This window comes from Eulemur rufifrons, chromosome 25, assembly GCF_041146395.1.
Source record: "Eulemur rufifrons isolate Redbay chromosome 25, OSU_ERuf_1, whole genome shotgun sequence".
Lineage (NCBI taxonomy): Eukaryota > Metazoa > Chordata > Mammalia > Primates > Lemuridae > Eulemur > Eulemur rufifrons.
In genome coordinates, this window is record NC_091007.1 from 8,191,647 (window position 1) to 8,763,455 (window position 571,809).

General features: G+C 44.6%; 5 protein-coding genes and 2 non-coding genes across 11 annotated transcripts; 5 read left to right on the plus strand and 2 right to left on the minus strand.

Annotated features, from left to right (window-relative positions):
• The first annotated feature begins 294 nt into the window (after positions 1 to 294).
• Positions 295 to 30,536, plus strand: SEC61A2 (SEC61 translocon subunit alpha 2). 3 transcript variants are annotated; one of them, XM_069458907.1, is made up of 12 exons: positions 309 to 425; positions 2,516 to 2,583; positions 3,685 to 3,750; positions 9,906 to 9,984; positions 14,097 to 14,228; positions 14,355 to 14,464; positions 19,533 to 19,686; positions 20,667 to 20,827; positions 21,121 to 21,318; positions 23,232 to 23,423; positions 24,172 to 24,248; positions 30,477 to 30,536. In XM_069458907.1, the coding sequence occupies exons 1-12, from the start codon at positions 419 to 421 to the stop codon at positions 30,487 to 30,489; spliced, it is 1,257 nt and encodes a 418-aa protein (XP_069315008.1). In that variant the 5' UTR covers positions 309 to 418; the 3' UTR covers positions 30,490 to 30,536. The 3 variants fall into 3 exon arrangements, with proteins under 3 accessions (XP_069315007.1, XP_069315008.1, XP_069315006.1); XM_069458905.1 differs by lacking the exon at positions 30,477 to 30,536 and adding an exon at positions 26,585 to 27,708; XM_069458906.1 differs by lacking the exons at positions 3,685 to 3,750; positions 30,477 to 30,536 and adding an exon at positions 26,585 to 27,708 and having other exon boundaries at positions 295 to 425.
• On the minus strand, positions 27,711 to 51,666 carry NUDT5 (nudix hydrolase 5). Its single transcript, XM_069458909.1, has 10 exons — positions 51,494 to 51,666; positions 44,123 to 44,230; positions 42,831 to 42,898; positions 38,078 to 38,127; positions 36,685 to 36,792; positions 35,301 to 35,396; positions 34,565 to 34,666; positions 32,855 to 32,863; positions 32,670 to 32,723; positions 27,711 to 30,535 (listed from the first exon to the last, which is right to left on the minus strand). Exons 2-10 carry the CDS (start codon positions 44,183 to 44,185, stop codon positions 30,426 to 30,428), a joined length of 660 nt encoding a protein of 219 aa, XP_069315010.1. The 5' UTR covers positions 44,186 to 44,230; positions 51,494 to 51,666; the 3' UTR covers positions 27,711 to 30,425.
• A 127-nt stretch (positions 51,667 to 51,793) lies between these two features.
• CDC123 (cell division cycle 123) lies at positions 51,794 to 93,799 on the plus strand. Its single transcript, XM_069458908.1, has 13 exons — positions 51,794 to 51,899; positions 54,298 to 54,369; positions 57,668 to 57,725; positions 57,999 to 58,031; positions 63,549 to 63,644; positions 65,710 to 65,816; positions 77,495 to 77,543; positions 81,107 to 81,182; positions 82,603 to 82,725; positions 83,598 to 83,626; positions 89,001 to 89,129; positions 92,431 to 92,568; positions 93,531 to 93,799. Exons 1-13 carry the CDS (start codon positions 51,826 to 51,828, stop codon positions 93,555 to 93,557), a joined length of 1,011 nt encoding a protein of 336 aa, XP_069315009.1. The 5' UTR covers positions 51,794 to 51,825; the 3' UTR covers positions 93,558 to 93,799.
• Positions 93,800 to 143,034: 49,235 nt separating this feature from the next.
• On the plus strand, positions 143,035 to 438,021 carry CAMK1D (calcium/calmodulin dependent protein kinase ID). 3 transcript variants are annotated; one of them, XM_069458691.1, is made up of 12 exons: positions 143,035 to 143,312; positions 266,185 to 266,316; positions 335,779 to 335,853; positions 395,528 to 395,666; positions 400,718 to 400,844; positions 410,285 to 410,360; positions 427,807 to 427,919; positions 429,084 to 429,162; positions 435,011 to 435,098; positions 436,064 to 436,181; positions 437,519 to 437,649; positions 437,755 to 437,778. In XM_069458691.1, the coding sequence occupies exons 1-11, from the start codon at positions 143,221 to 143,223 to the stop codon at positions 437,635 to 437,637; spliced, it is 1,158 nt and encodes a 385-aa protein (XP_069314792.1). In that variant the 5' UTR covers positions 143,035 to 143,220; the 3' UTR covers positions 437,638 to 437,649; positions 437,755 to 437,778. The 3 variants fall into 3 exon arrangements, with proteins under 3 accessions (XP_069314792.1, XP_069314790.1, XP_069314793.1); XM_069458689.1 differs by having other exon boundaries at positions 437,519 to 438,021; XM_069458692.1 differs by lacking the exon at positions 437,755 to 437,778 and having other exon boundaries at positions 436,064 to 436,185; positions 437,519 to 437,612.
• LOC138375444 (small nucleolar RNA SNORD45) lies at positions 189,249 to 189,331 on the plus strand. Its single transcript, XR_011231514.1, has one exon. It is a non-coding gene; the product is annotated as a small nucleolar RNA SNORD45 (small nucleolar RNA).
• Positions 205,217 to 205,340, plus strand: LOC138375447 (U6atac minor spliceosomal RNA). The gene has a single exon (XR_011231516.1). It is a non-coding gene; the product is annotated as a U6atac minor spliceosomal RNA (small nuclear RNA).
• Positions 438,022 to 462,757: 24,736 nt separating the features above from the next.
• Positions 462,758 to 529,287, minus strand: CCDC3 (coiled-coil domain containing 3). The gene is made up of 3 exons (XM_069458859.1): positions 528,926 to 529,287; positions 526,019 to 526,193; positions 462,758 to 463,138 (listed from the first exon to the last, which is right to left on the minus strand). The coding sequence occupies exons 1-3, from the start codon at positions 529,282 to 529,284 to the stop codon at positions 462,869 to 462,871; spliced, it is 804 nt and encodes a 267-aa protein (XP_069314960.1). The 5' UTR covers positions 529,285 to 529,287; the 3' UTR covers positions 462,758 to 462,868.
• Between the last annotated feature and the right edge of the window lie 42,522 nt (positions 529,288 to 571,809).

Sequence of the window (571,809 nt, forward strand, 5' to 3'; positions counted from 1 at the left end):
CGGGGCGCGCAGGAGACCTGGGTCGGACGCAGCGGGATAGGAAACGGCAGCTTCCCGACCCCAGGCTGCGACAACAGCTTCGAAGGCAAAGCCCGGGCCGCCGCGCCGGCGTCCAGACTCCCCGGCTAGCCGCCCGACCGCGACGCGCCGGCACGCGCGGGTCAGCCCCGCCTCCCGGCCCGCCGCAACGCAGCGCCGGCGGTGACCATGGCAACGCGGCGGCCGTCGGCCAACGGCTGGGGCCGGCTTCGGGGGCGGGGCGGGGCCGGGCGGGCGCGCGGGTCACGTGGCGCGGGGCGGAGCCTGCACGAGGCCGGCCGGAGCGTGTCGGGAGCCGGCGCCGAGGCCAGAGCAGCGGGAGCAGAGCGAAGGCAGCGCCGAGGCCGCCGCGCCCCGCCGGGCCTCCCCAGCCGCCGCCATGGGCAGTGAGTAGCGGCGGCTGGAGCAGGGCTCTGGCCGGGGGCGCGGGCCCCTCCTGGGCTGCGGGCGGTGGGGCCGGCACCCGCTCGGGGTCGCCCAGCCCGTGGGCCAGGGATGCGGGGGCCGCGCCGGGCCGCTATGGAGGGCGCGGGCCGGGGGGCCTCCGCCGAGGCCCCTGCTGGCGTGCGCGGCCTTGCCGGGGCGGCCGCGGCGACCCGGACCCAGAGGCCCGGGATTTGCTCTCGAGAGGTGGCGAGGGGCGAGGATGGCGCGGGGAGGACGCTGGTTTGGGGGGCGGGGAGTTACAGCACCGGGCTGAACCTGGACGACTTTTAATTTCTCAGGAGCTTGAATCTCATTTTTATTCCCCACTCACCCTTCTTTGGCCTGTTGCGTTGAATAAAGCTCCCTAACTCGTTTAATTAAAAAGAAGGAAAGATATGCGTTGCATGTGGTTTAGGGGAGGAAAGGAGTGCAGTTGGTAGCACACCATTTTCCTTAAAATGTTTATTCCGGTCATTCTGTAGCGTTTACTGAAAACTGTAAGGTTGTGTGAGCCTCAGAGACAAGGCCTTGCGTTAATAGGATCCTTTGAGGGCCCTCCCCCAGACACTCAACCCCGCATCATACATTCGCGTGGATACTTACATAGCCTTTCAGATGTTTGTTCGATGAATGGATAACTGCATACCCAAGCAGTGCACCTATTGGCCAACTAGTGGACATTTTGGGGAAATTAGGAAGTAGAAGAGACCCCAGGCCTAGAATTTACAGTATGATGGGTAAAATTCTGTAACGCGAGGATAGACAAATGGCAGACAAAATCATTGCTTGAACATGAATATCCCAATACAGGTGATCATAAAATGCCAAGAAATCTGAAAGAGTTCCTTGGATTGAGGTGGGAAGGAAAAGAGATAAAGAGGTTCTAGGAAGTTTCCCGATGTGATTGATACTTGTTTTGCATTAGAGAGAAATGCTTTGGTAATTCAGATTTACTTTTCAAGTAATCGAAAATGGTACTTGGGTAACAAACATTGGCCCATCACAGTTACTGAATTCTGTCAAACATCATTGACTGCCACCGTTTTGAGAGGCTTTAAAAAAAAGATAGTATAGTCAACTTGTGGCTAACTATGGAAATGTAATTACTCATGTCAACTTTTAAACAATTTCAGGTTGTTAGTGTACAGAATCCAGTGTCTGTAGGGGAAGAAGATCCTAACTAATAGCTAAATTTTAGCTTGTTGTGATCTGCACATTATAGACTCAGAAAGGACAGAAGCTTGAGGGATTGTCATCTCTACCCTCCAGTTCTTTGGCAGGACTTGACTTAAGCCATGCCAGAAGACAGTGTCTATCCTTAAAGAATCTTGGTTTATCTTACTTTTGCATACTCTAAGAGTAGTCTGGGAAAACAGTACTCATGAAATGTAATTCTCTGGGCTGATTATTGCACATAAGCAAGTATTTTGATAACTATGTGGGAAAGCAACCGAGCAATGCGATGTGGCCTAATGAAGTAGAGATTGTGTACTTTAAAAAGTTAACTACAGGAGGTGATTCTATGATCTTTCTCATGTACGGATTTTGGCACCTTTCAGTTTTTTAAGTCAGTTTCACAGGTTAAGCCCATTTCCTATTGTAATTTCCTTAATGGAGAAGGCATCGTCCTTTATTCCTCTCTGATATGTCTATTTTCTATAGTGCGTTGTCTTATGGGTACCATAGTAGATTGCATTTGCGCTTTTTTTTTTTTTTACATAATGATGCTCTTTGAATAATTCCTTTTCTGTGTGTATAAAATGATTGGATACAGGTGTGAGGAAGGACAGTCATGGTAAAAGGATACTTGGATTACTTTGCTTCTGCTGACTTACCCTCAAAGTGTTTGGATTCTTTGTCCCATGAATTCTATCTCTTACCTTACATATATATCATGTGAAATTGAGAGCATTCTGATTACTTAATTTGGGGGTATGGGACTGGGGTGAATTGCTGTTAAGAGTTAGAGAACATTTGTATTTGATTCTATAAAAAGATACTTCTTTTTTAACTTTATAATAGGGACATTTATTCTTTTTTTTTTTTACAGTCAAATTTTTAGAAGTTATCAAACCTTTTTGTGCAGTTCTACCAGAAATTCAGAAACCTGAAAGGAAAGTAAGTATAATATTTTAGTAATACAGAAAGTACTTTAATGACTTATCCTGTTAAACCAGCAAGATTGATTTACTTTCCCCAGCCCTTTTCTGATTGTAATTGGGAAAATATTACCTGCTAATCCTTGCAGGAGGCACAAAGTGAATAAAATTAGTATAGACCTGTTTAAGTCCAGACAGATTATGTCATGCTTTCAAAAATGACTGTTCTTTAAGTTGTAACGTTTCCAAACCAAGTGTTTCTTTGGCTTGTGTGTTAGTTAAGATATAGTATTCTCCTGTCTATAGTGATCTTTTATAATTTTTGTAGTATAGGGTTTGTATTGCACTTGCTAATGATGTGATCTGATAGACTGAATGATCCAGTGTGTTAGGTAGGTTTTGATGAGTTCTGCTATTTTATGTAAATGAATTGCAATTGTCTGAATATGTATCTCCCATTTTTTGATTCATTCATTGGGGGGAGAAATGACAGAAATGCATTCAGGAGATACTATAACTGTATCACATTATTCTTCCATCATTGTGCAGTTTTGGAGTTAAGGTACTTAAATTCCAGAAATACTGTTAATCCCAAACTGGCCAATTCCCAGGCATTCTTCTTTTGTACTTTGAGTTTCTCATGAAACTAAGAGGAATAGGGACATAGGAAGAGATAGGTTACGTTTAAAATTTTACTATTTCATTTAGAAGTGTATTTTTTATTGCTTTGAGATTGTAAAAATAGTTATTCCAGTTACATTTTAGGCATCCCAAGAAACTCTAGCTTTTCATAGTCTATAAAATATTCATGTAACACTATTACAGGCAGTCCTAGCCTTGCACAGTAAAATGTTAATTGCTTTGTCTCCGTTTTAGTTTCTTTTAACTTGGTACAATGCAGATTTAAATTACCTTTTTAATCAGCAGTAAAGAAACTCATGTTCCACAAGTTCAGCTGTTTGCTTTAGCCGCTACTAACTAGGGTAAAAAGGATATTTTAGGAGTAAATAATAGGAGCATGTCATGATGGGGAATGTCACTTACGCTTTCATGTGGATTTGTGCTTTAAGTTTGCTATTTCTTGGTTTTGATTGATCATTCCTTATGTTTTGTTGTACAGATCCAGTTTAGAGAGAAGGTATTATGGACTGCTATAACTCTCTTCATTTTCTTAGTGTGTTGTCAGGTATGTAACCATAATATTAAATAAATGTTTGTACTATTCTAAGGTCTTGATTGGTTAGATTTTGAGAAACTTATTTTAGTGAAAATAATACATATACTGAAAGATGGTGAGCATTGTTATCCTTTTTAATCTCAGTTAGTTTGATAGTGAAAATAGTTACCTTGTTCTGTTTCTTTCTTTTGGTTCTTTAGTGGCTTTGAACATGTTTTTTTTTTTTTTCCTGTTTTCAGTTAATGGTCTTTACCCATTTTTTTCTTGAGATATTATTTTTTTCTTATTTAGGACAGCTTTTTATATATAAAAGTAACTTTGACATATATATTGCAGACATTTTTACAGTTTTCTTTTTATCATGTTATTAGTAGCATGTATTAATTTAAATATCCCCAAAACACAAATTTTTAGAATCTTAGGGACTTAATATGTTTAAAAATTAGTAAAATTCAATGAAACTTTGAAATAAAATTTTGCATTTCACCAAGAGATGATATTAAAAAAATTGGCAGACATATTAAGTTCATAAAGTGAGAAGAAAATGTATCTGTGTCTCAGGGTTGTTGTAAGGATTAAGTAAGATAATTTAGGGAAGGTTTATTTTGAGGATTTTGAAAAGCTGTTGAAATATATGTAAGGAACTTTCAAAAAATTGTATTAGGAAGTAGTAGAACAGTTTAGGTCCATAATCTGGAGAAAAGCTAAGTAATTTTTGAAGAGTGAAATGATCAGATCATTAAAGTACTTTTACTACTGTGCTTAGTTCAAATTTGTTTTAGATGGTCACGGGGAGAGAAGTTTTAAAAATAGAGAAAAGTACAAAGAAAAAAGAATAATCATCTATATTTGTGCCATCTACTTGTGGCATCTTGGAAATTGCCCCCTAAGAAAAAATCAATTTTAGAGCGATATAATATATATACAGTAAGGTACATCTATTTTTAAGCATACATTTTGAAGAGTTTTGACAATTGTGTATACCTAAGTAACGACTACTTGAGTGGATGGATATAGCACCTTTCTGTCATGACCCCAAAGTTCCCTGTAACCTTTCTCAGTCAATCCCCACTTAACCCTCAATGCCAGGCAACTACTGATCTGCATTCTGTTACTATAATTTGATTTGTCTTTTCTAGAATTTCATATAAATAGAATCATACAGTATTATTTTTTAGTGTCTAACTTCATCATCTTTTTGAGATTTAGCCATATTGTTGGTATATCAGTAATTCATTCCTTTTTATTACTGAATAGTACTCTGCTGTGTAACTTCATCACAGTTTATTCATCCATTCACTTGTTGGACATTTGGGTTATTTACATATCTTGGTTATAACAGAGTTGCTATGTACACATGTGTATAGGTCTTTCTATAGACATTTGTTTTTGTTTCTCTTGGGGGAATACCTGGCAGTAGAATTGTTAGGTTGTATAGTAAATATATGTTTAACTTTATAAGAAATTGTCAGCTCTTTTCCAAGTGGTTGCCCCATTTTATATTACCACAAGCCATGTATTGGAGTTCCAGTTGTTTAGCATCCTTGTCTGCTTTTGGTATTGTTGATCATTTTAATAATAGCCATTCTAATGGGTGTGCTTTTAATTTTCATTTCCCTGATAAATGATATTGAGCAAATTTTTCATGTGTTTATTGGGTATTTGTTTATCTTTCGTAAAGTGTTTTTTCAAATCTTTGCCTATTTAAAAAAATTGATCATTGTCTCATTATTGAATTATGAGCATTTAAAAATATTTTCTGGATAAAAGTCCTTGTCAGATATACGTATTGTCAATAAGTTCTCCCACTCTGTGGCTTGCCTTTCCATCTTCTTAATGTATTTCAAAGGACAGAAGTTAAAATTTTTTTCCTTTTCTTTGTTTCTTTTTTTAAAAAATGAGATCTTGCTCTTTTGTCTGGGCTGGCCTCGCAATCCTGGGCTCAAGTGATCTTCCTATCTCAGCCTCCCAAGTAGCTGGACTACAGGCATGTGCCATTGTACCTAGCAGAAGTTTTAAATTTTAATGAAGTGCGTTTTTTCTTTTTTTCCTACAGTAGCCCATGGTTTTTGTTTCCTAAGAAATTTTTGCATGTTCTAAGGGCATGAAGATTTTCTCTTGTGTTCTTTCAAACATTTTATAACTTTAGCTTGTCTGTTTTGCTCTATGATCTAATCCAAGTTAATTTTTGTGTATGGCATGAGGTAAGGTTTGAGGTTCATTTCTTTCTGTATGGGTATCCAGTTATTCCGGCACCATTTGTTGAAAAAAATTCCCCGTTGAATTACCTTGGCATCTTTGTTGAAAATCAGTTAGCCATATAAGCATGGGTCTGTTCTCTCTTCTGTGCCATAGATTTATGTATGTGTCCATCATTAGGGTAAACCACTTCCTAGTAAGTCCTGTAGTCAGATTGTAAAAGTCCTTCCGACTTTGTTCTTTTTCAAAATTGTTTTGGCTGTTACAGGTTCTTCATATTTCCATATGCATTTTAAATTCAGTATGTCAAACGTGTCTACAAGAAAGCCTGCTGCGGTTATTATTTGTATTGCTATGAATTTATAGGTCAATGTAAGAGAATTACCATCTGACAATACTGAATCTTCTAATCCAGGAGTCATTGAATTTTTTCTGTAATTCTCTATATAGTAAATGTTTTAGGCTTTGCAGGTATAATCCCAGAACCCAAGAAGAAGAAAACAAAGAATGACATTTCTAACTAGAAAAGAATGACATTTTTCTTGTGACTTGTTTCATGTAATAAATTAATTTATGCATTTTAGGTTACTTTATTCTTTCTCCATAATGTGTTTATATACTTGCCAAACTGTTTCCTTTTGTCTTTCTCATGCTTAGGCAACTCAGCCCAGTGTGGGTGATTTTTTGATTCTCTTCCCACTGAATCTCAAGCAGGTTCCAGCCAGTTTTCTGTAGGAAGTGGTGGGAGGTGAGATACACTGAGATAAGTGCTGGGCATGCTGCCTGGCTCAGCTCTTTCTCTCTCCTTAGATTTTTGTGAACTGTCTTCAGATGGTTCTCACCGCCTGACTGAGGAGGGCTGTCTTCTGTTCCAGGCTCCAGATTGTTTCCCAGTTGCCAGTTCAATGTGGCCCGTTACACTTCACTTCCGTCTGGGAGGGTCAGCCCCGCTGCTCACTTCTCTTTCATCCATTTCTTCCTAGCTGCTGTTTCTACTCCCTCTTAACCAGAGGAGGGAGAAAGATAAGGCTACCTGTACAGTTCACTTTTCTCCAGATTTCGAATGTGGTGGGCGTTCTAAGGATCGACTGCCCATCGTGGTGGTCAGGAGCAGTTTTGTGCTGGTCTTTTTTCTCCTGGGTGGTTTAGTGTTTTCACCCATGACCACCAGGGCTTCAAATTTACAACCCTTTTCTTGTTTGGCTGCTTTAGAGATTTTTTTATTCTTTTCCCATAGCTTTTTTTGATTCTTATTAGTTTTTACTATTTTACATGTTTGTAAAGATGTTTTTATTATATGTCAGAGGAGGCGAATTCTGAAATGTAATTGCAACTTGCCATCTTAATCCAGAAATATCTTCTTTGGTTTTCAATTCCCACTGCCTTTGGAAATCCCTAGTGCTAATTTTCTATTTCTCTGATCCGTTCAGGTTTCCATTAGAGTATGGGTTGCTTTATACTGTATTTTGTCAAATTTATGAAAAGAAAAACTTTAGACAAAATAAACTTAACAGAGTTTATTTGAACTTTAAAGGATTCATGAATCTGATAGCACTCAATACCAGAAGAGGTTCAAAGAGCTCCAGGGGAGAGGGCAGCAAGCTTTTATAGGCTGAATGTGCAAGTAACGAAATTCCTTGGTTGGCTACACTAGATATCTTATTTGGGGAGGTCTCTGTATAACCAGTTGGCTGATTGGCGACCTGTGATTGGCTGAAGCTTGATTCAGAATTAATCAGGCACAAGGAACACCTATAAGTTCAGTGTGGGTTTGCTTTCATTTGAGGTATAGAAATTTCTTTTTGTTTGTTTGTTTGTTTCAATGACTGTAGATATAATGGCTGGAAATGCTTATATTTCTTTAACAAGTTTAAACCACTTATCATATGTAATGCAAAGTTTGGAACTCTGCAACTGTGACAGATGCATAGGAAATAGCTCCTGTTGCTGCCCAACTGTTGTAAATGATCCTGTAGCTCTGGGATTTACTAAGAGAAACAAAATTAGAAATCTTTTTTTTTTTTCTTAGAGATAGGGTCTCTCTGTGTTGCCCATGCTGGAGCACAGTGGCTATTGATAGGCAGGATCATAGCACACTACAGCCTTGAACTCTTGGACTCAAGTGATCCTCCTACCCAGCCTCCTAAGTAGCTGAGACTACAGGCATGCACCACTGCGCCCAGCTTTCGAAACCAATTTTAATAATCCTACTGACTACAGGGAAGAAGGGTATACCATTATTTAGGGGAGGGTGGCCAACTTATTCAGTTTGCCACAAAACAGGTAAGCATGAGGGTAATGGCTGTCTATTCAGGAGGATAGTTGGACCAATTAACCGCTTTCCCACTTAGGAAATATTTTGATGTGGACTGTCCTGTAGTGTTAATTTTTTTTTTAGACAATAAATTCCTTATTCCTCATCTCTTACCTCAACTGAAGGGTGTCTACAACTGCACGTGGACATAAAATATCCATGCTTCATGCTTCACCAGTTTCGTAAATTCAGATTTCTAAAGAGGTTTAAGTTATGAGCTGGGCATGCTTGCATGCGCCTGTAGTCCCATTTGAGCCCAGGTGTTTGAGGTTGTAGTGAGCTGTGATTGTGCCACTGCACTCCAGCCTGAGTGAGACCCCACCTCTTAAAAAAAAAAAAAAAAAAAGAAAAGAAACAAAGAGGTTTAGGTTGACCACATGAGTTAGTTAAAATTTCTGGCAATAAAACAGCAACTCAAAGTACTGTAAAAAAAAAAAAAAAAAAAAGTTGCTGGCAGCATCTTTCTTTTAGAACTTTTTAAAAAGAATCAGTTTCATGCGGAGAACATTTTTGGGAGGGTAATATATTTTTCTTTGTGTCTGATCCCCACATGGTTGATGAAGGGGTAAGACCAAGTGTTGTACCCTAAACATGGCTCATATAATGGAAAACAGTCTGAAATTAAGGTGAGTTTTTTTCCTAGCCAAAAATTAATATTTGCTCATTATAGAAAATTTGATAAATTCTGAAAAGAAGAAAAAGTCAACCATAATCTGACCACATTGGAGACAATCACTATTTAGGATTAAAAAAACTGTTTACTCACAGTTTTATTTGCTATACATATTTTTACAGTGATGAAATTTATTTATACAATTTTGTACCTGTGTTTTTATACCAGGGTTTCTCACTATTAGTGACACTATTAAATTTTAATAGTGGCACTATTAAATTTTAGGTGGGAATAATTCCTTTTCATGGGGGACTGCCAAATGTCTTTTGGGGGGCAAAATCACCCCAAGTTGAGAACCACCATTGTATATTTATAAGTACTTCCTCATATTATTATAAGTTTTATAAGCATAATTTTTAGTGGCTGTGTAATATTCCGTGTGTATATCGTATTCAGTCTTTCATCTAGCAGTGTCACCTTGGCTGTCTTTAGCACCCATAGCTTTGCAAACTTATTCAATGACTAAGTAGGTATCATCTTATAATCTACTGATGGAGTATTTTTTAAATTATGGTAAACATAAAAAATTTACCATCATAATCATTTTCAGATGTATAGTTTAGTAGTGTTAGGTGTATATTCACATTGTCGTGTAATAGCTCTCCATTCCGATAGGAGTATTTACTAGTGGAATGCATGAAGTATTGATTTCTGTTGTTTTATTTTTATTAAAGAACTTTGTCCTTAAGGTGTACTTGTTTTTGTGATAGAATATGAGAAATAATTTTTTAGAAAAGTATTAAGGTGGGTGCATGCCTGTAGTCTCAGCTACTTGGGAGATTGAGGCAAGAGGATCACTTGAGCCCAGGAATTTGAGGCTGCTGTGAACTATGATCACACCTGTGAATAGCCACTTCACTCCAGCCTGGGCAGCATAGCAAGACTCCATTTCTTAAAAAAAAGTATTGCCAATATTAAGTGAATGTCTTATACATTAAGTGCAAACTTTATATAATGTATTTTTATAAAATATTTTAGATACCACTGTTTGGAATCATGTCATCAGATTCTGCAGATCCTTTCTACTGGATGAGAGTTATTCTTGCATCCAACAGAGGTATGTACTTCTTTTCTTTTCGCTTCCATACTACTACTGACACCAAATGGATGTAAAAATGTGGATTAACAACTATTTTTCAATGTCTACAGGGAGGGGGAGGATATGAAAAAAAGGCCATTGCCTAGGAGAAGAGCCCAACATGTAAATAATGACAACACCATGTGTTTATCGTAGTAATAGACAGAGAAATCTATCCTTGGGTTCTCATAGACTAAAAGTCCCTGATCTGCAGTGTCAGAGAGGAAATTGCTCAAACAGCATTTGAATTGGAGTCCAATGTGTAGACCAGAGAGAGAGGGAAAGCCTGAGCTAAGACAGGCAGTATAAGGAGCTTAACAGGTGTGGTCTGAGAAATTATGGGCAGGGGATGCTGGTCAGTGAGGCTGAAGTAGGTGGGGGCTGGATCATGAGGTTTCTCACATTTAAGAAATAATGCTTGAGGCAGGCATGGTGGCACACGCCTGTAGTCCCAGCTACTCAGGAAGCTGAGGCAGGAGAATTGTGGGCCAGGAGTCTGAGACCAGCCTGGGCAACATAGTGACACCCTGTCTCAAAAAAAATAAAAAAGAGAAAGGGAATAGTGCTTGCCTATTTTTTAGAAACACTTTAAATAGCTGGCAGATACTTTTTGTAATTTTTTTAGATGATAAAAGAGACTGTAGAAGAAGTGTATTTTAGGCATGATAGGAAACTTCTGTAGGCCATTACGGACCTCTGGTCTTACATTTAGTTTTCTCCAATTTTATATCATTACAAACAATGCTACAGTGGAGGCTATCACATGCTTCTGTAATTTTTTAAAAGAATGAATTCCCAGAAGTTGACTGTGGTCACAAGGTATGTACACATAGATTTTTTTTATTTTTTTTAATTTACAACAGTTAAAAAATTTTTTTTCTGCCCCATATGATCTGGTGTGCAAGAATACACTTAAAGTTTTGATAAAGCTAAATTATCTTCCAAAAGAGTTGTGTTATTTCACACTTTCATTAGCAATATATGAGAATGACCGTTTCTCTTCTAACAGTGGATATTGTTAGTGTTTTAGTCTTTGTCAATCAGGTGAAAATTGATATCTTTTATTTAATTCATATTTCTTTATATATGGGTGAGTTTGAACATTTTTTTATATATGTAATATATATATTTTTCTATTTCTGCTCTGAAAACATACATATACATTTTATTTCAATAGATTTAGGGGGTACATGTTGAATCTTGTTACATGTATATATTGTATACATGTGGTGAGGTCTGGGCTTTTAGTGTAGCCATCAGCCAAATAGAGTACATTGTACCTTATCAGTAATTTTTCTCCCTCACCCCCTCACACCCTCTCCTTGTGAGTCTCCATTGTCCATTATAGCAGCGGTCCCCAACCTTTTTGAGACCAGGGACCATTTTCATGGAATACAGTTTTTCCACAGACCAAGGAAGAGGGGCATGGCTTCAGGATTTTTCAAGCACATTACACTTACTGTGCACTTTATTTTTATTATTATTACATAGTAATATATAATGAAATAATTATGCAGCTCACCATTGGTCGGGGACCCCTGCATTATAGCACCTTATGTGCCCTTGTATAGCCATAGTTTAGCTCCCACTTATAAGTGACAACATGTGGCCTTTATTTTTCTGTGCCTGAGTTTTTTCACTTAGGATAATGGCTTCCTGTTATCCAAGTTGCTGCAAAAGATATTATTTCTTATTGCTGGGTAGTACTCCATGGTGTGTGTGTGTATATATACACACCACATTTTCTTTATCCACACATCAGATGGGCACTTAGGTTGATTCCATATCGTTGTGATTGTGAATTGTGCTCTGATAAACATGAGAGCATCATTTTACGTTTTTATTGAATATTTGTATTTCTTCTATGACTGGACTTTTTGTTAGTGTGTTAAAATTTTTTTGTTAGAAATAATAGAAAATTACTGACTAATTTAAACACAAAAATGACATTTATTGGGAGGATGTGGGTTATTTTTTAAAATCCAAGGAGGAGCTAGGCTTCAGGCAGAGGGAGGACCAGGGTAGCTCTCAGGCCTCAGCAGCAGGGTTTTCTGAGCTTCATCTTTGTGATTCAGCCCCAACAACTACCATATTCTTTATTCTCAGTTTAAAATTCCAAATTACCAGGATTTACACCAGGCTTGATCAGCTTTGGTTAGAGTTCCAGGGTTACACAGTACAGATTTTGGTGCTGGGGATCTGCTCCTGTATTGTTGGCGTTTTCCGGAGAAAGCATCCTTGGGAACAGACACACCTCACATCTGCTATTCCTTTTTAAAATTGGTTTGTTCACTTTTTAATTGTGTTTTTTTTTTTTTTTTTTTTTTTGAGACAGAGTCTCACTCTGTTGCCCAGGCTAGAGTGAGTGCCGTGGCGTCAGCCTAGCTCACAGCAACCTCAAACTCCTGGGCTTAAGCGATCCTACTGCCTCAGCCTCCCGAGTAGCTGGGACTACAGGCATGCACCACCATGCCCGGCTAATTTTTTCTATATATATTTTTAGCTGTCCATATAATTCTTTCTATTTTTAGTAGAGATGGGGTCTCGCTCTTGCTCAGGCTGGTCTCGAACTCCTGAGCTCCAACGATCCGCCCACCTCGGCCTCCCAGAGAGCTAGGATTACAGGCGTGAGCCACCGCGCCCGGCCTCACTTTTTAATTGATTTGTAAGAGCTCTTTGCATATTAGAGGTATGAACTCTTGGACATTTGTGATTGAATATTTTTCTTTTACCTGTTATGCTGTCTTTTGCCACATGGAAGTTTCATAGTCCCAAGTAATCATATCTCCCAACCTTTTCTGCTTTTCTTTGTGGCTTCTAGGTTTTTTGTTCTGCTTAGGACATGTCTCTTTTTTCCTAATAGGCTACTCACCCATATTTTCTTCTAGTGCTGTTGTTGTTTACCCTTTGTGTCTAAATTTCCTATAAATTCAGCATTTATTTTGATATAATTTGTGAGGTAAGGAATCTAGGTTTAATTTTCTAAAGTTGGCCAACTGTTTGCCAAGGCCCATGTATTCTTTTTGCTATTGACTTGAAGTGCCATATTTATCATAGTTTCATTGAAGCATGATTGGATCTATTTCTGAACTAGATCTATTTGGCAGGAATAAATTTTGGTGATTTGACTTAAGGAAAAAAACTACCTATATAAGGACTTCCTTTAACAATAAAAAATAGTTTTATCTTTCACTATTGAAAAACTGTATGAGAAGATGTCCAGAATCCCCTAAGGTGGAATATTGTCTCCTGTTAAGGGAACCTTTTCAGCATTTATAAAAACCAGGCTTCATGGGAGTGATATGGCAGTGACCCATGAAGGTGTCATCTTGACCATGGGAGTCAGCTGGTTCTACATCTTCTCTTATGCAATTGATGTACTTGGTTTTCTTATTTCTCACTATAAATACAATACGTGTTTTCTGTAATGAAAACTAAAAAGTAGAGGGAAAAATCATCCATAATCCCACTGGGTAAAAAAATAAAAATAAACATCTTGACCACCTGACTAAAATAACAGGAAGCTCTTTTTTCCACTTAAATAGTAAATGAAATCAAACTGTACATACCATTTTTGAATTTGTTTTTTGTAACTTACTATGTCATGAATATTTTTTATGTCACTCAACATTCTACAACATGGTTTTAAGGTGTCCTTCTGTGTAATTTTAAATTTTGCATTAGAAGTTACAAAATATTCTTCAATACCACTTTTTATTAACTTGGTACATAATTTTTTGGCTTGTTTTGTAGGTTTTTATTTTGCAATACAAATAAAATGTTTAGTGTAAGTGTTTAAAATAATGATTTGGACAGAAAGCTTGTTTTAAAAAGGATTTCTTTTGCATTTTAAGTTTAGGATTTGGGGGGAAATGTACATTTTTGTAGTACTTACAGTACTTTTTAATTCAATGCATTCTTGCAGGATTGTGCTAATAAATGAGAACTTTTTTAGCAATTAAAGGAATGAAAATTTGTTTGTAAACAGTTAAGCATGTGTTTCAATAGAGGTAATTTGGGACTGGGATGCTTCTAAATTAATCCATATTGTGTACGGTAAAAACATTTACTTCTTTTCCCTTCCTTTATAGGAACTTTAATGGAATTGGGTATCTCCCCAATTGTCACATCGGGTTTGATTATGCAGTTGTTAGCTGGAGCCAAAATCATTGAAGTTGGAGATACACCCAAAGATAGAGCTTTATTCAATGGAGCCCAGAAACGTGAGCATTAATACAATTAAAGAGCTTTTTCCAAATTTGAGAATGTTGTGGTAAAGATGTTTTCTATGGTCTTTTTTTTGTCTTTGGTTGTAAGCATGTACTCCTCTTCCCCCCAATTTTTGTCAGTATTTGGTATGATCATTACCATTGGGCAAGCCATTGTGTATGTCATGACGGGGATGTACGGGGACCCTGCGGAAATGGGTGCTGGGATCTGTCTCCTTATCATTATTCAGGTAAGAAATCCTATATTTTCTTTCCTTTTTTTATTTTTAGGGTAATTTATTAGATGCCTTTCATTTCTCTGTTTCTAACCCATAATTTCCTTTAGAGCAATGGTTTCAAAAGCAACAACAAATTAAAACCAAACAAAATTCTCCAAACCATGCATCAGCCACCCAACAAAACAACCAAACTCAGCCTCCATAAAAGAACTCCAACAAGCTTCGTCAAATCCAATATTACCCTTTGATTTAAATCAGGAGCTATTAACAGGAGTAATTAAAATTTCTTGCACAACTGCCACTGCTTGCTCCTACTTCAGTGTCTTATCTTTTGCCAGATCAGAAATATCTGAACTAAAGAGGAAAAATGTGGTACAGAAGGAAATTAGACGGTTCACGGTTTGGCCACTTATTAAGCATACAGTAATGCTTGGATGTCATCTGGGGCTCAACGTAGTATACAGTTGTCAAGGGGCTGTGATGAGAGTTTTGCGTCACCGGCAGTGAATAATGCTTGATTGAGGGTGGCGGTGGTTGTAGAAATCCCGTGAAAGCACTTGGGCTTCATGGAGTTTCTTTCCATCCTGCAGCTGAGAGGCCCGTGGTATGGAGTGTCTTGCCTCTGGCTCCTGAAATCCTGTTTTCATATGCCGATAACAAAACAGTCTGATCCTTGTTTTCTCTTCCAGCAATTCTTTAGGTGCTTGATACATTCGTTTTCTTACTTTTGAATTATTTTATTTGATTACTGCAGCTTGATTACTGAAGTGATATGTATAAATTGTGTTGATGTAAAAAATTTAAATTTATGAATAGCCTCATAGCTACACAATATAAAGAATTACAGATCAACTGTATTTCATTAGTTCTAAATGCACACATTTTTCACAGTTTGATGTCTCTGGTATCAGGAGGTTTTCTTTCAGTTAATAGTCCCTTGCACTTGATGTCAGCTAGGTGGCAGTCATGGCAGCTGTCGTTGCCTGTGTGTCAGCTTGGTTGTGGCTGTTCATGTCACCATTACATCAGTCGGTTATATGCATTGTTGAAATAACAGGTGTTGGAGTTTAGCTGTTCTCTAAAATGTCTTTAAAAAAGTGTTTTGATTTGTTATTGAAATGAAGGTCATTGTATATACAGATATGCACAGAAACAGCAAGCTAGATGATAAATATCTTTAAGTTAAAATACCTTTTGTTATAAGTAAAATTAAAAGTCTTTTTTATAAGATATTGTGTTATAGGTTTATTGGTAGTGTTCTTTTCTTTCTTAGTGGTACATAAAATAATGGTGTTTTAATAGTAATATCTTAGAGTAAGTGAAATACTATATATGCACACATAAATATGTTCCATGGATTTTTTAAATGAATGCTTTGGAATGGAATTTTTAAAGGTCGACATAATTATATTAAGTATCTTAAAGCATGCAAAGTTTAAAAGATATTTCTCTATTGTACAGTCCTTAAAAATCATTTAGACAAATTATGTAAGAATAGATTGTGCTTAAGTGGTATAATATTTATTGTGTTTTGAAAAGAAGTTTGCTTAAGTTAATAAACAGTGAATATCTGGAGTCCTGGTTATCTTGGAAATGCTTCTTCTTGTCTTCTCTGTGAAATTAGAATTAGTTTAGGGATTTTTTTTCTAATGGTTCAAAAGATCAAGCTCAGAAAAATATTTTTAAATAACCCCAAATACTTGTTTATTAGTATATGTATTGAGAAATATGACTATCTCAGGCAGACATAGTTGACCATTCTTTTTTTCCTATAAGAAACCTTACATAGGAAGCAAATTATAGGGTTGTTTAATGAGCATCATTCATAACAAGGATAGATTGTTCGAGCAAAATTTCTCATCATCATTAACAATAGGGATGGTTTTTCTAATGAGATGGAACTACTTTTAACCAGAGCAGGAATTTTTAATGGAGTGTCAGGGTCTTTGGTAGCTTTCTGAGCCCCCTGTGTTCCTATTTGGTATAAGATACATTTCCTTAAAGAATAATGTTGTCTTTATTTCTTCATTTACAAATCACTTGACTGGCAAATTTATAGCACTTGGGATTTACAGGAAGAAGACGAACAGTGCACGGATGGGGAGAGAAATTCCTCTGGAGACTGACTTTAGTATGTTTCATTACCTAGGATCTTTTCATACACTTTTGGGATTGTTGAGGATACTAATAGGACAATTGTTGCCTTATGTTTTGTTTCTTTATAGTATTTCCTTTATGTAACCCATAGTTTAGAATGACCCTGACTTATTTTATTATTTTATTTTGTTTTATTTATTTTTTGAGACAGGGTCTTGTTCTGTTGCCTGGGCTAAAACGCAGTGGCATCATCATAGCTCACTGCAACCTCAAACTCCTGGGCTCAGGTGATCCTCCTCCCTCAGCCTCCCGAGTAGCTGGGACTACAGGCGCTTGCCACAATGTCCAGCTAATTTTTTCATTCTTTGTAGAGATGGAGTCTTGCTGTGTTACCCAGGCTGGTCTTGAACTCCTGGCCTCAAGCCAACCTCTGGCCTTGGCTTTCCAGAGTGCTGGGATTTTACCATACCCAGCCTACCCCAATTTTTAAAAGATTCTCGGAACTGGCTTTTTAGCACTTAGAACATTATATATTAGTAAAATTTCTCTAGTATCTTAGTAAGGATATAGTTAGGCACCTAAGAAACCTCAGCTGAGTAATTCTTGGTTAGTTACATAAAAGATTGACTTCTTACAGAGTCAGTTATGGATTTAAATTGATATAAAATAGAGGTAAGCTATTTTGATGTTTATTTTCAGTATTCAGAGATCCAGGAATAATTATACTCTAAGAATGGAACAAGTAAAGTGGATATGTTTACATAAATTCTCGTATACAAATATTTGTGTTGTGGTTAATTCTTCTAGTGTTAATGTATAAAGAAATGTGTCATGTTTAATCATAGGTGGTTAGTGACCCATTTGTGTCTTTTCAAGATATGGCTAACATTGAAAATATGTGGATACACTGAAGAGCTATGATTGGATCAGTGTGTTTTCACCCAGAAACATAGGTTTTGAAAACTGTTTGCATGCAGTTATGTAAGGTATTTCTCACCTTATTTGTTCTTGTTTCAACTAGTGAGTTTTGAAATCTAAATAGCAAGTCTTGATTAAAATTTTAAAAAACTAATAGAAAATATCATTGTGCATGGCATATAATAAAGGTAAGTCTGTTTTGTCAAACTAAGTTGTGTATATGTGCGTGTCCAGGGTTGAAATGTAAAGTGGTATTTTTATGCTCCTGAGATTCATATATGTCATATATGTTGTACATTCCACATGAACATGCAGTTAGTATTCTGTTCTGTCACTGTGCCAGTCACTGAGATGCTGCTGTAACTTCCTGGTTTCTCATCCCTTTTCAGGGGCATGCATGATATTTGCTGTCTGTTTTATTCCCTGAATTATATTTAATAGAAACCATTTCTCATTTCTCTTTAATCCCTTTCTTCCATTGGAAAAGCGTAAGAGTTTAATTTTCACAGAATATTCATGAGCTGTCTACGGCCACACCACCCTGACCATGCCCATTCTTGTCTGATCTTGGAAGCTAAGCAGGGTCGGGCCTGGTTAGTACTTGGATGGGAGGATATACATGAGCCACTCTGGAGTCCGAGGGACACTGTTCTGAATGGGGGTCCAGAGAATAACAGTTGTTTCAGGGTTGCTGTGTGACTTTGGATGGTCATTTATCAGAAGCCCACGATAATGCTTTTTGGTTGGTGGACATCTGTGGACAGCTATTCCCTGAGTGATCATGGGTTTCTGTATTATGACTTGGGAGTATTTATTTACTCATTACATAATTGTAGCCTCATAAAATCTAGCAGTAAGTCCTAACTTCTCTGTTATTTTGTCAAAATGTCAAACTTGGTTTTCACATAGTAAAGGATTAGCATGATCTCTCTTAGAAATTTTGAGAATTGTACACTTTTTCTAGTCTATTGAAAGTCAATCTAAAAGGCCGTAAATAGACAAGTTAGGCTGTGTACAACCTTTGAAATGGCAGTTAAGGAAAAAACAACGTTGTGTAAGGTAAGCGGGCTTAAAATGGAATCAGGCAGTCAGTTTGATTGCTCTTCCCACAGGTGGTACTGGGGGAGTAAATAAATAATGAGAGTGGGCTGCCTCACAGCTGGGAGGAATTGAAGTGACTTCCTCACTTCTGTAGGAGGGTGATTTAAAGTGGGGACATGTGTGAGTTTGGGGCATAGAAGTGTATTTTCTTCCCCTCTTAATTAGGTTATTCAAGTGCTGAGGAGGAGTCATTTGCAAGGAGGTCACTTAAAAGGCAGGGATTGTTTTTAACTGATGCATACTTCTTCCAAGAAAAAGAAAGTTAAGCATTTTCAGTATCATATAAATTAAAGTTAGTATGTTTTCATTTTTTAAAAAAATTATGAGCTTAAGAACTTGGTGAAGTCTTAACTTCAGATTTACATTGAGTCTTTGTTGCTATATGTATAAAATGTATTTTTACATTGTTATTTGTGTACATATTGTGCTTTGCTTTTGACTTACTCTATTTTATGTTATATAATACACAAAATAATATATATATAAAATGTTTTTTTAAAAGTGTCAACATAGCCCTCCAAGTTTTATCCTTTGGTGGCATTGTACAATTCCAATCTTATTATTATACCATAATTCATTTGGCCTTTTAGTCACTTGCAGGTATTTGGGATGTTTTCAGTTTCTTGCTGTCATAAATTCCATAACTGATCGTTTTTGTTTTAATGCGCTTTTCAAGTAGGCTTTATTTAAACATTATAAAGGAAACTATTCAGATGATACACATATACTTTAAAATGTCTGCTTTATAATGTAACAATCTTTCCAAGCCTGTGATTTTCTGAATTGGCTTCCGACTAAACTAAAGCAGGTCAAAAGATGCAGATAGTCATAATAGTGATATTGCAACCATTAATTAGGTCTTAATATTAAGAATGCCCATACTTTAGAAATAGCCAGTGGTGTTCATCTCCCCCTTTCTCGAGTTTGTTCTTGCTTCTGCTTACTTGCATTTCTTTCCCCACAGTTGTTTGTTGCTGGTTTGATTGTGCTGCTGTTAGATGAGCTGCTACAGAAGGGTTACGGCTTGGGGTCTGGTATTTCCCTCTTTATTGCCACCAACATCTGTGAGACCATTGTCTGGAAGGCCTTTAGTCCCACTACCATTAACACTGGCAGAGGTACATTGCACAGTGACTGCAACTGCACGAGTTTTGCTAGATGTGTGCTGAGAACAAATCCATCATGTAGCAGTACATGCCTAGAGCCACTCTGGTTTGCTCTCCTTGGGGATAACAAACGCTAATTTTTCAAAGCTTAACAAGCAGAGATGTGTGGAATATGCAATACTCCTTCAGAAAGAACAGTAGCTAAATTTTAGCCTCTGCTCATTGAAAATTTCGGTGGTTCCAAACAGATTTTGAAAATTTTGTTTGTTAACCTTGCTTAAGCCATTGCTGAAGAAGTCATTTATTTGACCGATTTCAGCATTCCTAGGGGGATAAAGGTAGTGGATTAAGATTTCTCAAATAAAAAAAAACTGTTGTTCATTGTATCTGCAGGGAACACTAATACTTCTCTTCTAATTGGCTTTGTAATAGCAGTAAAGTTTTGAAATAGTTCTTTGTCTTTCCCCTCCCCATCTCTACTACTATTAGGTGCCATGCTATTCTAAGTGGTTATTATCTAAACTCTCATCCCAGCCTCAAGAAAATAGTAATGATAGTTCATTAATGTTCTTGGAACAATAAAGTTTTAAGGCAAGCTTGATAGAGTAACATATATCTTTTGATTCTGACACCTTTATTCTGCTTTGCTGCTGCTTTTTAAATTTTCCTAAAAGTATTCTCTTCCTTTCCCTAAAGTAAAGGAGAGGCAAATCTTATGAATGACATACTTGCTTTGGTAAATTTTACTTTGTATGTTTTCATCAAGAATAGTCTCTTGAGAAAACTTTAGATTTATGCTAAAAAGAGATAGATTTGCCTCAGCCATCTAAATATTTGTAGAACCTGCTCCCATGGCTATATCATAAAGCAAACATTGTTGAATTCTTTTGACTTACATCTGCTGTATACTGGAGTTTTGAGGTTATTTGTTTTGATCTTTGGGATGACTTTGGATAATGAATCTACAGTTCATTTCTGTCTTGATTTCTCAGGTACCGAATTTGAGGGGGCAGTCATAGCTCTGTTTCATCTGTTGGCCACCAGGACAGACAAAGTCCGAGCTTTACGGGAGGCTTTTTATCGGCAGAACTTACCCAATCTCATGAACCTCATTGCTACAGTTTTTGTGTTTGCTGTTGTCATATATTTTCAGGTAAGTATCATCTTTTTGCTAAGTGAGATGTTTTTATTTTGGTCTTAAAGAGAAGAATGCCATTTGAAATGTTAGTGTCTAATAAGTTAGAGTTTTAAGATTTATTTATTTATATTTCGTTAGAATAAAATATTGGTGGTTATGAAATATAAAAGGATTTTAAAGTTTCTGTACTTTAAAAGGGACACAGCTTTCATTAGCATTGTCTTTTCATATTCCCTGCTGTGACTTGTTTTCCCCCTTTGGTCTGTATTCTTTTCTTGATGTTCCTCACTCTTAATTTTGTTTTTTAGGGATTTCGTGTTGACTTGCCCATTAAGTCGGCCCGCTATCGAGGACAGTACAGCAGCTATCCCATCAAGCTCTTCTACACCTCAAACATTCCCATTATTCTCCAGTCTGCCTTAGTTTCAAACCTGTATGTTATTTCCCAGATGCTGTCTGTTCGATTTAGTGGCAACTTTTTAGTAAATTTACTGGGACAGTGGGCTGTGAGTATTATGTTTATTTATATTTTTTAAAATTTACTATAATTTGCCTTTCATGGTTGTATTATTAACCAAATGAGACAGACATTGGAGCAGTTGCTATCTAACATTTTCAGATTCACTGATCTATAGGAAAGTTTATTATTTATCTGGAAGAACTGGTAAGTTGTATAACTAAGACTGGCCAAGTACTTTTTTATTTTACTGACTAGGAAGCATTTCCACATCTCACTTGAATGACCTTTTAGGATAAAATCACAGTTGCTTTCTTAAAAGTAATTTCCTGTATCGTAATCTTATTCTAGTATTGTCTATAATGTTTTTTTTAAATGCTATTTACTGATAATATATGGGATGCTGGAATCATCCTTTCCTTTCTCCTCCCAGCCTGCCCCCTAGTTTTTCATGGTCTGAACAGCAGTAAACTAGCTTGTAATTAACTGGGCTGGAGATAGGCATGTAGTTAACTAGAGGGAAGAGAGAGCAGTGTTGCTAGAAATAGAATCTTGTAAATTTTGACTTCCCTTTATAGATTCCCCTTTATCCTAACTTCTAAAGCAATCCAGCCATGTCGTTAGTGAAGTGTAAGTTATTATGGGATTGAATTTGGATTGGTTTAAGTTCTGTCACCTATCAAAGGGGCATTTTTCCCTCTTAAAGAATTTAAAGACTATTGTCCTTTATTCTTTGCATAGTGTGTAATTCTAGAATTCGCATTTCACCAAAGAATAGTATTTTTTTGTATGGTCATTGTTATTGAAATATGGTACTTATTTTCTCTATTTGTCTTAATTAATATGCTGTCTTTTACATTGTAAATTATAGTGACTCATATCTTTCTGCTTTTATTGAAGGTCAGTTTTTAAAAAATTTAAAGTTTAGCAAAATAAGACAGTGACTCTTGAATGTTAGTTGAAAGAAATAGGATTCCCTTTATCCATAGTACTCCTTTTCCATTCATTTAACAGAAATTGGATTAGCTATTATATCCTGGCATAACTAGGAGAGCGGGCTAAAGAGGAGAATAAGAAAGATGCTGTCCCTTCCCTCATTATCTAATAGTCCAAGAATAGTTATTACTATGATGATAATTCCATAGTAATGAATGCATTGAATAGTTGGTTCTGTACAGATTGTGCTGTGATCTTGAGTAATGTTCTTTTTAGTGAGAGAATTACTGGGAAATTGAATTTATAAATAGTGCTTTCAATCTGGAATTAGTGATTCTAGGGGCACAGTAAAGGAACTATTTGGAAATCATAAATTAAGGATCCAGATAGTTTAATCATTGCAACTAAAAAATACAGCTTTCCCATGCCCCGTACCCTAAAACTTTATTTTTAATATGAGCAAATATGTGCTGTTCCCATTGCTATTACTATAAAAATTCTTAAGTGTTTGTATGGATAAAAATCCAGTTATTATAAGTATTTATTAAAAGACTATTCCTTATAATAACTCACAAACCATATAAAGTTTAGGCAGTGAATTAAGTCTCCTGTCAGTATTTTAGTTGATTGCATTATTAATATTTTTGTATGGAAGAATCATGCATAAGGATCTTAATATGTCAGATACTCATATAGGTCAGAAAATTTCAGATTTTAAATATAATCAGATTGATTATAAGTGTAATTCATAATGCCATTAATATTTTCAGGAAGAGAGGGAAGATTTTGTAGATGTATCATAATTTTTTTCACTGTCATATTCACAATGTCTTGTACATAATAGATGCTTACTATATAATTTTGAAGAAGTGAAGGTATTAGATATAAAAGTAAATTCTTAAGTTATATAGAATCATTAGCCATAATCATTTTTACTTAAAACATTGTTATAATTTTTAAGGTTTGAAAGTCTGCTTGACCAATTAGGTTGACCATTTGTCCTTTTCACTCTTTCTTGTTCTGTAGGATGTCAGCGGGGGAGGACCTGCTCGTTCTTACCCAGTTGGAGGCCTTTGTTACTACCTTTCTCCTCCTGAGTCCATGGGTGCCATATTTGAGGATCCTGTCCATGTAGTTGTTTATATCATCTTCATGTTGGGATCATGTGCATTCTTTTCTAAGACATGGATAGAGGTGTCTGGTTCCTCAGCCAAAGATGTAAGCATTTGGTTTAGTTCAAAATAAAGGCCAGGCATGGTGGCTCCTACCTGTAATCCCAGCACTTTGGAGGCCAAGGTGGGAGGATCACTTGAGGCCAGGAGTTTAAGACCCTCCTGGCAACATAGAGACCTTGTTTCTACCAAAAAAAACAAATTAGCCGGGTGTGGTGGCACATGCCTGTAGTACCAGGTACTTGGGAGCCTGAGGCAAGAGGATCTCTAGAGCCCAGGAATTTGAGGTGACAAGTGAGCTATGATGGGGCCACTGTACTCCAGCCTAGGTGTCGGGGCTTGCGTGTCTCTAAGAAAAAATAAAAAAAATAAAAATAATTTTTTTTTAGAAAAAGATATAATTTTTAAGTGTCACAATAGTAACTGATACACTCTTACGGATTTAAACTTTCATTCATACATTCTTAATGAGACAGTGTCACCCGATGGGGCTAAAAATTGGTTCCTGGAAGGTAAAAAATCCTTAGATATTACAATGGTTTGGGACTCTCCCAAACTCAACCCTACTGAACAAAATATTATTTGTTAGTATTAAAACAAAATGTTGAGAAACATTGGTCTAATATGATTAGTATGTAGTGAAGCCTCAGGTTTAATGGGAATGATACAATGCCAACTTCAAGGTTCTCATATTTTACTTGTTAGTGTGTGGAAAGCACTTCACATAGAACTCCGCAGATAGTAAACAATGAGATGTTAGAGTTTGATATTTAAAGTTGTTTTTCTCTTGGCAGGTAGCTAAACAGCTTAAAGAACAGCAGATGGTAATGAGGGGTCACAGAGATACCTCTATGGTTCATGAGCTTAATAGGTAAGGCCATTCCATTTAGTCCTTTACAGAAGGATGTTTGTGTTTCAGTCTCCCTTTCCTTTATTGCTAAATGTTTTTATTTGCTCAAATTCATATTTAAAAGTTTTTTTCCCCACACAAAAAAACTGGAACTTAACGCAAAATTTGCTTTCTACATCAAAATTGACACCTAAATTATTTTAATTGAAATTGTGTTCCCTGCTTGCTCTTCCCAGTGTTAAAATGTTGATTAGTGGTTCTCAGTATTCACTGGCTGCACGTAAACTCACCAGGGAGTTTTTATCCCCTCCAGGAATTGTGATTTATTTGGTCTGGGGTGTGTCTGGGCATCAGGATTTTGGTTTTTGGTAACAGCTTTATTGAGATATAATTCACATACCATGTAATTCACTGACTTGAAGTGTATGGTTTTTTTGGGGGTTTTTTTGTTTGTTTTTTTCCAGTATATTCAGACTTATGCAATCATTACAACCTAATTTTAAACACATTTTTATCACACACAAAGAAACCCTGTACTCCTAGTAATCCTTGTTCTTACCCCACCCTTCCAGCCCCAGCAACCACTCTTCACTTTCTATCTCTATGGATTTGCCTATTCTGGACATTTCACATAAATGGAATCATGTGGTCTTTTGTAATGGCTCCTTTCACTTTGCATAATGTTTATAACAACCCATAATCAGGGTTATTATGGTGTGTATCAGTACTTCATTCCTTTTTATTCATGAATAATATTTGTATGGCTTGGCTGGGCACAGTGGCTCACACCTGTAATCCTAGCACTCTGGGAGGCTGAGGCAGGAGGATCAGTTGAGCTCAGGAGTTTGAGCTCTCTACCAAAATGAAAAACAATTTGTATGGCTTTAGCACATTTTTTTATCCATTCATTAGTTGATAAAATTTGTGTTGTTTCTACTTTCTGACTATTATGGATAATGCCGTTATGAACATACTTGTACAAAGTTTATGTGGATGTGTTTTCATTTCTTGAGGAGTAGAATTGTTGGTTCATATGGTAATTCTGCGCTCAACATTTTGAAGAACTGCCCAGCCATTTTCCAGAGTGGCTGTACTGTTCCACATTTGCACCAGCAACATGAGTGTTCACTTGTTGCATATCCTTGCCAGCACTAGTTCTTGCTTTTTGATTTTAGCCATCCTAGTGCATGTGAAGTAGTATTTCATTGTGGTTTTGATTTGCTTTTCTCTGATGACTAATTTGAACATCTTTTCATGTTATTATCAGCCATTTATATCTTCTTTGGAGAAATGTGGATTCAGATAATTTCCTCATTTTTAATTGGGTTATCTTTTTGTTAATGAGCCTTACGAGTTGGGTTTTTTTTCTATTGGAAATTATTTTCCCTCATCAGATAGATGATTTGCAAGTATTTTCTCCCATCCTGTAGGTTTTTTTTTTACTTTCTTGAAGGTGTCCTTTGATGCACAAGTTTTTAATTTTGATGAACTCCAATTTTATTTTTTCTTTGGTGGTTTTGTGTTGCTTTTGGTGTTGTATCTAAGAAAGCATTGCCAAACCCAAGGTCACCAAGATTTTTCTTCTTTCTCCTAGGAATTTCAGCTCTTACATTTAGGTCTGTGATCCACTTTGAGTTAATTTTTGTTTGGTGTGATAGAGGTCCAGGTTCCTTCTTCTGCATGTGGATATCCAGTTGTCCGGGCACCATTCTTTAGGGGCACTAGTATTTTTATGCAAACTTTTTCTTTGCTTAGAACACAGATTGCAGAGAGTAGTATAATGAACCTCCAGTTTCAGTTACCATTGTTCTGCCATTCTTTTTTCCTCTACCATCTCCCCTTTTTTTCTTCCTGGAGTATTTTAAATAAAATCCCATTTTTTACAGTTTTTCAGGTGATTCTAATTTATAGCCAATGTTGAATTACTGTTGAAAAGGAAAATCAAAATCTAGTCACATAAATTTCTTGGTACTTAGAAAGCATTTTGAAATTCACTTTTTATTCTATAAGAGGGAACTAAAGGTTACTTGCTCATTTAAAAATATTAAACATTTTAGTACTTAAATCTCAGTCTAGGATTCTGATCTTCTGCCCCAAGATCATGTATTGCCTTTCTTGGCCGTTTACTGGTTGCTTGAAATTAAGGCGTCACAATCATGCCTTGATTGCAGAGTTCTCATTAACGCCGTCTCTTCCGTACTGTCCATCAGTACCGCAGACTGTTCCCCCTCTGACTAGTTGTTAGATTTCTCTAGACAGAACCGTTGCTGGCAAAGCTTGGACGTATTATTGTTTCTAACTGCTGTAATTTTTCACATTTTCCTCCATGGCTTAACTAAGGGCGTTTTGTCTTCTAGGTACATCCCCACAGCAGCTGCATTTGGCGGTTTGTGCATTGGCGCCCTGTCGGTGTTGGCCGACTTCCTAGGGGCCATCGGCTCTGGCACTGGAATTCTGCTTGCAGTCACTATTATTTATCAGTATTTTGAAATATTTGTTAAGGAACAGGCTGAAGTTGGCGGGATGGGCGCTTTGTTTTTCTAAACGTTCAAATATTTCTTTTTGTGCGTGTGAAAGGGAAATACTTTGACACTTTTTTTCAAATAATGCTGGTGGTTCCCCTTTTTTCTCCCCCTCACAGTTTGTCTTCAAGTGCTGACTGTCCCACTTCTGAAATGGGCACCGAGCTAAGCCTGTGTGCAGCATCAGTACCAGCTGCCTTAAAACTAAAGTTTACATTATTCATTAAAAAATGTACATCTAGTGTTGCCTGTAATGCTGGAAACCAATGTGTCTACCTTGCTGTGTTCAATCATGACAGTGAGATGGTGACATGGGTTAGTTTTGCACACAACATTCAAAACACTTGCTATTCCCCCTACTTGTTTAAAAATAAATGTAGTTCAAATTGCCACTTTCCAGTATTTTTGAGCTTATTTAATGAGTTCTGGAACATTTATATCTAATCTATATTTTAGATAATTACTTTTTATACTTTTTTAACTCATAGTATCCCCATACCCCCTCTTTTTATTTGTCCCTTTTCAAAGCAGCCATTTAGCCCAGATGGGCAAAATCATGCATCAAGTTATTTCTGTCACTAGAAACAACTGCTTCAAATTCTTCTTCCTGTTTTTCATTCCTTTCTTCCCAGTGACAGCATAATCAGTGCTGTTGGACTGTATTGGCTATGCCTTCTAACTCCAACCAGTCACTTGAGAATACTCTTTCAAAATATTATGCCCCAATTCTTTTCTTTTCTTTCTTTTTTTTTTTTAAATCTGTAAAGCAAAGATCTAATTCTCAAGCAATGTCTGTAGTTCAGTGGGGGTGAACAATGAGTAATTCATGCTAGGAATTTGTGTATGTTGTTGTACTTACAGCAGCAACATGAGTGTAAACAGTAGACAATAAACTTTTATTTAATAAAACTGTTTCAGTTGTATTGGAAAAATAAAGAAATCTGATATTAAATGTTTTCTAAGATTATTTGTATAGCTTTAATGTATTCTTACAAGGCCCATCCTGAGATGCCTATTGGAAGAAGCTAAATGTAATTACACTTTAATCCTAAGTTATTGAGGGACACTAACCAACTTTACTCAGGCATGTGGCTAACATTTGGAAAGGAACAGGAAAACGGTGTGGTCTCAAAACAGTATCCCCATTTGAAAGAGGACAGTTCTTTGTAAGTAATTCATTTTTAAAAGTATATGCTTTATTTCTCACAAACAGATCAAACTAATTTTTAAAAAATATCCTTTTCAGAATTACGGTTTTCCATTGTTGTTTACTTTCTTACTGTGTGAAGTAAGTATGTCTTAGGATCACAAAGCCAAATAATTACAGGAGCAAGACAGATAAAGGGAAGCAGGATGGGCTGGGTGCGGTGGCTCGCGCCTGTAATCCTGGCACTCTGGTGGGAAGCCAAGGCAGGAGGAGCGCTCAAGGCCAGGAGTTCGACACCAGCCTTAGCAAGAGCAAGACCCTGTCTCTACCAAAAATCGAAAAATTAGCCAGGCATCATGGCACATGCCTGTAGACCCAGCTACTCGGGAGGCTGAGGCAGGAGGATCGCTTGAGCCCAGGAGTTTGAGGTTGCAATGAGCTATGATGACACCACTGCACTCTACCTGGAGTGACAGAATGAGACTGTCTCAAGAAATAAAAAAAAGGGAAGCAGGATGGTAGCAAGGGTCCACTGAAGAACATCTCCCAAGGGCCTCAGACCACTGTTGGAAATACAGGCCCAGTGTTACATCTTTTTCTTCAAAAGAAGGTAGAAATATGTTTAATAGGAAAGCTTCAGTTTTGAAACGGTAAGGCAAATAATTTTAAAGAGGCCCAGCCAGTGAAAACATCCAGACTGCCAGTTCTCAAACTTTGACTTAATTTCCAAAGCACAGCCTTATTATAAAAAATATAAATGGCAATGGGGATCCTTTCTAGGATTTAGCTGTCGCTTCTCTGTTGAACTCTTGGGAAGAAAGGCACGCAGAAAGGACAGGGGTTAATTTAAGAGACTTGGGCAGTGCAAAGGCAATATATGTAACCAAAGTGTTTGTACCCCCATAGTATTCATAAATGAAAAAAAAAAAAATTTAGAGCAGGTTATGCCCATGGGGAGTAGCTTGGAAGAACTGGTCTACGTGGAAAGACTGGCCCGTGGTGAGTCTGTCTGCCTTACCTCTTCTTGACTTTGAAGGAGGGGAGTGACAGAGGAGATTATAGGATATGGTCCTTTAGAACTCAGGGAAAATGATAAATATCTTTGGAGATTCATGACGCTCATGAGTAAAATCAGGATTTTTAAAAAGGGGGTTAAGGGGATATGGAAAGGCTACTATTATAGCAAGTAGTTGGATCTTAATTTTCACATTTATAGAGAGAGTAGACTTAATCTATAAAGTACTATACTTCCATAATTGTTTTTAATCCTCTTTTAAAAAAAGTCCAGTATAAAGATCTTATATTTTCACTCATAAAAATACCTCTGGCAAGACAGTGAACCTGTAAACAAATGAACTATAGCAGCATTCTGGGCATTAGTACCCTGATTGTACCTGGAGAACCACTTTAATGTGGTTCTGAGGGCCTGGCCTACCCCCTGCATCCAGGCTAGAAACATGACTTGGGGCTGGACAGGGAGAATCATCCTGACGCTTCTGAAGGGGCTAAACTGGAAAGTCCTGGAAAATCCTGGAGCTGCTAGAGGCCCTAAAAGTCAACATGAGCTAAGCTCGTTTGAGATTAAGACAATGGCCCAGTAACTCTGGTAGAGCTTTTGGATGACAGGGCCTTTAGCCACGGTTATACCATTATACAATTATACAATTCTGGCATTTTTGGTCTGAGTAGTTTGTATTCGGTTTCAAGTACTGGCTAACTTTGCTGGCTGGCTCTACTCATGGTTTAACACAAGATAATAGTGCCTCACACCAAGCACTCTTATTACTATGGATTTGTTTTTAGAAACTTCAAGTATTCTTTGAGGTAAGGACAGGGAATCAGATTCTAAAGTATATGCTTGAGGGAAGAGCCCTGAATTTCCATTAGTCTCTTGGCCTTGGTATAGTGAATGGAGTCAACCATTTTTCATTATGTAAGAGCTTGATTAGTTTCAATAAAGAGGTGAATATAAGGACATTAACTAAATATAAGTATTTGCTTATCACAAATGTTATTCTCTATTGATTTTATATCTTCTACCGAGTTGAAGTCCATATAGCAAATAATTTAATTAGAAGAGGCCAAGAAAGTCCTGTATAAGATTTTTTTTTAAGCTCTGTTTTAAACACTAATGCAGTAAATAGTTATTTGCATACCAAGTTATAGAGTTATATATTAGGGGTTAAAGGTGGGAATAGTTCTAATTTGGAACTCAGGTCTGTTTTCCTATAGAAATATCCTATCTCCTAGACTAGAAAAGTAACAGTTGAGCTTAAAAAAAAATTGGAGTAAACATATCTGCATTTATGTTCTTTTCCATTAATATGAGCTGGAGTTTAACAAATTTAAATGAAGGTTACAGCCTACCTGTAATTACAATTCCATACCACCACCACATGCATTCTGTGCTTTTATTGTATGAAAAAGCTAATTTCAAATCTACATTAAACTAAATTGAATACAAAGTCTTAGTGAAGAAGGCCTGGTGGTCTCATTTACAAAAACATATGGCCAATATTGTCTTTAACCTTAAAATTTCAGGAAGGGCACTTCAAATGGCTTCGTGTTTGCATGTTTCAGCGCGAGCGCATAGGAATAGACTCTGGCATCCACTGTAAGATGTTCTTCAGCTACCAGAGCTGCAGGAAGCAAAGAATACAACACAGGTAATGCAGTTAATGAGGGAAAATATGTCTTATCGTTCAATCAATATTTACTGAGCAACTACTATGTGCCAGTTTCTATGCCAGATGCTGCTGATACAACCTTTTTTGCTTTCAAACATCTTTAAGGGAAGAAGAAAGGCAACAAAAACAGGATTGCATTCCCAGCATGGGACAAGAACATCAGGGATAATGATTTTGTGTGTTACCACAGCAAAGCTGTAAGCTTACAGACCCAATTGTTACACTTCCTTTATAGCTCAGGGAGGGCTTTGCTACTCACTATATGGCGATTACGTAGTCTCTTATTTAGGGGCTCGTGTCTTTTCCACTGCTGGGGGACACACATTTTCCCCCTGCAAGTTAAACTGTGTGCGTGTTAGGACGAGAGGTATACTACCAAGAATGAGGTCTCAGAATCTTAATTACCACAGGTTTGTACGAGAACTTCTCTTTCACTCAGATGGGGGTTGTGGGAATTTAAGTCTGTCTCCCAGCCACTTGCTTGAGAACAAGCTCAGAGGCATTTTGGTCTTTGAAGGCAGGGATCACGTCCTGCTCATCTAGACATGGCAGGTGCTTGGTAAGTGTTGAATGCTATTCTTTGTAGCACTGTGGTCTTAAGTACCTTCCTTACAACTTCTAGAATGTTACTGGAATAAAAGGTTTACTATATTTTGATTCCATGAAAGGTAGTCAATCTGGTTCTTTTATCTCTCCCTCTTTGTACAGCTATTTCTTTCTGTCCCTTCCCCTTGCTCTATTTTTTTCTTCCTCTTCTAAGACCAGAAGGGAAGTTAGGTAGAAGGGAGAAGGAAAGCACTTTTTAGAGAGGATACTCTTCTAATAAAAAACAATGAAAAGATACAGCATATAACATTTAAACAGTCGCACGCCAAGTGCTTTGCCTACATTACCCCATTTTACACGGACCTCCTCAGAGGGAGGGGCTGTTTGAAGTGGTAACCAGTACAGGCAGCTGAGCCTCAAACCCAGCCAGGCCTGTCAGTAGTGTTGCCACGGCCTTCTCTGAATAAATGCCGATAAATTACTGCATCTCTTCAATATGATTATTTCTAACTCTGGCTTTGAGACCTTGAGGTGGTTTTTACCTTAGGTCTAGTTAATCAAAAGGTAAAGAAGAAATGGAAGCTATCTGGGCATCTGAAATCGCAGCAGCTTTGAAAAGTCCACTTAATTTTTCAAACAAATAACAGACATTTTAAAATAAAGTGCCTTGCTTATGAAGTGAAACTGTAAGACACTTGTACTCATGGAAGGACATCAGAAACTTATCAAAGCTTCAGATCAAATTTTGAAAAATTACAATACTTAAAAACAGTAGAAAATTTAAGTATCAATTACCTGAAATACAACTAACAAAATGTTCAAATTATGAGAAGTATCTTCTATTTCATAAATGACTGAATGGGATTTGCCCAGCCAGCACAGAGGAGCTCCCTGAAGGGCCCACGTCACGTCTCTGGTACAGTATCTCCCCATGCAGTTGTATCCCACGTGGACATCTCTCCACGTAACTTGACTATTTTTTACTAAATCCCTATGAGATGGGCTGGCCAAGAATCACACAATGTAACTACGTGACCAGTGATTTACTAAGGGTCACATAGCTAGTTTGGTTCTTTACGCCAGCACAGCAAGTATAGAGTAGACACCTCAAATATTTGTTGAAGGAATATTGTTAACCTCTCCTTTCAGTTACACTCTTCACAAAGGACCATCTGACACACAAGCATATTCAAGGAAAAGCTAAGAGACAGCTACTTACACCTTTGCATAGCTATAGACTGAAGATTTATAGACTGCCTTGGGCTAGTTAGCAGGACATGATGTAGGAAACCATTCTGTAGGAAAAAAAGCTTCTAAAAGCTTTCACTTGACACAGAATGTTTTGCTCATGTCTTCAAACTCTCTGCCACCCAGAATGGAAAATTAGTATTGGTCAACTCCAGTTTTACAACAGGTTCTAGGTATTTGACTTTAATGATATGTAGAGGATAAAGAAATGGGGTTATATTGAAACCCCATTTGCTGGGGATGGGCACAGGGAAAAGAGAGGGAGTTGGGTGACAATCTTGAGAATGCTTACCATCAATTCTCTTCAGCAGGTCATTCTTTGGTAAAGAAATTACTTCCATAAACTCTAAACAAACAAAGTACAAGTGAAAACAAAGCTAAAGAACAAGGGCCTACCAAAAAAACCCCAAACGTCTGTAGCCATTACCACTACACTAAGCCATACACATGGTCAGCCGCTGGAGTTGAACAACATACCTCCATCCCCTGAAAACAAACAAAAGGAGAACGTTTTAGCAAGGCCTGGAGTGGTAATACATTGGAACGCTTTTATGCAAGACACATCGCAAAAACTAAGAATTTACTAGAAACCTGGGTCTCTGCTAACTTAATTTTCATACATAGTAAAACAAATTCTAACAGTACAAAGTTATTATTGTTCTCCAAATAATGTTTAATAGCAAAATTTAAAGCATATTCTATAATATATACACATTTTTTGACATATAGATCTGTATACTGTGTAATTTATCTATATTAATACATATACAAAAATTTACCATTTTAACCATTTTTAAAGGTTCATTTCAGTGGAATTAAATAATATTCACAGTATTTATGCAATCATCACTGTCTACCTCCAGAACTTTTTCATCATCTCAAATAGAAACTCCCTATCCCTGGTAACCTCTATTCTACTTCCATCTCTAGGAATTTGTCTCTTGGGGGTACCTGCTATAAGTAGAATCATACAGTGTCTGCCCTGTGCCTGGCTTATTTTACTTAGCACAGTGTTTTCAAGGTTCATCTGTATTGTAGCATGTATCAGCATGTTTCATCCTTTTATGGCTGAATAATATTCCATTGTATGTATGTACATAAATTTTGCTTATCCATTCATCTGTTGATAGACACTTGGGCTGTTTCTACCTTTGGCTATTGGCAGTGATGCTGCTATGAACATGAGTGTACAAGTATCTGAGTCCCTGCTTTCAATTCCTTTTTTTTTTTTAAGATAGGGTCTCGCTCTGTCTCCCTGGCTAGAGTGCAGTGGCGTCATCATAGCTCACTGTAGCCTTGAACTCCTGGGCTCAAGTGATCCTCCTCTTGCCTTAGCCATCCTGAGTAGGTAGGACTATAGGTGTGTGTCACCATGCCCAGCTAATTTTTTTATTTTTTGTAGAGATGGGGTCTCACTATGTTGCCCAGGCTGGTGCTTTCAGTTCTTTTCAGTATATGCTTAGGAGTGAAATGCTGGGTCATATAATTCTATATTTAACTTTTTGAGGAACTGCCAAACTTTTCCACAGTGAATCATATGTATATCTGCAGTTTAAAAATTAAGCATTTAAAATTAGCTGCAGTGGGATACTGAAACATAGATATAAACTAAAAAGGGTGAGAATGAATCACTCATGCATGATTTACTGTAGTATATATAAATACCCCCTTTAACGGGGTGGGGAAGGACATGGAATTGACAGTGGCATTCAAGTTTTTTAATCTGAACTTGCTAAGAAATATAGTGCAAAGAATTTCCTAAGAGCTTCTCTAAATACAGAACTCAATAAGGAATCATGAATAAGCTACTGCCCATAACAATTACGCCGTTCTTACAACATACACGAGAATAAAGTAACTAGGGCAATTTTGAAGTTTCTCACAGTTTACAATTTAGGCCTCTAGCTCATATTACTAAATGGGAATAGACTTTGTACAGAAAATACATAAATATGTAATTTAACATTTTACATAAAGAAGGATAAAGATCAATGTAGTAAAAGAAAAATGCCAAAACACAAAAGATTGGGAAAACAGACAAAAGTACTGATAAAGTATGTATGAAAGACTATGTTTCTTTCAGTGAAAGACTAATATTCTTTGAACAAATTAAAAGTGAAACCAGTAGCAAGTTAAAAGATGTTTAATGCAACTCTGCAACCTCACTCACAGCCAACACACACCTACCTGGCTTTGGCTTAGGTCGTACGTTTTCCGCGTCATCGCCATTAATGGTTACTGTCACGATGTGTGTGGTACAGTTCGACAAACCTGGGTCCATACATACAGCTATGGAGAGAAGCGACAGACCATCCTAAACCAGTCACAAGCTTCAGTCCCTTTTGTCATTGTTTCACTACTTAAATATTTGTCTTAGGGAGAAGGCAGGGCCCGTGATTCATAGTTGGCACAGAACTGACGCAAGAAACTATGGTTCTCATGTTCAGTCAGCACAGGCTGCAGGACTGCAAAGCATTTATGTGCTAAGTGCTCCTATTTTTCCTAGAGTTTCTGAGTCAAGTTTGGTTACATCTGAGGGGTTAGATGGTTCTGACAAGTTATCAAATCCTTTCACCACATCAAGAAGAAAAATCATCTGGTGAGGAACACGTGGAGGAGGTGGGTAAGTGACACCACTTGGGGTGTGGGAAATTCTGAAAGGCAACTTAATAATTTCCTAACTCCCCCGACCTTCAGGTCCTTCTTGTCCCAACTTACTCTCATGGGCAGGAAAGAGTCACTCATAGATGGTAACCAACCCTAATCTAGGATTTCTCTTCAGTGAATTAGCCAAAATAAAAGCCATGTGAATTCTGACCATGAAGAACACTCAAATAATCAATCCCTTTATATCCCGAGGAGTCTATTGCTTGGTGAATTTTCAAGAGTTTGTCCTCAAGTGCACCTGGAGAGCAATACCAACCTGGAGAGCATTCGGCAACGTCACCTTTATAGCCAGTTTCTTCCTCAAGCTCCCGAAGAGCAGCTGCTTCTGGGCTTTCGTTATCATCTATGAGACCTGCAAGTGCAAATCATTTGTAAGTTGGGACAGGGAAATCCAACTTTCTTTGAACCCCTCATTCTTCTAACATAGTTGCTGCTGAGCTACATTAGAAGAATGAGAGCCCTGTGAAAATATTCTTACAGATAAAACTGACTGAGGCTTAGAACGCGTATAGAAAAAAAGGGCAAAAGAATAAAGCCCTGGGCAGGTTAAGCAGGTTCTGACAGGCATCATGTGTTCCTCTTATTTAGAGCTGGGATTTTTCGTGGCCGTCTCAACACTGCTGTGTACAGTGTAGACAGCATCTGGGAGGATAAGTGACACAGTGGTGGCTATCTGGCTTAGGTTTGGAGGTTGCTGTGTGACTACAGCACAGAAAAGCTTATCATGTTTTTGTTTCCTTATATATAAGATGGTGATAGTATTACCTATCTTGTCTTCCTCCCTCACAGAAAAATACTGAGACCATGTAGCAAAATGCTAGAAAGGAGCAACTGGAGATTGATGGATTTTGGGTGACTCCTCCCTGTGAGGAAGCAATAAAGAGAGACCAGTGTGAGGAGGTGGGCAACAACTCAGACTCTTTTTCCTGAAAGGAGTAAAAAAATGTAAAGAAAAAGTAAAAGCCTAGTTAATATTACTAATTTCTTCAGTAAAATGGTGAGTAAAGGATGCATTCTCCTAAACTCTAGGTAAAAAAAAGGAAAAAAAGAAAAAGAAATAGTAAATGAAAACCAACACCACTAATGACAAATGAGATTTAATCTCTTCAGATGGGGACAATCCAATAAAGTCCTACAATAATAGAGGGCATTAAATTCTGGACAGCTTTACTGGGCAATTGGAAAAAATATTCCTGTTCAAATTCAGATAATGTCCTCAGCCTGTTTACAAAGGGCAGATCAAGCTGTCTTTTCCATTCATGGTTAAGAGTTAAGAGTCTGGCCTACTTATTATTGTAAATTTCCTGTTGGGGCAGATCACTAGTGACAGACAATAAGCTGACAAATTGGGGAAGATAATTAGTCAAAGAGAGGCTAGAGAGAGCGTTGCCAAGAGGAGGGTGGGCCGGCACGGAAAGGTGGGCTTTGCTACTGTGCCTTACGTCACCTACATGGGTTCAGTGGATCGCTGGGGCCTGCTGGCCAGGAAAAGCCTCACTACAGAAATGGTTTTGTTTTACTAACAACCACCAGAACAAATAAAAAGGTATTAAAGACCTAAGCTTTGCAATGCTCATGCTTTGCCCTGGCTCAAGCCAACGATCCCTGAGAAGCAATGTGATGTTGTTATAGTCACTCACCTGCAGGGAACTCGAGGCAGTAGCCGCCCATCGGTGGTCGGAACTGTTTCACTAGAACAACGCACTCGTAATGAAGAGTTCTCTGCAGCACGGGGATGACGGACACACCTGGCACCAGGAAATGAAACCAAGGAAATCCCTCCTGAAAGGTCAGCAGTGCCAGCAATATGCTTAGAGCAAGCTAACTAAAACCCCAGTTTTAAGAAATTCTGCATCAAAATCTACCCTGTATTTGCCAGTAGCAATAAGAAGTTAACTTAATCTACAATATTGGCAGTTAACCCTGGAAGCTATTCTCATTGAAAAACATTAATTGAAAAAAATAATCACATTTCTATGTTGTTTGAACTTTCTTTTTTTAAATGAAAAGCTCGTTTTAGTTGTCACAGTTTCTTAAAAATAAAATGAAAGCTAAAACAAAACATTTCACACAAGGTTAAGGACATAAAGTTTCAGTCTACATTAACCTTTACATGGAACCATTTCTTACCATGCAGCAGCTAGGCTGTTGGTGAAGTTACAATGATCTATGTGGTCTTGGATTCCCTTTAAGCAGTAAATCAAATAAGTTCCACTGTAGTGTATGCTAACTAGACTGACTGACTGACTGTTTTAGGATCTCCCAAGTTACTCGACTCAATCAAAACAAAAGAAAAACAAAAAACTACTGGGTTCTGGAGAACACCAACCACCCAGGCGGAGCACTCAGCCCCTAAAAGCTTTTCCATCAGTTTTAAGAACAGCAGCTGGAGCACAGCTACTCTGTTTGCTTCCATTGAAAACAGAAACCAAAACAAAATGGAAAAATAAGAAAGACCTATTGCCCAACTTCCCCTAGACCAGAGGTGATTTTCAGGATTGTTTCTGGGCTCTTTGCAGTCAAAGCATTCATGCCTGGAAGGGAAAGTGAACTGAATGAATAGTCTTTTCCCAATTCCATTTCCTTATCAACTTACAAAGCAAGTGGCCAATAAGCATAAAGATCTACCAAATAATTTTTCCAAACTAAAGGCTCTCACCTAGATCCTTTAAACAGAATACAGAGGATTTCTAGAAGTCATAACATACCTAGACACAGTATGTGGCTTCAAAGTATATTGATTTATGTTTAGCTATAAACATTAGTACATCTTCCCCTCAAAAACACTGCTCTGATAAAAAACAAAATGAAACAATACACTGTTCTGAACTTAGATAAATTGAGCCAGAAGTTATGTATAAAGAATGCTTGCTATAGTTATATAATATTGCAAAAACTAATAGGAGACTTAAAGATAAAACATCATAATTGAAGATCATAACTCTGCTCTGAGGTCTTGGTTACATTAAAAACCTTCCTATAATCACGTGCTAACTTCCTTTACAAAGAGTTCTAACAGGTTTGCAATCATACCATCAGCAGTCTGTCCCTTCCTGGTTGTGCGTTTCACTGTTTCCCAAGTTCTGTTCAGGCAGAGAAGAAAAAAGTCATTAGTGCAAAAGAAGGGAATTTTCTTTAGGTTTTCTGAGTACAACCAGAACTGCTAAATGCATGCAATGCATGCAAATGTACTAATGATCAACAAGACTACAATAAAAATCTGCACAGAAAAAGCTACCTGTGCTCTCTTACAGCTTCTGAAAATTACCAAAGAAAACCATCACCCTAACCCTCTGGGTGCCAACTAAACAGAAGCCTGCACAACATTTGAGCTCTTCAATTTGGATCAGAAGCCTGTGGGCAAGCAGCACAGTTGGTGGTCACAGCTTATTAAGCAGGTGATGCAAATGAAGCCCATAGACTCCCAGCTCTATCTCTAAGAAGAGAAGTTACTGTACACAGTGTGAACTATTGCCATATTTATTTATATAATTTTGATTTTTTAAAATGTGTGACCTAAGGCATACGATTTAAGAAAGTAGAACATTTACATTTATTAATCAAGGCATTATTAAATTTAGGTAAGTGCTCTATTTTGCATGTGTGAGATCTTATCTAAGGGGGAAAAAAAACAGTCCCTGGAGGAAAAAGTGAGGTGAGTAACAGCAGATTCCTGCTCCCTTTTCTGGCTTTATTCCTGGTTAGCTATTTGTTTCTGACTGTTACCTAATTCAGTTTTTTGGTAACATCTGTGCTATTCTACTTCCTCTCCTAGGAATGTTGGACAGAGCTGTACGGAAAATTCAGTTACTAAAACAATTATGCAGTTTAAAGGGAAAGGGCATAAAAGGAAAATTCCCCTTTCATCCTCTTGTCTCTGCAACAGAAAAACCAGAGTGAAGAGAGGGGAGTGACGAAGCAGTTTTAGGACTGCTTCTAAAGAAAGGTAAGACATCTGGGTGACCCTGGGGATTGGGATAAAAAGGGGTCAACATCTATATCCCAACAGGAAGAGTTATAGGACCATGACTCTGAGGAATTGTCTTGCTTATTCTTTTTATCTAGCTGTCCCTAAAATTTGAACCTTGCTACATTTCTATAAAAAATTTCAGATATTTAATCTGCTTTGAAAAAAACAGAAAAAAAAAAAAAAGAACTTTCTGTAAATTGTAGATCTTTCAGCACTGTACCCAAATTTTAAAGGGCAAATATGTCCAAATGAACCTAGGAAGATCAAAGACTACTATGACAGCTCACAGCAGCCCGGCATTCCTGTTAGTAGCAAGAAGCCAACCAACAAGCAATGCTGATGACAGTACAGACTGCAAGAGACAGAACACCTTTCGTCACAGCTCCCTCTGCTCCCTCTTAAGGTTAGTCCTAAAGACTGAAGAAGAAAGAGCTGGGGAAAGCACTGAAGGTCCCATCCCAAATACGCTAGGAATAAGGGAAACAAAAAGAGTAGCATCAGTATAGTGGTTAAGGTAAAGTAACTAAGCAGTAATGAGCCATGAAATATAAATGCATTTATAAGAAATATACTAGAACAAGAATGCCCCATGAGAGCTCCAAATTCCTAAAGGGGCTCTGAGAGATGCACAACTGATTGACATTCAGAAAATCTTAGTCTCTACCAAAGTGACAACCTCCTGGAGACTGTTTTCTCCTTTGTAAAACTTGGGAATGAGTATGTTATCTCCAAACCCTCTTGTAGCCTTAGAATTCTGCTTCCATCTAAATCACCCCCTTCTTCAGTCTCCTTTGTTACAGGAAAGCCTGTTTCCCTTCTTCCTTCTAGTTCACCAACTCAAGAGGCAGGAGGGGTTAACAAAGGATGACATCAGCATTATCTTGAAAGTTAACAAAGGGACATATGCCAGCATATTTTTATGCTTCTAAAATTAATTCCATATCCTCTTCCATGAATGTGACAGTGGAACAAAGGATTCTCTAGCTGCCGTTTTATCCCCTGCACTCGGCCCTCCATACCTGTGGGTTGTGCATCTGGATTCAACCAACCATGGATCAAAAATATTTGGAAAAAAATTGTGCCTGCACTGAACATGTACAGACTTTTCTTGCCATTTTTCCCTAAACAATACAGTGTAACAACTGTTTATACAGCATTAGCCTTGTATTAAGTATTAGAAGTATCTACAGATGATTTAAAGTACATGGAAGGATGTACACAGGTTATATGCAAATATGCCATTTTTCTATCAGGGACGTTGGCATCTGTGGATTTTGGTATCTGCAAGGAGTCATGGAACCAATGCCCATGGATACCGAGGGATGAATGTACAGGTTCAGTAGTCCTTATCTGAAACGTGTGGGACCAGAAGTGTCTCAGATTTTGGACTTTTTCAGGTTAGGGAGTATTTGCATTACTCTGTATCGTGCAGGCCTTTTGACATTTTCAACTATATTTTTACACCATAGAGCAAAGGATAAGCAAAAAGACACAGTGAGTAATGCACGTAGGTCTTGGAGCAATGTGAGGCACAGTGGGAGACCCGCCTTTGGCACACCTGGCCTGCTCATGAGCCATTTTATTCCCCTGTGTGGGCACACTTGCATGGGGGAGTCTGGGCATGAGTGGAAAGGATGTATTGTAGCTGATGGGGGCTGGGAGGGTCCTTTTTCCCTTAGAGACACAGAATAATCTGTGTTGCATGCCTGTGTTTTGACTGCGACCTGTCACATGAGGTTAGGTATGGAATTTTCCACTTGTGGCATCATGTGGGTGCTCAGCAAGTTTGGGATTTTGAAGCATTTTGAATTGTGGATTTTCAGATTAGGAATGCTCAACCTGTACATACATGCTTTTCTATCAGATAATAGGTAACACATTTGATAAATTATAAAATATTAGTGCTTTACATAACACCTCTTCGAAGGCCAGGAGGAAGACGTAGGTATGGAAGGATGGAGGTGAATATGCTGTAAACAGGCTGCATAAACACGGTAGTTTGGTAGAGACTTTAGAGCCCACTCCCAAACTGCTGAAACAGCTTCTCTGGAAGTGAGACCCAGACATGAGTATTCTGGAAAAAAAACCACAAATGCTTCTGATGCACACCCCTGATTAAGAAATGCCTGAAGGGAAGACAAGTCAAGTGAAGGGATGGGCTGTGTGATTAACCAAAACATATTCTTTAGACTAATTAGAGTTAAGGGCTATATTTTGTGTTATAAACCCAATTTTATAAGAAAAAGAGACCCAAATACTATCACCATAAATTGGGTTCCAATCTCTGTATCCATTTTTACAAATATAAGTACATTTGAACATACTTTGCTCACTAAGGCTTGGGCTTTGTCACATTTCTGTATTGGGTTTGGCCTGTATCCCCTACTTATTCCATATTCAGTTCTACATATCAAACTCACTTGACACATTTTTTAAGTAAGAGTTACAGTCTTCCGCTGTGTCCTTGGATCACAGCATGCACCGCTTTTTGGTGGGTTTTATTTCTCTATCTATTTTCCGTTATGTTGGCAGGATCAACCAGGTTGGTTGGGTGTTAATTCAACAGTGCCATATACATCTTAACTTGTTTCCATAGTTCTCCAACACTGGGTTTTATTAAGGTTTTTGTTAGTTCAGTAAATATAATCAAAAGTTGTTGAGATTACTGGCAAGTCCATGTATTTTCACCTTGATGACAGATGTATTTCCTCACAAACCATGTAATCTGATCACTTAGCAAATGGAGTTTTTATATTAATGAATTTAAATCATGTAATCGAGACACAAATTTAGTTGTTTTCTTATTTTATCATTCTTTTTGTTCCCTTTTATATTTCACTAAGTAAATACTTAATATTTTTTAACACATTGCTTTTTTTTGACAGTTTATAATACTAAAATATTACTAAACAAAAAATCTGGTAAAGAAAAAAAGGTTAATGACATAGTTTCCTGTTTTTTAGCTACAATTTTCCTTCTAGCCTTTTCTTACACATTATTTTACAGCATTTAAGAAGCATATGTACAATTTTCTATGTTGTTATCAACTTTTTAACTTTTCCCATATTGCTAGCTTGTCATCATAACCTGATTTTACACTTGATCTTAGCCAAAAGGCTGAGAAGCAATCATAATCTGCTTTTTAGATGGCTGTAGAAGTTTTACCAAGTGGATATACCATTTAACAATTAGTTATATATTTTTAAGACATTTGGGTTGCTTTCAATTTTCTGTCTTTTAAATTTTTGATGAATATTATGTATACATAAATCTAACTCATAATAATTTCTTTAACAAATTCTTAGAAATGGGATTATTAGGTGTAAGGGTACAATATCTTCATGGCTATTGACACATTTGTGAAATATGCTTTACAAATTTTTTTTTTCCAATTTACGTTTCTATGAGGCAGGCATGTAAGTTTTCCCTCAAAATAAGCAATGTTTTTGTTTTCTTTTTCGTTCTTCTAATTTAGAGATTAAAAATTGGTTTTACTAGAAGAAAGCAACATGTACTATTATTCTGTCACCTTATCAGTTTAAATTAGGTCTGGCCTAACAGTTTCAGGTCTGCAGTAGTCTACCTAGGGAAAAGGGTGTTAAAATAGGTTTCTGATTAGTTATTGTAACAGATTTACAACCCAGTTTTATTCAGAGATTACAAATGATCCAAACAGTTTAATAATGGAAAAACAGCTAAATTAGATTCTGTATTTAAAATAGTTTACAAAAAAGGAAAACGTGTATGCCAAACACTCAACAGAGACCCCAAGAACCCAAATACCGAACATTTTACAAGAGAAAAAAAAAGGTTTACCTAGTTTTACCAGTGGGATCCATGTAAGTTGTTTTTTCAAGCTTGACCCATTTTCCTTCTGAAATTAACTAAAAGGATATCAGATAATAAGTTGGGAAACTTTCAAACCAAGTTGTTTTTTATCTAAAAGGTTTTTTTTCCTTTCAAATTTTCTCTATGTAGCCCTCCCAATAATCATGTTTCCCTCCCAGTAATTTGTGGGTAAGTTTTCAGTTCAGAGTAGGTACTCAAAGTTGGTTTCCTAAAGGGTAGTTCTGTTGCCTTTTGGAATTTTTGAGGTAGTACTAAAAGGTGAAAAGAATGACAGTCTAAAATCCTGGGGGGTGGGAGGGGCAGGGGTAATTGGGAGGGGGCCCCAGGGGTAAAGAGTTTTCCAGATGCTCCGGATGTGCTGTCCCTTGATCTGGGTGTGAGCCACATAGGTGTCTTTATTATATAAAAATCCATCATTGTTATTTTACTGTCAATGAGCACACATTGGAAAAGCTGACTGTGGGGAAACCGGGTCAATGACTGGATTTCCTAGCAGATATGTGGGTTTCCCACCCAATCTGAGACGGGCGTGCCAGGATCATTCTGCCTAGACATTGAGTTTCAGTTACCAGGACTAACTTACCTATGGCACTATACTGAACTGTGTACATAAAGCAGTAGCCTTTTTCTTACTATCCTATCTTTCACTTCTTGCCAGCAGCAACCTAATAATTATCAGCAGATCTGTTCACAGACAACATGGAAAGATTTTAAATCAAAAAGAATTCCAGAAAGGTGCCAAGATCAGAGTTCCAAGATGAAGGATTTAAAATTTATCCATTGCAATGGTTCCTGCAACAAGAGACTTTTAAAGCTAAATTGAGTAACACGCAAGACACACATTGGTTCTAAAACTCACTAGAATTTAGACTACAATTAACAACTTAGGTTTTTATTGTTCTTATACATGTCAAGACCATAAACAGCTAAGATGCGGTAACTAAATATGAAATATTTAAGTCCTAAAATCCACATATGATTTATTCTTTTATTCAGGGAAAAAGATTAAGAATTCTTCTGTTAGAGTCAAAATCCACTCACAGTCTCAATTTCACTAATACATATAATCAAGAGGGACATACTACTGCACCCACACAAGAGCAAAATGTACGTGGGCCTAGAAAAGGGAGTAGGAAAAAGCCCTAAAAACTGTCTTCAAGAATGAAAAACAATCATTGGAAACAACAGATAGTCTATATATTTCTTTTAAACTCAGATTTATGTGGGGAGGGGAAAGAAAAGTGCAAAGTAAGTTATACCTCCTCTGAAATAATAGACTGTTTGGTATTCTGAGAAGAATCTGTTGGTTCTTGGTTCTCCATTTTCAAACTAATTCGTTTTTACAGTCCTCAGGTGAGAAGTTCACTCTGAAAGATAATGAGATTCATTTAAGCTAAAATTATTTTTCTGAATTAAACATTTCTCTATAGGTCCCTAGTCAAAATACTTAAATGGCAAAAACAATTTTTCTTTTTAAGAGATGGAGTCTTGCTCTGTTGCCCAGGCTGGAGTGCAGTGGTGTGATCATAGCTCACTGTAGTCTCAAACTCCTGGCCGCAAGCAATCCTCCTGCCTCAGCCTCCTGAGGATCTGGGACTACAGGCCACTGGTATTAAATACATTCGCATTATTGTGTCCCATTTACTTTTAAGTTTCAACACCTATCAAAGTCATAGTTACACAGAAAGAGTTAACTAGTACTACAAGGTCTGTTATGAGAAGAGCAGGCTACTATCCCATTTGTTGTAAGCTACAAATCCTTATTTCTTGGTTTATTTCTTCATTTTTGGACTTTGTCTGAAAAATCTTTTTTTTTCTACCCTCATAGTTGATTGATAACTCTGGCTGCATACAGGATTATAGGCTGAAAACAATTTTCTATTAGAAACCCGGGGGCATTTCTTAGTCGCCTTCTTCTGATGTTGCTGCTAAGAAGTCTGAAGCTATTCTGATTCTTGAGCCTTTGTCCATGTGTCCTGTTTTCCATCTCTGGAAGCTTGTATTGATAGTTAGTCACGTCTTTGGGCTGATGTTATTGTCACTCAGCTGGGTCCTTTCAGTCTGGAAACTTCATACTTTCTTTAGAGGGAATTTTCCTCAAATTGCTTCCCTGGTAATTTCCTCCTATTTTCTCCATTCTCTCTTTTAAGGACATTATTGAGCTGTTGGACTTCCTGAATCGATCCTCTCTTATCTTTTTCACTCCTAATCTCCCTTTCCTTGTTATTGTCTACATTTCTCAATGGCTACTCTAACTCCTCACCACCCTTCTGTTCCCCAGCTCCCTGACTACCCCACCTCCTGACTCTAGCTTCAGAGAAAATACAGACCAACAAGTATCAACTAACTCTCTTACCAACCGTCTTACAGGAAAGTGTCTTTGCTCTTTGTTTCTTCTGGGACCCAAAATTATAATTATACTACCCATCAAATCTTCAATTTTGTTGAAGCAAGTTTCCCTATCCTAAAATACAATAAACAAAATAAACTATATTCATTAAATTAATTAAAACAAACTGTTTTCATCAAGTGCCTTAAAAAATCAAATACCTGACTGACTATCTCAGGGAACCTGGGTCCATGGGAATAACCTGATGGGGAAAGCGGGTCAACTAGTCTAAAAAGCTTTAAGGCACTTAAGTTATGTGCTAGGTCCCCTTATGTGTATATCTTTATAGCTCCCCTCAGATTTTCAAAAGGATTGTTGACTGCCAAAGTGAGAAAGTACTACAGGTATTCTGAAGGGTAGTTCCTCACCTTCTACTCTTCATGTGACTGAGTTCAACTCAGTTACAGAACAGTCCAAAGATCAATTCAAAGATCAACCCTTAGTCAGCACAATAAGCTTTAAAACAGGTTGTTTTAAAAATTTAAGCTAGCATGTTGGAGAAATAGGAAAAAAAGCTACATAATTTTTTTAAAAAGTGGCAGACAGGGCTGGTCCTCCCTAGGATAGGTAATTTTCTGGAAGGCAGTCAGTCCCAAAGGGAGACAGGGTTCTGCAGCAATCCACCGACAGCATAAATGACAAAAAATAAGTGATTAAGGAGTGATTTCAAAAGGATATTCTTTACTATGAGATTCCCAAAATGTTGCAGGAAGACTACAAAAGCACCTCAAAAATAGTACTGAAACAGAAAAGGAATATTATTTTTAGCACCAGTTCAAAAACAGAAGGCAAATGGTGCCATTTGGGGGCTAGTCACTACAAGAAACCTGCTGCAGGAAGGAACAGATGAGGTTTAAATTCCATGCTTCATACTGTGCTGTCTCCACCACTGTGACAGAGCCTTCCTAAAGTGACTCAACTGTTTCAAGATTTAAAAGCAAAGTTTAATTTGAATTTTATCCACTTCAATTTAAGGTCTTCTACATATTGCCAATATGTGTATGTTAAAAAATACACATGTCCATGATGTTGCATGTTCCACAGTTTCATTCACGATTGTCCACCGTCTCCAAAGTCACAAACTGTTTTAATTCACATAATCTATTTTAAACTCAGGTCAGTTTGAACTATGATGTGTCAGGTGCTTAACTTTCCAAGGTACAAAAACTCTAGGGAGGGAAAATGTGAGTCACAAGATTCTCAGAGTTCTTGCACAGTGGTGGGCAGAAGTCTTTGCTAGCTTTGTGAGCGTGGGCAATTGAAATGTCTGAGTACGTATGTACTCAGCACCAATCAACCTCTCTGTTCCTGCCCTCGAGCACCTTACAGTTTAACAAGCAAATCAGAAGGGCAAAAACCTGCCACAGAGATAACACAATATTAGGGTGTTTTAAAGGAGTGACAAATCACATCCACTTGGGAGGCAGTGAGGAAAAAGTTAAAGATTTTTAAAATGTAGTCTGATATTAAGATATGATTTAGAAACCAAGAAGACAACGAAGCATTCCAACTAGAAGGAACTACATTAAAAAGGCAGCAAAACCACCTGGGGCAAGGTTGAGAAATTTCTACAGTTTGGCAAGCTTTGTGGTTGGTAACCTTTCCCTGTACCCCCTTCTCCCATCCTCCCCTTTAAAAAAACCCACATGTAATGGATGACATTAACATTTGCAAACACATTTATTTCTAAAGGCATACACCGATTGGGCTGGATCCCTGCTGCCTTCCCCCCAAATCTGCAGGTAAACAAAGCGCACAATCCTAACTGGCATGCCACAAATTCCTGTTGCTATATAAGCTAGTTTTGGAGTTGGGCAGCAAGCACAACCCTCTATTTAAAAGGTAAGATGATAAGTGATTCATTTTTCACAAACTTAAATGTTTCAGTATTAGTAACAACAGCAGGAAAAGAGTTAACTGGAGTTAAGATTCAAGAAGTGAAACCAAAAACTCAAAAGCCAGATTGTGGAATTTGTACTCAGGCTCATTCAATTATTACCATACCTGAATCCCCTGCAATCTGTTGAGGCTGCAAAGTGAAGCAAAAATCAAAACAAAAATTGTATGTTGGCTAGTCTCTCCCTGATAAAAGCTGAGTATTGTAAACACACAGATACTCAGCCAAATAAAAGATGTAGGAGCTCAACTCATAAGCAGAGCTTCTGATGGACAAGACCGTGAGTTTCCATTAAACTTGCAACAGTTTAATAATTGAATAGAGAAATCAATAAGGCAGTTTGAAAGAAATTTAGTAGGGAGGGGATCAGTTTCTTGCAGAAATAACTTACTTCATGATTGTGTTGTTAAAGTCAAGCATCCAATTAAGCATGTCTAAGATGCTGTTCTGTATCAGAAGGAATGGCCTGGGGCCAAAACAGGCAAAAATATTTTCTGTCTCTTAAAACATCCTCTACTCTTTTGAGAAGTAAAGCCCGCATCCCTGCCTCTGGCCAGCGTTTGGAGGGGTAGGGTAAGTCTTTTCTTTATTTGTGCAACAGGAGATGGCCCACCCTGGACCTGGTATAGGGAGGTCCTAGGCGGAGGGCACAAAATTGTCTTCAGCGGCGATGGGATGATCAGAATCAACTGTAGTTGAACAGTAATTGCCTGAAGCTGAGAACCCATCATTTAAAAGCTCTGTATTTTTCAAATGTTTAGGAAATTTGGATTTTGAGAGGAGGTCTACCATTTTCCTTCTTTGCTGGCAAAGTAATAAAACTTCTCTTTCCTCCTCCCCAAACCACTTTTCCTCGTTCTTCTGATTTGGCCTTGTGGACAAGTGCCCAATTCGGTAACAATTCTATGTTCTGGCAGGCTGATTACACAGTAAAGCCACTTGATTTATAAGGAACAAAGAATCAAATAATTTGTATAGTCATCTGTAATAATTTTTGTTATAATCATAAAACTTAAAAAATTTTTTTTTTCTTTGAGACAGAGTCTCCCTCTGTCACCTGGGCTAGAGTGCCATAGCATCAGCCTAGCTCAACCTCAAACTCCTGGGCTCAAGCAATTCTCCTGCCTCAGCCTCCTGAGTAGATGGTACTACAGGTGCACGCCACCACAGCCAGCTAATTTTTTTTTAAATATTTTTAGTAGAGACGGGATCTTACTCTTGCTCAGGCTGGTCTCAAACTCCTGAGCTCAAGCAATCCTCCCACGTCGGCCTCCCAGAGTGCTAGGATTACAGGCATGAGCCACCATGCCCAGTCAAAAATTTCATTTTTAAAATATAATATTTTGATGGATCCTTCTTTTGTACCATTTATGGTAAAATTTTGGTACCCACATCAAATGGATTCACTTGCGTGATCATTTCTTTGCTGACAGTTATCCTCAGATAATGAAGACTTCCTGTATTTGATTTGGTAATGATGGAAAGCCACTGAACATTTTGTGTGGGTTTTCTTTTTTCTCTTCTGGCAGGTGTGGGGGTTGGGTGGGCTGGGAGGGCACTAACATTTACCGAGATCATGCCACTTGGTGATTTACGGTAATCATTTACCAGTTGGTTTATAATCATCACATTAAATTCGGGTTGAGCAATAGTGAACTGAGTGTAATGGCCCCTGGGAAGTTTAATTGGTTACAGCAGTATAGTAATGAGACTGGCAAAGAACTCCATGTAACAGTCCAGGCAAGAGGTAACACAGATTTGGAATAGGGTGGTAGCAGCGGCAAGTAAACATTTAATTCCTTGCAGATGAGAGTTTATTACATGTACTAAAACAGCTTCTAGGAAAGGGGTAAATCCAAGCTAATTCTAAGAAGATGGTTTTAAAGGAGATTGGGACATCAGAAGCAGAAAGGGGTGGTGCAGCGCTCAAATTTGTACACACTGAGTTTGAGATGTTGGCAAAATATCCAAGAGGAGGAAACCATTATCAGATGGTTAGAAATACTAATCTAGAAGTTATGCTATGAACTGAGAGAAGGAAATGTGTTTTTTCAGTACTTAATTTGGAATTACACAGTATCCCCCTTCCTTACAATCACTTGACTACTGACATTTTTCAGCATGCATGAGAAAAACTATTTCCACTGTTGCAAAAGTTTTATTTTAGAAACTCGATGAATATACTAGATAGCTAAGTAGAAGATAAACATGGTGGTTAAAAATTGGTGAAAGCTAATTTAGCTGTCTCCATTCACAATACTTGAGCATCTCCTGTTTGTAATGTCAAATTATATGATGCTGGATAAATGTGGAACCAGTTACTTAAAACCAACTCTAATACTAAAAAGTCACTAAACACACTTCCAAAGTAGATAGCCTGAATAAAAGCTATCTATACAAATTCCTTCCCTGTAGCGTCTATAAGTTTACAAACTTAGCTGCTTCTCTACAAATAACTGCAATTCCAATTTGCAACTGCCTCAAACTCCACACTCAAATGTTTTCTGGGCTGTTAAAGTATTGCTCCTCCCAGAAGGACTATGTTCCCAGGATCTATTTTCTCCCATACAGCTATTAATTCCTATCTTCAACAGAAAATACCTCACCCAAATGTACCCCCATCAATGCTAACATTTCCTTCAGCTGCAACTTTATTTCTACATCAAATCAAAACAAAATTGGAGTGACCTCTCATGTCCGCCACTAAGTCTGTCTTAGATCTGTAACTGGCCCCATTCTACCAGCGTATGTGGAATATTGCTGCTGCTTTCCTTCAAAACACAAAGGATTGCGTAATCCTAGATCTAGGAAGTACATACTTACAAATGAAATACTACCGTCCCTATCCCAAAACACTGCAACATTATAATCTATTTACTTCTTTGAAAATGTATCCTTTAAAACAATGCTCCCCACTAACCACTTAGCCAGTAACATTTTTTCAGAAAAACAAAAACAATGTATATTCCTGGGAGGAAGAGTTTCTAACTCCAAATAAACAGAAGATTCAGTTTATTATCCTAATGAATAGCTTTCTAAAGAGGCCTGCAGTCGGTGGAGTTCTGATCTCTAATTTAAAACTGCTTAGGTGGACCAGTAAGTATCTCCAATTTTAAGGAGAGATCTAAAATGTACGCTTTTAGACACACGTGCCTGGGACAAGCCCAAGACTTGTAGTTCTAAGAAACACAACTAGACTTTAAAGGAGTTTTCTTAGCAGCTGGTGGTTTCTTTCTTTCTTTTTTTGAGACAGAGTCTGGCTCTGTTGCCCAGGCTAGAGTGCGGTGGCATCATTGTAGCTCTCCGCAACCTCAAACTCCTGGGCTAAAGAGATCCTCCAGCCTCAGCCTCCTGAGTAGCTGGGACTACATGCTCGCACCACCACACCAGGCTAACTTTTTCTATTTTTAGTATAGACGTTCTCGCTCCTGTTCAGGCTGGTCTGGAACTCCTGACTTCAAGCGATCCTCCCGCCTCTGCCTCCCAGAGTGCTAGAACTACAGACGTGAGCCACTGCACCTTCTTTTAAAGAATCAAACAAAATTGAATTTTGTAGGGTGACAGGAAGGAATGGGAGTGGGGGAAAGAAGAATGATACTAAAAGTTCGATTAGAATTCTTCCAGTCTTATGACTCCATCACTGCAGGGATGATAAAAACCTGGCTTTATTTTTCCAGGCTGATTAACTTTTGCGGGGCCGGACTAAATGCACTCGACGCTCAAAGGAGGCAACTCTAGTTTTTCCTCTGCTCTCTCAAATTTACCTCCTCTCTTTTACCTCCGAAGTCGAACCCAGGCTCGTCCAGGCGGGATTCCTTCCGTCTGTCTCTCAAAACCCTCAACTGCAAACCGAGCATTCTTCTCTTTTGCAGGTGTCTCTACGTTACACTCAAACTAACATTTAACTATGGCGTTCCCCGCTTTCTTACTCCCAGTAGCCCAGGCTCTTACACCCCAATCCCTGGCTTTCCTCTGGCGCTTCCGCAGCGGTCGCTGCCTCCCGTGCCCAGACGGGATCCCAGCCGCACACTGGGAGACACGCGCGCAGCTGCCCGCACTGCCCGCCCCATCCAGATACGCTCCCTCTCTCCTTCTCCTTCTCCCTCTCCCTCTCCCGCCCAAAGAGACCTCGCACGGTGATTGGCTCGCGCCCAGTTACTTACTGGGGGTGAAGAAGGGCAGTGGGAGGAATGAAAAAAGGACAAATCCGAGGCAGCAGGCTCAGCAGATGCCAGTGCCACGGCTGGAAACACCGGCGCCTCTCGCGGTTCTAGGACGATGTGCGCGCGCCCTCCCCGCGGCACCCGTAGAACCTCCGCCTCTGACCTAGCTTCAGAAAATTACCTTCCGGGTCAATAGGCGTCTAGGGCGGAAAGGAGTCGTAAACTCCTTAAAATTCCTTTCTCAACACGGCCGCAGTTCCTCTTTCGAGACCAAAATTCTTTTTGTGTGCATGCCTGCCTAGAATAAGCCCCACGATTTTCGTTCTCCGCTAACTTTTCTCCTACTTCCTCCTTGCCTTATGGACCGGAAGAGTCCTTGAACCAAAATAGCTCGGCAGGCACTTCCGGGACCGGAGCCCAGGGTTCCGGGAGAGCGCTGGCAGGAAAGGGAAAGGCGGCGGCGGCGGCGGCGGCGGCGGCGGCGGCGGCGGCGGCAGCAGCAGCAGCTGGAGGATGAAGAAGGAGCATGTGCTGCACTGTCAGTTCTCCGCGTGGTACCCGCTCTTCCGAAGCCTTACCATCAAGAGGTAAGATGGGAGGGGTTAGGCCGGGCCGACTGGCGAGAGGGAACTGCGGCATTTGGGCGAATCCTATCTCAAAAGCAAAATCAGCAGGCCTTCTACCGACTGTATGGGAGCGACGGTGTCGACACGTCGACTTCCTAATAGTATTCGAGGTGGGGAGGTTAATGATGGAGGTCCGTGTTTGCCGTGCGCCCTGTTGCGAGCCAGGGAGTGTGCTGGGGAGGTGGGAGGGTAGCTGGTTGTTCAGTGGGGGTTGGAGGCGGGGTGAGTAGTGGATTAACCTAGTTTAGGCTTGGGAGTTCACCATCACTACTTTTAGAACTACAGGCGCAAGGTGATCTGGAGAACTGGGTGGTCTGGACTTTGCCACTGGCCAGCCCACCGAGTGACTTAATTGCTTTCTGCCCCCTGGGGAGCGGTGTGGGAGTTTGGGGAAATTTTGGTCAAAGGGGACAGAATTACTATTAGCTAGGAGGAATAAATGCAAAGATCTATTGTACAGCATGGTGACTGTAGTTAATGACGGTATAGGTATTGTATTCTTGAAAAAACGCAGAGGGTGCATATTAATTGTTCACACCACAAAAATAACCATATGAGGTAATGCATTGGTTAATTAGCCAGATTAGACCATTCCACAGTGTATATATACTTCAAAACATCAGGTACACGATAAATACATACAATTTTATCTGTCAATTTAAAAAATGTTTTGGATAGAAAATCTGGAGTTTGCTGTTATTGATTTTGTGCAGTGACATTTCAATAATTGATGATTCATTATATAATGTTTTCATTCAATAAAAATCGGATATATGCTTTACAAAATAAGTTGTGTAGATGGCTTCGAATTGTGGTAAGTTAAAATGCATAAAAAAAAATTTCAAGTTCTTAAATATTATTGGAATCTTTGGGAAGACCTTAGATTCACTGTACTTATACTGTCATTTGTTAGCTTTATAAGAGTTAAATATTTGGGAATGCTTATTTGTAATCAGACAATAGACATTTAAAAATAAAATTGAATACTTTTTTTATAGTTTAAATTTTTAAAAAGACTTAAATTCCAAAGCCTCACTTGAAATCGATTAAAATTTAGTTAGATTTACAAACAGAATAAGATTTTTAGTTGAACTTAAAAGCCTGAGGAAGAACTATGTTTTTGAATGTGAATTTGTAACTTTGACGAATCAAATATTAATTTCTAAAACCGAAGTGGCCCATTAATAATCTTTTCTGTGCACAAAAACCATTTGTAATGTGCAAAAAAAATTTTCCCATAAATAAATGAGACATATTATAATTTGATGATGTTTTATTGACTCTGTAAAAGCATGCTGTAATCTTTTTCACTTTTTAAAAATATACACCTCAAGATCAAAATAATAGCATTACTTTTAGATATGTGTGGCAGGAATTTTTGATGATTTATTATTACAGGGAAAAACACTAATTATCTCATAAGTTTTTAAGTGACTTTAAGTATGGCTTTGCCATTTTTAATTATGATTATCTGAAACAAATTAAGCTAAAGCATGCCCAGTTAAGCAGCTTTATATCTGGTGGTCAGCTGAATAGAATGCCACCAAAACACATCCAAACATATCATGAATTCTTAGCCTTAAGTGCTCATTGCCAACCACAGATTAGTTGCCAGATCCTGAGTCTGTTACTGCCCGCTGTCTTAGAAGATGGCCAAATGCTGTTAATCTTCTGGTTTATTTTGCTGCTTTTTCTGTGTTGCAGCAAGTATCTGCTGGTCTCTTATTTCTTAAAGACGCAGAAACATTGTGCTCAGTCTGAATTCTTTTGAGCTTGTTTCTTTCATATTGTGATATCCATCTGGTTCTTTGGATTTAGCTGTTTTTTGTTTGTTTCTTTGCCACAAAGATCTTTGTAGTAATTATGTAAACTGCAATATTTATTCATATTATTCTAATTCCTTGTCTGCTCCTACCAAATGTATGTCATTAACATTTTCCACTTCATGTTAAAATAAAAAGAACAAATAATTCAAAAATATAATCTAATGTGGCCAGAAGAGGTGGCTCATGCCTATAATCCTAGCAGTCTGAGAGGCTGAGGCAGAAGGATCATTTGAGCTTAGGAGACCGGCCTGAGCAAGAGAGAGACCCCATCTCTACTAAAAATAGAAAAATTAGCCAGGTGTCATGGCTGAGGCTGAGGCAAGAGGATTGCTTGAGCCCAGGAGTTTGAGGTTGTAGTGAGCTATGATGAGGCCACTGTACCCTACCCTGGATGACAGAGCCAGACCGTGTCTCAAAAAAAAAAAAAAAAAAAGAGAAAAGTAATCAAGTGTGGAATTTTTTCTTTCTGCTTATGGTTGTCTTTTAAAATGATGCCTCTTTTTGGTACATGTATTTTTTTTTTTCTTTTTTAGTGTCATTCTTCCACTTCCTCAGAATGTGAAGGATTATTTACTCGATGATGGAACTCTGGTGGTTTCAGGAAGGTAAAGTACATTCAAAAAAAATTCCTCAAACTTTATCATAAATGTGGCAATGATTAATCTCAACACTTACCATATAAAATGAATAGATTAGCTTAGGCACCATTCACTCCCTTTAGCTTTTTTTCTTTCCTGGCTAAAATTGTGTGCTGATCTTTCTCTCATGTTTCTTGTCAGTGCTCAGTTAATATTTTCAAAATTGAGTACTTCTCCCTCTAATAATTACTGTTGTGAAATTGAGCAGTTCCTTTCACCTCTGCCTTTAGGAAACGAAAATAACTTCTCAAGGTAGCAGGGTGGGGGGAGGGCACATTAAAACCTTTTCAGATCCTTCAGTTTTTAAGATAAAAATTCATTGTCCCTTGCAAACAGAAAGCTTTACTAGGGTTTATCATTTTAACTCCTTAACATTTTGTTCTTCACAGTTGACCTGCCATGGCCCCACCCACACCTTCTAGAAGCTGTTTAGGTAGTTCTCCTATTTGTAAAGGGAAGAAGTTACCATATTTCATTCTTTTTAGTGCAAATTGGGAAGTTTAAGAATCATAGAATTTAGTGAAGTTACAATTTTGTCATTCAAGTGTCTGCTAAGGAGTCATTTTATCTAAGTGTTTGTCCTTCACCATCCTTTCTAAAATAGGCTGTCAGTAACCCTTGCCGGTTTATCACTTTGTCCCCGACCTTCTTCTATTTTTCTGCATAGCACTTAATTCCACCTGACATAAATCTCCTGATTGTTTCATTGGAAAGCAATCTCATGAGAACAGGGCCTTGGCCAATTTTCAGCACCCCAATTCATGGAACAGTGCCTGATACATCAGAGATGCTTGGTATACGTTTGTTGGATGAATAAACCTTAAAAATGTAGAGTTGTGTGTGTTTTCAGTAACACTAAATTGACCTCATATTTTTGCCTGATGGATTTTAAGTGTAGCTTTCTGGGTTATATTTCTGTTTTTGGTATTTATAGCCCCCTAATAATCTGAGAGACATTAATATAAAGTCTTGTTAATTTGGAATAATTGGAGGATAAGGAAACAGTAGAAAAGTTAGATAAGTTTCAGCTTTGGGATATTTACAGACTTAATTTTATTATTCCCAAATATAACATATATAATAAGCTTATATAAATGAGAGTATAAATAAAATGACTCATAATATTAGCAAACACGTGGTACATTTCAGTACTGTAAACGTATTGAAGAGTTCCTATATTGATTTTCATTGGCCAGATGTTTTCACAGCCTCTGATTTAGGCAAGCACTGTAGTAAATACTGTTAATCATTGCTGTACCTGGATATTATAGCAATGAAGTAATCACGTAGGGACTCTGCCCTTTTGGAGTTGACAGTTCAGCTTCATATTTTGTGAGACTCAATATGGTGTAGTGCTGGTTCTTGAGTCAAATTGCCTAGTTTTAAATCATATCTTCGCTATATTCTAGCTTTCTGTTCTTCAGTTTCCTTGTCTATAAATGGGGCAAATGACAGTATAGCGCTTACCTTTCAGGGCTGTTGTGAGAATGGGAGACCTGCTAGTGGGTTCAACTAAAGTGGTGACAATAGAGGGGGAAAGTGAATGGATTTGAGATGATGTGGAGCTTGCACCTTCAGAACCTAATGATGGAGAGGGAAGTGTCAAGAACTCCCAGATTTCTGATTGAACAACAGATGAATGAGGATGTCATTGGCTTAGGTTGAGAAAAGCAATGTTCATTGAGATTTCAAGGGTAGTGATTTTAGATTGGGTTACTTTTATAAATAAAAACTCGAAAATTATAGGTATAATTAAAATGAGGCACACTTACAATAAAATGCATCGATCTTAAGTGTACAATTTGACAAATCTTGATAAATGTATTACATGTATTTCACGACCACTCCATTCCCCAGAAAGTTTTCACTTATCCCTTTCTTAGCCTGGTTTTGTCAGTTGTAGAATGTCATATAAATAGAATCATGTAATATGTATTCTTTTGTGTCTGTGTGAATGGAAAAAATACAAACTGCTTTTCCTCTGCTCTCACACCACAAGAATAAACACAGAAGACTTCTGTGACCAAATGTATGGGGATTTTCACCCACCAACAAGCAATCAGTCAGTTCTTTAGTGGATGCCAGGTGGATGTGCTCCAATCCAATACTCATGCCGTCTACCTGGTGATAGCACTAGGTCCCACAGGTGGAGGGCTGAGTCTCCAAGACTGCCCTCTAATTTCAATGACAGTCACAGGCCCCAGGTTGTTTTGCCTGTGTTTCTGATCAGTCAGCTATATATCAGGGCCCCATCCATCCTTGGTTTTGATGAATTTGCTAGAGCAACTCTAAGAACCCACGAAACACTTACTTAGGTTTACCAGTATATCATAAAGGGTACTATGAAAGATGCAAATGAGGAGATGCGTAGGGTGAGGTATAAGGAAGGGGTGTGGAGCTTCCATGCCCTCCCTGGGCACACCACCCTCCAGAAACCTCAGTGTGTTCAGCGGTTCCAGAAGCTCTTTGTTCTCTGTTCTCTTGGTCCTTTTATAGAGACTTCATTGGATAGGCATGATTGACAACTGTGTAGAAATGTGATTGGACAAAAACGAGTATAAGCTAATACTAACAGACCGAATGGGGAAACCCAGCAAAGCTGTCTATTCTGAGTTTTCTTGGCTTGTCTGTGTAGCATTCCTTCCTCCCAGATATGGGACAGGTCCCCTCCTGAAATGGGGGTCTTAAGACCTACCATTTGATAAGGATATATTTTTAGTTTCTGTGGCCTGCCTTGGGGAGAAAAAGCAAGTCAAAAGAGCACAGGAGAAGGTCAGAGAGAGATTCTGTTTGCCAAAGCCTGCTTCTAACACTTAAAGCACCCCAGTGTTAACAGCAAAAGACTCTATCATGGGCTGTGGGTATGAACTGTGGATGAAAAAAATACATATATATATATCTCTCTCATAATTTCACAGTCTGGCTCCTTTAACTCAGTATAATGTTTTTGAGATTCAGCTATGTTATTCCATTTTGTTGCTGAATGGTAGTTTTCAAACATGTCTTTTTAAATTCACTTTTGGGGTTTGTATACGTAGGTTTGGGTGTGTAACCATCTTAATATATTCCTTGTTATCCTAACAAGGACTTTTTTGCTTCACTGAATTTAGATGGTAAGAGTTAGTTGAGTAAGTTTGTGTATATGGTTCTCCAGTTCTAAGGCTGTCTGTTTGAGTTTTTAAAAAAATTTACTCAGTACACTTGAACTTATGACTACAGGGTACCGAAGTCTTTTTCTTGCTTAATTTTTGTTCAATTTTTTTAGGGAAGATCCACCAACATGCTCTCAGCCAAACAGTGATGATGAAGCAGAAGAAATACAGGTTGGTACAAAATGAAATAACCTGTTCTATAGACTGTTCTAATTTAAATGATCTCTGAAATGGTTCTGACATTTAGATCTTACCTTACATTTGATAAAGTGAGAAATTACTCTCACTTTGAGCAAATCTCACTTTGACATATTTTTCTATTTGCTGTATGTTTAGGAAAAGATATCTCCTGTTTATGTATCATTTTTGGTGGAGCACTGCTTTTTGGAAGCCCCGTGCAGTACTTAAGTGTAATGTTTTGTTTCTGTCCTCTTTTCCACACAGTGGTCTGATGATGAGAACACAGCCACGCTTACGGTAAGAGATTCATGCTGTCACCCTAGGGTTAGCGTCAAGGTTTAAGTGCATAACCCTTTGAAATTCCCATGTACTCACCATTTCAAGTATCTTTTTCTCTATGGGCTGTTATTTACTATTTTAACTTGAATCGTTACGTAACAGACAAATATGGTTTGTTCTTTTTTCCCTTTGATTACAAAGAAAATATTTTAAGTTTGTATTTGATGCTTTGACTTATTTCTGTTAAGCTCTGAGAGAAGGAATCAAGCCTAATGTTAAACTCTTTGGTTCCCAGATCTGTGGAACCTAAATTAAAGTGAAAATCTATATTTACTAATTCAAGTATATTTAAATGACATGAAAATTCATCTCTTTCAAGCAAGAATAGAGAAGTATGTAACTTTAACCAATGTTTTATCTAAAAATGTAGGAGTTGATCAAGCATATTATAGTCTTTCGAGATAAAACTGCTGTTGTGATATTCAACTTAAAAATTTTTTTGATAGAGATTGTAAAAGGAATAATTGAAACCAAAAAATGTACTTCTGAAAATAGATAAATGAGGCCTGGCGCGGTGGCTCATTCCTGTAATCCTAGCACTCTGGGAGGCCAATGCAGGTGGATCACTCGAGGTCAGGAGTTCTATACCAGCCTGAGCAAAAACAAGACCCCATCTCTACTAAAAATAAAAAGAAATTAGCGGACCAACTAAAAATATATAGAAAAAATTAGCCAGGCGTGGTGGTGCATGCCTATAGTCCCAGCTACTCGAGAGGCTGAGGCAGAAAGATTGCTTGAGCCCAGGAGTTTGAGGTTGCTGTGAACTAGGCTGATGCAGCGGCACTCTAGCCCGGGCAACAGAGTGAGTGAGACTCTGTCTCAAAAATAAATAAATAAATAAATAAATGAAACTCCTTATACCTTGAGTTAAAAGAGAAATGTTTTCGTAAAATTCCTTATAAGTAAATGTAAAGGCAGAAAAAAAGGAAACTAGTTTTAGGGAAGGGTATGTCCTAATACAGCTCAAAATATGAAGCTATTTCTATTTATTATAATAAAATAGATGGAATTTCCAGGGTGCAGCAAAATAAAGTGGAGATGCTCCAAACTGCCGTATTTCTTTAGGTGTAAAAAATGAAGCATGGCAACAAACACAAACGCGGAAAGTTGGCATGTTTTGTTTACTCCGGGTGCCATGCAGACCCCTCTCCTTTTATGGGAATTCCATTCAGTTCAATGTAAATGTTATTTATCTGCCATATTCAGGGCACTATACTGGGTTCTGTGAGATGAACAAAGATGAATGTGATTTGATTCCTGCCATTAGGGAGTTTGTGAACCAGTGGGGAGAGGTGCAAGGTAGGGGGTGGATGGCAGTGCTGTCAGAACAGAGAGAGCATGTAGAGCTGCAGGCACTGGAAATGCCTGAAGGGATAAGCGATATTTGACCCGGACCTTAAAAGTGGTAAGGATTATCAATGTCAACTCATGATTTTAAATATATATGGATGGACAGATATAGAAATTAATAATATAAGGATGTGTGTGTATTTACCAAACTTTCACTAAGGTTTGACGTGTGACATCATGGTAGCAGTGAGCACACCTAGTGTCCTGATCTTGGTTTCTAAGTACCACTCTCCATTAAAAGGAATCAAGTTCATAGAGACATTCAGGACTGGAGTTAGAAAATGTGTGTGTACAGGAAGGATACATCACCTGACGCAGCTGCATGGCCTGGATCTGATCACGAGGAAACATGCAACAGACTCAACATTTTGGAAATTAGGTAGAGTAGCTGCCCTGTACCCTTCAAAAATGTCAAGATCATAAATGATGAGAACAACAGAGAGAGGAACTGTTGCAGATTAAAGGAGATTAAGGGGACATGACAGCTAGATCCAGTGCATGATTCTAGACTGGATGCCTGGACAAGATAAAAAGTTTTGATTTTTCTTTTGCTGTAAAAGACATTGTTAGGACAATTCGCAAATTTTGAATAAGATCTGTAGATTAGCTAATAGGTGTGGTATCCATGTTAGTTCCCTGATTTTGATAATTTCACTGTTATGTAAGAGAATGTTAAATCAGCTTTTTAGGGGCTATACACTGAAGTATTTAGGGATATAGGGGCATGGTGATTGCAAATTACTCTCTAGGGAAAAAAAATGCACATTTTATGTATATATAAATACTCTTTTTATGTTTCTGGAATTATTTAAAAATAAAAAGTTAATAATTTCAAAAAGTGGGTTTTACTGGGTGGAACTGAATGGAGTTGGCAGGGGAACATTCATGGTAGAACAGTCTTAGAGAAGGCGAGATGTGAGCCAGGATGGGGGTAGGAAAATCCGAAGTATTGGTGAATGGAAAATCGGCCATTAATGTATGTGCAAAAGCAGTCTATTAAAAATGGGGAAAAAAAATAACTGAGATGGGTAAATTTTAAAAAAGTAAGTTGCTAAAAGTAAGCATAGTACATGACAGCATTTATGTTAAATTTTTTGAATGCCATATTTTATGCATGGGTACAGAGTATAAAATCATGAATATAAAAGAATACTCCCCAATTTTGCAACAATGGCTACCTGTGGGGAGAGAGGGAAGGGCTAGGGAGGAGGACAAGGAGAGAGGAGTCTCATTTCTACCTCATCTTTTTTTCCCTTAATAAATGTAAAAGTCTGGATCAAATATGCCAAATTGTTGACTATTTGAATCTACGAATGTAGGTACATGTTTTTTGTATATTTAAGTCATTTCATAAGTCTAAAAAAATTAAATAACAAAAAAGACACCTACCCTTTCTGGATGAGTGTGGTACAGGGTGCCATGGTAGGTGAGGTTGGAAGGATGGAGAAGTGAGAGGTGAGTCTAGATTACAGAGAGTCCATGGAAATCACATTAAAAGTGTGGATTCTCTTCCACTTACAATGGGAACTTTTCCCAGACAGCTGAGGTGTTATGCATATTTTAAATTGGCTAGTTGAGCTATGAGCTTAAAATTAAAAAGATAGTTAAATCTGTTTATAGATAATTTTCAGAAAACGGTAAAATCATGACTCCCATATAGATATAAAACTGTTTAATGCATCTTGAAGATTTATTTAACTCATGAGGGAACCAGACAGATGTTAGAACTGGTTCAAAAGAGAATCCCAAGACAAGACATAAATTTATGGATCAGGAATATTGAAATGGCTATGTAAATGAGGCAAAACTGGTTTTACCTCCCTCCTGTATGAAATGTCTCTCCAGGGCAGGAGAGAAAACAATCAAACCTCTTCAGAAAAGTTAGCATTTGGTGTCCATAGGATTAGTTCATATTGCTATCATTTACCTACAATTTGCCGAGCTATAAAATAGCCCACAGACCTAGCTAGAATCAGATAATCTGGAAAGGTGTGCTATATGTGGGCAATACATGGTCTTCCACAGAAAACTATGCATAAAACTTTTTATAATTTAAATTTGTTTCAGGATCCTTATGCCAGGATTTCCTAAATTTGAATAATTTTAAGGATTTGAGGGAACCAATATAGGCTGGGCACAAGTCAGGAGGATTGTGAGACCAGCCTGGGCAACATTATAAGACCCTGTCTCCACAAAAAAATTTTAAAAATTAACCAGGCATGATGGCACATGCCTGTGTAGTCCCAGCTACTGAGGAGGCTGAGGGGGGAGGATCGCTTGAACCCAGGCATTCGAGGTTACTGTGAGCTATGATGGTGCCACGGCACTCCAGCCTGGACAACAGAGTGAGACCCTGTCTCTGAAACAAACAAATGAACAAATGCAATACGTAAATATAAAGCAATCCTTAGATGTCAAGTTTTATGGGATAGGACAGTTAAATTGTTTTGTCTTTGAAGGTTGAATCCCTTCATGCTGTAAAATTTGTGTAACTGCCGATTGTTTACAGGAAATATTGCCAGTGCAGATCTTAGATAAGTGGTGTTTATGGGTGAGCTCTAGGGAGCCGGCTCAGCAGCTTCAGGTGATGATGAGGAAATTATTGGCTTAACATAAATTGTAATTCCCTTTGAGTGAGAGAGGTGAATGGAAAATAAAATCTCTTAATACTATTACTCATTTTGAAAGCCTCTCTAAATTACTCTAATTTCATGTATCTAAGTTGCAGAAGGAGTCTAATGGGAGGCAGATACAGTGGCAGCCTATTAGATAATTAAAAGATACTGTTGTTACCCAGTCTAGAGGTCAGACTTATCTGTGCCAGAGAGAAGAGTAGCCTAATTGGGCCTTAAGCTCTCTCTTTGTTACTCCCTAGCCTTTTGCTTTCTAGTTTGAGGGATATATTACCCTTTTTTGAAACTTATTCTTTGGTCTGTTTCCCAGACTCTTGGCAAAGTTTTTTCTCTGTCATAACTGAGGGGATCCACATAAACTGTTGATTGAATTTTGGAATGTGCAGTTTAATTAATTCTAGACCTAGTCTAACATTTTTTCCCCTATGGAAGAAATTGGTCACTGGATGTTTTCAGCACTTGCAGTTGCCCATTAGGGGGCAGCAATCCCTTTTCTAGGAGGTAATGGGAACGAATGACTGGAGAATCCGTTAGTGTTCCTGTATTTCTGTCTCTCCCGAAGACTCCATTTCCACCCCTCTTCTTTTCTCTAGCTTTTGTCCGTGAGCTCCTTTGCTAGTGACGTAAAGCTCGAGGCAGGGCATAATGGCATCAAGCTTAAGTTCCTTTTAAAAGCACTATTTCTATTTACTTCTTAGTTGATTTGAACATGTAGAGTATTTTGGTCACCTGCTTATATAAAATATGCATTTTTAAATCAATCAAGAAGGAGAGAACATTTTGATTTGACTAAGGTCCTATTTTTAAAACTTGTCTAAGCCCAGTGTGGTGTGGTGCACACCTATAGTCCCAGCTACTCAGGAGGCTGAGGCAGGATGTTCCCTTGAGCTCAGGAGTTCAAGTCCAGCCTGGACAACATAGCAAAACCCCATCTCTAAAAACAAACCAAAAACCAACAAAAAACAACTTGTCTGTAAATAGTAGTATTTAAATACAGTTTACCACATCAGTTATTTTTCATTCTCACAAAGCCTTCTGGGGATACTGCATGTCCAAGACATTTCCTGCAAATGGAAAGGCTTCTGGCCCTTTAAGTGGGGGTGTTACTTCCGAGAACTGGAGTATGTGGACAGGTGATATTTACTTGTCTCGTCTCTTTTCATTTGATAAATACTGGTTTTATGTAGATGTACAGAGCACTGTTCATTCCTTCCTCACATCTCCAGATGCCTGGTGACTTCTGTCTTTTTAGTTTTGTGGGTTTGATTGTTTTGGAAAATGCTATTTGAGCAGCTGGTTATTTTATTTTTCTTTCTGATGAATGTGCTTGATCACTGATTTTATTTAACTGGGTTCAAAAATTCTGGTAGTAATTTGTATTCTAAATTCTGTTTTTATACCCCAAGCTATAACCTTGGCATTTTGATCTTGTTTTCCATGGTTACTGTGATGATAATTGATGTGCCCAAATATTTCTTCTTTCTCTCTGTAGGCACCAGAATTTCCTGAGTTCACCACTAAAGTCCAGGAAGCTATCAATTCCCTGGGGGGCAGTGTCTTTCCTAAGCTTAACTGGAGTGCCCCAAGGGTAGGAACCCATAAGTAAACCTCTTATTGTTTGAATATTCTTTGTTTTGCTATTCATTTCATTTTCTGTCCCCACAGAACGTCTAATTATATTCCTAATCCTAGGAAAATATACTGTGGAATTTATTATTATTTTCCATCTGTTATTTTATCTTCCTGACTCTGCTATACACTTCCCTGGTCTGTGAAATACTGTATATTCTGCCAAAAGACAATTTCAACCTCTTGTGTTGCTGATGTGCTAGAATTCTGAGGAAATTTTTACTTTGCCCTTTTCAAAACTTCATCTGTTCGGTTTAACAGAAAAATTTTTCTCTGTTGAAAAATAATAAAAATGTCACAGGCTATATAAATAGAGCAGTTTGAGAAATCAACTGATATTTTCTTAAATTTTGTTTTATTAACACTGCATTGACAAGATTTTTGTAAAAGTTAAGGCCTGTGGGAAAAATTCTCTATTTTTTTTTAAATCCAATAGAAAACAATTTTATGTCAGCAAAACTCAGTTAAGGAATCAAAGACTTATTTGCATTTTCAAAAATCATCTCATGTGCCTTTCTTTTTTATTCTAAACTGAATGATAACTTGTACTTAATCTCATTTTTATTTTTCCTTTTTAAAAGTAGTTATACTTACTGTACATGTACAGAGTTTAAAATTTCAGATAGATTTGGAAGCTTGCTACAAAAATTAATTGGTCCTGACACCTGTTTTACTTCACTAATTCCTGCTCCCCAGAGGCAACCTCTGTGAAATATTTCAGTACCTTCTTTTGTTATTTACCTCTGTTTCTTTATTTTTCAGGGTAGGTATTTATTATTGCCTTCCCACTGTGAACCAGAAAGATTCAGCTCTTTTATATCCTGTCCCCTCTTCTTTCTATTACACTATCCTTATCATAGTTAGCAAATTTTGATTAGATCAGTATTTGACATTTCCACTTACTATGATTATGCAAACGCTATGTACACATCTGGATTACGTATGTTTTCTCATGTAACATTTTGTTTTCCTTGGAGTTAATAACTATCTTGTTGGTTCAGTTGCATGGTTTGCCATGCACGTGTTGTTTCAGTGGAATTAAATGTGTATGTTCAACATACTATCTTCAGAAGTTCATCATCATTTTCATTGGGAGAAATTATGAAGAAGTTATTATAAAGAAGTTACTGAGCTCATTTGTACTTCCTTACAGTCAACTTTTCATCTATATATGAGCAATATTTTTAATCATTCCATGCTACTGAACTGGGTTGAGGCTTTTCACTTAAGATGGGTAGATTATTTGTGGTTGTAAATTATTCATTTGTTCATTAATGTGTTATTTATTGACTACCTACTATGTGCCAGTATTTTGCTTCCATGTGGGCTGGATAGCTGGATAGGTTTTTGCAATCATTATTTTGCTCATATTATATTACTGCCCTGTGTCTGATCTGTCTGCAGAAGAGGTGTTTTTTAAATTACTTATTCTGTCATTTTTCGTCATGTTCCACTAAACTTTGTGCCTACCGTGCTTGCTATTCTTCCCTTTTTTGTTCATGTGTATGAGACATTCACCATTTAAAGTTGTGATGGTTCAGAATAGCTCACTTCCTTCTCGCCCAGATTTGGTAGACATGGCTTAACTGCCCCAACTGTCAAAGTGCAGGTATTTGGCTGTCACTCCCCAGGAACAGGAAGGAGGGAGGGAGGTGGTCTCTTTTTTCTTAGAGAGTAGCTGGGCAGACTGTTTCTTTACCACTGCAGTCTTTTAGCTGAAGTGTCAGTGTTTCTGATACCTTATTCCCCCTTCTTCTATCATCACTAAGAAAAGGAAGTGCTTGGGCCGGGGCTGAAACGTGAGGACCCTGGCATCTCGGTGTTCATAACTGAGTGACATGCAATAGTGATGCTCTTTGTTGTGGAGAGATGTAATTTAACATTTGACAGTACAGCTAAAATTTACCTGACTTTCTTCCTTAAGCCTTTGAAGTGATATGTGGTATTGATTTTGTTTATAGGCCTCAACATTCAGAGCAACTAACATGGAGTATATACTAAATAGCATGTGTTTTATTATTTAGGATGCATACTGGATAGCAATGAATAGTTCCCTGAAATGTAAAACCCTCAGCGACATCTTTCTACTTTTCAAGAGTTCTGATTTCATCACTCGTGACTTCACGCAGCCGTAAGTATCTCATTCTCTCATGTCAGTAGTTTCAGTACCTGCACAAATTTTTCTACATGTGAAATTCCATTAGTTTTACTACAGTTATAAACTGCAGTCCCAAATAACAAAGCTATTTCATGTTGCCAAAATGACCTATTAAATCAAAACTTTCTTTTCCTTTACAGTAAATAAGTCCCTAAATATCAAGGGTTTTCTGTATCTCTACCCGTTAAACATTTTAGTAATACATGTTTATCATAGAAAAACAAAATAAGAAACTATAACTAAGCAAAAACAGGACATATAAAAGCACCCATGATCTCAGCACAGTTGGTTCTATATATTTCTAGCATTCTGTGCAAATGTATGATAAAATATACCTGTCTCTACCTGTATACAGATTTTTTTTAATTTTTTTATTTTTATGATTCTTTTTTTTTTTTTTTTTTTTCTTTTTACCCAGGTTTTCCACATTGGTATATGCAGATTTTTTTTAAAAGGGAGATCCTATAGTTCATAATGTTTAGTCAGCAGTATATTTCATATATAGTGACATCTCTGCATGTCATTTAAATACTTAAATTCTTCGTTCTTTTTCATTACCTTAATGGCATGCCCCTGGATAGCTGTAGCATAGTTTAACCAATCCTCTTTTCTTCTATAGTCCTGCAGTCCTTGAATTAAATCTTTGTGCGCTTCCCTAACTTTTTCCTTAGGATAAATTTCTAGAAGTGGGATCGCTGTGTTTCCTTCCTTTTTCCAGTCTCTCGGTAGCTGAAGAACTGGACTGTGCTGTGTGCACTGCAGGCCGAGGGAACCCCTGCACTGCTGCGCTGTAGGGCTTCTTTTGTTCTGTCATGAGATAGCAGTTATTCTTCTTGGCTTCTCCTCTTACCTCATCTGAAACAGACCAGTTATCTTAAACTCATCTTTAGACAGGCCTTTAAAATAAAGCATATCATAAAATCTAGAAGCTAAGCAGAATGGGGTGAAGATACTGTATATGCGTGCCGTTTCCTCCCTGTCCATCCAGCTGAATCTGCCCTGCCAGTTCACCCCATTTCAGCCTCACGTCCTTTTTTGAAGTGGAGTGTGGCATGAATAAATGAGTTCACTGCATGACAGTGGTGCCTCAGCTCTGCAGTTTCTGAGCTCTGCAGCTTAGGCGTATTGTTTTTGTATTATATTAATTAAAGAAAAGGAGTTAAGTAACAATCAGTGAGTGTGATTGTATTGCATGTTTATTATAAAAGGATTTTACCTGTATTGGTGTTTCTGGTTCTAAAGAAAGAAGTATGTATTGTTTTGACATTTAGTTGTCAACCTTTGTGGTTGTGTCAGCACAGGCGTTACTGGTAGGGTAGTGGTAGCCCTCATTTCACAGTAGTAATGATGCAGTAGTATCCACGTTCTAGGAGCTACCCTCTGAGCAGAAGAAAGTCATGCCTTTTTTTTCCATTGTAAAGCTTTTTGACATCTGATGCTTTAAGAGGCCTCGAAATATATTACATTAAAAATACTCTACCTGTTAATTCATCTGACATGGATATTCATATCCCTTTAGGATTAGTTGCAGTAAGAGTGTGAGGACACCTTTGCCTTTCCAAAGCTTAACTATAAATCGCTTTTAACTCTGAGGCTGATGGTTTTTAAATCAGCTTTGCAATTTAACTATCTGCTACCTCCTCTTAGCCCACCTCTCCCTTTTTGTCTTAATTTAACTGATATTCCAGTGGATGGTAGAAATCTCACTCAGTTGTTCTGCATTTTGCACTTTGGACTTTTGCATGGAAGTTAATAAGCAAGTGAGTGTGAGGCCTTGGACTTAGAGTATTTACCCACAGAATGTCATCCTTCTCCTGGTATAAATAGTTGGATGTTGGCAGGAGCAAATCCTGAGCACTGAGCTTTCAGGCTTTTAGCTGGCACCGCCAATGTGTCACCCTTTTCTAGAAATATTTGTTGGTCGTCAGTTGCATAGCAATTAATAAGTCAGTTGCATAGCAATTAATAAGTCAGTTGCATAACAGTAAGTGTTGCCATCACATAAAAATTCTTTATTGCTGTAACTCATTAAAGATGAATGTTTGTCACAAAGGCCTTGTGAACGAGCTCTTAAAAGGATATGAGTGTAATTCATCAGATTGGACAGGATCATATCCTTCTATAAGTTAGAAAATTGAGGCCTAAATCTGTTCAGTAATTTGCTCAACGTCCCACAGTAGAACCACAACCCAAATACAATTTTAATAAAATCACTCTACAAATTCTTTGTACTTTCACTTAATAGAGTCTTTTCAAAATGTTTCCAATTAAGATAATGTATAATAGAATAAAACATCATTGAGTATCACATTAGTATGTATGTATAAATTATATAGCATAAATATGAGATTACGTTGTTTATACTATTTTTAGGCTTCACTGGACTAAAGAAACAAATATGTTATAGTCAGGATTTCAAGTTAACAGAAGTTGAGCTAAAAATAGCTTACACGCATGGGGCTTAAAAAATATATTATTTAACAGGGAGTCTGGAGATTGGGTATTTTTAGGGTAAATCCAGCAGCTCCAAGGTTGCCAGGAACCCAGGCTCTCTCATTCTTTCACATCTGCCATTCTTGCTTTATTGGCTTGGTCTTTGGGTTTATCACCTAATGGTTAAAAGATTGCTGCCACAGTTCTAAGTATCTGTCACATGAAGACATGACAATATCTGAACCAAAATAGGAGAGGTGGGTATATTTCCTCTCATTCTTTTCTGGATGTGAACGAGTAAAGCATGCCTGCCTGTAAGCCTCCCAGGAGACTTCCTGTCAGCTCTTACTGGTCACACAAACAGTTGCCCAGCCTAATCCAGCAGTTGGCAGAGTGAACAGAATTGCCATGATTGGTTTAGACCAGGGGTTCTCAACATAAGCACACATCAGGGCCATCTGGAGAGTTTGATAGAACACAGACTGCTGGGCTCCACCCCAGGGTTTCTGATTCAGTAGGCCTGGAATGGGGCCCAAGCTTGTCCTTTCTAACCTGTTCCCAGGGGATACGTTGATACTGCTGGCCAGGGCCGTGCCTTGAGTACCACTTAGATTAATCAACACACGCATCCCTGGGATTAGGGAGGGAGTCTTGGAGCACAAGTGCTTCTAGTGTCTGTGTAATCCAGGTTCTGTGAGCCACGTTGAAGGTGCCAGACGGCTGGAGGGTGGACAACCAGCAGTGTCTGCCATGGCTGTAAGTTGCTATATGATATTAAGTACTGGTTTTATTTTTCCTGTTCCTCAAATGGTTACGTAGACAAGAAGCTTTAAAAAGTGGATGTTGATGTATGACACACATAATGTCATCTGTCTACATTATATTTGCTGACTGAATTATTTGCCCAGGTATAAACATAGTATGTGATTAAACTTGCTGAGTCACAAGACCGCTTTCATTAATTATTTTATTGATGAAGTATCACTTCAGTAGGCCAAGTAGGCAAGAAAAAAAATTTGATACTCATCTGGCATTTAGAAGAAAGGGCTGTATGAGTGAATAACATTCATTGTTTCTCTGAGGGGCTCATGACTAAGGAGAAATAGATTTGACTGGAGATCAGAGAATTTCACGTCTTAGCAATTTAAACTCAGCTATGTTCAACATAAATTTTAGACATTTTTTTCTTAAGATTATTACAAAACTAGTTATTCTAAAATTCAGCAGCAAACAATTTCAAGAGTAAAATTTTGTGCATAAGTGTACCTAACAGAACCTTGTACTTTGTTTTTTAAAGCCTTTTTATTTAAATGACAATTTTTTTTGCTTTAGATTATTTTAATTTTAGATGACATATTTTATCTCATTTCGAAGAAAAATTCTATGAAAATTGTAATGAACACACCCAATCTCCCTTAATTCAGTATGATTTTACTTTTATCTTTCCTTTTCCACCACCAGTGAAAATCTAAAAAAACAGAATCTGTGTACTGAAACTCTTATTTTGCTTTCTTAGAAGCAAGAAAAGCTACAGCACCCAAACTTTGGTGCTTAATTTTTCTCTGGCTCTAAATTTCCTGTTCTTTTTCTGCCCATGATTTAAAATTTTTTCTTATAGTTAGGGTTTTGTTTTTTTTTTTTTTTTTTTTACTGTGAGGTGCAATGTTGTAATATTCCCACTTTTTTTTTTTTTTTTTTTTTTTTTAAAGATAGGGTCTTGTTCTGTCACCCAGGCTGGAGTGCAGTGGCGCAACCATAGTTCATTGTAACCTCGAATTCCTGGACTCACATGACCCTCCTGCCTTAGCCTCTTGAATAGCTAGGGCTACAGGCACACACCACCATGCTTGGCTAATTTTGTATTTAATTTTTGTAGAGACAGGTCACACTGTGTTGCCCAGGCTGGTCTTGAACTCCTGGCCTCAAGTGATCCTCCCACCTTGGCCTCCCAACATGCTAGTATTACCACCTTCCCACTTTTGAAAAAAGCTTACAGTAGGGATTATACCCTGGTAAATACTTAGTAACACGAAGGGCAGTAGGTATTATTTGTAATACCTAATGCCGTTTTAGAGCACTGACTTTATTTTCTGCCACTTATAAAGCTTTAACGATGAAATTTTCTCATTACTTTTAAAATGATGAAATTGTGGTTCCAGTCAATGGATTTAGGTAACACCTAAATTGACCTCTTTCAATGTGTGAGACATTTGGAACAGCATGACAGAAACCGTGTCTTGATTATATTTCTTATGACATCCACAGAAAAAACCATGTCAGTCTCCAGACATGTTTAGGGCATAATAAATATGCCTATTTATATTAATGGTAAGACTATTTGGCTAGTGGGAAACCTCAGTCTTGTTTAAGTTGAGGAAATGACTTGGGTAGAAATGAAAGAAAAAGACAACACTCCTTTTAGTCATCAGTACTAGCTAAGCATAGTTCTTTAGTTTTGGTTTACCATCATTTCTTCTTCTTTTTTTTTTTTTTTTTTTTTTTTTTTTTCCAAAGAGATAGGGTCTCACTCTGTCACCCCAGGCTGGAGTGCAGTGGTGTGATCAATGTCTTTTTTCTTTTCCTTTTTCTTTTTCCTTTTTCTTTCCTTTTTTAAAATTTGGATTTAGAACATCATCAAAATTTCTTTTAACTGGCTAATTGGCTGATTTCAAAGTGTATTAAAAATCTGCTATAGCTTTATAGTAGCTCTCATCAAAGCAGACCTTTGGGATTTTGCTCTTTTTTTCTTTCAAAATAGAATCTTTACTGTTATTGTATCTGAGAATTCTTTTAGTTTGTAATTTATATTGTAGATTATGTAACATTTATTATTTAATAACATTCATGTTTATTTTAGAGTTTTCATTGCTAGCTAGAGGAACTATAATTATTCTACCAAGAATTATGAGCTTAGAGTTCAACATAGGCGCCTCCTTTCCAACTAGACTATAAATTAATGACTTTGGTTTAATACCACTTTCTGTTGGTACTTTGTTGAAAATTTCAACTAAAGAAATCTTCCAAATTAGTGTAAAATACTAATCCAGGAAAAAATTTTAGAAGTTTTTGTTTTTAAATATAGTACCTCAAGAATGTAAATGGTATCCAAATGTTCACACACAATGTTCTTTTCAGTTATTTCGGCTAAGCTCCTGAAAATGGTGTTGTTGACCTTTAGATCCAGTCTTAGCTAGATGGCTCAGCGCTTTCCTCTCTTTCCAGGGAGGATATTTGGCCATCTGGTTAATCATCTCAATAAGAAAAAGCCTTGTCCAATAATCTCCTATATACCACATATGTTCTTACTCCTACCCTCTGAAACTAGTCAAGTTTTTAAAATAACATAAGTGTTAAAGCAATCAACATTTAAAAATAATGTTGGAGGATGGTAGACTGCAAGTGTGTATTAAAATGTATACCTGTTTTAAAGTAGCAATATGAGGATTAATAGAGGATTGAAATCAATGTTTGTAGTAATGTAACAGCATTTTTAAAAATTAGATAGAGACCCTGAAATTGCTCCTTTTGGTTTTCCTTTAATATTTTTTAAATGGCTAAGTATAGAAATTTAATCTACCTTTATAGAATAATATCTTACTAAAAAACTAGCCTCATTATCAGATTTACAAAAAATACAGCACCCACATAGTTAAAAGCACATTTCAAAAATTGAAGTGGTAGTAGTTCTGTTACAGTACTAACCATTAAGGTAATGCCTTTTATTTTGTTTTTTCTAATTTCTTTGCTGTTTCTGACCTTCTGTCTCCCTTGTATCTTTTAGATACATTTAAATTAAGAAAAGATAGGCATTCAGTTCAGTTTTATCATGATAATGAGCTACTGGTTGGTTGGAAGCTAAAATATTAGCTTTTGAAATAAACTTGAATGAGTTTCTTATTATAAAGCAATACATGTACACTTTGTACTTTATGTATTTTTTAATTCCTCAAAATTAAAAGTCAATATAAAAATAATGTATATTCAATATGATAAATATAATGTTAGAAATATTGCAGATGAACAATGGAAGAAATTAGTAGTCACTGCTAGGAAATAACATTGTTAACATTATGATGCTTACTTTATTGTTTTGTCATGTATGTGTCAGTTTTAAAAAGTGAGATTGTTCTATATACAGTGTTGTGACTTGCTTTATTATTTTAAAAGTAATACTGTATTGTAAATATTTTTCTTTCTTTTTTTTTTTTTTTTTTTTTTTTTTTTTGGAGACAGAGTCTCACTTTGTTGCCCAGGCTAGGGTGAGTGCCGTGGCGTCAGCTTAGCTCACAGCAACCTCAAACTCCTGGGCTTAAGCGATCCTACTGCCTCAGCCTCCCGAGTAGCTGGGACTACAGGCATGCGCCACTATGTCCGGCTAATTTTTTCTGTATAGATTTTTAGTTGTCCATATAATGTCTTTCTATTTTTAGTAGAGACGGGGTCTCGCTCTTGCTCAGGCTGGTCTCGAACTCCTGACCTCGAGCGATCCACCCGCCTCGGCCTCCCAGAGTGCTAGGATTACAGGCGTGAGCCACCACGCCCGGCCCCTGTATTTTTCTTTCTTATGAAAAATCACCACACAGTTTTTTATCCTTCAATAATACTGTCTGGATTTTTAACACATTTTTCATTTAGAATTTAAAGAGGAGTTGAGGAAAAATGTTTTAAGGATAAAATGTTTGTAATAGAATTCTTAAAGTAATTAGCATTTTTTACTAATTAAAATATTGAGGCTGTTAGGGTAGGGAAAAAAGGCTAAGGAGTCTTTTGAAATGAAGAACATTTTACTATGTAGAACTATTTTTTTGTTTTGTTTTGTTTTTGAGACAGTCTCTCTCTGTCGCCCCAGCTAGTGCAGTGGTGTTAGCCTAGCTCACCGCAACCTCAAACTCCTGGGCTCCAGCCATCCTCCTGCCTCAGCCTCCCGAGTAGCTGGGATTACTGGTGCTCCCCACCATGACTGGCTAATTTTTCTATTTTCTGTAGAGTCGGGGTCTCACTTTTGCTGAGGCTGGTCTCAGACTGCTGAGCTCAAACAATCCTCCCGCCTCAGCCTCCCCAAATGCTAGGATTACAGGTGTGAGCCACTGCACTCCCGGCCTATGCATAACTATTAAAAGTAATGATCAAGGATCATCTTGAACATGTTGCTTCGGATCCATCTTATTTAGCCGCAGATTCAAGAGGTTTCACGCAAAGTGGCCACCTGCCAGCAGTTGACAACCTGCCAAATCCTGCAGTGACCTTAGCAAGTTTTAGACAAGCCTCACCGACTTTTCTAGCTGAAGCCACTGCTCTGAAGGCCAAGCTTGAGGTCCCAGCTGCTCCAATTTGATGCTTCTTCCTCCCTTTTCCTATTTCTTCCCTTCCCCAAGAATGGCGCAGACCCACTGACCAGGCCTCTTGCTGGCTGACAGGCGCTCCTGGCCCTTTTCCCAAGAACCTCTTACCAGTTTAGAGCTGAAGGCTACTCCTCAGCACCACCTTTTCCAAAACATAGCTGTCTGGTCCCCATCTCAGACACTTTGGATTGGAATCTCTGGGGATGTATTTTGAAAAATCGACTCATCTTACTGTAGCCCTACACTTTCATTTTCAGACCTGTGTTCTAGAAGCTCTAACATACCCTGAGGTTCAGTATGCAACAAGTGATTAACCAAAAACAAAAAAAGAGAGGGAAAAGGATGCCTGACAAATTGTCTACAAATTTGATGGCATAAAGAACTTCAGAAATTACCTAATTCCCTCTCCCATTTACTGTCGTTTACTGCCGCTGCAACTAAAAGCCAGCCAGAGAAGTTTAATTGACTTCCAAGATCATAAAATGCTAGTACAGAGCCCAAGATCCTGATTTTGATTTTTATGTCTAGTCCATTGTTTTCTTGTATTCATTGGAATATTTCCTTTTCCCTTTTATGTAGATTATCTAATCCAGAATATTCTGTTTGTCTCTGTACTGGCTGTGAGTCCAAACATAATTTTCTTAAATGATAGAAAATGTTTAGTGGACGGCTCCAGAAATATGCTTATCAATCTGCTGATCCTTGGGGCAAAAGGATGGTTTATTTAAGGGTAAAAATAATTATGTTAATTTTTATTAACCTGACAGTTCATGATCTTAATTTTGATTAACATAAAACAACCTATGGGATTAATTCTTATTAGGAAAAAATTTAAATATATGGAAAGCTAGCTTTCTAATTTTAGACGTAACTCCTTAGGGTAACATACCTTTAAATTAGTTTGATTTGAAGCAAGGGATTTTTGCTTTCCAGAGAAAAATGATGTCTTAAAATAGCACCAGTGTGTGCTTGAATGTATAAAAACAGAAGTTTTACGCATTGTTATTTTGGAAGATACATCTTATATTATGGAAACTGGATTTGGTTAGTGGTAGCTATTTTTTAACAGTGATACTACTTGAGGCTGAAGTCCTGCCAGTGTTTGTGCTGTTTTTCTGTTGTTTTTTAACTTAGTCTGAGAGCTTTAATAACAGCTCTAGAATCTCCATCCTTGAGAGAAGTGGTGTGGTACAGCATGGGGTTTAGTGCACTTTCTTGCCCACTTACCTGTTACCTCCTCTTTCTGAGCCTTGCTATCCTCATATGATACATATGGATGATATTAATATTAAATAATAGCCCTTTCTCATAGGATTATTGTAAGGATTAAATGAATGGCAAATGTAAAATGTTCCATACAGTGCCTGGCATATGATAAGTGGTCAGTGAGTAAAGCCTACTGATATAGAGAAAACCCACTGGCTTTTAAAAAAAAAAAAAAAACACCTTGTGTTTACCTTTCTTTGCAATGCAGATTTTATCAGTCAGTGCACATTAGTGGTAATAGAAGTTCTGTTTTCTCAGGATTTCAGCCAATCAAGTAAACTAAAATTGTTATTGTTTATAGTATAAATCATAAATGATTGCAGAGAATTGCAACTTAATCATATATGCAGGGAAATGAAAAAGCTTTTCAAACTCAGTTTTGCTTGCAAATGGCTTAAGACTTCTTTAAAAGTTTTTTGTTGTTGTTGTTTGTATGTTTTTTTAAAAATGTCTCTCGACTGCAAGTCGGATATATGTTATATGTGACAAGTTATATGCCATTTCCGTAAGCCATCTCACTTCCTTTCCTTTTCTCTGCTATGTCATCACACCTTCTCTGCTGATTCATGTCACTCTTAAAGACTAAAAAACGAAAGCTAAAGACGGCCACCTAAATGTTACCTTTTGTTTCTGCTGTCCTCTCTCTCCCTCTCTCACCCACATTTCCTAGTCAGGCTGCTCTGAAGTGTATATTTTTGTTTTCTCACCTCCCATTCAATCCTTGGTTCTCTGCAATCTAGTTTCCAGCTGTGTAGGAATACTCTAAAATTGCCCTGGCAGAAGTCACCGGATCCAGGGGACGTTCTTGGTCTTACTTTACCGTGGCATTGAGTCAGTTCACCGTTTCCTTGTTGAAACCCTCTTCCCTTAACATTCAGGATGCCATCTTCTCATCCCTCTCCACCATCTAGGATTGTAACCACCTTCTCCAGCTCCTTTGCCTTTGCTCGCTCTTTAATTGTTGGTGTTCCCCAGGATTCTGTCATCTGCCTAAGGTGATCACTTCCACTTCCTTGACTTTAGCTCTTAAACCCATATGATTATTACCTCTGCGGAATTGTCTTCGTCTCCTTCCTCTCTTTTGAGTTCCCTCATTTCCAGTTGCTTACTAGACATCGCTGTGTGGTTCTCACGGATGTCTCCAGTTCTGCACGCCCAAATACAGCACTCTACAAGCTTTCCTCACCCCATGTCGCCTGCTTTCCCTCCTGCCTAGTAATGCCTAGTGAACGGCAGTACTGCCAGCCTCTAGCTAGTCCTCCAGCCAGACACCCCAGAGTCACCCCGGCCTCTTTCTCCCTGCTTCCTCCTTTGCAACCAGTCGTCAACCTATACTGACTCTGCCTCCTAAATGTCTTTGTACTGTGCTGCTCCTCTTTTTCTCTACTCCCATTGCCTCAGTTGGACCCTCCTCTCTTACCAACACTGTTGCAACAAGCTTCTGACTAGTCTCTCTGCCTCCCAAGTTGCCACCCTTTCCCCCAAACTATCCAATCCCATGGAGCCATCGAGATGTGCTTGAAGCCTAAATGTGATGATCTCTCTCACATACTTAGAGACTTTATAGCTCCCCACTGTGTATATAATAAAGTTCAACCTGCTTAGGTAGGCAGACACGGCCTTTCTGGGTACCTGATACTTCTCGTTGTCCAAGATTTCTGTGTAACTCCATCGTTCGGCAGCTCCTCCCTTGCATCCCACACTCCATCAGTACCAATCTCCTGTCATTCTGTGAATACTGCATACATTTCCACGTGCCCTCCCCACCTTGGCACATTTCCCTTTGCCTTAAGTGTGGACCCCTTGTTGACTGCCACCTCCCCCCACCTACCCCCGCACACTGCAGACAGCTAATCAGTCCTTCCTTCGTGCTGTCAGAGGATTTTATTTTTATTTTTCCCAGTGTTTTGAAATTCTTTGCCTACTCGTTAGCTTTCTCCGCCAGACTAACCACCTAAAGGACAAAGGAATTTTTGCCATTTTAGCATTCCCAGTGCCTAGCCCAGTCTTGGGTATGAGTAGGCGTTTAAAAATGAAATGAAATATTGTTCATGAAGCTGAGGATTTTTAGAGGAAGAAACAATATACTTAATGGAGGGCTGAATAGTTCAATCAAATATTTTTTAAAATGTCATGTGGGAGGAGGATTAGATTAACCGTGCGTGGCTTCAGATGGCAGGATTAGTGTTAAGGGAGAAGTAGACTGCTGGCCGGAAGCTGTGCACAGTCAGAATGGGTAAGGTGGCACTGCCTTCCTGCCTCCGCTGGGAATCTGCACTTGACAGTTAAGTCCTGCCTTGGGTGCTAAATGTGGGCTTTTCTGGGTAAGAGTTTTTTTGCCTTTTAACAGAAAAATGCAGATTATGCTATCTCTAAGATTATAATAGCCCATAACATTGTTTTGAGGATTAAATGAGATAACATCTCAGCGTGCCTAAGCTAATGCATAGTGTTGAATAATGCTTAATAAGGGTTCATTGCATTTGCACTAGTCTCCTGTTTCTGGATGCTTTTAGTAAAATGTTACTCGCATGTGAAATATAAGGAATGTGCGTGCATAAACTGACACCAGTAAAAACAAAGATTCAGTTGCATTTTTTCTCTCCAAAGATTTATTCATTGTACTGATGATTCTCCAGATCCTTGTATGGAATATGAGGTAAGAAACTTTTATTTTCATTGATAATCCTAGATGAAGATGTTTTGAGACTTCATATTTATTCTTAAATGAAATAAATGAAATTTTTTTGATTTCTCTGGGAACCTAGAGCCACTGAATTTTTAAATTTATGAATTACATCGTACATATAAAAGAATATTTATATTATATATAGAATATATGTATATAGTATACACTTAACTATGGAATATACATATTCTGTAATAAAACACTTTTTTTATACTCCTCACCCAGCTAGACCTGACTAAGTTTCAGCATTTTACTATTTTTTTATATTGTTCACTCTTTTTACAAATAACCTATAGAAGTAAAAATAAAAGGATAGTGAAAAGACAACTTTATTAGAAATTTTAATGAGTTTAAACATAGCAGACCCCGATTTCTATTCCATATTTTCCTAGTTTTGAAAGCGTACACACCACACATGCACACACACACTGCCTGCTGAAATGAGCAGTGTTCTTGGGTGCAATTAACTGCTTATCAAACGGAACATACCTTTCTTTTAGTGCTCATTGCAGGTTTCGGCTACATCCCTGATAGTCTCTCACTTTCCATCATTCCTGCTGGTTCTTCTTGCACTTGCTGCATTGTCAAAATGCAAAACTTTTAAAAACTTTGACAGCTAATTTGTTGAAAAGAGGATGGCCATCTTTGCTCTGTAATCGTATTTTTACATTTACATGAAAATTACATTTCTATTTTTGGTTTTGTAACACCAATTAGAATTAGTGCAGTGATTTTTTTTTTTTTAAATATCTTTAGTGTCTGTTGCTTCTAGCTAGTTTGTATATACATACACATGCTTTCAAAATTTGTCTGTTGACTCACTATATTGAGTAATTTTTAGTGTCAGTATATGTATTGGCATATCTTTTATGATTATACCATATATGTGGAACAGTTAATTTACTATTTAGTTTACTATTTACCAAGCCACCAATTACTAGATCTTAGAGCACATGTAATTGAGATCCTTCATGAGAGTTTCCCCCACTAACAGCATAGTGTGAGTTTCTAATTATCCTTTTATAACGTTACATGTAATATGTATATAATATAGTCATGTCGATTGTTTCACTGAACAAACATCTATCTATTAAGTACCTGCTGTGGTGCTTTGTGCTAGGGACACAGAAATGAAAAAGATTCTTTAGCCATTCCCTGAAGCATAATCTTTGTTTAGATGTCATCATCTACCCGCAAGATTTATTTAGCAGCAGTTTGTTCTTTTATTGCTTTTTTGGAACTATAACACCATCATGTTAGTGCATAGGACTTAAAACCCAGTTTTAAAAGCCCAGGAAAGTGATACTCTTCGAGCAATTAAAATGAAAAGTTGCAAGCAGAATCCTGTGTGTTATGTTCTCCTGTCTGCATGTGTTTTTTTAAAAAATACATCCACTATATACTTATATATTCATAGAATACTTCTGGAAAGATACACAAGAAACTGGTAGCACTGATTGCCTCTGAGGAGGACAGAGGGTTGGACTTGGGAGAGATTCACCTTTTGCCCTTTTGTGTTTTTTTTTAATATTAACCACAATGTATGTATTACCTGTACAAAATATTATTTCACTGAAGATTATGCAAATTTTCTAAAAAATTACTGTTAGTGTGCTATGATTGCTTGTTGCTAAATACAAATTACTGTGAACATAAAAATATCTTTATGTATAGTTTTATATGTGTATAAAACTATGTACATATGTGCCAGCGTAAGCTTTTAATAGTCAAAAACTGTGTAATATTTTAATTTGGGGTTCTTCATTTAATAATTAAGTTCTTTTTAAAAATATGACATATATAAGGTTCAACCAAGAGGTCGAACCTTTCATTTCATAATAATGAAAAATGAAGCCAGTGCATTTTAAATTTCCAAGGCATATTTTAAAAATATTTTCCTGTTTTTTAAGAAGAGAAACTTACTGTTACCAAAAAATTTTAAATTCAAGAAATATGAGGAACCTACCACCCAGATATAACCTCAGTATTAACATTTGGTCTTTAACTTCCCTTTTTTGAGAGGTGTGTGTGTGTATATACACACATTCTCTTTTTTTTTTTTTTTTTTTTTTTTTTTTTTGAGACAGAGTCTCACTCTGTTGCCCAGGCTAGAGTGAGTGCCGTGGCGTCAGCCTAGCTCACAGCAACCTCAAACTCCTGAGCTCAAGGGATCCTCCTGTCTCAGCCTCCCGAGTAGCTGGGACTACAGGCATGCGCCACCATGCCCGGCTAATTTTTTCTATATATATTTTTAGCTGTCCATATAATTTCTTTCTATTTTTAGTAGAGGTGGGGTCTCGCTCTTGCTCAGGCTGGTCTCGAACTCCTGAGCTCAAACGATCCGCCCACCTCGGCCTCCCAGAGTGCTAGGATTACAGGCGTGAGCCACCGCGCCCGGCCCACACATTCTCTTTATAAAATACTTTGCTTACCATTTTGTAGTTTATTTTTACTTGTAGCATCGTGTGAGCATTTTCCCAGGTCATTAAATATTTTTTATAACATAATTTTTAGAGGCTGCTTGTCTTACATATGTGCTGTTTCACTTGACAGACATTTCTTAAACACTTGCTATATATTACCTACTTGTGCTGGGAACACAAAGATGAATGAAACCCAGTTTCTTGCCCTTAGGGAACTTACAAGTTAGTGGGGAAGAGAGACTTGTATCCCATTGTCATGGGACAACCTGATTATGTGCTTAGTATAGAAGGTTATGCATGAGAATGATGGCAAGCACAGTGGCAGGACACCAAGGCCACTGAGGGGGTTCGGGGACTGGTGCCTGCAGTAATTCAAGTTCCATCTCACAGGTCTTGAAGGGCAGAGAGGTGTGTGAGGATAAGGGAGGATGGGCTGCTAGCCATTTACCATCAGCTAATGCTGCAAGAGAACAGGACTGGTTGTCTCCAAAGAACATTTTAAAAAAACACAGAAGCATACATTTGGCATCTGTACGCTTTCTAAAATTATAGCAATTCGGTATATGAAAGTTTATATATTAAACAATTACTAATTTCAATAATAAAACCCATTTATGACTTGGGCCACTTGGGTAGAATTAATTTACTTTAACAAGAATATCATGGAAGGATTATAGTGATTCTTTGTGGTAAATAATTTTATGAGAGTAAGGAATACCAAATGGTACTTAAGGTAGATAACTTTGAAATTATTTTATTTTTTAATATTCTTACAGGGGTACAGAACATATGCATTGTAGGGCAACTTATGGCACAATGGTGATAAGATTTGACTTAGTCATCCTTGGTATTATGTGCTATGTCAGAACTCTCAAAATGGCAAATAAGTGGCAAAGATGCATTTTGTCATAAGGAGTTTTAGCACAATTTCCCCCTGCTTATTAGAATAATAGATCACAGCTCTGTTCCCTACATCTCATGTTAAAAATGTCTTATGATGCCTCTTTTTTAAAAAGGCATTTGATAACAGCAGTCATTAAGATACAGTCTTGACATAAAATTGCCTATTAGACCTTGTCACACAGTTGTATTTTTGCCTTTTGTCTGCAGCTTGTCCTCCGAAAATGGTGTGAATTAATTCCTGGGGCTGAGTTCCGATGTTTTGTCAAGGAAAACAAGCTTATTGGTGAGGTTTTTCTTTTTACTCTTGAAAGTAATCTTTTAAAGAAGATAAGCTTTTGAATGAAGTAAATTTTTAGTAATTAGAACAGGGCTGTATCAGTCAGTTTTAATCTCAGATACCACCTCTGACCCATTGGTACTGACTCTCTGGAATGCCGTGTTGACAAAGATTCTAAAGCCATATTCAGTTTCCACAAGAAAAAGATATTGTCAACGCATCATGTCTTTCTGGATTTCAGAGATGACAGTGATGGTTCCATTCCTGATTTAGAATATGTGTGATATCAGTATTACCTATTTTTTTGTTTGAGACTTTCCTAAGTATTGCTTAGCAATAGATTGCTTATTGTAAGGATCATAAAAAGCCAAGTTTTTAAACTTTTGTTTCTGTTATTGGGGTACATGTTTATTCTAGCAAGAGAAAATGTGTAGACAAGTAAGTGTATTATTCTAAAGTCACCCAAAAAAGTAACCTGTCCTTCCTATCAGGTTACTGTTTTGTTTGCTATGATTTATTCAACTTAAATACTGAAGATAATTTGTTGTTGTTGTTTTTGGCTTATCCATGTTTTCCATAAAGTAAAATTTATCTTCAACCAAGAAAACTGTAACGTAATAGAATCAAAGAATGGTCAAGAGTTAGTCATTGAATGTGATGTTGACATTTACTAATCTACCTAAAAGAAAGTTGGGGTGTTCAAATTGATCATATTGTTAGCTATTCCTGAAAAAACCTGCAGTGTAAGTACGCTAAAGAAGGGAGTTGTGTCAGCATGTGATTATGGAATTAGAAGCCTCATTTCAGAGCAGAGACCATTTTGCTAGGACTAGAGCAAATAGAGGAAGTTCATGTAATAGTCTTTTTAGTGTATTTGGAATAATATCAGCATGTTGGTCTGAAAAAAGGAATGTTTACTTTTGCATGGCTTGAAAGACCAGGCTTGTGAATGCAGAGCAGCACGTGTGAACAAGAAAAATAGACTGCTTCTGTGAAATACAGTAGCAGTATGGCAGACATACAGTGAGGAATATTTTGTTTTCCCAAAGAAAGTAGAAGAGAATACCAATTTGCAGATACTTCTTTGGAAAAAATCAAAGCAGCAGCCGTTGATTATGTGTACAGATTTGAAATTGTTTCTTTCATTTTTTACGTAACAAGCCTTTCTGTGACTTGGAATTCTTTCCATTGTACTAAATAAAAATATTAATAACTGTTCCCAGAAGTAAGAATTCATGGCGATATGGAACTTTAGGATTCACCTATCCACATGAATCTTTGCAGCTGAGTAATGTGTAATGCAATATCCATCAGATTGATTGCTCTTCTGATCTACTCTAGTGGTTCTCTCCAGAAAAAGTTGAAATCACATCTTGGTGTTTTGAAAATAATATTATATAACAGAATATAAAATATTTCTTTTCAGGTATTTCTCAAAGGGACTACACACAATACTATGATCATATTTCTAAACAAAAGGAAGAAATTTGCAGAGGCATACAAGAGTTTTTCAAGAAACACATACAGTATAAATTCTTAGATGAAGACTGTGAGTATTTTTTATTGACCCAGTGAAATGAAAGGAAATGCATAATGTTATTTTACCATGGTGCATATTTTAAAAACTGGACTTGAAATACTGTATTTTAAGTATTTTATTATATTCTTATTTGGAATTACTGATGATTTGCATGTTAGTTTCACCTTATTTAATTGGAATCCATTTTTAATATTGAGGCAGTTCTCTCTCCTGTCATTTTATATGTCTGATTATATATTTCAAAGGGTCTGTCCACAGAGAACAAAGCCCATCTACCTTTCTTCTTTGTTTGGATGATCAAAGACAGCACTAGTTACAAAGTAAACATTTGTGGGTTGTTTTTAGGAATTGAATGAATATTGTGTGAGAGAGTTTTCATACATCTTAAAATTATATCTGCTATGATTTACATTTTCTCTACTTGCCAAGACTGGGTTCTGTGGCAGATTTGATTTTTAAAAAAGATGAATCATGCCGCAAGCATAGATTTTATGCTTTATTATTACAGATTTTACTCATTTCTTTCCCAAAATAAGTGATTGATACTCCTTTCACTCGTACTTTCTTCAGTGACAGCTTACTTCATTCCCATATAACCAGTTTATTTATTATGGTGAATTGGTTGAGATGATGTTGGTGTTTGGTTTGAATTTTTAAATATAAGGGACTATGGTTGGAAAGAGAGAAAAGTAAAGCAAAGTTACGTAAATAAAACATTTGCAGGTTGCCTTTTTATGTTTGAAGTTTTGAGATTTAGGAGCATCAAGCCTCAAGGTCAATTATATTCTGCTGTCTTTGGTAATGCACTTTAATTTTCAAAATGACATTTAGATTATGAAATATTAGTCCATTAATAACTTTGAGTTTTTTCTCTTTTACAGTTGTATTCGATATATATAGAGACAGTAGGGTAAGTAAAAACTATATTTGATATGCTTTGAAATCAGGGCTGGTCTTAAAAGCAAGCAGAGTACACAGCTATTATGTGTGTAAAGAGTACACTGCTCAAAAAAATATTTTCTTAGGCTGGGCGTGGTGGCTTATGTCTGTGATGCTTGCCTTGTGGGAGGCCGAGGCAGGAGGATTGATTGAGGCTAGGAGTTCAAGACCAGCCTGGGCAACATAGCAAAAACCCATCCGTACAAAAAAATAAAAATTAGCCAGGTGTGGTGGTGCATACCTGTAGTCCCAGTTATTCAGGAGGCTGAATCAGGAGGATCACTTGAGCCCAAGAGTTGGAGACCATAGTGAGCTATGATGACGCCACTGCACTCTAGCCTGGGGAACAGAGCGAGACCCTATCTCAAAAAAAATATTTTTTTTTTCTCAAACTAAGGTGTTTGAAATTCACAGTGGTCAGGAATCTCCGCTTACACATCAGTATTGGTTTAAGAAAGAAATGTAAAAAAAAAAAAAACTCCCCTTAAAATCTACCTAATATTAGGAGTCATAATGTCTTAAATAATTATGTGCCATGGATTAGGGATTATTTGTTTAACAGGTGGGTAAATGACCACCTTAACGTCCTACTTTACACTTTCATCAGAGGTCTGGGCCTACTTAAAATAGTTGAGTTTACATACTCAATTATGGCCAGGAATTTTTCATTTGATATTTAGATAATTATTTTTGGTGAACTAAGAGGCTCTTAGCATGATTTGAGTCACTTGTATTTTTAGACTGAAGATGAAGATTAGGCTAGTTTACATTTATTCTTTAGCTCTCAAAAGTGATGAAAACCTCTGTAATGAAGAAGTAAACTTAAGGAAGTTACTTATTACTGACTTAAGAATTCCTATAGCAGAGATTTCACTATCCAAGACATATAATCTTTTCAAAGAAATTTAGGTCACTAAATATCATCTGATACTTACTGCTGATTGGTTTAGCTGTTAAGAAGATAGCAAGTGTGTTTTCCGGTGTGTTACCTACACAATGACAGGAATATTTCTCATTCCCCCTCCATGCTCATGACCAGCCTGGGCAGCATAGCAAGAACCCGTCTCATTGTAGTGAAACATGTGATACCTTTGAATCACCTTTTGAATAAAAAAAAAACCTGGTCCATATGGTCATGTCCCAAAATAACTGTTAATTGTTTATTTAACTCTGTTAAGTCCAAAGACATCACCATATTTTCACCTTTTGTCTTCAAGGATGAGGGTGTCTATTAAGAGTTATTAGAAAAGGGGGCTATAAATTGAGATTTGGCAAAGAGGTGGGGATGTCACTTGGCAAACTTTCAACTGTTTGGAAACAAATCTTAGAAAAGGATGGGAAGGCTGTGTGATGGGATGGATAGAAACCTCCAGCAGGCAGGAGCCCGTGACTCCAGCCCTGGCTCTGCCTCTGATACACATTGGCCAAGTCAGATCACTCAGGCAGCCAGCATGTATTGACAATCTGTAATGTGCTAGATGCTGTGCTTCTATGAAGAAGCTTCAAACATGACAATCTCTGGCGTTCAAGGAGTTTCTGATCTTCAAGTGGGAGTGACAGAGATGTAAGTGTTCCAGGGAATGGCTTGGTAGCAGCAGAATCAGTAAGTGAGCAAACCTGACCTATTGCCCTGAATATTCTCGTTTCTCAGAAGGGCTTTATTCTTATTTAATTCAATACCTCACTTAGTCTATATACTCCTGTGAGGTATGTATGTATTTTACAGATACCAGAACTGAGGCAGTTACGTTATATATGGTGGCATTTGAAAATGTTGGAATTTGCCAGGGTCTCTCAATATATTCCTGGCAAATGTCCTACTCTACTGTAATTCAGTAGGGCTGACAGATAAATGCAAATTTTTAACTTGGTAAAGAGTTAAGAATGTCTCAAGTGAAGTTGGATAAGTGCATAAGTAATTACTGCTGTGATCTTACAGAACTGAAACTAGTTACATTTCTAAAAGTGTGAAACATGCTAGTATAAACATCCTGATAGTTTCTGAGAAGAGTTTCAAACTACAGTGTAAAACTCATTTGCATTTACTCAATGGCACTGGTATCAGAGTTGTTTGTTAGACACTTTCTTGAATATATAATTCTGTGGCTGTTCTTGTAGAAACTAACTCTTACGGTGGTTTCTTATATGAAATACAACTGAAGTGTGTGTAGACTTGGCAACACTTTGATATCTAATTTCTTATTGTGGATGGGCAAGTTTATGTGGTCTTGATTCTAACAGTCAAAGCAGTGGACCACTCATTCAGCAGGTCTGGGATCTAGCCTTGGAACGTGTATTTAGGAAGCTTCTTAAGTGATGGTAATATACGATTAGAATTAAGAATGACTGTCTTTGATTCTTAGAAAGTTATTCTGGTCCCGTTATGTACTCTTCTCAGTTGTGAATATTGTCATTAATTTCTAATTTCATTGCTTTATGGACTGAATATATCTAATCTTGAGTCTTGGTATTATTGGGATTGGCTTTGTGACTTGGTCACTTTTTTATAAATGTTCTGTATGGGATTGAAAAAGAAAGTACAGTTTCTAATGTGTGAAGTATTCTGTAGATGTCTTTAGATTAAGCTTGTTAGTAATGTTGTTAAAATCTTCTACATCTTATGTATAAAATGGTATCTGAGAATTTCTTCAAAATAATACAGATTTGGGGGGAATGGATGGAAATATAGATGAAACAAGATTGACCATGAATTGATAACTGGTTGAAACTGAGTGGGGAGGTACATGGAGTTCTTTATACCATTTGTCTACTTTCGTGTATGTTTATACTTTTCCATATTAAAATTTAAAAAAAAAAAACCTAACAACTTTAAAGACCATGAAAATGTATCTTTCCTAATTTTTTTGTCTACTTGATCTATCAGTTACTGAGCCAGGTATGTTAAAATCTCCTGCTTCTTAATTCTATCAATTTTTGTGTTCTATACTCCAGGTTGTGTTCTTAGACAAATGCTAGTTCAGAATGGTTTCATTTTCCCAGTGACTTCTCATCATTAGGCAGGGACCCTCTTTATCCCTATTAATATTCTTGCACATTTGACATTAAAGTACATTTTGTTCTGATATTGATAGTATTATTGTAGTTTTTTTGGTCTTAGAATTTATTTTTTCCCATCATTTTATTTTTAGCTGTTATGTTTTAGGTGTGTGCATGTACCTTAAATAGCATATTGCTGGGTTCTGGTTTTTTAATCCCTGACCATTTCTGGTTTTAACTGCTGAGTTTAATTTACATTTATTATATTTGGTATTTGAATGTTTTCTACCATCTTATTTTGAGTTTTCTAGTTGCTTTTCTTTGCTTTTTTCTCCTTTTATTTAGATTACTGGACTTTCTATTTTTTTTTCCCCCAACTCTTTCTCCCATAATGATTTTGAAGTTTTGGGTTTTGTTTCTGTTATTTTGGTAGTTATCATTAATTCTTAACATGGATATTTAATGAACTCTAAATTTAATTTTACATTCCGTTGCCCTCATGATGCAAAGACCTTAGAACACTCTAATTTGTAGCACCCACCATTTTACATGTGATTTCTGATTTTTTATCTCTACCCTGTTTTTATACCCCCAAATGAGTCATCATTGTCGCTGTTTAGTTTTTTTGTTCACTGGTGCTTCTTGCCTCTTGCTGCTTTTTGGATCCAATTTCTCTCTAGTATTGTATCCCTTAGTAGTAAATTCCCTCGGTAGTTGTTTGGCCCTCGTGCATGAAGGACAGGCCTGGCTGGGTATAGAATGTTCAGTGGATTAGTTTGTTGCTTCAGCACTTTGAAGGTACTATACTCTTGGTGTTTATTATTTGACTTCTTTTCTTTCTTTTTCTTTTCCTTTTTTTTAATTTTTGTGTCATGTTACATCTAAGAATTCGTTTCTTTTGTCAGTCATGGAGAATTCTGAATTCTTAACTATTATTTTTTTTCAAATATTGACTTTCTTTTCTCTCTTGTTTTGGAACTCTGTGTAGAGGTATGTTAGAGCTTCTTACTTTTTTCTCATGTCTCTTAACTTCGCAGTTTCTACTCTTTCTCTGTCCTGTGTTGTGTCATTTTCTCAGCTCTATCTTCCATTTTATTAGTTCTCTTTTAACTTTAGCCTGATACATTTAACCTGCCCATTAAGTTTTAAATTTTATCGGCTGTATCTTTCATTTCTATAGGTTCTATTTAATTCCTGTTCAAATCTGCCAGTTCTTTTTTTGTGTGTGGTGTCTTGTGCTTAGGGTTTTGGTTTCCTTTATATTTTCAATCATTTAAAACTACTGAGTTTGGAGGGGGTCATATTTTTGAGATATAATTTAATAGAGCAAAATTCACCCTTTTTATTGTATAGTTCTGAGTTTTGACAAACACATTGAGCCATATAATTATCCACCTCCACATTGAAGATCCAGAACTGCTCCACCACCTCCCTAAAATGTCACCGAGCGATCGATGGGCTCGCTGCCTGGTGTACGCAGTAGCCAATACCATGGCACCAGCCTTTGAGAAAAGAAATACAGCAGAGATTAAAGCCCCAAGAACCTGGGAAAATCATCATCAGTCTGGAAAGACAATATAAAATAAAGATGACACCATTGCACTCTACCCAGGGCGACAGAGTGAGACTCAGAGGCACCTGGCTCGACCTCAGCATGGTCTCCCCAGGTCACAAGTGGGTCCACCGGGTCGCCCACCTGTGGTCTCAGAACAGGACAAGGTCAACACTTAGTTCAAAGGTCCATGTAGTTTTTCCTCTCCCCTTCATAGGCTATCAAGCTCTATCATGCAGACAAGACACATATTACAGTAACATGTAAAGAATACTGAGTATTTCCATACTTCTTTGCAGTATGTTAAAAAAAAATCCACCCTGCACATTAGCCTTGCAGGAGTCAGAAGCGCTGCTCTGCCCGGCTGCAGGCGCCTCCCGCCTCTGCCCGGCTCCCCCTGGACGTAGCATTGAAGGCTCCCAGGAAGGCAATTCAGCCAGACTGCATTGCCGAACCTTCTTGTGAGACTTTCCTTTTTCCTGCTCCAATGTTTGGCATAAAACTCCAGTGTGACTTGAGGCCAGAGTTGGAGGATACATCTTCAGTAGGGCTTTTCCTTCCTGGGTCCCTTCTCCCTGCACTCACAGGTGACCTTCCCTTTACAGCTGTGCCCGCTCTGTTTACTCAGGTGGCCCTTGCTCAGATGGGACCTGGAAGAATGATCTTTCGAAATAAGTTACAGATTTTTAAGATTGTCTTTTGGAGAAAATAATATGAAGACTATCTGTCTAATAAGATAGAGTATAGACTGTGTTTGTTTTTATTTTATATTAATTTTTGTCTCCTTGTACTGCAGGGAAAGGTGTGGCTAATTGACTTTAATCCATTTGGTGAAGTCACAGATTCCCTGCTGTTCACCTGGGAGGAGCTGGTATCTGAGAAAAACCTAAAAGGAGATTTTAGTGAAGGAGATGCGCAGGAGCAGGTAAGACAGTTTTTAAAAAGATACTTCTAAAAACTCCTTTTTAATCCACCTATTGCTTGCTCTTTAGACACGTGGAGGGGCAGTGACGAGGACCCTCGGGAAGCGTGTGGCATAGCAGAGATTTACTAACGGTGACTTGCCCATGGAGGTAGCCAGGGAAGGGTGTACATTCTGATTCATTCATTTAACTGTGCATAAAGAAATAAGGATCATCACATAGATTTTTCTAGTTATTTTCTCCTTCTTAGCTCTTTCTGTCATTCCCACCTGGAAGAATCTGGTCCAGTCTCCCAGACCAGTTCATACGTCTGACGCCAGCCGCAGCTGCTGCGCGCTGACAGGTGACACCCACGTGCACAGACCCTCGCATTGCTGAAGTGGCTTCCTGACTGGTTTCCCCAGTCAGCATTCTCTTCCATTACCCACAGTGGCTCGTTCACACCTTCTGCATGCTCCTCGTCTTCCATGCCATCATTTCTTCCCTTCCTCCCAGCAGACATTTTTACTTCCTCTTCAAAGGAAAAGAGAAAAGAATTCTCTCAGTTGAATTGTCATCAGACCTACAAACTCCTCTGTCCCCTCCTGAGTCTGATCTCGCCCCTGCTGGGTGTGCCGCTCCATCCTGTCTCCCCACACCCTGTGTTCCTCCTCCGGCCTCTTCCTTCCTGCCAGCTCCTGCCCCTCGGCACTCAGCCAGCTTCCCATATCGCCCATTTTGAAAAAACAAAGCCTTCAACCCCATTTCTTCACCCAGCTACACTCTCCTTTCTCAGCTTCACAGCCAAAATTTCCCTAAACAACTTTGTATTGCTTTTGTCTGCCTATAAAAGTAATGCCTAAAAAGTAATAAATGAAAGTACCCATTTTTAATGAAAATTATAAAATCCTCTAGAACCCTACCACCTTGAGAACGACAGTTTGTATTTTGGTCCGTAACATGCATTTACACGTACACATAAACCTTTTTAAATAAATGAGATTATGCTGCATAGGCAGTTACGTATCCTGAGTCTTTTATTTAGTATTATCTTGTGAGCACTTTACATCTTTTTAAAAAATAGTTTTGAGTTTTACGTGGGAATTTAAGAAAACCGAGAATTAGAAAGAAGCAGGACTTGAAATCCTGCCACCTGGAAATCGCCGTCCCTACGACTCCAGTTAGTGGTTTTCCAGTCCCTTTTCAGAAGGAACACACACACTTTTACGTAAGTGGGAGCCCTGGTTTCGCTGCTGCTGTCACACGACTTGCTTCTTTTAAACCACACAGTGGTTGTGCCTCATCGCAGCCAGCTGCCATCGGCGGCTGTCCCTCCTTGCTGACGTGGGTGCTCCCCTGTCACCTACGTACTCCTCAGTCCTCTGCCAGCTGGCGTCTGCCCCACCTCCCAGCAGAACTGCTCTTGGCAAGGTCTCCGGCACTTACTGCGAATCCCAGTTCACAATGCAGTCCCCGTCTCCCAGAGCCACCAGGCAGGACTTGAACACCTGGCTCCCCTCCGTGTCCTTACAGCTCTCCTACCCTCGGTCCCCGTGACACACACTCTCCTGCCGGGTCCTTCCTGCTCCTCCGGCTGCTTCTCTGCCTTCATTGTGAGCATTTGTCTTTAGCCGATCTCCGAAATGCCTCCTTTCATCCTAATCTGTCCTGGGCCCTCTCTGGCCCTGTTCCTCCAGCTCTGAGTCAGATCCACATTTACCCTGTGGTGGCACTTGCCAGACTGTGTTCCAGTGGCCTGTTGACTTGCCTGTGTCCCGTGTTAGGCTGTAAGTTTCTGAGAACAGGTAGAGCGTGTCTTGTTCTTGATGCACCCGCAGGGCTCAGCACAATGTCAGGCAGTGTGTGTTTGTCAGATTAATGAATGAAGGGATTTATGCCTGCTGGCATCTTACGGTAACAGGGCCATGAAATCTGAGAAGCACGGAAGGAGAATGTAAAGCATCCAGCACAGGTGTTAATTTTAAATATGAGGGACACAATTATTGGATACAAACAGCTTTGTGGAAGACTAACTCTGTGATCTAAATCCTTTATTTAATTCTTCTAAATATTGGGGGCTGGGGGATGACAAAAGGGAAAAACTGGTTCCCGCCTCCTTGTCCAGCATCACCTCCTGCCTCTCTTCCCTGTGCTCAGGCCACAGAGACCAGGCTTTCCCTTTGTTCCGCGAGACTCAGAGTCCTACCTTGCCTTCAGGCCTTTGTGCTCGTGGTTTCCCCTGCCTTGAAAGCTTTGTTCTGCTCCCAGACCCTCACAGGCTGCCTTCATCCCCACGGTCACTTCTCAGCCCAGATGGTCCCTTAGCAACGTCCTTCCTCACCACCCTTCTGAGATGGTCTATGTTGTTATCTTCTTAGTATATCACCCTGTTTCTTTGTTTCCATGACACTTTGTGCTGCCTGAAATGATCTTGTTAATTTGTCTGTTTGCTCGCTGTCTGTCTCCTAGTCTTGTTTACCAATTTATCTCCCCTACCTAGAACAAGGTCCAGCACAAAGTAGACGTTTCTTAACTATTCGTCAGATGATGGGTCTGTCTGATTCAGATATGCCCTGCTTTCTAGGGCTCCACGGTCCCGATCCATTCTAGTTCCCAGCCTGTGTCCCTCTGTGGACGCCATCCTCACCTCAATATCTGCCACCCCGGAAGCCCAAACCGAAGGCCATCTGTCTCTGAAATCCTTTTTGGCACAAGGCCACGTGTAAATATATTATGCAAGACTCTAAGCAAGTACACTAAAGAATCTGAAGACTCGTTAAGTCTGATACTTGAATTTGTTACACAGGTGATGAGAGAAAGACACAAATAAATAAGTTAATTGACCTACAAGAAGTGCAGACACGTTAGGGAAGTCAAAGCACTCATTTGCCATCACTATTAACTGTTCTCTAAGATGGTACTGCCCAACTGCACACATGTAGAAAATAATATTTATGAAGCGCTCTGGCCTGTGTGAATTTGCTTGAGGCCAGAGGTGGCTGGCCTTGGGGCCCGGGCCACTCCGGGGCTATGATGCACAGCCCGTCTGTGCACACTGCGGCCGCACCGTGGTAGCATTCAGGGATCCACCTGGCACTCCATGATGAGACTGTTTCCCAGATACCCTGTATTATCTTCTAGTGAATTTGGAGAATTACTTTAAAATCTTGGTGCCTTCTTTCCTTTAGAATCTTACTTTCTCCTTACCTAGTACAGAAGAGAACATGGAGTTGAAATTATTATGCCAGGCTCTTTTTTAGTTTGGAGAATAGGCCCAAAAATAAATGACTTGCAGACTTTCCTTTTTTTTTTTCCTTCGTAAAGGATTCTCCAGCTTTCCGTTGCACGAACAGTGAGGTTACTGTGCAGCCCAGCCCCTACCTGAGCTACCGACTGCCCAAGGACTTCGTAGACCTCTCTACTGGGGAAGATGCTCACAAACTGATCGATTTTCTTAAACTGGTAAAGTATATGTGTATTTAGTATGCTGGTCATCTTCTCAAATTGGCTTTTTTTTTTTTTTTTTTTTTTTTTGAGACAGAGTCTCACTCTGTTGCCCAGGCTAGAGTGAGTGCCGTGGCGTCAGCCTAGCTCACAGCAACCTCAAACTCCTGGGCTCAAGGGATCCTCCTGTCTCAGCCTCCCTAGTAGCTGGGACTACAGGCATGTGCCACCATGCCCGGCTAATTTTTTCTATATATATTTTTAGCTGTCTATATAATTTCTTTCTATTTTTAGTAGAGATGGGGTCTCGCTCTTGCTCAGGCTGGTCTCAAACTCCTGAGCTCAAACGATCCGCCCACCTCGGCCTCCCAGAGTGCTAGGATTACAGGCGTGAGCCACCGCGCCCGGCCTCAAATTGGCTTTTTAACATTTCATTTTAGTCCTACATCACCTAGACTTTTATTTGATGATTATGAATGAAAGGAACAGTATTACTGAGTTAGATCCTTTGATAACGAAATATGAAATGTGAGCTGAAGGAATAATTTATTGATTGGAAGGATAGAAAATGTTTTTATGCTATAGATGCTCTTCGAAAATTTTTCATAGTATATCTAACTTTGAAGAATGTGTGTATATTTTTATAGGGCTACAGGAAAACCAAATCTCTGCTGTGGTGGTGATTTCACTCAAGGGGGGATGTAAATATTTGTATTTCTCTGTGTTTCTGTGTAGGGGTGTTTGTATGTATTAAAGAAAGAGAAGAAAATATTCAAATGCCTGAAGATGATTTGCCCAGGAGCCAGGGGGATAAACTAGTTCCATGAATTAGTTAAGGCACATTTTTCTGTGATAATTTCCTATCAGATCTTTCGCGAGGCCTCCAGAAAATTACACTTGCTGACAAGAAGTGATCTTGTCTGAGTAAATGTCCCAATTAGAATGTGCTATTTTAATGTACTCTTGGTTTTCTTTCACAGAAAAGAAATCAGCAAGAGGATGACTGATTAGAGAGCTAGAGTTCAAGACCCAGTTACAGAGGAAACCACCGCTGCTTCAGGAGGCTGTTCATAGGCCACGACTTCCTGTCACCCCTCGTCGGTGGGGGGGGCAGGCAGTGTGGACAGCAACGGCTTTTTATATTCGTGTATATTCACCTGGAAAACAATGGAGGGACTTTGCTACTTGTAAAAATAACATGCTAAATAGATCTTCAACATAGGAAACCATGCTGTTCTGATAATAAAATACTTTCTATGAAACACCTTGCTCTTCCTGCCCAGTCTGTGTAGGTTTATCTGTATTTCTTGTGCTGATATTTATATACCGATCAGGTAGGTGGGCAAATTTATATTTGTTATACAGAAATAGATTCTTTCTTAATCATTACTTTTCCTTTTAAAAAATACCTTTTATTACTATAGACAATATTTTCCTACTTTGAAGCTTTTCATATAATTTTTCTTTCAGTTTAGCTTCAGTTTGGGTATAGCTAAAAAAAAAGTAGAGCCTTTTCAAACTATCAACCATGAAGTTTTTAATGTATTATAACCACCTTAATATATGTTAGCAAAACTATCACAGGGTTGATTTTAATTTGACCTTTTAAAAAAATATTGGCATTTTGGGGGGAGTTCGATTCCCTGTTTTTTTTTAAGGCTGCCATTTTAGTAGTTATTCTTCAGTGCCCTGAGTGATGATAGTGATATCAACAATATCTAATTTACAAAGGGCTTACTACGTGCCAAGACACTCTGCTGAAGGCTCTTTTTGTATTATTTTACATTACCAGGCAATCTGAAGGATACAGACATCATAATTTCCCAGGGTATCTATTGAATGTGGTATCAAAGAATATTTTACTCGCTGACGGTGTGTTTCTCGACACAAGAACACACACCAGTGCTGCCTGTATAGGAGGATACAGAGACGAATGGAGCAGTTTCCCCTACTGTGCATTCAAGGCAGGTTGTATAGAATGATGAAAGATAATTTCTTTTTTGGTTACCTCAAGCTCTTTAGCTTTTTGTGCGGTTTCACAGTCATAATCACTTTATTAGTGTGTGAAATCCTAAATACGAAGATCAAATTGTGATCTTTGTACTCAGTATATCAAATGCCATTTCTGAGGGCAACTGTTTGAGGTATGGGTGTTTCAAAAATATTTTGGGTTTTTTCAAGTGTTCATGGGTGTCTTACTAACCTGTGATAGAGGGCTTTAGTATCATGAGTTGATTGAAGTTTAGGTCTGGAAGCTGGCATTCAGATGGTACTTTACCAAGTTTTTTAAAAAATGTGAATGTGTTTGATACAAATTGAAAACATTCAGACTATATAGAATGAAAGACTCAAGATTTGGCAGTTTATAAACAGTGCAATTCTTGGTGTCAAACTTACTAAATTTTTGCATTAATATTCCTGAGGAAATTATGGAGTTCAACTCTCACTTCACTTTTTAAACTGTGATTTACATTGTTTCCTCAGTGTATTTAATGTTAGTTGATTATCCTGATGTTAATACTAAATATAGGATAATATGCAGGAAACACTGTCCTAAGTTCCAATACCATTTATGCCTGCCTGGAGATTAGTTTTGAATTATTCTTGTGTATTATTGGCATTATCTGTTCTTTCTTTGAGGTATCTCAAGTTTGTGCTTGATTTTAGAAAATGAATACCTATGTGATTCCTTAGCTTGTCCCTGCAGTTCTGCTTTCTGAAGAGAAGACATTGCAGCTGTTGATTTTGAAGGGTTGGGATAAACATGCTTACTTTGTCCTGCAGGCCATGGCATGTAGCACGGGCCTCCTGAATACAGCAGACTTTGCCAAAAGTTCTGTTTTTCAAACTCTCATTTCGATTTGCATTTTCTGAGTTCATAAATTTTTCCCATCTACTCAGCCATTTCTCTTGTTGGTGATTGAGGATTGTGCCTGTTAAAAAACAAGCAGAGGCCGGGCGCGGTGGCTCACGCCTGTAATCCTAGCACTCTGGGAGGCCGAGGTGGGCGGATCGTTCGAGCTCAGGAGTTCGAGACCAGCCTGAGCAAGAGCGAGACCCCACCTCTACTAAAAATAGAAAGAAATTATATAGACAGCTAAAAATATATATAGAAAAAATTAGCCGGGCATGGTGGTGCATGCCTGTAGTCCCAGCTACTCAGGAGGCTGAGACAGGAGGATTGCTTGAGCTCAGGAGTTTGAGGTTGCTGTGAGCTAGGCTGACGCCACGGCACTCACTCTAGCCTGGGCAACAGAGTGAGACTCTGTCTCAAAAAAAAAAAAAAAAAAAAACAAGCAGAAACTAGGCTTGGCATCGTGGCTCACGCCTATAATCCCAGCGCTCTGGGAGGCCAAGGTCTGGAGGATCACTTGAGGTCAGGAGTTCAAGACCAGCCTGGGCAATATAGTGAGACACCGTCTCTACAAAAAAATAGAAAGATTAGCTGGGTGTGGTGGTGCTGTAGTTCCAGCTGCTCAGGAGGCTGAGGCAGGATGATGGGCTTGAGCCCAGGAGTTTGAGTTTGCAGGGGGCTATGCTGATGCCACTACACTCCAGCCAGGGCAACAGAGCGAGACTCTGTCTAAAAAAAAAAAGCAGAAACTTTACATGACTGAGTTTTTTGGCTAAGTTTGTCTCTTACCCATAAAGTGGAGAATACGAATCATGTGTTTGTTAAATGAGATAAGCCACGTCAAGCTTTTGGTCTAGTGCCCTGCAAAGGGTAGCTGTTACGGCCATTCTGCTTTGCAGACCTCTGAGCAGTCTATTAAAGGCAAATTCTTTTTAGCAGAATCAAGAAAATTTTGAGTGGAAAAGGACTTCAGAGGTCATTCAGCCTAGTTTCTTTTCTCCCAGAGCGCTGGGATTATAGGAAAGGCCAGATTGTGTCTGTTAAGAAACAAGCAGAAACTAGACTTGGCATCGTGGCTCACGCCTATACTCCCTTCCTCCCTCTTTCCAACAGAAACTGCTGCCCAGAGGCAGTAAGACTTGCCCAGAACTTTCCCTGTAGCAGGCTCAGAGCCAAAGAGAACTTCCGGTCTGGTGCTTCTCTCTAAGGGTTTCTAGCCTGATATTTTTTATAGATAAGTTTCAACCAGGACATTATTATTTTAATGATAGAATTTTCAGAAAAGAATTTTAAAAAATAAAGTCCAAATGCATTGCCCACATCTGTGTTTAGAGGAATCCAAGGAAAAGGTATTAAATACAAAAAAATTCAGTGAAGAAATAGCTGTCTTTGGAAGATCCATGCAATTTCGCGTTTATGTTACCCAGGCTGATCTTGAGAGGTGTCTTAGCCATGTTTAGACATTTTAAAGACAGAATTCCTATTTAACTAAACATTACTGTTTTATTCACACGTCTTGGCTCATAGAAACCAGTTTCAATTCATATGCTAAGAAAAGAATAAATAATGATAAATTCACCACTCAGACACAGTGCAGATGTGTTATGTATTCACATTGAGAAGAGGCTGGAGAAATAGGAACACAAGAAATAGTAACAAAAAGGTATTTGAAGAAATAGCTAAAAGCTCCATGTTCCGGGGTTGGGCAATGAGCCTGGCACGAACGAGCTGAAGAGAGACTGTGTTCAGGTGTGTCTTTGTTTAAATCAAAACAAGGTGACACTTCTAAACACACACAGCCTGTGAGACACGCATAGCAGCAGGGCACGGGGTGCGTGTGCTGCTGCCCCGCAAAAAGAGGCTGCAGCGAGCTATGATGATGCCACTGCATTCCAGCCAGGGTGGCAGAGTGAGACCCTGTCTCAAACAAAGAAAAAAGAATCATTCAGAATAACAACCATTTAGGTGGTAGTTCTGGTTTGGATTAGATTGTTTTGCATTTAAGTAGATCACAGGGTTTTTTTGTGGTGGTTGCATGTCAGCCTAGCTTAACGGTCACTCACGTAGACTCGAGCCAGACCACCAGGGTTAGAATTGACTTTGTCACCTACTAACAGCATGACCCTGGGCTACTTAATCTCTCTGGCCCTCTGTTTCCTGATCTGTAAAGTAGATATGGCAGTAGCCCCTGTCACCCAGGCTGAGTGCGGTGGTATGATCATAGCTCACTGCAGCCTCAAACTCCTGGGCTCAAGCGATCCTCCTGCCTCAGCCTCCCGAGTAGCTGGGACTACAGGCGTGTGCCACAACACCTGGCTAATTTTTCTATTATTTTTTTGTAGAAACAGGGTCTCACTATGTTGCCCAGGGTGGTCTCAAACTCTTGGCCTCAAGTGATCCTCCCACCTTGACCTCCCAAAGTGCTGAGATGTGGGTGTGAGCCACCACGCCGGCTAATTACCTACTTCATTGCATTATGTCCTACTTGCCTCTGGTGTTTGGTTTATATTACAAGCTCCTTGAAGGCAGGAACAAAATGCTTAGAAGATGAATAAACTCTTACACATAATGAAATACAAAATAGACGGAGACACATCTGAGAGTGTTCCAAATGACTGTGAGTAGGCACGAAAATGGAAAATGTCCCCTAAAATTCATGTTTTGTTGAAGCCTCAACCCCAGGAGCTCAGAATGCAACCGTATTTGGAGACAGGACCTTCAAAGAGGTGATGAACTTAAAATGCGGCCACTAAAGTGGGTCCTAATCCAATGTGACTGGTATTTTCCTCTTCTTCCAAGAAGAGGAAATTTGGACACAAAGAGGCACCAGGGTCCCCAAACAGGAAAAGCCAGGTGGGGACACACCAAGAGGGTGGCCGTCTGCAAACCAAGGAGAGGGGCCTCAGAAGGGAACCCTGCCAACACCTTGATCTTGGACTTCCCAGCCTGCAAACTGTGAGAAAGTAAGTTCTGTAGTTTCAGCCATCCGGTCTGCGGTGTTTTGTTAAGGCAGCCACAGGAAACAAATACATGAAGGAAAAGTATGGGCAAGATTTTGTAAAAAATTACAAATTTAGGGTAAATAATCAATGAAACTTACAAGCTCTGCGCTGTCAGATGCCACTCATTAACAGAAGCAGAAACGGCTGTAAATCGCCCGCCCAGGCACTAGCCTGATGCATAATGTCTGGTGTGTCTACAAAGGACATTAGAAACACACACAGCACAGGACCATCTACCCCTGGGAGACTGTTTTGCAAGAGGGCGTCTCATACTGTAAGAGCATTAGGCTCCCCCCAACCTGAATCTGTCCGGCAAAAACAGGGCACAAAATGATTAGGCAGATGGAACTGCTTTTATTTATACAGATTTCAAAAATTCTTCCAATCTGAATGGGGATAGAGAAGCTTTTCCAGAATTTGCACCATGACAATAATAAATTGGTGGCAGATACCCCCAAGGCGACCCCCAGTGAGTCCTTGCATAGTCTCCTCCCCTGAGTGCAGGTGAAAACTGTGACTTGATTCTAACCAACAGAGTATGGCAAAGGGAAACTTTGGAGCTATTGTTGAGGGCCCTAATCAACTGACTTTGAGGAAATCAAAAGGGAGACATCTCAGGTGGGCCTGGCCTCATCAGGTGAGGCCTTTAAAAGCGGGTACAGGCCTTTCCTGCAGTTAGAGGCTCAAAGCAACAGGATCCTCCCCCTCCCCTCCTCACCCCTCCCTCCCTCCCTCCCTCCTTTTCCCCTCCCTCCTTTTCCTCCCTCTCCTGCATTGCTGGCTTTGAAGAAACAAGTCACCCAGCCCCAACAATCCCTTGGAAACTGATCCTTCTCCAGTGGAGCCTCCAGATGAGAATGTGGCCCAGCAGACATCTTGATTTCCGCCTCCTGCGACCCTGAGCAGAGAGCTCAGGTCAGCTGTGCCTGCACTTCTGACCTGCAGAAACTGTGAGATAACAAGTGAGTGTTGTTGTAAGTCATTACTTTGTGGTCATCTTGGACGTGGCAATAGAAAACTAACACGGAACCTATTTACTAAAGCCTGGAACAGCAGAACTAGGACCCACCACTTAAAGCTCAAAGGAAATTTGTTTTTGAACACCTAAAGTGAAAATTACTTTACACACTAGAGAATAAATATATGGAACCTGTTATCAAAAGAACTGGTAAAGTTAAAACTATGACTAACAGGTTTTAGAAGGATTTTAGTGAATTTATGGATGATTTTTTTTAAACAAATGAGGCTTCATCCTCTACCTGCTTCCAAAAGTGACTTGAGGTGACTTCTAAGGCATATCTGACCATTAAATAGACAAACAGAAAATAATAAACCAGGGAGGGTGAGGAACAAACTATATGAAAAATCTTTGCTAATTAGCGTAAGGAATTTAGCTTTAAATTTCTTAGAAGTGAAGATATCTTTTAAAGGGTGGAATGATAAACAGATTTTCAAGCCTAGGTGCACATTAGAATCCCTTGTAGAACTTTTTCAAAACGACCAATGCCTGAGTCCCAATTCCCAGGATTTTGGCTTAATTGGTTCAAGGAAAGGCCTGAACATAAGTTGTTAAAAGCTCCCCAAGTGATTCTAATAAACAGCCTAGGTCGAGAACCCCTAAACTATAATTTTTCTTAGCAAACCAAAGTGCACATATACTTCTTCAGGAGAGATACATTGTCTCCTGGAATTTTTTATATTGTGAGATTTGCATAATGGAGATTATACTTTAGCAGTTTTGCAGAAAATTCAAAGACATTCTTCCTATGGACATTTCTTCTACCTAACTTCAACAAAAAGCCAAAGACATAGCATCAAAATATAATTTTTAAAGGTATAATATTTCTATAGGAGGCCTAAGTAGATAAGTTGCTGATGATATTAATATAACTTGATAGAGCCAGGAGTTGGAGTTTAAATGACCTAGAAATGAGAATGGGCCCCCATCTCTCTCTCTTTACAAATCTGCTTCAAATGCCAACTCTCTCAGGAAAATTCCTGGTACAGATTGTGACAAAAAGTTCAAATTGAGCTCTCCGGTGAGAAGCTGGGATAAAAAATATTCTGTCTAGCTTTCAGAAGGAGATGATGCAGCTTTATGTATCAGACTTGCAGGTGGCAACATTGATACTCATTTGTACAAACCTGCTGCCACTTTATATTCTGCTTTCCGACATTTACAATTGAGATTTGATTTATCAAGGGGACATTCTTGCCCACTGTGATGTTCAAAGGGTTTTGACTTACAGATTCTACAAAAACACAAGTAGCAGAGGATTTATCTGAGATCGGCTTAGTCCTTAGATAATTGTTATGCATGAAACCGAAGGCTGATGATAGATCAACTCAGAATATGGAAAGTTATTTAGCAACGTTTAGAGAATTTACAATGGTGGTTAACATACACAGTACTGTGTGCCCAGCCCTGTTCTGTTCACGCTTTGTATTATCTAATTCAATCCTCATGGAAACATACAAGGTAAAAACATTACCATCCCATTTTATAGATCAGAACACTGAGGCACAAAGTAGTCAAGTGCCTCAAGTTCACTCCATTAGGAAGCGGCAGGTGGAGGACTGGAATCCACTGTTACACAGGCTATGTAACAATCCACCACGGCAGGCACCGTAGGTAAATGGGAGAATAATTATAGAACATTCCCTAACCTTGGAGAAGCTGCGCCTGGGAGAGATGGGGAGGCTTGTGTGGGCTGCACACGCAGGTGGCCAACCTGAGTTATAGTGAACCAGATACTCGCCATTTCTGTTGTTTTTCCCTCATTCCTCAACATCCAAGTTTCACTCTGGTATCCTCTCGCTCCTACCTGAAGAACTTTCTTTAGCAGTTGTTGCAGAGCAGGTCCTGGTGGTGGATTCTCGTGCTCCTCCTTCATTCCCGAACAGCATTTCCACGGGATAGAAAATTCTGGGTTGAGAGTTCTTTTCTTTCAGCATGTTTAAGACCCTGTGCACAACGTGGTTCCCCAGTTGACTTCTGCAATAATTCAGATCGTGGTTCCCTGACAGGGCGACGTGTCCTTCTCACTAGCTGATTTTGAGATTTTTTTTTTCTCGTTATTCCTGGCTTTCAGTAATTCTTTCCATGCATCTGTGCATGGTTTCCTTTGAATTTATTCTGTTTGGAGTTCACTACGCTTTTTGAATCTGCAAGTTTACATTTTTCATCCCATTTAGAGAGTTTCTGGTCATTCCCTTTTCAAATATATTTTCTGTACTAATCTCTCTTCTTCTTCCTCTGCGGGGACTCCAATGGCACAAACATGAAATCTTCTGGTTTGCCATGGCTCGTGTGGTTCTAGTCATTTAAAAAAAATATTCTTTCTTTGTGTTCTTCAGATGGGACATTTCTGTCTGAGTTTACTGATTTTTCCTTTGCCGTCTCATTCTTAACCTATCCTGAATATTACTCTTTCGTATCTGTGGACATTTGCCTGCAAAGCAGCATCTACAGAGAATTCTTAATGTCTGCTCTCTCTGTGTGTTCCCGTCGGCAACGGGAAAGGGTGTTTCCATGAAGGTGGAATCGGAGGGCAGGGAAGGGCCGGGGAGGCCACAGACAAGTGACCTCCCAGGGCTGAGACTCAGTGGCCTTGTCCTCAGCAGACCAGAGAGTGCCCGAGGGGCTCCCCCTGCCCAGACCAGCAGGAAATGTGCACAGCGCGGTGGGCTGCGGGCTGCAGGAGGAGGAACCCTTGTTGCCTCTTGGAAGATTCTGCTCTTAGAAAAATGTCCATATGCCTTCTGGTTCCCCTTTCTCTTCCCTTGGAGTTTGTCACTAAAGATCACCCCAGGAACGCGACCCTCTCTTTGGGGGGAGGAAGGTGGGGGAGTAGGGAGCAGAATCCATATAGTTTTCCTCTTAGGGTGCCACCTGCTCTGGCTGCAGTCATCCTGCCTGAACCTGAATTTGTGACTTAATTGTTGCCCTGACAGCAGGGCAGAGCGTGGCTTACAGCCGGAACAGGGACATGGGAGGGGCAGGGTGGGCATCCTAGGAGCATTCGGGTCCCCGCACGGGTGTGGTGACGTCCTCCCACCCCAAGCTCTGGGCTTGCTCGCCCTCCCCCGACGCCTCCCCGCTTCTCCCCCCAGCCAGGATGAGTGTGTAGTTGCTACTCTCCCTCCTCCCTAGGGCCGCGCAACCACAACCGTTCCCTTGCTTCTCCCAAGTCTATTTTCCCTCCCCCAGCTGCCTCCCACCACCTCCTTTCGCCCTGGGCGTTTCTCCTTCCATCTGTCTGTAGCTGCTCAGGCCCCTCTTCTTCCTCCCAGGTTGGTGGATTACAAACACGTCCCCAGAGTACTTTGGGAACAGAATGAGGAGAGAATGGGTGACCAAGATCCACACGCTGTCACCACGGTGCCCCGACTGCCCTTAGTGCCTTGTGCTAATTTTCTTTCCCTTTTGGTATATTGGCTTCTAAGACCAACAAAAATGAACGTTTCTGGTTTTAGAGCCTTAGTCCCTTCCCTCTGTGCAGTGTCAGTGAGCAGGGAGATGGGGGAGGGAAGGAGGGAGAGGAGCTATGGAATCCCCAAACTCCGCACCTCGTTGATCCCCTGTCTACGCATGTTCCTTTGTTCCACCTTAAGGTTTTCACGGGGTGATTCGGCAGCTACTGCCTGTGGCTTCTTTCGAAGGTGCCCCTCTCTGCAGAAGCTGATGGCCAACTCCCAGCCACACTGCTTCTGATGTCACTTTTCTCCAGCCACATCCTGCCTCTGTGTCTCTCACCTGACTGGTGGCATTGCCTGTGGCTTCCTCTGTCCCATCTTTCGTGCTATGCCCGGCACCTGGCTCCCAGAGAGCTGAAGTCAGATGCCCCCTGAATCCCAAAGTCATTTTTACCATCACCCCAGCTTCCCCGAGAGCTCACTGTGATGCCTCTTGGCCACCACTGCTCATCTCTTTCAGGGGAGTGACTTCCCACCGCAATGACCCATGTCTAGTGAGGGATGGACTGAGTCAGCCCGGTGGCCCGTGCAAATTTAGCCTCAAGTGAGAATCCGTGTCACTGTGCTTGGCACGTGCCAGTAGGTATTTGATAAATGTTTGTTGAATCTTAATCTAAACAAGAGAACTCAGGGATGGAGCAAGAGAGAATTCTGATTTAAATTCATTTAAAAAATACAGTTATCCAGGTATTTATTCCGTGTTCCAGGAACTGGGTTCCTGTGACGCTCACTGTGTTGAGATGTGTCAGGCAAGATCATCCGCTGAGCACCTGCTGTGAACGTGACATTGCGGTGTCACCACCAAGGAAGAGAAAGACTTGCCTGCAAAGCTTGGGGGAGCTGCGCAGTTTCACAGTGGTGGATTTGGAAGCGTGTTGGCTGCAAGGCTGGGCTGGGCAACGTCAGGAACCCCGAGAGCGGCCTAGAGCTTCTCTAGTCCCCACAGGGACCCGGCCGCAGACCCCAGCTTTGATTTCATAACCACACTAAATACAGAACTTCGCTCCTGACCAGTGTGGTTTGCTCTCTAAACTGAGCTCTGAGGTCCACAGTGAAGACTAGAAACAGGAAACCCGCATTTCAGTTCTGCTTCTACAGGTTCACAGCGAACTGTGTGATGTTTGTCATAAGTCAGTGGGACACCTGTATCCTTTAACCCGGCGACATTCGTACGGACGCCACTAGCTAATCGTTCCTTAAAATAAAAAAAAACAAAACAGTAAAACTCAGAGTCCACGTGCTCCAGCCTCAGGTCTCTTTCAGGTTGGCTGACACCACTCTATCCATGACCACATCAGGGAAAATTCTCCTGCCTTTGAAGCAATTCGGACCTGAGATGGTACAATAGGGTCTAGGGCTTGAACCCCTCTCGATGAAGATTTTTTCTCAAAGAAAGAAAAGTAATTGTCATTTTTTTAAAAAAGCATTTTTTTTGTAAAACTGAAATTCCTTCCTCAAATTTTCTTCCTATTTTTCACTTGCTGACTTTGGGCTGGGGAAATTGCAATTCATATTAACTGTTAGATCCCAAGGAAAATGTGGCATGGACTTTTTTTTCAGTTAGGAAGTAGAAGCTGAAGCTCTTTTCTTTTCTTTTCTTTTCTTTTTTTCTTTTTTCTTTCTTTCTTTTTTTTTTTTTTTTTTTTTTTTTTTGTTTGTTTGTTTGTTTTGAGACAGAGTCTTTCTCTGTTGTCCGGGCTAGAGTGCAGTGGCGTCATCATAGCTCACATCAAATGCCTGAGCTAGAGCGATCCTCCTGCCTCAGCCTCCTGAGTAGCTGGGACTACAGGCATGCACCACCATGCCCGGCTAATTTTTCTATTTTTAGTAGAGACAGGGTCTCACTCTTGCTCAGGCTGGTCTCAAACCCCTGACCTCAAGTGATCCTCCAGCCTTGGTCTCCCACAGTACTAGGATTACAGGCATGAGCCACCTCACCCAGCCGGAGCTGTTTTCTTAAACTAGTCAAAAACAGTTTAAATAAATATTGCACTTCACAAAATGTATAATGTGGAAAAGAATTGGCCGCCTGCTTCTCCCAAGTTGCAGAAGGGATTTATTGTACCACAAGGTGGCACCATGCATGTGACAGTAAACAAAGAGGCTGCCAGTGCACAAGGCTTGTTTAGGCCTCACACTTTAGGAGCAGGGGCCTGGGCACAGCTGCCAATGGCATTTACCTGGGGACAAAAGTCTGAGTTGCCATATGGGGTTTTGGTGATGAAGGCCTTCCTCTCATGTTCTTTAGATGTGCTCTACCTTTCAGCCCAGTCTTTCTAGTCACGTGCTACCGGGATGACACCAAGCCGGTGGTTACTCACTTCATACTTCGGAGGGGAAGGTGGCTTAGTTACTTAAGTCCATCCCTGAAGGCGTTTGTTAAGTTCTCCCTTGGTTCCTGATGGAAGGTGTGGGAGGGTTGCGCTCTGGGTTCTCTCTCTGCTGTGCTTTGCTGTTGTTGATTTAAGCACCAGACAGTGGCTTTCCTTAACCCCTCCGTGGGAAGATCAGTAGCAAAATAGAGAAGTCCATGGTGCTTGTGACACTCATTTCTGAGAATGGAAGGCTGGGTCCGAACCCCAAGACCCAGCGACAGCCATTCAGGTCACGCACGAAGGCAAACCTAATGTTTTCTGCATTGGATGTTCCAGTCTTGGATTACTGGATGATTTGGACATAAAAGGGGTTCGACAGCCACGTGGGATGGTTTTCAGCACCTGGGACGGTTGCCACGGGAAGGAACGTGACCTGCTGTATGCAAGTACGGCCCGCGTCCCTGTAGTTAAATAGAGCTCTAACCAGGCCCGCCCTGTTGCCATGCAGCTAGGTAAATATTTGCAAAGCACCTACTCTTTCTCCGGATTCAGGGCAAGTGTCTACTGGGTATGAGACAGTCTCCGTGGGGAAGTGAGCCCACCCAGTTCTTATCTTCCTCTTGCGGCAGAGTTCACCGCATGTGATGAAACCTCTAGAACAAGGGAGGCCTCCAGCTCTTATCTTCTCTCAGCCGGCATTGGGTCATTTTGGTGACTGAGCCCCATGAGTCATTTGCAGGAGCCCTGCAGACAAGAGGTGGGCCCAGGGGTTCATCTTCTGAGTATAAATTCCTGGAGTTGAAGTTCTTCCCGTGGGCTCGTGGTCAGCATGCATTGAGTGGTAGGCCAGCCAGCTCTATGGTTGTGAGGGGTGCCAGTCTATAAGAAATGCTAAAATATGGGAATACCAGGAGATGGAATATTGTATTTTCCAGGCATCTTCTCAAGTAGACTATTCTAAGGGGTAGGAAGAAATACTTTGAGAAGTGGCTTAAGATGGAGATAGGCCACCTCATGCCCAGCCCAACCCACCCCACTCGCAAGGACACTCGAGTCACGACTACAGGCTGCCTTCTAGTTGAAGAACCTGTTTGTTGAGCAGGGCGCATGGCAGGGGCCTGAACTATCTCCTTCTCTGTCTGTCCCTCACTCGGACCCTCATCTGCATAATCATCAAATGAATCTGTAAAGACTGTGGATTGGAAGGAGTGCCCAGCTAGGAGCCTGTCAGAGCTCCTGTGTCTGACAGGAGAGGCGGAGTCTCTGGGACAACTCCCCAAAGACAAGCTTGGCAGGAGGGGGTTCATGTGAGGGGGTCCCAGCTTCCCCTGCCTGCCATGTTGTCCCTCCCCCCTCCCCCAAGTACCTCAGGACCATCATGGCGGCCACATGTTCCTGAACTTGCAAGACCAGTCTGAGTTTAACTGGTCTGTCCCTTTGGTTCAGGAAAGTAGATTCTTCCTTGTCAGTCGGGTCTTAACGTCCTAACTTCTGGCTCAGAACCACAGGCTCGAGGACTTCGAGTCCAGCGGTTCTTTCCTGAGGTCGGAAATGCCCTACACGACAGTCGATGATGGACCACTTGGAAAACTGCCAGGCGAGGGGCTGGAAAGTGCTTGGGTCAACCCCAGTGGAACATCACTCTTGATGCTTAAGGGATTCAGTAGCTGTGGAAGAAGGTGAGGTGGATCAGAGACCAGGCTCAGGGAAGAAAAGTATCCTCAGAGAGCTTTGAATTATTCAAGATGGGCCCTTCTCAACGTGCCAATGGGCCATAGAAATAGAAACTCAGTCTTCTGGTTCTAGGATTTTGCTGCTTGACAGGAAATTCTCCAGATTGCCCAGCCTGATGGCCACGTCTTCTGCATCAGATTGGTCAGTCTCTCTTTTTTGTAAAATCCTATTTTTTCCCTTTCTTAAATTCCTCTTTTGTTTTGCCAAAGTAGTCTCTTAATTTTTTCGTGGTGGGTACATGGGGCGACGAAACTTTCTGAGTTCTTGTGTGCACATCCCACAGTGCCTTTCTGTTGGCTTCACGCCCCATCGATAATCCGAGTGGGTAGGAACTCTAAATTCAAAATCACTTCCCATGAAAATTTTGAACATGTTGTTTCATTGTCTTCTAGCATAATTATTTTACATTTTAAAACTTGAAATGTGTGTTTCCTTTCAGCCATTAAGCCTTTCCACCCCCTCTGTACTTCTGCTTAAGCAGAGCTTTCCTCACCACCAGGGTGGGGTAGGAACTTGTTGTCAGAACACCCTCTGAGGGCGTGTCTGCCTCCAGAGGATCAAAGGCTTGTGCTCTTGGGAGAAAAGCCATTCATCCTCCCTGCTGGGGGCTGGAAGTTTAGGCTTTTATGGAATTTGACTCATCACCCAAGAACCTAAAAGATTCCTTTGCTCCTGTCGGGCTCCTTACTGCAAGGGCTGCACGTCAGCTAGACACCTAGCACCTTGACACCATTTTAACTAACCTGGAAACTACATCCTTCCAACTTGGTGTCAGAAAACAGAATACCTGTTTGGTAAATTGTCAATTTCTAGGTCTTAACAACAACAACAAAAAAAAGCACCTGCAACTTTGAGTCACAGAGCAGGTGACAGCCAGGACATGGAGATGCCAGGACAGAACACAGAAATAACTCATTTTCTTAGCAAGAGGGGATAGCTGATTAGAGTTCCCTCAGCATAACTAATGATTGTGAATTAGGAATTAACCCAAGGGGAAACTTGCTAAAAAACTGACTACAAGTGCAATGGACTGCCGTGGGAATGTGAGTTCCTCATCTTAAGAGTTATTCTTGGCAGAGACATTGTAAGTCAGATCCAAGAACCTATTGGATGGTTGGAATACAAGATCTGTAAGTTCTTCTTCAACCATGAGAATTTATGTTTGCAGTACTTGGTGTAATGCCTGTTAATTAGGTCAATTATTATTTAAATCTTTTTCACTGATATGTTTGCTTGTTCTGTCAGTTACCAAGGAGGTTGTTAATATTTCCAGTGATCGTCATGGATTTCTCTAATTCTGTCCTTAGTTCTATCAATATTTGCTTCATGTTTTGAAGCTCTGTTATTAAATGCATAAACGTCTAGGGTTATTTTATCTTCTTGGTGTTTTGATCCTTCTGTCATTATGAAATGTCCCTCCTAGTTTGATAATACTCTTTGACTTGAAGCCCACTTTGAGTGATATCAACATAGCTCTATCAATGTTTTCTTGCCTTCATTGTTTCTGATAAGAAGTCAGCTATCATTATTATTTTCCTTCACGTAAAGTGTCTATGTGATTGTTTATCTTTTTACTCTGGCTGCTTCTAAGATAATTACTTTATCTTTGATTTTCAACTGTTTGGCTATAATGTGCCTAGATCTGGTTTTCCTTGCATTTAAACTACATGGGATTCACTGAGTTTCTTGGATCAATGCATTGTTGTTTTTCAAAAATCAAACTTGAAAAATGGTAAGCTGATGTTTATTCAAGTAGATTTACTTCACTATTCTCTCTCCAATTACATTTTTATTAACTACTTGTGACGGTCCCACAGGTCATTGAATCTCTGCTCATTTTTTTTCCTGATCATTTTTCTCTTGTTGTTTAGTTTTAAATATTTCTATTTGTCTGTCTTTAGGTTCACAGATCTTTTTTCTGCAGTGAAAAATCTCCTATTATTACCATGCGATGAAATTTTTACAGCAGATATATTTTCCAGTTCTAGATTTTCCATTTGTTTTTTTAAAGAGTTTCTATATTGCTCTTAGAATTCACCATTTGTTCAACCTTTGTATCCATCTTTTCCTTCACAATCTGTAACATATGTGTTTCCTAATTCCAACAAAAATAAGTCATCTGTGGATCTGCTTTTACCGGCTGTTTGTTTTTGACCAATGGGTACACTTTTTTCCTTGCTTCTTTCTCTGTCTGGTAACTTTTACTGTATCAAAGTTTATAATTCAGAAGGTTAGTTCAATCCAAGTTATTGGTAGAGGAACTCTTCCTTTCCTTTCATTTTTACATTAAATAAGTAAAAATGATTTTTGAAAGTCATAAAACCTGAGTTCTAATCCAAACTCTGCTATGCACTAGCTCTGACATATCAGACAAGTAACTTAACTTTTCTAAGCCTCAAAAGTGCCCTCATATTTTAAATGAGGGAATTAGAATAGTTGTCTTTCAGCTCTAAGATTCTGAGATTTTATGATTATAAGGTGTTTTCTCAGATATTGTGCTAGGGCTTAAGCACAGGTTCTGGAGAACAAATTTTAACTGTTTTACCTCAGAAAGTTTTGCTTACTGAGCATGCCCTGTACCTCCAAGCAGTTTTGCCTGGGTGGTTTCCTTTACTAATGCAGCCAGCCAACCACAAATATGCATGGACGGAGAAAGTCACACAGCAGAGGAAATTGGTGTCATTAATGCAAAGTTTTGGCTTCAACTCAGACCTGCTGAACCAGAAACTCTGAGAGTGGGGTCTAGTGTTGTGTGTTTCAATAAGCTCTCCATGTCCAGGTGATGACAATGGATACTCAAGTTTGAGAACCACTGGTACATGGCAGAATAGAGCAGGAATACATGACAGAGTCTTGGGGATGGGGAAGAGGAGATAAAACAGTAAAACCCCATAGAGCGACTAAAAATGGAAACCAGAGGCTATTTTAGTCTTTGAAAAATGATCACTCAAGAGTGGGTGTGGCCAGGCATGGTAGCTCACACCTGTAATCCTAGCACTTTGGGAGGCTGAAGCAAGAGGATTGCTTGAGCCCAGGAGTTTGAGACCAGGCTGAGCAAGAGCGAGACCCTGTCTCTACCAAAAAATAGAAAAATCAGCCAGGCATGGTGGCACATGCCTGTAGTCCCAGCTACTCAGGAGGATGACAGGAGGATTGCTTGAGCCTAGTAGTTTGAGGTTGGAGTGAGCTGTGATGACACCACTGCACTCCAGCCTGGGCAACAGAGTGAGACCCTTTCGAAAGGGAGGGAGGGAAGGAGGGAGGGAGGGAAGGAAGAGAAGGAAGGAAGGAAGGAAGCAAACAAGCAAGCAGTGGATGGCATTTCTTTGGAAGATATTTAGCTGTTTTGAGAAGAGGATTGAGGCAAGAACCACATGGATAAGGGGGCAGGGTGATTTTTCTCCAGGCCATTTCATTCCAAACCAAGGAGCTTCTTTGTCCTTTCAGGTCAGAAGCACCTCGGGAGGGCCATCTTGCAACCACACTGGCTCCTACATGGATGGAGGTGCAGCGTTGGATGTTCCCAGGTAGGGGTTCATGCCTGTCCCCTTCACCTCTCATGGAGCCCCTGCCTCAGTTCCCTAGTGGTCACCACCTACAGGGGGAGCTGGGCGAGTAGTTCTGGGTGCAGTCTGGAAGGTTTGGCTGGCCCGGCTTGGAACGCAAGGCACATGTTACATTGGGACCACCCCAGGGTCTGTGGTCTCATTTCCAAACAGAGAAAAAATGAAGGTACTTCTCTAGCTGAAGGGACAATGGAGCATTTTTTCACCCAAAGACAAATTCTATGGAGCAATTGCAAACCTATGTGGATTAAAAAAAAAAAAAAAAAAGGCAGGAAAACTGGTTAATGGTTGGGATAAGAAAGCGTCTTTGTTTTAGATGGTTTAAAACCACAACGAGTTTGGTAAAACAGGGAATGTAGGCTTGTCCAGGAGAGAGAGAACATGCTCTCATGTGTTTATTGGTTTCCTAGGGATTGCTGTTCTTAAAATCTTGTTGAGAAATTTTGCTACCTGGTAGAGCATCGCTTTCAACACATCGCTCTCTTGCTCAAGACCTCACTCCCACCTGCCCCGTGAAGCCTGCCTTTTGCTACAGCCTCAGGCCTGGGCTCTTTCTCAGGCTTTTCATCACCTTCCTAAATTTGGTCCAATCCTACCTTTCTAACCTCGTCTCTGAATTCCTACCGATACTCACCTGTGCCTCTTGAAGGTGGCATCCTCACCTCTCCCAGCGCCCACCCTGCCTCTGCTGGGCCTGTTTGCCCACCTAAAGGGCCTTTCTCTTCCCCGAGCCAAACTGCCCAGCACCCCTGCCTGATTGCACCAGCCCACGCTAGACCAGATTTCCCTAACTCCCCTGCATCCACAGGCCCCCGCCGCCAACTTAGCGCCTCGATACACACTGTCTCGCGTTCATCACTCACCAGCTCTCTAGCTGGGCAGCCCCAGGAGAGCAGGAAGCTTGGGATCAGCCTCCTTGAGCTTCTCCCTGACAGCCAGCGCACGGTGGTTGCCGGGAAAATGAAATAACGTGTTTGTTGCTCAGTAGAGATTTGGTGTGTCAGGGATTGAACTGAATCAAGGGGTTCCCCACTGTGTTCCAAGGACCCTAGTTGGGTGTGATGTTAATCGTTCTGTCCGCCCTGCAGGACGGTGACTCATAATGTACCAGACTGAGGGTGCCCTGCCCGGTGGCCGCGGCCTCCTTGTGCTAAAGCCACTGGCTGGAGCCCCAACAGGACAGGAGAGTGACGGTGGGGTGCGTGCAGGGGCGATGGTTATTATTTTGCTCTGGACACATTAATACTTTGTCCATCTAGGGGAATATAGAAAGCAACATGAAGGATGGGCTCATTAGAACGTGCTGCAGGAGGAGAAAGGAAGATGCTCAGAGAATGGGGCAAAGGAAGCTTAGCTGTCTAAGGGGGCCCTGTTTCCCCACGTGGCCATTTCCTCTGGATCACGGCCACCCTCCTTTATTGTTCTGTGTACCTTGCTGATAGGCCGTGGGGAATTTTTCGGTTTACGAGAAGTGCCATTTGGCATTTGGCCCCAAATACACAACGGCTGTGAAATTTTAAAAGGTCCTCTGAGAACATTGCATCTCTCAGATATTAATAAAGTTGGAATGGATAGATCTCACCGATTTTTTTTAACTTTCTTTTGTATTAGTATAACACTTACGTGGGTACTACAGATCTCACCAATGTTGAGGGCACGTGGGTAGGAGGAAGAGGCACAGATAGAAAACGGGCCCAGCCTAACGTTAAGAATCTTCGTATTCCAGCAATTGCTGGTCTTTCGCTGCTGCGATTCACACGGCCACACACATCCTTATGTCTCCTTTGTTCGGCACAGACAGAAATAACGACCACACTCATCATCATGGATGAAGGCTGGTCCTGCCCCTCACTCCTTTTATTGTGGGTGAAGTTCCTCATAAAAACTCTGTTACTTTTGCTATCCAAATAATGTATGATAAATGAGTAAGTATTAGAAAATTTAGGTAATAAAAAGAAAACATTCATTTGAAATTGCATCATCCAGACATTAGCGTTTTGCCAAATACATCCCACTCTTTTTCCCCCATGAATATAAATATAGAAATATGTCAAACTTGTAAGAGCAGCATCGCAATAAACATTGTTATAAAGTCTTTTTTGCTCATCAATGCATTTTGATCATATTTTGATATCACTAATCATCTACATCATTTTTTAATGGCCAACAACAATGCATTTGTGTGGAGGTACCATAATATTTTAGCCGTTTCCCATTAATATTTAGGATTTGTTTTTTAGAATTCTATGTATAAGATACATTCTTTACATACATTTTTGGGTACTTATCTGATGGTCTCCTGAGGCTAAATCTTTGGAAGAGGACTTAGAATAAGAGTCCGCGTTAAGACTTCTCCTAATGCAAATTGCCTAATTCTCTCCTTAAGTGTCTATCCTCAAATTCTTGGCATCAGTAGTCTCTAGCCTTGTCGTTAATCTGATACATTCTTCTGGTTTTGATACAAACTAGTGTTTTTACCGCAGTAACAGCAAGGTCTGTGTGTACAGAGTCACCCGGATTGGTTTGCCGTCCCAGGAGAGACTGGTGACAGCTCCTTGCCCCAGGAGATGTGAGCACCAAACAGCGGCGGCAGGTATGAATTAGTGTTCGATTTCTGCTTTTGTGTTCTAAAGACAAACTTCTTGATAGGACAGGGCCCGGGCACAATGAAGCCATCAGCTACCTTTTATGCACATGCCAGCCTCGCTTCTCTGCAGCTGTTTCATTTCCTGCTGTCCTTTCTTCTCACTTGCTTCAGGTCCAAACTCTCCTGTTCTTTCTTCCCTCCTTCCTTTCCAAACCTGCACGCCGGGACAAGACCGGGTATTAGCCATTGTCATGTTGGTACGCATTGAAATCAATGAACTCGTTCTTCTAGGTGTTTGCATTTACAATTTATCCCTAAGAATACCAAAAAAGCATTGTTCTTAATGGAAAAAAGGTATCAACTGAAGGTATTTATTTTTAAGCATCCCTTACAAATCAACCACACTGAGCCTGTCTACGTGGAATTGAGGTGCACCTGACCACCTGGGAAAGCACGACTTTCTGCATAGACCATTACCCAAGTTAGCGCTAAGCAAGGGCCAGGAGAGAGTGTCCATGTGGGAAGAGCCTGTGACTGTCCTTGTGAGGGGCTTCAGGATCCATCCTTCAGTCTACAGCAGTGGAATGCTGCCAAACCTTGATCTGTAGCATTGGCTGATTTTCATGGTGTAAATATTGACACGTGGCAGATTTCAAACTACCAACAGTTTAATAACTGCCTCATCCCATTCCTGACTAGTCAAGAAAGTCTTCGTGGGGCCGGGCGTGGTGGCTCCTGCCTGTAATCCTAGCACTCTGGGAGGCAGAGGCAGGAGGATCACTTGAGGCCAGGAGTGGGAGGTTGCAGTGAGCTATTATGACACCACTGCACTCTAGCCAAGGTTACAGAGCAAGACTCTTGTCTCAGAACAAACAAAAAAAAAAAAAAAGAAGAAGAAGAAAAAAAAAGAAAAGTCTTAGTGGTTGCTTTTACAATAGAATTTTCTTTAAAGTTGGTGTTCAGGACCACACCCATTGCACCTGTTTATTATTATGATGGAAGAATTGCGTCTGAAGATCACACGTATGTTAGCGGCCATATGAAACCACTGTGTGATCATGGCAGTCAATGGCTAACATGTGTCTTTGAAATTTAAGCCTGTGTTTTCTATACTTCTATACTTTATGCTATAGTTTCTATACTTTATGGTTCATGACATTGGGCTGTAACTAGTTGCTCATTTAGGCAGGTACATAATTGTTTGTCAAGAAAAACTTGGATCCTGCCACCTTGGGAATGGTGGCCTTTCTTTGAGAAAGAAAGTCTACATGAGACCCCTAAATTTTCCCAGCAGTTTGTCAATTCTGGTAGCTGGCATCAGGTGTCTAAAGATTGGGGAGCTCTTTCTATCTGGCAATGCAAACAACATACAAGAAAATGCTTATAGGGCCATACACGCCCATTCTTCTCCACATCATGGTGTCTCGAAGTTCAGTGGGCATCAAAATCTCCAAGGGAGTTTCAAAAATGTCGACCTCTAGCCCCCTCCTCCGAATATTCTGATTCAGAAGGTCTGGGTTGGGTTCAACTATTCGGCTGAATCTGGGCAGACTGTTGGGGGTCATTCGGAGAGGACCTGGTCTAGGTCCTCGTATGAGTCCCACCCTTGTGTGAAGATTGGTCACCAGGCACAAGTACACTCAGGCCTGCAGAATCTCTCTGGCTCCGCTGCAAGTCAATATTCTACGCTCTTGGCTTCTATCCAAGGCCAATATAAGAACCAGACATAAGTAAACCAGCCATAAAGTAAATGTAGTGTTTTCACTTGTTTTGATTTAATAATAAATTCCTTTTAGAATTTAATTTTAGTGGGAAAAGGCTCTTCTTTGTTGTCTGAAAAGGCGGTCGTCACATTCTTTTTCTTAGCCCCTAAGATGCTCAAAACGAGCTAAATTTAGTGTTCAATAACAATCCTGTCCCACCCCTGTTCCTGGTATAATTATGACCGCCTTTTTCTCCATAGTTTCTGATGTCTCAGCTTTTATTTTAAGGTGCCTTAAATCCTTTTTGGAAGTGTACAATGTGTAACAAAGCAAAAAATAGATAAAACACAGATCTCTTAGATACCATTACCTTAACGGGAGACAATGTACCCTTTGGTCCATCTGAGCTGTGGACCAGTAAGGGTGTTTAGAACACAGTTTTACTATCCCATTTCTTCTGTCTTTGAGCATCCAATTCCCCTTTCTACTACTTTCATTCACATAGAACTGACAATACTATCAATAAACCGTCAACAGTGTTAGGGACTGAAAGTTTGTGTCCGTGCCCCCGCCCCCCCACCCCCCGAATTCCTGTGTTGACGCCTTAACCCTCAATGTGATGGTATTTGGAGATGAGGCTTTGGGGCGGTCATTAGGGTTAGATGAGCTCATGAGGGTGGAGCCCTCAAGATGGGATTTAGTGGCTTTACAGGAAGAGGAAGAGGGATCTCTCTCCACACACGCGCACTGAGGAAAGGCCATGTGAGGTCAAAGCAAGGAGGTGGCCGTCTGCAAGCCAGGAAGAGAGCACTCACCAGGAATGGAATCTTCTAGCACCTTGATCTTGGACTTGTAGCTTTCAGAACTGTGAGAAATAAATATCTCTTATTTATGCCACCCGGTCTATGCTATTTTGTTCTGGCCACCTGGGCAGGCTAAGACAAACAGCATTTATGGACACCTACTTTTCACCCAGGTATCTGTTCTGGTTGTTCTTTCTCTGAAAAGGGGACAGAATAGGCGAATTCTTACAGCTGGACGAGGGCCTTTCCCATTCCCTACTCCTGTCGAGTCGTTTCACTTCCACCTCTGCTCTGTGACTTTTTCTGACAAATGCAGCTTCCTGGTCACACCACTGTCACGGGAGAAAGTGAGATTCTACCCCAGACCAGAGGAGAGCCGCCAACTCCACCCCAGCCCACGAGCCCTGTGTGCCTGTCTCCCTGTGGGTGGGCGAGGTCCCCTGTGCGCCCCTGGAAAGGTGGGTTCTCGAGGTCTGTCCCGCTGAAATGCAGCCCCCCTTGGCGCACCGGCAGAGTCGGGGCTCTGAGCTGCCGCACGCTGAGGAGTCCTTTCTAGCTTTGAGTCATCCAGGGTTTCTCAAAGACACTTGACCCTGGAACCCCTCCCTTTTTATTTTCACTGTTTGAGTAATGCCTATAAGATATGAGCAACCAAAGTGCTGTGCTCAAGCCCTGGCTCCGCGGAGCACCAACAAATGCCCCCCCTTGCTCTGAGGTGGCCCCCGTTTGACAGGCCAGCAGTGACTTCAGCGGCTCCGCCATCTGCCCAGAGAGAAAACTGCACCACAGAAAGAAATGCTTGTTTTTTTTTTAAAAAGTTGGACAGGGCTGAGTCTAGAACTATAAGGCCATTACAATAAGGCCAACAATAGTGTCTTTAAAAAAGCCGGGAGTGGTCTCCTGGTGGAAGATGCCCTGAAGAACAAACTGGTTGGAAGGAAATAACAGAGATTTAAAAGTCGATGAAATGGGGGAGTTGTTATTTAATGGGCATAGAGTTTCAGTTTTGCAAGGCGAAATGTTCTGGATATTGGTTGTTCAACAATGTGAATATACTTAATGCTACTGGACTATGTTAGTACGTAGCGTTTTTTTTTTTTTAACCACACTTTTAAAAAAGTCCATGAAGGGTTAGGTGGGAAAGACCGGGGTATGGTAGGGAACATGTCTGGAAACCGAAACCTTAAACATAAGTAGAGGTAACAGAGGTGCCTAGATCCAGCACCTAACCCATAGCAAGAGATACCCCTCTTTCATTCGTATTGTTTCTCTCTCTCTCGCTCTCCTTTTTTTCTCTGATCATTGTTGATCTGTAGAACTTTCTAGAAGACTAGATAAAACTACAGTGGCCAGATAGCAGCGAGGTCACGGATTATTTTGGCCACTCCTTTTTCAGGAGACCGGGGGGCTTCCTGCCTTTTTCACTCCAGCCCCCAAGACATCTCGGATAGCTTGGAGTTCTCCGTTTCTCCACGGCCTCAAGGTTAATGGATGAGGGAGAACTAATTCATTGATTCATGTGTTGGATCAGAGCCCGGCCTTGGTTTATGCTGAACTGCGCTTTGGACTCAGAAGTTCTGCCAAAAAAAACTTGCGGCAGTGCCATCCGACGTGAGACTCGGACCATTAACTGGAAAGGAAAGCAGCTCTTCTATGAAGTTTCCCAGTTCCATCAGCGAGCGCGAGGGTGGGTCTTCCCTTTATTCAAAACTGCAAACACCGGGTGTTCGATGAGATCTGGGCTGTAGCTAATACTAATTAATTTTATAATGGCTATCATTTTATATCATGTTGACATTTTACAAGCCCTTCTGTCGAAATCGTCTCACGTGGTCCTGACAAAAGCCACTCGAGTTCAGTCCTGGCGTGTCCCTGTGAAGTTCAGAGAGGACCAGGATGTGCCTGAGAATTCAGTCATTTGTCAAAGTTGCAGAGCGGTGATGGGGCCAGGATTTGAACACTGTGCTTTCAACTACCCAGGACAGGAGGCGGCGTGGTGGTTACAAATGTGTAGACAGAGGGGGCCTCTGTGGTCCCAGCACATGGTGCCAGCTCTCGCCTGGGAGGGGCCTCCCAGGTCCCCTGGCAGAAGGCCAGGGACGTGGACAATGAGAACAGGCTCTGACCGGTGCGGTAGCTTAGCTATGTAGGGTCTCTGGCAAGAAGCAGCGGGATTTCCAGGCCATTCTGGTGATGGAGCTGGGGTATATGGCCGAGAATCTCCCAAAGGTAGTTCTACTCCCAGTTGCTGGGCAGAAGGCAGGCTGCAGGGACACAGGGACAACAGAGACTGTCAATCTCTTCCACCCCTGGGCTATTCTCTCTTTCCTCAGTCCTGCCCTGAGAGGAAAGAGAAAGGTAGATTTCTTCTCCAGATCCTGCTTTTGCAAGTGTGACCTGTGATTAGTTGACACAGGTAATGACCATACACCTGTTCCCCCCCCCCATCTGTAACAGACGTGTGATTCACCCTCAGCAGGACATGCACCAGGGCCTCCAATCTGTCACCATCTTCTCTTTTACCCTCATCATACACGGTGACAGGGGGTGCTTGAGGTTCCCCCCAATGCCAGGCTCTTTCTCATCTTTGTCCTTTGCTCTTTGTGTCCCCCCTGCCTTCAATGTTACACCCCCAGCCCCCAGCTATAGAGTTCTCACTTATCCTTTAAGACCCTTTCAGCAGGTAATCACTTGCTCTCACACGCTCCCATTGAACTTGGCATACACTTATCTTACAGAACCTTTCAAAATTTCACTTGATTATTTTCCCATCATTTTCCTTCATCCCTAATCGGGGGCTCTGTATCTGTCAACCTCCTAGCACACTTCCTGCACAAAGTAGATGCTCAATAATATTAGCTGCAAGGAATGGAGAATATGCAGCTTAGAGATTCAAATAAAAGCTCCAGGGGAAGGAGCAAAAGGGAGGCCTCCCGAGGGAAGTGCTGTGATTATATCTCCTAGATCTCCAAGAAGGACATGTCTTTTACTGCCTGCAAAGAATGGCAAATAGTCAGTTTGCTTTCAGAGGTGAGATACTCAAAAATACAACGTGCTCTAGAATGTTCCTGTGCTAACAGGTTTAATGACTGAGAAGACCCACAGCTTCTGAGAGGAAGCAGAAAGTGCCAAATGACACCAGGGTCACCACAGCCCCACTGACACCTCCTCTGAAGACATTTCTGAACCCCCAGAGGAACAGTACGAGTTTCTTCTTTGAAAGGCCCCAATCTGTAGAAGCTGGAATGTGGTCTGCGTCCGACTTCACTGCAGTGGCGCTTGGTCTTCAGAGAGGGGTTTCCTTGAGTGGACACCCCAGGGGAGCGCTCGGAGCTTTGTAAAGGTAAAAATAGAACCGACTCCTTGCAGCATTAAGAGGTTCTGTCAAAGAAAGCCAGGGAAAGCTGATAAGAAAGGAAGTGGTCTCACTTCACTGTCACCCGAGACCCCTGGGCATCTTTCAGACCCATGGTTGACTCTAAGACACAGAGAAGAGAAACTGTCCCAACATTGTTCCATAAACCCCCATTGCAAAGAAGGCTGGCCAAACCCACCCATCAAAACAAGCCATCGGATTACTTGTTTGCTGCTAAATCGTCAACATTTAGCATAGTGTCTAGCCCATAATAGGTGCTCAATAAATGTTGAATCGATAAATGGATGAATGACAACAACCAAACAAAGTGGCGATGGGTCCATTTGGGCCAGCTTTTTTAAGGATCAAATCAATTATAATTTTGAGCCAAATAAGCCTCCTGTTTGTTTTATTATTAAGACTAACCCAAGGAAGTTTCGATTAAGGCATGCATTATTTTACCGTATTTATTAGAATAGTTGGGTCCCAAGTACAGAATTTAGATCCTTGAGGGCAAGGATTAGACCTTATTTTCCCTCCTTTTTGCCCAAATACCAGCTGACCATGTTATGAGGTGGTTTGATAGAGTACACTTGAGATGTTGAATATCGAAATCCAAATTTCCTTTACTGAAAGATTTTTCTCCATTAATTATATTACTATAATATTAACACAGAGTATTTTGCCAATAGAAATGACCCCAAGTGAACTGGGTGCATATTTGATCTGGACTTTTTAACTGCCCCCTCCCCCCACAAAAAAAACTCCTGTTAGTATTATGCACAGAACTTTTAGTGCGTGTATTCCTGCAAAACCAATCCTAGTTTTTCTAAAATGCATTGAACAGTGAGAACTTTTTATTGAAAAGAGAAAAATAGTATCATGCAAGAGGTAGAGATTTCATTGTCCAGCATATGGGAAACCTCCTTGAGAACATTCTCCGGTTCGCGGGGGCGAGCTCTGACCGAGCGCCGGGGGCTCCCCTGGCAGATGTGCGTATAATACTAAGTAGGAAAAAGTTTCCTGACTTGACTTTGATTCTCAAGGACTTAAAGATGTTTTCTCTGCAACCATGGCGATGAGCAAAACTGGAAACTCTGAAAAGACAAGTAAAACCACGAGAGGAGTAACAATGTGGCCATTGAGAGCAAAATAACATACCCATTTGTCAAAATTTGAATCCTTTCCGAATCTGTAGTTTTGACTTTAACACCCTAACACAAAACCCTGGACTCTGGGGAGACTTTGACGGGAGAGGACGGCTCTCTGTCTCTATGCAGAACTTGACTTTGTCTCAGTGGAGTCAGTCTGTCCGGTGAAGCAGATGCCACCTCTGTCTCGGGGTGAGGGTGTTTTAGTGAATCACAGTGTTTACAGCCAATAAATTCTTCCTAGTACCCCCAAGCACTGGGGCCTTGGGGGTGGTTCAGTAAATATTTGCTCACTTAGGTAAACCAGATGTCCTGCGTGAGACCAACGAGCTAGGATTTCTGTTTTCTTGGTGTTTTGGCCTCCGATCAGCGATCGGTGCATTTGGTCCTCAGTGGATGTTCTACTCCTCTCTGCCCTCTGGGATCAGCGAGAACGGTGCTTTCTTGCGAACACTCAGCCTCCTAGGGGAAGGCGAGGCTGGTTCTTCTACATCCCTACACATGGCGGAGCTCACATGGTCTTGCCCATCTCTTCGCCCCGACTCCCCCCAGCTTCTCTTGATGAGTTTTCCAGCCCTGATTGCTCGAAAGTCACAGCAAACACTCCCAGGCACCCTCTCCTCCTCTCTCCTCTTGGTGGGTCAGCATTTACCAGGTATTTTCCTTGCCCTTTAGTACAGCGATCACTGATAACTAATCCCCTAAAAACCTGCTGTCCAACGAAAGCTGCTTCCTTTCTGAATTGTCTTCGTAAGTAGGAACAGACACCAAATTTTCACATTTTCGCAAACGCTAGAAGTGTCAGTGCTGATTTCTCCTCTTCGCCAGTGGTCCCCAACCTTTTTGGCACCAGGGACCGGTTTTATTGGAAGATGATTTTTCCATGGACTGGCGGGGGTGGGGGTGGGGCAATGGTGTTGGGATGATTCAAGCGCATGACCTTTCTTGTGCACTTTATTTCTCTTATTATTACATTGTAATATGTAATGAAATAATTATACAACTCACCATAGGTTGGGAGCCCCTGTCCTAGACCACCCAGGTCAGCCCGCCTGTGCCCTCTGCATAGCTTCCTCGGCTTTTTGTACCAGAAACGGACCCAGGGACGAATGAGATAGAGTGGCAGTGTGAAGAGAATGTTCTAGTAAAGAAAAAGATGAACAAGGCCCCTTCCCAGGAGATACGGCCTAATGGGTCCAGGGAACTGGGATTTCTGGGGAGTCAGAATGAGAGAAGGACGGTATTTGGGGGGCCCATGTGTTCAGCCTTTTCTCTCGTGGTGCATGAAAGTTGTCGGTGTTGTTCTTACCGTGAGAGTTGCTGATGAACATCCTGCTTTCCCAGGTCACTCGTTTCTTGGACACAGCCCCTAAAGAGAGCAAGTAAGGGATGTCATGGCCTTAAATGAATTACTTGGCCTTTATGGGCCCCCGTTTCCTCATTAGCTAACTGGAGGTGACAGCAATCATAAGAATGACTCCCAAAAAGCTTTGTTGGCAGGAGGAGGAAGAGATGATGCACCATGCCTGGAACATTCTAAGTGCTCAATAAACAGCTGCCGTGGGAGGCTGGTTCCCTTGTCCTTTCCTTTGCTGCAGAGTTTTTGTGTAATTCCCGACTCTCCCTGGAGGCCTGAGTTCCCTGCTGAAGCCATCTGGAGGCTCCTACTCTGTGACCTCATACCCTTCATGATAAAGACGACAGCTAATTTAGTGAGCACCTACTATATGCCAGGTGCTATCTAAATGCTATATGCATTATAGGCTTTATTTTGCTGCCCAGGTGCTGCAACTCAGAAAGCAGGCAGCTCTAGGTAGGCTGGCTCACGCCTAGAATCCCAGCACTTTGGGAGGCTGAGGCAGGAGGATTGCTTGAGGCCAAAAATTTGAGACCAGCCTGGGCATCATAGTGAGACCTCGTCTCTACAAAATAAATTTAAAAATTAGTCAGGCATAGTGAAACAGGCCTGGGCAAGAGGATTGCTTGAGCCCAGGAATTCGAGGTTATAGTGAGCTATGATCACACCATTGCACTCCAGCCTGGGCAACAGAGCAAGACCCTATCTCAAAAATAAAAACAACAAAAACAAATACATAAAGCAGGCCACTGGCCCCAGAGGCGGGGGAAAAAACCTAACAACTGTTTGTAACACCTTTTTGAGGAACATGTGTTTTGCATTCTCAAAACCAACATCTCCATGAACTCTTAGAAGGATGTCCCTTTGTCCAGTCAGAGCTATTGGGGTGTGGGGTGGGGGTGGGGCCCGGGAATAGCTGATTGGACTCACCTGTGGTGTGGTTTGCAATAATGGCAAAGGCTACAAGTCAAGTTGATTTGCAAAGTTTTATACTTGGACCAAGGAGTCTTCCCTAAACCCTTGACAGCTGAGGTCAAACTGAGGAGGCTGCGTAAATGGTGGGTAACTACCACTACAGATTCTCTTTACGAGAACTTGAACCCCAGTAGATGAAGTTCAGTGTAGACCTGATGATTGACGTGTCACTCCTAAAGAATAGAATATGTGAATTTGGCCAGGCACAGGGACTAATGCCTATAATCCCGACACTTTGGGAGGCTAAGGAGGAAGGATCACTTGAGGCCAGGAGTTCAAGACCAGCCTGGGCAGTATAGTGAGACCTCATCTCTAAATTAAAAAAAAAAATTACCCCAGCACAGTGGTACACACCTGTAGTCCTAGCTACTGGGGAGGCTGAGGTGGAAGGATCGCTTGAGCCCAGGAGTTCAAGGCTGCAGTGAGCTATGATTGGGCCACTGCATACCAGCCTAGGCGACAGAGCAAGATCCCATCTCTTAAAAAAAAAAAAAAAAAAAAAAGAATAAGTGAATTTGTTTCCACTTCTATGGATTCCATGCTCATTCTGAAGGTTTCTGTTTAGGAAATTAAAGCTCAGATGATCATAACTTCAGCTTTTACAGATTCAGGTTTCCTTGAGGTTAACACACTCATTCTCAAATTAAAAAAACAAATGAAGCAAGCTTATGTTCACATTTCACTACTGTTTGGTTTTGATTTTTCCAATTCAGCAAGTGTTCCATTTTAAAAACCAGACCATGCTTTTTATTGTGTTCTGTTTCGTGTTTTTTTTTTTTTTTTTTTTTTTTTCCACCACAGAAGCGGCACAGAATTGCAAGATCTTTTCTTAGGTTTAGTCCAGACATCTGTTTCTCAGAACATTTGTCTTTTACATGAGCATTAACGGGAAGAGAAGAAATGAGATAAATGAATGATCTTTATTCTCATGTGGAATTATTGATAAAAGCACATGCATGAAAGATCTCTGCAACAGTGAAAAGTTCTACAGGTGTGTGTAAGATTCCAGTAATTAAAGCAGTGTGTTTCTGGCATACGTAGTAACACACAGGTGGATAGAACACAGACGAAAACCATGAAGCAGATCCCAGAACATATAATGAGAGTTTATGACAAACAAGCTTTACAAATCATTGCTAAAGAGATGAATTATTTAATGAATGATGGTGGAAGAATGGAATATCTGGGAGCAGTCTCAAGCTATGTTTACTTTCCCCACTAGAGATAAAGGCATGTCAAAATAAATTCAAGATGGATTAAGAGTAATTATAAAATGTAAAAATAAAACCATAAAAAAATCCAAAAGAAAATATATGTGATCTCAGAGTAGAAGAGAACATTGCAATAAAAAAAAAAAAGACATAATTCAATAGATTGAATTATGTAAAATGTAAAACGTTTTTCTGGTCAAAATATCATAAGCAAAATTAAAACATATTATAGCAAATACCAATCAAATGTATTAACAACTTTTAAAAAATAAAATAACAAATGCTTTACACCAAGAGAAAAACTAGCAAAAATATAGATAATTCATAGAAATACACATTAATGAAAAATGTATTTAAAAAAATTCAAACTCACAAGTAACAAAAATGATTTTTTTAAATGAGATTCTGTGATTTCATTTTTCACTTATCAAATTAGCAAAGATTTAAAAAATATTTAACTCTGGGGTCTATCTGCAGAGAAGCAAGCCCTTTCATGTATATTTGATGAATGCATAAATTGGTAAAATCTTTTTTTGAAAACAATTTGCCAATATATATCAAGAGTCCTAAAAATATCTATGCCCCTTGCTCTAGTAATTTCATATCACAAAGTAATCAGAGAGATTCAGACCAGTATTTACCTACTGGTATTTCATTGCAGCATTATTTATAATAGTGAAAAATTAGAGGCAATTGAAGTATTAAACAGAGAGCAACCATAAATGACAATATGGTATATCAAGAAAATGGAATATTATGCAACTAGTAACCATATGGTGCTATGGTGTGGATGCAGTGTGTCCCCACCAAAACTCATGTTGTCATTTCACCCTCAATGTGGCAGTGTTGGGAGGTGGGGCCTAGTAGGAGGTGTTTGGGTTCATGAGGGCAGATGCCTCATGAATAGATTAATACCCTTCCTTAGGGGTGAGTGGAAATGGATTAGTTCCTTGGAGAGCAGATTGTTAGAAAGCATCTGGCTTCCTCAGTTTCTCTCTCTTGCTTCCTCTCTCGCCATGTGGTCTCTCTGCACACGCTGGCTCTCCATCTTGAGTGGAAGCAGCATGAGGCCCTCACCAGACGCAGCTGCCCAATCTTGGACTTTCCAGCCACTAGAATCATGAGCCAAACAAACCTCTTTTCTTGATACATTACCCAGCCTCAAGTATTCTGTTAGAGTAACACAAAACAAACTAAGACATCTTGTTTTCCAAGACTATTCTATGTCATGGGGAAAGTCTCTGTTACATGAAAATAGATATATTGGTCCCATTTTTAAAATAAATATATATTTAGAAATAAAACAGGAACAAAGTTTCATTGTTAACTGTGTTTTTCTCTGGTTGATAGGATTACAGGTGAGCTTTTAGGTTTTGCTGCCTTCCAGATTTCCTACAATAAGCCTATATTGTATAAAGCAGCTCATGAGTAAGAATCAAATGGGGATAAGTGCAGTGTTTATTTTCACTAAACTGAAAAGCGCTGCCCACATACAATTTTACTATATTTATTGTTTCCTATTCCTGAATCCAAGCCTATTGTCAATCCGTCCAAAAGCCCTTTATCTAGACAATACAAAGCCCTTTATATATTAATAGAATTCAAGTTCCCTGGAGATCATTCCTCTAGCTACTTTCCTGCTTCTATTAATATTATTTCCAGCTGTTCCCCAGCCTGCCCTCTAGCCCTCAAGGCCACCTCTGGGTCCCCCTAATGCTTTTCCCAGGTTTCCTCTGCCCCTTTGCATGTGCTGTTCTCCCCATGTGGAATTTTCTTATTCCTTCTCTCTGTGCATCCAGGTCCCTGGGGCTTCACATGAAGCCTTCTCTACCCCGGGAATATCTTCCCAGTCCGGCCTCTGAATTCCTATACGCCTTTGTTATAGTTCTCTGTTATCAACCCTTCTGGGGAGGTGTCTGTCTCTGCAACTGGATTACACACGCTCACAGGGCAGCCACCTTGTGGTGTCTAGTGTAATACTTAGTATACAGGAGGCAGTATTAGTATACAGTAGGTGCTCAATTAATACTGCAAATCATGCCTAATCTAAATATAGCAATATGGCCTTCCACACATTTGGAAAACTTTTTTTTTCTTTCTTTCTTTTTTTTTTTTTTTTGGCAAGTTTCCCCTCCAAACAAGGCCATTTAGGGATAGGTGGGCCAGACCTTGAGCAATCTTAGTGAGCCAAATGAGTGTCCCAGACGGAAACGAGGCCTTAGAAGGAGCAGACGTTTATTAGCCTCTCTCCTGCTTTTTGTCATTTTTCACACATCTCTGCTCTAGAAGAGAATCACTTGGTATGTTAACTCTAGGCAGATGCTTGGATTCTTCCATCCTTTTAACCTAGCAAAGGAGAAGGAGTTATAAACATAATGATTTCTTTTTATTGCCTTTTAAAATAAATGAAATCATCCTTCGTTTTGGTTCCTAGAGTTTGAGGGAGGGTGCGGCCTTCCTCCCCAGGGCCAGGGCTGGCTGTGTTTATACTGGACAGTGGGGCTGGGGGCAGGAGCTGGTGGCCACAAGGTACGGGCAAGAGGTCACAGACTCGGCCACCTATACGGTCAGGGAGGCAGCAAAGGCAGGACCTGGGCTGGGTGTGGAACAACAGCCATGGGTGGGACCAGAGGTGGATTTGTCACAAAAGTGCATGACAGTTAAGCTTCCCCAGCCCTCACTTGTTCAGACCCTTGGAGGGGCCCTAGTAATTGTGTATTTATAATTTCAATTTATTTTTCTTAGAGAAGTCACTCCAACTTATATAAGCTTCAGGCCCCATAAAACCTGGCTCTACCCCTGGTAGAACTCTGGTGGCCGGCGTGTCCCTGCCTAAATAAGTCAGACTACTCAGCTTCAAGTAATAATAGCCAATCAGAAGTTGTTGCTAGAGCTTCTGATTTTTTCCAGAGCAGCAGGAATCCAGATTTTTTTTGTATACAATCTCCTACATTCTAAATGTTGGCAACTCGAAACAAAGCAAAACAACAGAAAATCGCTCTTGCCAAATAAGTCACATCTATAGGCTGGATTGAGCCCATGGACCACCAGTCTGTGGTTTCTGGTTATTTGAGTCCAGAATTCCAGAGTTGCCAAACACTAGGGATGGCTCCATGGCAGGGTCCACCTTCGCTCTTTGTCCTCTGCCCGTTAGAACAGGTTTGGATAGGTCTACACCAGTGAGCTTTGATCTTTTCCACAGCTGCAGCTAACAGCCAGACACTCTGTAAACATCTGCTGCTGGTCACAGGGACAGAGAGCTGACCCAAGGTGCTGGCATAAATTCATCCCCACAACTGGCAAAGCCAACCAGAGCGCATGGCCCCCTGACAGTGAGGTGGCAGCAAAGTCACGTGAATCTCTGAGGACAGCGTGACACAGCTATTACTCTTCTTGAGCACTCCTTAGCCCCGCAGGTAGGTAGGTAAGTTGCTGTTTTGCATTCCTCTCTAGGGCTGCACCGGTGAGTTCGGGGAAGATTTATTTATATGACCGTTTAAACAGAGAGCAATTCCCTTCCCTCTAACCCCCGAGCCCTCCTAAGGCCACACAACCAGCATTTCATAGCTACAGGCCTTCCTCAGCGTGAATGCTCTTTAAAAACCGTGCAGGGCCTCCCAAATTAAAGGCGTTACTTCTGTGTGCCATTTCATGTACCGATCACGAGTGCTTGGTGACAGGGCACATCAGAGGGAGCCACAGGCTGGAATTCGGGGCAGAATGTGGCAGGTGGGGCTGTGGGGGTAGGTTGGGGTGGGGGGAGAGGCAAGGCCAATGGGAACGGGGGGTCGCAAGTGGCAGCCTGTGGGTGTCCTTCTGTTGTCAGCTCAGATTGGCCTTAACGCTGCTTTGAGTGGTTGCATTTTGATTGCTAATTAACTTGTTGGGGGAGCTGCTTTGCCACAGAGAGGTTTTGGAAGCTGCTGCTTGGCTCTTAAGTAACTACCAGCACCTGTGGTGTGATGGAATGTGCCGTGCGTGCGGCTAGAGCCCGGGGATCTGCCGTATAAACTCCACTTCTCCTGCTTGTGCAAGCGCGAGGGTCTAGGCGGATGCGAAACATTTACAGGAACATCCTCCTGGTGCGTGGGATCTTCTGGAAAGGGCCTATCAGAGTCACCTGGGTGTAATCCTAGCACTCATGGAGGCCAAGGGAGGAGGATCGCTTGAGGCCAGGAATTTGAGACCGGCCTGAACAAAAGCGATATCCCATCTCTACTAAAAATAAAATTAGCCGGGCATGGTGGTACATCCCTGTAGTCCCAGCTACTCGGGAGGCTGAGGCAGGAGGATCGCTTGAGCCCAGGAGTTTGAGGTTGCTGTGAGCTAGGCTGATGCCACGACACTGCAGCCTGCGTGACAGAGCAAGACTCTGTCTCAAAAAAAAAAAAAAGAAAAAAATGCATGTTGTTTGGGTATTGTTGGGTTCTTGAAACTGAGTTGATGTCTGCCATCGGTTTTGGAAAGTTCTTGGCTATTATCTTTTCAAATATTGGCTCTCCTCCAGTATCTCTTTCCTCTCTCTTTCTGGATTTCAATTACATGTGTTTTAGACCCTTTAAACACATCTTCTTTTTTTATATTTCCCCCCCTTTTTTTTAACGTTTCAAGCTGAATTCCGGATAGGTTTTTTTTCTGACCTGTCTTCCAGTTCACTAATTCTCACTTCAGCTGAGATAATCGACTGTTAAGTCGGCCACTGGGTTTTTAACTTCAATGACAGTGTGTCTCCGTTTGCGAATTTCTGTTTGACTCTTTTAAAAATCTTTTATGTCATTTTCTATAGTTTCCAGCTTCCTGTCAAAACTGTCAAGTGTGGCTTTTATGTTTCTGAATATAGTAAACAGGGTTGTTTGATATTCTGTATCTAAGCATTCTCATTGCTAAAGTTTTTGTGAGCCTATTTCCATTCTTGTCTGTTCCTGCTATTTGTTTTTATTTTTGTTTTTGAGACAGGGTCTCACTCTGTCACTCAGGCTGGAGCACAGTGGTCCAATCATAGCTCACTGTGCCTGCCTCAGCCTCCTGAGTATAGCTGGGCCGACAGGTGTGCACCACCATGCCTGGCTAATTTTTAAAAATTTTTTGTAGAGATGTTGCCCAGGCTGGCTTTGAACTCCTGGCCTCAAGTAGTCCTCTTGCCTTGACCTCCCAACATGCCCAGCCGGTTCCTACTATTTTTGTTCATAATGTTCTGTTTTCTTGGGGTGCCTCTTAGGTGGTATCAGTCATTGCTTATATATGAATATAAGTATATATATGAATAACAGTTGACGCTTCTTCCAGAGATGTTTTTCACTGTGCTATAAGGGTGTAGGGCACTACCAGCCTGGAACCACCTTAATCCAAGTTCAAAGCTTCAGACTTCCTGGACTGCCCAGACAATCTGAACTTGACCGTAAGCCTGAGGCTATACACTTCCCCTTCTCCCTGCAACCTGAGGACCTGGTTGATAATGGGGAGTTGTTTATCTGAATCCCCAGCTTTGGGCTTTGAGTTTTGTTCCTCTACCCTGCGCGACTATGGAAGGAATAGCTCATTCTCAAAGCTGTTTTTTTCCAGACCGACAAATGCCTTAGGATAAAAGCTTTGTGGGCTGGATTTGTCCTCGCCTCAGTTTTGGCAGATGTTCCTTCGCTACCTTATTATCACTTTGATGCTTTTAAGAAAATTAAACAAATACTTCATCCAGCTTTTTAAGTTGTCTTTGGTAGGAAGGTTGATCTCAATTACTGAACATACCATTGCCAAAGCATAAGTGCCAGGTGACCTAGGTGCAAAGCCTGCGTCTATCACTTCTAGCTGATGTGCACATTAAACCCTGCCTGCTTGATGGCATGACTGTAAAATTTAAAAGTGAATGTTTTTTGTCAGGTGGTATAGTAATATTTTTGTTCATTGTTTGTATTCCACACTAGAATGTCAGTTCCAGGAAGATGGCAAATTTATTTTTTTCACTTCGGTTTCCCCAAAAATGCATAGTGCTTAGTAGATGCTCAATAAATGTGGGGTATGAAGAAGGGTTACTTTGTAAAGACAACCAAGTACTTAAACAAAGTATAGGTACTTAAAAATAAAAACTTATTGTAGAACTGCCTTCTTGGGGGTCAAGATCAAATCTTAATAGCAGCATCTAGGACAGGCGTGGTGGTAGTCAGGTTGAAGACAGCCGTGATCATGAAAGCCTAGGTGACAGAGCAAGACCCCATCTCTAAAAAGCAAAATAAAAATAAATAGCAGCATCTACTGTTTGGATGATCTTATTCCACTTTATAATTTTATGAACCTGGTTGTTAGATCCATACAATCATTGTTATTTTGTTTTAGTTTTCATTTGATATTATTTTGAATAGACTCTTCACCTTCAGTGAAAGCCTGATATTCCATTTCTTTGTGAAAACCTAATCTTGACCTGTTGGACATCTGGGCTGTTTCCAGTTTTAGGCTATTATTGATGATGCTGGCTTCTTCGCTGATGACAGTGAAAATGGTAAAATGTGTCTATTGTCAAACCGTGACACTGTGTTCGGGCTCATTTCAGAAGCATGTCTGTCTTTCAGAGCTAGAAGTCTGGCATCCTCTAGAGTCTAAACAAAATCAACAAACATCAATTCCTGAGTCTCCCAGGAAAAAAACTCAGGCTACTTCCAAAGGAGACCAGGGAAGGCGTATGTTCAGTATGAAATTCAGGGTCACTGTTGAATCTCACTGATTAAATTTTTAAATTTCCTCTAACCAAAATTATTTTAATGAATTCTCTATCAGTCATTGCCCCAGGGCCATGGGTAAGGTGTCTTAAAAGGTGACAATGGGCCATAAGACACGTATCAGCCTTTTGGGGCTCAGTGAAGAGGTTAGACGTTCGTGCACACAGAAATGAGCAGCTCAAGTGGCAGAGAAGTGGCAGGATCTGGATCACGATGGCCGTGCAGAGGGCAGAGGCTGGGCTGAGGGCTAGAAGCCCTTCACTAACCCATCCGTCTCTCATGAGATCAGAAAACTAAAAGCTCTTTTTCATAGACATAAAAGCTGAGATAGAGTCTCCCTTGCACATCAGGCTATCGATTTGAATTGGCATCCAAAGCCAAATTTGATGTGCTTGGATTTTCCTGAGTATACAGGAATTAGGGTAAACCTGGGATCTGAGGTTGGAAAATAAAAGAGGTGAGAGCACTCTTGGCCGGCACCCATCTGCCCTTCATCCCACCTGCCACATTGTCATTTATGGGGAAGATGGAGGGAAGGATGAGACAGCAGATGGAGGAAGAAAGAGAACCCTCCTTCCTCCTGGCTTGCTTCTAAATCGAGCTGGAGCCCACACCCCCGTGACCCCGTGAACCTGTGGGCATTCTGATTTCTGGAAAGAGCTGTGTGCACAGGGCCTGACCGGATCAAACCGAAACTTTGGGCTTTAGGGAGGCACAGCTATAAAAACAGTTGAAGTTGGCATGTCTTGTCCAAGGGGACACATCACGCCAGAAATAGAAGTGGGCTCTGGCCTGCCCGTCTGGGGACCACGCTGCCTCATTGTGGGGACTGCCGGCCACGGAACGGTCGACATGAGTCACAGATTTCTCCGGTGCAGGGAAGCAACTCACCATCTTTTCATAACCCTCAGCAACTGGGTTGAGGGAAAGAGAGAAGTTTTTGTTCATGATCTCATTCCAATCAGAATGTATCCAGACGCCCAAATATTTGATTTGAGCCCGGTTGCTAAGAGACCTCCCACTGGGACACAGCTGCCTGCGGGCAGGAGGGCGGTATTGGCATCACTTCAGATTTCTGCCAATTTATTTTGAAACCAGAAAACCTGGAACCTTGGCCTCCCCAAGGCAACCGTGGGGAGAGGAGACGTATGAGTCAGGCAGGCAACAGAGGGAAAACTCCCCCTGACCCCCTGCCAGGGAACCGGAGGAGGGTTTGGGATAGGATGATGACACTGTGATTGTTTACTTAATGGCACATATGCTGGTAGGTTAATGAAGAAGAAATTGGAGCCGTGTGCTTAGAAATGCAGGTGACATCTTGAAGCAAACTCAGAGATTCCAGCACAACGCCGGGTTTCTGAGTTATAATTGGGCGTTAGGAAGGCTGCCCTGATTCAAAATCAGAACCACACGCCCAGCGTCTTGGGTTTTAATTGCCTGGTGACTTAAACCCCTTAGGGAAATGGCACGAGCAACGCTGTCACAGATAAGCATGTGCAGGGTCAGTGCACAAGGGAGAGTCGGGGAAACCTGCTCGTGGCTTCTTGTGTGTCAGCAGAAGGCGGACAGCCGAAGGGGGCAGGACACCCGTGCTTTTCCTCCCAGCAGCTGCAGAACAGACCTTCCTGGCGTGACCTCTGTCCCCAGGGCCATTCTCAAGGCCAGATAGGACCAGATATCCGAGAACCAGATATACAGGCCTTGAACTTTTCCCAAGGTATTTTGTTACTGCATTTGGCTTTAGTACTCATTTATACAATAAATGTATTTATGTGAAAGACCCAGGTTTTGCTGTCAGGACTTTGGGTGAGATTTATAACGTGATGCAAAATTTAAAGGTCACAGATGGTTACCCTGGGGTTTTGTCCAAAGCCCTTGTACTGGGGGTCTCCAGAGAAACAGTCACAATGGGATATATGTGTGTGTATATATATATGTACACACACACACAGACACACACACACATATAGAGAGAGAGAGGTTATTTTTGTTATGAGAAGTTGGCTCCTGTGACTATAGAGACTGAGCAGTCCCACGATCTGCTGTCTGCGGGCTGGAGACCCAGGAAAGCTCGTGGTGTGTTCAAGTCCAAGTCTGAAAGCCTGAGAACTAGGGGAGCCAATGGTATAAATCCCAGTCCAAGAGCAGCAGAAGACCCATGTCCCAGCTCAAGCAATCAGGCGGGAAGGGAAAAGGAGCAAAACCCTCGTTCCTCTGCCTTCTGTTCCCGTCAGGCCCTCAGTGGACTGGATGAGGCCCACCCACCCTGGGGAGGCCACCCGCTTTGCTGAGACCCGCTGGTGCAGTCAAGCTGACTCAGAAGGTGAACCGTCCCAGCCTTCCCGTCCACGACGTCCTGGGAACCAGCACAACACGATGGGGTTGGCTTTCAGATAGAAACTCAGCGCACGCTTCACTCCCCTCTGCTGAGCCGTGTGGTCTTGGGCAAGTTCTGACACCTCGGTTCCCTTATCCGTCAAAAGCCATCTTGAGAGAAGTATTTTCTGGGTTTGAGAAGAGTGGGCAGTAGTTTGGTGCTTGGAAGAAAATTAACGGAGAACAGGAGGGAGATTAAAATTCATTATGGAAATAGGAGAGCAAAGATACGGGGGCCCGGGCCCAGCACAGTATCGGGCACACTGGAGTCAACTCCTAAGTCCTTCTGGGTTTGCTGAGAGGCTCAAATCGAGTTTGCTTGACTGGAAAAGGTGAGACACAAGATATATGCACAGTTCCATGAACAGAGGACGTTAGAAACCAAAAACAAATAGTTTGCTTGTGAATGCAATGTGGGAGTTCATGGAATTAACCAATGCATCATGCAACTGGGTCTCTTGGTTCCAAAAGGCATCAGATCAACAGGCAATATAATTTCCATCTTGCAGACCAGGGAAAAGATACCCTTAAAAAGTGAAATATACCTAAATCCAGGGAAAATGCCCTTCAGTCAAGCAAGTTTTTGCTGGTCAGTCTATGTGCTGAAGAAACCCTTGCAAGAGATATTTAAATTTGTCACCCACTGCCCCCTACCTTGGGTAAAATATACCACGTCATCCAAGGTACCGATGATTTGTTTCCACGAAAGAAGCTGTGATGTCATAGGTGTCGCATGATACTGTCATCACAGGATCCATCAGGCACCTGACTCTCTCTCTCTCTCTCTCTCTCTTTTTTTTTTTTGCATTTGAGAGTCTCTTTTTTTGAATATAAATATCCTCGCTAGTGAGGGCCACTGGCAGGGAAGAGAAGAGCGCCACTCCAAACAAGATAAATGAGCAGAAGGACGGCCACGTTCTGCATGGAGATCTTGAATATTCTGCAAGGCTATTCAGTCAAAATCTGTCTCTTAGTTTTTCAGTAATGATAGATGACAAAGCCGAGGGTAAAAATAAACCCACTTCCAGTGTTGTTTCTGGCTGGTGCAGCGGGAAGCAGCCTCGTGAACCTTCGGGGGACTGGGGAGATGTTTGAGGTCTGGAAACCTAGGCCCCTGCAGGGGGTGGGGGGCGGGTGGGGAAGGCCACAGGGCTACAGATCCACCCTGGCTAAGTTCCTCTTTATGGCTCTCTTTTCTTGGTTCCTGTGTAAATTTAATTAGGTGAAAGGCTCTCCGCAAGGCTGATAATTTAAATGTCTTTTCTGAATGTATCAGTTCAAGGCCAGCGATTGCATTAGGTAGGAGTACCTGCATTTTTTTCACGGGGATAGCTGTCATCCCATCATCCCACAGACTGGCTTATGGCCATTTGAGGTGTAAATTCCACAGACCCCTCAATCTGTGAGCCTGGAAAAAGCAGACCAGGACTGGTGAGAAGCACTTAACTGAATGTTTGCCCAGTAACATTTGGGTGGATATTTTCCCCCACTGATCCTCCGTTTTTAGAAACACGTGGCCCAGTTGTGGTACTCTGTTAAGTTGAAAGAGAATGTCTTTTTTTTTTTTTCTAAATTAAAAAGCTATAAGTCATTTGCCTTTATAAAAATATTGGTCTTCGCTTAGAGGTCTTTGGTTTAAATTTAAAAACTGCTATATGTTTCCAGTGATAGATTTTAAAAGTTTTGGATTAGGAGAGTTAATGCCTACCGGTGCCAAGGCACTCTTAGGGAATCATGTATTGGCAGGGTCTTGCTAATTGGTAGGTATTCTTCAGCTAGAAAACCCCTGTCGGAAATGAGAATCATGTGACATTCCGAGATTATTTACATCTGATATAAAAATGCACCCATCTAGTGAAACTCTTGGGGGTGGATGTGTTTTTAGTAGGATATTTTTTCTTTTGAAACCATTCATCTTATAATCCAGGCAAAAAACAAAGAGCCAGATGTGACAGCTATTAAAAAAAAAAGATGCACACTATTAATACCTTATGTTTATCTGCTGCCTTTCTTCTGAGATGTCCGGTGTTTTGCAGATGTCATCTCTCCCCCTCTGTGTGTTATTCCCTATTGGAGAAAGAACTGGAAAGTGCCTGAAGTCAGGGAGTGTATTAGATCTCAGAGGAGACCTTGGTTCTTTTATCCTGCACAACGCCTTACTCTAGTTTGTACCCTGTGTACGTGACCCAACATTGGGACACAGCAAGATGCCTTTCACCTAAGTCCTGTTAAAACACAAAACCAAACCAAACCCCTCTCTTGCACCGCTTGGTTGTTTCACTAAAGCCCTAAGGCAAGAGCCTGAACAAGCAAACAGCTCTTACCACAATGACTGACACAATTACTTGTTGGCTTGTTGCCTGAGTCGGGCTGTCTGCAAAGTCCCTTAGGCATGGTGCACCCACCCACTCGCACGATTCCAGGGGCATAGCTCTCTCGAACTGGAGTTAAGGTTCTTGAACTCACCCCGACGATCTCTGAGACTTTAATGCCTTAGGGATGCCCCGTAGTAGAGTGCATTGCAGAATCCTGACTGATTAGACCAACTCTGGCAAATCCTTAGGACTTCAAGGTTTCTTAATGACTGGGAATTGACATCCATTCGTCACATCCAAAGCAGGAAGGTGGGAAGCAATGCTGGAATTTTCTCCAGACGCTCTACTGGTTTGAATTCCTTCAAAGGTGTACAGTGTTCTGCTGTGTGATTAGGGCTGTCCCCACGAGGATTAGAAAAGCAACCGCAAGCCCGTACACTTCTGATGGGTGACAGAGCTGAAATGGAGGGTGAGCTGTGGCTGTTTTCAACTCGTCACCATCACTGAGGCACAAAAGGAGGCCACTTGAGGCCTTTCACAAACAGATCCTCCTTCAAGTTTTCTCCAGCCTGACGGGCTGCTGCTCCAGCCTCCCCATCTTCACTGCACTGTAACCTCGATATGCAGACCACCACTTCCTGAGTGCACAGCCTCAGGTGGCACCTTTGTGGCAGTCCTTAGTGACATCCGCCTAATACTTCTGGCTACCACCTTCTGTGCACGTGATGGGACTGCACTTTCTGGCCCCTTCATGGTTGGGTGGGGCTGTGCCCTGGATCTGACCAATAACCTGTGAGTGGAAGTGATGTTTGTCATTTCCCGGGCAGGGCCGTTACATGCTGGGGCAAGAACTGGATTGAGTTTCCTCTGCCACAGCGACCGGGGAAGTGAATTCAAGATGGCGCTACTCTGCCAGCAGGTCCCCGGCCAATTTGTGATGCAGGTGGGAAACAGATCTTTGGCATCAGAAACCACTAAGATTTTGGGATTGGGACCAAACCTAGACTATTCCAATGGATAGACCTTTCTTTGATTTTTTGTACCTTCACACGTGACCTTCTGCTTGAAATCCACATCCTCCCTTCTTTCTTTGCTTGGCAAATTCTTACTTATCCTTCCAGATGCCTTCTGTGAAGCCTCTTCTCACACCTCCAGGAAGTTGACCTTCTCTAATCTGTGCTTCCCCTCCGCTCTCTGCAAATTTCCATCTTATGTTTTATTCTTGCTGTCTATGTACAAGTCTGCCTTCCTTTTTTAGATGTTGCATATCTTGAGGGCAGGAACTGTGCTTCATTCATTTCTCCATCCACAGTGTCTATGTCAAAGTACAAGCTCAACAAGTGACTCCTAGAGAGACTAAGGCACTCAGAGAGGTTGAGGAATGTGGTTAAGGTCAGCCCATCAGTGTTAGAATCATAGTCCCAAAGCCCCCACATATAGCAGCACAGGTAATTTACCAAATATTAGAAGGTATTTAAGATTGACTTTGCTTCTGGATTCAACATTATTTGTTTATGGTTCAAATAATTAAAGAGAAAGAAAGAAAGAAAGAAAATAAGAAAGAAAGAGAGAGAAAGAAAATCTTACAATTAGGCTCCCTTCTTCTGACAATTGCACCTTTTTTTTATAGGAAAAGATTTAAAAAAAGAGAGATGGGATTTTGGAGAAAATCTTCATGGGCAATTTTTTTGAGGCCATTGTGGTTTTTAGGCCTGGCTGTGCTGATGTGAAGAAGCATATTAGTTTATTTAATGCCTTTAGTTTTCATAAATGCATTTATGCACATCATCAAAGGTACCTCCCTGAGTTGTTTGAAATATACTATTAAGATCCAATATAAATTGATAAGATCCTATTTCAATGTCTGTTGCAGGTGAAGTACAATTCAGTTTAGGGTAGAAAATGAGGGGAGATCACATTTTTGTTTCGGGCTAGCTCTTCATATAAGAGGCAGCATATCTACTGGTGTGGTGTCCTTAATTTTATAAATGCTTCTGTGCATATTATCAAATTTGTCCCATTGAGTTGTTAAGGATAGATTCTTAATTCTAATATGAACTGACAAGATTGTGTTTCAACGTCAGTAGAAGCAGCAAAAGATAGGTCTGGGAGAAAGTCAACAAAGGTCTGTATTAAGGTCAGGCCTAAGGTAGACAGACACGGGTTAATGTCTTCTACGTAAATATCTAAGAGGGAGTGTTCATTGAAATGTCCCTTGAGATTTGAAAAAAATGGTTTAGATAATAAAAATATATTCATTTGGGAATTTAGCAGTCATTTGATTCTCTTATTTTGGTTTTGAGCAACTCTATACATTCTCCTCTTTTTCTTCCTTGGAAAGGTGACTTTTACATGCTGGGGGACAGCTACTGTGTGTGCTTTCTCAACGTCCATTTCTCCTTCTTCTGGTAACAGCTTCTCAGCGTTTGTCCGATGCCTTTTATTTAAATAACACTTTGACAGAAAGTTAAAGAGTTAAGCACTGAAAGAGTTAAGCGCATGGCTCTGGGGCCAGGCTGCTGGGGTTTTGTTCACTCATGCTGAGTGACCTGGGGGTATGTCACTTGTTCTCCTCCACTATAAAATGGGAATAATGATATTTCCTACCTCATAGAACTGGTGTGAGGATTAATAAATAAAAACAGGTAAAAAAAACTTAGAACAGGGCCTGATGTATAACATAAACTCAAGAAGTGTTAGCAATTATGATAAAATTCTTACATCACAATTTCTTTCTTTGGGGACTTTGTAGACATTGCCTTCTCTCACCAGCCGTGGCTATAGAAAAGTCTGTGACAGACCGATATATTTTTTTTTGCCAATATATGTGACTTGATTTTTTTTTCTTTTATTAGAAAAACCGAAGGATTATGTCTTTGGAGATAAGTAGTTTTATTAGGACATGTCTTGATATTAATCATTCATATATTTTATGATACATGATACACCCCTTCAATCTGTAGATTTAAATCTTTCTTTATCTCTGGAAAGTTTTCTTGAATAACATCTTTAAATATTTTTTATTCCATTATTTCAATCTCTTCATAAGCGATATCATTTTTGCATATGTTGAGCTTCCTACATATTTCATATAATTTTTTAGCTAATCTTGGTCACTTCCATTTTATTGTCACTATTCTTTGATTTATCCTTTCTATGCCTTAGAGGTTTATAGCAGTTTTCCTTGTGCCATGTCCAATATCGTCTTTTATTTTTTTCCCAGTGCAGCCTTTATATCTCTGATTATTTTATTTTTTTCCTGCTCTTTTCTTGAGCAACTCCAGCTCATGTTCTAACTGCTTTTCTTGAATTGCCATATCTTCTCTGAGCAACTGCATCTTTGCTTTAAGTTACTGTTTTATACAACAAATATTTTAAGTTAAAACAATTATGACATGTTGGAACACAAATTTTATCTCTTCTAGATCAAAGTTTTTCTTGTGTTGACTGTTCACTGCCATTTGTTTTTCTATGTCTTCATTCTTTTTTTTTGAGACAGAGTCTTGCTCTGTTGCCTGGGCTAGAGTGCCGTGGCATCAGCCTAGCTCACAGCAACCTCAAATTCCTGGGCTCAAGCAATCCTCCTGCCTCAGCCTCCTGAGTAGCTGGGACTACAGGCATGCGCCACCATGCCCGGCTAATTTTATATGTATATATTTTTAGTTGTCCATATAATTTCTTTCTATTTTTAGTAGAGATGGGGTCTCGCTCTTGCTCAGGCTGGTCTTGAACTCCTGAGCTCAAAGGATCCGCCCGCCTCGGCCTCCCAGAGTGCTAGGATTACAGGCGTGAGCCACCGCGCCTGGCCCACTCTTTTTTTTTTTTTTAATTGGAGGAATTTTGTAAAGATTTTGTGCTGATCCCACCTGGATCTTTTGTCATGTTTGAACTACACGAGGTCTTTCACGAACAACTACTTTCAAGAGGTTCGTGCTAAGGAGTGGCATCTTACAGGCTATCTGGAATTCTCCATAGATCATGCTCAGTTTCTTTACGACCCAGGTTTGTCATGGAAGTTTCCTTTAGTCTTTACCTCTCCCAACAGAGATTTGAAAACTACAATGCTGAGTCCCTCATCTTCATGTTGCCCCAACGACAGACTGCTCTTTGTAAAGGTAGCAGTTTTGTGTGATTCCTCATTTAGTCATCCGTTTCCTTGGTGTAATTCTAGTGCACACCATCAACAACTTATGTTAATCATCAGCATATAGGAAGCAAGAATGATATGTTTTCCCCTGCAATGATCCTTGTTGAGATTTAAGCAAGTTTTCCATGTAGGGTGTACCTATATGAGGTTACCTAATAAAATATTCTGATCAATACATTTTTGGGGCCAAAGAATTCTTAAGTTTTCAAAGACAAAGTAATGATATTCTGGGTAACCTTTTCATGATATTAAAAAAACCCATTAATTTAGGAATCCTAAAAATCATCCAATTTATGTACCATTCTCCTTTCTACAACTTCTGTTTTCTATGCTTATATAGGTAAAGTGCCTTACACACAAACTTAGTGGCAGAGGTGAGACTTGAGTCTAGTTTCTGGGTTTCTAGTTCTTTCTACAACCCAGCTTGCCTTCCTGGCTTAGCTGAACAGAGGCACTTTTGAAATTTTCACCTTTAGTCAGTGCATTTGCTTTAGATGGTATTTATTTCCCCCACACCATTTGCCCAGTACTGAACCTGGGCCACAGAAACATGACATATTGGCAGGAATGCTAACTGGAGAAGAGTTTGATAGGCATAAAATTAGTAATTCTTTAATGATGGGGTTGTTAGAAGTGCTTCTTCTTTGGGTTCTTTAAAATTTTTAAGGGCTTTAAGGATATGCAAAGATGTAGGACCTGAATTTTAGAATCTAGAATACCTGGCAGAGCTTCCTGGAGGGGAATTGTTGGGAAACAGACAGCTTTTGACTGAGAGGCAACAATTTACTGACAATGGAGTTAAGGGTGGAATTAAGAAAGAGCCACCCCCTGTTCCTCCAGAAAAACATGTCACACTGGAGGAGGTGGCTGGTCACTTTGGACAGCAGTCCAAATTAAGGACCTCCAGTAGACAGAATCAGGACGTTCACAGTGCTAAGGTTCAACCATTCTTAGGGAATGAAGGGTTTCATTTTTTATTGTGATTTCCAGGATCAAGAGCTTTTATTGGCTGGGTGCGGTGGCTCACGCCTGTAATCCTAGCACTCTGGGAGGCCGAGACGGGTGGATTGTTTGAGCTAAGGAGTTTGAGACCAGCCTGAGCAAGAGCGAGACCCTGTCTCTACTAAAAATAGAAAGAAATTATCTGGACAATTAAAAATATATATAGAAAAAATTAGCTGGGCATGGTGGCGCATGCCTGTAGTCCCAGCTACTCGGGAGGCTGAGGCAGTAGGATTGCTTGAGCCCGGGAGTTTGAGGTTGCTGTGAGCTAGTCTGACGCCATGGCACTCTAGCCCAGGCAACAGAGTGAGACGCTGTCTCAAAAAAAAAAAAAAAAAAACCCCAAAACAAAACAAAAAAAAAGAGCTTTTATTTTACGGTGTCCAGTAAGGGAGAAGTGACTATAACAAAGCCAGGCTGAATTTTCTTTGGCATTTCCATTTCCTTCTTTGGGATCCATTCTTCTAGGCCTTACTCCCCCAATTTCTCATTAAGTATGTGTGTTTTTTCACGGACCTAGTCCAGCTGAAAATAGCAGGACAATGCTCACTGGACACATTACAGAAAGTTGGGAAAAGAGAGAAAACTCCCTATAGCAGTTCACCCAGTACAACAAATACCAAATGGCTGTCTTAACTCTGTCTCATTTTCTGATGCACGCAACACACATTTGTGGATCAGTATGTGCAAGTCACCGTGCCTGCGCTGGGGGACAGTGGTGAGAAAGTCAACATGTTCCTTGCTCTCTAGGAGCTTATAGCCCAGGGGTCAAAGTCATGGCCACAGAGCCATGCAGAACTTCACCTTTACTGTTCTTGTAAAATTGCCTCCTCCTGAGAGGGAGAGAAGGACAGAGGAGAGACAGAGGGACAGAGAGAATATCAGCATTTTAGCTGTCTGGTCAAAAGCTGAGACTGAGAATTATTTCCATGGGCTCTGGAGGCTGTTCCTGAAGCAAGGGGAGCAAGGGCAAAATAGTGAGGAAAGAAAAGGATAAGAAAGGAGGAGAAGGAAATAGAGTGAGAGGAAGGGAAGAGAAAAAAAGGACAAGATGCTGCCGTGTGCATGCGAAAGCGTCAGCTGGGATCTTAGTTGACTCATGCTCTGCTTCCCTCTGTTCCAATTACCTAAACTTTGGCACCAATAAAAGATATGATAGTTCTTCAAATATATTTCTTATTGAAAGGGAAGCTGTTTGTCCTGGACTTTGGTGATGTGCTCCAACTTTGGGAGAGGTTCCTTAGTAATTCTTCTCACGTATCCCTTTTGGAAATTGGGTTTGTGGTTTGGTCTGTGTTCCTAACCAGCGAGTCACCCCCCATTTGCTCTTCTCTGCTTGGGGACCCTTAAGCCAACAGTCTTTGAAAGATGGAAACCAGCCTGGAGGTGCCAGGGATGGGGAGGCCACAGTGTCCGCTGAGCTCCTTGGGGTCGGGGGAGGAGGGAGAGCAGACGGTCTGCATCCAGCTAGTCAGAACCAGGCAGAAGGTGCTGCTGGATGAAGTTTCCTTTTCAGGGAGCAGATTTTTTTTTTTTTTTTTTTTGCTTTTATAGTGAAATTGGAACAGGCCTGGGAAAATGGGACAGGTGTCCCCAATCAAGAGACAGGGCTATTTACCAAACTCAGCCCAGGAGCCCTAAGGGAGGGGAAGTCTCGATACTAACATTAAAATTTTCCGATCAAGAGGTTGTCCCTGCGGGTTGGGGACCAGGGAACCAGCACATGGGCCGCCCGCGGACAGGTGGACACCGGGAGCGGGGTGGGCAGGCCGAAACACCTCCTCCGAGATGGGAGGCCAGAGGGAAGCTTTAGGTTAGTCTCTCCAGGCTGTAGGGAAGGACCTGCCTGCACCTGCCCGCCACCGGGGTACCCTACTACGCCAGCTGCCGGTGGGGCCGAGGAGGGCGCCCTCCTGCGAGGGGGCCGGGGGCAGACGTCCACTTCCCACCAAGTGTCCGGGAGAAGCCAGGAGGGGCCGCGCGTAATCAGGGCCAGCGAGGCCGGCCAGGACCGCTGTCCGCTCCAGCCCGGGGCCGGGGCAGCCCGCGCAGCCCCGCATAGCCCCGTAGCCCCCCGCCGCGCGGCCGCCGAATGCCCGCGGGACTTTTGCTCGCGAAGGGACCACCGAGCAGCCGCTGGAGCGTCCCGCGCGTGCCCGCCCGGAGGCTCCCAGGCCCCCCTCCCCGCCCGGCCGTCCCGCAATTGACGCCAGGCCGATTTGGCGCAATGCGAATTAGCTCCCGCCGCCCCAGCCCGCGCCCGCCGCCTCCAGCCGGGCAGCCGCCGCCCGTCGCCATGACAACCGGCCCCCGCCCGCCCCCGGCCCCGCTCCCGGCCGCTCGGGCCACCGGCTCCGGCGAGGGAAGGCGCCCCGCCCCTGGCGCCCCGCATCCGGCCGCCGCGCACCGCCACCCCGCGGGCGCACCCCGGAGCCACGCAGCGCGCCCCCTCCCGCCCGAGAGGGGAAGCCCGGGCGCCCCTGGACTTGACTTCACAATAAAGCTCCCAGGGGGCTGGGGCGCTCCCGCGCGCGCCCGGCGCCCGCACCTGCCCGGGTTCCCGCAGGCGCTCTCGCCGCGGCCCAGGGAGCGCTGCGGCCGGGGAGCAGCCAGGGCTCGGCGCTCCGGGGAGGGGAGCAGGACATCCCCGAAGGCGGCCGCGCGGGCGGCGGGAGGCGGGGAGCGGCCGGGCGCGGGGAGGGCGGGGAGCCCGCGGGAGGAGGAGGAGGAGGAGGGGGAGGAGGGAGAGGGGGAGGGGGGAGCGGGGCGGGCGGCGGGAGGGAGCAGGAGGGAGGCAAGAAAGTAGCAGAAAGTGAGGCTGGCAGGCGGCGGCAAAGGAGCCGGCGAGCAGCGGCAGCAGGAAGTCTGTGCCCGAGACGAGCAGAAATAAGAGCCAGGGAGGGACCGCGGCGGCGAGAGCGAAAGAGGAAACTGCAGAGGAGGAAGCTGCCGCAGCCCCGCAGCCCCGCGCCCGCGCCGCGCCCCCGGCGCCCCCTCCCCAGCGCGCCCCCGGCCGCCCCGGCGCTCGTCGGCCATGGCCCGGGAGAACGGCGAGAGCAGCTCCTCCTGGAAAAAGCAGGCTGAAGACATCAAGAAGATCTTCGAGTTCAAGGAGACCCTCGGAACGTAAGTGGGGACCCGGGAGAAGGGGGTGGAGGTGGCGCGGCGGGGATAGCCCGGGCGGCTCCTGCTGCCACCAGCGTGGCCGCCACCGCGGCAGGAGCCTGGCCGATCGCCGCGCCCTCATTGTCCAGTTCTCGGCTCTGCGGAGCCCCCCGCACGCCCCACGCGTGGGTCTGCGCCCCCCCTCCCCGTGGGCTCCGCTCCCGGGCGGGGGAGGGGGCGGCTCTGCGCTTTCGGAGACCAGCCCACGCGGGCGGGCGACTTCCCACTTCCCCTGTCACCGCCGCCCTCTCCGCCGCGCTCTCCCCACGCGTGACCGTGGGCTGAGCATGGTGGCTACTGCTGTTTACTGGCCGTGCGCGTTTACTCACAGTGTGCACGGGCGCACTGTGTCGCCGAGACGCGGTCACGAGAAAATGAGCCTCCACTCATTCCCATTTCTGTCCTTACATCATGTGTTCACAGCGAAATTGACATCCGCACGTACGAGGTGTGGGCAAGACTTTGGATGGCCGTGCGATCACGGAAGGGGAGAATTTCGCAGTGTTCACGGTCACATGTGGGCAGAGCCTCACCTGAGGGTCTGTACATTTCACCCAGGCTCAGCCGCACGCGCTGGGGTGCGTGCCTCCGTGGGAGGGTCTGCGACTGTCGCCGTACAGGCGGTGCTCTCCAGGACTGCATTTGGTCCGATGCTGATGGCTGCGTCTCAGGCAAAGCAGAAATAATCAGAAGTCGATGGCACAGAATGCTCCAAGCATGTGCTGCTCAGCTCAGCTGCTGTTCCCTTTCTGCCCACGAGTTGGGTTTTGTTTTTGTTTTGGAGCGCCTCGGCAGAGGTAGGGAGGTTGATAGTGAAAGAGAACCACGGGCTGCTGGATGAGTCTGAAGTTCAAGTTATTTTCTTCCCTCTGTGATCACTATCTGTTGTGGATCAATGTCTTGTCAGTGTACATAAAATCACACGCACACGTGCTGTATGAAATGGACGTTTTGCAGGGCTTCAAGGAGGTGTTGATAAGGCTGGGAAGAAGGTCGGTGTGTTGTTGGGTGTTCTTCCTTCTTTCCTTCCTTTTGTTCTGTTTGTTTTTGTGGTTGATTTGTTTTTCCAGAAGCACATTTTCAAACCCGGATTGCCTTCTGCCCCTGCCCAGGGTCCCCTGCTGTTGTTGTCATTTCCCCTCACCCCCACCCATGGATCTGCAGTGGGTGCCCCGGAGAGAAGTTGTGGAGGTGGCATTCCCAGTCATGCTTCTGGTTCCCAGGAAAGCACGTGTTGAGGACTGGAATAGGGTCCCCCCACTATCGGGGCTGCCTTCCAGGGAGGGTACTGATTTGCTGCCTTTGTTGGAATGATAACACAAAAGGGCTTTAGCTTTTTAATGGGTTTGGGGCTGCCTCTCAGCGCAGCCAGTTAAGGGGTTAGTTTTGGTCAAAACTTCAAAAAAATTGCGGGTGAGGTGTATTTGGGTTTGGAGTTGTGACTCTGAGATGCTCAAGTTACTAAGATACAAGAAAGCACACCCTTGGCTTGTCATCTAGGGACTGGCTTTGTGGCTGTGGATGAGGGGGCTGAAGGTGGCGTCCCAGTGTGTGTGTGTGTGTGTGTGTGTGTGTTCCTTTGCCTGGCTTATTACCACCTGAGCCGCTTGCACTGGTCCCTCTGCCTGTGGGTGGGCTGATGCAGTGTTCCCCAACCGACTCCTGCTCCACAGGGCGGCCCTGCAGCTGCACCTCTGCAGTGGCTGCCCTGCCAAGGCTGGTGAGCTGTGGCTCCACTGAGTGGCTCCTACCATAGCACGACGTTTGGGGGTGACTGCGGGTGGCCTCTGCCTGGGGGAGGATGGGCATTTGCCTTCTGGTGTGGGAGTAGAGCTCTGGCAGAACAGCCTCTTGGACTCCGGCCACGTTCTCTGGGAGCTTTGGGTATAGGTCTCTCTTAGGGTCCCAGAGCATCGCCTTCTGCCTTGGAAAGAATTCTTTGCAAAGCAACTTCCCACTGTAGTGCTGGCAGGGGACCTAGAGGAGTGAAAGACAAACAATGAAATGGTCAAGATGTTTTCTACTCAATGACATAGTAGTCATGCTAATTATAGGTGGTATTCTGAAATGTATACAAAGGACCAGGCATTATTTCACCTGCCTTATGTGTATTAACTCACTTAAATCTTAGGGTAACCTTATGAGGTAGATATTTACTATTATCCCTGATTTGTAGATAAGAAAACTCAGGCAACAGAGAGATTAAGTGACCTGCCAAATGGTAGCTAGCTATTAAGTGGTGGAGCTGATATTCAAAGGTGAGCAGAACAACTCTTGATTATTTACCTGGGGTCCACACACTGTAGATTTTGTAATGGCAGATGCTTAATAATAATTGGACTTAACTTTAGTATTTGGAAGGCTAATTTTAATATTATTGTAAAGAAAACATAATTATGAGATAATCTGTTATCAAATATGTGAACATTTCAGAGCTTTTGGATTGTCATGATTTTGTCTCCTTGGACTTTCTAGAAGGGGTCTCAAGTTCAGGATATCTGCTTTACCCTGGGCCAAGTCCTGCAACTGTGGCCTGCATCTTAATATGGAGGTCACCTCTGGTCCCTTGGGGTGGGTTTCGAGTCTGGGCTCTTCTCTTGTTTGTAACGAAATCTAGCATAAGTCAAAGGCATCAGCAATTCCCCTTCAAGTTCATTTCCAAAGCACTCTGCAGTTCCAATCGTTTTGTTTGTCACACCTTCACCATCTGTCTTTTAGGCCCTAAAGCAGGAAAGCCCTGTAAGAAGCAAGGCTGTCAACTTACAGTGTTAAAATGCTTTTAAAAATAAAGCCTGGTTATCCCCGAAGACAGGAAAGAGGGAAAAAAAAATAAAGCATTACAAAGGCCCCAGCAGAACTCACTTTGCCAGGCGTTGTGATCTGACATTTGGCTGTCTTATCCAGGTGTCTTTCCTCGTACGGCACAACATTTACCATTGGAAGCTATGGGGTCAGGTTGCTGAGTCTGTGTGGTTTGAGGGGCCTTGCTGGAGGCTGGGAGTGGAAAATGGGATTGAGGAAGCAGAAGACAGCACAAGGGAAAGGACCCGGCTTTGAGGTTTGGCTGGAGCCGTGTCATGCACCTCTGAGTCAGGCCTTAGGAGGAAACCTTTCCGACTGTAGGCTTCAATTTAGTCTCCTGTACAAGGGAATCCCAGAACCTAACCATATCTCTGAGTAAGGTGGTGAGACTTAATTACTGTTTATTAATCAACAACATGTTTGCAGATCCTTGGCACACTGTGAGAGCAAATAAATATTGTGTAACAGCAAATTAGGAGTGGTAAACATTTCTGTTGGCATCTTTGCTGAGGCTTTTCAGGCCATCCCTGCTGTAGTGATCTTTCAGTGACTTCTGAAGCAAAAAAAAAAAAAACAACCCTAAGATTTACCATTTGGAGAAGTATATGGGTGGGGAGAAAGCGTCAGTGCGGTGTCGTACCCCAGCCTCAGGGAAGTCACGTCTACAATTGCCAGGCTGTGAAATGCATGCGAATAGCACTTGGCACAGCACAGGACGGCTCTGCCATCCCAACCTGCCTCCCTTCCCCTGGAGTACAGAAAACGGCATGTCCTAGAAAACATGTCTTCATCTCCGCAGGGGATGAATACGTGTTTTTTTTATATAGACTGAACATTTGAAGTTGAAGTCATTCCTGTCTGTAGCTTGCTGGACCGGGCATCATGGAAGACTTGAGCCTGGGTCCCAGGTCTGGCTCCGCCACAAAAGGAGCCGTGTGGCCTGTGGGTTGCTTGACCACTCGCCCACGTTGCTTTCTCCGTGTCTCAGCTTCCTCATCTCTAAAAATCAAGGGGACGGAGGTGGACAGGGAAGACTAGATGATTCCCAAGTGCCCTTGTAACCCAAAGGTTTTGTGGCTCCCTTGTGGAAGGAGGGTTTTTGCTTTTGTTCCTTGGGGGCTTTTCTCGTGTGGCTCTGTGCAGCTCATTTCTGTTTCGAGGGACATTTTTATCTCTATGCTAGTTGCAAAGTGGAAACAGCTCAGGACCGGCAGCCTGATCTCACTTAATGTCAATTGCAGTGGGTCTTTTTTTTTTTTTCTTTCTTTCTTTCTTTTTTTTTTTTTTATTCCATGAGTGCCTGCTGGGTGCTTCTTTTGGAAGTACTGTCTTTCCCCACTCATCTCACTCATACTTACGTTACTTATTCTGAAATTGCTCAATAAATACACCTGTTGAGGACATAGATGATTGATTTTTCTGAAAGCCTAGATGGAAAACAGACTCAACTTTTTCTTTTTGGGTTTTGTGTGTGCGCACACGTGTGTGTGTGTGTGCGTGTGTGTGGGAGGAAAGGCAAAGCCACTTGAGGTGGCATGTATATTTGGCTGGCTGATTTCATAGTAGTTTTTCTGGGGTTACTCAGCATTGTAGAGTCTGTGAGAAGCACTGGAGACGAATATTACTGAGAGAAAAATAGAGGTGGGAAGCCCCTAGATTTCTACCCAAGGGTATCCCGGCTGCAATCTTTGTGAGGAGTTTGGATTCCTCAGTCCTCTTGTTTTGAGGCATGATATAAATTCAGCCTCTCATGCATTTAAAAATATCTGTCGAACACCTGCTGTGTTGTAGGCACCAGGAACATGGCAGCGAACAGACAGACAAGAGCGCCTGCTCTCCTGGAGCTGCAGCAAACACGGCAGACGAAGAAGCAAGATGGAGAGTGTGTTCTAGAACATGCACGCTGGGGAGAGACAGAAAGTGGGGAGTGGGGGTTTGTTGGGGTGGGGCGATGGCAGGGCCTACTCTGAGAAGCTCGTATTTGAATAGAGATGAGCCGTGGGGCTCTCTGAACGTACAATGTTCCAGTCAGAGGACACAGTGAGAGGGAAGCCTGCCGGGCATTTGTGAGGCCCAGCAACTTGCAGGAGGCCGGTGTGGCTGGAACTGCATGTTCCAGGGGGCAGAGACTGGGAGCTGAGGTAGCAGAGGCATGGGGGGAGGTCAGGGTCCAGGGGTTGGGGTGCAGAGTTGACCAGGGTCTTGCAGGCTGCGGTAAAGTCTTTGGCTCTTGCTGTTAAGAAAAAGGGGGAACGTTGGTGGAGGGTTTTGAGTAGAGGAGTAACTTGTTCTGACTTGTGTTTTCATGATCCCTGGAGAACTGATGCTGAGAACAGACATCAGGCTTGAGGGCAGAAGCGTGACCACAGGAGCCTGCTGCAGTCCCTAGGGAGGGCTATGGGGCTGTAGAATTGGGAAGTAGCTCTGGCGGTGACGAACAGTGGTTAGATTCAGGCTACGCTTTGAAGGTAGAGCCAGTAGGAATCGCTGGTGGATTGGATGTGGGGTGTGAGATTCTCCAAGGATTTGGGGCTGGAAGAATAGGACATTTGGTGGTTTGGTTTGGTTTCTCCACGGATTTTCTGAGCACCTGCTCTGTCGGTGCACTGGGGCTGCCCATGCCCTGGGAAGCTCTGCAAATAGTCTATGGGGCAAGCACACACCCTTGGCTTCCGGACTCCCCTGGTGAGGGAATCCTACATTTTTAAGGCGAAGTTCTGGAAAGGACTTTGAGGGACCTCCTCTTCTGTCACAAGTGGAAAAGTCTGTGACAGGCTGGAAATTTTAGCTGCAAGAACTGTTTAACTTTCTGTGAAAATGCTCATTTGTGCCTCTATCATTCTACTGATAGAATTATCAGTAGAAAGACCTAGATCACTTTGACGGGCGAGTCTATAACCTATCACTCTCCCACTTGACTTGGGAATTTAGAGCTCAAAGAACATTCGGTGAGACAGGATAAACATTAGAACTCTTGCTACCCCGTTCTTCAATAGGCTGTTTTATATTTGGAGAAAAAAAGGCAGAAGTTTTTCTTAATTGAAAAAAGATAAATTCCTGTGTCCTTATTGATTAGTAGATAGGGACCAGGGAAATGGGGCTTTCGGCCAGAGCTTGTTCCCAGAGAAGCTAATGATGTCTCAAGTACACGTTTCTGGTTCAAACTTGGCAGCTGATTGGGCAGTGATTAGGCTGGGCTGGTGCCAGGTGGACACTTGAGTGCTCTCGGGAGGATCTCAGGGGTTAACTTGTTGAGTTTTTCTTTGGCTGGGTCTCCATAAATCCCTTTAATCTTTCCTTTCCCCAAATAAATCTCCTTAAATCCCCTGCAATATCTCTCCTCTGCTTCTCCTCCTCTCTCCTCTGGGAGGGCTTAGGCTCAGGTCCAGCAGGGAATTGTCACATTACTGGTCAACCTGCCGGAGAGGGTGGCAGTCCCTGGACCTCACGCCTCCCTTCCTTATAGCATCTCAGCTTTCACACGAATCCTCAGGGAGCCCAAAGCCCACTGGGGAGACGTTTCTTTAATTAATGAAGGACCTGCTTCTAAGTGGCCACCACAAAGCCTGGGGCCTGAGTCACCTGACCCCAGCTGCTGTTTTGATCGCAGATGGCCAGTTCAATGCATATGTGGTCCAGGAGGACGTGTAGACTCCGGGAAAGATGCCAACAGGCTCTTCCCAGTCCGTGTTGGTCATGCCCTGAGACTTTTCTTTGGGTTAGTTTTTTATTAGATCTCACTTGATTTTTTTTTTTTAGGTTTATTATGCAATGCATTGATTATTCAGGCTCCAGTTAGACCAAGGGTAACCTTCAAATAGACCGAATAGGCCAAGTTCCTTCCATGACAGACCAAGTTCATCCCGTGTCTTCAACTATGAGCTGTGCGTCTTGTGCTGTTTTCCTAGTATTTCAGCAGGACTCAAAAATTGGAGGGATTCTTCTGCCTCTTGGTTAACACACCAAATCTTGAGGCTACGACTTTAAGAGGGCATATTGACCGAGACTGGGTAGGGGAACAATCACACATGATAGGAAGGTAGTTCCGGCGTAAGCCACTCATAGCTGTATGTCCCTGGATAGATTCCTTAAGCTTTCTGAGTTAAGGGGGAGATAGAAAAGTTGCTGGCTTGTGGAATTGTCGTTAGGATTCAATGGCGTATATGAGGTGCCTGACACATTAATTGGGATTGAATATATAGTTACTGTCATCAGGCTGTAGTTGCCTTCAGCAGCTGTGGGGACCGCCCTTGGATATTCAGGGTTGGAGCCAATGGAAAAGAATACGTCAGTATCTGTTGGAAATTGATTTTTAGAAGCTCTTGTTGCAAGTGGGCAGGATGGTGCATATTTAACCTCCCGAAAAATTGATTTAAGAGACCATAAACAATTCTTCAGTCTGTGAGGGAAGAACAATTGCTGATTGTTTTTCCCAGTACAGGGAATAGCTAAGAAGGTAGGCTCGGTAGATACGAGTTCAAATCCTGGGCTGGCTACTTCCCAGCTATATAGCTTTGGGCAAATTATTTCACTGTTCTTAACCTCATGTCCTCATCTGTAAAACAGGATAACTCTAGGACCTAAAATGAGGATTGTGGTGGAGATTAAATGAGGGTGCACGAGAACCACTTAGAACAGAGCATGACACATGGGTAAGTGCTCAGTAAATGCCAGCCCTCTGTCATTGGTCCCTGTTCCACAGAGGCCATTTGCACAGATTTGGAAGGTACATTCAGCCATTCAACATTTGCTCCCACCGGGAGGTGATTAGTTCATATAATGCTAGCATTAAGCAAGAGATTCAGCCTGGAACCTCCTCTGGGCCGGCTCCCGTGCTGGAGTGACCTAGTTTGCCATATATCACAGGCTTAGCACCTTTCCTGCACGCTGAGCCGATTTTTAAAAATCTGTCCCTCTCTATGTCAGTTCCGGCAAGAGCCTCTTCTAACAGCTGTGTCTTTCCTTCAGCCTCAACATGCTGGAGGATTGCTTGGGTGTTTCTGCTCTGTTTCTTATTGGAAATAGTGTTTTGATTTGATGACTCAAGTAACTTACTTACAATGTCTTACCGTCATGGAGTTTTGTAGTTTAAAACCTCTATGCACTGAATTAATTTTAACGTTAGAGTATTTAAAAATGGCAGCATGCATATGTATGTACCACAGAAGCATATGTAACAATTTATTTAGAATATCCTTATGGTGGGGGACTTTTGGATGGGAGGTTGGAGACGGTCTCAAAAGCTTTTAATTCCCCAGGTCACAGGATGGGAGGATAGCACTTGAGGAGCTGACTTCCAAATTGGGCATTATTTTTCATCTTGATCTGTCTGTTTTAGCCCTTTTGGTGGCCAAACAGTATTTGCAGTCATGATTTATTGATACCTCTATAACAGGGTAAGCAGGGAAAGAAAAAGTCCCTCAAATGGAAAGTGGTCAATATTTCTGCTTGTTGAGAGGACCTTTCTCTGTCTTTCATGACCACAACACGGATCACTGGAATTGCTTTTATAAATTGGATTTGGTGCTGTAAATGGAATCCTAAAGATATCGTATTAAATAAAACCGCAGACAGTCCCTGATTTTCAAGTGACGGTCTTGCCTGCCTCCCTGCACAACTCTGTCCCCTCCCACCAAGGCCCAAAGTGTCATGAAAAGAAAAAGGAAAAAAAACCCCAAAGCTTTGTAGCTTTAAAAAATTTGTGGCTGGAAAGAAGAGAAGCTGTACAAAACCAGGAGGTCTTGCAGAGTGACTGTCAGGCCAGTGTCCCCTGCCCCCAAATGTCTTCCCACATATGGGCTGATACTTCCTTAACCTTGAAAAATAATGACTGTTTGAAATTTGCCTTAAAACTTGGGAAGCTGTCAATACCTTGATATAGGTTGAGAGACTGCCTGTCATTTACTGTGTAAGTGATTTTAAGGAAAATACTTTTTCTCTAACACTTAATTGACATTTGGATGGGAGACAGAGGGGAGAAGAGGTAATTCTGGTCTTGGAACTTTGGGGAAGCTCAAATGGGTCTCGACAGGGGAGTTGAGGGCGGAGTGAGGTGAGAAGGACTTCAGGGCCAGGCCAGACTGTTAACACCATCATAACTCAGCCATGTCATGGACTCCATGATTAGGATCCTGATTACCATGAAAAATTTCACTTCTGTAAGAAAATATGCCTCAAATAACAACAACAATAAAATACTTTAAATGGACTTTTGGAACAGACCCTGTGTTTCAGTTGCAGGCAGCCTGTATTTGGCAATAATGGGTACAAGAATTATATACTATTTGGATTCTTTTTGCCTGTGTTAGCATGGTCAGTAAAAAAGGAGTTTGTGGTCCCAGTAATGGTAAAAATAAAACAGTGTTGGCTTTTAATGGCTTTGTCAGCTCCTTTGACAACAGGGTTATATTATAAGAACAAGATCTCCTGTTTGAGTGTGTTTTTTCTTTTTTAAGAGTTGTGGTCAAAAAAATACATAAAATGTACCATCTTGCCATTTTTATGTGTACAGTTCAGTGGCATTAAGTATATTCACGGTGTTGTACAACTGTCACCACCGTCCATCTCCAGAACTTTTTCATCATCCTAAACCGAACCTCTGTCCCCATGAAACAAGAACTCCCCATTCTCCCCTCCCCCAGCCCCTAGCAACCACCGTTCTACTTTCTGTCTCTGAAGTGACCAATATATAAGTGAAATCTGTAGGCCATCGTGCAATACAGTCATCCCTTGGTACTCTCAGGGGATCAGTTTCAGGACGCCCCCCAATACCGAAATTCACAGATGCTCAAGTCCCTGATATAAAATGGCATCGTATTTGCATATAACCTGCGCGCATCCTCCCACATTCTTTAAATCATCTCTAGAGCACTTACAATGCCTAATACAATGCAAATGCTGTATAAACAGTTGTTACACTGTATTGTTTAGGGAAGAATGATGAGAAAAAAAGTCTGTGCAAGTTGAGTACAGATGTATTTTTTTTCCCCAAATAATTTCTATCCATGGTTGAGGGAATCCACAGATCTGCAGCGTGCAGATAGGGAGGGTTGACAGTATTTGTCCTTTTGTGTCTGGCCTAGTTCACTAAACATAATGCCTTCAAGGTTCATTCCATGTTGTGGCAGGTGTTAGAATTTACATCCTCTTTAAGGCTGAATGATATTCATTGTATGGATAGACCACATCTTGTTTATCCTCTCGTCTGTTACTGGACACTGCTTGCTTCTGCCTCTTGGCTCTTGTGACTAATGCTGCCATGAGAGTGGGTGCCCAGATCTCTCTTTTGAGACTCTGCTTTCAAATCTTTTGGGTATCTACCCCGAGGTGGAATCGCTGGATCACGTGGTAATTCTGTTTAATTTTTTGAGGACCTGCCATACTGTTTTCCATAGCTGCGTGGTGTTTTGCAGTTTGCAGAGTGATTCTTGCATCTGTAATTTCTTCTGACTCTCAGCTGTGAGCGAGCAGTAGGTATTGCCCTCGTTTGACAGATAAGAAAACGGAGGGTCAGGGAGGTTCAGTGGCTTAGGTGAGCTGGTTGCTAAGTGGCAGGTGGAGAATGAGGAGGCCCTTCATTCCAGTTTGGTGCTGTTGCTCCCCTGTCAGGGCTGCTAAGAAGCTGGTTAGTGGAGTCGGTGCAATAGGGAACTATTGACTGATATAAAAAAGAAAAAGACCGAAACCTCTCCCTTGTGTGGGCGGTAAGGAGGCCACAGGAGTCACTGTGTGCTGGTAAGCCCCACCTGGGCTGGTTTCGACTCCCCACGGTTTAGCAACCTACTTGCAAAATTCCTAAATTAGGTAGGCTCTCATGGGCTGCTAGGAGGTCGCTCCAATGCACCACTGAAGGAAGCAGAGGCTAGGACATCTGAGTTTTAGTTTTAGCCCTGTCTTCTAACACATTGACTGCCACGCTACAAAAAAAAAAAAAAAAAAATGTTTTTTTTCCTGAGGCCACTGTGTTTTATTAAAGCAAAAGGATCTTTTCTAATTTATTATTTTTTATTGTTTTCTGTACCTGAGTTATATGCAATGCAATCCATATTTTTAGAATGAAATTGTCAAGATTAATTGTAACAATAAGAACATCAACAAGTAAGATTTTCAGGAACCAACTACAGGGTTTTGCTTCATGAGGCCCTGGGCTCAGAACTAGCCTGAGTTAAATACAACTCACGTGGCACTCGATGTGTTAAGAATTGTGGAATTTTGGTTTTATTCCCTCTGAGTCTTGATTACTTTGTCAAATGGGGATAATTATACCTGAATTACACCTGCTTACATTACAGAGTTTTTATAAGTCCCGTGTGAGATATCTTATGTGTGATGCTTGATATGTATTTAGTAGTAAGGCCTAATACGGACAGAAGGAAGTATCAGGTTACATAGATTATAGCTTTAAAAATATTTCTTTCTCCTCAATGTTAGTATCACGCTCACTTTTTGAAACTTAGCTATCATTTTTGGGCGGGCTTCCCCTAGAAGTTGGGTCATAGTTGACCTTGAATCTGAAACTATCAGTGCAAACCCCAAAGTTTCCTAGTATATTTCTTCTGGCTCTATTCAGGTGTTGTTATGTTATTTTCATTTTCAGTGTTTAAGTGATTGGTACCTTAAGAAAAACTTTTAAAAAATGATTAAGCAACATGTCATTCTCGTAGTGAATTTGAAAAAGATGCAAAGGTATAAAGAAGGTGATAGAATCAACAGTTGGCTGGATGGATCCCAAGCAGTCAGTCCTTTCAGGGGGTGGGGAGAGCTTAGGAGAGACCCCAGAGGTCAGTGCTGTGGGTGGACCCATGGGGCTGGAGAGCTGTGGTTCTATACTAACTGGTGTGGAAGGTATTTCAGTATTTTACCAACTGAGCCAGTGTGGACGGGTTGCGAGTTGGCTGTGGGCAGAGGGGTGGCAGTCTTTGTTGTGCGCTATGGGTGTCAGACTTTAAGCATATCAGTGTTTTGCGTTAGCTTGGCAGCGGTGCTGGTGGTGGTGGTGGCATTGCTTGGGTTGTCATGGTCACCATCTCCACCCTCACGGCCACTTCTAAACACATCCGCAGAGTCAGCAGCGGGACAGATCCTGGCGCCAAGACGAGACCCGACTCCACCGACTTCCAGAGAGCTAATTATACATGTGAGAAAAAGGAGATAAAAAATATTCATATCCGTGTGTGGCTGCCGCTGCCTGGTTAGGGTAAGACACAGGAAGCAGGCTTCTCAGTTGCTTCGTGACATAAATAAACACTGTTACACGCACAGTCCCGCCTTCTGCCAAAGTGGGGATACCTGAAACCTTCAAGCCAACCCCTCTTTAGAATCAACTTACTCTTGCAACGAGAAGGTGAAACCTTTCTAACTCAAGTGCAGGTCGCCTGGACCAGCTCTCTTGTTTTGTGGGCTGTGACACGCGTGCATTGAGGTTAAGTGGCCTGCTCGAGGTCCCAGGTTTAACCTCTACCACACCCAGGCCTCTGGGCTTTGGCCAAGTCTCTTCCTGTTGTGTTATCTATAAGAGTGTGGACAGTGAGTGTTAGGAAGCCCCATGACACCGCATCAAGGTAGTGGTGGTGACCAGAGAAGAAACAGTCTGGGTGGCCCAACCCAGCCATGGTCTCTACACTCCTTGATCCCTCGTGATTCACTTCGTGGTGTTGGGAAATGAGCTCCTGAGGATGTGTGTGGAGAATTGAGAGACTGATTCCACAGTTTTTTGTTTTCTTGATTTTAAATGTATCAGATATCATAGATTGAGAGTATACTCCATGCCAGGCACTAAGGAAGTGCTGGTAAACAAAACAGCGTTCTTGTCCTCAAGGAATTTCTGGGGGCAGACAGACGAGCAGGTAGTTACAATTCAGTGTGACAGTGGTGTAGTCTGGAGGTGCACAGTGTGGAAGCCGAGGACAGCGGCACCTCATCGGAACGGGGGGCTCAGGGACAGTGAGCTGAGCTGTTGCCTAAGAAAGTTCCAAAAGTCAGAAGTTGGGGAAAAACAAGCACCACACTCACCATCAAATTGGTATTAATTGATCAATACTTGGTGCACATATAGTAGTAACTTTCATCGGTGTCGTGCAGGTGGGAGGGGGGAGGAGGGGATGGGTATGTTCACATCTAATGGGTGCGATGTGCACCGTCTGGGGGATGGACACACTTGTAGCTCTGACTCAGGTGGGGCAAAGGCAGTATATATAACCTAAACATTTGTACCCTTGTAATATTCTAAAATTAAAAAAAAAAAAAAGTCACAAGTTGGACTAACTTAGCATTCCTTGGGGAGTATTTAATGAGCTGCTATGTGCCAAAGAGAATACTGGCTTCTGTGAGTGAGATAAAGGAACATATAGTTTTAAAAATAATAGCAAACATGTATCCAGCACTTACGAGGTGCTACATACTGTGGCAAGTACAGTACAGTGATGTTGCTGCTGACAACGCTTCGGTCAGAGATATTCAGACAGCGTATAGGACGGCGGTCCTGTAAGATTATAACTGAGCTGAAAAATTCCTATTGCTTGGTGACACTGTAGCCGTCATAATGTCGTAGTGCAACTCATCAGTCGCGTGTCCGTGGTGTCACTGGTGGAAGCACACCAGTTGTGCAAAAGTATAGCACATCAAATTATGCACAGTACGTAATACTCGATAATAAACGACTGTTGCCGGTTTATGTATTTACTAGACTATACTTGTTATTGTTATTTTACAGTGTACTCGTTCTATTTATTTAAGAAAAAAGTTAACTGTAAAACAACCTCAGGCAGGTCCTTCAGGAGCTATTCCAGAAGCCAAGGATATAAAGAAAGAAAGTATTTTTGTCCAGCTTTAAAATGTGTTTCTGTTTTAAGCTAAATGTTATTATAAAAGAGTCAAGAAGTTAAAAAAAAATAAGAAGTTTGTAAAGTAAAAATGTTACAATAAGCTAAAGTTTTATTATTGATAAAAGAAAAACATATTTTGAATAAACGTAGTTTAGCCTAAGTGCCCAGTGTTTATACAGTTTACAACAGTGTACAGTAATGTCCTGGCCTGGGCCTTCGTATTCACTCAGCACTCACTGTATCACCCAGAGAAACTTCCAGTCCTGCAAGCTCCATTCACGGTAAGTGCCCTACATAGGTGTACCATTTTTTATCTTTTATACCATATTTTTACTGTACCCTTTCTATGTTTATATATTTAGATACCCAAATGCTTACCATTGTGTTGCAGTATGGTAACATGCTGCATAGCTTTGTAGCCTGGATCAATAGGCTATTATACCATATAGCTTAGGTGCGTAGCAGACCACAGCATCTAGGTTTGTGTAAGTACACGCTATGCTGTTTGCACAATGGCAAAACTGCCTAACGATGCATTTCTTAGAACACGTCCACATCATTAAGTGACACGTGACTGTATTTTACATGGACTTTCGCGTTCAATCTTCACAGCAGTTCAATAAATAGATACTGTTGTTGCCACCATTGTGAGAAGATTTGACATGTGCCCATACCCCAACCGTGCAGAGCAGCGATTGGTAAGTGATGTCAACGTGGTATGAAGTGTTTTAGGGGTTCACAGTGGGTGGAAGTAACTTTTAACAGAATAGACGAAGGTGAATTGTGAGAGATGGTAACTGAATTGTTTTTCTGGTGGAGCTCCTTAAGTAATCCACTTCCAGGATGGCTGTCATATATTCATTTAACAAATGTTTGTTGAGCGCTTGTGTAGGGCCATTGCTGAGCCAACAGGGGCTTCAGTGGCAAATGGCAGATGCGGTCCCCTTCCAATCTCGGTGTCCTTGCTCATGTAGCGTCTCCTGTTTCCAGGGCCTGACCACTGATTCTTCAGGGCCAACTGAGGTCTGATCCCAGCCACCAAGTGTCCCCAGACCCGTACAGCCCACCCCGGGCCTCTCTGCCTTTATTCTTTCAATCTTAGACACATCCTCTTGAGGGTCAGTTGTTCTCTGTTTTTCTTTTGTGACAGTTTTTTTCTGTCCGATGCAGCTGAAAGCTCCGTGAGAGCAAAGGCCATTTGCTTGCACGTGATATCTTACACATGATTTCCCCAAATACCCAGCACGCTGAGTAATGGGTGGAGAGTTTGTTTGGTTCCGTTTAAAAAAATCCCCAGTACTGGAATTGTCTCCACGGTGGCTTAGGGAGCTTGCTTTTCTAAATGTTTTTGTTACTGATAAGTTCTTGAGAACGTCACTCCCATATTTTCTTCCTCTGGTTTTTGTCTCTCTAAATTGTTGCCCGTTTTCCAAGTGAGGATTACTCACTGCGAGCATTAGCTGTGGCAGTTTCTAATCTGCGGGGCTTTGTCTTGTCCGCCCCCCCCCACATGGCCCCGCCCCGGTTCCTAACCAGCACTTTCTCTGGACTTGGTTGGGGCTGTGCTCCGAGAAAGCAGATGAGGAGCAAGAGAAATATCACCGGGTTGTGGACTTAGTGCTGCTCTTGCTCTGAAATAGATTCTTCCTCAATAATATGACCCAAAGCTGAATATGAATGACATTCGGCTCATTGTACCCTTCTCTTAGTTGGGTAGCCACGGCTGCCTGTGTCCTAGGGTGTCCTGTTGAACACTGTTATTCTTTTATTTTCCTTTTTGGAGTTTCCTCCTTTCACACGTGGCTTGTTGCAGTCTTGAGATTATTCACGGAGGCAGTGTGTATTTGGCTTTTTTCACTGTTTTATGCTCACACATTGGGCCCGTGAACAATTCTGTGACTTTTCATCTGTGTGCCGATTTGTCTAGAGCTAGAGGGTGGTACCTGGGCTTGCATTAGTCTTCTTCAGAAGATGTGATGTCTGTGGAACTAAAGGTGGGATGAGAAATTTCTGGACTTGTACAGTTAGTACCTCCTGATGTTTCTTTCCTCCAAAATTGAATAAATCTTTGTCTTAATGTCCCAGACCCCACAGACTCCGAAGTAAAAGTTGTCCTTGCTCTTGGGACCTGGGCCAGACGCAGTATCCCTTTTGCCAACATCCGTTTTCTGTGTGTGCCAGGTTTTCTGCGGAGGTTGCCAGGGCTGGTGTTCCTGGGAAGGTGTGGAGGTGGTTTGATAAAGAATAATACAGCCACTGGTATTTGAATATCTGCCACCACCCGCGACTTCCCTAGACACTTGACCACTTGCGGGTCATTTAATCCGTCCACAGCACTGTGGATTGAGTATTGACAGGTGAGAAGAACTGACTGGCCTCGGGTCACATGACTAATTAGAATAAGTCACAGGGCGGGGATTTGAACTTAGATCTATCTGAAGAAGCTTCTGGAAGGCTGTGCTCAGCTCACAGCTGACTCAGGTGGGGCAGACTTCTCCAGAGCAGGCTTCACGCCTCCTCCAGGTGTGTCCTGGGAAGTTCCGCCACTGGTGTGGTCCACAGGTGCCGGCAAGGGAACGTGTGCTGTTAGCATTGAGTGTCCAGAGCTTCACCTGCCACCCTTGTCCTTGACCTTGGGGCTGGGGCTGGAAGATACGTCAGGCTCAGTCAGCAGGTGAGGACGCTGGGAATCCACCACCTGCTTCCCTTTTTGTCAGGAACCTCTGCGCTGAGAACGGAATGGGCCGAGTACCCATTTTATCGGTCAAGAATACATTTTGTTACTGCGTTGCTATTTCTATCCTGGCAAATAAAGAAAATAATTTTTAAAACATCCAGAGAACTCTGAGATTTCTAATCAGACCATTGGCAAACAAAACAAAACAAATAAATAAGAAATTGTAGTGCTCGTCTTAGGGTTTTGGCAACTAAAATGTAGTATCCTCTGGAAATGAAAAAAATATACATCATTTATAGCTTAGTTATCTGTTGGCAGAAGGTCATGGAAAATTCAGTCCAGATAATCAGAAATTCAGACAAAGTCTAGTTTATTTTCTCAAATGGCAGGAGTATTTCGTCTTCGTCACTTTTGTGTGAGCTGGTGTTTAGCTGGTCACTTATGGCAAGTGAGTGACCAAGACACCTGTTCTTTGACTCAGAGCCCAATGATCTCTCTCACTTAAGCTTTTTTTTTTTTTTGTCATTGTTGCTATCATTGCTCTGTTCACACTAAAATAAGTATTTTTCTTTTATTGTTACAATGTAGTATAAATATTATTCAAAAGTTTATTAGATCACATTAACTTTTTCCCAGGGCTCGTTAATTTTAAAAAGTCCTTGTAAGGTGTGTAATAAAGAACTCATCACTATTGTGTGCCTCAAGTGGTTTCTTTGTATTTTCAGTAATTGGAAAACACCAGTAGATCCCCAATAGAAAAATTAAAACATATGAACACCCACTCTGTGAAGAAAGATCTTCCAGCATGATGTGCAGAGTTATTTATCGCTTCTATTTAGGATATGTTTGGAAATCTCTGTTGTTTTCATGATTTGTGGTGCAAGATGACATTTTTCCTGTTGTCACAGGCAACTTTGTAGCAATAAGCAGCAGTTAAAACTGTACCTTGCTTTGAGTTAACATCCAGAGTTGTTAGGAACCAAGCTGTTGTGCATTCTGGCTTGAGATTCGGATTTTGCATGTGGTTAGTTCTGGAGAAAGCACCCAGCATGTGCAGCGGAGCACCCAGGCCGTTTCACAGGCTACGAGGTCGCGTTCCTCTGGAGTCCAGTGTGATCTCTAGGGACCTAGACATGGATCCCTGCCGGGGCCAGCTCCGTGGGTGTTCGACCTGCACAGCTGCACAGGGGCCCCACGTGCAAAGGGCCCCACGCTTCGTCTGATGCACTGCTCTCTCCATCCTGAAACGCTTAGCACTTTTTGAACAAGGGTACCCCCATTTTCATTTTGCACTGGGTCCCCCAAATGAGGTAGCCAGTCTGATCCCTTCTCATTATAAAACTGTCCTTTCTCCTCCTTTCAGCTTCATATCAAAGGCATTTTAGTGACTAACATTTTCTTAGAGGTTAGTGGTTACAAAGTTCACTGAATACTAAAGTTTTTATGATACTTGGAGGAGTCTTCTCTTGTGAGAGCTCTATCCAGGTATGAGCATGTATTTTTTTTAGTATGTCAAAAAAATCTCTGAGGCATTATTTTGAGGAAATTTGAGGTGTTCCTAGAATGCTGTGACCTGCAGGCTTTGTTACCTAGTGGATCTTATGAGTAGGTCTGGTCTCTGAGTGGATACACACTCGCTAGTCCTGAATCTCAGCTTTGCTATTTACCAGCTTTGCTATTACTTTACTCAGCTTTGCTATTTATTGCTGTCTGTATAATGTTGCACCTCCATTTCTAATTCATAAAATGAAGATAATAGTAGTATACATTGTATAGGGTTGTGATGAGGTTTCCATGAGATAAATTGTGAGGTTTTTGTTTGTTTGTTTGTTTCTTTGTTTGTTTAATGTCTGGTGTTTAGTAAGTGTTCAATAAAGGTTAGCTACAATCACTTAATTTTAGGCCAGTTTTTGCCATTCAGATTCATGGCCAAATATGGTTCCTCTAACTCCTAGATAGCTATCTTTCAGAAATGTGATATAAAGTAGGTAGATCAGTGTAACTCCTTTAGGAGAACTTAAAAAACAAAGGGGGTGTTGTTTTGAGATGTCATCTTTGCATATGAAGGGGCAGGGGTTGCTAATTCGTGATAATTGATAAGTTAAAGCATAGCCAGAAATATTTACTATTTGGTATGTTAGGTTGAAAAGAGGCAGGAAAATAATTCAACACACACACACACACACACACACACACACACAAATCTATTACATTATAGGTCTTATGGGGAAAAGAAATGAAAAAGACATGACTCCTCCTCTCTTCAAGGTGCAATTAGAAGGGACCCTTTCATGGTATTTTCTACGAGGTCCAGCAGAGCTAGAAAAAAAGAAGACATTTGCTTTTGTGTTTTCTTCTCTCCTGTGATGTTTACAACTCATGGACCATGTACCTGCAGTGTCTTGGGGCTCTCCTTGCAAGAAGGGTTGGCAGAAGGTGCAAGTGAAAGATGCATGAATGTCTGGCCTGGGTAAGTATATATAGGTGGAAACAGCGGAAGGTGGAGGCATCTCTGATTGAGCATTAGGTGAAACCCTTTTTTCTTCAGGTCCAAACCTTGCAGAGCAATTATTGTGATACTGTTTCAGCTTCCAATTAAGAGGATCAATGACTTTAAATATGAGAGTAGAGGTTTGCAATGTGGTAAGGAATCGGTCACGCTTGTAGCCTATTTTATGTAATAATTGTTCAGATTGACAACACAAAGGAGGCTAGAAAAAATCCTTCCTTTTATGAAGCAGAGAACATAATGGCTGTTTGGTTTTTGTGATTGTTGCCCTTATAAAATGGAACGATTTTGCCATCCAAGTCAGTATACGTTTAAGAGCATTTCTCAACTAATTAAGGCCCACATATTCAGTAATGGTATAATTGGCTAGTTGGCCATTTATCCATTTCTTTTGAGTTAAAATGAACGGTTTGAGGTTCAGATGAGAACAATGAGAAATATATGTCTGTGTGAAGTAGCTCGCGCATTTTATGAATCTCTTCCATTTTGAGTCATTTGAAAGCCGACCTTTTCCCTTTATTACAAATAAAAAAGGAGGTTGTGAAAAGAACTGGCCAGGCCTTGAAAATAATAGTAAAAGAAGGTCAGTTTTGTACATACATTGAGCGCTGACAATGGACCCAGCACCCTATGAAGTTGCAGAATGAATAATGCTCCCTCCCTGGAGTTAGGCCACAGCCAACCCCAGGATTTGGGCAATTGAATTTGAATCCCATAAAGAGAAATCTTGGGTAGCGTTTCTTAAAAAATGGAAGTTAGGATGAACCAGAAAAACATTAGGCTTTATTGTGTTATGTAACATTTCTTTCTTTCTTTCTTTTTTTTTTTTTTTTTTTAGAGATGGGGTCTTGCTCTGTCACCCAGGCTAGAGTGCAGTGGTGCGATCATAGCTCACTGCAGCCTCGAACTCCTAGCTCAGGTGGTCCTCCTGCCTCAGCCTCCTGAGTAGCTGGGACTACAGGCACGAGCCATTGCACCCAGCATGTCATTTCTGAAGTTCCTCTGGTAACCAGACTTAGCAGAGGGGATGCATGATCCAATCCTCACTTTGCTTTGAGCAGATACACAGACATTCTGGACTTGGAGGTTTCAGAATATGGAGTCTGGAGAGGGCCTTGTAAACATCTTGTTCTTGATCAGGTTAAGAAAGCAGAGGCCGGTGTGGTCCTAGAGTCAGCTGGGTGCCCTCCCTGGGACCACCCAGCAAGTGGGTGGCAGATTCGATCCAAATTCTCCGAGTTTTTATGTGCAGGGCACTTCCATTGTTGGAAAGGATTTCAGATGCTGAACTTCTTTAGGGGACAGAAATGCACTTAGGTTCTTCTTTGTCGTGAGTGAAATGATTTAAATCTTTCTTCTTTTTGTCCTGTTCTTGGAGGTTTTTCACCAGCCCATTGGGGGAGGTAGAACAGTGCAGTAACTGGGAGTCCCTGTCTCAGGCTGTTGGGAGAATGACATGAACTAACAGAAAGAAGGGACGTTCTCGGCACCATGCCTGTCTCAGAGCAGGTGCTTGGTTCGTCAGCTCTGTGGTCCTTGGCCTTCCTGTCCTAGGGGACTGGTTTTCCTTTTGGACACCGTGTACAGGGGGAAGCTCTATCTGCTAAATGATGATTGGGTTTATTTTTGTCGTTGCTTGATGATTTTTAGTTGTTGATTAGTGGCTTGCATTATGAAATCGCCGTGTGTGTGTGTGTGTGTGTGTGTGTGTCCTACTTTCAGACGATCGACATTTTATACTGGCTTAATTCAATTTTGTGGTGTCTGTTAGAAAGTCCACGGCTCAGCTAAGCCCAACACCAGGAACATGGGAGGTGTCCAGGCCATGATTATGGAATGACCCCAACTGAGCAAAAAAAAAAAAAAAAACAAACTGCTACGAAGTGGATGAAGCCCTTGTAGGGGGGTCAGAGATCACCTCCAACCCCCCTGAGCTCTTAGGTAGGGTCTTTGGCTGGATCTAGAAGCAAATTGACAGCAGGGAAGTGACCAAGAGAAAAACCCATATGTTTTATTCATTTTACGTGTACGTGGGGATGCTCATAAGAGAGAAGTCCGAAGAAGTGGCCAAGGCAAGATGCTTTTATGCTTTTTAGACAAACAGTAAATTTGAGAAGAAATGACAGGACCAAGAAAATCTGAGCGGGGCAGTACATTTTCTGGGGGAGTCACTAGGAGATGTATGGGCGTATCGATCCAGTGGGAGATAAGGGTCGCTCGTTAAGTGTGCATTGCAGCTCCCAGGTCCCCGTCCCTGGGGATAAAGGCTGTTTCCTTGCTCTGTGGGGAGAGGGCCCCTCCCGGAGGAATCTGCATGGCTTGCTGCTGCAGGAGATATCTCAGCTCACCCTTTCTGAACCTATCAATGCAATTGCTCCAGTGTTTGCAAACTTGAAGTAATCAATAGACCAACCCAGCATATTTAGGAAAGCCATGTCCTTCGCTCCTTCACCCTGTTCTGGTTTTTTTTTTTTTTTCACGTGACCAGTTATAGAGCAAGCGTCCCTCATTTTTTCCTGCTTGCCAACATGGTGCTAACCTTTTGGAGACAGGAACTTTTGTGAGGTGCCTATTAATTTTCACAACTGGGAAAATATATTGTCTTTCGACTCATTCCCAAGTTTTCCTAAGCAGAGAATGCAAACTGCTCAGAACTGATCGCACAGTCTGAGTTCTCTGACGGTTGTGGCGAGGTGTGCTGCGTTCACCTTGGAAGTCTGGGCTGTCTTCATTGTCTGGTTAATTGGAAGATTCCAGATGTGCCAATTAGCCTGCACCAGGAGCACGTTAAATTGGTGGAAATGATGAGTCCAGCCGGCAGTGCCTTTTGTTGCCTGGTTAGTTTTCAGTTGATTTGGGGATATAAAGTAAGAGTAAGACTTTTTAAAAGGAAAAAAACCTGTTTTTCTATATTCTTATGACACTTCTGACAACCAGTGTGTGGTTTTTTCCACACTGGCCAATTCTCCGTCTCCCCAGACACCAACAGTGTGTCCTACAGTTCAATTCTGACACTGATTAGCTGTAGCTAGCGCAGACCCCACCGGTTAAGGGCTCAGTCCCGCAAGACTGTCCCCACTTCAGACACCAGTCACAAGCCCCAGGTTGTGCCCTGTGCTTCTGATCAACTGGCTATGATGTGAGGGTCCTCATGACCCTGTCCTCAGTTTTGATAATTTGCTCCTAGAACTCAGGGAAACACATTGACCAGTTTCTTATAACGGATGTGGAAGAGGATACAGGTGAACAGCCAGATGAAGAAGTCCACAGTCAGGTCTGGAAGGGCCCTGAGCCCAGGGGCTTCTGTCCCCGTGGCGTTGGGGAGGCCAACCCTGCTGGTACGTGGGTGTGTTCACCACCCCTGAAGCTCTCTGAACCCCATCATGTGGGGTTTTTAACGAAGTTGCCATTACATAGGCGTGATTGATGAAGTCTCTGGCCACTGGTGATCGACTCTATCAACAGTCCCTCTCCCCTCCCTGGAGGTTTGGGGACGGGGCCGAGAGTTCCAACCCTCATCCCATGGTTGATTCCTCTGGCAACAAGCCCCCCATCCTGAAGCAACGTAGGGGCCACCAGTCATCATTCCCAGGATCCTCGAGACTCTTGTGTCAAGAACTGGGGACTAAGATCAAATATTATAACAAAAGATGCTCCCACCTGTCACTCAGGAACTTACAGGATTGAGAAGCTCTGTGTCAGGAACCGAGGACAGAGGACAAGTATATATTAATATTTATTACACCACACGTTCACTTCATTGGCTTTTGTCCTCACTGTATAGCAAAATGACATAATCAAATAATGTAATTTTGTTCAACATCATTTCATAATAATGTGGATGGAAAGAATTGGGTTTTTTATATGTCATTTTGCTTAAAGTCGCAGTTTCCAAGAACCTATGGATGTCATTAAGTGAGGACTTAACGGTACCACTGTTTAAGGAAAACAGCTGAACAGGAGCTAATATTTGGAATTTAGCAATAAAAACGATGTTTTGGAATGCGTTCCAAGTCTCTCACTATATAATAAGCCCCGTCTGCACCTCTTATCTCTGCCATATCCTGTAGTGATGATGTGTGTGAAATCCTTAGGGTAGGCGTGGTATTTATTTATACTAGACTATAGGCTACTTGTGAGTGAGCCTGACACACCTTCTCATAACTTACATAAGATCTTGCATGTGAAATGCTTTGAAATGAAAGGTACAGTGGTCTGTGTACCGTTATACGTAGGCACAAAAATACTAATATTGTTTAAAAAGATTTTTAGCCACAGAAGTTTGAAAACCAGAAGTTAGAATGGACTACTCCACTTCCCGAACAGTGTAGTTAAAACATACTACGACTACAAGTAATAATAGCACCTGCTGTATTCCTGCCAGGCACGTTATGAATAATATATCATTTAATCTTCCCAACATTCCTGCAAGACGGTAGTGTATTTTGTTTGTTTGTTTGATTTTTACTGTTGGCGCATAGTGGATCTTGTCCAAGGATGCACAGCTAGTCATGGAAAGATCTGGGATTTGAACCCAGGGCTTTTAAAGTCCAGATGTTTCCCCTGCACGTCTGTATACATATCTCGGCTAAGCAAGATATTGCTCCAGCATAATAATTTGTTGAGAGGATCAAACTGCACAATCCAGGTTTCAGGGTGTAGTTTTTGATCTAAAGTATTTAGTATGACTAAATAATCAAATTAGGTAACTCTCAAATCTCTCTGTTTGGATTTACAGATTTAAAAATAATTATAATAGATCTTTCCAAATGTTTTTTTAGTTACCATAAAGAGCCTTTTGTGGTAGAACTAATTTTGGTGAGCAACAGAATGAGAACACAGGGAACAGGGAACGTCCAAGCAGGAAAATTGATACAGAATTTTAAAACATGCTCAGAATAAAGTCTTCCTTTCAGGGGTGAATTGAGTGGCTGGTAACTGGGAGAAATGTCGAATTGACATTAATGCCCATTGCTTGGACTTTATATTAGCAGCTGTTTATTTCACCAGACACAGACGTTGGCTCTTATTAAATATGTGCATATCAACTCTTCTTGAGCTTCAGAAACACTCGAGCATGTCACTGTCCCTTTCTGACCTAGTGCAAGCACAAAGAATGTTGATACTCTGTTAGAGAAATCAATGTTGACGAAGTTGGGCATTGGGAAATAGGCATATTTAAGGTTCTATTATGAATGGATATAACACTGAAATAGTCTTTGTAAAAGCCTTTAAAACAAATAGTTTTAAGAATTCTACTCACAGAGCTACAATCTTGCTTCACGGTGAAAGAATGAATGTTTTCCCTTAAGATCAGGAACAAGATGAGGATGTCTGCTCTCATCACTTCCATTCAGCTTTGTCGTGGGGGTTCTAGCCAGGGTAGTTAGGAGGACATGAAATAAATAAAGCATATGCAGATGGTAAGGGAAGAAGTAAAGCTATCTCTGTTTGCAGATGATGATGATCCTGTAGGAGAAGATCCTAAGAAATCAACTAAATAACTATTAGATTTAATAAATGTGTTCATCAAGGCTGCAAGGTACAAGATTAATATATAAAAATTATATAAATATATCTATGTGCTAGCAAGGAATAATCCAAAAAGGAAATTAAGGAAACAATACCATTTATAACAGCATCAACAAGAATACAATATGTAGGAGTAAATTTAACCAAAACAAACACAAGACTTGTATGCTGCAAACTAGGCAACATCATTAAAGAAATTAATGAAGACCTCCATAAATGGAAAGGCATCCTGTCTCTATGGGATGGAAGACTTAATATTGTTAAGATAGCAAAACTCCCCAAACTGATCTACAGATTCAACGTGATGCCTATCAAAATCCCAGCTGGCCTTTTTGTAGAAATTGACAAGCTGATCCTAAAATTCACATGGAAATGCAAAGGACACAAAGTAGCCAAAAAAAAAAAATCTGAAAAAGAACAAAGTTGGAGTAGTCACAACTTGATTTCCAAACTTACTACAAAACTACAGTAATCACAACATCGTGGTCCTGGCATAAATCAATGGACTAGAATTGAGAGTCTGAAAATAAACTCTCACATTTATGGTCTATTGATTTTTGACAAGGGTGCTAAGATAATTCAATGAGGGGAAAGAATAGTCTTTTCAACAAATAGTGCTGGGACAACTGGCTATCTACATGCCAAAAAAAAAAAAAAATGGATTTAGATCATTGCCTTACCCCATATATAAAAATTAACTCAAAGTAGATCAATGAGCTAAATATAAGAGCTAAAACTATAAAACTCTTTAGAAAATGTAGGCATAAATTTTCACGCCTTGAAAGCATAAAGAAATAGGTAAATTATATTTTATCAGAATTAAAAATTTTTGTGCATCAAAGGATACCATCAAGACAATGAAAAGAAAACCTACAGAATGGGAGATTTTTTTTGGAAAATCTGATAAAGGGCATGAATCTAAAATATGTTAAAAACTCTTATAGCTCAATAATTTTAAAATATGCCAATTAAAAGTGGGCAAAGATTTGAATGTGCATTTCTTGAAAGAAGAGATATAAATGGCCAATAAATACATGAAAAGATGCTCAGTATCATTAATCATCAGGGAAATGCAAATCAAGACCACAAGGAGATACCACTTCGCCTCCATTAGAACAACTGTAATAAAAAGATAGGTAGTAACAAGTGTTGGCAAAGATGTAGAGAAATTAGAAATCTGGTACGTGCTGGTGGGAATGTAAAATGGTTCAGCTGCTTTGGAAAACAGTCTGTCAGTTTCTCAAAAGGTTCTCCATAAAGTTACCCTATGAGCCAGCAATTCTACTCCTGGGTATATCCCCAAGAGAAATGAAATTATGTGTCCACACAAAAACTTGCACATTGAATGTTCATAGCAGCATTATTCATGGTAGCCAAAGGTTGGAAACAACCTAAATGTTTCATCAGTGGATGAATAGAAAAACAAAGTGTAGCGTATCTATTTAATGATATTCTATTTGGCCATAAAAAGGGATTAAGTTCTGACCTATGCTACTACTCAGAGTTGAACCTTGAAAACATTTTGCTAAGTGAAAGAAGCCAGTCACAAAAAACTGCATATTGTATGATGCCATTTATTTAAAATATCCAGATTTGACAAATCTATAGAGACAGAAAGTGTTAATAGATGAGTGGTTGCCTAAGGATGGGGAGTGGGGGGTAGGTGAAGAGAAATGGAGAATCACTAATAAAAGGCATGTGGCTTTTCTTGGTGGCGGTGGTGGAGGATGATGAACATGTTCCAAAATGGATTGTGGTACTCATTGTACAATTCTGTGACTACACTGAAAACCATTGCGTTGTGTACTTTAAATTGGTGAGTTGTAGATTATATCTCAATTAAGCTTTTTTTTTTTTTTTTATTTCAAAGCCCAAGTGTGTTTGTAATCAATTAAGCTTTTGCAAAAAAAGAAATCTACCTACCTATCTGTGCGCTAGTATTTCCTGTGGTAATTGAAAGTTGAAACAACTCATTGAATAATGGAAAATTTATAAAATAAACTTCGGCGCATCAATATAATAAGATACTCTGCAGACTTTAACTTGTTATGCAGAATATGTTTTAAGGACATGGGTCAATGATATACTGTTTCATGTAAAAAATAAATTATCAAATAACACGATTCCAATTTTGTGGAAGAACATTTGTAATTATATGCACAGGGAGAGGTCTCGGAAGCGTGTACATCCTTGATATTAACAGTGGTCACCTCAAGGTGTTGAAATGACAGGTGACTTTATTTTCTCCTTCTTGCCTTGATGCATTTCCTAGATTTTCCATATAAATCATGTATTAGTTAGCAGAAAAAGAAGTTTTAAGTAAAATTTACATACACTAGAATGTTTTAATACTTTAATAATAATAATACAGAACTAAGAAGGTAACTATACCCTCACGTATTGTGTTTTACAATTATTGCTATTCTCAGAATAGTGACATCTTCCATGTGTTAACACACACACACACACAAATGCACAGATATATAACTTATTAAGAGCTTGAAAAAATATATATAGACATTATAAACTCTTAATGAAAGTTATAATATATGTATATCGTTATATCTATAATAATTGCTCAGGAAGTGCTATCTTCTCTTGCAATGGAAGTTCTGAAATATTTTAATTTGTTTATAAAAATGAGGCTGGAAAACCATCTCTGTCTCCCTGCTGCCACCCCCCCCCCCAACTCGAGTTGCTGTCATGAGTGAGTGAGCAGATGGAGTCTGTTGCGGGAGGGAAGAAACCGCTTCTCCTTCGTCCCGAGCTCCTCTCCTCCAGGGCTGATTCTCAGGAGATGTCCACTGTCTTCTCCAGAAACGTCTTCCCTGGAGAAGGCATCTTCCCCCACTGGTCCCTTCAATGATATTTGGGGAGACTATTTTGAGCTTCTAGGCTGTTTTCTCCTCCACTTTGGAAGGAGGAGAATTCCAAGCCCTTGTTACTGTAGAATTTGATCTGAGTCTGCCTTGAAACTTACAAGTTTTCTCACTTCCAGCTGCCCCCTCACCCCAGTCTCCAGCTTCTAGATCCTCTGTCTGCAAATAATGGTGTCAAGTAAAACGAGTTAAGAGCAGAGGAGAAAAAGGCCTTGGACTATGTTGGTGCGCCCTCTTTCCCCAGGATACGAGTTTGGCAGGCTGAGTGTTTGTCATCTCTGTCGGGGGCTCTTAAGGCGACTTACATGTCTGCTGATTGCAGAGGTTAAAAGCAAAAGCCCAAACACACCTTTTAAATTAATAAATTGTTAAAAACACATAGCTGGGAGGCTTCCGCGGTGCTCATAGACAGCTCTGTGATTACTTGGGGCTAGAGGCTCTACCAATTTTTCAGAGAAACCATGTGGCCACGTGAGGTTTGTCTGCTATGCAAAGAAAAACATCACAGCGCACTTAGGGAGTCATGAGATGCGGCCTGAATGTGATTTTGTTACCACGCCACCCTGGAGGCACGTCATGCTGTTCTAGAAAGCGTGTTGTTGGAGGAAAATACTTGATGAGCCTTGGGTAGAGGCCAGGCTTGTGATTTCGCTTGAGAGGCACGTTGTCATGAGGGCCGCACGATTTACAACCTGGAGCTGATGGAGATGGGGCCACACTCTAGGGGAGGCTGTTCCTGTCCCGTGGGTTTTGTCCTGGGAAAGGGGACCGGGTGGGCTGACTGTGTGTGCCCGTTAGCTTCTGCTCAGAGGGAGGCTAAGTATTTGGGTTTCTGGCGATTCACTGGCAGCTCCAGTTTTAAGTGTTCTGCACACCAGGGTGACATCGGAGGAGCGTGTGGTCACTTACTGCCTAAACTCTGAGTGGAGGTTGCTGAGGGGCTTGGGTGGCAGGTGGTTGGTTGGTGGCGTGCGGGTTCCACGCTGTGCCAGCCCCGGGTCTGTGCCTAGACTGAGGCTTGTGTTCTCCCCACTGCTGCTGGGACACACTCTTTGGAATGTCACAGACTCTCAGGACATCCTGACACTGCTCCACTTGGAGGTGTGAGGCCAGAGGCATCTTCTTCAGGATTCAAGGAGAGTTGTTGAGCCTTTGCCCAGCGTCAAAGGCTGCAGGCTCGGAGCAGCCTAGAGGCTTCCTCCAGGCCCGAGTGAGAACGTGACCTAGTTATTGTGCCTCCCAGCACGTTGGCAGAATAACCAGACCTTGCTTCCTCCCCTATGAACAGCGAGAAGAATTCCGCTGAGCCTCCAGGAGGCTGGAGGGCCAGTTTTAGTAACGTGCCCTTTCCTGGTTGGCGACCGTCCAGTCATTTCGGGTGAGTGTTAATGGCCATGAGCTTGAAAGTTTTATTTATAAGGAAACTCCTTCTTTTGACACTGTGTCCTTGTCAACTACTATCTGTCTGAAGGTGCTTTCTGTTGGGGGGAAGAGCACTGAGAGCAAGGTGGTCACAAAATCCGTGACTTTGGATTGTCACCTGATTTTTTTTTTTTAATGCTTTCCATTTGGATTTAGGTCAAGGGAGGGGGTGAATTCAGCATAGGAACTTAGGGTAGAAAAATCTCCTTGAGCCTCAAAGAGAAGGTCATTTTAGCGCTATCCATGGGGTGAACCACTGTGCTGGGCAAGGGGAGTTTAACTTTTGGAGGTGGTCTTGGATGGATTTTCATTCTGGGTCATGGGAGTGACCAGCAGGCTGCTCTGGAGGGATAAGTCACACGTCTACCGTATTTTACCTTTATGAAGCACATGTACTACATCTGTCCATCTTCAAGGCTGGTGCAGAATTTTCATAGTCTGTTTGGTGGCCATTTGCACCAAGTGGCTGAAAATCTATGAAGTGGTTCCATCTCTATTTGACTCAGCGTGGAAGGGATTTCTCTTCTAAGTAGAAGTCTAAAGACTTTGTGTATGTATCTATGTCTACATCTGTCTCTATGGCTGTATCCCCTTGTTTTACAGAGATCAAACAGGCGCAGGAAGTTAAGCATCTTACGCGGGATCATACAACTAGTTAGGGACAGAACAGAGTCCAGTACCACGGGCAAAACCCAAATAAGAGAGTTGGGCCAGGGCAAAACATGACCTCGGGAGTTCTCAAGACTGCCTGTGTTTGCAATCTCTCAGTTCTCCCTCTAAGGGAGAGCAGAAGCCTCTAGTCTGATGTGTGAATGACATGAGGGAAGGGGAGCCCAGAGGGGTTAAGGGACTTGCCCGAGGTCACACACAGCTAGTGAGTTGCTGGTCCCGGTTGAAGCGCAGGCCTGGCTGTCCCCATGGAGCAGTCCTGTGGCCCACTAGAGTCAGAATGTTCTTAGGCTCAGCGTATGTGAATATAGGGTGCTATACATGAACTGGACTTTGTAAATCAAATGGGTGGGATTCGGTGGGGGGTTGACTGATGTGTTCAGAGTTTGGGAGGGGTCCTAGTTCATTTCTGGCCAACTGCAGAGCCACCGTCTTCTGTCGAGAGTGAGGAAACCCCTTTCTCAGGCAAGGGTCTGTTGGCTTCCCAGTCTTTTGGCCATAAGGAGTATAGGGGAAAGATTGAACTTCTGTTTTTGGTAGATTTTCCCTGGATTCTTATTATTCTCAGTACAAAATAAAATGCTTTAAGCCCGTTTGGGGCGCTGGGGACAAGCTGTGTGTGTACTTTTCTCTGATTGCGTTGGAATCACTATGTAAATTAACCTTCCCGAGGACCGTCTCTGGGAATTCCTAAAGCAGTCTTAGGTTGTATCACATCTAAAGAAAATGCATCAGGCAAGCAGTCTTAGAAGCTTATCTTTTATTCAGGGTTTCCACAGGAAGGCGATTTTACCCCAGCTGGGATCACCAGTTGCTTTTCACATTCTTAATTTCTTCTGCCAATTTTCCAGATGCCTTCGGAAATTTCATGCTGACCGTTTTTTGTTTTTATTTTATTTTTTATTTTTTTGTTCATTCCATTTCGAGTACTGAATATTTTCCTGCCACTACTTAAACTGGGCATGAATCAAATATTCCTTTTCAGGATGATGATTTTCAAATGTTTTTTTAAGGAAAAACAAAACACCCCAGTTGGTTAAATTTAGGAGGCCTGTTAAAATGTCCTTACAGTGCCAGCAGGTAAATCGGAGAATAGGAATTCTATTTTCCCTGCAGTGTCTTGTATAGTACCTTGTAATAGGAAGTGTAAATAAGCTTGAATGACTAGAACGGAATCTTACAGGACTTAAAATAGAGTCCCCCCCCCCCAGAACAATCTGGGATATTTATGCTCAGTTTATGGGGTAGTTACTGTCACTAACAACCCATGTAAGTTATAATGGTGAAATGATTTGAAAATCATATAAACAGTAAACATAAACTAATTCAATTTATTCATTTAATTTTCTTTTTTATTGTGGTAGAATCTATAGATCATAAAACTTAGCCATTTTTAAGTGTAGGGTTCAGTGGCATTAAGTATATTCACGTTGTTGTGCAACAATTACCACCATTCGTCTCCAGAACTGCAGCTCCCAGACTGCAACTCTGTGCTCATTAGACAAGAACTCCCCATTTCTGCCTCCCCCAGCCCCTGGCGGCCACCGTTCTACCTCCGTCTCTATGAATTTGACTACTCTCGGGACCTTGTATAAATGGCATGGTGCAGTGTTTATCCTTCTGTGACTGGCTTATTTCACTTAGCATAATGTCCTCAAGGTTATATAGCATTTGTCAGAATTTCCTTCCTTTTTACTAAATTAAATTATTATTATCATGTACAGCATGTTGTTTTGAAATACGTACACGTAGCGGAATGACTAAATGGATGCGGAGATCTGAGCGGAACCGGGCCTTAGAAACTGGCCTTAGAGTCTGCGGCAGGGGCTTGGGGCTGGAGGCACCTGCAGGCCAAGAGGACAGCCAAAGCCTAGCACGGGAGTCCCCGGCCAGGTGGCCCAAGCCAGTGTGGTGGGGAGGGGGAGCTGCCATGCACGGGCTGTGGCAGGGCCCGGTGGCTGCTCCTGGGAGCTGGGAAGAGGCCGCGCTGAGACTTGGCGCTGCCCCAGGTGAGCTCCCGTGTCCCAGCCCAGCGCACCTGCAGCTTGACCAGGGCGTACCTTGTGTCTGCTTCTTGGCGGTAAATAGAACAGTTACGTTTATTGAATCGTAGGATGTTTTCTGTCAGATTTCGTTCTAAGCGCTTTACCAATAGTCACTCATTGGCTTTCCGTGACCAGCCTATAAGGCAGGCTCTACTTATTCCCATTTTACAGATGGGGAGATGCAGCCCGGCCAGCTCCAGGCCTGCACTTTGATGTCCATAGTACATTTGAGATCCCCATTGAAGTGTCTCTCCCTGAGTGTTGAGTCTGTTCCCTTCCTATGGTAAAACGGTTGCGGGAGCCCCTGCACACCTATCCCGCGCGGTGGAAGCTTCTCGTAAAAGTCGAAACGTGCTGTGTCGCGCATTGGAATTGCTGAGCCGGGAGAGTGAGTTGTTGGGGTGGGCTGGACTGCAGGGGTTGTCCGCTCATTAAATTTTTGCACAACCTCCTCCCTCCGTGGGTAGGGAGGGACAGACAGTTAGGTCAAATGGCTTGCAGGGGCCACCAGGACAGGAACGGAATTCAGGGCTTCTGATATCTAGCGCGGGGAGGAATGTTCTGTTAGTTTTTGGGGAAAACTTGCGTAGAATAGTTGGTTTTTAAGGATTCATCAGCCCCCATTCTGGGCCTCCTTCACCTGGAGTCTGCAGTAGAATTTGGTAGGTGGCGCGTGGCCGGGGGAGGGGCAGTGACTTTACTGCTGTGCCTCCGTCACCTGTCACCTTCCACCACTCCTCCTGGGGAACCAAGAACTCTGGGTATGGAGCCATCTCGCTGTCGGGGCTGTACCCAGCGATACTGGGCTCATTCAGAGTCCTCTGACCATCATTTGCATGAGTCTCTTGCTTCATCTCCTTTGTGCTGTATGCAAAAAAAAAAAAAAGGAAAGAAAAGAAAAAAAAGCAGTTCTCTATTGGGGAAAACTTTTCTTTCAGGCCTCCTGGGGCATAGGGGCTGAGTGGACAGTATTTGATCTCTTTCCTGGTTTTCTTCTTATCCCTACTTCCGCCGCAGGCTTTGGCTGAGCAGAGTCCTTGAAATTGTCTTAAACAAGCACTTAAGAGCTTGTTTGAGTTGAGATCAACAGCGTGTTGATGCTATTTTGACTGTTCAGCCGCAGCTGGGGCTGGCTCAGCCCAGGGGACCCGGGCACACGGGCTCCCCACGGCCAAGGCCACGGCCACAGCCACGGCACAGCCTCCTTACTTGGGGGGGTTGAGGGACATGCCACATGCTGTCCATGAGATCTGGGCTTTTAACTCAAGAGGCCCAGGAAGCAGCAGATTTTCTGCGCCATGTCTGTGTTTGCCCCGCAGCTGTGTTTGTGTGATTTTTAAAACAATTTATCTCTCATCTCCACTGGGCCCCATCCCCTGACCCAGCTCCTTGCAGCCATCGGTAATCTCGGTTTTAATTAATCTTTCAAAGAAGCAGATTACGTTGATTGCTTCTCAAGCTGCGTTTTGGTGTCTGTACCTTTCAGCTGCCTTACAGAAGTGATTAAAATAAGGATTTTTTTATATGAGCTTGGGCGCCCAGTTAAGATTATTTTTGGATCTCGTCTCAATGGTTTATTTCCATCATCTGCCTGTTTTTAACAGAAGAACCGAAAATGAGGAGCGGGGCTGGTTTTCATCTCCTGTGGGTGTTCTTTTCTTTCGCACGTCCAGGGACAGCCGTGGTTTTTGGTCCTGTCTGCTGTGCTGGCCTCGTTGGCCTTGGAACCTTGCGAGGTGGCCATGCCACATCACCAACATAGAGTCCTGCCTTCCCTTTACCCCCAAGCCTTCACAGATAAAACCATTTATTCCTCATCTACCCGTGCAAGGGTCCTGTGGCCACTGTACCCAGAGGCCTAACTCTAGCACCGAATTCAACAGACCGTATTGCAAACCAGGCTGTCCCCTCCTTGAAGGCAGGGGAAGTGTTCCAGCCACCTCCGTGATCCCAGGGCCTAGGCCGGTACCTGGTGCACGAGGAGATGCTCGATGAGAGTCTCTTGAAAGAGTGGATCGCCTCCAAGTGTATGGAAAAGTCGACAGGAGTGTTGCTTAGAGCCCCGGGAGTAGGAAAAATGTTGGCCTGTAGATGTGTTTTGTTTGGCCAGCGCACTGTTTAAGTTCTTCTGAACCAACATATAAAAAAAAATCAGGTGAATCGTACATAGAAAATCCAGATTTCCAGCTTCTCTTGAAAAATTGAAAGACCTGAGCTCTGCTGGTGCTGGGGGGGTGGTGGTGGGGTGGGCTTCCCTTTGAGGGGCCTGTATGGCTGCTTTTTGAGAGCCTTTTTGCTCACCTGATCCCTAAAATAATTTTGTAAATTTGTCATTTTGTAAATCCGCCCCCTCCCACACTTGGAGTTGATAGCCAGAACTTCTCATCGTAACTTAGGAGTGGCAAAGGATGTTATTTCCAGCCTATTGTAAATATTGGCATCTTTAAATGAAACAGTTACATCATTATTTTAAATGTGACCAGTGGAGTCTAAATACCGTGGAGATTTGATACCCACCGTTGTCTGTTTAAAAAACACTAGAATAAGCTCTTCTTTAGCCATTGGAATTTCTGCCTCATTCTTTTTTTTTTTTTTTTTCCCCCTTTGGATTCATATTCTATTCCCACAGAATTTTATCCTAGGGTATTATATTTGTCCTTGAAAAAATATGTACATACATTTAAATTAAATTTCCTGTGGCTATAAGGGTCTAAATATTTTTAAAAGTTCTTGTATTTGGTTATCATTGTGACGATGATTGTACATTTGAATAAAACAAAGACATTATAAAATTTGATAAATATATTAAAAGGAGAATGTAGTATGTACTTGGAAATGCATCTCCTAATGAAATATATGGGTTTTTTTGTCGTCTTTTCTTTCGATTGTTTTATGTGTCCCTGGATGAAGATGACTTATTGCTGGGATAAGAAGGTTCAGCAATAAGTAACATTAATGTTTTAAATGCAAAACGAACTATAGTCTGTCCTTATTTTTCCTTTGAAGTTCTATTCGTGTTTTTGTGTTTTTATAGATGTGGGGGCAAAGAGAGACCGTGTATAACTAACTGAGTAGACGTGACTAGGAGTTATGTTATAGCAGCCCTTCATTTCTCTGAACTTTTTCTGAGTTATGTGCCGGTTTATTTATTCTGTCTGTATCATAGTTGTTGCCATTAGCTTCCTCCTTTGAAGAAGGAGGTTCTTTTGTTGTTTGAGATGGGGTCTCGCTCTGTCCCTAGGCTAGAGTATAGTGGTGTCATCATAGCTCACTGCAGCCTCTAACTCCTGGGCTCAAGTCATCCTCCTGCCTCAGCCTCCCAAGTAGCTGGATAGGCATGGGCCACTATGCCCGGCTAATTTTTAAATTTTTTTTTGTAGAGACGGGGTCTTGCTATGTTGCCCAGGCTCATTTTGAGCTCCTGCCCTCAAGTGATCCTCCCACCTTGGCCGACCAAATTGCAGGGATTACAGGCATGAGCCACCACACCCAGCCCAGCAAGTGGTTCTTGAGTGGAGGTAGCATGTCCCACTGGGAGGCGTATTGGAGTCTGCATGGGGGTGTAGTGCGGGGCTCTCAGACCATGCCGGGTCTTTTGGAGGCTCTCTGGTGTAAGGGAGTGGGACCAGTCCCCAGTTACATCCAGGAGGATAAAAGATGAGGGTCACTGCTGGACTTGGAGGCTCCCTAAGGACAGGAACCACGCCCCACCTTAGTTCTGTTGGGATCCCCACCCCCTCCCATCCCAGGCACCTAACTGGTTTTCACATAGTGCTCAGTAATATTTTAAATGTAAAACAAAATATAGTCTGTCCTCATTTTTCATGGATTCTGTGTTTGCAAATTGACCTACTCACTAAAATTGATTTGTAACCCCCACCACAGTACTGGAGGTGCTTTGTGGTCATTTGCAGATATGAGCAGAGGTGAGTCACCCAACACGCATGTTTCCAGGTGAGGTTGCACAAGCCTTCTTGTTTCAGCTCTCATGCTATAAATGTGTCCTTTTTGCGGTCTGGTTAAATGCCACATTTTTTGTGCTTTTTTGTTGGTAATTTCCCTGTTTAAAATGGCCCCAAGCAGAATGCTGATGTGCTGTGTAGTGCTCCTAAGGGTGAGAAGGCTGTGACGTGCCCAGCACAGGAGAACTACATGTCACAGAAGCTTTGCTGAGATGTTGAGCGATGGTGCTGGTAGCCATGAGTTCAATGCTAATGAATCAACAATATATATTAAATAAGGAGTCTTTAAACAGAAACACACATAAAGCAATCTTATGTATTGACCAGTTGATACATGACCAGAGGCTTGTAGGAACCCAGTCCTGCATTTCCCCTAGGAGCAATGGTTCAATATTCGCTCATTCAGTATTCTCAGTGACTTTATAAAACATAATAACTCATGCAAATAATGAGACTTGACCATATGTCATTTGCACATGGATATTATGACTTTGGGAATTTAAGAACTAATTTCAGGGTTATGTCTCGGTAGGCAGGTTTTTTACTCAGAATTTGAAGGGAGTGACCAGTATTCCGCTTTATTTTTACAAGACAGTCTTTGGAAGCAGTTCCCTCGCAGAGTGGCGTCCATTAGAAAAGTCTTTTGAGTGCATCCGAAAGAGTAATGATCTAATGATGGCAAATGCCCTTGCTGTTTAAACTTCACTGTGAACTTACTTCGTGCTGCGTGCCTAAAGTCTGAGCAGTCGGACGGCGGGCTGAGCAAGGAGAATAGCATCTGAGTTACTCTTCTATTATTTGATTAACGCTTGTGTCACCGGAAGATAAAAGACTTCAGGAGAGAAGTGTGGAGTTTGGAAGCTGCACAGACCTCCTCATTTATATTCAGAGCCATGATTTGTTCTCTGATGTCATGTAGCTTAAACTTTTTTTTTTTTCTTAATAGCTGCTAGTCCCACAGCCATTAATCCCTACTAAATAGCATGTAAAATGCAATGGTCATGGTTGGGAGAGATTTATATTCTGACGGGCAGAGTCTATTTTGGGATATGACTTTATTCCTCTGGATTCCCACTTGGGGGCTTTGTGTTTTCTTGGATGGGGACTTACACCCTTTACCCGGAGTAAGACACAGGCCTTCAGGAAGTAAGGGCTTCTTGGTAAACCCCTGTCCTCCTTCTGGGACAAATCTCTGGTCTAGGAATGTCATTCCTGTCTTCACCTCTTTCCTTCACAGGTTGCCTCAGGGCATCAGGGAAGGCTTCCCAGAGGAGGTGTGCTGGGCCTGCAGCTTGAGGCATGGGTAGGAGTTTACCAGCTGAGCAAGGGACAGGCGGCTTCCAGGCAGGTGGACCAGCTTGGTCCTACGACACAGAGGATGAATGAGCAGGGGGTCTGTTTTGGGGTGCAGGCAAGAATACAGGAATGGGGAGAGAGGAAGCTGGAACTGGGCTGTGGTTGTCAGGGACTTTATGCCACACTTAGGAGTTTGGGTTTTATCCTGTCAGTGGGGAATTGAAGGACAAACATAATCAGCCTTTTTGTGTGTTTGAAAGACCACTTTGGAACTATGGTTGGACAATATCAGAGTGGCATCGGGGAGACCAATTACATTGCTCTTGGAGTCATGGAAGGGGAGAGGTGAGTGCCTAAAATGGGGAGTGGGGACAGAGGGGTGGGACAGCAGAAAGTCACTAAGGCAATCAGGTCTGCTGCTTTGGGGTCATTTTGGATTTGGGAGCATCAGTTGGAGAGAGAGGGGCTGAGAGGCCTCGTGCTTGGGCAATGGGGTAAAATGTGGTGCCTTCTACCGAGAAGGTACACAGGGCAGCAGGTTCGCGTGGGCAGAAGGTGATGCGTTCTGAATGCATAGAATTGCGCGGACCGAGAGGCCTTAGCGTGGAGCTACCAAGCACAAGCGCTCAGGTGAATAACTGCATCATCGAATAAATACATCATTCTGCCAGAAATACGGCTCCCGGATTATATCCTGGAAGCAAGTTTTTTTGTTTTTTTTTTTTAGCGTTGCTTGCTTATTTTTGCCTCCATTACCTACTTAAGCAATTTATGTTGATCTCTTTGTTACCGAAAAGGACCAAGGAGCAAACTATGTGGAATTACCTGGGAGGAAGGAAAAGCCCTAATGAGGTGGTCTGAGGACCAACGTGGGCACATGAAGCGAGATGCATGAAAGGATGAGGGCTGGTGTTCAAAAGTGACTTAGGACACGCTGTCATCCGCCTGTCCTCCTGCATTCACGTGGGCTTCTGCCCTGCAGAATTGCAGAGTGGCCGAGGACACTGGCTGTGGCTCCCGGTGGACCTTGTGCAGCCCTTCACGGGCGTGGGACCGTGGCAGGGTCCCTCTCTGTGCCTCCCCGTGCTTCTTGGATCAGGGTGATAATAGATCCCACTTTAATTGTGAGGATTAAGCGAGATAATTAATGGTGTTTCTTAGCTCAGTTCCTGGCAGAATAGGCACTCAAAAAAATCGTCTCTCCAAGTATTGACGTGAACAGATTTTATATAAAGACTCTAAATTTACAACTGAATGTCAATCTGGGATTCACAATTGGTTTGTTAAGAGATTTATTTTTCCTTTATGAAAGGGTACACTGTAGAATTCCTGCAGAGAATGGGGATTAAAATCCTCCCTGTGAGTGCATTTAAAAATATTTGATTTGCAAAAATTCAACATACCTTAAATTGGTAATGTGTTATTAATAATAATCTCTATTATAATAAACTATATTATATAATGCATTAAACTTTTATGGTTTTCTTTCCTTCCCAGCATCTCAACTGCTCCCTTATGATAGGCCTTGGGGTAGGGCTGACATTGTGGCCCTGGTGTTCCTGACAGAGACGTGGGACTCGCCCATGTCACAGAGCAGGTCCCCGGCTTCCCAGTTAGTGATGTCTTGTGGCAGGTGATGGCATTGTGGCCAACTGAAAACTTTCCTATTGCTTTAGAAAAAAAAAAAAAGGATTGAAGAGACAAAAATGGGCATCAAGTTACCTGAGCTTTTCTAAGAGCAGGAAATTGGGGAAGAAACTGCTAATTGAGCAAATTCAGACCTTTCCCTAATATCATCACAGAATAGACAGCTGGCATCTAATTCCGTCTGGAAATATGGCACGCCTTATAAATAGATACACCCTTACTTAGTGGCAAAGATTTAAACGAGTGCAGGAGAGCCAAGAGAGAAAGGTATTTGTTATTGTTAATTATGTGTTGTACAGGGCTGCCCTGAGATTGGTAGGGATAACTTCCCGTGGAAGTTAGAATCATGGAGTTTTGGAACAGAAGGATCTTAGAGACCAACTTTTAAATCACGATGACCAAGAAAATTGTATTTTTAAGCATGAATTCATCTCCTGTATATTTTGATTGATAAAGGAGTGACTAAGCTGCCTCGGGGGGCTGCTGTTCTGGCGGTGTCAGCACGGCCACTGCACATTGAATTGACATAATTCTAGTCCCAAGCCTGTGATGGTTTATTCGGTGCCATCATAGTGTGGATGAATGTGTGGTTTCTGTTGGGCCTTTCGGAATACTGAAAATAGGTGTCCCCAATTCCCCTTTTGGGGACATCCACAGCTGGCTCCAGTCCACCCAGCTTATTTGCAAACCTAAAGAGTTTAAGTGACTTGCCCATGGCCAGAGATACAAGGACTTTGTAAGGTAATAAATACAGCGTTTCCAGTGCAGATACAGCGCTGAGAAAACCATTGCGCCGATCAATGAACCTTGGTGTTGTTTTCTTCATAGAAAACACGATGGTGTGGCTGTAATATACAGCATTTTCATGTTCAGTCCGGAGGCAGGCAGGGAACTAGCCACAAAACTGCGCTGTTTGCTAAGAGTGTCTCTGTGTTGACTCACGTGCCCACAGTCATAAGCAGCTATCTTAAAAAATTAGTCACAGTCTGGCGGATATAAACACAGAACAATTAACACCTGTAATTATCTTACTCTGTCATTACCGGTGTCAGAGACCCCAGTAAAAGCTCATTAATCGAGACCCCCCCCCATAAATTTGGAATGCCAAGTGACCGTCAAGGCGGGTGGGCCAAAGTTTGTTGGAGCCAGTGCATATGAAGCAGTTTGCTGAGCAAACTCATGGTATCAGCGTGACACAGACATATTATTTAATCTACTTGTAAGAACAAACACTCAGCTTTAATATTGGCAGGTGCAGTTAAATGTTTATTACAACTCATTTTTTATCGGGGCCAACGAGGCTGCTTAGCAATAATTTACCAGCCCTTTAAAGTTGTTTATGGATTTCAGAGTATTTAAATTGCACTTCTCTATGAATGTTTGGAAATCAGCAGGTGGGGAGCAGATGATGGCGTCTGACTTGTTTGCACCGGTGCTGCTGGCAAGGGTACCTGGCACGGAGGAGACACCCAGGACTTCTTCCTCACGTGTAACTGAATGTTTGCGTAAATCAGCTGGCGCTGGGATTAGGGGTTAACCGGTTGGGAAAAAGCAACTCATTGTGTTTCTCAGTGGGGTCCCCTTGGCACTTTGGCCCCTTGCAAAGGTCTGTGCTGTGCAGCTGCCGACATCATCTCCCCTGACTCCCACCCCCAGGTGACAGACCACCGAGTCCCCACCCATTTCCAGACCCCCCCTGGGGAAACCGTTTCATCCCCAGTTAGGAACCATCAGGCCTCACCAAACACCAAAAGGAATTCCAGATATTAGAAAGTTGAATGTAAAAAGTGAGCTAATAAAGGAAGTAGAAGAAAATACAAGTTAATATCTGGCAAAAGATTTTTTTGAAAGAAAGTAAGCTGTTGGATTCTCTGCAAAATCATGCTTCTAACGCTGGGCCCCCTCCGTGGCTGCATAATACGTCTATCTCTGGTTGTCCTTACGTGGCCTCATGGGCTATTCCAGCTCTTTCCTGTATTGCTCGGTCCCTTCTTTTTCTGCCTCTACATGGAGGAGATGGAGGCCAGCCAAGGTCACTTGTCACTAATTCACTTCTCCATCTGCAGATGTGTTCCTTTCCTTCTACACAAGGATCCGTCTGTCAGGGACTCCCTGTTCCGCTTCCAAGGGTCCCGCTCCTCCAGTCCCCCTCCTTGAATTTCCATTTTGCATTTTCTTCTCCCTCTGTCTGCGCTGCCCATAATCCTCTGCTGTCCCCACATTCTATACGTCTCTAAACGTCCACATTCCTGCACCACCACCCTTCAGCCTCTCGCTTTGTGTATGCTCCAAACCTCTCCATTACTGCTTTCAAGCCTGGGGGAAGAGCCTGGGTCCTTCCTGGGCAACTTGGGGTGAAGCCAGCTTCTTGGGCCTCTCCGAGCCAGGTGAGGGACTTGGGGAGATGCACCTGCTAGGGCAGGAAGAGCCACCCTGAGGGACAGGTCTCAAATGCACCTGTGCTCCAGCTTAAAACCCCCAGAAGCTCCCACTGCCAGGAAGGAAGGATCATGCCGGGCCCTGCCTCCTGCCACATTTCTGTCCTCACCATCCCTCCCTCCAGCTAGAAATCTCTGTCCCACTCAAGGGTCTGGCAGCCGTCTCGGCCGCCCCATCTTCCCCTTCCCTGTCTGCTCCGCTGTTCCACAGCTTTGCTTTTCTGACTCCGGCTCTCTGCCCTCCAGCTCCCACCTTCACCATTTCCAGGTAACCCCTTCTTCTGGAAGGTTCCCTGAGACCCCTGGGGCAGGGAGTAACCGGCTCCTGCCGCCCAGGCTGTGTCCGAGGGTGGGAGGAAGAGCTGGTTGATTGACTATTAAACCTGGGAGAAGATCTGATACACCATTTGTAGCTGTTGTCAGAGTTGAAGTAATGTAAAGTTTGTCATTTCAACCATTTTTAAGAGTGCGGTTCAGTGACATTAAGTACATTCCCAAGGTTATGAACAATCACCACTATTTCCAAAACTTTTTCTTTATCCCAAACAGAAACTCCATCCCCAATTAAGCAATAACTCCCCGGTCGCTCCTCCCCCAGCCCCTGGTAACCGCTGATCTACTTTCTGTCTCTGCGAATTTGCTGTTCTCGGTACCTCCTATGTGGAATCGGACAGTATTTGTTTGCTCTTTTGTCACTGGCTTTTTTCGCTGCTGGCATAAATGTCTTCCAGGTTCATCTGCGTTAGTAACATGGGTCAGAACTTCATACTTTCTTATGGTTGAATAGTATTTCATTGTATGGATATCACACGTTTTGTTTATCCTTATTACCTGAAATGTTGATAGACTGTGTACTTTTTATTTTCTTAAGACTTTCCCGTAATGTTTATCAGATTAACTTGCCTGCCATATTGCTGGTAAATATCCCTTGATGTATTGAATTTATTAACAATTTTGAACAAGATGATGGTGGTTACAAGCCAGAAATGCCATTTCCTGTTGTGTGTGTTTGTAGCTGTGTAACTGTGTGTATTGTCTTGAGTGTCATCGGGTTGGTGGACATGTCTGAGGATGATATGGGAACCGGGGTGGAACTGCAGGGACTTGGGGGGCAGTTCATCCTACCTCTGGCCCCAAAAATACTTCAAGGAAAAGCCAGTCAGTCTCATTGTAGCTGAATAATGTCTTGGCGTCTGCTCAAAACAGACTTGTATCTGTCTCCGTGTGATGAATGTGTCTCACAGAGCTGAAGCAATGCACAGGGCTGTGCCCTGGGGAAAGTGAATTGATACATTTTTTTGTTGTTTATTTCACAAATCAAAGGCGGACACATCCAGTACGATAAGGCAGGAGGACATAGATACGATGTGTTTGACAGCAGATACTAGTTCTCTCTTAGCTAGAGTGACGCACGTTTAATGTCGAGACCAAAGGCAGAGTAATTGTAGACCTCAGGTGCAGCCTGAACTTGGCTGGGCCTCAGTTTTATCTTGAAAGATTATTCTTCACTCCGCGCTCTTTTATTGATTATTTTTAGCCAGTCTCTGCAGAATTTTTCCAGCACTCTTGCTCTTCTTAAATTTATACTGATCGCCAAGGGCAGCGGTGCGTAATGATTTGTTGTGGTGGCCCCTGCGAGCCAGTGACAGTTCTAGAATGTGCATGGTAAGCCTACACCCTCCCCGTCTTCGTAGATCTCTTTTCACATTGAAATACATGCTCAAAAATCCATTGTGCTTCATTAATTTATTAAGCTTCGAGCCCACTTCAAGGGCTGCTCTAACGTTGTCTCAACAAACGTCGGCTGGTGGAGTGTTTGGGCCAGTCTAGGCTCCCAGTAATCATCGCTGGGACGCGATGACCTCAGCGAGCCTTCCACGTCTTATATTCTAATTCCATGGGCACATCTAAGCCTTGGTGAGATGCCAAGAGCCCAAGCTCAGAAGTTTCTGGCTTTCGTTAAAAAAGAACGTAAACTTTACCTTAGAGTTTCAGACTGTGTTTACGTGATGTGAATTCATGTTGCGATTCCTATCTGTGTGGTCTCGCAGAAGCGGCTCCTCAGTCACTGTGCGAGTTCCTGCAGCCAAGACCATCAGCATGTGGTTTAGGGACTGCCAGGGCAGAGGTGGGAGGTGGCAGGAGTGTCTGACGTGCGTTTAATGAGATGCCACTGTAGTTCACCCTTCACTCATCCTGTGCGATGGAAAAAAAAAAAGCACCGCAGGTTTTTCGGTAGAAACATATTCTAACTGATTTTAATTCATAGTGATGTTCTACCTGGTTCTTATTCCCATATTGTTGATAATGGTTACAAAGTAAGGAATGAAAATAATGACTCTAAAACAAAGGCTGGAACATCTACTGATGTCTTTGGATCACTCCTGCGTGAGGTTTGAGTCTATCAGAGCGGGCAGCTGTCGCCGGTGACACTTGGTCCGAGAGTTCAAAGTGGGAGACTGAAGACCAGGGCTCTGATGACACAGATGTGTTCCTTTGCCACCTGCTTATAGAAAAAGGGGCTTTTCTTCCATCACAGTCCTCACCTCCTGGTGTTCCCTGGGACCCCACCTGTAGGGTGAGTTGGTGGCATTGGTGGCTTTGGATGGGGTCAGCGGAGGGGAAGCTGGCAACTGTCTCCTTTCCCCCCAGCCATCCAGTATGCTGGTTGCTCCCCTATGTAGCCACTAGAGAAAGGAAAGTGGAACAGATGTCTATTAAAAATGAAACCGTGGTAAGAGGTAGCAGATGCCTGGGGCGAGGCCGTGGTAAAGTGGGGGTGTCTGGCACTGAATTTTCCAGCTCCGCCCGCCCCCCTGCAAAGATGAATCAGTTGCTCATCTGGGTTTGGCCCTCCTGGGTCTGTCCTGTCCCTGGAAAGAGTTCACGAACATCTTCCGACCGCCCTTTCCTGCTTGGCTCATGGTGGGGCTGAGCTCCACTCTGGGCTGTGTTCACGAGGGCAGGTTCCGGGAGCCCGAGCGTGGGTCTGAACAAAGTGGGGTGTGAAATAGACGTCAGGCCACTTTCCCATCCCTGGGGGTGTGAGGATTACAAGATGGTGGTGACGGTGAGCCCCCAGCATGGAAGGACACAGAAACGTGTGTTTGAGGGAGAAGTTGCTGGTCATTTGCTGCTGTTGATGGATATAGAATCTCTGCATTTGGGCTAGTTCTGATTCCAAACATTCTGTTCCATCATCATACCATATATTTCAGACCAAAGTTTTGTCATGGTTTGTTTGGGGGAAAAAATACATTAACCATATTTTCACAGTTTGGAGATGAGGCACTTGGACCTGCCAGGCTTGAATCAGGTTCTCCGGACTTCTTTCAGAGTTCTGAGACCCATATGCTTGGTACCAGTGGTTTTCAGACTTTAGCCTGCATCAGAATCACCCAGAGGGCTTGTTGAAACATCGGTTGCTAAGCGTTAGTCCCAGAGTTGCTGGGGCATGAGAATTTGCATTTCTAGCAAATTCCCAGGTGATGCTGTTGCTGCTGGTCCGCGGCCCACACTTTGAGAGCCACTGCTTCGACCCACTTCCTCACGGTGCTGGGTCATGACGAAGTTTTCCCTGGTGTGCAGTAAAATGAGAAAAATAAGGTACTTGGGTTTCCAGAAATCCAAATGTACTGAATGGAAGGGATTATCCATGTTTTCCCCCTTGAAATTAGGTCTTCCTTATTTTCTGATGGTAAGATTGTTTCATGAAATGATGGCCACAAGACGGTACTTTGGAGGTACTGACCTTACTTGAAAAATTAAGAGTTAGCAACTCTAATCCAGTTCCCCAATTTGGAGGAGGGGGGGGTGTTATTTCACAGCTCTCTGAAATCCAGAAGTCCGAGAACCATAATCTAATAAATGTGTAGTTTAGTTCTTTTTAATTTATAAATTTTCTGTCTTGAGAGAGGAGGTTGAGGGGGTGGAAGGGGTGAAAGGGGTGAAACAGGACACAGATGTTTATTCGTTTCGCTAAATCTTAGCTGTTTTATTTTCTGATGACAATGGCAATAAACTTTCTGTCTAGCAAAAACCCCCTGTCTCACAGTGAACTCAGAGTACAAAGAAGACGACTGCTTGCGTACATTATTAGGTATATTGGTTGTAGCATGTTTCATCTTTGAAATTCCCCTCTGGTTTTAGCGAGAAACAGCTGGCCAGAGCGGTTGGCCATGAGAATGCCAGTTTGAGTCTCTGATCTGTCTCGTTGTCTGTCGTGTCTGACGACCTCATACTCAGGGGGAGACGTATGATTTGTACAAACAGTTTGCATGTTTCGAACTTTTTACAGTTTTCTCAAGCCTCGCTGATTGAATAAATCTAACGCTGGTGCCCACTCGTGGGCACCTTTCGGGAAGTGTTCTGATGAGCATCGCGGTTTGGAATATTTTAGGCAAAGTGTTGAAGAACTTGTAGCAACTGTTCCCCATTAGTTTGAATTTGGACAGTTTTCCTTGAACGATCCTCATACTTAGTCACAGTGTCCCAGCGTTTTGCCTTGATTAGACGGATGATGAATGGCCTTAATTCTCCATTTAGCTTTGCCTGTGTAGACATAGTTTCAGTTGAGGTTTTTCAGATCTTGCTTGATGGCAAATTCAATTCAAATTAAGTAAATAAATTATGGAGAGTCCGTTTCTCTTCTGTGCTCAAAAGGTTCCATTTAACATTCATTTGGAATTTCTTCAGGGAAAAAAAAAAAATCTAATTAGCTCTTTGATTTTTCTCTTGTAAATCTGTCTTGTTTCCCAGCTTGGTTCTTTTACCCTTCCCGTGTTTATAGATTTTCCTCCTCTGTTTTTTCCGTGTCCCATTATTATAGTAGGGACAACCTTTCTTCTTAAAGTCCCCTTTCTTGCAGATGGGTACTACATCCTTCTGAAGCTTTTCTATGCTATTAATGTCACTGGAAATGTGGTGTGTGATTTTTCTTCTCATAAACAAAGTTACCCGGCATATCACCTGGCCACTTCCTTTAGTGCCTTGGAGTATTTGTTGTTGATATGTATTTATGTCTGTATTTATATTTTCTAAAAATTATTTCTTCCGTGTACTACGTCTATGACTGTTTTTCAAGGTCCTACTTGTGCATATTTGGTGTCATTATTCTAAATGAGCACTAAGACATCAACTTCTTCATTGAACCAGATTAGAATCACGGTTATTCTGTCTTCCAGAAATGATAGGCGTGGTTGATCATGAGCTGGCTGGCATATATTCTGAATCTAAAGTTGCTTATTACTACTTTAGCTGTAGAATCACACTGAGACTTGAAGAAAAAAAAAAAGAAAAGAGAGAAAAAGAATAAAATATAAAAAAAAAAGGAGAGAGAAAAAAAGAATAAAATGAAAGAGAGGCATTTGACTAAGGGGCAAAAAGTATTTACAAATATATGATTGTGGCTATTCTTGTGCCAAGACTTGTACAGTGTAGCAGAATAAAAGATGGTATTTATAATTCATTTTTTTCGGATGTCATCTTTGTGGGGTTTTAGTGTCAACATTGTTTTTCCTTAGGAGATACAGGATAATCCCTTTTATTAAATAAAAAAAATCAGCATTAATGACCGAGAGGTCTCTGGAAATGTCAATTCAGATGGAAACATTTAGCTTGGATCTAACTTTTTATGGAATCATGCATGTAATGCCGTTTGCATTTGCTGAGATTTTGTATTATTAATAGAATAGACAAATCAGCATTTTGTCGGTGCATGGAAGGCTTCGCTTGTTTTTCCTGGTCTTGATTGCTGGTTGCACATAAAATTCAGAGGAGGAAAAAGCGGGTAGCGTGGCGAAGGGCGGCTCGGATGACTCAAGACTCCCTGCCCCTGTCTGCCCTGCCGCGGCTCCCTGGCGGGAGGCCTCGGTTTAGAGACCATCTGAATGGGGCAGGCTGCTTAATAACATTCTCCCGGCACACGGAGAGCCCATGCGGAATAATCCCGCAGGTTTGTGTGCCTGGAGGGAGCTGCCAAAGGTGAAACCTCCTTGCACAGTGGAATTGCTGGAAAGCAGGGATCTCGCTGGGCACAGAGCAAAGGTTCTGAGCAGCACTTGGCAGCGGAGAAATCTAGAAGCCATTTGCTACACTCTGTTGCACAGTTTCCAGCGTGAGCGGAGTTGTGTTCTGCCCGTGGATTCCGTGGTGCCCGTGGCCTTGTTCTCCCCTTTCCTTCTTCCCGTATGTGTTCAGCTCACCCTGCTCCAGGACTTCTCCTGGGCTCCCAGCTTTCTCAGATGTTCTGCCAGAAATGAGCCTCCTCATGGGTGTGTCCGAGTGGTTTGTTGGTGGACTCCCTACAAATCTTCCCGTGCTGGAGATGCTGGAGACTGCTGAGGCCTGTGGACGTTTTTGTGACTGTAGTTGGGGCCCCGGAGTCACCCTGCTCGGGTCTGAGTCCCAGTTTAGTGGTAGGACTTTGGACAAATTCCCTAAGCCCTGAAGCCTCTGTTTCCTCATCTGTAAAATGGCGCCAGTAATAGTGCTTGTCTCATAGGACAGTCCATGGAACGAACTTGGCCCAGTGCCTGGCATCTAATAAGTTTTCAAAAAAATATTCGCTATTAGTATTATTGCCTAGATGTAGGGTGATGGACCATATGACCTTCTGAGTTTTCTCTCATTCTGTGTGTGTATATGAGAGAGAGAGAGAGATTGCAAAAAGCACAGCTACTCTGGGGACTTTGGGGGATGTTTGAATAGAGTTTCAATGTCATGTCTTTGAAGAGAGCCAAGAATTTTGGGGGTGCCACTGTGCCAGAGAAAACAGGTTCCAGAGAAAGAAAACAGAGGTGAGATCCTTTGCAGAGCAGGAGGTGGCCAGGGGCTGTTTAGGGTGGCATGCGGCCAGGAGGACCCTGCAGGGTTCCATGGAGGGTGGCCGCTGGGGCCCAGGCTGGGGCCGTTGACCTGGGAACCGGGGTTCAGCCGCAGTGAATTCCAAGCCTCCTGGCGTCTCCTCTGTCTCCTGGTTCCCTCAGAAATGAGGGCCGGGGCGGCCTGCAGTCGGCCACCCTGGACGGTGTGTGTGCACAGGGAACATGGAGGTCCTCTGATGTGGCGGCCACACCAGATGCACGGTTGGCCTGTGTATGTTCTTTAAAAGAAGGCCTGTCCCCGCCAGCTGGGCTTTCCATGCTAACCGACAGATGACGCAGTGAGCAAGAATGAATAAGCGTTGGGGACAGGGTGTCGGAGTAGAATAAATGGCTTGGTGTCTACAGCAACCTTTAGAGCAGTCCTTGCCTGCAGGGAGCTCTCCGTCCAGTAGGTCAGCTGAGGCAGAAAACCTGTCATCAAGAGAAACATACGACTGCAGTGTGGCAACGCCTGGTGGAGGAGAAAAGCTTGGCAGCTGTTGACAGATCGGAGCTGGAGATGGACTCATGCAATTACTAGACGCACCTGCCTTATTACAGACCCAGCCTAAATGACTCTTGTTCTCACCGTCTAATGTGCATTCAACTACGTTGGTATCATACTTGCTATATAATTTTACACCTGATTTTTTTCCTTCCATTTTTACCTAGATTAATTTACCCTGAATTATATAGTTGTTTGTAAACATGCATTTCAAAGGCATCTTAATATCTTGTTGTCTAGAGGTGCCTTAATCCACTCTCCTCTTCTTGTTCAACATTTGGCTTCTTTCCCTTTTTTTTTTTTCACTATTATAAATGACATGCGTAGTGCACATCCTTGTGCATGGATCTCTCTTCGTGATCCTGTTAATTTTCTTGTAATAGATTCAGAGAATGGGATTAAGTTAAAAGATATATATTTGTTTTAAAGGTTTATCTGGTGCTGTAATTGGCTTTTAGTAAGGCATCTATTAATTGACACTTCTAGCGATGTGTGAACACGATCATCTTATCATATCCTTGCCAGTGATTTGCATTAAATTTTTTCCCAATTTGATAGTGTAAAATGAAACCTTTTTAAATTATGAAAACGAATCAAGGTATTGCAAGAGAACACTTGATTCATCAGTTGAGTGAAGGTCCCAGTTGTTGTGTGTGTTGCAAGTCCCCTTGAGGGTAGGAGACGGAGAATGACCGTCCTCTCCTGCCCAGAGCTGCCGTGCAGAGTTACTGCAGGTGGAGGACTCAGCTGAGGGTGTGGTGTGGTCGAAGCCATTGCTCATACAAAACTTTGGGCAGCTGCCTGTTTCTTATTGCTTGACTTTCCTGATTGAATGAACTTCTCCGTCTTTTTTTTAACCTGACATTTAGCAAGGTGCCTGCGAGGTCATCCATGGCAAACTTCATCATCTCGACTGATTGGCAGTTCATCCTGTCTTTTAAAAACCCTGGAGACGGGAGATTGTATAAGCTTTAATGATTCTACCATGTATTTCCCTCAAAACTTGACAGCCATGATCTCATGAATTCCCACCTCTACCTCCTGCTCGCTCCCTCTCCCCTTTTTAATAAGTAAAAGGCAAAGTTGAGGAAACTAAGCCCGGTGAGGTGAGGTTGGTAGCCTGGGGCCACTTCCTGGAAGTTCCAAGAATAGCACTGGGTTATCCCGACACCTACTGACTTTGGGCAGTAACATTTTCCAAAGTTGTGTAGCCACATTTCCCAAATTGCTGTGAAAAAAATGGGAAAATCCACCAGATAACCAGAGCCAAGTCCTGTTTCCTGACTTTTCTACAGCCTTTACTGACAGCCTGCGGGGCACACAACAGAAATGAGTCAGAGCCATGGTTTTCTTAGTGCACAGCTAACTCCCCATTGGGCCTCTCGGTCCCTCTGAATGAAGCCAGAAAGTGATTCAGTCTTAGATCAAAAGAGAAAACACACATACACCACAAAGCAAAAATAGAGTTCCTATTATTTCCAGGTTGCCAAAAATACTGGGATTGGAAAAAAACTGTTTTTTTTAGCTTCTTAGCAATTTCATTTTATATATTGGGTTTTCTGGTAAAGTTTTCTTTTGTAAATAAATGATTGCCACCGTAGCTGTTTCACCAGGAGCAGGACTCTGGGTGGATTTTGCTTTCATAGGGACATTAATAATGAAATTCAGTTTTTAAAATTTTTTAAGAATTGGATAGAATACTTTTTTCAGCCTTAGTGAAAAAAAATCACATCGATATAACTTTTAAAAATACAGCATTTTATGGATTGAGGTATTGATGTAATTAGTCCTTTTCATATTATACCTGGATGGTCCACTTCGTATGAATGAAAATTGTATAATTCTTATTATTTTATGAATTATAATTTTTTCCATAGCTCTAACAAGGGCTTGTTAGCAATGGATTTTTCTGGATTAGTAAAATCTTGAGGTAACGGAAGTTTACTAATTTAATCAACTCTTGGTTTTTTTTTTTTTTTTTTTGGTCTTTTGGGTAGAAATCTTAGTCAAATATATTCTTTTTTTAGAGTTGTCTAGAAAAATGGGACATCCCAGACTACTTGGGATTTTTGGGTATTTCCAAGAGCCTCTGTCTTGCAAAGGGCTGTCGGGTAATCTGGGAAGACAGAGGTTACAGCAGGAAACTAAGTGCGTTCCATCAGTACTGTCATGGTCAATGCCAAGTTGCTAACCTGCCTGAGAATCATTGCACTTTTCTTCTGTAAAGTGTTAGATACATATTTTTGCATTCTTAGAGGGCTGTCATCCTTTCCCTGGGCTGACCTTGGTGTCTGGGATGACTGAGGAGTCCCATCCTCTGGCCACCAGACTGGCAGGAGGATGGCTGGTGCAGGTGGAGTCCCTCACTGTGTCACTGTTCCCTGAGCCCACCCCTCACCTGTCTGAGGGAGACAGGCACAGCACTTTCCCTCGTGCTGGAGAAGTCCCTTGTCCTCGTTTGAATGGCCCACTCGGGGCCCCGAGTACTGTTTTATAGAGTCTCCAGCCTTCTATGCCTTAGGAGAGGCTGAATGACATCGTAGTGTTCAGGTGATGCCCAAGCCCACATTTGTGAAGTTTTAAGGCCAGGCAGGTTCAAGTTTTAGGTGGGAAGACCAGGTCTCCTTCCCACTTTCACATCAACCAGGGTAGGAAGGACTTAGTGGCATGGAGGAGAATCGAAGGGACCTTTCTTTATGATATGGTTAAATGGTTACCCTTATAATGTTAGATGAGATCCAGGCATAGCACAAGAGGAAATCTCACAAGTCCCAGAAGTACATGGAAGCAGCATAAACCTCCCTTCTTCCCTTCTGTGCTTTCTAGATACACGTAGAAGCTCCGTGTATCCAGGCAACCACACCCTCGCCCGTCCAGGGGCACTTTCTGGGATGGCTCTCCAGCCCCTGTTTCCAGCCCAGGCCTTGGCCCCTATGTGCAGCTGCTCCGTGTGTGTCCCTGAGTAATCAAGCCCGATGTATCTCTAAGTGAACTTCATCGCTGCCCATCCCCCCATCTCCTCCCCAAACCTGCCCCACCCAAGGCCTGTGTCTGAGTGGCCCAAGTCAGATGTCCAGGTACAATTCCAGCTCCTTCCTTTACCTCTCATCTCTCCTCCCACGTCTGATGGATGCAACTTCTTCAATTTTAATTAAACCTCTCGAATTTATCTATTGACAATACCCTCCTCCATGCCCACACACACACTCTCAACATCCTGAGCCCGCGCCGTCCCCTCCCATGGTGTCCTCACTGGCCTCACTTCTGTCCCTTTCAGCCCCTCTCTGGTGTATCTTTCATGACGGGCCCCAAGTGCTTTTCCTAAAGCACAGATCTGATCGTGTTACTCCTCCACTCAAAACACGCTCCAGGGACTTCCCACCACCCATGAAGTGCCAGCTCCCTCTGGTGTCGTCTGGCAGGGGAACCGTACATCTGGTTTGTCTGGGACGGGCTCGGTTTAGGTCTGTGTTCCCGGTGCAAATATGTCACTGTTAACCACCTGTTGGTTCAGGTGATCCACTCCGTGGTTTCCCCCACGACGTGCCCCACCCTGCCTCCTCTCCAGCCTTGCCACACGGCTCCGTCTGCCTCGGGTCTGACCCTCTGTCCCCTCTCCCCACCTGGCTGCTGCGTGTCCTCTTGGCCTCTGCATAGATTGCATTCCTCGGGGGACAACTTCCCGTTCCCTCAGCCCTAGACAAGGTGCCACCCTCCATACGCCCCACCCAGAGCCCCCGGTCTGTGCACCGTGTATCACCTTGTAGCATAATCGCTTGTTTCGTCTCACTCCTCAGCTAGAATCTCACCTTAAAGGCAAGGACGCTGCCCCGGTCACTGCTCTCTGAGGTCAGCTCAGTGCCTGCCCCATAATAAATGTGTGATGCTTTATTGAGTCAGTGAAGATATGAGGAAGACCAAAGGAGGATTCCTCCTAAATGAGACAACGTAATTTATCAGTTGTCCCAGCATGTACACGATGACAAGAAGACATTAGGAACATTTTGGAATGCATTGGTGGAAGACCTGAGACTACAGACTAGAAAATTCTTCTCCTGCTATTAAATAATTCAGGCTCACTGGGGAACAGCCCATGCCAGGTATATGGCACCTCTAACATTAGCTCACTGTAGCTGATCCTGTATTAATCTACAGTTTCCTCTGCGGCACACCGCTCACGAGAAGCTGTTGTTTTGAGCGCTGCCACAATTCCTCTTTAATGAGACATCTTTGAGCCGTGGAATAGTTAGGCCTGCCGTGGAATCAGCCCCTGGCACCAGGAATGGCTTGTCCTTTTGTTCGGGGCTTGGCTTGTTTAGGCTGTTGTGTTTCTGCCGTGGAGATTTTTCAGGACAACTGGGTGTCCCTGGTGTTTTAGAGCCCCAGCGAGAGGGGGACTCATTCTAGATGGTTCAGATGTAGAGACTCTGATGGAGGGGCTGTGATTCCAGAAGTGTGGGTGGGGTTAAGAGAACCAGCGGCAGCTATTCAGGCTCCCAAAGACTAGTTCACCCCCCACCCCTGGCAGAAGGGGCCAGGGGAGGAGCCCAGGGTTCCTGGAGCAGATGGTTGCCCGGAGGGAATGTGGCTCTGGGGACAGCATTGCTGGAACCCTGGCCCCATCCCCCGATCTCTCTCCTCTGGCTATCTGCTCTCCTGACAGTGTCTCTTGTCCGCCAGCCCTGAGGTCAGAGGACAGAGGGGCCTAGTGACACCGTCCGCCAAGCTTGCCCTGCAGGACAGGGAGGAGGGCAGGAATAACCAGCAACGCCACCCTGTCCTTTCACGGGTGATCTTGGAGCCAGAAATGCCATTCCCCTTCATGAGGGTTTATGCATTTTTCTGCTGGGGGTGGCTTCACTGAACTTGCTCTTTCTTGATGGGGACGTGCCGGGTTGTGTCCCACCTGCTCAGAATCCTTGATGGCCCTCCCCAGCCCTCTTGCCTTGGCTCTGTATTCGGAATTAGAGCGTTTTTGGCCACTGAAAGGAAAAACCTATTAAAGACTCACAATTCTTTCTCCCCAAAATATCTTACCCCGCTGAATGTCAAACACCCGTTTCCCTGCCCCATCCTCTCTCGTCACTGGGACCCCACACGTCTGCCTCGGTGGTCCACCTTGCCATGCCCAGTCCTTAAGGGCCCGACTGAGCCCACACAGGTGCGTGTTGGGGACAGGTGGAGGAGGTTGCTGCGTGCAGTAGCGTGCCGCCTGGCGCGTCACTTCCGGGAACCGCCCGACTGTGCATGCCGGTTTGCATTAATTTAATTTACTTGTTTAGTTCCCATGGGCCCCATGGGCCAGGTGAATGCAGTTTTTGGAACAGTACTCCTCACCCCAGCAGTGTGGGCCACCCCCTCTTTTCGTTTTGTTTCCCACTTTCCATCCTGCTTGTTTTCTCCTCTTCACTTTCTTCCAGCCTCCTGACTTCCTTTGCTTCGTTTTCTTTGCCATGCATGGTGACGAAACGCTCACATGCCCCCTCTGTCCCTTGCTGTCCTCTCTTGGACGGAAGTCGGCAGGCGGTATAATCACAAAAACCCTGCTACTTTAGATGATCCTGCTCTTTTGGGATTTGCGAGCATCAGGATGGGACCAAGCCGATGTTGACCTTTGCACTCACAGCAAAGCAGTGAGATCACTGAGTCCCTGAGGGAACGCCACCGTCCCCTCTCCAAGAGAGCAGAGCCTCCCGGGGCACTTGCCAGCCCTGCCTGTGGGTGAGCTCCTGCAAAACTAGTCCTGAGTTTTTACATTTCTGATGAACTTGAAGGGCATCAACGTGCTTTAGAACATCTAGAGCTTTCATTAAATCAGATTAGCCTTTACCCCGCGTCGTTTAGTTAATTGCATGGCTTTTCCTGTGTCCTACCCGTGAGGCACGTGCCGGAGTCTGAGAATGAGCGTGTATGTTGCTGATTTTGCAAATGGGGAAACTGAGGCAGGACTGTGCATGACCACATGCCTCCGTAGGGCAGAGCTGGAGCTAGAATCCATGTGCTGAGCGTCAAGTCTCTGTTGCAGCTCTCTGGGCTTCTCTGACTTGGAGCTCTGGTGCATACATGTGGTTAATATTTTCAAATGCTTTTATTGTTTTTTGAAACAATAAATTAGGAGATTAACCTCATTTCCTAGTTTTAACAAATTTATGCTTTCTCCACCTCGTTCTTATTGCCTCATTATTATAGTTGAGAGAGGAAGACGAAATTAAAACTATAAACCAAAATGTTAAAGGCAGTTCTGTGGGGAAGTTAATCAGACACACATCTCACCTCTCCATCTGCCCCTTGGGGCTGTGATCGCTGGCTGTTGAGGACACAGGTGGCAACTGCAATCAGCTCGTCCCTTAGAAGGGAGCAGGGCATAGGGCCTGGGCGAGTTGGAGGTTGTGACCGCTCGGGTCTGAGTGAGCGTCGTACGGAGAGAAACAGAGATTGGATGGGGTTGGGGAGAGAATCAGTTAATCACAGACACTACCAAGAGGTACTAAATGTTATCCTCACTTCCCCAAGGAATAGTTTGTTTAAAAGATCCACTAAAACTCACAAAATCAAGTGTGACCCTTCAGCTCACCTGACTGACTAGTGAGGAGTGTGCTCTCTGGCTCCAGGGCCAGGCGGGGGACATCCGTTCGTCACCTGCTTTAATAAGCCCCTCATCTTGCCCACATGGACGAGTCTGACCTTTCTCCTTCCTTCCCGCTTCCCTGGAAAGGTTACCTGGGAAAGCTAGAAGGCATAGCTATTATCCTATTTTCCATATTGCATTTTAAGATTTACAACCTCCTCACTTGCGTGGAAGATTTGAGGACATTCTTGGCAACCTCTGACAGCCACAGATTGTTCTTTCCTGACGTCACAGTGCCTTCCACCATGACCTTCCTTTCGGCCGAGCACTGGGGTCTGGAGAGACAGGTGACACCTGGGGAAAGGCGGCCAAGAAAGTTTGGCTGTTTGCCTTTGGGGGTGGTGACAGGGAGAGGGGAGCCGTAGGACCCACAGAGTTGGATTGGAACTTGCCCATGGTGGTGGGGAGACAGCCCCAAAGAGTTTTCCCACTCCCGTGAGGCTGTGACCATCTTTGTTTGCAGGCAGCTCTGTGGTTGAACCCGAGGCTCATTGGTTTGCTGTCTGTGTTTGCATGTCTCTGGCAGAGCCAGCTGGGGCCTGGTTTGAAGCCTTTTCCTTCCAAAGTGCGGACGAATGAATGAATGAATGGTGTCAGGGTGCCAGCTTGCTCCCCGAAGACTCCCTGTTACCCTGTCAGCGGTGCTCTGCCCTCGTTGGGGGCTGGCCCCTTTGAAGCCCAGATTCTACCCACCTGACCCCAAGCTGGAGCTATTGCAGCGACAGAGCAGCTGCACAGCAAGACCCCCTGGGAGTGTCTTGTACAAGGCCCGTGGAATGCCATATAGGGACCTCATAGTCCCCAAGCCAGCTCACTCGACAGTGGAAAAGAGCCACAGACTGTGCCCAAATGCACCCTGGGCAGGGGGGCAGGGGGGCAGGGAGGGCCTGGATTACGTAACATCACCAGAGAAAGACCCGTAAACCACACGCCAGGTGCTCGATCAGGTTTCATCTCACCGCTTTATGCTGTTCTCCTTCTAGAGATTTCAGAGCACGGAGAGCCCCCTGCCCCCCAGCTGAGAACCCTTCCCACTTCAGCTGCTTTTAGGCCCACCACTTCCCTGCAGCTTGGCTGATTGCTCTCGTGCTTACCCCTGCCCTCCCGCAGACCACGGGACCTAATTACCAACGCCTGAGAATCCTTTTCCTTCCACCCTCGTTCGCTGCTCCAGGTACTTAGTCATTTTTTTCTCAGGTTAAAGGTTTAGATTTTTTTTTTTTTTAACTTTGCTTTTTTCAAACAAAATAGTCTAGGCTTTCTTAGAGTTCTCTCCCCCAGTTTTGCTTGGTTATTTAGTCAACAAAAGAAGGATCAAACTGGGTCAGGGAAAGTGGAATCTGATCATTAGACTGCATGGAGTTTTGGAGCAGTTGTTCAGGCTTCCCCTGATTTAAAGGGGACCAGGAGGATATTGTTGGTGTCTCCCCAAAAGGCCTATCCAGAAAGCTGGCACTTCGGTACGTATTGGCGGAATAGAAACCACAGAAAAGGAGGAAAAACCCGTTGATACAGAGCATTTCTGCAGGAACATTGATGAACCTGCCAAATAGCCACGTGTTAGAGCACCTGCCCCTGGTTGGTTGTGGAGCGTCTTTTGTCGTCTTTCCTAAGAAGGAAAAAAGGAAAAGATCAAAAGGGAACTTGGAACCTTTGTGGAGCACGTTGGGAAAAGTGAAAACCCACTTCATGCCTGTCATTTGTAAGGAGAAGCATTTGGGAATGCCTGAAATTTCACCAGGAGAGGAGATGGCAGCGTGGCGGCTAATTCTAGGCGAAAGTCGGGTATCGCTTTGCTTCCTTCGCCTCTTACCTTTTCTTCCCGTTTCTTTTACTTTTTCACTTCTCTTCTCTCACTCCTTTCCTTTCTATGTTTCCCTCCCATCTTGAGCCACTTTATTCCCTCTACATGGGAATTCACAGCAGTAAACTGTGACATCTCAGACGTACCTATTGTCTTAAGTCAAAGAAATGACGCTTCACTAGTGAAATTGTGGCTTGAGGAGGAGGGGTATTTGTGAGCAGAAGGGATGATCTGTTTGGAAAATGTATTCAGTTTTCTGGGAGTGGGTATGATGGGTGTCCTCTGTATGCCAGGCACTGAGGTCGGACCTACAGAGGGATAACTTATGTTGTTCCCATTTTGAGGACCCCGCAGTGGCCGGGGAGGGGCAGACACAAGCATGGAGGTTAGTCATTGCAATAGAACATCATAAATTGCCTTCCTGGGGGCATGAACCGTGTGTTGTGCTCATAGAGTCAGGCCGTCCCGTTTTAGACTGGGAACTTTCCCAAGGTCTTGTCTTTCCCTGACTTGCCTGTAGCCGTTACGATCGTTGCTTTTGCACCGTCTGCAGGAAGAAAACAAAAAACGTTCCCAGCCCTTTTCATGTAAAAGTCATAAACCATGCCCTGACAACGGCAGAGAATTATAGGACTGATTTATTTTTATTGTGAGTATAACTTTTCATTGTCTTCCTTATCTTCTTGCCTGACTGTTATGTGCTGGGATGAAGTTAACGATGTTTTCAAAGTCAGTTCAGAGGGGAACGAATGATGTAGTCGTGAGAGCAGATACAGACGTGGTGTTAGCATTTCGTGAATGTCAGATACTAATTTTAACAATAGTAAATTTTGAAAAGGAATGACACGTCCCCAGCTAATGAAAGAAAGTATTCTGTGTGAGAAGCTCTTGTTATGGGTAGATACCAGGTTTCATTTCTGCTGCAGATTTGAAATATATGGCCTCTTTGCCTGCTCGTATTTGGGGAAGCTCACATTTTTGAGTGAGTCCTTTCTCTTCTTGTAATCTGAGCCTTTGCAGCAACCTTTAGCCGGTAATTCCCAGTCCCCTTGTCCTAGTTAATTTGGTTTTTCCTCTCCCCTTCCCTCCATACCTTCCAATGCTTAGTTTAACTTTAACTTTGAGAATTTTGTGAACTCTTCTAAGATTACATGAGACACCTTCAACTTATTCCTGTCGGGAATAATTGGACTAAATGTAGAGAGGGGATTTTGGAAGAGGATAAGGGAGGGTCTAATTGGCAGTTGCCCAATTCATCCTAAGACATCTAATCTTTTCTGGGATTGATTGTTTAGGTCTAATTTCTTTGATCAGTGTCTCATTTTAGCTTCTGAAGGCACTACTTTAAAGAAGTAATAAAATTATAAAGATTAATTCAAAGTCATTGCCAATACTGGAGAAGTCCGGAGAGATGGTGGAAGGCTGACTCCATTCTCCTTTATTTCCTGGGTGATTTTTCTGCAGGAGCTCACCCAGGGCCCTTACAGGGGATAATTGGCCAGTTTTCCATCATGTCATGGTGAGAGGCCGGATGGGCAGCGTCCAGCTTCTGCTGTTCACTGGGCAGCCTCCAGAGAGTTTTCCAGGGGAGATATTGCAGAGCTGTCTGGACTTCTTGCCCAGGTTTGTTTGGAAAAGAGTCAAAGCAGCAATTGAATGATTTGACTTTTTGTTGAGAAAAACAAAGCAAAAGTTGTTTTGTTTTGGGTTTCTTTTTTGACATCAAACATTTTATTCTGGCCTAGGGGGCAGATTTTGTTTTTCCCTTTTACTTTTTGTTTTTATTCTTTTTGCTATTTTTAAAGATGGGAATGAGAAGGAATTAATCCTGGACAATTTCTCCCTGTGCAAAACACTGGATGTGACCGCCTGGAAGTGGGGTTTGGCCATAAGGAGAACATATGCCCAAGTCATCCAAAATGCTGACGGTTGCTTAGGAGTCTGTGGTCTTGGCAGGTTCCTTACATGCTCCGTGACCTGGTTGTTTCATCTGTGCCGTGGAGACAGTACTCTCATTGGATGTTGTGATTCGCTGAGATCATTCTTGTAAAACACTTAGAATAGTTCCTGGTACTCGGTAAGCAGTTCGTGGTTATGATGATGTGGTTATACATTCATTCTGTCGTAGTATTATATTATGAAAAATTCTAGTTTCTTAGGAAGAAGCCACACCTTGTTTTCAGGTACGTTCTGAGAGCAGAGTATGGATTCGGACAATGACCTTTGCTCAAATTAATGGAGCAGAAGATTGCATTAGATTTTTTGGGTCATTCAAAAAAATTGTGGTAATAGATACAACATAAAATTTATCATTGTAACCATCGTAAGTGTACAGTTCAGTGGCATTAAGTACATTCTCTTTGTTGTGCCACCGTCACCACCATCCACCTCCAGAACATTTTCACCTTCCCAAATGGAAACTGCCCATTAAACACTGACTCCTTACTCCCCCTCCCATTAGCCCTGGGCGGCCACCATTCTCCCTTCTGCCTCTGTGACTTTGACTACTCTAGGGACCTCACTGAAGTGGAATCACACAGTATTTGCCTTGTTGTGACTGGTTTATTTCACTTAGCATAATGCCTTCAGGGTTTATCCATGTTGTCATGTGTCAGAATTTTCTCCATTTTTAAGGCTGAATAGTATTTCATTGTATCCTATACCATATTTTGCTTATCCATTCATCCGTCCACGGACTTTTGGGTTGCTTCTCCCTTTTGGTTGTGAATAATGCTGATGTGAACATTGGTGTATGGATACGTTTGCATTACATTTTAAAACATGAGCTATTTTTTGAAATATAATACATGCATTACAGTTTTGGTGACCGCACACTCCTGATTTTCACTGAAGCTGAACCTATGGTTATCCCAGACCCCTAAGGTTTTAAATGCAGTGACTATCATTCACCTTATCGTTGAACCTTACCTCTTTTGTGCTGAGTGGTTAATTTTTGTGCACCTGATTGTGCACCTCTGCGTCTCTATGCGAGTCACCAATCAAACTGCCAAAGAGGAAGGGACCCGCGGCACAGCTCTGCCGGTGGTGTTGGAAACCTACCCCTGGCTGGCTTGTTTCTTGGGCATTGTTGTGCAGTTGTTGCTCTTTCTCTCCAGTTTTTCTCCTCTTTAGCCCCATTCTTTGTTTTGTTTATGAGGAAATCATAAGGCTATTTGTCACCATGTTAAGTGTCTCTAGGTCACCATTCTGTGACAGTCTGCAAACCTACTGAGAACCGAACTAAGCCCGAGCAGTGTTTTGGTAGGTGATGGCAGCCGCCAAACAGTTTTGGGTGAGTGAGATTTAGCTGTTTCCCACATCCTCATTACTAGGTTACAACGAAAGCAAGTTTTGGACAAAATTCTGCATAAGACCCTTATTAAGGAAACATGTACAAGCAAACAGGCATGATCCAGTCCACGTGGTCAGTTCTGTCACCTGGCATCCAGCTCTGTGCCCTCTTAACTGCTCTGACCACACACTTGGGAAGAAAGCTCCCCTTGGGACAGATTTGCCTGTATTCCAAAAACAGGGTTCTGTTACCCTTAAGATAGGCACCAGATGACCAGAAATCCTCCAGACCAATGGGCTGGACTTTTGAAAGGATCAGGCCTGAGGTTACAGGCTGGAGGCCTTGCTGGGTGGATTCTTACGTCCTGTCTATGCGAGGACAAGGAGTATTTAATTACCCCGCTTTAAACATTTATCATGCTAATGAATAAACAAACTAATTTCATCAAGACAACAACATTTCTGACTTTCACTTTGCTAATTTGCAAAGGGTCTGTTATCACTCAAATATTGAGAACGGACTTCTAGTTGCCACTTCTGGTGTAGGAACTTCTTGATTAGGATGCTAAATGGCCTGCCCAGGATGGTGAGATATAATATAATTTACATGTAGTTCACACATCTCAAGTTTTTTTAAACCTATGCTACAACCACCTAGATCAAGATATAGAACATTTCCAGCACTGCCAGACGGCTCCCAGGTACCCCTTGGTACCCACAGAGGTAATCTATATTTCGACAGCTGTCACATAGATTAGTTTTGTCTGCTTTGAATTCCATATAAATGAAATCATACTCATGGTTTGTGAAATTGATCCAGTTTGTTGCATGTGAAAGTTGTTCATTTTTTTCCCCATTGCTAGGTAGTATTCCATTATATAAAGTTTTTTTTTTTTTTTTTTTTTTTTTTTTTTTGAGACAGAGTCTCACTTTGTTGCCCAGGCTAGAGTGAGTGCTGTGGCATCAGCCTAGCTCACAGCAACCTCAAACTCCTGAGCTCAAGGGATCCTCCTGTCTCAGCCTCCTGAGTAGCTGGGACTACAGGCATGCACCACCATGCCCGGCTAATTTTTTCTATATATATTTTTAGCTGTCCATATAATTTCTTTCTATTTTTAGTAGAGATGGGGTCTCGCTCTTGCTCAGGCTGGTCTCGAACTCCTGAGCTCAAACGATCCACCCACCTCGGCCTCCCAGAGTGCTAGGATTACAGGCGTGAGCCACCGCACCCAGCCTATATAAAGTTTAAATACCCTTTCTAGACTTGTTGGGCATATATATGGCTATTTCCAATTTGAGCACTTACAAGCCCGTCTTTGGTGGATGGAGTATGAGTTATGGATTAGGGTAACTAGCTGTCCCTAGAATTGCAGTTCACGTTAAATAGCATATGCAGACTGTCATATTGTCCATGCCAAATGATTTCAAATTAAACTGCAGATGTTACATAAAACCATATCAAACAAAGGAGTGACTTTAGGTTAATATAACTTGTGTTTAGCCAACCCACGATGGTATAAAAGTGCATCATTGCTTTTGTGTATCCTGCCTGTGATAAATGTTCTAAGCCAGAGGGTCAGTTTCCTGGAAGCTGAGATTCTCATGTGAAAGTATGTTGTTTCTTCATGCTTTTTCTAGAAGGGATGGGAAAGAACCTTTTTGTAACTTTTGCACATAGGCATCATTTTCTAATTATAGCTTCTCACTGTGCAAATAAGTCATGAATTACTAAACACTCTGAGAATATAAACTCATTTTGGGGGATCCCCTGAATTGGAATGAATGAACTTTTAAAATATTCATTTCTGTGTTCTTTCCCTACCGTTTTGTATATTGTGATGAAAAGAATATTTGCTGCTGATTTAGAATCCCTGAATATTCTTATAAAAATTTAATTCCACCCATATTAACTAGGCTTTCAAGTTTTTTTTAGAGGGGCAGTTTTCTTTCAATAGGTTACTAGAGGGAAAACCTGTTGGCCTAGGAGAATTGATAGATGGAAGTAGGATAGGGAAGGTTGAGCTCAGACCACCATTGAGGGGTGCTGCATTGATTTAAATTTTAAAAGTACCTGTGTTTTATGAAAGTAAAAAAATAGGTTAGTAGTGCCCTTGACAAGAATGGGAAGAATTCTAGGGCCCTATACTACACACATACATTTATGTATCACCACCTCTTTATAGCACTTAATATTTTTGAACAAGCCTACAGGAGGGGGATTTGGCATTGTCAACCGACCTTCCAGATGCATTGACCCTTTGGCCTAGCAGTCCTGTTTCTGGGAATCTTTCGTGCAGGTACACCTGCATGGGTAACAAAATGACATTTGCACAAGGTTATCATTGAAGCTTTGTGACACCACAGTGTTGCAAGCTGCCACATGTCCATCATTCAATCAGTAAGGGACTGGTTAAAAGGACGATGGCGTATGCTGTACGGAATGCTATGCGGTTGTTAAAAGAGAGTGATGGAAATCTGTGTTCTGGTATGGAAAGACTTCCAGGTACATTGCCAAGGAAAAAAAGCAAGGTGGAGAATAGTCATAGAGTATGCACTGCCCTTTTTATAAGAAATATGGGGATATGAAAAAATATATATGTATATGTGTGTGTGTGAATTTACTTGTATTTGCATCAAGAAACACTGGAAGGATAAACAAGAAACTAATAAAAATGCTTATCGGTACTAGGCAGAGGAGAAGGGAATGATTGAGAACAGGTGTAGGAATGGCTCGTTTGCATGGATCTTTTTATATATTGCGTCGACCTTTGAATCATGCAAAAAGCAAGCAAACCAAGCAATAGAAGAGACTGTCGGGCAGGTGTTTGTCATTAACTAGATCAAGAGCAGGTGGGGGAGAGTGAAGGTGGTTGATGCATTCTTTTGCTTCATCCAAGCTTTCTTGGAACTGGCCTTCTGAAGGAGCAGCCAGATAGCAAACAGATGATGAGAGAGACAGACAGAGACAGAGACAGAGAGAGATATCCATGCTACTGGAGCCTAGAGAGGGAGGGTGAGAGGAATTCACCCTGAGGCCAGAAGGGTAGGTTGATTGCGGATACATATTCCTATGTATTCGTGATACATTTGTGAATAATACTGTCCGCAGGATATTAAAGTGGTATACATTCTCACATATAATCTTTTACTACAGCAGTCAGGATTTCATTTTACCATAATGCAATTATCACTTCAGATAAGATCCAAGTAAAGAAAAAACCTACATTACGTCAGGTCATCATACCCCAATCTGCTACTATGTTGGCGAGAGACTAGAATTTAGTTGAATAAATAAAAAATCGATTTGACCATCAGTTTGGTTTCACAACAGTGGGGATAATGTTACTTATATGGTTTGCGACTATAACCATGGATTATTAAACAGATGAGACATTACTATGACAAGTCTATTTTTTCCCCACTCAGGAAGTATTTTAAAACTAAAACTGCCCCATTTACTATGATATATTAGCTACAGAAAACTGAAAAACAAAAACAAAACAAAAAAAAAAAAAAAACTCCACACGTACACACAGATAAATCACATAACTCTCACATTCCATATTTCTTCATGACTATCATTGTCTGAAAATACCAGGGAAGTATTTCCGCAGTAGATAACGTAGATATTTGAAGCATATTTATCCTGTGTTTATTTATTTATGTTTTCTTATTCTGGTCTTTTTATTGGCAGAGTTCTCTTTCATAGTTTCTGAATCAGGCGAAAGATTAATATGGTGTATTTTAGAGAGTTTTTATGATGAAACGATGTTTCTAAAGAGAGATTTTTTTTCTCTCTGTCTCTTTGGGTTCAATTAAATTTTGGTGGAACTTAAGACATAATGAGAAACAAAGATCAAAGCCTTGGGAAAAGGCAGCACTCAAAATGCTTCCTGCACCTCCAGGTCAACAACGGCAATAATTCCGTTTTGCTCAGAGAATGGAGGAGAAACAACACAGGCAGGGTAGCCAGTCTTGGGATCTGGGGTTTTCCTGCCAGCCGATCCGAATGACAGCGCTGTCCCCCGTGGAGTTAGTATGCTCCCAGGTGTTCTTGGGTTTGTGATTTAGTTAAGAAAGCCCCAGAAATCCGATTTCTTTTAAGGGTTAAAAAAATACAGAGAAACGCCGATCTTTATTTCATAAAGTGATAAACTCCACTCTGCAGGGTAGTAAGTGACTGCATCACTTGTCCGCTCTGGCCCCTCGATTGGCCTCGCAGCAGGATTGGACGGCGTGGCTGGGGGGTTACTCGAGCTGGTCCATGAGGACAGAACTGTTCACATCCACTGTCACTAGCAGAAACTGCAAAAACTGGTTCGATTTGCTTTAAATCACGATCCTCAAGGATGTAGTAGAAAGGCACCCGGCAACGACGAGGATAAATGGCCAGTGTGCTTTACGTTGTGTTTTCTGTCTGAATTTACTTTCCAGACAGGAAATTAGAACAACAGGGAAGCCAGGGTGAGAAAGGGTGGTGGGAAGTTTAGTCGGGGCGGTTGGATTCTCTCATGCAATTATTTACCATTTGGGGGAGCGGTTTAACAAAGAGACATTTTCAAAAAATAGTGTGGCATCATCGGATGTATTTCAGTGACTTTTAGGCGTTACTGTAGGCAGCATCTCTCTCTGTAAGACTGGCTACATTGGGTGGACACTCTGTTGTTTTGCCACATGTTTGGAGGATGAAGTTCGTTGCTCATCACAGAGACCAAAGACTGCTTTTCTTGGGAGCAAGTCCCTGTTTTCTAGAACACAGTGAACACTCTTCTCTGGTATCTGCTTGGGCAGAATATTCCCAACCGGCGCTTCTTACGTCTTCTGCACACAGCAAGATTCTTAACTCCCTTGCGAGTCAACGAAAGAGAATGAGTTTATGTTCATGATAGTTTCAGTGTCCTGTCAAAGGTCAAATGCTGTTACTTTTATGAAAAATAAGTGGATTCTTTTATGGGCATATTTTACTGAATGGACAATTGGTATTTCTGGCCCATTAGGAGTTTTTTTTTTTGTTTAAAAAAATATGAATGCTTATAAGCATTGGACTGTATTTGTGAGTCTCAAGGCAGTCCAATGGAACTGGTGTGAAATGTTATAGTAACAAGAACAACTACAATAAAAAGAGTTGGTATTTGCATATTGCTTTGGGTAGTATGTGTTATTAAACATGGCAAGGGTCAGAGTTCAGATGTAACAGGCTCGGTTTGGTGCTTTGAGGTGTGGAGGTCTTATCGCTAACCAGTTGGGGCAATGGAGTTGTCTTGGGGGAAGTGATGTTAGTGAGAATAGCTCAGAGGGCAGAGCTTAACAGCAGCATAGATGCAGAAGAAACGAACATCCACCAGAGGATGAACATCTTTTGTCAAAGTTCTAGCAGGCAACCAGCGGCTGGCGTTCACGTTGGAAGTCCAGGACATATACGAGCATCCTTATTTCTTGACTAGTTTGGTTAGGGAATGAAAATAAGGTCTAAGAGTTTAGAACATTTATATATAAATGTATCATGTGTTGGTTCTTATTAGTATTTTAGTTATTAACTTTGATGATCAAAAGTTTATCTTTTTAAGTAAACAAAAATTAATAAGCTACCAGTACATGAGTATCTATATCAACAATTTTCTCACCCCAGAGGTGGCTGCTGTTGAGTTTTCACTACCAACTTCCTGGCACTTTTTTCTCACCTAGAACCGGTCACTTGAAGGGAGTGATACAAATGTTCAGCTGGGGTCTGAACACCTAGTTAACATGTATCTCAAAACAGGAAGTGCAAGTCCCTGGCTGTTTTCCCTCTCTTGTTCTCATGATTGTTGAATGACTAAGTAAGAAATTAAATAAGATACTCCATGTGCAAACACCAGCGGAGGCCTTGGCAGATGGGTCTTCCATAAATTGGTATTTCCCCTCACCCATTAGTAGCACTTTTCAGATTAGAGTAGTGGTCCCCAGCCTTTTTGGTACCAGGGCCCGATTTCATGGAAGACAGGTTTTCCATAGACCAGGCGGGGCGAGGGGGATGCTTTTGGGGATGATTCAAGTGCATTACATTTATTACATTTGCAGCTGCTCCCCAGCACTAGCATCACCGCCTCAGCTCCACCTGAGATCATCAGGTATTAGATTCTCATAAGGAGCACAACCTAGATCCCTTACATGCGCGGTTTGCAGTAGGGTCCGTGCTCCTTTGAGAATTGAATGCCACTACTGATCTGATAGGAGGTGGAGCTCAGGTGGTGATGTGAGCGATGGGGAGCGGCTGTAAATACAGATGAAGCTTCGCTGGCCTGCTCGCTACTCACCCCCTGCTGGGCAGCCCAGTTCCTAACAGGCCATGGGCTGGGGTTGAGAACCACAGCCCTGGAGCACTCCCAAGTGTGGAGAGTTGTAAACGGCTTCTCTGGATGTTTCACAGACACACTGAGAAAGACTGACCCAGGAGAACATACTGTGTGATCTTGTGGCTTCACCTACCTCCACGTGTGTACTGTAATTGGAGAAGTTTAGCATTAGTGGCTAATGTCAGACAAGGCAGAAAGAAGTGGTCAAATTCGTTCCAAATATATTTTGTTGTATTTCATGTCTGTTGAATTTGACTATTTACAAACCGTTCATAAGCCAGTTCCCGTAAGCAGAACGTTAGATTCAGCAGCACATGTGTTCCCCTGACATTCTGGATATCAAGACAGGGAATAATCAATCCTAAATTCTGTGTTTGCATTTATTGCTGTCAAGTGGGAATCTGATGAGAGTGGTGGGCGCGAACTTGGGTTTATCCGTCACTCAGAGTTTCATGGATTTCAATGACATGCAGAGGTTTCGAGGTGGGCTTCCAATTGAAGGGTGTGATGCTGGGGCAGCGTTTCTTCCCCAACACAGAAAAAGGGAAATAAGAATTTCTGCTCGTCTTGGGTGTTTCTGTAGCAGTCTCTAATTATAGACAATCCCCAATTACCCATGAATTCAGGGATTTTTGCAGATAATTGACATTCTCTGATAATCCAAAAATTTCACTTTGGTTATTCATTCTTATTTCTGCTGAGCTAATCTTATTTTAAAAACAACTTTGAGCAAGCATCAGAGAGGTGACGTTTTGGAGTAGTCACCTCATGTTTTATCCAGGTTGTTGCCCTTAATCAACCATCCCTTTGGCCCTGCAGTGTGGTGTTACCCCACATGACAGAAAAAGAGACAGAGGTTCAGGGAGGCTAAATGCAAGGTCATCCGTTGAGTCCTGGAGCTCAGCTGCAGTTTTAGCTTCCTGGCTCCAGACCCATCCTCTGTCTTGTTTATCAAACTGCTGCCTGCCCACTGGTGGAAGCAGAATGGGCGGAGGTCAGAAAAGAGCTGAAATGATCTTGAATCATCAATGCCTGAATGACCAAGAATTGACAGAGATTTGAGAAAGTTAGCTTCAGTTTCTGCATTTAAAAAAATGAGGTTAGTAGGTTTCCCTATTTGGTGGGGACATGTTGTAAGTAGCAGATAAGATAACAGATTAAAAATACTTTGATAAGTATAACCAGCAATAAATATGCCAAGTAAGATTGTTCCTCTTCAAGCCTCTGTCCCTTGGGAGGGATCCGCGTCTGGGAAACGTGTTATAGGAAGGTGTCCATGGTGGTTGCAAAAGGCTGTTTATGCTGGTCAAGAGCTACATCTGGTCTAGACAAATAAGAGCTGCCACACGAGGCAACATGTCACAAGGATTGTCAAGGTTAGAGGCACATTTACTGAAGATCTCGGGAACTTTCTGGCTAAAAGGTGTACGGGTTTTGAAGCAAATCGAGTGAGGTTGCCCTCCGTTTCAGGCTGAAATGTTGACTGTCTTTCGGCTCCGTGAGCAGCTTGCCCATCAATACCTGGAGAGCAGAGGGGTGGGCAGATACTGCTGCATGGAGACGTGCAGCGAATGTTGCTGCCCGACCAGGTTCATTTGTCCACTGCCCAGAAGGAAGCCAATATGTTGAGACCGCAGAAAGAGTTTATTCCGCACAGTGCTAAGCGAGGAGATGGGAGAAATTTCTCAAATCCGCCTCTCCCAGAATTTGGAAGACGAGGTTTTTAGAGACAGTTTGGCGTAGGCTATTGAATCTGCTACTTGGCTGGGTTCGGGACGGAACCATAGGGGTGTAGAAATTGCCTTCTTTGCTGACCAGGTTCTAGGGTGGGGGTCACAAGACCAGTTGATTCAGTTTCTCGGTCTGGGTTACTGGTCTGGATGGGTCACCCGTTCCACTGGAATGCAGGGCCTGGACGATATCTCAGAAACTACCTGATATCTCAGAAACTACCCATAGGTTTCAAAAATGTGATGTTATCTATGGAGAAAGCTAAGAATCTTTATGACCACCAGCTGTGTGGCTCCAGAGTGGCAATGATAGAGAAGCAAACAGGGGGAGAGTGGCTAATCATTATCATTATTTTTAGCTGGGCCCTTATCATAGTTCTCACCTTGCACCCCATTATTGATTTGTGTAAAGGATGGTTTCAGTAAATGTTGCAAGTTAGTGGCTGGGTCCACCCTCATGTTTCCTTGACGGCTGGCACTCAGGTAGCTGTTGGACTGATACTCGAGCCACGTCTCAACCTAAGTAGAGCAGTTATTTAATGCATGCCCAGAGATCTTTCCATCTGTTTTTGAAAAACGAAATCACCAGCTACGTGAGGTCTACTGAATCACTTTCCATTTCTCTGGTCACTTTCCATTTCGTGTGAACAGTAGCCGGGATGGATTTGGTCGCGCCTGCCATAGCACACTGTAGGGATGGCGTGCGTTTTTGCTGAATAAATGCACTGCAGAAGTGTCTGCGGAAGCCAGGCTCCATTTGTCTGACCACCTGCAAGTAGGACGATTGGTCTCCATTGGTCTTTAGTCACATGAAGCTTATAAAATATGGTCTTTGGTTTTTCGAATGGAAATGTTCGTTGAGGGAAGTGTAGATGTACATGCAGTTGTAAGGAATAGTATAGAGAGATCCCGGGTCCCCTTCACCCAGTTGCCCCCAGTGGTAGCGATTGCACGTTTAACGATATAGTGTCACACTCAGGGTACTTGACCAAGGTCACTCATAGGATTCCCTGATTCTATTCAAATATGATTTTAACAAGTGATTTTACAAAGGTGACATGTGATTGGGGAAAATCCAAGCCAGGGTTGTGGGCTCCCGGGGCACAGGTGTTGGGATGAGGCTGGTCCCCAGCTGCAGAGGACAGCTGAGTTTTAAAAGGCTGGGGGAGTCCCCAGTAGGGAAGGAGAGGTTCTCCCAGGGATGCATGGAGCAGAGGACAATAAAAGAGTATTTTGCAGCCCAGAGGAGGGAGCACTGCCTGCATTCTCTGGGGATATGCCATGGCCATCTCCCCCCCACCAACACCCTCCCCCCAACACCCTCCCCCACCGTCTCCAACCCAAGTGCTGGGGACCTGTGGGGTCCATGAGGCTTGCAGGGGCCCTGATTCTGGTCTGCACCCGTATCCCAGACCACACCCTCCCCCTTCCGAACTAGAATTTCCAGAAGATTTGAGAAGAATCAGTCTCTGCCTTTGTCATCCTCTCCTTTCATGTGGTGGTTTCTCTTATTGGATTCAGGCAAGCAAATAATTAGGTGTCGGAGGGCTGGCGGTGCTTCCTTTTTATTCATTATTTAGCAGCCTCCTCCTGGTCCCAAATCTCCTCTGCCCTGGGAAGCCTGCATCGCCTCCTGCCCAGGAGGAGTGGGGGATTGATGCCGAGAGAAATTCAGTGAACCTCTCCACGGGGAGAGATTCCAAGGGATCAAGAGGCGACGTGGGAAGGAGAGGAGGGTGGTGCTGTCCGGGGCGAGCAGCCTGTTGTATTCCGGGACCCTTGAAGTCCCTGCCTGCTGAGCCTAAAGGGCCACCTGTGAATGGGAACATGGCCTTGTTTCTATTTAGGGAGAGAAAAGCCACCCAGCATTTTTGTACTCCCGAATTAGATCCAGCATTCTAGGTTAGAAAGGTAGAGCCTCCCCTACCCTTCTCCTTTCATATAGACTCAGAAAATGTCTGGCTCTCAGCCCGTGCAAGTAGCTCACGGAGTTTTAACTCTTTCCTCCCGGGCTAGGCCTTCCCTTTGGGGTGTGCAGGCAGCCAGTCCATTCATGGCTTCCGCTTGGGCATAACCAGGAAAGGCAACATTGGCATCATGTTCTCTCTCTTCCTTGGTTTGCCACACTCTGCCGTAGTCACGGAAAATAAAAGACCAGACCCACCTTTCCCAGGAATCACTAATTCATAAATGCATAAATGCGCAACAACAGCATATGATGTGGAAACCCTGAGAACTTATTTCCAGGAAAAGCTAATAGAATAAAAAGCTTTTGCAAATGTGTTTTTAGAGTATAATAGTATTTCCTAAGCTTTTAAGAATCCCGTTTTAAAATTTATACCTTCTGGAGAAAATAATGTTATAGTCTCCTTGGAGAACAATTTGGTTGCAATGACCCTTTCAAGGGATTTGGAAAGTGCATGTGTTAAATGTCTCTTTCAAGTCATTGCATATAATCCGTTTTTTTCAAAACTTTTTTTTATTCCTGGCTGATTTTTTTTTTCCTGTCATTTTCTTTTTTTTTTAATTTACTAGGGTATTATTCGTCTTAAGTAGTGAATATTTTCTTTAGAGTGTATTCTGATATTTATTAATATATAAAGGTTGAATCCATACAAAATGATGGCAAGGTTTTGATAGATGAATTTGGATTTTTCTTTGGAGATATGTCTAAATGATTCCAAATGATCACATATTAGTCAACACCCCAATAATTAGTTTTTTTGGATTTTATAATAATGTCCATTATTATATAAATACAGCTAGTGCCTTGAGGTCTTCATATGTCTCCTGGATGTCCTAATGATTTGCTAGAGTGCTTTTGAAAACTTTGACTTTCTATATGGTACACATAGGCTTGCTTTTTTAAATTACAGAAAGTGTGCTATAGTGATATGATTTAGTTCCTTTGGATTCGTTCCACTTCTGCAGGCGATGGGAGGCTGGCAGTTCACTTACTAGCACCTTTGCGGAGTCGACGGAAGAGAGGGAAGGGAGGAAGCTATGGGCTGGTGTGTGACACTGTGTCCCTAACTGGCATCTCTTCCACAAGGGTTTTCCCCCCCACCATTTTTTAAAAATTGTGGTAAAACATAAACGTAATCATTTTAATGATTTTTTTAAGTGTACAGTGGTGCAGCTATCACCACTGTCCATCTTTTGAACTCTTTCCATCTTGCAAAACTGAAACTCTGCACCCATTAAACAATAGCTCCCCCCCTCCTCCCCACGGCACCCACCATTCTACTTTCTGTCTCTGAGTTTGATGACCCTCGGGACCTCATATAAGTGGAATCACACAATATGTATCCTTTTGTGTCTGGCGTATTCCACTTTGCATGATGTCCTCAAGGTTCCTCCATGTTGTAGCATGGGTGAGAATCTGCGTCTGTTTTAGGGCTGAATAATATCTCATTGTTTGCCTATACCACATTTTGTTTATCCGTTCATCGGTCCATGGACACTTGGGTTGCTTCCACCTTTTGGCTCCTGTACATCACGTGCTGTGAACATGAATGTACATATATCTGTCTGAGACCCTTGCTTTAGTTCTTGTGGGTATCCTTTGAGGTTATAACCCCTCCTAGATCTGAGTTTGGGAAGTATGCTTAGTTTTTTCATGGGCATCTTTCCTACTCTGCTAGATGAATCATACTGCATTTAATATGAGAGGTGGACTTCAAGAGGGGTATGCTGTAGAACTGGTTCTCCTCCCACTTGTATTAAATTGGAAGCACAGTGGACACATTCCAAGCAGGAGGTGATAGCTCCCTGAGCTCTAATAGGTGGTGCTGGAGGCGTTGCCGGGAGAGGGAGTGACAGAGCAGTGGTGATTGGAGCACAGTTTAGGAAGTAGAAACTGTGGACATTCATGAGTCTGCTCTAAATGGTGGTGCACGAGGAAGAGAGAGGAGTCTGGAATGAATCCCAGATTTCTAGCTTGGGCAACCAGATGACCATGACCCAAGGTATGTGGCCAATGGGGAGGGTGTGGAGAGACCCCAGGGCATGCATTTATTTCAGCCTCTCCAGAATAGGGGAGGAAGCTCCATGGGACCTGCATCAGGGTGAGGATAATTACAGCATGACTATAAATGAAGCTGGAAAATGAAATAAAGATACTGTATAATTAGTGTGAATTTAGAGTTTTATTCAGAGAGGATGGTTATATTTCTTTATAAAAATTTCTCTTATCATGTCAGGTTTTTTTATTTCTGGAATCCGCAGTGGAGGTTAATATTTTCAAGGTTTGTTTCAAATATGACAGATGAAACCAGGAGAATAATTTGATATTAAACGTTATAAGTATTTCCACCTATTTTTGTATCCTGCTTTGAACTTGAATTTGGGATTAGTCACTCCAGCTTTTCTCTTGCTGGCCCCACAACCCTCCTTGCCAGTCCTCATTCTGGAGCCAGCCCAAGCTCTCTGTATTCTCTGCTCCAGGACCTGTTACTATAGGATTGGCACGAAGTCAGAGGGACGGATGCTGTGGGGGTGATAGTAAGTTTACTCTCAGACATCTTGACCTTGAGATGCTGGTGGAACATCCAGGTGGAGTTCAGTAGGCAGCTGGTTATGGAGGCCTAACGCTTAGGATTGACTTGAGCTTGGAGGTATTATGGGGTCCTCACAGATGCCCAGGGGCTTGGGATTGCCAGAAAGAACACAAGGCACGAGGGAAGAGAAGCCCAAAGAGAGGCCAGGCGCGGTGGCTCATGCCTGTAATCCTAGCACTCTGGGAGGCTGAGGTAGGAGGATTGCTTGAGTTCAGGAGTTTGAGACCAGCCTGAGCAAGAGCGAGACCCCATTGCCACTAAAAATAGAAAAAAAATGACCCAGGCATGGTGGTGCATGCCTGTCACCCCAAATACTTGGGAGGCTGAGGCAGAAGGATGGCCTGAGCCCAGGAGTTTGAGCTATGTTGGTGCCATGGCACTCTAGCCTGGACAACAGAGTGAGACTCTGTCTCAAAAAAAAAAAGAAAGAAAGAAAAAAAAAAAACCCAAAGAGAGAAGACTGTCGTCTTCTTTGCCTGCCCCCATGTCCATCTTAGGTGACAGAGTGAGTGATTGGGAGATGGTGTCTGACCTGGAGCATGGTTTCCTTCTGTTGTCCTCATGTGCAGGCCCCAGAGCAGGAAGGAGCAGCTGAGTGGTCTCCTGAGAACCAGGACAGATGGTGCCGCGGAGTCAAGGGGGAGGAAGTCGAGGGAGGAGTCACCTGTTAGATGCCAGAGGGGAAGGATGAATGACAAGCGTCCACTGCATTTGGAAACTGGGAGGCCCTCATGACTTCCGCCACAGTTGTTCCAGGTGATGGTGGTGTGGAGTCCAAGATGGGATTCTTCCAGCGTGTTTTCTCCTTAGCTCTTGAATTCCTGATGCTGATGGACTAGCCGTTATGCCTCTTTCTATCACCTTTTCTTACTAAAAATCCCCTCCAGCCATTTAGAACCCATTCTGAAGACATCCATTGTCCATTGTGGACATCCATTGAAATACCAGCATTTGAGTCCACGGACCTTAGTCCCCTCTGTGGAGGCATCTCCTCAAAATCATACCCTTATTTTAATAGTAAAATGGGGTATACTTTTATTTTCTGGGATTCCAAAAGATGCTGTTTCTGAGCCCTGCTGTTTTGTAAACCTGGTCCACTGATCAATGATACCATAGTAAGAGTGGTAGCTGCAGTGTCCCGAGTGCCTGCCATGTTTGTGGCACTGTACCAAGTGCTCCATGTATATTGTCTCCTTTAATTCTTACAGTAGTCGTTTGAGGTGAGTTCTACTGACTCCTGTTTGTGAATGAGGCAACTGTGACTCAAGAAAATTTAAGTCACTTTTTTGCAACCGGTGACCCTCAAATTTGAGGGCACATCAGAACCTCCCAGAGGGTGGGCCTCGGATTCAGGTCTGTGATGGTGGCGGAGAAGCCAAGTCTCTAACAAGTTTCCAGGTGACGCTGCCTCTGCCGGTCCGGGGACCCCACATTGAGAAGCACTGCCCTTCGTCTCTCAGCTTAGGGGGCCAGGACAGGGACTACACCTGGGACCGTCCCACTCCACAGGTGCGCTCTTGCCGTGGTGCTAAGTTCAGCTTCGGAGCCCGCAGTGGAGGGAGCTGGCTCTCTGCCCAGGGTGGACCCAAGGCTTCCAGAAGATTCCAGTTAGCAGCTCTTTCCTCTTCTCACCATGATCCTGGTGCACACAGGTGTATGAAGGCGAGGGGGTGGGTTGGGAGAAGGAGTGCGCTGTCTACAACTGGAAACAATGAAAGCCACCAAAATGCTGTTTGTTACCACTCTGAGCCAGCAAATCTCAACACTGTCCGTGATGCCTACTCTTCTCCCTGCTTCTCCCAAATGCCACCGCCGGGCAGCTGAAGATAAAAAAGCCTAAACACCCCTTCTTTGTCACTGGGGCTTGGGGAAGTTCCAAGTGCAAGGAACTTGTCTTCAATTCTTGTCTGTTTTGCACACGTACTTGGGCTCTGGGTAAGTGCTTAGTCCTCACCTGATTGGCACATTCTTCCTCTAGATGTTGATGCTGAAATAACCTAATTTAAAACACCCAAGGAATAAACAAAATACCATAGAGCCAGGTGTTTGGTGGGTACGTTTCATTGTGATCCTCTGGGTAGCACTTGCCGGGTATCAGGCAGGGATCTGACCCCTCGACACAGGTGAACTAGTTGTTCGTCTCATGGTGATCTTGTGAGGGGGTTCTGTTGTCACCCCCAGGTCACAGAGGTGGAAAGGGAGGAGCTCCCAGGTTAAGTGACTGGCCCAAGGCCACACAGATGGCGAGTGGGCGGAGCCAAGATTCCCACCTGCAGCTTAGCCCCAGAGCCTGCACCTAACTGCTAGGTGCTACCAGGCATGTAGTGAGTGCTTAATAAGTGCGCACTGGCTGGACAGTCATATGGACATGGACGGTCATTTTAGATGCAAGCAGTCCACGGAGCTCTGGCCTCTGGTTGGAGCCGGACACTGTGTGGGCCACTCACTACACGGAACACACTTACTCTCCATTGCCTTGCCCAGGGTGGCAGCAGATCTCTCTGGTGACACATGGCATCTTCCCTGCGGGCTGATGCTGCATTTACCTCCACTGTAATGAAATGTGTTTTCCCTTGAGGGGGTGGTGATCGGTATTTATAGAGCATCTTATAGCTGAGGAGCTCCAGAAGCAACAATTACCTCTTTAATCCTCTTAGCATCTCTCTGAAAAGAGGGACATGAACCCTGGATGCTGCTCCTGCCTCCTCTCCTGTCTCCACCCCACGCCTGCCCCCGGAGTGTGCAGGGCAGGACGCACCCAGCAGCACTGGGAAGGGAGGGGCTGGTTTGGAGGGAGTGAGGCATATCCTTTAGGTCGTGGTCTGAATGGCTGGAGAGGCAGGGCCCCTTGTGTGGCCTGAGGTCAGCTCACCAGCAGCCAGGCTTGTTTTATAACACCCGGCAGCTAAATGGAGAAATAACCTTCTTCCTGCTAAAGAAATCTCACCAGCCACTTTCACTCTTGTCCTTATGCTCCAGGAAAGAAAGTTTGAATAATAGAATTTTTTTTTTCCCCTCTCTTCTAAAGCAGTGAATTCTTCTGCCATGGCAGCTACATTCAGAAGAATAGCAAGGAAAAAAATGCAAAAAGATGCGGTCTGGGAATCTGGGGAATTTTCCTTGGGTGATGGTGGGTGTTTTTTTCCATTTGCATGTATATGTGACACACACATTTGCCTCCGTGCCTCCCGCGGTGATGACGGCCCGTGGCTGTGACTGTCTTTTGTTATGCACACGTAATCATTCGGTGGTAGCACCTGAGGATAGACTGCCAGGAGATAGGGCTAATTTTGGTATCTGAACTCACCAATGGGATGCCTTGGTGGTGCTGGAGACTTCCTTGTTCATGTCCGCGCTTTCTGTTACTAAGGGTGGAATTGAGCCCCCATAAATAACACCCGCTGCTGCGGCGGCACTTGGGGACATTTCCAGACATTAGGATCTCATATTGCAGGTTGTTAAGAATCATTTCCCTGCCCAGATCGAGGTGCTAGCAAAGTATGCAGAAGAGAGAATGCAGTTAGAGAAATACTCGGGCTCAGCTTCCTGACCCTTTTTTTCTTGTGAGCCTTCATTATAGTGTCTGGCGTCCTCCTTCCTGCCACGGGCTGCTCGCTGGGTGGAGCCCCCAAATTCCAGGCTGCAGGGGACTTCAGGCTGTCTTTGTGGAAGACCCATGATTCATTCGGTCACATGCTTTTAAAAATTTTTTTTTTGTTGTTGTTTTGTAATGAGCTGGTTTCATAGCTGGTGACCAGTGGCTCCATGTGTCAGGCTGGTGTGCCCAGCTGTCAGCGGAAAAGAACCCAAACTCTGTAAAATAATTTAAAGAGGTTTATTTTGAGCTGAGTACCTGAGACCATGGCCACGCCCAAGAAGCTTCGAGCAAATGGCAAATGGCCTTGCCGTGGCTCGGTTACAGTTTGGTTTTATGCGTTTCAGGGAGACAGGAATTACATGTAAAGTCATGAATCAATACTTGGAAGGTGCACATTGGTTTGGCCCAAAAAGGCAGGACATCTTGGAGTGGGGAATTACAGGTTTATAGGTGGGTTTAAAGATTCTTTGATTTTTAATTGGTTAAAGAAATGAAGCTTTGTCTAAAGGCTTGGAATGTTTTAAGTTAATATAAGGAACCGCACATGTGCTGGACATATACTCAGACCTAAGTGATCTGTTAAGTAAATGGATGGCCTGCAGGTGTGGTCTAAGCTTTGTCTTCTCAGCCTTAGGCCTGTTAATGGGTTAGAAAGGACATCTCCAAGCAGGGAAGGGGGCCTGTTGAGGCATGGCTGACCTCCCTTCCTCGTGGCCAGCAACTCAGCTTTAGGGTATTTCCGGGGTCCCCTTGGCCACGAGAGTTCCATTCAGCTGGCTCAGGGGGCTTAAGGTTTTATTTTAGTCCACATAGCTGAGGTCCTGAATCTGCAGAAGGCAGGCTTGGGTTGGCATTCCAGATGCTTCCCTCTGTGTGCATCCACGTGTCTGTCACCCCTGAGCTTTGCAATAAGGAAGACATAAATATGCACCAGCTGGGTTCTGAGCTCTGGCTTCACCCCAAGGCACCAACGTCCTCCTGCTTCCTGCTGGGCTTTGCATTTTCCCTGCTCCTGCCTTCCCCACACCCAGCAGTTCCCAGTCACCAGCTCCCTTCGTGTTTCACCTCCAGATCGAGGAAAATGCATGAAGTACGTGTTAGGAAGCAGGAAGGCCAATTAAAGGAGATCCTGGGATAAAACAGGAAGCAGGAACATGAATTAAGGACTTTAAAAACTGGTCATGCGACCACTGTTCTACCTCCTTCCCTCCAGGAAGGCAAAGATCGGAGATGGAGAGCTGTCATTATCCTCCGCGTAATTATAGGAGGGAGCTGAAGTTTCTGGAAACGGCAGCCAAGTCGGGGAACTGCTGGCAGCCCGGCTCGCTCAGGCTTCCAAGACGGCCCGTGGAAGCCAGGCAGGGAAACAGCTCGGGGGAGGATGAGCTCATTCTGGGGACCACTGTGCAGTGGAAACGGTGACATCCCCTGGCCTCAGATACGGAAAACATCTTCCAGGGGGTGGCTTGTGGAGTTAAGCCTAGGTCGTGGCTCTCTTGAGATGTTCTCTGGGTTTGTAACATACGTCATGTGGCTCCAATGGAGAGGCCACCCTGCAGCCGCTCCTGTGGTCACCATGAATTCGAGCGGGGCTGGGGGTGTCCCAAGGAGGGCAGGTGTGAGGACAGTGAAGCCTGGGACTCCGCTGTGTGCTCTGCCCCTGTTGGCTTCTTCCTTTCTCCTCCTTCCCAGGTCTTTCCTTTAATGTCACCAATTGCCATACAGGGTGGAAAGAGCTGCTTTTCGGGTTTGTGTGCTCAGCACGGCAGGGCAGAGAGCAGCCTTTCTGGAGGGAATGTCGTTCTAACGGTTTGCACGCCCGCTCTGCTCCCCATCCGGGTATTTCTAAGCAGGAATGCAAACAGGCCTGAAATAGAATGCATTAGTAAGTGTAACGGAGAGGAGAGGGGTATTTTTAGCAATCATGGCTAAAGCAGATTACCGCAGTGAGCGAGTGAGACCGAGGCGTGGGGAGGGTAAGCTCCGGGGACTGGGGGATGCGGCCGCCTCTTGGCCGTCCCAGGGGGAGCTGAAGGACTGTGGCCCGGTGGTGGCTCCTAGGATGCTCGGGCTCCTTGGGGATCTGTGCTGGTTGTGGGGGAAGCTCATGGAGACAGGCAGCATGCCTGCGGTGAAGCCTGATGCCCAGGGTCAGTGGCGAGGTGCCCCCAGCCACCTGTCCCCAGGAGGAAGAGAGAGGAGGAACCGGCTAGTCTGCGGGACGTGGAGGTAGCTTGGTGTGGCTGTAGCCACTTTGAGAGTCCTGGGAGGAAGGACGGGACTTGGGTTATGGCTGTCAGATTGTGGAGCCTTGGCTGGACCACCCAAAATTCTCGAATTCAGCTTCTTTGCCTGCGAGCAGAGCATGTTAACACTGTCTTTTGTTTCTTTCATTTTTTTTTTTTTTTTTTTTTGAGACAGGGTCTTGGTCTGTTGCCCAGGCTCAAGTGCAGTGGTGTGATTATAGCTCACTGCAGCCTCGCACTCCTGGCCTCAAGTGATCCTCCTGCCTCAGCCTCCCAAAGTGCTGGGATGATAGGCATGAGCCATTGCACCCGGCCATGGTAACACTTTCTCAGAGAGTCATGAATCCAAACGATGAGGGAAGATTTGAACTTTCGGAAGAAAATTGCTAAACACACCAAAATGTAATACCATTCCCCGCCCCCCCCCCTGCAGATTAACTAGGGTTTAACACCAGATAGCAGTGTGAGTATGTGTCTGCCTCTTGTACTGGTGCCATTTAACCCAGGGGGAGTCCCTGGTGTCCATCCTGGCTCTGGCTACCAGGTCACCCAGCTGGCCTGATTCGTAGGTAGTTTTCCCAGCTGGGAGTCGGTGGCTGGGTCCCTCTGTGCTGGCTAAGTGCCCATGGGGGTCCTTGGCTCCATGTGGGCCCCCAATACCCACTCCTGTGTTCTCCCTTGTGGAAAACGGCCATCACCACCATGATGGTTAATTTTATTTGTCAACCTTGCTGGGCCACTGTACCCATATTTGGTAAAACACTATTCTGCATATTTCTGTTTTCGCCAAGGGTGTTTTAGATGAGATATACATTTAGATCAGGGGACTTTGAAGAAAGCAGATTGCCCCCCTTAGGGGGTGGGCCTCATCCAATCAGTTGGAGGCCTGAATAGAACAAAAAGGCCAACTGTCCCCTGAGTAGGAGAAGATTCTTCCTGCCCGAAGGCCTTTGACCCAGGACATTGGCCTTTTTTCGCCTTTGAAGTTGCACTGGAACATTGACTCCTTCTGGGCCTCCAGCCTGTTGGCCTTTGGGCCGAAGCTTACACCCTCAGCTTCCTGGGCCTCCAGATTGCTGACTGCCCTGCAGACCTAGGGGTTCGAGGGCCTCTTGTAATTGTGGGAGCCAATTTCTTATAATAGATCACACATACACACACACACACACACACAGACCACCCTATGTGTTCTGTTTCCCTGGAGAACCCTGACTTAATACGATTGTCTGCCTAGTAAACTCATACTTTGTAGCCCAGCCAAAACACCACCTTCTCTACTACAAGATTTTATAAAAAGGAAGTGAAATTTGGGGTCTCTTCAGTCTTTGTGTAACAGGCACTGGGCCAGAGGCTTCTAGCCACGGGGGCGGGGCCCCTTATAGAAAATTTCATGCATGAAATTTAAACCTATGTGAAAGGAGAACTGTAGAAGCTAATTTTTTTTACATTAAAATAGGATTCTTAAGGTCCCTTTAATCGCCAGTTTTCCTCTTTTATTTGGAAAATTTTGATGTACATGAACCCTTCAGAAAACATGGATCATTTCAAATGAACTACCCCACTGCCCCCAGCCTCTAATTCATAAAATTGAGTGACTCTGATGATCCATTCAGAAGGTTTATAATTCGATGACTTAGGCTTATAATTCGATGACTTATTTCATGGATGGTTCTCCAATGGCCAGCAGGGACCTGGGAGCTGCCCTGTGGCAGAGAGAGCTTAAGTGGATTTGTCCTTTTTCGGTGTGTTTGAGTTTGATTTTATTGGATGGACTCTAAAGTTGTCCTTGAGCCCTTTTCGAATCATCACTGCCTGGAGCCTCAGCCCCTGATCACAATGACACAGAGCCCTGCAGAAAGGGGCCAAGTAGCTGCAATCACTTCTGATGGGTCCTACGAGGGACTCCTGTCATCAGGAAGGTGCCGTCTGGCTCCAGACCGTTCTGCGAAGTCAGTGGGACTGAGATTCTTCTCTCTGTTCTAACATCACGGCGCTGGTTCTATACAGACCCTGGGAAGAATTCTGCAAACATCAATATTATCTGAAATGGAAAAGGTGCATTTGAAGCAGTGAATTACCTATAGTGTAAAAATACCTATTTAATAGATGCTTATTAAATAACTATGGGTTCATGGCCTCTCTAGTCTTGCTGAAATAGGCGTGGCATTTCAGGATCCCAACAGGGCGACTTCTGTTGAACACAGCCTGGGAAATCCTCTTCCCAAAGGGCTCAGGAAGCCTTTTCTCCAAGCTCCACACCCCCCACAGACATCCTCCGCTCTGACTCTCACGGCGCCATTCCCTGTACGGTGGAAGTGACCGACAACAACTCAGTTGTGTGCTTCGTAGAGTTGCAAATTCTAAGGTAAAGTTTCCAGTGTTGATTATTTAATGGATGTGGGGATGGAAGCCTTCCAAGCTCCCCAAAGTCCCCAAATCACAGGTGTGATAGTGATGGCACTCAGTGATTCTTGTGCGTGCACTGGGTGAGTGTAACATGAGCAAATGACTTTGTCTTCAGAGTGTCTTTCTACCGAGCACAAAATGAGGGGTTGACTCAACGTATCATTCCACAATAGTGGTGAGCGGTGGCTCTAGATAGCGCAGGTGCCAACGTAGAGTTTTTGAATATAGACCATCCGCATGACATAAGTGAGTGGGATAATTTCTCACCTGTGCCTTCATGGTAGTTACAGCAGTATGTAGCTGCACGTGCTCTTTCTGCTCCTCTATTTAATCTCTGTCACTATCATTTCTGAGCTTTTATCATGAGCTCTTACATAAATTTGCCCAAGGTTGACTCTCTGCACCAGTGATTGTTTAAAGGTGAAGCTGGGTCCGTGGGGACCACGAGCCAGTGTCCCTGCAGCTGCCAGGCTCTCCTACACCCTTGGAGGCTGCATTCCTGGGCTCAGCCCAAGAGGAATGTTGGTTGCTGGACAGGATTGTTCCCCTGGCACCAGAGAGCGCCCTGGGCAGGTGTGAACGCCCTGGGCAGGTGTGAACGGGGCAGCCACACTCCCAGGTCTGGGTACTAAAAGTGTTGGTGACACCCTACCCGTAGCGTGAGAAGGTAGGCAAGTGCCACGCTGTGTGTCTCCAGCCATCACAGGTGGGAAGGTTTTCTGAGTGCGATTTTTGTTGGCTTCTGAGTGCGAGCAGCTCACAGGGTGAACTTCAGCCCTGGCCTCTGCTGGGCCTGGGAAACCACTTATGGGGGAGATTATCCACTCCCTGCCTAAGGCCTTGAGAGACACTGCTTTGAAATTCACCAACGTGTTTATAAGTGTTGTGAAACAGCGAGGCTGCCCTCGGAACTGTCATCAAAGCCAGCTGCTTGCAGGTGCTAAGACGGGATCCCTCCACCACCCAGGGCTGTTGGGTTCCCTGGTACGGAGAGGAAATTGAGGGCCCTGCCCCAGCTTAATGGGAAGACGGGAAGATAGTGGGGGAAAGAGGTCTGATGACAGAAGGAGGGAACGGGAAGACTGCTGAAGAAAAATAGCACAACGTTCCAGCCCCTCTGCCGTTACTTTCTTAGTGCAATGGCGTTTGGGCAGCTCACCTGCTCGTTCAGTCTGTAACAAAAAGGAAAATTACAGAGAAATGATAGATGTTCGAGGTGATGGATATCCTAAACACCCTGCTTCGATCACTCCACATTCTGTGCATGAATCAAAATATCACACATGCCTCATAAATACATACAAACATTATGTATCGATAATTTTTTTTAAATAAAAAGGTGAATGGAACAAAATAATTTCCTGAAATAAACCCATGTATATGTGGGAGCCTCCATGAAGGAGATAAAGAGGCAAATCATGCTGGGTCGATGCCGGGAATTTGAGCAGTGCCGATTTCTGAGTCTTTGGCAGAGTCACCTGTGGGAACCCTGGGTGGCTGGAGGGTGGGGTGCGTGTGTGCAGATGTCCCCAGGCACAAGCTCAGGTTTTGACAGAGAATATCTGGGCGCATTTGGCTGCACTGTTCTGGCGTGAAACTGATGGTGATTCATTGGGCTCATCGGGCTCATCGGATGAGGTAGTCACCAATCCAAGGACAGAGGTTAAACCAGGTGATATTGCTTGTGCCAAGGAAACTTTGATTTATTTTATTAACTTGTGTCTTTTTTAATTAGAAAATGACTATGGTCCCATGGGTCAAGTTCACGTCAAAAATACTTTTGGAAGTGATAGGAAGACCAGAAAATGTATATATTTTTTCTGTCGAGAGGGACTAGGGGTGGGGTGGGTATTTCTGTGTCCAAAAGAAAATTCCACCAGAATGAAAGATCCTGAAAGTCCCCAGGGGAGGAGGACGTCAGAGTTAGCGCTGGGGCTGAATCCCCTCTCGACACTTGCTGGCTACAGGAAATGGGCAAGTTGTGCCTCGTTTTCTCGCCTGTAAAGGGGCGATTTGCCTCCCGGGCTTGCAGGGAAGATCAGCTGAGATAGAGCATTTCCCACCGAGCCTGGGCCAGAGAACTGCCACCCATTGCTAATTGTTGTTAAAAGTCATTAAAAGCCTTGCAGACAAGATTCTCGGTCCCCTTCTGTGTAATGCATTTCTCACCGGAGGCTTAATTTTTTTTTTGTTTGTTTTAATGTGGCCTCTCTCAGAGGATGATCACAGAAAGCACCAGTGATGGCTCTCATGACTGCAGGCCCCAGGGCCGACGCCTTCTGCTCTGTGCTGCCCTCCTGGGTGCGAGGTTGGTGGCAGAGAGCCTGGAATGCCATCACGGTGAAATGCCACCATGCCTCGGGTGGCCCGAGGAATCAAACCATGGGTTCTCTTCACTAGTAGATGGGACTAACAGAAATGCACTTGTAGCCGGTGACACTGTGCATTCAAGGGCCCCAGGGCCAGAGGGCAGAAGTTCCACACCCAGAGCCACCAGGCGTGTAGCTTGGAGCTCCCCAGCTGGGCACAGGGACCAGATGCTCCAGTCGCTGCGGGTGACCCTCAGTGGGTACTTTCTCAGCATAAGATTGTTCATCTTCGGGACTGATTTTAAAACCCTACTCCCTCCCGTCTGTGGCTGATGGTGGCCGCCCGGCTTCCGTAGCTCCAGGCCTGGGCTTCACGACGGTCAGCTTTGGCAAGTACCAATAGGAGAAAGAGGTTAGAAATTTATTTATCCTGCACATGGGTTGAATCGCAGAGTGATTACCCCATATCCCAGTAGGGTCCAGAAGTTTAAGTATCTTCATTTTAGAGGGGACGGAGAGATGAGGATTATAGGTAATTCTATAAAGGGGCAATAAATGGTTACTAGGGAGGATGAATGGATACTTGGGAGAATGAATGGATGGGGGAAACAGATTGACTTGTAAATGATTCTGTTGGGAAATTAACCTGCCAGACAGGTATTGTATTTAACCTGCAGAAAGAGAGAAAGCCTCTTCCAAGGCCTGTTGATCTCTGTGTTGATTATGTTTCTTAGGTGGTGGAGAAATCGTAGTCTCGGAGGCTGACTGTGGAAGCTAAAGACCACCACCCCCACCACCATAAATAGATGAGAAATTCACCTTCTCATGGAGAAAACATGAATTACGTCTTTTAGGCTAGCATAGTACCTGTGACGTCCACCTGCTTGCGTGTTTGTTTTAAGTGATCTATTTTATGTGGGGTGGATCAAGTGGATTCCGGCTAAGTCCCCCCCAGTGCGGGTCACGGTGCGTTTCTGTTCGAAGCCTCTCCCCCACCCTGAGCTTTAGCAGGACAAATGGAAAATGGACAAATGGAAATTGTCTTAAGATGTGGGAATGACAGTTTGGGGAAGGAGTGGGGAAAATATTGGGGTGACAGTGCTTAAAGGAGTATCAGAGGACATTTCCTCAGGGACTCGAGACCTGGGTTAATGTCATAAACATCCCCTGTGCCCGGTGCTTGTAGAGGAGGAAATATCAAACCAGCTGTGGTCCCCGAGGGGAGGAGTGAAGAGCCCGGGAAGGTTGGGAGTCTCGGGTCTGACAGGTGTTGTGTCATTATTGACAAGATAAAATCTCAGCCATTTATAGTACATCAGATGAAGATAAGTACTGGAAGAAGCTTACATTCGGTTATGGAACCAGATTATCTGCGGCGGATTATCTGTGGAAGATGTTGAATCCCAGGCCAGCTTCCCTCTGCATGTTTTTGGTGTGCGGCTTATTTTTTCAGCCATTTTTGCTTCTCAGCTGACGTGTGCATAGGAAACGCATGCTAATTTTTGACATTAGTATTATGCGCACACACATTGTATTAGAAAAGCGTAGGTAGCAAGGCAAATCTGCCACCCCTCCCCCATCCCACTCCAGTGTATCCCAAAGTTGGATATTTTTATATTCGTTTCCTACTTGCTCTTGCCTTGAATTTTCTTGTGACTTTTCTCCTCCACTGGCTTGGTTGACTAAGAGCTGGCTGTCTATTGCTTTGAATTGAGATCTAGTGATTCAACCGATTCTGAACATAAACTAGAAACCAGTGGGGTGAGAGTGGCTTAGACATGGAATTTCTGCTTCTGGAAAACTTTCTCCTTTAGAATTACAAACGCCACTGTCAAAATCCTTCAATTAAAAAAATGTAAACTGTGAACTTGGAGGCTGTAAACTTAGAAGCCGGTTCCTTCTAAGTGAATTCCAGAGCAAGGGACATGTTCTCTTGTGAATTTCTTAGAGCAAAAATGTGTTGCCCCAGTTAAAGCTCATACCGTTTAGGAAAAAAGGAAAACGGTTTCCTTTTTTCTCCCTAAACTTATTTAATTCCTAAAAAAAGGTCCAGATTCAGGCAAATAATCATTTCTTCTAACTACTATGTGTATGAATGACCTTGTCGACCTTATATTAAATAATAATGCAGGACATAAGGGTAGCAGTTTTGGTGACTATTTGTTTGTTTAGAGAAAGGATCTTGCTCTGTTGCCCAGGCTGTAGTGCATTGGTGTGATCATAGCTCACTGCAACCTCAAACTCCTGGGCTCAAGCAATCCTCCTGCCATAGCCTCCCAAATAACTGGGACTACAGGCACATGCCACCTTGTCCCGCTAATTAAAAAAAAATTTTTTTGTAGAGACAGGGTCTTGTTATGTTGCCCAGGCTGATCTCGAACTTTTGGCCTCAAGTGATCCTCCCTCCTCAGCCTCCCAAAGTGCTAGGATTACAGGTGTGAGCCACCATGCCCTGCCTAGTCACTCTTTAGAATGAGCTAAATGTTCTAAAGGAATATTTCCAATTAGTAAAAAATAATAATATGCCATTTCCAATTATCCAAGACACTTCTCTTTTAATAGATCAATTCTTTCCAGTTTTAAAAACTTCATTTCAATTTTTTAAGTGAAAGACTGTTTTCTAGTAAATGGGGCAAAATATTTAGCTCTCTGAGAAATGTGGAATTCCAGAATGGTGCGTATGGGTGTATTGCTTATTTAAGGTTTGACGTGCTTTGGAGAGTTGAGGAGTAAGTATTCGGGCAATTCTGAAAGGGTGACGATACTCCAATGTGTTACACGTGTAGAATAACCAGAAAGGAAGATGGGACAAGCGGATTCATTGTTGCCTGTCAAGGATTTAGTGAGGTGAAAGATTCGAAAATTTAGAAATATATATTTACCTCCTGTAGAAAAAGCTTCTTTTTTTTTCTTAAGTATTCCTTTATCCGTATGGACTCCGAAGAAAGGGACCCCTGCAGGAAGTGTTGAGTTGGTTCTTGTCGCTGGGTGTCTTCTAGGTGGGGCCAGACGGTGGCTCAGACAGTGGGGATGAAATGGAAAGAGACTGAGGCTTCCAGAGGGAGACGGGTGGTGGAGGTGGGAAGAGGACCTCCAAGAGTGACAGGGTCTGACTTTCAGACCACGGGGCCCCAAGACACTATCAAGGTCATTGTTGCCATTGAACCCCCCATATTGCTATATATTCCAGCTTGCGGGGGTACAACTTAGTCCTTTGCAGATGAAGAGGTGGCAGAGAGAACCTTTTTTTCCATAAAATGTCATCAAATCAAGGATTTATGTCAGTTTTCACAGTAGAATTTAGGTGACAGATATTCACGCACAATTTTAGTGGTGGATAAATTAAGGCATAGATTGCAAATGACCTCCCTTGGGGTCACACCTGAAATCTATTCCCTTGGCTTCTAGATTATGGCTTTTTTTTTTTTTTTTGTATCCAGATCAAACTTAGTGCTTTAAAATCATTTGTGTTATTTGCTGATTGAAGGGCCAGATGCAGGAGGAATGGAAGTGGGGTCAGGTAAATAAAGGCTTCCTGGGTGGTTCTTCCATGTGTTGTCTTTTTCTCCGTGTCGGGAGTCAGAGGCTGAGCCGGGACCGTCATCCGGGGTGACCGATGACCGTGGCTGAGCTGCGGGTGGTTGGTTCTGGCTCTTATTTCACTGCCAGGAGCTTCCCCCTCTTTTCTCATCCTGATAAGAACCGTTCTGCTTTGTCTCTGTTGCCCACAATCCATATCCGCATGCATATTTCATGATTTTTCTTCCCTTCCGGTTGCTTCTGAAAAAAAAAAAAAAAAATCAAATGAAAAAAGCAAGAAAGACGTGTCAGAGCTGAAAGCAGAAATAAACACTTTTATGTAGCCGGCTCTGAGGCCTTCGGATTGATCTCCCCGCAAATCTGAGTCCCTTCCCAGGAGACTTGGTGGCTGGGAGGTGGCACACACGGGTCTTGTGATAGGGTTGGGCTGGAAGCACACAAGGAAGGCCTGTTTCTCCACTCTTCTTGGGCAAATGGGCTTGAAAGTGAGGGATATTCGCCTTGAGACAGACCAGGGAGAGAAGAACATGCAGTCGCTGGCCGGTCATCTGCCCGTAGCTGGTGGGCTGTGAGGACACTCGTCACAGGAGGATTGGTGGGAGTTAGCAGCCCTGTGTCATAACAGTGCGTCTCTACCAAGACCACAGTTCTGGAACCTCCCATATGCTTTGGGCCAGACCGATCCTGTCCGTGATTATTTGAGGAGAAGGAATTCCAGGAAGAGGAACCCTCCACAGGTCCTTTAGCAGGACCGTGACAACGCCAGGGTGCTCTGAGACGCTGTAGTCTTTGGCTCTTTGGCGGAGTTGGAGGTAGAAGAAGCTGCCTAACTTCTTCCCGTCTCTCCTGGGTCAGCAGCGGTGACTGTGTGCAGGGCCTAGCTCACCTCTTCTCCGACCTCGCTGAGACCAGTATTGTCCAGGGTGCCCCTGCTTCGGTGGTGGCAGGAGGTCTGTACTTGGGAGCCTTTCCCTGGGGGGTTGGAAGGGTCTTTGCTGCTGTTGCCAGGGCTGGGGTGACTTTCTTTTTACTGATGGGAATTCAATTGGGAAAGTAAGATATTTAGGTCAAACAGTGGAAGAGACTAGGGCTTTGAGACCTTACTCCACCCTTTGCCTTGTGACTTTGGGCAGGTCACTGGAACTTTCTGGACCTACATCCTAACTGAGATGGGACTGTCTATCTAAAGAGGCTTGGGCATTCTGCCAATTTGTCACCTAATCAATCTTTCTTTTAGGAGACACCACGGTCTGGGTGCTTTGAGGGGGACTGATTGATTAAGCACACAGCTACGTTCTGCGCCTCTTGTTTTGTTGATTAGAAATGACTGTCAGATTCTCTGGTCAGCACAAGGAAGAGATGGTGCTTTTATTAAATGCCTACTGTGTGAACACTTCCGTGTGCATTGTCTCAGTGACGCCGCACAGCCGCCTTCCGGGCCTGGCGTCTTGTTTCCTGTTACAGGTGACAAAATGGAAGCTCCCAGAGGCACCGTGCCCAAGACCTTGGGTCAGTCGTGGGCATCTCTGGCTCCCAGATCCGTGTCCCCCTGACTCCAGACCCCCTTTCCTGTCTCCACCTGCTGTCAGCTCAACCCATTCTACTCACAAAGCAGTGACAAAAGACACAGGGAAGTGGAACTATGGTAGCAGCAGTTCCCTGTTTATTTTAGTTATATTTTTTTCTATAAATAGTGCCCTGGGGCAGAGTTTACTCATTGTTCAAATTTTTATTGAGCCCCAGCATAATCAAAGCACTGTGCACTGGCCAGAATTCACTTAGAGGTGCAGTGATCGGGACATTATGGTTCTTGTTGATAGTATAGTAGGGGACGTGGGGGACTCTTACGCGGGGACAGAGGCACCTGTGCTAAGTGCTGTGCTGCAGCGTTGTCATGTCCTGTGCCTCGTCGTGTGTTCGTTCCTGTGCTCTGTTCGTGCCAGGTATTTCCCTAGTGTCTGTCGTAGTCACTGCTGCGCTAGGAGCTTGTAGGAAATTAAAAGAATTAAAGAACATGGACTCTGTTCTCCAGGACTTCAGGGCTTATTGGAAGAGATAAGTATTTCCCGGTGATTCTCACCTGAGAGTGATCCTTTGAGCATCTGGGGACATTTGGGGGTTGCGTGTCTGTGGCTGGGGACCGGGGATGCTGCTACACATCCCGTAATGCATAGGATAGTCCCCACCCCACAAAGTGTCATCCACCCCAGATGTCAGTGGTGCTGAGGTTGAGAACCCGGTGTGTCCCAAAGGTGTATTCCCCAAACGCTGTTTGGTGCTGCTGGGGCAGCATGTGACAATGCCAGCCTGACCCCTGTGGAGGGGCTGCCGTCCCAGGGAGGAGTGCGGGGAGGTAACTGCCCCTGCCAGGCAGCTACAGGTTCAGGGTCAGGGGCGAGTGTGGAGTTGGCGGTGTGGTGAGGGAGGCCCGCTGTGGGAGCTGGGAGAAGTGGGGGGCCAGGACCGAGGGAATGGGGTGCATCGCAGACCCCGGGCTGAGCCACGCATGATGCACGCCGTGCTTTGGGAAGGGCCTGGATGGTGCTGTGCAAGGCGGGGCAGAGGAAGGCCTGGCTGAAGGCAGGAGACTCAGACCAGGGCTGGGAAGTCAAGTGGTGAGCCACCGTGAGAGCAGGAAGGAACATTGCTGATCCCTGCCTGGGTCTCAGTTTACCTGGGAGAAAATCCGTTGCGGGGAGACAAAGTGTCCCGGCTCTGGAGCTTCTCTGGGGTCGAGGCAGGGCCTGGACAGCAGGACCCAGCCTTCGCTGAGCAGCATGCGGAGGAACCTGTCCCTTCCTCCCAACTGCCCCGCAAGGCAGGTGCTGCCAGGTGCCTCCGTGTCACAGAGGAGGGGATGAATGGGCCGTCACCTGCCCCCCATCCAGGATGTGGCAGAGCCAGGCTTTGCCAGGACACTTGCTCTTTAGCTGTGGCCAGTCACGCTGTGGGTATGAGGCCAGGGCTGGCATCAGGAGCTGGTGCCCAGCTGAGGCTTGGAGTCCGTGGTGTGAATGTGATCTCGGAAGGTTTGTGATGCCGTGATCAATTCATGCTTCTCTCCCTGGAGCCCATCTTCACTGCGGGGGGGAGTTGGCTTTGCCAGCCTGGTGTTTCCTGTGTAATGTTAGCATCTCTGCCATCTCTCCTGTAGGCTTAAGCAGTTGTGCACTGTGGCCTGTTCAGTGTGTTAGCATGCCTGTATGCATAGGTGCATACACATACATATATGTATACCTATATATATGCATGACTGTATACGTGTATGTGTGCAAATGCATGTGCATGCACGTGTATGTGTGCATGTGTATGTGTGCGCAGGCACGTGTATGTGTGCATATGCATGCATGCATGTGGTTGTATGTGTATGCACCTATGTGTGTGTGTGTGTGTGTACGCACGCCTATGCCTGCCATTGCGTGCTGCTGGGATTTGGGGAGGAGCACTGCGTATCTCCCTCCCTCATGAGCCAGGTGGCTGCATATAATGTATTTAAATACATTCAATGAGATGCGTGAACCGAAAACAACTCTTGGGAGCCGGGTTTACAGCCGAGTAGCAGGTCCCCTCTTGGCGTGTGTCACAGCCGTCTGGCGGCCTGGGCTACTGTTAACCAGGGAGGAGGGAGCGTGAGAGGGAGGGGTGTGTGCGAGAGTGGTCTCCTGGGGGAATATGGGCGGGAACATTCGCAGCGGAGACCTCATCACAGACAGAGTTCAAGTCAGGCCATGCTTAGCTCAGACGACTCCACCCTCGATGGATGAATGTGTTTGATGAGATTAATGGAGGGCAATGCCTTACTCTGATGTTTTGTTTTGTGTTTCCTAATAAAACAGTTTTCCCACTTTTATTGTTCAGCCAACCTCTCACAATCAGGTCCCTGGGCCTCTGCAGGATAGCGTATAGGATGGGAGATCAGGGTGGAATATTTTCTCTTGGAATTCTGCTCTGCGGGGATGGTGAGCTGACAGTGCTTACAAGTCCAGTTTCTTAGGCTGGGAATGTCCTGGACGCAGGATGGTGGATTCTACTCAAGGAGACTTTTAAGTTCCCATCTGAGGGCATCTGGCTGGATTTGATACGTAAACACATCCCACAAGGGCACCTGCTTTCCCCCACTCACTCAGGTATGTCTCTGTCCGATAGAGACATTGAGCATATTAACAAAAGGGTTTGGTCCTTGTATTTGTCAAGATTCTCCAAATAAACAGAACCACTTAGATACCTGTGTGTGTGTGTATATGTGTGTGTGTGCGCGCGTATTACGTATATGTAAATAAAAATATTCTCAAAAGGTGGATGAAATGCTTCCAAATGTCACAGTTATGTTCTCTTTCTGGAGGGGACTTTTCCTGGCTGATTGGTCCACGTGGTTCCTTCCCTGGCCCACAGAATGAGCTCATCACAAGCACAGCAAGTCATGTCCGTCCTTTATTGATCGTTTGGCCCAGCTGCACAACAAATAATAAATAATAGTGAAAGCAAATGGTCCGACACCCGCATCTGTTTCATGAGAATTTAATTACACATCTCGTGGTGAAGCTGGATCTCTTCTTCACTTTGTGGCTTTATCGCTGTTTATTAGGCCGGGACTGCGGCGTGCTCTAGCATGTCCCAGGTGTAACAAAGTAGAGAAAAGAAGGGCTGATCTGGTAGAACAGGTGATTTCAGACAGCTGCTCTCCTCCCCCCGGCCCCCCACTTCCAGCCCTCTGCATATCACATGCCTGTGAAGATCTACCAGTTCCCCGCCAAGAAGGGGCACTTCAGAATTCATTCTTTTGCGTGGGAGTCATAGATAAGAAGACAGGAGAATATAGCTTGATTCCAAGTTCCACCACATGCTAGATGCATGAAGATCTAATTTCCTAAGGCTTTATTTTCTCATCTGTATAATGGGCGTATTATGCCTGTCCAGCTTGCTTCCGGGGGTTGCTGGGAGGATCAGAAAAGACGATGTATGAGCCAGTGCCCTTGGTACTGCTGGGCACTAGAGTGGCATCTATTTCGGGTCACATTGTGTCCTTAGTTCCTACTACAGTGCTCAGTAAATATATGTGGAATTAATGAAAAGGAACAACAACAAAAAAATAGTCTTTTGATATTCCCCATATCAATACAGAACTGGGAACATTTTTCAAATTAACTGTGTACTAATTAATAGAGGAAATGATTCATTGGGTTGGTTGTTAGAATGCTGAGCGCCTCATTAAAAACTTCCAAGGTAGGCAAGGATGAATTTCTGAACAGTTCTGAAAAGTTTGCAGCTGCTGTTTGAACACAGCCTGGGCTTTTCTTGGAGCCGTATTTCCTCCTGAGTCTTTGTTTTCATGGGTTGTGTGCAAAATGTATCTCTCAAGCTAATAAACACAGTAGAGGAATGCAAAGAGGCGAACAAAGCCCCTGAAGTCTCGGACCCAGTGGAATTAGATTTTCTAGATACAGTCAGATGCTGTCTGCCTGCCGTAGGTCATCGCACTGAGGACTGTGTCCTTAGAAGCAGGGGGCAGCCTGGCAACAGCAAGGCACCCTTTTTCCTTCTGTTTCTGTTAATCAGATGGGAGGACACTTAAGGTTGAGATGAAGTACATTGTGCCCTAGAGGGATTTCAACTCAGAGTGATTTCCCCCTAAAATCAGGAAATTCTATTGTTCCTTTTCCAGGAATGACAGAGGGCAAGTGGGTAATATAGTAGACTGATTTAGACTCAGCAGCTGCTTCTATTTGTGTAGGGTTTTGGCCAACGGCCACCCAGAAGAAAGGGCATCTTTTTTTTTTTAAAGAGACTTGGTCTCACTTTGTTGCCCAGGCTGGAGTGCAGTTGGCACCATCATAGCTCACTGCAACCTCGAATTCCTGAGCTGAAGTGATCCTCCTGCCTCAGCCTTCTGAGTAGCAGGGACTACAGGTACACAACACCGCACCTGGCCAATTTTTTTTTTTGTAGAGATGGGGTCTCGCTCTGCTGCCTAGGCTGGTCTCGAACTCCCAGACCCAAGTGATGCTCCCGTCTTGGCCTCCCAGAGTGCTGGGATTACAGACGTGAGCCACTGTGCCCAGCCTAGGATGCTTATTCAAATTCACACAAAGGCACTGTGGATGGGCTCATGGTGTCCTGAGGTCTCCGTTTCTAGAAAATCACCCACCAGCTGGGCCCTTACTGCGGTTCCTGATTCTATTCTTAATCTCATCAGTTCCCTGTTGTGTCTCTCACACCACCCATCGAGTTTTCCCTGTGTCTGGTGGTGGATCTTTTTGCCCCTTCCCTCTGTGAATGTAGGTGCTTCTCAAGATTATGTTCTAGAACTGCCCATCTTTTCCCTTACACATCAGTTGTTCATCTCATCTATTCCCCAAGCCTCAACCTACAGCCTAGGCCACATTATTCACAGACATCAGAATCACCTGGAAGCTTGCAGAATGCAGACTGCTGGGTCCTGTCCCCGGCTTGTCTGATTTTGTGGGCCCAGGGTAGGATTGAGACTTTGACATTTTAAATGAGCAGCCCACGACACTTCCAGAAACACTCCAGGAAGATGATTCCCAAAGCCACACCTCTGGCCAGCTACCTGTTCTCACTGAGAAATCCCCATTTCCAATGCTGGGCTGTATATTTCTTTGGCACCTCAGACTAATTCTCCTAAAAGTAAATACATCATTAGTCACTAGTAGCCAGAAGGTGGAAGCAACCCAAATTTTCATTGATGGAAACAAAATGGGGTCTGTCCATACAGTGGAATATTATTCAGCCTTAAAAAGGAAGGACATTCTAACACAGGCTACAACACAAATGAAACTTGGTGACATTGTGCTAAGTGAAATGAGCCCGACACAGAAGGACACATTGTATGATTCCACTTATATGAGGTCGCTAGAACAGACACATTTACAGAAAGTAGAATGGTGGTTCCCAGGGGCTGGGGCTGGGGGTGGGGGAAATGGGGAGTCTTGTTTAATGGGTACAAGTTTCCATTTGGGACGATAAAAAAGTTCTAGAGATGGATGGTCGTGATGGTTGCACAATGGTGTGAATGAACTTAATGCTACTGAACTGTACACCTAAAAATGATTAAAATGGTAAATGTTATGTTATGTGTATTTTAGCACAGTTAAAAAGTAAACACATTGGTCTCCTCCCCTCCCCAACTAAATCTCTCCTCTGGAGGTCCCTGCTCGGTTACCTTGACCCTGATAAACTGGGGGGAGAGTTTGGGGAACCCCCTTGATGTGGTTTCTGCATTTTAGCCACAAGTAATAAAAATGCAATGTCTTTCTTCTCTGGGCTCTCTTTTAAGAATATTAAAGTTCATAAACAACATAAACACTTCCTGAAAACTCCCTGGCCCCCTCCCCAGTCTCTTCTGCTTCCCTTGGCCATGTCGATTTTCCTCGCTGGGAAGGAGTGTGGACTGGGCTGTCCAGTTCTGTTGGTGTGAATCATCTTTGAGAAGGGGCTGTGAGGATGGAGTCTGTGACCACTGACGTCTTATTAAATTCTGTCTTGTAAAGAGGGAGCAGGAAGCCATCTCCAAAGAGGAAGTGTGACGCGTGCCAAAATCTAGGAGGTGGAGAGGGCCTTCATCTGGATAATTGCTAAGCTTTCAGTGAGGAGCTGCTAGTAGGAAGGGGCCTCGGGAAGAGGCTGTCACCTGCCTTTGGTGAGCACTGGGGGCCACCCCAATTCAGGCTCCTACTGCAGCCCTTTCAGCTGGGTATGGAGGCACACACCTGGCATCCTAGCACTTTGGGAGGCTGAGGCAGGAGGATCGCTTGAGCCCAGGAGTTTGAGGCTGCAGTGAGCTATGATGAGGCCACTGCACTCTAGCCTGGGGGACAGAGTGAGACTCTGTCTCAAAACAAACAAACAGAAAACAGCCCTTTCCATGACATGGAATCCAGCTTTTGGTTGAAAAGCCACTAGAGACCAGAATTTGACCAAACCAGTGTTATTTCGTCATCACATGAGCTGATCTGGGATGTCAGCTTCCTCTTAGATGTGACTTTGCTTGGACACAGATGCGGTGATGGCACTCTTCTTCTCCAGAACTTTGAGGTTTTAGAATGTGACTTCTAAGTGAAACTTGTTCCAAATCAGTCTCTAGCAACGTCCTTTCACTATTGACGCTGTTGTTTTTTCTCAGTTCACTCAGGACTTCACCAGTGATTGTGATTCAAAAGTGGCCACGTGGCACCAGGTGAATTCCACGAGTTAAACAGCCTGGCTGGGCACACATTTCCTATCCGGGTACCGGGATCGCTGCAAATAAGGTTCTGTGGTGGTGCGTGCTTTCGTTATTGTGGGAAGGGAATGCCCTTAGGCTTTAAAACAGAAGTCACGTTGTGGGTAAATCAGAACCTGAATATAAAACAAAACTCTAGCCTTCAGCAGCAATGCACCTTGTAGGCACTTAGCTCGGTTGGAGAGGGTTTGGGAGACGTGGGCTGTTTGAAGCCATTTCCAAAGCTGCCTAATGATCTCATTTAATCGTTTCCTTTTACCTGCTACAAAAGCGCTCCTTGATCAACACACGCATCTGAGAATCGGATGTATTTTCACTGCTGTGGCTGCACACAAGTGAAGCAGAGTCAGACCCTTTGCCAGGGGGACTTGTGCTCCTGCTCCCAGCACAGCCTCCGGGACCCCCCTACTAACTCAGTCCTTCCGTAGAGTCACCATGGACAGGAGATTTCATTCTGGCCACCCTTGAAGGAATCAGACGAGTGGCTTCTGCAGTCTGCTGTGATGACCATGGAAATGAATGCAAATGAATGCAGACCCCGCAGACCTGGCAGGCCTTGAAAAGCCTTAATTCAGCAGTGTGTGCACAATTGATCTCTCATTCTTTCAAGGCGGTTCCTGCTCTCTGCTAAGAAATGAAGGCTGGAGGAGGTTAAGGTCTGGGCACACAAAGGGGCTTCACAAAAGACCCAGATTCTGGTGCAGGATGGTTTGACCTCCACTTTGCACTCCTCCAGCACTTGGTCAGCACGTGGATTTTTCCCTTGCATCCCTCGTCTGCTGTGGTGCCAACATGCTCATGTTTTTCTGGGTACCTGCCCTGGCTCCCGGCTTAGTATGCGGTGGGCGCCAGGGAATCTGGGTTTTGGAATTGGAACATTCCCCTTCCTTTGCCTTTTTGCATTATCATGCAAACACTGTAGCCATCTCAGGTGTTGATTTCCTGGTAGGGCTAGACCGAGGCTGGAGGTTTTCAACTGTGGTTGCAAATTAGAATCTCCTGGGAAATTTTTTTTTTTTTAAATATACACACTTAGGCCTTATTCCAATCCAGTTGAAGCAGAATCTTTGGGTGATGCTGAGACATTTTATTCTCTCACCAAGACAGAGGCATCTCTGGCAGTGGAGAGAACGTGCCTGACCAGTGAGCATGGAGATGCCTGGCTCTGCGCTGTTAATAAGCTGGATGAGTTCCTGCGTGGTGTGAGTTTCCTCATTTTCTTCATCTGTGGAATGGGTGTAATGACACCTGCCCCGTGGTCCTCGCAAAGCTGTTGGAAAAGCGCTAATGAAATCACATGTATGTGGAAAAGCAAACAGGAGAATATAACCAAGCACTATTCTAAGGGAACCTCTGATGATACCCTGGAATGTTTAGATGTCATAAAAAGCCCAATACATTGTAACTGTGCCTGAAGTCTTAGTGTGAGAGCACAAGTAAGTGTGAAAATGTGTCGACTCATCACTGTATTTATCAAACTCTTTCCAAAAGAGTCAGAGAAATGAATGGAGCTCGATACCATTGTTGTTCAGTTGGGGGAAATCAAGGCACAAGAAGGCACAGCCTTAAGCTGCCTTGCACCTGCTTTCAGACCACCTTGGGGTCTCCGCCACCAGCACAAGCCCACTTTTTTTGCACATGCTCACGGGGAAGACTCAGGGCTCATTCCTGGAGCTGTTACTAAATATAGCACGTCTTTATTTTAATAGATAAAGCCTCGCTTCGGCTTCTAGGACTTTGCCTCCTCGGTTGCCGCTGTGGCACGTTTTTTTCTGATTTCCACATGCCCCTTTGTAGGTGTGTCTACGCCTGGGAGTGTGGCACAGCAGGTAGATCATCTGTGTGTGTTGTTCAACCAAGGACGAAGATTGCACTCATAAAAGCTCGCTAAAGCTCATGCGGGCGTTTGCTTATTTCTGAGGGAAAGAAGTTTCCGGGTCCAGGTGATCTCGGCGTGTCCCAAGAGTGCAAGGGGAAAAACAAGCAGAGCACACACGGCCAGTATTGACAATTCCCGTAACAGAGCGATGACCGGAGTGAGCGCCCTTTGTTTGACTTTGCTTCGGTTGTTTTCTTTTCCTGAACAGAACAGCGCACACCTGGGAGGACACAGTGGGGCTTGTGTTGTCTTCTTGCCACAAGCATCAAAGGGCTGGATTTACTGCCCAGGTCAGCCCCAGAAGAGGAAATTCTGTTGGGACTTTATCTTTATCACGGTCGCTGAATCAAGTGTTTTGGTGGCAGCTGTCTAGCCAGGTGTTTCGCTGGCTTTATTACCTGGCCACAGCCCTGACCTTTTATTTTGCTGCCTCTCCCACAAGAGGCCTCCGTGACCGCTCTCTGCATGCTGTGTTGAGGGCATTACGGCAGGCCTCTTGAGTTCTAGGGACAGGAAATAAGTAATCGTGTGTGTCTTTGCAGAACAAAGCAACGTTATCGTAAATGTGTGGGTCTTTCATCTTTCCGCGCTAAACCTGTGGTCGGTCAGGTCACAGCACGTGCAGCAGGCCCCCAGAACAAGCCCAGTTAGGAACACGCAAGCTTTTTCAGAGCAGGGCCCTCAACTTCTGCATAGAAAGTGCTTAATCAGCATTTGCTGAACTGAGGATGCGTTATCCGCTATTTAGAGCGAATTCAGCACTCAGGGTAGTGAAATCTCTAGAGAGGGACGCGGTTGTGTCTCCACACTCTGTGTTCACATCATTTGTGAGTCTCTTAAGTTTATGTGACTGCAGTGGTGGGCCGTGCGTGCTACTACGAGGATTGTAAATGACGCCTTCTGCATGCAGGGAACAGAGTTTCCCTGACTTGTTATGATGAGATAATGATGTAATAGATCTGTGTCTACGGCCATACCATCCTGAACACGCCTGATCTCATCTAATCTCAGAAGCTAAGCAGGGTCGGGCCTGGTTAGTACTTGGATGGGAGAATAGAGCGGACAGTGCCTTTCAGCTCGGGTGCAGTGTGGCCATGGTAAGATTTCATTAATGCTGCTAATGAGCTATTTCATCGGACTGCTTTCACTATGAGGCAAGAGGGTGATCTAACACATAATGGATTATTCACAGAGGGGCAGCCCTGCACACACACACACACACACACATACACACACACCCCTTATAGTTAGCACACTAATTATTGTGCACATTTGGTAGCAATTTGGGTCTCCCTTGAATCATACTCTGGAGTGTTTGCATCAAGTAAACAAAAATTTCTCAGCACAAAGCACCGCACAACTACAGTGTTAAGAAGAATAATGTCCTACCATCCTAGCCTAGATGCCAGGCACTGCCCTGTGGGCTTGCGTAATTGAATTTAATTCCTACAAGGACATGGTGAGATAGGAGTGTTATTTCCTTCTTACAGATAAGGAAACTGAAGTTACTTGTCTCAAGTCAAGAAGCTGGAGCAGACAGGATTTCGACACATAGGTCCTGCCTTGCTTCAAAGTCTCTGTTAGTAATAATTATGCTTTAGTAAGAACTTAGTTCAGTGGGTTCCTTGGTGTGGATTTTACAGAGAGAACTAAACTAGCACAGGCTTCGGTCAAAGCTGTCTTGCAACTTGAGCAAAGAAACAATATTATTCACTTTTCCCGTTCAGTTAGAAGTGCCTGGGACATAGCTAGTGCCATCTATTAATTGGTGTATGTTTATAGCCTTTTTTTTAAAAAAAGCTTTTTAATTTATATAGAGTAAAAAATCACTTTTTCGTTGTATAGTTCTGTGAGTTTGGACACAGGCATAGAATCATGTAACTATCACATTCAAGACAAACATTTTCATAAACACCCCTCTACCACCAAATTCCCCTGTGCTTCCTCTTGTAGTTGAATCCTCTCTCCAGCCCTTAAACCTTGGCAACCGTTTTTTTTTATAGTTCTCTTTCCCTACAGTTTTTCTTTCTAGAATGTAATGCTTATACAGTATGTAGCCTTTTGAGTCTGCCTTCTTGCAGCATGATGCATCTGAGATTCATCCGTGTCATTGCATGTATCAATATTGCCATTGCGTGAGGGCCAACAGTTTGTTTAACCGTTCACCAGTCGAAGGGCTTTTGGGTTGTTTCCAGTTTGGGCGATCATGTATGTAGCTGTTATAAGCATCTGCCTACAGGTTTATGTGCAGATAAACATATGTGTTCGTTTATCCTGGGTAAATACCCAGGAATGGGATTACTGGGTCCTATGCAAATATTTGTTTAATTTTATCAGAGATTGCTAAACTGTTTTTCAAAGTATCTGTGCCATTTTGTATTCCCACCGGCAGTGTATGGTGATTCCAGTTGCTCTACATTCTTTCTTGCTAGTGCTTGGTATTATCAGTTTTTTAAAAACTAATTTTAGCCGTACTAATAGTCATGTAGTAGTATCTCCCTGTGGTATGAATCTTCAGTTCCCTAATAATGGATGAGGTTGAACATCTTTTCATGTGCTCATTTGCAATCTTTATATTTTTGATGGAGTGTTTGTTCAAGTCTTTCACACAAATTTAAAAACTAGGTTGTTTTTCTTTTTGTTGAATTTTGAGAGTTCTTATCTATTTTGCCTTTTCATAGAAATTTTAGAATTGTCAATTTCTACAACAAAGTTGCTAGGATTTGGATTGGGATTGCATTGAATCTGTAGCTCAATTTGGAAAAAACTAATATCTTAATATTGATCATCCAATTCATAGACATAGTCTGTCTCTCCATTTATTTTGGTTTTCTTTGATTAATCAGTGTTTTATAGTTTTTAGCGTATAATGCTATAAATACATTGTTATAATTATTTCCAGGCAGTTCACTGTTTGAAACTATTATAAATAGTACTATTTTTAAAATTTTGATTTTCAATTGTTCATTGCTAGTATGTAGGAATATAGTTGGTTTTTACATATTGACCTTGTATCCTGTGACCTTGCTGAACTCACTAGTTTTAGATGCGTTTTGTTGCTGTTGTTGATTCTTTGGGATTTTCTATATAAAATGATGTCATCTGCAAATGGGGATAAGTTATAATATATTTCTTCTTTTTCAGTCTCTATGCCTTTTATTTCTTTGTCTTGCTTTATTGTATTGGCTAGAACTTTTGTCATGATGCTGAGCAGGAGATGAGAGGGCAGGCATCCTTCTTGCCTTGTTCTTGACCTTAAGGGAAAATATTCAGGCTTTTACTCTTAAGGGATTTCTGTAGATGCCCTTTATCAAGTTACAGAAGTTTACTTCTATTTCTAGTTTGCTGAAGTTGTTGTTGTTTTTAATCATGAATGGATATTGAATTTTGCCATATAATTTTTATGCATTTATTGAGATAATCATGGTTCTTCTGCTTTCGTCTGTTGAGATGGTGGATTATATTGGTTGATTTTTGGATATTGAACCAGCTTTGCATTCTTGAGATAAATACCACGTTTGTGATGTATTTTCCTTATTATATATTACCTAACTCAAGTTGCTAATGGTTTGTTGAGAATTTTTGTGTCTGTATTCTTGAGGGGTAGGGTCCCCTGTTACATTCTCACCAACAATCTATATTCAGCCTAAGCGCTGTTTCCTCTCCAGGTGATGTGTGGATTTTCTCAGGTTCCTCTCAAAATTTTTTCTTTATTTTTGATTTCCATCAGTTGGACTACTGTCCGAGTATTCATTTATTTGAATTTATTTTATTCAGGGTTTGATGAGCTTCTTAAATCTGTACATTTATGTCTCTTACCATATATAGGACATTTTCAGTTGTTCTTTCTTCAGATATTTTTTCTGCACCAATCTCTTTTTTCCCTTGTTTTTGAACCATAGTAACATGAATATTAGACCTTTTGATACCGTCCCATGGTCTTTAAGGCTTTGTTTGTTTTTTCTCAGTCTTGGCTCTATTCTTCAGATTCAATAATTTTGATTATTCTGTCTTCCAGTTTGACTCTTTCTCTGTCCTCTGTGTTCTGTTATTTTACCCATCTAGTGAATTTCTGAAAGTTTCAATTATTGTGTTTTCCAAGTCTAAAATTTCCATTTGGTTCTTTTCAATAATTTTTACCTCTGTGAGAACTTCTTTCTTTTCATTCATTTCAATAGTGTTGCCACTTACTCATGGTGCACAGTTACAATAGCTGCTTTAAAGTTCTGTCTGCTGATCCCAACATCTGAATCATATGGGGGTTGGATCTATTGTTGTGTTTTTCCTTTCTGTTTGGCAAGTTGAGTTATTTTGGGTTATATCCTGGATATTTTGAACATTTTGTTGTGAGACTCTGGGTCCTGTTAAAATCTGCTGGAGGATGTTGAAAGCCTCCCCACCCTGCCTTTTCTTAAAGTAGACGGCCAACCAGATCAAGCTCAGATGACAAATCTGTTCTGCCTTTTGTGGGTGGTGGTAGCAATTTCAGGTCAGTTTTCAAAGCTTTGCTATGTTGTCTGTAGCAGCCCCACATATACACTATCAGGAGTTGTAATAGTATGGGAATTACGTGGTCCTTTAAATTGTGATTTACTCCCCAAAGTCGTGCTTCTCTCTGGATGTGTTTCACACACGAGTGTCTCATGGGTGAGCTGGGACTTGTGCTGATTCACACACAGATTTACAGGATCTCTTTTCTTCAGCTCTCCTCTGTCTGGGATTTCCTTCACACTCCCGATCTCAGGGCCCCTTTTCCCAGTTCTCTAGTGGGAAAAATGGGTGCATCTCTGGGTTTTACCCTCTCACACCACACTTGCTATGTTTCGATTCTTGGTGATCGGGGCTGCTCTCAGGGCAAAGCAGAAAGAAAGGTGACAAAAATAGGCCGGGCGTGGTGGCTCACGCCTGTAATCCTAGCACTCTGGGAGGCCGAGGCGGGTGGATTGCTCAAGGTCAGGAGTTCGAGACCAGCCTGAGCGAGACCCCGTCTCTACTAAAAACAGAAAGACATTATATGGACACCTAAAAATCTATATAGAAAAAAAAAAAAAATTAGCCGGGCATGGTGGCGCATGCCTGTAGTCCCAGCTACTCGGGAGGCTGAGGCAGTAGGATCGCTTGAGCCCAGGAGTTTGAGGTTGCTGTGAGCTAAGCTGACGCCACGGCACTCACTCTAGCCTGGGCAACAAAGTGAGACTCTGTCTCAACAAAAAAAAAAAAAAAAAAAAGAAAGGTGACAAAAATAATCAAACCCCCCCTCCCACTTTTTAGACCACAGGATCCCCCTTTCCCTATTTTTTTGGTCAGAGAGAGGAGTTATTTCTCGGGGTTTTAGATGCTCATTTGTCAAGCAGCAGTGTAGCCTTGTGACTAGGGCTGGCCTTACAGCAGGGCAGGGAGAAAATAAGACAGGAAAAAATTCCTGGGCTATCCCATGACACACTTTGCTTGTGGAGGTCTCTTGTCACAGTCAAATGGCCAGAAAAAAGAGATTTCCTTTGGGATTTTTGGTGTCTTTTCCCACCGTGCAGTTCCCTAACTTTATTGACCTTTGGATCAAAGCCAAGAGATAAGGGAGGAAAAATTAATCCAGGAAATTTACCAATGAGTGTTTCTTCAAGTTTCAGCCTCTCTCTCAATCTGTCTGATATTGTTTTCTTTTCAGGGTCCTCAAGCAGTTGACTTTTATATTCTGTGCAGAAATTTGATTTGGAATCAGTGGGAGACACAGGCTTCAGTGGGCTTGCTCTATTATTCTTGCATCCTCTCTGTTTACAACAAAGAGTAGCATAGTCTTTGTCTGGCAGTTGATTTTTTTGACTTCTTAACTTGGCTTTGATTAGACAGTAAGTCAAGTAACAGTTACTGAATTCTTACTAAGTGCCAGGCACTGCTCTGAGCACTGTATATAGATCTTAACCCTTTTAATCCTTGCAACAACCCTGTTAGGTAGGTAGTAGTATTCCCATTTTACAGATGATGTTACCTCACTGGAGAAATTAAGTAATTTTTCAAGATCACATAACTAGTTAGGGGAGTTGTTACCTAAGTTGTGTGGTCCAAAAGTCCATAGACATACCTAAAATTATGTAATAATCATGTTAGTAGTATCTAACACTTGACTGTCACATACTAGCACATTCTAGCTAGAAAATTGCTCTAGGGATGAATGTACAAATCACCTTCGGAATGATGTGCCTTGTTAGCACATCACAGTTATCACTCTAAGATAAGTATTATATTCATTCTGCTTGTTGGAAACCTGAGAAAAGTCAGATGACTTGCCAAAGAGGTGGCAGTAGAATTCTGCAGTGCAGACAAGCGATCTTTGCAATGACTGTTGCCGTCCTTTCTGGAAGGTGTAGCACATTCGTAGTCAGCAGATCTTGGAGTAACAGAATCATAGGAGGGTAGAGCTGGAAGAGATTCACAGGGTCTACATGTACCTCCTGATTTTATAAATCACACCCATAGTGTGTAGGGAAGCATCTTGTCCAAGGTAAGATGATATGTGACTGCAAGCTGTCATAGATAAGGACACAGTTCTAGAGAAGTAGAGTGATGAAATCCTTATCTTCATCATCGTCATCATAGTTGTCTTTGGAGGGCACGGATGTCCCAGGCACCCTGCAAGGACACATCTCTGATGTTTCAAGTTCCCTTGCAAAGTAGGTAGGATAATTCCTACTTTTTCCGTATGAGGAAACGAATGCTTGGAAATGATAATCTGCCCAACCAAGTTGACACACTTAGGTCAAGATTCATTCATCCTTCTTTACTGAGGACCTCTTACCTATGGACATTTGCCATATACCAATGATATGTGTAATTACTGTGGAGTGTGTTGTCCATACTGGAATACTTTTTCTGGATGAAAAGGGGGTACCAGCAGTAATTATACTGGGACCATGCTGGGCAAACTGGGAGAAAGATCATCCTACCTATGAGCCTGTATTTTCAGATTGCGTAATGTGTATTTGCCGTTACTGTGCTTGCTTAAGAGAATATAACATTGCCTTAGATGGCCAGTGTTCATGAGCGTTTATTAGTGGATCTGTTCGTCTATTTTCTAAGGTCATTAGAGATGAACTGCACCGAGTTGCACAGTCCTTTACTCAGTGGTCAGAGGTCATGTACAAATATTGTTCGTTGTTGCTGAGCAAGAAAGTCCATTCCATAACCAAATACACTTTTAAAAGATGAGCGCTGTGAAAACTCATGAAGGAAGCCCTTAAGGCAATACGTATAGTAAAGATGTTTTTCTAGGGCTAGAAATGCATGAGCCTTTCAGGATGAATATGATTAAACATGAGTGACAATAGACAACATAGCCTTTTTCCCATATTACATTGAGATGAATGAATGTCTCTTGTCATGTGCTTCATGGAGGCAAGGCTTTTGAAATGGAAACAACTTAAATATGAATTTTTCTCTTATAAACTTGTGAAAAAGACAGCTGGTCAACTGGCCACCATGTATCAAGCCAGATGTTGTGCCTGTTATAAACGTAAGCACTTGATGATTATTGCAATTCTAAGGAAGGGACTAGCATTCCTGTTCTACGCATGGGGAAACTGAAGTTCAGGGTGGTTAAGTTACTTCCCCAGACTTGCACAGCTGATGCGTGTTGGTGTTGGGATTTGGGTTAAGGTCTGGCTGGCTCCAAAGGCCCTGTGCTCCTAAGGCCTGCTCCCCTCTGAACTGGAAGGCTGCTGGCGTAGCACAAGGAGCACAGTTAAGCTGCTCCCTTCAAGCTGTGAGTGGGGATCTCGGGTAGGCTGAACTCCCAGGTGAAAGTGAGTGCCTTGTTTAGGGAAAGCGCTGGACTGGATTTTCTCAGTGCTGTGAGCAGCTGGGTCTTAGGCAAGTCATTCTGCTTCTCCTGGCCTCAGTTTCCTCTTCTGGGAAATGAGGTGCTGAACTTGGTGATCTCTCTGGCTCGCCCGGGTCTAGCAGTTTGTGATCTCCCCATTCGGCATGGTAGATACGCTGGTGGGAAAATTCAACTCACTGCTTTACACGCTAATAATTCTGGCTTGTGCAGCTTCACAAATGGAGACACACAAAAATCCTGTTGTGTTTTCAATTTACAGGGGTTCCAGGAGGGTCTTCCCGTGACCTTGGGGCCTGGGGAAGGCAGCGGTTCCCACGTGCCTTTTGCCAAGAACTATTCTTGCCGATTACTTTTCGGACCCCCTCCTTCTTTCTGCACTGCCACTCCAAGCCCCCTCCCTCTCTGTTCCATCTTTAAAGCCGAAGGCTGACATGATCAGAAGCTGAGATTGTCCAGGATAAGACTATTTATTTGAGCACAGGCTTCAAGAACCCTAAATGTGAGAGGCTTCCCCTATGGAAAATAAAACCAGAAGCGGAAACCGACATGAAACTTACATTCACAGGAGTATTCTTGCTTTGGGCTTTCGTGGGGAGACCATCTGATGATGATGGTGACATGCTGAGACTTGTTTTTCTTCAGACATACATAGTCAGGCAAAAAGCAAGGCTTTCTCCAACGGCCTATCCAGAGTGCCCACGATCCCCATCATCTGCCCCGTCCTGATGTGAGATGATGGTTGTCAGGGGTGCGTGGAACTCACCAGCGTCAGAGGGTTCCTAGTGCCTGGACCTCACTCGTCTGTATGCATCACATTTGCTTAAACAAAGTCCAATTATTCGGAACGAAGTTACTAATGATATCATAATAATTACAGTGTCTACCAGGGTGAGCCACCCTGGAGCAGGGGAGACTCCGGGGAATTGTCAAAATGGAACCAAACCGAACCACACCTCCCATTTTGCAGAGAACCACGCGGCCTGGCAGTCACTCCTTCAGGGCTGGCCCTCCCTGCTCCAGTGATGAAGCGCAGAGCACAGACTAATTATAACTGGGGAACAAGACTTAAAATCGCCATCCCCTGATGTTGCTTTGCCTGTCTTTGTTTCCCTGCAATAATGTTCTCATAATCTTCTCTCTGGGTCGGTCGTAAACTGAAAAATGGCTCTGGCCGGCCTCTCTCCCTGGGTGGTTGATGTGGCAAAGGACTGTTAGATGGTGGGGCCGGGGAATTGATCATAAAGGCAACGGAGATTTCCTGTCTCTAATTATGAAGATTTATAATCGAGGAATTAGAGAATTCTCTCGTAGTTAATTTCTAAGAGGTCCCTTATCTGGCTTTTCCCAATAAAGGATTATTCTAGATACTACACGGTGGAGAGCTGAGGCCAGATCCGCCCATCATTTCTACTTGACAGTTCCTCCCTCCCCCGGGGTAGGTTATTGAGCAATTAAATCATTCCTTTAATAGAAAAATCTTAATTTTTTTCATTTATAATTGGTTTCCTTTTTTTTTTTTTTTAATTTGATAGAGCCCCTTGCCTTTTTTGTTCTTTGTTGTTTAAGCTTTTGAAAATATACTCTGTCTACGTTCCTTTATTTCACAGATATGTATTGATCTCTTGGTCAAAAGAGTCCCGTTTAATTCTTTTCGTTTTATTTTCAAGACTGACCTTTCTGACTGCGTCGCGTTGTTTATTGGCAGGGGTTGATGTTTCTCTGCCCGGAACCATCTTCCCCTTGGACGACTGGGTTGTGAGATTATTTGAATGGAAGGAAGTATCTCATACATCACTCCTTGGACCATTCCCTGTCATTACTCCATAACGTGATCCAATACGGCCTTTTAAAGAATGGTTCTTATGCCATAAACTTCCAATTCTGTTTACTGTGCACTCACAGTGTGTATACCTTTTTGTGTTTTCCATAAAGTTCCAAATGAAGTTTTCTGTGCTTTTTTAGTCTTCATTGCCATTATTTTAATGGTACTGTGTTATCACATGACCCACCCTGCCTCCCACTGCTCTTCAATATGACACAGCCCCTCCAGTCTAACTGGGTGGTCTTCATGGCCATTTTATTAGTAAAGAGGTGCATTTGGCTGATAGTAGACAAATTAGTAGGGACAGTTCTTACATGGCATAAATAGATTGTGGGTTTAGTCTCATTTCATGTAAAATAATGTGAAAAATAGGGACTGTAGCTAGCATGTCAGCTCTGTAAAGGCACAAGGAACCTGGCTTCTTTCTGTCCCATCACCATTAGAAAGAAACTTCTGTCCTCAGGATCACAAACTGACTCCTGGAGATCCAGCCATCGTGTCCTTATTCCAGAAGAAGAGGACAGGCAAGGGACCAAAGTATATGCCTGTGATAGCTGAGTCAAACCCTTGAAAGTGCCTCTGTGAGCCTCACAAGATGATGTTGGCTTAGATCTCTGGCTACCTGGGGCTGAAAGGGAAGTTGGAAACCGTAATTTTGTAGCTTGGTGTATTAGGGTAATATTAGCTGTCATAACAAATAAACCACTAGATTTTAGCGGTTGAATAAAATAGGTCTTTCTTTTTCTCTTGTGAGAGTCTCGCGTGGACGTTCCTGGTTGGCAGTAGGTCTTTCCCGTGGGGACTGAGAGGCCCTGGCTCCTTGCATGTTGTAGCCCACCCTCGCCTGGGACCTTGCATTTAGCGGGCGGATGTGAAGAAGAATGGAGAGTGGTGTGGGGGACGTGTCTATGGGCCAGCCTGGAAGTGGCCACATCATTCACTCAGCAGTGGCGGAGCTCAGTCACAGGGCCACATGCACCTGCTAGTTTGGGAACTAGAGTCTAGCTCCGTGCCTGACAAGAAAAGGAAACAGGTTTGGGGAGCAGCTAGCCCCAGTGACACATTGCCGCCCCCGTGACGGCAGGATCCTGTTAGCCGGAAAGACGTTAAGACGAGCTTGGACCCGCGAAACAAGGAACAGTCGCTGCTACGGCCGGACGCACGCTCATGCTTGCTCTGCCTGCAGAGATGCTGCCTGTTCTGGGTCACCCGCCCACCTGCAGGGCTCTGTCACATCTGTGCACCACACCCAGGCCAGGCCCTGTCTCTCCCGGGTCTGTGTGACAACACCAGCCCTGGCCGCGTGTGACAGTCTCCGACTTACCATGCCACCAGATTTCACCCTTCACTCTGCAGTGACTTGTTTTGGTTTGTTCAGTGTTTCCTGCATCTTGATCCCCCCCCCCAACACATGAGAGCAGGGACTTTATTCTCTTCTTCCATCATCATTAGTGCTTAACTCTGCCCATTAAGTAACGCTTCTTCCTCAGGAGAATGGCCAATAAGTCCTCTGCGAACTGAGCTCGAAGAAATAATGAGGCCAGGAGTTCAGTTAAGTTATTAAAACTGTCTGACTCACATCCAAAAGCCATTCTTACAAACCCCGGGCCTCTTTTGTTATATTCTGACACTGTTGGTTGTGCACTCTCTGAACGTGGACAAGGTTCTTCTAGAAAATTCTCTCTCCTAAAAGATTGCTCAAGGGCCACTACTCTGCGAAGGTAGAGTGCTGGATTTTGGCGAGACAGAGTTTTGTTCCCTTTCCTCTGAGTTCTTGTGGTGTTTTGTGAATATTTTTCTGGTAGGGCCCATTGGCTCATCAAAATAGTTACTATTTACCAATCACACTAAGTAGTATGTCATTTCCATATTTTCATTTAATCTTCTCCATAATCCCATGAGGTATGTGGTGTCACTCTCTCCGTTTTACAGATGAGGACATGGGCTCAGAGATAGAGGGTTATTACCTTGCCCTGAACACTTTTGAGAGTGAACGTTGGGCTTATGGGATATTATTAGGCTGGGGTGGTATCAGTAACTCTGGACTGTCCTCAGGGAACTGGGACCTAGGGTCTCCTTCCTTACCCCCATCTCTGCAGTTTCCTGAAGGCACCATTATCTTTTATGCCTTGGGTTAATTTTTTTTAAATCATAAAATATTTCAAATTTATCAAAAAGTACAGAAAAATACATGAACAGACTATCATGTACCCACCACCCAGATCGAACAAATGTCAATTAACATTTTGCCATATTTTCTTCAGATTTCTTAAAAAAAAAAAAAAAACGTTATGGATACAGCTACATTTCACATCTTTTAAACCATTTCCTTCCCTCTTTCCTCCCCAGTGGTGATCTTTCCCTGAAGCTGGGTGCATCCTTGTTGTAGATCTTTATACTTTCACTGTGTATGTATATATTAGGTGTCCAAACAATGTTGGTGTGAGTGTGTGTGTGGTTTACTTATTGACGTAAGTGGAATCAACTTTGTAGGTGTCCTTTGGCAAGCTTTTTTTCTACTCATTATTATGTGTTCAAGATTTATCCCCGTTAATATGTATAGATCTTATAATTTAATTTAACTGCTACAGAGTTTCCACCGGATAACTACCAGGACTTACATTTCTCATTTGGGATATTAACATCCATCTAGATATTTAATGTAATATTCCACGATATGGATGTACCATTCCACTCTTACTAGAAATCATGTTGTTTTCATTATTTTCCACTTCTTATAGTGCTGCAATAAGCATATGTGTGTGTATATATATCATTATATAATGCTTTTTATTTCTATAGGACAGAGTTCTTAAAATGTAACTTTAGCAAGTATAGCAAAATTAGCTACCCAAAATGTTGTAGCAATTTATACTCAGCCACTTTCCCACATAAATTTACCTTTTCCCAACCTGCTGAGAAAAAAGCTGTCTTGCTCAGGTTTTATTTAGCATTGCTGGACTACTGGTGAATTTTGAGCATCAGCTAATACGCTCATTGGCCATTCTGCGAGTTGTGTGTGTATATCCCAGCCGCCATTGATCTACAGGGCTGGACCATCTCTCTGGGCATGGTTTCTGTGGAGAGCGCCCCCTGGGTTGTGCACGTGGCAGGCTTAGCGGGAAGCCCTTGGTGTAATAGAGATATTAACTCTCCGGTAATATTTTATTAGCAGGACTTGAATATTTTCTCCTTTTCAGTAAGACTTTTGCATTTCTCATCTCACTTAAGAAGATTCACTTACATACATGTTCTCATTCCTTTCTCCTAAAATGTTTCCAACATTTTCACTGTTCTTTTTTTTTTTTCATTTAGAAATTTAATCAACAGGAATTGTTTAAAGAACCCAGATTTTCTTTCTGTGTAATTACAACATGGCAAAGGCGTTTGAACTCATTTACTAAATATCACTTGCTTGGATCTTGTATCCGATGCTCTGCTGAAGAACAGTGACACCACATGTGTTCTCATCTTTTCCTTTTTAAATTGACACTTTGATCCTTTCTGTTCAAATGCTGTGAGGCTCGTGGGGAGAGACAGGCACTGCCAGCCGTGGGCGGCACACATGCGGAAAGGACCCCGCTTGGTTTAGATTGTGCCGGCCTTGGTATTTCTGTTTTAAAGTCAAGTAAAGAAACAAGACCAGTATAATTGTTCCCTATTTACACGGAGGAAAGATGCCAGGACTGAAGTGTCCTGGGGACGGACAGGTGATCACTTTAGCTGTGCCATCCTAGCGTTTATGAGAGTTGAGACACAGCGATTTGTTCCTGCAGGTGAACAGAAGGGAAGTGTGACTAGAGAAGGGAGCTCATTTTCGCTGCTGCTTGGATAGCTGATTTCACGGTGCAATTTGTGTGTCCAGTTTTTATGTGGAAGCATACTTTGCAGAGTACTGAAGTGTGTGACAAGTGGAAAAAATGTTAAATCATACTAAGTATTACTTTTTGTGTGTGCGGTTTAGATACGTTTCCAGAATCTTCTGTTGCTGATAAATGAAATGACTTTTGCCGTTATGAGGATGAAGGGCCAGTTCCAGGAAGGGCCCGAGGAGGTGCAGGCCAGTTGCTAGGCATCCGGGAGATCAGTGATTAGATGCAGAACAGCATTATTATTCTCCATGCAGCTTGCGCCGTGGCAGAAGACAGACAAACTTGCAGAATGTGTGTGGGAAAGAGAGCGGTCCGATTCCTAGGGCTCAAGCCTGTCCTCGCTGTTGGGTCTGAGGGCGAGTCTGGAGTTCACCCTTGCAGCTCTTAGCTGAAGGAGCGAGCAGTGGACCCTCACATCCATCTTGCAGATGGCAAACCTGGGTTCGTGGGAGAATTCAGGCGCGAATGAATTTTCATGGCTTAGGGAGGGAACTTTGACTAAATTGGTATCAGTTCTACTTTTGGGGGATGTTAAAGGAAAAATGATCTAGTGACACTTGTTAAAGCACGGCAAGGAAGGCTTCATTTGGGACCACAGTGATTGGTGTAGGGATCCCTGCAACGGGGTCTTGCAGTCGGGGGAGAGATCAGGCTCCACTCTGAACACAGCGAGGGCAAGTGGGAATTCACAGGGAAGGAGCAGGCTGGGGGTCGCTGGGTGGGGAATTACTGAGAGGAAACGTTGCAGGAAGGAGGATTCTAACAGGATTCTTGCTGGAGATAAGCCCAGGCCATCAGACCTCCCCTGGGGATGGCGAAGGATGGGAACCTGATCAGATATCTGGGTGACCAGCTATCCAGGGTCGAGGGGCATCTTGCTAAACCAACTTAGCAGGGTTCTTCCAGAAACTGGATTTTGCAAGAAGTGCCCAGATGGGCCTGGGAGAAAGTTCAGGGGCCGGACCAACGTTTGGTCAGGTAGAGAATCTTGTTAGGGCACGTGAGAATGATTAGTTAGTTTAGCTAGAATTACGGCATTTGTGATGCCAGTACTGGGCTACATTCTTTGTGCTTGTGTATATATGTAAATAACATGTGCAGTTAGAGAGGAGCCACCCCTCTGTATATATACATGCTATATACATATATCTATTTTGTCCCCTGCCTCCTTTTTGTTTACTGCTCTTGCCAACACCTGACATATACATTTGTTTATATGCTGCCTCCCTTCCGGCTGGTGTGGGAGCTTCCTGGGCCCGAAACCTTGTTCCACTCGCCCTGTGTCCTCGGGCCTGGCATGGACTAGTGCTCACTACATGTTTCCTAAGTGGCCTGGGCTCTATCCCCCTGCCAGCTCCCGGATGTGCGACCCCGTTGAGGACCACGCACAGTGATCGCGATATGCAAAGTGGTTCATATCAGTAGTTCAGACTTCTTTGAAAGTGCTGTTACTCTTACCAGGACCAGAGCTACCAAATGTTGAAACTATGGGCAGTTTCCGGTGTCGTTAAGGACTTACGGCTGAGTAGGCGCCAGCGTTGCTATGTGGCATGTTGACATGTTCCCAGGAAACAGGCTTGGGTTTCAGAGGGGATGTCCCTACTAGATATGGTCCTTAACCCAATGAAGTGGCTTGCTGATGGGGTCTTGAGCACCTTATTGGGCCAATTTGGGGAGATATTTTTGCAAGCCTGTTGAAAACCCTCAAGTCACCCTGCCTGGGGAATCTCCTGTAGTTTCAGGCACTCTCCCTTCCGACCCTCATCTGATCTATGGTTTTCACTTTCTTCTAAAATCTGTCTTTCTTGCAGAGACAGTCTGGCTGTGGCGGTTTTTCTCATCCACCATCTTGATTCTTCTACTGGGGAATCTCATTGGTTTTTGGTTTGGCTCTGTTTTTTATCTTTCCTAAATCTCAGACCAGCCTGTCCCTGAATGTCAAGGAAATAGTCTCAGAGATTCCAGCTGATGCCTTCTCCCTCACCCCGGGAGGAGAAATGTCTCTGCCCTGATGGGAAGGGCAGGGAGCAGCCCGTGCCTGGGGCCACAGGGCTCCGTGGGGATCAGAGCACTGAGGTCACCGTCTCTGTCCTCTGAGATTGGCGAGCGCTGTCAGGGGGTGAGCGGCCCCTGTGCTCGCACACCCACCATCTCTGTGCTGGGTCGTAACTTCCAGGGCCAGGAAATTGAGCGAAGCACAATGCACCGATACTCCTGGGCTCCTGCTTCCATTCTGCACGCAGGGTTTGCTCTCAGGGAATAATGCTCTTTTGTTTCCGTGGATAGCCACACGGCAGACTCGCTCTTATTTTTGGCCAGAAATAATGTCATCATCAGCACCTCACAACAAATTGATTAGTCTCCACATGTGTGATGGAGCAGCAAGTAGAGCATTTTGGCATAGCACGAGAGCCTAGGAGCTATGAACTTTTCTTTCCTTCCAGCTGGGATAACGTTAATGTGATTATGTTGTAGGAAATGGGAGAGCATGTCAATTGCACTTGAAGATTAAGTCGGTTCTATTAATCAGGAAATGAATAATGAGACGTGTGGGCAGTCTAGGAGGAGAAGGAATTAATAAGTGGGGCGACATAAGGTCAGTCTTGCATCTACTGAGTACATGCCCTTTGGAAAAGAGTGAAAATTATGATGTGGAATTCCAAGATGTCATGGCCATAAGGCAGGGACCTAATTCTAAAACACCGAGGAATTGCTTGGGAACAGAACAGAAAGTCCAACTTAAAAATCTTCCACTCTCCCCTAATAGAGAGGATGGGTTCATGGACGTCGGAGGGGAGAGAACCTCTGCCTTCAGCCCTTGGGGTGGAAGTGGCCCAACGCTGTCAGCAACTTAAAAGGAAGCTAAAGCTATCTGGGCTGCATTGGAGGGTTCTCTGGTTAAGAAATTTCAGTGAATTTACCCACTATAGTCCAGATTGCCATCGACACCGTGTGGATGACAATTTGGGCAGTTATTGTCATCACACCTCCTTCTTTGACCCTGGCCCTCCTGTCTTCCCCTTATAAGGACCCTGATGGTTACATAGCATCCACCTGGATATTCCAGGCTACTCCCCCTGTTTTAAGATTCTTACCCTAATCACAACTGCAAAGTCCCTTTTGCCATGTAAAGTGACACATTCACAGGTTCTGGGGCTTAGGACATGGACATCTTTAGGGGGCCACCCTTCTGCCCACCACGAGATTCTACAGCGTTGTGACTATGAATGATGTAGCATATGAGCATACATACACACACATGCTCACACACGTGCACACACACACATACACACACGCACACACACAGACTGTGTTCTTAGCGTCGTGCTTTGTTCTGCAAACCACTGTTCCCCGTGACACTCCCTTCACGTGTAGACTGTCTGCCCTGTTCCCAAAGGGCCTGGCTCTGGAACATGGTCTGCTTTCCCCAACCTCCCCCTTTCCTGCCTTCCTTCCATCTTCCCCGTTACTTTTGTCTGTTGAAACACACTCATCCTTCAGGGCCAATGTCAAGCTCCTCCTTCTGCGTGAATGAGTTCCCTGGCGTTACAGGCGTTTATGGTCCTTAGTGTTCTTGATGAATGATCTCTGTAAAGAACAGCTTTTCTTTAAAATGGTCAAAAGGCCATTGCATTTCTTCATCAGTGAAGCTGTCCAGGCTAATTGTGAACCAGGTTTAAGGGGCGAAATAACCAGTTCATACCAGCCCTGTTTATACGGGTTGTCCGTGTAGCGTGAAGGGTGAACGTGGCTATTTAATACAGTTGTTCTTGACATTTTGTCAATGTGGTACAGCTAGTTGGTTCATCTAATTAAAACATCTAGGACAAGGTTTTAATTAGCCAGATCATCATTTTGGTGGATTATTATTGATTATTCTCTCTTTGCAGAATTTTCTCTGTTTCATTAACTTTTTTTTTTTTTTTTTTTTGTTGAGACAGAGTCTCACTTTGTTGCCCAGGCTAGAGTGAGTGCCGTGGCGTCAGCTTAGCTCACAGCAACCTCAAACTCCTGGGCTCAAGCGATCCTACTGCCTCAGCCTCCCGAGTAGCTGGGACTACAGGCATGCGCCACTATGCCCGGCTAATTTTTTCTATATAGATTTTTAGGTGTCCATATAATGTCTTTCTATTTTTAGTAGAGACGGGGTCTCGCTCAGGCTGGTCTCGAACTCCAGACCTTGAGCAATCCACCCGCCTCGGCCTCCCAGAGTGCTAGGATTACAGGCGTGAGCCACCGCGCCCGGCCTTCATTAACTTTTGATGGAGAAAGTATGTGCACATAATAAAATGGGTGGAAAGTCAGTCCCCCAATGGGCTTCATTCCCAGGCTTGTCCCTAAAGGCAATAGTGTGACTTGCTTCTTGTCTGTCTTTCTCGAGATTGTGTGTGTGTGTGTGTGTGTGTGAGTGTGTGTGTGTTATACATGTGGGAGTGTAATATACACATTGTTCTGCACCTGTACTTTTTCACCTGACACTATATCTTGGGGATAATTCCACATTGGTGCACATAAATCTCTTTCATCATTTTAAATGGCTGCGTAGACCTCCACCGTGTTTTTAGATTGTAATGTCCTTAATCATCTCCCTACTGGTGGGTATTTAGGATCTTTCCAATGTTTTGCTATTTCAAACTTTTGCTGATTTTTTTAACCAGTATATTGATCTTTTTTTTCCTTATGTAGATACAGCCAAATGTTCCTTTAATGTAGTAATTATCATACCATTAAGGACTCTGTGGGTTTTTTTTATGAGGGAACTGGAAAAATTAATTAAAGAGTACATCGATGTGTGTTTGGTTAGCAGGAAGCTTAAAAGAATTTTCCTTCAAGTTACCTGTTGAGACATCTGCCGTGAGTAAGCATGAAAAATAAGCTTAAACGAGTGCTTAAAAGCAGAGGTCCCTGGTGGGTGAGGGATGGGCAGTTGGGATTAATCAGTCACGAATATCCTGACCCATCCCGGCTTTGGGGTTATGGCTACACCCACGATTTGACATTGATGCTCACGGCCCGCCTCCCCCCCCAAAGGGGCTGTGCATTTGGCCTTAGGAGGATATTGGAACTTCGTAGTGGTCTGAGAGAAGGAAGACATGAGTGTTGGCTAGGTCTGGTCCCCCTAGCATTGGGGGATGGGAGTGAGAAAGGGGAGAGCCCTCCTAAAGAGCCACTTCTATCGGGATAAATCTTTCTCAAACGGGAGATGTGCAGAGACTGCAATGAGAAGTAGCGTCTAAGAGGCTGCACAGTTGATGAAGAAGGATGGAGAACAGAATTGGGAGTTCCAGTTTCATCCAAGTCATTATCTCCATCATCCACGGAAAATATATCCTTGCAACAAATGCATCTGTGGCCCCCATAGGCACTCGGTGTGCCTTGGAGTGTTCCTGGCCTTATAAGCTGTGGCTACAAGGAGACTTTGCAGTCTCAGAAGACCCAAATCCGTTACCCCGCCATCAACTCCAAAACTGGCTTCCGTGAATCCTCCCTGTTGGTGTGATAAGAAAAAAGTGATTGACTCACTTTGGTTGCATATCAGCCTTTAACAAATGAGGCGAGGACGGCAGAGATAAAGTATGAGAGCCTGTCAGAGGAGGGAAGGGGGGAAAGTGGTGTTATTAAATGAAGCATGTTTTTTAAAGTGTGGCAGTGGGCATTCGTTTGGAATTTATTTGTCTTCTGCATTTGGATCAGTGAAGCTATTAGCACTGGAGATTTAGTGCCACAGAAAAACCTTCAGACAGCAAAGATGTCACAAGCAATGACTGTGTCAGCATTTTGATGACTTCCCCCCTGTGACAAGTATTGTCATAACCCAGACCTGCTCTGGTGGTTTTTAGACACAGGGATGTGTCTCAGACAGAGAATCGATGGGGACAAAAGTCAAGCCAATCGTGTGAATATTTAAGAAAGTCTCATCATGGTTTGGGGAGCTATTATGGAAGGTGGCTTGTCATTCTGGAATTTTCTAGTTGAAGAGGAAGATGGGCAATTTTTGGTGAAAAAGAATAACTATTTTGAGTAGGAGTCACCCTGTTCCTAAGCATCTAATTCCTAAAGTTAAGGGTGTGTCTCTAATTTGAGCTGGTTGATGCAGCACTGGTCCAAATTAAGCCTCAATGATAGATTATTTTTTAAGAAATAGAATTGTAATACTTTTAGCTTCAGCATTAACATAAACTAACACACGGCTTACTATGTAATTGCCAAGTGGAGGGTCTTAGAAGATGCACTTTAATGAATATCAACATTATGTCTAAATTGGATACCAATTTTCATGCACACATATTTGTTCTTCAAGCGTTTGAAAGCAAGACTTTTCTTTTTTTTTTTTTTGAGACAGAGTCTCACTCTGTTGCCCAGGCTAGAGTGAGTGCCGTGGCGTTAGCCTAGCTCACAGCAACCTCAAACTCCTGAGCTCAAGCGATCCTCCTGTCTCAGCCTCCTGAGTAGCTGGGACTACAGGCATGCACCACCATGCCCAGCTAATTTTTTTCTATATATATTTTTAGCTGTCCATATAATTTCTTTCTATTTTTAGTAGAGATGGGGTCTCGCTCTTGCTCAGGCTGGTCTCGAACTTCTGAGCTCAAACGATCCGCCCACCTCGGCCTCCCAGAGTGCTAGGATTACAGGCGTGAGCCACCGAGCCCGGCCGAAAGCAAGACTTTTCTTTTTGCTGTGCTTGTTTGGCGGAACTTTATTTTTCAGATTGGACATGGCTTTCTTTAGGTCACTGTGATGAATTAGCACTGCAAAATGTTCTTAATGGTGTGCGATTTCGTGAAGATTTTTAACTGAAAGTTCTACTAGAAAGAGTTAATGTTGCTTCTAAAATTGCATAATTTCTGCCCAGAGAGTTGCCTGGACATAGAGACCATCTAATTCCAAGATTGTTGCTATCCATTTGGATTCTCTGGGGTCAGTAAGACTATTGTTAGGGTTAGCAGACAAATTTTTCATTTTAAGAATTGATTCTGGCCGGGCGCTGTGGCTCACGCCTGTAATCCTAGCACTCTGGGAGGCCGAGGCGGGTGGATCGCTCGAGGTCAGGAGTTCGAGACCAGCCTGAGCAAGAGCGAGACCCCCGTCTCTACTAAAAATAGAAAGAAATTATCTGGCCAACTAAAATATATATAGGAAAAAAAAAAATTAGCCGGGCATGGTGGCGCATGCCTGTAGTCCCAGCTACTCGGGAGGCTGAGGCAGGAGGATTGCTTGAGCCCAGGAGTTTGAGGTTGCTGTGAGCTAGGCTGACGCCATGGCACTCACTCTAGCCAGGGCAACAAAGCGACACTCTGTCTCAAAAAAAAAAAAAAAAAAAAGAATTGATTCTGTGCTGGAACAATAGGTCTAAAACACACCCATCTAATTCCTAGATTTTCTCAAGCCAAATATCACCAACTTCATTTGTTGCTGCTTAATTTTTTTTTCCATTTTTTAAAAACCAGCCTTTAATATTGTCCTGGCTTGACACTGGGGAAATGGTATGCTCAGTGGAAAAGAACATTTGAATTTATGGCAGGAGGCCTGTCGGCCCAGTGGCACGGTCCAATAATGGCAGTAGGCTAGAGGCGATGCCGTTAATAAAGTTAATAACACAATCAATCTCATCTGTATGTAAAATGACTAAAAAGCACAAAAAGGCAATGGGCCAATAATAGCTGACTCTAAGCTAATAGGGCAGATCGTTTCGGCACCCTCTGATTATTTCTTGGTCTAATTTGGGACGGATATAATTTTACCAAGTGGTTGGTTTAGTGCACGGTCATGAATCCAAAAGACAGCTCAAGAATTCCTGATTCTTGTTAAAAGTCAGAGGAGTCTGACTTCCACCGATTCAATTTGACGAACAGTCGTGGAGCACCTAGAATGGGAAAGTCACAGTAGGTCAGTGGAGGTTAAATATTTGTCCATTTTGTGGTTAAATTGCTCTTGGATGAGAAAAGAATTTATTTTTAATGATGTGCACTTAGAACAGCCAGCCTGTGCACTACTCTCCCTAGATACCATGTGATATTTGTTCTTACCAACTTCAGGTTAAAGATTATTAGACACTGGGAAAGTTTATTAGAGAGGAAAGAAACACACTCTTGTTTCTTTTTTCTATAATAATAATTGGTAGTGAGTAGGTGGGTCAGCTAGCCTGTCCCAGTATAAGCTGCAGATCTGGAGTTAAGATGCTCTGAGTGGCTCTATGAATTTTTTAACCAGTGGAAGAAGGTACATGTCAACCTGTAGTTCATAAAACCCTTAAATATCTGTTTTTAGCCAAGACATCCTCAGGGCACATGGATTTAGTGCTGCATTTTTTCAGGGAACTCGGGAAGATTGGGCATTCTTGGAGTCTACGCCAACTTCTTTTCTTTGCCTTCTCCTTGGTCCCTTGGACCTCAGATCATTTCACTGCTCAGAGAAGGCTGGGTGTACATCACCAGGTGGGCATTACAGCACGGATAGGGAGTCTGTTAAAACTGACTAACTAATGCAAAACAAAGCAGCCTTTTTCAGAACCATCGTTTATGAAGTTAAAAGCCTAAGTAGTTATTGAGAATTCTTTGGTCACTATAGAAATTCTTGAGTCACTATAGACAATGTGTTTCCCTTTAGTCTTGGAAATTCAGCTCTCAAAAGACTGTTTCCCCCTGGGTAGCTGATTTACAATCTGGGTAGGCTGCTTCCAGGGAATGATTTGATTTTCTTTGAACTGTGGAGAAAAAGGGAGAAGGATTCAACTTGTGCAATTCCTACAGCTTATCTCCAGGTGCAGAAAATATTTAGCATTTCAAGAATAACTTTTTTTGTTTGACCTTTCTAGTATTTGTCACCGAGATTTCACTTTGATAGAAATTTGGTATTTTTTTTTTTAAATAGGATAATGGTTTCCTTTATAATTCAAATAAATGTCTTGTCACAACTTGAAAAAAAAAATGTGGTTTTCGAAACACTGGAATTTTTATTTCTCCCACGATTATGCATTCTCTGAAGTCCTTTCGTCTGTATAAAAATCTATCTTCTTTTTCTACCAAATATTACTTACTTAAGCAGGATGAAGGTTTTTAGGGAGAAATATCATCTATCATAAATGCACAAATTTAATATTTTTACCAGTCAAATCAAACAGTGATCTCAGGATGACTGAACTGTGTCATGTTACTTAAGCATTCAAGCATATAAGTGCGTGCTTTAAAAATAGATCAGGAAGGACTCGAAGAATTTTTTGTGCCTCAAGAGAAACCTTTGAGGTTCTTTCTGCACAGGCCTGCACAGAAACTTAGAGCAAGACATTGTGAAGGAGGAGAGGGGCGGTACTGTTTCCCTCAGTGGGGAAGGCCATTAGCGTGTGTTACTTATTTTGCAGGTCTGCAGCCCAGGGGAAGGGTAGCAAGTCAGATGGGGCATCAGAGAGCCCCAAATGACGGTGACCATCAAAACTGTCTTGGGCACCAGCACCAGTCGGTGCCACATGTTGTTAGGTCTGGAGACACAGAGCAGTGTCCAAATGACCTACACCTGCTGCTCTTATCTCCTGCTCTAGGCAAGACATAAAAGGACTCCAATGGGACGTGTAAACGGAGTAATGTTGGTAAAAGCCACATGCCCCAGAAGGAGGGTAGCAGTCTGTCTGGGTGAGAGGCAATTGAGAAAACCTTAGAAGAGAAAGAAATGTACCATCTTGGCCTTTAAAAAAAATAAATGCAATTTTGCCAAGCAGAAAGAAAAAGGACATTCAAGGAAGGAAGAGGTAGGCGGAACTTGGACAAAGGCCAGTGAAGTGAAAGGTCATTGGAAAACTGCCAGTTGACTGATGTGTTGGGTTGAGGTGACCTGCGTATGGTGGGGGGTGTGCGGATGGTGGCTGTGGTGACAGATGAGCCTGCAAAGCTGGGGTCAGGTTTGGAAGGGCTCTGAATGCCACGGGCAACTTGCAGAGGCATTTGAACTTTATCCTGTAGACATGGAACCTCAAAGACTTACTAAGTAGGGTAATGACATGATCAGATCTTTGCTTTAGAAAAGGAATTCCAGCAGCAGATGGGAGATAGCAGGAACAGGTAGGCTTGCTGGGGCCAAGGGGCCAGGACGGAGTCCCGGAAGTAGTCCAGAGGTGAGAGAGAGAAGGACGGCTTGTAGGGATGGGGTAACAGCCAGGCATTTGAGAGTCTTTTTGGCAGAAGACCTGAATGTACTTGGTGATGGGATTGAGAGGGAGAGAGGAGTAAGGTAGACACATTTCTAGTCTGCATTAACTGAATCTCTAGAAATAAGAGACGGAATATAGGAGAGAGAGCTTCTAGGATGAAGACACTGATTTTCACTTTGGTGGCTGTGCTCTTGAGAGGCTGGCCAGGGCCCTAGGGGACAGGTGGGAAGGTGAGATTTGCACATGAGAGAGATTACAATCTAGATCAAGGTCAGGAGGCCGTCAGGGGACAGGTGGGGCTGAAGCTGTGGAAACCACTGAGATTTTCCAGGTGGAGGGCATAGGACAGGAACAAAGGAGGGTTCCCGATGAAACCTTGGGGACCATTGATGTCCGAAGGGAGGAGGAGGAGGAGGTGGAGATGCAGAGGAAAGGGACACAAAGGCAGAAGGAGAGGACTGTGTTGTAGAACCAAGAAGAGAGTTTTAGGAAGGAGGACAAGGCCCTCCAGGTGTCACGCCAGAGTCCAGTAGGATGAGCACGGAGAAGCAGCCATTGGGTTCAGCACCTGGGGGACCCCCTGGGGACCCAGCTCACCTCATTCCGGACAAATGGTGGGGGAAGAGGTTGGACTGCAGAGAGCAGAGCTGGCACAGATGCCAGGCCAGTGCGGGCTGTGCCCAGACGACCAGACTGTTCCAAGATGCCAGCGTCACTCAGCCTGGCCGGAGTGCTCGGCCATTCCGTGTTTGAAATGCACGATGCTTGTGTTTTCCAGCCCATAGAGTGCACCCTGCTTTGACCTGCTTTGTATTTTTAAGACTTTGTCACTCTTTGTTCCTGCTTTTTTCCTTGGAATTTATGTTCTGAGGTTGTCTGAGGCTTTTATTTTAGAGGCTCTCAGATCGTTTTCCTTGTTGTTGTCCTTCCTGCCACCAGCACCTCCTTCTCTCTCCCTCTCTCTCTTTCTGCAACACACACACACACACACACAAACACACACACACACACACACACACACACACACCACTGTGTTCTGTGTTGTCCAATTACATTGCAAGTGCTCAGACTCTTCATTTATGAATTTGGTTTTTGATGTTTCTAATTAGCTTTCCTGGAATAGGGGAAGTATCTTCAAGTGATTCCTATTTATTGTGGGAACAATGACAATTTATGCTAATCTTATATCCCCTTAAAAGACCAGAGAGCTTTGTCTTTGGAAAGCTTAAAGTAGGTGAATGCACATCGTTTGGCTAAATGACAAAGCAAGTGGATCTGCGTGCTCGGGAAGGATGACAGCTCACCTGGTGACAGGGTCTGACCCTCTGTCACCGTCACCTGTGGCGCTCATGAATAGAATCCTCCTTGATAATAGGCTGTGGATTTGGGCAGAAGATCCTTGTTTGGACATTTGTCATTTGCATAGTTTGTGGAATGACGATGTTCTGCCCCTCGGGTTTATACCGTTAGACACAGGCCTTGGAGACAGACAGACTTCTCTCACGAGCGTTTGCGTTCCAGTGGGAACACTGTCCCAAAGACTCACAGCTAACTGTGCTGGGTGGCAGTGGATTCCTCCCACTGGAAAGATTTTGAAAACATACATGTGTTTCCTTTGGACGGTGACAAGAGTGTGCATCCCTGTCCCACGGGCAAGGGGAGGGAAAGAAAGGTGTGTTCCCCTTGTTTAGGCATCTCTTCGATGGTCACTGAGGAACGTAGGCCCTGAGGCCCTGGTATGCCGACGACATTGGGGCTTCCAGTGGTTTCTCTTGATATAGGCAAGTTTATCTCCTGCTGCAGGAAAGTTCTGCTGGTGTAGAAGCTTTGGAGTCTGTCTTTGCAGATACAAGTTGTTCCTGAAAGTCTGGGAACAGAGAAGGACTCGGTGGCTTGTGGCACTTCCTTGGCCCCTGTGTGCAGAGCCTGAGTTTTGCGGTCTGGAGACAACAACTGTGTGGTCCTTGTTTCTTTAGTTGGTTTAAAAAGGAAACTGCTTGGTGAAAATTTGTGTACCCCAACCAGTTAATCACTCCTTGTCACTGCCACGGGTGGCACCAACTCACACTGTGATCGATCACCTCCTTACCATCTGGGAGAAGAAATCCAGTGTTTGCAAAGGGCTCTGAAATTTCCTTTGGACGAAGGGCCTGTGGGAACCCCAGAATTTTAGTATGACTTTCTAGTCTACGTGGGGACCCAGTCTTTTCTGCAACAGGGACCTCCTGTGGGAGCGTTCCTGTTGGCTCCAAGGGACACCCCCACACTGAGCAGTGGGTGGCAGGTGGCACCAGGAGGTGGCCAAACCCATGTTGACCGCGTGTCTCTTTGCACGAGGGCACGCTTGCCCGTGTGCGTTTCTTTGAATAAAGACATTGGGTAAGGGGGCCGCGCCGGGTGCAAAGTAACAGTGATGCCTGGGATCGTGCTGTCATTGCGTCACCCACATGTCCGTGGCAAGTTAGTGGAGCCACAGTGAAACCGATCTCCTGAATCTAACTGTTCTCTCTCTCCCTCTTTGTTCACAGCGGGGCCTTTTCCGAAGTGGTTTTAGCCGAAGAGAAGGCGACTGGAAAACTCTTTGCGGTGAAGTGTATCCCTAAGAAGGCGCTGAAGGGCAAGGAGAGCAGCATAGAGAATGAGATCGCCGTCCTGAGAAAGTAAGTGCCGCTCTCCCCTGCCCGTGTGGCTGCCCAGACGGACAGACCCGGCAAATGATGCCCGGTGGTCAGATGGTCGTACAGTGTGTTCGGAGCCCTCTCCATGTAGATCTGCCATGTCTGTGACATTCGTGGCTGTCACCGGAGACAGTCGCCACTTGCAAAGAACACATCTTTCAGGCCGACTTGGTTTTGAACTGAGACCCTGCCACTCACGATAGCTGAGTGACTTTGGGCCAGTTACCGAACCCTGGGTGTCCTCTGGAAGGTGGAGTTCATAATATCTCCCCAGCAGGGTGTTCGAAAGGTTAAATGAGATGGCATGTACCAGTGTTTGTAAAGTGCTTGCCATAGAACCGCCATATAGCAGGTGCCACCACTGCTATGAGTACTGTTGTCATTGCTGTTGCTATTATGGCTTTATTTTGTAACAAGGAGATGAAGCTCACAAACTAGAGCCGTGTGCCCAAAGCCTTGCAGCTTGTAAGTGGCAGAGCCTGGAATGCCAACCCCTCCAGTGTCATTTCCTCACTTTGTGATGGTTTCCCCCCTTTTCTGCCACAAACACAGCATCTAGCACCCAGCAGCTTCCCTAGGAGCCACTGCTTAGGTGCTTCACCTCTTCATGGAGTTTTATTTTGCTCCGGATGTATAATAGAATCAAATCAAAATCTCGTCCCCTCCAGGGTAGTGGCACATATAGGACCATCCTGACGTGACTAGTTGTAGCCCAGAGATGCTCTTTCCTTAGCGTGATGTCTGGGTCTGCCCCGCACACCAGCATGGTTAAGCCATTCCACTGTATCTCACAGGGTTTGGGGGAACAAGCCCTTATATGGTACCTGTCTTTGCATGTTTGGTGTGTATCTGAGCAGCGTGGCATGGAAATCTTTTAGAGTTGCTATTAATAAAAGATGTTCCAAATATCCTTGAAATTTTTGGGGTTTGGAACCAGCACATAGCAAGAATCTCTGTGCAGATAAGCAAAGCAGAATGAGAACAAGCCTTCTAGGGCCTCAAAACAAAAGATCACACCCCTCACATTCTTCCCCAGTAAGCCCTCTCTCCCACGTCTCTCCTCCTGGGACCAACAGTGGCCACTGAACGATGCTTTGTCCCCGTCCGTACAAACCCAGCACCCCTAAGGTGGTCAGGACATTCTGTCCTGTTCTGACCTTGGTGTGTGACCCACAGAGGAAGCCGCAGAACAAGTGATAAGAGTTCGAGAACAAATGGGTCTCCATAGCTCTTTAGTGTGAAGGTTTTCGCTTATTTATTTGGTTGTTTGGTTGGTTTCTAGGTTCTCTGTGTTGTCTGTTAGGATCCCAAGGAGTTTCAGATCGTGCTGAGGAGAGTTGCAGGAAGAGACGCTGGGAAAACAAATTAAGTGCATTAGCATCAAGCGGGAAAACACTATGTTAATGACACATTTATTTCAATTGCCCATTTTCCAATGTGAAATAGTACTTGGAGAAGAAGTTATTTGCTGGTGACATTAAGTGGCAGACACATTACAGATATTTAACATTTCAGATGGGATTTGGGGTGGGCCCAGAACTTTCCAAAGGTTCTACCTTGGGGTAGGGGCGATACGCTGCTTAGTTAAGGGTGATGCCTTTATTTTTATGTGCGTCCCTTGTGAGGTTGAGTCAGTTTCACTGTTAGCGTTATTTTGCATCCACATGGGCAGGGGGCATGGATGTAGGTTTTATAAGCCTGTCCCGTGTGTGCCACGGACGTTCTGCTTTAATTAGTGTCTTCACTCTGTGTCTCACTCAAGCAGTCACATCCAGGGAGAGGGAATTTAAAACCAGAGAGGATCAGGGATTTGGAATAACTTGTGTTGATAGTTTCTTACTGTCAGCCGCTGGAGTGCCTTGAAGCGTGACCTATCTTTCAGGAGTAAAGAACAAAGAAATGATTTCTCCGGGGATAAGAAGGTGATCTGTCGCCATGTGGAATGAGAGGCAGTCCAACACCACAAGCAGCTGAAAGCAAAGTCTCTGAGCTGGAAAGAAACTAGCTTGGGGGACCCCTCTTTGAATGTTGTCATGGAGACATTCATTCATTTAGCAAATATTTATTAAATTCCCACTGTGCATCAGGCAGCAGTACTAGGCACTGAGTTGAAAAGATACGATGCAATTCTTGCCCTCTGGGAGCTCACAGTTTTGTCACTAAATAAGTGCAATGACATGTAGATGCTGTGGCAGAAGCATGACCAGGGGCCCAAGGCTAGAGTGCCCCATTCTTCTTTTGGGGTGGGGTGTGAAGAAAGGTCTCATGGAGGAGATGGGTCCAGACAGTGAGCGTGTTTTGCTGGGTCAGAAACGCACAGGGAGATCCCAACAGAAGCAGCAGCCCGAATAGAGATAAGGGGTTGGGAGACAGGCTGGGGCGCTGGGGAACTCCAGGGCAAAGGGTTCGAGGTGAAGCTGGGAGAGACACCTAAGGATGGAGAGGTGGGATTTGTGGAGGGCCTGGTACACCCCACTTTGGAATTCGAACTTCATCTTGTAGACAGTGGGGACCCAATGAAGGGTTTTCATGAAAGCAGCAACGTGGTCAGGACTGTTTCATGAAGCTTATCATGGCAGGATTTGAAAGGGCCAGGACTTCATACATGTAGGGAGAGTGGCTGGGAGGCCCTTGGGAGAATCTGGTGGAGAAATGGAGAAGCGACAAATTAAAACAGGAGCTGTGGGGTTGGGATGGGAGGGACAGATACGAGAGTGTGAACATGGCGGAATCTCTAATACCTAGGGATTTGGGAGGAGTGGGCAGAGCGTTGATGGGGAGAGATTCTGGGGTAACTGCCAGGTTTCTGACTTGGGCAACTGGGTGGGTGGTGACCTCATTAACCAAGATCAGAAATACAAGAGCAGCAGGGCAGGTGATGCATTCTGATTTTGGGGTCTTGGAGATGTCCAGGTGGAGATGACCCATGGAGTATCCAGGTCTGGAACTCAGCTGCGATCTTGGTTTGCTGAAGATTAAAGTTTTCCGAAACAGCATAAAGGAAAAAAATATTTTGGTCCTTTCCATAACTAAGTCATTGTAGGTAGGATCGCAAATAGACCCACTTTATTCTGGTTTGCGCCATATACCCTGGTCATCTGTATATTTCCACGCTATTTTGGGTGCAAAAGGCCTGTTTGAGAGACTGCTTGCCCACCTACGTGCTGAGTTTATTGTAGGGTGAGAGATTTATTTATTTCAGTGGATTAAAGTAATGTAGCTAATATATCCTCAAGGATGTCTTTGTACTTGCTCTGAAAATAGTTCCGAAATGAAATTTCTACTAGATAAGTAGATATTAAACTAAGCTCAGAGGGAAAAAAATCCCAGTAAACATCATGGTAGGCCGTGGCTGTGCAGCAGCTCTGACTTTGGCGTCAGTGGGCTGTATCTATATGTCTCAGCACCAGCTTTTCCAGAAAGAGTGGTTACCCGAATGGAGTATTTTATGTGAGATGGAATATAACATCATCAGTGTTACGCACCTTGGGTTGCATTATGGAGTTTACGGTTTGTGTGATATTATTTACTTAGCGGGCAGGCACTGCTGAAATCTAATTTCAAGGCAACACATAAAGCACTTCTGCGGGGTGGAAAGACAAATATAAATGAGAGACGGAGAGAGAGGAAATGCATAAACTGAAAAATGAGGGACAGGAGAAGCAAAACATGTATCTAGAGCAGCCCTTTTACTAATAGTTGGGGAAAATGAGGCTCAGATTGGTTAAAGAGGTGCTGTCTGAATGAAATACGGCACCAGAATTCAACATCCTTTCCTGATGGTTACTCTGTAGACTGCAGAGATTGCCTTGCCCTGGGGAGAGGGCCCGAGCAGGAAGTGCTTGGCAACTGCGTGTTCTCATCCATCTGGGTGCATGGGGGGAATCTCTGCCTCTTTCTCTCCAATCAATGTCTCTCAGCCAGCTGCAAATCACCTGGAAGCTTGTAAGAAAGATCATATTGAAGTCCAGGCCCCGTCCTCAATGAGTCAGAATTGGAGGTTACAGCGGGCGTTGGAAGATTGAGAAAGCGCCTCCCCGGACCCCTCCCCAGTGATCTTAGTGCAGAACGCAGGCAATGTGAGAACAGCTGCTCTCGGGCCTCCCCTCCTGGGCTCACCTGCCAGGGGGTGAAGCTGCTCTGCGTTATTCCAGGAGTGTGGGCACGTGTGTGGAGATGCGCAGATACACAGAAACACATGCGCACGCCAGACAATGTTTCCCTTTGGGGAGAGGTTTCACTGAGAGGAGCAGACTCCAGTGTGCTCCCTTGGCAGAGCTGGGTTGCATTGCAAGAGAGGTGAATTGACCTGAGGCCATCGTCCCCTCAGCGGGGTACAGGTGCCAGCCACTGGCTGGGCTAAGGAACAAGAGCCTCGCTCTTGGAGGGTGGCCCACGAAGTAGTGGCAATAGTGGCGGTGCCTGGCCAGGAGAGGCTGGTGCAGGTGCTGCGCATATGATCAGAGGGGGTTATGGCTACAAAAGGTGGCAGGTGCCAAAGCCCAGGATGCTGGGCCGTAGCCCCTGGCACCCGTGTGGGTCAAGGTCAGACTAGAAGGGAGGATATGTGGAGGGAGGGTGAGATAGCATCTCAGCTGCGGATGGGCAGGGCAGGACTCCAGAGGCCCAGAGAATTGCCACATCCTCCAGTTACCATAGACCAGACACCTTTCGCTCGGTGCAGGCCAGCTGGAGGGAAGGCAGCGTCTGCGTTCAAAGAAGACAGCTGTGCTAGGATTGAGGAACAGCGCTCGGAGAAAGGCCACAATGTCCATGAACTTGTGGAAGTCTAGCTTGCTCCTACTCCTGCGCTTTGTTCTGAAGGGAGGCTGGCCCTGTGCGCTTGTTTAAATCACTGCTAAGTGTGAGTTTATTGCAAGGGAAAAAAAAAAAACAAACCATGCAATTCACATAAAATAGGGTCTGAGGGTTATGGTAAGTTATTTGGTCATGGTGGTGGTGGTTGTGTTGTGTATGTGGTTTAATCAAAATCTTACCAAGCTTTAGGCATGCATGTGTGAGCCTGTCTGCTGAATGACCCTGGACCTGCTGGAATCTTAATGTGACCCGTCCCAGACCTGTGAAAACCAAGCTCTGTGTAATCATCTCACCGCAGAGCTGACGGTCTTCCTTGTGGCCCTTCCTTGTAAACTCAGAATCTTGCCGTATTTGCTGTACATCCTCCTTTTTGCTCTGAACCTGGGCTGGCTTATTTCTGGGAGCCCTGCTGAGCTCCCTTCTGAGTTTGGAGGCTTCCTTTGCCAGGTACAGAATAAACTCAGCTTTGTTTTTGACCGCCATTTGGTCTTTGTTTATTTCAGCCTGTTCATGTTTATAAGAAGAAATAAAATCATTCTGATGCCAGTGCAACTTCACGGCCAAGAGAGGATATATTTGGTGCTTCCACGGGCCTTCTCATGGTATTTTGTCCCCAGCAGAGAGTCAAGGGCAATTTTTATTTGATTTGAGATCCAGAATGAATGTATCTCTATTAATTTCTTGGAAATTGCTCACAGAACTCTGTGAATTGAAGGAGAATAGAATTGGCTGCATCCTTGACTACAAAAGAGAGAGATTGAAACTAGCTTTGAGTAGGCATCTTGGTTTATTTCTCTAGTGACCACGTATCTCTGGGACTTCTCCCTGCCTGTGGCTTTTGCTTCCCAAATATTGCATTAAGTGTGGCTTTCATGGGACAGTCAATGCCTTAGTCCGTTTTCTGTTGCTATAACAGAATATCTGAGACAGGGTAATTTATAAAGGAACGAGGTTTATTTAGCTCATGGCTCTGGAGGCTGGGAAGTCCAAGAGCGGGTCGCTGCATCTGGTGAGGACCTTGTGCTGCTTCATACCATGGCAGAAAAGCACAAGGGCAAGGGAGTGGGTACAAAAAGGGGGAGATGACATGGCCAATATGATTTGTAACAACCCACTCTCGCTAGAACTACCCCATTCTCGTGGGAACCACATTAATCCCTTCTTGAGGGTGGACCCCCCTGTTACCCCAATACCTCCCAGCACTGCTTCTATGAGAAACTGATGTCCCAACACATGAGTGTTTGGGGGACGCACTCAAACCAATGCAGTCGGTTTTCCTTTCTTTAGTCCTTTATTAATGAGTGTTTAAATGTATGTGTGATATCCACCCTTCCTACCTCAATTCCAGAAAGTCACCTGCTTGATAGACTCCAAACTCCTTTGCAGACAAGCTCTTCCTTTTGTGATCTCCCTGTCTAGCTGTCACCTCCCCATGCCACACCCATGAGTCAGTTTAGTGCCCCCTAAAGAAGCAGATAATTGCCTTCCCTCCCCCCCATCCTTGCCTGCTTCCGTTTGACATGCACCTGCCTCACAATGCCACCAATTGTCCTGTCTGAGTGGGCCATTCTCTCTGAGCTTCCATGGCCCCAAGGTGTTCCCCTGTCACTCCTGACTGTGCCTTTTGATGTCTGCTTCTTGAGTTTGTGGATTTCCGTAATCTAGCCCAGAAGTAAACGTGTGACGGTGAGAATGGAGGCAAGAGGTGGGGGCCCCATGTAAAATTAAGAAACTTAGAAACACTGGGGTTCAGGTGCTGATTAGGTGGAGGGGGTTTAGGGGAAGGAAGAAATCTACACTGAATTCCAGTTCTCTCTGGCTCTGGTGACAGTATTAGTTGTTCTCCAGAGAAACAGAACCAAAGAGATTTATTGTGAGGGATCGGGTCATGCAATTATGGAGACTGAGAAGTCCCATGATCTTCCGTCTGCAAGCTCGAGACCCGGGAAGGCCAAGGGTGTGATTTATTCCAAGCCCAAAGGCCTGGGAGTTAGGGCAGCTGGTGGTTTAAGTTCCGATCTGAGTCTGAAGGCCCGAGAACCAGGAGTGCGGGCATCCAAAGGCAGGAGATGGATGTCCCAGCTTGAGAAGAGAGAACCAGTCCACCCTTCCTCTGCCCTTTTGCGCAACGCTGGCCCTCAGCGCGTTTGATGTCCACCCACCTTGGTGAAGGTAGATCTTCTATACTCAGTACACTGATTCAAATGCTGATCTCTTCCAGAAACGCTCTCGCAGACAACCAGAAATAATGTTTTACCAGCTATCTGGGCATCCCTTGCGCCAGTCAAGTTGACACATAACATTAACTGTTAGAGTGACCAAGTGGTGGCTGGTCCTTCAACCAATGTGGAGCGTTCTAGAAGGGGAGGAGGTTGGAAGGAGAGATGATTCTCCTGTGGCAACAGAGTATACTTACATCCAGTCTGGCTGTGCCTACCACCTTGTACGCTATATATATTACTCTGTAGATATTCAGAGTAGTTGAAGAAACAATGTTTTTTTTTTTTTTTATCACACTTTTAGAAACAGTGTCACTTCCTCGCATGTTTATTTCCTTGTGTTATCTCTCTGCCATCTAATCTGGAGGTTTACTTAGGGAATTCAGCTGGTGTGTGGACTAGTTGGCGGTTTAAATTCCTCTAATAATATATCTTGGCAAATATTTTCCCTCTTCCTCTGTAAACTTACTTAGCTAATGATTTATATAAATTTCACTTAAATGATTCCAAGGGAAGACTGTATGTGTGTGTGTGTGTGTGTGTGTATTGTAGCCTAATATTTCTAAAAAGTCAGAATAGTTTACACTGAGAATCATGCTACATGAAAGATTAAATACAAGAAGTCCCGAGATAGACTAGGATGGTACACATAGAAAAAAGAATAAATAGACAGAAAAGGTTTGCTATTTATTTTCTGTTACATTTTAGGTTGTGTCAGTTCTGACTTCTACATGGTTTTGGCGTTATTTATATGAGTAGATAAATTATTTTAGTGAAGCTTTATTTATGACTTACTATACGTTTTAAATTATGTATAATTTAAGGAATAAATTTCATTTCGCACATTTGAAGTCCTGGACGATCACTTGGGTGATTTAAACAGTTGTTTTCCCTTATAAAGCTTTGTAACTAACTCTTTTCTCTCAAAGCATAAAATTGAAGTCAGAGGCTTCGGTGACTAGTCTGAAACCAGATTTTGGGAAAATGTATAAGTGAAGGAATTTTTTCTAAAATAGTATTTGTATGGAATTTGATAAATGGGATTTAATATCCATTTTATTGGCATTTGCAGTTTTATGAATATTTGAAAAATATGGCTGGGTGTGGTGTCTCACACCTGTAATCCTAGCACTTTGAGAGGCTGAGGCGGGAGGATGGCTTGAGGCCAGGAGTTTGAGACCAGCCTGAGTGAGACCCTATCTCTACAAAAAATAGAAAAATTAGCCGGGCATGGTGGCATGTACCTATAGTCCCAGCTACTCAGGAGGCTGAGGCAGGGGGATTGCATGAGCCCAGGAGTTTGAGGTTGCTGTGAGCTATGATGATGCCACGCTACTCTAGCCCTGGGCAACATAGCAAGACCCAATCTCAAAAAAAAAAAAAAAAAAAAAAAATAGTCTTGACTGTATGATATGGGCAAGTGGAAGGTATCACTGGGGATCCAAACACATACAAGGATATTTATTAACAAATACAGTGCTGTAATAGATGTGGTGTTTTTGGTTCCTGTTGAAGGCCACAGAACTGATGGACTGAGAATACACACATATATGTATACACACATATGTAATTATTCTATATGTAAGTAGATAAATATACACATGTCCATACATTTTTTAAAAATTCAGTTTTTTTCATATCTTCCTATTGAAGAGTAAAACATCCTTTTGCTTCCTTTAGGAAACATACTACCAAGGCCGTCAAGAATCTGCTCTCTGGGGTACCTGAAGAAGATGACAAACATGTGAAAAGCCTTTTTAAACTTTAAAATGTTCGCATGTTTGGTATCACGCTGATATTAGGTATTCCCACTCTCATTATACTATTGGGAGAGCTCAGAATATCTCTGAGGGGGGTAAGAGCAGAAACGGTTGTGTCCATTTTACAGAGGGAGAAACTGAGGTGCACAGTGTGGAACTGGGTGCGCAGTGGAGCTGGAGGGAGAGCTGCTGAGCTCTTCTCCATCTTTAGGGGACTCGCCCATAGAGGTCCCCGCCTTCCCTTCTGCCAGCACATTACTTATTGGAATTTTATACCCTCCAGGAACAATTAATAGGAACCCAAAGTCTGATGATTCCCAATGAATAGTAAGAAATAGATGTCAGTTAATTAAATTAATAAACTGATAACTTTAAAATGGAAATAAAAACTTTTGTCCCAACTTAGTCTACTGAAATCTGGACCAATTTATATATATCTTTTGAGATTTTTGTGGTGGTTTTTTGTTTTTTTTTTTTTTTTTTTTTTTTGACAGGGTCTCACTCTGTTGCCAGGCTGGAGTGCAGTGGCATGATCATAGCTGACTGTAACCTTGAACTCCTGGGCTCAAGTGATCCTCCCGCCTCAGCTTCCTGAGTAGTTGGGGCTATGGGCGCACACCACTGTGTCTGGCTAATTTTTCTATTTTTTGTAGAGACGAGGTCTCACTGTGTTGCTCAGGCTGGTCTCGAACTCCTAGCCTCAAGCAATCCTCCCACTGTGGCCTCCCAAAGTGTGGGATTAGAGGTGTGAGCCACCGTGCCCGGCTGTCTGGTTCTCTTAACATTAGAGTAACCAGAGCATTAGAACTGGAAAAGGAGCTTAGAGATCTTGGTCCAGTTCTCTTGATCTCCAGATGAAGAAACAGGTCCAGAGAGGTCAAGTGACTGGTCCAAGGCCACACAGCTAACTCGGGCAGACATGGAGCCAGAATGATGGTTTCTGGCCTCCTAACTCTTTGCACATCACCGCACTGCCTTTCTTGTGCAGCATCCTTCAGGAGAAAGCAAGAAAATACCTCTTCTGCCTCTTTAAAAGCCCACTGGTATGTTCTGCAAGGACTAAAGCATCTACCGCAGGAGCTTGGCCAGGTTGCAGTATGGGACGTTGACGCTGGTGTCAGAAATTTCCCCTGTGATTTCAGTCGGATGTGCTGTCCCTTCTGGCCTCCTCTCCTTGGCGGTGCTATGGCGTCGCCGCAGGCTGCCCGCGTGGTTACCGTGTCTGCCTCGGGTTCTCTGGGGTTCACTGGGGGAGGGGGGTGCCAGGGGCCAGCCTCAGAGCCTGCGTTGAAGATTAAACACTGGAAAGGCGTCATTCCCATTCCAGGTGTATCTGACTGTGGCCCGCTGGGCCAGTGTCTTGTCAATAAAATGAAGATAACCCTTCTCAGAAGTGCAGTAGGAAGATGCCAGCTACCGACTGTGGAATAATCTGGAACATATGGCAAGTGCTATTCTGGTGTGAGGCATAATCCAGGAAGATCTTGTCCACGCTCTCAGCCCCAGGCCAGAGAGCTGCAAACAGGGTCTACCCTGTTTGGTCTTCTGTCCTCTCTGTAGCTTTCCAGGATGTTCTAGAAACAAAGGGAAGGGTTCCTTCTCGTGTACCGTCCTGGACAGCAGAGTGGATCTAGGGGACATTGGTCATCTTGCGGGACAGCACAGACCAGGAAAGGCAGAGAAGGGACAGTCACTGAGCCACGGTGGAGTGAACTGTCCAGAGAAGCTACAGCTCTGGAGATAGGTCAGCCTGCCCGAGAATTTACGAGAGTCTGTCTTTGCGATAAATTTTTATATGTAAGTATGTATATTTTTCTGGGTATAAGAGTAAACTTACGGAAGAATGTTTTTACTCAAGCATTCTATATTTTTTCCAGTGAGTTTTCTTGCTGGGTTTTAGAGCAAAGGGATAATGCAGGTTATTTCTTTAAAATTGGTTGAATTGTGTTTCCACAAATCTAAACCTGATTCTCTGGCTGTGAGTGCCTGTTTTTTTTTTTTGTTTTTTTTTTTTTTTTGGTTGTTGTTGTTTGTTGCTGGTTTCTTTAGTCCTGGTAGGACCTCCTCTGGGACAAAGCTACGTGATACAGCAACCGGGAGGGTGGCCCTAAAGGATGGCGGGTGCACATGTAATGTGGTGCCTCAAATCTTGGGGCTGAATTAGAATGTTAAGTCTACTTCGTATCATGTTAAAACTTAGGAGGCAGATCGGTTTGCGGGCTCCTCTTTCTGCTTAAACTGCTCAAAGGTCCCAGTTTGGATTGGTTGATTCAGAACATGGCACGTTGTATCGGTGAGTGCTGCTTTTACTGAGTTTTTCTTTAAAGATGTCAATGGAATGCTTGAAACTTTGACTCATGCCACGACCCAGTGTGAGTTTCTTTCAAATTTTCTCTCTCCTTCCTTCCTTCCTCCCTTCCTTCTTTCCCTCCTTCCCTCCATCCTCTTTTTGTTTTGGACTGCTTCTTTTCTTAAAACCTTGTAGAAGATTGTAGAAACAGCTTGGCAAGTTCAGTTTGACCCTCCAGCGGTATCCAGAGGTGGTTGCTTATTGAAATGATTTCCTGGAGGTATGAGGCCAGTAGTTGTTACTTTCCAAAACAGTCAATTAATTAAGCGATACAATGTTTCATTATGCAGATGTGGTTGCTTTTGCTCATTTAGGCAATTTGTTTTGGGAGCAACCGTTACTAAATTATTACTAAGGCCATTATTATTATTATTATTAGGCCAATATACCTTTTTCAAAAAGATAATATGCCTCTTTAAAAAGTAATTTAGAACAAGAGGTTTGTTCTTTATAAAGACCACAAGTGTTAAGTAGTATAATACAAACTTCTGAATGGAAACTTTATTCTGATGAAACTACTAACTCAAGAAATGTGCCTGAGTATCTTCACAGTATTGCTGCTGAGTTAGATGAACATACATACGGTCTGCAGAGCAGTGAAACTTTGCAGAGTGTGTATCTCAGACGCCTGTGTGCTGTGTACTCAACAGTTCAATTAACGTGTATATTTATTTTCCTTTTCCAGTAGCAAACTGCATTCATTTAAAATAACCTATATCAACATGCCACGTTAGAAGTTTCATCACATCTTTTTTGGAATGGCATCCTGTACGTGGATCATAGAACATCTTGTTATTTTGAATTCTGTTTACTCAGGATACACATCCCGTTGAAGTTCATTTTTGCTACCGTTAAAAAGTATGTGGCGAGCATATGATAGGATAAAAACTGCTTTTGAAGGTTTTATAAAACCTACCTAGGAAAAGGAATACTTTTTAAGTGTTTGAAACCGGTGTGTCCAGTGTCCATACTTACCTTTTCCCCTAACCAGGGTCTGGCCTTGACCCTGGGGAGTCAGTCACAGGTTGAAGAGTCTGTAAGAATTTGAAATAACTCAACTCCCTTTAAAAATATTTCACAGCTCAGAATTTTAAATAACTGAGATTTTCCTTCTTCTGATTACTCTGAATTGGAGAGTTCTTATATATCTGTTCGAGAAGGCCACACCACGCTTCCAAGATTATTGACCTTTTTCGTAGATCCATTTAATTTTTTTTTTCCCATGGTCAGTTACCTCTTTAGGATCGCTGAGGACAGGTGTGGCCAGTGTTGTGGTCTCCCCTCTGCCTGCAGTGCTCTTGCTCCCCACTGGTCCAGCCTCAGTGTGTTGGGGTCCAGTGCTCTGGGCCCTTTGCTACTCACAGCGTGGTCCTCAGGCCAACTGGCAGCATTGGCATCTCCTGGGAGCTGGTTAGCAATGTGGACCCTCAGGGTGGTGGCAGCCAGATCCGCAGGTGATCCATTTGCATATTTACCTGTGAGAAGAAGGAAGTCCAGGAAACTTCCCTTCGGAGACCCAGGATGACTCAGCTGCCCGCTCTGTGTGCTCCAAGAGCATCTGGCATTGTTGTAACACCACAGTCTGGGGCAATTGCCATTTACTTCTCTTCCTTTCTGGGCAGATTTAAACTTCCACCAGCAAAGGGATGTCTGAGCTCCAGATGCTTTTGTCGTGACGGACCTCCTCCTCCGTGTCTCCTACCAAGGAGCACTGCCACCGCCTGTGGGCCCTTACCCCTTTGGTCTGTTGTTAAAATCCGTTGTTAAAATCATTTTACAAAAGAAAAAACTTAACATCATAAAAAAATGAGAAGGATGTAATCTCAATAAAGAGCAGTCTTTTAAGTAAAAGAAAAAAAAAAAAACAACCCAACCACGTTCCCATACTTATTTCTCTGATTTCATCACCGACAGGTGAGGACTTGTCTGGCACCGGCCCCTAGAGCGGCTTTTGAGAACTGCTGTCCTAGGTCACTTCTCTCCCTTTACTGATAAGGGACGTGAGTCACGGGAAGGCCACTCTGAAACCTCATCCCTTACAGGAGAATTTGGTTTTCTTGGTTACCTCTGGCTTGGGGCATCTTTCCGTGAGTGGGTTTGACTTTATTCATGCTGGCCTTCAGGTCCCTCCTCTGTAAGTTGTAGAGTCGGAAATGATCTCTGAGTCCTATGCTCTGATTTTATGGTTTCCTCTCTTTTTAAGGGAAAACACACTCCCCAGCAACGTAGAGGGAGGTTGTGCTGGTAAATAACCTGAAATTGATAAGCAATGATTGAGGAGTAGCCGGCTCACAATCACTTCCCTAAAACACACCCTGAGTCCCCAAAGGAGCAGGCACAAATGACAGTTTGGAGTCCCTCTAATGATATCCTGTATACAAAATTCGGGGAGATTTGCAGCTCAAAACACACTGACTTCCTCGTTGTCTCTATTTATTCCGGGTTAGGGGATAGAGCCACAGTGACTTCCAAGCTTTGATTACAGCCCGGGGTTCCGGACACCAGCTGCATATTAAAACCACCCGGGGAATATTCCAGATCGATTAAATCAGAATCTCTGGGACTGGGGTCCGGACATGATTTTTTTAAAAAAACAGTCTCCCCAGGTGGCCCTAATGTGCAGCCAGAGTTGAGAGTCACTGGACCAGACTAACACACACAGCTGGAGGGCGAGGGTAGTGCGGGCGCCGTAGGCTGTTCAGATAGAACGGCTGGTGCAGTCTGCAGTGGCATGCTTTTTCTTCTTGTAATAAAACAGTTTATATTTACATCTCGTTTCAGAAAAATATTTTCACCCTTCACTTATGTGATGTTCAAGGGAGAATATTTAGGTTTGTCTTAGGATCTCTGTACAATTTTTTTTTTTTTTTTTTTTTTTTGATGTATGACCTGTCATCCATAGACCCAAAGACATAAATTAGGGAATGGTTGTGCTACGGAAAGCATTTACTGACTTATTAAAGATTTTGCCTTCAAGCTCTTTTAAATGGTGGATCTCTCGGTGGTTTGGGATTAAATTTTTAAAGATATATTTACATGCAGCTTTGCGGGAGCACGTGAATATTAAGTAGTTCCTATTTATGTTATATTGAGATGAATTCGTATATGGCAAATCAGTACGAAGTAAGTGAATATTTCAAAGGGGGTGGAAAAAACTTGGGACGGCTTGGGACTGATGGAAATTGGCAGGACATTTGGGGACCCCAGCTGCTCTTTGCTCTTTGAATGCCATAAATTGGTGACAGCTTGCAAGACACAGAGCTCCCTGCCAGACGTGTGCAATAGTGGTTGGGTGGGGAGAATTCCAGAGCTGGTTTGGCCACATAGGAAGATGGCGAACTTGTTAAAGAGAATGATTAGGTGCCCTGCATCTTTGCTGACTGCATACTTAGCAAATTTGAAAAGTAGCTTCATCCCTGAGGCTTTTTAGTCACAGAATTTAAATAAGAGGCACGCCCATGAGAGTCTGCAGGAAAACAAAGAGAAACTCTCCTCTCAAAAAGTGCTTGCTAATTATTTTGGGATTTTCGACAGATAGCGTAAATATCAGGTGGGAATCCAATTCCCTCATCAGATTGAGCAAATATTGAGTCAGTATTTGGGTGATGTTTGCTATTGTTGTTGTTGCTAATTGATCATCCAAGGGAGCCTTGGTCTCCAGGAACTTTCTATTTCCTGCATGCAGGTCTCTCTCCCCGCATGCACCTGCTCAATTCTCCTCTCTCTCGCCCTGGAAAAGAGGAACAGAGGAAGAAAGCGTTTCTGTTGAACCAGACATCCAAAACAACCACAACCAACGTGCCATGCTCCACTGCGGTTCAGGAAGTCACTTAGGCTTTGCATCAAACTTGAGAGAGTTATGTCAATTTAAAATGCCCTTTTTTGTACAACTTTTAAAAATAGGGAACAGACTGTGCAAAATGGACAACTTGCAATGCAGAACCATTCGGTGTGTAAGGGAGGCTGACCTGCTCACTCTGGCTGGAGGGGTTTGGGATGCAAGCCGGCACCCAGGCAGTGGCTGCGCTTCACTGACCAGGAGCGCTTTGCTTTTTGTGATTTGCATGTGTTCGTTCCACATAACTTGGAGAAAATTGAAGCATTTTGGGATGATACCAACAGAGCTGCAAAAATGAAAGAACAGGGTTCCCAGCCAGGAAGAGGCAAATGAAAAATCTTCCCTGGCCTTTTTCTTGCCAGTGGCAACGTAAGACATTTTTGTCTTCAGAAACTGCATCTCTTAAAAATCAGCCCCACCAACACTGAGGGTAGCTGCACGTGGGGTAGGCGAGGGGCCGCAGGAAATGGCAATTTTCAGCATTTACCACTTCCTGGGAACAGAGACTTGAAAGAAAATCAGCATCATGGGAACATTTGTCCCCCTTCATTGCAGTTATCTAGTAATTTCTGAGACTGGGATTTTTCTGGCCACAACATCCTATAAAAGGTAGAGCTGCCAATATTCTGACATAAACCCTCGTTTTGTATGCCCTTTGAGCAGAGAGACCTGCTAGGCTAACTCCGATGTGCCAAACCTCAAAGCCGAGGGGAAAAGGAGTAAGAGCAAATTAAACTCAAAAACTTCTTTGCAAATTATAATATGCTAAAAAAACACAATTACAAGTTGATCATTCTCTTTAGAGCCTTTAGGGAGGCCATTCTGCTCATACAGACTATTTGCCATTTTCTGTAGCACTTTCTATATCATTTCAGGACGTTGAATACTTTATTTCTTGCTTTAGAGTTAATTATGTGCATGTCTTTAATTTCTTAACCATAGTTCTTTAGTGCTGGATCTCAGTCTTTTTGTTTTGCCCTTGGCACCTAGGAGGGTGCTTTATTCAGAGTTACTGTTCCATAATTATTGTTAAATGAATGCACTTTCACAAAACACGAGTGTGATTTGTTTTGTTTTTCAAATTGGGCTCCTAATGAATTATATGTATCTAGCTGGGCAGACAGAAAGCTGCCACATGTAGAATAAAAGAGCCATCCAAGTGATCAGAGTCAGAGAACCATAAAATTTGAGAGCCATAAAGGACCTGAGATTTTAATTCAACCTATTTATTTTGGAGATGAGCAATTAGGCTCATCGAGATAAGTGACTTGCCCAAGGTTGAAGAGCTGGTGGCAGATGAATCAGCCGTCCCCTGCGCTTAGACATTGACTAGTCACGTGGAAACTGACATTGCTGATAATTGTTTTAGCTACCTATTGTGGTACATTTAAATTTCATCAATCTCTATGCCTCTAATTTTCCTTGGGGAAGATATTTAATTGGTTTTTAATTTTATCGTCTCTGAATTTGAGGCTCATTAGTTTCTTTGTTTTTCTGTCTACTTTCTAAAATTTATTTATTTTATTTTATTTTTTTTGAGATCGCGTCTTGCTCTGTTGCCTGGGCTGGAGTGCAGTGGCGTCATCATAGCTCACTGCAACCTCCAGCTCCTGGGCTCAAGCGATCCTCCTGCCTCAGCCTCTCAAGTAGCTGGGAGTACAGGTGCGTGCCACCACACCTGGCTAATTTGTCTATTTTTTGTAGAGACGAGGTCTCGCTCTTGCTTAGGCTGGTCTCGAATTCCTGAGCTCCAGCGATCCTCCCACCTCGGCCTCCCAAAGTGCTGGGATTACAGGCGTGAGCCACTGCTCCTGGCCTACTTTCTAAAATTTCCGTATGCCACTTTCAAGAAAACTGACTCCGCACATTAGACACAGAGGGTGCTGGAAGGGAGACTGAGTACACAAGTGGACAGTGGCCAGACCATATAGAAAAGTCGAATTCTGGCCTCCAATCTTCAGCAACCAGTCCAGGAAGCCAAACAGTTACCCCTGTAGCGATTGGCCCAACATGGCCAGAACTTGCTCAGTAAACTGGCAGCTGCCCTGACTTGGGTCCTGACTTCCAGCTTAGGAGCAAACTAAGCAAGCCAGACGTGCTCCCCTACTGAGCACATGCTTCATTGATCAGCTTCCCCACCAACGGCCCCACTCGGGGACACCTGGCCCTTCCTTGTCTCCGCTATAAAGCGTCACACTCCTCTGCCTGCCGTTGAGTCTCTGCCAAACGCCGAACTGCAAGTGACAGTGGCCGACCCCTTTGACATAGGAGGTTCTGCACAAATAGCCGTGGCTTTGCTCATCTGGGTGGGCTTCACTCTTTTGCCACGTGGGGGAAAGACCTAGAAGGAGCCCTGCCCTGCTGACTTCCACGTGCTCTCTGGTTAGGGTTGTGCAGCCGGCTCCTGTCTGCATCATGAGCTTTTTCAAAGCCTATTTGTCGTCTTCTCTTTCAGAAGGATGTATGAAGAAGTCGTGTTTGGTTGCCCGGCTGAAATCAACACACACTCGATCTGGGGCGCTCCCCTAACCTGGCGACCTGGTACCCCGCCGGGACAGGAGGGAGCTTGGTGCCGACTCAGAGTCGACACCTCCGCACTTTCCAAGTGCTCATAAATCTTCCATTTAATAATCTCTCTAGAATCTCCCGCGGAGGATGCTACCAGGCATCATCTATCCTTTTCCTTTCAGGAATCCATCCTTTCCTCTTGTTTTGAAAATGAGGATTTTTCTTATTTTCCGGCATTTTTCAATAATGGACCGAAAGTCTGAAATCATAACCGAGGTTCATAATGTAGCAGCCAGGGCAGTTTTTCTTTTGGATGCCAATTATGAACTTTAATTCAAGCGATAATATCATCTTGTTTCAGAGACTGTCTTGTGTGTCCATCCCTCGGAACAGTGTCATGGCCGAGGTGGTCCTTGCAGGGGAGGGGACGATAGGGATTTAGGACTTCCAAGTGTCCATCGTCCCACCCAAACCCCCACTCTCTGATGTGACCAATTGGCATTTTCTTAATATCGTGTGGAGTATCTACAAATGCAGTTCCACACCCCTCATTTCCAAACTTACTGAAACCGTAAGTCTTCAGTTAATGTCTGGGAAGCTCTCAGAACGCAGCGGCCCATAGTAATCGCTCAATGCCTTCTTTCTGCCACTGTTTCCCTCGCAGCTACTGACACTAACGCTGCTACTGTTACTAGACAGCAATGCTGTAGCTGCTACTCTCTGTTAATCATGTTTGCCTTCGCCCTGCAATCCTTTAACATGCCAAGCTGCTTCCTACCCCAGCCTTCCCCACTCTGTTTCCTCTGTTTAAAACTAACTCTCTCTCTCTCTCTCTCTCTCTCCCTCTCCCTCCCCACCTTCTTTCCCTCCTTTCTGCCTGGCACCTTCCTCCTCATCTTTCAGATGCCCCTTAAATGTCACTTACTCCTGGGAGCCCTCCTAAACTCCGGTCTAAATTAGGGCTCCTATTTTATTCTTTTAGACCAGGGGTCAGTAAACGTTTTCTGTAAAGGGCCCAATAATAAATAGTTTAGACGATGCAGACCATACAGGCAGCTGCTCAACTCTGATGCTGTAGAATGTATGGGCCGAGTTCCAATAAAACTTTATTTACAAAAACAGGTGGTGGGCCACTGATCATCGTGTACCAAGCCCTGTTTTAGGGCACTCCGTACTTTTGCTACACGGTATGATTATGTGATGATTTGTCTGTCATCTCTGTCGTTAAAGACCAGCCCGGTTGTATTGGTGTCCATTTCTGCACCTGCAAGCGTAGGCACTTAGTAAGTATGTGTTGCACGAATATGAAAGAATGAGGTGGACACGTAATCAGCACCAAGGCCTGCTTTATGTTTCCTATCTGTTAATAATATACTACTGTCCTCGTCTGTTGAACGTTTCCTTTATCTTCTAGTTCTGTTTCTTTAAAATAAAATCCTCAGTGGTCTTTGGCCTTTGTCCGCCATTCTTCTCTCCCCCAAATCTAGCTCCTTCAGGACTGGCTGTTTTCCCAAGGCCAGGCCACTCACCTGGTAATGCCGGCCCTCAGCCGGGCAGTGTTTGTGCCAGATGGGAGTCTGTGTTGCCTTTTCTCTGACTAAAACATGGGAGCGAAGTCCTGCATGTGTCATCCTAAGAGATGAGCTCATCTTAAGAGCACGATGGCATTCGTATTGCAGGGAGGAACCCCGAGACACATCAGATAGGCACTGATGTGATCTGGGACGAGGGAGGAAAAAAAAAAAACAGCCACCACCTAGCAACCCTACCCCCAGCATTTCAAGAGGGAGTGATTTCTTTTACCAAACAAGTTTGTTTTACTCAACCACCTTGAAGTCTATAGGTGTGATCCTTGTTTTCATAGCCAGCTAATTTTGCAGTGACATTTGGGGACAGCTGATCCCAGTGGTACTTTTCTTGCCTTTTGAATGCCTCGCAGTTGAGATTGTCAACACTCCTCGGCCCCCGCGGAGCCAGGAGTTAGACGGAAATGTGGAACCTCCCCCCAGCAGAGCCAAAGATGGTGGTGAGCTCTGCATTTTCTGCCCTTCTGATTTCCTGCTCTAAACTCTCAGGGAGTCAGTGAACTCAGGCATTTCTGCCAGATATAAAAATGTTTCCCATGATGGGGAAGTGAAAGGCTAGTTTAGGTTACAAGCAGTTTGTCTGCTGGGGAAATACATAGTTTACAGACAATTTATTTTCTGGTAAAAAGAAAAATAAAAACCCGCCAGAAACCTGTTTCCAGGAGGGTGAACCTGTTCTCATCTGCTCGGGCCTGCTGGGCGCTCAGGTTCCAGGAAAGGGTGGGCCTGGCAGGGCAGCCACGTGGTGGCCTTGCCCAGCGCCCGGCAACCAGGGCTGTGGGAGAGGAGTGGAGGACGCTGGCCAGGGTCTGGTGACAGAGAGCAGAAGCGATTCCAGTGGATTCGTACGTCAGGTGCTGACACAGACGGCGGAAGCTGGGAAAGACGGCTGTACTGAGATTGCAGGAGTGATTCTCAACACCATTCTAGGGAGATTCCCCTTTTGCTGAGGTCAGGAAGATGGGGAATTATCAGAGTCTGGAGAGCCGCTAGGATGCTGCTGGCTTATGGAATCGGTCCTTCCCCTGGTTCTAGACTCGCGCTCCCTGGGACCTTTGCAGCCGCCGTGGGTGATCGATCCTGGCCTATTTTGAATTCCTTAACTTTTATTTTTGCATTTGTGTTCGTTTACTTGATTGACTGCATCTAGGCATTTGCCCTATTTGGGTGTGATCTGGCGGGAGGTCCCTAGTTAGAGGTTGGTTGGCAGTTTCTGATTGGTTAAGCTTAGGTTTTGTTTTACTGTTTACATTGGGCTGCAGTTTGCTCACATAGGAACCCAAGGTGCTGGAGCCATCTCAGCCTAAAGACTTCCCAATTTTTTTTTTTCCCCCCAGAGACTATGTCTCTGTCATCCAGGCTGGAGTACAGTGGTGTGACCATAGCTCACTGCAACCTTGAACTCCTGGGCTCAGGTGATCCTCCCACCTCAGCCTCTGCAGTAGCTGGGACTATAGGCATGTGCCACCACACCAACTAATTTTTTAATTTTTTGTAGGGACGAGGGGTCTCACTATGCTGCCCAGGCTGGTCTTGAACTCCTGGTCTCAAGTGATCCTCTGGCCTTGGCCTCCCAAATTGCTGGGAATACAGATTTGAGCCACCATGCCTGGCCCCAATTAAGTATTTTTTTAACACCTCAAAGCTCCTGATTCGAGCTACTCCTAGGTACCTATGTCTAGGTACGGCTTCCGTCTGAAGTCTGTAGATTAGAGGTGCCCACACTTAGGAAGCACAGGGGGAGCTTGTCTAAAATGAAGGTTTATGGGTCCTTCCCCTCAAGATTCTGATCCTGAAATCCCGTGGTGGGGTCTGGAATTTGAGTCAGTAGGTCCTCCGGAGACACTGTGTTGGCTCTACCTCGCCAGCATCCAGCCCTCCCTGCCTCCTGCTGCCTGTCCCACCCACCCTTTTTTCAGACCTGTTCATTTTTTTTTTTCCTTTTCTGTGTTTTTCTTGCGGCTGTTTTATGTCTTTATTAACTGCCCCATTGGTGGAGAGGCTGAAGCAGGGCGCTCTCTTTCCTGTGCGTACTCGAGTGAAACCTAGGATGTTGATGATAGATGCTAACATGAGCCATTAAGTTCTCTCTGGAGCTCAAGGTCTAGTTCATTGCACATTTACCAAGCAGTGTGCACGGTACCCGTCAGTGGTGAATCAGAAATACACAGCTCCTGACCCTTAGGAGTTTGCAGCCTCGCCCTGGAGCTTAGCACGTTTCCCCTTGCTGGGTCTGGGCAGTTGGGCGAGCGGCGTCTATTTGGAAAGGACGCTTTTGAAAACTGCGCTTGGGTTCTACGACGCTGCTCTTTGACTTCCTGAATGCGAGGTGTTGAGCGGAACCTGTGATGCCCTCCGTGGCTCGGGAAATGTCCCTATAGCCCCTTGAGAACTTGGCTGTGACATTCACGCTCAGGAGACGTCACTTTGAACTTCCAGGAATGGAGGCCAGGACCTTCTCGAGGCGCTGTCCTCAAGTTCACAGCTCTGCCAGTGCCTGTCGTTGGGCTTTTGGGCTGACAGTTTCCTACTGACTCCCGCAGATGTGCTCACCATCTGCAGGCGAAAGGATGTCCCTTCTTGGGAAGTCCTTCAGTGAATGGGGTACGTGGCACGGACAGGGACAGCTAAGCAGAGACAGGTGCCTTTCTTCCCACAGAGAAGCACGCCCGTGGCCCTGGTGGTCCCTCATTGAGGGTGTGTGGGGGCAGCCAGCCTCTCCCTGTGGGTCACAGCCATCCCAGCTTCAGATCCTTGGCCAGTTCTGTCCCAACTTGCCAGGTCTCCTTGGTCACCCACAGGACTGTGTTCACTTCCTGCCATCAGCTGTTCCCTCTCTGTCCAACGGTGAAGGAAGCTCTGTTTCTGCTGATGTGAGCTGGATACTCTATTTGTGCTCTCACCAGATCTCTGGGGGGGTTGGGGGTTGTGCTCTACTGTCAAAACCCCGGGACAGTTACCTGGGTGCAATGTGCTGGTGTTGGCAACATTGCAGAACAACCACAGCAAAGATTTATTAGCGCCGAGTGTATCTATTCCTGTGCCATATGCTACAGGGAAGAAACACACACAGGCTCAGTCCTGTCGTTTAAGAGCTGACATCAAGATGGACCATGCTGCGAAACACATGCCTTTGTAAGTTACTGGTGTCTTCCCGCGCGAGCACTCTAGTCGTGTTTCTTCGGCGAAGGATAATCACTTATTAGCTTCCGAAAGACCTCATTCATCCCTTGATTTTCCGTGTTGCCACATGAAAGCAATAGCTGAACCTGGGTCCCTGCTGTGACAATGAACATACTTGAGGATGTTCAATTGCTGTTCCATTATTCATGTGCATCAGTGGGAGAACATCATGGCAGAGCCTCTGCTGGGCGCACGTGACGATGTGGCAGCTCCCACTTCAGCCTGGGGTTGCTTCATCTCGCCCAGCTGCCCTCCAGCCTGGCACAGTCAGAATGATGGAGATAATTTGCCCATAGAGGACTCTCAAGACACATCCGTTTGTGCTACTTGCAGAGTGGTTTAAACTAATATTGATTGAGCACTTACTATGTACTAGGCACCTTTTTACATATCTCAGGAAGCAATCTCATTTTCAAAAGAAAACGGAATCAGTTTTGGGGACTCTCTGCTTCCTGCAGATTCAGAACATGCCACCGAGAGATTAAATCCCTGGGTGCTCTCTTTTTGAATTTGCCACAGTGTGACAAAACGCGTGTCATAGAGCAACGCTGGAAGCAAATGATCTTTGTCACGCTGTCGGGGCTGCAGCGGTGGAGACAAGACAGGTCTGAAGTGGGGAGGATGGCTCTGTGTCAGTGGGTCCCTGAGATTTGTTTACTCTGAGGTTGTCTGGAGACAGCCCCAGCCCTGGTAGAAGCAAAATTAAACCAGGGCAGATTAACCTCTTAATGAATGACATGCTTTCGGCTCTGTGTGCAATGCCTGGATATAGCAAATCTATTTTTACTACGGCTTCAGTATGTGTGATGTGATATCATCTCTGCATTTGGGTTGGGAGTGGAGTAGGAAAACAGACAGGACGCTACTTCAGAATCTGCAAAAACACACACAATTGCTGTTTAATGATTCTAAAGAATGCTCAGGGAGTCACAGAATTGAGAAACGGATGTCATCTCCCCATAAATTAGGAAAGGCAGTAGATGTTTCTGGGAATTGTCTGAGTCCACATGTTCCTATGGCCGATAATGAGCGTTTATTATCATTATCGATTGAGCTGTAACAGTGACTCAGTATCTTTTTAGGGGGTTACTTGGACAAAGTCATTGTTTTCTCGAGTTGGAAAATTCCGGTGACGGTTTTGGGTTCCGGAGTTGGAAATAGAAGTGACTCCCCACCCCTACCTTATTTTGAGAGTTGATGGGACAGATTCAGTCACTTCAGTGAGACAGGTGCTGCCGCCTGTAGCTTGTCACTGAATAAGGGGGGCCCCCACTGGGTCCGGGGAGGGTTCATGACCTCGTTTTTATGCCCACCTGGCATCGTGAAGTAGGCAGTGCGGTGTCTCCGAGGAGAAATCATCTCGACCAAGGCATCGGTGAGGTAAGAAGAGAAGACCCAACCTCGGCGCTCAGCAGGGCATCAGTGTCCCCGATCAGGAGAGGTGGGAGGAGCGGTCCTGCCACTTGGGCCTTTGTCTCCTCAATTAAGAGACGCTAGTGTTTTGTTTCTGTTTTCCAGTTTTTTTAATATTTCTATTTTATTTACTTATTTATTTATTTTTGAGTTGGGGTCTTGTTCTGTCGCCCAGGCTGGAGTGCAGTGGCATCATCATAGCTCATTGCAACCTGAAACTGCTGGACTCAAGCGATCCTCCTGCCTCAGCTCCCCCAGTAGCTGGGACTACAGGCACATACCACCATGCCTGGATGATTTTTCTTTTCTTTTTCTTTCTTTCTGTCTTTTTTTTTTTTTTTTTTTTTACTAGAGACAGGGTCTTGCTATGTTGCCCAGGCTGATCTCAAATTCCTGGTCTCAGGTAATCCTCCCACCTTGGCCTCCCAAAGTGCTGGGATGCCAGGCGTGAGCCATGGTGCCCAGCCTCTAGTGTTTTAATGAGCATTTTCAAGTTCTTGGAACCCCTGCCTATAAATATTCACGCTATTTCCAGATAGGCTCCAGGGGAGGCCTGGGAGCTTCGGCAGTGTCACCTTCTAGAGGTGAGAAGAATGCCAAAATCGTATAAATCCCTTAGTATCAACTAGAGGATTGCTGAATGCAAACATTAAGCCACTTCGGATTCCGCCTTGCCTTCGAGACCACCTCAGAGGTGACTTCAGAAACACTGGACTCAAACAACGGACCCTACATACATTTTAACTCCAAGTTTATGATTTATGTTTCCAGGCAAAACCGAGAAAGAGTCCTGCTCTGTAACCCACACACATTTTGTTTGTTTAAACAAAATACAGAGGGGTCAACAAACTCGGGTTTTGATTCCAAGGAAATTCCAAGCTCTTTTGCTAAGCAAATGTTGATCTGGTGACATGTCGTTGCTTTTCCGTTTTAGCGACCCAAAAGGCTGATAATGACAGGATTTTTCTCCTCAATTTACTTACCCATCCAAGATGTTTACTTTTCAGTCCTTTGTCGTCTTCTGTGGTGTGAGCTTCTGTGTCCCCCACAAGCATCCCATGTCCTGTACGTAATGGGAGCAAGTTGTAGTTTTATGACAGATTTGGTTTCATTCAGTTCCGCCCGGGTCTTATCTGAGTACACACGGGCATGACACAAAAGCACACGGTCTGTGAGCTCTCTAGATTTCGTCACCCTGCAGGTGCGTGGCGTGACATAGCTTCTTGCAGGGGGGCTCAATTCAGTCCCCAAAGAGACAGGTTCTCAACACAGTGCCAGGTCATTCTCGGCTTCCTTCTCACGGCAGAGTCATCTTGACCTTGCTAGCTCATTTCAGCCCGTGTGCTGTGCGGTGGGCACCCGGGCATGGGGCAGCGCAGCTGTTAGGAGGAATCAGGAAGAAGCCTCCCCGCCCCTTACCTGTGTTTTCTGCCCCAGGAAAGGGATCCTGTGGCCAGGGCGCCATCCTGGAACCACTCATAGGAGGTGGGACTTCAGAATCTTCTAGAGCGAGGGGAATGCCTGCCTTGTGATTTGAAACACCTCCCTCAGCGGCTCTGGGTGCCTTCCGCATGCTCCCTGGAGAACGACTGTTGTATGAGATCACTTCTTAGTCTATCCACAGCCAAGTTTGATTACGGGTAAACCAATCGGGAAAGGGCAGTATGAGCCGACTTGGCATCTCATACTTCACAGGTGCAGGTGGTCTCCAGCTAGCAGGAAATCTCTCGGAACAATTATTAATGCATTTCCATCCCCAAAAAGGTGCGAACTACAGCCCCAATGAAAGAAGATTCCTGGGTGACAGGAGCTGTTATGACATAAGAGAGGGACATTTGGAATAGAGCACAGGGCATGGGGACATTCTGAATTAGAGAGGAGAGTGTGCTCCTCCTGGGCAGTAGGGTTTTTATCTGTTAGGAATTCCTGGCACACCAGAAACGCCTCTGTTGAAATGCAAGTCAACGTACAGGGTGTTGGGTGTTCATTGAGCGCTTAGTGACATTTATCTGTGGAGTACCTGCCTTGTTTCAGCCTCTGGGACAGCACTGGGCCCCCAGAGACGCCTGGAGGCTGCTGTACCCGCACACCCAGCCTCTGTCTGTGCAGAAATGTGGGAGCTGAGGACGTCTTGAGTCCCGTGTGTGCCTGTGAGCATCACACAAGTCTTTCTAACTGCTTGCTTGGGATGTCCCAATACATGTCCTGCAGTGACCGCGAGCCCATTATGTCCACGTTCCAGACTGCTCATCCCCCACCCAGACAGGCTCTTCCTGCACGTCCTGTCTCAGGTAGAGGGGACGCCAGCTGTGCAGTGCCTGAAGCTAGAAACCTGGGCGTCCTTCCCAGTCACCTTCTGCCTCCTGCCCCGACCTGGGCACCCACCCCCTTGCTCCTTGGGTCACATGGCTTCCGCCTCTGAAATGTGTCTTAGTCTGTCCTTTATCTCTCCAAACCCCATTGCCATTGTCACCTTTTACTTCTATTGAAATTGGTCCTCAGCTGGCCTTCTTGCCATTCTTACTCCAGTTCATCGCCCTTTTACCTAAATGGAACCTTCCAGATGAGAGCACAGCTCCAGAGCTGTCAGCTACCGACAGGTGAGCGCCTGCTTGAGAGTATTCCCACATCTCCCCCCCCCCCCGCCCCCCACCCCCCACCCTCCACCCCCCGATTCTCCCCTCGTGCACAGACCTGATCGCCCCACTGCGTTAGATACAACCTTGCTACCTTCCCCTCTGTCTCCAGGACAGAGACCACACTCCTTAACTTCACCCCTCCAACCAGTCATCACATGGCCCCAAACGATCCTCCCAGCCTCATCTTCCTCCTCCTCTCTGGCCCTTAAACACACCCTCTAGCCGTGACTTATTAAGACTTAATCATTCCCCCAAAACGCTGTGCGCCTGGAGCTCTCTGGGACTTCATCATACCTGCGTGTGCCTGGATGCTCTTCTCTACCTGAAAAATCCATGCCTACTTCACATCTGGCCACGTGTGGCCATTTGGTGGAGGGGGGACCCCATCCCCAGGCAGTGCAGGCCCATTCCTTCCACGGTGTTCAGGCACCTCTGTCATGCTATGATGTCACTTATCATTTTGCGTCTTAAATACAAATCTACCTGTCTGTGTCTCGGGCAGAAACTGACCCTCTCTTATGTATCCTTGTAATTCTTCCCAGCCAAGCCAGTGTCTGGTACAGAATCATTTCTCAGTATGGATGAATGTTGCAACACGGGCAATGCAAAGAGATGTTGTGTGAAGAATTCAGGTACAGATCCCAAGGCTGGTGGGAATTGGGCACGGGAAGGAGTGCGAGTGCCAGCGTCTTTGAAGATGACAGATATGAACAAGTGATCAGATAAAACATATAAAACATACCTAGTAAATCTGACTTGCTAGCAAAAGCGTTTGGCAGCGTCGGCACATGGGAACCGAACTTCTGCCTCACCCAAGGCGCAATCAGTGTGCCTAGCTTCTCTGAGGTACTCTCCAGAAGTGCTTATTTGATGCTGTTCAGAGGGTCTCGGGAACTTGAGGGTCACTGTTAAATTTGTCCACTTGACTCGTTGCTGGGTATAGTAGTGAATTTGCCACCTGCGACGTGCAAGCAATGTTTAGAGCATTTCTAGGGGTTGCTTCAAATGTCTCAGGTTCCAGTGAACTTCAGAGTGTGTATTGATCATCTGTTACGACTTTACAGGTACAGAAAAAAGTGAAGGGTGTGACCCTGTGACCCTGTTCTCCAAAAATGGGAGAACGGAGTGACTATGTTGGCAGTATGAGGCATCTCCAAACTTAGTTGATTGCAGAACCCTTTTCCCTGATGACTGGTGTGCCATAGAACCAGCTTTGGGAACTGCTGATCTGGTGCACTAGTTTCATTTTACTGAGACAACAGCTGAAGCCTGGCCAGGTAAAGGCCACGAGACTAGGAAGCAGAAAGTGACACCAGAGCTGAGACTAGAACCAGGTCCCCTGGCTTCTAGGTCAGGGTGTCTCCCTGTGATCCATATGGCTTCTAATGCAGAGTGAGACAGTGGAAAGAAGCCATTGGAGAGTGTGTGTCACACACATACACTCAACCTTGGCCAGAACGTCACTGGGCAGGACGTAGTGTTTGCATCTGTGCCCATGCACCCTGCCCACCTCCCAGCAGCATTTGGTCCTGGCCGTCCCCCGCTGCCTAGCACCTGGTGATTCCAGGCCACTCAGGGGTCCACTCTGACCCCCAGTGGCTCTTCTCCATCCTCTGTTCTGTGACCCAAGCAGGACTTCTGCAGTACAGTTCCTGCCCACCGACTTCAGAGGAACAATTCCAAAGAGGCACATTCCCAGGGGTGAGCCAGTGATGGTGGGGGAGCTGGGAGGGGAAGCTCTGGAAGCTAAGGTTCCTGTGCCAGCCCTCCGAGCTCTCTGCCTGTGCGGCCGCAGTTCTCCCTCAGCCCTGGGCTGCCCTTGGACATAGCCGTTGGCGGCCGTGTCCCTCCCTCTGCCTCTGGCAGGGAGCTCTTGGAAACAGGAGTTATTGGGAACCCAAGAGTAAACATCCCAGCCTCTGCCCGGGGCCTGGGGCGACTGCTGCCTGGGAAGGAAGGGCTTGGTGCCAGCAGCTGCCCAGACTGTCTGCAGGGCTCTCTGGGGGGACTCAGAGGGCTGGCAGCAGCCACAGGGCAGAACCTGGCAGCCAGAAAGACGTTGCAAAGGTAATTGGAGCCCTGACTTCTAGGGGCACGTGGTCAGATTGAGGTCAGAGAAGAGGCAAAACTTGAACCCTCTTCCTCATGTCTGTTTGTCAGCCATGCAACTTGGAGTTGAAACTGACCGGCATAGCTTTTTGCTTGGAGTTACAAGCAGGTGCCACCGTCCTCATTTGAGCTGTGACTCCCCAAGGTCCCACAGGGGAGGGGCTGCAGGCCGTCTGAGTCAGGCATTGTCTCCTCCTCTGCCCGTGGGCACTTTGCAAGTAGAGCAGCCTGCGGGGTGGACAGCCCGGGAGTCCGAGAGAGGGGGGTGCGGGTGACTCACTGGGAGTAGGCCACACGCGTTTCCTCCACTACCCTAACCTGCTCGTGTCCCCTGACACGTTCAGCTGGGCATGTCCTGAGCTCCTCGAGCCAGCGCAAATCAGCGGGTGAGGTTCACTCCGAGATCGGCCCACCGGTTGGGGGAACCTGCATGGTCCTCCCAGGGTGGGGCTCAGAGTGGAAGGCAGGATTTGAACTCGTGGCTGCCTGAAGATTTTTGCTTGTGGGAAGCATCCTCCCCTGTCCAGTCCCCGTTCTGCTCCCAGAGCCCGAGCCGGGCCAGGGGATGCTCACGCTGTCTCACTCCTACTGGGCTTTAAAGCCAAGTATAATTAAAATGCATCACCTGCGTGTCTCATTCCCTCCACTCTCGAAGATGACCATAAGAGAACTGTCTTAATAGCATCTTGGCAAGGCGCAAATTGCTCCTGAGAGGTGTGTTGTGGGTTCACATCCGCTCGGCGTCCCTGAGTCTGTCTGCTGCCCACGTAGGAGCTAGGAGCGTAAACCTTCCAGCGAGGACCTGAGGACCCGCATCCTTTAATTGCCCCCAAGATCTAAAGCAGGGAACAGCTTTGAAGACGGTTCAGATGTTTCATGCAACTTTCCTGCCCAGATGCAAAGATACTTTTGTTTTGAAAACTAACAGGAGCTCCAAGCCAGAGGGTATTTTGTCTTTTTATGTTTTTGGGAAATTGAGATTTAATAACAGGCAAAACAGAGGCACTAAAGAGATGTACAGGCATTAATGCAACCGATACCATATTTACGTGGTTTCAAATGTTTTGCTATTTGTGTGGGGAGATTGAAGACCATCAGCTTTTAAGTAGCGGTTTTTCTTAGTTCATGAAGCATTAATATTTGTCCCTCCGGCAGCGGCAGGAAGAAACCACAGGTTTTGTTTTACGATCCAGCCCCATGGGCCTGAGAAATGGCAGCTGTAAAGAAACTCCACTGGAAATCAGGAAGATTTTTAAAAGTAAATTGGAGTTAGGAGCCATTTTAGTTATTCGATGACTATAATGAACCAGAACTTATATCGAGACTGCAGAATGTTTGCTTTTACAAAATCCCCGTCTCTTCCCTTCTGTTCTTTTTTCAAACATATGTTGGATCAAATTCTTGGGCTCCCCCAACTGGAAAAGGCATTGTAGGAAATGGTCAAGCGCGTTTCCCCTTTGGGGTTCGTACAGTCGGTGTGAATGTGGGAGGGTTATTTCAGCCCTGCCAGTGTCAGGGGTCTCGTGGGAAGAATCGTGGGCCTCGTATGAAGAGTAAATAGAATATTCTAGGTACAGCCCTTGGAGTGGTGCCCAGCAGAGAGGACACCCAGCTGACCCCACTTGGCAAGGACACTCTTAGGAGTGGAAAGTCACCTTTCATCTCTTGACCACGCACACAGATGATCTGACTTTAGGTTCAAAAAGCAAACCTTTTGATCTTAATCTCATCCCTCAAGTAGACATCTCTTCCTTGAATGAAAATATGTATATTATCCAACTATCCTGACTCTTCCCATCTTCTTGCTGGTTGTAAGTCTCTAGTCAAAATTATGCAGTGACTTTCTGGCTAATACATCAGTTTTCTGTGAGTTTGGTTAATAGGATTCAAGACCTGAGGAACCCCTTGGGGGAAATGAAAACAGTAAACACTTACAAAGCACTCAGCATATACACGGCACTCTTACAAGGACTTTGCATATTCATCCAAATAAACTCACAAAGTCTCTATTTTATTGATGAAGAAACTGAGGTGCAGAGATAGTAATTTGTCCAAGTAAGTATGAGAACCAGGACCTTTGGGTCTGCAGTCTGTTGTCTAACCACGACCTTATGCTGGCTCCTGGCTGGTGAGTTCCAGAGCTGAGAACGAGACCCTGGACCCTTGGACTCCATCAAAGTGCAGAGAATCTGGAAGGTTCCACCTAAACTACTAAGCACAGGCCCTCTGCCCACCCTGGACGGGATGCAACAGAGGCCACCGCAGGGCCATCTCAGGGCCTCCTTCCGCTTTGAACTTCTGGTGTTCCCACCCCTGCAGCTCCGCTGCCCTCACCTGGTTCCTTTGGTTTCTGGGGACTAATCCGTGCACATCGTGGCCCCAGATCTGCTGCCGGGTGGGGAGGCCCAGCCTGGGCCTGGGAACACATCTCGGGCGGGGACGAGCTCTGTGTATGGCACCTACCAGCCCAGTGAATGAAGACTGAAGCCCGTCCTCTCTGCACCCCTGTTCTGTGGACACTTCAGAATGTCATTTGAGTTTTCTTTTTGCCTCAGGTTGTCCTGATAACACTTCATTTCTCCACTTCATCCGGCACTTCATTTCTGAGCCAGGCCATTAGGAGGCTAATAGCAAGGGAATTCTCTGGATACCGTGGTTAAAATAAAAAGCTCTCCCTCTTAAGACTCTCCTCCCTGGCTCTTCGGCGCTTTGCAAGAAGACAGATTAGGTGTTTGCCTTCCGGGTTCCCTTGTCCTTGGACCTTCAGGGAGGGCTGCTGGGAGGGGCTGTCAGGGAGCTGGAGCAGGGGTACCGCAGGGCAGCTGCAAGGGTCGTGGGGAAGCCTCGTGGTGGAAGAACAAAACTAACTTCCGAGGCAGAGGGAAGGATTGATATCCCCTAGCATGTTCACGTGTCTCCTGTCCTAGGTTTGGTTTTAACACTGGGGCGTATGGTACCCCGGCTGCACCGGGAGATTTACTGGATCAGGGGTAACAGACAGCTAGGCTTCCCCCTGTTCTTCCCAGTAGAGGACGAAGACTTGCAGAGAGAGACAGGTGGTCCCTCTGCTAAGGGCACGGAAGTAGCAGATGCCTCTCCTGGAACAGCTTGGGCAGGTCCGGCTACTTCTTTGGGCATTGGTGTCATCGCCACATAATGGAAGGCTGGAACTACATGATTTCCAAAACACCTAGAGACCTGAGATTTTTTTTCATGATTTTATTGACAGTATAAAATTCTAATAGAGACCTTTTGTGTTGCTAGTATTGTTGCATTAAAAAAAAACCCTCAGATTAGTCTAATCTTGGCACGTGGGTCCTATGAAGCAAATACACAACAGGGACCCATTTTTGGAGACCGTATCTTTAGGGAATATGACTGCTACATAGAATGTGTGTCCCTGTCTCCGTCTGAAGGCCTGACCGGGGGTGATTTGATGCCTCTGTCCCTTGATCGTTGGCAGGAATAAAGGTAGGTGAAGCCACAGACTGAACTCTCACTTTTCCCTACAGCCTAGGGCTAACGAACCCCAGCCTTGTCCAAGGACTCAATTTGCAGCATCTTTAAGTCTTTCTCTAGCAACTTCAAGATTTCAGGAAACTTAAGATAGCTCTTTCCGTAAACAAACAGGAATCCTTATCCAGAGTGTGTGCCTTCCCAAACTGGCATCTGAGTGTGATGGATGGCTCCTTAAAGTGCGAGCTATTGCTCACGACAGCAGCCTGGTTAGTGGTAATATCATAGCCACAGCCGTCCCCTGAAACTATGAAAAGCCGTCATATAAATGGGGCAGTGTTATTGAAAAGCCTGATTGCATTTTCATCGTAATAAAGGATGTGCCTTGTAAACTGCAAACCTTTTCCAGTTTGAAACTTTGGAATCCATTTCAGCACTTTGACCCTACGGCGGTTGAAGGTCAGAGGAAATTGTTTCTCATCAATATCCACCACTTAGCTCTGTGAGCTCTTATTCTTCCAAAGAGACTGGCTATGTCTTGATTATTCTGAAAACAAAAGAATTAAAAAGTAAATGAAGAGCCGCTAAAGGCGTGGTAAGGTTTCAGGGTACCCTGCCTGAATTAAACTGAAGCCAAGGGTATAAATTTGACTTATTTTATCCCTCTGTTATTTATCTTTTCCTTTAGAAACATGTCCCTGCTTGCAATGCGATGGAATCATTGGCTCATACAATATCAGATGAACGGCTCCTAGGCCGTCTGGGGGACACCTTCCCAATATAGGAATATTGTCTGTCGAATCCTAGACAGAACTGTCAGCATTGGAGAGGTCACCGCCTTACAAGGCAGCGCCCTCTATTTTTGGGACAACTTAACTATTAGGAAATTCATTCTTACGTTTGAATCTCTTACTTTCTAAGCTTTCCCCATTGGTACTATGCAATAATGATGACGGCAATGGCTAGTTTTATTGAGTGCTTGCTACGGGCTAAGTTCGGTGGTTAGGACTTAAGATATCACCTCATTTGATCTTTGCAGGAATTTTTCAGGGTGAGCAATAATATCTGGAGTTTGCAAAGACGAGCACTGAGAGGTAGAGAGCAGAATGTGACCTGCCCGGTAAAAGTGGGGAGTCTGATCGCAGAGACTGTTGTAGCACCGTGTCCTAGACCCCCTCTTGTTTTCATCTGGGCCTCCTTCTGCACCCACTCCCTGAGTCCCCCCACCCCAAATCAGGTGTCATCTCCACACCCCTACTTGTCTCTTTCTAATGTTTCCTGTTTTATAACAGGAGCTGTGGCTGGAGCTGACTCTGGATACTTGAGGTGTGAACTGACCTTTCCAACAAACGTACAATGGGACCTTTCCCTGGCTAGTTCTGAACAAAGTGTTAAAATGGTTAAAAGATCACATTTACTTTTTTGGCAAATACATCACTTTTTTTTTTTTTTTTGCTATAGTTGAGGGTTTTTTTTTTAACTAAAATCCACAGGATTCTACACACACACACACACACACACACACGCATGCACATGTGTGGCATGTGTAATCACTATTAATTTATAACTGTCATACTCTACTTTTCTACTTAATTATTATTTTTTAACCAAAGAGAGGCAGCATAGGGTATGGTTAAGAGGAGCCAGACTGCCTGGGGTTGTCACACTAGCTACTCCACTTTGTGGCCCTGTCACCTTGAGCAATTCACTTGACCTCTCTATGTCTCAGTTTCCTCATCTATAAAATGGGCGTGACAATAGTACTCACCTCCTTGCATTGGGAGAACTGAACTAATTAATACGTGCAAGCACTTAGAACACAAACTGTCACGTAGCAAGTGCTCAGCAAACGTTGTCATTGTTATGCTCTAGCTTTGTTGTCGTTGTTAGGTGCAAATTGAATCCAGTTCACCGACAAAACTATTCAACTGTGGATTGATATTATATACTCATTTGAGCAAATTCAACCATACGCATCTCTTTCTTGTAATTAAAAATACTGGAAAGTTATATTTTGCATGCACTCTGTATTTTGTAGTAGCCGTAGTTTTATATATTACAAAGTTCTAAATGTGTATTAACTTCATTGGGTTGAATGCATAAAAATATGCACTCAATGGGCAATTTAAAGAATTTTCAAGGGAAATTTTGACTACCATATCCATGATTTTTGCCTTTCTTGCTGACTTTATAGACTAGCTTATTTTTAAATTTTGACTGAGTCCGTGTTGACAGGTCTGTGCTAAACCATTGGAACCCTCCACCTAACCTGCCCCGGGTGACTAATTACCCACTTCTGTGCCCCCCATACTTCACGTAGCTTATTAACCATGAAGACACAGCCATGGGAGTGTTCTAGGGCTACTGGCTGTTGTCATACAGGGAGACAGGTGTGTCACATGTCTTCTGATTCTTTAAGTACCAGCCTAACCAGTTATTGTGTGAAAAACCACTGACCTGGAAGAATCAGCCCAAAGTCTCCACCCTTAGAAGAAAGGTGTGTGTTCAAATAATTACAACTCGGTGTGGCAAAGTAAGCACATTACCAACTAATCATCACCTCAGCAGGTGCCCGCGCCTGCGGGTTCTCAGAGAGGGCAGCCTTTGAGATGGGTTTAAAGGGTTGGAAGAGAGCCAGGTGCAGTGGCTCCTTCCTGTAGTCCCAGGTACTCGGGGAGGCTGAGGCAGAAGGATCACTTGAGCCCAGGAGCTTGAGGCTGCAGTGAGCTGTGATGGTGCCACTGCACTCCAGCCTGGGTGACAGAGTGAGACCCCATCTCTTAAAAAAAAAAAAGTTGGGAGAAGGTGCTGAGTTGGCAGACTGAGAGTCCGTTCTGAGCAGGAATGGCATGTAGGCAGCCTGGGAGTCCAGGAGGGTGTTGGAGCGAGCAAGGAGTGTGTGTGGCTGGGGGCTGTGAGGGGGAGGCAGACAGGGCGGAGCAGGGTGGCGAGGAAGGAAGACCCCGGCCCCTTGGGGCTTGGGAGCCACTGAGAGCTGGAAGCAGAAGGAACTCACCACTTCTGACTCTTGATTGAGGTTCCCCACTTTTATATTCCATTTCCATCTAAATATGAAAATATATTTGAGTAATTAATTCCATCAAGTATAGTTTCTGGAAGGAAATTGTTCAAGTTCTTTGCCCCTCTTTGGAAATGGAACTAAGGCGTGTGAATGTGTGTGTGTGTGTGTGTGTGTGAATGCTTGTGGTTGTGCATGAGTGTGGGTGCACATGTGTGTTTCAAATACAGTTAACAGTTGGTAAAGAAATATGAAGAAATTAGTTTTCCTATTAGGGAAGAATGGGCAACCTTAAATATTATATTTCTTATATGAGGTTTCCAAATTGATTGAATAACAAACCTTGAATTACCTTGGTCAGTAATTACAGTTGCTAACATGTATTGATGCTATAGTGCTGTAGACTATTCTAAACCCTTTACATGAATTAGCTCATTCGATCCTCAAATCAGCCTCTCAACTGGGTACTATTTTTACCCACCCTTCACAGAAAAAAATCCAAAGGACAGAGAGGTCAGATACCTTCTCGACAGCTAGGGGAGTAAAGCAGCCAAGGTAGGAACCCAGGCAGTCTGCCTCGGAGTCCACACAGATAACCACTGAGTTATACGACACCCACATCAGTGGTATTTGTTCAGCAAACAGCGTGTGTGTTTAGGACGGGCGGGAAGGGGAAGGTAGTGGCAGGAAGTGTAGCCTTGGGATTGTCCCTGTCTGGTCACAAGAGTTCGAGGCATGTAATCAACTAAGCATCTCCCCATGAGCTTCTTCTCATTACCAGGGTGAGTGGTAGATTTTTTTCCTGAAGGCTGTAGCTAGCCGTTAGGATTTGGAGTAAAGTTACTAGCTGAAAATGCATTTAAGCTTTGCAATAAGCTTCCTAGTGCACTGCAGGACACAGGATCACTAAGCCCTCTGACTGATGAACTGGTGCTATTATTTTCTTTGAATAAAATAATAAAATTGTGTCTTTTCACAATGACCAAAGCAATGTGTGTTCGTAGAAGACAAATTAGAAAAAAATACATAAGCAGAAAGAGGAAACACCCTCCTAACCTCACCATCCAGAAATTTCTGTAGTTAATTTTGGCATCATCCATGGCAAATATCACCATTCCCCACCCCCCACCACCACCGCCCGGCTGAGGATATATTAGTTAGCATCGGCCTGTCATTGGAGCAGGGGAACGAGCCACTGTGTGGCAGGCAGATGTGCATGAACCGATGGCCAGAAAACGAGGCATCTAAGACGATTGCAATTTGTATTTTGTTTGCTTTCGGGAGAGCTGTTTATTAACTTAGAGGAAAGAAGTCATTTTCTATCCCACCTACATCTGTTTTCTGATCCTGGGACCAAATGTTAAGCTCCGTAGTGGCAACCGCAGCCCTATCTCGGCTTTCTAGTTGCTGAGATACCTGCTGGGTTATTTTTTGCTCCACCAAAAAATAGAGTGTCTCGGATTCACCAGCGACAAAAATATTGAACAATCACAAAAGACAGAAATGAGAGGGGAAAAATAGGGGTGTCCCTGGGAAATGCTGGTTTCCACTGGTGAAATCCTTGCTTGGTGCTTTTTCAAAGTGGGACATGAAGTAATACGCTCTTCAAACCATTAAGTTTACTAACTAGCATCAACAATTGGATTAGAGCAGTTTATTTGTACTTCTTTTGGAAAGTCCATTCAAAATTGTCTTTTTAACTTCTAGTCCTCAACAAGGTCTAGGGCAGAATGCTGTCACTGTTTCCATAATTATTTACTTATTTTGTATTCTCATTTGTTTTGGACCTGGGTGTCAAAAGGTGACTTTAATGAGATACACCAGTCATGGCTTGTGGTCAGTGGCAGAGTCAGGGCTCTGCTCTGGTTTTTGTTGTTTTTTAAATTCCCCATCTTCCTTGCCTTCCTAATCCTCCCTCTATAGATATTCACCGTAATGGATTTGATAAATATCTTTGAATACATAAGAATCCTAAATTTTTTCATTTTGTGGTGTCTATGTGTGTGCACGTGTGTGCGCATGTGTGTTTTAGTTTACATGAATGTGATTCTTCAATAGATTCCATTCTGTTTCTTGGCACTTTCAGTTCACACTGTTGCTAACATGCGGCCATGCTACCATATTTAATCTTGTTCGTTGCACGCCATTCTCTCTCCATCTCTCCTGTGATGGATGTCTGGGTTGCGTTGCACCCCCACCTCCATAGCGAATACCCCAGATGAACACCCCGTGCACGCCCCTCCGTGGACTTGGGGGAGGATTTCTTGGGAGCCTCGTATTCAGGAAAAGGCATACATATCCTTGCTAAGTATTGCCAGACTATTTAATTTTTTAGGAAGTATTCATTGAGTACATTCCGTATGCATCACATTATGCTTGGTGTGTAAAGGGATTCATGAGAAAAAACCAAGAGACTCTTCTCGAGAAGTTCAAAATTCATATGGGAAGAAAGTGACAATAAAGAGAAATATATGGGTAGTAGCAATAATAGTTACCATTTATTCTTTGCTATGTGCCGGTCATTTACACGTATCATCTTAATCCTCATAACCTGATGAGGGTGTATTATTCTGTTTTACTGTTAAAGGAAAGACAGTTCAGAGTGGCTTAGTAAATTGCCCAATGACACATAGCAAGACTGGTTTGTTGCTAAGGTTTAAACCTGGGCCTCTCATACTCCAAAATCTCTGTTTTCACTGCTGTGCGTACCAACTCCCAAGATGAGATGTCTGTTTTTAAAGAAGCCATTGAGTCTTGGCATATAGCAGGTGCTCTACAAATACTTTCGGATTATTGATTGCAATATAATAATAATGGCTAATATTTTTTGAGTAATATCTGCAAAGCTGTTCAAGTACTCAATGTCTAGTAAACTGTTCCAGTCTCACAATAATCCTACGAGGTCGGTGTTATTACTATTTTCTCTCTTTTGCTCTGGAGGAAATTAAAGCATAGAGGGGGTGAATAAGTTGACCAAATCCACACAGAGCTGGATTTTTTAATTAAACATTTCATTTTGAGATAATTATAGATTCATACGTAATTGTAAGACATAATACAGAGAGGTCTCATGAACCCTTTACCAAGTTTCCGCCAATGGTGACATTTTGCAAAGCTGTAGTATAAAATCATAACCAAGATATTGACATTGGATACAGTCAAGACACAGAAACTTCCAGGATTCTTCCAATGTGCCCTTTTGTAGCAAACCCACTTCCCTCCTGTTCTCACCCCCTGCTTTAACGGCTGACAATTTGTAATCTGTTCTCCATTGCTACTGGTTTGTCATTTCAAGGATGTTCCATAAATGGAGTCATGCAACATGTAACCTTTGGTGATTTTCTTTTTCACTCAAAATTCTCATCCAGGTTGTTGCGTGTGAAGTTGTCCATCCCATTTTATTTCTGAAACGTATTCCACGGAATGGGTGTGCCACAGTTTGTTCAACCATTCACTTATTGAAGGACATGTGGATTGTTTCCAGTTTCGGGCTGTTAAAAACAGAGCTGCCATAAACATCCATGTATAGGTATCTGAGTGAACATAAAGTTTTATTTCTCTGGGATGAATGCCCAGGAGTTCAGTTGCTGGGTTGTATGGTGGTTGCATGTTTATTTTTTAAAGGAAATGCCCAGCTGTTTGGCACTGAGTGGCTATATCATTTTACATTCCCACGAACAATGTATGGGTGATCGTTTCTGTGCATTCTCACCAGCATTTGATGCTGCCACCGTTTTGTTATTTTAGCTATTCTGATAGGTGTGTGGTGGTATCTTATTGTAGTTTTAATTTGCATTTCCCTAATGACCAATCCTATTGAACATCTTCTTATGTGCTTATTTGCTGTCTGTTTATCTTCTTTCGTGAAATGTTTCTTCATGTCTTTTGTTCATGTTCTATTTGGGTGGTTTGCTTTTTTACTGTTAAGTTTTGAAAGTTCTTTAGTCCTTTGTGGGATATGTGGTTTGCAAATATTTTCTCCCACTCTGTAGCTCTATAGCTTATCTCTTTGTCCTCTTAATAGGGTTGTTCACAGAGCAAAAGTTTTTAATTTTAATGAAGCCCAATTTATCTTTTTTTTTTTAAAGAAATGCATCATGCTTTGGGTGTTGAGTCTAAGAACTCTTTGCCTAGCCTTAGATCCTGAAGATGTTCTCCTGGTTTTTCCTAAAAGTTTTATAATTTTAACTTTTGCATTAAACTCCAAGATCCATTTTGAGTTAATTTTTATATAACGTATGAGAGACTTAGGCTGAAGTTTACTTTCCTTGTCTGTTACTCCAGTGGATTTGACGGTGGCTCGTATTGCTCTAGTACCATGGGGAAAGACTATCTTTCCCCACTGAATGGCTTTTGCATCTTTGTCAAAAATCAGGTGGGCATAGGTACGTGGGTTTATTTCTGCATTGTCTATTCTGTTCCTTGCTCTGGGTGTCTGTCCTCCTTACGATACCACGTCTTGATGACTGTAGCTAAAGGATAGGTCTTAAAATCAAGTACTGTAGTATTATTCCTCCCACTGTGTTGTTTTTCAAAATAGTTTTAGCTATATTCTAGTTCCTTTGCCTTTCATATAAATTTTAGAATAATCTTGTTTATATCTGTACAAAATGTTGACCAACATTTTGTTAAACCTGTCTATCAATTTGTGACAATTTGGCATCTTTACGATGTTGAGTCTTTTAATCCGTGAATACAAGTATGTATCTCCATTTATTTAGATCTTCTTTGATCTCTTTTATCAGCATTGCGCGGTTTGCAATATACAAGTCCTGTACGTGTTTGGTTAGATTTATACCTAAGCATTTCACTTATTTTGGATGATTTTAATGGTACTGTATTTTAAATACTGGTGTCTATGCATTCATTGCTAGCATAGAGGATTTCAGTTGATTTTTTGCAAATTTTCCTTGTTGCCTGTGATCTTGCTGAACTTACTACTTAGTTCTAGGATTTGGTTTTTTTGTGGGTGTATGTAGATTACTGGACATTTTCGTATTATATTATGAAACCCTGCATCTTGTATAAACCTTCTGCATTGGATGGCTTTTGCTGACAATTGCTCCGGGGGGGGGGGGGGGGTACTGCATTCTTACTGCCAGGTGGAGGTGAAGTTCAGGTTTCCCACTAGGCTTCTGTGGACACCTGGGTGTGGCTGCCCAGTGGGAGTAGAAGTCTGGCCTCCTGATTGGTCTCTACCGACACTGCAAGGGCGGGGGGTGCAGGCCTGTTACCCACCACTGGGAATGAAAGTCTCAGCCTCCTGCTGGGCATCTTAGACACCACGGTGGACAGTTGTTGGGGCACCTGGGTACAGCCTTTGGAGGTGGACATCTAGTCTCACTACCTAGTCTTTGCTGGTGTGGGTGGTTATGAACCACGTTCTGTTTTTGTGGAGTTTGGCTGGAGTGAGCGGTTGTTGTTTGACAGTCTGTCTTACGAGGCTGCCCTCTCCTGGTTGTTTGGCTAGACAGAGAGCAAGCTTTTGTTGTCTGGGGCCATTGGCATTTCTGAATTACCAGCCTTTCCAGCTCCAAATCTGGGATACTTGAGGCAGAAAGGAAACCTGGGGAAGCTCTGTGTGGATTTGGTCAACTTATTCACCCCCTCTATGCCTTAATTTCCTCCAGAGCAAAAGAGAGAAAATAGTAATAACACCGACCTCGTAGGATTATTGTGAGACTGGAACAGTTTACTAGACATTGAGTACTTGAACAGCTTTGCAGATATTACTCAAAAAATATTAGCCATTATTATTATATTGCAATCTTTAAAGACGGATCCAATCCTCCTTTTTTTAGCCCAACCTTAGAGGTATCTGGTACTATGATTTCTAAAAGTATAACTTTATGCCATAAACTTTGCACTTAATGTAGTGAAAACGTCTTGTGCCGAAATATTGAAAGCCCAAGATACCAATAAACACATTTACATGTAAATATAAAGTATAACCAGGAAAGAGACAGAGCTAAAGCTTTGCTCTTTCCCCAGACGTTGTGTGTGATTCCTGCGTTGGGGCTGTCAGAATGTCACACTGAGCGAAGGCAGGGGGCTCTGTGTGGCTGATAAGTGAGAAGCTGATTGTGTGGGAAGGTCCCGATTATAGTCATTACAGACTAGGGCACACTGTCTACCTCTGGTTTGTTTCAGCCTCCACAATATCTTGCAGAAGAGTGCCAAACGGTAATTTACACGCTGTCGAAGTGGTTGTTTTTTAATGCTATTTTCCTGATTTCGTTATGATGTTGTATTTCTCTGGGCTCAAGCCATTGGTCATTGGTGGCATTATCAACAGCGAGGGGCTCCGGGTACAGCGGGAGTGAACATCTATCAACACCTTCTAGTTGGTTGTGCACGATCAGCTTTGATCGCATATATTGATGTCTCCCAGGGCAGCGAGTGAAGAGCAAGAGGGACAGTTACGAGTTCAGTGGCCAGTGACATGTAAAATGGACCCCGGGTGGATGAAGGCAGGGCCACCCTCTGAGAGACAGTTTGTTCCTGAGTGAGTGAGGTCCAAACAGCCGTGGGGCAAAGAAGAATTTGAGCTCCCAAAGATGGCTTCGTAGGTTGCTTTTGGGTATGGTTGGAGTGGATGACCTTCTAGTTCTTTCCAATCCTAAGGCTATAGGAGGCCTTAGGAGGCCTCCCCACTATTCCACTTAGGAGGCTAAAAATGAAGCCCGCAGCCATTTATAACCCACTTACTTCTGACCTAACTTGAGTGCTCCTTCTTCTCAACATCTTCTCCTCCCTTGTAAGCTCATTTTTGCCTCTGGACCTGTCTCCTTAAATCCCCCTGCCCTCCCTGACTGCACATACACAAGCTATGACTTCTTTTCGCCTCCAGGTTCTGCCCAGTGAGACTGACTTTCTTTATCTTACCAGCGAGGCTTTCGCACTGACCCCACACCCCTCTGTATCTCCCTTCTCTAAGTTCCTGTTGGACCCACTTGCTTCGCTACACAACAGAGCTGCAAAGTGCTGTTTCCAGGGTGACAGGCAGGACCAGGAAGATGCCACAGTTCCTGGGCATGGGACGAAGCAGCCCACATCCCCCACACAGTGAAAATTCCCCGGGAGAAGAAACCACCAAGCCTTGTAATCCTAAGTGTTTCATCTCGGTGCTTGGTGATTCATTATCTTACAACATAAACAACCAGAAACACAGTGAGAAAAACTATCCCGGGGGTGCAGTCTTTATTGTGAAAGCATGTAGTGATTTAAGTGTTCCAAGATCAGCACAGACCCTTTCAATCTACGCACAGCCATTCTCGCCGTGATTTTTTGAGTGTATAAAATATTTGCCATCAAACTGAGTAATGGGTTTGAGAGTAGCTACTTTAAGGAGCACGGTGAATCTTAGTAAAGAAGGTTTCGAACTATTGAGTGTGGCCTTGAAACGTCGAGACATTGTCCATTATCGTGCAGGAGCCGTCATTCAGCATAGGGACGATTCAGAGTGTGTAAGTGCCACGAAGACAGGACACAGCAGCGTGAGGAAGTGCACGTCCCACTATCTGGAAGTTCTTCCAGGAGGACACAGACAGCACGAGAGGAGACCATGTGTCTGTCTCTGTTCCCAGCCCTGGCACAGCACACAGGAGGCGCTCAGTACATAGTTGTTGCATGAGTGAGCAGACGACCCAAGCTCTAATGTTCCATGCGAGGGTTGGTTATCGCCAACACAGCTGAGCTGGGCGATGTCCCTGCTCTCGTGGCTGATGGACAATGTCTCTGCTCAATCAAGGCCATGTGGAACTGCCCTGTGGGTTTCTCAGTGGTTTGCAGACTTTGTAGCTAAGATGCGCCTCCTTCCCGACATACCTGCTCCCAAATCCTTCCCCCCATTTAACATGTGATCATTTCAGATCCTTAGGGGGTAGGGGTTGGAGTCAGAGAATGTTTTTGAGCAGGGAAATTCCAGCAGCCGGCTGTGCAGAATGTAGGGAATGAGACCTCCAGGTGGGGGATGGGGACCATCGGAGAACAGCGAGAAGACCTGTGTGGCTGGAGCAGAGAGCGAGAGTTGAGTGGTCAGAAAGGCTCATAGGGTCAGGTCACGCCGGCCTTACCAGCCACCGTAAGGAGACTGGATTATGTTCTCGTCCAGGGGGTTCCCAGTGGCCTTTGAGAGGCATTGTCTGATTAAAGTGTTTTCCCATATATTTGAACCTCATGGCAGCCTGGGGTAAAAAAGTCGACTGTCTTTGTTTCCATTTTAGAGATGAAGAAAATGGAACTCCGGGGGTGGGGGGGGGCTGGAATCCAGACCCTCTGACAGCCTGTGTGGGGGGCTGTTCCCTCTCTATGCCGCCTCCCACATGGCTTAAAGGTGGAGTGTCCCTGACGTGGGGGTCTCCCCTTGAGAGGCCCTGAGAGGCTGACCCCAGCGAGCCCGTCCTTGGATAGGTACAAAGCAGCCATCCGGTTTGGGTCTTGGTCCCATCACTGGAGTGTCATATTAAATACTTAGTTTTGGCCGCCACACTTTGGGAGAAGGTGGAGAAATTGGAGAGGTGATAAAAGGATGGGTAGTGTTCCCATGGGAGAAGGCGAATGGAATTTCGGGGTTTGCATTTCTCACTTCCGGCCCTGCCATCCCCCCCCCCCCCCAGAAGCAGCAGCGAGTGGCAGGGCAACAGTGATCCTCAGATAACTGGGGTTTCTCCGTCTCCACAAAGACTGAGCTGGAGCAGATGAACCAAGGGTAGCGGCGTAGAGCGATGGACACCGTCAGCTTCCTTCCAGCGAGCATTGTTAGATCCCTACGCAGACCACGCCGGGTGGTGGCGGAGACTTGGCTCCCAGGGCTGTGCGAAAATTAAAGTTATTCTTCTTAAAAGGTTATGCACAGGCTTTTACAAGGACACCCTGATCTTTCGCAAGCTCTTAACTCTCTGAGGCTGTGGTCCGGGTAGTTTGAAGCCTGCACACAAAGAATGTTTCCCTGGGTTTGGCATAACCTGCCCCTGGGTCCACTCAGGGGAGTTTTGTGCGTGCTTCGTGAAGAGTGACGTTCAGTCCCAGCCTGGCTGGAAACAGCTGTTTTCCACGCTGCTGAGCAATTCCTTTCCAGGCCCTTGTGTCCCAGCCTCCCCTTCCTCATCTGCCCTGTTCTGTTGCAAGCCACGCGGCGTGGCTTGTGCAGTGATTCATTTGGGAGAGAAGAAAATAAAACCAAATAAACCCCATCTGCTTCGTCAGGAGACACCTCCAGACAGACAGATGCCCCCACTTGCCCCCATGGCAGCTGTTTTCAGCCATACGACAGCCCCCAAGGGACCATCCCCTTGTCCCACCGCTTGTCCTGTAAGCAGTGGCCCAGCGGAGACAGAGCGCAGGGTGGGAGGCTGCTCAGACCATCCCATAGCTCAGTGGCACGGCGACCAAGGGACCCTTGTCCCCTGTCTGGCTGGAGCTGCACACCCCTTTCCTGCTGCCAGACCCCATCCGCTCAGGAGACACTCTACCCCGCCTTTCAGAGCAGCCTGGACACCCTTCCACTCCCAGGCCGAGTGTCACCATGATTCTCAATGTTCTCATCATGCCTGTGTTCCGTGCCCTTGCAGCTGGAGCCTGGCGCGGCTGTTCTTCCTGCCAGCCCGTTGGCTTTCGCTTCTCTGCCTCTGGAAGGCAACATCTCAGGGTTCTCCACGGGGGGACCTCACCATACACGAGCCTCGTGCTTCAAGGTCACGCTGGTGGCCAGGGTTCTGGCCATGTTCAGTGGGACTCGGGTGACAGCTTAAGCAGGAGATTAGCATTTGTTTCGTTCACATCTTTGTTCACTCGTTCGTTCGTTCTGCAGGGGCCGCGCACTCTTAGTGAGGAGATGGGATTCAGCAGTGACCAAGACAGGCAAAGTCTCTATTTTGATGGGGTTTGTGCTGGAGAGTGGAGGGGCAGGAGGAAGTGGATAATATATGAGATCATTGCAGAGCTGATAGGAGGAGGAGGGTTGGGGGGCTGGGGAGGCCTCTCCGTGGACTGTGTACAGAGAGCCCGCACATACCAGTCTGCGTGCAGTGGACAGCACCCATGAGAATGGTCATCTCCTGGGACTTCCCACCCGGTGGACGTGTTCACTTTCCACTCTTCTCAGGAAACTCACTGCGCCTTTAATAAACGTAATCAACAAAGCATCTGAGTTAGTGCAAAACTGTTCCGACTTCACCACTAGGAATAAATTAGATACAAAGTTGTATTCGTTCACCAGCTATTTGCTGAGTGCCCTCTGAGCCCTAGGCCCTGTGCAGGAGACCCTGCCCTCAAGGAACTCCAGTCGGGGGGTGGCTGGAAGACGAAGGGCCCCCAGGGATCATCCTGGGGAAGCAGGGGCGGGTGGGGGGGCTGTCTGCCTTTCGGATCTGTAAATGAAACCGACATATTTTCATGTAGCAAAACTGATTTTATTTATACACCTTAAGCAAGTTGAGAGGAGAAGCAATAATCTGCAGAACTGAAGGAGGCTTTCATCTTATAACCATTAATTCTTTTCTTCCTTTCTCAAAAACATGATTCCTCATAAAAGCCAACATTTCATTTTATATTTAAATGAGACTCCATTGACCGTTTTATTAGTAACAACTCACTGTTTAAAATGCATATTTCAGTCATAAGAAACGACTCACTGGGCTTGAGAGAAAACCATCCTATTTAAAGTAGAAGGAAACTCCCTCTTGATCACTGTGGAGCTTTCTTCATCTGGACATTTTAAACACTTTCCAAATAGTCCTTGGAGTTTTTTTTCTTATATAATTGTGGTAAAATACCTACAACGTAAAATCTACCATCTTCACTATTTTTTAGTGTCCGGTTTAGTGGCTTTCAGTGCGTTTCACATTATTGTATGATCAGTCACCATTCTCTGTCCACAGCACTCATTTTGCAAAGAAGTCCTTGGAGTTTTTGCAGCTTTTCTTGCTCACAGGTGTAGTTTATTTAGCTAAGGCACTATACGAGGTATTTCACCGATCTTATCTGATGGAATTCTCACCATAATCTTACAAGGGGGTGCATGTTATATACACGGTTTTTACTGATGAGAAAACAGACTGAGATGGGTTAAGTAACTTGTTTCGAGTTGTGCAGCCAACAGATGTTGGAAGGGACATTTGGCCCCAGCTTCTTCCAAAGCTGAGGCTTTCTCTGTTGTCCTACGGCGATTTTCAGTTAGAAACTGCAATTCTGGCATCTTGCCTTCTGTCAGTAACTGTTTGCAGCACAGATCAGAATACTGTTCACATTTTCTCAGAATCCCAAGCACGTTTCCTTTGTACTTAGATTCTCTTGCTCTGTAAATATGAGACGCCACTGAGCACCCACAGAATAGGCATCCATAAAAACAGTTAAAAATTAAAACCCTACTTTCTTTTTGAAGAAGATTTGGAAACCTAAGGCCCTAAAATGGGAGTACTGTATATATCTCTGGAATGCTCTTCTCCCTCTAGAAAGTCATGCATTGGATCTCAGCTCTCATGGGGGAAGTAAATCTTTTCATTGTTAAATTTACCTTCCTGCGCATTGAAGATGGCATCGCATCTTTCTTCCATGCAAACACACAGACAGACGCCGTATGTTTGCTTCTGAATCTCATCTTTGGCTGCACCGGGGTTGGGGAGGCAGGTCATGGAAATGCCAATATTGTGAGAGGTGTAAGGAAGGGTCCCTGATGTTGGTGCTACCGGACTTGCTGGTGTAAAGGTGCCCTGATTTCGGGTGGGAGGGACAACGAGCATAAAATCACGCACATACTAGTAATCTCTTTTATTCTTGGAAGACAGAGTCTGTTAAGGAACACGGGGCGGAATCGGCAGGAGAAAGCATCCTTGCGCCCTTACCCTTGGTGAGCGGCGGTGCTATATTAAGGCGTATCACTCAGCTGGGAGCACCAACCATATGGTAGGAGAGGGAAGGAAATGTGTTCTTTCTCTAGTTTGACATGCAAATCAGAGGGAAAGCACTGCAAGGCAGGAGCCCACTTGTCATCTTAGCAGAGGGAGGCCCCCCAACACCCGACCCAGTGGCCTCCTCGCAGCCCCCACCTCCCATGACCAGAGGCAGCAGGGTGGTGGGAGTGGTGGGGAGGGTTCCAGAGACCCTCGTGGCAAGAGGGGCCTCGGGGAAGGGGGTCCCCAGGAACCCGCAGCTCCCCAGGAACAACTCACTCATTGACCTGAAGTACAATGAAAAGGACCAAGCGCCTAGCGGATTTTCCGTTTCTCTGTGTGCAGAGCCAGAGCTGCCTCTGCCTGGCCCTCCTCAGGGACTTTCACTGGTTCCGCGTGGACTCCAGGCCTGCCCCCTCTTCTCCATGTAGCCCTTGGCCCTGGCTTTGTCCCTCCTCATCCGCCCAGCCAGCTGCTGCGCCCAGGTGGAGCTCTCTGCTTCCTCCAGCCTCTTGCAAAGGCTGTTCCCTCCGCCTGGAGGACCCCATGTCCCTCATCCCTCCCCCCTTGACTTGAGTAAACCCTGCTTGTCCTTCCTCTCTCTCAGGAAGCCTTCCCTCGGCTCCTGACCCTGGTTGGGCTCCCCTCCTGCAAGCTCCATCCTCACTGGTTCCAGCCACAGCATAGCCTGGAGGCTGGAGTCTCCTGGGGCAACCTGCGGGTTTGAGTCACTGTCATAGCCTCAGGAAGTGTTTGCCGAGGGGATGGGCCACCACACCCCAAGTCTGCTGTGCCTTCCTCCCTGCCTCCCCCTCACTTTGTGTCATCACGTCTATAAATGTGGAAGAAGAGTGGGAGGGAGGGGGTGAGGCTCCCTTTCTTCCCTCTAAAAGCGGGAGAGTGTCTGTCTGCTGAAGTCCTTGTCCTCCAATCCCTGCTCTTCTTTCTTCCCCCCCTTGGAATGTCACCTTCCCAAGGGCAGGGACCTGAGGCCTCTGGTTCCCAGCTTTGGCATTAATACATAGCTCTTTCTCGGGACATGGCGATGCTTGGTGTCCATTTGCCAAATGTATGAATGAATTCATTCAGTGGGCGGCGATGCATAGGATTTCCACATCAGGAAGAGAAAGTTCTCTCTCTCTTTCTGTCTCTGTCTCTGTCTGTCTCTCTCTCTCTCTCTCTCTTTCTCTCTCTCTTTCCTCCTCCCTCTTTTTGCCTTGGAAATATGGAGAAAAAGCTTTTCAAAGGATCTAATCCGAACGAGAAAGGACTCTAAGCTCTTCCCCACTCAGCTCCCCACACCACCAAGAAAGCCTGGCATCTCTAGCACACGCTCACGTGCAACCTTGGTTTAAAGGAGATCTCATGTTTATTTACTGTATAACTAACATTTTGTTTGGTTTTTCAGTGTCATCTGTTTGTTATTTGTTTAATTATATTGATTTGCATACTATTGATTTAACTACCAGATAATTTAAGCTCTTAGGTATTCCTCATTATAATACTCCTGGAAAAGGATTGTTATTAATATTTAGCAGTCAAATGACTAGTGGCTATATATTCCGTGTTCGGGGATTCTGTTTGTCTCCTGGTGTTCAGGTGGAGACTTCTCCACACCTGAGATTCTTCCTGGAAAGTCTCTCGTCTCCTAGCGCCGTCGATGATCTCTGATGGCGCTAGCATCTCAGACTCTGTGACTCTGGTGAGAGGGGGAAAAAACCTGTAATGTCATGTTCTGCAAAACTCCCCTTTAGGATGATAGAAACTGACAGATGTCCTTATTTTTATTCTGCAAAACAGCTCCTTCCTCTCCCAGAGAAGAATCTGTGTTCCTAATCCTAGAAAACTCTTCTCATCTGCTTTGCTGTGAGAACAGTTCTCCAAATTCCCAATTTGGGTTGCTGTGAGCTTGCTTTTACCCCTCCCAGTCAGGCAGGGTTTTGTCTCAGTTACAGGTTTTGTCCCCAGGGGTGGAGGAAAGCGGAAGGAGCTGAGACTCCGAGAAACATCGCTCCGTGGTGGTCAGCAGGTTCAAGAGCCACCGTGCTCCCAGGTCCCCTCGCTGCAAGAACAGGAATTGTCTTATCTGCCTCACAGGCGGGCCTCCATAAACTGGCGCGGTGCTTTCCACATGTTAGGAACACAGTGTTTGCTGTGGGAATGGAACGGGGCCTCATTTGGGGATCTTATTATCTGCAAACCTACCGAACAGATCACAGCTACAAAATTTCAGAAGCAAGTGGCACTTTATTTTCTCCGTGGAAACCTTGGGGGAAATAGATAAACGATACAAAATATTTTCCTTTTGTGAGCTATAATCAGACCATTTGCATCTCCCCATCACTGGCAAAAGGAGCATTTTACACACTTTACGAGTTCTCAGAGAATATTCCTGACCAACGCTGTTGCCTGTGCCGTGCCGTGTGTCGTGCTGTGACTCAGTTGGCTGCACAAAGCCTTCCTCGGTCCTCACGCTGGCGAACGCCACAAACATGTCCATTTTGTCCAGTGTGTGGTACCATGAAAAAGATTGGGAATCTTTGCTCTCAACCGCAGAGTCTAGGTAAATTTTTCTTTCAAATTGATCAGAAGAATAATTTATCAGTCATCACAAATATCCTTTGGCTGAAAATACAATTTTGATAAACTACTTTGACTTTGAAAATAATAAGAGAATGTTCAAATGATAGAAACATTTAAATCTATGACCACAGGAAATAAGTTGGGCCTGGACAGATACTAAGTCATATCCCTGAAGAGATGGGTGTTGAGCACCTTAAGAAGAGGAAGCGGGATCACTTGCATTCTCCTGGGTTCAGTGTGAACACATCATGCCTTTGGTTTTTTCCCCCGTGCTAATTAGATTGTTAAATCCGGAAATATAATAGATATGTAGTTATATTGAATTCGGAGCCAAATGTTATTTATTCCAGCACTTTCGGGGCCTGGCACATAAGAAGTGTTCAGGAAATGATCCTTGAATGAATTAATGAATATCCTTGTAGATGAGATGGAAAAATATGCACTAAATAATACCACAATTAAACGGATAGGTGATTGTCTAAGCAGTCACACCCAAAGGCTGCCAATCGGTATGGATCTGCATAAACCCGAAAGGAAATTTCTAGGGGTTTTCCTCAGGGCTGGCTCAGAACATATTCTTTCCAATATTGAGAGAAAATAGCTTGGATGAAGACACGGAAGGCCTGCTTCTTAAATTTACATATGGCCAGAAGCTATATCCAAAAATAATTTTACTGATAATAAATGATATAACAATTTAAATTTACCCCAACACTGGTTTCTTTTTTTTTTCTTCATTTTTTTTTTTTTTTTTGCTTTTAATTTAATTTTACCACTCACCCTCTTTACTTTAGGGTTTCTGGTTCTGATTGGATCTTGACACTATAGAAGAATGTTCTAGAATCATTTCCAGCGAGTGGGGGGGAATATTCTGTGAAGAAAACGTATCAGTTTTTCCCAGTATATTTGAGGTAAAATATATGTAAAAATGATGAGTCAAAAGTAGGCTTGGGAGAGTGAATTACATAACTTTTTGTAAAAAGTAAGGATAGCTTCTTTATTCTCCTGACTACACTACACATTCTGTTTATGCAGTCTGTGTGAGCCTGGCTTCTTTGGGCTGTGGGAGTCCCCCCTACGCTCCCTGTCCTGTTGTCCTCCCACTGGAGCTGCCTGAGTATAACAGGGCAGAGTACCTCTCTGAATTTCCCAACGTCTTCTCCCAACAAAAATAACTGTCCCTTTTTCCATGAGCCTGAGTCAACAAAATAAATACAAGCCAAACCCAAGGATTATGCCAAGTGACTAAGTCTTTGACACCAGAAGTCAATTCCTTTCATTTTTGTGACAAATCAAATACCTCAGCATCTTAATGTGTCACCAAAATTAATATTTCCTTGCCCAAAGCATTTGACCCACACACTGGAAACCTCTGTGACTTTTCTCCTCAGAAGTTGGCTTTTCTTAGTTTTTCCTCCCAGGTCATTGTACCCACCTCAGTGCTTAGCTTGGTTCACCTTTTCCTTAGGGTCAGGGCTGGGGGCGTCCTGCTGAGCTGTAGGGTCCTGGCTTTTAGTCATCCTGGGCTTTGGAACTTCCCCTAGAACTTAAGTGACCTGAACTGTGGAGGTTTCCCTCTGTTTCCGAAGGGGCTCCCAGCCTTTTGTACTAAATTATACATTTTCCCTACTGGCAGCGCAAGCTGTGATTCATATCTTGTGTAACTCCACAGAGAAAATGACTTTTGACGTTATTTTTTCATGAGCCATTAGAAGTTATTATTAATATCATGTTAATATTCCTATAAGGCTGCATTCAAAGGATTTCTTCTTTATCTCTGAAGTAAGTAGAAATATGTGTCAAATCGCTTACGACGAAATTTCACATGTCAGGAATAGATTAATAACGTGTAAAAATCCAAGTGGGATCGTGTGAAGGGTGGATAACCTTCACAGATGGTTTAAATTCACTACTTTCTCTCCTACAATGCCATCATTTTCTTAGCATGTGATCTTCGCCATTTGCCTCGGATGTCTTAGACTCACTGCAGAGTTCATCTCCTCCTCTGCCTTCTTTGTTCTTTTCACATTTTTTAAGTGGCTGAATGTTTTCATGAAGCATCTGAGGCGTAGTTAACATTTTCCCACATTTTCTGTTTGACAGGAGCAATCACTTATGCCCTACTATATTTAGTCAAGATGAATAATGACATTCATTATTGAGCTATCATTTTAAATATTTTTTGTAAATCCAGGTTTGAAATAGACTTCTATTTTTGTTTACACTTAGGAACAACTAGAAGTCGATGAACTTCCTCACTTGTCAGAACCTCTGTGTCAATTAAGATGCATTTGATTGTAAGCAACAGAAGACAAAGGTCAAATTGGCTTAAATAATAAACGAGACTCATTGGGTGATGTGTCTGGTCACCCAGAGATAGGGTGGGCTCACATTTGGTTTGATTCAGTAAAACAACCATGAGATCAAGACCTTGGCCTCTGCCCTTCTCTTTGCTCTGCTCTCCACAGCTTCGCGCCATAGTTAGCTCCTTCTTGGGGTTCCAAGATGGCTTCCAGTGATGTCTATGGCAATTACTTCCTGGTTCAAGACCTGCACCAAATGCCCTAGTCTTCCTGCCAGAGGTGGAGTTAGTTTTCCCCAAAGCACAAGTTATATGGGGGTGATGTGGGTCACCAAGTAAAAATCAAGAACTTATCAAAGGAAGGGATTAGCTTGGCTGATGAGAGGCAACTCTGGTTTTTTAAAAACACCGTCAGTGTTTTTAAAAAATAACTTACGAGCCGTTCATCTAAAAATGCTGCCTATGGAACATGTTCCTTAGGAAATGTTAAAGTTATTTTGTCTGCTTTCACCATGAAGCTGTCTGACTTTATTTATTTTCATACTATTTGAAGAATTTCTATAATTTCTCACATATGCCTCGTTTTTTTTTTTTTTAAAGTAATCGAAACATTGTAAAGAGTAGCTTCTGTTTAGTATCTTCCACTCAACAGAAAATAAATATTCATGGGAAGAATTACTTTTAAAAATTCTCTTAATCCTTTTCCTACAGAAACTGGATTAAAAACTGGAGTCTTAGTATGGGAGGTGATTTCTGAACTAAAACATAATTTATTTTAAAAGATTTTTTTCCTCCTGAAAATTATATTAGGATAGCAATTTCCTGGAATGTCAGTGAGCATTTTTAATATTCTTTCCTTTTAATAGTTCTTAACTTCTTTCACTCTGACTTGTGTGTCTCCAAAGAGCCCTCTCTGACCACAATTATAAGTAAAGTAGAAATTTGGAAAAAATCTTATTATGTAACTTATATTATTATAATACTACAGAAATAGTAAAACTTCTCTTTCTCTGAAAAAATGTACTCATCTTAAAGAAACAAGGAGAAATATATCTATACTTTCATTTCAGAGGCGGTTGATATTGTAGGAGGAAGTAAGTTTAGGAATGAGATAGTCGTAGGTTTCAGCTCAAGATGTGCGACAAAATTGTCATACGACCTTGGGCAAATTATCTAATCTCCTTCAATCTCAGCTCCCTTCCTTATAAAACAGACCCCTCCCCTAGGGTTTTCAGTTGTCCAAATATGATATTGAAATGAAATGTGATTAGCACGTACTAAGCTCTAAGTAAATCATAGCTATTACAAAAAATATGGGAATGAACAAAAAGAGAAATATCAACATCCAACTGAATTGTAGGATAGTACTGCATGACCTAAAAAAAATGTCTGTCATTGAGTAGTCATGTTGGATTCTTTCACTTTAGAAATACACAGCAAATTTCCTTAAAAATTTCCTATGCGTCAACATCAGTGCTTCGTAGAAAAGCAGTTGCTGTACAGACGTGTCTCCCTATTTACGTAAGTGAAGATACGTGGAGGGGGAGAGAGGCTAACTCCAGCTGGGCAGGAACCATTCTGTGCTGCAGGAGAATGTTCTGTGCTTAGACCTGGGCAAGAGGAGCCTCTGCTTTAGGGGATTCTGTCCTGGCTTCGTGCCAGCTGTGCCCTTTCCCAGGAGGGAGATGTCTGCGGGGTCAGGGACATAGGGCTGAGAAGACCTTCCCACCCAGTGCCCATCCCATCCCCTTTCACACCAGAAATTCCTCTCAAGTGACCTCCAGTGTCCCTCCAGGGCCCATATGGGCTTCTTCCTGGGTCCCTGCTCCTGAGAGCCCGCAGCACTGCTGGTGGAATGTCCCCAGGCCCGTGGCACGTCTGCGTGCAGGTGTGCAGATGGAGCATGGACATGAGGGCCGAGGTCCTGGACACTCAGCTATGGGACAAGAAGTGGTGGGGGAGTCCCCTCTCTTCATGCCACCATCTTGGGAGGAGCCCAAGAATTCAAAATTCAAACCTGGTAGGAGATGGAACATATTTAGTCATTTGTTGTTTTGACTTATTATAACTTTACTTATAAAAAAAGTTGTTTCTTCATAGACTAGAAAGATACTATGTCCTGGGACATACTGTCATTGTCACCAGCTGAGAGGCTGTGGGGCCATCACTTAATTCTCCCATCTGTAAGCAGAGGGCTGGCTAGAGTGTTCGTTCTCAGATTTTGCCTAACCATTAGGATTTCCAGAGGCTTTCAAAAAATGTACGTGGTTCCCGGGCCCCACCTGCCTGGCAATGGTGTTTTCGTAGAACCGGGGAAGAGGTGGACCATGTGTGCGTATTCCCCGGGGACCTCGATAATCAGTTGGCTTTGGTGACCACACCACTAGACGGACTTTTGTGTTAATCTGTTTACTTTATTTAATCCCCACTTCAAAGATTCTTTTCCAGTATATCCAGAGATCAGGGACTAGTGTTCACCAGGAGACGTTTTGTCTGTTGGATGTCTTTTACGATTGTCGTTAATGATTTTAATCGTCCCATACAAAGCCTGTGACCTCCGCCCACCTGGGAGGCCCACCCAGACCTCTGCCTGGCCTGCGCAGGGGCTGGGATGGAGCCGCAGTTCAGCTGAGCGATGTCCTGTAACACAAAGAACAAAAGATCTTCCCCTGTCCCTCCCCACCACCTGCCTGAGCCAGGGGTTGTACTTGCCAAGTCCAAGCTCACTGTAATACAGAGAGGCAGCCGTGGGGTGTGTTGCCTTGACTTTGTCGCTGTGTTATCGTTAGGTTCCAAGTTTGTTTTGGGTGCATGTTAAGAAAAGAAGAAAGAGCAGGCAGACGTGTGTCTGAAAGGAAGGAGAGGCTGGCGCATGGCCGGGGGCTGGGTGCTGGGGGAGTCCATGGAAACTTGAGGGGGGTCAAGGGCAGGTCCTTTACCGTACCAGAAATCCCCCCAAGTAGCTGGCGCTTTCTCCAGTCAACGTGCTTGCTGTTGATGGGCATGAGACGGTCTCTCCAACACGTACAGTATATTTTCTGAAGACAAGTACTCAGTCAATGGTATTCTAATTCTGGACATGTGGGAAAGAGACCCCAGAGAATGCCAGAGACTGTTTTCTTTCTCACAATTCCTCTTTCTGTTAGAGGAAAAGATAATATTGGTAAAAAGAGTAATGAACTTGACATTGTGCAGGACTCCAGTTTTTCCATCACTCCCTATTAAGGGCTCCTGAGTCAGCCTTATTCTCCAAGGAAATCCAGGCGTTTTACACTCTGGCCAAATTGACTTTCTCCACTTGTTCATGACGAAAGGGAAAAGTGTATACGAACTGTCCACTTGGGAAATTAAAAGTGGAGTGAAGTGAAACTCCATGTTTAAAGTTACAGCGTTGGTGAGAGCGGGGAGGTCGGGACTGCAAGCAGGGTTTACAAGGAACTATTTCACATTGCTCAAGTTCAACATCCCCGCAAAGGAAAACATCACCTTTGCTCTTTTTAGAGCTGGATTTTTTGCACTTGTGTATTGCTTCTTGGTTCCTTTGGCATAAAACCCACACAGGTGACCTTGGCAATGGAAGCCCCTGTCTTGCTGGTCCCCATCTACTCTGGGAGGGACCTGCCATCCACCTGAGTGTTCTGTTCCAGCCACAGCACCCTCCTGCGTCCGTGTCTTTGCAGATGCAGTTCCCCCTCTCTGGCATGGTCTTTTCCCTTGCCTTCCTGTGCAGAGCTCACTTGCCAGTACCCGGAGCGCAGGTCACTCCTGGGGTGCAGCCCTGCCAGAGTGCCCGGGGCAGAGTGCAGCCCTGGAGCAGGCCGTGCTTGCATAGCTCCGTGTCTGGCTGGCTGGGACGCTGGCCATGCTGTATCTCGATGTTTACGTGCACATCTATCTTCCCACACTGGCCTAACACCCAGCGGGTTTCAGGGACTCTGTTTTATTTATCTTTATTCCTCCACTGCTTAGCCTCATACCTGACATGCATAGATCCTCTCTCGGTGTTTTAGCAAGACTCAAGTCTGTGGGTTTTACGTAAGCTCTCTGCAAATAGTGTGCCATGATGCTGCTCCTATGACTCTTGGGTGCAGTGGACTTTGAGCAAGGGTGACGGTGGGGTCATGCAAGGGCAGTAAGGGGTCATGCTTTTTCCCTGCCCCTCACCTGCCCCAGTCTGCACCGCAGTCGGGGCCTCCCTGTGGGGTGGTTGCTCGTGATGTCTGAGCAGCTATCGCAGGAAGCAGAGCTTCTGTGTGCTTATTCGTTACCAAAAAACACTAGATCTCCAGATGCTAAGACCACCAGCAGTACCACCCTTCACCCGCAAGAATAAAAAGAGAAGGGGAAAAAGATAAATGGGGGAAAGCCCCAGCAGGTGGCTCATCTAGCCCCACACCCTTCTGTAGGATCGATCCCCTTCTGCAAGCCCCCAGCCCCCAACGCTTCCCCCAAAGCTCCTGAAATTAACCAACCATCGCACATCCCTCGGGGGCTCCCGCTGCCTTCTGAGGTTGCACGCAGATGCTGGGAGAGAATCCTGACTCAGACTTTTGCCTGCTTTTCAGGAGGCGCCACACTTTGCTCCTTCCTCCACCTTATTCTTTCTGTTTCTCTACCCCTCAAATGTTCTTGGCATCCTTTCCCTGCGCTAACTCCTGCTGCCAGGCTCTCTGCCTGCGGTGTGGATCAAACAGGCTTCCCTCCGCCCCCACCTCCCCAGCCTCTCGTGAAACAGCAGCTCCAACGCCGTGGATCCTGCAACCGTGGGGCTTTAGACTGGGCTTCAGGAGACAGGCCGAAAAGTTCCCATCTGCACATCTGCACGCAAGGGTTGTGCACGTGCACCTCTCCCCACCCCACCTGTCGCCACTGTTGCATTGTTGGCTTCCTGATATTAACATAACTTTTTTAAAAAGAAACTCTGAAGAGTCCAAAGATTTAGGAAGAAGCAGCATGTTTCCATCTTTGGAAATACCTTTTAGAGGGCAGATCTTCCCTTTGCTTCAAAAATATGTTAATAAAAATAGTTGTCACTACGTGAACAGGGGAACACTTTTGAACCACTTCTGAATTGTTTATTGCACTGGTTTTCCCCCCTCCCCACCTTTTTTTATATGTTTTTGTTTGTTTTCTATTCTTTGTTTTTTAGTAGCAGAATCCTTTTAAAAAATAAATTCGTATGTAAAATTACAATATATAAACAGGGAAGTTATAGTGTTTTATCAGTGTGAACTTATAATTTCAATTGTGTAACATTTATGTAATCTAGATTCTATCAGTGCAAACACAGATGAACATGGTGGTGATCTCTGCACTGTTTGCATTTGGTACCGATTGCAGCTGGGCCCGTGCAGGTTGTATTTCATTACATCTCTAAAGGATTTGTTGAGAACCTGGGGGACTTAAGGGGAAGCAGACTGAAAAGCACTGGTCAAAAGTGACCTTGGTGGAGTCCAGCCATGGGACTAATATGCCGTGATGCTTGAGGGAAAAGATATTTATGCCTGGCTCTGAAAAGGCAGAGTCACCTAAAAAGTACTTAGTGGCCTGTGTGTGACCTCACCCTGCCCCGGCCCTCTCTGTCCTTTGCCTTGCAGACCGGGGCCACCACCTGGGCACATCAGCTGCTCTGCTGAACACAGGAGAGCGGCGACTGCCATGTTCCCCCTCCCCGGCCACCCTTGGGTTATTGTCAGGGACATTGCATGTGTTTGGATTTCTCCCGGCCCCTCATCCCTCATGACACAGTTGCTTTCCTCTAATGCCCTTTTAAACTCTGGGAAAGAAAAGTAGATGAATAGCAACTAGTTGATGAGCCACAACCCATTCATAGTGTCATTCCTGAGAATTATGGCGCTGGAAGTTTCTTAAGATTTTCAGTTATCATAATCTTTTATTAGCAGGATATAATAAAACTATAAACTCAAACTGCCTCAGCATTTAACACCTGCCTACCATAAAATGTGGTTTGGGAGAGGTGATGTGTATAACACACCCTTTCTTTTAAAAAAAATCATCAACAAAGCAAAACACGGTCTTCTTTCTAATCATGAATCCAGTCTCAGTTATGAAGAACTTTGCTCTTTCTCGAGAAAGAGCAGAGTGTCTCTCTCCATTTTCTGTTGCTTCTAACAGAATACCTGAAACTTGAGTAATTTATAAAGAAATGGCATCTCTTTCTTACAGTTATGGAGGCTGAGAAGTCCAAGGTTGAGGGGCCACATCTGGTGATGGCTCTTGCTGGTGGGGGCGCAAGGTGGCGCAGGGCATCGTATAGTGAGGAGGCTGACTGCGCCAGCTCTTCCTGTCCTGATAAAGCCACCAGTCTCACTCCATGATAACCCATTAGTCCATGAATGGATTAATCCACACAGGAGGGCAGAGCCCCCATGACCCAATCACCTCTTGAAGGCTCCACCTCCCAGTACTGCCACTTTAGGGGTTAAATTTCAACGTGAGTTTTGGAGGGGACAGATATTGAACCATAGCACAGAAGTGCCCCTGTTATACACACTGATGGAGATTATGATAAAATAAGATATTACGTTAAAAAACACATACAGGCCGGGCGAGGTGGCTCACGCCTGTAATCCTAGCACTCTGGGAGGCTGAGGTGGGCGGATCGTTTGAGCTCAGAAGTTCGAGACCAGCCTGAGCAAGAGCGAGACCCCATCTCTACTAAAAATAGAAAGAAATTATATGGACAGCTAAAAATATATATAGAAAAAATTAGCCGGGCATGGTGGTGCATGCCTGTAGTCCCAGCTACTCGGGAGGCTGAGACAGGAGGATCGCTTGAGCCCAGGAGTTTGAGGTTGCTGTGAGCTAGGCTGACGCCACGGCACTCACTCTAGCCTGGGCAACAGAGTGAGACTCTGTCTCAAAAAAAAAAAAAAGAAAAAAAAAAAAAAACATATACAACTAACCACAAACACCTGCACAAATTCCCAACATGTAAGTGCTTAACAGATGTTTTCTTCCATTTCAATGTGCCTGATTGTCTGGATCTGACCTGGGCTGATGGTGTGACAACATTAATTACTGATGTGCAAAAATTAAAGAACACTCGATTCCACACCACCATCTCTGAGTGTGGGCACTTTCCTAGAATATTGAGGAACATTTTACAGTATGAATTCAATCCCCCTAAGTCTAAAAGTGAACTGATGTTAGACAATTGTTCAAAACAGACTTCACTTTCTCTATTTTTCTCCTTACTATTTTTATCCCATGTTTTTCTCTTACACTTGGCTTCCCGCTGTCTAAATCAGTGTCACCATATTCCAGCTTCAGTGGGACGCCCAGGATCATCTGCACCTGTGTCCCAGACGCCTCATTACCTGGTTGGAGCGAAGGTGGCAGCCCGGGGTCCTCCCCTTTCCTTACTAGTAGGCCTGAGTCTCTTTGTCGGTGTGGAACCAGGCCCTGCAGCTGAGCCAGCCATTCGGGGCACCGAGCGAATTGGCACAGTCCTGGGTTCGAGTTGTGAAATATAGAACCCTTGATATGGGCCTCAGCTCAAAGCAAGCACAGGACATTGGTGGTTGGAAAGAAAAAGGAAATGATCTCTTTTCCCTAGATCCCAGCACATTATTTTGGTTCCCTTTCACTTATGCTCACATAAACGCAGGTGTTCAGAGCCAGAAGTCTCGAAGATGCTTCCTGAATCCAAGCCCTATCTCTTCAGTCTGGGGTAGAGAGTAGGATGTGGCTGTGGGATTCGGCTCAGGCAGTCTTGGCACCTGGTTATGTGTCGTCGACAGTATTCATACAGCAGTGGCTTCTGCAGTTGCATTGTAACATCCACCGTGAACCTGAATCAAACCTGAGATTTCCCTTCTAAGCTGCCTTTGGGTGTGTGTTCTCACATCAGTGAAGCTGGTAAGTCCAACTTACATGAGTTCGGCTGTATCCAAGGCAGGTGAGCACCTTCATGTTCTCCATGTTAAAACAGCCAGAGAAATATATGTTACCCTTCCACAAAGAGTTACCAAAAAATCTAAGGAAGGAAAAGACAACACTCCCCGAAATGTGTTTGATATGTCAAAGCCTTACTAAGAAATATTAGAAGAAATATCACTAATACTACTAAGAAATATTAGAATCAGTTGAAGTTTGTTAATTTTTCATACTCTTTTCTTGAGAGGAGTAATGTATTGGCCATTTAACTTTGAACCTTTATCCTCAGGACACCCCGAATCTTACCTTTAAAATCAGACCTGTTATCAAGTAAATGTATTCAGCCAAGATAAATTTTAAATGGACACGAAAAATTGTGGAGTTACCAACTCCCAAGTATCTGCAGTTGAATCCTTTCAGATCCCCTGAGATTCTCAGTCATTTAGTAACTTACTGGTGGTTCTCAAACTGCTGCACATTTGAATCCCTTGGGAAGCTTAAAGAAAAAAAAATCTTTATGCCTAGACCATATCCCAATCTCCAGGAGTGGACCAGGTATCAGTATATTTTAAAACTCCTTAAGTAACTCTAGCACGCAGCCAATCTTGAGACCCTCTCGCTGGTAACTTGTCTTGATGATAACAGGAGAAGGATAGAAATATACAGTGAAGTCTTCTAACTTTTTTTGACTTACGTATGCAACTTTTGAGCGTCTGTAGCCTGTGTGATTTTTGGAAGGCCAGAATTAATTGTTCATTCACTCATTCATTTATTCTTTCTTCCACAAACATTCATTGAGTGTTTGTTATAGCCAAACACTGGATTTTTCACACTGAATTAAACTTAACTTATTTCCCCTTTGGACTAAAGACCATCATGCCTCAGTTGGACCTTCTGGCGCCATCCCAGACATGAGCAAGTCACTTGGACAATTTACTATTTGTCCAGGGCGTTACAGAGACTAATTATGGGAGAAGGGAAAGCAGGTCTTTTCTGTGTAAATGATTTCGTATCCCAGGAAATTCTATTCCATGTCTAACTGACAAACTTGGCTTCTGTCTAGCAAGGACTATTCTAGAGAACACCAGATATGGGCTTACTCATATATACCTTAATGCACTTTGCCTCGTTGTAAGTTTAGATTCATTGATTGTTAGAGTTGGAAAGGACCTCGGGGAGTTTCCTGTCTGGCTGGTTAATTTCTAGATAAGGAAACTGAGACCCTGGAAGGTGATGTGACCAGAACATGGTCACATAGTTGAAGACTGAACCAGCACCTCCATACCCTTCCCCTGGTGTCATTACAGGCTCTAACACTGCCTCCCTACATAAGAATGTGGCTACAGCCTCACCCTACTGTGTACTGCTCTGAACGAAGGTTGCTCCAGATAGTCCTAAGAAAATATGGTCAGCTATGCACAAGGGTTTTTATTGATGTTTGTTTTACAGATTCAAAGCAAAACTCATTTCACAAAGAGAGTATCAGCATGTGTACAGTACTTACTCCCTAAAAAACAAGAACAACAAAACTGGCTTGCAGTTTTTGGCTAATTGACTTTGTTCCTTAGTTGCCCATTTAGATCTCTGTCTGCTAGCAGAAAAGAGAGGTGATTTGAAGCCTGAGATTTTGAATTCTTGTCACTCCTGAAGTGGCCTATATTCTTAATAGACAAGATCTCTCTCCATGTATACAGTAATGTGATATGCATATACGAGATGTGTATATTTTACATAAACACGTGTATTTATGTGTGGATAGATAGATAATAAGACCACATATTTTAATGTTCATTTAACAAATGAGGAAATCAAGTCAGAGAATATTGAATGACTTGTTTAAAATCTTTGCAGTTAGATGTGTCAGACCTAAGATCCAACCTAATCTCCTGACTTCTTGTGTGGTTTGACTAATGAGAATGTGTTTCTTTGTGTGTAGCATTATGGATGTATTTTGGGGAACCAGGTGTTAATGATCTTGATGAAGAGCTTTTGTACAGCACCTCTCTGTAAAAGTTGGGCCGTACAACAGCCTAGCATCCTTTCTCTCTGTGGGTTCAGCGAGAGAATGAACCCCTGATGCTTGACATGTTCATTGTATATACTGAATTAACTTCTCTCCTGTGCAACTAGAATGGTGCTCTGTTTGGGAGAATTGAGAAAACAGTCACTCGAATTGTCTTCTGTGTTCTATGGTTCAGATAAAGAACTCCAGTGGAGGAAAAACTGGAAAGTGAAAATCTTCTCACACTCTAGCACTTTCCAAGGTACCTACTTATTGGTTTGATATGTGTCCCTCTAGACCTTTATCTCTGTATATAAAATCATGTAAATGTGTATACACATATGCATATCAACAGATACTTGGGATGCAGTGCAGTGTGTACAGCAAGGTGATAAAAGAACTTGGGTGGCCCAGAGGAAAGGTGATCGGTACTGCAAGCTGTGAGAAATAGCAAAGGGTTCTCAGCGGAGGTGATGTAGAACTGAGTCTTAAAGTATCCGTTCAGTAAGAAATTAGGAGAGGGATGGGCACACCCATGTGGCTAAAGGAGGAGAGAGTGTGCGAGAGCTGCTTGTGTTCAGTAAAGTTTTGATGTGGAGCAAGGGTGGAGGATGAGATGGGACGGGCAAGTGAAGACCAAGTAACAAGACTTGTCAATCATACCAGTCACTTGAACTTTATTCCATACTACAAGGAGTCAGGGATAGATTTGAAGCTAAGGAGTTTGATACATTTTGCATTTTGGAGTGATCACTCAGGAGACAGCATGGAGAGTGGTTAGGAAGAGAGTGAGACCAGAGGGAGCTCGGGAGAACAATTGGCTGGTGATAAACTAGGAGTGATCATCTGTGGAGAGGAATAATAATGCCTCCTTTATGGGGTTGTTGTGAGAATGAAATGGGGTAACATCTGCGAATGTGGCAGTTACATTATAAAAATGAAAGGTATTATTTTTAATACCATCTGGCCGATGTTTCAATGCTGTCGCTTTTCTTGTGACTGGCAATATCCCAATATTCTCAGCATCAGTCCCCATGCTGCTTATGTGCGAGAGAAAGAAAAAAAAAAAAAAACCTGACCCAAGAAAGGAGGAAATGATTTTTCTAAAAAATTCAAATAAACATTAAACATTTACTTAGACAAACAAGAGTGTTTGTGAAGACCTCACACTAGTCTTCAAATATTTGAGGCAATTCCATTGCCAGTGAACCACAGCCTCTTTTTTGTGTGAATAACATTTTAACTTTGTGATCTGTTTAGAAAAAGCGAGAGTAGTGGGTGGTGAATGACCTAGTCCTTTATAATCTTTCCTGCATGGGGTCTGGGGGAACTTGCTTGTCCCCAGAGGGAGGACTTTCCCGGACTAGAGTGTGAACCCGGAAGTGACTGAGCGGAGGACCGGAAGCTGGACCGGAAGCTGGGCACAGTTCATTGACGTAACTTACGCCTCACACCCTAAGGGGAGAAATGGCTGCTATCCCTGCCCTGCCCTCCCGGATAATCAGTTTGTCTCTTGTGTGTCCCTCTGATTATATTTCCTTCCATTTCTTGTCCGCTTATGGTTTGTTATAACCCGAGTAGATAAGTGGTTATTTCCAGAGACTGTTGATACCAAGGAAAGGGATTTTGTTGTCTCTTCCTTTCTCAGAACACCTCATAATTGCTGCCATAGTCTACCTACCCCCATCAATGAACCATGATATTATAGAGTAAGAAAAAGCAAGAAATGCTGAACATTTTTTCCCTCTCCCCTTCACTTCTTTGCTTTGCTTTTTCTTTCTTTCAAATTTTTTTTTTTTTAACTTTCCTCATTTGACATGGAGTTAAAAATTTATGAATCCTTGAACTGTGAAAAATGAGGCTGGGCGGGGAGATGATGTTGCTAGGACTTCATAGAAGGGTATGCATTCAATAGCTTGCCTGTCCTTTGGGTCCTGATGTTCCCTCCAGCTTGGGGGCTTTGGAATGGGGCCTACTTGTGCATTTGGTACTGACTTTTTTTTTTTTTGGCATGAATTTTAAAATGTTTTCCTGGCTCTTTCTGGGGTTTTCTTGCTTGGCTGTCAGTTACCATGCAGGCTGGAGTTTGGATCAGTGTCCGTGCGCTGTTTTCCCATTCAACTTTTCTCTTTCTGCCTGAGTGACTTCCCCCTATCCACTTCTGTCAATTATTAGGAATCATGATGGCTTTAGGGTAGGTTGCCATATAAAATATTTGCCCTCTGTACATAGATGTATCAGCTAATGTTTACTTTGGGCCTGGTAGATAAGCGGTGAAAATTAAGTTGAGGTTCTTTTTATCACCTAAAGTTGCTTTCAGTGACATTATGATTGCTTTGAATTATGCACATTGTAGAAGGGTTTGTTGTTTGGGGGGCGAACATTTCTCATGCACAGAGATCCTCTTGGCCATGCTTTGGAAAGACTGAGTGTTGACCTACAGAGGTTTAGCTGGGCAAGTTGATAGAATCTCAGCCCTCTGTTTGCCTGCGACTAACATCTCTGCCTTTATTCTCCCTTTTGGTGACACAAGCAGATATGGACTGATGAGAGGCCCTTTCTAATTATTATTTCTGGACTCTTAAATATTCCTTTCACTTCTGAACATGTCTTTTTCTCATTCACTTTGACCCTCTGGGATTTCATCTGTTAGGATGTTTACAATCAGGTATCTTGAGAGCATCCACTAGATTCAAGTTAGTTCAACAAATCTTGGCACACCTAGAAGTAGACAATTATATTTCTAGAGATGAAATTAATACCCTGACTTAGGGTGTTATAATTTTATACAAATAACTCTGAATTTATATGAGTTCTTGGATATTCTCATTATAACTTAGTTAAGATGAAGTTATCAGGTAATTGCTTTAACATGGGCTTGCGAGTCAGAACAGACTGACTCAGAATAGAGTCTCAGCAATGGCAATTCTGAGTTATGTGACCTTGGAATACTTATTTAAACTGCTGGGATCGTCTCCTCTCTTTTTTTCCTCCCTCTTTTAAAAATGGAGAAAATAATACTTACTTTGTAGGGTTGTTGTTAATAGTAGATGAAATACTTAAAAGTACTTAGTATAGTCCTGACACATAGTTAACACTCAATAAATGGTGCATATAAAACAACTATGTAAGTAAGGCCTAAAGAAAGTTATAACATTAGCTCATCACTAGGTTTAGATTTGTTACATCCCAGGGGAATGAGGAAATTGCCTCTATCACAGAAGAGTCGCAGTTGAAATGTTTAAGAAAACAATGTAAGGGATGCTGTCAAATTTTCCTAACATAAAAAAGGTAGACTATGAGATCTATAGGCTGGAAAGCATGACTTCACGCACAGAAAAATTCTGGAACTGAAAATTAAGCAGATGGTTTGTGATCATTTAGTAAAGACTGTAGTGGTTGCTAGGAGTTAACATGGGTTTACTAAGAACAAATCTTCCCAAACATCCCATTTCCCTTTTAAATAGTACTATGTGATGTGTAGAGCTGAGGAATTCCATTTCAGCACAGCATCTAATTGTCTCCTTATGTATGGATAGGATGGTAAAATATGTGCTAGAAGATAGTACTGCTGGGTTTGCAACTAGACAGTAATTGAAGCCAGCCGATTAATCTCATGGTTATCTTGATGGGGGTCTCTGGTGGAATGCCATGGAGCTCTGACATATGCCCTTCCCATTTAAAATTCTAGTTAGGAATTTGGATGAAGACATGTAGGATGGATGTGTACCAAATATGCAGATGGCCCAAAGTTGGGAGGGATAATAAATACTATAGATGAACAAATCAAGATTCTGAATACTGCTGGTCATCTGAAACACTGCATGGAATCCAAGAAGATTGAGTTTTAACAAAGCTAAACGTGAAGGCTTGACTTTAAGCTCAAAAGATCAAGTCTGAGTAAGAAAGGAGATTATGTTTGGTAGAGTTCAAGTAAAAACGATCTGCTTTTTATTTGAACCTAAGCTTCATTTTCATTCATTCAAGAAATATGTAGCAAATGAACTACCTGCCATGCACTTGCTTGGCATTAGGGAGACAGTAGTGAACAAAACAGTCAAAAATTCCTACCTACATGGAGCTTATATTCCTTATGTGCCAACATTTTTGCAGCTGCTAAAAACAAAAAAAGAGAACTCAATGTTAACATCTATTTGTAGAATTATAATATCCAGCTCATGGTGGTTAGTAGTTCTACTTTATTATTTAATATTCTATTTTTTTTTAAGACAGGGTCTCACTCTGTCTCCCTGGCTGGAGTGCAGTGGTAGGATCATAGCTCACTGCAGCCTCAAACTCTTAGGCTCAAGCGATCCTCCTGCCTCAGCCTCCACAGTAGCTGGGACGACAGACGTGTGCCACCACACTTGGCTTATTTTTCTTATTTTTTTGTAGAGATGGGGTCTCGCTGTGTTGCCCAGGCTGGTCTCAAACTCCTGGCCTTTAAGTGTTTCTCCCTCCTCAACCTCCCAAAGTGCTGGGATTACAGGCCTGAACCCCTGCATTCGGCAATACCCTATTCTTGAGACTGTATTTTATGCTGGGATCATTACTTCCAGTTCTGAATACCGTAGTCTGGACAAACAAGAGTGACAAAGAGTGATGAGAAAAATATAAACAATGTTGTAGGAAGACTGGTCAACAACAAGAAGAGATAAGCAGTGGCATTATATCCCTCAGATATGTACGATGAGGAGGAAGAGGGCATGCACTAGCTCTGTATTACTCTCAGGAGTCGCTACTAGTTACCAGGAGGTTGATTTTCTACTAAACACGAGACAGACTGCCTGAGAAGTGTTCTAGCTGTAGCCTGTGTGAGCTCCAGGAAGCCCTAGACTGTCTCTTGTGTCTTGTCCTTCACTGAATTCATAATACCTAGGACTGTGCCTGGTACATGGTGGGCACCCAGCAGATGTTTGTTGAATGAATAATGAAAAGAGGGGAGGCGGCATGTGGGAAGCATTTGCATGGGATAGATCCTCAGCTAGTGATGGTGCATTCGTCCTAAATGTATGGATTATGCACATTATACCATTTTGTGCAAATAACCTAAGTGCTAAAATGACGTTAAAACTCTAAGTTCAGCTTTTGTATATGATAAGGAGTCTGAGGGTGGAATAAAGAACCTGAGAACAGATGTGGGAGGCCAGCATGTTTTCTTTTTCCGTATTCGAACAGCTCCAAGTTAATTAAACCACTTTTCTTAAGAGACATTTAAGAGGCCATTTTAGGATTTATTTGAAATTTCTCAAGTATGCTTATTCACGCAATACCCATGCCTGCTCAATGCCCATCATTTTCTTGAGGCCTTCCCCATAATTCTGCCCCATACGGGGCCGTGCTTTCTCTGACCTTAAAGGCAAATCCAAAGAGTTTAGCGTTTAATTCTTTTCTAATTGCTTCATGGATCTGTGTCTAGATGATATGCTTTTTGAGGGCAAAACCTTATTTTATATAATATTTATCTTCTCTTCTTCCAGACACATAGCAGAAACTCGGTAAATGACAATTGCTTAATCACTTGATTCCTTCATGAAGGAATCGTGAAGAGGGCTAGATAGTGGAAGTATCTTTCCAGCCACTGTTCCACTGCTGTGTGGGGTTGCTCTGCTATCTGCAACACATCTCTGGAATGTTCTCGTGGGTTCAAATTAATTTCTTGTTAGCACTCACATAAGATGTGACGGGTTAAAATAGGTTTTAACTTCTCAATCCCATGCATCCAAGGAAGGAACTGTGGTCTTCATTTATTAGAGTCTGATATTTTGGGCTAGGCAAGTGCTTTGTTCAGAGTTGATTCTTTGCATGTAGTTGGTTCTGTATTAATGACTGAACTCCAGGGCTCTAAATAGCCTTCTTGGTTCAAGCTCCAAGGGGAGGTAGGACTGCAGGTGCCATACTCGAAACCGAGTTTAAAGGCTGATTGAATGATTCATGTAACCAGGGTGATCAGAGTTAGCACATGAAATGACAGGGTGCTCAGTTACATTTGAATTTCAGATAAACAACCAGGCCGTCTTTGGGACATACTTATACTACAAAAGTATCCACTGCGTATCTAAAATTCAAATGTGACCGCCTGCCCTGCATTTTATCGGGCATAATCCCATAATCCCATTCTTCTCATCTCCCCGTCAGCCTAGCTCTTAATTAACTCCCAAATTAACTTGACTGGAAGAAAATATTTGTGTTCATTGATTCCAATGGCCAATTTGTAAAAATTTCCAAAAAGTGAAGATTTACATGATTGTATACTTTTGGTGGTCATATTCAGGTATATCTAATCATGAAAATGCCACTAATGTGTAGGATCTTGACAGTCCCAAATTAAGCTCTCTTGGTTTCCTTAGTGGTATAATTTATTTGGTCCATATAATATAGAGCTTATAATACTTTGCTCAGGTCGTGCAGCAACCACTGCTGGCAAATAAATAACTAGGTTCTATGCATTTGCGTCAGGTCAAATGTGATTGTAGCATAATCTGTGGTTGCAGCTCCTACAAAACAACTGCATTAACTAACAAGAGCATAGAAATCAAAGGAGAGCGCTGCTCCTCTTAGTTCATTACCTTGTTCTCTTCTTTCAGCTCGATGGGAAGTTTTTATTACTGTTCATTCCACCTTGTAAACTTCTTTCTGTGGGGAAGACATCACACACTTAGGAAAATTGCCTCCGTTTTCCCTAACTAAATAATGTTGCTTCTTGCTGTTGAGTGACAACCACCTTTAAACGTCATCCATTCACTCAGCAAATATTTATTAAGCAGATCTGTGCCAGGCAGGGGGGGAAACAAAGTAAATAATGTAATCCCTGCTTTCAAGGGGTTCAAGAATCTGCATGTTACATGCTTATTTTTTAAATGGTTCCGAAGTCATTTCAGTGACAGGTTTGTGGTAATTGAATAATGAAAATGATTCTTCTTTTAAATGCTTTCAACAATAGCGAGGCTTTTGTTATGAGCAGAAGCTGCTCCTGATGGATAGTTCTAGCGGGTAGAATTTGGCTGTTGTCTTCTGCCTTGGTTATTTACTTAGGACAATGCTGTTCAGAGTGTGGTCCGCAGACTGGAAGGGTCAGCATCTCCTGGGAGCTGGTTAGGAATGCGGACTCTTAGGCCCTATCCCAGCCCCCCCCCCCCCCCCAATCAGAGCCTGCCTCGTAGTCAGACCCTCAGGTGATCCATTTGCACGATGTTTGAGAAGCGCTGATCCAATACAGCATTTCTCAAGCTCTACTTTGTGCCTACGGGTCACCTGAGGATCTTGTTAAAGTGCAGACACCTGTGCCCCACCCTCAGCTACTATATAACAGTAGCCGGGCCTGAGAACCTGCATTTCTCCCACGCTCCCTGGAGACGCCTGGTTGACAACCATATTTTGAGCAGCACTGGTCTACTCTGCTTGGGAAATTCGTTTGACATTCGGTGGTGGCGGAGACAGGAACCCCAGTGAGGGAGTCAGGCTGGGTTTTTTGCTTACACTGTACCCATGAACGTGACCGTGAAACTGTTTCCTGGAACATGCAGCCTGTTACGGGAGATGGATGTGTATACACTTGACTGTCCAGGCCAGTCCGCGATGGCCATCGTGAGACAGCAGAAGAGGGAGCGTGTAAATCCTGCCGCGGGGGCTCAGGCCATTTGAGTTGGGCCTCGCAAGATAATATTAGGACGGTAACAAGAGGGAATATGCAAACGGGTCTGGAAAAAGTTTGGGGACACGATTGTGAAGAGTCTTAAATGTTTTGTTAAGGACTTTGGATTCTGGCTTGTAACTTTTTGCTGTAGAGACATCTGTTTTTGAAATTTTTCACATCTAATTGTACTTACCGTTTGTATATGTGCTTTTTCTCTTTTTTTCTCCTTTTAGGATTAAGCATGAAAACATTGTTGCCCTGGAAGACATCTATGAAAGCCCAAATCACTTGTACTTGGTCATGCAACTGTAAGTACCTTGTTTGTTTGATGACTGCAGACCAGGGTGCAAACTCCATTGCCTACAGGGAGCAGGCAGGAAAATAAATGAATGTAGTGAGTGGGCCGAGTGAGGCCTAGGGAGTGTTGAGACCCGTGGAACACTGGAGAAGCCAGCAGCTGTCTCAGGACAGGGGGTTCGCACACAGGCATGATCTACAGGCCTTGCTTGTGTGCAACTGCTGGGCTAGACTGAAAACCTAGAGCCCTGACAGTGCATCCGACGCTGCCATCGTGGGCTGTTATAGCTTTCTAATATGCCAGGTCCAAATGCTGCTGCCTGAAGACACTTCAGTGGGCTCATGGTGTGAAGTACACTTTGCTCCTGTCTCTAGGAGAAACTCCCACCCTCGTCTGCCTTTCCAGGGATGCCGGGGGAGGGACGCAGATGGTAGCTGTGTGCTCCGTCCCCTCCCTTGGGCTGTAACTGGGGCAGGTAACATACATGTGATTGAACTGGGGATTCACGCCAGACATAGAGGAAGTATCATCGGAGTCACAGCAGTTGACATTATTACCCCGCTTAGGTAATTTCTGCCTTCCATTAACACTGGAGATGACCAAAAGAGGGAAGAAATGAGAAAGCCAAATATTCACATAGGGACTGTACTTGAACATGTATTTTTAAAAATTTAAGATGAAATTAGCTTCTCCACTCACATAAACACTCTAAGTGTTATAATTCCTAGGTGTCTCCTAGGACTACATTTATTAGAATTAACTAATAGAAACCGCATCAGAGTGTTAACGCCATAACCAATACCAGCGCAAATAAATTCTGGAACGCCGTAGTATTAAGCTTAATGAGAGAAGAGAATTTTTGTTGAAGATCAGAATGTATACTTAATTTTCTGATTTATTAATGATTTTCAGACTTTAAATTGCCAAGGGTATGTAGAAGAATTGAGGATTTGGCTAACAATTTGATTTTCCATGTATTCTTTTCCTTATGGATGTTGAAACAACACATTAACTTGGGATCGTGTCAGAATGCACATAAATATTCAGCATTGCATGTATTCAATCTTCTGTTATCTTTAAAATATTTTAGTAGGTTATGGCATTTTTGTGTCAGTATTTAATGGTGTCCACACTGGAAGCACATGTATGATTTTGCTCTGTCAAATGGCAGCTGTAGGTGGTGACCAGTGGTTAAGAGATTTGTGTGTTGTGATCAGCCATGAGACTGATTGTAAGTCAGACAAGCGTTTTGACTGCTTGGTTCCACGTTAACTCTCCAGTGATCTAAATGCCATCTTTTCTGGTTGCTTGGTTTTCTGTTTTACAATTTGCCAGATTTCTGGTTTTTCCTAGAAAGTATTAACTCTCCCCAAATTTGGGGACATTCCCTGGAAGCTCACGTAACTTTATGTTATAAAAAGTCTTTAAAGATGCAGGTGAATCATTTTCTTATTAAATATTATTGCCTAAGCGAAAGAATGTGACATTTTGGTGACAAGCAAAAGCCCCACAAAATGTTAGCCATGTGTTTAAATGCGTGCATTTTCATTAGTAATGCAAAAGTACTAATACTTTGAATCCAAAGCTGTATGTATCTACTTGCTTAAGTTTTGGGTTTATGGAACTATACCCAATTATCAGTTAACGTACCCCCAAATATTTAAGTCTCACCTCTGCCTCTTACTAGCTGGGTGAATTTGGGCAAATTACTGAACCTCTCTGAATATTAGTTTCCAAAATGGAAAAAAATGGAGATAATAATAATGTTTACATTGGAGGACTATGGTGAGTAGTGAACGAGAAGAATGTTTGGGAAACAGTCCGTCACCAATAGTAGGTCTTCAATGCATGCTGGCTTCTGTTTGGACATCTATGTCATTTCATCACTGTGTCTCTACAGCTAGTCTTTCATTTTTATGAGATAAATTTTGAGTGGATTTAAATTTTGCCTTTCTAAGCAACTTGGTTGTATGCTTACCAGCAGAAGTTTATGTAAAAAGGCGTTGGCATGAGAACATAAAAATGTCTGAAACAGAACCAACCTTAGAACAAAGCTTGGAAGTCATATGGTTGGCACAGCTGTCCTCTGCCCCACCCTGAGCTTTTCTGTGAAGGACATCCTCCCTCTTTTGCAGTTAGAGAAAAACCTCATTAATAGGGACCACATTCATTGAGAATTTTTATTAATTCAAAGAGGAATTAGGGTGGCATTAACGTTTGGGGGACCCGGGATGAGGTTTGTCTGGGAAATTAATCACAAAATCCAGTCTAGAGGCGATGAACATTTGAAATAGCTAAGGAAAAAACTATGTATGTGTACTAGTAAGCAGTTTAGAAGCTCTATTTACATAAAAATTAGATATGCTAATTAAATGTTAAATTGTTTTGATTCTTTTTTTCATTAGTTCTCATTACTTTTTTAAAAATCAGCTTTATTGAGGTATAATTTATGTACAATTCACTGTACCCATTTAAACTGAATTCAGTGATGAATGTCAGGGAATCCTACCCAGAAAGCCACCACCACAGTCAAGACAACGGAAATTTCCAAGAGCCCCAAAGAGTCCTCGTTCCCCTTGGAAGTCCTGTGTCCTGCACCTGTGACCCCAGTCAACCAGTGATCTACTTCACTCACTAGAGATGACTTTGCATTTTCTAAAATATTATATAAATGGATTCAGATAGTAAATTCACTTTTGTATGTGGCTTATTTCACTTATTGGGAGATTCACCCATGTGGTTGATCCCTACAGGAATTATATTTGGTAAAACTTTGTTAGTTTAGTCCTAAATATTAAGTGTATTTTAATGTCATAGTTATGTCTTTAAAATATTTTATGTCAGATATGTTGAAAATTCAAATTAGCCTCTCTCTTATTCTTTCCTTGCCTCTATTAGTTATCTAAATTAGTGAGATTTTTTTTCAAAAAAGCAATGGCCAAAAAAAAAGAAAAAAAACAATGACAGAAAACCCTTGATGTATCCGAATATAATACTAGTAGGAAAGTCTTTGGTTTGGTTTGAGGATTTCGTGGGCCGTGTTAATTTTTGTTGCATTTTTGTTTTTGTTTGGCAAGGCTCAATAGTGTTTGTTCCTAAGACCCCGTATCTATTCTGTCTGGATCAGTGGGAAAGTGGAAAGTGGATGTTTTTTTGTTTTGGTTGGTTTGTTTTTATTTGTTTGAAGAGCTTAGAAAAGTCCTTGATTTCTAAATATGATGCTTGGAGAGGATCTAAAACACGACGTTGTGGGGGACTGTATTTCACAGTATTTGTGCCTGGGAGGTTTTTGGTTTCCCTGGAAACATCATCTTGGGCACTCAGATATAATAGGGGAGGCTCAGCACCTTAATTTTGTTACTTTTCTAATTGCTGTTTCAGTTCTGAGTGTCGTAGCAGATTTGTTCCTGTGCTTCTGCCGCAAGAGAGACTTGCTTGTTTACAGAGGTCTATAATTAAATTTTATTTGAGTTTTGGACAAATACCTTTTTTTCACGATGCTGCTTTTTGGAACATTCTTCTTCAGACAGTAGGAGGTCGGTGTGACATCGACATAAGTTATAGATGAAAAGTCAGTTTGTTTAGAGTTTGTTTCCCACCTGACTTTGCGTGTGGAGAATAGCCCGTGCCTTGGGACATGAGAAAGGACGCTGCCTCAACCTCCCCTTTTACCTCTGTAACAGCCTGGGAAGTAAAGTAAGCTTCAGGCTGATACCATTCAGAGGGTACAGCAGAAATACTCTTTTAAAGAGAAATAGATGTTATTCCTATTGAAATATATCACATTTTCAACAAGACTTAAATTTCCATATGTGAGTGATGTCTCAATTTATGTCCCCAGCCTGGTCCTCTCTGCCGAGCTCCAGGCTTGTACATCCAACTGTCTGCTCAGCAGTTCCCCTTGGCTGTGTCATAAGCATCGCTCACTCATCAGATCCAAAAACTGTTGAATTTCCCACGAAATCTGCTCCTCCTGCTGTCTGTCTCATCATAGCAAATGGCAGTCCCATTCTCCCAATGGCTCGGGCCAAAAACCCAGAGTCATCCTTGACTCATCGTCGTTTTCTCTGACACCCAGCAAGCCCATCCATTGGTCGCCAACTTCAGAATTTACATTGAATCCAACCACTTCTCACCATCTCTGCAGCGACCCCCCTGGGCCAAGCTACCCTCCTGTACAAAACGTATCTTTCTTCCCCCAACCCTGCCCGACTGTGCTGTTCGTTCTCAGCATGTTAGACCTGGTCATGCCTTTGTTGAAAAACTCCCATTGGCTTCTCATCTTAGTGTCAATGACAAAGTCCTTGTTGTGGCCACCGGGGCTCCATGTGTCCTGGCCCCTGGGAACGTCTCTGACCTCCTGTCCGCCACTCGCTCCCTCTTTCCTTCAGCTGTACCCAGGCTGGTGTCCTCGCTGCACCCTGCCGAGCCCACACCGCCAAGCTTTGTTCCTGCTCTCCTTCCCGGCTGGGACACTTTACCCTCATGCTGTTACGGAATAAAGGAAACGCTAGAATTTCTGCCAGGTGTCACCTTTTCCTCGAGATAATTCCCCCAGCTCCCCTGCATAAAATAGCAACTCTCGCCACCACCACTGACGTTCCTTCCCTGTCCCCTTTCCTGGCTTCATTTCTCTCCACAGCACTTGTCACCATCCGATAAGTTACCTCTGCTTTTGTCGTCTGTTAGAACAGTGCTTGCGCATTCTGGTAGGCACTTACTAAATATGTGTTTAATTAATATGATCACCTGGAAAAGGAATAATGGTTCACACATATTTATTTGCTCATGGAATCCTTGCAACAAACTCAGGAGCTACTGTTGTCCCAATTTTCTATGAAGAACCTGAGCAGAGAGATGGGATCCTTTCCCCAAGCCAGCTAGCAGTCCCGTGTTCGCACTTGACGATGATAACATTTTCTAGGAAAAATATCTTTTCGATACCATTAATGTGAGTAGTTAAGTTTCCCTAGAAAACTCAGTTATGATTCAGTAAGTATTTTAAAAGCAGAGCTAACTAGAAAATACCCTCTATTTTATAGTGGTTTGTGAGGGGAAAATATGTTTGCTCAATAATATCACAGAAACATACTAGAACAATCTCATTCCATTCACAGCAATTAACATGTTTCTTAAACAATTTTTTTAAATTAATGAATGAATGGATGAGTGCATTTTACCAGTGTTGTGATTTGTGGCGTTGCACTTATTCCATATGAGATATAGGTATCTTTAATATTTCTTTCTTTCCCTGATGGCATTAAGCTGAGTACGGCTAGTTACCCTCGGAAGCTTGAAGAACCGTGGATTAAACACATATTCTGTAAAGAATATTAATTTGGTTCCCGAGTAGCCTAAGACGTGAAAAATGATATGCAGCTTCCAGGAGAAAATATGATTTGTCTACGCTGTTGGCTTGTGCCCGAAGCTATTGGAACTGTTCCCTGTTTGCGAAGGTCGCCACCATTCGCTGTCGTGTGGATATTGTATTCATAAATCATGCACTGTGTTCCCAGAAACAGTTTTAATTAGAACATAAATTATTACTCCCAATAGAAAGCCTTCTGTAAGTAGCCAAGCGTAATCGTGAAGAAAAGAGTGTTTCTGAAAGTGACACCTTAATATATTTACATATATAAGTTACCAAAAAAATCTCATTTTGTTCACAGCAGATACGAATTGAGAGCCAAAGGGGCTTTGGGTTTCTCTTCGGTGTTGGAGGGGTGGGAAAGAAGCTATTGCAGCCAGCGTTCTTTGGTAGTTCTCTTGGTGGAGGCGAGATCCTGACCCACAACGATTGCTTTCTCCGTGCAGAAGAGCTACCCTTAAACGGAGGACGCTGAGGAGTTAGCCAGATGGCTGTGCTGCCGTCGGGGGGCTGGCTGGGCTCCCAGCAGAGGGGCTGGTCCAGAGAGGGGCGTGAAGGAGACCGGGTGGGAGGAGGAGTCCAGTCTGTGAGGGGCTCAGTCTGCGAGGGGTTAAGTCTGGAGGGGTTTGGTCCTGTGGGGCTTCAGTCTGGCTGGGATGGGGGGCCATGTGACATCTTGGTGGGAGCTATGGCTGGAGACGCCAGCAGAGGCAATGCGATGCTTCTGGGGGAGGGGACCCAAGGGGAGTGGCAGGGCCACCACAGGTGGAGCCAGGCCACTGACCATCCAAGAGGCACGGGCGTAGCGGAGGAGGGATCCAGGGAAGGAGCCCTGGGACACTCCGGGGTTTGCGCACACGCCATGGTGCACGTGCTCTTCAGTGACTATATCCTGACTTGCCAAGTGGATCCAAGTTCCCAGAGGCAGGGAGCATTGAATCAGGAACGCAGCCCAAGGTGACCTTGGGAATACTCTAATCCAGCCCCACCTTCCGGCCTCTTGAGGGAGTGACTGCCCCTTCTTGGGAATCATGGAAATCTAAGTGGTTTCTTTCAGAGATTATTTGATGGGGACAGGTGAGGCTATAGGTGCAAACTTCCTCTCGTTCCCGTTTGGGAGATTGTGTCAGGCATCTGGAGGGAGGTTTGGGGATGATCTCACAGAGTTCGTGTAGGAGAGTAATTTAGAGCATGGGATGGGAGTTGAGAGCCACAGGTTCTAGGCTGCTGTCTGCCTCTGATGGGGTCTGTGACAGCTCAGCACCCGGCATCTCTGGGTGAACCTATAAAGTAGAAAGGTTTTTAATTATTGTTGTTTGTTTTAGGCAAGCCTAAAGTCTAGGGTCTAAAATTCCATGTTCTCATGTTTCTTTTGCTGTTCCCATTTTCTCAGTGTAAATCTCCACAAAACAAGTACAGAGGCTAGAAATCCAGTTGTTGGGTTTTCTGTGTTTGCCAGCAAAGTCTTTCTGTTTCCTGAGATGATATTTCTAAAACCATATCTCATCCCTTCGAATCCGCGGAGGTTCGTGAATAATGCGTGTTGGTGACGCTATTGGCATTGCGGCCCCAGTGAATGTATGAAATTTGATGTTTCCCACGGGGGAGAAGGCGGGTGGCTGGGACTATGAAGAGGCCCTCTGGTTCCAGTTTGGAAGCAGGCATTGAGAATTCTGCTAGATCCCCCTTTGTCACATCCAGATGATTAATTTTATGTCTTGATATGAAACGTCCTTGCTGCTGATAGGCTCAGACTCTCAAGCTATCTGCTCTATCTGCTCGTTGCCAGCCTGCCTTGATTCTGCCAACTCCTGACCTCCGGCCACTCTGTTTCCTAAGTTGAAGGCTTTGTTGAATGACTCACAGATTGCTACTGTCTTGCCCAGCTCCTGCAACCATGGTGATCAGTGTCTGTGAGGACCACCCACATAATAACCTGCGTGTTCCCTGACCAGCTCCCCTCTTGCAGCTCTGTAGCTGAGTAATACACTCCCGCAGCCACTCCCTAGAACGTGTTTCCTGGAGCTGCCACAGCTCTGTAATCTTAAGCCCCGCCACTCTGTGTCTGCCTCCAGCCTAGTGGACAATGACTCCTCCGTTTGTTATTCTCATGCCTGTTCTCTGACATCATGGAGAACTCCTAGTGCCTCTCCCCACCTGCTGGGCTTCCCTATCCAACCTGACGCCTTCCAGCATCCCCCTGCGCACTCTCCTGCCAGCATCTTTCCTTCCTTGCCTGATGCATCCTCCTTGCAGATGCAACACCCGCATCGGTGCTCCTGCCTGCATCCTCCGCTCCTGCATCAGGGCTGCTGCGTCCCGGGGAGGAAACCACATAGTCGGCTGGTGGAGATGCTGAGAGTTAAGTGGTCTTCAATCCAGCCCAGCCCTCTCCTCTGCTGTGTTTCTGGTTGGATTCTTCTGTTCTTTTGTATTCCATGTATCTGAGATACTGATTGCTCTTCCTAAGCTATCTGCTCCATAGCCTTTGAGGGAGTACCTTGCAAGTCAATTTAAGTGCACTAAAATGGTATCAGACTTCTTTGTAAACAAGTCCCCCATATTTTAGTACATTGGTTAAAAAACAGGTGGGAATCTTTAATCAAGGTATTCAACCAATTCAGTGCCCGCAACAGTAGCTTTTGAAGTTTGTAGCAAACAGCAATCATTGAAAACAAAACTTGAAACACGTCCCTACAAAAGAAAGGAAGAAACTGAACCAATTAAATGATGAAAGCTCAAATGGTGTGTAAGAGTTAGTTTTGAAGTTCTGTATTTGTGCTTTGGAATAATTCAGTCTGCAGTGAGTGTCCTGGTGGAGCTCCTATTTTTAATTGGATAATTTTATTTCTGTACAGCAATGAGAAGACATTAAGAAGGCTGATTATTTTGCAACATCCAAGTTTGCAGAAACATTAAAAAATCATTAATAGAGACAAATTATTTGACAAGGTTTATCTTTTGAAAGTATGTATCTAAGAGAGTGTGTGTCTAAGAAAAGTAGCAAAATAACAGTAACAGTAAAAAAATATCTGGGCTGAACTGCTTATATAGTTTGATTAAAAATTTACAAATTAAAATTCGTTCATTTAGCAGGATTTGCTGTGAACTTACTAGGTATTGCAGCACTTATAGACAGAATATTTTCCAAGTTATATTATGATTAATAGGGAATGATTAATTGAAGGTGTGGACAACTTAAAACTTAGAAATCATAAAATGCAACTTAGAAGAAGATTGCAGGCAATTTTATGAAAAAATAAAAATAATAAATCCACATTGGAAAAAAATGAATTCTTCAGATACACACTTAGTATCATACAAATTAAAAAATCGATTTAAACATGTATGTGCTTAAGTTATTTTCTGATATTTAATCAACAAAAAGAAGTTAAATGTGCTTTTTTGTTCTAACGTATACAGATAGAAGTTATTTTAATTTTTTGGAAATTTTATATTTTAAAATAGGCTTACAAAAAGAATTTTATTTAATAACTATCAATATAATAAAAACCAATTTATTAATCTTTAAATAAACATTTCAAATGTATGATTTTATTAACTTCAGTGGCTCTTTTCACTCTCAAAATGGACTGGTTGGATAATAATTTACACTGTTGTTCTGTGATACTCTTTTTAACTTCCCTTCCCTCTAAGAATTAAACCAGTCCTTTCTGTCTGCTTTCACTGTGCTCCTTATGTGGTTTTAACATAATTTCTTTGCTGTTATTTGCTTAGTCTGTCTCTTCTAACTATATACTCCTTGGAAACAGGATCACTGTCTTAGTATTTTTGCATCTTTAAGGTCTAGCACAATACCTGGTACGTAATAGGTTCTAACAAATGATTATTAAGTAAATGAACTTAGGAATCCCGAGACGTGTGTGTAGAACACCTCAAATGAACTAATCCATTAGTAAAAATGTTTATTCAACACCGTACCTTTCTTTTCATCACCCCTCCGATAACCATTCATTCAGACCTCCAGTGACTAAGCAAATGAGACTGAAAACATTTCAGGGCAGCTACACGTAGTATTTTCACTCTTAATGGATGCATAATTGCTCTCTAAAAGGATGAGGTTGCATTGCATGCCGATGTGACATTTAATGCTTTTAAAACAAACATGAAGCCATAAGGAAGACCAAAAATTAAGGATGGGGAATGTCATGTTTTTGAGAGTAGCGATGTGCCCAGCCATCGCCGATACACACACGCTGCAGGGCCCAGCAGCCAGTTTGTGCTGCTTGGGAGAAGTCAGAGGGCCTGTGTGCAGGGACCTAGTGGCAGCAGGAAGTGTTTCCCAACATCTTGGTATTGTGAGAAGCCTTCATTCTCCCTGGAAGAGTGGAGAACTTAGGGTTGGCAGAGGTTTTCGGTGGATGGATTGGTGACATCTGGTGGCATCTCCGTATAGGGTCCGACGTGGTGGGAAAGAAGAGAAACTGTCGGGTCAGACACTAGAGAAGGGAGTATCTCAGAAGTAGTCCCAGCCGGGGTATTTCCTGCTGACTTATGCCAAGTTCTTTGGAAGAAAAGTCTCCAGCTATTGTAGCTTATGAGCCACTCGAAGGAGGTAGCTAATTTTTTTAAAAGACATTCCTCAGTATAGTAGAAGATTATTGATTCATGTGTCTAAATACTACTTAAAGGCATCCAAATAATGAGGCTATTTAAAAATATGTTTAAATGCTTGCTTGTTTTTGAAAAATCACATCACTGTATGAATTGAATGTTACTATAGCCATGGTATGTAAAGATGTGATTGGTCAGCTTCTTCTGTAAATACATATTATACGTCCCTATTTGTAATCCCTATAATGAAAAGAAAAAAGTAAGAGAATATATTCAGAGGAGGTTGGGGGTTGGGCCAAAATTTTTTCATTCATTGTGCAAATTTATGTATTTATTTATTCAGTGTTAAGATCTCCAAACTCTGGAAGTAAAGTTAACCTGGAATAGAGAACCTTTTACTCTATGAAACAAGCAAACATTTATCTTAAGTGGTTACTATGTAATACTGCAGATAGAAATGACTAGCCAAGTAGCTGCCTTCTGAAATTCTAGCAAAGTCTGTAAGTGAAAAATATTTTTCATGGGTTCCTAAAGAGTTAAGCTTTGTCTTCCAAAGGTAATTTAACAATAGCCATTACTAATGCCACTGTACCAGAACTGTGACCATTAGTTGTAGATACATGTTAGAACTAGTTGGAAACACCAGACGTACCTAAGTTTTAGCATCTTCTACAAGGACTCAGTGCTGAGTGACTGTCCCTTTTTCTTTTGGAAGAGCCACCAGAACTCCATAACAGCCACAGTATTCACTTTGCCCAAATATCTGCCTTCCCTAGGAGTACAACTTGCTCAGCTGACAGTAAATTGACACAGGCCCCTTATAAAGAGCTGAGTGGTTCATCCTCTGTTTCCAGGAATAGTTCTCTGGCCACTGAATTATGCATATTTTTATTCAGAAAAGTCACCCCGGGCCTTCTCGGCGGTGATTCACTGTCTCTCGGTGCTCAATCACCCTGGGCTGGATAGAGACAGAGAAGGAGGGGGGGGAGAGAGAGAGAGAGAGAGAGAGAGAGAATATGAATATGACATTTTTTGAGTGGGAACCAGTCATGGAAGATTAAGGATTGGCGAGCGCCCAGAGACAGACTCACACTTTCAGAACAGATGAGAGGACGGTAATGGGAATTCTAGACTCTTCAGGAAAGTTCTTTTGCAGGAGATTATGAGGATTAGGTGGGACTCACTCTGCCTTGTGCCAGCTCCTGCCTCTTCAAGGGTATCTTATTTTGTTCCAGCCTCTCCAGACTACAGCTGCCCACGCTCTGCCGGGGCGCAGACAGCTGATCTGTTTGCTGTGCAGATAGAGACACAGTTTTCTGGATTAGGGTTGGTGATGGCCACCGTGAGAGTCTTGAAGTGGGCACCTGTCCATCAGAACAGTGGTAGATCCACAGGCTCAGCCTGGTTCTATGGTCCTTTTATGCTCACTTGAGCCTGTTTGGAAACTAACATTGTTTACACATAAGTCACAGTATTTACGCTAGGTACATATTTGGGAATATTGTGCCCTGAATGAGATGACTTTGTACGTGCTGATGTGGAATGATTGCAGAGATATGATGTCAATGAATCAGCACCAGGCATGACATTGTGTAGCGTATACTCTTATTTATGTTTTAAGACCAAGTTATATAGAGATGTATACGCTTATATGTCTAGGAAGTGTCTGGAGGAATATATAGAAAACTGCTATGGGTTGATTCTTGGAGGAAAGATTGGGTGTTTGGAGTGGGAAGAAAACATTTTTTTTTTTTTTTTTTTTTACTGTATACTCTTTTGTACTATTTGAAATTTTTTTTTTTTTTACCATATTTTAAAAAATTACAGAGGCCCTGTGTGTACTTATTCCCATGGCTTTAAAGCTTAATTTGCAAAAATCACTTCCTGGATCCATAAAAACCTTTGGTTCCCTCCAGCAGACAGATCTTTTACTACCGACCTCGAATAGTAATTATTTTGCTGCTACCAATAATTCTCACAGCAGGGAAAATCAATTATCAATGTGCCAAAAAAATTCATTTTGCTGGAAGAGTCAGAGCCTATATATTCCTCTGGAAAGATGGGATGGAGAGAGGGAGTAGTTACAGGCATGTGTAATATACTTGAAATAGGAAGAGACCTAATGTGGTGCATTCTCAGAACGGATCCATTTTTAATATCAGACTTCATACTGAGCCCTTAATGACTTGGGTCTTCTGTTATCTCACTGAACAATTTCTGTTGATTCAAGATCAGCCATTCCCTTTGATTTATTGATTCTACGCTCAGGAAAAAAAAAAAAAAAAAAAACACAGTGTGTTTTGACAAAGTGCCTTTTAACACAATGCCTCTTGTGTTGTGCCCAAAAAAATCACGTGCCAGAAGTTTCTACATCTGTTCTCTCCCTCCTGGGTTTTGTGCTTGAGTAGATGAAAGATGTTGTTCAATTCCCATTACGACTTTAATGTATGATTGTGGAATCTTTGTGAGTTTATGAGCTCCTAATTTTGCCGTCATGTGAAATGGTGGATGGGCGGTCGTGGATGGCGCCTAAATTCTAACTAAATTATGTTCTCTCCTGATCACATCGTTAAACTAAACCAAAGGCATGTGTGTGTGTGCAGCTTAGGAGGACCCAACTCAAAGGGCGGAGGCATCGTGTTATCGTAGGATAAGAAGCACCATTTGTCACAGTGCAAGCAAGAGAGCCACTGGCTCAACTCAAAGGCTACTGCTCTCAGTTCTGGGGGACAAATCAGAAAGAGGGAATGTTGACGTTAACAGCCGCTATGGGCTGCAATCTCTGGAATTTTCTTCCCCACTATGTTACAGCTATATCGCTGCGACAGAGTGTGCTTTCCTGCCAATATGCCTCCTGTTCTTCCCTCACAGCATCTCAGGAACATCTTGGCTCGTAAGCCCAGGAACAACGTGTTTCAGTTTCAGTGATCAACAGACTTTGAGAAGGGCCATAAATACACCCGATGCATGACCCACATATGTAGGTCTCTGATCGAAGCGTTAAAATTAGTTCAGAACAAAGAACCCCTGCTCACCAGCAGTGGACGTGACCAAAACCAGCCCGGAATCAAGGTGAAGGAAATATCAGTTTAATTCAGGCTCTGCTTACAAAGTACTTCGTGTTCTAATTTTGTCATAAGTTTAGGGAATATCATTGTGACATGTGTCATTGCATTTTCCAGACTAACCTTTAAGGGACTGTGTATCTGGCCACACAGTTCTGCTTTCATTCTTAAAAAAAAAACCAAATTATTCATTGAAATACGAATAAATAACAACCAATCACTAATAACTAACCTTTACTTAGCTTCTGAAAGAAGATGCTTGAAAAAGAGAACGCTCTAAAGAATTACTAAGAGCTCCATAGAATTTGGGGCCTTAATTTTATCAGTTTTATTTATTTATTTGCCACATTTGAAAACTCCTCCTGAATCCATCCTTAAGATCCACAAAGGAGGTGGTGAGGTTGTGCGGATCCTTCAAAGGCTTAGAATTCCTTCAATTTCCAAAACCTTTCCAGTGTTAGCTTTATCCTCAGATATCTCTGCGGTGAGTTATGTTCTTGCAGATTTTGTAGAAGGCTGTTCATGTGTCTGAGAAAGGAAGTGTAATGTTCTCTTCTCAGCAGCCCCATACAATGCTTGGAATGGGGAGGTTGGTGTCCTGCCCCATGGCGGTCCTGCTCCCTGCAACTTGGTCTAAAGTGAAAGAAGAGAAGTGATGCCCACCCTGTGGGGTGACTGTGTTTGTTGACTTGGGAGGTTTCCCTAGCAACCAGCTTTAGTCACTTACTCAATTCTCTCCTCCTGCCCACCCTTCCCCTTTCAAACAAGGCTTAATCTCTATTAATTGCTTAAGTATACTCATTAACTAAGCAAAGTATACTCTTTAGTAACCTATTTCTCCTTTCGGCAATTTGACAACCTGCTTCATAAAGAGGTTGTGCTTCTCTCTTGCCCCTCATTCAAAACTTAAAATGCATCTGAACGGAAAACTCAGTGAAAAGCATCTATAAAGTGGTTTTCTCAGAAAAGAGTCGATGCTAAGAATTGGTTTGAACTGAGCGTGATATTTACAATGTAAATTATGTTTCTATTCAGTTTATTATTAAGTGGGCAAGAAAATGAGGTTTACGTTTGATGAGTTCATTTGTATGGTTTCTTCTGATTTGGGGTTTGCCATGTGATCAAAAGGTTTATATGAAGCAAACAGCATATTAACATACAGAGAACTTTCTAATGCATGGAGATCATGAGTGCTGATAAGTATTTATATTATTTTATGATTTAGTCCTGACCGTGGCCCCAGCCTGTAACCTGAGTGCTGGCCTCGCGCACTGTGGATGGTCAATTCTCTTTGTTCTCCGTGTGGACATGTTCGCTTCACCCAAACTTTGTGCTGACCACGTATCTCACGTGACTACAGAGCTGATGACAGGGAGAACTGTCAAAAATAGCTACCATTTATTGAGTACTTACTGTGCCAGCCACCGTTCCACGTACTGTTCATGTATTGACTCATATAATATTTCTGTGTGTATTACTGACATCAGCTCAAGTCCGATATTCTGTTGACAGCAGGTCAGCCCAACTATTTCATGACGCGAACAATCACACGGGTGGCTGAACCACTAATCCCCGAAACAGCAAAGAGGGTATCTGGAAACTTTCCCTTCTTTTCCCCCGAGTTATTGAAGACTGGCTTCAAAGGGATGCTTGAAACGGAGGAAGGGCCAAGGTAGGTGGGCTTTCCAGAACCTGGGCGTCAGCCAATGAAATAGTAGGGTGTTAGAGTCACATAACAAGGCAGTCTCTAATGATGACATGAACTGGCATTTGTGTATGGGGACTGATAGGCTGTGGACAGGAGAGGTTGGATGTCTGCTACAACATTCAAGTTTTCTGTGTTTTAATATACAGTGTGTGTGGTGTGTCTGGCTTGAATAACCAAGCCAACATTTACGTGCACTTTACATGTAAATTGCATCCTACGCGTGTCAATTTCGGGCTCGCCAGCAACAAGGAAGGCAAGCGAGCCGATTCTTCCGCAGCTGTGGGTCACCTCTGGCCTTCCCACCTAGTTAACCTTGGCTCTGAGAGCTGACACAGTTTAATAGTGTCATCTTTGATTCCAAAGAGAGATGGTACAGATATGATAGCTTCTATTTTGCTCACAATTTTTTTCAAAGATGAAATTATTTAAACCAAATGGTTGAACTGTTTTTCTCCGTCACAAAGGGCTCTGTTAACAAAGCACATGTTTGATTTCATACATCAGTCATCGTACGGTCCCTTCATAGATGGTTTTAGCTGCCAAATTAGCCCATTGAATAACCTGGTCATAGATTGTCATCTGTTTCTTCTGATGTGATTTTTTTTTTTTTTTTTTTTTTTTTTTGAGCTTTCCCAAGTGCTAGGACAGGGCTGCTGCCGTGGAGCCCCTTGGTACTGTGGCATCCTTGTTGGGGACAGGGTCCTGACCTGAACCTGCCCAGCCTTTGCCAAACCTCTCTCCCTGGGGACTCAGCCATAATCCTTCCTCCAGTCACTTGCTAAGGTTCAGTTTCCACCTGGATGGGCTCCCGACTTACCAGACTGGACCCCGTGGGGACCAGCAGCAGCCTGGATCTAATCCCTTCACCATCTCAGCCCCTTAGACACGTGGCCTTCAGACCACTGGCCTCCGCATTACTTTGCTATAACAAATTACACAAAATCAGTGGCTTAAAACAGCGCAGATTTGTTATCTTCCAGTTCTGGAGGCCGGAAGCCCAACATGGGTCTCACTGAGCTGGAATCGAGGTGTGAGCAGAGCTGTGCTCCTCCTAGGGGTCCCAGAGGAGTATGGTTTCCTTGTCTGCTCAGCGCCTGGAGTCCTCTTGCTCTGTGTAGCTTCTGGCCTCTTCCTCCATCTTCAAATCTCTCTCTCCTCCTCCCTCCCTCGCTCTCTGCCTCCACCATCACACGCCTCATCTGGCTCTTTTAGGGGCCCTGCGATGACATTGTGCCCACTGGGAAAAGCGGGCTCATCTCTCCATCCCCCGATCTTGCATTTGACCACAAAGTCCCTTCTGCCATATAACCTAACATCCTCGCAGGTTTCGGGGATTAGGACCTGGACATCTTGGGGGAGCCATTGTCCTCCTTCCACAGCCTCTGTCCTCAGGGCCTGCCATCCCCTGGGTGGTCCTTTCAGCCTCAGCCCTGCCCATCCCAGCCCCCCCTGCTCCCCGTGGCCACCACGTTATGACAAGCATTGTGACAAGGAGCTACAGTCTGACGTTTTTAATTATTTTAAGGATAAGGTGATGTTTTACATCAGATAAAAGCGTGCAGTGCTTTAGTTACCCTGGAGTGCGCTGACGTGCAGATGTGCGCGCAGACCACCTGGGGGCTCCTTGGGACCGCTCCCTTTTTGTCACTAATGACCGTGTTGTCATTACCCTTGATTGAGGTGTTGGAGTCGTGCCTAGCTTTAACGTTCAAGGGTGCTTTGATATGATCAGTGTAGCAATGTAATCAATTAAAAAATTAAGGGACTGTTTTAGCAATGTAATCAGTTAAAAAAATAAGAGAATATTTTCTCTCTTTGAAAATCTCGCCATACTTTAGCCTTATAAATAGACATGTGAGCTTGAGTGTTTCCCAGATTGTTCGATAATTGTCCTGAGGTGAAAAAGCGTAAAAATCGCTGCTTTGAAATTATCCTGGGAGTCTGAATGCGTCACGAAATATTCATCTGCTGAAGTTCTACATTCATATTCATGTTCAGCGGTAATTGTCTTAATAAATGAAAATGTCATTCTCTAACAGCTGTCACTTACTGACTGAATTCTGCTTGTAAGTCTTGATGTCCTTCTTCATTGTGTTTGGAAACCTGAGAATTTTCTACTCAATAGAACAAGTAATTCTAGTCATAAATTTCAAATTCTTGCTTTCATAGGAAGATGGGACCTTCAAAGAAAATAGCTTGTGAAGACGTGTCAGTTTTCTATAAATACACACAGTTTAGGGTTAGAAACTTTTCTATCCTGTCTGTCTTGTTTAATATTCTAGGATATTTATCTGCGTAAATCCTTTCAAAGGGTGTCGGAGTTTCACCGCTAAGCAGTTTATTGGCTGTCATACTTGTGTGACTTTTTATTAAACTTAGAAAGGAAAAAATATATACTAAATTCAATATAATTTACATTTTTAAAAAAACAAACAAAAAAAACAACAAAACCCCAGCTTGCCTTATGGGCAATGTAAGGTACAGGCCAAAGCACAGGGTGTATTTCTAATACACAGATTCATCCAGAATTTAGAGGAAATTATGGAGTCAAATTTGGGTTCAATAGTCCTAAAAATCTCTCAAAATGATTCTCCCTTTCATATGTCCAAGAGCCAGAGCTAGAAACAGACCAGAATTTGTCTAAGAATTCTCTAGGGACCCAAAAATGTTTCTTTTTAAATAACCTCCTGGCTTGATACTTTGTTGCTAAACATAAAACAATGAAGATTATTAATAATAGGAAACTAGATTCAACTTCAGCAGTGCTACTGAGTGTTTTGAGAATGCAAAGATATTTTTTAAAATCAAGGACAAGAGTCAAAGACCCTTGACACGGGAGCTCTGCCTGCATTTCTGCTGAAGTTCCTGGATCTCCACCTCTGGTCTGGAGTTTGGCCAGGCGTCCCTCGGCGTCTGGAGTCGAGGCTGTGGGCTGTGTCCACTCTGTAGCCTTGTGGTGTGAAAGGTCAGTAGGCTCTTTGGGCAGTAGAAGGCAGCCTTCCGTGGGAAATGGCTCTCACAGTTCCCAGCAGTTGGCTACTAAACCCCACAACGTCCATTCAATTTACTTGGCAAGAATCGTTTACTTGACAGGAAAACTCATGTGGCCTTGGAATGGCGGCCATTGGTGGAAGTATTAATAGTGACACTAGTTGGGCCAAGTTTCCTAAAAGTAGTGACTTTATGAATACTACTCTATTGTCAAGCTTAATATAGTTTTTAAGTATGCATCAGCTGCAGAAACATAATTCTTGTGCAGGAATTTAACCTGATATGTGATGCATAACAGTTGCTCATGAAATTTAAAAGTAGCCTTATCTGCTAGAATCCTTAGATATAGAAAGTCACCATGTACACTTGATTAGCAAATACTGAACTCTCGTGCTCCCAGTGGAGATAAAGGGTTAGGTTCCTGTGAGACTCTGGTCACACATTTTCATAACCTTGTTATGTGTGTCAGTGTTTGAAGACACCTCATTTAATATATATCATCAGTTCCTTAACATTGAACTCGGCCAACAGCATGATAACTCACACCTGAACAGAGTTTATGTAACACACCTATTTTCTCCGCAAGGGACCGCCTTCCTGAGCTTAGGAATACTGGATAACACCTCAGCACTGTGCTTGGGACAAAATCACCAACAAAAAGCACAGAAATGTGAAAAATATGGCACTAAATAAATTGCAAAAAGGACATTTATGAATATTAAAACAAGCGGGTGGAGCATTGCCTCATTTGACCTCAGCTAAGAACGTGAGTGTTGGGTGACTCCAATTTTCTGCCTTCTGCTCATGTCCAAGAATGACCACAAAATGGCCATGAGTGTTGATTTTGGAGTTACAAAGAAATTTTAGCAAGCAGGTGAGTTCGTAAATATAGAATCCAGAAATAATTAAGATTTTGATTTTCTTTACTAAACATCTTTGTCTATACATACATAAAGCACACAATTTTCCACTTCCTGGTCTGAAGGTCAGTGTCTAAAGGGGTGAGATGGTGAGAAGGGGCTGTATCGAGGATATTGTTGGGTGTGGTTGAAAATTACCGCTAATTGATTGAAAAGTTGACATTTCCACTTTTTAGTTGCCTATAGATTATTCTTTAGTGTCCAAAGAGTTTGCACTTCCTGTGGCTTATTCACTGAAATTATAAACTAAAGTGATTTGAAAACAAAAAACACACTAAAAACACACTAAAACAAAAATCCTGCACAAAGATTGCAAAGATTTTAATTAATTAATTACAATTAATTGTCATTATTTGCATGCTTTCAGTACACCCCCGAACAGACCTCGGACTTCTTCCAGTACAAGCTAGGCTGGAGGTGGAGAGAGCCCAGGGCTACCCCAGCCCTCTCTGGGCCCGGATGGCCTCGTCTCTTTCAGGGCAATTTTGTTTAATTTTATTTTGTTCCGCTATTCACTTTAGGAGCCTGCCATAAATAAAGGCAATTTTATCTTCCTGCACACAGACTCACTTGCTCCTAGAAAGGAAATCTGTAGTTCTTCCCTCCTAGAGTGGATAAATCCCAGATCTTAGAGGATGAACGTTGAGAGAAGCGTGTTTCTTGTCTCTGTGCTATTCATTTGGGAGCTGGGCTGGGGGCCGTTCAGAGACCCAGGTGTCAGGGACTCTGCCGTATTCTGCACACAGGTATACAGGCGTAGCAGCAGAAGGGACAAGGAAACCAGTGTCCATCACTTCTGCCCACGTTCCTCGGTCAGAGCTCATTTGTGTGGCCCCTCATCAGATGCCCAGAGCAGTGGGGAACGGGGGCCGGGGACGTGTGCCCAGGTTGGGCAGCTGCTTTCTGGAAGCAGCGCCCTGTTCCGTGAGAGGGGAGCACGAATCCTTCACAGACAGCTGGCCGTCCCTGGCACACAGCGGAAGATGGCGGGGGACGCAGCTCTTCTTGGTGCCGAGGAAGTGAAAATGTGGAAGAACCGAGGTCAGCATTGAGGAGCTGCGGTTGCTGTCCATATTGCTGTTCAAATCATCCTCGTGTTCAGGCTAAGCCCCTGTGAATGTGCCATACCTCGAAGGCTTAGAAGCCTTGTAGGCTTCAGGGAGACACAGTAGAGAGTGTGGGATCTAACAAGAACGATAGCTCACTTTTCCCATGAAAGTAGTGCGGGCCACACCTGTCTCTAGCACTTCCCATGTGTTGTCTCATGTAATCTCTAAATCTCCATTACGAGGTCAGTTCTATTATTATGAGCCCAATTTTGCAAGAGAGGAAGCTGCACAAAGTCACATAACTTGCCCTCATTCTCATAGTTGGTGAGCAACAGAGCTGGGATTTAGGTCCAGGTCAGCTGGGAGTGAGGGAGAGAGGGGTGAAGAACACAGGTAGCACTGGGGACGGGAGTGACATAATGTCCCATTTTGGTACTTCCTGAGGATTTTGCACAGTATGCATGATAGTGGCTGAAAGTCAGCAGGCCTGTGCATTATCTTAGGTCCGTGCTGGAGAGCATTGTTCCTTTCAGATCATGATGCCAGGCACTAGGGCCAGTGGGGGTTTTACGGTCATATCACACCCATTTTACAGACACAGAAACTGAGGCTTAGCGAGTAAGTGGCATGTCCAAGGTTCTCATAGTATATCAGAGTTGTTTCCCAAAAAGAGTTCATCTGATATTTTGGGTTCCATCCAAGCAATAGCTGGTCGCCATTAAGAAGATACCTACTTGTCACATACACCTGAGATTTTTCTAAAGTTTAGCTATTTTTTAAATAAATCTGTCATTTGTCAACTGTCTGACTGATAAGCAATTTTAGTCAATACCAGTACCTCAGTCTCTCCAGAATTTGACACAAATGTGGTGCCATCCTTGTTGGACCTACATGCTCAGCCACAGAACTAAGTCAGGTCAAAGATTTGGTGACTGCATTTGCTGTTCCACAGTCTGCAAATGGCTCTCCGTGGCCCGGCTCGGAACAGCTGGTGTGGAAGCCACCGTTCCCACAGCTGTCCTGGCTCCCGGAGAGTTACGTCAACTGCTAATACCGCAAGGAAAGGCGCTCCCATAGCTCCGACCTGGAAATGATACATATGTAACGGCTTTGTCAAACAGCCTCTTTCATATGTCGCCCGGATGCTTTTAAAGACAAATTTGAGTTCAGTAGAGGAGACTTGAGAAGCTGTCACACCGTAAACTCTCGTATTTATTCAAAGGTGTAAATTCCATCGATGAATCATCCAAGGTTTAATACTCGATTCACTCTTCATGGTGAGCCCAAAATAAACCAATATTGTTCTTTGGATTATTTCCCAGCTTTTTGGAAACGTGCCTGTGTGCGTGTGTGTGTGTTTGTGCACACAGACGTTCGAGGGGTAACTTATTCAACTGACCCTCCAATTAGTGATATTAATTAACTCTTACTGCAGGTATTTCCACAGCTGTGCTTTATCCATCCTGGGTTTTTTGGTTTGTTTGTTTTTTTTTCAGTCTTTTAAAAATAATTTTAAGAAGCAGCCTCATTAGGGCAAGGTTAAAAAATAGAACATTATTGATGTGAATCCTCCTGCTGTTATCAGCATTCAATATAAATGCAGCTAATTAGAGTCATCGGGCCCCCACCACTGCTGGCATGTAAATATGACTTCATTATAATCATTGTAATTACTATCTTAGTTTTCTATGAGACATGCAGTGAAAATAGCTAGGGACAAACGTGGGCACGTTGAGACCTTTATCTGCCGTAGCCGGTCCTCCCAGAAGAAGTCACATTTTCAAGAGTCTCATATTTTCTGTATCTCCGGTGATAACACTTAAAAAGAAGAGATTTTCCCCCAAAACGATCCAAGTATTGAAACTCAAGTGAAGTACACAATCTGGATGATTGACAATGTATGAAATGACAACTGGGAATAAAACGGGTCCCGTAGAACTTTGGGAGCGGGGGTGGGGGTGCATTGGGTCATTAGACAGGAAGCACTGTGGTTCGTGTTTTTCCTTTAAATGCTTGAGAGCGGTCATTGCATGCATCTCCCGTGGAAAGTCTATTTCTTACTGTGTGAGTATAATGCAAGTTACATATCGCTTCTTTGTGTTCTGTTACATTATTCCCCTGCAGTGGTGGTGTTGGTAGTAATATTGGTTCTAGGAACATCTACATAATGAGAAATTGAAATAAAAGACATACGATGGCAAAAAAACAAACAAACAAAAAAAAACCCTGGCAAGAAGTGTTAGGCAGAATCAAAACATAGAGGCCGTGGGTATGCTGTCTCAAGTTAAGCCGGCTGACTTAGGCACTGCTTAATTCCTGATTTTTAGACTGTAGATTAGGTTTCTTCATACCCGGGTCTTCACCTACTATGCGATACTGAACTCAATTGGTATAACCCACTTTATAAAAAAGAAAAGAAAATAGAACAGACTAGAAAATAACATTGTGCCGTACATAGTAAGGGTAATAAAATCTTTCTTGATGCATGTTTTGTTTCACTCGCATGAACATGTGTGTCTACATAGTGTCTGCTGGTTTAGGGAGACCAGCCTAGTTTTTGACTGTGAGTATGGCTGTCCCTTTCTATGCAGACAGCTACCTCTATTTAAGGTAAATGAAACCAGGAAGAAGGTACATTGTGTGTAACAAAGATTTGCGGCAGAATTCAGTGGTTTAGCTTCGTTGCCGAGGGTTTAGATGCGCTTTGTGTCAGCCCCATCAAAGTGTGATGGGCGGTCGGCGCCATTCTGAGCATAGCGGTATCTCACAAAGCTGCAGTGCCTGGGGACAGGAATGCTTTTATTAATCGAAGAGTCGGATTCACTAAAAGTCATGCTAACTAGAAACTCTTGGTTTCTTGATCATAGCAGTAGTGGGATAAGATGCAATACAATAATTTAGCATCCTTATTTAGTCATTTAATCTTTATCAAAAATTATAAGACAGTAGTCCCCCTTTATCTTTGGGGTATAGATTCCAGGAACCCCAGTGGATGCTTGAAACCTTGGACAATGTATGCATTTGTGTGTGTGTGTGTGTGTGTGTCCACACACGCTGTTTTCTTGATCTGATAAGTGAGACGGCTGCTGAGTGACTGCCTGACGTGTGGCATACACAGTGTGGATACGCCAGACAAAGGAACGATTCACGTCCTGGGTGGGATGGAGCAGGATGGTGTGAGAGTTCCTAACACTCCTTGGAGTGGTGCACAATTTAAAGCTTATGAGTTGTTTATTTCTGGGATTTTCTATGTAATATTTTCAGACCACAGTTGACTACAGGTAACAGAAACCAAGGACAAGAGGGAACTACTATGTCATCATTCTGAAATTAAGCACCAGGGCACAGCAGTGTAGATGTAGAATGTCAGAAAGATCTATTTTCCATGCATTTATTCTTTTATACAAGCAATTTTTGAGCACTTCTTCTGTGCTGTGCTCTTGGAACATACAGATGCTATTTTGGCCCTAGGTCCGGAGGCAGAAACAGATGTGTAGATATACAGTGACACTTTAGGGTGGGGAGGGCCAGAATAGAGAGAGAGACATATAAAGTTGTCTGGGATTTTAAAAGAAGATGAACTGTGCAGTTTGGGAAGACATTACCCATCAGAAAGGTATTTGTAATAAAACGTAACAGGCAAATAAGAATTTTCCAGCGTGAGAGAGAGGGAGGTTCTAGAAGGGGTGGGGGGACATATCCTAATTCCAGAACGTAGCCTGGAATGTGCTTTCTTCAGTCAGCAGTTGATGTCCTTTAAATGTCAATTGCTTCTTTCTCTTAAAAATAGAATTCAGAAAAAAAATAATTCTAGTTATTCAGGGTACCAATTAGTGGAGACCAGGCTAATTGCGATTTCACTGTAAGTTTAGTGTATCAGAAAGCAGGATTCTAAGAATGTGTTTCTGTTTTTGGTTATGTTAAGAGAGGTTGTTGTTGTTTATTTGCTTTGGCCGGGGTAGAACTGGATCTATGTCATTTTAGTTCTGAGTTCTCACTTACTAATCCAATTTGGCATCTCATGTCCTTTTCCCCACAAGAATTTAAGGTGTTTATTAAACAGGCGAGGGAAGAGAGGGTCAAGTAAAGCATCAGCAGCAGGGCAGGCGGCCAGAGCTTGCTCAGGACGGGCAGGAAATGTGTGCTGGAGCCTGTGACGTAGCAGACGTGCAATGAGGCACAGTCAGAAAAGAGAGAGATGGTGGAGAGATGACTTGCTCAGCATCCGGAAAATTCCAGAATGCAGAGGGCAGAGGCCGAGACAATTTATTCAACATTACAGTTTCCTGTCCCTGAGCTATTCGGAGTCGTGGTCCTTTGACTATGATGACGACAGGTAAAGGTTTTGAGGAAGCACGGCTGAGCAAAAGGCCAGGGGGGCTCGCGCAGGGCCACCTTTGAATTCCTGGGCGGCCCTTGCTGGCGACATGACACTGGGCAGGGACAAGACCTTCTCTGAGCCTATGTCCAGAGCCGTAGAGTCAGCCAACAGCACATCTCCTTCCAGCCCTTTTCTGTGACAGTCGCTAAGGATTTATATGTGCTTAGCAAAGTCTGGGCCCCTGCAGATGCCCAGTAAATGGGTTTTCTCTGCCCTCATCTCTAACCCCACATATGCTCCTGTGCTACTCTTTGACTAGGAACTATCGAGGTGGCATTGTCATTGCAATGGCTAGGGGGTCCCACATGGGATTTAGTTTAAACTTCTCTCTCGAAAGGTCAGAATACATTTCTACAACACAGTAAACCTCAGTGTTGTACAAACAGTGCGGTCATTTTAGCCGAGACCGTGATGGTCCCCCCAAGCGGTTCTGTGTATGTGCCACTTGGGTTCCGCCCCCTGTGCCATCGGCTCCTGTCCCACACTGACCACGCGATCCAGCTTATGCCTGGAGGTTCTTACAGCCTCGTGGTGAACGAGTGTGTTTCCCTGCTCTGGTTTTGAAACATACGGACTTCGGTGTTGGTGGTGGGAGGGAAGTAAGGAGGAAGGCAAAGCAACCCAGCCCCAGCTGATGATCAGAAAAGCGCAGGAGGGTGACAGTGTGCTCTGTGTGTCTGCTTCCCTTCTGTCCACCCAGTCCCTGATCCCGGTTGGATCCCAACTTGGAATAATGAACCTACGATCCAGGCAGCGTAAATGCAATTTGGTTTTTTGTTAAACTATGTAATGTACTTTTACCACTTGTTTTCATAAATCTTTAGATGACCTCAGCAAAAGAATTGATTTTTTTTTCTTTGCCTGTAATATAAAATAATTTGCATGTCTCAAACCTCTTTAATAGTGTCGGTTTCCTTGAGTCACTTTACAGATTTTAACTCCAGCATAAACATCACAGCCTTGCAGACAGGTATGTTGTTGGCATCTTTTCATTTTGAGGTGGTTAGACAGTGACTTTACAGGCAATATGATTTTCCTAACCTAGGATTTGATTGGGTATTAAATACAGATGACTTTTTTGATGTAATGGAGCTTATTTTAAACGACTCCAATTATAAGTTAGGGCCCTGAAGTTCTGAGGTCACACAGTAAGAAGCTGAGCTAGAATCTACACTCTACCTTGTGAAGCTAATTTTCTCTTTCCTCCATTCCATTCCTGCGGGAGTTTCTTATGCAGTTATGAATACCCGCAGATATTTTATTTTCTGGAAACACGTTATGTTACACACAACTATGTTCTACAGATAGATACGCATTCTTCCAAATGCGTGTTGTGGTATGAAAGTCAGTTCACTGGGAGAGGGTTATTCAGTTGCACGAGGAGAAGTCCTTGGTTAATGGCTGTAGGATTCTAGTAACTTCTTAGAGTGAATTCCTGTCCCACCGTAAGTCCTAAAGCAAACTGAACACCAGGCAGATGATAAGGAACACCTTGTGTCATATAATCAGTTCAAAACATTACAGACAATATTACAGACCAAAAAACCTTACAGGGCCCAAGCTGGACAGGACCCCTGCCCTGGCCTGGCCGGTCTACCCTAGTAGCTTCACAAACCAAAGCACTAGGCCATTGAGTGACCCCTGAGCTAATCTGGGACATTTCCTATGTGGCCATTTACGAATACGATGATATGATTAGAAAACCTGTGCCATGATTAATTTTGAAATGTATTTGCAATCATCAGAAACCCTAGACGGTACGTAAAAAATACGGAACTTCGGGGGTAAAAAACTCTTTCCTGGCTGTGGCCCGTTGAGCCACTTGCTCGGCCTCCGAGGTTAGCACCTGCCTTGCCTTGCTCATGTGTTATAATAATCAAAAGAAGTAATAGAAGTGACCATGCTTCACAACATGGAAACGAACACTTGGATGTATCATCAGACCGTGGTATCTCCCGTGCATGAAGTGTAGCCACACGGCAGGCTGGGATCTGGCAGGCACGGAGGCTCCCAAGGGTGAGGTGCTTTGGGGACGGAGATGAATGTTGTGGGCGTCAGTGTCTAACCCAGTGTATGGGTGGGGGAGGCGATGCTTGATGCACAGTTGCCCTGGAGATTTGAATTCGACCAGGATTCAAATCTGGATCTGGAGACGGGTCTGTGTCATCAAAAGATCCGCAAGTCAGAAGGCGCCTGGGAGGGCTGCCCCTGGGAGGGGTTGAAGCGAGACCGGCTGCTGAGGTGGCGGCTGGAAGCTCGCCTGAACTTGGGCGGGAAACTGGGCGCCGAGAGGAAGAGTGGGGAGGAGCTGGCACCTCTTAGCCGCATCCCGGTTAGAGCCGGGGCCAAGGGAGCAGGGGCCGGCTCCCGGGCAAGGGCAGGGCAGGGATCTGTGGGGACAAGGTGGCTGCCCGGGTCTCAGACATCTTTCCTGGTCGTTAGCCCCCGCTCCTGGGTGAGTCACGCTGTGCGGGGCGGGCGAGACCGCATCGTGGGGGCTCTGGGAAAAGCCCACGTGGAGCCTGCAGCCTCCACTATTATATAAATGGAAAGTTGGAAAAAAACAAGACGTTGAGGGCTTGTAAAGATGGAATACATTGTAGCTGAGAAAATTCTTGGCTGAGAAAATGTAGGGAGTGCTCAGGCGATTGTTGGAGGATTTTTTCCCCCTTGGTAAAGGAAGACAGGGAGAGGGATGGCTGCAGAAGGGACCAGCTGTCCCCACCCCTTTGCCATTGTTGAAACAAACATACAAATAGAGAAGACTTTGCAATGTGATGAAGCGGTGGGGGAGGGGGGGTGAAAATATGAGGAATATAAAGAATTGAATGCACTCTTAAATCCTAGGGGGATAAAAATATCTAGAATTGAGACTCACAGCCCAAAGCTCAGAGTCTGCTAACTCAGAAACAGCAAGAAGCATTTTCACAAGCAAAGGAAACACAGTGCTTGAGGTGTACCACGAGGAGGAGTAGAGGAGGCCGGCGTGTTTTAATGTCACCAGATGTCGTCCATAGCTATGGGATTATCAGGTGATTCTGTTTCTGCTCTGAAGCACCATCCGTGAAAGTGTCTATTTACCTAATGCCTGGGGAAGACATTAGAATTTATGATTTAATCAGTTTCAAAATATTTCTGCTGAGTTTTGTCACTTTGTTTAATTTTTTTATTGTGCAGTAGCTGGTGGACTTTGGGCATATTTAGCAGTTAGGAAATTTCTAAGAAAGATTACTTTTGATAGGAGGCCAGTAGAAAAGGAATTGAAGAAAGTGAACTAGATGCCCAGACTTTGTTTTAAGTTCTGCAACCTGGAGTCAGCCTGCCTAGCTTTGCATCCTGATTCTGCAACTTACTGTGTGACTTTAAGCAAACCCTTAACTTCTCTGTGCCTCTCTCTTTAAAATGAGATAATAATAGTATTTATCTCACAGATTGTTGTCAGGATTAAATGAGATATACTATACAAGTGCTTAGAACAAAATATATCACATAATTTTTCAAAACAAAATTAACTACTATCATTTGTAACTAACTGATTCAAAGATAGTCTTTTTTAGTTTTTCCCACTTAGAATCCAAGGTATATTTCTCCAGATAGGTACAATAGCTTGGTCCAGATGGAATGACATTGATTTGTGCTGTAAATAAGTGTTTGTTAGCCACCTCTACCAGAGTATTTTGGACAATCTGTTGATAACTTTCTGTAGTTGGGTTGTGCCCTGTCGTTCATTCCATACGTGTTTATTGAGCATCTATTATATGCTAGGAACTACATGAGTTATGGAAGATATAAAGATGGAAAATAAAGAGGCCACAAATGAGTGGGAGAGACAGAAAAGCAAGCATATTTTTGATACAATATGACAGCTCTTTATTTTGTATATCAAAGTTGCTAGGTCTCTGGACAGAGACTAAAGAGACCAGGCACAGAGACTTCCTTAGGGCTCAGGTCCTGCAAATTGGGGGTGGGGGGCGGGTGGTGATGGAATAATTTGCAGCCAGCTGCCCAGAACATGATCCAACCTTGCCCAGTGAAAATGCAGTACTTTCAGAGTCAGGACCCAGGCAGAAGGAGAGGTTAGAACAACATTGTATTTCACTAAGAACAAATAACTGCCCACACAGCAGGACCTCTAGTATACAAACAAAAGCACCTGAGATATTTAGTGACATCCCATCAGTGACAAGTACCCTCAAGTATACAACAAGGTATCCGTAAGCACACCCAGCATACAAGAAGCCATGCGCATCTCTCGTATTTGCCATTTCATCAATCCAAATTGGAGTTTCCCCCCAACGCGTGCGGACGGTGACATGGATATTTGCTTGTCAGGCTATGCTTTTGAGCACATTGCTTGTCTGTTTCATCATGAAGTCAGGATCCCATCCATCTCCCACGGAAACCTGTTGGATGGAGCTCCCAACCATAAAAGCCTGTCCTCTTTTCCCCCTCTCTCCTTCTTTGAATTAATTTCAGCTTAATAGAGTCTTCTGGCCCTGGGATTCTAGGAACAGTTGGTTTCTGGCTGAAAGCAAAACAGAAAACTGCCTGTTTTAGTCACACAAGGTGAGGTGGCAAGCACTTGCTTCTGAGGAATTCGAGATGTAGCTGTTCGCGGCGGGGCGGGCACGGTGGGCTGGAGCAGAGGCGCCACCTGCAGGGCGAGGGGAGAAAAACAGGCAGTGAGAAACCCCGACCAGGACAGGCATTTATGGGGAAGGAAACAGGGTCCCTAGTGATAGACAGCAAAGACCTCAGTGGGGTCCCTTGTAGGTAACTGTGCGTAAGAATTCACTGTTGCAAGAACTCTGACAAATTCTCTTCGTTCTTGCCTTTTGGAGTTGCAAAATGTTTTAAACATTGTAGGTTCATTTATATTTTTCTGAAGGGAAGATGTTTTTCTTGGACAGACTTAACTTCAAATCTTTGTGTGTACCCTATCAGAAGATCAGGTTTCTCCTAAGTTGTTGTATGGAAAACGCGTTCAGCAAACACAGCAGCTGTTTTTCTATTAGCTTTGTTTATTGCTGCTTTCAGGAGGCAAAGTAGGTTAATTTGCCAATATGTGTACCTTGTCAGTACCTGTCTGCTACCGTGTCAGGCACAAGGGACGTAGCAGGTGTGGAAGACACCTTAGGAATTTCACCAAGACACTCAAGAGCCACCCTAAGGAAAGCCTCACTCTTCCTCTGCTGAAGCTCCCCAGAACCAATAGGAACTGATGTTTCTAGAAGCATCGTGCTGCAGGGGTCATTGTGGCAGATTCAGGGATGTTAAGATGCAGCCCTTGTGTCTACAGTACGTGCATCCAAGCGGAGGGCAGGCCCTGGGACAGGCACACAGACATAAACAGAATGCACAGCCAGCCTCCAGAAGTGCCCTGGAGAGGTACCCAGGTGAAGGAACGTCGTAGTCAGTGCAGGCTGCTATAGCAAAATACCGTAGAGTGGGCCGCTTAAACAGCAGACGTTTATTCCTCGTGAGTCTGGAGGCTGCAAGTTCAAGATCAAAGTGTGGGCAGGTCAGTTCTTGGTGAGGCTCTCTTCCTGGTTTGCAGATGGGCCATCTTCTCACTGTGTCCTAGAGCAGAAAGAGGGTTCCGGTGTCTCTTGTTACAAGGACATTAATTCCATCCTGGGGGCCCCACCCTCATGGCATCATCTCAGCAGGCTTCACGATCACTTTCACACCTGGAAACCCCAGACACTGCTCTCTGTGAAAGGAGAAAACATAAGATGTAAAAAATGCGTTTCCCTATGGAAAAGATCCTCCCAACATTCCCAGAGGCGCTGTGCCTATTTCTCATCTGCTTAGGGCTTCTGCTAAGTGGGTGCCTCTTTTAAGAAACCAAACAGCAGGAGACTTGTGGAAGACGCCTTAGATCTATCTCCGTCTTGCTTTGGCTTTGGGGTTTCCATGAATTGCCTTTTACCCAGAGGCTGGTTGAAGGGTGGCATTAAGTTAACTTTGTTCCCAGCCATTCCAGGGGTGCCCGTGGCTAACCAGCTTGTCACAGCCATGGCATTTAAGGCCTGGCTGCTCTGTGTGGGCACAGCAGATACGTGTGCACCTGCTGCTTGTCGGTTAAAACAAAAAACAAACAAAGCCAGGGAGGGAATGCAGACGTTGATCAATGTTTGTAGAAACCCACATAGGGAGAAGGGAAGAAAGGATGCTTGGGCCACCCCACGTGTGTCCTTCCTTCAGCTGCAGATGTTCATAGGATTGGGTCAGACGTGGGGAAGGGCAGATGGCCACGTGGGCAGGGTGGAAGAGTGGCATCTACCCAGACGGGTCCCCTGCAGTCTGGCGTCTAGACCTCAGCTGCTTTGCAGCACACCGCACGTGGGTCTTTTTGTCGGAACAGAATCGCATTAATCAACGGGGACAGAATGCCGATCTTACTAATTCATCATGAAATATACAATGATCAAGTGGGTTCGTGTTTGCTAAGTAGCGTAGTCTTTCCCTTTGGGGAAGAAAATACTTGAAAAGGCAAACTATAATCAGAAGACTGCTTGGGTGGAGGGGATCAGAGCCGGAGGAGGACGTGGGGCTGTGTTAATGGTTGGTATCAGCGAGTGTGGTGGCCCGAAATGCTCACCCCCACTGCTGGTGCTTCCTGGCCACAGCCCACGGTCGTGGTCTGCAGCCAGGACACTGCCCTCCCCGACTGTGCAGGGGTGGCGCTGCTGACCATGGGGACGGTGGGCCCCCCACTTGCTTACCGACCCCCACCCACCCCATAGGCATGTTCTCACTTTAGAATATGAATCCAGACAACTCTGCTTTCACACGTGGTGCATCCCTAACTTACGTGTTGCTGTCCCAGGGAGACTTAAGAATATATTTATATTCATATACCTACGTATAGAAAGATATGTATGTAATTTCTAATTATCCCTAGTCTTATAGTCACAGTTTTTTATTGATACATAATATTTGTACATATTTATGGGATACATGTGTATATTTTTTTGTTGTTGGAGACAAAGTCTTGCTCTGGGTAAACTGCAGTGACGTCATCATAGCTCACTGCAACCTCCAACTCCTGGGCTCAAGCGATCCTCCTGCCTCAGCCTCCCGAGTAGCCGGGACTACAGGGACACACCACCACGCCCAGCTAATTTTTTCTATTTTTAGTAGAGATGGCGTTTCACTCTTGCTCAGGCTGGTCTCGAACTCCTGAGCTCAAGCCATCCTCCCACCTCGGCCTCCCAGAGTGCTGGGATTACAGGTGTGAGCCACCGCGCCTGGCCTACATGTGTATTTTGTTACATGCACAGCATATGCATTACACAGCATAGACTGCGTAATGATCAGGGGTATTTAGGGTATTTGGGGTGTCCTGTCACAATGAGTAGCTATCATTTCTACGTGTTAGGAACATTTCAAGTCCTCTTTTCTAGCTATTTTAAAACGCACAGTGCAGTGTTGTTAACTATTGTCACCCTACTCTGCGATGGAACATTAGGACTTACTCCTTCAAACTAATTGCATGTTTGTACCATTAACCAACCTCTGTTCCTCCCCCGACCCCACCCACACAGCCTTCCCAGCCTCTGGTTTCTCTCATTCTACTTTCTGCCTCCACAAAATCCATTTTTTGTAGCTCCCACATATGAGTAGTCACAGTTTTTGATGATATATTTCCCACATTCCCTATAGTTCTTTGCTTTTTGTTCTTTCGTAACTAAATCCAAACGTTGGCCCAGCTAGAGTCCAGTAAGAGTCCAGTTGCCACGTTCGCTCTGCTTGCTGAGTTCCATCTTCGTCTCCTCTCAATTGCGTGACTGTCGTGAGATCTTCATTTCTCATCACTAGTTGACTCTGTTGCAACTTATCATTTTCCACCTTTTAAATAAATAATAATGGGAAAATGCCCAAAATATTCAAACAGCAGAATGAATACTACCTTGTAGACCGATACAGTGATTCCACTCAAACTTAACTTTTGGCTAGAAGTCATTGTCACAATACCCAGGGCTCACATTACTTGTGTGAAAATCCGGTTTTTGCATACAAAAGGCAGTGTCACCGTGTGATATACCATGCTGTGCTGTGTTTTTGAAAGTTAAATGTACAAAAGTTAGGGAAGTTTATACCCTTGATCAGACTACAATTGGATCTTGGAGGTGGGGGAATGACACTTTGCTGATTTTAATAAATTCAATAAATAATTATTGAAGGCCTACTATGTGTCAGCCAGTGTGCTAGTCACCTGTTTTCAAGTTCTAGGTAGGGGTAGAAGGAGGGGAACGCCTCCCTCATGTATACTTATGTATATACTCACAAATCTTATGTACACTTTTAAGTCGTCTTATGTACACTTAATGTGTACTTACAAATCTTATGCATACTTACATATCATCTTTCTTATGTACACTTACGTGCACCTACAAATCTTATGCATACTTACATATTATCTTTCTTATGTACACTTACGTGCACCTACAAATCTTATGCACACGTACAGATCATCTTTCTGAAGTAGCTTTCAAATCCCTTTGGACCAGGGTTTCTCAGCCTTGGCACTGTTGACATTTGGGGCTGCAACTTCTTTGTTGTGGGGGTGTCCTGTGCACTGTAGGATGTTTAGCAGCATCCTTGGCTTCCACCCACTAGACACCAGTAGCACCCCCAGACTCCAAATGTCACCATATGTCCCCTGGGCGGGAGCACAATCACGCCCCTCCTGGTTGAGACCCATTGCATTAGACCCTCCAGCTTTCTTGACTTTGCCAGAAAAATTTGCATCGGGCTTACCTACGGTTCATCTGAGTGTTTTACGTTTTGAGCCAGTTTGTTCCAGAAACCTCTGGGTTGTGCACGGGAGACAGAAAGGTTCTGGGAGCGAGATTGCACTCGGTTTGTATAATAGCGAGGATGCGTCACGCTCCCGGTTTGCACACCCAGCACCCTGAACCTCCTTCTCCTCTTTCCCATCTCACGAGATTTAGGCTGTCCCTGCGTCACCTGAACTTGAACAATTCAGCAAAGCTAACAGTAGAGTATCGTGCAGACGGTGTTCGAAATTGGCTGAATATTTTTTTTAACTAAATTTCTGGAGTTGAACCGGCATCTTAACCCCGTGCGCAGCCACACAGTGTCACTGCGATTGGAGACTGGAGTAGAGGCCAGGATGCCGCCGTCAGCCACAGCCCAGCTTTGGGGATTCTCATCGGAGCAAGGAGGGAAGCAAAGGATGCAGGGAGGACTGGAGTGGCAGTGACCTTCACTCCCTTCCAGACACCAGGTCCCACACACAGAGCTTCCGGCCGTGGGAGTCAGGGTGTGTGGTCGCTGGGAACACACTGTCATGGTTTCTCATTTTCAATGTACCGGTCAGGGTTAAAAACAGAATGCCATTAATTTAGAAATCGTTCAGTGACAATGTGCATTTCATAGTTTGTTAACATTATATTTGCTTTAAATGATCGTTTAGAAGACATAATATCTTTTTTAAAAGTAGTCTTCATATTGGTTTTGTAAGGAATGTGAAAAATTATGTTTTGATTTTCAACACGGACGCCAACGTTCCGTAACATTTTTACAGCCAAGTTATATTCATACTTTAACAGTGAACTATAGAGGAAATAATGAAGAGCTCTCAACTGCTTTTTCTTCAGGGTCGCAGGTGAAATCAGTGTAATTAGGCTCTCATGAAAGGAACTGGATTTTCCTCATTAAAAAATGCATGATTATTCCCACTAATGTATATGGTCATGGGCATCTTGGGGCCATGCAGATATTAGGAAGAAAGTGCATGGATTTATTGTCAACGGAAGAACCAACGCTTACGCAAGGCAACTATCCAAAGTTTTGCAGTGATCTTTCCTCCTTTCTCATGAAAGGAATATGTGTGCATTTTTCTCCATCAAAGATTTATTGCAGAGAAAGAAATGTCAGCATTCAAAGAAATTGACACTATACTGAAACCATTAACGATTGCAGCACGACATTATAGATGTGAAAGAAAGGGTGTGTTTAATACGAAATTATTTTTATTAACAATGCTTAGGAGTTAAAATTTCCCTTCTCTGAGTAGGAAGCTCTTTCATCCTTCTCTACTGACTCTCTTACCAAGTCGGAGCAGTATCTAAAGTAATCAAACCTATGTATCATTTCAGCAAGCCATCGATTCATGGTTTTTTGGGTCTGATTTCTAGTTTTGTAATTATTAAATTATCTTCTATGGCATGTGAAATATATAGTCTTGAACTAGACTTCAAAACACTTTTTACTATTCATAGACATTATTTGTTTTGTTTTTCAGAGCAGATTGAAAATAATATCAGAATGGCTATTAAGTGTACTCACCCTTAATTTTGATTTATGTCTAAATTGTAATATTTGATTTTTATCCAGCCTAAGAACGATTTTTGTCAACTCTGGTTTGTCCTGTGCCATTTGCTCCGGTGACAGTGCCCACACGGTGGGAATCTTTTGCCCAAAAGAAGGATTTTAATTAGTAGGCACTTGAGCCACCAGATGGCTCCCTTAGGTTTTTAAATCTCCACTTGGGGGAAGTAAATTGACTTTCCCTAAAAATAGGATTTGGGTAAATTTTGAATAATACCCTAAAGTTGTAATGTGAGCAGGTCTTCAGAGTTTCAAACTGAATTCATAGGTTTAGAATTGTCAGTGGGAAGGTTTCGTTTCTTCATTTAGCAATTTAAAAACAGAGGTTACGATACAAGGTCCTCAAGATGGTTTTGCCACATGCATGATGACTCATCCTCTTCGTTGGATTTTCTTTTTTCATTCCAAGTTGAAATGCCTCCTCTCTCGTTTCTTTTCCTCCCTCTGGCCTCTCTCTGTTGAAGACCCGGTACCTTAGGAGTCTCACGCTGTCCCGAAGACAGTGTAGGGGGTGCTCACCCGGGCAGAATTTGGAAGCTGTGTGTTGGCCATCTGACTTCATTGTCCCTGCTAACCTCACAGACACCTCACTCCTGGGCACTTTCCCATCCCCTGGGTATCCTAAACCCAACAGGGTAGGTACATGTCATCAAAAAGGGTTAGAACCACTTTGCACTGACCTTTCCACTAACAAAAACCACTCACCAGAAAACTCTGGGAACTCAATAAACCAAATGCCGGCGCCGAACCTCTGCGTCCCTGCCAATGTTCCTCCTCCTCCTCCTTCAGGGAGTGCTTTTCACCTGGCACTTCTGTTTTGCAGTGATCCCAGGACAAAACCTTCGGATAACCCTCTTTAAGCAGTTGTGGGGCCAGGAAAAAAAATTGTTCATCCCAGCCTGTAGATTCCAATCCTCTGGGAAATGCGGTTGAGAAGTCAACATGTGGGAGTGCTTTAGAGCTGTCACCTCGAATTTTAGCACACATAGGATTCGCCTGGGGGTGATGCTCAACCCAGAGATTCCTGGACCCACCTTCAGAGATTCTGAGTCAAAAGATCTGGGTGGGAAAAGGCACAAATTTGCATTTCTAAAAGGCTCCCAGGTGGTACCCAGACGAGCTAGTCCAAGGACCACGGACCACATTTTGAGTAGTGAGACCTCCTAGAACTTGCTTCTCATTCTCAGCTCTTGTCACCTCTAAGGAGAAATGCCTTTGTAGGTGAACAACAGAGTGAGGCCACATCAAACTATTTAGTATCTGAACCACACGATTTTATGTCTCTCGAGACTCATGACTTGAATTAAGATGTAAAGGAACCCAACCTGGTTCATCTCCAGAATTCCCAGCAGTAACTCTTGGGGTAGCAATGAGAAGAGAGGTGGGACTTTGGAGCATCATGTGTTCACAGTCCCCAACCCCAGGTACTGGTCGTTGGCCTGTTAGGGACTGGGCCACAGAGCTCCCTTCCCAACCCTTCTGTCCCCTGAAAACTTGTCTTCCATGAAACTTTGGAACTGGGGTGGGGGAGAGGGGTCTCACAGCAGGAGGTGAGTGGCGGGAGTGAAGCTTCGTCTGCATTTACAGCATTTCCAGCCACTCCCCATCATTCACAGGGCCACCTGAGCTCCACCTCCCCTTCCCACCCCAACTCCCGTGGAAAAACTGTCTTCCACGAAACTGGTCCCTGGTGCCAAAAAGGTTGTCCATCGCTGCAGAGAGAATGTGCCTTCTGGTTTTGTGTCTTCCTTTACTTCTGGAGGGAGATGATGGTAGACGCGTCCTATAAATGACACAAAAGAACTGAGACCTGCTGTTGAACTTGAGAGATGGCAAAGTCATGATGAACCCGGCAAGTCTGTGACTAGTCTCTTCTAACAAGTCACCTCAAGGCATTCTTACTTGTCTTTCAACCCAAACATTGCTTAAGGGTAATAAGGACCCAGAGGTGACATCTTAGATAAGATGACTGTTGACAGATTCTCTAATGGGAACTAAAGCAAACACAGACCCATTGTCCCAAGCCAGTGGCTGGCACAAAGCCCTGGTTCTCTTAGCAGAAGTTTGACATGGAAATAGGAGCCTTCTGACCTTTTTTTTGAGATGAAACTACTACAACGGGAAGATTTATTTCCCCTGTTGAACGGCCCTGAAGGATTCAGGCTTTTTAACTCCACGGAAGGGTGCTTGTTCTTGGCAAGTGATACTGAGCAGCCTATTGTGCACGCTGTCGTCCTGCAGCCTGAGGAGTAATTACAGGTCAAGGACGTACAGGAACCGTGTGAGTAGTTTTCAAAAGGCAACAACAGGGCATCCACCTTCTGGAATTGATTAATCCATTCAACGGAGACCTTTGGCGAGACTCTGTGTGCGATGATAGAATATAGGCCCTGACTTGTGGAGCTCGCTGTTTCAGGGTGAGGTACAGGTGAACACACACAAATAGTTGCAGACTAGTTAAACTAGGCCATGTGAGTAGCAGACCCGATATACTTGGGAGCATCGGTGACAGAGGGCTGGGTGGCAAGAGAGGTGCAGGTGAGCACAGCCTTGAGGAAGGAGGACGGGTTTGCCAGGTTTAACCAAGATCTTCAAGGCCGAGGCACTAATGTCTGGAAGACACGTGGCCTAGCAGGGCCTTTCGACTGGCTGCTCAGTGGGGACGCGGACCGTGCTACCGGTCTCGGGTCTCACTGCCTGCTGTGGCTTCCTGCACGCTTCAGTTGCCCAGTAGCTTGAGACCGACCCCAGTATATTGTCTCGCAGAAGGGACATCCTTGACGGGTGCTAGCAATTTCTCTACTTCTTGCTACACCTTCATGTCCAGCTTATGGAAACACCTTCTGGAACTCCATACAGGGAAGAGTGGGATTTGATCAGAGGAGATGTGTGGCGAGGTTATGTATCACTCAATGTTGCACTGTTGCAAAAAAAAAAAAAATCTGGGATCCATGGTGTTAGATGGCTCCGGGCTTCAAAATCAGTGTTGCTTTCTCTGGCCACTATTCATTCATTCATTTATTCGTTCATCCAGAAGATATTTACTGAGCATCTACTGGGTGCCGGGGCCTTTGTAGGCATCAGGAACATAGCGCTGAACAAAACAGACAGGACCCTGCAACCACAGAGCTCCTTCCCGAGTAGAGGGAAAACCTGTCATATCAGGTAAACATGTGCGTGAACAAGGTGCTCGATGGGAGATGGCTGGGGGCGGGGGAGGTCAGGGTTGGGTGGGTCAGATGCTTCCCTTGTGCAAACAAGCACCAGTGGCATATGCAGCCCTGGACTCCAGGTGTCAGAATTACCAGTGTCGACCTGACGTCTACAGTAGACGTTTCTATAGGTGTTACTGAACACCCCCCCCCCATTGCTAAGTACACCCCATTAGCTCAGTAACCCAGAGGATCTCTATTCTCCTGACCTCAGGAGTGCACTGGGGCTCGCGAGTGGGGAGGAGTTACAGGACAGAGGGAGCGAGGAAGGGCAGAGAAGCCTGAGCAGAAACAGAAGCAATGTAAGACCCGGCCTTTGTCATTGAAAAGGATGCAATTTATTGGAGACGCCTTGGAAGAAGAGTGAAAAAATTAGAAAACAGAGTAAGCAGTCGGTCAGTGTCATTTAATACAGAAGTGACGGAATATTGAAGCTGTTAGTTAGTACGCCTCTCACGGTAGTGCAGTGGGGGCTGTCGAGGCAGGTGGACTAGAACTTGAGTGCAGATGGGGAAAAGGTGGAAAGGAGGCTGTTCCATAGTCCACTGTGGGAGGAAGAACTACACGAGCAGAGCACGGAGACAAAAATAAACGTGTACGTGAAGCGATGAGAGCCCGCAGGGCGTCGTGCTGTGGGTGTGCGCGTGTACCGGCCCACGTGGCATCTTAATCAAGGCCAGCTCATTGAGCCACACTGAAGTAATCTAGAATTTAGGAGTACTGGGAAGGAGACAGGCTACCGCTTGGGAGAACAGAGATGTATTAGGTGTTTGCGCGCTGTCTAAACAGAGTTGTAGAGTTTTTGCTCTGAAAGGAAAAGATGTCCTACCTCTGCTGTATGACACAGATGAGATGTCTGCAGCTCAGAGAGGTTGGGTACCTTCCCTAACCTCACACAGCTGGTATAGGACAGTCCCAAAACTGGTTAAAGCCAGGGTTTCTTTAAATCATTTTCAGGGCATTTCATCTCATCTTGGGAAGGTGGGGAAGGTTATCTACTTTAGGAATCAAACCATTAAAAAGAACCGCAGACATGTCAATTCCATAAAAGCAAGCAGGAATCGCAGTGTGGCGCAGATAAATATGCATATTGTGCTACAGTTGAAGCTCATCACTAATCAGCCTTTTATTAGTAAAAGCAAGACCTCTAGGAGGCAGTTCTATAAATCAGAAGGAAATTTCTTTTTCTATTAAAATATACCATAAATGACGGTTTTTATGTCCTTGTAGTAGTTTTAAACTCCATTAGCAGGTCTGTAAATATACTTCTGGGTTTGTATCTTTTTACCTCTCGCTGCCTTTTATTTTAATCGTGTGAGGAAAGTGGCGTCGTTATGCAGGGAGAAGGGGCTCTGAGGGTCAGGGTGTGTGTTCTGCGGCTCTCGGAGTCCCCGAGTGGGTCTGAGTAGCTCAGAGCAAGAGAATGGGTTCCTGTTGTCCTAGACACTCAGAAGTCCTTGCATTTCAAAGGTTATTTGGGGAAGTATTAATACTTTAAGGAGCGTGACGCCAGGCATCCTGCTGTGGGAGATTTGTAGGTAAGGAAATGTCACTTCTGCACGGATGACACAAAGCCCTGCCCAGGGCAGCCTGACTTCTCGGGACCTCGCCAGGTGACAGAGTATGATGCATCTGTGTCCTAACTTCTGCCACCTGAGACGTTCGCTGTCATCATGGAAGGAATAAAAGCACGTTTCTTTCCACCACATCTTTTGCAACAAATTTAAACTTCACAAATAATAACCAGGTGCATTTGTCTAGTATTTTACAGCGAAAGTGAGAATCCCCTCCACATTCCTCTTTTGTCTTGTGGGTGGGGGGGAATTGGGGAGCCCCTCAGATCCCCAGTCCTGTCTGGGAATCAGCCTGCAGATCCCTGCCTGGCCCCTGGCCACACGGCCACGGACCCAACACGGAAATGCCGGCAGAAGCCCTTTGTCACCTATGGAGGTGGCCCGCGGAAGGCTTTAGTGTGTCCCTGTGTGCGAAGGCAGCTGTAGCGTCTTTACATTCAACTCAAAATTAGGGGGGTTCTTTCTAAACAGAAAGGACATAAAAGTAATTTTAAAGAGAGAGTAAAATGTAACTTCAACTCGGATATTATTAATCCAAACATGATCTTTAACGTTTTTTGGAAAAGACTATTTAGCGAGAACAATTAGGGATTGAACTTCAACAGTTTTCTTAAAAAGTCATACGTACCCACTGGCAACGTCAATTGATACTTGATGTTCTCCACACGCATCTTCTCTCATCTTGAACTTCTGCAGAAAGAGTTCTACAGAAGGCAGTCTACACCTGCCCCCGAGGACTTCAGAGTCAATCGTGCTTTCCTGGCAGACTGCACACTGCTGAATAACACAGTTTTCAATTCTATAGACTATTTCTCTTTTTAAGGCAGTGTTCCCAAGTCACACATGTTCAAGGTCAAAAATTTCTAGTATACTTCTAACTACTGTCAGTATCAGAGATATACTCAAAATAGCATTGACCATGCGGGATTTCCAGTTTTTGTTTTGTGGCCATTGACCGTCACACAATGGAATTTGAGTGTCACATGTTGCACGTGTTTAAAATGCATGCTCCTCCCCAAACAGAATGTTTTTTGTTTGTTTTTCTTTAAATCTTGTTGTTTCCATAATGGGTTCACAGGCAGCACTTAACATTTTCAAAATAAAACAAATACTAATTTTCGTGCTCTCCCCATACATTATAAACACATTGCAAAGGAATTCTCGTGGCAGAACCTTTCAGTATTTCAGTATTTCATCCTTATGCACATGCCAGATGCTTTTTTAGCCAATAAATTGTTCGTCGAGATTTTTTTTTACTCGGCCTATAAAATAGAATTGATGACATTTTAATGTCACAAAGGGAATACGGTAGTGAAACACAAAGCAGACTTACATATCGTCAACTTTAATTATATCCAGTTCAGCAGCAAGAATTAAGAGAGACGTCTCCGAAAATATTAATCATTCTACAGAAGCTACAACCAGAACATTGTTATTAGTAATTATTTTTATACCTCCTCTATATAGCACTTTATATAATTCATTAAATGCTCACATAGGTTGAAGCAACTGAGACTTAAAACATAAATGACTTGCCCAAGTGACGGAGCTTGGATTTGCTCCCCCATCTCCCGGATTCCTGAGCCCTCAGCCTTACCTGCTGTCACTGTGGTTTTCACACACAAGGCAGAGTTTTGATTCCCACCTTTTTCTCCACCAAAATAGCTCATTAAAAAAAAAAATCTTTTGACTTGTTTATGCATCCAGGTGAGCATTTATCAGAACCCAGTGCCCAGCTGCCCAGGGACAGGATGAGGAGCAATTGTGTTGAATCTGTGCCCCTGGGCAGCCATGCCTGTCACCAAATCTAGACCCACCCTCTGCATCTCCTCAGGTTGCTCTGCCCAGGGGCTTCGTAGCACGCACAGGGCTTGTGCTGAGGGAGACTTGTGGACCACAGAAGCCAATTAGCAATTGGTACTTTACTGTTTCATAAAAATTCATCACCTGAGCAAGGGAAGCAAAACTAAGGCTTGTTTTGATGATGCAAGGCTACAACTTTAAAGCCTTCTGAAGACTTTTAAAAATAATCCCCTTCACGTCCAGAAATGTGAGGAAGGTTGTGACCCAAAACCGTCGAGTCAGAATGTCTTTGCGATCTGAGGTTAAATGATCATTGAGGATGAAGCAGGCATCGAGGGTCTGAGTTTCCGCAGCGGTGTTTGTTAATATCTTGCTCCAAGTAGCATTCCTGCCGACAGAGCGTGTGACAACCTAAGCAGTTTGTGTTTTGACAGCATTGGTACTGTGATTGTGGATAATGTGTACTCCGCTCCGTTACGTGTCGTAGAACAAGCGGGATCGTTGGAATGATAAGCAAAACATTCAGAGGCTTGTTACACACAACTGAGATAAGAGCACAATCTCTGGGTGCGATCTTCCGTGTCCTGGCGGTTCTCTGAAATATATCACAGCCTTAAACACAGCTACCAAGATCAAGGCAGTGAGGTTTGGTTTTTATAATTTGCTTATGGACAAGGGCAGATTCTGATATATCACTGTATTACCATAGGATGCATCTAAAAGCTGGAGGATTTTTCACATGTCTCCTGTTTCTAAATAGATAACAGCCATTTAACGTGAAAAATGTGTCACATGCCTCCCTGTGAGGGAAGCAGAGATGCTGTCCCCATACCCCGATTTGAAATTCCAGATTCATCTCGTGCCTTGGAGGACTGATGTCATCCCAGCTTTGCCTCTCTTAATCAATATGGCAGATCTGCATTTTCGTCTAATTAAATTAAAGATTTAGGGAAATATGGCTTATCTTTCTAGCCTTATTTGGTGCTAACATCTTGCAGGGACGGCCCTGTGTGCACAGTGGGCCCACTTGGCTGCCTGTAGAGATCCGTGGGCACCTCTAGTTACGCCTGTACAAGTGTCCAAATTGTGTTATCATTTCAGTCCATTAGCAGAGCTCTTATCTGGGAGTCATTGGCCACTGCAGGGCTGAGATAGCCTGTGATTGGGAGTTGGCACGAGGGAGCAGTGTTTTAAGTGGCCTGACAGGATCCACGTTCAGGAACCGTGGGCTGTGAGTTGCTGTGCATTGAAGACGTGAGCCAGTCTTGCATTATGGGTGTGATAATAGGACTGAGCCAGAGATGTGGCTTCTGCAATCATTACAAAGAGATAATGGCTTCGTGCTGTGGACAGCTGCGTTAGCGGAAGCACATTGGTGTCTCTGACTGCCCTTTGACCTGCCCTCACTCACCCCCCACCCACCCTTTCCGTGCTACAGAGCTGCATGCCTTGGCCACCGAAGTCAGGGACTCTGTCGAGGGTGCTGCCCGTGTTTGGCTTTTGGGGGATGTGAGTGTGTGTTTCTGCCTTTGCTCACTCTTTGGACAGGTGCCCGGCTGCAGCAAAATCTCCAAGAGAGTCTAGTACCGACGATGATCATTCACAGTATCACTTCCGAAATGAATGATTATAACTACTACAAATTCTATAACAAGGGAAAAAAAATGTTAAAAAGATACTCCAACACATACAAAACCTGCAAAGTCATTGAAACAGTCCTTACTGCCCACTGAAGTTGCTACAATAATATTCAGCCTGATGTTGCCGTTTGTGCCTGCATGTCGTCGAGGCTGGGAATCGTAGAGTTCCCAGAATAATGGAGCTTTGAAACCTGGGACAGGGCATCCCTGAGTCTGTTTTCCATTCAATGAATCTTGATTGAATATGCACCGAGTGCCAGGGGCTATTGTAGGTTACACAACCCAGCAAGATCTCCACCTCTGTGGAGCAGGGGCCACGGGCAGTTCCAATAAACGTCGTAAGTAAATTCAGTCATGTGTGAGAAGCTGCTGACTACTACAGAGAAGAATCAGGCGGTGTAGAGAGATCAGGGATTCCAGGGGGAGGCAGGGGGCTGTCGGGTTAACCTCCGTGATCAGGTGGCAGCTGAGCGACTTCAAGGGGCCGAGGGAGTCCAGGTCTTGGATATTTGGGGATGAGCACTGGGGACAGGGGAACAGTAAGTGACGAGGCCCAAGATTGGGGGGTACTTGGTGTGGCCAAGGCCCAGCAGGGAGCCCGGTGCAGCCGGGGCTGGTGGGGTGAGGGAGAAAGATGAAGATATGGGTTGAGATGCCACAGGAGGCCTAATCATGTGGGGTTTGGGGGCCCTATGTGGACTGCTGGCCTTTGAGGAGAACGTGAAGCCCTTGGGAGATTTTTAGCAGAGGCAAATTGCGATCTGACTTAGGTTTGGAAAGAACCGCTCTGGCTGCTTTGCCACGTTGATAATGGACGTGGGGGGTGCTGGAAGCAGGGAGGCCGTTAGGAGGCGACTGCAGCAACTCTGACCCAGTGAGGATGCTTTAGGCCAGGATGGTTGCCGGGGAGGCAGGGAGATGCGGCAGGACTCTGGACGTATTCTGAGGGACAGTAACACCCCCTGGCAGGCTGGATGTGGACCAGCGAGGGAAAGAGAGGGGTCAAGGGTGGTGCCAAGATTTTTGCCCTGAGCACTGGAGGATGGAGTTGCCACCAACTGATATGGGGGTGGGGGGCTGGGGCTAGAGAGGATTTTGGAGATCAGGATTTTGCACTTGCATGTGCTGAGTGTGAAATGTCTGAGTCACATCCACGTGGAGGGATTGGACAGGCAGTTCGATATGCTTAGGGTAGAAGTCTGGGCTGCAGATACACATCGGTGTGTTGATTCCAATTTTCTTCCCCAAGCCGCTATCCATTATCATCAATACCTCAAAGACGGGGCAGCTCTGGGGGTTAGACAAGATAACGTACAACAAATGTTAACCACGGTCTCTGGCATATGGCAATTACTTAAAATATCATCACAATGTCACTCTCCTGCTCTGAATGTTCCCGCAAGGCCCTGTGCCTCCAGCGTGGAGCATGGTGGCGGTTTATCTTTCTGTTCTTACAGAGCAGCAGCAGTTTCCTGAGTTAAGGCTTATTGGCCTTGGCCGCATGGTATCGTGGAGGGTAGATCTGGGAGGACCAGGCACGGTGCAGCTGCAAAGCTGTTTGAACAGCTGAGAGATGCCAATGCCATCTTCCTTAGTGGCGGTGGAGATGAAGATGAAAGGAGAAATTAGAAATATTTTAAGAGCAAAAATCGGCAGAATTTAAAACCTGAATTAATGTTGGGTGGGGAATCATAGATGATCTCCCAGGTTGCTGGCGTCGGTGACCAGGTGGATGAGATTAAAAGCACAGCAGGAAGCTTCCAACAATTCATGGCAAAGGCCAGCCTCTTTAATTGATTAAACTTCCATCAGACCTGGCAACAATCAGAACATGAGCCCATTTCATCCGTCCTCGGTGACAAGGACTAACCCTTCCACAGTGTGTAGAGCCATAGAAGAATTATAACACCAGGTGATGTTCTAGAAACATCCCAATTAAAATGCCAGCCAGATTCCATTTATCTTGTGCCATACACCCCAGTCCAGTCTGTCTGTTCCAAATGATCATGTGCGTTAGTATTTCTCTGAGCTGTTTGGCTCAAGCGGTTCCATGATTCCTGAATCGAACTTGCTTTCTTGGCCAAAGAATTGAAAACAGACATTCATTTTATTATAATTTTCAGACCCGTATGTATCTATTATATATACAGTCATTGTATGCTCATTTTAAAAATTATTATTATTTTTTTTTATTTGAGACAGAGTCTTGCTCTGTCGCCTCAGCTACAGTGCAGTGGTGTCATCGTAGCTCACAGCAACCTCAAACTCCTAGGCTCAAGCGATCCTCCTGCCTCAGCCTCCCAACTAGCTGGGACCACGGGCACACGCCACCACATCTGGCTAATTTTTCTATTTTTAGTAGAGATAGGATCTCACTCTTGCTTAGGCTGGTCTGGAACTCCTGATCTCAAGCAATCCTCCCACCTCAGCCTCCCAAAGTGCTAGGATGTGAGCCACCACGCCCAGACTCATTTTTAAAATTATTTAAAATTTTTTGAAAGGCCAGAAATTTAAAGATGAGCTGATCAAATCTTAAGTGTCTCCAAGTCTCTGTGGATTAAGCCCCCTGTGGTGGGTTCAATCCTGGATCTCTTGTGCTTCCCGAGCAGGAGTTTGTGTTAAATTATAGATAGACACAAACCTCTTTGACTTGGCTCTGAGAAGGATCTTAGAGCTTCATTTGTGAGTTGCTTCCACCAGATGCAGAGAACTGCCTGGCCTGGCTTGTGCCTGACCTTCCCCCACTGCCTGGCTTAGACTCACTCCTGTCCTTAGTTTTATTTTTCTCGCTGATATTAAACATGCCTTCTCTTTCTGTGTCCTCTCCATCCTGTCATGATGCCTTTCTGGCCTGCTCTTTGGAACCTAGTTGGGCATAAAAAGTACTTTCTTGTCGGTGGATTTGGGCATTTGGACAGGTCTCCCCTGACACCTAGCAGACTACCTGCCACAAAACAGGCACTCGGGAAACATTTGTTAAATCAGCAAGCATTTACTCCATCCCATCTGTGAAATGGAGATATGATTTCAAGAATTCTCGTAGCTTGAAGTGCCTTAGAGTAACATGATATTAATAGTAATAATAATGGCTAGCATTTATCAAGTGCACGCTCTGTTTTTCACAGGTCTCGTTTAGCCTCCTCCTAATCCCATGAGATAAGTGTAATTATCATGCCCATTTCACTGATGTGAGTTCTAGAGAGGATAGTATTTTATTCCATTTCGGGGAGCAAGAAGTGTAGGAGCAAGGCTTCAGCCTTCAGCACCTGGCCTCTTCATCTCTCCCCTGCAACGTCCCGTCCAGTGACAGAGCCAGCAGAAGCCTGACTCCTTGCAAGGAGCTGGCCACTCTCAACCTCTGGTGACACCAGCTCTCCCTCTGTACCATGTGGTCCTGGTTGCCAAACCCCTTGTCGAATGTCCTGCCGTGACCTTGGAGCAGGGAGCAAGCAGCAAGCTGGGATGTGGGGCTGGCGGCCTGGCAGGTTCTAATCCCCGATGAATTACGGAGTGGCATAGTCAGCGTCTTTTTCTTTTTTTAAAAGAAATAAGAAATTAAGAAGCTGCACCCCTCCCTACCCCACAGATACTCCATCGCTGCAGGGTTGAGAGGTAGCTGGCACTATGCTCAGGTTGCAAGGGGAACAGACAGGATAAGCTGATTTTGATTGAAATTCTACCGTAGGCACATTGGGGGGGTTTAAGGCAGCGCTGAGCCCAGTGAATGCTGTGGGTTCCTCTTGTTGAGACTTCGCACTGGCTGGAGGTCCCTGCTACCAGGGGTGGCTAATACAGACACTGGGCAGGTATGCAGCAAACCCTGGCGTGTGTCCTTTTTTTCATCCAGAGACTTCCATCATGGCACCAAATGCCATCTATTGCTGCAGAGCCAGCAGATATTTTTGTTTAGTCAAGACTCCTTTGGTTGCAAGTAAGAGAAAACCCATCAGGAACCGGCTTGAGCTGAACTCAGCGCCAGCCTCTGGGACAACAGCTCCAGGAACTGACAGGCTCTGTCACGTGCGACGTCCTGTTGCCTGCTGGGTTCTGACAATTCTCTTTCCTCACTGTGTTGTCTTTCCCTCACTGCTGCTCCTGTCCTGGGCTGGACTGGACCCATCTTTGTGCTGGCCTGCGGCAGCAGCCTCTTGGCGGTTTCCACGCCTCCATTATTTTCCCCGTAGTCTGTTCTTCACACCAGAATGATCACCCAGAACAGAAGTCCAACCACGGAATGTTTCCGCTCAAAGTTCTGCATCTCTGTCATCAGTAGAATCAAGTAGAACCGACATGCAGAGCCCTTCCTGACTACTTGGGCTGCACTGCCCGGCGACGCAGGCTCCCTGGTGTCCCCAGACCCCTGCCCTCCTCTGTCCTCTGAGCTTTGGAGCCTGTTGTTCTCCCAACTGGCAAAGTCCTGCCCCAGTTTCCTGGGGTCTCAGTTGAAAGTTTCCCTGGTCTTGCCTCTTACTTCTGGCTGTGACATTACCCACTCCTCTGCCATCACGCTCCCTCATAGCACTGTGGTTGTTGGCATTGGGTATTGTAAATGTTTATCTGTATAATAGCTGAAAACTATCAATAATTGTGACTATTACTAGATACTAGGTTCTATAGCTTTCTACTCACTTTTGGGCAAAGGGGACATAAGCTACTAAATAAACACATATAAATATGAAATACTCTTAAGAATGGCTGTTGCAGCACCAAAAATAGACAGAAAATATCACCACCTGCACTTTACTGAACTCATGTGCAAGTTATATAACATGAGACTAATACACCACACATCAAAATAAATTCTAGATGGGTCAAAGAATAAATATTAATAAATTAACAAAATTCATGAGAAATTGATAAAATTTAAAAATAAAATAATTTATTTTTTTTGAATATGGTAGTATTTTTATTTTTATGAGATTTCTTTTTTTTTATTTTTTTTTATCATTAATAACAATTTAATTTTACAGGATCAAAGACTCTAACAGTATATCTTGTTAGATACAGTATGTCCTCATAATGTATACATTATTTCTTGTACAATGATATGAAATAATATGGGAAATATTCATGATAAATTTTTTTTTTTTTTTTTTTTTTTTGAGACAGAGTCTCACTCTGTTGCCCAGGCTAGAGTGAGTGCCGTGGCGTCAGCCTAGCTCACAGCAACCTCAAACTCCTGAGCTCAAGCGATCCTCCTGTCTCAGCCTCCCGAGTAGCTGGGACTACAGGCATGCACCACCATGCCCGGCTAATTTTTTCTATATATATTTTTAGCTGTCCATATAATTTCTTTCTATTTTTAGTAGAGATGGGGTCTCGCTCTTGCTCAGGCTGGTCTCGAACTCCTGAGCTCAAATGATCCGCCCACCTCAGCCTCCCAGAGTGCTAGGATTACAGGCGTGAGCCACCGCGCCCGGCCCATGATAAATTATTAAGTGAACAAATGCAAGTTAAAAACAACAGTTTCCTATTTTTTCCCCACCCCCCCCTTTCCCGAGTCAGCACCTTCAAGTGTTACCACTCCCCAAACGGTGCGCAATGCACTCATTGTGTAGGCAAAATAATTTATTAAATAGTGTGATAAAAGCGCAAATCAAATCACAATGTCTTTGAGAAGAAATATCTGTAAGCTCTTTGAAACAGAGAAGACTCCTCAAGGAAAGAGATAGTGAAGGAATGTGTGGACAGAGCTAATTACCCAATAAAATAAACATCTGTAGATGACAACACGTGGAAAATATAATCAAAAGACAAATGTTAAACTGTGAAAAACATTTCAAAAATTATGATGGACCCCAGGGATTAGTAGCCTTTCCAGACTAAGAGCTCATAATAATTTCTATCAACAAGAAGACATTTTAACCTCATGTAATTAGTGAACACGAGATCTAAAGAGTCATGTATATCTCTTGGATGAGAAATGGTAATAAATATGTAAAATATTCCAACACACTGTTATTAATAATTAAAGAAATGCAAATGAAAGCAACGTCTGTGTGTGTGTGTGTGTGTGTGTGTGTGTGTGTGGGTAGCCTAGAAAATGAATAAAGATTAAGATAAAGCTAATCCCAGCAAGGATGGAGTGAGCTGGGCACACTTCTCTATTAGACGTTTTTTGGGAGTGAAAATGAGGACTTTCTTTGCTCCCAGTATTTTATCTAGTGCTATAATTCTTTTTCTAGGAATGGAACCCAAAGACATAATCTGAAATATAAACAAAGATATTTACTCCAAGTTGTTCTGTTCATTTTTATTTATAATAGCAAAAATATTCGTAAGCAGTATAGAGTGTTAAAAATAAATTACTCTATAATCACATCTGATATCATGCAAACACCAAAATTAATGTATGAAGTACCTTTATGAATGTTGGGAAACATTTATAACATAGCCTCACTTGAAAAGCTCAATACAAAATTATATGTATATATAATTTGATCTCAGTGTAACTTAGAAAAAACGGTGAGAGGATAAAGCCAAAATGTTAATTGTGGGTGCCCTTGTGTGGTGAAGTTTTGGGTGATATTTTAAGGTTTTGTGCATTGCATACTATCTATACTGAGCATGTATTCTCTGTAATCAGAGAATGTGAAAGACCTGTAATTGTATGTTCACTCAGTCCTGCTTCGGCTGAGCTACTCACCAACCAAATCATTTATCGTTCTTGTAATCTGGTTCCCTTATCCTTAAAATAAGGCCAGGAACAGCTTGCCTGTGAGACACAAATGAAATTCATATGGTCGCACAAATGTTTTTGAAAAGTCAAAGATTTACAACAGCAATAAGTCGAAAGGCTGTATTATTTATGCCAGATGTGTTTCCTAACTTGTAAAAATATTACATAATAACCAGGATAGTAACAGAGTGGCCCTAAGTGCTTTTCCATCCATCATCTGGGGTTTAATTTTGCCGCCTTCCCTCTCTGAATCTTTCTGCGTGTCCCCAACACCTCCCTGGATGCCACCTCTGCCCTCCATCTGGGCAGCGCTCCGGGACACCCCCTGGCCTGGGTTAGGGAGAGGCATCCAGAGAGGCTGGCACTTGATGGCAATTGGCAGGTAGGAGAGGACCTCACATTGTGAGTAAATGATCATTTCATGGAGCAAACACAAGACAGAAACTAGGAGATGGAGCCGGAAGGTTAGGCAGGATGGACTGATGAGAAGCCAAGAGACTGAACAAGGCACACGTCGATGAGCCAAAGCAGTTCTGGGGCCCCAAGAATTTGGAGGGTCACACCTCTTCTGGAGAGACCTAGTGTTTGCATAGGACAACACACTCCATAGCACTAGGTACTGAGTTGGACCTGCCGTAACAAAATCAGTAATGCATATCTCTTCGGTAGAACACCAGCATTCACCTGATGGGCCAGTGGGAGTTAATAATGATAAGATAACCAGAGATTTCTAATAATATTTGAGATTTTTTTTTAAGCCAGGTAATTTCAGATAATTGGTGGTTCCTGGACTCCCTAAAGGATGGGGATTTTCCAGATCCTCCTTTCGATGTAAGAGACTGAATACGGGAATGCACTCTAAAGCACCGCCATATCCGTGGCATTACATAACTTAATCACCAAAATCTTATTATCCTCCTGCCTGTAGGCTTTAGAAAGCTAGAGCAGAGGGTGCAAGTGTATTAAATGTAGGAAACAAATGGATCCTAAGTTCAAGGGTGGGTGTAGACTTTCCTGGCATCTCACTGCCTTCCTGAGAGCCTCAGCGCTCTCAGATTTCCTCGTACCGCTTCCTTCATGCTTAGCAGAGACCACACATTCTTGGGACTACTGCAGACAGCCAGGCTGAGAGGAGACCCAAGTTCAACAGATGTATCCGCACACACAGGTGAGGACATCTCCCAGTCCTTACAAAAGAGCCAGGAAAGCACTGATCACGCAGAGCCAGGTTCCTGACTCTCAGATTCAGGGGCAGAGAGGGCCGCCCTCTTGGCCCACCTTGTTCTATTTCTTTCTACTGTTGAACAACCAACTTGATGTTGGCTACAGAGTCCGTGAAACATCAGATACATTTTCCCTAGAGTTCGTGGCATTTCCATTTAGGAAAATTTTTGTTTTTCTTATTTCTGATGAAAAAAGTACGACATGTACAAACGTAAACTATCTAATGAGCCTCCCTCTCGGGGTAGAGTGCAGATGGTTTTCTGCCTGGAGCCACCAGGATGGCATCTGTCAAGGAGTGAAGGAGGCAGGACAGGGCGGAGGGAGGAGTTGGGCTGCAAAGCAGGTGAGCTGCAATGGCCCTTGAGGGATGTCGCCTGCCTTGGGACAATGGGGGAGGGTGGACATTGATATCCTCTCATTGTCTGGATGTTGGCTGTCCCTAGGGAGAGAAGCACGAGATTGGGCAAGCAGCTCTCTTGTGCTAAAGAGAGCACCTTGAGAGGGGTGTCCGCAGCCAACACTCCCAGCACCTAGGGTGTCCCGAAGGGGAGAGGTAGGCAACACCCAACAGCATCCACCGCGCTGACCCATCACCCACCCCCACCATCGTCAACTCGCAGCCCATCTTGCTTTCTGTCTGCATCCGTCCACTTCACCCCTTCTCACGCTCTGGTCTATCTATTTTTTGTTTTTCTCTTTTTAACAACTTTATGGAGATATAGTTTCTATACCATAAAAGTCACTCATTTTGAGTGTCCAATTCAATGATTTTAAGTAAATTTACCAGATTGTGCAACCATCACTCTAATCCAGTTTTAGAACGTTTTCATCACCCTGGTAGCCCACGCTCTTTTAAAAATGATATCGGGTATATTTTGAAGCAAATCACGTTAATGAGGTTTCAGCTCTATTAAGTTCTTAGCTGAAGGGATCTATTGATAGGAAGAATCTGAGCGAGTGAGGTGCCGTTTGACAGTTATTCAGGGTCACATCCCAAAAGGCCTTGGGAGATGGAACTAACTATAAAAGCTGTTTCCAAAGAGAATGACTCCAGCTGCCTTTGTTAAGTGGGTTATTCCCAGAGGTCGTCTAAGAATACCACGTCTAACAAAGGGCTTCATGGTTTATAGTTCTCCTACTTTATTCTTCGAGATGACGACCCGTGTCGGAGACGAGGGCTGTTTAAGCGATCAGGGGTGTGCGCGCCACAGCAGGCGGTAGAAGAGGAAGGCTGTCTAAAAACGGAAAGAGGCGCTCCAGGGACAGAGCGTCTTTGCCTGTCTCCAGAAAGGAGGGAAGCAAACACAGAAAAGATGGAATGAGAAACCAAGACAGGCTGGGGCGGTGGCTCACGCCTGTAATTCCAGCACTCTGGGAGGCCAAGGCGGGAGGATCACTCGAGGTCAGGAGTTCAAGACCAGCCTGAGCAAGAGCGAGACCCCTGTCTCTACTAAAAATAGAAAGAAATTATCTGGCCAAATAAAAATATATATAGAAAAAATTAGCCTGGCGTGGTGGCACATGCCTGTAGTCCCAGCTACTCGGGAGGCTGAGACAAGAGGATCGTTTGAGCCCAGGAGTTTGAGGTTGCTGTGAGCTAGGCTGACACCATGGCACTCTAGCCAGGGTGACAGAGCGAGACTCTGTCTCAAAAAAAAAAAAAGAAGAAAAAGAAAAAAAAGAAACCAAGACAGGAAAACGTCATTTGTTCAATGGCCGAGACGACAAAGTCGGCTATTTCTAAGATTGGTATAAGAATGTGCTTTCACTTGGCACATTTCTCATCCTATTGATGAAATAATGTGTCTAAAAGAAGAGAAGAGGGCACTTTTTAAGAAAAATTAGGTATAATTCACTTGCCATAAAAATCACTCTTTTACATCTCAGTGGTTCTTAGTATGTTTACAGATTGGACGACCATCACCACTATATAATTCCAGAACATTTACATCATCTAAAAAAACCCTTTCTATTCATTAGCAGTCACGCCCTCCTCTTCCTCACTTCCAGCCTCCGGCAACCACTCATCTACTTTCTCTCTCTAAAGATTTCCCTGTTTTAGACATTTCATATCGATGGGATCAGACAATAGGTGGCCTTTTGTGTCTGGTTTCTTCCCTTAGCATAATGTTTTCAATATGTTTATAAAGTTGTGGCTTATATCAGCACTGCACTCCTTTTTGTGGCTAAATACATTCATTCTTTGTGCACAATGATCAGGTATGGCTGGAAGCCCTTGTTGCTCACAGAACCGTGAGGGTGTCCGTTCTGGGGTCCCTTGTAGAACAGCCCCTGCTGTGTTAGACCCAAATTGACCAAAGCTTATAGTTATTTTCAAATAAATATAAACACACACACATACACACAAATACTAGAAACAGAATATGCTAAAGAGAATGAGAAAAATAAATAATTCTGGTAGCACCAAAGAGCGTGTATCGCTACAAGATCATTTTTTGTGAGTTTTTAAAGTGTTGCTGTATATGGATTTTTGCTTTCCTTTTGTTTTTCCAAACGCAAGAAACTCTGAGAACTTTCTCCCAGAAAACCACGAGTCAAGACCAGTAACTTTGTTGAAAGTATGTCCCAGGTGGGGTGGGGTGGGTTGGTACTTAGACAACATTTCAGACCTCTCACTGGCTCACCGACTTGGCAGTGTTTTATCATCAAAGATACATTTAATATTCAGCCTGAAACCTACTGTTACCTGTAAAATTATAAACATAAGTTACTGAATCTCAGATCTGTCCACTCGAGGCTCACGCATTGGAGAAGAGGTTGGCAGAAATTGAGAGGGGAGTTGGAGCGGTAGGTGACTCATTTATAAATGTGAATCTTCTGTGCTGTATGTTTCCATTCTCATTATAGGAAAATGTTTAAGGGGGGGTCTCTGAATAGACAGAGAACTTCTGAAAACACTCCTACCTTCCCTCACCTTGCCACTCCTCTCTTCTTTCCTCTTCTCTTTCTGCATTGTTCCTTCTGCCCTGTTTTCCTTTCTAGAATCGTGACTAGAGTTAGTGTGAAAAGGGTCTTTGTAACTAAAGAGCTTTTCTAGAATTATTTTAATAAATCATTTGTTTGTAGACAGAGACAGTTGCAAATGCAAAGCATGAACTTCGGCTCTGCCCGGGACTGACCGTCTTTGCTGGAAGGCAGCTCCTGAACTTCACGCTTAATGCCTGGGAGCTTCTCATTCTAAATTGCAACCCAAATCGCAGGACGGTGATTTTCACATGGTTGCTGTTCATTTTGGGGGCATAGTGGTATCCATCCTTAGTAGACCTTATAAATGTTGTGGGAAAAACCATTTGTACTTTTTTTTAACATTAAGGCTGATGTAGAACATAAACATACTGTGGTTTTATAAGTTGTTGAAAATGTTGTTTTTGAACATGTTGCAGTTTTCTCATTCGGTGTCACGGTGTGTCTTATTTCCCTCCACGCTAAGTGTGGAGGGTGAGTTGTGTGGGTGCTAGAAAGAAAAAAAAATAGAATCTATCAGTAAGAGTTGCCTTTGCCCAATACGGGTACTAGAACACACAGGGAATGTGTTTTAAAAGCTGCCTACACCACAGCCACGAGTAGAGGTTTTGTTCTATCCTCAGATTGCAGTCATCTGAGCCGAGAGGGAACCAGGCATAGTGAATACTTACCTGGAACGCCTGGCTCCGGGGCTCTTTCCTCATCTTAATTCTGGAAAAGCCCATCAACCGATGGAGCCATGATGTATATTTGTGCAATTGCAAGGGAGGACTTGAAAACAGTTATGTGTCAAAATATGAGAAGTTGCCGCGGCTTAACTGCTTTTGTTCTGCACGCTGATTGTGTCTGCTTTGATTGCTGTGGCCTCTCTGTGTGGCACAGGTTGGGCTCTGCCATTGCCAGCCAGTCGTCCACACCTGGGGATCACTCTGTCCCCACAGGCTGCTCTATGTCACTAACTCATCCTTTGGCAGATCATTCTCAATGGGTTTGGGCATGATTTTTGAAATCGATGGTGATAACAATATGCTGAAGAGTTCTGGTTTAGATGCTTTTAGCTGTGCCCTTCCATGGCAGTGGGAAGTCACAAAGCTGTGACAGCTCGGGATCCCTGTACAAAGCCAGGACCAGCCAGGTGGGACAGCCATTCACTGGGTGGGCTGGGAGGCTCTAGAATATTCTTTCGAGTGTGAGGTGCTCACTCTAAGCTGAAAGGCACAACCCAGAGCAGAAGAGGCTGAGGGGAGAAACGGTTGGTGAGATGGAAGTAGAGCATGCAAACCGATGGCAAGTTTAGGTGGCTGAGAGAGTCGAGAATGAATGAGTGAGTGAGCGAGTGGGGTGGAGGCTGAGGGAGGATTGGTTCAGTGGCCAGTCTGCTAAAGGAAGTGGGCTCCAGGGGACCTCTTTTGTGAGCTCCTTGGCACAGGCTTCGAGGATTTGCATAGCTGCTTACTGGTGCTGTGCTTGGCTAGACCCACACCCCACTCACAAGCAATTTTTTTGAGCAGTTCTGTCACCCAGGCTGGAGTGCAGTGACACAGTCATGGCTCTCTGCAGCCTCAAACTCCTGAGCTCCAACGATCCTCCCACCTCAGCCTCCCAAGTAGCCAGGGCTACAGGCGCGTGCCACCACGCCCAGCTAATTTTTAAAATGTTTTGTAGAGAGATGATATTAATGAGGCAACATCTTTCTTTATTCAGCAGATATTTACCTTGCTTATTCTCTGTACCAGGTACTGTGGTAGGCTCTGGGTAAACAGCAGCAAATGAGGCAGACAGAGTGGGTACCGAAGTCACGGGATCATAGGCCCCAGCCTGGGCCAGGGGGCAGCTGCCCATCACGGGAGGAGGGAACTCCCAGGCCCTGCCAAGTTGGGACTTGAGTAAGGAAAAGATTGCAAAGATAGAACCTTTCTTTCTCCAGGCTGGGTTAAAAAATGTACTTATCTGCCTCGTGGGCCTTGCGGTTTCTCAGTTGAAAGATGCTTTGTTCGTAGTCCCTCTTAATCACAGCCTGTCTATTTCCAGAGTACTTTTCCCTTAGGACTAAATATAAAGAAGAGAGATGGTTCTTAGAAAACGCATTTATAACCAGCCTTGCTCTGGGACCCAGTAAGAGCGCATTGCTCTTGCAGCCTGCCACCTATCTCTCCCGCTCTACCTGCCTCCTTACAGCACAGCCTCTAGTGAATTTCAAGGCGTATTGGCTGTGTTGCTACTTCTTGTTACCCCAGCACCATGGCTAGTATTTCTCAGACTACACTCACAGCACTGTACTGTTTGGCCTTCTTCATATCACTTTATTATTCCTATTATTAGCTTCCATTCTAGAGTAATAAATTGTTGGAGCACACTCGCCAGCATTAGCACAAGTCATAAGTGCTACCTTTTAATGAATGTGTAGTTGATATTGTTATAGGTCATGAAATATTTGGGGGACGGGTAAATCCACTCCTAACGGGTACAGTGCACACCAGCTGGGTGATGGACAGACACACAACTTTGACTTAAACTGCACAAAAGCAATTCATGTAACCAAAACGTTTGTTCCCCTGTAATATTCTGAAATTTTAAAAAAAGACATAAAATATTTTAAATTACAACTAGCAGTAAATTTTCAGATAACAGGATATTGACCAAAATCAGATGGAGAAGTTGAAGTGCGTAGAAACAGCAGCCTGATTGGCCCAGTTCTAACAAAGCATGCTTTGCAAAGTTATCCCGCATTGCCACGTACAACTGTGTGGTCAGAGCTTGCTGTTTAGTTGGTCTGGCAACTTTGAAATGATGTTATGTTTCTTCACAATTATTTTTTAAATGGAAGGAATTTGCATTAGTTAAAATTTTGCAAATGGATTTTACTGAGATGATTATATCAAACTGTTTTACATTTGCATATCTAAAATTCACATACAATATGACACCCGTACACTGTCATAGGCAAGGAAGATTAGAGACTGAGCAAACCCAAGTTCAAGGCAAAGGCATGTTGTCCCAAATAAACCTTGAAGTTGGAATCCAGACGAATAGAGCATTTTTGACCATCCCTTCTGTCATCTGCGTCCTTAATCCTTGGCAGCCAGCTTTTCTTTCCATATCTCCATCCTCCCAAGCTAAGCCTCTCCCCGAATAGCTACCATTGATTCATTTTGTTTATTGATCTATTATTACGGTCCTGCTCCTTTTCCCCCAATCACCTATCCCTCTGTCCCTTCTTTTTTTTTTTTTTTTTTTTTTTTTTTGAAACAGAGTCTCACTCTGTTGCCCAGGCTAGAGTGAGTGCCGTGGCGTCAGCCTAGCTCACAGCAACCTCAAACTCCTGGGCTCAAGTGATCCTCCTGTCTCAGCCTCCCGAGTAGCTGGGACTACAGGCATGCACCACCATGCCCGGCTAATTTTTTCTATATATATATTTTAGCTGTCCATATAGTTTCTTTTATATTTTTAGTAGAGATGGGGTCTCGCTCTTGCTCAGGCTGGTCTCGAACTCCTGAGCTCAAACGATCCGCCCACCTCGGCCTCCCAGAGTGCTAGGATTACAGGCGTGAGCCACCGCGCCCGGCCTATCCCTTCTAACTTTATTCTGTTGCTTTGCATGTTTTGATTGGGGAACTTCCTTTGTAACGTGTAGCTTTAACCGTGCACGTTGGGGACTTGCCCTGGAAGGTTATTGACTCGAGGAAGCAACTGGCCCTACACTCCGCAGCCCAACACCCAGCCTAGGTGTGTCGGCCAGCCTGACAGTGAGACACGTGCCTCGCTATGACTGCAAACTTACTTCCCCGGCAGTGATTCTGGAATGGAAGACCTGCCCCGTCTCCCTCACAAATAAGTGTGTTAGCTCAGGCTGCCATAAGTAAATGCCATAGACTGGGTTAAACAGCAAAACTTTATCTTCTCGCAGTTCTGGAAGCTAGAAGTCTGAGATCAGGGTGTCAACATGCTCAGATTACGGTGAGGGCTCCATTTTTGACTTGTAGACAGCAGCCTTTTTGTTACGTCCTCGCGTGGCAGAGATAGAGCTCTGGCCTCCCTCTTCTCAGAGGGGCACTAATCTCATGGGGGCCCCACCCTCTTGACCTCATCTAAACCTAATTACCTCCCAAAGACCTCCACCTCCAAACACCATCACATTGGGGGTTAAATCTTCAATGTATGATTTTAGGGGACATAAAAATGCAGTCCATAGCAGATTTTTTAAAACGCATGCTTAAGGAGATTTTTTTTTAAGTATAAAGTGATTTGCAAATTTAAGATATTTTTATTAGTATTGTCATATTTCTTTATTGCCAAGTTTCTAAACTTTTCCCCATGTGCCTTGGTTACTAAGGAAACCAAATTCTCTCTGAGCAATGCTCAGAAAAATAGAGCCCCGGTGCAATTTGAAATTTAAGAAGCAAAATATTAAATGTACAGAGCATTGAGCCCCTGTGACATTACATATCATCCTCTGATATTGCTGCTTCAGTCTTCACTGCATTGCCGCCCTGTTGCAGTGAAAATATTTTCATTCAGTAGAATCTGTGCATACCTGATATATCACATATAATTAAGTGAATGCTTCCTGAGCAACCACGTTCACCTTACCCCTAGCAGCAGTCTATCTCTTGTAGCACATCCTCCAACTCTGCAAAGTTTCAGACATTGAAACTCCTCGAGGGAAGGTTCTAGAAAAATGAGGAATGATGAGAACTTGGTAGCAGAAGGGCTGTCCTGGGATCCTGGGCTTACCTGAGGATGGGTCATTTAGAAAACATGGTCATCAAAATATAGTTTCTTCTCAGTCGTTTCCATTTCTTTTCACTCTTTGAATTGCTTTTTATTTCTCCAGAGCACCTTTTCGTTCTTATCCAGATTGTCAGTTTGCTTTGGAAATGAAACATTATCCAAGCACAATATTGCTTGCAATGACTATGGGTAGCGGAAGAGACTAACCCGTAGGCCTTTTATAGCTGCGGTGGGTTTTTTTTTATTACTTTTTTAAAAGAAGATTTCAGTGGATCAGTTATTGCGCATTAATAGCCGCAACTTGCAGAAAATGAATCATATCTTTGTGTGTTTGTGTATGTGTGTTACTGTGAGGGCCTTTTACTGTATCTATTAAAGCTGTAAAAGTTGTTTTTAAAACTGCTTTACGATTTTAATATTTCAAATAAATCTGTTTCATGTTGTTTTTGGAAAGTGTGTCTTTTTTTTTTTTTTTTCCAATAGCGTTAATATATCTGGAAGTTAATTTCCAAGATGGCTTAATTATTTGAAAGAGCACTTAGTTGGGTTGTTTCTATTCTGGGTTATACAGTTCCATTATTCTTTAGATGCAGAGCAGTGTAAACTATCAGAGCACAAAAGCACTGTGACATTGTCCACCAGGGCTTCTTGGCCCTTGCCAACCTAGTCCCCAGCTTAAGTGCAAAAAAATGTTAAATGCTATCTGAAGTTCAAAGCAAATTGAAATGAAATTTTGTCACCAAAACCAAAGCCAAGCAATGTGATAGTGTGTCATTTTTTCCCCCCTTATTTGTTGTAAGTCACAAGTGGCCGTGAGGTTCTGATAGCTCCATGGGCGTGTTCTTCCCCAGTGTTGAAAATGGTTGAGTAGATTAATCCCCTCATTGGACAGATGAAAAGACTGAAGTCTGAGGATTCGCGGAGTGCTCAGAACTTAGTACTTTAGGAGCAGAACTTGGTCAAGAACACAGACATGCGGTTGGCAGGACAGTGCTCTGCCCACAACGCTCCCCTGTCATTGAAGGCTAGTCCTCGCTCGTGCGAAGACGACATCTCACCCAGTGCCATCTCCGTGCCTCTGACCATGGTGATATCCAGCACAGTTAGTTTAATTTTATATCATCACAACAGAACAGAGGCAGAGGCCAGGAGAGACTTCTCAGGCGCTGGTAGTCCATGGGTCCTGGTTTGTTTTTATTCTCTTTATTTGGTCCTGGGCATGTGTACTATCATGACATAGAAACACTTCCTGGGTGTAGCTTTTAGGGAGCAGGTTGGGCAAAATCTCATCTGAAAACGGACTCATTTTTGAAACAAAGTTTGACTCTTTTATCACATTGAAAGCTCTTATTGATGTTTTTCCCTGCACAATTCAACAGGTCCTCTCAAACTTCTAATTTCTTCTTCTTTTGAACAGTGTGTCCGGGGGAGAACTGTTTGACCGGATAGTGGAGAAGGGCTTTTACACAGAGAAAGATGCCAGCACTCTGATCCGCCAGGTCTTGGATGCCGTGTACTACCTGCACAGAATGGGCATCGTCCACAGGGACCTCAAGGTGAGCACATCTTCCAGGCACTGTGCAACCCGCGGTGCAGCCGCCCGCGAGGACTGGTCCCCGGGGAAGAGTGGGGCTGCTTTGATGCAGAGATGGGTGGGACCAATGTCATCAGGGCCTTTGGGACCCAGAAGTAGCTTGGAGAAAAACGAAGGTCAGTGTGGCTGGCCATCATTTATAAGGTTTTATAGCCATTATGTGGCCAGCGGGCCACAGGGAGGAAGATCATGGAGTTCTGTTCACGATATATGGACTCCAGAAACCCTTCTCTTGGTGCAGTTCTTCAGAGCCTTCTCCCAGTTCCAGCCCCCTTTCAGCACAACACCCCGGACAGAAGGGGCACAGTAGTCTGACAGCGGAAGGAGAGAGGCAAACAGAAGGTTTCAGGACAGACAGGGTAAAAGCTACAACTGCAGCCCCCTCCCGGTGCCCTGCAGGCTCCTTTCTTATCTTTTCCTTATGAGGTTTTGGCATATGGACCCTTCACCCCGTAGCACTGAAGGGTCTGGGTCTTACATGGGCACCTTAGCATGACGTCCGCACCCTCAAGTCTGTGTCGCTACTGAAAAGTAGACACCAAACACACGGTAGCAAAGGGATCTCACAGCACAGAAGAGCAGATTCACACGTGAACTTGAGAAACATTGAAAAGCAGAGCCAGGGCCGTAACGTGGCCGCAGATGCAGCCCCTAAAGTGCACTGCACCAGTTAGGACAGAAATTCCGTCCCGGCGTGTGTGCATCCGCCACCCCTATCGTAAACACAAGGGTCGTGTCGCACTGAAGCCGTGCTTTACACAACAGTGGGAAATCAGAGTTGATTTAAACAACCAATCGTCAACATTTGTCAAAACAGAATTTCAGCACCTGCTAAGGGAAAACACTGGTCTAGCGTTTCCTTTCATGAAGACTCACTGTCAGGTTTTCTCTCCGTGTTACCGTGTTGCACTGATGAGGACAGCAGTTGCCAAATGTTAGCACACGTTAGGATTGTCTGGAGGGCAAACCGGAGGCTGCCGGCCTCACCCCAGGGCTCTGATTCTGTGGGTCTCCAGTGCGGCCTGAGAACTTGTGTTTCTGCTGAGTCTGCAGGCAGTGGGGGTGTTGGTCTGGGAACTGCTCTTGGAGAACCACTACACGAGGGTATTTGGGGACATCAGTGGGGTTCTTACAGCCTTCACCTTTGGCCGGCTTCCAGACAGGTGACACGGCTGCAAGCCTCATTAGCTGGTGTTCAGGGCCTGGAGGCCTTTCAGAGAGCTGGGTACGAGCTGGCTCAGCCCACCTGCACCTCTGTGCCCGACAGCAGGGCCTTCTCTGTTCCCTCGCGTGCCCACAAATGCCAATTCTGAGCTTCCAGAACACAGCAGGCAGCTCTCTCTGAACAAGTTAGTGGGGTGACCACAGAGATGTGGTGTGATAGGCTGTCTGTCCTTACTAGAAACATAATTTCTAAGCAGGTAAGCTCTAGCCTCGAGGAGCAGTATTTATTTCCCCTTTTAGAGGCAGATTGGCTGTATGGGAGATACTGGTTTTCACTCCCATGCAGCGCTTTTGGAGACGTTCTTGCAGCTTCTACCTTTAAGATCACCAGGCTTACAATTGTGGAAAGAACATGGCCATCTTAGGGCCTTTTTGTGACCTCTTTTCAGGGGCACAAAGGAGTTGGATCTATGGGGGAGGAAGTTGAAATTTGAGTGTTAAATTTTTATAAACACCTGAGAAAATCAAAACAACCTGTAGAATCTAGGACGGAGCAGTAGAGAGTGTGATCACATTAACTGAAGATTAGTGCACAGTCGGGCGCTGCCCACTGCCCCCTGCAGATGGACCTCCTTCTCTCTCCGGAAGCTGCTAGAGACGATCAGTTGTTCTTTTTTCGAAATAAAGGGACTGAAGAGGCAGTGCCTACTGCTGCCACCTGGGTTTCTCAGTCCCTGCACTGCGGGTCTGAGTAATTCTTTGTTGTGGGAGATGATCCTGGGCACTCCAGGGTGTGGAGCGGCATCCCCGGCTTCCACCAGGCCTACCCCAGTACTGGAGTTGGACCAACTGAAAAAGTCTCAAGACATTGCCCAATGTCCCCTGGAGAACAAATTATTCCCAGATGAGAATCACTGGCTTTGGAATGTGACTATGTATAACATCAACTATACCAGAAGTGTGTTGATTCAAATCTTTTTAAAGCTTGGTAGGTGCATTATTATAAAGGGTTAGGACTGATATTTCAGCTCAGTTATTGGCCACCAATTATCTCGCAAAGATGCCATCATATACAGGAAAATAATCTTTCTAGTGAGTCCTGGGCTTCTTAGGACCCCAGGAAGAATTGCAATATGGTCTGGGCAAGGTCGTCCCCTGCAGTCCCCACCGCCACCCCACCCCCACCCCTCCCACCGGCCATCCCATCCCCTGGGGAAGCCCTGCTGTCTTTGCCTAGTCTTGAGCCAATTAAAAGTATTGATCTAAATGGTGAATGGCCAGTTGATTCAACCCTCCTTGGGGGTAATTGTTCTTCAAAAGTTCGCTTTATTGACCCAAATGAATCTCTTACAGGGGGAATGTGTAGATAGTTTTGGCCTTTGGGCAATGCCTTGACAATTAGCAATAGGAAATCACTTACTTTCCACGACTTCTTACCCACCTCTGCATCTGCAGAAGTCTTGAGACAAGGATTAAAAATCAGATACAGCAACAAAGTCTTCTCTAGCACTCATGATTGCATCCTTATTATTATTTATCAAAGGATAGTCTCTAAACATTCAGAGAAAACATGAGCCACGTGCAGTTTAGGATGAGAGCATTTCACCCTATTTTCTAAGCATTACGGATTCCTGTTTCCACTATTGACTGGCCGTTTTACTTTCTTTAAAAACCCATTGCAAGCATCCTTCAGCATACATTCAATTTTCTTCTAATTGCTTGCTTTGTCCACAGAATTAGTGTCGCTGTGACTGTTAAACGCCATCCCTTGTGTTATTATCTTGGGTAGATAAAGAGTATTTTTTCTTTGGGTTCTGTTAAATACCAACATTATTTTGACACTTGTTAAAATGGCGAGGAAACCTTTATTCAAGGCAATTGCAATAGAGGAGAGAGATCGAGCTCAGCTCTGAAGGCAGCAAAGTGGGAATTTAGAACCCAGGAAGGACATGGAGGGAGGAGGCTGGTGGACGGAGAATTCCCGAGACATTAGGGATCGCGGATTCTTGCTAAAGGCAGGCCAAGGACTTGGACATTGACAAAGGCTCTTTCTTTTGAAAGACGTGAGTCAGGCTCCTTTGAGTTTCCTTTCTGACTAGGACCCGCTCTCCGGCTCCGAAAGGTCCAGTTTTAGCAAAAATCCTCCTGAGTCACTTTAGCACAAATCCTCACCCTTGATACCTGATCAAATTCCTGGTCCTCCATCCTCGATATCCCATCCCCGCGGCCTACCTGCAGCAAGGATCCCGTCATGCGGGGCGTGGAGGGGGAAGAACTGACCAGATATTCAGGGTGAGGGAATTCTCCCCAGACCGACGTGGCGGGATTCCTGCTGAGATGGGGCCACACGGGCCTGGCCAGGGCAGGATGGACAAGGCCAAGGTTGAGGCCTGGGAGAGAAGGGGCCTCAGCGGAGCCTGACTGAAGTTTGGTCAAGGAGTCTGGGTCAGTTCTCGGAATTTCCTCCCAGTGGTTCCACAGCAGGGTGCCCCTGTGGGGCTCTAAAGTCCAGGTGCCTGGGCCCCTCTCAGCCCTGCCGGAGGACAGTTAAACCCTCGCAGGTGATTCTGCAGCAAAACAAGGCTGAGAACCACTTTTCTAAACAAGTGTGGTCGCTCTGCAGAAGAACAGTTTCTAAAATTCGATACTTAGGCACCAAAGACTCGCCCCAAAGCCCTGACGAGAGAGAACATTGCTTCCCCCTGGGGTGGGACGGGAGAGCCGCTGGGAAAGTGGATGTCCCAAGTCAGGTCCTTCACGCTGTGTTTCCTGTAAGGGTCAGAGTGAATGAGACACGCGGTTACTTCCTCAGCGTGTCTTCAGAATGATCCTGACGTGTAGGAACAGGTGTCAGCCCTCGACGTTGTCCCCTTCTGTGATGAGTCTGTGTGTTCACCTGACCGTGAGCTCCATCTCTGAGGGAAGCGGCTCTTTGGAAAAATGCAGGTGCCTCTTCCCTGTTTGGGTTCCCGCCAGCGGGGCAGGGACAAGCCGTGGGGCTGTAGCACCTCAGTCACCCTAAGCCCCACCCCCATTCCCTGCTAGGAACAGTGAGAGTCCTCAGTTTTACAAAAAACACTGTGCAGATGATGCTTCCTTGGCTCTCCTATCAGCCTGAGGACTGTGTCCCCCGAGCCCCTCTTGGGTGTTGCAGGACTGTGGTGGGGACAGGAGGGTGGGCGCCATAGGAAATGTACAGAGACCTCTGCTTGCGAGACTGTCTGAGCGCCACCGCAGACTGTCGCAACCCGCGCTTTACAGAAAGGCAAAGAGAAGCTCAAAGTCCCTAGCGACACGTGGCTAGAAAGTGCTGCATCGTCCGACTCTGGATTCGTTCGTTCTGAGCCGACATCCCTCTGCTTCCCAGGGAGGGGAGCGAGCCGGGGCCGCTGGTCTCCATGAAAGGCTAAGTGTGGCACCTGCCTGGACCACAGGGCACCACGGGACGTTGCTGAGGGACAGGGGCCCTTGGATTAGAGAAGAGTCACAAAGGAACCGAGGAGCACAGGCAGGAGTGATTTCATTTCCTGGGAGTCCCCCTTCTCTAACCCCAGAACTGAATCCACATGTCTGGGAGGCATCAGCTTTCTAGATATAGCCTCGAAACATGGTTAATTTTTTAAAGTAGAAAAAATATTAATGAATAAAGGGCAGGGACTAACACGGATTGGCAGCCTGGCCGTGCCAGACACTGCAGGGCCTACCGTCCCGCTCCTTGTAACCACTGTGTCTTCTGCGTCTGAAGGTCAAAGGCGTTCTTGTGAACAGGTCTTGTGGTTGGGTGAGTCTTCCACGATCAACCCGGCTTTAAAAGAGTTTGTAAAATTTGTTTTACTATTTTCTTTCTAGCCTGAAAATCTGTTGTACTACAGTCAAGATGAGGAGTCCAAAATAATGATCAGTGACTTTGGATTGTCAAAAATGGAGGGCAAAGGAGACGTGATGTCCACAGCCTGTGGGACCCCAGGCTATGTCGGTAAGGACAGAGCACGCATGTGCGTGTGTGTGTGTGTGTGTCCCCGCGTGTCAGCTCCGTCAGTCTTTGGCGTTTGAGCCTGGCACGTGATCACAGCCGCCTTCATTTCCCTGGAGGGAAGAATAAAAAACTAAGAGATGCTGGAACGAGTTATCAGGAAAGTGATTTCCCCCGAAAACCTTTGAACAGCTGGGGAGAAATCCCGTTGGATTTGGCTGTGGGCCTGGCTGGAGGCTGGGAGTTAATTCAGATGAATCCGCAGATTCCAGTCCCAGAGGTACTGCGTTTCGCTGTTATCAGGTGATTTACAGTGAGACACGGAGATAACAGTGAGGTGCACACACAATAAAACATTCAAAGTTTTGACACAGAAGCAGCCAGGAAGAAAATATTGATATTAAGAACCTGGTTCAAACCTTGACTAAGTCACTCTCATGAATCCATCAACCCTGGTCTGTCCTGGCAACACCAAGCACGAAAATTTTTCCTAAAACCATCACCCAGGTCCTTTGTCCTAAACACACAAAATGCAGAGAAGTCTGCTGACAGATCTGAACACTTGGATGCTGAGCTTGGTCTTCTGTCTTCTGGGGACCTGGAGAAAGGCCACTGGAATTATTGTGACCGTTTTGAGATCTTCATTTACATTCAAGATATGTGTCATTCATTGAGCAAACACACGTGAAGTTGCTGCTGTGTCCCCAACGCTGTCCTAGGCCCTGGGGTCAAGACAGGAAATGAGACAGACATGGTACCTGCCCTCATGGAGTGTAGGTTTTAGTTGGAGTGACAGCAAATAAAGAGAAACGTACAGGGTCATTTCAGATCATAAGTGCCATGAAGAAAATAAAACCGAGGGCGTGCCAGTGGGTGACCAGGGCAAGGAGGACTAAGGACTGGGCTGAGAGGACAAGGAGGAGACTTGGGCATTCCCCTTAGTGACGAGAAGAAGCCGGCCACGTGGGAGGTAGAGGACAGCCGTCCAGGTGGAAGAGCTGGCTTGTGCAAAAGCCTGAGAGCAGAGAGGGGGCACAAGCGAGGTATGTCTGAGAGCAAGAAAAAAGACGCAATTGAAAGAGAGTTTTGGAAAATGGAGACAAAGACTGAATTCTTGTCATGCAGACGATGACAGCCTTGCTTCATGAGAACAGCGAGCGAGCCACCCTGAAAGAGAGGAGGTAGCGTTAAGTGACCAGGGTCATTCCTGTGTGTCTTTTGGCGGCTGTGAGGGAGAAGGGACGGCGCAGTTCTCCTGCTCCCAACTCCAGGGCCCCGCTGTCCCCTGCGCTTAAGCCGGGAGCAGAGAGACGCTGTCTGTTCCCAGCCTGGCACGTCGTCTTTGGATTTAGAAAGAAACGTGTGAATGCACAATGAGGAAAAGCGTCCGCTGCACCCACGGCAATCCACAACTTTATGCTTTCGTTCATGCTCTATCCAGGTAGAAGGATTAGTCTCAATTTGGGAATCGTTGTCTTATTATTATCTAAATGACTCTTCAGCTGAACAGTTAATTCTGCCAGCACCAAATTACTACTTCAATTTAAATGAATTCTTTAATAATGGAGAAACAATGCAAAAAAAAGGCTGTTTGTCTCAAGCATCCCAGTGCATACGGTGCCTTAGGAGGAGGCAACAGGAATCTAAGCACTTTGAACTTCACCCTTTTACATGTAGCAGCTGCCCGGATTTTCAACATCCTTTCTAAGGAGCCGTGGCCAGTGGAGACAAGAGTATGACGTCACTGATAGCGGGAGAGGGTGGGCATCTCTGCATTGGCATCGCCGAGTTGCACGTGGTTCACAGGGCTGGCTGTGTCAGCACCGAGAGGTCCTCCAACAGGCTGTGGCAGGGGGCCAGGACAGAGCGATGGGGCAGCATGTTGCAACATTAAATACAGGCCCGCAGGGATCATCTGGGGCTGGAATGACCCGGGCAATACCCATGGAGAAGTGGGATTTGAAGGGACGGGAGAACTCGGGCAAAGAGAGGAGAGTTCGGAAGCAGCAGGACAGAGGCCGGAGTCATGGTTGCCTCTTGTAGGATCTGGGGGAAGTGAGCAGACTCTTGGCTTGGAGAGAGGCCAGTGTAAGTAAGTACTGGAGGGGATTGAGGAGGAATGATGGGCCTATTTGGTGGAAAGTAGCTCCGCAGGGTGACATGGTGGATGAGAATATGGGTTGACTGGGATTCGGGATTTATCTAGTTGAGTCGAGGATAACATTCCCCTCGGTGTTGCTACTAAGAGGTAGAAGTGAGGGCCAAGAAAGTTAGGAAAATTACTTACGTTGCCTGCGCAGCTGCATTCGTTAAAATATCCTAATGGGTTCTCTTGACTCACTGAATATCGGTCGTTAAGTGACAGAAAGCATCCATATAAATCATGTCATGGATAAGAGATGACAATAGACGCCTGTTGATGTGTTTTGTTTCTCAACGTTGCCATTTGCATGCTGATAGGATCATTCAGATGCTGAGGATGTAGTTCCTCCTGGTTTCAGAAAGAAAATTAAACTATTTTAAAAGAACTGCCAGCCTTTGGCTATAGATCGAGTGGCCAAGTGTCTCCCAAGAGAAGGGCAAGCACATTGCCCCCTTCCTAGCAGGGTGATTTCAGGAATCCTAAACTTCACTTTACAAAGAGAGTGGAGGCGTTCACTGTTTTGTGATGTTTTTGAGCAAAGTGAGAATTTCTTTTTTTCCATGGAGCCTTGTTGAGTGATGATTCATCACTCTGCAGTATTTCCTCTGGCGTGCACAGCCACGGTCACACTGTCCCATCAGGGATGTCACTCAGAAGGAGGAGGAGCACTTGCCTCGGGTCCGTGGTTGCGTGTCTAAGCAGAACTGCACCTTGGTTCTTGGTGGGGGTGACGGCTCCGTTACTGAGGCCATCGGGGAAGAGTCATCCCCGTTTCCTTCCGGAGCTCGGGCGCAGTGTCGCCCGAACCGCCCTGGCAGATGTCTTTGGTCTAGCTGTGCCTTAACTTGCCTAAAATATTCTACACATGTTTCATCTCGTTCTTCTCGAAATGGAGATGGAGAACAGTTGGTCAACATTCTCGGCATATTTTTTTCACCCAGTTAGAGGAAGGGAGGCTCTTAATTCCGGGACCGCTGCGTTTTTAGAACTTGATCTGGGATCTGAGATTATGATGAACTCTTGGGAACGAGAGGTCCCAGCCGGCACAGTGTTGGGACGAGGACCTGCATCCTCACAGCTACCCAGGCTCTGCTTGGTCGCAGTCACAGCAAAGGGACTTGGATGCAAGTACCCTGCATGTCTCTGCCTCGGGTTAGACATGAGGGAGGGCTGAGCCTCTCACTTAAACTCCTGGATTCCCAGTTTCTTGTACACAAAATATATGTGCTGGGCTAAATGTCCCCAGTGATTTTTTCTGGTTCTAGCATCATGTGTTTCTACAGACTTGTGACTTAGCATCCTTTCAGTACGTAAATACCCGCATGTCAGGGATACCGACTGCCATTTTTCCCCATCTCTACTCGGCACAGACAAGAATTCAGATTCAGCTGATGGGCGTCACCCACTCCTGTCCTCTAAGTGACTGTGATTCTTTCATCTCTCTCTCAGCCCCTCCTCACTGCAGCACCTCCCCCCTGCAGAGCTTGCTTTTTTATTTGTTTCTCACTTAAATATCATATTTGGGTCCGCGACTGTAAGCATTACGTCATCGCTCTCATTGCTCTCAGCCTGTTAGTGTAGAAACAGGACTTTATATAACCGAGAAATTGTCACACAGGGACAGACGCGTGGGCGGAGGATCCACATAAGAATTTTCTCTCCTTTCTCAGTAGCTGCTCGGTGACAGCCCACAGCGAACATCCTGTCACCCTGCGTGCCGCAGCCAGACCCCACTTGCTAACGGACAGGACCCCTAAGTGGGAGACTGGACGTGGCGAACGTGGACAGGGGACAGGAAGCCCATTAGAACGTGGGTGACCAAACCCATCCCCCAGCCCACGTGGACAGCCCCAGAAAATCACTCTTAACACAGTAGTTTTAAAGCACTTTTCTTCCTTCTGGAATTTCTTTGTGACTCTTCTATAAATACTTGATGTGGGACCATTTTGTTGTGGAAGGGAGGAGGGCGGCATTTCCTAACTCTTTTCCCCTTTGTAACAATTCAAAACCCAAACACTGGAATGACTGGAGCAGTCTTCTTAATTTTGAAGTGTCACTTCTTGTCAGATTTCAGGAGAAAAGATTGGCCCGAGTACAAAGGAGCCATCACCTTGTGGCCACAAACCTGTAAGGACCACACAGCAGGGGTTGTTTGTCGCTGCACTGCTCTGAAACGCCTTCCTCTTCCTCAGGACGTTTGACTCTTCCCTCCCACTGACTTCCACGTCTCCCTGACATTTCACAACCTCAGCCACCACCGCCCCCCAGCTTCTCCCTTCCTGTTCCTTAGCCTCATTCCAGCCACCAGCCAGGCTTTGGCTTTGGTAGCATTGGAGCAGTAACCCCAGCTCACACCAGCATGGTGACTATAAACCAGCATGGTGCTCTCCTGCGCACTTTTCATGCCTGCGGTGAAATCCGAGGCTACTGGGAAGATCAGAGCGAGCCGCTCTGTAGCGATGCATTTTTAGTAAATGGCAGTTCTAGGTGGCAGATTAGAAAGAGCAAAGGAATCTGCACCAACAGAAAGAAACCGGCGCCAGCCCCAGAACCTCCTGCTCCTCCTCTGAGACTTTGGGTAGAAGACAAACCACAGGCAAAGAACAATTCTGACCACAATACTCTAAACCTAGGTGAAGCTGCAACTGTTTATTCGGTGCTCACAGGAGAGCCCCCACTATCTGATTTCTTTTTCTTTTTTTAATCCCCCCTCCCCCCCACTGCTGAAAATCCCACTGCCGACAGGAAGCAGACCTGAGGACGCACATTTGGTGTCACCTCCTCACTGGGACGCGGTTCTTGCTGAGGCCAGATTCTCCCCTGAGATGTGTGTCTGCGGTTCTAACCACACAAAAGCCAAATTTCATTTTCCTCAATCTTTGGAATTTTATTTACTGTCTCTGAACAGGCCACTGCTGGGTAGAAATGTCATCTTTCTCTCTCACGGTTTAAAGCGACTCGTGCGGTTTCACAAACCCTTTGAAACTCTGGTGCCATTTGATTTAGCAGAGTTTCCACTCGTCCACCTGCCAGGGAGCTGTTTCCTCCCGCCTTCCTCAAGGACACGAAGGCTGGCTATGACCCAGGTGTCTGTCGCTGGACACAGGTGTCTAATGTTGTTCTTAAGATGAGGGACCACTGGCAGCAGCTCTGTGGAGCTCAAATTCTTCTCTTCCGTGAAGGCGTAACTCTGGGACGGAGGGGCGGGCGCCCTTCCAGACAGGAAACTGAGGCACAGAAAGGTAACAAATTCTCCACAGAGCCCAGTCTGTAATGCTGTCCTCTAAGTCAGTGCTGGACCGGAGATAACAGAGTTTTATTTGGAGTAAGTTCCATATTTTCAGTTTTATTCAAAGTTTAACTTAAAACTCAAAAAACACCTCTCTTACTCTGGGATGATCTTGCCTGTCTCCACCCCGTCCTCTTCGGCAGCCACGGCCGGTGTCTTGGTCTCTTCTGTGGCTGTGACTTCACATCGGGGCGGAGCCCCACGGGGTGGGGATAGGTCTGCCTTCTCCACCCCATAAAGCCTGCCAGGGACCCAGCCCATGGGGGCAGCTCAGTAACTACTGATTAAGTGACAGAATAAAGGGAGAAACGCCACCCAGGTCCCGTTTGTTCCAGACCGTCCTAGCTTTTGTCTTCTGGCGTCTGGGCTGCCTGGTCCTGATGTGACTCCGTCCTCCACCACGGGAGGTGGTCACCTTTGAAGGACCAAGAGGTAGAACAAACATCCACAAAGGGACACAAATGACCTTGAACGTGAACCTCGTAACAGCACGAGGGACTCTCGGTTTCTTCCACCCTCTCTGCAGAAACTGCTCCTTGGCACATGCCTGAGCCCCAGGGAAAGGGAAAATTCTTTCTACTTAGTAGCAGCGTGAACATTGATCCCTGCACGCCCCCTCTGCCCCCGAACAAGACAGCCGCTCCCTTCCTTCCCATTTCCACTTGGGGAAGCCTTTTTCTCCTCTCTCCTTCCGAAAGGAAAATCAGCAATTTAATTGTTTTTACAACAAGATGAAAGGTTTCTGAAATTCTTTCTTTAAAAAAAAAAATCTCTGGAGTGTTTCCCTTTACCAAGAATACTTTCTCTAAATCGGTATAAAATGGCCTGGTTTATAGATGACGTCTCCCACCAAGTGGAATTTTCCGTAAGTGGGTTGGTAGTGAGTCTCACAGTAGTAAATCCAATTATTTTAAATTCTAAACCTAGTATTTTATAAACAGCGCACGTTAAGCCTGAGCTCCAGGAGGACCTCATCAGTCCGTGGCGATCCCTGCTGGCTCGTGGGACGCCCTGCTGAGGCCGAGCGGTTTACGTGGAGATTAATTTTATTTGCTAGTGTAAACGAAATCAGCCAACCGCTACTGTTTTATCAGGAATAGCAGAGAAAGCTGAATTAATAGCATCCAAGATCTGATCAGGAAGGAGGTTCTGAGAGATCATGTAACAAAATAGTTTTGCTGCCTTTTAGCCCTGAACCTAATAAGTAATTTTGAAACGCCTTTGTGAAAAGGTTTTAAAAGGAGGGTAACATGAGTGACAAAAACGTCCACACACACAGAATTAGGGCAAATTCTGCTGCTTTTCTTCCCAAGATTCTTGATAGAAATCATTTGTTTATGGGAAGGTATTTAGCACACGATCCTGCTTTTACCTAATACTGGTGACTTTCCGATGGACAGTTCCAAAATTCATTTATCGCCCCTTCTCTCTTAGTTTATTTTTTTTCCTGTACCTACTCAGCAAAAGTATTTGATGCAGCTAAGTTTATTTGTAGCTCAGCTGTATGGTACTTGGACATTTTCCTATGGAAATGACAGCGTATGTGGTGCCTAGGTTGGGTTCAGTTGAGTAACCAAGTGGTGACCGACCAGAACGTGCTTAGCACGGGACATGCAGAGACTAGAGCCATGTCCTGTCCTCCAGCTGCGTGAGGTCTGGCATTTGACAGTGTGGTTCACGCCACGGTAAAGGGGTGTGTGAGCTACGGTAGGGGGTGACAGGAGGCTCCTGTGGTATAGGATTTGGGTGACTGGACCTTTCTTGTGTACCTGTCACCCTTGGGCACCTGGCAGGGACGTGAAGTTGTGCTGTAAAGCTTGCCCCAAGCTCCCAGGGCCTCTGTCCCATTTGACGTCTGGTTCTGAGGCGTGGCCCAGCCAGACTGGCTGAAGAGCCCTGTGATCTGGAACCCGGGGCCTCGTCCCCACCAGCGTGGCTCCGCCCTCCTGACACCTGCCATCCGCTCGGGGGAGGTGGGGGAGCTGGCCAAGTGCTGCTTCACGAGCCCTCTGAGCCTCTTGTCAACTGTCCATGGGGCCACAAGGCTGGCACTTGAGTCTCCTTGCAGATAGATGTGTCACTTCTCGCGCCATCTGTGCTCGTTCGCCTACTCAGACCAGAGCACCAGCTCAGTGAGAGCATGCCTCCTAAATCAGAAAGACATTTCCTGTGGTAAATGGCTCCTCCTTGTCAGTTCCCATGAGAGAAGAGTCGAGAAATACGCTCCTTAGCAGGTGTAGGGGGAGGAAGCTTCAACAGAGCCAGCTCCCAGCCGCCGGAGGGCTGCCGCTCCAATTCCTGAGTTCCTTCTCGAGCCTTATAGTTCCGTCTGTCCTTTTGCTGCTTCGCTGAGGGTGAACATAGCAAAGAAAGGACGTCTAAAACTTATTTATTTTGCTCTTGTTAAAAAAATAAAAGTCTCAAAGGGAGTTTGGAGGAAACGGGGACTGAAACCTACAATTAGATTTTGGGGAATTATCTGTGGATTCTATTAAATATTTCTCACTCTCTTAGGCAGAGGCATTCAACGGTGGTTGGTATACCCTCCCATTGTTGCTCAAGAAGATATTCGTTGTCAACAGAATGAAAGAGAGAATGAGTGAACTAATCCCCTGTTAGTTTTTCTACAAAAGGACTTTTTCTTCCAGACTGAAGAAGCTCTCACCTCAACCAACAGTATGTTCTAGTAGGAAGAGCAAGGGCAAGAGTCAGGTTGACCTGGTTTCAAATCCCAGCTCTTCCCTGTCTAGCTGTGTGATGTGGGACGAGTTACTTAACTTCTCTGAGGCCCCGTGACAACTGTCGGAGCTGTTGAAAGGATCACGGCAGAAAATGTGTGTGAGTGACTAGCCCAAGACCCAGCTCATGCAGGCACTTGACAGAGGTTACGTCCCTTCTGAAGGGAAGTTGGTGTCAAAGCCACTTTCCAGCTGGGCCACGTTGGCCAAGTTGCTTGACCTCTCAGTATCTCTGTGTCCTCGCCATAATTTGGGGGTCATGATAATCGTGATAATAGCACTTCCCCGCAAGGAGTGTTGGGGTGAGTTTTGATGCATCCAAAGCTCATAGCACACATAATTCAACATGACACAAGTACCTTATCAGCTGTAGCTATTTTTATCTTCCTTACCCTTTTAATTTTTCTGGAAAGTCTGTGCTAAAGACACCTCAATCAGATGTGGTTTGGGGGGGGTGAGAAAGGAGATTTTACTTGTGAATGAGATTCGCTGCCTCTTCTTGTATGTAATTGCATTTTGCGCGAATATCTATTGAGTGCCAACTATGTCAGACACTGGGTAGCCGACGCTGGCGGCAGCCACAGGGCCCGGAACAGGGGGAGTGGGAATAGCACGAAATGAGCCCAGACCCCTAGAATGCATGACTCTAATGAGTCGTGCTTTAGGACCGAGAGAGCAAGACGCAGTAGCGTGTTTCCTGTTTCACAGGTGAGATGAGAGAATGCAATGAGCGCTGGCCGACAGCCCACCCCAGTCCTCAGAGCAGGAGCTGAGGGCGGGCCTAAGGCAGGGTTCCCGAAGACAAGACCTGAGCCGTAAGCTCCGCTGCACTCTGAGCCCCGTGAAGCCAGAGGGACGGGCTTCCCCTGGCAAAGTGCCACGCAGAGGCCACAGATGCTTCCCTGAGTTGATTTGAAGTGACATAACATAGTCCAGACCCCAAACGGAGCATTCCCTGTGTGTGTCAGCCTGGTCTGAGCTGTAGCGCTCAGCACTGCCATAAAATAGCCACCTGGTACATGTTTGTTGATTGATTCAATTGGATTGGTAATCTCCAGTTATGCATACACACACACAATGCTTTCATTTTTTTCTAATTAAAAAAGCCAACAAATATTGAAATACAATGGGTCCTCTCTCTCTCTACTCAATTTTCAGACCCAGAGAAAGTTCAGCCTGAATGAATGGCAGAGAAAAAAGAAAAAAAAAAAAAAAAACCTGAAAAACAATCTTCAGTATTTAAATTGTCAGGCCGTGTCTCTTCTCTCCACAGCTCCCGAAGTCCTCGCGCAGAAGCCCTACAGCAAAGCAGTCGACTGCTGGTCCATCGGGGTGATCGCCTATATCCTGTGAGTATTGCTGTTGCCCGGGCTTCTTGGCCACCTCCCACCTTTTATTTATTGTGGCAAAAAGAACATAACACAAAATTTATCATCGGCCATGTTTCAGGGTACAATTCAGTGGCATTAAGTATTATACATTCGCAGTGTTGCCGAACCATCACCACTATCCACTTCCAGAACTTTTTCATCATCCCAAACTGAAACTCTGCCCGCCTCGAGCAAGAACTCCCTTTACCCTCCTCCCCAGCCCCTGGGAATCTGCATTCTACTTTCTGTCTCTAAGAATTTGACGACTCTAGGGACCTGATGTAAGTGGAATGATATATAATATTCGTCCTTTTTGTGGCAGGTTTATTTCACATAGCATAATGTTTTCAAGTTTATCCACGTGGTAGCACGTGTCAGAATTTCTTGCCTTTTCAAAGCCGAATGCTAATATTCCATCGTATGGATACACCACACTGTGCCCCCGCTCATCCATTGATTGATGTTTGGGTTGTTCTCACCTTTTGGAATCGTAAAGAATGCTGCTATGATCATGGGTACACGAATATCTGTTTGAATCCCTGCTTCCAATTCTTTTGAGGCCATATCTAGAAATGGAATTGCTGGTTCCCACGGTAATTCTATGTTTAATTCTTGAGGAACCACCGTGCATTTTCCTACAGGGGCAGTACCCTTTTACATTCCCAGCAGCAAGGACAAGGTTTCCGGTTTCTCCACGTCTACACCAGCACTTGCCACTTTCCGTGTTTTTGGTAGTAGCCATCCTTATGGGTGCGAAGTGGTATCTCATGGTGCTTTTGATTTGCACTTCCCTCATAGCTGATGACATTGAGCCTCTTGTCACGTGCAGCCTCGACTTTCAGGGGGGATACAAACCACTATGAAAATATTAGTATGTCTCTACAAGAAGTCCTCATTTTTAAAAAATGTAATGAAAATCAAAATTTAGCCTTTGGATTTCCGACTTCTCAGACGTCTTATCCTCATAACCCAGGAAACGCAGTTCTAGGCCCTAGGCTTGTTGCAATTATTTCAGGATCATCTATTTTGTTTCTTAACTTGTTTTTCTTAAGTCTACTATAGAGTTATTTTTAAATTACACTTTCTCTTTGCAGTTATGCTTTCAAATGCTTATTATGAAACATACTTTTAGGATGGGTTTAGCCCAGCTAGTTTCTATAATTGCTAGAAAATGAATTTCCTGTCTTCCTCATCCCCAAGGAAGGGAACATTCTCGAGTGTGGCAGACGGAGCCCCTGCACACAATGAAAGACTGCAGGGGACAGTGATTGGAGAAAGTTCTGACAGTTTGTAGCATCCTGTTCTCTTCTGGGAAGGCTGGAAACACACCCCCTGTACAGGAGTCGCCTCATTATCCGGGAAGCAAATGCTCTTTTTCCAGCCTGCGTTCAGCTGGGCAGCTTTGCAGTTGAATGTGGATTTAGCTGACAGCTCCTGTAGATTCTTGCCATTATCACAGGAGAATTTCATCCATGTTAATATACTTTGCCTACAGGACTCTCATTTATGGAAATAGGTAAGGACAGGGTCATCTGAGCTCTATAAGGTATTGCACTTATATAATGCGTTCACTTTCAAAGTGAATCTTCTGCAGGAGTGTCATCCTTTTGTGGTGGAGGTAGGTTAGAGACCCTCTTGAGAATCTAATAAAAGTTATGGGTGCTCTCCCCTAATCAAATCACAAGCACACACAATTTTGCATATCATTTCGAGGGAGGCGGGCATTCCCAGGTAAGCAGACATAGGACGTGGGCTCTGTTATTCACCCTGACTCCTGAAATCCTCTAGTAAAATTCTTATCAGAGGTCCTGCCTTGCTCAGCTTGCCTATGAGAGGCTTAATAAAATAAATGGCAGGCCAGTCTCCTGCCTGCAAAGCACTGAAGGTGGTACCCTTCATCTAGAGAAAGCTTCTCTGGGACTAGGGAAAAAAATAGCGCCTCTTTTGGCCCTCTCGTTGTTCGTTTGTGTCTACTCTGAACGCTGAACCACTACTCTGGTCTGCACTGTTGTCTATAGACTCCTTTTGGGTTTGTATATATAATTATTTCCCTGAAGTCTGCCTCGGGGTAGGATATCTGTCTAGCTAATAGGAGGTGCATGTTGATAGATGTTCCTTAGAATTCCTGGGATAAGCAATTTGAAACCATGATGTCTTAGCTCAGGCTGCTATAACAAAATGTCGCAGAATGGATGGCTTATCCAACAGACATTTACTTTTGCAGTTCTGGAGGCTGAAAGTCCAAGATCAAGGAGCCAGCTAAATTCAGTGCCTGATGAGGGCTCTTTTCCTGGCTTGCAGACAGCCGCCTTCTTGTTGCGTCCCAACATGGTGGAGAGAAAGTGCAGGAGAGCAAGCTCCTAGTGTCATTTATCAACTAGTCAGTGGCAAACAAAATGGGATCATCATGGTTGGCCAAGTGAAACAGGTGACAGTGTGGAGGAGGGGAAAGCCCTGAGTAAAACCACAACTCTGCTAGTGAAGAAGACAGGAGCGGATGGGCAGTAGGCAACTAACCACGCCTGCCGTGGCCCATGGTAGGAAAGTGTTGGAAGGAAGGCCAGTGTGGTCAGAGCTGGCATCAAGACAGGATATCAGAATGTGACACTTTCCGGTCTCAGTCTCAGACTCCTGCTCCCACTCACAGCTCCCACCGTGTCTGCAGACGTATGAGCAAGGCCGGGCAGTCCTTGACCAACAGGCAGCTGCCCTGTGGGGACCTCGGGGAGCTTCCCGCCAACAGTAGTGGAAAGGAGGTCAGCCCCTGCGGATTTCTGGAGTGCAGCGCTATTATTTTCATTTGCTAAGCCTGTCACACCGAGATGTCACACTGCAGCCACAGTGGCTGTGACAGGCCACAGCACCGCATTTTCTCCTCTCTGCACGCCATGTAGACATGCCTCAGTTTGCTGGTGCAGGTCTTTGATGAATTGGCTGTCTTTTGGTCTCCGCGCTTACTTCTCTGTCATCCATCATTTGGAAGGAGAAAGATTTTTTCCTACCGAGGATACTCATTTTTTAAAACACATGCGATGGGTCCTGATCCTGCCAGGAATCTTCCTCTGGGGATTGGGACTTGCAAAGAAGTCTTTGCTCACTCGCTGATGCTGCAGGGAAGGGCTGTGGGTGGAGTGGGTGGGGCCCGTGATGAGCGTGTCGGTGGCCAGTGGGACAGGCACAGCGCCGCCAAGGCAGCACAGGTTCCAGGCACCAGATTTCCCACTCAGGATGAGCACCAGCATCTCGTGCACCAACCTCAACTTTGTGATAACACGTAGTCTCTTTCTGCTCCCAGCTTCAAGGAGATTATTTAATGATCGTTTGCCTGAATCATGCTCAGGGATGCCACATGCTATGGAGAGGTGCAGTGAATTTTTTCTGAAATAAAACCTGCAGCCAGCCCAGTGGCTCATGCCTGTGATTCCAGTACTTCGGGAGGCCAAGGCAGGAAGATTGCATGAGCCCAGGAGTTGGAGACCAGCCTGGGCAACACAGCGAGACCCCATCTCTACAAAAAATAGATAAATTAGTCAGGCATGGTGGTGCACACCTGTAGTCCCAGCTACTTGGGAAGCTGAGGCAGGAGGATCGCTTGAGCCCAGGAGTTTGAGACTGCAGTGAGCTACAGTGACGCCAGTGCACTCTAGTCTGGGGGACAGAGGGAGACCCTGTCTCAAAAACAAAAAACAACATCAACAATAAAAACCCAAAAGCCAAAAAAGATCCTGAGGAGATTCCTACTCCCAAATTGCAGCAGGCGTGTCAGAGGCTCAGTGGGCTCGGGTGGACACGGCCATGAATGATGAGACCTCCAACCTCTGTGCCCAGAAGAAACTCCAGGCAAAACATCATGGTCACCCCCTTTCTTTCCTGGCCTCCTACATCGTTCGTGTTTAAAAACTGGTCACGTAAATGCTGATTTGCCTGTGTGCATGGCTGAATCAGCTCTGTGAGGGTGGATTGAGGAATGCCTAAGCTGTGTGCTATGTCATTTTTCTGAAACAAAGGGTGATCCTCACCCAGGCAGTCCCCAGTGGCACAGTTGACAGCTGGCTCTGTGTGGGATACACGTGTTCCTGGAGAGAACATGAACCCGAGCATCCGTGGGAGAGAATGCAATGTGGTCTCGGAGCCCCAGCCCTGAGCCAGCACGAGACAGTCACCTGGTTGTGTTTGGGAGCTTTGCGAGGTGGGCACGTTGCCTCATTCAAGCCACGTGGGCCCACGGTTCTAGACTTTGGCTTTAGAACTTTAGAAGCTGAGTTAGATTTGTTTATTCATCTTGTTCAGACGATCTTTGTGAATTGATTCACGCTAATGAAACTCAAAGAATTTTAGGGGGAAAAAAAAACCCGGAGTATCCATTTAGTAACTCATAATGCGATTTAGGCCCCACAAGGTAATTGGATATGCGTGTCGGCAAACGAGCACGCTCTCCCCTGTAGGACGTGCTCCGTGAGAAACCAAATTAGAACCACAAGTTCTCTTTGTGAACAAGGAATCGGAGCAGGGGCGTTGGGTGGCCCCGTGTTCCTGAAGCCTGTGACAGTCCCCAAGCTGCCTTCCCCACCCAAGGACAAATCTGCCAAGGAGCCCGGCTCTTCCTACCAGTCGCTCTGAACACCCGTGCTGGCCCGTTCCCAGCCCCTCCTGCCTCCTGCTGAGAGCCCAGCCACCAGCCACACCTCCTTCCCTTCATCGTCCCAGCATCATCCTTCTGTCCAGCAGGCACTGATTATTTTGATCCCTGGGTTTTCTGGTTTGAGCTCAGTGATTGCATTTCGGGCTGGCAGCCTTCCAGGGATTTCCAGAAAGGCACCTGGTCTCCCCTGCACGCTCTCTACTAAGTGGACCCTGGGGTGGCCAAATGCCATCTGTGGGCCGTGAGTCCCTGTAGCTGTACTCTCAGACACAAGTTTGGCCATGGTTCGACCTCATCGGTGGGCCTGTGACCCACTCACCACTGCTCGAGGGAAGGGACTTGATTAGTTGTCTGTGATGGTCGGTTTACCTCTAACTCCTCAAAAGACTCTCTGGTTTCCAAGAGCGGGTGCAGGGATGTGCACGGCGGTGATGGGGGAAATTTTGCAAGTAGTGCCGTTGAGGGAAAGACGTCAGGCAGGGTGGAACGGCCAATATCTGCGGCACTGCCATGCAAAGGCGCGAAGTCACAGAGGGTACCAGGAAAGGGGAGGCTGGAAGAGAGTGGCTCACATATGTCACTTCTGTCCTCTGAAGGGCCCTGAATGGCGGCTTCGGGCCAGATGGAAAAGCATTTCATTTCCTCTGCTCCCTCATTTTCATCTCAGCGTCGTCTCTTGGAAACTGTCACTGACATAGCAGCTAAATGCTTTGGGGATATTTAGCCTGGAGGATGGAAGGCAGGCGGCCGTCATTCATTCACTTAACTAACATTTATTGAGCCTAATAGGTGTCGGGCAATAGGGTGTGGACGGCGGAGATGGATTTGTTACCACTGCAGGTGACAGACTGTAAACAGATAAATTGTAATCCCGTTTTGCCGGCTGTCAGGAGATGGGAGGGAGGTGCTGGCGTATCTCCCAGGGACTCTGCCCGGGCCTGAGGTCACAGGACAGGTGACAGCGATCTGGGTTTGGAAGGACAGGTAGGAATCTGCCAGGAGAGGTCCAGTCCAGGCCGAGGGAAGGGCTGTGCCTTCGGTAGCTACAAGACTGTCACATCTCAGACAGAGGGATGGTGAATCTCTGGAAGCCCATAACGCACGCCGCATAACGTGGGGCATGGTGCCACTTCCTGGTCTGATCCGCTTGCCATGTCCCAAGCGCTTGTTCTCTCAGTCTCAGAAATACATTGTGAGAGAGGAAAGGGAGAGGACACGTGGAAAGTGCAACGAAACTCCACGGCCAAGGGGATGGAGGGACCGAGGTGTTTCCCAGTGTGATTGCTGCTCTATACAGATGCGTAATTGCCAACCCATCCTGCCCAGGAGGGAAACAGACAAGGAGAGAAAGAGGGAGAGAAGGAAGGAAGCCAGGGAGGGAGGGAGGAGGAAAGAGCCTAACCGCCAAGAAAGCCAAGTCTAGATGAGAAATCTCACTTGGAAGTCACGGTTTCCGCATCATCGGTGAGTGCCTGGCGCTAATCACCTCCAGACTGCTGTCTGCGCCCTCCTGCTTTGGTGTGAAATCCACTGCTGTGGGAACTAATCCGTCTGCTCTGTCCCTGCTTCACGGTGAGCACGAGCTGAGCCTCAAGCGGCTTTGTCCCAGCTCCTTGCAGATGTGTCTCACCCTTCCGACGAAGGCTCGGTGTCTCTGCTTAATGCCCCCGGCTCTCGAGGTGGCAACCGCTTGGCTAATGCAAGAATCGAAATGTTGGCCCCACGTGGGTTGCGCTGCTCAATTCCCACGCTTTGGGAAGGATTTGTTCTTCCTCCCCCTGCTTGAAAGCCCCCCATCTTCAGCTCCAACGGTCTGAGGAATGTATTTCCTCTTTCCTCTCCGGCATCCCCTTCCCTTTGTCCCCTAAATCTTTCCCTAATCTGCTCACTCGTTCTCAGCGTTCAAGGCATTATCTAAACCTCAGGGAACGACGCGGGCATTTTTCCGTTGCATCTTCATCAACGGCGCTTGGCTGGCTTCACCCTGCACGTGGTTTTAATATGTGAACCGTTCCTGGTTTCCCCAGCCTGCTCTCTCCTCAGTTTGCAGGGAGGAAGCTCTGGCAACGCAGATAATCAAATAGGCAGTTGCCAAAATAATTGGATTACATTTTTGTAACGATTCAGGTCTCGCTGGCCATTGTATTCTATAAATCCAGATAATACGCCGAAACCTGTTGTGATCACTAAGGGAGCCCTGCAAATAAGTACAAAAGATGCATCAGCTTCAAAAGCTTTGCTTTATTTTGTTATTTTTGAAATTCTGTCATATTATCCAGAGTAAGATGAATACAGCTCAGATTCTTTAATACAGGCCCCAGACATTCATTCAGTAAGCGCTTGTTGCATACCTGCCGAGCGTCAAGACAGACGACAGGTGGCGACTGCCCGGTGGACACACACTAGTGCCCAGAGCAGGGACCCCCGGACTTGAGTGATTTTGCTCACGTTTTTCCGAGACCCACAGGGCCTGGGTGGGCTTTCTGAAACTTAGGGAGTAGTATGCGTGGAGGTTTGTTGTTTTAGTCATTTTTATGGCACCCTGGCCTGATTGCTTACAAACATTCTTCCTTTACAAATATGCGTTTGAGCAAGCCTTCTCAGGAGGGCCTGAGCTGTTCTTAGAACCCAGGGCTCCTTGGCCAAGTGCTCGGCAACACCGGCACACAACGATCAAAGTTCAGAAGTAGGTCTGCTACCTTCTGTCACCGTGCTCACAACACCACGCCCAACTTAATGACCAGGGACAGTGTCTGTCCCGCTCTCTCTGTAGCAGTTGAGAGGTGAGGTCAGGAGGCGGAGTCTTTAGTGGGTGGTTCTGAGACCTTGCACAAGATTTAAAGTGTGTTGCTTCATTGTCAAGGTTAGAGTGTGGGACATTGCATGGGGTCCTCTGGGCTCCCGATGGGGAGCAGCCGCCCTCCCGCCCCAGAGTGTTTCAGGGGCAGGAACCTGACGGGCATTCGATGGAGTTGGTGGGATGGGAAAGAGGAGCTGGGAAGGAGGGCGTGAGAACCGGTGTTTACTGATCACTGTGTGGCTGGAACGTTCCGATGGTACATCTCCGCCGTCCGTCTGTCCGTCCGTCCATCTGTCATCTATTTTCACCATCATCATTGTCTGTCATCTACCCATATCCATCTGTCCATCCTCTGTGGATGTGTGTTATACGCCATATATAGCATTAGATGGTATACATGCTATGTATGGCACTGTCTGTATAAGGTGGGCGTTGTCTCCTCATTCAAAACTTAAACTGGACTCAGGGAGAGGGAGTCACTTCCTCTGGTGTCACTCAGCCAGTGCTTGGAGGAGCCAGGCTTTGGATCTGTGTCTCCTTCCCTCTGCATCCCTGGCTGCGGAAAACATCCCGCACAACCTCTCTGAAAGCAGAGTGGGAGCAGCACAGACCTGTCCCTGAAAACTCACTTCTCTGTTTTCCTTCGGAGCCTTTTTGCCTGGTTAGAGGACAGTGGAGAATTCTCGGTTGAATGATGATTATTCAGTTGTCAGTGTGGACTGTTGCAGTCAAGTATTTTTATATCCAATATTTGAAATCCATCTCAGCACTTAGGTAGCACATTTCACAGGCGCTTAGAAAATTCACTCGTGTCCAACTTTATTTCCCAATCCTCCCCCTGTCCCCCGCCGCCTCCCCCGTGGTCAAGGAGGCATTCCTGATCTCTGCCCTGTCCCCTTGGAGCTCTACAAGGTCCTGACACAGGGGACTCGTTTCTTCTGTGTCTCCCACAGCTCTGCCGGGGAGCACAGCACAGAACAAAGGCTGTTTGACACAGCCGTATTGGAATTTGGTTCGATACAGACGCGGGTTCATTTTTCTCCACGCCTCTTTCCACAGACAGGGCCGTAATGGTCCTGGCCTTGCTCCCATCTGTCTTCAGGAAGGCAGACTGGGCAGGACATTAGGCATCGATTTTAGAACTGCAAGGACTCTGAGCTGCTTTTTATGTCTTTGGCAGGTCACATGGCCTTGTCTCCGGCTGTTTCCAGCTGTGTAATACGTAAAAATCATGACACTGACTTCAGAGGCAGGTCGAGAAAGAGAGCGTGTATGGTGTCTCCCCGCCTTTGCAGTGACACCTCCGGGCGTATAGCCTGAAAGTTCCTATGACTTGACTCTGGAGTTGGACAAATAGAGTTCGAACTCTGTGCTGCCCCTTAGGTGTGAGCAAGTTGCCTAATTTCTCGTGCATTTATTCCCTTATGTGGAAATTGGAGATTGGAAAATTTAGCTCAGAAGTGTGCATTAAATGAGATACTATGTGGAAGTTGCATAGCCCAGTGCCTGGCACACAGTAACTGCTCCGTAGATGGTGACTGTTGTTTTTAACTTTTACAGGACACAGTCACCATGTTGGTTTCTCTGATGTGTAGAAAAGCAAACATTCTACTTGTCCTATTTAAACAAGGCTGGACTGCAGAACTCCAAGGGGCAAGACCGGGCCTGCCTCATTTGCTGTGATCTAATCGGCATTTTTCCCAGGGTTGGTGCTCCGTGAATACTTGTGGGATTGGATTAAGGTGGTTCTAGGCCACAGCCCTGGGCAGATGTTTAGGTTTGTCACTGGCTGTGGCCTTGAGACCACCTCTTCATCTCTCTGGGACTCACTTTCCCAGTGCCCTAAATGAGAGGTCAGACCAAAGAATGACTTCTGGCCCCCAGAATAAAACTGCGACTGTGCAAATCCCCCTACTTTGAAAAGTACTTCTTCACACATACTTTTCAGCTTCTGGTTTGAGGACTCAGGCTGGGAGCAGGAGGTGCCACCTGTGAGTTGCAGCATAAGACAGGCAGGTGCTGGTGGGAGGAACTGCACAGCAAGGAAAGCCCTGCATGGAGGACACTGTCGTGCACTGCACAAATGTGAGCTCAGGGAATATTTGTGAAAGGTTTGCTGTATCCCTTCCAATCTGCCTTGAAGAACAGCATTTATTGCGGATGCCACTGGCCGTTAGGAAACTTCTCTGCAACAAAAACTGAAAATTATTACACTTGGGAACATTGGGTTGAGTTTTTCTTTTCCAGACTAAACACCCTTTTTGGGACACTCAGCCCTGCTTCTTAAGTCAACTCAAGTGTGTGCTATTGCACACGTGCGCACACACAGATGTGTAGACACAGGCATAGATGTTTCCTGCAAAGCATTTTCTGTTCATCGAAGAATAATCAACAGGTATTCATTAAAGACTGCTGAGTGCTAATAGAACATACAAAACAACCAGCTATGATGTATCTGCTCTCCAGGGACTCATAATCATGGTTGGAAGATAAACATCCTGATCATGATCATAAGTCATAATCTTTTTAAATTTCTGGAGGGGACCCAGGAAAGAGGTGGGCTGGATTGTGAAGAATGGGAAATGTCTGGAGAGGGGCCCAGGGGGAGGGGATAGTCTTTAAACCGTGAGGCATTTGGGGACTCCTGCATCCAGCCAACTTTTGCTGAGCACACGCTGTGTACCGGACTAGGTACTGGGGTTGCAAAGAGGAATGAGAACTGTCGCCACCTTCGGGGACCTCAGAGTCTAACAGAAGAGATGGTGGGACATAGACAGATAGAAACCAACACACACACCATGAGGGTGGTGCCCAGGAAGCTGGGAGAGCACAGATCAGGGCGTCCGCCCTGGCCGGGTGGAGTCAGAAGAGACATCACCAAACCAGGACCACGGACACGGAGCTTTGGGGTGAGCAGATTGCATCTGTGGACAGCGGGAGAAGAGGATTCCAGGCACAGAGAATGGTATTTGGAAAGGAATATTCTAGATTAAGTATGAAATGCTGTGGCTTCCCCTGACCAGCTCCAAATTACCCTTCCTGGTTATTTTTTATATTTCCTGTTTATTTTGAAGTTTGGTGTTGAGCATCTGTCCCCTCAACTAGAATGTCAATGCCGTGAAAGTAGGGACTCTGACGTCCATTCTATGCCTGGGACCTAGCTGATGCTCATTCAGCCTTTCTGACAGCCAGAGGACTGCCTGACCGGCGGTTTCTCATCTCCTGTGCCCACTTCTGAGTCGGAAGCCAGGAAACAGCCCCCAGCTAATATCCAACAGAAACCTTAGAGGGAAAAATCAAGAATATTGGCCCTGAAGAGGAGTTGTTTTTGTTCATGCTGGGGGTTTGCTGGTATGTGCAAAGAAACAAGTTTGCTAGCTGTTCTTTACCAGGCATCCAGTCCGTGCAAAACCTCCAGGGAACGTGCATACATACGTACGTGCTCGTATATGCCAAGAAAATGTCTGAAAACTGTTCACGGGAAATTAATAGCAGGACTGGATCTGGCAGTGAACTTGTCCTTTATGAGACAGAGTCTCGCTCTGTTGCCCAGTCTAGAGTGGCTTCATCATAGCTCACTGCAGCCTCAAACTCCTAGGCTCAAGCGATCCACCTGCCTCAGCCTCCCGAGTAGCTGGGACTACAGGCATGCACCACCATGTCCGGCTAATTTTTCTATTTTTTAGTAGAGTTGGGGTCTCACTCTTGCTCAGGCTGGTCTTGAACTCCTGGCCTCAAGCAATCCTCTGCTTTGGCCTCCCAGAGTGCTGGGATTACAGGTGTGAGCCACTGTGCTGTGCCTGGCCCTATACTCTTTTGTATTATTTGAATTTTTAAACTGTGGGCATGAATTACCTTTATCATTTTTTTTTAAAAAAGAACAAAAATAAAAATACTCAGGCCCTGCCCAGAGATTCAGACGTGCTTGGTGGGGGAAGATATGGGCGTCTTTTAAGTTTTTACAAGCTTCCCAGGTGACCCTGATGGGCACCAGCCTGAATCACAGATGTAGATGTAGCTCACACCTCCTCCAAGGAGGCTTCCCTGATTACCCAGTCACACCATTCACTCTCTTGGACTTCCTGCAGCAGGTGTGGAGGCGGAATCCTCCTGCCCCAGGGCATCCAGCCTGGGGACTCTGGCCAGCGGGACTCGCTCCTTGTGTGGCTCGTTTAGCTCAACGTGCTCAAGCTCTTGCTTCCCTGAAAAGTGGCCTTCTCCCACGCTCTGTCCTTGGCCCTTTACTCAAAGTCACCAGCTTAGCAGGCAGAGGGCCAGGGCGATAAAGTGATGTGTGATCAGCTGGGTGATTTTTGCTCATGCTGGGACTTCCTGGCACATGCAAAGACGTGGATAAATGAGCCGTTCTCACGCAGCCATCCAGTCTGTGCTAAACTTCCAGGGAATCTGAGTTCTGGTCCCCGTACACATATGTACGTGCTTGTATGTGCCAAGACTCTGGTGACTTGTGGGGGCCGTGGTGACCTGGCTAGATCGACACCTGTCTGTTTTCATTCAAAGCCTCATTTGTTTGAAATCACCGTTGGCCAAACACACAGCTGCAGGACACATTAGACAGGAGGGCCTGTCTGGGACCCAGGGTCGTGTCCACAGCATCACACAGAGCGATCCTGTCCACTCTCCCGGCGTTCGTGCAAATGCGGTTGGCTCTGTCTCAGTGTCCCCAGGCCACACCTGGCCCTGGCACCAGGCCTCTGCCTCCAGCTGCCTGCACCTGCCTCCCCGCCACGCACCTGCTCCAGCCCACCCCGGCCTGGTGGAATCGCTCGTCTTATCCTCTGTGGGACGTTGGCACTTCCTTCTGGTTGCAGGGCACAGATTCTCTCAGGTTCCCTTAGGGAGAAGGGGTTTGTCGCACGGCCTCGAGAAGAATGATCCGGAAGCCCGAGTGTGGAGGCAGCCCAAGCACGGGCTCTCTCCCAGCCTCACCTCTGCACCTCTCCCCAGCGCTCGCAGTCTGCAGTCCACTGGCATCTGACTGCCTCGTGGGTCGCCCTGAGGTGGATCAGCGGCCCTGTCTCCCACTCACCCCCACCCACAAGGAACTGCCCGGAGCCACTGCCCGGAGTGGGCAGTTTCCCAAAGCCACGTGGCGTGGGTGCCCATGATCCGTACACCCGTGGTCGCCTCTGCAGATCTCTGTCATTGCTGCTACTTGTCCTTATTATCTGGTATGTGTCTCTCTCATCCACTTGGCTGAGCTCTTAAAGGCAGGAATTGATCCTTACTTAGGTATCAAGCCTGGTATCTGGTACATAGTAGGTACAAACTAAATACTTGACGAATGGATGAATGCTAGGTATGCCAAAGGCACTAAGTGACTATGTGCATGTCGGCTGATTAAAAATGAGGGCCTTGAGGGACTGTAAGACCCAGCTGGAAATACTGTCGCAGACACTGCCCGACGGTATCATCCTGACAGGTAGGGAGGTGGCACCTCACTGTGGTTTTGATGTGCATTTCCCTGACGATTAGTGACCCTGAGCACTCTTTCCTACGCCTGTTGGCCCTATGTATGTCTTTGAGAAACCAAAAACGCAAAAGACAAGTGTTGTCGGGGATGCGATGGTGTAGCCGCTATGGAGAATAGTGTGGAGGGTCCTCACAAAATTAAAAACAGAATTACCATAAAATCGAGCAATTGCGAAAGGACCGAAATCAGGATCTCAAAGAGATATCAGCGCTCCCATGTTCATAGCAACGGCCAAGAGGTGGGAACAACCTATATGTCCGTGGGCAGATGACAGTAAAGAAAATGTGCTATAAGCACACCAGGGAATACCGTTCAGCCTTAAAAAAATAAAATTCCGCAGTATGTGACAGCGTGACCTTTAGGGCGTTATGCTAAGTGCTTACATGAGCCAGGCACAGAGAGACAAATGCTGCATGATTCTACGAGCGTTATTTAGAAATCCTTCCAGGGGACATCGTTGTCCCGGGGGCGCAGATACGTGGCCAGGGCGAACGAGCAGGAAGAGCGTGGCTTGCAGGAGGATAATGGCCGTGTGAACTCTCCGGGCCTCTTTTATGCTACTGTGGCATTTCAGTGTCCAAGACAAACTGCGCCGCTGAATCAGCCGTGGTTGGCCAGGGCCAATTTCACATTCATTTGCTTTAAAAAGCCTTCTCCTTCGTGGCAAACCTTCTCCTTTATGGAATGTGGCCACGCCCAGGACTGGCATTTTAGGCACCGGCAGACCACAGAGCATTCTCTCAACAAAGGCGCCTGTTCCCCGGGCTCTTCTGGAACGCCTGTCCCTGGTGCACAGGGATGCTGTCTCCACCTCCCCCCGCAGTGGGGACGTGCAGGAGGGCGGGCTCAGGGTAGGTGGGGAAGTTGAGGCCTCCCTGGGCTAGGGCCCTGGCGAGCCCTCCTACATCCTAGGTCCTTATCTGTGCCTCAGAGCCCAGCCAGGGAACAGCAGCCAGAGGTGGGGCCTGCTCTTTGTGAGCGTGTGCGTGCATCCGGGCTCCGGGCACTTATCCCGGCTTGGCACTGAGAATCCACAGGCGAGACGTGGTCCTGCCTGAAGGAGCTCGTGGCCAGGTCCGAGCTGTGTACGGCGGGGGCAGTGGCACCGCGGAGCTGCCCACTGTGGTGGGGGAGGGGGCACACCTCGGGGCACCTGCCCACGTGGCAGAGAGGGGCCAGTCCTCCTCGTAACTCCCAGCTGGTCTTCAAGGGCGTCCCAGCGTCAAGGTGAAGGGCCAAGGAAGGGCAGCCCCGGTAGAGCGCGTACCCCTGCCTGGGTCCAGACACAGGCGTGTGCTGTGTGCAGGGAGCCAGCGCTAAGCATCTTCCTGAACCAGGCCTGGACTGCGGGAGGCGGGGTTGGGGACAAACCACATGACCTGCAGAGAGAACTCAAAGTCAGACCGAAGCAGAAGGTTTCATTCTCACATCTCCTTCCCTTCAGTGAGCAGGCAGGCCGGTTAAGAACGCAGGCCTGGAATCAGAGTGGGCCAGGTCCCGATTGGGCTGCACGTGCCTGTCTCTGCCTGTCCAGCGAGGGAGGTGCAAGGACTGTGTGCGGAGGTGCGCGCTCCATAGCAGCTGGGCCGGAAACACCTCTGCACCCGAGGGGACGGGGTGGGGAGGGAGGCCGCCAGAATCGGAGTCCGGGAGAGGAGCAGCAGCCTCCAGCCAGACCGTGTAACCAGCCCGAGAGCTGGGTGAGAGGGGCCAGGGCAGTAGACCCCCGTCCTCAGTTTCCCCTCCTTCCCCGTCTCCCCTGACCCGTAACAACATCAGAGAGTTCGCTGCTGCTCGTTCATCCGTCCGCATAGATCAGCCTCCCGGGGCACAGAGCGGAGGGGAGAGTGTCTCTAAGGGGGCCGTGGAGGATGTCTGGACTCTTACCGCGTCAGGGAGTGTGGTTTAAGTGAGATACTGCAGCTCTTAGAGGAGTTCCGGACTCCAAATAAATGCTCAGCCAAGGCTGAACTGAAAAAGCAAACTAGAATCTAGTAGTATGTTTGCATACATGTGCCACAGGCCAATAAAATGCACGAAAGAGAGTCCCGAGGCTGGGTGGAGGTGAGAAAGAGGCTTTTGAAAGGGGGTCGCCCTATTGGGTGTGACAGTCCCTGGGTTGGGGAGTTCAGATGTTAATTCGGAACGATAAACTTTGAGGCCTAGAAAAATGGGGAATGGCTTTATTGTCTTTGAGTTCCCGTGGTGACATCATATGTAGATTATTTCAAGGGTTTGATATGTAAAATAAGTCCCAGTTCTGGAACATTCCTGCACTGGGATTGCAAGTGCAAATAGGCAGCGCTGTGGTCACGGAAGCCCCACCTTCTGCATGGGAAGATTACTTCTCTCCTCAGGCGACCTCCACCAACACCTGCTAATGACTGGGAGCTCTCTGCGAAACTTCTAGATCTGAGGAAGATTTTACCACTTCTCTTTGCCCTTCTGTTCCTTTACAATCCTTATTTTTAAATCTTCTTTCTTAATTTTAACTTTAGGTTCCAAGCTAGATCCATTAACTTGTTTTCTGTCCACAGGACAGCCGTGTGAACACCGTATTCTATATTAAAAAAAAAAAAAAAAAAACCCAAGAAACCAAACAGCTAAGACCAGAAGAGACTGGAATATACATTAAGAAAATTGGCACAAGAAGAATCAACCCTCCTCGGAATTTTCTTAAAGAATTTTTTCCTTGCAGAGAGAGCCAGACCATAAAATAAAAACACATGCGGTTGTAAATAAACAAAAACCTCACATATCTCAAGTGTAGTTTTTCACCAAGACAAACTAACATTTTGCTCTGTCTGCTTTTCCTAACATGCACGTTTCATTTCGCCCGAATCCTCATTACGGGAGAAATTCCCACACGCGTCTCCGGGCTGCAGGGTTTCCCTGGGTGGCGAGAAGTATCGCTTGGTGGTTTCAGAAGCGCTGGTCCCTGTTCATTTCGCCAAAAGCAGCAAATATTTAAAAATGAAATTTTCCAGCCTCTTAGCTCCTAAAACAACCTTGTGGGGATCGATGATTTTGAATCTACGGGCCCCCGGAATGTGTCACAGCCTTTAATATTGTCATCGGCCATTGCCCTGCACAGCGGCAGCTGGCGCGTCCCATGGCAGGAGCACGGCGGTATCAAGGCTGTGTTTCTCACCTTTATTGCATGTCTTATTTGCCAACAGCCTGATCCCCGGCAGGCCTGCAGCCTGCTGATTCCTGCTAATTTGTTCTCATTAACCTGGTCTCTAGGCGGTAGCTGGGTGTTGAGCAATAGTGGGCTCTTCAGAGCTTGTTTGGGTCGTGGCTGTCACGGCCCCAGAAGCAAGTTCTGCGCCATCAGCTTTGCGCCTGGCCTTCTGGATTCAAGCACTGCTGTCCCCTGCTCTGTGGCCGCTTAGAGCTGTGGCCTCAATCCCACCTCTCTGTAGCTGTCCTGTCCCAGCCAGGGCCTGCCCCTCCGGCACGCAGGCCCCCAAGCCTGTTCTAGGTCTTTTCCCAAGTGTTTTATCTAGCCAGACTGGGTCATAGAGACACAGCATCTTAAAGCCAGAAAGAACATTAGGAATTTTCTAGTCTGGCCCTCCACATTTTCAGATAAGGAAATTTTGGTCCCCAGAAAACACATCCGTGGCCTACGAATGATAAAGGTGGCGTCAGAACTGACAGCACAGCTGGAATGAGAATCCAGGATTTTATAGGACGAATTGTAGTTGGTGTATTTAATTGAAATTTCTACTCCTATCATGTTTGCCAGGTGACTATTGTCCCACCGGAACTATAAGTTACGTGTTACTTGCACCAACATCCTAATACGATCTTTTAAAAATCAACTTTGAAATGGTTCAGTGGGAAAAGTGGATCGTGTTGTGATACTGCAGGCTTACGACTTACGTCAGCCACACTGATACTGCACGATCATGGCAAAACCACAACCCTCCACCTGCCTAATCTGGATGTTGTTGGGTGACAACGTACAGGTTGGGGTTGCTTTTGCCAATGGGGAACTTAAGATCATAAAATTTCATTTTTCTCCTCTGATGATTTCTTAAATAAAATGAACTTGGAAGGGCCTTGAAATGTATATTAAACATATATATTTTTTGCTTTTTCCACCAACCCATCATCTATTGGGGCCAGGGTTGCAGACAGTAAGATCAGTAACATATATGCACAGAAGGGTATCTGATGGGTTCTTAGGGTGTACGGGACTCTGTGGTCGATAATGTACAGAGAGTTCAGGTGGACTTAAATATAGGTATTGACATTTGATATTGCTTGAATTAACCCTCTTGCTATATATTAAATCATGATTTTACTTCTTCGCCACCCATGCCCATGAAATGTGTGTTCCCTTTGCTGAGATTGTCTTTGCGGCACACACCGTGCAGGTTGCCTTAATCCGAGTGATAATGTCTCCTCCTTCCAGGCAGAGTGTAAAACCACCACACTGGATATGCAGGCGTTTCAGATCTTACACCCTCTTGTCTTCCAGGCTCTGTGGCTACCCTCCTTTTTATGATGAAAATGACTCCAAGCTCTTTGAACAGATCCTCAAGGCAGAATACGAGTTTGACTCCCCCTACTGGGATGACATCTCTGACTCTGGTAGGTCTCCCACGTGCAGCCCCCAGCAGGTGCGACACTTGCACCCAGACCACCTGACCCTCATAGGCCCAGGGGTCCTTGGGGGGCTCAGAGAGGTCCTGAGGCTCCCCCTTAGTCCATTTTGGCTGTTATATAACAAAGTACCATGGACTGGGCAGCTTAAACAGGCAGCACTCATTTCTCACAGGTCTAGAGGCTGGGAAGTCCAAGATAAAGGTGCTGCCACATTTGGTATCTGGTGAGGGGCCACTGCCTAGTTCACAGACAGCATCTTGTCACTGTGTCCTCACAGGGCAAAGGGGGACAAGAGAGCTCTCGGGGGTCTCTTTTATAAAGGCACTAATCCCATTCATGAGGGCCCTACCCTCACGACCTCATCACCTCCTGAAGACCCCACCTCCAAATACCACCACATAGGGGTTAGGATTTCAGCATATGAACTTTGGGGGGACATGTACGTGTGCCAGCACACTCATAGCACACAGTTCATGACAGCGCTCAAGGAAGCTTCATGAGCTACATATTTGGGCTTAACTTGCAAAGCAGAGGACAAGCTTGGGACATCTGGCTCATTGGGCCAGGCTGTGGGACGGGGACTCCCTCCTCTACCTGTCCTCACCACGCCCCAATCTGGGTGCTCCAGGAGTGTTTCGTAATGGTCTGTATGGGCTGCACGTGGTGCCCCCTGAGGACTCGGTATGCACAGTGCCTAGCCCAGAGCCTCCAGGCTTAGCAGGAAGCTCGGTGGGTTTAGCTGAATCAGCCATGTCTAAACACACAGAGAGGGCGTCACCAAAGCAGCTCTCTAAGGCAGTGGGGAACTAATGAGAGGCACGTGATTACAAAGATACTTTCTTCTCTGAACCAAAGGTGTCACTAGCAGCTAGAGACAAGGGCCCTGGAGCTGGAGAGTCAGGGTTCTGGGCCTGGCCCTGCTACCCGCCCCTCCCCCCCCCATTCACTGGGTCACCCTAAGAGGCCCCAGCCCTGGCCTTCTTTTTCCCCAAGTGCTGGTGCCTTTTGTGGTCCAAGGTACAGTAGGGACCTTGGAGGGCTGGTCTCGTATCTTTCATGCTATACATGATATTCCCGACGACATGGTGATATATTATCCCATCTCCAGCCATAAAGTGACCCCTTCCGATGTGCCTTCTTTTTGAACAGCCAAAGACTTCATTCGGAATCTGATGGAAAAAGACCCAAATAAAAGATACACCTGTGAGCAGGCGGCGCGGCACCCATGGTAAGAGAAATCACCCGGTACGAAGACTGTCGTCTAAGGCTTCCCAGAGTCAGCTCTCTGTGGCCATTCTCATTTATGAAATCCACACGGGTGTAAATTGCATCTCATTCTGGCTGGCATCTGTACTTCTGTCCCCGAGCCAACAGTTGAACTCTTTCGTGCCTTCAGGACACGATCTTCTGGATGCACTCGTGAGAAGTTGGGGTGCAAAAAACAGCTGTCACTCTGTCGCTTTGCGGAAAGTTTTTAAGGATCATTTTTATTGAAAGTAATCGCCCAGTGAGGCATTATAAGATTGGAGTTTTATTTCTTAAGTTTATTACTCAATAGTTAAATGAATTGAAGTTGCCTATTTTTTCCCCTTGAAGATGCTTTTCGAATTAGTGTTTCTTCAGTTCTAGAGGGAATAATTAATAGCTTATGGCTTTTTTCACATTTTCAGCAGTTAGAACCCAGCTTTCTGTCAACTAGCTGTGACGTCGGGCTTATACTAGACTTTTCTGGGCCTTAGATTTTTCATTGTGACAATGAGAATATAACAATACCTAATTTACAGGGTTGACCTGAGAAATCACAGAGATAGTACCTGGAAGGGTTTAGCACGATGTCTGGTGCATAATAGATGCTCAACTAATTGTAGCTCTTATTATTAAAGCACTGTGAGCATCCGTTTTGAAATAAATGCCACGAGTAGTGAAATACTCAATATAATGAAAATAAATGCATAGAACCTTCCTAAAATTCTTTTAGGAAGCACTCTGGAAAGCCATTCCCTGTTTAGTCAGCTGTCTTCTGTGGCATCTCCTCCAGGGTCACACATGCAGGTTGGCCTTCCAGAGGGGACCTGCTCACAGGTCGTGTCCTGACCCAGTTTCACAGCATGTTAATGGGTAACACCGTCACTTCGTCAGTGTCTATTGTGTTCCAGGCACTGAGCTAATTGCTTTAAGGTATTGTCTCATTTTTTCTTTACAACTCTATGAGGTAGGTTTTACCTTCATTTCAGAACTAAGGAAATAGAAGATGTAGGAACTTAGCCAAGACTGCACAACTAGCTGCGGCAGGGCCAGGGGTGCGGCCAGCACTGTCCAATTCCAAAATGATGCTCCTCAGCACCACGCTGAAAGAGAGGAAAAGGTTAGGGACAGAAGGAAAGAATGTTCTGGAAAAGTAGTCAGTTGTAATTGTGCATCATCTTGATATTTTTAATAAGTCACTTTGGCCAATAGGAGAAACCAAAGAAGGGAGAGGTCAGTTTTACTGAGGGGCCTGGAAGTGGGGCAAGGTAGGCCTGGCAGAACACGATGCCCGTGCATCTTGCACCGTGAAAGCTTCCCCCAGGCCGGCAGAGAGCGGACGGCGGCACTCCAGGCAGGGCAAGCAGCCGGGGCCGTGGGGGTGCAACTGTACTTCCAGTCCTGGAGCCCCCAGCACCTGGTTTTCTGGAGTAAGAGCAAAGGAAACAGGTGGGAGGGGAGGCTAGAAAGGAAGGCAGGAACTGGCAGGTTTGGCCTGGCCTGTTCGACTCCCAGCCCCGGCTTCACCACTCACTGCCGTGTGGACGAGCTCCTTAGCCCTGGGGCACCATCCCTGTAGACACGAGATCACGAATAGCAGCAACATGCAGCCTCCATGTAACGAAGACGAGTGCCTGGCCCCTGCCACGTGCGTGAGTGGCCATTATTTTATTATTGTACTATGGGATTTGTGCTTTTCCCTTTGGGCAGTGGGGCCCCTGACAGGTTTGACCAGGGTGACCAGATCTGATTTTAGGAAGCCCGATCTGGCCACAGGAGAGAGGGAAGGTGGTAGGAGAGGGGCTGGGGGAGTGTGGCAGGAAGGTACAGCGCAGAGGCAGGAGGAGGCCGGCCCAGAGGAGGGTGACAGTGGCCTGGCGAGCAGCAGGACAGGGAGCGGGAGGGGTGCAGAGGACAAGGCATCACACTCAGGCCGAGAAGCCACAGGCACTGGACAGAGCGCTGGTGGGTGGGGTGAGAAAGTGAGGGGTGGGGGATTATTCCCAAGGTTCCAGCTAACGCAGGCTTCGGGGCAGAGAGTGGGCTCAGCCTCGGCACGCTAGGCTGGAGGTCCCGGGGGACTTGCACACGGAACTCCATGGTGGGCGTTCTGCCGAATGAGCCAGGCGCCCGTGACATCAGCTAGATGACTTCAGAGTTACCAGCCTGTGTACAAGCCTGTGAGCTGTAGCAGCGAAGGGCTGCATTGAGGGGTGATTATTTCTTGGTGCTTTATATTTTTACTATGCATCTCAAGACTTCCAGAAAGTCAAACGCTGGAAAATGACAAAAACAAATGCATTTGTCCCAGACATCACTGAAACTCCTCACTTGCCTGCATTTATGACATGCTTGTCTGTTTTCTGTAAAATCGCCCGGGCAGAGGAGAACGCAGGCTCCACGGGGAGCCGGCAGGAAGCGGAGCCGTTCCTGCAGCGGCGCGAGCTTCCCCTCGTCCCCACTCTGCACGTGTGTTCTCAGCACGTCTCTTGCACCCAGGGAGCATCATCTGTCATTCCTCACCTGCGCCTCCAACGTAACCAAGACCACCCAGGGCTAGCGAGGCCTCAGAAATCACAGACGCCTTCCTTTAGCCTCAAAACAGACCCCTCCGGACAGGAGAGGGCTCTTTCCAAAGCGCTCCTTGCAGAAAGCAGGCAGCCCTCTCCCCAGATGTTCCCAAGCCCCTTTCACTGGAGGCCTGCCTTCCTCTCAGTGGTGCATGGCCAGGCCCCCCAGGCTGCTGACCGATGGCTGTCACAGGGCAGTGCCTCAGTGGAGCTCATCTGTCCAGGTCAGTTGTTCGGAGCATCTATGTCTGGTTTTGCAGGTGAATAAGACCGAAGCTAGTGTCGGCATCCTATGCTGTTGTTGTAAACTTCCCAGCTAATGGTGAACAGCATTGACAACCTACAGGATGAGCAAGACAGAGAGACTAATTGATTTTAAGGAATTAAGGCATTGATTAGCATGATTATGGGGGCTGGAGAGTCCAAAAATCCGCGGGGCTGTCCGGAGACACGGGAAGAGCGGATGTTGCAGCTTGAGTCCAAAGACAGTCTGGAGACCGTGTTTCCTCTTCCTCTTCTCTGAGGTCCTTCAACTGATTTAAGTGGGACTCACCCACATTATGGACAGTAATAGGCTTTGCTCAGAGTCTACTGATTAAAATGTTAATCTCATCTAAAAAATACTTCCACAGCATTATCTAGACTAGCATTTGGCCAAAAATCTCTGGGTACCATGGCCTAGGCAAGTTTACCATAAAATCAACCATCATGGTCCGGAATGTTCACTGAGACCCCCTCCCCTCTTCCGGGCTCCAGCCAGCTGAGCCCCAGTCGGCCGTAGGAATCGGGAAGCAGCCCGGGAGTCCGGCAAAGCACTGCCTGGGATTCCTGCCAAGCATCACCAAGCCTGTCTTAAGCAAGTGACTAGAAAAATGCAGACCCAGAGCGGTGGAGGTAGAGTAGACCCCATATGAAGCAAAAGCACCAGCGGGCAGGGAGAGGTGAGTTTGATGATCTGTGCGCAGGCAAGGATAGCAAGACAGGCCACAAAAGGTGTGGTTTTGTAAATGCCATCTTTATTGGTATTAAAACCAGACAGCAAGAGAGACATGAATAAAACATGTGCACCCATCGTTTTACATATATGTGTGTGTCTACAGCTGTATAAGGAAATTCTGCTCTATCAAAAGTATTGTTTAATTCCTAGGATAATCTAGGTGACCACTAAGGTCCCTTCCAGTTTTAAGATTCCAGGCCTCTGGTTTTGTGGGCGAATGATACTGAAGTTAGTGTCAGTGTCCTGTGTTGTTATTGTAACTCCCTAGCTTACGTGGGCAGTGTCAACTATTGTCATCGTGGAGCCCATTTGAGGAGGACCATGTCGTGCTGTTGTGGCCCAAGGTGGCAGCACCCTCCCCTGAAAAGAGGCTGCCGAACAGGGAGCCTTTGGGCCACCTTCTGCCCAGCTGGCCTCCCATCCAGCCCTAGCACAGCCTGGGACTATGGCAAGTGAGCAGGAAACATTCCTGAAATAATCAAAAGCTTGCATTTTCCTTCCATCTGGGCCCGCATGAACCCACAGAGATGGTGTGGGAAGCAGAGCGCAGGCAACAGGCCCCAGGCTCAAAGCATTGGAGACCACGCTGCCGACAGGCAGGTGGAACGCAGGCCCGGAGTCTCCCTGACTCCCACCCCTACCCCCACTCCCAACCAGCCTGTTTGCTTTGGCGCCCACCCTGCCCTGCAGCAGCGCTCGGCCTGAGGAATTCCATCCTTCCTACCACTTTGGCCCTGTCATTTCCAAGAAACAGCTGGCCACTGACAGGTTGGAACTGGCATCCTTTTCTGAGGATGTAGCTTTTAAACATGGTCCAAGAGGAAACCCTCCCATGGCTGTCTAGGAGAAGAAGCTTCATGCAGATGTCTCCAGCTCCCCAACCTCCTGACTGTAGTTACAGATGGATTTGTGCATTCAGAGATCCCATCTCTGTTTCAGTGGTGTGCGTCTGGGAAGAGGGGACAATTGACATGGTTGGAGATGGAAACCTGGTTCACTGCGGTGACTTTCTGAGAGTGCTCTTGGCTGTGGGGCTGGGAAGGAAGAGGAGTGTATTCACGGGGAAGTTGCTCTTAGCTGGGGGTATCAGACCGGATTCTAAACCCAGGCCTGCCCGGCACAGACTTAACGTCTAGGCTGTCAGGTTCCATCTAGGCTCTGCAGGGGGAGTCTGCGTCGGGGGCTTTCTTGTCTGAGTAAGCCCTGAGCTTGTTCCTTTCATCTCTCAAGGCAGCTGGAAGCAGCAGTCGGTGGTGTCCAAGGCTGTTTTGTCCCCAGAGCAGTCGGGGTTGGGAGATGGATGGTTCCTCACTTACCAGTTACCTCCTAGACAGGCCTTGACCTCTGCCCCTTAACTTTACCAAGAGTCAATAAATGCCTGTCTGATCTCAGGCATCAGATACTCACCTAGAATTTAGTAGTTTGGTGCTGTAGGAAGACGGAGGGATCAATGCCCAGAAAACACTGAGAGCAGAACACGGTGGTTGGGGGGCAGGGGGAGACCAGAGCGCTGCGCACAGTGGGAGGAGGATGCCACCTTCCAGAAGGGCATGTGTGTGGGTGGCAAGAGCTGTGAGTGACCTCCAGGTAATTCCAAGCCTAGAGATTGTGAGCTGAGCAAGGCGGGAAAATGTAAGACCCAAGAAAGAGCAGAGGGAGCAAAGAGAAGGCTGCGGAGGACTCTACGGAGAGGGCTGATGAGCACACCTGAGTTTTGCCCTGCTCATCGGGGAAGGTTCAGGAACAAGCAAGAGCTAAAGAAAGGATTGCCCGGGGTTGTCGAGGGCCCAGCTGCGTGCAGAGTGAACGTGGTCCTCAAAGTTCTGAGAACTTTCTAGGAAATGCAGTGGCAGAGGACGCACGGGCAGGTTGAGCACAGAGCAGGTGTCTCTGGACAGAGCATCCCAGGGCGTAGCTCAGCTGGGCTGGAGCTCAGGGAGCTGAGAGTCCCAGGATGTGAGCGGGGTCCGTGGCACGGAGGGCCTGGGAGGCGTCGAGGAAGGTGTTGTGGATTCCAATGGTGTAGCAATTCGGTCAAAAGAGGGAAAGAGAGCCAGGTGGTGAGGCCAACCAGGAGGGTGTTGGCGGGTCCAGGGGGAGGGTGCAGAGTATGGAAGGCGGGTAGGACTTTGGGGTGACGGTGGTGGGAAGAGCCAGGTGGTGGCCCAGGCGGCTGGCAAGGCAGTGGCCACCCTCTGCCCGACCAACCTCCATCAGAGCCCGAAAGAAACCCTTTCAAAGAAGCATCTCCGCATCTGTTTCAGGATCGCCGGTGACACAGCCCTCAACAAAAACATCCACGAGTCCGTCAGCGCCCAGATCCGGAAGAACTTCGCCAAAAGCAAATGGAGAGTAAGTCTCGAGTGTGTTAAATGCCCGGTGAATGTAGCCACTCTCGTGCCACTTGTTCCACAGGTGGAGCATTTCTCACTGCTGAAGGTTACGGTCACCTGAGTTTGGACAAAATGCCCCAGAACCTCACCCGAATGATTTTGCTGATTTTGACCAGTAATAAATAAGACTGAGAGAGGGAGCATCATGGCTTGAGAGGGACAGAGCGAGTCATTAAACATTGCCCCTCTGTGATGCCAACACAGCAGTCGTGACTGCTCTGACTAACTTGCTGTTTCTTAAGCAGCATAATCCCTTTTGTCTTTCTTCACTTTGCTAGAACTTTGAATAATTGACTTTTATAAAAGTGATATGAAGGGAAGAAAACTCCAGGAAACCTGAGTTGAACTCACCAATATTTCCTGGTAAAAAAATTGACAGATTTAACCCATAGAGTTTTCGTGATCATCTATTAATTACTCAAACTCTTATGTTCTAATCAGCGTGGGGAATTATGGGCCCTCTGTTTTGTCCTGAGAGCCAACAATGAGAGACACAGTAAGAAACAAAATTCATTCCACAGGCCTGCTTTATTCAAAGGCAATGATATTTAGGGCAAAAGTACCAACAATAGGAAAATAACTATTTTAAAATGTCAGATTTTAAGCTATTATAATATGTCTTCTATTCTAAAAATCACTTAAATTATAGAGAATTGTTTGACATGTATTCTATGTGTTTATGACATCAGAAGAAAGCTATTTTAAATCTCCAAGATGTATTTTGATGGGGAGGGGGTTTCACACATCAGTGTACTTTTGGAAGAAAGGGCAACGTACATTTTCTTTCTAGAGCGTCATGAGAATGACTTAAGAAGTTTGAAACGCTTAGGGTGACAGGATAAAGGACAGGACAGGACACAGCCGGAGTCTTTCCTAATGAGCTGGAATATTTTGTCTGCTTTTTTTCCCTTTCTTAAATTTCAGCAAGCCTTTAATGCCACAGCTGTCGTGAGACATATGAGAAAACTACATCTTGGCAGCAGCCTGGACAGTTCCAATGCAAGTGTCTCCAGCAACCTCAGTCGGGCCAGCCAAAAAGATTGTGCGTATGTAGCAAAAGCAGAATTCTTTAGCTGGCATGGAAGACACGTCGGGGGCGGAGGGGGGAGAAGGACCGTCAGTTGCCGAGTACCTACTGTTTGCCGGGCGTTTGCAACACCTTATCCCATTCCCACAACCGCCCTGGGACATTTTAGAAAATAGAATCATTTGACATTCACACGACCCTGGGTATCACTGTTTCCATCTATGAGAAATCCATGGCTCAAGTTCCACAGCCGCTGTCTGGATAGAGGCCCGGATGCTTTGTGATCTGTCTCCTTCCCTCCGATTTGTCTCTCACTGTGCAGTCACTCTCGGGATGGAGGGAGGGATGGCCTGATCTCACTGCCTTCGAATATATATATTTTTTCCATGATGAGGATGATAATTTGAGCTCGTTTATACGATGTGCATTGGCTTGGCAAAAAAAAAAAAAAAAAAAAGTGATAGTAATAGTATTGCATCATCCTTCATCTTTGCATGGGCTCTTCCATCCTTAAGGCACACTACGCCTCCCTCATTTCCTTCTCCTGCTTCCCGACTCTCTCCATTTATCTTAGTCTCCTTGGGACCGCCCTGCCCTTACACGTTCCCAAGAACTCAGCACGTGCCCCCGTGGCCTGTTGCACATTGAAGATCCACACTCCCAATTCCAGCGTGACTCCTTTCCCACCTCTGCTCAAAGGGAGCCCCGAGACTGATCGTTTCTTTAAAGATTCAAACAATGACATTGACAGCAAAGCCCATCTTAGGAATTTACTTCATGGATCTCCCTGTGTTCGCGCGTGCACGCTTGGGAGCTTTCCCAGGCCAGGCGACTGCTGAGTTCACACGGCAATGGATAAACGTCCTGATTTCCAAGTGCTCTGTGTCACCAAATGCTTCTCAGCCAGACAGCATGCCAACCAGGCATCAGAAGCGGCTGTCAGAATCTTTCCTCGTTCTTAAAATACCTGCTGCACAGAGCTGTTATAAGACATGAGCAATTCTTACAATGGCAGTGTGTGTTCAGCAGCTAGCCCGGCACCTAGTTCATAGTAAGCGGTCAGTGCATGGAACCTAGCATATCATGGTAGCGAAGCCATGGTGTTTTCAAATACAAATCAGTTATAATGAAGAAAGGAGAGGAGAGTTGGGTCTAAGAATAAAGCATTTTGGACACATTGCAAAGGTCTTCCTGTAGGTAGGTACAAATGTAGGGTCACGTGGGTAAAAGTTGTGCCCACCCCCCCCCCCACCAAACCCAGCCCAGCTGATGCCCTTGTGGTGGGGAGGGAGGGGTGAGAACTGGCTTCTGGAGCTCTGACCCCCCACCCCGTGTCTGCTGTTCCCCTGCAGGCCTGGCACCTTCCACGCTGTGTAGTTTCATGTCCTCTTCGTCAGGGGTCTCAGGAGTCGGAGCTGAGCGGAGACCCAGGCCCACCACTGTGACGACAGTGCACACGGGAAGCAAGTGACTGGCTCTGGAGGTGGGGGCCCAGGGGCGGGGCTGGGGAAGGGGAGCCCCAGGGTCGCCGGTGCCGCGAGCCCCTCCAGCGAGCCCCCCATCTTGCATGGTGCACCTCCTTGCATAGGACTGGAAGACAGAAGTTTTTTTTATGGCCATATTTTATACTGCGATTCTGAAGTGTTCATTTCTCACAAACTGTACTGACTCACGGGGAGCCGACCTAACAGGACCTGGTGCTGTACATACGCGTCTGGCCAAGCTGTGTCTGAACGGACCTCTCGTCCCTCTGCCCCCGGCGCCACCGTTTCCACTCTCCTCGGCTTAGGTAACCGTCTATGGTGTATTTTTTCATTCATGACAAAAAAAAATGGTTTCAACTGGATTATTTAAATATTGGTAAATATTGTGCATTAGGGTTTTTTTTTTTTTTTTTCGTTTTAAGAAGTATGTCCTTTTGACTGTATCTCTCAGTTACATGATCTATATCTTTTGCTCTTTAATAGTGGTTTTATGTTAACCTATAAGAGATTTTTTTCTTTTCCTCCAAGGGGAATTTAAAGGTATTTTTAAAAATTCAAATAAGAGAATCGAGACTCTGTCTCCAAGGCTAAGAGTGCACTTTACTGCCATTCCTTCTCTCGTCCCTCCTTTCCCGGGCGGAGAGTCCCCGAGAAGACAGCTCGGCAGTTCTGCAGGGCTGGGTTCTCTCCAGGGTGGCTCTCGGGGGGAGAAATTGCAGCAGAATTTCCCGAGCAGCCCCCCGTCCCCAGCAGACCCCAGGCCAACCGGAGACCAGAGGGGCCTCTCGCCATCAGTGGTCAGAGACAGAGAAGCCACTGCCCCGAGACCCAAGGCTAAAGGTCACGGGCCAGACTTGCCGTGAGACGTCCACAGTGCAGACACGCACAAGCCTCCCGCACAAAAGGAACGGGCTGCCGTTCAGTTTCCAGTGAACCCACCCACGACCCTCGTTTCTCACGAGAGGTGACAGATGAAAGCTCTGATCTCAGCTATGCAGTTTTAAAATGAATCTCTCTCTCTCTCCTCTCTGTTTTTTAAACAATACATTTCTAACCTTATGCTTCAAATGGCCTCCGACACACACAAGTTGTTTCTGCACAGTTTTACCCGATGCTTAGATGAATGTTTTCCGAGGGAAGGGGGGAGGTGGCCCTGGACGAGCAACTGTCTGCGATGGTGAGGAGAGGTGGCCTGCCAGGCGAGCAGGGCGCTGGCCACCGCAGACATGGCCTCAGCCGGGGCATCAGGAGGGCTTGAAGCCATCCCTCTGATCCGGGGAGTCTAAAGTCAAAGATGGGTGGTGGTCGGGTCCCCACCTGTCCCAGTGTGCCTGGGATGGAAAGATTTCCCGGATGTTGGACTTTTAGTGCTGAAACTGAGGTTGTCCTGGGCAAACCGGGTCGTATGGTTCACCCTCGTGGTGGGTAGGGGTGCAGGAGCGAGCGAGGGCAGTGTGCCACCCGGGCAAACCTCCTTCCAAGGAGGCTCCAAGTGCCAGCTTTGCAGAAGCCGTCCCCTGGCCCCTCACGTCCACCCGTGGCCCCGAGTCTGAATTCCACAGTCGGCCCTGAGCCACCATGGGTGTCCCAGCAGTTCTTCCTGGTGGCCCAGCGATTCCTGACTGCTGTCCTCCCGCCCTTCTACTATGGTTAGCCAGACGTGGGAGTCCCGTTGGTCAAGCCTTGATTGTCACTTCCATACTTTTGCCTGTGTTCAGTCTGAATGTTCAGTGATGCCCTGGCCCTCACACACACACACACACACACACACACATACACATGCACACACACACACACACTGATGTCAGACTCAGCATCCCCATCCTGTCCCCGCTAAGGATGGCAGCACAGGCGTGTATCAGAGCATCTGGGAAGACAGGCAGCTGGTCTACCTGTCCCCACGTGCAGAAATCCTGCTTGGCATCTGCCACATGGGCACACAGGGTGAAAAATCAAGCTGTCACTCTTCAAAATCTGTAACAAGCCTAGAAAAGTCTATAAAGTGACAACAGACCCAGTTAAGAAGGGAGTGTCACCTGTCACCTGAGTTGAATAGGTATCTATCCCTCCAGAAGGACAATGACACGAATATCATAAATAGTATTTGAGAAAACTGAGGCATCTCTGCAGAGCTTTATTAGGCTATTCCTCACTAACAAGTGTCAGGGAAACATTCATGTCCACACGGCATAAGAAAGAAAATAAATAGGAGGTCGCAGGGGGTTTCAGGTTTCACCTACCTGAATTTGGTAACTTCAAAGTGCGCGTGAGCAGTTACGATTAACTCTTCGTGTGCTGTGCTGTAGCAGTCGGTTTGCATGTAGAAAGCAACATCTGAAGCCAAATTCCATTATGGGTGATTGAAATAGTCTCTGGAGCTGAAATGTGGGGTGCACGTTACATGCAGTGACTTTGAAAGTGTCTTGCCTGGGAAGTGCAGAACAGCTGGAAGGTGGGCCCTGGTGCAGGTTCTTAGCCGTGCTTGGCCTGTGACACGCCAGGTCTCAGTCACATCGTGTGAGGAGACGGTGACTGGTTTCAGCCCAAGAGTAGACTCTGGAAGATGACATCGGGAAGGCCAAACTGCGGTGATGCCACCAGGCTTAGGATGCTTCCTGTTGCTTTAGAAAGCAAGAGCCTTTGCTCTTTGGAGAGGGCCTCGTGATACGGGGCAGAGGTTCCCTCTCAGCTGCACTTGGTGCGGTTTGTTTTATCGCAGAAGGGGAAGAGAACCAGAAAGAAGACCCGACACAGGGGTGGCAAAGCCCTAGACCCCTCACTGGTGTCACTAGCAGTAGCCGAGCACCCCACGTGCTGGGGGAAGGGACAGGTCCCCGTCACAAGCTGCTTTCCTGACCCCAAGCCCCCCATTTTGTCACTCCCTCTTCTCAGAGCAAGTGGATTTTCTTTTCTCACTTGAACATTAAGTTTGGAAATAGTGGCCAGGAATGGCCTTCCTGTCTGTCCCTCCCGTGCAACTAGAGAAGGTGACATCCATTGAGATGAACCATGGGTGGCGCCACACTCAGGCAGAGCTTGTCGCTCTTAGCCCAGGTGGGCCTGGGGTCTGGGCTGCTCTCTGCTCCAAGGCCCCCCTTCCTGGTGGTCACGCAGGGGAGAGAGGAGGCTGCCCTGTTAGCACCTCCAGGGCCACTCGTGGCTCCTGCAGTGGGCAGCAGCTGGTCCCCAGCCCCCACTGTCCTTGGTGCATAGGAGAGAAAGATCATCTCCCCTTCAGATCTCCTTTCTAAAGAATTTAAAGAACTACGCAGAAAGCATGCCAAGGAAAAAGAAAAAGAAAGAAAGCAAGCATGGCTTAGTGCTTCTGGACTGTGGCCATGATTCTGGTCACTTCTAAAATCTCACCTCAAGATCAGGGAGCAGCCTCCCCCCAGACCCCCAGCACAGAAGCTTGTGACCTTTGAGAGTGTCCCACTCTCCAGCCAGCGCTCGGCGTGGCCTCCAGGGACCCACAGGCAGTCAGACTAGAGCAAAAGAAGATACCCACAGCTGAACAGGCCAAGGTTTGGCTATGAGAAAACGTCTGCAGTCTGATTAAAGGCATTTGGCACAAAGAGCTCCAGCCTCAGTTTCCCACCTGGCACTCATCTTGTGTCCTTGGTGCCCAGCGTGTCCTGGATGGATTGTGGGGGGGAGGGAGCCCAGGTCACCCCTCTCGAAAGCAGGTTGATCTTCTCGTCCATGGGATGTGAGGTTAACCTGATTAACCCACATTGAGCAATTTCATACAGAAAGAAAATATTCTAGTGGAAGTGGATTCAGTTTTTAAGGCTCTGGGCACCAGGCCCCTTGGCCCACCCAGAGCCTTGGCCAGAATCGTTCTTCACATTGGGGAAGCCGCACTTGAACCTCTGCTCCAGGCTGAAGACAGAACTGGGGCTACTGCCCCGGCTTCAGCCAGCAACTCCCCACCTGGCGGCATCTCCACGGGTGCACTGCGGGGCTCCTTTGGGTACGAGAGAGGGAAGCAGTGGCCGGCACGGGGCAGCTCCTCCCGTTTTTCATAAACAAAAATTCGATGTCCTCTTCCCCAGGCTGGCACAGTCACTTCTGGCAAAGGAAGCGAAGGTCCCCTGGTGGAGCCAGTGCACGACCCCTTTGCATGTCCTGACACAGCGCTCCCTCCCCTCTGCCTCCTCACACTCTGCAAAGTTTGCCTTTTCCTGAAACATTCCAGACCAAACACTGTTCAGTTTGTTTAAAAAAAAAAAAATGTATATACCTGTATGTAATCCACCACTCTTTTGTGGGGGGTACCTGGTCCTACGTTGGGGCTGCAGATCTTGCCTGACTTTTGCAAAAGGTGGGCCAATCCCTTCGATTTTCAGAATTGAAAATGTGGAGCTAGAAAAGCTGAATTGGGGAAACAGGTTCCTAAAAGGGGGGTGCTTATTTCCTGAAGACTCCAAGGAAATTGGTGTGCAGATGAGTTCGCTTGACAACCTCAGCTGGGGGGAGCGGGCAGGTTGGACAAAGAGGACAATGCGGACCCATGCCCCACTCTCCCGGCACCTTGGTGGTCCCAGTGCATGGCGGTCTGCAGCCCGGGTGTGTGCAGGAGCCCCGCCCCGCCGTGAAGTCTGCCCTGCATGCTGGCCGAGGCCCAGCCACCTCCCGATGATGCAGCAGATGATGCAGCAGGAAGGAGTCAGCCCTTCCCGACTCCCCTGCCACCTCCAGCGGGAGCAGCTCAGCTCGTGGCTCTGGGGGGCTCTGCTTTTGCAAATGCAAAAAGGCTGTGCATTTGGAAGCCAAACGCTCGGCATGCGGCTGCCAAGTCTGGTTTTGTGGACAAAGCAAACCGTGGAATGGCTTCTCGGTGTCTGTATCCTTCTACGCCAAAGGGACAAGCCATTGCACTCAACCCTTTGTACTAACGCCGCTTCTGCACTCGCCGTTCCGTTTCTAACCTCGTCTCCGGAGAACTTCTCATACGATGATTATGTCTTCTGATGATTTGCCATATTATTTTACTTACAGGTGATTTTATTTTCTTATGGACAGGAAAAAAGAAATAGAGAGGAGTGTTTGAGGCTTCAGTCTTAGAGAGATAAGACCTCAGCAGGGACTCACGAGCCCCAAACACTAGTTAAATTGCTTCTCTAAGGAAAATCTCAGCCTGGACTGAGATTCCCCGGTCCCCTGGAAGCCCCGTAATTCGGGGTGCAAGGGCCCTGGGGCGTGGTTGGCAGCCAGGCTGCAAGTGAGCTAAGAGGGAACAAGAACATCAGCTCGGATGCTTGTCCCACAGCCCTGACGCCTGCCACTGTCCTTCCCCGGACACTTGGCCCTGTCAGTGGCATGAGACACTGTCCAGCTGGCCACAGACATGCTGTGACTTTGTAGCAGCCTCTTTGTTTTGAAAGATGGGGCGGCATGTTTCAGAGAACATTTGTCTTAGTCCCACATGAAGGTGAGAAGACATCCAAGGTACACTCTGTCCACAGTAAACATTGGAACAATTTCTAAATTGGCTTTAGTCGCTACACATAATGTAACAGCCCTTCTTTCTACTCCCCCAACAGCGAGCATGTTTTCCAAAAATTACAATGTCAAAACCAGGAATGTCCCCGTGTCTACTATTACCAGGCTTGCAATTGGTTCAATTTTTCCATAAAAACATGTTTGTCCAAAAGAAGGGAAACTGTGCATTTATTTCCATGCATGTAATAAACTCTGCAAGAAGTTTAACCCACAGTAGGTTTGCGGCACTGCTAAATTGTTCATGGGTCTATGTAGCAAATGATTCTCTGCCTTGACAATCATGTATACATATCAAGATTTCTATCATGATAACGAGATTGATGACTTCTTGTTTTCCTCCAATAAAGACAATTAATCACCTTCAAGTGTATGTGGCCCGTTTCTTCCAGAATGAACAGGAACGTGGAGTTTCCATCTCTCTCTCTTTCCTCCCCTCTCTGATGTTTGGATTTGAAGGAAGGAGATTGAATTGAGACCCTGGAAGCTCCCGGGGTCTTCCTGGCTAGTTCATACCTCCTGTCCAGCAAGCAGGAAGTGGCGGGGATGGGGGATGGTGGCACATCTTGGCTTTGGGGGTTGGGGTGGGCACCCAGGTTCTGTGCTGCAGAAAATGGCTGGAGGGGAGCCCAGGAACTCACACCACACTCACTCGATATTCCCGAATCGTTCGGAGGAAAAGCCGAGGCTGATTCCCAGGAAGCACCCCTGAGTGGGGGGTGACTTGGCGGCCCCAGGCTGGAGCAATACACACCCACGATCTCCCATTTCCTCCCGCAGTGTCCAGAGGAAGATTCTTTTCCAAACAGAAGGCTGGCTGCTGTCTTTTGTGGAGAGAGGGAGGTGGGGGAAGGAACTGTTGTCCATAGATCATCAGATATATTGTGAGGCTCGGGTCTGATGACCAGACAATTCCTCCAATCCAAACAGTGATTGTACAGGGAGGGAAAAAATGCACTGGATGTGTGTTACAGAAATGTAAAGGTAAGACTGTCCCACGAAGCCAGCATCCAATGAAATGACAACAGCATGGGCCTTAGTGAAAATAAGGCTATGAGCCCAAAAGAAATGTCGACCCTGTCTGATGTCTTGCTTCTCTTAGCCCAGGCCCTAGCGAGGTGCATCCATAAAAAGGGATCATTCAGTGGGCAAGTAGGTGACATGGCTAATGCAAATGTTATGGAAAAAAACAATTTTGGTAGCCTAACCACTATGAAAGGGCTCGCCAGCCAACTGAAAAATCTAGCCCAATGAAATGCACAAAAATATGAAACTGACCCTACTAGAAAGCTGGTATTTACACTCAGCATACAGAGAGCTTGGTAGCAAAAATGGGGTCCAAATCGTACGCACTGGGACTTTGCGCTGCTCCCAGCAAAGCCCTCATTGCTTCATCTCGAGTCATTCAGGTCTTCATCTGTTGGAGCTGTGGGCACCATTGGAAGAGCCGGGGTCACGAGGCCATCGTCCAGCTTGAAGATTCTTTCCAGGTTGAAGAAGCAGCGAGTGTCTACCCTCCAGAAGCAGGGATGTGCGATGTGGCTTTTCCCAGATGGGCGACTCCACGCGTCTGTTGCCATGGACCCCGCACAGACGCCCAGGTCAGTGTGCACGGGAAAGTTCTGTTAAGACACTTTCTGGGATCATCCAACTGCAGACATAATCCAGAAACTCCCTGTGTCCCTCGAGGTGCCCCTCCCCCACACCAAAGACCAAGGGAGGGTCTTCGAGCCCAAGGGGTGTCGGGAGAGCCGACAGTAGTTCGGGATATGCCACTAACGAGCTATGGGATCTTAGGTGGCTCCTCCTGATCTCTATCTCTCTGTGTCCCGTTTATCCAATGACGGATTTGACAAGACCCCTCAGGTAACTTCTTGCTCTTTAAAGCTCTCTGACTCCCAAGACACAGCCCACGTCCCATGTCCCCATTGCTCTGAGTTCCATCACCCCTCTTGGGTTTTGCCCTTTGCCTGGAAAAGGGTGTTGCCACTCCCGGCGTACCTTGTTTGTTTCCCAAGAAACATGGAGAAAAGGCTCAGCTGAACCTGTGAATTCCAGGTTTTTTCAGACTTGGATCCTAGCCCAGAGCAGGGAAGAGCATGTGGTAAAATTGCTCGAGGAGCCCTGAAATGCACACTCCCTGCTGCTCCTTCCCAAGTCTGGTGTGAAATGAACAAGCTCCGTGTGAACATTAACAGGGATGACTTAGGCTTCGAGAATGTAGGTAGCAGGACACTGGCTGTAAATAATAGCAAGGAAAGGACTTCTCTGATCCATTAGTTGACAAAAGACAGTAAGAGATCATTAATCTTTGTTCAGTGATCTCTAAACAGTTTTAATGGTACATCCTTACCATGAAATATTTTTGAGCATGTGTGTGCTCCTAAATATGAATATTTATATTGTTGGAAATTATAGGCATGTAACACTATACCTACTTGTGAAACATCCACAGAGTTAGAAAATTAAAAGGACAAGATCACGATAAAAGAAACTCAATCTCAAACTCTTTTCAGCAGAACAAAATTTTTATCTTTGCTACATTGTGATCTGGTGGGTCTGGTTATTTTTTAAATCATGATTTAGAGTTTGTAATACAGCAATTCGAAAGCCTGATTTCAAGTCTAGTTTACCCAAATTCTTAGTTTTTAAATGCCGTAGAAGTGAGAATGCAAAACTATGGAGATCTAAATGGAAGAAGTCTGTTGTTAGGAGTGCTTGTAATTAGGAACGTGACCACATGCAAATTGGAAACTGACAAGATGGAAGGCTTCTTTCTCATCTCCTCCTCCTCCCCTTCCCGCCAAGGATACTTGTATCCCTCTAAATCATGTTTGTGAACTTGGACCTATGACCCAGGTACAAACAGTTCCCCTAAAGACACTGTTTCTCTGTATCACAATAGGTTAATGTCTATATTTGACTCTTAAAGTCTTAAATCTTTTGAAAACTCGCAACGGAATGGAAAATATATACCAATGTCTTTCTCTTGGTTCACCATTTGAAGAGAGCTTGGAGCTTCAGACCACTAGAGAAATGGTTCCCAAACTCTTGAAGAATGTCGCCCCTTTTCCGGGAACCCAGCATTCCAGTGAGTGGAATAGATTAAGAAAAGACACGGTGCAAAAAGCTCTTAAAATGAATTTGTATTCATATTTTATTAATCGGAGTGGCATCTATGCCTTTGTAATAATTGAGGAATAATAACACACACATGAGGTGTATTTCATCAATCCACAGGTAAGGCTTGGAGCGCTGAGGATTTAGGTGACCTTTGCAACTGGTCTATGACCCTAAACCATAGACAAAACCCCTGCAGACGCTGCCCTAGTGGAACAGAATGTACTTAGGAATAGAAATCTAGACTTCTTCGTGATTGTCTCGAAAACTCAAATCTATCACTCGGTGACAACCTTATACTAACCTTGGTAACGCAGGCATCATGAAACTGGAAGTCCTTTTCCAGTCTGGTCTGTGTGCTGACTGATGCTCATGAGCTCATGGGGACAAAAAGTAAAAAGGAGAGAGAGGAAGATACAATGCTTGCGCAGAAGGAGAACCAGCTGTAAGGATGTCCCCTAGTGCAGGGCTTCTCAAACCTGAACGTGCATGTGAAGCACCTGGGCATCTTGTTAAACTGCAGATGGTGCACTTGGTCTGGGAGTGGGGCCTTAGGTCTGGGGGTGGGGCCTTAGGTCTGGGGTGGGGCTTAAGGTCTGGGGTGGGGCCTTAGGTCTGGGGGTGGGGCTTAAGGTCTGGGGGTGGGGCTTAAGGTCTGGGGGTGGGGCCTTAGGTCTGGGGGTGGGGCTTGAGGCGCTGCACTAGTAGCAAGCTTCCCGGAGCTGCGGACGCTGCTAGTGCAAGACCACATACCCTGAGTGACAAGGCTCTAGCCCAGGTGTGCCACCAGGGAGTCCAGTCTTGCAGGAGCCTATCTCAGTTTGCTGACAGCAGCCAACAGGTGTGGAACCCAACCGGAGGCTGGCTTGGGTGAGCTACGTACAAAGCGCAGGAGCTACAGGTAGTGAGCTCACCAGGAGGCTGGCCGTCCCACCGACCAACAACGCCTCAGTACTACTTCCAGCCAAATGGCACCCCAAGGAGTGGCACCTTTGAGTTAAACTTCTGTCCATCCCACCCACTCCTAGGGGTGAATACAGTGATCCAGGTGAGGGGAGCAGTGCTCCTGGGTACCGTGGCGCCCCCTGCTGGCAGGAGGAAGCTCCACAGGGAGACCGGACCCTCTTCAGGGAGGAGGCGGCAGGTGAAGTCGGCGAGGAAGCCCCTCTGCTCGGCATACAGCCCGTCCACTGCAGCTCTCCTTGCAGGCCCTCTGTGGCCTGGGCCACCAATGTCACAGCTCCAGCAGGAACCAGCAGCTCAGGAGCGTGGGCAGGACTACTTCCAGCATCACCCTGCACCCGGCAGGTAAGACCCTGCGGCCATGCAGCCCTTTCTTTCTCTGGGGACCAACGTGTCTTCTCCCATCATTTTCCTTTCTTGGGGACTCTACCCTCCCCCTGTGATTCCAAGGTGATCCCCTGGCACCCAGCACAACTTGAAAGTAGATGAAAATAGCTGGCAACCTCTATGGTTTTCAAAAAAAAAAAAAAAAAGCCCACTTTCCAATAGGGAGAGTGGGGATCCCCTCCCCTGCAGACATTGAACTTGGTTAAAGCACAGCAAGGTGCACCTGCACCCCACTGACTAGCCATGTGAGTCGAGGGAAGTTAGCCTGTCTGGCCTCTATTTTCCTCATCGGTAAAATGGGGCTTCGTTTTATATTTGTAAAATTCTTGCTCCAGGCCAGTGGTGAAGATTCAGTAAGACGACACAGGAAAAACACTTAACCCAGACCCTGGTGCAGAGTGAGTACAAGCCCAGGACCTCACATTGCTGGGGCTCCCTCCACATGGGTCGAAGCCATCAGGCACGGTTCTGTCGTCATGACACTTGTCTGCCAGTCATTGAAGAGTCCGAGTGCAGCTCTTCAATGATGCTGAACATCTTTTCAATAACATGGGATTTAGACCGTGCCAACCTTATTCCAGCCTTCACTGTCTCCTACAGGACTCCTTTAAGGAAAGAACTACTTGGCAGTATCAAACAACCAGCTGCCCTAAATTAAGATTTTTAAACATTTAATTTAGTTCTGGTTTGAAAAGGACCAAATGTCTCCCAAGAGTTCTCTGATTGCAATGCCCGGAGGTTGGCTATTCATGAGAGGTTGATTTTTGATTAAATAGTTGAAATCTAGGCTCTATTCAGATGGTACAACAGGGATCCCTGCTCCTTGTCTCTAAGGTGACGTGTCTCCTTGGGACATGAAGCCCAGTTCTACTGAGGGAACCACATCTCCTGAGAGAGGAAATGAGTTTCAACTTCTGCTGTATCGGCATGGCTTTTAAGGGTAATTAAATCAATATAAGACATTGCTTTTGTGGTTCTAGGGAAAAGTCCTCTGATTTAGGAACTTCTGTCCACTCAGGTTCGTTGGGATTGTCACGCAGAAATGCTAACAGCTGGAGACCAATGAAGAGGGGTGAGGGAAAAGGATGGGATTGGAGTCAGCAAATGTGGCACGAGTGATCTGCAGACCCTCGCTGGGAGGGTCCCCGTGTAAAATAGATCCCAGTCACTATGGAGCGAGCACCTACTAAAGGTCGGGTGCATGGGAGGTTCTTTCCATTCATGACTAGGTAACTGGGCAGCTACCATCATTTCTCTTTCACAGATTCCATTCTAGGGCTGTCTGACCCCAAAGCCTTGCCCTTTGGGGGCAATGCTGGAAGCCAGGGTATGTGTAGAAGGTTGTTACACTAGTACAGGTGCTGAATTTGGACCATGGCCATGACCTTGGAGGAGGAGCAGAGCGTGTGGACCCTGAATACGTGTTGGTGATCGAGTCAGCAGGGCTTGCCGATGTAGTGAGAGAAGGGGGTGGAAGAATCAAGACTGACTCTGAGAGTTCTTGGTTTGTGCAGCTGGGTAGATGTTGGTGCCTTTGCAGAGGGAAGGGAGTCTCGGGCAGGAAGCCGAGAGCTCTGTGTTCGTCTTGCTAAATTTGACATGCCTGTTACACAAACGTGTGCACATGTCATGTATGCAAATGGATGTAAGAGTCTGAAGCTCAGGGGCAAGACCAAGGCTGAAGATGAAAGGGAATGTCCACAGCAGTGTAAAGTGTCCTGCTGTCACCTCTCTTTGCATAGCAAAGCCACCACTGTGCTCATCTCCCTCCAAGCTATTGTATATAGTCCATTCTCCCTAGATGCCTACAGGGGTGGGGGTGAGGGGTGGGAGCCCAAGTGTGGGGGCAGGAAAGGGAGGCCAGCACAGGGGTGGCTCTCAGTAGGCATGACAGCCAGTCACCATGCTCCAATGATGAGTTCCTTTTCCTGAGGGGTCATGTGTATTCACAGCTCCTTCTAACTCCTTCTCATTGTTCAGGTTTCATTTTAAAGGCCACCTTCTCGGAGAGACCTTCTCTGGCCATCCTATCCAAAATGGGTCTCCTCCCTCGGTTTCCCCATCCACGGCAGCACTTCCTTGACCAGCACGCTGTTGGTTTCATTCAAAGCACACATTTATTATGATTAGTTCAAGTTCATCATTTTCCTCTTCCATTAGAGTCTGACTCCCTGTTGAAGGAATGATGCCTGTTGTGTTCCCCATTGTCAGCGAGAGCAAACACAGTGCTTGGCACACAGTAGGTGCTCACTGAAAATATCTTTCAAAGCACTTAATGATCTTTCTCTGAGCTATCAGGGTCCAGAGTGGATTAATTGATGCTCTAAGCATGGGCTGGTGGCAACCTTATTCCAGAGCCACCAAGCCCTCATCTCAAGACAGGAAATGGGTTTTTAAAGACAGCACAGGGAACAATTATCACGGTGTGTGGAAGCCAAGAGCATGGCAAATTTCCAAGCCCCGCCAGGCACTGGGCGCCATTTGCATTAATCACCGAGCACCATGGCATATGCAACCCTGTTAGCAGGATCATGGGCCAGAGATGGATGGATCTGCTCCAACCTCCTGTTAAGCTCCTGAAACGAAATGTTTTTGTAAGCATTTTGAGTCATTCTCATGAGATGTCACGGCCAGCAAGCTGAAAATCCATGTGGCTATCTGCCAATTGCCTGGTTTTAAATCTCGTCCCTTCCATGGAAAATGGAATTGAGAAGGAATTTTAGATTTCTAATCAGGATCTGTCCACTGCAACGGAGAAGGTTATTTTTATGTTCCATCCCAGTACACTGGAGAGTTCCGGGAATACAGCATGTATGCAACTTCTGCAAGAGACGCTGAAATGAGAAGCTGAGTGCTAGCTCTCCACCGAAAGCGGAAGCCGAAAATATCAGTCAGGTCTCTCGTTCTCAGCAAAGTTGATCCCCCCAATCTATTGAAAGATAGCAGGAAAGGATAGGATGGGTCCAGTTAAGAAAGTTAGCAATGAAGTGGCAGAAAAATTCCAAGGGGGACTTGAGATGCTGAAGGCTTTTGTTATCTTAAAATATGGGCCTCCTTCAACTCTGAAGAGTATTAATTTATGCATGTGCGTGAGCCAGTAGGGAGGCACAAAGGCAAAGGGAAAATCTGGACAATTTCCGTCACTGCAGAAGAGGTCAGAGTTCACGCACCCAGAGAAGTCATGATGTATGTACGCAGGGAGATGCTAGAATTTGTTTCTCTTTGAAATATTGTTTATGACTCTTCTTAGTGAGATGAAAAATCTGTTTCTCCCTCAGTAAACAGTTAGCGTGATAGAGTGCTGGCGACATCTGTATGTGTCAACCACAGTATTCCGGAAGGAGCAGCAGACAAGGGAGGGGTTAAATGTTTGTAGCCCAAGGACACAGGAAAGAGGAGTTGGTGGTTGCCCCAGCGCCAAACCTCACTGATACAAGATTCTCTGAAAGCCAGAAAAGGATGTGCACAACCCGTGGGCTGGTCAGTACTTGGTGTCTGACACCAAAACGGTCAAAATGAGTTGTGGGTAGAGCCTTGTGCTCAGAGATTTAGAACAGTTCTTCGTGAAATGCTGTGTAAAGTACTTTTTGGGTGCTCTGATTTGTGGGTTATAGTGTTTCTATTTACCATCACCACCCCCAAAATAAAGGACAACAATGTAATCTTTGCGAGTCTCACTGCGAAAGTTAAATGGAAAAGGGACCCATGGCATGGGTTGAAAACATGGAACCCAAAGCGACATAGGATTTTTAAAGCAGAAATAGGTCCTGTGTAGTGTAAGTCAGGACCGTGGGAGAATCCCGCCATTGCTTTATGCTCTTCCTGAGCTGAAAACCAGTCATAGCTTCCTTATGTCCCCTGCCCCACCTATGACCCTGTGCCATGGGTGGGGGGCCATCAGTCATGGCGTGGAGGTGAGGAAGGGGTATGGGAGCCCCTTGCTTGCTGGGGCGAAGGGTGGATGGGATGGAAATTCTGTAGTGAAGTCAGGACAAATGTTCTGCTACTCACCACCACCAATGCTCATAGGTCAAAACAAGAAAAAATTATGGAAATTCGAAAAACCTATTTCGCGCACATCGATGTGTTGCTTTCCTCTCTGAAACCCCCTGTGCTGTGTATAAATAGATCTTGGCAGGTAGGCAGACTGGGCGGATCCGTGCTTCTGGGACACTGATGGGGACACCTGGCTGAGAGCTGTGAAAAGGCCAGGCCGGCCCCTCCCTCCAGCTGATGCTTAGAAAACTTTGCACTTGGCCTTGGATTGTGTCACCCAAAGACGTGCGACCAAACCAAACACTTGGGTCAGAGTTATCAATTCCAACTAAAGAAACGGCCCTGGGAAATCCAAAGCAAAATGAAACTTACGAAGAAAACTGATTTTAAATACAGGGTGCAAATGACCATGTGGGATTTAGATAAAGCTGCTCCTTGGAAGAGATCCGTGCAGTTGAGCAAGTGTTAAAAAATATATATATATCAATCTTTTCAACTTACTTTCAGGGGCCATGTTGAAAAGCGACATAGACACAAAGATGAATAGGTAGGTAGGTAGGTCTTTATTTCTATGATTATTACATTGTCATATATAATGAAATAATTACACAACTCACCGTAGGTTGGGGACCCCTGAGCTGAATCATCTCCACGGCATCCTAGAGAAAGCATTTCCGAGTACCAAGAATAAAACTTCTGCTTGGAAGTATTTTTCCATCATTGGACATTTCCCCGTGGAGCCTGGACAGCCGGCAGAGAGAGGGGTGCTGTCGTCTGCATGTTTGCGTCCCCCCCAGACTCCTATGATGAAGCCTTGAATCCCACTGTGACGGTATCGGAGGTGGGGTCTTTTGGAGGTGATCGGGTCATGAGGGTGGAGCCCTCCCACTGGGACCCGTGTCCTTAGAAGAAGAGACATGAGAAAGCTTGCTGCTTCCCCTCCCCCTGCTCCGTGTCACGTGAGGACACGACGAGAAGGTGCCATCTGCCAACCAGATCTTGGACTTACGGCCTCCAGATCTGTGCAAAATAAATGTTTGTCGTTGAAGCTCCCCGGCCTCTGGTGTTCTGTTATGGTGGTCTGCGCTGACCAAAACAGAGGGTTATTTAAAGGAGTTGGCCTACAGAATCTTTGGAGTTCCTTTTATTCCTGGATTGCTCTGTGCTTTTAATTGAGGTTTATAGACTGTGTGTTGGAGGTTGGACTGCACCAAGGAGACGATGTGTGACTTACCAGTGCTTCGGTGGTTCTCAGCTACCTCTAGGGTTGCCACTTGTCCCCCATAGAAATACCAAGCTGCTAGTGGTGGTGGCGTGGACATAGCGGGGACAGTGATCAAAATGTGTCTGTAGGGATGTTCCCTTCTCACCACAGGACGTGCTTTTATACTATCACGTTGAATTCTGAAAGCCCTGTTGTGGCCAACTCTAAGCTGCTCCCAGTGGTCCCCAACTCCTAGTATTCATGTCTTCATGTGTTGTCCTCCCTTTGGGTACATATGGGACCTGTGACTTGCTTCTAACCAACACGTTATGGCCAAGGTGATGGGATGTCACTTCCCTCGTTAGGTTACCTAAGATTGTGACTTACACCTTGTAGACTTTCTCTGTTGCCCTCTCAGTGGGCAAGCTCTGATGGGGCAGGTGGCCATGCTGGGACGGCCCACCTGGCGAGGACCTGAGGGCAGCCAACAGCCAGCAAGGCACTGAGAACTCCCGTTCAACAGCCTGCAAGAAGCTAAATCCTGCCAGCAATCGCGCTAGCTTGGAAATGGCTCCTTCCCCGTCAAGCCTTCAGATAAGACCCCAGCCGCCCTGGCCAATACCTTGATTGCAGCCTTGAGACCGAGACCAGATGCAGAGAACCCAGCTTAGCTGGGCCTAGCCTCCCAAACCCTAGAAACCGTGAGATGATGACTGTGTATTGTTTTAAAACCACTGAGTTGGTAGTAATGTGTTCCATAGCAGTAGATGGTATATCCATCTAAAGAATTTGCATTTAGATCAGTGTGCCAATATTCAGAGCTACTCCAAATGCCTTAACTTAGATCTTCTTACCATGGGGACTCGCCAAAATGATTTCTCCTAGATAAAGTGTTTATTCCAAAAGGAAATAACCTGTTTTACCCTCAGAGTGGTGATTTTTCAACTCTGGCTATATATTATCATCATGTAGAAGGTGTTTTGTTCTGCATAGATTTGCTTTGTTTTGTTTTGTTTTGTTTTGTTTTGTTTTTTAATGCCTATGTTGGAGCCCTATGCAGATGGAGAGGGGTGGTGGCAGGTACCCTTTTATTTTATCTACAGCTCCCAGTAGTTCCCGATGGGCAGAGCCAGGGTTGAGAACCAGCGGTTTAGAGTCACATTATGTAACAGTCTGGCTCTCTTATGGCGGCACTTTTGTCCATGTTTCCAGCACTGAAAGGTTCAGAAATATTGAAGTCCACTCCCAGAGTATCCAGCTACACAAGAAAGACATGTTTTTAATAAAAGAAAAGGACATTTCTCTGTCTGGTTTAAATATTCTCCCTTTATTGGACAGGAAGACACGAAATGCCAGGCCATCCAGTTCATGCCCAACCGTCTGGCAACCGGAGAGTCATCTCACAGGAATACAGTGGTGCCGCCAACTCATAATCCCTTAATGGGAAGCAGGATTAATTGGGGGGGCGAAAAAAACCCAGGTAATCAAAAAAGTTTCATTTTAGTTCTCTTTTTCGGCTCTTCCCTGAGCCCTTAGCAAAAGCCGAAGAAAGCCGCAGACAAGCTAATGAGAGTTTTACCCCTTTGCTATGGGAAGCTTCCAGGGACAAAGCCAACAAGCTCTGCAGACCCCCCGGTGGTGGCAGCAGGGCGAAGGGAGGACAGAGGCGAGGGGCTTTCTAACCCCCTCCCTAGAGAAATACTGTCTGGGCAACCAAGAAGTGACTTTGCCACCCAGCCATCTTCTTGTGTGTTGGTGGTACGAGGTGGCCATATTGGAGGATGCATGATCCTATAGTTAGAGAGAGCTGGAAGCTAGAAAGAGGCGGAATCTTTATAGACAGAACACATAGCTCTGAATCATGGCAGTTCAGCTGCTGGGGAACTCAGCCATGGGAGACACTGCTCTGGAGTAGGATGTTTCTTGAGGCCGGCAGCTGCTAAGACCCCAGAGCCTGAGAAGTGGTCCCCCTGGCCCCTGCTGTTGGCCAGGGCTGAGGCAGGATGCTAGGCCAGCATGCAGAGGAAGAGGAGGACACCTGTGTGGCGAAGAAAGCCCATGTGAGCATCTTCCAGATGCCAAGAATGTCCATTCTAACTACCTACTCAGAAGCTGGGGAAAATAGTCACAAAATGGGTTTATAGGTCTATGAGGTTTAATTTGAGGTGGGTTCGTGCCAGAACAGAACTCTCTGGCCGCCATGTGCATGCCCTCTGACCGTGTCCCAGGGCTAGCTCAGCGCCAGTTGCAGTAACCTCACAAACCAAAGGGCTTAGGATTTCCCTTATGCTGGTGCCCATTTACACTGGTGAGCACCGGCAGCTCCCTTTGTAGAAGTCTAGGAAGATTTACAACATCCTCTAAGGGTCTCTCTTCAAGGGTTCCCTCCCTTTAATCAAGGGGCTCTATGAGCTGTCTTGGGTCTTAGAATTTGTTGAAGGGTTATGACTCTCCCATAAATGGAAACTCAGGCTTCTGTTTTTGCCAGATCTAGATTTCTTTCTTTCCTTCTCTTTTGTTCTTCCTTTCTTTTCTTTTCTGTTTTATTTTTTGAGGCAGAGTCTTGCTCTGTTGCCTGGGCTATAGTGCAATGGCATTATCATAGCTCACTGCAACCTTAAACTCCTGGGCTCAAGTCATCCTCCTGCCTCAGCCTCTCGAGTAGCTGGGACTACAGGCATGCGCCACCATGCCCGGCTAATTTTTTTTATTTTTCTTAGAGACAGGGTCTTGCTATGTTGCTCAGGCTGGTCTCAAACTCCTGGCCTCAGTTGATCCTCCCATCTCAGCCTCCCAAAGTGCTAGGAATTACAGATGTGAGCCACTGCACCTGTCCTCCCTCCCCTCTCTGTCCCTCTCTTTCTCCTTTCTTCTTTCGCTCCCATTTCTCTCTGCCACTCTTTTCCACCTCTTTTTCTTTCTTTCTTACTCCTTCCTTCCTTCCTTCCTTTCTGTCTGTCTTTATCAGTCTGGTCTTTACTGTGATGTCCATCTATTTTTCAATCCTGGGGACCTCATGATCAGTCATTTAGATGACTTCTTTTGCCCTGCTTTCTATTACAGTTAACACACCCCCTTTGTCTGGAAGTTAAGCCCTACTACATGACATTTGTACCCTGGGGCCCCATTGTTCACAATGAGACCCATAAAATGGGACCCATATTAATGGCAGCATCTCCCACATTCATCTGTGACTTTCAGAGGATGACCACCTCTGTGCTTTTCACGAATGCCGACACTTGATACTTTTAAAGTGCATGTGTTCCTGGTCTTCTCAGGGGCCACATTAGGGACTAGGTAACTAGACTACAGTTTGAACCTTACTATATTCCTGCAGTTTCTGGCATCTCATTTTAATTCAGCATAGGTTGCCAATGAGTCCATATTTCAAGTTCCTGAGCAAACGTTTAGACTCGCTTCCAGCTGCTCGAGTTCGCTAGCACATTGAATCCAGAAGCTCTATCAAATGCACCCATATAAATACATTCTGCACAATCTAAAATTAGGTTCCGCCCCCCCAATCTAAGAGAGACACTAAATGTCCATTCCCACCATATAATCCCTAGGCTTTAACAAATATAAATTAGCAAAATCTTGAAATTATTTTGGTGTGTAAGCAGTCTTCTGAGTGTGACTTGGTGATGTTTCCTAATGTGCAATTAATGACATGTCCAAAGGCGAAGATGGAATGGTAGCGTGCGCAGGGCCAGTTTCACGGGCCTGTAACCAGTACAGACACCACAGATTCATCCTGGGAAGGGTCCCACACTTTGTTTCATGCTCTGTTAAAAAGGGGTCATTTTGCACTGGGGTCCCACAAATCATGCAACTATACATGATGCCGAGATAGGGAACTGGCAGGCCTTACTCGGTGAAAAGTCATAAGCTCTGAACCAAGGTCTCTGATAAAACAGGAAACAGCAGAGAAACTGGTTGGTGACTTCAGGTCATCGTCACTGCTTATTGTACACTAGTTATAATACATTAGCATACTAAAAGAAACTCCCACCAGCTCCATGACAGTTTACAAATGCCATGGCAACTCCCAGACATTGCCCTATATGGTTTAAATGGTCCTGGTCCTGGTCCCAGAGACCCGCTATCCCCCTCCCAAGAAACTCTGGGACAATCCTGCCTTTGTTTAACATGCAGCCAAGAGATAACCATACGAACAGGCAACCAGAAGCACACAAATGCTGCTCTGTCTATGGGGCAGCCACTTTGGTTTTCTTTCTACCTCAGTAAACTTGCTTTCGCTTTACTCTGCCCGGCTTGCTCTTGAATTCTTTCTTGTGCGAAGCCAAGGACCCCAGTTTCGGGGTCCACTTTCCTGTATCAATGGTGAGGCATGAAGAGGAGAACTGGGCTCTTTGTGCAAAATAACTGTCTCAAGCAAGGCCAGGACCTAAAGTATGGTCCATAAGCAAGGGAGGACCACTTTTATCGGACAGAGAAGAAGCTGCTGCTTCTGCTAGCAGGGAAGCCAGATAGGGTTTATGAGTTCAGGGTAATTGGACTTAATGTATCCATTGAGAATTTTGAGGTTCCCTTCATTTCCAATTAGTGACTAAGATTATTGTGTGAGTTCTGGCAAGACTATGACTTCAACTGAAGTTTCTCTGTGTCTGATTTTTGGCTATGTCAGCTTTGTGATTAGATAAATGAAATTTCTAGTCTTTTGGTCATGGTTTAGATTAAGAATTTAAAACCTTGAGCCTGTTCTTTGCTTAAAAAAAAAAAAAAAAAAAAAACTCCAGTATAGTTAAAAGAAACCATTCAGCTTCTATATGTATAGTTTTTAAATTCCTCATGCTCTTTATTGGTTTATCAGAATAGCAATGCAATCTACCAAGGCCCTGCCTTCGGTAGAAATTTCTTTCCAGGAACCCCACGTGGCAACTTATGTAAATGTTTTTTATCATTGTGTGTTGCAGACTTTTAACATCCTGCCCTCTAACGCTAACCAGAACTTAAACTACTTCCAAAACCAAGTTAGAAACCCCATGCTAGATTCCAACTGCTTTGAAAATATGTTATTTGCAACCACTTCTGGTTTCAATTACTGAATCATTAGTGACAGAGCCCAAAATAACAATGACTTAAACAGGGAAGAGGTTTTTCTCGCACAGATCATGGAGTCTGGAGGGAAGTGTTTTGAGGCTGGTAAGGCAGCTGCACATTGTCCCCACGGACCTAGCTCCTTCCTTTATCTTTCTTCTCTATCATACATAGTATATAGTTCCTGCCGCCAAGGTTGCTTCATGTCACAATATGCCTGCTAGTGCTCCAGCCATCACATGTAAGGTCCAGCAATAAAGAAAAAGGAAAAGAGAAAATGGCACAAGGCATATCTGTCAGCAGAGTAAATATGCTCTAAAGAGCCATCCTGTGACTATGGCCTAAGTCTTCCTGGCCACCCAGCGAAAGGCTCAAAAATATAGGCTGGGAAATGTAATTCTGTAACTGGCCCGATTGCCACCCACAACAACATAGGGCTTCTGTTAGTAAAAAGCAGCAGAAAATAGATTCTGGAAAGCAACTTAAAAAGTGAAAGCATTTTCTACATTTGCACTGTCCAGCATGGGTGCCGTGAGCCTTACGTGATTGTGTAAATTTAAAGTAATTAAAATAAAACTTTGGTTCTTCAGTCGCACGAGTCACATTTTAAGAGCCAGTAGCTCCCACAACGGGCAGCGAATTTCCCTCATTGCAGAAAGTTCTATTGGCAACTGCTGGTCTAGATTTGCCATAGCTACACGCACGGCCATTTTGTGATTGGTGTTTTTATCATTTTTACAATCGGTAAATTTACAGATTGGATGAAGAAACCTGGTGAAGCATATGAACAGTGGCCAGAGAGATGGGAGGGAGGAGGAAGGATGGGAAAAGGGAAAGAAGAGAGTTTTAATGGTAACTGATGAAGAGTGTCAAATGCTTCAGATTTGCAGATTGATAAGATCAGGAGAAAGTGGATTTGGCAGTCTGAGCCCTTGAGAGCAGTGTGGACCGACACCCAGTTCCGATGGGCGAGGAGGCACAGTAGTATTACTGAGTAACAAGCTCACAGCCCGCTGTGCATAGAAGCCAATACTTGGCACCAGGTTTTGAAAAAAAAGAAAAAGCTTTATTGCAAGGTCGACCAGCAAGGAGACAGGAGGAAGGCTCAAATCTGTCTCCCTTATTTGGGGTCTGGGGCAAGTTTTAAGGGGTTGGAGAGCAAGGGAAAAAGTATTAGGGATGCTGGCTTGGCGGGGTCTGATCAGACCGCTCTGAATCAGTCCATATATGGCATGCGAAGTGGTGGGTACCAGATCTGCCTCATTGTGGGAACTTTCCCTTTGGCATAGGCTCCGGTGGTGAAGTTCTGGTTATGTGTTGACTTCTTGGTTCCATGGAGAGGGAATATCGGTTCCAAGTGCTATTTGAGGTCAAAGTTTCTCTCCTCTGCGCATGCCTGGGCTATCTGACTTGCAGTTTCAGCCCTACCGGATCTGAAAAATAACTTAAGAAACATTAGGCAACAGGGTAGAATCCGTTTGAGCTGGTCCTGTGGTTACAGGAGGAGGTGAGAAAATGGAAGTCAGCGCTTAGCCATGACGCCTGAAGAATTTCCGTGGTAGATTACGGAACAGGGCCAAGGCAGTAACCAGCGAGAATCAAGGGCAGTGGATGCCTGTTCTTGTGCTTGTGGTTTGTATGTTTGCTTCTGGCTTTTTTCCCTGGGATGAGTAGATCGGAGTGTGGCTGGAGGATAGGAACAGGGATCCCCAAAGTGGAAAAGGTTTATGATAAAATGGGAATATTGGGGGAGCCCAGTTTGGTGGAAAGCAATATGAACTCGTAACAGGGAAAGGCCAGCCAATTGACACTGGGTGTAATCAGTAGGGAAGCGCTGTCCTTTGGCATGGGGGCAGGAGAGAAGGAAAGGCAGGACAAGACAGGGTGAGTAGGCAAGGGAGTTTACGTTTCTGATGGACCATATTTTCTCGGTAAATGTGGAGGAACAGCTAACTACTGAGTGTGAAAGACAAGGAGGTGGCTTGGGAATAGGGAATATGAAAAAGAGCTGGAAAAGTTGTACAGTAAATAGAAAAGAGGTCAGAGTTCCAGATAAAGATTGACAAGCAAATTATATGGAATCCCACCAAATCCTCTCTTATTCTGATAGGCATTGTGCCTTTCTGGTGCACATGAATAATTGTAAGCAACATTTATATATGGAATACTTGCGGAGTGTCAGGCACCATGCTGTGTATTTAATTGCATAGGTCCATTCAATCCCCCTAACAGCCTTTGGGGCAGGAGCGATTATCATGCCCATTTTACAGATGAGTAAGTACAGAGAGAAACAAAGGTGGAGTTGGATCCCAGTTTGATCACCTGTAGAGTTGTGTACCTTGGGCAACTTACGTGACCTCTGGAAGCCTCAACATTCCTCTTGGAGCATAGAGATTGAGGTCTCTATTTCATAAAATTATTAGGACTATTCAGTGAGATAGTAGGTGTGAAAGAGCCTAATACACGCTGGGTGTTTGATTTTTTTTTTTTTAAGCCATCCTAGACTATGAATTGGCTGCTGAGCTGACAATTTGATTCAGAGTCATTGTGACTTGAGTTTGTAGTCTGTCATCCCAAAGGAAGACATGGCCTCATAGCACAGAGGTGAGGATCCCTGTTAACTCCCTCTGCCAGGCAGGTATCCAAAAGGTGCGATGCAGACTGGTGTAAAAAATAATAATGATAATTTAAAAAAAAAAAAAAACAGAAGCAGTAGCAACAGAGGCGGTGGGCTGAACTGGAGCACACCAAAGGTGTCATATTCAAACAGTGTAAAAAGTTCATCCTCATGCAAGTTGTGGTCCACAGCCTGCTGGCTTCTGGGGACTATAGTTTAAAGATTCTAGATTCGAACAAGGTCTTGTTTACTATTTGACTTTGGAAGTCACTTGGCCTCCTTGTACCACAAAGGGAAACTGAACGCTGGCCTGCGTCTCAGAGAAAGTGCTCAGACAGGCCGGCTACCGTGTGTCACGAAAAAATTCCTACTGGTGCAATTAACAGGTGGCAAGGGCTGTGTGCCATTACAATGCAGCAGGTGATAACGGGGACCGGGAGGGTTCCCCTGGCAACAGATCTCCGTGAGCTCTGAGGACGCTGATTAACAGCACTGCCTGTCCCTCGCCGGGAGCAAGGCAGCACCCTGCTTTGCTGCAGGTGTGTTGGGAGCTGGAAACCCGGGCAGAGGCAGGGTCAGGCCACTTCCAAGCAGACCGGCTTGACCTCAAGTGTCCCGCATGCCCCAGCCACTCACAGGCGCTCCCCCAAAAGATCTAAATCGCTTTTCCAGGCCAAAGCTGGAAATCCTGAAATCTCCCTGACCCAAAAGAAACACTCATTGCCTCATTGTTGTGGTTGAAATCGCTGCTCGTATTTATTAGAAAAGCAGAACAAATGCATCTGTCCAAGCACTGGCTGTAAATCAGCCAGCCTAAGGCTCTCCATTCCCTTGGGTGGGAGCAACACTGCTTTAATGAAACGTCCCCAGGAAGCATAAACTAGAAGACGCACCTTCTACTGTGCCATACTATGAAGAACACAGTTAGCAAAGTGGTGGCAGAAGCCAGGCAGTGTGAGTGCCCTTGGGCAAAAGTCCCCATTTGTCCAGGCCAGAGCATAGATGTCTTCCCCTCGGGCAGCAGACTGCCACCAGGACACAGCAACACAAGATCCATCCCCAGACTGGCTGCCACACCTGGCTTCCCTAAAGGAGGAAGAGTGGAGATCTGACCATGCCTGCCGCTTGCAATGGAGAAGGCAGCAACCAGGCCTTGCGGTGTCTGAGGGTTGGGGGGGAGACCTCAACCAGGGGTGAGCAGCCCCTCTCCGTGGAACAGCAGGGAAGGCGCTTGTTGGCCTGGAGGGCCACTGTCTAAGAGCCCACTCGGCTGACTTCTTAATGTCACCACTGGGACTCAGTCACATGTGCCCCAGTGATAAGTACAGTGAATACTTGCCCTTGACTTATACAGGGTTTCTTTCCATAGAGGGTGGAGTGCTTTGATCATGTAGGAACCGACGTAGCAAGTGCACTGATGTGCAAATATTCCCACTGGGGTATAGACAGGCTGTGTGTGTGTGTGTGTGTGTGTGTGTGTGTTGGGGGGAGGGGATATTTGCATAAAGCAGCAGAGATTGGAATGCCTGGAACAAGCCCTGTGGGAGCCTGGATGGGGAGGCGTTCAGCTCACCTGATCCCAATAGATAGGGAGGTGTCTTTGCAGAAGTTGTTTGCGGAGTACTGGGAAGCTCACCTCGAATTCAGACATTAGAAGGAATCACTGAGCAAACAAGAAGTTAGAATTTAGCAGTGGCTGAGATATTGCTCAGGTTCTCCCAGTTTAGGGACATGCAGATGAAACATGGCGTGCCCATGAAGGTGATGGCCCTCTGTGTTAAAAAGGCCCATCAGTGACAGCTTTAGCTGGTGTTGGAAGTGAGGTGTAATTCATCTTAATTACCTGCTGCCCTGCTCCCGACTCAATTCCCTCACCTGTGCTGAGCTTGTTAGGTCATAACCTGCCTCAGCTGGGAAGGAAATGCTGGCTGGGGACGCCCTGCACGTGATGGCAGGCATCCTCCTTCCAAAGATGTGGATTAAAAGGCACCAGAAGGTTCTAGGACCCGGGAGCTAAGAACTACACTGGCTCTTTTCTGAAATAAAGGCTGAGCTCCTTGATGTTTTTGCACCTAGAGATTCTAAAATGTCCCCTTCCCAATCAGGGAAGTTTCCAGGCTGCTCCCGGAGCAGAGGCTGGACCGCAGGTGCTCTGGAACCTCCCCCCCATCCCCGCCGCATGGTGTCTGGGGCCAGGCTGGGAGGGCAGCGCGTGGGGCCGGATGCCGCCGAGCCAGCCGGGTGAGCACCCAAGGAGAAAGCAAGGCTGGCCGTTGCATCCACTTAGACTCTACCAAATGCACGATGAAAGTGTCTCGTGCACGGTTTGGGGCCGGTGCACACACCGAGCCCCCCGCAGGCCCCGCGCCTGCTACCCGCGCAGGTAGGGGGCGCGCGCGGGCTGGGGGCCCGGGGCGTTGAGGTGCGGCCGCGCGCCGCTCGCCAGCTTCTCGCTGAGCTTGCGGTTCGCCAGCTCCAGGTGGCGGCCGTTCTTGCGCGCCTGCCGCAGGGACCGCTTGACCTTCTTCACCCGCTCGCGGAGCTGCCGGTTCCGCTTCTCCAGGGCCGCCACTTTCTGCTGCAGTTTCTTCACGTGGTCCTCCTCCTCGAACAGGGCCCTCTGCACCGAGGAGCACATGAGCTGGGGACACAAACACCGCGGAGGGAGAGGCAGGTGAGTCGCACGCCGTGCCCTGGCTGCATGCGGGAGAGTTGCAGAAGCGTCCCCAGCGTTGCCCGGCGCCCCCACCCATCGCCCCCGCCCCACGGTGAGGATGAACCTCGGGGCGTCCTTGACCGTGACCCGTCTCTGCCCTCCACCCAGGAATCCCGCAAACAGAGCCCCTTTTTTGCTTTCCGTACTTGGCTTCCTTGGAGGATTTAGTTTTAACAAGATACTCTGAATATTTGTCACCCACAGCAAAAAGGAAAGAGCTCCTGTGAATCACTAAAAGACCAAAACCCCAAACAGAAAAATCCGCAAAGAACATGGATAGTTCGTAGGAAATAGAAATATCTCTTAAATATATGAAAAATGCTGAGCCCCTCTCTTAATAAGATAAAAGCAAACTGGAGCCACAGTGAATTACTATTTGTCACATACTCGACGGGCAAAATCATGGAAAAGACAGGATTTGGGGAAGCAGGCACTGTCGTAAACTGTACGTAGAGTGTAAACCTCTATAAAGAGCAATTTGGTTCTATCAAAATGAAAACTGCGTATAGTGGCCGGGCGCGGTGGCTCACGCCTGTAATCCTAGCACTCTGGGAGGCCCAGGTGGGTGGATTGTTTGAGCTCAGGAGTTCCAGGCCAGCCTGAGCGAGAGTGAGACCCCGTCTCTACTAAAAATAGAAATTAGCTAGACAAATGAAAATATATATAGAAAAAATTAGCTGGGTATGGTGGAGCATGCCTGTAGTCCCAGCTACTCGGGAGGCTGAGGCAGGAGGATCACTTGAGCCCAGGAGTTTGAGGTTGCCGTGAGCCAGGCTGACGCCACGGCACTCTAGCCTGGGCAACAGAGTGACACTCTGTCTCAAAAAAAAAAAAAAAGAAAAGAAAACTGCATATATCTTTTGATCTCATAATTCTGAGACCTTCTCATAAATACTCATGTACAAAGTGTCATTGCAATATGTATACATAGTACAGCATTATATGTTACATTAAAAGATTGGAAACAATCTAAAACCCATCAAAAGAGGTCTGCTTAAACAAATGGTAGTAAAACCATACAATAGAAAGGTTTTCCGTCTTTAAAAGAACAAGGCAGCGCCATGTGAATGGCATTATAGCAGTACTAAGTGGCGTTCGTATTAAAAGCACGTGCATTACATTGTGTGATAACCAAGACTGTGAAATACAGTATCTGTATGTATCTGTGTTTAAATGCGAATACACAAGAAACTGGCAAGGATAGCTATATCTAGGCAGCAGAGGAGACAGGAGAAGAAAATTTATTTTCATTTGTGCACTGTTTGAATTTTGTATTATATGCTGGTATTACCTTTATAGATGTGTGTCCGTATATAAAGAGGTCTTCTCGTCTCTAGTCTCTTTCTTCTCCTATCTGTTCTACACTATTAAGACCTAAGCTCACAAAGAGATTCTTGAGCCTCGACTTTTCCTCTGCCTAGAATTATCCAGCCCGCGCCACTATCTGCACTGCGACATGGTGATGATGGGGTTAAATGCCCGGACTCTGAGGCCAAGGCTGCCTCGGATTCAAGTCCTGCCTCTTCCTCGGGCAAGTGATGTGACCTTGGGCAGGTTTCCTAAGCTCAGGCTCGTGGACTCTTGGCGGCATTAGGCAGCCCCCGACTTTGGGACTGTAGGATCTGTCCTCCCCCGCCCCCTACCCTTGGAGTGCGACAGGCCGACAGCCCTCAGCTGGGTATCTCCCCAGAAACTGCCGCCCAAGGTCACACCCCGTTCCTTGGGCCACCTGTATTCCATGACTGGTTGACACAGGGTTTGACAGCCAGGGCCCCTCACCCCAACCGGGAAGATTCTGAAGGACCATCCCAGCCTCAGAGTGTCCCCTACTGGGCTACGGCCTTGGTGGAGCATCGCAGGCCACCTCCTGCCTTTGCACCCTCCTGCCCCTCCCCTCCCCTCCCAGGTGCAGTCTGTAAACGCCCTGCACACCACTCTCACCTGAGTCCACCTCGCGGAGACCCTGCCTGGCAACACTCGGTCTCCCCCTGTGCACGATGGGATAATTACGGTGGTTGGGAGGGTTTCATGAGTTTGACTTGAAAAGCGCTTGGAACTGTGCCCTGGTGCTTAGTATACGTTCACTGTTAGTCATTTTAGGACAGAGTCAAATCTCCTGAAGCTCTTAACCTCTGAGATGGGACCCGGCGTACGTCTCTGGCCTTACTGTTAAGTCTTCTGTTCACACGCTTTGCACCCAAAGGTCCTTCATCCAACACATCTGTGCTTGCTCGGCTCAGGGGCTCTTGCTTCTGCCTGGAGGGCTGTTCTCCCCCAGGTCTGCCTGGAGATCTCAGAAGCCCTCTGCGGGTCCCCTTCCACGTTGCTTTGCGCAGGGTCTCCCTTGGTACCTAGCATGCCCCCTCCCCGTCTGCCTCACCCCCCAAGGCTGTTCATAACTGCAATGGCCAAGTACCCCGCAGCACCAGGGAGAATGCATCTCTGCACCCTGGACAGATTGCAAGCTCCTTAAGGTCTAGGTCGTGTCGGTTTTTGATTCCTTGTTGCCCTGGCCATTTTAGGCATACAGTTAAAAGGAAAAAAAAAAGAGTCAAGTGAAGTGTTCCAAGAATACCTGTCCTTCAATAAGGAGCTTTGGGCTCCTGGGGACGCCACTGTTAGAGGGGAGACCACGCGTGCAACACTGCCCTCTTCTGGCCAAAATGAGACCCCTCAATTTGAGAAGGTGGGCGCAGGAAACTCCTGGGAGAACGCATGGTATTCATATTTCCGTCGCATATGGATGCATGTTAGCTGTATAACTTACTGAGGGTGTAATCTAGCCAAGGACTCAACTTTCTGTCTGCCCTCTCGTTAAGTCATCGGCTTTCTATAAGTTACGGTAGATTCTTCAACCAAGAACAGGATAAAAGAGTCTAAGCGAAGTCCATTAAAACAAGAGGATTGGGTTTTTTTGCATGGCTGCTTGTTCAGAGTTTGAAAGGGAAGAATCCATCAAAGAGGAGTTGGACACATGCTTTGCAATATTCTTCAAAAGCTGCATTTAAAAATAATAGAAAAAAAAAAACAATGGCATGGTGGGACATAACGGGACATATTCACCCGTTAATAGGGCTCTTTCTAAGACAGCAAGAGTGTTCCTAGCCGGCCCTCTGACCATGGGGCCAGAGCCCGAGGATGAACTTCACCTCCAGCAAGACTAATAGCCCAACCAAGAGGAACAATTTGATGATGCCCTGAAGAAACCAAGATGGGCTAGAGGGATGTCACGCATGTCTGTGTGTGTGTGTGCAGGGGGAGATGTCATTAAGATGGAAATGATACCTTCCCAAATCAAGGCTGAGTGTGGGAGGAAGGGAGGGATGGGTGGAGTTCCTCAGTGAACATGGCATTCTCTGGCCCCCACCGCCTCTCTTTAATAAGGGTAGGGTTTGAGTAGGAGCAAAAGGACACTGAAGGGCTTTCATAATTTGTCCAGTATAACAGCAGCACAGCCATGACCCAGGACTCCCTACCAGGCAGAAGGTCGGTGTCTCTGCAGCAAAGTGGGCTATGCCTCCACGCACGGAGGGCCCAGGCCGTGGGGACGAGGCTAACACTATAAAGTAACGGAGCTTCTGCCAGCGGTGTCTAAAGGAGGCCTCCTGAATCCTAAGTGTCACCTCCAAAACAAATGTTTTTCTTTTTAAGAAAGCAAGAATTTTTCGAGGAGAGCTGTGCTTTCAAATCTGTGTGTTTCTTTAAGAAATTCCCTCTTTTCTGGAATGCTTTGCAAATGAAATCAATTTCTTAAAAACTACCTGGAAAAAAAAAAAGTCCAGACATGCTATTTGCTCATTTAGCTTTGTGGGTTTTTTAGTTAACAGAGAAGAGGAAGAGAAAGGCGCGGCCAGGCTGAAACAGGTACAGCCACATTTTCTTTGAAGAAGAACCAAAGAACAACAGTCTTACGGGGTAGCCCTGAAGCAATGGTTTCCCACCCGGGGGGCCCCGCCTCAGGCCCCCACTGGCTGGAGGAGTCACTGGCCTGCCACACGCTTAGGTACCTCCGACATTCTCCTGCTGCAGAGTTTTCTCTGGAAGTTTCCATGTGGCCAACAGGATGCCTGCCTCACCGCAGTTGGGAAGATTGCCATAGGAGAGCCTGCTCTTTTATTTTCAAAAAGACAAAAGTTAGGCTGGGATATCCAGTCTTCCTCATCTTTTAAAAAAAACACCACTTTTTAAAACTATAAAAGCGATGCATGCTGATTGTAGAAAAACTTTTTTTTTTAAAAAAAAAAAAGGGACCAAAAAAAAAAAAGGGAAATTGATATCTGTGATTCTATTGCACAGAAATAGCCACTGTTGACATTTTAATATATTTCTTCCTACTATTGTTTCTACAGGTCTAGAGATATAAATATTTTCAATGAGATTGGAGTCATGCTGTTATGAGATTTTCTGTTCGGATTTTTTTTCCACTTGACATTTTATCCTGGCTGTTGCCAGACCCTGGCCTGCACAGTTCCACATCAGTGGAAACGGAGTGTGGCTGTGCCTAGCCGCCATGAACTGCAAGCCCGGCTCACCAGTTGTTAATCGTCCCTAGCCACAGGGCCACAGGCCGAGGAGGAGGGATGGCGAGATCGGTGCTTATGTGTCCATGAGGCTGAGTGATCTCAACGTGGCCTTTTTGGTCCCCTGTCTCCAATGACAGGACAAATCTGTGCAGAGTTCCTCACCTGTTCCTCTACCCAAAGCCTTCCCTAAGTTTTCCTGTTTCCCCAGACAGCTCGGGTGCTGTGACAAAGTTTCCCAATCAAGATCTTGAGAGGTGACGGAAATGTATCCATGTCACCATCTAGAATCATGTCTGCCATGTCTAAGTCACTTTGGCTTCCCTGTGTTCATTCATTCTGGCGAGGAGGATGGATGGATTCTGTGTCTGGCACTGTGCGGCGCAGAAAGTTTCCCTGAGTTATTCTGCAAGGTACCAGTCAGCTTTGTCTCTGGCTAAACGAAAAGACAGTGTATTTACAAATTACTATTTCATGGCAGCAGACATCCCAAATACTCACTGAGAGGCTGCTTGCCTTCACAGCTGCTTTCAATTTAAATAACCACCTATAAAGACAAGACAAAGTGTACTTTCTAAAATGTAAAATATGAGGGAAGGGCAGGCCAAAAGCAACAACACAAATAGCTTGCCCTTTTAACACTTTGTTCCTGTTCTCGGGATTCAAAAATAAGAAAGAAGAAAAAAGGAGAGGAAATCTAGAGCAATGATCAGCAAAGTATGGCCCTTGCACCAAATCTGGCCCACCACTTATTTTTGTGAATAAAGTTTTATTAGAACACAGCTACACCGGTATGTGTATGTATCGTCCACGGTGGCTTTTGTACTACAGTGGCAGAGCTGGGTTGCTGCGACAGAGACTGTATGGTCCACAAAGCCTAAAATACTTAGTCTTTTTCCTCTATAGGAAAGATTCTGAACCCTGACCTCAAGGGAGGCTCCAGGCAAAGGAGCTCAAAAGCAGAGCTGACTGTGGGACAGGTTTGCAGGGCAGGCGGTCCACAGCCAGAGACTGGTCGGAGGATGGAAGACTGGCAAAGGTATGGAAGAAACGCCAAAGTCTCCCAAGACCCTCGAGGCCCACACCTCACCCTTTTCACACCCTGATTTGTGGCGACTGCATTGGGCTGCCAGGTCATTTGTCAGGCCTCAAAGATCCTTGTCAAGGAGCCTTTTGACTCTAACTCAGTGGACTGCTGCCCATTGCAAACCTCCAGGTGGAATTCAACAAAGTAGCTCCTTCCAGCAGCCTCCCCCAGCGACATTGGAAAGGAGCTTTCTAGAACCTACGCCTGTGCCCTGCTGGGGAACGTCAACTCTCGGTGTGGAGAACTGCTCTGAAGGGGCTCGCTCCGGGCATGCGGTTGGCTAGTTAGTTCGGCCTGAGATTCCACGGGCCGCTGCCCAAGCCCTCTGCAGTCCTTTTTGGTCCTTTCTGTAGATGAGTTAGAAATGCAGCTTTGTTCGACCATCATCTGAAACCCTTCGGAGACAGAGATACGAGAAGAGGTGGGTGGGAGGGCCACGTCGGTGCAGAACGGTTTCCTGCGTGACTCTCCAGGACCAGCCTGGGTGACACCCAGGGCTGCTGAACAAACTCCCAAGCCTCGGAAGTGACAACAGGGCAGTTTTTCTGAGGACTCTCTGGAGGAACAACCTGAGATTCCTATGACTGTATTTGGCTTGGCAGCTGGTTCTCTGCTCCACCCAAAGTCAAAAGAGCCGTCTCCCTGGTGCCAGGAGCCCGACAGAAGGGAAGGCGTACGCCGGGACAGGCTGCGGCCAGAAGGGGAGGTGAGTGGAGACGAGGCAGGAGGTCTCTTTCCACCTGGCCTGGCCTGGCATGACCCTCCCCCTAGACCTGGCGCCCTCCCCCACTTCCCCTCCCCCATGCTGCCCAAGGAGGCCGTAGCAGAGCAGTGCAGGGAAGAAGGAGTTTTGGGGTCTGGCAACACTGGGATTGGATTTTGGCTCAAAGGATTCCACACCCCATGTACCCAGATACTTGCTAAAGCCCATGGGGCATAGGGCCCACTCTGCCCCAAGACCCCAAGACAGTGGGGACTTGCTTAAGTCAGTGAACCCGTCTTAGCTCAGTCTCCTCATTTATACAGTGGCCATAATAATGCCTCTGGCACAGAACTGCTCTGAAGATTAAATCAGATAATATACGTAAAGCACATGACATGGCACCTGGAGCAGAGTGAACAGTACACGAAGCTTTTGCTGTTATTGTTCATCCTGAGTTCGAGCTTTACTGAGCGGATCGCTCCTGCCCAACCACAGTAGATCCCCTAAGTGTCTACCTTTGAACATGCAGTTCCTCCTGCATGCAAGAGTCTCCACTTCCCACCTGCTGTGCCTTTAACCAATGGATGAGATTCTACTTATGCGCTAAGTCTCGGTTCCAGAGTCACCTCCTCCGTGAAGCCTTCCTGATTCCTCCAGGCAGAGCCCTGTCATCTCCCCCTGGTTCCATTGTCAAGTTTATCACGTGGTGTTCCAACCCCTGGCCAGCGTGACTCTCCCAGACCGTGAGCCCCTTGGGCACAAGGGCTCCAAACTTTTCAACCTTGCGTCTAACACCTAGCATGCAGCAAGCACTTAATAAATGAAGGAAGGAAGGAAGGGATGCAGCGTGAAATAGAAATAAGTCATCATCAGTGACCCCAAACAGGCAGCTAATGGAGATGCTGGAACTACCGTTTGAACGTCAGTGCTGGGTTCACCGCCGTTCCCGCGAAGCCCTGCTTCCCAAGGACCAAGTTCGCTTTCACTGTGTGTCCTGGTGAGGTCTGGAGCTGGCTGTAAGGATCCCTGAAATCCGTGCATGTTGCTTTTCTGGTCCCCGCCACCCCTCTTCCCCCGACGTTGACTGTGTTATTTTGCACATCCTCGCACCAAATCCCACCAGAGCTGCGGGACGTGATGCAGACAAGAAAAGAAAGTCCATTTCGTGGGGGAGCTGCTGGATGACAGAAAACCCGGGTAAATTTAGAAGGGATCACATTTCAGGAAATGGAGCCTGAGCCAGCGCTGCCATGCGCTGGGGGCAGCAACAGCTGGATGTGAGGACAGGCCGGACGGGGTCTTCAGTGGCTAGGGCTGAAGTCCCGAATTGCCCGTGATTAAAACCAGGAAAGACTTTGCTGTCCTGCATGAATTCCCTGCCATCAGAGGAAAGGGGAGTTTACTGGCTAAGCTCAGTTACAGAGATCATAAAGCTGTATCTTCAGAGGCAGCCACTGCAAAGTGTTTCCCAAAGTGGGGTCTACGGAACCCTCATCTCAGGAGATGCTGGTGTGGTAACCAAAGGGCTTGTTCTCGTCGGGTAAGAAATGCTGCAGAGCATGTTGTTGTCTTTGATGCGATGCTCGTTAACATAGCCACGCACATCTCTAACTCTGTTTCACCCCAAACCTCATCTACCTCTGGCAGAACTCGCCAAGATGCAACAAGAATAGAGTAACAAGAGTGAGTGGCCAGGCCACCGAGCTGCGAGCAGCCTTCTGCATTTCCCTGGGGAATTTTGCAAATATTTTCAGAAACCACTGGGAAACCTCTAGTGCTTTTCTAGAACTTCCAAGGGGAGGAAACCACAGACTCTTGGGTAGGAAGGCTACTGCCGGCTCTCACTTAGTGTCCACAGCGAGTGAAGAAAAGGCTCCCAGGTGAAGGGGGAAGGAGGATGTTTTGCTTTTTTTTTTTTAGCTTCCCAGAAATTCACTCCAGAAAACCCGCGTCACAGTGGATGGGGCACTGTTCTAGGTGCAGTCGTGGTCTGTGAGTTACAGCCCCTGGAAGATGTCTTCCAACCTTTGATGCCTCTGAATGTTTAGTCAGAGCCACCTTGGGTACCTTAGTCCTTGGGCACCGTAGGCATGGTCGTTAATTCTCTTCCATGAAAACACCTAGGGGGCAGTAAACCCCCTCCGGCAGACTGGCTGGCGCAGGCACTCCTTTGGGAAGGAGTGGTGCCATTCACGGTCACTGGAATCTCAGGTTTTTATGAAGGTCAAGGATCTGACCATTGGCATCCCGGGCTGCAGGGGAGGAAGGGTGAACGGACCTGATACTGTAGCCTCCTCCCCAAACCCAGCAGTTGACAGGCTTGCTACCCCTGGGACACAGGGGCCCGTGCTCATTCCTGTCCCAGCTCTGGGGGTGCCCACCCTGGCTGAGCCCACCCTGGCTGAGCGAGGTGTGCTGAGACTTCAGTCAGCTCTTTAACTCCCTGTCTTGGGTCACTGCTGTTGCCCAAGGGAAAAAGTAGGTCATCAGCCCAGTCAAATTTAATCTTTGCCTTTGGACCTCTGAACTTGGTCCAGGAAGATCTCAAGGCAGCCCCTCCTGGGCACAGCAGTGAGGCTGCTGACCATGAACCCACGGTCCATGGCACCGGGTCCACCCAGGAGGGGCATTCTGGACAGACGCTGGCCCAGAGCCAAAGTGGCCTGCTCTGCCTGACCCATCTCTGCTCCGATGCTGTGTCACAGTCAAGGGTATCGCGTGATTAGGGCTCAGTCTCCAGCCCTTCGACTGAGACAGCAGCAAAGGGCCAGGCTCCACGGTTCCTCCCGACGGCTGGTGTGTGTGCCCGGTACCGTCAGCGCTGGCTGAAAACCCCAAGGGCTCCTGGCCGCCCGCCCTCCCGGGGAATGTGCTGGAAATTTACGAGCTGTGAGCGCATTCATGTTTACTTCTCAGAGCCTGATGGCTTGTCCACGCAGCCACATCCAGCCCCTGATTCCATGAACAGTCTGTTTATCTGGGAGAGTTTAGCAAACCCAGACACAGGCTTTTCTGCTACTGAACCAAGACAGGTGGCCCTAGAGCTCTCTCCTTGGACTGGAAGGGGCTGGGGGTGCGATTTAGCAAGACCTTGCTTCAAACGTGGCCCCGCCACTCGCCAGCTACATAGCTGTTTTCCTTCTTTCTGAAAGTAGAGACACTGTAATGGTGGCGTGGAAAGGCACAGTGTGTTTGGTAAGCCTTAAAGCCACAAATGTTGACTGTGGTCATTGTTACGTACCGCCGGGCTCTGTCAATAACCTCACGTCCCACAATCAATTCTCAATTAATATTCTATCTGGTGCAAATATGATTGGAAACCTGTAAACAACAGATGACAAATCCACACTGAAGCACAATGATAGGTATTTCTGCCAATTCAAGGGTTGTCTTTTCTGGCTTGGTATCTCGCGTAAGTCCTTGCAAACTTGCAAGTTTAAATAGCATAGGGCAAAATTTATGGGCAGAAGGCGATAGGTTACAGAATCTTTCCCAGTGCATGGTGGTGGCCAGACCTTGTGACAAATGAAATACAGATATCGTCTGTGAAAAGACATTTTACATATGCCTCAATTACCTGTTCCATTACACAAACAACCTAAGTTATTCCTAGCTACCTCTTCAACAATTTGCTGTTCCATCTTCCTAGAATGCTGTTCCATGACCCTGCAGGGCAGGTTCATTCTCATCCTGGATCCTGTGTCACCTCCTCAGATATCTTCCCTTGCCACCCTGTAAATGGCCTCTATCTCATCACCCTGCTTGTGTCCCTAACAGCATTACTGGGGACTTATTAATGGTTAATTGGTTCTGTCTTCCACAACAGTATAAAACAAGGTCTGTATCTCTCATTTTTTACTGCCATAGCCATAGTGCTTGATACTGTGCCCTGACACACAGGAGGTCCTCAAGAGAGTGACGTTTGAATGAAATAATGAATTATAAAATCATTACATGCTCATTATTTTATAAAATTGGAAACTATTGAAAAATAGAAAACCTGTCACCTCACTGCTCAAAGACAACTTTCATTTCTTTTTTACTGGCATGAATTTTTTAACCTGGTTATAAACATACTATATTGACTTTTTAAAATTTTTTTAACATTTTAAAAATATTTATTTAAATATACAGACAAAAATTGTTGATCATGTACAACATGATGTTTTGAAATAATACATTGTGGAATACTTAAACTGACCTAATTATCATATGTATTATCTCACATGCTTATTTTTTGTGGTGAGAACACTTAAAATCTACTCTTACAGCAATTTTCAAATATACAATATCTTAATTTCTTTCTTTCCAATTTGGATGCCCTTCATTTCTTTCTCTTGCCTAACTGCTCTGGCTAGGATTTCCAGTACTATGTTGAGTACAAGTGGTGAGAATGAACATCTCTGTCTTATTCCTGGTCTTAGAGGAAGAGCTTTCGACTATTCATCATTAAGTATGATGTTAGGTGTGGGTTTGTCATCGGTGGCTTTTGTTGTATTGAGGTGTATTCCTTTTATACCTAATTTGCTGAGAATTTTTATCATGAACAGAGGCTGAATTTTGTCAAATGCTCTTTCTGCATCTATTGAAATGATTGTAAAGTTGTTGTCTTAATGTGGTGTGTCTCATGTATAGATTTGCATATGTTGCACCATGCTTACATCTCTGTGACAAATCCCACTTGATCGTGGTGAATGATTCATCTGCTGTTGGATCCTGTGTGCTAGGATTTTGTTGAGAATTTTTGCATCTATGCTTATCAGATTTTGGCCTATAATTTTCTTTCTTTCTGTCTTTTTTTTTAGTGTTTTCATCTGGCTTTGGTAACAAGATAATGCTAGCCATGTAAAATGATTTTGGAAGTATTCCCTCTTCTTCAATTTTTTTTGGAAGAATTTGGGAAGGACTGGTATTAATTCTTTTTGAAATGTTTGGTAGAATTCAGCAGTGACATTATCAGGTCCTGGCATTGTCTTTGATGGGAGACTTTATTGCTGATTCAATCTCCTTACTCAGTGGTCTGCTCAGATTTTCTGTTTCTTCGTGATTTAGTCCTGGTAGTTTCTGTGTGTCCAGGATTTTATCCATTTCTTCTGGGTTATCCAATTTGTGGGCAAATGATTCTTCATGGTAGTCTCTTAGAGTTATTTGTGTTTCTGTGGTATCCGTGTAATGTCTCTTCTTTTTTGATGTTATGTAGTTTGAGTCTTCTCTCTTTTTTTCTTAGTGTAGCTAAAGGTTTGTCAATTTTATCTTTTCAAAAAACCAACTGTATTATTTTTTTTTCATATTTTTCTGGTATCTCTTGCAATTATTTCTGCTCTGATTTTATTATTTCCTTTCTTCTAATAATTCTGAGCTTAGTTTGTTCTTTTTGTAGTTCCTTGAGAGATAACATTTCTTCTGCTTGAGCAATTCCGCTGTTGGTGTTTTCTACTGCATTTTTCATTTCCCTCATTGTATTTTTCAGCTCTAGAATTTGTGTTTGAATTTTTTAAATACAATTTCGATCTCTGTTAAATTTCTTCTTTTGGTCATTTATTGTTTTCCTGATTCATTCAATTGTTTCTCTGTAAGGGGGGTTGGGAGGGTAGGTTACTGAACTTCCTTAAAACCATTATTTAAAATTCTTTGTCAGGCCATTCATAAATCTTCATTTCTTTAAAGTCAGTTACTGGTGCCTTATTCTTTTGGTGGTGTCATGTTTCATTGATTGATCTTGATCCTTGTGGCCATGGGTTGGTCTCTGCATATTTGAGGAACTAGAGACCTATGCCATTCTCTGGCTTTGTTTGGGGAAGCCCTTCAGCAGTAGCCTGTCCAGACATTCTGGGCAGGCCAGGAGGCGTGGTCCACGGATGAGTTTGCTGCTGGAGTCCTCGGGCAGGCTGGCCTGGTGCCTGAGTCAGTAGGTGGGCAAGCCTGGTACCTGGGTCCATGGAGTTAGGCCTGGAGCCTGAATCCACTAGGGTGGTTCTGTTAATTGGGTCTGTGGAACATATCCTAAACCCTAGGTCCACAGGGACTGACTTGGAACTGGGGTGAATCTTGAGCCTGGGTCTTTAGGGGCTGGCCAGGTACTGGGATGGGTGTTGAGCCTTGGTCCATGGGAACTAGCCTGGTTCTGGGGCAGGTGCAAAGCCTGAGTCCATGAGGGCTGGCCCGTTTCTGGAGCCATAGGGACCAGCCTAGAGGCTGGGGTATGGGCACTTGTCTAGAGGTTAGGCACATGAGAGCTGGCCTGAAACCCGCATTTACGGGGGCAGTCCTGAAGCCCAGGTCTGTGAGGGCTGGCCCAGTGCTGGGGCATGCCTAAACCCTGCATCTGCTGGAACATAGCACTGCAGGTTTTAGTCTAGTGCCTGAGGCTGAGGGGCGCCAGCCTCATGCTAGGGTAGGCCTGGGGCTCTGTGCACCAACCTGACTCGGGTCTGGTCTAGAACCTGGGGTAAGCCTGGAGTCCGGGGCCATGAGGACTGGACTGGCCTACAAGCTGGGTCTGTGGGGGCTGGCCTGCTGACTAGGGCTACAGGGGCCTGCCTGGTATTGGGGTGAACCCCAAGCCTGGAGCTATGAGGGCCATCCCAGAGCTGGGGCTGGTCTAGAACCTGGGGCTGCAGGAGCAGGCCTTTATGTTCAGTTCAGAGGTACCAGGCTGGAGTCTATGGGGCCCTGCATGGCACTGGGCTTTTCTGGGGCAGGCCCAGTGTTAGGATCTGAGACAAAGTCCAGTGCTCACTTCCCTCACCTTCCGCCAAGTGGAGAGTATCTCTCTCCATGCTGTGTGCTGCCTGGAGGTACAGGAGAGGTGATTTGGGTCACATAAAACTGTTTTTCCTGCTCTCTTCAATGTGTCTTTTCTTATTTTTGTGCTACACCCTGATGCTGGGATTTCTCATCTGGTTTCCTAAGCTCTTGTGAAGGTGTTTTTCGTGGGTGGATAGTTGTTCAGATTGATTTTCTGCATGGGAGGTGAGTGCTGCAAAGCCCTATTCCACCATCTTGCTGACGTCTTATTTCTTAAACCACACTGTGTCTTTTATGGTGAATTTTGCTCTTTTTTTTTTTTTTTTTTTGAAATTGACATTGCATGAAAACGTTACAACCCATGGGTTTCATTATTCCTTAGTTTATCAGCCATACTCCTTTTGTTGAGTACTTGGGCTTTTTCTAAATTCTGTACTGTTTTAAAGGATGTTGAAGAATTTGACATAGCACATTTTTCTTTATCAGGATTATTTCTTTAGGATTGACACTTGAAAGTGAAATAATTAGATTGGAAGTAATGAACGTTGCTTAGAATTATGCTTTATGTTGCCAAATTATTTGCTAAAAATGTACTGATTTAAGGTTTAATTTTTTATATTTCTTTTATTTACCTAGAATGTACTTAGGTATAGTATGATGTGAATATATAAATGAAACTTTTCCAAATAGCAAATCCATTATTCTCCCTATTGTATAAAAATACTCCTCTCTTTCCCCCACCCACCCCAATTTGTATTTCTTCCTCCTTTAGAAGTGGACCTATTTATCTGTGGGTTAGTACTCCAACACCACATGGTTTTTATTAAATTATAATATATTATATGATAGGATATTCCCTTATTTAAAAAAAATTCTTGGCCAAAATTTTTAAAGTAACAGAAGAAGGATTCTATAAAGATCTTACAATAGAGTGTACAACCAATGCAGTTCCATACGTATTTGAATGGATCAAAATCTACAGGCTAATATTAGATTATTACAAAGTTATACTTTATTTATGTTTTTACACATGGTCTCACTCTGTCACCTGGGCCAGAGTGCAGTGTTGTCGTCATAGCTCACTACAGCCTTGAACTCCTGGGCTCAATTGAGCCTCCCTGCCCATTATTTTTCTTAAGTACATTCTTTTCTTTTTTTGCCTGCGTCTGCTTGCTAGGGAATTAAGTACACACTTGATGTTATCATTCTCTTATTCCTAATCGGGGAATAAAGCCATAAAATTTTATGCTTCATTCTGGATTTAACCTATTGCCTCTTCTCTTCTTCTCATTACCTATCAAGAAAAATATGCACAGATGTTCACAAGGGGGATAAACAAGGCTGATTACTGCAGAATTGTCTAAGAGTGAAAACGTAGGAATAACGTTAACGCCCATCCATAAGAGAACCGCTACACAAACTACAGCCCATCCCACCCACCCTATGTAATACTATGTGCAATTGAAAAGATGAAGGGGGAAGATCTCCAACATCCCAAGTGAGGGTAAAAAAAAAAAAAAAAAAAAAAAGACACTAAATTTTAGCACCATTTAATATGATACCATTCATACTCCCAAAATGCACCCATACCTGTATTTTCAAGGGTCCATGTGTATGTGTATAAAGGCCTCGTCAGAGGTCTGGAAGACTCTTTACTGTTAGCACGGATGTCTCCGGGGAGGGGTCTGGAACTCGGCGTGTAAAGGAAGCTGTGCTTTTAAGAGTCATGTTCTGCGAAGGGGCCGTGTTTCTCCTGCGTTCACCTTGGTGCCGCAGCACCTTGCGGTTCCTCCCCAACACGCTCGGCACAGACTTGTTGCCCTACAGGGGGCCCAGGGCAGTAGCACGACATGGCATTCGGCTCCCAGAGAGATGTGCTAGGACTCAGTCCTCGCCCTGCAGGGATCACAGAGACTTTGCTGTTGCCATTTTAGGTAAGAGCTGTGCTCGGAAGAGAGGGGGTTTGACCAGAGATGGATAGTGACTTGGAAACCCGGTCACGAGTGGAATCTAGGCTTCCCGGCTACACGTCACGAGTTCTATCCGGTGGGCCAGGAAGGGTCCCGGCAGTGGGTTCCGTCAGGTGAAAAGCATGCGAAGGCTCTGGGACATCAAACTCAGACAGTGCAGGGCTTGTTTGTGGCTGTGGGAGGGCGCAGCTAATTTACGCAGGGCAGAGAGCTCACTAGCCTGGGGACATGGTCTTCACTGTGTTCTAGTGTGGGGGAGAAAGCATTTATTGAGCATTTTCTATACTAGCTAGCACTGTGCTAGGAGTTTTGGACACATTCTCTTACTAAATTCTGACCTTCAACCCATATGGGAGGTTGTCCTATTTTCCCTGTTTATAGATGATAAAAACGAAGCTCAGAAAGCCAGAGTCACTTGCCTAAGGCCCTGTGACAAGTGATGGAGCTTGAGCTTGAACTTGAAATCAGACCATCTGTCTTAAAAGGTGGTGCTCCCATGCTTGTAACTCCATGCCAGCCTGACTGTGTTACCTACAGGAATAGGTAAAATAAGGAGATTGAATTTGCAAAGCCAGGGGCTCAGGGGCTGATTTGAGTGGCCCTGGGCCGCACGTGACAGCACTGTCCTTAGGGGACAGCCACCTCCCAACTGCTCTCAAGAAAAACACGGGCAAACTACATATTATGATACTTGCCTGGGACAGAGTGGTTTTAGTTACCAAAAAAAAAAAAAATCCAACTGGAAACCACCATTCCAGATGACTGACTTCTTACCCACTTCCATAATCCCACTTGCGCCCAGTCTGGGTATTCAATTTAAAATGAATTAAGGAAGCAACTTCAGGAGGACGTCAGTGCCTGCTTTGAAAAACCCAGTTAATGAACAGCAAATTCCATTCGAGTCTGTGAGAAGGTGACCCTTTGCGACTTGTCAACTTTATACATCCTCTGCGGTCAGAGTCTCCTCTGTGCTGTGTCCACATCTGTGGGGAGGGTGTGCCCAGGGCTCAGAGTCCAGCCTGTGCGACCTCAGCAGCTGGCCCCCCACTCATCCCAACAGTGCCCTCTGATGAACTTGAACCAGGGAGCCCTGCCCACTGCCAGACTACACTGACCAGTGGAAAAGCCAGGAACCAGGCCTTAGCCTTTTTTTTAAGAATGATTCTTTTTATCGTAGTAAAATACAAATAACATAAAACTTACCATCTTAATCAATTTTTATTTTTGAGACAGGGTCCCACTGTCACCCAGGCTGCAGTGGCACAGTCACAACTCACTCCAGCTCAAAAGCCTATGCTTCTGCGATCCTCCCCTCTCAGCCCCCTGCATAGCTAGGACTACAGGCACGCGCCACCACCCCTGGCTGATGTTTTAAAACTATGTTTTGTAGACACAGCTCACTGTGTTGCCCAGGCTGGTCTTGAACTCCCGGGCTCCAGTGATCTTCCTGCCTCCCAAAGTGCTAGGACTACAGATGTGAGCCACCGTGCCCAGCCCATAGCAACCACTTCCAAGTGTACACTTCAGTGGCACTAAGTGCGTTCACACTGTCACCACCATGCAGCTTTGCAGCCTTATCTCTGGCTCTCTAAGCATTTTCCCCCCACTCTAATTCCTGCTGTCATCTGTTCAGCTTCTGCCCTGACAAATCGCCTTCCACATCTCCACATGGTCCTTTGCTTTTGTGCAGACGTACCGTGTTTGTGAATGCAGCCTACAGCGTGGCCTGGCTCAGAGCTCCCTGCTCAGAGGGGTCGAGAGCTGCCTTCTGTGCCAGCTCCTGAAGCCACTTGCTCCCCCGGGGCCCTGTGTCCCACCCTCCCATCCATGTCAGGAAATGCTTTGGTTAGAACCCAGCCAGCACCTCCTTGGAAGCCGTGTGTCCTTAAGCAGTTAACCAAACCTTAAGAAGCCTGTTCCCTCCTCCAAAAATGGGGCCACCAATGTCTGTTATGATGGTCGTGAGGGCCTGGCCTTTGGAAGGCCGTGTTTGATGTTGACTGTCGTGCTCTGCTCTAGAAGATGCCCTGACCTGCCGTCCCCCACCGCAGCCCCCTCTCCCAGCCCTTCTCCCCAAAGATCCTCTCCGCCTCCGCCACCCTGTCACTTGCACCTGCAGCAGGACCCCAGGAAGTTTGTCATTCCAGGATGTGACACAAAGTAGTCTGAACCCCAACAATCTTCAGTTTCCAACCTCTTCCCTTTGGCCAAGGCTGGCAGCAAACATCCCCTTAGATGTTGCATCTCATAGTACAAAATGTGCAGAAAGTGACTTCCCCACGTGCCAGTTTAGTTCCCTGAACATGTCCCCAAGCATCGCTTCTGTGTCTTTATCCCTGATGCTGCTTCCTGCCGTACCACCCTCACCCCAACCTGCCTACGTGGTGGGACCCTCTCCAAGGCCAACTGGATGCCACCTTCTTCACAAAGCCATTCCTGGACCCCTCAAATGCACGCAATCCACCCCCTCTGGCCTCCGTGGTGCTTGGACCCCCCCCCCTTTTGCATTTACCTTGCAGAGGCAAGAAATTAGCACCAATTATGTTATATTTTGTTATAACGTCCAGGGGTGGGTTTTCCTCTGGGACATGCATCACAGTCATTTATAGCCTCGATTTCTCCCCTCTGCACCAGGGTCAGCTCTATGCAGGCAGCATCCGTGTTTGACTCCCCCGCCCGCCACCCCCAACCCCAGCTCCATGCCTGGAACACGGTGAGTATCCAGTAAACTGTCGTCTGTTACGGGTCACAGGTCAGTACTGCCTCTGTGGGCACAAGGCCTTGCACACAGCCTCCTCGGGCCCATGTATCTTTGCAAGTGTTGTAAGGACACCTGAGCTCGGCACTGCACTCCGCCCTTCCACCACCCACGGCATAGGTGTTTCTCTCTGCAGCGATGCCAGGGGCGAGATTTTCCTTTTCTGGCAGATTAATGAAATGCTAGGTTTGCTGTGAGAATCGTTTGGGAGCTCAGCTTTGTGCCTTGAAGGAGACTGGTTTCAGATGCCATGGAATTGCCAGGACCTCAATTTCGGCTTTAAGTCCCCCCGGCTTTCATTAGAGCAGGCCAGGCCACCTTCTAAGCGAAGCTCTGGGTTTGCAGGACCCTTCCCCGTCTCCCGGCAAGCCGTAGCTGAGACTAAGAGCTGGACATTCCGCATTTCCCATTCTGTGTCCAGCCACCCTGCCGTGTGGTGTGCTTTAGGACCCAGGGAGCATCGCCAGGTAGGCTGCCACCGCTTCCCAGCAGAAACGAGCTTGTCACATTCTTCTGTTATGTTTTGGGAAATTCTGCGCCTGTGGGTTGAAGGAGAAATCCTAGAATGCCTTCCGAAGAGAATGTTCGTTGCCAAAACAGAATTTATAACTGCGTTGCCATGGCAGCCAATATGTCACGTTTCCCTCAGCCTAAGAATATCTAAAGCCTGATGATGCTCAGAATAGCCTAAGTGGAACGGCCAGGTGTGCTCCACAAGGGGTCGGGGTTAATACCCATCTTCTGGCTCCTAATCCACTGCTTTTCTGTGGATCTCTGAAAATCCCCGACTGTTACTCTGAATGTCACCGTGGGGACACGGGCTTTCAGACTGGAGCATCCTGCTGCAACCCCCGTTTTTTCCTCCCATCTGACCACTAGCCAGGCCCGACCCCGCTTAGCTTCCAAGGTTAGAGGAGCTCAGGCGTGTGCAGGGGGGTGTGGACTCCTTTCCTTCTGTGCTGTATATAGTGCATGTGAGACTGTCCAGAACATGTGGTCAGCTTGGGTCTCATGAGTTTGGGGGACAATGAAAAAATGTAGGGAACACGGAATCGTTAGAGATTTTCAATGAAAACTTGCAGTTCTGTAAAGCGAGAATGGCATGTGGCAGTGGTGAGCAGTCCTAGGTGACACTGAGTGTGCACAGCTGTAGATGGTGGAGTTAGCCTGACGTTCTAGAAGCTTCAGTGTGTTGAAGGAGAAGGAGCCACCAATATCCTTCAGGGGTGAAGGCAGAAATGTCTTGAATGAAGCATGGGGTCTTGGGAGAGCCCAGGTGGGGGTCAAAAACCCTGGATCATGGTGGGCCGCCCTTGGCAAGCAGGTGGGGGGAGGGGAGTCCAGAGAGAGGTGCTGAGAGGTCCAGCCTGTGGGACACCTGTTCAGGTCCCCAAACGGGGTGTACACTTGGGTTCTTTGGCTTTTTATATCCAATAGGTAACCAATCATAGTCAAAAAATAATCAAGATCTCCTTTTCCCTCCTTAACATCCTTTGTGGCTGCTATTCATCAAGAACATGTTCAAAACCCAGACCTGCCGAGTCAGTTTTTGGGGCGCTGTAGGCAGCCTCTCACCCAGTGAGGGCAAACCCTCTGCCACTCCTCCCCCCGGGCTGCTGCCCCCGGAATCCCAGGGCAAGATGCTCTGACCACACCAGGCATCCGGTCCTTTCTTTCCTTCCTTCATTTATATTTCAGCATATTATGGGGGTACAAGTGTTTAGGTTGCATATATTGCCTTTGCCCCACCCAAGTGACAGCTTCAAGCGTGTCCATCTCCCAGACGGTGTGCACCGCACTCAATAGATGTGAGTATACCCATCCCTTCCTCCGCCCTCCCACCTGCCCGACCCCCGCTGAATGGTATTACTATATGTGCACTTAAGTGTTGATCAGTTAATTCCAATTTGATGGTGAGTACATGTAGTTTCTTGTTTTTCCATTCTTGTAATAATTAGTAAAATGGGCTCCAACTCTATCCAGAATAATACAAGAGGTGCTAGATCACCATTGTTTTTTGTGGCTGGGTAGAACTCCATGGTATACATATACCACATTTTATTAATGCATTCATGTATTGATGGGCACTTGGGTTGTTTCCACATCTTTGCAGTTGTGAATTGTGCTGCTATAAATATTCTAGTGCAGATGTGTTTTTTATAGAATGTCTTTTGTTCCTTTGGGTAGATGCCCAATAATGGGATTGTTGGATCAAACGGTAGGTCTACCTGTATCTGTTTAAAGTATCTCCATATTACTTTCCACAGAGGTTGCACTGGTTTGCAGTCCCACCAGCAGTGTAAGAATGTTCCTGTCTCTCTGCATCCATGTCAACATTTATTGTTTTGGGACTTTTTGATAAAGGCCATTCTCACTGCAGTCAAGTAATACTTCATTGTGGCTTTGATTTGCATTTCTCTGATGATTAGAGATGTTGAGCATTTTTTCTTATGTTTCTTGGCCATTAGTCTATCTTCTGTTCATATCCTTTGCCTACTTTTTGATAGGGTTGTTTGATCTTTTCTTGCTGATTTTCCTGAGTTCTAAATAGATTCTAGTTATCAGCCCTTGCAGACAGGGCACAAGCCTCCCAGCTCCCTCGGGGCCCCTCCTTTTTTTTTTCCTTAAAGCACAACTGCCTATCCCCAAGGTAAACCCATCTGTGTATCTTATTACAAGATGTAACTTGCATGGTTTCACTCTTGCCTCTGGAGTCACACAGAGTCAGTCCATTTCCTCTTTTATGCGGTGGCATGTCAAAGCCTAAACGCACCCACCGCATCTTCTCTAAGTCCTCTCTGTCCCAGGGTAGGTGTCGCTGGTTCCTGTCTTATATTATATTCTTCCAGGCCCCTTATGGTCTGACTCCCCATCTCACAAAATTCTCCTGTCCATCCTATTGTGATACCCAGGGCTGAGCACTGTGCTAAGGGATGGTGTGACCAGGGCTGTTACAGCTCAAACTTTCTGTGTGAGGCAGAGGAAGAAGAGCTGGGGACTTGCATGTGGACAGCTCACCAGGTGGGACAGGTTTTACCGGACTGTAGGGTGAAGGGGTATCAGAGGTGCTATGTCCAAGAGAAGAGGTTGGGCAGGAGCAGAAGGGCAGCTGGCCACCTGCCAACCTCAGCTAGAGGGCAGGACCGTGGTCCCAACCTGGACAGGGCCCAGGATGCTGGGTAGAGTGATTGATAGATGGTCAGGTGGACAGTGAGAAGCAGAAACCGAACAAGAGCATCAATGCATGGTGTGGCCTGGGAACCACAGGTGGGGTGTGAAGACCGTGTGGATTTAGTGATACCTGGCTGGTCTCTACTTGGTGGACTGGGTTGTATGGAACTGGTTGTGATCTTCAAATCCTCGGCCAGAGGGGATGCTATGCGTATAAGCCAATTATATATTTCTCAGGTCAGCCAAGAACTGTGGCTGTGCTGAACCTAAGGATGACATGCAACGGTGGCCTGAGCTGTGAGGGCCAGAGACAAATGAGCAGGGCTGGTCTGATGCCCATTCTAGGGTGCCTTTTTCCTGACGTATTGGATGTGTGTCCTGGGAGCACTATTTTCAAAGAATGTAATGGAATGATGTCTCTTAGAATTCTGCATTTATCCATACTGAGAGGGCCCCCTTTCTTTGCTGCTGGATCATGTGTGCTGCAAAAGGGCTCTTTTTGACTTAAAGCTCTGTTCTAGAAATGACTATGACCACTACATAAACAAACAATGTAGAAGATTAGGCATAAACTCTCTGATACAGGCTTGTCCCCAAATACTGCAAAGGGGTTGCATCTCATTTCGCAATGACTAGGAGGAACCTATTTAGGCTATTTAGCCACATCAGAGTCCCATGGGCCCTGCTGGAATCATCTGGAACAGAAACATTTTTCAATCGGCTTCAAGAGAAATTCAATCTGCATTTCAAAAGCACTAGCAAGTTGTAGAGGTTCTATCCATCTCAAACTACACATGTAATCCAGAAAAAGAACTGCAGTGGAGAGAGGACTGCAGAAGCCCTCTAGGTCTGTAAGAAACGAACACTCAAGTGTAAGTAGCTAACGTAATTTTCTTCTAACCTCAAGGCGCGCTGGGGCGTATGGGCGTTGTCCAGGAATGCAGGTGTGCACACCCGAGCCTCAGCATGTTAAGACACAGCTAAGCACACGGCATCGCAGTGCTATTCAAATAAAACTTAATATAGACATCCTCAGAGTTCAGAGGAGGTGGTTATGACAAGTGTGGCCCAAGGCAGAGGAGCTGAGTCAGCCAGTCCCCCAGAAAGCCCTTTCCAACTCTTGCCACACCAAACCCAGATCTTGTTATGCCTTAGAAAGCTTGGAAAGCTCACATTTGGGGAAGAAAAAGTTCAAACAGCCCCAGGCACAAGAGAGAAGGATACAATGAAAATACAATAAAAGGAAAGAAAGAGAAAGCATGAAATGATTCCTTTGGATCAGTGCTCTTCTGTGAAATTTCCCTCCTGCCCCTTTTAGGAATGACAATACTTGTCATCCTCAGCAGGATGAAGGGTTTTGTTGTTTGTTTTTTTTTTTAATCTGTGTTCATGAGAGACGTTGGTCCATAGTTTTGTTTTCTTGTCATGTCTTTGGTTTAGTTACTAGGGGAACGCTGGCCTTGAAGAATGAGTTAGAAGCTTTGCCTTTGCTTCTGTCGGGGCCTGGTGCTTATTACTGGTTCCTTTAATAGTTACAGGCCTATTCCTATTTCTCTTGTGTGAGTTTTGGCAAATTGCGCCTTTTGAGGAATTGGTCCATTGCAATGAGGTTATCAAAGCTGGGGGCATAGAGTTGTTCAGAATATTCCTTTGTCCTTTTAATGGGCATGGGCTCTGCAGTGATATCCTCTTTCATTTTTGATAGTAGTAGTTTGTATCCTCTTTTTCCTTAGTTAATCTGAGTAGAGGCTCATAGATTTTAGTGATCTTTAGAAAGAACCAGTTTTTGGTTTTGTTGATTTTTCTCTATTGATTTCCTGTTTTCAATTGCATTGATGTCTGCTCTAATTTTTATTATTTCTTTTCTTCTGTTTGCTTTGGATTTAATTTACCCTTCTTTTTATAGTTTCCAAAGATGTAAGTTTAGGTCAGTGATTTTTAGATATTTCTCCTTTTGTAATATATGCATTCAATACTGTAAGTTTCCCTCTAAGCACTGTTTTCACTGCGGCCCACGAATTTTGATCAAAATATTTAATTTCTCTTGAGATTTCTTCTTTGACCCATGTGGTGTTATTTAGAAATGTCTTGTATAATCACCACATATTTGGTGATTATTCAGCTCTATTTCTATTATTCATTTCTAGTTTAATTCCTTTCTGGACTGAGAATAGGTATCGTATGATTTCTGTTCTATTAGTCTCGTTAAGGTGTGTTTTATGGTCTAGAATGGGTTTTATCTCAGTAAATGCTCCCTGTGAGCTTGAGAAAAAGGCACGTTCTGCTGCTGTTGGATGAGTCTACAGTTGACAGTTGGTTCTGCTGAGGTCTAGGATGTCCTCATTGATTTTCTGCCTGCTAGATCTGTGGATTAATCTATTTTCCCTGCCTCACGTATCTTGTTGCTCTGTTCAGGCCATAAAAGCACACTGCTCATGGTTCTGAGGACTTCCCAATTCATGGATCATTCTTTGCTTGAACGCTATTAAATTTAACAGTTTTTGGCATCAGCAATGTCATCCACAGGAGACCTCCGGTGACCCTGTGCCTTTCTTGCCACAGCTGGCAGTTGTGGGTGAGTTCCCTCTCAGATGCAAGCTCTGTGAATTTGCATTTTGAGTTCTCAGACTTTATTTGAGCAATTTCTTTGACCGGACTTGGTCTAGAATTGGATTGGATCCAATAAAGAAACTAGACTGCAGCCAGTAGGAGGCCTCCAGTAGGTAAGGTTACCAGGAGACAAGGGATCGTGGATTAATCTGGATCCACGGTGTCTAGAACTCCAGCCAATTTCATTATAAGAACTATAGACCCAAAACCTGTGCTTTTTGAGAAATGGGCAAACCTTACCAAAAACAATTTAGAAGTACAGTGGCTGCAATGGGGAAACTCCTCACAAAAGGCAAAGATGTGCATGAATTTCCAGCTGCAGGAACCAAGAGGACCTTCCTATATGTATTTTAAACCAAAATGTAGGGGTCCCAAACTGGAAAAAAAAAAACCCTGTGCCCCAAGATGTCTGCTTTTATTGTAAACAGCCAGAAATCATTCACTTTTACACACCAACCATCTGATGGACCCACTCCCCTTGGCCTACACTGTTTCCCCATCACAGGAAGCCCCCAAGGACTTGACTTTCTGGACAGTAATCAACTAATACGTTGTGGGAGTTTCAAAGCACGTCCAAAAGGTCCCCATGTCCAAACCTGTCCAACTGACATTTGGACCATTTTCAGAAAGTCATTGGAGAATTAGTTGTGTTCTCTCTCTTCAATCCTGCTTCTCCCATGGGAACCTGTCAGTTGACTGAAAACACTTCTCAAACCCCTGCTGACAATACGCACCGCCAGTTCCGGCTGCTGCTTTCTTGTTGTCATGATATTTGTTATGCCCCAGAATTCCTTGAGGTAGAAAAAAAAAAACTCCTGGTCTGTCATTTAATCTTGAAAACAAATTTAAAAAGAATGAACCAGTCTCTGACTATAAGGTGAGATTAGAAGTGTCCAGCCATAGAAAACGATTGTCCTAGTCTTCACTTGGCTCCGCCCTGAACTCAGTCATTAATTTAAAAAAACATAAGCTGAGTTGAGAAACCAATCTAACCAGATTAGTCTCTCAAATAGGCCTTTCTGGCAAAAGAATTATTTTCAGCAGGTTATTTTGAGACCTCTTTGTAAGAGCAATTTCCATCTATAAAGAAGGGCACCTCCCTCTCTGCATCAGGAAGAAAAGGAGCAATAAATCACTAAAGAATGGAGAAGGCCTTGAATTAAATCTACATCACAAAACTTACCTTTGCTCAAGGTGCTTTTCCTGGCCACCTTGTCTTAAATAAGCCTTCCCCTGTATCTTCCCCTTCTTTGTTTCCACAAATGGCGGTAATTAAACCTGAAGTTGAACTGTGTACATTTTCTACCCTGCCATCTCTAGGACCCTATAGCTATCCCTTTAAAAGGGAAATTTAGGGCAGATTACTCATCAGAAGAAGAAAAGAGATATTTGGAAATATGGCCTGATGAAAAACCTTAAAAGTCTTTTCCACAAATATTAGTAAAACCCTCTGGCTACTTCTGTTCAAGTAATCTGAACTTGTTCCATCTGCCAGAAACACAATTTGGATTCATACATTTTATAAACTAGTGAGGTTGCTGTTACACTGTACCCTAGAGCATGGCTAAATTTTAGAATGAAATCTGTAATATGCTTATATTATGTGTGTGTATAGGGATGTGTGATATTTTTCTATCTCCAAATGGTACTACTGAAATTAAATTGTAAAAGAGCTCTATTTAATTGGCTTAACAAATAAGTGCTTACATAATTTAAGGAATACTTAAACTCTTAGAAAGATAGAAACTAACCCAACATGTTTTTCAAGTTCATGTGATCTGGGCTAATCTTTGGTAAATAATGCTGAGTAAAGTTTGTGCATTTCATTAAAACAGGCATGTCTTCAGAAACACAGACACAACTTTTCCTACCTATGATTATTCTAAAATAAGCTCATGTTATCTCTACATTACAAAGGGAAAAACCTTAAGCAATCACAGCATAATTGTTAAAAACAAGTGAGTTAAATAGACAAAGTAAAATTTCCATGTGAAATTCGTCCTCTCTGTACAAGAAGGTTTTTGCATTCTTATCAAAGATGGAAGTTGAGGCTGAGGAAAATCTGAACAATTGAATCTCAGGTGTAGCCAAAGAATCCAAGGGGATACAAGTAAAATTCTGCCTTATTACAGAGATACTAAAGATAATTAGGTCTGTTAGTAAACATGTTCTGTGTCACAGTGAAAAATTATTCTATGAGAAAGTACGTGCTTCTAGAAATTATGATTCACAAATTTACCAGTCTACAGAATGCTGATGTGGTAGAGTTCACAATTGCTTGCTTCCTAATTTTTGCTGGAAATTAAGGTTACTTAGGGTTAAGAATGCTAATAGATTCATAGTAATAACTAAAATTACAAGAGATAATGATGAAGACAATTGTATATGAAAGTATACAAAGAAGGTAAGATGTGTTTATTGGTAAGAAAAGCTATTAGCTATGAAAAAGAGTAATTTTTGGCCTAAAATAGAATGACTGCATGTTCCACCATGAGGAAGAAGAAAAGTAGAGGAAAAAAAGCAAAGGATGTAGGAAAGCTGTAAAGGTTTGTGGAGGCAGGATCTTGGGAGGGGATAGGTGTGCTTAAGCTGGTTAATATTTGAAGGCAATTAAGTTGGACTTTTAAAAAAATTGAACATTAATATCAAAACTGCACTGATCCAAAACTAGAACTTGGTCCTGTTAAAATAACAAGATTCTTAGAGTATTGGTCTGCTCATAACAAAAGATAAATAAGAGATTGTGAAAATTTTTTCTTTATCTGCCTTTAGAAACAAAGACTCTGTCTTATCAAGGTAATTTCTCATGCTTCATGTTGTCTTTATTAAGAAAACTGAGTCTATTCTATTAAGAGGTAAGGTTTTTCTACAACTCTGTATTTGCCTTTGAAGTCTTTTAATTATCACTCTAGTTAAATGAATAGGTGACCTGTGATCCTATTTTAATCAAGTGTTTTAAACCTTTTGATATTTTGACAACTTCCCAAAATTGAATTCTTACTTCAGACTTTTTGACCTCAAACTAACGTTGAGAGTTTCCAGTTAGGCTCTTGGAATATCTCAAAAGAATGTCTTTCTCCTTATAGAAAAGAGTTGTTAAAATATTTAGGTTTATTTAATATGTTAAATTACATGGGAAGCATTGTCAATAAGTGATGCTGAACCTTTTCGAGTCACATTGTATGCACAGTATGTTAATGTCTTGCAGAAATTGTATGACATTCTTTGAAATCTGATAGTCCTGGTATAACCCTGTCAGTCATAATTCTAGTTATTATTTGAAAATATTGTATGCAGCAATATCAATTCCCTTGCCAATTGCATTATAATGAACTCTCATGAGATGTTTAACCATGGCCCTTTTCAGTCTTTTCATTCCTGATAGTTTGTTTTTTCACTCTGATACTTTCCTGAAAGCTACTGCAACCAACTATAAACCTAAAGTGTTTTGCCTTTAAGGAGATTCATAGAAAGGACACGGACAAGCACAGGTTTCTAATAACTGTAAGATCACCATTGGACTGGGTAAGAATTTCTGGAACTGTAATGAAGAAACATTGGTCATAAAACTGCTAACCTAACATCAAGCAGGACAAGAATTTATCGAATAGCAAGGAAATGCCATGGTGAATTTTAATGCTAAGTCCACTAGTACTGAAACATTTATGAAATTTGAATGAACTCCCCAAGATTGATTTAAGTCAAATTAACTTGTTTAATAAACAGTACTGTGCACCTCAATTGGAGAAACTAAGCTGATGTTTAAAAAAATTTCAATTAAATGTTAAGCATGGACTCATGGAGGGCCCAGGTGACCACCTGGTCCTTCCTGAGTCCTTAACACCCCATTTTAAAGCTCTATACTCCATAGCTCATCACGGAGTAAAATTATATAAATTATGAAAAAATATTGGTATGCTAACTGTGTTCTAAACATTGCTAAAATGGTCTATAACCAATGCTTTGTCAAACCCATAATGCTAATAAGACAAAAAGAAAAGACCTCAGATATACATTTCTACCACCTGCTGGACCATGTGAACACTTACAGATGGATTTCGTTGAACTGCCACCCTCTATGGTATCATCAAAAAGTTCTTCTAAGGGTGTCTATGCACTGCGGTTAGATAGAAGCTTTCCCATGCAGGAAGAACAGTGCTGTAACAGTAGCCGAAAGGTTATTCAGAACTGTGTTCCCATTATGGGGCATTCCTAGAGAAACTTCTAGTTATAGAGATACTTATTTTATTGGACAAGTTATAAACCAGTTAAATAAGGTGTTACAAACACGGCAGCAATCCTTTGACCAGAAATATTACCGTTGGCCTTTTTGGCAATCGGATCTAATCCTACTGGAAAACACAGATTGACCCCTTATGAAATAATTACCGGAGACCTATACCCCTAAATAATAGAACTTCGTGTATATTCTGCTATTATAAACTGTGATAGGACTTAATATTGCAAGGCTTTAGTGCATTATGCCAAGGTATATTTGCACCGGGTAAATAAAGCCCTTTGTGGCCCACCCTCTGATGACAAAAAGACCTTTCATAATCTAGAACCCAAAGATTGGTTCTTTTGGAAACAACATCAGAGAAAGAGTGCCCTTGAACTCTATTGGAAGGGACCATATCAAGTTCTTATGACCTATGATGAGGCAAAACTTCAGTACTTTGAGTCCACATCTCTCAAGAGGGCCCCTCTGGACACTTGGGACTGTATACCCATGGGAAACCTCAAGGTAAAACTGACCAGGGAGTTTTCTCATCAGAAGAAGACGACATCCTAGATATGGACAGTTTTTCCAAGATCACAGATCAAGACTTCTCCTCTGTCACATCATGAAGCCTTTCTTCCTTTTCCCATTTCCCCGTGGCATCCTTCTGTTTACACATAGCAAGATAATGCCATCATTAGCATTTTACACCTGATAGCTTCTGCAGGAAACTAAACAGAATGCTGATATGTCATGTCAAACCTAAATCCCTGCATGATCGTAGAGATCTAGTTCACCCTAAACAAATTTCACTGATATTCCAAAAGTGTGACTGCCGATTCAAATTGCACATCTGCTCCTTTCTCTAGGGCTAGGCTTTTGGTTTCATGCATTCACATTCCTTGTTTACATCTAAGAGTAGGAAAAACCTATAGTGAGGGTTTTGCAGTTAAAATTATGCCAGAAACTAAATAAGAAAACCAAAGGAAAAAATAACAGTTTGTAGATAAATTCATGACCCTAATTCTCTGATTGTCAGTGTCCTCCAACCATGTAATTATTCAATACTGGAGCCTTGGATACATACTACCAGTGCCTCCCTCCTGGTGACCCCCTAATGCACAAAGCATCCCACAGGGAACTGTTTTGCTCTTCCAAGATCTATTTTTTTGTAGCTCTATGTTATTTAAAAAAAAAAAAAAAAAAAAACCCAAGATGTATACTTTTTATCTGTGGAAAATTTAATTTTCAGCCATATACATTGGGCATTCCATGGCTCCATATGTGAGCCATTAGGTTGAGGTGGCTTAGGGATTCCAACAGTACCACTCTCACTCCATAACCAATTGGAAAGTAAACATTAGTCTGTGCCTCTTAATTTGCACTACAGAATAAAGAAGAGTTTTTCAGAAGGTGTAAAACCCTCTACATGGGCATCTCTTGATAGAATGTTCTTTCTCTGGCTTGGCACAAATGTAAATGAAGTTATAATTAGGAATCTCTGTCAAACACTAGCTACTGGAGCCAACTTTACTGCAAGGGCTACTGTTGCTCAACCACCGTCTCTAAACTACCTCCTAAAGGTGGTTAGGATAAGAGGATTGCCTTGGACTATCTTGTGGCGGACCGAGGACTGGGTGTGACAGCTCTCACCTCCTGCTTGAACTTGAAAAAAATATGTCTGAGATTGTAGAAACTCAGTTACAAAGACATTAACAAATAGGCTGCTTTGTTAAAAACATGTAGATTCCTCTTCTGGCTCATTTTTTTATTTTGATTGACCATTGCACCCATGAACCCAACCAAAGGGCATATTTCAGTCTCTGATAGTTATCACAGTGCTATCCCCGGGACACTGTATCTCCTCGAGAGTCTTAAATGCTTATACCCAGCCACTGACTGTGCACCAGATGGTCTCACTCTGGTTACAGCAACACAACCACAAAGAGAACATAAACAAGTCATTCAACTGACCTGACATCATGACCTGTGAATTCTGCACCGAGCTGAAACAAATCCATTATGACGGTGACAGAGAGGGGCATCAGTGCCAAAGATTTTGGTCCTTCTCTCAAGATTGAGAGGCTGATCAAAAGAGGAAGTTGTTACATTAAATAAGCAGGGAGCCATTGGCCTGAGGCTGTCTCTTTCAGTTCCTACACAGCAAACTGCAACCTCAGTTGGTACCTTCCCCCCCAGCCTATTCACTATTTAGGAATCATCACCTTGTTTGGGGATGGGTCAACTTGCTTCCTCTCATCCTGTGCTCCCTACACCTGGACCTCTGCTCTTTCCTGAAGTCCCTTGTTGGGTCCCCCCAGTACATTTTTCCCCCTCCCCCACTGCGATAAGGGATGACAGAAGCCAAGAGAAGGAAACAGGTCATAGAAAAGCACAAGCCAGAGACCACCTCTCTCAGTGCCGGTTTTCCTTCCCGCTTCTACCTCCAGAGTTGATTTTCAGCCAATCAAAAATTCTGCGCTCGCCCTGAGTTTTGAAAGGGAAAGCACAGTAGCACAGTTCTGCCTCTGTGCAGTTTTTGTCACTCTGTGACAACATTACAGGTGATTTTTAGGGCTCCTGAGAGGAAGGATGCTGCCAGGCAGCTGAATATGAAGAGCCAGGCACCACACTTCCAGTGGCTCCTCAGTATTGGTTCCCCTTTTTCCTCAGGAATAGAGACCTCCTAAGAGAACTGGGTAACTGGGCACACAGCTGCCCAGAATAAAGACCACATATCCCAGCCTGCCTTGAGCCAGGTGTGGCCACGTAAGTTTTGGCCATGGGATACAAGCAGAAGTGGTGTGCACAGCTTCTGGGAAAAGCTTCATCAAGGGAAAAGGCATGTTCTTCTCTTACCCTTTTTTCCTTCCTGCTGGCTAGAATGCAGACGTGATGGCTGGAGCTGGAGCAGCTGTTTGGGACCATGAGCTGAACTTAGCTGTGGAGGCCATGCATTGTGGAGCAACCAGATGGAAGGACCTAACGCCATGGGGGTTTCATCCCAGCCTAAAATGCCCACCTGACTTTCACATGGAAGAAAAATAAACTACCTGAGCCAGTATGATTGTGGTTTTCTGATCCTTGAGCTGAACCTACTCCTAAAGAATACACACCAATTTCCCCACCAAGATACGACTATTGTGCTTGCTCACCAAGGGAGGATTTGTAACCACAGGCTCCCTGTTCTACGTCAGTGGAAGTAATACGCAGGCCTGGCTCTCTTAAGGAGGTCCCACCAGATTCTGAGACAAAACACTAGTCCCTAAATACCACTCTAGCTGGGTTTTCTGCACAGAAGAAAGTATAACCATGACGTCTAAGGAAACAGATCATGATGGGTGTAGAGACAGTCAAGAAATTAGGTGGTAAAATTATGCTGAGATCATGGATGTTCGGTGACTCAGATGTATGTATCAAAATACTGGGGGGAGTGGACTAGAAACCGTGCCACACCCTTCTCTCCATGCACTCGCTTTGGGTGCACATACCTGTGTTCTCTTCTAGCCGGTGCCACCCATCACATCCAAGCATGTCATCACCTCCTGTGCTAATCTCTGCTGTCTCCTCTCCGGGTCTTCACTCTGGCCATGCCTCGGTTTCCCCTTTCCTTTCCTGCATCTCCTGTTCTCTTTCTCACCAACCAGCCCTGGCTACATGGGTTCTTTTCTCATTCGTTCTGCTACAGAAGCGCTCACCTGTGCACTGGGGCCCCCGAGAGCTTCCTCTGATGGGCTGGAGCTTAATAAGTACTTACTGAACGCACGAATAAGCTATTAATAAATATCCACAAGGCCTCGGGTCTGAGAGTTCAGGATAACAGAAAACTCTCTCCAAAGCACTCACTGGAAGCCAAAAAGCAGTATATTTTTAAGAGAAAGAGACAGTCCCCACCTGAAAGGTCACCAGGCTGCTCTGCCCAAGGGGCTGTTTGAATTAAAAATAGGGACACCACCCTGCTGGAAGGGAAAGCAAGAGTCTAAAGGGAGGAATTCATCCACCAGATTCTCGCTGTTGCAACCGAGGTCAGTTTAGGTGCAAAGTGCAGAACGAGGTGGTGTTCCTTACTAACACAAACAACACCAAATGCATTCACACGCTGGGCTTGGTGAACCTCAGAAAGACTCGTATTTGATTGTCACTTTTTCTCCTTATCCTGGATTTTCTGACTCAATCCCCTGTACACCATTCGAATAGAGAAGACAAACATTTCTACATTTCCCACCTCCTCGCCCATGTCAGAAACCCGTAAAGAACCCACGCACCACACGAGCCCAGACCTGTGGGCTTCTCCAGACAAAGGGGGGAGACATGATCATTTATTCAGTGCTGACAGTGCCACCTTCTGTGGGGAAGGTGAGGCCGGTGGCTTCTCCCCAACACACGTGACTGCATTTCACGCCCAACTAGAGTAATTCTGACAAGTCGGCCTGCATCATCTCAGGGGGCAGAGTATGGAGGGGGGTGTGCATGACTGGGTTTCCTTGACAACACCATGGCTGAGTTACCTGTGGCTCAACTGGGCACAGTCGCCTGGGTTCTAACGGGCCAAGCAGAAGTTGAAATGAACCATCCACAAGTATTCAGTAAGCACCGTGAGAAATGAAAGGAAGTTTAAAACCCACTGAAGGAATGTTTGATTTAATGCACAGTTTCATAATCTGGAAGGCGCGATGCAGTAGCAGTGGGCTGTGAAATCCACTGAGCAGGTCCCTACCGGCATTTGTAAATAAAGCAGGCTAGCATGGGCACCGCTTTTGGAATTTTGTGACACTTTTGGTTATAAAATATTCTTCTGGCTGGGCATGGCAGCTCACACCTGTAATCCCAGCACTTTGGGAGGCTGAGGCAGGAGGCTTGCCTAAGGCTGGGAGTTTGAGACCAGCCTGGGAAACATAGCGAGATCCCATCTCTGCAAAAAATAATTTTTAAGAAGTTAGCCAGGTGTGGTGGTATGTACCTGTAGTCCCAGCTACTCGGGAAGCTGAGGCAGGAGGATCACTTGAGCCCAGGAGTTTGAGGCTGCTGTGAGCTATGATGACACCACTATACTCCAGCCTGTGCAACAGAGCAAGACTCTGTCTCAAAAAATTAATTAATAAAAAAAAAATAAAAGATTCGCTTTTGTGTGAGCCACAGCCAAAAGTGTCTGAAAGCTACTGATTTAATACAAGACGGTTTATGTTCTCATGGTAACTCCTCTTCATGTCCCTGAACTTGCGCTTTCCACGGAACTCGGCTCCCGGGTGCACTGTGTCCAATTCACACTTCTGCTCTTTTCATCAAAATGGCCACAATTATACCCTCTGGACTGATAAAGAAACAAAAGTGCAACATAGAAACAACTTCTTGCAGCCCGAGAACAGAGCCAAAATGATCCTGCCTGCCCCCCAAATCAGGTAAGACCAAAAGATGGGCTCGTGTGGCTCTCCCCAAACCTGTGTCACCAGGAGGCCACAGCTGCCCAGTGGGCACCAGACTTTGTTGTGTTCACTGCTCCATCCTCAGTCTCTAGAATAGTCTCCAGCACAAGGCAGGCCCTCGGTAAATATTAGTGGAACGAATAATGTGATGAAAGAATGAATTAGGACAGTCTTCAAACTCTAAAATAATTACTCACGGACAGGGACAAAGTACTCAACCCATTACAGACACCATGTTTCACTGAGGCGCAATAAACATATTCACCTGGACTTGGAGAACTGACTGTAAACAGAACCAACAATACATTTCTCTCCAGCTTGACATGTTCTCATGGCATCCCGTCATCTAGAGTAAACACTAGGCTGGCCCGTGACGTCTCTGCACGTCCGAGTTCCCACCTTCCTTTCTAGTGGCACCTTTGTCTTCCTTCTCACCCCGTTGTGAATGTCATTCTTGGGCAGTGAGGAACACATTCAAATTCTCCAAAAGCACATGGCTATTTTATGACTTGGTAACTGACCCTGCACGTTCAGGGTTCTCTGCCCGAGATTCCAGAAACTTACTACTGTCCTCCTCAAGGCCCCAGGCCAGGCGTGTCACCCACTCCAAGCGCTTCCTGACCACATACCCTTAACCCTGACCTCTGCAGAGTAAATCGAGTTCTCATCCGTGTTACGTCCACTGTTGTGTTTCTATCATACTGTTGCAATGTGGTGAGATGTTTTACTCCCCGACCGGGTGCCCAGCTCCTGAGGGCCATGGCTGCTCTTGTACGATACACACTTATTGCCGGTATCAGTGAATGCGTGATCCCATCAGTCCTCTTCTGGACCCCTTTGCCCACCTTAGTGCATCTCATTACATCCCTCTACGCCACATCTATACAGTGAAGAAATTAAACAAAAAGATTAAGATACAGACACACAAGATATGATTGGAAGCAAAAGGAAACCAGGAGGTCCGCGGTTGGGCAGGCATACCATGGACAAGGTATCAGTCTCCTGCTCGAGCATAAGCTGTTTCAGCACAGGCAGGGCAAACTCCACGCTTAGTCTCCCTGCTGCCTTGCTGAGGGGCAGCAGGGGGGTGGGGGGTTGACGGGGTGGGGGTTGGGGATGGGGGGCTCGTTCAGCTTTCCCTGGTGGAACTGAGACTTCAGAAGAGCCACAGGGAGCTCCGAGGCACTCGGCTCCAGGGAACACTCAGACGCCTTGGTCTCTAAGGACCTTTTATGTGAGAAAAAGATATAGCAGAAGTCTTTGGAAGGGTCTAGAACAGGCATCAGCAAGCTTTTCCAGGAAAGGGCCAGACATAAACATTTCTGCTTTGGGGGCCATCCAGTCTCTGTCTCGAACACTCCTCTCTGCCTACAGCACAGAATTAGCACACACAATTAGCATACAACTGAGCAAGGCCGTGATCCAACACAAACTTTACAGGCACTGAAATCTGCATTTCATACCTTTCCTTGCTTCACAAAATATTCATTTATTTTAACCATTTAAAAACCAAAAGACTGCACGTAACTCAGGGGCCAGACAGAAACAGGCCACAGGCCGGCTGTAAGCAGCTCACCAGCGATGGCCCTGGGGAGGCACAGGGAGAAGTCACACCATGTAACCTCTGAAAGTCTTCACTCAGAAAATAAATACCGGCTGGGAGCAATGGCCCGCGCCTGTAATCCTAGCACTCTGGGAGGCCGAGGCAGGTAGATCGTTTGAGCTCAGGAGTTCAAGACCAGCCTGAGCAAGAGCGAGACCCTGTCTCTACTAAAAATAGAAAGAAATTATATGGACAGCTAAAAATATATATAGAAAAAATTAGCCGGGCATGGTGGCGCATGCCTGTAGTCCCAGCTACTCGGGAGGCTGAGGCAGGAGGATCGCTTGAGCCCAGGAGTTTGAGGTTGCTGTGAGCTAGGCTGACACCACGGCACTCTAGCCCGGGCAACAGAGTGAGACTCTGTTTCCAAAAAAAAAAAAGAAAAGAAAAGAAAAAGAAAAAGAAAAGACTCTAGTGTTAATAGTTTACCTGGAATGCCCATTGTCTGACCTATTCTAAATTACTGGTCTTTCTAGAATTTGGGTACTTTAAATCCAAACACACACAGTGTTCATAAAGAGTTTATTCAAAGCAAACAGTTCCGATTTTGACGGATCCTGGTTTCCTTTCCATGATATTGTTTACTGAATGGGATAGAACATATGTGGTTTAATATCATATATAAGCCCAACTATCATCCAGTGATTCAACATGACTCAGCCATGAACGCATCCAAGGGACCCGCACAGTCACGGTGCACGTGACACCCGTGAGGCTGCACAGTAGCCTTGCAGACCTCCAGGACCATCTGCTCCTCCATTTTTAGCGCGTGCACTGGCCCACCTAGCTGTCACCAGTTGTCACTCACAGCCTAGCATTTCACACAGTCGCCACACGCCGCCCACAAGAGCAAACTGTGCTTCAAAGTTTCTGTGATGAATAATCCTTTATTTTTAAAATGTTTAGAATGATTCTGCTGCTTGATGTGTCTGGCATTTAGACTCCTTGGTATGGCCAACAGAGTGACGAATCACGCAGAATTGTTTACTTCCATTTCCTTAAAGATTCACTATCAGATTCCTTTAAAGACCAAGCTCTCCCGAGGCAAATGGAACATGATTTTGTCACCTTTTCAAGGGCATGTCGCAGTTAGGCGACCTGTGGGATTTTGCGTAAGAAAATCCTACTAGTTGCTCTCCAGTTAGGATTCTACTCCAACTCTTCAGATGGGGATTCCTGTCTGAATATATCACCTTTCTGAGGCAAGTTCAGGTCATTTCCAGGCCTGCCCACGGCTATTACCGAGCAAGGTGTCAGGAGTAAAGAAAGGGGACAGGTTCCACCTGGGCCCCATGGATCACTGGTTTGTAACTAAGCCCTGGATTCAATAACGTCATCCTCATTTCAGTGACATGTGACCACTGCATTGCTGTTCTACCAGACACCAACCCCCCAGTTATGGGGGGGGGGGGGAAGGAAAACTTTCTTATCCCATCATTCTATGCCTTTCAAAATATGCCGGACTATCCCTGAAGCAATTAAGCAAATACTGTTCTTCAGACCCATCTTCCTCTATCTGGCCTCCCTGTGGAGCAGGAGTGTGGTCCAGATGAGGTTAAGGGCCCTTTCCCTGTCACAGCTGGGGAGTCAGCACACGGGGACCCAGTGGTAGACCCATCGGCCACTCTCCACCCCCTTTTCCTGCCCATGGAACCCTCATTTCGTGCTCAGGGAAGAGGCCCTTCCCCACCTCCAGGAGATGAACCTTTATGAGTCCACGGTTAGCCTGTATGCTAATAACGGAAATTATATTTCTTCTGCCTGGACTTCTGATGGCTTATCATGGGCAGGTCACACCATTCTGGCCAAGAAAAGTGACAAAGACTCTCTCCTTGACCAAACTAGTCAAGCTCCCGAGAGCTCTCCTCCTGACGAGGCCTCAGCCTTAGCCTGTGAGACTACAACTGTCGACACAAATGATTCCCCCCACCACACACACACACACACACACACACACACACACACACAGAGAGAGAGACTTAAGCTCTAATGTGGCTCCTAGCAGCCTAAGGTCACGTTCCTGGAATGAACCCAGACTCCCCTGAGTTCTGTTGGAAAAATATCAAGGCTGCCAAAAGAATTTACCATTTTTTTTTTTTTTAATTTTCTTTATGGGTTTTCTTTGAGACAGACTCTCACTCTGTCACCCTGGCTAGAGTGCCATAGCATCAGCCTAGCTCACAGCAACTTCAAACTCCTGGGCTCAAGCGATCCTCCTGCCTCAGCCTCCCGAGTAGCTGGGACTACAGGCATGTGCCACCATGCCCAGCTAATTTTTTCTATATATGTTTTTAGCTGTCCATATAATTTCTTTCTATTTTTAGTAGAGACAAGGTCTCGCTCTTGCTCAGGCTGGGCTCGAACTCCTGACCTAGAGCGATCCTCCCGCCTCGACCTCCCAGAGTGCTAGGATTACAGGCATGAGCCACCGAGCCCGGCCTGGCTTTGCTTTTTAACAGAAACATAAGTATATATCTGTGAAAGGGTTCATAGTGGAATGTTTTCTCTGTGATTTAAAACAAAACAAACAAAGAAGCAAACAAGAAAAATAACCCAGCAAGCCAAGACCATGAAAAACCTTGGGGGAGACACTTGCATTTGGGATAAAGCAGCCACGTGAGGTGGCAATTTCTACAGCTGCAACCTCGCACCATCAAGGGACAAACTTAAGGGCCAGGCCAGCAGCTGTGGCCACTGGAACCCAGACACCAGAGCCACCGATGATGCTAAATGACCAATCCCAGACCACCTGGGCTTCCTGTCGCAGGAGATCGATAAACCCCTCTCCCGTTTAAGCTGCTTTGAGTGCGGTGTTGAAGCCAAACACATCCTCACTGATTCACCCCATCAGGTAAAGACCTAAACAGGATGCAGCAAAAGGCAGCAGAGCCTGCAGAGCAGTGCTGGTCTCGACTCGACTGTAGGGGGCAGGAACTGAGCCCAAAAACTTCAGCCAAGAAAAAGAGATCTATTGGTCTACACACCTGGCAAGGCCAAGCCCAATCCCAGATGCTGGCAGAGCTGGAGGGAGACAGGCGAACTAAAGAGGCCCTTCTCTTCTCTGCTCTACTTTTCCCAGCTGTCAACATCCCCCTTGGCAGATGCATCCCTGTTGTACTGAACTGGTCACCAACAGGGCCGGGCTTGCACTCCTGCAGCCTGCCGAGCCCCAGGGGAACAGAACAGCTCTTTCCCGATAGTTCCAGCAAAGTCTCACTGGCCCAGCTTAGGTCTCCATCTTTTTTTTTTTTTTGGAGACAAGGTCACACTATCACCCAATGTGGCATCACCATAGCTCACTCCAACTTCAAACTCCAGGGTTGAAGCAATCCTCTGGCCTCAGCCTCCCCAAAGTGCTAGGATTACAGGTGTGAGCCACCACTGTGCCTGGCCACTGCCCATTTTGTGAGCATTCACCATGGCTTGGGGACAGGAGAAGTTCCAATTGGCCAGACCTAGATCCTGGAGATGTGATCAACCCAGTGGGAAAGAAGGCCAAAGAAAAGTTGGGGTGCCACTGCCAAAAGCCAGAGGCAGGCAGAAACAGCAGGTGTCGCCAAGTTGGGGAAGGGCGGGCCTAGATCTTAGACCCTCACCATTAGATTACAACTGCCCTTGTCCCCTGTAGACCAGAGGTGGCCCTCACTCCCGCCTCACCACTCTCACTGTTTCACAAGCTACGAAGTTTAGGAATATGCTTCATTGTTCCTTAGCATAGTGCCTGGCTTATAACAGACACCAGCAAACAGGAACCACCCAAACGTTCTTCCATTTGTGTTGTCAGGGTCAGGGGGAGCCCAGGATGGGTGCATAGCAACCATCGTTAAGGACACAGAATGTGTCCAAAAGGACAGAATGTCGGCGCTGGAAGGAACCTACAACCATCTACTCCAAACACCTCCACTTACAGTCCAACGACTGCAGGCGGTGAGGGGGCCTGACCTCACAGCTGGACAGCCCGGCGCTCAACCCCTGCGTCCCAGAGAAGATTACAGTTTTCCCTACTTGCTTGAGGGTTTCCTTGGCATAACTGTATTATCCTTGAGGGCAAAAGTGATGAAAAGTAGAGACATAAACTTCTGAATATCCTCTGTGTTTTTATCCTGCAGCGCTACACACCTCTGGGATGATTCTATTGTCTTTTAGTGTTTCCTTTGTGCGTGTTTGGGAAGAGGTGGGGAGAAGAGCCACAGGGACAAAGACAGAGCTGGGACAGATCACTGGGACCCAGAGAGACCTGTCTGAGCCCTGGTGCCTCCAAGGATGGAAATTCCCCATCCCTTGGGTTCAAGGTTTATCTGTGCATTGGCCACAGAAGGCAGCTGCCGGGCAGGGAGATTTATAACCTGACATTCCAGCCCTGAGCTGGTTGAACAAACAGACCGAAGCCCGGCGATACTGGACCTGCCCTGAGTGCTTTTGAACTGGGCTCAAGCTGCTCTGCCACCACAATGACAGATTACACGGAGACAAAGCGCGGGTGCGGCAGGGTGCAGCCTGCAGCGGGGAGAGGCAGGAACATGGAACACGGCCAGAGGGCCCCGGGGGCTCCAGGCTGCACAACCCCCCTCTACAGCCAAAGGCTGGGACAAGCCAGCACAGACTCAGGATGATGTGGCCGCCCGGGCTTCGCCTGCCAGATCTCGAGCTGGGGATTCTGCCCCGACACCCACAACCAGCCGTCCAGACCGCGCCAGGCAGGATAACACGCGGGGAAGCGTCTGCAGGTCCTAAAGCACTCCGCACAGGCCCGGGGGCTGCGCGGTGACCTCCAGGCTTTCCTACCCTTTCCCGTCTGGGTTGCTATAGTCTTAGGATATCATATCTCAGTGGCAGGGCATGCAGGCAAGAGGCAGAGAGGAGCCTAGAAATGCACCTGCCCCCCCCCGCCCCCACCTGCTGTAGCAACTTTGATGGGCTCTGAGGGCTGGGCAGGGAACACCGCCATCAGACACAGCTCGGGACGGTCCCCTGGGAGCCTGGGCTTGGGATCTCACAGCCCCGAGCTCCAGCCCACTTGCTGCCCGGTTCAGTGGCTTGGCAGATGGCCTAACCCCAGCATGTCCCAGTGTCCTCATCGGTGACATGGAGATAAATAACAGTGTGCACCCTACAGGGTTGCTTTGAAAATCTAATGTCGCCAGAGCCTCCCAAGCAACCGCTACCTACTAAATCCGCTCTTCCCGAGAATGTGTCAGATAAGAAACAGGCAGGTGGATCAACTCCTTGCTAAAGACCAGTATTTCCTTTAAAGCCAAATAATAATGGATCTAAGTAGCATTAAAAGTGGAAAAAGGGGGAAAAGACAGTAAGCTTCCATCAGTCTTAAATTATCCTGGCCACAGTCTATGTAGCAAGGCTATTTATAGAAATGGTCATCATGAGCCTTTGAAAAGGATTTTTGGCATAAACAGTTTTGAGTGTTTTGTTTTTTTTTTTTCTCCTGTGACTTCTTCCCCGAGGCGCTGGGACCACTGGATAAATGTACCCGAGCTCCCCATGCGTGTTTGCTCATAAGCCTAGAGCAACTCAAGGCAGCTGCTGCCGTGCAGGAGCCTGATCTTCAAAGGAAAGCTCTGCTGAGGAAGCTAATGGAGCTTAAACTCAACTCATGGGGGAAACAGAAAGCATCTCCCTGCCCTAAGCAATCAGATGAAATCAGCACAATTTCCACTTCAACCCTCTCCTTGGTGACCCAGGTTTGCACTCATCAACCCCTCGTGAGGCTTCCGAATAGCAAAGCTGCAGACTGAACTTAAAAGAATACACTCCGGAAATGTAGAGAAACAGTGTTGACCCATTTTGGAAGGGTATGCGTGGGAGGAAACGTAAACCTCTGACAAAGGAAGAAATGATTATTGGGACTTGTATACGCTAAATGCCAAACCGGATAGATTGGCAGATGTCAGGTTTTATGAGGTTGATCGTAAATAATGGAAAGTTGCTCTCCGAGATGACAAAGTAAAATTTGCTAAAAGGCCAAGAATTGTAGAAACAGAAACTGCTATTTTCACGCCAGGGTAAGGGCTCCAAATTTTTGCCCTGCCTTCTTTGGCTTCCCTGATGTGAAAAGGATTTGATGTGACAAACTCTACTGTCAGACAGACACCCTCCCCTTTAGGGTACTTTGCTTTGCATTCAAGAAAAATGCCTAACAATCAGCACAGCCCCCAAACCTCTTCAAGGCTGCAAGAATAAAAATTGATGCATTAACATGAAATGGGCTTTTACATTTAAAACAGTTTTCCCCTTTTTTCTTTTAGAGACACGAAACGTTAGTTTTACAGTTGTCACCAATAAGTTTAGAATGTCACATCAAATGGTCAAAACAAAAATTTAAGTCCCAGATGGCATAAAATGCCATCATATATAATAGGGACCTTCTTTAAGTCAGGAAAAAAAAAAAAAAAAAAAACACTTAACATCGTTCAGGATTCACAAAATTATTCTTGACTGATGTATCAAACATAGACTAGGAAGATTATTTGTATGTGCAGCTGAAAGCTTAGGAAGCCTGTTTTCTTCTTTTCCTTTTGCCGAGGATTTTTGCGAGAGCTTTTATATGGTTTCTTCCCAGTGTTACATGTGTGTTTTTCATGAAGAGATATTTAAATTTATATACTTCAATCCATAAAACACCATTTTCCACCTCCATTCTTCTCTCACCAAGAATAATGAAATCTAAGATTTTTATTTGATTAAGAGACCTCGGCTGCTTTAAAAATACTTCTGCAGTTAAACATCACTTACAACTAGTGAAAGAAAATAGCTGTGGGAAAGATCCGGCAATGGAGGCTGGCTTTTATTACCATGTCGGGCAATTGTATTTTTCCTTTCTTTAGAAGACTGGTCTAACTCCTCCCAATACAACAGACGATGGCAAAACTTATCAAAGCCATCCATTAATTCCAATACTACCAATGAACACATATATAGCACTTCCCATGTCTTAGGCACTGTTTGAAGAGTTTTATATATACTAACTTATTAAATCCTATGTTCCGTCATCTGTTCCTTGTAATAATCTTACAGAGTTCATTACGTTGGGTGCTTAAATTCTTCATCCCTTCCTACTGGACCCCAGTTTTGTTCAATTCCACTCTTTTTCACATGGCTGTTACTCCAGGATGGGCTATCCCAGGAGGTGGGTCCTTATTGGTCTAAACTAATTAAGGAGACCCTCTAGGTACAGACAGGTGACACATGTGAAAAACAGCCTGCTGGTTGTAGGGATGGCGAAGTTGTGTATGAGAACAATATTGTTTGTTCGTAATAAAAGTCACATAGGAAGAAAGAATGTCTTTGGACCTTGTTAGGTCTGGAGGTGATGCCTGGAACTGCAGCAGCCTTTTTGCAACCATGAGGGAAGGCAGCCTGAGGACAAACTAGCACAAAGAGAGAATGCCAAGCATGTCACCAAGAGGGGACCCAGAGCCCTGACTATCCTGTGTGTGGAGCCATTGTAGCTTTTGCTTTCTCACCTCATGTGATGATGCATTTCCTGTGTTAAATGGAGTCCAGATTTCTCTTACTTGCAGCCAAAGGCATCCTTAACAATATGATCAGCTCTGCTTTACAGATAAAGACTAAAAGGAAAAGTGACTTACCTAAAAATCATACCACTACTACATGTACTAAGACCATGCAGGCTAGAGACTAAAACTTGTACACAAAATTAAAAAGGAATATGAAGAAGTTCAGGTCAAACCACCCTAAAATATGCTGCTTTGGTATTTTGACTACTTTGAGTTGGAGGCACTTGAAAAACAGCACACACAGCAAGGGGCGTTCTGGAAAGACAGATCCTCCAAAAGCAACTCAGTTGTTATTAATCGCTTCCCCAGAAGTTTCAGCAACCAGGGAAAATTAACTCTTATCACAGGAGAAAAAACAATGTTGATACCACCCCTGGACAGACTTTGTCACAGGTTGTCATCTATTCTTCTAAAGGCCATCCAACTTTCCCCAAAATCATTTACTCTCCCCTAAGTTGCCTACAACCCCCTCTCCACTCCCCCCTATAAAGAGAGTACATAAGCTTCCAGATCTCACTGTTGCCTGGGTTATGCACTTTTTTCCCTGTGATGCCCCTATGCACATGATAAATTTGTATACATTTTCTCCTGTTAACCTATCGTCAGTTTATTTCATAGACCCAGTTATTGAACCTCAGAGATTAGAGGGAAAGTCGTCTTCCAGTCCCCAACAGTGCATCTTAGGAAAACCAAGTGATTAGCGATGACATTCCAAGTACAAACAAGGCCACCATTTGTTGTTCATTTTCAATGCTGCTTCTCTCGTGTAATCACGAGTCATTAACTTTTGAACACCAGAAGTTTGGAGTTTTTATCCATCTGGAGACATCAGGCAGAACAGAAGCCCAAGATGGCTCACCCCTAAAGAGAAGGCTCATTGTATACACAAACTATAACATGGTAGGTGGACAGAGGTCTGCACCCAAGTGGGCAGTGAACAGGATTCAGAATATAATTCCCTTTGGGGGACAAACCATGGAGTTCTATGAAAGTGAATACAGACTTCATTTCTAATGACCACAAACCATTAAGCATCGTCCTACACAGAGAGCAAATCCTCCCTCCTCCCAGGCATCTTACTTCGGTCCCCTCTGCAAGCCTTTCCCCAAATGTTCCCAGGGATGGCCCTCACTGCATGTCATAGTCTGGGGACAGTGAGCACCTGGCAGTAATAGGTCATACTGAACTCAAAGCCCACAGCATCATCAGCTCTAGTGCCTCATCCTTGGATGCTGAGTTACTCTAAATCCTATTGTCTGTCAGGGGAAGCTCCTGTCCGCAGCCCTCTAGTTTTGTGCAGAAGGTCTCCCATTAAGGGTACATTCCCGGCCTCTCCCCTGCCCCTCACTCATACCCTCCTGGGGACAGGAATGAATCTTGATTCTTGCTAAGCACGCCTAGCTCAGTCCAATTCCCTCTCCTGTTCCTCTTGGGAGCAAGCTGACCACAGAGAGGTCCCAGTCAGCTGAAAATTTTAGAGCTTCCAACCCCACAGACACGGGCCATGGCTTTCCAAGGCCACCTGTGACCATCTGTGTGGGTAAATCCGTATCTAATCCCGAGGCTGGGAAGTAGCCCTTCTTGCCTGCAGAGACAAGCCACATTTTCCAACATCATCTTGATCAGGTAAGGAAGAAAAGTAATCCTTGACCTGGTTAAATTAGAACTTGGGTGAGAAAGCCAATAACTATTTATTGGGTTCCCTAAAACCCCAATATATTCTAGAATAGAGAGGTTTAACCATACCTTACTCTGTATAGCACTTGATGGTGTTCAAAGGACTTTGTCACATCTCATCTCTTTGGGCCTCCTCTGTAAACCCGAAGGCAGGCAAGGTTGGTTATCTCGGGGGACCCCAGTGTGGAAGCTGCTCCTGCGTGTGCTGGAGTCCCTGCCTCTCCAGGACTCACCAGCCCTCCAAGGAGCTAAGTCACCCGAGTGACTCGCCCAGGGTGTGGCGGGCTGTGAACCCAGGCCTCTCTCCAACCTTCCCCCCAACCAAGCAGTTCTGCCTTTCAAAGGCTGCTTCAATACCCCACACACTGTGTTGACTTTTGTGCCATTTAATAAATAGCTCAATTTACTGGAAGCCCCGTTTTTAATTCTTTCTAACTTCAGAGGCTTCAACTGAGCAAAGAAGGTAACTAATTCTTTTGTTATTTTAATGACTGATTTTTCACTCTTATGCTGGATGTCTCTACCCACGTTTTCAAAAGTTCTCTAAAGTCACTCCAGGAGAGCGACGCCACGCCAAGATGGTGGAGTAGGAGCTACCAGCCTCCATCCCGCACTGCACACACACAAACCCGAATATCAATGGCTGCTCACGAACCAGAGAGGCCTCAAGGGCCCATTAAAGAATCTTCAGCGACACAATCGGACAATGAACAAGAGAACGCCCACATAGAAAGGTGCTGGTGACATCAGCACACCTGGAACACCAGGAGGTGGTGAGGAACAAGGAAGAAAGGCAGAGGCCATGGGTGTCAGCCACATGGTGGGAACCGCCAGGTCCCCAGTGGCCTGCTACGCAGACGATAGCGGCATTTCTTGCCACTGAGGTAACCAACAGCCATTTCCACCGGGGAACCTCAGAGAGGGGGACATAGAGGTGCACACTATCTCTACACACCCCTAAGCAGCTCCCACCTCTTCCAACCCTGCACATGCCCCAACCCTGTGGCCTCGGCCACTAGGCAATGCCCACACTCCAGCCCTGGGCTCCATGGCTGCCTTGGGTCCACCCCCATCTCGGACACTAGAGCCACCGCCATAGCAGGCTAGATCACACTCCCAGTGTGGGACACAAGGGGTGATGGACAGAGAACCCCAAAAGATAAGACCCATACTGAAAAATGCTGGCTAGGAAAGGCCTGCTGGGCACAGTGAGAAAAAGCTTATCCCATGCAGAGGTCAGGGCCAGATGTACGAACTTCCATCTGGACTTTCCATCTGCGAGGTGGGCTGCTGTCTGAACCCGGCCAAGCGGGTCAGGGTGTTCCACCCAAGGCGTCATCAACGGAGCGCAGGCAAAGGGCAGCCCGGCGCCCGCCAGGGTTTCGCCTGTCCTGCTGGCAGGGGCAGCCCACATTCCTGTCCTGTTTTTCTCTCCAAGTGTTTTTTTCACAGTTGTTATTTCCATGAGCAGAGGATGGGGCTGACTTGGGTAGAGTGAGATATTCAAGTGATATCAATTATATGGAGTTTGGAAACCATACATGTGACCATTCTGTCCACCTAAACACCACCTCCCACTGGCCTTCCAAAGGCAGGGGATGGGCGTGGCGGGCCGGTGTGGAAAGGGAATTATTACCAGCAGGACCATGAAGTGCTGGGAAGTGCAGGGCGTGGGCACAGCACTGGCCAAGTTCAAGTTCAAAGCCACTGTACAGCCAAGAGCTGAGCTCACAGCCAGCAAGACCCATGTTGGGCTGTATTGCCCAGGCCAACATGCCACCCCGATCTTTCTAGAAGAAATGAAGGATGGGTGAGACAGTCAAAAAGACAGTCAAGTTCTTCCTCCTGATAGATGCCCCCTGGAATCCCAAAACGGGAATCAGGAGAGTGTCTTATAAAAGTTCTCCCCAGCAGCCCAGGGAAGCCCTGTGAACACTCAGGACCAATGCTGTGCTCACCTCCACCCTGCCCCAGTGGCCCATCCTTCAGGGACCAATGACAATACGCTCCTGCCAACTCCTGAAATGGCAGCAAGCATCCTTACGGAGAGCAAGACCCGATCTGTGCCAGGCACACGGGAGAAAGCTAGGCTGCCTCAATGTGTCGGAACCAAGGTGGGTGGGTGGGGGGTCAGGGTAGGAGAACACAGCCCCCATAACATCACTAGTCCCAGCCATCCCCTCCTCTCTTCCTGTAGTGAGGGACACTTCTTGAAGCCAAAATCGAAGGTAGTGGAGCCAAGTGCAGTGGCTCACACCTGTAATCCCAGCACTTTGGGAGGCTGAGGTGGGAGGATCACTTGAGGCCAGGATTTGAGACCAGACTGGGCAATATAGCAATACCCCATCTCTAAAAAAAAATAATAATAATAAACTAGCCGGTTGTGGTGGTGCACACCTGTAGACCCAGCTACTCACAAGGCTGAGGCAGGAGCATCACTTGAGCCCAGAAGTTCAAGGCTACAGTGAGCTATGATGACACCACTGCACTCCAGCCTGGGTGACAGAGTGAGACCCTGTCTACAAACAAAAGGCAGGGAGGGGGTGGAAGGAGGATGGAGGAGTAGGGAGAAAAAAGGGCAGAAGATAGAATGATCACAGAAATAGTAGGAGCCAAGATTCACCGAGCCCTTCCTATAAACGCATTCAGTGTACTAACATGAGTTAACACCCTGTGAGGTAGGTTCTATTATTATCCCATTTTTTTTAAGATGAAGAATCTGACCCCACAGCTGGTATTACAGTTCACATTCAGGCTGAGTGTTGGAAGAATGCCTCCAGGCCCCCAAGACGCAGTTAACTGTCACTCTGCCGAGTGGACAAGTAGAAGACGGTGGCATGTCTAGGTAATGGCCTTCTGTGCTGAAAAGCCATCATGAGATGCCACTTCACACCCATTATGGTGCTACTGTGAAAAAAAAAAAAAAAAAAAAGCCCCAGAAAGTAAAAAGCGTTGCAAGGATGTGGAGAAATTGGGATCCTTGTGCATTTAATGTCAAATGGCGCAGCTGCCGTGGGGAAGAGTATGGTAGATCCTCCAACATTAAAAATAGAACGACTGTATGATCCAGCAATTCCACTTCTGGGCATGCACTCAGGAACTGGAAGTAGGATCTCAAAGAGATATTTGTACCACCGTGCTCATAGCAGGATGATTCCCAACAGCCAAGAGGTAGAAGCAACCCAAACACGCATCAATGGGTAAAGCAAGAAAACATGATCTATACACCCAAAGGAATGTTATTCAGACTTAGAAAGGAAGGCAATCCTGACACATGCTACCACATAGATGACCCTTGAGGACATTACGCCAGGTGAAAGAAGCCAGTCACAAAAAGACAGACACTACGTGATTGTACTTGTCCGAGGTGCCTAGAGTAGTCAAATCCATAGAGACGGAAAACAGACTGGCGTTTGCGACTGGCCAGGGGGAGAAGGGCGAGGAGGTTTTTGATGGGTACAAAGTTTCAGTTTCGCAAGATAAAAAAAGTTCACCTTGTTGCACAAGATCTCTTGCACAACGATGTGAATATACTTAACACTACTAAACTATATACTTAAAATTTTATGTTACATGTTTTCATCACAATTAAAAATGAAAGTAAAAAGCAGCTTATTATCCTGCTGATGAGTGTTTTTGGTGAGAGTTTAAGGAACAGAAGTAGATCCAGCGCTAAGATTCCCTCGGGCACCCTTTGGTACTGACATAGCAGCGGAAGTGCCCAACTTTCTCAATAGCTGGCTCTCTGCTGCCTGCTACAAGACAGGTTTCCAACACCCTACATCCCCGCCTGACCCAGAGGGTTTTCTGGAAGTGTCTGGTCTTTCAACATCTTGGATTCTTTGCTTGGTCTTTTTAAATATTTTTTTACCCCCAAACAGACAGGGTCTTGCTCTGTCGCCCAGGCTGGAGTCCAGTGGCCTGATCATAGCTCACTGCAGCCTCCAACTCCTGGGCTCAAGGGATCCTCCTGCCTCGGCCTCCACAGTAGCTGGGACTACAGGCACGCACCACCATTCCAGCTAACCATTTTATTTTTTGTAGAGATGGGGTCTCACTATGTTGCCCAGGCTGGTCTCAAACTCCTGGCCTCATGCGATCCTCCCGCCTCAGCCTCCCAAAGTGCTGGGATTACAAGCGTGAGCCACTACACCTGGCCTTGATGGGCCTTCTTATAGCACATGCACAAAATTCTTGAATTCCATCCACGGATGAAGGTCTGATGACCAGATTTGGACCTCCCTGGGATTTCATTACAACACAGTCTCCCCAGTAACATATTCCCCCAGTTTCATAATTGATAGTTACTATTTTTGACCAACTACCATGTACCAGAGACTTGTAGCACCTGGTGTTTTATAAACATCATCTCATAAAATCCTTTGAGGTATCCTCAAATACCCCTTTTGAGGCAGGTATTGTCACACCTACATCGTATGTCCCGTGACAAATGAAGACTCCGAGGCTCCCAAGGTTAAGGGATTTCCAAAGCTCACACGGCTGGCAAAGCCAGGAGTCCAGTCCCTGCCTAACCGACTCTGCTCTAGTCACTCTGCAGGGTTCTCTAGTTGGTGCCATTCCTAGGTTTCAGTTAGTGTCATGGGCTTGGATCCCAGCACTCACACGTTCTTCCCAAGCCCCTGACCCAGCAAGAACAGGGACCCCCTCCTTCCACAAGGGGTCTTCCAGGCCTCTGCCCATCTCAAAGGACTTGGTGGGGACCCCCCCCAAGCCCCCCAACACACACACCCCAGGCCTCCCCACTGCCCTCCAATGGAAACAAACCAAGGTTCACCTGGGGCCTAGTCCCCAGCCCAAGTTCTGAACAGGCAGGAACCTTCCAGAGTTCTGCTCAGCCCTAGCTGCACCTGCTGGGCATCAATTTGGCCTTATAAAGGGACACGAACATGGCGAGTTTCAGCAGCAGTTAAAGAGAAGGCAAATCCACCAACTCAGTTCACCTCTGGTTGCTTTTCCACCATTGCGAGGATGGGCGAACCCATATGGGACCAGCCCTCCTGTGGTCTTGGGACTGGAGAGACTCCCTTTTGTGCAGGTGGCTCTGAACAGGCAAGTGCTCACCTGCCGGGCATTAGGTGGGCAAGTCCTGCCAACAGTCATTCTTCTGCCGCCAGCACCCACTGCCACGTGAAGGGTAGCCCTGGTATTCGCTGGAGGAAATGTACACAGTGTGCACTTAACCAGCAACTTCTACAGAAAGGCCTCAAATCATTTCACCTCTACCAGGCTTTCACCAAGTCAGCAAGGGCGACAGAGTTAGGACAGCCCTAATATGCAGCTGTAAGATCCAAGTTCCCCTGGTTTCAATGAGTTGAAATGAGCCAGGCTGGAAATTCAGGACCCAGCCCAGCCATGACCCTGGGCCCCAAGACATGTCCTTCTACTTCTCCTGTGACTGTCCTAAAGGCACGAGATGCAAATCCACGTGCAGGTAAGATATTATTGGCCTTTTAAGCCCCATGTCTCCCAGATCAGATCCAGACCTCGGAGCGACACGATCTCAACCAGCTCACACCCTTGCTCTCTCTGCCCAGAGTGACGTGCCCAGGCCAGGCTGAGACACAAAATCCCTGTGTCTCCGGACACGCCACCTGGCCCTGTCGCCCTCAGGTGAGCAGGCAGGGGCAGCAGCAGCGAAGGAAGGGAGACGAGCTTGGAGCAGTATGTACAAAAGGGAGTGGGGTTTTAGGACCTGGTAGCTAAGCATGGTACGTGTTTTTACCACGATGAAAAATAAAAAGTTTGTCATCCCGCTGGCGACAACGCATGCACGCACACATTCTTTCATTCACAGAGCATCTGCCGAGCAATCGCTACTGTGCGTTGGGCTCCAGGATACAGAAGTGAAGAAACGGTCCCTACTTTGCAAGATCGCCTGGAACAACAGGAAGTGAGCTGGGGTCGGGGGTGGCGGGGATGGGGAGCGGGTGGCCAGGAACTTGGAGGCGGAGGACTCCGCCACACAGGGTCAAGTCGTCAGGGCAAGAATCCACAGCCGGGAGGAAAGGTATTTACAGAAGTTACTGTCCTCCATCTGATCCGTGAACCTACTTGACTCACGGTTTGACAACGCAAATAGATTAAAAAAAACACACACACGCGGACCCCTAAGTCGGCCCTGTCCACATGCAAAATAGTTTAATCCTTGCTGAAAATCCAGTAAGATAAGGGGAGGAGGAAGGAATCGGGGGAGCGAAGGGGATTCCTAGGGTGGTGGGACTGCTCTGTATGGGTACGTGTCGCCGTGCGTTTGTCCAAACCCACAGAAGTGGGCGAACCTCATCACCAACTGTGGACCCAGGGTAACAATGTGTCACTGTAGGTTCACAGACTGACTGTAACACGTATCACACTGGTCGGAGATGTTCACACCGCAGGTGGCTGTATCGTTTGGGGACCGGGGCAAGGTGAGTATATGGGAACTATCTTCTGCTCGATTTTGCTGTGAACCTACTTAAAAAATAAAGTCTATTTACAAAAAAAAAGCAACAACAATACCCCTGGATAATGGTATTGGCGGTTGTGGGCATCGCAGTATGGCGTTCACCACCGGAAAGCGTTTGTAAGAGAATGAGTAGAGCCTTCTAAGTCTTTCCTTAGTGGCCCTAAATGCACGTCAGGACCACTGTCCACAAAGCTTCTCAAAAGGAAGAGACCAACTCCACCACCCCGTGGAGCTGGCAGCCGATTGCAATGCCGACAACTACAGCATCTAAAGCCAACTGCCTCGCACAGGTCTCTCCAGAAACCACGAGACCCCAGGCACGAGAGAAACATGTTTTCAACACGGATCAGCTAGAGGCTACAGAAATGACCTTCACGGAGGGTTTCAATCAATCAGATATGTGGGGGCGGGGAGCCCACGGCCTTGGGGCCACATGTGGCCTTTCTGCATCTTTGAGTGCGGCCTTTTGACCGAAACCAAATTTTACAGAACAAATCCTTTTCAGGAAGGGATTTGATAAAGTTCAGATTCGGTCCAGCGGCTGCGCTTGGGGGTCTGGAGGGCCCCATGTGGCTTTGAGGCCACAGGTTCCCCAACCCTTAGGCACTCACGGGGCCTTTTCCAGTAAGACTTCATAGCAGTTTTCAACTACTAAGAAAGATTCATTGCTGACTCCCTCAACCATATGAATATTTCATCATTAGCAGGCTCATAAAGTTCCTACTGTTCATGTTTAGATGTAAAAGACAAGATTCCTGTTCATTAGTAGTTTCAGATAAATACTCATTAAAGACTCACCTAGAGTACAAATAGGTTTCATCTTCCTCTAGGGCAGAGGATGACAACAGGGCAGAGGATGACATCAGGTCTGGGCTCGTGCACACAGGGTGTCAACGGCGTGGTTTGAGGGACCCACTGTGTCATCCAGGAAAGAAAAGCCGTTTTCTCTGCTCTTGCTTGAAGTGCCTGTTCCACTCACGTCTTTGGCTTAAGGGATCAAAGCTTTCAAATGTAAATGGTGATGGAGAAGGAATGAATTAAGCTATTAATACCACTACCCTTTAAGACGGTTAATTCGAGTTATTCTATCCAATCAGTTTCGACTACCCAACAGAGCCTTTGGGTTGCATGACAGGGTCAGGAAGGTGTTTGGGACACAGAAGAAACCGTGGGGAATGGAGAATGGGACAGAGAGAGAGAGGTAAGGCGGGGCTGGGTGCAGAAAGGCAGGCGCCGACCTGGGGTCTGAAGGGGAGAACCAGAGAGGAACCAGCCAGCCAGCCAGCCAGACAGAAAGGACATAGGACGGCACCCAGGCCAACCTGGTCTCCAGGCACAATGACACCCATTTCCCTAAAACCTGGGAAATCCACCCTTCTCTCCAGCCTCAGAATAAGGAAACAGAAAGAGGACCCTTTCGTAGAGCAAATAATGAGAGATCCCCTCAAGGCTTACCACCTGGTACCACGCAAGAATGTCCCTTCCCTTTGTGTATGTGCTGTACACGTCCACCTGTTCAGTTCAGTGGACTTTCAGTGTGACAGTTTTGCTTCACTATAAAACTGCCACAAAGGCCTGTGCACTTTTGGAACCCCGTGTTAGTTTTCTGCTAATATTTTTAATAGTTTTATCATTGAAATGATTATTGCATTCCAAGTCAAAACAGCATCAGGAGGCCACGTGTTAATAGTTCCAGCTGTGAGCGGGGCTTTGTTTCCCTATAAAATTCTTTTGTGATGTTACACGGAGGGGTCGGACTAAACAACCCCTCGGGTCCCTTCTAGTCCTGACATTCTTCATCCTGTGTCTGTGCAAAATAAACTGACTGGCCTCAAGTGCACCGGGTGATCTCTGGGGCCCCGAGCCCCCGGAACATGCTGGAAGCATCTGGGTTCGCTTAGACGCCCAGGGGAAGCATGGCTCTGCCAGGTGTCACAGCTGATTTAACTAGAAGAAAGATGAGAGGCAGCCGGGGGAACTGAAGCTTGACAGCACCCCCGAGGGTCTGCCCGGCGAGAGCTAAGCTAGTCTGGGGAAGACAGGAGGAGATCCCCTCTGGCCCCAGCGTCCCAGGCAGTGTTTGTTCTAACCACGGAGATCGATCCCCAGAAATGTCCCCACGGGTCTGTGCGACCTCAGTGCGTGCTGAGAACAGGGAGAGCTCAGCCTACTGGTCACCTGCCCAACGGGGTGATGGGGTGAGGCAGCAACGAAGGGCCCCCGGGGAGGGGAGGTGGAGGAAGGAGAAAGAGTAAAAGCAAAGACACTGTCCCCTTCCCCGGGGAAGTCTGCGTGAGCTGAGATGTCCACAGGGAGAGCTCAGAGGGCAGCACGGTTTCTGCTTCCAAGGCAGCGGGGAGACAAATGATCATTTCTAACTTAAAACCACAGCTTTGTGGCTGGAGAGCCTCTCATTCCTCCCTGGGCAGCCCCTGCAAGGACACTCACCACATTGAGATCCCATGTCCCCATGGGGACAATGAGACTCGAAGGAGGGTTTAATGACATAGGCAACTGCAGGAGACTTTGGGAACAGAAGTCAGAACTCTCTATTTCCTAGCCCGCAAGACTCTTGGAACACTCTTTCCTTCCTCTCAAGGTTAGGTTCTCAGGCTGCGGCCCATTTCCATGGTAACAGCCCGAGAATAAGGGACCTCGGGAAGACCTGGGGGCAATCGAAGCGTGCGTTTATTGTGCACGCGAGCACCTGCGCAACTAGCGCCATAGGAACAAGCTCTGTGGATTTTACCAACGTCATTACCTGGCTTTGATATTGAACTACAGTTACACAAGACACTACCAGTAGGGAGAATGGGCCAGGGGTTCCCAGGACCTGTCTGTACCTTTCTTCACAAATGCCTGTGAATCTATACATTATTCCAATGATTTTTTTAAAAATAACCACAAAAAATGTAAACCAAAAAACTATATAATGTAGCATGAGTCAATGTTTCAGATAAAATAATTGTGTTTCAAATAAAACTTATTTCATGGCCAAAAAAGAAAAGAGAAATGACAGCCTGCATGGTGTAGTCACGAACCCTCGCCGCTCCATGTGGGAGGACATCTCCTTTTAGCGTGAGCTGCCCACACTCAGAAACAAGTCGGAGCGTGGGCCGCTTGCCACGCGGCTTTCCTGTCCTTTGACACGCACACGCTCACCTCTGTGCCTTCTTGCACGCATCCCTCCCCTATCCGAACTCACCACCTTCTCTAACAAATCCCTCCCCTCCAGGCCTGGCAGGAGCATCTCTCTTTCCAGGTGGGTTGATTGTATGAGTTCAGTTCTGCTACATTCCCCACAATGCAGTGCTCAGAACGCAGGGGTACTCAAAAGTCCCCGTGGATGGAATAGATGCCCGTCTGCCTCGAGATCTTGTGGGTACGTAAGGGGACACGAGAGCCACGACATGACATTTCACACATACCCAGTACTCCATCCTTTTAAACCTGTTACCTCAATTGCTTTTGTTTTTTATTACGGTGCTATGAACACGGCGTAGGAGGCATAATTAGATCCATTTTACAGCTAAAGAAACTAAGCACAGAGCGGTCAGGCGACATCCAAAGTCATCAAGTCAGGGCCCAGAACTCCATTCTCAAACCCCAAATACAGATCGCTGCCTTACAACTTTCAGTTCAACCAGGCAGATATGGATGAATTAAGGTACAAATATTCCCAGAGGAAGCATAACATTGTGTGGCACAAAACGTGGCACTGGCCAACACGCTGGGGGTGGCCAAGGCCCTGTAGGAAGAGGACACAGTAAGAGTCTTAAAAAGTGGGGACAGAAGAGTGGGCTGTGATCAAGGACAAATTAGTCGTAAGGACACAGGGAAAGCTCCACTTCTAAAATGCATCCGAATCCAGCCCTTTCTCTCCAGCGCCACCGGCCACCCCCTCGTCCAAGCCTCTGTCACTTTTTAATTCTTATTTCAGCATATTGTGGGGGTATAAAAGTTTAGGTGATGTATATTGCCCTTGCCCCCCCCAGCCCCCCGCCGAGTCAGAGCTTCAAACGTGTCCATCCCCTAGACAGTGCGCATCGCACTCATTATGTATGTATACACCCATCCCCTCCCCCTCCACATCTGCCCGACACCCAATCAATGTTATTCCTAAATGTGCTCTTAGGTGATGATCAGTGAAACCAATTTGATGGTGAGCACATGTGGTGCTTATTTTTCCATTCTTGGGATACTTCACTTAGTAGAATGGGTTCCAACTCTATCCAAGAAAATATGAGAGGTGCTAGATCACCATTGTTTCTTATAGCTGAGTAGTACTCCATGGTATACATGTACCACATTTTGTTAATCCACTCATGGATTGAGGGGCACCTGGGTTGTTTCTGCCTCTGTCACTCTTGCCTGGATGGTCTCCTAGATGGTCTCCCAGCCTCCACCTTTGCCCCCACTCCAATGGCCCCTGCTTCACTCGGCAGCCAGAGTGTTATTTCCCTGAGATGTCAATTAGACACACCACTCCATACAGCAGCTCCCCAAAGCACAGATCTAGACTTCTCGCCCTCGCTCACCTCTCCAAACTCAGCTTGCTCCGTGCCCGCCATGGTGCTCGTTCACACTTTCCCACCTGTCAACCGGGCCAAGCTCTTTCCATCCTGGGGCCAATCACACCGGCTGTTTCTCCCCCCTGGAATGCTTTTCCTCCTCATCTTTGTATTGCTGGCCCCGGGGCCCTTCAGCTTTCAGTTTAGACATCATCGCCTCAATCTAAAGTAACTAGCAGACCCTCTCCACCATATAAGCCCTCTTCTAATTCTTGCCCAAACCCCTATCATTCTGCTATTTTTCCTATTGACTGACATGTTAATTGATATAGTGACCATCTCCCCTCTACCCAACTATAACAAGCTCCAGGAGGGAATGCAGCTTCTCTTGTTCCTTTTTGCATTCCCAGGGGCTGACACCCAGTAGATGTTTAATAAATACGTAGAATGAAGGCATGAGTGAATAAGAAGAGCCCCACCCCACCGACTTCAGTTTTGGCTCTATCTGGCAAGCAAATGACCTGGTAATAATCTGAGAGTGTGTTAGTAGCCTTCACCCAGGGGGTAGTGAGTAGCACGACCCTACATAGCTCAAAAGCACTTTGAAAGCAGTCTATTCTGGGTACAAAGTCCACATTGATACCCCTCTCTCCTCTGAAACCTTCCTGGAATACTCAAGGTCTCACGGATCTCTCCTTTCTCTGACTTTCCAAGGCATTTCTTGCCCAGGCCACTCATGTGACACTTAATAATCCCCTTCTTCGTGGTGACACTGTCACTCATCTCCATGAGTGCCTGCTGGGTGCAGGGAACCCTGCTAGGTCCTAGGAATACGACAATGAATCAGGAGGAGTTTACGTGGAGTTTGTATCCTGTAAACCATGGGGGATGCAGATATTAAACCGATAAGGTCACAAATCGTTGCGTACGGTTGTGATAAGTGCTACAAAGAAAAATAAAGCGTGCACTAACGGCATCATTGGAGGACAAAACCAGACCAGGTGGGTACAGAAGGAAGGTAGGTAGACAGTGGGTCAGGGAGGCAACAGTTACTCTAAGCAGAAAGTCTCTGCTTTGGGAGGGAGGGGAGCAGACAGCAGGCCGGATGGAAGAACAGAAACCGTGTGCAGCTGCAGTGGGGAGACCCCGTCTCACTTCCAACTCTCACCCACCACCCACATTCCACGTAACCGGTCTGGGCCTCAGCCGACTCGACTGCTAGGAAGGACAGCATGGGTGTGCTGTGTTTATAGATACTCAGAGAAATAAAATAGAACCCCTTCATTTTCCAGGGACGAAAGCTACTTCAATGAATACAGTATTTGCTGAGCATTACAGTATTAATTATGTGTTGAGCACAAAGATCAATACAGATGAATTGATCTGCCCAAGATCACCAATAGCTGGATGGCACAGTCCAGACTAGAACCCACGTCCCCTGAATCTCCGCCCTGGATTCTTTACAAAGGTGTTTACAGCCTTCCGCGACCTGGCCCAACCCTACCTGTGCAACCTCCTACCATTAGCAGGGCCAGAGCCCGACTGCTGAAATCGTTCCAAGCTCAGTGTTTACTCCAGGTCTTCTGAGATTCTGGGCCCCACATTGAGGTCTCGCACCTCCCTGCGCTCAGACCCTGAAATCCACACTTCTAGCACTCGGCTCGGTCCCCACCTCCTCTTCTACCATCCTCCACCACCACGTGAGAGGGGCAGTGTTCAAAGTCTGAAGATTCTTAGGGTCCCCAGAGCCTTTCAAGTCATCCGTAAGATCAAAACTATTTTGGGAATACTACCAAGATGTTATTTGTCTTTTTTGCTGTGTCCACACTTGTACTGCTGGTGCGACAGCAAAGGTGAGTTAAAGTGCTGGCCACTCAGTGCAAATCAAAGCTGTGACACCAAATCACACCAGGAGTCATTGTATTTCTTCAGTGCCGTGTGCTGGCAGAAGAAAAGAAGCCAGTTTAATTTAATAATGTTCTTCATGAAGTAGTAAAAATTATTAATTTTATCAAATCCTGACCCTTGAGCACATATTTTTCATGCATACTCTGAAGAAATGGGTCGTTCAAGGTCAGGAGTTCGAGACCAGCCTGAGCAAGAGTGAGACTCCCGTCTCTACTAAAATAGAAAGAAATTAGCTGGACAACTAAAAATATATAGAAAAAAAATTAGCCGGGCATGGTGGCACATGCCTGTAGTCCCAGCTACATGGGAGGCTCAGACAGAAGGATTGCTTGAGCCCAGGAGTCTGAGGTTGCTGTGAGCTAGGCTGACGTCACGGCACTCTAGCCCAGGCAACAGAGCGAGACTCTAAAAAAAAAAAAAAGAAAGAAAGAAAAAAAAAGAAAAAGAAATGGGTCATACACATAAAGCACTTCGGCTACCTACCAAAGAAAGACGGTTGTCTCCAGTCCTGAGCCGAACTGATGATGGCTTTCTGCATGAAACACTTTTTACTTGAAAGAATGAAGTGACAAACTATGTTTATTCAGATTTGAGTATTTGATAGACATTTTCTTGAAAAGGAAAAAAAGTAAGCCTGTCACCTCAAAGAACATGGACAGTATTTGTTGCCAATGATGGAATTTGAACTCTCCAGCAAAAATTAGAATTCTAGGAAATTTGCCACTGTGAGTTTCACAGCTTCTCGATACTTTCCTCATGTGATCAATGGTGATATTAACGACTAGGATTTTGTAAATAAAATCTTACCACTTTTAGAAAATCCGTGCAACTCAGTAAACTAGTACTTTCCAAATGGTCAATGCATCCTGTTACAAAGTCAGCATGGAAAAAAAAAAAAAAAAAAGCCATTCAAAGTACAAGATAGACTGATGGACTTTCATGTAAGAACACAAAAAGTTCATTGATAAAGGTTTCAGACTCTACATTGCAACTTTTAAGAAACTAAGACGTTTGAGTTTGGGTACAGCATCCGTGAAGAATAAATATAAAGAAGAGAGCTGCTCAAACACTTGCTGAACAGAAGCTACACTCCTCCTTCCCTACAGAGTGAATATCTTTCTTTTTGTCCCAATGATCTGTGAAACCCGCCTGCCTCAGCACCCTTGCAGGGACGCCTTTAAATCGAATTGTTCCAGGGCTCTTCGTGGAAGATCTGGATAAACCGAGTTCTGATTTTCTTGATCTATTTGGTGTTCAAATCTCACTTTTGAAACTGCAGATGCTGTCTCCCATTCCTCGTTGCTCTCGATCATCAGAAGATAAATATGGTTTATGTTCATTCCTTCTATATGTTCTTAATGGGTCCAGGCAGATAGAAACATCAGCTTCCGATACCCATCAACGGGAAGTAAGCTGACCATAGCCTAGGACTCCTACTGATTATAACTAAAAATCTCTGCACATAATACAAAAGTAACAACCTGAACTCTGAAAACTAAACAATTAAAGGCGATGGAGAACGTAACCCAAGGGGGGCTGAGTCACGGAGCTACGCAGCAGAAACTGCAGGAGAAATCCCTTGTTTCTATCCAGAAGACTGAGTTTCTATCCAGCATATGGAGGAAGCTCTTGGTTTTCATCTCTTTTTTTCCTCCACCCAGTCTAGCCCTCAAGCCATATATATGGAAATGATATGGAAAGATCTTCAAGACCTACTTGTGCATAAAGCAAAGTGTAGCAAAGTGTGCAGCGTTGCCATTTGTGTCCAAGAAGATGGTAGTAACCCAGGCTTGGATTATTGTCGGATAAAAACGCTCATTGAATGTTCACCCAAGAAACTATTAACAGCAACTACTTGTTTGGAGGGTGGGCAGGAACCGGGTGGCAGGAACCAGGTGGGAGAGAGACTGCTGGCTGCCATTTTATATTTTCAGATTTGGGAACCCACAAATGTTGTGTTCTTATTCAATAAACTATTTCTTTTTTTAAAAAGTGCTCCCTGCAAAGAACCCAGTGAATTCCGTGGAATTGAAGTGTGCACGATGGCTTCCTTCTCCTCCATTCCCGTCTCCAACACATACCCCGTCATGGTGCCACCACTCTGCCTCGGGATGTTGCAGGACTCCCCCTGGGCGGCAGCAGGAAGCTTCTTTAAGTTTTAAAAATATGCAGTTTTTAATACTTCAAAATGCTCATTTGACAGTAATACACCCTTGCATCACTCTTTACAAAGTGCTTTCAAACATGTGCTCTTATTCAGTCCTTACAACAACTTTCAACAGTTTATCTAAGCCACATTTTATTTCATTTTATTTTATTTATTTATTTTTATTTATTTATTTATTTATTTATTTTTTGAGACAGAGTCTCACTCTGTTGCCCAGGCTAGAGTGCCGTGGCGTCAGCCTAGCTCACAGCAACCTCAAACTCCTGGGCTCAAGTGATCCTCCTGCCTCAGCCTCCCATGTAGCTGGGACTACAGGCATGTACCACCATGCCCAGCTAGTTTTTTCTATATACATATTTTTAGTTGTCCAGCTAATTTCTTTCTATTTTTAGTAGAGACATGGTCTCGCTCTTGCTCAGGCTGGTCTCCAACTCCTGAGCTCAAACGATCCACCCGCCTCGGCCTCCCAGAGTGCTAGGATTACAGGCGTGAGCCACCTCGCCCCAGCCTAAGCTGCATATTATAAATGAGAAAACTTAAGTTACGAGAAATTAAGGGACCTGCTCACGGTCATTCCTCAAGAAATGGCAGAGCCAGTTGACATCTTCTAATGGTTTACATTCCTTCTAAGGCAGCTTAGAGGACACCTCCCTCCATCATTCTTCCCAACTCCAAAAGAGGAGAGAAGAAAACTATGGCAAGACATTCACAGATTTTTTTTCTTTTTCAGTCCCATGACATTTTTATGACAGCCTGATGTCGGCATGGGTCAGTCCGGGTCTTGGTCCTATGGGAGAGTCCTGGCAGAGAGGGAAAAATATCCAACTTCTGTTTTGACTGTTCCACTTTCCCAGTAGGAGAGAAATGAGGAGGGAAAAATGTCTTTGGCTGGTGTGGAGAGAACCTTGCCAGTAAATCTGGTGGATGCTCCAACGTGCCAAAGATATCCCCCCAAGTCCTATTAACACCGTGACACCGAACCAGAGGCGCTGAGCACTTAGTAACGCTGCTGACTTCTTGGCAACTTTTGAAAGCAAGCTCGTGTTGCTATTTACTAATGTGTGGGTGGGACGTTTGAAGACAGAGATACCCTGGAAAGGAACCAGAGTGTGGGAGGACTCTGCTCCCGAGGACCGAGTTGAACGTCGCCCTGGGTGTGCATTGCAGAAGTTTCCCTAAGTAAAATTTTCCTCCTGTTCTATCTCTTCACCTCTGAATCGATTCCAGAGTCCCGGGTTCACGTGATCCTCCAAGATCCATAAGGTTGAGAATTATCAGCCAAGAGAATGAAACGTTCCCTTCATAACTAGTCCGCATCCACCGTGCGAGCTAAATAGAAGCTCAGAGAACAATGGCATCAACGGTAGAAAACACCAGAGCTCGCTAACACACCTGCACGATCTGTAATCTAAGGCACAGCACGAAACACAAGAAAGGCTTTTGGAAAAAGTCTGGGGCTGTTCATAGCTGCTCTCAGAACATTCCAAGGCTTAACAAAACTCTAACACCCATTCCTACTGGAATTTTTAAAACAGTAACCTGAACAGCAATTCTGATCCCTCCTAAGGTTGGGGGGAAAATATTAACTGCTTCTGACATAATATGATATATTTGTCCTGGGTAGGATACATAATTTGACACTTACCCTTTCCACCGAAAAAGAAACGTTTTAGTTTTTCTTGAAGAAGGGAACAGTAACTGTCAATAATACATCTAACTCTGAGATCATCAATTCACAACTGTTTTAATCACTCTAGAGAATGTAAAAAAATATATAACTCAGGGAACATCATAAAATTCTTAAAAGTAAATTTAATTTTAGTTTCAAATCAAATTATAAACGAATGAGCTAATTTTATTTAGCTCTGATGTGGTCCCTTTCCAAGCAAGGAATAAAAATGGAACGAGCAAAGGTCTGGAAAACCACAGGGAACCTCAGATGGAACTTCTATATTTGGCTGCATGGCAGCTCGACAATCTGGAACAATTATTTTCCTACCCCCAAGTTTTGATTCTTCCTTGGAGCACAGAGAACTCCCACACTTTGTTATCTAAGACATCAGGGTGAGTAAAGGGAGAGGGAAAAGGATTTCTCCCCAAGATCAACATCTGACCAACAAAAAATAGATCTGCCTTCACACTGGAACAATTCTCCATGGTCCTATTGTTCTATTTTTTTTTCCCCCCCAAAGGATGGAAAAAAAATCTAATTCCAGAAAAATGTTAATAGCTTGATTATGTGACCATAGGGCTAACAAGTTACATAGCTTAAGATTTGGGGGGGGCTACGCTACTCAAGTGTTTTTGGAATAGTATCTACTCTCTTGACATGAATCTGCTGTTATCAAGGGTCTAGTTATACGGACAAAGCTCCCTCAGTATGGAGAGCCAAAGGGCCAAGCCTGAAAAGATTGCATTTGGAATATACTAGGTGTAACTCGGGCTTGAGATACTCAGGCTAAGACTTGGTGGGTCCAGTTCAGCATATTCCTGTCGGCAACAGCAAAGATTAAGAAGTAGGGGGTGGTCGTGGGGAACCACGTTGGGAGCAAAATGTAGGACAGGTGTTCAGAAAATTCTGGCAAACCATGGGGGAGGGGTTAGAAGAGTCTAGATTACTGTCAGTAGGGAAGAGCTAAGGAAGGAACTTCTCCACAATAATCAAAGAAAATTAAAAAATTTCCCTTAGTTGACTGTACCTGCCGGTTACACATGCACGAGTATGAACGAGGGCTCCAGGGGCCAGGGAGCCCTGGGCAGAAGATGAGGACATTTGGCAGAACGAGGCAGCTACCCTGAGCCAACCCACCAGACAAGAGAAAGACACTTCCCTCAAGTCCTTTGCATATGGGTACAAAAAGGGAGCCACCTGATATATGCAAATTGGCTCATTAACACACACACACACACTGAAAGTCCTTCATGCGCTACACACATCAGAGCTCTCCCAGCAGTCTGTCACATAGCCCTGAAAATGTCCCTGATGGGGGGACTTGGCAAGATGGACCATGATCCCACTCACAGACTTAGACTGACCTGGCCCCACTGTCATCCTGCCTGTGTGTGGCAGTGCCATCGCTTTGGAAAATTGCCCGCAACTCTGGCATTTGGCCCAGACTGGAAGATCCTCCTATATCTTCATATCCCAAGCAATCCTGACCCCTACATTCTACAGCCACCTTCGCCACCCTGTGCCCCTGCATCTTAACAACTATAGTTAGGAATCACAGAAGTGTTAGCTAGGATAGCTATTTTATTTCTTTGGGGACTTTTTCTTTTCTCGAAGACAATTCCTCAGAGCTCTACCCTGTCAGTGACAGTAATCAGAACAGTCACAGTGGCCCGCAGGTATTGCACGCTCTCTACTCTTCCAAGCACTATGCTAAGGGATGTACATATTTTGCATATTTAAATCACATTGCACCAGCCCTGTGATATAGATGCTAGTGTTTTCCCAAAGAGGAAACCGAGGCATTGTGTGCCAAGCTTCATCCCATCTTGTTCCCACACTTTGTGAAGAACCCCTTATCAAAGAGTAAAGCTTCAGGAATCCAAAGTTTATGAGCAGTGTTTTATAACAGCTGGGAAGGAAGGAGGGAGAAAGAGAAAGAGGATAATACTTTGTTCTGGGCTTTTGAAAGAGTATTCTTGACTCCTTTAGTCACAAAATTCATACACGATATAGCTATTGTATTGTTTTGGTATGGCACAGGGTCCAGCCAATCCTTACCCTGTTGTCTTCCTGGATCTCCCAGTCACTGGAGAAAGTCACGAGCTGCTGCCCTTGAGAACAGTTTGAAAACTGGAAGAGGCTGGAAAACATTCTTCTGTTTTCTTGAGTGTCTGCAAAGATGGCATCTTGGAAATTGACACCGTGAGGCAAGAGGTTATAATTTTCATCCATCCTAATGGGGGAGAGGGAAAAAAAAGCAGAGATGTAGACCAGACAGCCAGGGGTGTACCAGCTTCGATAGACTCACAGACCACTGCGATGGGTTTGCCAATTTCACATCCATGTTTCGCATCGCTGTCATTAGGGGAGTTACTACAGTTACCATTTCTGTTTCTCTGTCTCACTCTACCCGAGTCTATCCTAAAGGTTTTCAAAAAGATGAGTTTGAGCAAAGTAGGGGCGCAGTGTGTATGTGCATGCCTGTTTGTCTATTTGTGTCTATTCCAAGTCCCTCAAGCGGCCTTCCTTCCCATAAACAGTGTTCCTGATTTCCTGGTGAAAGGAAGCCCAGCTATAATGACCTGGGTTTAAGACCTACCACTGCTGTTTATCTTCTATAAGACACAAGGCTAATGTCTTCATTCTTCTAAGCCTCAGTATTCCAATCTGTAAAAAGATGACTATAGTAGCACCTACTTCCTTGGTGGTACCGTAAGGATTGCAACAGAAAATTTAAGTAAATAAAACAATTGGGCCGGGCGCCGTGGCTCACGCCTGTAATCCTAGCACTCTGGGAGGTCGAGGAGGGCGGATAGTTTGAGCTTAGGAGTTCGAGACCAGCCTGAACAAGAGCGAGACCCTGTCTCTACTAAAAATAGAAAGATATTATATGGACAGCTAAAAATACATATAGAAAAAATTAGCCAGGCATGGTGGCGCATGCCTGTAGTCCCAGGTACTCGGGAGGCTGAGTCAGGAGGATCACTTGAGCCCAGGTATTTGAGGTTACTGTGAGCTAGGCTGACGCCACGGCACTCACTCTAGCCCAGGCAACAGAGTGAGACTCAGTCTCAAAAAAAAAAAAAAAAAAAAAAAAAAAAAAAAAACCCTTGGCACAAAGCAAACGCAGTATAAACACTAGTGCACATGTTTAGAGAGCCCAGTGTGAATCACTTGTTAGACTGATAAAGTCGTCAGGAAAAGGAGAGATGGGAGTTACACCCCAGTCCAAAGGGGGCACGTAGGGCCCACCAGGAAGTCTCCACTGCCACTCCCCATCCCCTGACATTGACCAGAGCCTCAGTGGTCCCAGAGTAACTAACAGAGGAGGAATGATTTGTATGCAGTTGTTAACACACTTCAGGGCAAGACAGCCCCGTGAAATGAAAACCCATCAGACTACCGTTTGCCTCTGTAAATCTGCCCTAACTTTTCATAAATAATGTTAGAGCAAAAGTTTAAAGAGTTGGCTGACCACCACAGAGCCATGGGACAAAAAACATATTTCATGATAAAAATTTTTTTAAAAATAACGTTTGTTCAAGTACTCGGGCTTTTTTTTTTTTTAAATAAAGTTTGTTGTTGAATAGTTTTATAGCTGTATCCTCAGAATTTTTCCCAGATAAAAACATGAAAAAAAAAATCTGAGTTTAAGTTTCTCTGTAGCAAGAAGAGCACTCGATGTCTTTGCTGACTGTATTTAGAAACTATACTTCCCTGGCAATTAAAAAAAGAAAAAAAAAACTTAGCTAAACCACTCAAGTCAACACAAAGCAGGACGTGTATTCTAAACTTAGATATTCTGGCTTCAATATGGAAAACATGTGTTGCCACGAGCTTACGAACACCCCTCTGTGGAACTAACTGTTTTCTTTCCCAGAGCGACATGAGCTAAAAGTGGATCTGCAGACCCAGGGCAGATCATTCCAAATATCCTCAGTGTCGCTTCATGAAAACGCAAAACTAAAACTATTACCAACTGCAACAGCTTTGGACTAGTTCATTTGCTATCGTGGTCTACAATCCATTTTGACGTTTCTCAGTTGTCCTGTATCACCTGATTCAATTGAAAACAGCCGATGAATTCAGGGTTCTACCTGCTGTTCTCTATTTCAAATTTCAGTAGAATTCAGTGGTCGATAAGAATTGACGGAATTCTTACGCAGATGTGTTCCATCTTGACCACAGGCCAACTTGCATGGAACTTCACAGGACTGCAGGGGCCTGGAGTGAGGACTTCCTGCACGATTCACTTCTGCACCTCTCAAATCACTGTCACCCAGGGTCTTACCCCCAGCAGAAACCTCCCCCTCACCGGAAACCTTTGCAGTTTGGAATAGCCTGGCAGCTGGCATGGGACAATGAGGCGAGAGGACAGCCGGGCTGCATTCCACACCATTGGCGTCTTCGCATTTAAGTGGGTGGGGAGAGGAGCGAGTGGAGAGTCGCCCGGCATCTCCCCTGCACCAGGTGCTTCGCATGAGCGACTGCGCTTTGGTCTCAATCAGCCCCACTTGTCACTTTACGCAGGTTCTAGAGAAGGCGAGAAGGAACTGGCTCAAAAATCACAGTTAGGAAGGGCAGAGCCAGAGTGCCAGGGACAGACCGATTTCCAAGACTGTTTTTCTCACCGTCCCAAACCGCTGCCAGCCAGGTCTTAAAAAGATGAGTCGAACGGGTCGTTGGAAAGCGCTTTGGGCTTTTACCTGCAACCCTGTTCTGCGCGCACAGCGCAGGGGTCGTCCTTTTAATCAGCCTTGGCCAGGGGTAGCCAGGGGGTTTGCAGAGACAGGGGACCGAGCGGGGAGAGGGTAAAGACGGGCAAGGGGAGGAGCCTAAGGCACGTTGTCACTCCCGCAGCCGCAGCCGCGGGGGCTCCCCACCTGGCTCCAGGTGACGGCGACCTCGGGAGGTCGCGCCAAGAGGCAGACGGGGAGGTGGCGGCTGCGGCGGCGCCGGGCTCACCTGAGGAAGAAGAAATAGGAGTAGTCGGGCACCACGGTGTGGGAGTGGCACGAGAAGTAGCCCAGGCCGGTGAGGTTGAGCCTGGAGCCGGCGGGCACCTCCAGCATGCTGCCCCACGCCTGGTCGCACAGCATCTCCACCTCGGCGGCGTAGAAGAGCCCGCCCTGGCCGGCGTGGGGCTGCCACGGCAGGTGGTTGTAGAGGCCGGGCGCCTCGGGGTGCAGCGCCAGCACCTTGGCGTACACGATGGTCTCGGCCAGCTCGGCGCGGCAGCCCTCGCTCAGCGGCCGCCACTCGGAGGGCAGCTGGCAGGCGCGCGCGGCCAGGCAGAGCGCGGCGAGCAGCAGCGGGCGCAGCATGCCGGCGACGCGCTAGCCGGGGCGCATGGCGGGGACCCGGGGGCCCGCGGCGCCGGCCCGGGAAGCGCAGCCCCGGCGGGCTCGGCGCGCCGCGCTTTAAAACAGCCACGGCCACGGGACCCGCCGCGCGCCCGCCCCCTGCCCGGCCCCCCGCGCGCGCCGGGGCGGGGACCGAGTCCGGGCTGCCCCGCCGCCGGCGCCCCGCTGCGGCCGCGTCCCAGCCCGCCCGGCGCAAAGCAGGCTCCGAGCGCCCCGCACCCTTAAAGTAATTACCCCTAATTTGCATGATTACTCTGCATGGGTTTTCTGTGCGGTTCATTTAGCGTCAAAAGACGCAGACATCAAATCTGACTTTATCTTCCCGGAGATGAACTGGGAAATTCAGTGACTTCACTATGAGCTAAAAAACTTTTTAACTTTGTTGGATCTCTCTCTCTCTCATTTTGCTTATTATTTAGTGATGACATTAGGAAAACCTTCATAAAAGATTGAAAAAGCATGTTTCTCCAGTTTTCCTAAAGCGAGATGATTTGCATAACCTCCGTTTCCATTTTCTGAACACTCTGTAGCTGAGAAGAAATTCACAGGTAAATTCCAAACAGCTTTCTCAAGCTCGTGAATGCATTGGAGGAGACCTGAACGTGACAGGTCTGTCTTTATCCCCAAACTCAACAGTTCTTTTAATCTCTAAATTGCCTTTATCATTCCTAGTGTAGTAAGAAGAAGAAACAAGAAGACATGTTTGTTTTTTATAAATATGTTTATAAAATATTTGTTTATTGAGCCATGTACGTGTCATGTATATCATGCATATAATGTACATATCATACATATTGTGTATATTTACAATACCTGTATAAGCAAAATGGCCTTAGAATGGAAGATTCTTTGTTCTGCAAGTATCTTCCTTATTTGGGTTTCTACAAGTTCAGGCATTGGAAGCCAGTTGAATTCTACAACCCAGAGGGAAGAGAGTTCCTGGGAAAGTCTAGAATCTAGAAGGAGGGTAAGGAGGGGAGAGAATGCACACGTGGGAAGGAAATTCCAAGACGGAGCCTCACCTCCCCATCAGCCCTAAATCTTCTCCCTGGGAGCCCTACATTTGCAGCTAGGATGATTAAGTTCACGAATGCTTGTTGTGAATGCAGTTTTTGAAAGGCAATTCTGGGTGCAAATCCAGCCCTGCAGGACAGGGGCTCAGGAGGGCCAGCACCCAGGGAATCCGAAGAAATCCAAGGAAGGGCTTCGGACATCCCCAAAGAAATGAGTGGGACTCCAGGTGGCATCACCCAGACCCCGAGGCAATTGAAGGCCACAGCTGACACGAGGGTCACACTAGTCCAGGATCTCATCAGTGACCGAATGGGATTCTTATGCTTACAGAACCTTCTGTCATGGGCCCAAAAGCAGAAAGAAGTAAGAGTGACAGCTCCCCAAGGACATCAACTAATCCTGCCTATCTAGTTGCACATTTAGCCTCAGGCCTCAATAAATTAGTTACCACAAGTGAATCGAGTGGATGGCAGTCCCAATGGCGTATATGAGTCCCCCTCTGTGACCTGCCATGGTAGATACAGAAGTGCTATTCCAGGATGACGTCAGAGACTGTTTAGCAGCACTGCTAACCTGTCCCTTACTGAATATTTTAATTATGGAATTTCATAATGTTATTAGTCTGCTATAATAAAATACCATAGACTGGGTGGCTTAAACAACAGAGGTTTATTGTCTCATAATTCTGGAGGCTGGAAGTTCAAGATCAAGATGCCAGGGTTGGCTTCTGGTGAGGCCTCTCTTCCTGGCTTCCTGGATTGTAGATGGCTGTCCTCCCACCACGTCCTCACATGGCCTTTCCTTTCTGTGTCATGGAGAGGGTGAACTCTGGTGTCTCCTCCTCTTCTTACAAAGTCTCCAGTCCTATGGGCTCATCACCTCAATCTTATAACCTTAACTACCTCCCCAAAGGGCCCTCTCCAAAACTATAGTCACATTAGGGAGTTAGATGTGAAGGGGGGGGTGACACAATTCAGTCCATGACAGTTATTTCACAGGTGTCTGCAGGTTTGCCGGCAAGAGAAGGGGGAAGTCAATGGTGTGTATTCCTGGCAAGCCCAGTTAGAGCAAACATTGCCAAGTTACACTATTAACAATTACTAACATTCATTCATTGTCTACATGGGCCAAGCACTGTTGTAAGAACATTACATATGTCATCCTAATTAATTCTCCGTGCAACATTCTGGAGTAGACGTTACTACTATCCTCATTTTACAGAAAGGAAACTTAGGCCCAGAGAGGTTAATTGAATTACCCAAGGTCACAGAGCTAAAAAGTGACTGAGCCAGGATTCACCCCCTAACAATCAGAGTCCATGTACTGAACTACAACACTAGAATAGGGGTGAAAACAGGAAATGTTTTAAAGGCACAAGTGGGCTCTTTATCTAGGATGTAGACTATATGAACAGCAATAACCTTAGCACAATCACCAGTGATGGCTCAATGAGTGTGCAACGGAACTCACATTCATTTTGCATAACCCAGCAGCCCTGCTCTATTTTAGTCCTGTGCTATAACTCATGCAGACAAGACAGTAAGAACGTTTTTCTTTTTGATTGCATCTTCAAATGCCTCAGAGGCCTGGAAAAGATTTGTCGATTGCTACGGACCGGAAAACCCCAATTTTTCTTTCCACGTAGACGAACAAATAAATAAAAATCAGCATGCATGACTGTTTTCTCTCTTCTTGTACAAACTTGACAGAATCGAAACTCTTCCAACACTCCCCGGAATGTATTCTCCAGAAGTGAGCACTCCAGAGATCATCTTTCTTGTGGAGTCTTCAGACACATCAGTCATGATTTCCTCCTCTGCTAGAGCTGGCAGAATGCCTCGCTGATTGGGGGGGGTCTTTCTCCGGTGGAGTCATTGGTATGTCCCCTGGTGAGCACTTACCCTTGGGGTTCTAAGGCCCCCAAACAAGCAGAGCTCAAGGTAGCCAGGGTGGAAAATGGAGATATATACCTTTTTTCGTAGGCCAGGAGACTCAATATTGTTAAGTCTAACCAAACTCATCTACGAATTGAGTGCGATCCCGATAAAAATCCCAGAGGGCTTTTTGGTAGAAGCTGACAAACATATTCAAAATTTCATATGGAATAAAAAAAAAAAACTGAGAATGGTCACAACAACTTAAAAAGTAAAGAACAAAATGAAAAGGCTAACAGAACCTCATTTCAAGACCTATTATAAAGCTATAGAAAGCAATGAAGTGTGATTTGGTGCAAACAGACACATAGGTCAATGGAATAGAATGGATTCCAGAAATAAGTCCACATGTCTATGGAGAACTGATGTTCTACAAAGCTGCAGAGACAATTCATTGGGAAAAGGATAGACTTTTGAACAAATGGTGCTAGAACAAGTAAGGAAAAAAAAGAATTTCGGTCTATACCTTGCATCATATACAAAAATTAACTAAAAATATAAAACCTCAAACTATAAAACTTCTAGGCGAAAACCTCTGCTAATTAGAGTTAGACATAACTTAGACATCATCAAAATTTAAAACCTCTCCTCCTCAAGAGACATTGTTAAGAGAATGAAATGTCAAGCCACAGACTGGAAGAATATATTTGCAAAGCATACATCTGATAAAGAATACATATCCAGAATACACAAAGAACTCTCAAAACTCAATGATAAGAAAACAAGCAACCCCATATAAAAATGGGCAAGAGATTTAAAAAGACATGTCACCAAAGAAGGTACAAGAATGGCAAATAAGTGCATGAAAAGATACTCAAAGTTATTAGGGAAATGCAAATTAAAACCAGCATGAGATACTCCTACACACCTACTGTAATGGCCAGACTTAATGAGACTGACCATACCAAGTGTTGTCAAGAATGTAGAGGATTAGAACCCTCATTCACTGCCGGTGGGGACATAAATGGTAAAACCACTTTGGAAAACAATTCAACAATTGCTTAAAAAGTTAAACGTATGATCAAGCCATTCCACTCCCAGGTATTTACTCAAGAGAATTAAAGTATATTCCTTATAAAGACTTGCATATGAATGTCCATGGTGACTTTATTTGTATTAGCCAAAACCCAGAAACAACCCAAAGTTTGATCCACAGGTAAACGAATAAATAAACTGTAATACACAATGAAATACTACTCACCAATGAAAAGCAATGAACTATTAATAGGCACCAAAACACGAACAAATCCGCTGACAGAGTCAACAAGCAAGAAGACTTTCTCTACCAATTCAGTGGCCTCATAAATTCTCATCTATAAAACTGTCACAAAGAGAAACTTTAAATTTTAGTGTTTAAAAGTCACAAAATTAAGTGTAAAGAAATATAAATAATTTTCCAAGAATTTTTTGGTGAATTTCCCAGGAACTTTTTGGTGAACTTATAGCCTTTATACTTCCAAAGTTATTAAAACCTCCAGATTAAAACTGCACTAAGACTTTTGGGACACCCTGATACACACACACACACACACACACACTCCCTAGATCTATCCTCCAACAGTGTCTAGAAGCAGTAATACTCCGGTAGCAAGGAGAGTACCCAGCACCCAGATCTTGGTTCATCTGAGAATTTTCATGTCCGCTCACCATTCATTCTCTAGAATCATCTGTTTCTCCAAAGAGCCCTGGTTCCTTTTAGTAGAGAATGATATTAAGAAACCAAGATCTGGGTGCTGGGTCCTCTCTCGTGCAGCTACAATGCTTGAAACAGTCTGGTGATTGTGCAAGAATCAACGGTCATAGCAAGGGAGCAAAACAGGGACTCAGTAGAGTACGCAGGAACAACTCAAATTCCCAACAGTCAGGGAGCGACTTATAAATTGTAGCACGTTCACATATTTGAATATTTTATCACACACATAAATTTAAACATTCTAAATGGCATGCACATGATAGGACGTTAAGGGAAAGAAGAGTATCAATGATCTGTGGGCACGTTACGTGCTCTCTTGGAGTACTGGGCCCATTCCGCAGATTGACCTCAGTGGCAGTCATATGGTCACTCATTTTGCTTCGTAGATACGTTTTATGTATTTTCCTGATGTAGTTACAATAAGAGATTTTTAAAGGACACACAAGACCCTTTATCCTACTGGACTATATGCTAGAGATTGAGCTAGTGAGTGAGTAGATCCAGGTCTAGCACCCTATTATACAGATAAGGAACTAAATTCCAACAAGGCGAAATCACTGCCGTCTAGGAGCTGATACGCAACGAGGCCAGGACACGTGTCCATCCTTGCTCTAGCTACAGCCCGGGGTCCCCGGCATTCATGAGGGGAGAGCTAACCATCATCACAACAGTTGCTGGGATTGTGTGTCAGTATGCGGGGCACTGCACACACGACAGCCCTGCAAAGATGGTGTTATCACCCCCAATTTGCAATGGAAGAAAGGGACACATAGCCGGAAGCTATAGTTCAGATCCTCAATAATTCATTCATTACATAAACATAAACTCAGTAGCAGCTGCCTGTCAGGCACTGGAAAGATACTGGAGGTATAAAGAAAGACACGTAAGACAAAATTCCTGCCTCCAGGAGCTTGCCATCCTGATGGGAGGTAGCGATGCCTACCACTGGTCTTTAACAGGAGAGCCCATCTGCTATTGTCCAAAGTACAGACTTCTCCCAGTAGCAACCAAGTTACCCCCCAAACACCCCTCCCCCCAAAGTTAACAAATGAATAAACAAGCAAAAACTCCAGCCGCCACGATTCAGCGTTATCCAACTTGAGTTAAGTTCAAATCTTTCTTTCACATTTGCCTGCTATTTCAATACCGTTATGTAGGGAATAGGCTGAGAAAACCTAAACCGAGACGAACAACTCAAAAATAAAAGACATTCATTCTTCCTACGGTATCATATTTCCTACTCATGCAGGGTCTTCCTTGGAGGCTCCCAACGCGCAATGTAAATGTTAACTCACTCTTCCTTCTGGCATCCTTGGGAGGCAGGAAGCCAATGTTATTTCACAGATAAGGAAGCTGGAGTCCCAGAGGTTGCGTGCCTTGCCCAGGGTCACATAACTATAGGCATTTGGGGTGCTGGGAATGGGGCTTGGGGTTAGGACTCCCTGCCTGTGGCCCTGGCTCCCAAATGGAGCCTCCTTCCTAAGAGATAACTTTGTAAGTTAAAACTCCACTGGAGTCTCATTCTGTAAAAGGAATGTTATGGGAATCCTGAGACAAAACATACATTTTCCTTCCCCTGCACATTAATTAGTACGTGGTACATTTTCAGGAGGTGGGTTAGCACATGTAACCACTGTCTACAACAGTTCCAAATTCATCCCGTTGGGGGACTCATATTTAGCCTAAGTGACCCTTCCAGCTCTGAGTCCATGACAATTCTGTTGCGACAGGACAAAAACAAGGGAGCGAACTCTTGACAGACATCATGATCTCGTCCACTTTAAGTATCTGCCGTTCAGAGAAGGAACGAGCTAGGCATGGAGTCAACAAGCTCCTCATAGAAATGGGTCACTCTTCGTGAGGTGTCGCAAGCACTTTCTTAAGCAATGAGGTTGTGTCCCCACTCGACAGTCACGATGAAGACGCTGCCAGAGCCGTTTTCACAGTTGGCAAAGTGGACACAGGGAGACCAGCTGATCTCTCCAGTAAGCGAGATGAAGTTCTAAGAATTCCTGTTTTAATTTTCAGTCCATCCCCAACCAAATTCGTAACATTCTCTTATTTAAATTTTTAGATGCTAAATGGAGACACTAGGCATGGCACGCGCATTTGGACACTCTGTACTCATCCTCCAACATTTATGTTTCAACAAATAACTTTCAATATTTATCTTTAAAGTACAGTGTGTTGGGTATGATTCCGGGTGCTGGGAGTCGGCGATGGCTAAAACAAAGACACCTCCATCGGGAGCCCAGTCGATACGACTGGTAAGGAAGGGAGGGAAAAACGAGCCTTTGAAGACACAACCATTACCTGGAAAAGGAGAGTTTGAAAATCGTATTCAACTTCCTCTGAAACACCTTCATTTACATGTCTGTGTAACTAACAAAGCTAAGATTAGACATGCGAGGGTCTCAGGAGGGTCTCGAAGAAGCCAAGCTCCTCTCTCTATCTTAGTGCATAACAATCCCTTGAACTGAGAGCAACGTGGGTTTCCCTGACTTTCCTTTCACGTCTCTGTCCTTGTAGCAAAATGAAAAAAAAAAATAAATAAGGCAGAGGGGTAGAGAGAAGGAATATGTGTGGTTATTATAAAGCTGAGGTTCCCTGAGATGTTGTCAGCAAGAGCCTCTCTCCCGTAGGAAGTGAATTCTCCCAGGGAAGTGGTGGAAATGCAGCCCGTGGAAGTGTGGAACACAGTTCTTGAAAGGGGAGAGTCTTCCTGCTGAAGGGGAGACCCACAGCTGGGCCCACTCAGCAGACCGTAAACACACAGGCTGTGCCTCGTAGACCAATTTTCGCCTCTGACATCCTTGCGCGATCGCTCATTGGTATCTGCTGGGGGAGTGTGTGAAGCGGATAGAATAGCATACATGGGAAAGTTTACAAAGACTCCCAGTATACATAGCACTGTGTGTTTTCAATTTGGTAGAGGAATGTTTCTGCCAGCTGCACAGAAAACTTAAAATCCGGTTGAAAAGCTTACTGGAGAAACAGTTTCTCACTCTGGAGGAAGAAGGATCTCACGGGATTTTCCGCTTGGTAGGACACTGGGATGGACGGTTGAGAAATGGAGAGAAAAATGTAGGAAGAAGTGTGGGTAGTCTTATGTTGCCTAGGAAAGCATTGCATTCAAGGGTTAATAAAGGTTGCTCTGAAACATGAATAAAATTAGTGCTGATTTCAGCACGTTTTTGGCATCGGGAATAAGTCCAACTGGTTCATTAATAACAAAACCCTAAAGACATCACAATGAGTGTTTTCCCCCTCAGTATTATTATTCACTTGCACTCCGCATTTATTAACCTTTCTGGCTGTGCTCTCATTGCAAAGGCTTAAGGTGATCAGTATTTCAGCAACTTCTATCCCTAAAGTACTTTGCTTTTTTTGAATTTTCCATAACTACTGACTGTGATCTATTTAAAAATAACATAACTTAGCACTGGTGACCCCCTTCGTCACTTCATTAGAACTTCTTTTCTTTTCTTTCTTTTTTTTTTTTTTTTAAGAGGCAGGGTCTCACTCTGTCGCCCTGGCTAGAGTGTGGTGGTGTGATCACAGCTCACTGCAGCCTTGAACTCCTGGGCTCAAGCAGTCCTCCTGCCGCAGCCTCCTCAGCTGGGACTACAGGTGCGTGCCACCACACCTGGCTAATTTTATTTTTTTGTAGAGATGAGGTCTCACTATGTTGCCCAAGCTGGTCTTGAACTCCTGGCCTCAAGCAATCCTTCTGCCTTGGCCTCTGAAAGCGCTGGAATTAATGAGCCATTGTGCTCTGTCCATTATAACTTTTAAGAATAAGTTTTCTAAGCCTGCATTCATAATATGAACACAGGTTGGACACAGATAGGCAAGACCCCATCTATACAAAAAAATTTAAAAAATTAGCCAGGGTGGTAGCAGGGTGATGACGTGCACCTATAGTCCCAGCTACTTGGGAGGCTGAGATGAGAGGATCACTTGAGCCCAGGAGTTTGAGGCTCCAGTGAGCTATGATCAGGCCACTGTACTTCAGCCTGGGTGACAGAATGAGACCCTGTCTCTAAAAATAAATAAATAATATGAACACAAATATACAGTGATGACTAGCACTGAGCAGGCATGCAAATGTTTGTTGAATGAATGAATGAACACATGAATGAATCAATATGTCCTGTACCTATGAATGTACAACTTCAGCTTTTTGGAGGTTCATTCAGCACTAAAACTGCTTATTCAATTTAAGTGTTCCCTTATTAAGAATGTAATTTGTGTGTTCAAACTCAAAAACGCAGGCTTTGAAGGGTAGCTTATAGCTGAGGGCCACAGAATTCTATCACATCCTTGAAAATGACACTTGATTTATTTTTGGTTGAGCAAATGATTTAGGGCACCATTATCATTATAACATAATTTTGTTAATTAGAAGACAAACTCATTTTATAAAGTTGCCTTTTATTTATCAAAAAACATACCTATCAAACCTATTTCATGTCATCTACTATGGCATTTTGGTCCCTACTTTAAGTGGATTCCGTTTGCGTGGCCTTTTTCTAGTATCAGTTGTCCTCAGTTATAAAGAGGTCCTGTATTTTGTTTCCCACTTAGCTTTTCACCTTGAATCTCACTTTCAGGTCAAGAATGCTTTGCAGAAAAGGAGTAAGTCACAAAACAGAATTTGGGCATTGCTGGTCCCTGGAGATAGCACCATCATGATAGCACCAAACTCTCCCGCCAGTTTTATAACTGGGAACTGATAATTAAGAGTGACTTGGAATTATATGCAATAGTACTTTCTTTGTCATATCTTAATAACCCACTGCTCTTACAAATGGCTTTAGTAGGCGAGTCCTGCAGAAATTAATTCTAAAAGGCCTGTAGCCTTTACGCAGAATATTTTGAATAAAGTCGTAGTTTCTAAACAGAGGTTTCATTTTCTTCTCTGCTACATGTTCAAGCTTTAAATGAAAGTTTAAAGAATAAGAGTACTTCACATTTTATAATGCTATACAGTCTACACTTAGCTTTGAATACCTGGGCTATGTCTTTTTCACACAGCAATAGGGAAATCTTGAGGTGACTAAATTCACTAAAACTTAGGAAACACTCTCCATTCTTATCTCATCCTTGGCGAAACTGTAGGTAATTTCTTTAAAAGAGATTTAACCAGCCAAGAAGTACATATGCTGACCATTTCATTTTTCTCCCTGGAGATTTGCAATTTAATCTTATAATAGTCAATGTAACATAAGCTTTTTTTATTTTTTTCCCCACTCCAGCATGAATCTGAGAGGTACTGGGAGTAAAACTCTCTAATCAAAACGCTGCACAGAGCCAGTATTTCAACAGTGATGGCTGGGGCCCCGCCCCCAAGGGTGTTGTTACCTATTATTCCATTTCCTTGTCTTGAACAGATCTGTCATTTTACCAGACCTGGAATTTCCTTTCCTTTCACTTGTCTTCATAAGCAATTAAGCAAAGGATAACCCCCCCTTGGGGTTTTGTCATTGTGCCTTAGTTTCCATGGCGATCTTGGTCAGTTGTAAAGGACCTATAAATGCTGCTTTTGTGATAGTTCTGTGTCTGTCCAACACGAAAACAAAACTGCCGGACGGTGAGTTTGCCCATCAGCAAGGTGGAAGGAGGGGCCGTTATGCTTACGCAGAGGGTCAGTGTACAGGTTCATGGGTGAATCCCGACAGCAATTCCTCCACGAAAAGACATTTCCCAGAGCTGAAAACAGCTCAGGAAGTAACCCCCTCTGCAACCAACTCTTTCAACAAACGGATGCCGTCTTCTTTTAAAGAATCTAATAAGAAAGAGATTCGATAGCTTCCTTCAGAAATGGTTCCCATGCGTCATGATTGAGCAGGAATTTCTGCACATCCCATAATAATATGAAGTCTTTCCCTTTGTCCCTCCCTCTCTGACTTCTCACTGCACTGGGACGCTAATGAAGATACTAGTCATTAATTCAAATATAGCTCCCGTTCCCCGAGCAGACACACATGTCTGTATCATTTATCAATAATCGACTGGGTATTTTCTGTGCCTGAGCTCGTTTAATCACTACAGCTTTATAAGGTGACTACTATTAGCCCCATGTTATTGATAATGAACCAAAATGATAGTTGAGAGAGGTTATATTAGTAACTTGTCCCAAGTTCTTATAGTCACACATAGGAAACGTTCGAGCTAGAATTTAAACTCCAGGCTGGGCGCGGTGGCTCACGCCTGTAATCCTAGCACTCTGGGAGGCCGAGGTGGGCGGATCGTTTGAGCTCAGGAGTTCGAGACCAGCCTGAGCAAGAGCGAGACCCCATCTCTACTAAAAATAGAAAGAAATTATATGGACAGCTAAAAATATATATAGAAAAAATTAGCCGGGCATGGTGGTGCATGCCTGTAGTCCCAGCTACTCGGGAGGCTGAGGCAGGAGGATCGCTTGAGCTCAGGAGTTTGAGGTTGCTGTGAGCTAGGCTAACGCCACGGCACTCACTCTAGCCTGGGCAACAGAGTGAGACTCTGTCTCAAAAAAAAAAAAAAAAGAATTTAAACTCCACATTCTATCTCCTCGATTAATGATGGAAACCAACATTAATACTCCTCTCAGCGAACATTATTATTCCGCAGTAGTAATGTTTACCACATACTTGACCAAGACCCTTTGGTTTACAGTGGCCAGGCTGACACAATATATAGTGTCACAAAGTCAAAAAGTGCATGACACAACCCAGAACAGAATTTAGACCATGAGTCCACCAGACCACCCAAAGAGTTGAACAACTTCCTTGCAATTTCAAATTCATTTTTTCATCCCGTGAGAAGTACTCAATTCTCAGTTCGTAGAACACCCACAGACGACACAGCGGAATGAAAAATCTAGGGATTTCAGTGGATTGTCCTTTTTCACCAGAAAAAAAAAATGGTATTGGAAGGAATCCGTGGACTATTTCCAGTCCCTTCGCCCCACACGCTAAGTACCTGGTTTGGGCTGGAGACCTAGGAGGGCGAACTCACGGTGTACAAGTGCACACATTCAGGAAACAGGGAGACGGCAGTAGTCAACACAAACGATACTGTTTCTCTAATACTCGCACCCATCAAAACCAAGGTTCTGCCTCTTGAAAAATAAGGAATCATTCCAGACTCTGCTGCACTGTGACCGACAGGCGGACAGGAGCACAGTGCCTCCCTCCCCACCATCCCACAGCAGATGCAAAGCCACGGCCACGTCGCGAGCTCTCAGCAGGGACTCACAGGATCAGGGAGTGAGCTGACCGTGCGCGCAATTTCCCTCCGGTGTAGAGTAGCCCAGCCACAGCCACACAGGGGGTGATCAGGATGCAGGGATGCCAGCCTCTGCCCCGTGCCCCTGCCCTGTCCTCGCCAATCCCTCTGTCACCTACACGGATTCCACCACCAAGTCCCAGGCTTCCCGTTCCTAAGGAAAGCTGTTTCGACACTGTCTCAGAAACCCGTCTCCTATTGTCCAGTTGGGCTCAAAACAGGGATAGAGGAAATCGCTATAAAACCCCGTCCTGGCATCATTTCAGGGTGCCCAAGTAGAAGCCGCCGTTTCTCTCTCCGTGTGTGGGTGGCAGCCTCACAGCCAGGGGCTGTCCTTGGTGGAAGCCACCTCTTCATGGCCGCAGTGCATTTTTCTCCTGTTTTTGCTCTAGCATGCCTCACATTATTTTTTCTGCTAACTTCCTGAAAGCTAGACAAAAGAAATTCTCACTTTTTGGCATGACTGCAATAATAGCTCTCATAGATCAGCAGTTATACAATAGACATTAGAGACCAAAAAAAAAAAAAAAAGTGAATGCTACCTAGTCAAGAAGATAAATTAAGTCTCAATGTGGTTCTGGAATGAATGACAATAGCCTTCAAACGCACTTTGCCAGGGCAGGTCTCCTACCCTACGAGAACGTTCCAAAAAAGTTTTAATTTTTCTGTGGTTTCCAATGTTGTCTTTTTGGTTAAACCTGTGAGCTGGTTAAAGACAGGAGCCATATCGTGTTTATACATGTTTGGTTTTTTTCCACCAAGCATGTTCTGCTTGTTTGATTCATATTAAAGAAAGGACCATATTATCCCAAGGTGTTTTCTTAAATATCAAGAATACACAGAGCTTACGGTAATCATTTATGTACAATTCACGGTTTCTTGACTTAAGGAGCCCTGGAATTGGCACCACTTGGGAAGACACTTCAGAAAATGGACCTGAATAGAAACAAACAAAACCTTTTCCTCTAGGGAGAGAAGCAAAATGAGCTGAAGTGTCCAATACCAAAGAAGTGGCCGTCCACCAGTGTGAACTAGTAAGAAAAAGAACATGGGAAAAATATCGTGTTGGGGGGTGAGAGATGTTGTCATGAATCCTACTCTAGCTCTTTAGTACTGTTGGCATCACTGGATTTAGCAGTTTTTTCAAAACCTTTATAAAAATCCATAAAATATATATATATTACACTTCGGTTAACTATAGCAAATAGAAAACTCTTTCCCAAAGAGCTTCCCAAACTTTGCAAATAGAAACTTCCTTCCCAAAGAGCTTAAATCAGACAAACTTCTAGAAAACCATGCTCTCTCTAAGCTAGACAAAAAAGTGAAGGCTGGATATATTTTGAGTATCTTCAGCCCATAACTAATGGCCATATTTTCATATAAAATATTTTTCTTCCTTGTTAATTTTTTAAATAAAAATCTCTAAAATAGAATACAACAAACCCCGATCTTTAATAACTATTGACATTTTGACATAATTGCTGCATCTACACTAACTTTTTTTTTAAGCTGGGATATTTTAAAGCAAATCCAAGTTTTCAAGTCATTTTATAATAAAACTATATACTTCATTAGGTATCTACAAGGAAGAAGGCGGGTGTGGTGGCTCAGGCCTGTAACCCCAGAGCTTTGGGAGGTCAAGGTGGGATGATGACTTGAGCCCAGGAGTTCAAGGCCAGCCTGAGCAACACAGCAAGACCCTCTCTCTACAAAAATATTTAAAACTTAGCTAGGCGTGGTGACACGCACCTGTAGTCCCATCTACTTGGGAGGCTGAGGGAGGAGGATTGCTTGAGCCCAGGAGTTCAAGGCTGCAGTGAGCTATGATCACATCACTGCATTCCAGACTGGGCAACAGAGCAAGACCTTGGCTCTAAAAATATAAAGAGAATATTTTATTGCACAACCATAACGCCACTAACATACCCAATAACATTAATCCTCTGATCCTTGATCTTTCATAAAAATTCCCAAATATCTAAAAATCATCTCTTTGCCATAGGTTTATTCAAAACATTGTATAAGGTTATCACGTCTCTTCAGTCTCTTTCACACTAGAATCACAAGAACTATCCTCTCTCTCCTCTCTCTTTCTCCCCTTGCGATTGGGTAGTTGAAGAAACTAGGTCCGTTGTCTTGAAGGACTTGTCACCCTCTGAACTTAGTTGCAAAGTCATTTCTTAAGCTTTGACCAGCCTTGGCCAGCTAAGATTTGCAGAGGAGCGTCCTTTGGCCTTGTGGGCACTGCCTTCGTGAACCCGGCAGGCAGATACTCTGAGTGTCCACGTAACACTATTCCTCCCCGGGGGCCCATGGTGGAGGCGGGAAAGTCACGACTTGGAACCCTGAGAAACAGCTTCTCTCCCAACAGATTTCAAAGGAGACCTGGAGGATTCACGGAGTGTCCCCAGCGCTCAGCAAAGAGAAAGAGCAGCCTTAGGGCTGGGTAGGAGCTCTGCTGAGAAAGAACAAAAGTTAATTGTTTAAGGGAAAAAAAAAAACACCCCAGCATTTATGTTCCAGAAGAGGAATTCCTATCACAGACAAATATATGGGACTTGGGGAGGCTTAGTGATAGAGGGTTAGTGTCTCTCCTTGGAAAGGCACAGAGCTAGAAGTCGCCTGGGGTGCTCAAAGGCTTTGGCTTCTGTCTGCCCAGCCCCATTCCTTTCTTTGTGTTTGCAGACAGAGAGCCCAGGATCCACAGTTAGAAGCAATAACAAGGATGCTGCTTGTGCGGCACCTTGTTCCAGGCAGCTCCGAGCCTTTGGCAGGCAGCGTCTTGCTCGCGCTGCTGGAGCTCCAGGGAGGGAGAGGTTGGCGGGCTGGCGAGGGGCGTGAGTCCTGTGCCACCCTGCCCGGCGGCACCTATGCCTTGTTTTGGCCACACCTTGCACACCTGCTCAGGTGGCTCCTTTAGCCCCCATGGGGCTATTTTTGAAGGTCCAGTTCCTTCCCCACAACCCAGAAGAACCCGAACAGAAGTCCCTGGTGTAGTTACAAATGACACTCCAGGAGCAGCCTTTTGACAAAACATCTGAGAGCGCAGCTCCAATGCCAGCCGCACAGGCTTCAGTTCAGATGAAGGAACACTGGCCGGGGCTTGGTGCATGAAGAGAATACACCCGCTCCCGCCTTCCAGAAGCCATTAGTATTAGCAGGGGCACCTGTTGTGTTCATCTACCCGTCCCTGATCTAGCTTTCTGTTACAAAGTCCTTCCAGCTGGATTACCATTTAAATGAGTATTCAGTCATTTACACTCAAATCAATAGTACTTTGAGCTATAAATGAATAATAAACAGCTGGGAGTAGTTATTTAGTATCTTTTGCCTAGGACTTTAAAGCGTTTCACAAATACTGGCCATCTAGTAAATGAATTAGTATGTTATTTCCTGCTTTACAGAGCTGGGGTAGTTCCAGGAAGGAGATTACAGTCAGGAGACTTCAGAGGAAAATTCTGACTGCACTGCTAATTTGCATTATGACCACAAGCAAACTACTCCCTGTCCCCTGGTCTCGGTTTCCTCTGTGTGTATAGCATTGTCAGCTGAATGTCGTAGGACCGTCGCTCTCCCTAGCCCAGTATTTGGACATGAGGGGTAGGTGGGTTTCAGTTGTCACGATAACTGTGACGGACGTATCGGTGATTTGCAGTGAGAAGGATCTGGAATGCTGTTTGTGTTGCACAGAAAAGTTTCACGGAAAAAAGATCTTCCTGCCTGAACTGCCAGAGGCACGAGGGGTGATCGTTGACACTGACATGATATCTAACGTCTTCCCAGTTAGTCTATGAATACCGGTCTCTAAAGAGATTAAGTTCTATGTTCAGGATGTCTATCCCATGCACCATGGGCATGGTGAGGACATTTCAGAACCTGGGGTGACCAGAGAGAATTGGGATGGAGGGAACCATTGGCACATTTTTCAGGATACCCGGATCCTGCTTGGCAAAGACCCCACTGTTTCAGCGTGGATTTGCTTTTAAATCCCACACAGAATTTTAACATTTGTAACACAGTCCACTGGTGTTAACACGTTTGCCAGCCCAAGACAGACAAAGGAAGCGGGTCCCAGACCTAAATGGAGGCTGACCAGCCAGCAACACGAGAAATAAACAGCTAGAGCCAACCGATTGAGAGCAGGTGAGATAAGTTCCAGGTTATTAAATCGTGGCCATCTGCATACCTGAACTTTCCGGTGGCCTTGGAGGGTGACCTTGTACCGCATACAATGCTGTAGTCTTTTCTTTAGTAAATTATTTCCTGTATGCATTAAGTCGACAAAGATTTTTTACTGTGCATCTTACCTACAGATTCACTTCTTCAAGACCTAGAGAATCAATCCTTTTTAGACATCCCAACTAACTATACAGTGTTCTCAAGGGCTCAGCCACAAATGACATACCTCATACTGAGGAACAAAAATAAATCAAGCCCCAAGGACTGAGTAATTATTTTTCCAACATGTATGTCTAGCAGCCTTTTTAGTATAATAAATGCACTTAAAAAATTTCTCCTTAAAAGTGTTCAAAAATAACACCTAGAGCATATAAAGTCAATTTATTCAGCCAGAAGTACCTAGTCATTTGGGTTCTTTGAGGTAAGTTGAAACAGATTCAGTACTTCCCTTGGTTTCTAAAAGTCTTTGTCTTCAATTAACAATAAAAACTAAAGCAAGATGACTAGTATTTTGACAGCCAACCAGTTCTTATTTCTGGTACAACTGTACACTCTAAAACATTGCTCAAGGCAAATCTTGCACATTTTTATGTGAATGTTTATTTATACTCGTTTTGGCAGCGCACCATGATATCTTGTTCCACGTCAAGGATCTGTATGTGTTGATTTCGCCTTCACGGTCTTAAGTGTATTTTGAGTGTCTGGCAGAGAATCTTGGTGGAGGAGACCAGGCTACTCACCTACCCCCATCTCCGGAGGGTGGGCTCCCTCAGGGTGCCGAGTGGGCTACCCAGACTCGGGAGATCCCAGTTGGTTTGCTTTGGCCTTGAACTAAAACAGGCTCCCTGGAAGCAATGAGATGTCATGGATAAAACACTGAGTCTGACGACTGGTGACCTGGATCCGAATATTAAGTGCCATTGCTTGCTGTGTGATCCCAGACAAATCACTTATGTGCTCCGAGCTCCAATTTCTACCTCTCTCACGGCAGGTTGGGGAAAGGAGGCAGTAAGATAATCTAGAGAGAAAGGTGCTTTGAAAACTGCAAATCTACAAATTATTGCCAATGGTTTTGAGACGGTTGGTGGGTAAACTAGGGCATGGGAATCAGGACCAATCTCGTGCTTTCTACTCTCTAAGGCTTTCTGGGATTTGAGGCAAGAGTTGACGCAGGAAGTGACAGGCAGGGGAGAGTTTCCTTGAGGTGGTCCCAGGGCCCAGTTGATGAGGGTGGCTATCAAGTGTGAAAGAAATGTAAAAACAGCTCAAAGCCTGATTTAGGCCACATGTTGCCCTCTTTGAATACCTACTTTTTCCTTCTTCTTATGTGCTGTTGGGTGCAGAGACCTTCAACTTCTTGCTTGGTTACCCCCTGAAATAATTTTTGAAAACCCATTTAAGTTAACATCTAAACTGTTTCCTCATAAGTTCGCACAGTTACAAAGGACGTAACTTCTGGTGAACTGCAAATACTGAACATTTAAAAGAAAAACCCTTACATGACTTTTTAAACTAGTTCCTGTGGGATCTGAATGTCATTACAACTTGATATCGAATATAACTCATTTTAAATATACATGAACAAGCTCATATTTAATAGGCAAAAAGTTATTCCACTTTTTAAACTTGTATTTCCATTCCACTTTCCCCATATAATTTTACGTTAATGTGATACATTTTATGCTTGAAATTCTTTCATTGATCGCCCACAATAATTACCTGCAACAAAAACATGCATATAAATTGAAATTAATTTTTAAAATTCCCTGTGACCATATGGCTTCAGATATCAAAAGAAATATCTCTGGACTGAATTATCCTTCTAGGTACTATTAACATGCAGTTTATCAAAACAACATGAAGATATTTTTCAGAAATAATTATTAAACATAAAAAGTAGAATTTTATTGGAAAAACTACTCTTCGTTATACTTCTTACGAAAACAGATTCCACGTGAACATTACTCTCATATTACAGTTATGGTTGTTGCCATCATTATAAGCATTATGAAAGCTTTTTCCTATAAATAAGTAGATAAGAAAGGAAGGAATTCTATCATAGCAATGTCCATTATTCAAGCTCCTTCTGATATGGTGATCTATCATCAAAATTATTTAATGATCCAATTCTCTGACAACTCAATTCCGTCTTCCCTCAATTGTCATGAAAGCAAAAGCTTGGACTAAAACAAGCTCCGGAAGCAATGAGATGTCACGGATAAAACACTGAGTCTGACGACTGGTGACCTGGATCCAGGTATTAAGTGCCATTTCTTGAGGTGTGATCCCAGACAAATCACTCAAATGCTCTGAGCTCCAATTTCATCATCTCTCACAGCAGGCTGGGGAAAGGAGTCAATAAGATAAGCTAGAGAGAAAGATACTTTGAAAATTGCAAATCTACAAATTACTACTAACGGTTGAGATGGTTGGTGGGTGAACTAGGGCTTGGGAATCAGGACCAAACCTTGTGCTGGGAGCTGTCAGTGGAGCCTGGGACTGCCAGCCCAAGCCCCCCTGACGTCTCTGAATGGCATTCTCCAGGCTGGGTTTTGTAGCTCATAGGGCCCTTTGAAATAGTAGAGATTCCCAGTGAAAAGAAAAGGGATTCTCAAGACAGAGAAGTTAGGCCGGGCGCAGCGGCTCACGCCTGTAATCCTAGCACTCTGGGAGGCCGAGGCGGGTGGATCGCTCAAGGTCAGGAGTTCGAGACCAGCCTGAGCAAGAGCGAGACCCCGTCTCTACTAAAAATAGAAAGAAATTATATGGACAACTAAAATATATATAGAAAAAATTAGCCGGGCATGGTGGCACGTGCCTGTAGTCCCAGCTACTCGGGAGGCTGAGGCAGTAGGATCGCTTGAGCCCAGGAGTTTGAGGTTGCTGTGAGCTAGGCTGACGCCATGGCACTCACTCTAGCCCGGGCAACAAAGTGAGACTCTGTCTCAAAAAAAAAAAAAAAAAAAAGACAGACAGAGAAGTTAGAGAAAAGCTCCATATTATTACCTTCTCTTGGAGCATCACAATAAAACCTGCATATTAAAGGCTACAGAACCTGCTTGATTTTGTTTAATGCAAAATTTCCCAAACTAACTCGATTCTCCACGCCCTGCCTTCTTTCCCATAAAATACGTAGCTATGTGTAAAGAGACATCCATCGGCAATGTGCTCTGGAGCCTGGTAGGGTCCTGAGGGCTGCAGGCTGGATTTCCTGTGCCCTGTAGGGGACCCGGCTATTCACCATAATTGTGGGCATCTGTAGAACATTCTAGAAGAATGAGACCCGAGATCCGTTTGTTTCCTTGCTCTTCGTGGATTCTGTTACCTACAGAGAAAACGCTACCTTCTGCTCTAGCTTTCCTATGAACGTCACCCATTTTTAGATGGAGGCTTTAGTATAGCAGGAAGGTTTCTGTAATATTGATGTTGGGCAGCACGCCCTGCAGCCATGAACTTGAAGGTGCTTCTTAAACATTACGGTCAACTCTCAAATGGCCACAAGTGCATGGTCAACTTGGAGCTTCCATAGCCATCCTCATGGGTCCCCTGGCCACTGACAGTACAGACCCAGCCAAAAGGAGATTATAATTAGAAGCAAAGATTCAGACATATAAAAGTGGGGAGGGTATGTGTAAGAGAGAAATTGCGTCTGAGAGTATATGTCTGTCTTTTATTATACCCGGAGTCACGTGGATTTTTTTTTTAACTCTCTGGTTTGAATTTTCCATTTTTCATTATAACACACAAAGAGTTGGCTCTGTAATAAGGATGCAGATGAGTGTACAAGTTTCGAGTGTCACAGCTGGGGGGAGAGACCCCTCTTGAGTTGTCTGTTGCATAGGAATGAACGTCAAGTGTCCTGACTTGGTAATTGGTCTGGGACATTGTGGGCATCTGACTTCTCTAATCCACCAAAGAATCACAAAAGAAGCCCCTGCTGTCTTTTCACTGCATTCATCAGGAAGACGGCAAGTTGGAAATGAGTCAAAATTCTCTGCACGTGTCGTGAACCTTTTGGTGAGTGAGGACATCTGATAAGACTCTCCATCTTTGAATGGAGCTCAAAATTCAAACAAATCCATCGGGACCTGCTGGGGAAAAAAGTTGGGGAGAGGACCTGCAGAGCACCTTTTAATCTTGAAATACAGGAACCACAAAGCATATCTACCTGTGTATTAACTCTGTTCCCCTATACAGAATAAGCAAATTGGATAAAGCCAAAGGCTAACAACGTGGATTCCTGGCTCTGCCCCAGCCGGAATCCATTTTGCTCTTTGGAAACCTCTATTCTCCCCTGCGAAGTTGGAAAATAACTAATGAATTTTTATAAGCCTCCACGAACCAAGGAAGGCCAAACAGAAAATAGCTGGAAGAAATGAGATGAAGCATGAAAACCAGCTTTTTCTTTTAAAACAACTTGAGATTTCTTGGAGAACTGTGTATTTTTTAAATGCCTTTTCTGGGTAAACAAAGGCAGCAGAAATTAAATGGTTTACTTACAGTTAAAAGGGAGAGTTTGGCAGCTGAAATGGAATCGAAATAAGCTCTCGGCGCTCCAGGTCACAGAGAAAGCTGCCCCCGCTGGCGGGGCACGGTGGCTTAAACCCGTAATCCCAGCACTCTGGGAGGCAGAGGTGGAGGATTCCTTGGGCTCAGGAGTTCGAGACCAGCCTGAGCAAGAGCAAAACCCCATCTCATCTAAAAATAGCAAAAAAAAAAAAAAATAGCTGGGCATGGTGGCGCATGCCTGTAGTCCCAGCTACTCGGGAGGCTGAGGCAGTAGGATTGCTTGAGCCCAGGAGTCTGAGGTTGCTGTGAGCTAGCCTCTAGCCCGGGCAACAGTCTCAAAAAAAAAAAAAAAAAAAAGAGAAAGCTGTCCCAGAAGTACCCCAAGATAAACACCACCACAGACACTGTAGACCACCCTTCTTGGAAGGCCAGCGCATTAAGTTCCTGATTAAAAATTTACCCAGGTGTGGGGTACAGCTGTGGCTGATTCTTCAGCATGCCCTTGCTGATTTCCCAAGAAAGAGAAACAATATTTTCCTCTCCATCCGCTCTTCCAAGAAGTAGCAAAGGGTGGGGAGAAGCACACAATGAAACATGTTGCTCAAGGGCATTTTCTGCTCCAAACCCACAGCGTTGTGTGAATCTGTCATTTTGATGTTGCTGGAGAGGCGTTGGCACATCTGAAAAGTGGAATTAGCCCCGGTGTTAAGCTGGGTGTGAGGCTGCGAGGAGAGAAGCATTCTTTGTCATGGCTGCGGGTGTGGATACGGGGTGGAGGGTGTTGGTTTGCAGCCTGGGTGTGCATCTGTGCTGATGGAAGTCTGATTTACCCACAACAGTCTTATTTATACGCACAACTCTCTCCCTTGCTGGCTTGTGAAGCTGTCTGACTCGGGAAATCAAACAGTGGGAGGCAGGTGTCTGTGTTGAAATGCCTAAATAAGCCACACCTATCCCAGGCTTGGGCCATTCCTATTGAGGATCGAACCCTGATCTTTTCCTTTGCCCAAAAAATTCATTGCTAAGGGGGCCTGGTGAGTCACACCTACAAACGATAAAATCTCAGTAAACAGGTTTTTATGATGTGGTTACTTCCCAGCCTGATTCCAGTACAGCAGCACCTAAAAGACAGAAGACCCTTATCTTAACTGAAGCATTCCTTTCTGCTGATTCCTGGTCTTTTGGACAAAGCCTAACTCTTTCAGCCAGTTGTCAACTAAAGAATCCCTAAACCCACCTATGACTTCTAAGCCCCCGCTTTGAGATGTCCCACCTTTTTGGACCAAACCAATTTACGCCTTCCATAGACTGATTTATAACTTTACCTGTAATTCCTGTCTCCCCCCAACGTATAAAAGCAATCTGTAACCCAGCCACCAAGGGTCTGCTTGCTCAAGGCTTCTTGGGGCGTGGCTCCGGGTCGTGGTCCTCAAATTTGGCTCAATATAAACCTCCTTAAGTTGTTTCACAGAGTTTGTCTTCTTTTCTGTTGACAATGGCCATCGAGAAAACGAATCATAGTCAGCAGTGGATTAGACAAAACTCTAGACATTGGGATTCCTTTGTTATATTCTGATTCTGCCCCAAAGGAGCTTCTAGTATTTCCAACCAACTTGTTATTTGTTTTGGTCACAGCCTGCAAATTATTATAGATTGTTTGCCGTGGAACAGGAAGGGGGATTACTGCTCACCCGGCAGGGCCATTCCAGCGCTGATCTGGCAGGAGCAGAAGCTAACACCCACCACCCTGGGCCCTGCAGGGGTGGTAAGAAAGGCAGTGGAACGTGGCAGAAAGATCCAGGCTTCGGTGGCAGGCGGGCCATTTGCATGCAAATCCCAGCTCAGGTTTTGAGCTTCAACTCTCAGCCTCAATTGTCTTGTCCCTAAAGTGGCACTCGCCTTACAAAGCCATCGTGCACATCGGAGATTATCACATAAAGTGCAGAGCCTGCTAGAGGCACGTACGTGGCAGCTGTCACCACTGTTATTATTGTATTGGCACTATTCTTTCAAAATCGGGGTGACACTGTCACGGGGTGGGAGACCTGTCTACTAAGGATGAACTTTAGATGCTCCGTGGGGCAAGGTGGGCTGGAAGGGGAGGCAGACTGCCAGAGAGAGCCGGCAGGAGGGCCGGAGGTGGTGTACCTGGGACAGGTGAGATTCGGCATCCCAGACCCGGGGAGAAGGGAAAGGGTACGCAGGATGGTGGAAGTGTCATGATGAAGCCAACAGAGGGGAGGGACAGCTCTCAAGCAGCACAGGAGCAGGCGGCGGGACTGAACAGTTCTGCAAGGACAAGACAAGCAGAGACAAGCTGGAGCCAGGGACTGTGCTACCGCGGTGAAGACGGGAGGGAACTCATTGGCCTGGGCGCCTCCTGCAGAAAGTGTCTATGCAGTTGCTCACGTACAGAGGATACGAGGGTCCCTGTTGTGGGACTTTAAGAGGAACCTGGAAGGTGCAGACTACGAGGGCAGTATAATCTCCAAACTTTGTTAATTGCTTACCTGATCTGATCAGATACCTTCCATATACATGTTTATTTATACTTTTTTATATGCATTGATGATATATTAAGCCTGGCTTAGATTAAAAAACACACACAAAGAGATCTGCTGTACAACATCGTGCCCATAGTTAACAATACTGTATTGTGCATTTAAAATTTTGTTGAGGTAGATCTCAGGTTAAGGGTTCCTACCACAATTAAACATACACACAAATAGAAGTTCCAGGGTTTTCCTCCTGTCCCCTGCCAGTCGATCTTCTTATACACCCAAGTGTGGCACCAAAAAACAGAAGGTGGGCTCAGGGAAAAAGGTTTCTCCTCTCCACCTTCAGAAGAATAAGAAAACTCATTTTTCTTCTTCTAATACCAGCGGCTGAAAAGAGAGCAAGTAGAGTTACATCTTTGTGTTTTGTTATCATTTTGTAGGTAGAAGGGTTAAAATTAGGGAGGTGAAAACATTTGACAACCATTGATTTATGTAATCAAAGCACAAAGAGCCCAAATTAATGCATTTTTTTTTGAGACAGAGTCTCACTCTGTTACCCCAGCTAGAGTGCAGTGGCGTCATCGTAGTTCACTGCAGCCTCAAACTCCTGAGCTCAAGGGATCCTCCTGCCTCAGCCTCCCAAGTAGCTGGGACTACAGGTACGCACTACCACATTTGGCTATTTTTTTTAATAGCCAGGGTCTTGCTATGTTGCCCAGGCTAGTCTTGGACTCCTGACCTCAAGCAATCCTCCTACCTCAGCCTCCCAAAGTGCTGGGATTACGGGCTTGAGCTTGGCCACTGGCCAGCTTTCAAAACAACCTTCCCACCTGAAGATTGTACTTAGTATGGTACCTTTATTGTTACTGAAGGATTTACTTCACTCCAAAATGCTTAACAACTTACTGCCCACCTGCTTGACTCATAAACAAACTTAACCCCATGAGTTTGCACTCTCCCTGCTAGCTGCCTGCCTTTGAGTCTGCAGATCAAATCCTTCGCTTGCTGAAACAACCAGAGTGGGGAGGTCTTGAAAACCCCCTTTGGCAGGGAAGACCCACTTCCTATTTGGAGTCTAATGTGGAGAAAAAGATCCCTATTGTGCGGAAACATGGATACTTCCTATGCAACACCATTAAACACCTTCCCCAGGAACATTACACAGGGCATCAAAGTCTCCCAGTTGATCTTTGCATCAGTTAGGGTGGGAGGCAAATTACTGCAACATCAACCCCCAACTGTCAGTGGCTTGACACAGTGGCATTTAGTTCTTGCTCGTGTAACAGCCCAATGTAGATCCAAGTCAATGGGGGCACTTGGCTCCACGCAGCCATTCCGGGACCCAAGATGGTGATAACTCTGCCATCTTCAACTCGTGACCTCTGAGGTCGTTCTGGGCATCAGCTGGTGCAGGAGAAAAAGCATGTGAGTTTTTAACAGGCCAGGCCTAGGAATGGTGCGCTGTCACTTCCTCAAATTAGCAATAGGGCCAAGTCTAACCGTGTTGGAAACCGAGAAATGAAGTCCAGCTGTGTGTCCAGGCAGGCGTGGAAGCAAGCTCAGTGATGCCCTAGCAGCCTACGCCACCACGTCCAGGACTGTCCGACTTGCACACGCACAGACAGCGTCACCTGTGCCTGTTCGCACACAGCTCACGCTCGTCAGGAACACACACACCTGGGAGGGTGGGCACGTCTGTGAAAGTGAGGGCGTGTTTGGTAGGGAGCTGGAGCTCACGTCCCCGAGGACGGAAAACATCCTTCCAGACTTGTGCACAGCGCCACCTGCTGCTCAGAACGAGAAGCAGACGCGAGCTTGACTAGGCTCAAGGTCAGAACCACCAGGTTAGAAAAATCAGAGCTTAGCGCTCTAGAATCTTAATGGGTTTGGTGACCATAGGAGAGCCCAGGAGGTTCATAAAGTGGTCATTTCCACTTAAAAGACACCAAACAAAAATCATAAGGATGAGGGGACAGGACTTGTAAGGTTGGTTTTGGCTTTCTGTGAAATTAAAGTAGGAGTTCGATGCAGGAATGAGAGTCAAAAGACGTATGTAGAAGTTACTGTGTAGGAAGGCAGCTGAGTATGTATAACGGAGCGCTTGACTGCAGCCAGAGACCTAGGTTCTAGGCCCAGCTCTGCCATGTCCTGGGCTGCAGTTTCCTCGGTTTTCAAATGAGGGGACTTTTCAAGATCCCTTCCAGCTGAAAGTCCCCATTCAGTGATACAGTGATACACGACCCGTTTTCAAGATGGCAGTTGAAGCCATATGAACACATTGGATCCCTCAGGGAGAGTTTTTGTTTGTTTGTATTTTGTTTTTGTGTTTTTTTGAGATAGAGTCTCGCCTTGTCACCCGGGCTAGAGTGCAGTGGCATCATCACAGCTTGCAGCAACCTCAAACTCCTGGGCTCAAGTGATCCTCCTGCCTCAGCCTCCCAAGTAGCTAGGACTACAGGTGCTCACTACTACGTCTAGTTAATTTTTCTATTTTTGGTAGAGACACGGTCTCGCTCTTTCTCGGGCTGGTCCTGAACTCCTGAACTCAAACGATCCTCCCACCTCAGCCTCCCAGAGTGCTAGTATTTTCTTTTTTAAAAGATCCAAAAATCAATGTTATGATTTCCATATCAGAAACATCGATTACTTGCATTTAAAGAAACATAAATATGTATGTATTTTTAAATTAGATAAGTAGGACTTGCTGATTGGAAATGGATCATGAGGGAAGGGAGTTTCCAGCTTGGCACAACTCGGTGGCTGATGCTTCAACTAATCAATAACAATGGTAGTTCATCAACTATTGAGAACCCCCTATGAGTCAGGCCCATTCTAATTGCTTTACATAGATTATCTCGATTTTCACAACCACCCCTGTGAGGAGGCCTTATTGTTAGCCCATTTTACAGAAGAGGAAACCAAAACACAGGGAATACTGGTGGGAGGACAAATCAGAGAAGGGGAGGGAAAGAGAGTGGCAGGTGAGTGACTGCCCATCAACGTGTGGTGCATGGCTCCCTCCCGTGGTGTAGGCTGAGTATGGGACATGAACACTCCTAACACGGGATGCTAAATATGCCCTTTTGTGTCTTCTCTCCTGCTCCCTTCTCCTGTCTGGATGTTGATGCCAAGGCAACCTTGAAAGCCACCTACCGAAGACAGTAGAGCTCCTTCAGTCCGGTTGCTAGGAAGCTCAGAGTTAAACATATCTCCCTCCCTCCCCACCCCCACCCCTGCATTGCATGTACTAGATTTCTCTCTGGTCCTCTTTAATGTTCCTGCTCTTACTATACTCATATTTTAAATCTGTGCTACATGACTTTATATTATGCATTCTTACAGACAGTCTTTTTTTTTTTTTTTTTTTTTTTTGAGACAGAGTCTCTCTCTGTTGCCCAGGCTAGAGTGAGTGCCGTGGCATCAGCCTAGCTCACAGCAACCTCAAACTCCTGAGCTCAAGGGACCCTCCTGTCTCAGCCTCCCGGGTAGCTGGGACTACAGGCATGCACCACTATGCCCGGCTAATTTTTTTTTCTATATATATTTTTAGCTGTCCATATAATTTCTTTCCATTTTTAGTAGAGATGGGGTCTCGCTCTTGCTCAGGCTGGTCTCGAACTCCTGAGCTCAAACGATCCGCCCACCTCGGCCTCCCAGAGTGCTAGGATTACAGGCGTGAGCCACCGCGCCCGGCCCAGACAGTCTTAAATGCTTTCTGTTACCAGGGAAGACATAAATAATTTTTCAGGAAGGGTCTTGATCATTTTTAGCCATATATTAGATTTGATTTTCAACTATATTAATACATCTCCAGTCTACCTGTATATTCTACAAAACTGAAACTGTCATGCCCTTGTGTATGTTCCTTAACATCACAGCTCATGACAATAGCTATTAATAATATTGATTGAGCCTTTGCAGAGCTAAGGGCTTTACGTGTATGGATGTATAGGGATGCATTAAATCTTTAATGATCCTTTTCTGTCTACTTTACAGATAAGGGAACCAGGTCATAGAAAGCTTCTGTAACTTCACCAAAGCCCCACAGATATTAAGTGATGGGTCTAAGACTAAAAACCCAACTGACTGGCTCCAGAGTCCACACCACTATGCTATACCACCTCTCTGCAAGCTCAGTGAAAACTCTGGGACAAAATGGCTTAAATATTTTATGTCTGATGCTTTGTAGGATATTGACAAGAAGAGCTGGGAAGGAGAACAAAGCAGCTGGGTTAAGATTTCTTCAGTGTAATGAGATAGGCAAAATAAAGCTGAGAAAAATAGTAGATCTCAGTAGAAGTATTAAGGTCTACACAGCTCTTTGTTAAATAAGAAGTGACTTTTAATCAGACTGATCTGCCTCTCTTGGTCTCCAACAGTCCTAATCTTCTCCTTAGGGTGCTAAATGAGTATCCCCTGCATGTGTCTTATGGTCAGCATTTTAACTTTTTGGAAGTAGCTGGATGAAATACATATGGATCTAGGAGGAAAACAATATGTAAACATGTCATGTCCAAAACTCCTACTATTTCTCAATGTATTAACATAAAAAATGATTCCATTGACATCAGAATATTGAAAACACAGGAGATGAACTTTTGGCTTCTCACCCTTTATTTCTCCTCTGAAGGTAGGGAAATGAGATTATCGTTTTAAGCCCCAGGCAGGCTTGGCGGCTCTGCTATCTTTAGTACAGGCTTATGGATATTAATAACGTTCTTGCTTAATAAGTTCGCTACAAAGCTAACGTTAGTGCGTCCCTGTCTCCAATATCCTGATCGTTCCTCATCGGTCGGGGCCCAGGCAATGTCCCACCTCCTCCATGAAACAGCCTGACCACTCCAGCCCATGTTGACACGACTTCCCTCCAAATCCCTGCCACACCCTCTGACTTCGCGGGATACATTCAATACTTCAGACCTGATGCTGGCATTCAGAGATATAGTAATTTATCAGCCATTAGATATAAGTTCCTTTCAGACAGGAACTGAGTCCCCTGTATTTACCATGTCCCACGCCACTGAGTACAATGCTAGGGTACCAGAAATATTCGTTGATTTAATGAGTTCAGGAGAAAATGAATGAATGGCTGAATGAAAAGTGAGTTTGAAGACCTCTGCCATGGGCCAACTCTACCTTTGCTTAGAGCAGCGTTTCTCTAAGAGAGGTCTTTGGGTCTCCTGCATCTGAATCACCTGAAATGACTGTTTAAGATGCAAATTGCTGGGCGCATCCCCAGCCTCTTTAATCAGAATGGCTGGAGGTGAGTCCGCAGCTTAACAAGCGCGCCAGGTGGTTCTTAGCGCACAAATTTCAGAGCTGGGTATCAGCGTATGGTTAGTCCTTTGGCGCCACCTGGTGGACAGAACGAACAATCGCAGGCTGGGAAAATCACATCGGATGCGTTGAGCGCCAGGTGTCCAACCGCAAACCTGGAGCTGTTAGGCACAAATGGTTTCCTGCTGAAACCATGTTTTCTATCCCCTGAAAACAAATCTCTCCAGCTTCTTATAAACATATCAGAATCTAGGGAGTCTCTTCTCCTATTTTTTTCCCATTTCCTCTTCAGTTTTATAAAGTGCCTTTGCTTTGTTTACATCACAACCAAGCCACCAACAATTTTGTTTCATTTTGCTTGTCACTGTATCCCTAGTATCCAGCACGGCACATGCTAGGAGCTCCAGAATCGGTTTGTTTTGTTTTTGTGGCTTTTAAATGAAATAATAAGTGATTAACACCTGAGGTGGGAGAAGATGACACAGAGATATTCCTATTTTAATGAGAGAGGATTTTTCTAGACTTCCCAGCCTGGGTGAGTGGGTAATGGTTAAAAAGCTCCTAAGAACCTCTTCCCACCTGTAAAGTATGGAATCTTTTAAGAATAAGGAAGGAAAGACTAAAAAGAAAAATAAATCAGCAACAAACTCTTGCAAGGAGGGAGGCAGGAAAGAATAAGTCGTTTGCATTATAGATTTTCCATGAAAGCTGGTCTAGAATTGGAAGAAACTTAGATGCTCAATATCATTTTTTAAAGTTGATGATTAAGAGGTTTGCCCAGTGTGGTGGTTAATTTTATGTGTCAGCTTGGCTAGGTTTTGGTGCCCCATGTTTGGTCAAACACCAGTTAAGGTGCTGCTGTGAAGATCTATTTTAGATGTGGTTACCATTTACAGGCAGTTGACTTCGAGTAAATTAGATGACCCTCCACAGCGTGGGTGGGCCTCATCCAATCAGTTGAAGGCTTTGAGAGCAAGGACTGAGGTTCCCCAAAGTAGCAGGAATTTTCTTCAAGGCTGCAGCATAGAAACCCCATCTGAGCTTCCAGCCTGCTGCCCCGTGGAATTTGGGCTCGAGACCGCAACATCGACTCTTGCCTGAATCTCCAGCCTGCTGGCATGTCCTCTGCCTCTCATCCCCCTGTCTCTGCTGTCGGTTCCGTTTCTCTGGAGAACCCTGATACTGCACTTCGTTGGATACTCCACATCGCTGGTCCTCCAACTGTGGTGTGCGTCAGGACACAAGTCCTTCGAGTCATTGTCTCTGGGAGCACAGTTCAGGGCATGGGTATTCATAATAAGTTCTGCAGTCGGCACACTAAGTTTAGAACCCTATGATGTGCTTCACCCCAGGTTTGATTAAAAGCTTTCTGATGCACATTATGTCCTTATAGTGGATAGGATATATTTCCTACATGGGAAAGCCAAGTAGCATTTATCAAACACCTGCAACGTGCCAGGTACGAGACTTGGCTCTTCTAGGTGAGTTCTATTGCACCCAATCCTTGTACTAGTATAGATTAGGCCTAATTACCTCGACGCGCTTAGATCACTTGTTCAGGGTGTCTATGCCTTTGTTCATCAATACCTGCAGAGCAGATGTGGTGGGTCCAGCACTTGGCATGGCCCTGGGGACTGAAAGGCAAATGAGAGACACGGTCCCCGCATGGAGCTGAAATTGTAGAAAGGATAACCAGTAAGAGTCAAGTAAACAGGAAACGACACGTGAAGAGTGCAGGGAAGGAAATGAGTAGGGTGCAGTTACGGAGAATAACGTGCGATGGATCCCCTAGTCAAGGGGGTTAGAGGAAGTGACATTTAAGCTTACTGAGACCTGGAGGAGGCCAGATGAAGAGCGGGGGATGGATGAGGGGGAGGGCATCGCAGGTTTGCTGGACAGAGACACGGAGCTGCTCTTCTGCAGGCACGTTTGATCTGCCTGTGGATCATCATAGCCGTGATCTCAGGAGGCAGATCAGATGGACACACCAGTGTGACATGCAAAGAAGGGGTCCTGTCTGGAGATGTGAGTTTGGGAGCCATCTGCAGGTAGAGGGTCTTGAAACGCACGGAAATGATAAGATCAACTTTAGAGAGACTCTATAGACAGAGAGTAGAGCCCAGGACCAAGACCCGAGGAACTCTAGCAATCAGAGGGGCTGCAAATGAAGCTGAGTGGGAGGGGTCACGGAAGGGGGTAGGAGGGGACCCAGAAGAGCTGAGTGTCACCAAAGCCAAGCTAGTCAGTGACAGGTCCAGAACCCAGAGCCACGTGTGTCTGGATCCAATGCCCACGTGCTGCTAACCATATGCATCCAGTGTCTTTGGAGAGTTCAACGGTGGCACTTTGCATTTGTACCTCATCCCCCAAATCACCGTGGCATATGCTAGCTCAGCTGACCTTCACGATTGCAGAAAGCAAGCAAGTCAAGCACCATCATCTCTGTTTCAAACAGGAGAACACCGATGCTCAGAGAAGTGAAGTCGCCAGTTGATGCCGGAGCCGGGACCTGAGCCCCGGTCTTTGAACCGCTGGCCACGAATCCTTCCTCCACTTACTTCAAACCCTCAAAGTTGCCAAACCCTGAAAGATGATTTTTACCGCTTTTCAAAAATCATCATCAAGCGTTTTTTCAAAAGCATCTGTTGAAGGAAATGGTGTGCAAAAGAATTATTCGATTGTTGCAAATGACCGGTGAAGAGGTTATCTGTGACAAATGGAGGGAAAGTAAAGAGTGATCTTTGGAATGTTAGAGATCAGGCTTGGAGGAACCAGGAAAGATAACAGTCACGGGCTTTTCCTCAAAAAACAATGGTTTCTCCCCCACTCCAATAAGAAGCTTATAGACTAATAAGGAAAAGATGGGGAAAAAAATGCCCATAGATACAAGGTCACAAGTGCAGCGATAAAAGCATGCCAAGGTTATCACAGGCACACAGAGCTGGGCTGCCTAACCCGACCTGAAGAATGGTTGGAGGAGGCTTCAGCTGAGCTGAGTCTCAGAGCAAAAGACAGGGAGCAGGAGAGGAGGAAGTCAGGTGGGGTAGGGCAGACAGTACAAGGAGGAGACAGCCACAGTGTGGATGGGGGCAACCCCCTGGGGGACTAGAAATGACACTGGCAAGGTAGGCAGGGCGTGTCACCCCCTGCCCAGGATGTGGGCGCAGGGGCCAGCCTGGGTGGATGAGTCTCGAAAATGCTGTAGCTCCCCAACAGATAAGCCGTACCCTCCAACCCAACCTTTACCGGTCATTAAGGAATTTTTCAATCTTCCACCTGCCTTTGTCTGATTTCGTCTTATTTCTCATTTGTTCAGAACCCCAACGGGAAAGAAAAAGGGCTATTTTCTGAGTGCCTTCAAAGACTCTGATAAAACAACAAAAAGGAAGGGTTGAAGCGTCCATATCCTTCCCCTCAGAAAGCTTGTTGGCTTCTAGGCAAAGTGCCTTGACCACGCCAGCAAGCTTGAGCTGTGGGTGAAGGCGCAGAGTCTGCCCTTCCAACCCCGGGCCCAGCCCTGGCCAGGGGGAGTTAAGTGAGCTGACCCCAGAAACGTTATTGATCTCTAACCAAAAGGAGCCACCCAAGTGGTTCTTGCCAAAAAAAGAAGGTCTGCTTCGGGATGACTCAGCGTCCCCACGCCAGAAATAGAAATGGCTGGCACCGCTAAATGTCAGTTTCTTCTGCTAAAAACAACTCTACACCCTGTTACCCGGCCATTGATCTTAGCAACAGGAGGTCCTTAGTGATCTTGGACAGAGCAAATGGGTTCTGAGTCTGAAACTTTCTGAAAACCCCAAATTCGGTGTCCCATGGTTAGGAGCTTCATCCTGCATATCAGCCCATTCAATAAAGGCCCTGGCAAGGAAAGCAATCTCCTACATTTTATTTTAACACAGATATTTTGGATCCACGATCCTCCTTTTCAGGCAGAAAACCTATGACTATTTTATCAAACATTGGAAATTCAAGGGGCTGAATTTATTTTTAAAGTTTGGACGAAAAGAAAATAAACTAGAAAAGGTAGTCGTAAAAGAAAAAGTAGAGCCAAGAGAGGTCTTATCATTTAGGGATTGAGTTATATGTAGAATGGTAGAAATTTCCGTATGTTTGTAGGCCCAGGGAAGAGGGAAAGATGGTCAATAGGAGAAACAGAGTAATTCATGGAGCAAGTTTCTTAAGCAGTTTATAATCAAGTAGCTTTCTCTTGGTAAAATACTTCTTATCATAGTAACAAATGAAAGGAAGTGAAATCCGAAATGTATAAGTTTTAAATGCAAAATACATGAATGATCACTCTTATCATCGATACTTAGGATTTAAGGCAACTGTCTGTGACAATTTGGGATAGTGATGAATCCCTCTCCCTATGACAGGGTATCAGGGGACTCCCTGCCAGCTTTCAGGTTTGCCACCAAAGCTGTAATCCAGGGAGTCAGGAAGTTGTAGCTGCCACCCAGAGGTCAGTAAAATGTAGAGAACCACCGCCAAAGGCCACAGATGCCCACAGCCCCGGCTGACAACAGCCAAGGGGACACAAAAGGAGCTGCAAGTTCATCTGTTGAAGCCCACACACTTGCTGCCGCCTCCGCGTTCCAAACCTGGCACAAGTGCATCTTCTAAGCTCTATCCTGAAGTGCACTGACAGGGGAGTCTCAGAAATGCAGTTCTCAAGCCTCTAACCCCCGAGATCCAGGGGAGAACGTAACAGGTGCTAGGTGGGACTGCAAACTAATACTACCTCTGTGGAAAGTAATATGGCGATACCTCAAAGAGCTACAAGTAGAACGACCATTTGATCCAGCAATCCCATTACTGGGCATCTACCCAAAGGAAAAAAAAGACATTCTATAAAAAAGACATCTGCACTAGAATGTTTATAGCAGCACAATTCACAATTGCAAAGATGTGGAAACCACCCAAGTGCCCATCAATATGTGAGTGGATTAATAAAATGTGGTATGTGTATACCATGGAGTTCTACTCAGCTATAAGAAGTAATGGTGATCTAGCACCTCTTGTATTTTCCTGGATGGAGCTGGGGCCCATTCTGCTAAGTGAAGTATCACAAGAATGGAAAAACAAGCACCACATGTACTCACCATCAAATTGGTATTAACTGATCAACACTTATGTGCACATATAGTAATAACATTCATCGGTGTCAGGCAGGTGGGAAGGGGGTGGAGGGGGTGGGTATAGACACACCTAATGGGTGCAGTGCGCACCATCGGGGGGATGGACATGCTTGAAGCTCCGACTCGGGCAGGGCAAAGGCAATATACGTAACCTAAACATTTGTACCCCCATAATATGCTGAAATAAAACAAAATTAAAAAATAATGATACCAGGTGCTAGGAACAGGGCTGACACCTCTTTTTCCCTCCCCCTCCTCCACGCCCACCCTGCGTACCTCACCATCAAGAACCCACCACAGGGCTCCTTGTAACAGAAGACCCAATGGAAGACTGAAAACTAGCAACAGAGAAGTCACGACCCTGGAAGTGGGGGTGGGTGAGATCAAAGCACCTAAGGACCAAGGGGCACTGGGGGCTTGGAGGGGAAAATAGGAGGTCTGAGGGGAGGAGGCGCTCCTCCCCATCACAAGCCATGTTGGAGAAAGAAGTGTGGTCAGAGGCAGCGGAGAAACCGGAGCCGAGAGCTGGGGAACAGAGCAGAGAGGCCATGGCTACAGCCACACTGTGTGATCTGTGTGAAACGTACAACTAGAGCCTGAAGGTACAATGTCTGTGGTTTTACACACTTTCTGGATATGCTCGCATTGGGAACCTGCGGGCAGAACTATACTTCCTCCTCCCTTGCCTGCTAGCATTGTAGGCTGAGGATCTATTTGAAGTCAAATCCAGGACTCCACTGGCTGACAAAGAGCCTTTGTGTGAATTAGAAAGAGTTGCTTCCCTGGGAAGATGCAGCTCTACACCAAAGCGCACGGCTCAGCCAGGGCAGTGCCTGCGGAACTTCAGCCTGTGTTCATCCTCTTGGCGATGCAGTGAACAGCCTGCACAACCGTCCACAGCAGCCTCAGTCAAATCCTAGCAAAAGACTAATCCGCGGTAAATGCATGTTAGCAAATTTACATAGAGGAAGCTTGGGTAGTCTTACTTACCTTAGTCATTTTTCACTAGCATCGTTTTTGGTTATCATTAAAAAGACTCAACAGTTTGGAAAGTGTTGAGAAGAATAGGAAAAAAAAAAAAAATGTACATGCTTCTCCAAAGATAGAAAGATTCCACTTCCATGGGTGAGACATGCATCTTGGAATAAATGAAAAGGAAATAGGAACTAAGCAAACCAGTGTTTACAAACACAAGATGACATCTTATGACATCCCCCCGGATCCAGCAGACTCAGTATCAGCCATTAAATGTAATTAGCACAAGTCTCCAAGGAGGATGAATCATGTTGAGAAATAGGTTTCTGATCTTGAAAGGTAACACGAGAACTAGAGAGGAAAACTAAGCTGCAGATCTCTGGGATGACGTCCTGCAAAAACATCCAAGCTGCCTCGCGCCTGCCTGCCCTTGTCTCCAAAAACTTAGGCAAAAGAAGCAAACAAGGCATTGAGCAGCATTAAGGAGACAAGGTGGGAAGGAGGAAGGCATTTTTTTTTTTTTTAACTAACTGAATACTGAGATACATGAATCTGATTCAGGTCCCAAAACTATACAGCTGACCATATAAAATATGTCTTGCAGCCCACATGTAGTAGCCAGCTTATTAGAAATAATCATTTAAAAATAATTATTGGGGGGAGGGTGTGAAAAATTACCTAAGGGGTACAATGGACACTCTTCTGGTGATGAGTTCAAAAGCCCAAACTTCACCACTCTACAATATATATGTGAAACGGAATTCAACTAGTACCCCCGAATTCTATTAAAAATTTGTAAAGGCCGGGCGCGGTGGCTCACGCCTGTAATCCTAGCACTCTGGGAGGCCGAGGTGGGCGGATCGTTTGAGCTCAGGAGTTCGAGACTAGCCTGAGCAAGAGCGAGACCCCACCTCTACTAAAAATAGAAAGAAATTATATGGACAGCTAAAAAAATATATATAGAAAAAATTAGCCGGGCATGGTGGTGCATGCCTGTAGTCCCAGCTACTCGGGAGGCTGAGACAGGAGGATCGCTTGAGCCCAGGAGTTTGAGGTTGCTGTGAGCTAGGCTGACGCCACGGCACTCACTCTAGCCTGGGCAACAGAGAGAGACTCTGTCTCAAAAAAAAAAAAAAAAAAAAAAAAAAAAAAAAAAAATTTGTAAAAAGGTGGAAAAAACAAAATAAGTTTTATCTATAAAGTACAGAGTAAAAAATAAAATGAAATAAAATAATGGCTTTATTTAATACTTATTGATGAGCGCATTTAATCACATAAAGAATGGAAATAAACTTAGCATTATTGTTTTATTCTTTGAAGTTGATGGGACTTTAGTCCTATCCGTTGACTAAAGGCTCCAAATCTCAAAATTGCTTTTCTGTCTCCACCCTCCGGAGCCTTTGTGACCCTTGACATAGGCAATGGTTCCTCTTTCTTTGTTTTTCCTCCCTTGACTTCTGGGACACAGCTCTCTCCTAGTTTTCCTTCTTCCCCTCTGGCTGCTGCCCCTCTAATTTTTTGTTTCATTTGAGGCCCCCTACATTGCAGGGATTCTGTAGAATTCAGCCGTCATAGATGAGATCTCTGAAGATGGTTCTTAAGGCCACATTTCCAAGCCTGATCTCTATCCGGAGGTTCAGATCCATTTTTCTCAACAGGTGTGGACATCTCCACTCACCCATCCCACGGGTAATTCAAATTACTAATCATCTTCTTTCCAAAGCCACTGCCTGTCCTGGTGTCCCATCTACTGTGGTCTGAATGTCTGCGTCCTCCCAAAATTCATATGTTGAAATCCTCTTTTTCCCAAGGTGATGATAGTAGGAGGTGGGGCCTTTTGGGAGGTGATTAGGTCATGAATGGAATTAGTGCCTTTATAAAGAAGACCCCAGAGAGCTGCCTGTCTCCTTCACGCCATCTATGAACCAGGAAGCAGGCCCTTACCAGACACTGCTGGTACCTTGATCTTGGAATTCCCAGCCTTCAAAGCTGCGAGAAACAAATTTCTGTTGTTTATAAGCCACCCTGTTTATGGTATTTTTTTTTTTTTCTGAGACAGAGTCTTGCTGTCACTCAGGCTAGAATGCAGTGGCACAATCATAGCTCACTATAACCTCAAACTCCTGGGCTCAAGAGATCCTCCCACCTCAATCTCTCAAGTAGCTGGAACTACAGGTGTGCACAACCACATCTAGCTAATTTTTTAAAATTTTGTGTAGAGATGGGGTCTTGCTATGTTGCCCAGGCTGGTCACAAACTCCTGGCCTAAAGTGATCCTCCATTCCTTGGTCTCCCAAAGTGCTGGGATTATAGATGTGAGCCACCACACCCAGGCTATGATATTTTGTTATGGCAGCCTGAACAGATTAAGACACCATCTCAGCTAATATTTTTATCATCTACCCGGTTACCCAAGGGAGAAATTTTCATCTTCAACAACTCTCTTCATCTCACCTGCTACATCGTATCATCCTGAAACTCTGTCCACTCCATCTGTTTAAAAGCTCCCAAGTTCATCCCCTTTCTTATGATAGAATCAAATGCACGAACTTTCTTATAGCCAGGATGGACACTCCTTGTTTGTCTGATTGCAAGCTTACTAGAAAAGACCGAACCCTAAAAAAAATAATTCCTCCCTGCTGGCAGAGCAATGAAATTTCCTTAACAAAGTTTTTATTACAAAATTAGAAATATCCCAAATGCCCAAGGCTCTGGAAAGTTAACACCCTGAATTGAAAGGACACCAAAGTGTCAATGTTGCATCGTACAGACTGCCAGTGGAAAAGGTTGATGGTGGAAAGAGAGGGGAGAGTGAAAAATTGGAGGGAGGAGGATAAGAACGAGGAAGAAAGTGCGGGGGTGGAGAGAGGGAGGTGAGGTGGGGGGCACTTTATGAATATGCAGACAAAGGAAGTGTGCTTAAGCCCACCCAAGCCAGAATCCACTAAAATATACTTTTGCACGGAAGATGAATAAAACAATTCATGAGGATGGGAACCAAGGTAGACAGGAAATAGTTTTACAAATAGATTCACAGAGACTCTTCCCTTGTTTCTACAATAAACAGAACGGAGCCACTTCCCAGGATTATAAGAAGACACAATGAATGGGAAAGCTCCAAATTTATGTGAGATCAGCTTTTGAAGTCCCTGAAATCGCTGCAGTGGGAAAAACTGCCTGAGCTCTTCCAAGTTCACAAATAGATCTTCCTCCTGGAGTTTTCTGAGCCTACTCTTCAAAACTTGGCCACCATTGCCGTAGCTGTAAGCAATTGTCTCTGCAAGAAACCAGTTATGGCTGGGACTTCTTTCTGCCTCCCTGGGGTCAGATCGAATTAACTGGGTGAGAATCACTTTGTGTGAAGACAACCCACATTGGAGTAACTCCCATGTAAACTAAGTCACTTTCTCCCTTAGTTCCCCAAGGATCCAGAAAGAGGAGTAGATGAGGTCAGGAACAACAAAGAGCTAACCAATTGCAAAATTTAAAGACATAGCAGCTGCAGAATTGAACCAGGGGCCTTATGAAAGAAAGAAATGGTCTCCTGGCATCCAGTTGTGAAGAGAATAGCCCCAGAGAAAGCTGTCTCCCTACTCATGAAGGCAACGTGTCTACAAATTTGACAACCGTCCACTGGCCTATGACAGGGGAACAGGAACTCTGTGTGCAAAGCAGAAGAGGGTTAACATAGCCTGGTGAAAGGAACGTTGAATTTTCCTGGGTATGAAAGATCACAGGCCACCCAGCTAAGCAGGTTTATTGTAGCCTATTTGAAAGTCACATGTGAACACATTTTTTTCTTTTACAAAAGCAGGGGACTTAGTGAGTTTTCAAACTGCAAAATCATTTCTGACCATTTAACCAGCCAAGCATTAAGTCAGCCTCTATAGGAGGAAGAAGCCTCTAGTGAAATTGAGTTAATTTGGCATCCACTAAAATAGGATATCAAATATAATAAACTAAAAGGAATTCCTATATTTTTTAGAGCTAGAGGGAGGCTAAGAGATCACCTGTTCCAATTGCTGCCTTTCCTCACTGATGAGGAGACCAAGGCCCAGGGGACTTTGTCCCTTCCTGAGTTCTCAGGTAGAGCCCAGGTAACCTGACACCCAGGTCCCTGTGTCCCTCCCTCCACCATGCACTTCTTCAGAGAAGTGAGACATCTTCTTTTGGAAAAAATAAATGAGATGGAAAAAAGACAAATCACACGTGCTTCCATGCTACTGATCAATTATTTAATCCAAACCAAGAGGCCAAAACTATTTATAAAATTAGACACCCACACCATTTCTCACTCCCCAAGCAGGCCAAAAAGATGATGACAATATTTTTCAGACCATGATGAAGAACTGTGGTGTAATACAATGATCATTTTCCCAAATCACCGGCTCTGGCTAATTAACACTTTAACAGAAAAGTTTTATTCCAGGAACTCCTAACAGTTTTATAGCAAAACCAGAAAGCAAGGATTTAACATTTCAGTTACGCTGTGCTTTGACTTGATAGAAAGTGTGGCAGGGACCAGACGGCGTCTGCGTGTACACAACAGGAAAGGAGTAGGAAGTAATTAATAAGTATTCTTACTACAGTATTCTTATCTAATAGGTACCAAGGGCCAACTGATCGCCTAAGAGATAAACACCTGCTCCTTCCCGATGAGTTTACTGCTTCAAGATCTAGAAACATGTAGGAAAGGAAAGGAAGGAGGAGACGATCATACCATACACATTGTGATCTGACTCTTCATAAAGCTGCTGTCCCCTGGGATTTGGATACTTGGCTGAGGCCACAGGTTGGACCCTCATCCCAGAGCCTTGTTCTGATGGAAACCCCAACTATACACCTCACTCCTCGCCCGGGGAGAGGCTGCCATGTTGGATTTCAGGGAAGGAAAGCAACCTTTTAGAGGCACATACATGCACGTGTTTGAGTCCCTATACTCAGTCCTTTGGGGTGTATACCTAGGAGTGGCATTGCTGGGTCACTTCATAATTCTCTGTTTAACTTTCTGACAAACGCACCCCCAGATCATTTTGGAGCCAGTGATAAACTGAAGATGACACAAAGCCCAGACCCAGGTCAACCACAGGGGAGATGATTGATAACAGCCAGCACACCAGTAGCCCAACAGGAGAAAGGACATACCCATTATTGGACATAATAACAATAATGATAATTATCATTATTTGTTTGAGACAAGGTCTCGCTCTGTCACCCAGGCTGGAGTGTAGTGGCACAATCATAGCTTGCTGCAGCCTCAAATACCTGGGCTCAAGGATCCTCCTGCATCAGCCTCCCCAGTAGCTGGGACTACAGGTGCATACCACCGTGCCCGGCTAATTTTTTTTTTATTTTATTTTTTGTAGAGATGGGGTCTCCCTATGTTGCCCAAGCTAGTCTCAAACTCCTGGCCTCAAGTGGTCCTCCTACCTTGGCCTCCCAGAGTGCAGGGATGAAAGGCGTGAGCCATCTCGCCTGGCCTATTTATTGGACATAATTACTATAATATTTATTTCAGTCTCTTTGTTCTTTTTTGTTGTTGTTTGTGCAGCTCTATTTTTTTTTTTTTTTTTTTGAGACAGAGTCTCACTCTGTTGCCCAGGCTAGAGTGAGTGCCGTAGTGTCAGCCTAGCTCACAGCAACCTCAAACTCCTGAGCTCAAGGGATCCTCCTGTCTCAGCCTCCCGAGTAGCTGGGACTACAGGCATGCACCACCATGCCCGGCTAATTTTTTCTATATATATTTTTAGCTGTCCATATAATTTCTTTCTATTTTTAGTAGAGATGGGATCTCGCTCTTGCTCAGGCTGGTCACGAACTCCTGAGCTCAAACGATCCGCCCACCTCGGCCTCCCAGAGTGCTAGGATTACAGGCGTGAGCCACCACGCCCGGCCTGTGCAGCTCTATTGAGGTATAATCTACATGCCATAAAATTCACCCCACTGTAAGTGTACAATTCAATGACTTTTAATTTCATTTACAGAGTTGTGAAACCACCATTACAATCCAGTTTTAGAATGTTTCCATTCTCCCCAAAAAGTCATCTGAACTTGTCTGCAGTCTCAGCTACCCCCAGTCCCAGGTAACCGCTGGCCTGCTACCCATCTTCTCTATTTCTCGTTTCTGGACAGTTAATATAATACATATGGAATCATAGTAAATGTAGTTTTTTGCATCTAGGGTACCAAGTCTACTAGCTCAGATGTATATGAAACTGTTACATATCTTTACTTTCTTTTAATTCAGCTCCTATTATATGTCAATTTTTAAAAAGAGGGAGGAAAAAGAGAAACAAAAAACAGCCCTGCAGGGGTGTAAGGAAATCCTTTCTCAGGTATCACTGGGGCCTTGAGAGCAGAGGGTCTCCTTCCCCAGGGTTATGCAAAAATCCAGGAGGTGTCCCCATTGGAGTAAGGGCCATTTATTCTTCAGCCCATCCCCCTTGCTGCTGATACCCTCATGACCCAACATAGGGCTTCTTCTAGGGAGCGGGCTGCCCAGTTGCCAGTGACAGGCCTGGGCACCCGAAGGTTCCCAAGGTCCAACAGATGCATTCCACAGCTGTGTCACTCCAAGAGCTTGTCACCTGTCCTGGTGCTACGGGGACTAAGGCTTGAGCTCTTGGTGCTCATGAGAACACCAGCCCACCCCCTCCCAATCTGGGGGAGTCGCTCCTCCCTCCAACTGCTGCAAAACCCCCTACCCCATGCTGGCTTTGGCCCCTGTCCCTCCAGAACATCTGGAGTAGATAATGTATTTACTGAGACAGGGCTTTCTCAGAATACAAGAAGGAAGGTTCTTCTAAGAGCTGTTGCCTAAAACCCTGCAAACACTCCTTGAGGTAGGAAACACAAAGGGACTAACTACTAGCCCAAAACAGAGGGGCCTGGGGTAGAGGGGAGCACAAGAAGCATGAAACACACATCAATATCTCACTAAATACCCTACCACACTGCTTTACATGTACCTACCACAAAGTGCATCAGTGAGACAGATAAAAGCATGCATCATTTCCCAGGCTTGGGCTGCATTTAGATTCCATCCATTCATGGAAGGAGCACGGAGGCACCAAACTGGACCATTTAGGCTAAGAAACAGAGCTGGCGCTAACACTAGCAATAATAACCGCAACTAACACCGCGTACCAGGCACTTTTCTAAGTGTTTTACACATATTCTCCCGCTAATCCTACAATATTCTTAGCCAGTGGGTGCTAGTAGGTCCAAATCCCTTATCTCAAACCGTTGCAGCAAGCTTGGTTTCAGAGTTCAGAATTTTTTGGATTTTAGAAAGGTAACACAATGCACGGGATTTATCTATTAAATAACATAACACCCTGACAGCGTCTGAAGCAGCTCTCACATCAACTCATTAATTTTCCCTCAACAAAGCAAGTAAATAATCGCATCAAGGGGTCTAAAGAAAAATCGCAACAGTTTTACATCAGTCGAGTCAGGTTTTGCCACCAAATGAATTAAGAAAAGACTTCTGGTCCTCGGAACTTACTGGATTTGGGACCTATACTATATTTCCCATTTTACAGATAAAAAGAATGAGGCATGGCAACATGAAGTAACTTGTCCAAAGTCCTAGCTAGGAAGCGGTGGGGTGCTCAACGCTTCCCAGACCCACCCTGGTGAGAGCAAGGAATTGGGAGAAAACTATATCGACCTCTTTCTCTAGCAGAAACTCACCCCCAGCCTTCTCACTCCAAAACCAAGGGCAGCCTTGTGTGTGATCTCTTTCCTGGGCTCAGAGCTTTGCTAATGCTCATTTTAGTTCGCCTTCATGTGGTTTAAAATAATGGAAGGAGCCCAGGGGCGGGACACGTGCCCTAGGCACCCCTAACAGGCCCCAGGGGGACCTTCCTCCACAGTTCCCAGGGGACAGTTGTGACAACGTCTCTGCTGTCTGAATTATCCCAGTAGTCAAATAAAAACTAGAGTTTTATTCCATTTCTCTCTCTCTATTTTCCCAAGCTCTCTTCATGAAGGACACC

Bases quoted from the DNA above. Each gene is read 5' to 3' on its own strand.
- SEC61A2 (XM_069458905.1), top strand. The intron at 23,424-24,171 runs GTAAGCATTTGG...TTCTCTTGGCAG, and splicing joins CTGGTTCCTCAGCCAAAGAT to GTAGCTAAACAGCTTAAAGA. The intron at 24,249-26,584 runs GTAAGGCCATTC...TTTGTCTTCTAG, and splicing joins ATGGTTCATGAGCTTAATAG to GTACATCCCCACAGCAGCTG.
- NUDT5 (XM_069458909.1), bottom strand. From the start codon at position 44,185: ATGGAGAACCAAGAACCAACAGATTCTTCTCAGAATACCAAACAGTCT. The intron at 35,397-36,684 runs GTGAGTGACTAT...TTGCACTTGCAG, and splicing joins CTGCCTCGAGTTCCCTGCAG to GTCTCATAGATGATAACGAA. The intron at 34,667-35,300 runs GTTGGTATTGCT...TTCTCTCCATAG, and splicing joins CGTTGCCGAATGCTCTCCAG to CTGTATGTATGGACCCAGGT.
- CDC123 (XM_069458908.1), top strand. From the start codon at position 51,826: ATGAAGAAGGAGCATGTGCTGCACTGTCAGTTCTCCGCGTGGTACCCG. The intron at 77,544-81,106 runs GTAAGAAACTTT...TTTTGTCTGCAG, and splicing joins ATCCTTGTATGGAATATGAG to CTTGTCCTCCGAAAATGGTG. The intron at 89,130-92,430 runs GTAAGACAGTTT...TCCTTCGTAAAG, and splicing joins AAGGAGATGCGCAGGAGCAG to GATTCTCCAGCTTTCCGTTG.
- CAMK1D (XM_069458689.1), top strand. From the start codon at position 143,221: ATGGCCCGGGAGAACGGCGAGAGCAGCTCCTCCTGGAAAAAGCAGGCT. The intron at 335,854-395,527 runs GTAAGTACCTTG...TCTTTTGAACAG, and splicing joins TTGTACTTGGTCATGCAACT to TGTGTCCGGGGGAGAACTGT. The intron at 400,845-410,284 runs GTAAGGACAGAG...TTCTCTCCACAG, and splicing joins TGGGACCCCAGGCTATGTCG to CTCCCGAAGTCCTCGCGCAG.
- CCDC3 (XM_069458859.1), bottom strand. From the start codon at position 529,284: ATGCTGCGCCCGCTGCTGCTCGCCGCGCTCTGCCTGGCCGCGCGCGCC. The intron at 526,194-528,925 runs GTGAGCCCGGCG...CTCCCCCATTAG, and splicing joins TCCTATTTCTTCTTCCTCAG to GATGGATGAAAATTATAACC. The intron at 463,139-526,018 runs GTAAGGATTGGC...TTGTGTCCCCAG, and splicing joins AGATCCAGGAAGACAACAGG to CTCATGTGCTCCTCGGTGCA.